This window comes from Rhinoraja longicauda, chromosome 7, assembly GCF_053455715.1.
Source record: "Rhinoraja longicauda isolate Sanriku21f chromosome 7, sRhiLon1.1, whole genome shotgun sequence".
NCBI classification, from domain to species: Eukaryota; Metazoa; Chordata; class Chondrichthyes; order Rajiformes; family Arhynchobatidae; genus Rhinoraja; species Rhinoraja longicauda.
Genome location: NC_135959.1, coordinates 54,019,730 through 54,596,445, shown reverse-complemented (window position 1 = coordinate 54,596,445; position 576,716 = coordinate 54,019,730). Strand labels below are relative to the sequence as shown.

The following is a 576,716-nucleotide window of genomic DNA, read 5'->3' as shown; positions in this document are numbered from 1 at the left end:
GATTCCTGCTGTGGTTCTTTTTTATGGAAACACACACATAGGAATAAAAAGCACAGCTCGAGTCTCAATAGCGGAGCATATTCAGGAGAATCACATGGTTTCCCATACTTGGGAATAGAAAAGGAAGAAGCAGTTTTAGCTGTTTACCAGTTAACATGTTGATTAATTGTACAATCTGGACTGTTTCCTTGAATGGTGCACGTGTTATGACCCTTATTCTCAAGTAGGTCAGTTCCCAAAGAAATTGGTAGACCCTTCATGTATATAAATATGATTTTCTCCTGTGAGATATGTAACACAAGGATTGACAATCTCCATGTGCTTGATCTTGTGAGTTCCATTCATTGATGGAATGTTAGCTTGGATCTTGCTGTTTATGAATGACGCTGCCAAATGAATGGAGATGAGGGTGCCCGGTCACTCTAGAGATGGTGCTTTCTTGCTGTGAATTGATTTTAATGAATAGGCAGGTTGGTCTTTGGAAACAAAACGTTGGTTATCAGTTTGAGAGCTGGAGTTTAGAAGATGTGACCAATTTCCTTACATTGGTTAATTACGTGAAAGCAACTACAATTATGGCAACATAAACATAGAACTGCAGATGCTGGTTCACACAAAAGGGAATAAAGTGCTAGAGTAACTCAGTGGGGCAGGCAGCATCTCTGGAGAACATGGATAGGTGACGTTTCGGGTTGGTGCCCTTCTTCAGACTGTTTTTTTTGGTGGGGGTGGGGGAAGAGAAGAAAGCCGGAAGAGAGGAGTGGCAGGACAAAGCGTGGCAGGTAATGGATGGATATGGGTGAGGGGGGGTCTTGGTAGGCAGATGGTTGGATCAAAGGCCCAAATTAAAAACGGAAGGTGTGAGACCGGATTGAAGAGTGTGAATCGTGAAGCCAGAGGAAGGAATGTGGGAGTACAGGTATTGCACAGAGGAGTAAGGGGAAGAAAGGGATGGTGTGGAAGAGAAAGGGGAGGGGGTTGTCAGAGGTTATCTAAACTTGGAGAATTCAATGTTCATACTGTGTAGGAAGGAACTGCAGATGCTGGTTTAAATCGAAGATTGACACAAAATGCTGGAGTAACTCAGCAGGACAGGCAGCATCTCTGGAGAGAATGAATGGGTGACGTTTCAGGTCGAGACCCTTCTTCAGACTCGAGTCTCGACCTGAAACGTCACCCATTCCTCTCCAGAGATGCTGCCTGTCCCACTGAGTTACTCCAGCATTTTGTGTCTGTCTTCAATGTTCATACTGTTGGTTCTAAGGTACTCAAGCAGAATATAAGGTGCTGTTGCTCCAGTTTGAATGTGGCCTCACTCTGGCAATGGAGGATGTCCAGAACAGAAAAGGCAGAATGGGAAGGGGAGTTGAACTTTTTAGCAACTGGGAGATCCAGTCAGCCTTGGCGGACCAAGCTTAAGTGTTCTGCAAAACGGTCACCAAGTCTGCGCTTGGTCTTGTTTAAACATTTAATTCTGGCAGTTTCTGACTGACCTTTTCTCTCATGACTGGCATCTGGCCCAAGAATAAGCAAGCAGTGGCCTCTGCTTTTTCACAAGTGTTTTGGCAAGAATATGTCTGAATGGAACCCCTCATTCATGCTGATCTACCCTACTTGCCAATTCTATATTCCTTCTGCAGAGCTGAAGTGGCTGACGCTCAGGAATATTCGTAGCTAACAAGGTCCCTCAGCTGCACAGACACAATGAAATGCAGGGAAGCTTAAAGCATAAGGAGGGCAGTTGAAGTAAGTTTCTCTAATTTGAACTAAAAAATACTTCAACAAAAACGAACAGGGAATGCCCGAATTGAAAGGGAGATTTCCCCAGCAGCACCTGTTGTTTTACGTGCACTTGATACCATGGCTCTTTTCTTGGTCACTGATCACATAATGGGATGTACCTTTGAATCATTGAAAGTCGCAAGCTGTCAAAAGCATTGAACAACCTGTGCATTAAGCAATGATATTGTTCAGGTTTCTCATTATTGTTCAGGTTTCTCATTATTGTAACCATATGCTTTCTCAGATATCATCATTAGAAATAAGGCTGCTATAGTTGATTTATTCAAGAACATTAATGATGAAAATTTGCAATTTCCAGCTTTGTGTTCGTACAAAGTTTCACCTTGGGCCATCAGATACAGAATGTGATAGGGCTGCCCCTGACTGTTTTCTCACGGGATCATCTCAAACAAGGGAATATAGTTTTAATATAAGGAGCCAGGCATTTAGAAGGAAGTTGCGTACTTATGCATAAGGTGATAAATCTCTGGAATTCTCTCCCACAGACTGTTGGGAAAAGTACTTAAGGTGTAGGGAAAGAAATTATTGTAAGGGAAGTGTGAAAAAATATTCAAACACCACTTTTCTACTGCTCTTTGAGGAAGAGTGTTTGAAAGTCTCATAAAAGGAAAATTTAACCTCATCTCTGCCTGAAATAGCTGCCCTTACCTTTATAAATGGTGACATCCCGCCCTCACTCCTTTCCAGTTCCTGAATCTCCCATAGGAGGAATTTTGTAGGAAAATAACTGCAGGTGCTGGTACAAATCGAAGGTATCGCAAAATGCTGGAGTAACTCAGCAGGTCAGGCAGCATCTAGGAGAGAGGGAATGGGTGGCGTTTCGGGTCGAGACCCTTCTTCAGATAGGAGGAATTTTCCTCTCCTTGTCTACCTTGGCAAGACTCCTCAGCAACTTATATTTCCATTGAGTCGTCTTTTGTTCTTCCAAACTTCATCTGATACAACCCAAAGCAGATGACAATCACTCTTTCCAGAAAAGGTTATGCACTGAACCTCCAAAGTCCTGTTGTTAACGTATTCAAGTTAAATAATCGTAGAAACAAAGAACTGCAGATGTTGGTTGGTACACAAAACGACACACTGCTGGAGTAACTCAGCAGCTCAGGCAGCATCTTTAGAGAACGTGTATGGGTGACGTTTCTGGACAAGACCCTTGATCCAGTGATGCAGCCTGACCCGTGAGTTACTCCTGCACTTTGTGTCTTATGTTTCAGGTAGTATTAGTCACCAGGGTTCCACTTGTTAGATTCTGTCCTTCTCCAATTGAATTGGATTCCATGAGAAATTAGAAAGTCCACCATGGAGAACTAGAATAAGGATGATAAAATAGATCAGTTTCCATCAAAATTGCAAAGATTAAGCTTTGCATGATGGAACAGAGTACATATCTTTGAGGGGATCACTGCTATCCAATTTACTTTATGCCGGTATGATTTACATGAATAAATGAATGTATTTCAGGAAATGCATAAATGTTTTGCATTAATAAATAAGCAGCTAGAAATTTAAAATACTTATGTAGAAAAATTAAGTGGTTACTGTGTTACCTGCATGAGTTCTTGGGTACTGCACTATTTATGAATACTGACGCTGCACAATATTTGAACTTGTCAAGCAAGACAAAGGGTTGTATTTTCCAGATGAATAGTCATTGGATCAGGCGCAGCAAGGCTGACCCTTTCATATATTTTCCTCAAGGATAAAGAACATCCTTGCAGCCTGCTGCCAGGTAGTTACCTCAAGAATTGCTTTAAATATTTTAAATTCTATTTTTCCCCCTTTTGTTCACCCTGGAAAACATTGAAAACCTGGGTACAGTTATCCATTGTTTTTTGCTGTGAAAGGCAACATTGTCAAATCCAGTTCTGAATTCCTCCAATAGTTCGTAAGGTTAGATTGCATGGAGTCCAGGGTAAGATAGCCAACTCGATTCAAAATCCACTTGGTGTTGAGAGTCAGATGGTGGTGGTGGAGGGTCTTTTATCTGATTGGAGGCCTGGGACCATTGGTGTACCACAAGGAATGGTGCTGGGCCCTCCATTATTTGTTCTCTATATTAATGATATGTATGACAATGTAGTTAATGTGACTATTAAATTTGTGGGTAACACCAAAATTTGTGGTGAGGAAGGGTATCCAAATTCAAAAAAGGATCTGCTATTGGGCCAAAGAATGGCGGAATCATTTAGCTCAGGCAGGTATGTGATGATGCATTTTGGTTAGTCAAACCAGAGTAAGACTCGCACAATAAATGGCAGGGTCGTGGAGAGTGCTGTAGTGTAGAGAGAGAAAAGGGTACAGATATACAGTTCCCTGAAATTGGCAACACAGGTAGACTGAGTATTGAAGACATTTGGCATGTTTCCCTTTATTGGTAAAGTTGCTGAGTACAGTTGGGACATTATACTACTGCTGTACATGACTTTGGTGAGACCACATGTGCAATATCGTGTGCAGTTCTGATTTGCACTGCTCTAAGGAAGGACATCATTAAGCTGGAAAGATCGCAGAAAATATTTACTACCATGTTACCAGGACTCGGGCTTGAATTACAAGGAGAGGTTGAATAGACTGGGTATTTTTCTCTGGTATGTAGGAGGCTGAAGGGTGATCTTATGGAGCAAACAAAATGTTGAGGGGCATAGGTAAGGTGAATGGTTAGTTTTATTCCCCCAGGATAGAGTCAACCTGAAATAGATGGTGAAGGTTTAAGTTTTAGAGGGGAAATATTTAAGAGATGTGAGGGGTAATTTTTCACGCTGTTGGTGGTATATATATAAAATGAGCTGGCAAAGGAAGCCAAAGAGGTGGATACAGTGATGAATTTAAAAAGACATTTGGACATGTATATGGATAGGAAAGGCTTGGAGGGATATGGGTCAAACTGTGTCAAATGAGACTCGCTTAGTTATAAAAGTAGGTTGGCATGAATGAGTTGGGCTGAAGGATTTGTTTCTGTGCTGTATGACCTTGACTAGCTCTCCGACATTATCCAGGACATTGATCAGGAGCTTGCCCTATTTTCACCCACCAAACCCTATCCCACCTTTACACACTGAGCAATTAATGACAGGAACACAATTATATCTCACTCCAAAAAAAGAAAGTGAATTCAGATAGGTCCAATATACATGTTCTCTTTTGCTCTGGAACTTCAATATGCAAAATGCATTGTGTCAGCTACACATTACAAATTACTTTCCAGCAGAGAATAATCTGAAGTCACTGAGGCCATTGCAGCTATGTGTATGCATGATGCACCTTGGTCATTGCCATTTTTAATTCTCCTGTCTGTAAGCAAAATATATTGAATAAATGAAGTGGGGGTATTTTGCATTGAAGCCATGCATAGATTTCCAATCAATGGAAATAAGTAATGAGGTAAGAAAATTGTCCTAGAGTCATACAGTGCAGGAGCTCACTCTTTGTATGAAGACGACTGTGGAATAAAAAGGATTGACTTTGATATCAAATTTAACAGGAGGATTGGCCTCAAATTTACTCCTTCAAAGTGGCAATAAAATTTGGGAGGTAGAATCAGAAGATCCCATCACAAATCTGAAATCCCAAACATTTATGCTCTCCTAGTATCCAATATTACTCCAGGTATGGGGTATGGGGTTGTTGCTAAAAGTATAAAAAGGTCAATTGCAGCAACACAAATGATGCTAATTACAACCAACCTAAAAGGAAACACTATTTTAAAAAAATAGTTTCACTACTTCTAAAGGATCATTGATCCAATGATAGAAAAAAATACGACAACTCTCACCTGAAACATTGAAGCAAATGAACATAGTTAGAAGTGCAAACAATAGAAGAGCTATTAGCGTTGGACCAGAAAAAAATGGATTGTTCAAATACACAGCCACATGGATTTTTTTTTTCATTTTGCTGACATTCTGTAAAATGCAATTTGTGTAGGAAAGAACTGCAGATGCTGGTTTAAGTCAAAGGTCGACACAAAATGCTGGAGACAAGCAGAGTTGTTGCCTGTCCCGCTGAGTTACTCCAGCATTTTGTGTCTGACTGTAAAATGCAATTTGTATGTTGCTACTGTTACAAGCATTTACATACTCCCACCTCCAAATTGGGATGCAGAGTAACCAAAATTATCTTTTTCAAACGCGGTCTGAAATCAGATTTTGAATTGTGCAAATACTGATCACAGGACCAGCTGCACCTTAAAAATTCTTGTATCATTTACACAGCTGCTGCCCATCCGAGATTTTGCTTTTGTCTTTAACAAACAGCTTCCAAGACGAATATTTTTTGCATGATTTTGAATTATCGGCTGCTCTGTTCGAGCGGACAGAAAATCAATGTATAATGCACCATGCACACTTCATCAATTTAATTTTCATTACACATTTAATCTGATTTGGTATTAGACCTCTAATTTCTTATCAAGTTTCTGTTCATTACTCGTATTTCAATTGTAAGGTGGTTTGGTTAAATCATTCTCTCCAATGGCTCATTCGTATTTATAAACCTTTTGGCAACAGTCCCAATTTTAGTGTGTACAATAATTGCATTTTGTGGTAATGCAGTTCAGCTAATATTAAAGTGTGAGGTTAATTTATGAGTAACAAGAACAATAGTTAAACCTATAAACCTATAAACCTGTAAAATGTGAACAAACATAAATAACATTAAAATTATATTTAGTTGGACACAAAATGCTGGAGTAACTCAGCAGGTCAGGCAGCATCTCTGGAGAAAAGGAATAGGTGACGTTTTAGGTCAAAACCCTTCTTCAGATGGAGATTCAGGGGAGAGGAAAACTAGAGGTATGAAAAGATACAAAGAACAAATGTATGAAAGGTATGAAAAGAACAAATCAGAGCCAGCACTGATGATCAAGGAAAGGTGGCGCCCACAATGGTCCATTGTAGGCTGTGGGCAAGGTGATAACGAGAGGATACGAACAGTGAAACTAAACAGGATGGCAGTGAAATGAGTAGGTTGACTAGGGAGTGGGAGGGATGGAGAGAAAGGGTGCAAGGGTTACTTGAAAATAGAGAAATCAATACTCATACCACTGGGTTGTAAGCTGCCCAAGCGAAATATGAGGTGCTGTTCATCCAATTTGCGTTTAGCCTCATTGTGACAGTGGAGGAGGCTCAGGAGAGAAAGGTCAGTATGGGAATGGGAAGGGAAGTTCAAATATTTGGCAACTGGGTGATCGCATACGCCAAGGTGGACTGAGGAATGCTGTTCTATGAAAATTATATTTATTCTACACTGATTCTGAAGGCGAAAGATTGAATATGTTTTATCCATTATCACCTTGACTTCAAATATGTTGTGTCATTAGTGTTTAGATACATATTGTATAAAGGCACAATGTGAGAGTCTTGTACCTTCAGGGGTTAAGGCACAAACCGAGAATATGGTTTGTTCCAACGTGCCAAGTGAAAACTATTGAACAAAATAGGTCATGCCTGAGGAATTGTTTTATTTTTAAGACAAAGCTAGCTTCTGGCATTTAAAAAGGAGATAGAAGTAACTGCGGATGCTGGTTTATACTAAAATAAGACACACGGTGCTGGATTAACTCAGCAGGTCGAGCAGCATCTCTGGAGAACATAAATAGGTGATGTTTAGGGTCAGAAGAAAGTTCCTGACCTGAAACATCGCCTATCCATGTTCTCCAGAGATATAGCCTCTCCCACTGAGACCAAACTTCAAATCAGCTGTAGTTTCACATTGAATGATCAAAGCCCTATTATTTTCTTCAATATTTTGGGGATTTTAAAGGGGACTTTTATTAGGTAGAGAAAACAAATACTTCCATTTAGCAAGTGTAAAATTGGGGGTGATTGTCTAAAAATTAAATCCGGCCATGCTTTTCAGGAAAATATTGAGGAATAGCTTCTCTGTGCAATATTTGATGGATGTTTGAATCTTCCGCGCTCCATTAACAGATGATATCTCATCAGCTTATTTTCTAATTGAAGTTTGATAGCTTTCTGATCAACAAAGATGCTCATAAAATCATAAGTGATAGGAGCAGAAGTAGGCCATTCGGACCATCAAGTCTACTCCGCCATTCAATCATGGCTGATCTATCTCTCCCTCCTAACTTCATTCTCCTGCCTTCTCCCCATAACTTCTGACACCCGTACTAATCAAGAACCTATCTATCTCTGCCTCAAATATATCCACTGACTTTGCCTCCACAGCCTTCTGTGTAAAGAATTCCACAGATTCACCACCCTCTGACTAAAGAAATTCCTCCTCACCTCCTTCCTAAAAGAATGTCCATTAATTCTGAGGCTATGACCTCCAGCTTTAGACGCCTAGAGTCCTAGACTCTCCCACTAGTGGAAACATCCTCCCCACATCCACTCTATCCAAGCCTTTCACTATTCTGTACGTTTCAATGAGGTCCCCCTATGCTAAGGAATATGGGGGAAAAAAGGTAGGTAATATGGGAAAAGGACACAAAATGCAGGAGTAACTCTGTGGGTTAGGCCGCATCTCTGGAGTACATTGATAGGTGATATTTTAGGTCAGGACCTTTAGTGTCCAGTTGTGCAAAGCAGCATCAGCAGTGCCTTGTTTTTACCAGGTAATGTGAATGTGAGTCACAGATAACATTATAGCAGAACAACCTCTCGGGTTGCTGGTTTAGGTGTATTATTGACATATGTATATATTTTTAAAATATATAATGTGGACAACTTCTCTTCCTATCGGGGAGGGGAATGCATTTACGCACGGTCTGCCGAGACTACTGGATCTCGGTCGCCAACCTTTTCAACTCCCCTTCCCATTCCCATGCTGACCTTTCTGTCCTGGACCCCCCTCCATTGCCAAAGTGAGGCCACGTGTTAATTGCAGAAACAACATCTCATATTTTGCTTGGGCAGCTTACAACCCAGCGGTATGAACGTTGAATTGTCTAATTTTAAGTGACTTCGACCTACACTCCCCCTCCCCTTCCCTTCCCCCTCCTCCCTTTCCCCCTTCCTCCACCTTGTTGTTTAATCCGTTCAGCACATTGTATTCATCCTAAGATCACAATTTCCCTTGCCAACAATGGGTCCATAATGGCACCACCTTGCCTGAGGACCAGTCCTGATTGATCTTCGGCTTATCTCACTTCCAGCTCTTCGCCACCATCCCTCTCACCCTTACTTTCAGTCTGAAGAAGGATCCCAACCCGAAACTTCACCCATCCTTTTTTCTCTAGAGATGCTGCCTGACATGTTGAGTTACTCCAACACTTTGTGTCTACCTTTGGTATCAACCAGCATCTGCAATTCTTTGTTTCTACTCTCCTCCTCCTGCCTATTTAGTTTTGTAGAAGAAATGAGAGTGTTGGGTCATGCTGATCAATCTATTAGTCACTTCTTGGAGCATTATTTGAACAATCTGTTACCTGAAAATGCAGCACCAATGAGAATGAATCATAGCCCTAACATTGAAGCCAGCAGTGACTTTAGCTACATTGTCTGTCTGCTGCAAATTGGCTCCAGGAGTCTTGTGCAGATGGTAAAGCTTTGTCCTGCTGGGTTTGGAGCAAGCAGCGGCAACATCCTTCAGCACTGGCACAGGCACAGGCCAAATGGCCTGCAGTTGTCTGGTCTTTTTAATTGTCGTTTTTCATCTTGTCTTGCCTCAATTATGACATACTACCCCATAAGTACTTTAAAACGTGAATTAAGCTAGAGGATCAATTGAAAAAGTCCTTGTATTTTTTTTAATGAGATAAACTATTGGAATAAAGCTTAGCATTACCAAAATAGTTCTAGACTAATAAAGATTAGCTTTGTTTATTGTTACGTGCATTGAAAAGCTTTTGTTGCGTGCTAACATAAAATGGAACAAACAAGGGTTTGAAAAAGGATGGGTGACGTTTCGGGATGGGACCCTTTTTAGGAAGAAGAAGACAACTACTTCAGACTGAAGAATGGTCCCAACCCGAAATGTCACCCATTCTTTCTCTCCAGAGATGCTGTCAGATGTGCTGAGTTATTCCAGCACTTTGTGTCTATCTTTGGTATAAACCAACATCTGCAGTTCTTTGTTTTGACAAGTGGTTGAACAGCCAGTTTGACAATCCATTTGCACATTTGAGTCTAGTTTATTGTCACACGTACCGAGGTACATTGAAAAGCTTTTGTTGCCTGCTAACTAGTCCATTTGCACGTGGATTTTCCCAGAGCAAATATGTTGCAAATGCTTTTAGTCTGTTCGTGTATTCGTGGATCAAATCTGAAGCAAGCACTTTGCCTCGATATCTGGAGTACAGAAGCTCAGAAATAAGCATCTAAGCTGTGGCTTTGTAAGTGGAACTTGCAGAAGTGACCAAAAGCACTTAAGTTTTTCACACTGAATCAAACTCGATACTTTGACAGTCCTTTATCACATCACTGAACAGTGCTGGTGAAAGTGAATTACTTCACTGCAAGCTGGTTTCTCTAAGAAACCACCCACTAAGAGGAACACCCACAACAAATATTCCTGACTTATTTTTCTTTTGGATCGTGGGGGAAATTGCCATAGAATAATAATAAAAATTCAGGATCGAGCAATTAATGAAAAGCAACTGAGCCACACAAGGTAGGAAATGCAGGGGTTTTACTTAAATAACATCAGCTGGAATAATTGCAGCAGAATTTCTGTTGAAATTAAAGTGGAACATGTAGAGCCCTAGTGGAAATTGTGCGCCTGAGCCAGCTGATGGAGGTCACAGTTGAGTTGACTGTGCGTGCGATAAAAGACAATGATCGTGAAAGGAGCTTTGACATTTAAGCCATGTGGTACCAGGACTTAGACTGATCGGCATGAAACTTGATATTCATTTGGTTCAGTGGTCCAAAGTTATAAACCTGCTGGAAGAGTTTTCCTTCATACCAAGATGCTTGCATTACCGACATAAAAATAAAGTGATTATTTGTTGTGACGGCAGATTGTAATGTAAATAAAGCATGTTTGAATATTTGTGGCATTTTCTGCAGCGTAACACTATTTGTGACACTTTGCACTTTAACCAACCCATAATGACACTGTTGAAAGAATAGCACTTTAACACAAATCCAGACTGCCGTTGCCACCGTCCCCTAGAAATGTAATATTGCTGTCCTAAACTAGAGCATGAATGAGTTAGCATAACATTTTCTTCTTGTGTGCTTGTTGTGTAATTCATTGCCCGGATGTCTTTGTGTTTTGCCTGTTGTTCCTGATAGAACATAAAGCAGTATAGCACAAGAACAGGCCTATCTGCTCACAATGTCTGTGCGTGCCATGATGCCAAGACCACCACTTTTCCAGCAGTGCATAACCCACATCCCTCCATTCCTTGCTTATCTATATGTCTATGCAAAAACCTTTTTTAAATGCCACTAATCTGCTTCAACTACCCTCTAATTCAGATGCAACCCGTCCCTCTTGCACAGGTCATATCTACCCCAAAGGTGATCCCAGTGGGCCAAAAATCTAAATCCCTCCCTCCTGCACCAACTGCATAGACTCAAAGTCTCAAGAAGGGTCCTGACCCGAAAGGTCAGCCATTCTTTTTCTCGACCCGACCCGACGTCTCGACCCAACCCGACGTCTCGACCCGAAACGTCACCCATTCTTTCTCTCCCGAGATGCTGCCTGACCTGCTGAGTTACTCCAGCATTTTGTGAATAAATGCAGCTCCTTGTTTCTACATTCTGAATTTGACACCTCTTTCACGCCCCATTCCTGAATGTGCTATCTCATCTCTTGTCCTTAACTCTAATTCAATCAATTATTTTGTCCTGTAATGCTCTTCTGCACTACTCAGATATTGAAACACAATTTTGCACCATTCTGCTGGCTTGCACTTGTTTTGCTTGTTCTTGCATTCATATTTGCTCCATGTAATTTGTTTATTCTGTGAGCTTCAATTAAGCAAGGAATTTTATTGCACCCTTGTGTATATGACAAACTAAACTAATCCAATATCATTTATGAAGCTACTTAAAAAATATATATATCCTTAAGCTGAATTCTATTAAAAATGTGTACACTTGTTCTTTCTGGATGATGTACTTTGAAGAAAACTTATTTTGAAGATTAAGTATGCACATGTACTCTCATTCTCTCTTGACATGTGTACATTTCTGGCAAGACCGGCATTTAATATCCATAAATTGCCTTGGAGAGGGTGATGATGATCTTCCAACTTCAACCATTGCAATTAGTCTGCTGAAGGTCCACCCATAGCGAAGTTGGAAGAGACATAAAATACTGACCCTGCGACAATGGATTTTTGATACATCTTCAAATCAGAACGGTGTGTGGCTTAGACAGGAATATTCAACTGATGATGTCCCAATGCCTTTGCAGTTCTTCTAGACAACTGCACTCATTGGTTTGTGAGGTGTTCATGCGACTAGAAAGTGCCAGTGGTGGAGGGAGTGATCGCCACATGTGGTAATCAGGCAGGATTGATTTGCCTTAGATGATGTTGACCACCTTGAGTGCTTTTGGAGGTGCATTTTTCTGGGTAAGTGAAGAGTGTGCCATTAGATTCCAGCCAAATGTTTTGTGAATAGTGGATTTGTGAATAGTCAAGTATAACAATGGGTACAAAGAAGCTTGCTCGGACTCCAGTTTCTGGATCAGCTCAGTAAACTCTTTCCTTTGGTTAAAGTTACATTGGAGAGTCTTACAGTGCAAGATTACCTCAAAATGTGACTGAACTGGTGAGACCTGTTTTTTTAGTGCAACCTCCCTCATGGAACATATGGCCATAAATTTCTACCAATTAGTTTGAGATGATGACCATGTACTGCCCTAAACTAGAGAAGAGAAACATTATCGGGGTAAGTTAAAATTCGTTTTTCATGCAAGAAGCCTGAGAATGGGTTTGGAGGTAGTTGGGATGCTAGAGAGGTATCATTCTGTTGAATTACCAGTACTAATCTTGCTGCTGCAGCAGTTGTAATGAGCAGAGCCCAGCATATATCACCAGAAGGGTAAATAAGAGCAAAGCGCACTTGAGTTGATCAAAATGTGTATGAAAGAACTGCAGATGCTGGTCTAAATCGAAGATAGGCACAAAAAGCTGGAGTAACTCAGCGGGACAGGCAGCATCTCTGGAGAGAAGGAATGGGTGACGTTTTGAGTCGAGACCCAAGAAGGGTATCGACCCGAAACGTCACCCATTCCTTCTCTCCAGAGATGCTGCCTGTTCCGCTGAGTTACTCCAGCTTTTTGTGTCTATCTTCAAGTTAATCAAATCTCCTCCTGGCAGTTCCGCCAGACTGCTGTTGGCAGAGCCCACGTCAGAGATCACCGCCCAGGTATCGCCAAAACTACATGGTCTCTGTTGATGCCAAACAAATTGGAGAATGCAAAGCATTCTTAGAATTTCTGGCATAAACAAACCAAATTCTAGTGAAAGTTGGAAGTTAGTCAAGTTAGTTTTTATTATTCAATTCCAGGTAAGTGATTATCAGATCGGGGGGGTGGGGGGAGCACAGATGATGTATTAGTTTATAGCATTTCCATAGACCATTAAAAGGGAAAGGCTCAGTGTAAGTGGCATTGACGTCAGCTCAATGATTCAATTTTATTGTCACATGTACCTACTAGGTACAGTGAAATGCTTCATTTTTTGTATACTTTGCATAAAGTGCACAAAGGAGTTGCCATGTTTCTGGAGCCGACAAAGTTACTACAAATACAAATTAGAGTCATGTTGGTCCCGCTTCATTCTCAGTGTCATCATTGATGCCACACTTGTCCTTTCATCTCTTCCCAGCGTCTAGGGAACCAAAGCTCTTTCTAGTTGAAGTAGTGATTCACCTGTTGCATTTCAGGGCACATGACAATAAACCACTCTTGACTTCTGATCTAGTGTACTGCATTCAATGTTCACTGTATGTTCTCCTTGGAGAAACCAAACACAAATTTGGTGAATAGTTTGCAGGACACCAGAGAGGTGATCCTGAGCTTCTCATGGCCGGGAATAAAAACAACACTGAAGCAGTGGGACGGAGAAAACCTAAAGAGAAAGTATTGAAAAAGAGAGGGAGAGGGAACCACTTCAGATCAATGGTATCAGAGCAGCACTTGGTTCAGATTCAAAATGTGAATGGATGAAGTTTTGACCCATTCAGATATTATGGACAAACAGTCGATCTCTTGTCTTGTCTTTTGTATTCTTTCTCTTGTCTATTATTGACCACAAAGGACACAAAAGCTGGCAAACAATATACAATCTGGCTCAATCTCCCAAAAGGAAATTATTTGTTCTGTTCCTGATATGTCACCTGCAAATGTTACAACAGAAAGCCTTGGGAGAGAAGAGGTGAGGCTGTGGAGAACATTCTCGTGTGCAGAAGCACGAGCCCTTTAATTAAAAATTGGGTGTCTACTGATGTTCAAACTACAAGTGGGACCACTTTAAAAGTTTTAACGTGCAACAGCAGCAAAATGTAGACAATGCTGAGAATCTGATATTTAAAAAAAATAAAAGCAGAAGTTGTTGGAATATTCAGCAGATTAGACAACACTGGGTTTAGGTCAATGAACTGAGCAGAACCAGTCATCTGTATAAAACCCTGCTAAATATTATTGTCATATGCCTTGGCTTGGAGGGCATTAACAAGGCTCTGAGTCATGTCTGTTGGTTCAAGCTTCATACCAGAAGCATGAGTGCATTTACTTGGCTGACATTTCAATACAGAACCAAAACCAAAGATGTCATCTTTTGGCTGAGATATTAAACTGAGTATATCCTGCTATGCCGCTATCCAAAGAAGGTACAGTTAGTCCAAGTGTCATAGCCAGCAATGATCTTTAACCTGCATTATCAGAGCACATTATCTTGTCACGGCTATTTTCTGGGTTCAAGCTGATTTTACTGCATTGATTGCATTACAAATATAATTAGAAGTCAAATATAATTCATTGGTAATAGTGTTTCAGAATGTTATGTGGATGTAAAAGACCACATAATATGATTTATTTTTCACCATACTGGTGCCACTTGGTTAAGATAGTATCTCTTAAATATTTTAACACACTGATATTTAAAATAATAAGCCAGCATTTCCTGTCCCCAATAAATGAATGAAACTGAATTGTCTGCTGTCCTTCAGGACATTTTCTGCTGAACTCCCCAGACAGCTGTCTCTCCAGCTGATGCACATCTCCCATAAACTGATCAGAGGTTCCCTGCAGACCAGTTTAGTTTAGAGATACAGCATGGAAACGGGACTTTTGTTCTTTATCTCTGTTGCAGTTCTCCAGCAGGATGGATTTGTGAAATTATGGGCTTTTCTAAAAACAACTGCTGGTATTTTAATCTTCCAAATAAGAAAGTGATGATAATGACAAACCTTATCAGGAAGGCACTGAAATCTGGAGGGGTTCCGACTCGAACCGTCCTTTTTCTCCAGGGATACTGCCTGACCCGCTGAGTTACTCCAGCACTTTGTGTTGAACCTAAGCAAAACATTCATATCTGTTGCAATCATATAAAATACATTGGTGCTCACAAATGAAATGGGGTTAACAACCTTTCATTCCCGCGAAGGTCCATAACACCAATACACAAATTCATCCTGAGGCCTCAACATTTATCACTGCCAGAAAATTGGATTTGGAACCAGCCGCTACTGCCTGGAGAACTACAGAATCGTGTGCCAATAAAATCCTAACCTGTTGTTGTTGATTTAGTATTTGAAGCTTTGATGTATGCCTTTTTTTAAACAAAAGCCTGAAAACTTTACAGGAATCTCCAAAGGGATGTGATTTCCTCTGAATTTGTGAAATTACAATCTCATTGCAATAAAAAAAAACAAATTTGTTTCATGTTGTATTAACTGCAGGGTACAATGGCATTTCTTAATTGGAATATGAAGGCAGTGGATTTTTTTAAACGACCTAAGAATTCCAAATCCACATGCAGCAAATGTCTGCCTCAGGCAGTCCAGCCGCCTCTCCTCTTTCCATCCATCCTACCCTCTCCTTACATTAAACCTGCAGCCGCGCTGTACAACAGAATCAGACACAATAAAATAACAGTTATGGAAAGAATATCTTTGAGCTCAGCAGTATGAAAGGAAAAAGCCATTGTTTCAATTGTTTGTTAAGCTTGCCTCTCTATCTCTTTGATATTGTTTAAGCACACACATTGAGCCACTTCTATTTCCTTCTGTGATTCTTCCCTTCAAAGGGATCATCCAGTGGCTGACAGGTTTTAATTGACTTTCTTTCCCTGTGAGATCCACAGGGAAATGTAATCCAGGTCCAGGACCGATATTCCGGAACCCTTGGTTCCAGAACCTTTCTGGTTTATCCATTTTACTGGACCAATAGTGGTCACGGCCTTCGAGAGTAGACCAACAGTAACAGTACTGGAACGGTCCGCCTAGGCTGCTGAGGAGCCAAGATACCAGCCCACAAAACTGGCCTCGGAAGCCAGCTGTGGGAACGCATCTGCTGCCTCTGGCCGGTCCGAAGTTCCAGACCCCCGGCTGCAGTGGGCATTTTCAGGGGAACTTCCTGGGGGGGGGGGGGGGGGGAGGATTTCAAGTGCATTCTCATAATTTTGTCTGGATTAAAGGAGGTGCTGGGCCACCGGTTGCTGGAAAAATAGGTGGTGGACTTGTACATACATTGGGCTGCATGTCCCCCTTAGCTTCATCCCTCCTACACCCAACAACATTTCTAGGAGATCCCATATGCAAAGAACATTGTGGTTCAAGCTAGTTTCCAGTAGCCCTAGAACTGCAGAACCAAATAGCACATATTTGGATCCAAGTCGTATTGATTGTCATATGCACAAGTACAGTGCAGTAGAGTTACAATGAAAATCTTGCTTTCAACAGCATCACAAGTGCACAGATCAGACAACATACAAAACGTAAATCAAACAGAGATTACACAAATACTGCAAGATGATTAGAAGGAAAAAAAGTGTGCAAAAAAGCAAGATATTAGTGCAAACCACAATTAGGGGGCAAAAAGGTTCATGGTTGTGCAAGAGTTGGACCATCGTGATCCGTTGCCATGGTAGGATTAGAACCTGATAGTTGTGGGAAAGTGGCTGTTCCTGAACCTGGTGCTGGGCGACCCAAGGCTTCTGTATCTCCTGCTCTCCAGTAGCAGTGAAAATAAGTTATGGCCTGGATGTCACTGTCTTGAGGCAATACCTCGTGTATTTGGTGAATCTCTTTGAATTTCTAAAAATATGTTTTGCTGCATCTTCTTCGTGACCACATCAACATGCTGGGCCCAGGACAGGTCATCCAAGATGTTATCACACAGGAATTTGAAGCTGGCATTGGACCTAAGCTTAGCCGCACAACCATGGGTGTAAAGAGAGTAGCGCAGGGAACTAAGGATGCAACCCTGAGGTGCACCTACTTTGATGGTCATGAGGAGATGACATTGTTACTGATCCTTGCTGACTGAGGTCTGCCAATGAGGAAGTCAATGATCTAGTTACAAAGGCAGGGACATGCATGGTTTGGGAACAGCCCCATCCAAGACCACAAGAAATTGCAGAGACTTGTGGACGCAGCCCAGACCATCACACAGACCAACCTGCCCTAGATTGGCTCCATTTACACCTCACACCTCGGCAAGGCCACCGCATAATCAAGGATGAATATCACTCCGGTCACACCCTTTTCTCCCATCTCCCATCAGGCAAGAGGTATAGAAGTGTGAAACGTACACCTCCAGGTTCAGGGACAACTTCTGCCCAGCTGTTATCAGGCAACTGAACCATCCTATCTACACCTAGTGAGCTGTCCTGAGCTACTATCTACATCATTGGAGACCCTCAGACTATCTTTAATCAAACTTTACTGGACTTTACCTGGTCAGCACATAACAAATGCTTTTCACTGTACCTTGGTACACGTGGCAATATACTGAACTAAGAGTGAAGAGCGGGTGCAATACCATCTGCTGTTGGTCTTTTGTGGTGAATTTGACAACTTCAAGTAGGGACCCAAAAAATCAAGGGAGTGAACATTTTCATTGGCGTAGATGAACAAAGCCCTTGTTACAGCTCTAACACATAATCTTGGGGCAGGGTGAAAGAACCTTGTGCTTCAGCAGACTGGGCTGTAGATTCAAGTGTGGCTCAATTGCAAAGTGCGCTCAGCAAATTGAACTGATTCTTTTACTCCCAAAGATGCCTAGACAAGCAAAATCAATACTCCAACCACATTGCAATGACCATGCAGAATAGGAGAACAAAACTGTTTTTTGGACTGTGGGTAGGAGACCCTATACCCAGAAAATTGAGTATTAATTATTAGCACTATAAAAACTGCTACGTTATGTGCATTAGGAGTATATAAAATCCTCACCATATGCCTACTCAAAACTTCAGGCATTTCTTACCCCCTTCTGGGGATGTCTATGGTTCCCATATTGGACTGAACAGCCTTTTAGTTCCCACAAAAGCAGAATCCGAATCAAGTCCTCTTCGATCCAGAGGGAGTGAAGCAGAACCGGCTGCTGCTGCTAAAGGCAAACTTGGCTTTTTTTTTAAATCAGATAACAATAGACTTAGATTGTGCATCTTCACCTCATGAATATCAGCTGTTGTCTTCCCTAAATCTGTCATTGATTAGGTTTGTGGTGACTTCGTCCTCTTGGCAGTGTACTTTTCGAAATCCCATTTCAGTGTGTTGTACAAACACAAGCCGTTGATATTGGTGCTTGTGTTATACAGCAGTGTGATGGCTGCATTACGTGCACTCACCGTCTCCTACACCAGAGTGTTTAAACAAGTTAGTGCTCTCAAGCCACACATAATTCTGCACCAAAAATATCACAGTGCGGTGGCTGAACCATTTTTAATGAATTGCCTATAAAATGGCAATAATTTTCAACCTCTGTCAGCGTTGTATACAACATCAGTCAGGCAAGACTGTGGCACATGCACATTCCTCAGACCCATTCAACTGCCACGTTATTTCACGGGACAAACGGTTAATTTAGTTTATATTTTATGATTTTTCTATTGTTGCCTAATGTATTACGTTTTGTGAAGAAACATAACGGTACCACATTGGTTATAAGAAAGTAAATTGATTGAAGGTTGGAATTCATTGCAAACTTGACACGAGAAATTGCATAGAGTGCTGACTACGAACCAGTTTGTTGACGTACCAACCTTCCCAGAAGAATTGGTGACAGGAAAATGCACCTTCTTTTCCTTCAAATCCAACTGCAGAGCTGCAACTCCCTTGATCTCGGTGTGGGCTCCTATGTATTGGCGAGGCCAAGTGCAAACTGTTTCGCTGAACATCTTTGCTCAGTCTGCCTTGGTCTGCGCAATATCCCAGTTGCCAAACATTTTAACTCCCCTTTCCATTCCCATACTGACATTTCTGACATGTCAAGAGTGAGGCCAAACACAAATTGGAGGAACAGCACCTTGTATTTCGTTTGGGCAGCTTACTACCCAGCTGTATGAATGTTAATTTCTCTAATTTCAAGTAACCCTTGCAATCCCTCTCTCTCCATCCCTCCCCCACCCGAGTCACCCTGCTAGTTTCACTGTTTGTATCCCTTCATTATCACCTCTTCCACAGTCAACATTGGATAATTGTGGGCTCCACCTTTCCTTGGTCGTCAGTGCTGGCTCTGATTTGTTCTGTACCTCTTCATACCTCTAGCTTCCCTCTCCCCTAACTCTCAGTCTTAAGAAGCGTCTCAATCCAAAATGTCACTCGTTCGTTTATGCCAGAGATTCTGCCTGACCCTTGGGTTACTCCAGCATTTTGTGTCTGCCACTTTAAATATATTTATTTTTTGGCAAAATTCCAGGCTGTAGCAAAAAGCAGGCATCCAGTTCAGACATGACCGCGTAGTCAGGACTCGAAGCAATAAACTCAGCTGTGCCAGCGGGAGGCAGCCAGAGTTGTGTTTCTTGTTCTGAATACATTTTATTCAAATATAAGGTGGATTTTTCAGCTTGTAGCCAGTCTCTGTGCCATCCTTCAGAGTAGGAGAAGGCGTCTGGATGAGTTACTGTGAACTGATGGAGCTGCAAAGCTTAGGAAAACTTGCTGGTTGCCAACTGGCTTGTCAGAGACATAATCTTTTGATAATACACAGCTGTTTTGTTCCTGTGATAGAAAATATTCCTTTTTTTTTGCATAAGTGAAGAGTGCAGTAATAGTACACTGGGAATTGTAAGCGGCAAATAAATGACAGTAATTTCCCTCCATTACCCACCCTTTTATGATCAATGCCTTGGCTTTACCTTTGACAGCCAAGCATTTTGTCTTTGTAATCACCAAGTGGCAATGGATGAAGCTTTGGCTACATGCTGGGCTACTACCTAAAGCACTGATGGTGCTTTAGATTTTATGGCCATTAATGATACCACTTTGTACTGTGAAATTGTATCAATTGAGACTTTTTATCAGAACCATTTACGTTGTACCTTAAATTTCACCCCATTTGTCTCGAATGAAACTAAATCAAGCATTTGACGATGAAAGGACTTGCATTTAAGGCACAAGGGTGATGAAGTGCTCTTGTGCTTCATTTAAAGATGAAACGGGGAATTGAGGGCAATAATTGACATGGGGACAAGCAAAATTAAGCTTTTATTGACTCCTTCAGGACAGCTGCCGTATTTGGATGCCCGCTGTTCTAGATGAAATAAAATGGGATAACTCAAAATAAGTATCTTCAAAGAAATTTCTGATTCTTTTGATAGGTAATTTTTGGGTGCATACATTGAAATGTGGTTAAAGCAGGTGTGGGTTTTGTGGTAGGGCAGCCTGCGTTTGGTAGATTTAATATTATTGCAGTCTTAAACTCAATTATCTTCCATCTTTTGTTTTGTAATAGCAATAAAGTTTGCCGTACATTATTAATAGCATGCCGTTTGAATTGCCTCAGTGAGTAAGGTTGCCATGGTTCTATGTGTCAGCACAATGTTGTAAGTGCACAGCTGAAAGCTGCACTGGCGGGTGGCCAGAACTGGATTTCTCATGCAGTATGACCCGAGTTCTTTGTTTCTATAACTTATTGCTGCAATGACCCACAGTGGAGCCAAATCACTACTGGTGTTTGTTCATGGAAAGTTGAATCACAAAACTTGTGCAAAAAAAAATGCAGGGTTACCAAGGAGTCACAGCAAGCGTCAGGGACAGAACTGGTTAAGAGGTAAATACTGCTAGAGATGAGTAAACTCAACACCTGGAGGCTGGGTACTGGGATTCACTCGGTAATCAAGATACTATGTGATCAACACAACAGTAACAGTAGAAATTACCATCAGCTCTCAGCACCTGTGGCATTTCAAAGGACTTTCAGGTGGGTTTGCTAAAGAAATTGGCAATGGAAGTTGATCCTTTTGCAGATTATAAATGGAAAAGCATCATTTGAATTGAACTGGTCACCTGACCTTGATTATTTTAAAGGTTCAATTCTGTGCTGATTCAGGGAATCATCAGTGGCCCTTTTCTCCTGTTCATTCTCCCACCTCTCAACGACCAGTGCAGGGTGGGTTAAGTTGCACAGGCACATCCTAATATATGCCATCATTTCTCCCTGTTCTTGCACTGCTTCTTAGCTGTCAACATTTAATATTAGATGAATCTTAACATAAGGTGGTTGGACTTTGAGAGTCATCACCTTCAAACGGTGAGACATTGTACATTGAAGACTGATTCAAAGCCCAGACCATCACACAAACCAACCTCCCTTCCATTGATCCCATTTGGAAGTGTGAAAATGTACACCTCTAGTTTCAAGGACAGTTTCTTCCCAGTTGTCATCAGGCAACTGAACCATTCTATCAACAACTAGAGACAGGTCCTGAGCTACTATCTACCTCAGTGGAGACCTCAGACTAACTTTAATCAGACTTTACTGGACTTTAGTAAACACTAAATGTTATTCACTTTATCATGACACACTGTACACTAGTCTGTACACTATGGATGGTTCGCTTGTAATCATGCTGACTGATTGGTATACAACAAAAGCTTTTTATAGGCAGTGAGTGAAGATCCCAGCTCCAACGGTGATGACTGCACAGAGCTGGTCAGGGGAGGCAGAGGAATGACTGGGAATTCTTGGAGTCGGTAGATTGGGTGATGTTCAAGGACACCGCGATGGACCTGAACAAATATGCCATTGTTGTTCATGACTTCGCAAGGAAATGTGTAGAGGAGTGTGTTCCTCCCAAAACCTTCCAAGTATTCCCCAACCAGGAGCTTTGGATGATCTACTGAAGACCCCATCTCAGGCATTCAAGTCTGGTGGTGCAGGTTCATACTGGAAGTCTATGGTACAACCTCGATGAGACTATCAAAAAATCAAAGAAACTCATTCTGAATTGGAGAGTGAGACGGACATTCGGCAGCTGTGGCAGAGTGGAAATTCTACACAATTTTACCAAACTGTTAGATTTCCATAAAAAGGGGTGGTGGCTGTGTCTGTGACCAAGTTGATGACAACTAACAACAAAATATTTTGCAAGGATGTTTCTAACCCCTGCAGTTGACATAGTACATCAGGTATCTAAAGTTATTTGAAAATAAAGGGGAAAACTCAGAATAAGATCGTTCCCATTATCGCAACTGCCTGGTGCCACCTTTGTGGTTCTCGGAACACTAGTGCCATTGTTGGGCAAAACACTGGAACCATGAAGCAAGGATTCAGTTGACCATAAAGATCAGAAGATCCAGCACAATACAGCCCTGTCCAGAATTGTTGATAATGTTGAATTACAGCAGAACAGGAGGGAAACAACAATTGTGAAATATAATTGAAACATGAGCATACCTGGAAAGATTATTGTGTGGTTATTTATCTCACCTAGGCTTAAATTGCTACTTGAGCTTGTGTCCCTGATTACAGATACAGCATGGAAACAGCCCCTTTGGTCCACCAAGTCCAAGCCAAGCATCGATCACCTGTTCACCCTAGTGCTCTGTTATCCCACATCCTACATATTAGGGGCAATTTACAGAGTCCAATTAACCTAACAATCTGCACAGGAGGGAACCGGAGCACCCAGAGGAAACCCAGGCTGTCACATGGAGAATATACAGACTCCGCACAGACAGCACTCAAGGCCAGGATTGAACCTGGGTCTCTGGTGCTGGGAGGCAAATTCTTGGGGCTCCATATCGGGGGGGGGGGGGGGGGGGGGGGGGGGGGGGGGGGGGGGGGGGGGGGGTTGGTGTGGTCATCTTGTCAGATGTTAGCTACAAAGTTACCTGAATAATAAATACTACTATAAAGCTCTCCACTCTTCCTTGCATGTCATTAAATTTAAAATATATATTGCATTAGTGCTAATTAGTGCTGATTTTTTAGATGCCGGAGCTGTCACTTGAGCCGGAGCGGCCGCTGTTAAATTCCCCGCTAGTTAAAATTGCTCCCTTTTTATTTTGGCTTTTGTTTTACAGAGGTGCAGGAGTGGTGAGCTCCGTCCGGCAGCACTGCACCCCTGATTATGCCATACGATCAGAAACAAGCTACTCTACTGAATTTCCAATTAGGCATACTCAGCTGGTGGCTTGAATTAATGGGAGAAATCTCAGGAACTCTGAGAAGTCGGTGTCTGAATTAGTTTCACAAAGCTGTCCATATGTAAGTGGAACAGTGATGGATACGGTGTATTGCCACAGAAATTTGAAGGAAAATGTGGTGCATTACATGGCCACTTTATCTGATTATTTGATTTCCTGCTGCTTTTTATCTTTCATTGACATAAAGTCGCATAAACAAAACTTAGATGAAAAATGATTTCTTCTCCCAATAGTACTACATGGTTGTAAGACTTCTGAAGTCCTTGCCCAAACAGGCTGTGATAATTTATTTCAAGATTTTAAACATTCTGTTATACTTTACCTTATCTTCCACTGAACTCAACCTCGCTTGAAATAAGCAATTATACTTCAAATTATTCTCCATAACGTGCATCCTATGTTTCCCTTCTGCTGTGAAGCAGAATTTCACAGGCTCTGGAATGTTTAATTGAGATTTTGCAGACTGATAGCAATCGATAGATCGAGTTAACACTAACATTCAGAGCAGAGGCATCCATTCTTTGGATTGAGACTTCTGGGTGAACATGTTTATGAACATGGCATTGTAGAATCTAGATGTCCTGGTCAGTTTTAGTTATGTGGTTACCACAGATAGCAGTTTATGGCGAAGGTAGACACAAAATGCTGGAGTAACTCAGAGGGACAGGCAGCATCTCTGGAGAGAAGGAATGGCTGATGTTTCGTGTCAAGTCCCTTCCTCAGACTCGACCCGAAACATCACCCACTCCTTCTCTCCAGAGATGCTGCCTGTCCTGCTGAGTTACTCCAGCATTTTGTGTCTACCTTTGATTTAAACCAGCATCTGCAGTTCTTTCCTACACTAGCAGTTTATGGTGATTACTCATGCTTATCGCATAAAGAAACACTCGCAAATGTTGCTTGTCCTATAAAAAAACACTAATTTTGCTTCATCTGGGTACAGGCCCCATAGCAGAAGCGCCCATGTCGTGGGGCTGGAAACTGGAAGTGGCCTGAGCTAATTCTGCTACCACCATCATCTATTGCACAAGTGATACCTCCCACTTGATTGTTGCCGGAAGCTTGCCCCCTTTTCAGGACGGACGATGACAGTGATGTAACATTTGAAACATAGATGATAGACACGAAAGAAGAATCTGGGTACACAAACTACTCCTACCATTGTTGCCCCTCTCCCCCCCCCCCCCCCCCCCCACCACCACTACTACCTCCATGAACAAAACAGTGGGAGATCCACTATGTAAGAGTAACGTCCTTCACAACTTATTGGAAGATTTGTCCAACCATTATCTTTATTCTGCTCTATCCTCTTTGGCTGTCTGGTACAAGACCATGGCCACTATCACCAGAAGAAAAACAATAACAAGTGCGTGGAAGCATATCACATTCAAGTTCTTCTTGAGGCACTAACCATTATAACTTGGACATTAAGAGGAGTGCAGTGGCGCAGCAGTAGAGCTGTTGCCCCACAGCACCAGTGAATCGGGTTCGATCCTGCCCTTGTGTGCTGTCTTTGTGGAGTTTGCACTTTCTCCCTGAGACCGCGCGTTTCCACCGGGTGCTCTGGTTTCCAGCCACATCCAAAACACATGCGGGTTCGTAGGTTTAGTTGGCCACTGTAAATTGCTGCTAGTGTTCAGTGCTGCTCGGTGGGCCAAAAGACCTACACCGTGTTAAGTATCTTAAAAACTTATATCGCTCTTCCCCAGTTATTGCTACATCATTCAGTGGGAGCTTCCTGCTGAATAGTGAAGGGGACATCTTTAGCAGCTGTCCAAAGCATTCATAAAAATACAAAATTATCAGCTGAGAGGCAACTTCAGACTGTTAATAAATTCTACCAGGACTGGGAAAGACCAAAACTAAAAACTTTTGAAAACTAGCCAAAATCCCAATAATAAGGAAAATAGAACAACTTCCAAGAATTTCAAACTGGATTCCAGAGAATGAAATGTTGTAACCTTGCTGTTGGATCTAAAGAAACAATTATTGAATAGCTTAGATCTCCAAAAAACTGGAAGAAGTGAATTGATCTTTGAGTCAGCCAAGCAGAAGGTATTTGTATCCATAACAGTCGATTTTACCGACAATGGATTTGACCTTGAATTCTGAAATATATTTATTTTACTTTTAAATGTTTTCCCAGGCTTCAGAAATAAATGATGTTCAGGTATTTCTTAATAAAGATGCTTCCTGCATGAGTTTTGTACTGAGATAATTAATTCTTTCTCTCCAAAATATGGCCAATATACTTGTAGTCATGCTTTTACAGAATAATTTATGCTAGAGCACTGATATCAATATTCTCCGTTTATTATAGATGTAATAACGGATTGAAAGCAGTCAATAAGAAACAGCTGTAATGGACTGATTATGCTCTTGCTTTTTGATTCTGAGTCATGCATTTATCAGGGGGAAAACTGCCTATTGTGAATGATGCTGACGAATTGTATAGGATAACAGTTGTTACATCTGCTGGCTTCTGTTGACTCTATTACTTTGAAACTGTAAGCAAATATTTGATCACCAGCTACATTGATACACTAGAGCAAAACTAAATATAAAGATGCTTTGGCAATTATTATTCCAGCTGTAATCTTTTCCAGCTTGTTCCTTGAACAATTGATAACAGTTTACAATATTTTTAGACGGGGAGTTTATATTCATTTAAACATTTTAAAAAACAGCTTCCAGATGGTTGAGTTGGCCTCTGACAGACTGAACCATGAGCATAATAATACTAAGTGAATATATTATCTGCTTTCTTTTTTCTAAAACATAAATGCTTCCAATGTACAGGTTAAAAAGTGAATTTGAGAACACACCAAATGTTTGTTTATTGAGTATTTTTAATACTCAAAATTCAATTAGGATTTTGCATTCATAATCCTTCTTTACCATAGCAGCTCAGAAGTTTGTCCTTTCATGAAGTCAATGATATAAACAGGATCAGTGTAAAATCTTATCAGCTGTGGTAATAGCTGTGGAAAGCTAAAACACCCCCAGTAGATTGAAAACCAAATGGAGATCACAGTCTGTGGTTCAGACATGGGTTTTCAACAATTTAGTCTCCTCAGGCAGAGTGTAACAGGAGAGGGAAGGGTAAAATTTAAACTAATTGTTAAAATCCCTCTGGCGAAAGAACAACAAATTTATTTTTGCTAACATTTCCAGAACTCTTTTGCATAGTTGAGTTGTGATGTCACATCTTCCTCACATCCCATTTTCTTGTCCTTTCTTTCATTGCTCGGCACGAGCATCCCCGATCAAGTTTAGTGGCAAATATTTGTTGTCAACCTTCTTGTAAAATATATTGAGATACATGGCTATGTTGAAGGCATAATATAAATGCAAGTTGTTATTGAGAATCCTCTCTATTTTAATTAATTGATTTGGAAGATGCAGCATGGAAACAGGCCTCTCGGACCACCGAGTCCACAGTGATCACAGTTCACACTAGTTTTATGTTATCGTACTTTCACATCAACTCCCTGCATACTAGGGACAATTAACAAAGGCCAATTAGCCAACAAGCCCATACATCTTTGGATTGTGGGAGGAAGCAGGAGCACCCAGAAGAAACCTACGAGGTCACAGGGAAAATGTGCAAACAGCACACTGATAGCACGGTGGTGCAGCGGTAGAGTTGCTGCCCTACAGTGCTTGCAGCGCCGGAGACTCGGGTTGATCCCGACTATGGGTGCTGGCGGTATGGAGTTTGTACGTTCTCCCCTTGACCACGTGGGTTTTCTCCGAGATCTTTGGTTTCCTCCCACACTCCAAAGATATACAGGTATGTAGTTTAATTGGCTTGGTACATGTGTAAAATTGTCCCTAGTGTGGGTACGACAGTGTTGGTGTGCGGGGAACACTGGTCGGTGCAGACTCGGTGGGCTGAAGGGTCTGTTTCCGCACTGTATCTCTAAACTAAACTAAACTAAACCTGAGTTCAGGATCAAACATGGGTCTCTGGCGCAGTGAGACAGCAGCTCTACCAGCTGCCTCCTAAATACTACCGATAATTTAATACTATTCCTTTACCCTTCTCTCTGAGGCACATTAAACCACAAACTCCTCTCGCGTTTAACTAACAAGAATTACACAACATAATGGGAAATAGCCATAATTAAACTCTGTTGGTGTTTCAACTGTAGTTCAATTTCCAATGCGAAATGAAAAGAAAAGTACTGTTAACTAAAAGCTTGGCACACTGCAAGCATTGGGAAAATCAGTTATATCACATTCTTTCAAATAAATATCATATCCTTCAGAAAAATTCAATGACTGCAAATAAGTCTTACTTTCAGTGAAAATTAGAGATTTTACTCTTGCTCATTCATATTATACAATTGGAACAATTCTGATATTGTCTACACGTTTGCAAAGCAGTGAAGGAAATTAGCCGCCAAATTCTGCCCTTGTCCGACCTACTTTTCCACTACTAGTTAAAACATGGACAATGATGGCAGTCATTTGCAAAAGGACGAGTACAAAACAGTTACTGTCACAACAGCTACAACACTTTTCTAAGTTGTATAATGTCTTTTATCATTATATCTCATCTATACATCCTTCAAACAAGTACAGGCAATCTGCTGAGAATTCCAGCAATAGGTTTTAGTAAATTAGTATTTAGCGTGCACGATTTAATTTTAATGACAGAAACTTGATGTATATCCAACTTATCCACATTTTATTCACTGTACACAGTATGGAATCAGATGAGTAAAGGTAAAAGGATGACTGCAATTTAATATCTGAAATTCAGCAATTTGAGGATGAATCATACAAAATAAAAACAAATCCAAAGAAACTGGATGGATGCTTTAGAGCAGGAATCAAAGGAGAAATTTTACATACTGTAAAATAACTTATTTTAACAAAATGACTGTGGTCTTGGGTCTCACACTGCCAGGAAAAGCCTTTCTTTTCCAAGGGCCACGAAAACCATCTTGACGGGAAGTTATTCAGAAGTTTGGAGTATTGTGAATTAATAAGAAGTAGATTCTCTCATCAGTTCAAGAGCTGATATTAAATCTCAGCCGAGATCTGACAGAAGTGGAAGACAACCCTGTATGGAGTTTATCTGTTGTCAGCTGATCTCTCAATTGAGTGGAAAGGGGCAACTGGCTGAGGGAGAAGACAGCAATCTAGTTAACTGTCAGTACCAGAAGACTTCCCGCCAATGGGCTAAATATAGCAGTGAACGTTACACCTGGGTTAAGGAGGATGCACCCTGTTCACCAGAACTTGTAATGTTCTGTAGAGGGGCACTTTTTTTTGTCTCATATTACAGTTCTGTCAAGTTGTGCATTTGGGAGGCTTAAAATTCGGCAATGGAGAGTAGAATCATATTTTTCACATTGTGTAGTAACTGTCATTCTGTTAATTAAACCAATTGAATCTTATAAATGTTATAAAAGTTATTAAACTATTAGATGTTTGTCCCTTTGTCATCTTGGCATGTAATCATTCCACACAGCATGGAAACAGGCCATTCCTCTCAACTTGCCCACACCGACCAACATCTCCCATCCACACGAGTCCCACCTTCCTGTGTTTGGCCCACATCCCTCTAAACCTGTCTAGTATCTGCCTCAACTACCACCTCCGGCAGAGTCCTAGCCTGCTCAACCTCTCCCCATAGTTCAGGCCCTCGAGTCCTGGCAACATCTTATTAATTCATTTCTAATTTATAATATATCATTTCCAATTCTAATATGTTTCTAATGTAAGGATTTAATTTATGTTGGTTTAGTGATTTAATTATTCCAGTGGTATTATATTTAATGTTAACTTGTTGGACCTGTAATTATAAGTTTCTTATTAAAGTCTTTAATGTTACCAGCTAATTGTATCATTTTTCATGGAACAAAGCATAAGCTCCAGTGACGTATTGTTGCTTCGATTACCTGTACACTCTGGAAAAGAAATGCACAGGTACCAATTCCTAGATGTGTTATTGGTCATTTGACCTGCATCATTTGAATGCAGCACGGTGGTGCAGTGGTAGAGTTGCCGTCTTACAGCACTTATAGCGCCAGAGACCTTGGTTCGATCCCGATTACGGGGGCTGTCTGTACGGAGTTTGTTCGTTCACCCCGTGACCTGTTTGGGGTTTCTCTGAGTTCTTTGGTTTCCTCCCTCACTCCAAAGACGTAGAGGTTTGCAGGTAAATTGGCTTGGTATAAATGTAAATTGTCCCTAGTTTGTGTAGGATCGTGTAAGTGCTGGTCGGTGCAAACTCGGTGGGCCAAAGGGCCTGTTTCCGCGCTGTATCTGTAAACTAAACTAAACTATACTAAACTTCACTACATGGAGAGACGGAAAGTCAAGAACTGCATTGTTCAGTAACACTAACCCTGCAAAATGTTGTCAAAGAATAGTTGAATGAATTTACAGAAATTTACAGAAATAGTAATGCCTATTTAATGCTTTTATTGTTGGACTGTGGGTGACTGAATTTCGTCCAATATTGGATGACAAATAAAGCTATCTTGAATCTTGAATCTTGAATCATAAAGAAAGTTACCCTGAAAAAAGAAAGCAAAAGAAAATAATGATTCTCAATGCAGAGATTCAATGATGGCTACGATGTATGGGACGGGCATAGACATCCAGCCCTGCTGATCTACTATAGTGTTATACTCCATGCTACTGTATCCCATTCTCCTGCGCTGAGTTCTCTTTGCAATGCTCTTCCTTTCCTTTCTGGCTTGTGTGCCATTCAAGCTTCCGCTAAATTGCATTTGTGCCTGTCACTTCAACTCTTCCACATTCTAACAAGTCTCACCTTCTGAATTATCAATGGTCAAAGTAGCTTTTGGATTTATTGAAGCAAGCAAGAGTGACGCCATTATCTCTTTGGCACTTTGGCACGGTGACATTTTTGCATCTTAGCTATAACACGCAAATATGGCTGTTGAAATAGTTTATTATTTCCTGCACATGTATTTGTGCAGGTGCGACTACTTGCCTTGAATCTCTGTATCTTTAACAAATCTCACCAGCTGTCGTAATTATTGTGAGCTAAGTAGCAAGTGGATTTGCCTATGAGTTGGATTATTATCTCCGTGTTCTGTTTGCATGTACGTGTTCATGATTTCCAGGAAATTGTAAGATCAACATAATATTGTTTGCTTTTCGCATATAGGAACATTACTTCCCCTTGATATCAACAATGAGTGTTCTGACACTGAATACAGAGTGACGTATTTATTGCCGTCATGTTTTTAATTAATTGACCAGAATTGACCAGTTAGTAGAGACGTTATCTAGCTGTGATTACTCACATGATATAACAGTTGTACAGAGCCCTAGTGAGACCGCACCTGGAGTACTGTGTGCAGTTTTGGTCTCCAAATTTGAGGAAGGATATTCTTGCTATTGAGGGCATGCAGCGTAGGTTTACTAGGTTAATTCCCGGAATGGCGGGACTGTCATATGTTGAAAGACTGGAGCGACTAGGCTTGTATACACTGGAATTTAGAAGGATGAGAGGAGATCTTATCGAAACGTATAAGATTATTAAGGGGTTGGACACGTTAGAGGCAGGAAACATGTTCCCAATGTTGGGGGAGTCCAGAACAAGGGGCCACAGTTTAAGAATAAGGGGTAGGCCATTTAGAACTGAGATGAGGAAAAACTTTTTCAGTCAGAGAGTTGTGAATCTGTGGAATTCCCTGCCTCAGAAGGCAGTGGAGGCCAATTCTCTGAATGCATTCAAGAGAGAGCTGGATAGAGCTCTTAAATCTCCTCCTCAACGGAGATGCGACCTTTATTGTGTCGTATCTCCGTTCGCGCTACGGCCTAACACTGTGGAGTTGGCAACCTCCAGCTGGGATCGACCTTGAAGACTCTGGTCGCAGGGCCTGGACTTACCATCTCGGAGGCTTCGGCCGTGGGCCCTGCAGACCGCAACATCGGGAGCTCGCAGGTCCCTGGCTGGCGACCGGCTTTCGGGAGCTCCAGCCGTAGCTCCCGCGTGGCTCGGCCGCGGCACTTTCCATCGCCCGGTGGGGGCTTAGGACCTTCATCGGCCTGCTCGGCTCGGTCCTGGGGCCTTCCATCGCCCGGCAGGGGGCTTCACGAGTCGGGAGCCTCGATCGCCTCGAGGCAGCAGTTTGACTGCCTGACCACGGGAGAAGAATGAGGAGGAGATAAGGCTTTTCTTTGCCTTCCATCACAGTGAGGGTGTGCTTGGAGCAATCACTGTGATGGTTGTCTGTGTTAAATTGTAATTGTGTGTCTTGTGTTCTTTATTGTTTACTGCCAGACCCTGACGTGAGAGGACGCTGGCACTGTTCGCCGCTTCTCCGTCTGGACAAATCTTTTGTTTGTTTGTTTTTATGTCTTGTTTGCTCTGTAAAGCGTCTTTGAGTTTCCTGAAAAGCGCTATATAAATTAAATGTATTATTATTATTATTATTATTATTATTAAGGATAGCGGAGTCAGGGGGTATGGGGAGAAGGCAGGAACGGGGTACTGATTGAGAATGATCAGCCATGATTACATTGAATGGCGGTGCTGGCTCGAAGGGGCGAATGGCCTCCTCCTGCACCTATTGTCTATTGTCTATTGTCTAAAAACTTGAACCCCTGGGGCAACATCCACAATTTCTAGAGTTTTCATCCGTTCAGAATGAACTGTAGAAATCATGGCAGTTGTCAAGTAGGGATAGTCCTCTGATCATGACCTTGAACATTAGGAAACAAGAATACATCATACTTCTGTACATTGTACAAAAAGACTTCTAAGAGTGGCTGTAGTATTCATTGAAAGTGTTAGTCAATTAATGACAAAAGGCTGTCAATTTTACCTTTTTCATTCTCCATAATGTCAATCAGCTGCAGTTAAAATGGTTCATTGTTGACCCTAATGAAGCTACAAGGAACTAATGTTAAAGATAATCAAGTGATGTCCAATAAAATAACTAACATTCAAAGCCATCATGTGATGTCCAAACTTCTGTAGGTGCAAATTATCCTGAGAGCAGTGCAGATATAATGCATAAAAATATAAACATGCAATAAAAGATTGCTTGCCGTCAAGTTCTTCTGTGGTGCAGTCAATGCTACAATGCAGAAATGCAAGTTTACAGCAACATCAATAAGATAACGCTATGACTTGTCTTTTATCCATTACAAAATGTAATACTGGTTAAAAAGGTGTAAACAAGTTCCAACAATGAAGGAGGCAGTTTTGCCCAACCAGTCAATATCAATGTTTCACTTCCATGTGAGCAAATTGTTCTTCTGTGGATGCTCACATAAATTTGGAACTTGGAAACTTCACCAGTGTGATTTAAAGGATGCCTTGACACATTGTGTTATGTTAAATGCCGGAATGTGTCCACCGTTATGACCTGTACAGTGGGAAAATGTCAATTTTCTCTCTCCCAGTCTTAACAAATCACTTTAGAACAGAGTTGTCACAATTAACACTCATTTGTGTTGGACAGGACAAAATGCTTTTATCGTCTTATATCTAAAATGATGTCTCGTCTGCCTTTTTACTTTCTGTATGCATACTGTTAATAAATCTCTGTGGAATTCCACAAATATTTGTAATCTTACTGTCTGCCCACAAGCCCCGTGAATGCTTCTAGGTTTGGAACATGACACTATAATGAGAATTTATGACTCTTGGAATCACATGAAATTTAAACACTGACAACTGGAATTTCTCCAAATGATGGGAGAAAACTAGTTTCACATCAAATGGTGCTGGAATATCATGCTTTCATTTACTCAATTCTACTTGCCACAAAAATCATGGGTTTTTTTGTTAGAAAATGGTATTAGCATGTGTTTACTTGTTAATATACTGCGATGCGCTGAAAAACATTTCTTTGGATGCTATACAGGAAAATCACACCATACACAAGTATAACAAGTAGTGCAAAAGTGAAAATAAACACAATGCAGAATATGGTGCTGCAGCTCTCAAGAAAATGCAGATTAAAAAAATGTGCAGGTGCTGCAACAAGGTGGGTTGTAAGATCGAGGATACATCCTTAGCATCATATCATATCATATCATATATATACAGCCGGAAACAGGCCTTTTCGGCCCACCAAGTCCGTGCCGCCCAGCGATCCCCGTACATTAACACTATCCTACACCCACTAGGGACAATTTTTACATTTACCCAGCCAATTAACCTACATACCTGTACGTCTTTGGTATGAGAGGAGAGTCTGGTAATATCTGTTCTAGAATCTGGTGGTACATGTTTTCAAGCTTGTGTGTCTTCTGCTGGAGGGAAGAGAGAATGACTGGGGTGCGAGTAGTCCTTGATTTCCATTGGCTGCTTTTCCAAGGCAGTGTGAAGTATAGATGGAGTCAATTGTGAGGAGGAGGGGGTGGAGAGGAGGAGAGGGGGAGGCGGGTTTGCCTGCTGGACTAGGCTATCTCCACAACTCTGCAAATTCTTGTGGTCTTGGCCACAGCAGTTGTCAGACCAAGCTGTGATACATCCTGATTGGATGTTTTCTATGGTGCATCTGTAGAAATTGGTAAGAGTTACTGGGAACATGATGAATTTCCTTAGTCTTCTGAAGAAAGACATTGTCCATATCATTGATGCGGTTGGAACAGGTCAAATTGTTGGTGATATTTACACCTAGGAACTCAGTGAAGAGAAATCCATAGGAGTTATAGAGTCACAGAGCTATAGATCAGGGAAACAGGCCCTTCGGCCCATCTTGTCCATGCTGACCAGGTTGGCATACTGGGCTAGTAGTACATTTGCCTATATTTGGCCCAAAGCTCTAAACACTTCCTATCCATGTATCTGCCCAAATGTCTTTTCAAAGTTGTAATTGTATCCACTGCTATAATTTCCTCTGGTAGCACATTCCAAATATGGACTAACCTTTGAGTGAAACAAGTTGCCCCTCAGGTCCCTCTTAAATCTTTCACCTTTAGCCCACGTCCTCCCCATTCCCAGGGGTGCAGTGCTGCCACTCACCAGAGCGCCGCTCCGGCACCTCTGTGAAAAAACAAACAAAATAAACTGCGGGGAATTTAACAGCGGCCGCTCCGGCAGCATTGACAGCTCCGGCACCTAAAACATTAGTACTGCAACACTGCCCATTCCCACCCTTTTCATGAGTCAAAAAGAAAGCTTTAACTGTTTGTCCCTATACGATGGCATCTCCCACCTCCACTCTAGATTCTCAAACTCAATTTACATATTAGGGGAATTTACAGTAGATAATCGACCTTGCCAGTATGAACAGCTTTGGGTCGTGAGAGAAAAATGAAGCACCTGGAGGAATCTCAGGAGGTCATAAGGAAAGTGTAAACTCCACAGATAGCACAAGAAGTCAGGATTGAACCTGGGTCATCAGCATAGTGCTTCCTTATTTTCCTGTGAAATTGTGAAAAGATTTCTTAAAACAGCATGCTTTGCCACAAGGAAGTAGTTGAGGCACAAATTAATTAATTTTTGAGGGGCACAGGCAAAATATTGACACAGACCAGATGAATGGACTGACACACACACACACGCACACACACGCACACACACATGCACATACACACACTCTGACACGCACTCTGACACGCACACTGACACACACTCACGCACACACTCACACACACACTCACACACACACACAACTTCCATGCTCAAACATAGAAAATAGAACAGTGCAGCATAGGAAAAGGCCCTTCAGCCCACAATGGCCATGCTGGACATGATGTCAAGTTAAAGTAATCTGCTCTGCCTGCACGTGATCCATATCCCTCCATTTCCTGCATATTCATGTGCCTACTTAAAAGCCCCTGACGTATCTGCCTCAAACACCCCCTTGGCAGTTGTCCAGACATCCACCACTCTCTGTGTGTTTAAAAAAAACTTGCCTGCACCTCTTCTTTAAACTTTGCCCCTCCCACCTTAAAACTGTGCACTCTGCTCTTTGAAATTTCCATCTTGGGGGAAAAGGTCCTTAATGTGTACGCTGCCTATACCCCATCTATTTTATATACCTATAATTTTCAAACAGAAATTAATACTTTTAATTTACAGCTCTTATGACCAGGCCAGATATTGAGAGGAGACCTTGTCTGTTTGGAGGATCAAGAACCAGTGGTTGTAGCTTCATGATACATCATACTGTGGAATTCTCTACCACAGGCTATGCAGGCCAAGGCTGAATATGTTTAAGGAGATAGTTTTCTAGACATTGTAGAGAGCGGGTAAGGATCAGCCATGTTTGTATTGAATGGCTGTACAAGTGTTCCTGATACTGTTTCTAGGCACAAAAGGACTCAAAGTGCTGTAGTAACTCAGCAGATCAGGCAGCATCCCTGGAGAATGTGGATAGGTGACGCTTCAAGTTGAGACTCTTTTTCTGGAGAAGTCTAAAGAATGGTCTCAGCCCAAAACGTCACCTATCCGTGTTCACCAGAGATGTTGCCTGACCCGCTGAGTTACTCCGGCACTTTGAGTCCTTTTATGCTTAGAAACAGTATCAGGAGCACCTGTACAGTGTCTGATCAGCATCTTAAGTTCTTTGTTTCTACTGTTTCTAGGCACATTACACAATGAATCAAAGCTATAGTAAAATCATGTGGGTGCTTTCAAAACCATGGGAAAGACTTTCACCATTGAACTGTTTAATTCCAAAGAACTGTTTAAATTTTGGAATTTCTTCATTTTAATTGTAGAAGCTTAAACAAAATAATTGTTTGAGTGGTATGCCTACATTTGACTTAACAATGGTTGGAACTGGCAGTTCCTTTCTATTCAGTAATTTCTCATGAGATCTCAAGTCTCCAATGACAGACAGATTATTTATTCACCTTCTTCAGTTCACTCTTTTGGAGTAGAATTTATTTTTCATTCTGTTCCTTCAGCAAATTACTTTTCAACCAGATACAAACCATTATACCGGAGACATGTCTGCCCCACTTTCTACTTGTGTAGAAAGGAACTGCAGATGCTGATTTATACTGATGATAGACACCAAGTGCTGGTGCAACTCAGCGGGTCAGGCAGCATCTCTCGAGATAAAGGATGGGTGATGCTTTGGGTCGGGATCTTTCTTCAGACTATGAAGACTCGTATCTGAAGAAGGGTTCTGACCCGAAACGTCACCCATCCTTTTTCTCCAGAGGTGCTGCTGAGTTATTCTAACAGTTTGTGTCTACTTTCTAGCTTGTCACCTGAAGGTACAGAGGCGAGACAGGCTCAGACAAGACAGGCTCTTTCAATGTCCAGTCCCCACGTATATAAAAAATATATATCTCTTTACTCCATTTTATGTTTGGACATCATTTCAGCAGGTTTCAACATATTTGTAGAACTGGCTACATGGTTTATTATTAAAAACACAATGGAAAGCAGTTCAGAATGTTTAAAGCCGTAGCTAGATTGAAGAAGAAGATTAGAAGCCATATTGACAGCACTAGGTTGTATTGATTCTTAACTCTTCCTGTCTCTTTCATTTCTTAGACGTGGAAGAAGCGTTGGTTCATTCTGCGCAGTGGACGGATGAGTGGCGATCCTGACGTCCTGGAGTACTACAAAAATGACCATTCCAAAAAGCCAATCCGTGTGATAGACCTTCATTTCTGTGAGCAAGTCGACGCAGGACTAACATTCAAAAAGAAAGAGTTTCAAGACAGCTTTGTGTTTGACATCAAAACAATTGATCGTACTTTTTATCTGGTGGCAGAAACGGAGGAAGATATGAACAAGTGGGTCCGAGCCATTTGCCAGATCTGTGGCTTCAATCAATCTGATGAGAACACAGGTAACAAAACGTACATTAATTTCTCTGGAAGTGAAACTTGCTCACTATATAACATGGCTTGTGTCTAACATTAGGACACAAATTCAAATTCTGCTGTCTTTCTGTTCAGTCAAGATTGATCTGAAGGTTCAAAGTGTTGGAGTAACACGGTGGGTCAATCAGCATCTCTGAAGAATATGGATAGGTGACGTTTTGGGTTCGGGCCCATCTTCAGATTGAAGAAGGGTCCCGACCCAAAACATCACATAGCCATGTTCTCCAAAGATGCTGCTCCACGTTCTCCAGAGATGCTGCTTGAACTGCTGAGTTACTACAGCACTTTATGTCCTTTTGTATCAAACAACATCTGCAGTTCCTTGTTTCAACATTGTGACATTAATGCTTTCTTGATATAAATAAGTTGGCTATAAAGAAATGCAAAATTATTTGCTTTAGAAATAAATTATTTTTCATGTGTTTCTAGGAAATAATTATTATACAATTCAATTTCTGCTCTGAAAGAAATACTATTTAATTTAAAATACACAAATAGAATTTAACTAAAGTTATAGAAGAATTGTGTTTACTGAAATCTAAAGGTAAAGCTGTAAATATTAAAAATGCTCTGCTGTCTTGGTTTCTGAAGGAATGACAGGATTTTGGGGTGAAATCTCAAGAATATAAGTCTTAAACTTTGACATCTGAAAAAACAATAGGTAAGTTAGCAGCATTTCAGTTGTCAGTTCATAATTGCTGGCTCAAAGGGCCAAATGGCCTCCTCCTGCACCTATTTTCTACGTCTATGTCTATAACAAAGGAATTGGGTCACACTTTGAATCGATGCATGGTTTGTCCACCTTCTGTGGTGTGGGCATGCATCCAGCTTTTTATTCCACATCTTTGTGGCTTTTCCCCAGAAATTCCAAACTAGTGTTGGCTAGGAGTCTGAAACTAAATTGAACACAGTTAATGTAAACAACTGGATTTCCAATTCTGAAATCCTTTGAGCACAAATATCACCTTTTTTCTCTTTTGAACTTCATGTCTGGCTGCTTCTTACCAGATGCTGGAGGCCCTGCAAGAGGAAATAGAGAAACAGTACAACTCAACATTTTTCCATCTTAAACTACATTTCCATTGTTGGTCGGCTGCAGTGCATAGCTTTCCTATGATTCCTCTGCAGGTCATTCTCTCTTGCTAACATTACCATAAACTATATATTATCATAGCAATGACTTATAACTGCCAGTTGTAGCTGAAGTCAGCATGCTTGCTACCCAGTTATATGTTTTTTTCAATTGCTGGCTTAAGGGTGCCACAGCACAAAAAAGCAACTAAATAGTTTTAAACTGAAAAAATAGATCTGCAAATATTCATATGTTTTTCCACATCTTTATAAATTTCACACACATGAAAAACATCACCTCTTGTATGCTATCTATTACATTGTAAAACATCTCAAGATGCTTCACAGCAAGGTTATCAATCAAATTTGACATTAGATAACAATACATAATGGGATAAAAATGTATCATTGGTTCCTTCCAATACAGCAGTGCCTGTACGTTGAATTTTCATTCCAAAATCCAGCTCCGTTTACTTAAATGGAATGGAATTTCCTTGGAGGAGCTCTGATGGATTTCTGCTCTTCTACTGAGCATTTAATCTACTAACTGATAGGTTTCTTCTCCCGCCAACCTCTAATGAGGAGGTACTAGGACAGATGACTGAAATCTTGGTCAATGAGACTCCAAGAAATGCCCTCAAGGAGGTTGAAAGTGCTCGCGAGAGAAGTTTGAAGCTTAGTAGTTCAAGTTACAGTGACCAGCAACAATGCATTAAATAAAGTTGGGGTTACACTTGAGGCCAAACTAGATGGAACACAGAGCTCAGTGGAGTATACAGCTAAAAAAGGCTGCAAAGAGTGAGAGTGACAAGGCCATGGAAAAGTTTAATTACAAGTTTGAGTATTTTAAATTGGAAGCATTATTGACCCTGAAACCATTGTGCGTTAGAAAACTATTGTATGTTACAGGTCTGAAGAAGCATTCCGACCCGAAACCTGTCCCCTGTTCTCTAAAGATGCTGCCTGACCCACAGAGTTACTCCAGCACTTTTGTCCTTTTTTTGTAAGCCAGCGTCTGAAATTCTTTTTATCCACATGTTAGAAAACCTGCTGGGGAATGATAACTGGCACTCTCTGCAAGTTTGGATCTGGCCAACTGCACTCTGGATGAACTCTGTGGTGGGTGGAGATAAGAAGCAGAGGAGAGCATTGAATACTCAAGTTCTATTTAAGAAATCTATATCCATTCAGTTAATTATTAGATCTCATTGCTTAAATCTGTCCTGCATTCAACATTAAGAAAACAGGGAGCACACTCTTACATTTTGTTGAGAAATATTAAATATTTTGAATTAGACTTTTATTTTTTCACTCTCTTAAATATTATTAACAAAAGGCAGAAACACATTTTTGGGAACAATCTGGGAAAGTAAATAGAAATTCATGCAGTAGAGGGGTTAAATTATACCTTAATTGGTTTTCTTTAATAGATCTTGTTAAAAATCTTGGCAAGTCTGGACTAATGTAGATCAAGATTTAGAACATAGTCAGTCCATTGTTTATCATTTCTGCTGCAGTAGTCCTGTTTATTTGGCTCCCCTGAAGCCAACTCTGTTCCTCCCATTTAGAGAATTAGTTTACTTTATTGTCACGTGTACCGAGCTACAAGGGAAAAGCTTAGGTTGCATGCAAACCAGTAGGCAGAAAGACAATGCATGATTACAAACGAGTTGCCCACGTGATAAAGTGAATAACAGTTAGTGCAAGGTAAAGTCCAGTAATGTCCAATTAATGACAGCCCAAAGTAGTTTTCAATGAGGTAGATAGTACCTCAGGACCGCTCTCTAGAGTCATAGAGTGATACAGTGTGGAAACAGGCCGTTCGGCCCACACCGGCCAACATGTCCCAGCTACACTAGTCCCACCTGCCTGAACTTGGTCCATATCCCTCCAAACCTGTCCTATCCATGTACCTGTCTAACTGTTTCTTAAATTTTTGGATAGTTTCTGCCTCAACTACCTCATCTGGCAGCTTGTTCCATACATCCACTGTGTGAAAAAGTTACCCCTCAGATTCCTATTAAATCTTTTCCCTTTCTCCTTGAACCTATGTCTTCTGGTCCTTGATTTCCCTACATTGGGCAAGAGACTCTGTGCATCTACCCGACAATGTGTCCTGTCCAAGTGTCTTTTAAGATCTCTGTTATAGATTTATCCACCTCCATAAGATCGCTCCTCAACCTCCTGCACTCCAAGGAATAAAGACCAGAATGCCCAACCTCTCCCCATAGCTCAGGGTCTCAAGTCCTGGCAAGGGAGTTGGAGGCTTAGTTAATAGTACCCCAAATAATTTTTGTTTGAAATTAATTGGATGTTGATTATTAATTTAGAAAATGTTTCCAAATACACAGGACAAGATGTTAGAAATCCAAAGTGCCAAATGTCAATTTGCTCCCGGTGGCGATGGGAGGCTGATGCACTCGCCTATGCTTCTCCGATGTTGAAAAAGGCTAGGCAGACACGTCATTGGGGTTATCAAGTGGGCACCTACTTTCATCGACGTTTCGCTGATTGGACCCACGACGTCTCCAGTAGGCTCAGCAGTGCATTCTGGCGTCCCAGAACCACCCCCCTCTACATCTGCCTAGCCGGCTTATTTGGGAGACCAGATTGGGTATTTCCTCTTCAGCCAGAGCCACTGGCTACTCCGCTCTGCCACCTGTGATGTTTCCTTGATAGCCTGGCGTAGGGCTTGTCCGCTGATCCCCAGGTCCTTCATCAGTCTTACGGTAGATGTTGCCACAAATCCTCGACATCCAACTTCTACCGGGCAGATCTTTGCTCTCTAGCCCCGCTGTTCTGCCTCCGCTGCAAGGTCTGTGTAGCGCAGTTTCTTTCTTTCAAAGGCTTCCTGCACAGCATCCTCCCAAGGGACTGTGAGCTCCACAAAATACACCATGCGCTGAGAGTTGAACCAGAGGACAAGATCAGGCCTCAAGTTGGTGATGGCTATCTCTGGTGGAACTGTAAGCCGCTGGTCCACATCCACCAGCATCTGCCAGTCCCGGGCTGCCTCCAGCTGTCCAAACCTTGTCCTTGGTGGAATTTTCCGTTGCTTTTGTTCCCCCTCCCGAACAAAGGCAATTGGCATAACTGGGTTGGTTGTTCTGGGCGGCAGGGCATTGTTGGTTGTTCTTTTGCTTTCCAGAGTCGCTGCCAGGCATTTGAGCACTTGATTATGTCTCCAGGTGTACCGTCCTTGGGAGAGGCTTACTTTACACCCAGTGAGGATGTGCTTAAGCGTGGCTGGTGTTGAACAAAGGGGGCATGATGGATCTTCGCCCAGCCATTGGTTAAGATTTTTTGGGCTAGGAAGGACATCATAGGTTGCGCGAATGAGGAAGCTTATCCTGCTCGCCTCCATCTCCCACATGTCCTTCCAGCTGATCTTCCGCTTTTCCACACTCTCCCATCTCATCCACTGGCCCTGTTTAGCTTGCGACACAGCCTTGGCACACCTACTCGACTCCTCCTGTCGGCGGACTTCGGCCGTGACCAACTTCCGGCGCTCCAGTGAGGATGCCTTGTTCCAGCAAGGTCGCTTTCCGCCAAGCCCCAAGCCAATTCTTCCGTGTTGGGCTTGCCCAATCATGTCGCCTTGGTGGAGAGCAGATTTTGCCTGCTGTGTCGCATTCTTAGCCGTCCACTTCCTTCCTGTTGCCAGGGTTGGGGCAGCAGCTCGGATGACAGTGTCCCTCGATTCTGCCAGGGTCATCTCTAGTCTGACTTTAGTGCACTTGAACTCCTCTGTGAGGCTAGAGAGAGGCAGCTGAAGTACCCCCTGACCGTACAAGCCTACGCTGCTCAGGCATCGAGGAACACCTAACCACTTTCTCACAAAAGAGCTGATTGTTCTTGTGAGGGTGATGTCATACATGGTTAGTGGCCACATAAGGCGACGTAGTAACCCAAACTGCAGGCACCAGATTTTCAGCTTTCCAGGCAACATGGATCGGTCGATGTTTGCTAGGCCTTTGATGATTTCTTGCCTCAGCTCATTTGCTTGATCAGTGTCCTTCAGTTTAGAGTCATACCATCTCCCCAGACTTTTGATTGGCTTCTCTGACACAGTTGGGATTGGTTCTTGATCAATGAAAAACCTTTGATCCGTCAGTTTGCCTTTGATTATAGAAATGCTTCTTGATTTGGATGGCTTAAATTTCATTCTAACCCCAGTGATGTTCTCTTGAAGCTTCCCTAAAAGGCGCCTGGTGCAAGGTGCTGTTGTTGTTATGATTGTCATGTCATCCATGTAGGCCCTGATGGGTGGTAGACGGACTCCAGACTTCAGCCGCTCGCCTCCCACCACCCACTTGGAGGCCCTTATGATGACTTCCATAGCCATTGTAAAAATCAATGGGGAGATGGTACACCCTGCCATTATGCCAATCTCCATGCAGTGCCATGTGGTGGTAAAGTCTGGCGTGGTGAAACACAGCTGCAGATCCTGAAAATAAGCCTTGACAAGGCTTGCGATGGTCTCTGGTATCCTGAAGAAGTCAAAGGATGCCCACAGGAAACTGTGAGGGACAGTTCCGAACGCATTGGCAAGGTCAAGGAAAACGACATGCAGATCTCTCTTATCTTTTCTTGCAGTCTGGATTTGGTGCCAAATCATGCTGGTATGTTCGAGACATCCAGAGAACCCTGGGATGCCTGCTTTTTGGACTGTTGTATCCACAAGGTTGTTTCTCTCTAAATAGCTGGTCATCCTCTGAGCTATGATGCTGAAGAAGATTTTACCCTCTACATTGAGGAGACTGATAGGGCGGAATTGGCTGATATCTGTGGATTCCTTCTCTTTCGGAATCAGGACTCCACCTGCCCTGCGCCATGCTTTGGGTATAATTCTCTTCTCCCAAGCCACTCTCATTAGCCTCCACAGGAAGCGAAGAACATCAGGAGCACTCTTGTAGAGTCGATACGGAACCCCATTTGGCCCTGGGGCTGAAGATGCTCTTGCCCGCTTTACTGTCTGTTCAACCTCCCTCCACTTTGGAGGACTAATGTCCATCTGGTGCTCTGGTTGTTCAATTGGTGGAATGTCCGATGGAATAGCTGTCTTCAGGTGTCTTTTGTCATCAGCATGTATTCTTTTCAGGTGCTCGTCTAGCTCCTGCCTTGATGTTTTCAAGTTTCCTCCCTTTTCTTTGATGAAAAGTGATTTTACGAACTTATAAGGGTCCTTGAAGAAGCGTGATCTCGTTCGTTCTTTCTTTATTCGTGACTTCCGCAGGTATACTGCTCGTCTCAGGGTTGCTAAACGGCTTTTGATGTTTCCCTGGAGAATGTTGATGCCCTCCTTCTCACTATCAGAAGCCTTCCTCCACTGCTTCTTGAGCTGCCTTCTCTCCCGGATTAGGCATTCCATCTCCTTTTGCCGTCTGGACTTGCTTTCCATAGCGGGTGCCCTTTCCTTTTCCTCCCTTAATCCATATCGCTCTGCTCCATAACCATAGATAATGTCCCCCATCTTATCAAGCTTTTTTTCGACTGTACCCCTTACACCCTGTAGGATATTGGTCAGGTCTGCATTTATGGTCTCCCATTCTTTCTTCTCCGAGGCTCCAGGCCATTTCACACGGGGTTTTCTTCCGCTGATCTTTTTTTCCATTGCTGGTTTTCTTGGCTGGATGGGCTCCATATTTTCCTCTGTCTGCAGAACTGTGCTTGAGTTTCCTTCATCAGGGGGGCTGATGTCCTGCGAACTTTGTTGAGACTCCAGTCGCTGGACTTCATTCGACTGACTTGATTGACTTCTCAGGAAGTACTTATCAATGCGAGGTCCCTGTTTTCCCTCCCTCAAGCACCCTTTCTTTCCTTGATGTATTTTCAAGCCCTTTGAAGATGTTATTTTCATCCAGCCGCAGGGGCAGACCTGAAGCCTCTTCTCGGATGCTGATTGTGCGCATGTTAATTACATTAAAAACATCTATTCTTGTGCATTCCTCATCTACATATTAACTGCATGGAACACTTATTGTCCAGTAAAGCGGTTTCTTACCCCCTCCAAGATCATCCAGCTCTTCTCCACATTGAACATAGTCAAACTAACGATAGACACAAAGTGCTGGAGTAACTCAGTGGGTCAGGAGCATCTCTGGAGAAAAAGGATGGGTGACGTTTTGGGTCGGGATCCTCCAATCAAACTAACGATCACGCATGTCGTTTCCAAGTAATCATTGCATCAGGGTGCTTGAGAGGTGTATTTGGCATGAGATTAGTGTCCTTTAATGATCTTGGATATTTGTGTGGCAGCAGTAGGTCTCCCTTGATGTTGTTTCCGGGGATTTCCGGGGGCTGAAATAGTTAGAGCGAGTAAGAGGAATGGAAGTCGGCACGGTGGCGCAGCGGTATAGTTGCTGCCTTACAGCGAATGCAGCGCCAGAGACTCAGGTTCGATCCTGACTACGGGTGCTGCACTGTAAGGAGTTTGTACGTTCTCCCCGTGACCTGCGTGGGTTTTCTCCGAGATCTTCGGTTTCCTCCCACACTCCAAAGACGTACAGGTATGTAGGTTAATTGGCTGGGCAAATGTAAAAATTGTCCCTAGTGTGTGTAGGATAGTGTTAATGTGCGGGGATCGCTGGGCGGCGTGGCCCCGGTGGGCCGAAGGGCCTGTTTCCGCGCTGTATCTCTAAATCTAAAAATCTAAATCTAAAGTCCAGGCTAAAGCCAAGGAAGAGTCAACATGGGGTCAGAAGAGGAAGGCTGGGCTTGCAGCCGATTCAGGAATTTGTGTAATTTCCTTACTTTTGATCTGAGAGAAGACCTATACATTGTTGTGAAGGGGGAAGATTCCCCGAGGTCAGGCAAGAGCCAAGTAAAGTAACTAAATGTTAAAGAGTTGTAACTGTAGAAAACTAATCAATGGCATGAGCAGAAGAAAGGGACTTTTGGGCAATTTAAATTAGAAAATTATGAAATATTTTGACAAAAGGTAACTGCAGGTCAAGATTTCATTTTGATTTAGTTGATGGACATAAAAGTTATCCTGCTTCTGATCTTCTCACAATGTTTAATTAATATTCATCTTAAGGTGGATTTATTTAGATCACGCATATTTGGTCTTAACTATAAAAATCCATGATGTTTTCATATAGTAAAAGGAATCTGCAGAGGAAATTATTTTTCAACAGCTGTGATATAAGCATAAAAGAATTCCAATTTCCCTTGGGCAAGGATTTTTCCACGTTATTTGTGTTTCTTAAAAGAAATGCTCTCTAAAGTGAATCAAAGAAAGAGAGCTTTGAAATGCTAAATTCCTGTAGATTGGATCTGATTGAAAAGATACATTCAGATCTCATCTCAATTTCTCCCCAATTTTCCTAACCTCTTAAAAAACAGTTGTTAGGGTGAAGGCCCTATGTGTTTATAGTAGAACAGCCAAATGGCATGAAATTAAACATGCAGGTACAGCAGGCAGTGAAGAAAGCTAATGGCATGTTGACCTTCATAACGAGAGGATTTGAGTATAGGAGTAAAAAGGTCCTTCTGCAGTTGCACAGGGCCCTGATGAGACCACATCTGGAGTATTGTGTGCAGTTTTGGTCTCCTAATTTGAGGAAGGACATCCTTGCTATTGAGGCAGAGCAGCGTAGGTTCACCAGGTTAATCCCCGGGATGGCGGGACTGACATATAAGGAGTGATTGGAAAGACTGGGCTTGTATTCACTGGAATTTAGATGGATGAGAGGGGATCTTATAGAAACATAGAGAATTATAAAAGGACTGGACAAGCTAGATGCAGGAAAAATGTTCCCAATTTTGGGGGAGTCCAAGAACCAAGGGCCACAGTCTAAGAATAAAGGCGAGGCTGTAGCGACCATAGAGAATGGTCCAGGTCGTCGAACCCTCGGATTGGCCAGCGAGGTCACGTGGGAGCGCGACCGTGGGGATTGGTCCAGGGAACGACATCGCTGATTGGCCAGCGATGTCAGGTGCGCGTTTGGCGCCCGATTTAGCCAGTTCGGCGAAGTCTTCAAGGAAGACAGTAAGTTTATATTGGTTGTCCTGTAACTTGTTGTTTTGGCTTTGTATTCGTGTATTGCGGCTGCAATAAACTTCGTCTACAACTTACAAGTTTCGGACTCGCCATATTGGTGACCCCGAACGTGATCTGGACGATCACCGACTGAGAGGAACCCGACGCCTCGTTGACGATGACCGAGCAGGGCACACCGGAGTCAAGCGCGGCAGGCGTTCATCTTCCGTTATTTTGGACGTACGCACCGCAAGCTTGGTTTATCCACGCCGAGGCCCAATTCCATATAAAGAAGGTGTCGGACGATTCCACGAAGTACTTCTACCTCGTCAGCGCTCTATCGCCGGACACAACCAAGCGCGTGATGCGGTTCATCGTAAATTCACCTGCGGAAGACAAGTATGAAACCATGAAGAAGGTATTACTGCGAACCTTCGGGTTAAATAAGCATGGTGGTGCGGCAAAACTTCTGCACCTACCGGAGCTTGGAGACAAACTGCCTTCCGTCCTCATGGCCGAAATGATGGTGCTAGCCGGTGAGCATACGGATTGCCCGATGTTTGAACAGGCATTCCGCGAGAAACTTCCCGAGGATGTCCGACTGCTGCTTACGGATTGTTCTTTTAAGGACCCCGAAGCATATGCAGCGAAAGCGGACGCGCTCATGGCGGCAAAAAACAAGGCAAGTGGTTCGATCAACAAAGTCTCGACATCGGTGACCACGCCACAGCGACAGCAAGATGGCGCCACGTCTCCCGCCAATTCTCCGAAAGCCCGCCAAAAAGATCCGCACAAGCGCGGCTGGTGCTATTATCACCTACGATGGGGTAACGAATCCCGCAACTGTCGTTTGCCTTGTACCTTCGCGGGAAATGCCTCGGCCGATCGTACATAGGGGCAGTTACGATTGGCCAGAACCGGCGCCTCTATGTCCATGATCGATTCACGGACACAGAATTTTTGGTCGACACGGGAGCCATCGTCAGCATAGTGCCGCCGACCGACCTCGAAACCAGATCGGGTAAGACAGGTCCCACCCTCATCGCGGTTAATGGCAGCCCAATTCGCACTTTCGGTACACGGAAGATGTCCCTTGTGTTAGGCCTCCGCACGTACGAATGGCCATTCATCATAGCCGACGTCAAACAAGCGATCCTGGGCGCAGATTTTCTCTGGGCTTTTTCACTGGTTCCTGATGTCCGCGGTAACGACCTCCGACCCTCTGCCGAAGATGAGCACGTCGCTCCGACAATCGCCTCCTCGCCCAGCCCTACTGTCCAGGCCGTCGTCGCGGCCCCCGACTCGTATGCTGCGATTCTGGCAGAGTTCCCAGAGCTGCTCGTCCAACGTTTCGACGCACCTTCGGCTAAGCACGGTGTGGTCCATCACATCCGCACCGAAGGCCCTCCCGTTTTCGCTCGGGCCAGGAGACTACCGCCAGACAAACTGGTGGTGGCAAGGGCGGAGTTCCGGAAGATGGAGGAAATGGGAATTGTCCGTCAGTCTGACAGCCCGTGGGCCTCGCCGTTACACATGGTCTCCAAGGCATCTGGGGGGTGGAGGCCATGTGGCGATTATCGGCGTCTCAATGCTATCACCACGGCTGATCGCTACCCCATACCGCACCTACAGGACTTTTCATCTGGCCTGGAAGGAGCGGTGGTGTTTTCCAAAATCGATTTGGTGCGAGGATACCATCAGATTCCGGTGCGACCGGAGGACATACAAAAAACTGCAACTATTACTCCGTTCGGGTTGTTTGAATGGTTGCGTATGCCTTTCGGTTTAAAGAACGCGGCACAGGCTTTCCAGCGACTGATGGACCGCGTGGGCCGGGGTTTACCCTTTTTGTTTATTTATTTGGACGACATCCTGGTAGCCAGCCCCTCAGTGCAGGAACACCAGGCCCATTTGCGGACCGTGTTCCAGCGGCTTCAAGACCACGGGCTCATTATCCAACCCTCCAAATGTCAATTCGGCCTGCCCGCTCTCGATTTTCTAGGGCACAGAATTACTCCTGCCGGCGCCGTCCCTTTACCCGAGAAGGTGGAGGCTATCCGGGCTTTTCCCAGGCCCACCACAGTTAAAGGTCTGCAGGAGTTCGTAGGCATGGTTAATTTCTACCATAGATTCGTTCCGGCAGCGGCGCGAGTTCTGCGCCCGCTTTTCCAATGCCTTGCAGGGAATCCGGTAGAGTTGTTGTGGTCCCCGGCCGCAGAGTCGGCTTTTACGGCAGCTAAGGCAGCCTTGGCAGACGCCACCATGTTGGTCCATCCGAGCCCCTCCGCCCCCACGGCCCTGACGGTTGACGCCTCTGACGTGGCGGTGGGTGGGGTTCTGGAGCAGCAGGTTGGTGGCCGTTGGCAGCCTTTAGCGTTTTTCAGCCGGCAACTAAATTCGGCCGAGCTGAAATATAGCGCATTTGACCGGGAGCTTCTAGCTCTCTATTTAGCTGTCCGTCATTTCAGGTATTTCCTCGAGGGCCGCCCATTTGTGGCCTTTACGGACCACAAGCCATTAACATTTGCTTTTTTGAAATTGTCTGACCCATGGTCGGCCCGCCAGCAGCGGCACCTGACTGCTATCTCCGAATTTACCACAGATGTCCGTCATATCGCGGGTAGGCTTAATGCCGTTGCGGACGCCCTGTCTAGACCTGCTTTTCCCCCTATTTCGGCGGTGGACTGCGAAGTGGATCCCCAGGAGCTCGCGGAGGCACAGCTCCTGGCGGATACCGTTTCGACGTACCAGTCCACCACTTCGGGATTGAAGTTGGCCCAGGTAGCTTGTGGGTCGGAGGGCACGAAAGTCTGGTGCGATGTTTCTCTTCCTCGTCCCAGGCCGGTAGTACCGCCCTCCCTTCAGCGCCGGGTTTTCGATGCCATTCATGGGCTGGCGCACCCGTCCATCCGCTCCACCTCTGCCTTGGTGGCAGCGAGGTTTGTCTGGCATGGCCTGCGGAAACAGGTAGCGGGGTGGGCACGTTCCTGCGTGCCCTGTCAGACCGCTAAAGTCCAGCGCCACGTCCAGCCCCCCGTACAGGATTTCGAAGTCCCGGCTTTTCGTTTTTTCCACATCCACGTGGATTTGGTCGGGCCTTTGCCTTCCTCCCGGGGCTACACCCACCTCCTCACGGTGGTGGATCGGTTCACCCGGTGGCCAGAGGCTTTCCCATTGTTTGATATTTCGTCCGCGTCTTGTGCTAGGGCTTTGGCCCTTCATTGGGTAGCTCGTTTCGGGGTCCCGGCAGTTATTACAACTGACAGAGGGCCACAGTTCACTTCGTCCCTCTGGGCCGCGCTGGCGGAACTGTACGGGTCCAAATTACAACCCACAACTGCATATCACCCCCAGGCAAATGGACTCGTAGAAAGGTTCCACCGCCAACTTAAGGCGTCCCTCAGTGCAAGGCTTGAAGGCCCGGACTGGGTAGACCAACTCCCTTGGGTTCTTTTGGGCATCCGGACTGCTCCTAAGCCAGATCTCGGTGCGTCGTCCGCAGAGCTGGTATATGGCTCGACCCTTCGAGTACCCGGAGATCTGTTTCCGGACCCTTCAGCCCTGCTCCCTACAGTCCCAGCAGCGTTAGCATCTCTCCGGGAACGGGTGGGCTCCCTGGCTCCAGTACCAACTTCACGTCATGGGTGTCCTATGGTACATGAACCGTCTTCCCTGAAGGACTGTGAGTTTGTTTTTTTGCGTAAAGATGCCCATCGCGCCCCGTTGCAGAGAGTCTATCAAGGGCCGTTCCGGGTTTTACGTAAGGGAACGGCTACTTTCACCTTAGACATGGGCGGCAAGAGTGAACTCGTCTCGGTGTCCCGGCTCAAACCTGCCCATTTGGACCCGGATCAACCAGTCCTGGTCGGTCAAACCCCTAGAAGAGGCCGACCTCCGTTAGTTCCGCCCAGTCCACAAACCCCCGTTCCGGCAGTTCCTCCAGGACCCCCCGTTTCGGCAGTTCCCCTAGGACCCCCCGTTTCGGCAGTTCCTCTAGGACCCCCTGTGCCGGTAGTTCCTCCAGAACCTCCCGTGCCGGCTGTTCCACCAAGTCCGGAACCTCCGGCTCCTGTGGTTCAGGCTGTCCCTCTCCGTACTCGTTATGGTCGCGAAATCCGGCTCCCTGCTAGGTTCCGCACCTCGGGTTCTGGGGGGGGTCATGTAGCGACCATAGAGAATGGTCCAGGTCGTCGAACCCTCGGATTGGCCAGCGAGGTCACGTGGGAGCGCGACCGTGGGGATTGATCCAGGGAACGACATCGCTGATTGGCCAGCGATGTCAGGTGCGCGTTTGGCGCCCGATTTAGCCAGTTCGGCGGAGTCTTCAAGGAAGACAGTAAGTTTATATTGGTTGTCCTGTAACTTGTTGTTTTGGCTTTGTATTCGTGTATTGCGGCTGCAATAAACTTCGTCTACAACTTACAAGTTTCGGACTCGCCATATGGCCATTTAAAACTGAGATGAGAAAAAAAAAATTCACCCAGAGAGTTGTGAATTTGTGGAATTCTCTGCCACAAAAGGCAGGAGAGGCCAATTCACGGGATGAATTTAAAAGAGAGTTAAATAGAGCTCTGGGGGCTAGCGGAATCAAGGGATATGGGGAAAAGGCAGGCACGGGTTACTAATTGTGGATGATCAGCCATGATCACAATGAATGGATCCACAGAGGCTGTTTTATACCGAATATTGTTCAATACTACTCAATGAGAATCAACCAAACCACAAGGTCTGTAATTTTCTAATTACTGCCATTTTGTGTCATGATTAGGATGAGAAATTAAATGGAATTAGTGATAGCAAAATTCTATCTCAAATCAGCTGCTGATAAGTGCACTTAAAATAATCAACAAATAACAATAGCCTTAAAAACTGCACAAAATTGCAAGCAAAAAGATAAGCTGCAAAACATTGACATTTTCAGTGACTTCATGACTGATTCATGGAAATATGGATGTTTCTATATCGCTGATCTCTGAATTATCCCCATCGCACAGTGAATATCAGTATAGTCATAGAATCATAGCTATAGAGCACAGAAACAGGCTCTTCAGCTAAACTCATAATAATAATAATACATTACATTTATATAGCGCGTTTCATAGACTCAAAGACGCTTTACAGGGATTTAGAGAACATAGGGAAGTGAATAAATAGATAAATAAGTAAACGAACAAAGAAAGGAGACAGAGGGTGAGGTGACCTTCAGTGGTTGAAGGCAGTACTGAATAGGTGAGACTTCAGTGATGTTTTGAATGTGGTGAGTGTGGAGGAGTCTCTGACGGTTTGAGATAGTGAGTTCCATAGGGTGGGAGCAGCGATGGAGAAAGCCCTGTCCCCCCAGGATCTGAGTTTGGTCCGGATGTGGGGGGATAGGAGATTGGCAGTAGCAGAGCGGAGGGTGCAGTTGCTTAACTGAGCTCGTCCCAATTGTCGGTGCATTCCTCTAAATTGTTCTCATCCCTGTGCACATCAAAGTGTCTTTTAAATGTTGCAATCATGCCTGCCTCTACCACTTCCTCTGGCAGCTCATTCCATTTACCCACCACCACCACCACGCCCCCTCCCCCTCCCCCTCCCCCTCCCCCTCCCCCTCCCACTCCCACTCCCCCCTCCCTCTCTCCCCCTCCACTCCCTCCCACTCTCTCCCCCCACTCACTCCCCACCCTCCACTCTCTCCACTCCCCTCCACTCTCCTCCCATCCTCCCCCCTCCCTCCCCACCCTCCTCACCCTCCTAATGACTACTGAAAGACTACTGACCTAATGCTGGCAAATATGATTAGTGCAGTGGAGCAAAATAGTTTTGTTTTGTTTTGTTTATTGTCATGTGTAGTACAGTGAAAAGCTTTGGTTGCGTACTAACCAGTCACCAGAAAGACAATTCATGATTGCGATCAAGCCGTCCACAGTGTGCAAATACAGTAACGGGAATAATATGAGCATAGTTAAAGTAAGAAATATTGCTCTTGGAGTAGAGATTTTGATTGAGGAAATTTCTCCTCATTACAAAGTTCATCAGCTGAAACCGGTTGCTCTATGGGACATGAAGTAGTGAACCAACTCCACAGGATACAAGGTCAATTATTCAAAAAAATACAGAAGTGATCAGAAGTAAAAATAGAAAATGCTGAAAGGACCAGACAGTATCTGTAGGAAGTGAACAACTGAGTTAACATTTCAGATCCCTGTCAGCCGGGTGATTGACTTGAAATATTACCTCTGTTTCTCTTGATGCACATATTGCCCAACCACGCCACTTTCTGTTTTGTTTTCAGATTTTCAGCAACTGCAGTTTAATTTAAAAGAAACAGAGTGCTTGAGTAACTCAGTGGGTCGCATAGCGGCTCTGGACAAATGAATTAGTGATGTTTCGGGTTGGGACCCTTCTTCAGATAGTGAATTTGGTCAGGTGTCAGGGGTTATGGGGAGAACGCAGAAGAATGGGGTTAGGAGGGAGAGATAGATCAGCCATGATTGAATGGCAGAGTAGATTTGATGGGCCGAATGGCCTAATTCTGCTCCTATCACTTATGACCTTATGACCTAAGAAGGGTCCTAATCTGAAACATCAAAATCGTGGAGCCACCCTCCAGAGATCCTCCCTGAGCCATTGAGTTACTCCAGTATTTGATGTCTTTTTTTTGCAAATTAGCATCTGCAGTTCCTTATGTCTACATTTTGCTGTTTCATGTCAAAATCTCCTCGAGGTATGACGAACAGTCTGAAGCAGGGTCCCGACCTGCAACGTCGGCTATCCATGTCCTCCAGAGAAGCCACCTGACCTGCTGAATTACTCCAGCACTTGTGTTTTGCTTTTGTAAATCTACATCTGCAGTTCCTTGAGAGTTCACTTTTTATTTGAAACATAAATGATGGTCTTTGAATCCACAACTTTGACAGTCTTTCCATGTTTTGACACCTCAATGAGATGACTGCATTTTAAGACAGCCTTGAAAGTTCAGTCCCACCAGATGAAATGCCTGCCTGACTTCATACATTTTGCCTACCAAACTTAAGAGGTTACGACATTAATGTCTCACGGTATTTCAGTATCCAACCAGCTCATTCATCCAACCTAAAATCAAAATCACTTGTATTTCAGTTTGCCATTTGGAGTAGTTTTCTTTTGTCTGCAATTAAGTCTCAAATGTAACACCAGCTGTGAGCACTCAACAGTTGAATCTAAGATCAAACCAGGAAAACAAGTCTGCTTTTACTATCTACAGGAATCAAGTACACTACCGGATTAAAAAGACATAACCTCAATCAACACCTGTGTGAGAACAAAAATGCCGTTGTAAACAAATGCTTGTCTTTTCAATCTTATTTCCTCCTTGAAGCTAAGAAATAAATGAACAAGTATAAGAAGGAGGGTGGGAAGGAAGGTGCAAATTAAACCAATCAATACAATGGAAATTGTAAAGCAAAAGTCAAACTGCTGGATGAACTCAACGGGTCGGGTCGTATCTGTGGAGGCAGAGGGATGATCAATGTTTTGAGTTGAGACCCTGCATCAGTACTGAGAGTGTAGAAGGAAGATGTAAATGGTCAAAGAGCAGTAGAAACGACAGAGGGGAGGGGGGGCAGTGAGAGACGGACTTGCAAAAATTTAATTTGCTTTAAATTAGACTAACTGCAGCCCCTTTCGAGTCTCCATTTTATTACCCAACTGCAGTCTTCATGGTAAGCACTCTTTGAAAATGTTTTTTCCTCTCTCTTTAACATGCAAGGTATCGACCTGAAACACTGTCCATCCCTCTTCCTCCAAGATGCTGCCTGGCACACTGAGTTCCTCCAGTAGCTTGTTTTTTTAAAATTCCAGATTCCAGCACCTGTAGTTTCTTGTGTTTCCACAAGGGAAATAGTAATCGATGATTTCTAGAAATTGTATATCATTTCAGGTAGGCAATGTAAATGGTTCGTTAAGATATCAAACCCCCTTCTTTGGACTGAAGGGTCTGAAGATAGGTCTTGACCCAAAACATCAGCTATCCATGTTCTGCAGAGATGATGACTGACCTGCTGAGTCACACCAGCACTTTGTGTCCTTTTGAGGCCAGGGTATAGAAATTTGACAGGGTGAAAACGTAGCAAATTGAGTTTAATATGGGAAAGTGTGAGTTCACTTTGTTAAGAGGAACCTGAAGGTAGACTTTCATCAACATGGAGGAAGATTGCAGACGAGCAATGCACAAAGGGATTAAGGTTTTCATGTGCATGAATTGTAAAAGATAACAGGCAGCAAGCAGTTAGGAAACCAAATGGCATATTTTGTGGAGTTTAGAGACATGTTACAATTGCACAGGGTACTGGGTGAAGAGACAACAGGAGTAATGTGCACTATTTTGGTTCCCATAAGATCAATAGCACTCATGGCTTCCGCACCTCATGCTAAAGTGGAGTGAAGATCAATGCCCGCAAAGAAGTTGCACTGTTGTTTTCAAGCAATTTTTTCCTGAACATGGAGAGTTGCATATGACCTTCCAGTAGCTCACCCGAAACCTGCACTATATGGCAAGAACATATTGTGCAGATATGACTACTGGTTTATAATTTTCCTGTAAACTGCTGCAGAATTTAGAAACATTGGGCGAGAAAATCATCAGCAGCGCCAATGCAATGCAATGCTCACTAAGAAATCTGGCAAGGCTGGGTTGCAGCTGAAGCCAGGACTTGATAGAGTGGAGGGGCTCTTTAGGAGCTTCATAGGTTTGCCTGTGAGTGGTGAGTTGAGTCATGAGTTGCAGGCAGTCAATGCGTTAAGGAACTGTGTCAGGTGTAAGGACAACTGATCAGGGCTCAGGAGATCAACTGGTAGCAATTTTTAGCCCCATATCTGAGAACTTACCGAATAGTGAAAGGTCTGGATAGAGTGGATGTGGAGAGGATGTTTCCACCTAGTGGGAGAGTCTAGGACCAGAGATCATAGCCTCAGAATTAAATGTCGTTCCTTTAGGAAGGAGATGAGGAGGAATGTATTTATTCAGAGGGTGGTGAATCTGTGGAATTCATTACCACAGAAGGCTGTGGAGGCCAAGTCAATGGATATTTTTAAGGCAGAGATAGATAGATTAGTACGTGTTTCAGGGTTTATGGGGAGAAGGCAAGAGAATGGGGGTGAGTTGGAAAGTTAGATCAGCAATGATTGAATGGCAGAGTGGACTTGATAGGCCAAATTCTGCTCTTATCACTTATGAATTAATTAACATTAGGATTGCAGGCAAGAGTCATAAGGTAGAGAGGGATAGATTGGTGATAGCCCCAAGAGAAACATTATATAGATAAATTAAAAAGGACTGCTCTGACCCTCTTTAAATCACCCCACTGGCAGTGCTCTAACAACTTTAGTTGGCACACCAATGATTGGCATGCTTAGAATCTCATGTGCAATAATTTCTTCCAGAACTAATTTAATGAACTACAGGAAATAATGCCATTTGTTGCCATATCCAATGTCAAAAACATGCACAAATTGCGATAAGGAGTGTCAGGTTGAATTTCCAGAGGCAAGATTCACCCAGGGACCAGTGACCAAATTTCTCAGCATTCTTATTGCTTGCTGGTTTTAGACAAGAAACTTGTTCATCCAGTCTGGGAGGGAATTCCAGTTTGATTGTACAAAGCAACAAAGAATTAAAAGTTCCTTGGTTGATACAACTAAACAATAATTATTTAAATTGCCTGCACACAAACTGACAAACAACTGGGATTAAACAGCCAAAGAATGTGTGTGCATGTGCACGTTTCTGCCTTTTCAGGGCATACAGCTTGGTGCAGCTGAAAAATGACTGGATGATCACCCTCTGAGCTGATTGCATTTCCTCAGCATTCATCTTGCTCTCTTTAAATGCAGAATACTGCCCAAAAATATCAAAGGTACATCAGGCAACTGAACTGTCCTCTCATCAATTAGACAACGGTCCTGATCTCTCATCTACCGCATTGAAAACCATTGAATTATCTTTAATCGGACTTTAATGTACTTTATCTTGCACTAAACATTATCCCCTTTACCCTGTACCTGTGTACTGTGGATGGGTTGAATGTAATCATGTATAGTCTTTTCACTGCAGCAAATAAGCTTTTCACTGTACCTCGGTACACATGACAATAATAAACTAAACCAAACTAAATAAGTCACCACCAAAAGACCTAGAAGGCAGTATATGTAAGATCAAAAGAATAACTCGGCAGACAGGGGCGAGGGCATGATAGAATTTGTAAACAAAGGATAAGAATTTTGAAAGGCCGGCACAGTGGTCGAGCTGCTGCCTCACAGCACTAAAGACCAGGAGCCGATCCTGACCTCGGATGCTTAGTGTCCAGAGTCTGTACATTCTCCCTGTGATCACATGGGTTTCCTCCAGGTGATCCAGTTTCAGCCCAAATCCCCAAAACATGCGGGTTTGTAGGTGAATTGGCCTCTCTAAATTGCTCCGTGTGTGTAGGGAATGAGAAAGTGGAATAACATAGAACTAGTGTGAATGGGTGATCAGTGTGGACTTGTTTCCATGTGGTATCTCTAAACTAAGTTGAATTATCCAGCTCTGAGAGCTCTCCCTCATCTCAGTTATACTCATTTTTCCAGTTTTATATTGCTTTTGACCTTTCAATGTGCTGAAAGACGAAACCATTACCTTGGTTTCTTGCCATGTAAAGCAATCTGGAGAATCTTTCTGCTTTCAGGGTTTAATTGTCTCAGGCTTGTCTCATGTATTAATTAAAAGTTGCCCTTTAATCTCCTCAACTGTGAATCTGTCCTTGATGTGTGCGCGCTTGATTCCATCGCATAACAATCTATCTAGTTCAGCCTCCCAACCACACCTGAGGAACCAGAAATTGTAAATCCCTTGTACTAATTAAAAGACAACAAGGACAATGGAGCAGATGGTACCACCATGGAAGTTCTAAAATGTGCCAGTGTGGAGTTTCAATCAGAACTCCAGAACCTCATCTTCCATATCTGCGAAGAAAAAGATCTGCCAGATGACCTCAGGGATGCGGGAAGGATTTGACTGCTCCAACTACAGTCGTGTGTCTCTTCCATAGAGAAAGTTATCACCAGGGTCCTTCTCGGCCACCGCCACCCTGTGGCCCGAGGGCTATTCTGCAAAACACAAGTTGGATTTCCTCCTTCTAGAGGCACAATGCATGCGATCTTCATGCTTGGCTTCATGGAAAGAAGCAGGGGGTGATGGGGAAAGCGATGGTTTTTGGACTGGAGACCGATTACTAATGTTATGCCTCAGAAGTCGCTACTTGGCCCATTGTTGTTTGTCATCTTATCCAATGATCTGGATAAGAATGTACAATTCATGGTTAGTAAGTTTGAGTTGACACTAAAATAAGTGCTATCATTGAAGAAGGTCATCACGAATTGCAACAGGATCTTGATCAGCTGGCTAAGTGGACTGAGGAATGGCCAATGGAATTTAATTATGATAAGTGCAATACCTTCACTCTGAATTGTAGTGCCCTGGAGAGTGTTGCAGAACAGAGGGAATAAAGAACAGGTATATACTTATATGAAGTAGCATTACAGGTTGACAGGGTGGTAAAGAAGGCTTTTGGCAAGCTGGGCCTTCACGAAGGGCATTCAGTATAGAAGCTGGGATATTATGTTGCAGTTGTGCAAGACATTGGTGAGATTGTACTGGGAGTATTGTGTTCAGTTTTGTTACCTTACTATTATAATAATGCCATTAATCTAGAAACAGTGCAGAAAATAAGGATGTTTCCCGGGCTCATGCCCATGGATTTATAGGGAGAGGTTGAACAGGCTAAAACATTACTCCTTTAGTTAGGATGAATGTACACAGCCTTTATTTCAGGGTTGGGAAATCAAGAACTAGAGGATGTGTAGGTTTAAGGTGAGAGGGAAAATAAATTATAGGAACCTGAGGGACATTTATTTTTCACACAGAGCATGGTATATATGTAGAATAAGCTGCCAGTGTGGAAGTAGTTGAGGCATGTACCATATGATTATTTAAAAGTCATTGAGGGTTTATGGCTCGCGTGTGGACAAATGTGACAAACTTAGATGGACATCTTGGCCGGCGTGGATGAGTTAGGCTCAAACGGCTGTTTCCGTGGTGTGTGACCCTATTTCCATCCTCTCCCTGCCTTGTGACGGAGTCTAAATTGTCATCCTAATACCTATGTATACACACCAGATATAATCTCAGTTCTGACTGACATCATCACCCTAACAGCTTCTCAATCTTTCTCACCACAATGCTGTACGCCACCTCAAACAAGCTTTATGCATGAAACAAATCTACAGGACCGATGGAAAACATAAACCTACATGGCCTCCACTCCAGAACCAATGTCACCACATCCTCAAAGAGTTACACTGCACGTCATCCCTGCTCCCAATAGTCTGCCCAGGAATAAAGCTTGTAAGATACTACATAAAAGTTTAGGAAAAAAAACTGCAGATGCTGGTTTAAATCGAAGGTGGACACAAAATGCTGGAGTAACTCAGCGGGAGGGAAGCATCTCGGGAGAGAAGGAAATCGGAGATGTTTCGGATCAAGACCCTTCTTCAGTCTGAAGTCCACTCAACCATTTCATAATATCTTCCAGCATTTCTCCAACACTGATGTCAGATTATCCATTTGCTGAGAACTCGAGGTGAGAGAGTAAATTGTGGGGAGCATTCAAAGTTGCAAAGGGATGCAGCAATGTTTAGTTATCAGGGAGAAAGATGGCAGAATATGGGGAAATGTGAGGGTATCTACTTCGGTAAGAAGAATAGAATAGCAGTGTTTAAGTGGAATGAAACTAAATGAGGCTGCTGTTTAAAGAGTTCTGGGATTCCTCGTCCACAAAAGCCAGTGCAGTAAATATCAGAAAGGAAAATGGAATGTTAGGCTTTGTCGCAGGAAGAATGGAGTGTAAAAGTAAGGAATTCTTTCTGTAACTGTACAGAGTGGCAAAAGAGTATTTAATGAACTACATACAGATTTACCTTCTTTATTTGTGGAACGATATTCTTCTTGTGGAGCCAGTATCGAGAAGTCTTTCTAAATCTTATGCTGAAAGATTAAGCAGTATTATACTTTCCAGACTTTAGAAAAAAAGATATTACTGAAACATGTAATTCTGAGGGAGTAGACACAGATTTGCTCCAAGTAGTGGAATCTTGAAACAAGGGCCACAGCTTCTGTATGAAGGGGTGCCTGCTTAAGCCTGAGTTGAGGAGGAATTTCTTTCACAAGGGCTGTGAATCTTTGTAATTCATTATCTTTGAGTCAGGTTTCAGAGTATGTACAAATACAGATTGTTTTGACTTTTGGGAAGTTGGGGGTGGTGGAGCTATGGCAGGAGTATAGTGTTGATGCCGGCAATTATATCAGCAATGAATTTTACAGATGATAGGCATGGGTCGGCCATTTGCCAACTACTACATTTATCTTTTGTCATAAGATCATAAGTCAAAGGAGCAAAATTAGGCCATGTGGCCTATCAAGTCTATTCCACCATTCAATCAAGGCTGATCTATCTATCCCTCCTAACCACATTCTCCTGCCTTTTCCCCATAATCCCTGTCAGCCATACTAATCAAGAATCTATTTATCTCTGCTTTAAAAATATCCATTGACTTAGCCTCCACAGCCTTCTGTGGCAAAGAATTCCACAGATTCACTATCATCTGACTAAAGAAATTCCTATCATCTTCCTAAAGGAACGTCCTTTAATTCTGAGGCTATGAGCTCTAGTCCTAGACTCTCCCGCGAGTGGAAACATCCTCTTCACATCCACTCTATCCAAGTCTTGTCTTACGTTACATATCCTATGATGCATATTCCACAATCATAAACAAAGTAACTGACTGCTGATTGTATCCCACGGTATCTGAATGTGTTTGAGGTAATTTTGAGGAACTTGGAGCTTACCGCCCAATTATTTTAAATCTATTCACATGTTTCATAATGAAGGAACTCGGGTATGTGATGTTTATTCATTTATTCATTAATTCTAAGGAGGGAACATGTTAATATTAAATCTGAGGTTTAGGCTAAAGAAAGTTGTAGGGTAAATGAAAGGTTTTCTGCACAATTCCAAGATATTTTCATCTATTCAAGCACAACCTGCTGCTTGCATTTCCATAATGTCTGTTTTGGATTAATTCACACGGACATTGAAGTCTGATTTCCCATGTCATTGCATCTCACCTCCCTGAATCTCAGCAAGCAACAGATTATTAGAAGGGGGTGTTTTAACATGCTTGCAATCTTAGACCTTTGTTTCTTCCCGAGGCGAGATTTTAATTATGGAATCAGCACACAAGATGATGTTCATCATGTCATGGTAGTGATATCTAATCTGAATGTTTGTATTATATGTGATCCCACTCACGAAAAGCAAATGACATTCAAATTGGGCAATATATGTGTGTTGCTTTACAACTAATATATCCTCTTCTATAGCACATTCAGCAAGAGAGTTCAGCAGGAAGGCTTAATTTTGATCATAATCTATTATTTATTGTAGCACACATTACCGCACTTATTTCCAATTATACATATGGTAACTATCCTGATATTTACCAGTTGTCTACCTAATCTCCAGATATGAGAGTGCGCAACTTTAAATATTTGTTCCCCAGACCTTTGCCTCGACTACTCCCTCTGACAAGAATTGTCTCTTAACCTTTGGTAAATGTCTTCCCCAATGATGGATAATGGTCTTTCCCAATTCATTTTCATCAACATGTTCAAAACTGTTCATTAAACGTCCTGTTAGTTCTCTCTGATTCTGTATCTTAAGGCTCTCTGTATAATTACTGCTTAGGATTCTCAGCATTATTCTGGTGAATATATGTTCCACTTCATATAGAACAGTATTGGTTTATTATTGCTATGTATACCAAGATGCAATGAAAAATGTTGTTTTGCAGACTATCCAGGCAGATCAAGTTTGTACAGTATGTGTGTACAATGGGTAGTGCAAACCAGAAAATAAACAGAGTGCAGAATATAGTGTTGCAGCTACAGAGAAAGTGCACATTAAAAAAATACAAGTGTCTCAATGAGGTTGAAGTGTCCATCAGGTTATCCATTCTTAGCATATATGAGAGTCCCATTCAAGAGCCTGACAACAGCAGGGAAGAAGCTGTTCCTCAATATGGTGGTACATGTTTTCAAGCTTTTGTACCGACTGCCAAAAGTGGAAAGACAGAATGACTGGGAGTATGAGTGGTCCTTGAGTATGTTGGCTGCTTTCCCAAGGCAGCGTGACGTGTTGATGCAGTCAGTACAGGGTGGCAGGGGGGAGGTTGGTTTGTGTGGTGGACGGGGCTGTGTCCACAACTCTGCCATTTCTTGCATTCTTGGTCAGAGCAGTTGCCAAACCAAGCTACAATAAATCCTGATAGGATGCTTTCTATAGTGCATCTGTCCAAATAGGATGTCCAAAGCAGCAAAATGGCTTAATCAATGTTTCTTAAACATAGTAAAAAAAAATTTTTTTAATTCTGCAGCATGTTTATAAAACCTAAATTCTACTTTCTGTTGCTTTATCTGCCAACATTTCCATTTTGGCAGACTTAAGTACCTCAATGTGTAGTTCACTGTATTGATCCATTCAATTCATCAGCACATCATTTAGCACGTGTTAACATCTATTGCTTCTTTTCTGAAGATACATTATCGCAGATCTTGTTGGCATTAAATTGCACCGGCCACCTGCCCGTTTATTGTTCTAAACCTCCAATACACATCCTGATCGTCAATGCCAGAAATTTGACACTGTGTCTAACGCAGCACTGACTCAATGTTGGTAGTTGATTTTGGTACCTTAAATGTACCAGTTTCATGTTTCTTTTAAAATGCTGCTGAGAGATTTCCAGCTTGCACTGACTCAGTACAATTCAATAGTCTAAACTGTCACTCCCATGTGATGCTAAGAGGGTGCTACAGTCTCAAATGGGATTTCTTTCATTAGGGCGTTAAGCTATGGTCTCTATATTTAGTTTAGTATGGAATATAGTGTGGAAACGGGCCCTTTGGCTCACCGAATCTGCGCCGACCAACGATCACCTGTACGTTAGTTCTATGTTAGCTCAGTTTCACATCCTATGTACTAGGAATAATTTACAGAAGCCAATTAACCTACAAACGTACACGCCTTTGGAATGTGGGAGGAAACCGGAACACCCGGAGAAAACCCACGCGGTCACAGGGAGAATGTACAAACTCCGTGCAGATTGCACCCGCAATCAGGATCGAACTCAGGTCTTTGGCGGTGTGGTGCTGCAACTTTACTGCTGCATACTGCCGCCCCTACTAGCTGCTTGGAGTCAAATGAATGTGTGTCTGTCTTCCACCTGTCCTGGATTCTAAAAGATTCCTTATTCTTTATCTGTCTATTTGGGTATAGTTAAAATAATTCATAATTATTACATTCAATCTTTCCCCTTGAATTTAATTTTCAGATTGGCTCCTCAATATTGTATTGCTTGTTTCTGCAGGTATTTTGCCTGCCTTTATTGGTGTCTCATTTTCAGATGCTCCTATGTCTCCACCCTCCAGAAATTGAATAAATAAATAATGTGGGAAATACTGGTTGCCAGCGCTGTTGTTAAAAAAACCTCAAAGAAGCACTTTGAACTGCAGCCGAGGCCAAAAATAGATTTATTGGCATCTCTTTCTGTGCATAATTGCTGTGTCAGAGCTTCAGATTTGGCCAACGTCCCTCTGTCTTAACGCCATCCTGAAAAATAAATAAATAGGCCAACACCAATGTTGCCATTTACTACATTGAAAAAAAAATGTGTTTAACCCCATGCAGCCTTGCAGAGGCCTTTAAAATAATTAATGCTGTGTGCCTTCTGCTAAACCAGTTCATTTTGGTACCTTAAATTGTGCCAAAGTTCCATGTTTCTTTTAACATGCTGTTGAGAGATTTCCAGCTTGCATTGAGCAATACCAAAGGAGAGCTTTTAACGTCATTGACTTTGCGCAATCTTTTCAACATGCTCACAGCTTTCATCTCCATCACGTACATTGAACAAATTGTCTTTCAGATAATATTATTGCTTTCCATATTATTTCTGTATTTCCACACAATGTACAGGAAACTATTTGCCACACCAAGCCCATGCCGATTTGTAGTGCAATTCCATTCCTCCCCCACTCTTCCCTGTAACCTATTCTCCACACATTTATAAAGGCGGCACAGTGGTGCAATGGCAGAGCTGCTGCCTTACAGGACCAGAGACTCGGGTTTGATCCTGACTACAAATGCGTAAGAAAATAACTGCAGATGCTGGTACAAATCAAAGGTATTTATTCACAAAATGCTGGAGTAACTCAGCAGGTCAGGCAGCATCTCAGGAGAGAAGGAATGGGTGACGTTTCGGGTCGAGACCCTTCTTCAGACTGATGAAGGGTCTCGACCCGAAACGTCACCCATTCCTTCTCTCCTGAGATGCTGCCTGACCTGCTGAGTTACTCTAGCATTTTGTGAATAAATACGCTGACTACAAATGCTGTCTGTACATCTAGGAATTTGCCCTCTCTTTACATGCAATATAGTGGAACTGAATTTTAAAAAATAAATACAATATATAGCTACGACAATTCTGTTCATTTAGTGCAGGGGCCTCCAAACCTTTCGGCATGAGGGTCACATTATATATTTAGCACATTTTTCTGGGCCGTAGGAAAAAATAAAGAAATGTGTTTTATAAATTTAATGAGGTTTATATGGCAACAAATAAATAATATTCAATTTTTAAAAAGAGCTTGTAATATTGGAATATATATATACCATAGGTATACAATTATTTATAAAACAGAAAAAATACAGTGACCACCAGTGGGCCAGCAGACAGTATAGAAATATCATATGATATAATGGCGGAGTGACGATATGTGTGTCACCGTCGCAGCGACTCACGGGTGGGCACTCCGCTAAGAAATCATTAAAATTTAAAATTATTATTAAGTCGGCAGCTGCATAAAAACCCTTAACATGATAGCCTACCTGGCGTGTAAGTTCAGAAACTGCCGAGATCGGCCCTGAAGACCGGAGAACCGAGGAGGAGGGAGCAGCTGGCGACGATGGACACGATGAGTGGGCCGGTAGGAGAGGGGTAATGCGTCCAGTGCCTGCAAGGTCGGCTGCAGAAGGCGTTTCCCCCGGGACACAGAGTCGGTCGGTCGGGCGAGGAGAGGGACGTCGATCGATGGGCCGTGCCAGTTGAGGGCAACGGAGGAGGCCCGGTGGCAGCCTGGGGCTCGCCTGGATAGGGAGCCGCTCCAGTACATCCAGCTCTGGAGGCATTACCCCTCTGTTTTTTTTGTCGTTTTGTTAAACTTTAATTTACTACTTTGATAATGTATACATGAGGTTCCCAGTCAGTGTTCACTGATTCTTCAACTCCCGGAGGCGATGGATGGCAGACTTCACCGTGACAGCCGAGCTGGTGTTGTAGGCCCAGGCTCCTCTGGTCACGGTCTTCATGCAGGATCCACAATGCCAAATACCAACAGCTTGCCTCTTCATCTTGGTCTTCCCACAGCAGGAGCAGCTATACTTGGCGTGCTGACTGATCTCGATCTCTTCACCATTTTGAGGAGCGATGCTCCGTACCTGGTGCCGTACTTGCCCACAATCCCCACTTTCTTCGTGCATTTCGCCATTGTCGCGGCTCCGGCCTCTTTCCTGCTAGCCCACTCGTCGTGTCCGTCGTGATCTGCGCTAAAATAATTCCACTGTGCAGTACACTCATGACAATAAACCAACGTTCATCTTGGCCGCTAAAAAAAAGTTCCCACGCTACCATAGAACCCGCAGCACAGAACGTGCTTGCTGCGGGCCGGATGTGGCCCGCGGGCCACAGTTTGGAGCCCGCTGATTTAGTGGCATGGTAGATTAATTTCTTGGCTAAATAACCTTTTGCCACAAGAAATTTGAAACTTTCTATTTAATTATTCCATTTATGCTTAAGGATTCTTTGTATATAAAAAGGTTAGTAACTAGAGCCATGTTTCCTCGTAGATTTGATTCCTTTTGTGTTCGGCAGCCCTAAACACATAGTTATAACAGGCAGTGAGTGGAGTCGACATGCATGCAGCATAAACCTTCTGAGATGGATATTGGTGAAGCAACTATATCAATCCTACGTCATTTGCATTTACCTTGTATTTTCCTGCTCACTTGAGTGGAACATCCTGTACCCAAGAGCTTAACCTCTGTAAATATGTGAAAGGGGAAGCAACATGGTATAATAGAGGTAAATACACTTTCTTCCTGTGCACATATATATGGCCAGGAAAGGCAGTCCTTGAGTGAACAGTCTGTATCTGGCTGCTTGTAAATTGTCTGTATCATCCAGGTTCAGGTTCTTCTCAACAACCATCAGGCTATTGAACACCTCCAACTATGAACTGCCGAGGTTAAACAAGGGGTTTTTTTCTACCATTTTGGGTCTTTTATTTTTTTGAACATCTTTTTGTTTGTTTATCATGTTATCTATTGAGTACTGTGTTTACAAACCTGCTGTGCTGATGCTGCTGCAAGTAAAAATTTCATTGTTCCATTTTGATACATACGACAATCAAACACTCTTGACAGACTACTGATATTAAGTCTGTTAGTGTAATACTGTGACAGTATTGTTACATGAAACCTTTAAGCAATAAAACTCAGGTCTGAGCTAGACCTACTCAGCGAAGTGAGGTAATTGGCACTCATGATGATTGATAATGTTAAAAATTAACTGGAAGTTCCTTTCAGACATCATGTAATAGCAATGATGACTATTTTATTCATTGCTTGATACCATTTGCAAAGAGTCAACTCTACATCTTTTTAAAATTGATTAGCTTGTAGATAGTTCATTGGCATCACATGCATTGACTTCAGATTAGTAGGTTAATTAGCTTCTATAAATTGTCCCTTGTGAGTAGGAGAAACCTAGTGTGAATGGGTGATCGGTGGTCGGTTCGGACTTGGTGGGCCGAAGGGCCTGTTTCCACCCAGTATCTCTAAAACTAAAACTAAATCTGTACTTGCTGAACCTTCCACTGTGTTGTACACTTCAGTTCTAAAAGGTGGAGGTAATTTTCCACTTTCATTCTGTTAACATTGACCAGAAAGATTTTACCTCTGAACATAGGACTTTTCACAGTTTTCAACTTTCATAAAGTCAAACAGTATGCAAACCGATCCTTCAGCATACTGAGTTTGCATCATCCATCAAGCACCCATTTACACCAAAACCACACTAATCGCCTTTTATTCTCTCCATATTCCCTTTAATTCCCCCAGATTCTACCACTTAGCTACAGACTATGGGCAATATACAGTAGCAAATTAACCACATGCCTATGGAAGGTGGGTGAAAACTGGCGCATCTGGAGAAACCTCTGTTGTCACAGGAAGCAAATTCGGTTGGGATGGAACCTGCATTCACAGGCGCTGTGTGATAGCAGCTCTATATTCAAACTCTCACTTCTATACTGAATGGATGTAATACAGTTTCAGTGTTTGTAATGAATGATCCAGCAAACCTTTACAAAGAAACATTGTACTTTTGCCCTCTGACAATTATTCAGCTTGAACTACTTGTGATATATTATGCCTTCAATAGCGTGATTTTAAAGTGCCCATTGTTTAACTTGACCTCTGGTGACTTGGCATCTGAACTATCCTTTCTTCCACTTGCCTTTCCAGCTCTTCCTGTATTTGTTGTAGATGTCTGAAAACATAAGGTTGGGCATGTGTTGAAGGCAATTGGTAAAATAACTCAGTGTCCAAAGAAGGGTCTCCATCCGAAATGTCACCGATGCATGTTTTCCAGAGATGCTGCCTGGCCCGCTGAGTTACTTTGTGTCTGGCACTGAGGGTGCTAACTGTCTCAGCGGCATCTGGCTGCATCCGGCACTTCCTGCAATGTGCGACCTTCTGGGTAAACATTGCTGCCATTGCCGGCTTGAGTTCTCTCTCGCCAATGGAGCACTTCCTGCTGCATGCGGTCTTCTGGTTAAGCAGTGCCACCATGCCGACTTGTTTCTGACGTTAATTTGAGTGATTGTACAGTGTTGTAGAAATTACAAACTGCCAGGATCGTTTACGTAAGTGCATGGTTACGTAAGTCACCTATTGTGTAAGTCTGTACTGAAAGTTTTCAATTAACCTGTGCATTTCTGAAGGAAGATTCATACTCTCCTTTAGAATGGATTGGAATAATCATATCACCATGGAAAATAAATTACAGAATTCCTAGGAAACCATCCATATTCCAATCTTTCGTGAAACTCTGCTTCCTATTGAATCCCATGTTATGAGTGAAGATACGTTCTTGCGGGATGTTTTTCTTATGATAACTGAATGAGAGTTTCCCAGCAGGCAGCCACTAGAGATTTTGCTTGTCAGTTTCCAAAATAAATATCTTAATGGTCAGTAACTACGTTTGGAGACACAAGAAGTGTAGATGCACATCATGTTCCAGCCTTCAGTTGGAGCAGAGACATACAGTTTTAAACACATGTCAAATACAGGTATATTCTTGGGGCAGGGTGGGGGAGAGGAGAGGAGATTGGGGGGGGGGGGGGGAGAGGAGAGGGGAGAGGGTTGCGGGAGAGTTAGAGCTGCCAGATGGCAAAATCGAAAAAAATGTGCTTTTAAAAAAAACACATTTTCTGTGCATGCATCAAGAGATACAAGTTGACATCATAAAAACAGACAAGTTTTTACTTTTGTTTGCATTTCAAGTTTACTTATTTAATTTTCATCCACATTAATTCAATAAGAGCGAATTTTATACCATTTCTAAGATTTCTGGGTAGTGATTTGTGAATCCCATAAGAGAGAATTTCTGCAACTCAAACAGCCTTAATGGAAGGTCACATGGAACTTGTTTTTAAGCACTTGGTTAATCACTCTTTTACATCAACCGCACATAATTAACACTTTAGTCCTCTGGCGCCGCTCCCATGGCCAAGACGGTTTGAACAATTTCGCTTTGCATGCAACCTTGTCTTCTGATGTCTTGCCACCTGAATTATCCTTTCCTCCTCAATTTCCACCTCTGCTTCTTTAGGCGGTCTGTGATATATTTAACCTTGGCTCAACGAAGAGCTCTTTAATACTTTCTATTGAGTTTATCACAATCAATTTTTCACAATAATAGGTCTTAACTACAATATTGGCCTCTTTGTGAAATCGGTCCACAAATGTAATTAAAAACCTGCCAATATCCTCAGCCTCCCCACGCATTATTTTTCTGGCCCCTTTTTAAGTCATGTTCTTTCCTCGAATATCTAACTGCTCTTGTTGGCACAGGAGCCTGCAGATGTTGGAATCTTGGCCAAAACCCAAACTGCTGGCAAAGTTCATTGAGCCAAGCAGCATTTGTGGAGGGAAATGAATAGACAACATTTAAGGTTGGGACCCTCCTTCTGACTCTGGCTGAAGAAAAATCTCAACCTGAAGTATTATCTGTCCATTTCCTTCCACAGATACTGCCTGGCTCGATCAACTTTTTTTTTTTGTGCTCGAATTGCTCCTCTTCCACATATTAAATAACTGGATTTTCTGTGATTTCAATTACCAGTCTTTTTCAGGCCCCCTTTTTATTTTCCTGATTTCCTTTTTTAAAGTCACTGCGACATTTTCTACCCTTGTCCAGTCATTGTGTTGGTGAAGCTCTGTGTCGCTTCCCTTCCCTTCCTTACCCTTTATGCACTTTGTTAGACAGGTTATTCTGGATTTGGAGATCCCACCCATTTTCTTTGTGTTTATCCTAAACCCTTTGAATTTCCTTGTTGTTGTAATACCGTGGAATCCAATAGGTTACATTCTATCTCATTGAAAGTGGTAATTTCTTGGTACTTTTATTGCTCAAATGTTATTTACCTGAAAGTTATCCAGGTCTTACTGCACATGGGCGTAAAATGGATTTTCCCCTTCTTTGTGTGAACACTGTGCAGCTGGCCAGTTTGCCCCCATTGTTGGTGAGCTATCAGTGTGAGAACAGACAAGGTGGTCTAGAGGTTAAGGCAATGGAATGCTAATCCATTGTGCATCGAACGATAGGGTTCAAAACCCATCCTCCTTATGAACTGTAAACCATCAGTGTTGTAACTGTACTGGAACTACTTGGCTAAAGATATATTGCTGTTGGAGTGCATGTCTTAAGTGCAAAATCTGGGAATTTCACCAGTCCCATAACATTTGCTGTATCACTTGCATTCAGCAATTCCTTGACGTCACTTATAGGGAGAGAGAGAGAGAGAGAGAGAGAGAGAGAGAGAGAGAGAGAGAGAGAGAGAGAGAGAGAGAGAGAGAGAGAGAGAGATTACTTGCAAATTGCTGCAGTACAGAGGAAGCTGATTAAAAGTCAGTGGTATCCAGGCGTGCAGTGCTGTCGGATGGAGCGCCGCTCCGGCACCTCTGTAAAACAAAAGCCAAAATAAACAGTGGAAAATTTTAACTAGCGGGGAATTTAACAGTGGCTGCTCCGGCTCCGGCACCTAAAAAATGAGCACTGCAGCACAGCTGGTATCCCAATTCCTAATAGCAACCTCTGAGCCTTCATATGCCCCTCTAATTGTGCCAGTTGTTCAGTACATGGTCAGCTAAGATTAACATGCACTCTGAATGAAACACTAAATGACACCAAGTGCTAGAGAAACTCAGCAGCTCAGGCAGCATCTCGAGACTCTTCTCCGTTCTGAAGAAGGGTCTTGCGCTGAAAGATCATCTATCCATGTTCTCCAGAAATCTTATCTGTCATGCTGAGTTACTCCAGCACTTTGTGTCCTTTGTGTCTCAACCGGCATCTGCAGTTCTTTGTTTCTACATTCTGAATTAAACGCTGTTTCTTGATTAAGGGCGCAAGAATTGATCAAGTGACTGAGACTGAGTTAAGGCAAGAGTTGCTGTATAATCTTTTTACCAGGTTGTTTTCTGAAGGAAACAAATCCTGAGGGACCTCGAGTTATTTATCAGTTTCACAAATGGCGGATGCTGCTTCATTAACACGTTTCTCTTACTGCTATAAGTTGTTGTGCATATTAGGATCATCCACGGATAAGGGTGGTCTCGGCTAAATCTTTTCGTCTTCCCAATGCTGTACTGGGAATATCTTGGAAAGATTTTGGTGGCAATTGTTAAAAGTTCAAATGTGGAGAACAGCCCTGGCATTTTCATGCCTTTTATTGTGCAGCAGCATATATTGCCGCAACATGGATACAGTTCAATTTAGCCAATTAAATGTGCAACAGTCTTTTTCTCCAGGTTATTATTCACTCAATCTCCTGTTTAATCCCTGAAAGTAACAAGGCAGATTATAAATGGAGAAGGAGTTTATTCTCATTTACTGTGACGTCTTCTGTCTTTCTTCAAAAATGTTGAAATTGTGTGAAATAGTTGGCCCTGTGTCCCTATTCTCCTTATCACCTTAAACCTATGCCCTCTAGTTTTAGACTTCCCTGCCCTAGGTAATAGGCTGTGGCTATGTATTCCCCTCATGCTGTTATATACTTCTATGTTCAGTTCAGTTTCAGTTCAGTTTCGTTTATTGTCACGTGTACGGAGGTACAGTGAAAAGCTTTTGTCGCGTGCTAACCATTCAGCAAAAAGACAAAACATGATTACAATCGAGCTATTTACAGTGTATAAATACATGATAAGGGAATAACGTTTAGTGCAAGGTAAAGCCACCAAAGTCCGATCAAGCATAGTCCGAGGGTCACCAATAAGGTGGAGATCGGAGTTCAGATCCGAGGTAGATAGTAGTTCAGATAGTAGTGCTCACTGGTTGTGGTAGGATGATTCAGTTGCCTGATAACAGCTGGGAAGAAACTGTCCCTGAATCTAGAGGTGTGCGTTTTCACACTTCAATACCTTTTGCCTGATGAGAGAGGGGAGAAGAGGGAGTGGCCGGGGTGCAACTTGTCCTTGACAAAGTCACGTGCGCCAAATGCCTTCTTCCCCTCCCTGTTTACATTTGGTGACACTTTCCTGAACCCCGTGGTGTCTCTGTTCTACAACACTGCACAGGGCCCTTCCAATAACTGTGCAAATCCTGCCCTGGTTTGTCTCACAATATTGTGAGGAGCTTCGACCACCCCGACGTGGTGGCTTCGATCGCCAGCTGCGGACGGTTCGACTGCCCCGACCGCCGGAGAATAAATAGGAAAGAAGATTAGACTTTATTGCCTTCCATCACAGTGAGGAACGTGGGGAATCCGCTGTGGTGGATGTTTATGTTAACTTTTATGTAGTTGTGGGTCTTGCTGTTTTTTTTAGTATGACGGTATGGTAAATCTAGTTTCACTGTACCCTAATTGAACCCTTTGAACTTTGAAGAATGCAACATCTCCCGTTTATCTGAATTAAACTTCATCTGCCATTCCTCATCCCATAAGATCCTGTTATAATCTAGATAACCACCATGCATTGTAACACATTTTAATGTTATCCACATGCTAACCATTGCCACCTGCATTCACATACAAATCATGTAAATAATAGACAGCAGTGGACCCAGCACTAATCCTTATGGTACGTAACTCATAACAGGCCTCCAGTCTGAAAACAAACCCTCCATCAATACTAGGTCTCTTACCTTCAAGCCAATTTTGTATCTAGTTGGCTAGCTCACAATGGATCCCATGGGATCTGATCATCCAAAGCCGCCTACCGTGTAGTTTCTTGTCCAAGGCAACGGCAATTAGCAATAGAATGGGATAGCTGGCCCTTCCAAAGAGGCCACATTCTGAAAGTAATTAAATAGATAAATTCTCTTATCACCAAATCTAGCCAATCTGTTTCCTGCTACAATATCAGTGAAGAAGGCTGACGTTTTTATTGTAGCAATGCTCAAGATATTAAGACGTGTATTGAAAAATCCGATCTTGTCATGTTGGTATGAGGATAAGTATAATCATTTTATGGAATGATAATTGCTGGGTTTCTAAGAAATATCATATCATATCATATCATATCATATCATATCATATATATACAGCCGGAAACAGGCCTTTTCGGCCCTCCAAGTCCGTGCCGCCCAGCGATCCCCGTACATTAACACTATCCTACACCCACTAGGGACAATTTTTACATTTACCCAGCCAATTAACCTACATACCTGTACATCTTTGGAGTGTGGGAGGAAACCGAAGATCTCGGAGAAAACCCACGCAGGTCACGGGGAGAACGTACAAACTCCTTACAGTGCAGCACCCGTAGTCAGGATCGAACCTGAGTCTCCGGCGCTGCATTCGCTGTAAAGCAGCAACTCTACCGCTGCGCTACCGTGCAAAACATGTTCAAAACATACTAATTTGTGTGTAAACATAACTAAATGGAATACCTAGTTTAATAATAAAGCTTTAAACATGTAATTACATTATTTTTCTGCAAGTTAAATATGTTTAAAATTGACAGACCAAATCACTGGTTTAAAAATTAATGAAAATCAGTCGGATACACAGAGCTAGGGATTTTGGACTGCTTGCAGTCTTGGTAACATATGACAATTTATAAAGATTGTGATTGTTCTGTAACAATCATAAACAATCAGTGCATGTCACGAATTACCCTCAGGGTGCCAAATAGGCCGGGAGATGTGAATTTAAGGCAAAATAGAGCTGATAACTGGTGCTGGGGAGGATATGCAAAGGATACTGTCGTCTCATGAAAATTCTGCAATGACAAAGTCATTAATTTCAACTTTGATAATGGTTATTTTCTGTAAGTTCCAGAGAGCTAGCAATAGAAAATTGGTACGTCCCGAAAATGAAAAGCACAAAATAAGAAAGCAAAGGCTCCCTCAGTCCTGCACTAAAGTATTGACAATACTTTGTGCTGAAGTATGGCTAAAAAGCCATGACATTTCTGATCCAGAGAAAACATGTTTGAACCACAAACTATACATAAAACAAAGCCATCCTGTTCCTACAATACAACATCACCCTGAACAAAAAAAAAATAGCCACCCACACACCTGCAAACCTGGATAACTGTCCATATCTGGAGCCACCTCAGAGCAAAGGCAGACATTGAGGGGAAACTCGTCACCACCTTCAGTGCACCAGCACAGCTCTTGTCTGTGAGGCAAGAGGGTTCAAGACATGAAACCCTGGACAAAGCTTATGGTGTTCCAGACAGCAGTGATCCTCGCCGTCTGGTATATTCCAGAGACATGCACCATCTCTTGCACTTTCATCGAAACACTTTCATTGGAGAGGTCTACCGACACTGTATCCACAAAATTCTCCAAATCCATATGCAGAATAAGCAACTAATAAGCAAAAAGGTCTGAAGACTTGAAACGTCACCCATCCTTTTTCTCCAGAGATGCTGCCTTGATTTTGTGTTTTATTTGCCTCTGCTATCATGGTTATAAACTTTGCTGAATGAAAACAAAACCAGAAGAGTGATAATAAGTTGTTACGTAAAGCAATAGTTGACAAGAAATGAATGACAAATGCAAGGATGCTTTGTTTTTTTTAAACTTGGTTCTATATTATAGAAAATGTAACATTTTTTGCATTCAGGTCCAAAAATAACACATGTTATAACACCAGGTTTTTTTCTCATTATTAATGCAAAGCTTCAGTGTGCTTCTCGTGTTTCAAGATCAGAAGTCAATGCACTGTGAAAGTGGCAATGCTTCAGAGATCACTTCTTCCAACCCAGGCAGTGACATTTCCTAGAAAGCTCCCCTTTGTATAAAGAATTAACCATATTGAAGCAGAATTGCTGAAGTTTGCATTGTGGTTTGGGAGAATTCTTGCTCTGGTGCATGTCCTTCACTTAGTCTGTACCTTCACAGTATTCATCAAGGCCAACCATGACTCATTTGTCTTTTTAATTTGTTTAGTGAGTACATATCATTAGGCCGCATAAAGTAAATTACATTGCGTAGAGTAGAAAGGAACATGTTCCCGGGGAGTGACAGGATGTGTGTTTGTAGTTGCCTGCATACTTTCCTACCTTAATCTCCATTATTGTACCAGTCAGAGTTTAGATTGGACAGACAAAATGACATAGCTGTCACCCAAATTAAATTCAAGGAGATTAATGCACCAATCTCAAGCAGGAAATAGGCCTGTCCTAATTTAGTTTGGTTTGCAAAATAAATTATAGGTGCTAAAATGAATTATTGTACAAACTAAACAATATTTCAGTTATTGTATTCAGTGGAATTTTTTGATCAAATGTTAGCATGCATTTATTTGAAAGATTTTTTTAACCAAGATCAAAAGTCCCCTTGCTGTACTGTGCCAATCTATTTACTTGAAAAGACCTTCAAACATAAGGCTCACTTTTTACTGAACGCCATCATATCTGTATCAAACCGTGCAACCGTTCAAGGTTTCCATGGCAGTAGATAGACACAAAAAGCTGGAGTAACTCAGCGGGACAGGCAGCATCTCCAGAGAGAAGGAATGGGTGACGTTTGGAGTCGAGACCCTTCTTCAGTAGTTTATTTATCCATGCTAGAGCCTGCAACTGCCTCTTGGATCTCTGCAGTGTTGCATTCTGCAGCCGCCACTTGCTGCAGATTAGCCTGCGCTATTGCAGGGTTGCCCATCATCCTACCGCGGGTGTGTGTTGCAGACCAGGCCAGTTGTCCTGTCCTCTGCTGCAGAATCAAGCAGATTATTTCCAGTGCCAGTAAGTATTTGCAAAGCTCCTCAAATGTCCTTCATTGAAAATAATACCAATGCAATCCAGTTCCTGAAGCAATTCAACTGCAGGGAAGAGATGTACATTACACTGTTGCCATGATTGAAGAGCGAGGAGTTTATGTAAACTGGTTGTCATCCCATCGCCTCTGTTATATTGAGAGAAAGAGAGAGAGTGAAGAATTAGAAAGGTTTGAAAGGATTGTGGAAATCACAGATTATTTTAAATTAAAACTAGGGTTTATGTAGAGCTTTCGCTGTATTTTACTTCAGGCATAAGAAAGAAGATGTCTTGCAGTGAGTAGACACAAGGAACTGCAGATGCTGGTATGCAAAAAAAAAAAAAACGTGCTGGACTAAACATATTAACGGGAGGAACAACTCTTCATGCTCCTCTTGGGTAGGTGGTATAAACATTGAATTCTCCAATTTTTGGTAACTATCCTACAAACACCACCCCCTTTTAAACCACCCCCTCTTCCTTATGGCCCACCTAGATGTACACTCATTTCTCGCTCCTCCACTCTCCCAACCCCCATATCTTTCCACCTCCATTCCTTCCTCTGGCTTCAAATTTCACGCCTCTTCTATCCTTATCTCTCATTTGTTGTCTTTTCATCTCTAGCCTCTGTCCAACCGTCTGACAATCAACCGCCTCCCTTCACCTACATACACCTATTACTTGCCAGACTCTGTCTCTTGCCTCGTTTATTGCCTCTGTTCTTCATCTGTTCAACATAAACAGTTTTGTTTTCTTTTGGAATGCTAGAGTTAGCTAGGTCAATCCACGTGGCCATTCTGTCCCTCAAATTGCATGCTATTCCGCTTTCTTCATTTCCGCCATTCCGATTTTCCCTCACATTTTTCCGCAAAACACATGCCCCGCCGCACACCTCACCCCGCTGCTCACCGTGCCTCGCTGCTTGCCTGGCCTGGCCTCGCCACTTGCTGGGCTGGGCCTCGCCGCTCGCCTGGCCTGGCCTTGTGTAGCGTGAGGCCCATTGATGTTGGGAGGGGATGGGGTGGGTGAATGGGGGGAGGGGAGTGAAGGAGGGGAGGGGGAAGTGGAGATGGGGAAAGGGGGGAGGGGAGTAGTGGGGGGGGAGGATAGTGGGGGGGGGGCATGGACCGTTGTAATTTGCTGTTGAAGACCACTAGAGCAAGTATGTCTTCAACGAAATTAGATATGTGCAGTTTTAAATGAAACTCTTTCTTCATAACTTAGTCACACATTTTATTACCATTGTTCTTTTATTCAATACCAAGAGAATTGGGATGTGTAAAGAAAAGCAAAATAGAAAAAACAAAACAAAACAGTATTTCTGTTCAATAACCTTTCTATAAATAGCAGAATATACTCATGATAGGCCTGACATTGTACATGTAGTTCAAGAACTACAGACTGTTGGAAATAATAGTCCTTTTTCACACATGAATGTAGCGCATTTGGCGTGCATACGTTTTTTTTTGCTGAAAAGTTGCATTACGCGCCATATTATGAATTTGGATGTAAAATTCTGAATTTTGGACATCAAAATTATGAATTTGTAAAATCAAAGGTTGGGAAGTCTGCCATTATATACTGCCATAAACCTTTTGATAACTTGTCTGGTTCTTGATCTTTGCATACAATGCTAGGTGGGTGCTGGAATAAAAGACGCAAACCAGCCTTCACTGGAGTGAGGCTTTACTGTTACAAATCATGGCCCACAATTCCCCGTGAATGCTCCTCTTTGAGCTGCTTTGAAAATGGAATTTGTCGACTGTTCTGTGAAGATGGAATTTTGTCTCCACGACCATCCTACAGTGATGAGTTCAATAATTCTGTCAGGCACACATCCATATTAATCAGGGAAATTAGTGAAGAAAAAGTCAAGAATGCTTTTTCCTCTGTTTGATTCAATCATCATCTGAGTTTGATTCAATCATCATCTGCCATAGGCCTGGTCTGTTGTTAAGGACATGGCTGGCTGAGTATTTGTGTATCTGAGCCCATTCATGGTGATGGGGCTTTCTCATTCCCAATGCATGTTCTTGCCTTGTCTCAGCTTCTGAGTAAAAACAGCATAGAGAAGCAACAATTCACAATTTGATGGGGATTATTGGTGTTGTTTACTAATCGAGAGCTGATGCTATGAATCTTCCTGGATTAGAGCAATGACATTGAACAGCCCCAGGGCTACTCCTTCTTGACTATATATCACATGTCTGGTGGAGGATCTCCCCCTAGCCCCCCCCCCCCCCCCCCCCCTAGTGGGATAGTAAGCACCCAGGAATTGTGAGAGAACAACCTGGGACATCTGTTGAAAGTTTGATGCTTTGCGTCTAGTTGCAACTTGCCTGGTCGGTGGTAGAGCTACCACAGTGTAGGCACATACACATACACATATGCACTCACACCCTAGATGAGTGCTGAGTGGACTGCCCAGTTGCATTTTTATGTTTTCTCCAAATAGTTTGGTGCAGCAGAGTGCTTTGTTCATCCTTTTCAGAAGGGAATGAAGAGACAGTCATTTTGCTGTGTGTCTTTTATGGTCTTTGTATCAGAAGTAAGAATGTAAGATTTCCAACCATAAAATCAGTTAGTGAAGCAGGTACGTTTCAACTTGGTCACCTTTACAGATTCTACATTTCGGTAACAGATTATTTAATTCATTTCTCAGCTATGTTGATTGGAGTTGAATCTGTGTACCGATCATCCAGGGCCTGATGGCCTGCATCCCAGGGTATTCAAGGAGGTAGCTCTAGAAATCGTGAACGCATTGGTGATCATTTTCCGAAGTTCTATTGATTCAGGATCAGTTCCTGTGGATTGGAGGGTAGCTAATGTTATCCCACTTTTTAAGAAAGGAGGGAGAGAGAAAGCAGGGAAATATAGACCAGTTAGCCTAACATCAGTGGTGGGGAAGATGCAGGAGTCGATTATTAAAGGTGTAATAGCAGCGCATTTGGAAAGCAGTAACAGGTTCGGTCCAAGTCAGCATGGATTTACGAAGGGGAGATCATGCTTGACAAATCTTCTGGAGTTTTTTGAGGATGTAACAAGTAAAATGGACAAGGGAGAGCCAGTGGATGTAGTGTACCTGGACATTCAGAAACCCTTTGATAAGTTCCCACACAGGAGATTAGTGGGCAAAATTAGAGCACATGGTATTGGGGGTAGGGTATTGACATGGATAAAAAATTGGTTGGCAGACAGGAAACAAAGAGTAGGGATTAACAGGTCCCTTTCAGAATGGCAGGCAGTAACTAGTGGGGTGCCGCAAGGCACTGTGCTGGGACCGCAGTTATTTACAATATACATTAATGATTTAGATGAAGGAATTAAAAGTAACATTAGCAAATTTGCAGATGACACAAAGCTGGGTGGCAGTGTGAACTGTGAAGAGGATGCTATGAGGATGCAGGGTGACTTGGATAGGTTGGGTGAGTGGGCGGATGCATTGCAGATGCAATATAATGTGGATAAATGTGAGGTTATGCACTTTGGTGACAAGAACAGGAAGGCAGATTATTATCTGAATGGTGTCAGGTTAGGAAAAGGGGAAGCACAACGAGACCTGGGTGTCCTTCTACATCAGTCACTGAAAGTAAGCATGCAGGTACAGCAGGCAGTGGAGAAAGCTAATGGCCTGTTGGCCTTCTTAACGAGGAGTTGAGTATAGGCGCAAAGAGGTCCTTCTGCAGTTGTACAGGGCCCTGGTGAGACCACACCTGGAGGATTGTGTGCAGTTTTGGTCTCCAAATTTGAGGAAGGACATTCTTGCTATTGAGGGAGTGTAGCGTAGGTTCACAAGGTTCATTCCCAAGATGGCGGGACTGTCATTTGATGAAAGAATGGAGCGACTGGGCTTGTATTCATTGCAATTTAGAAGGATGAGAGGGGATCTTATAGAAACATATAAAATTATTAAGGGATTGGACACGCCTGATGCAGGAAACATGTTCCCGATGTTGGGGGAGTCTAGAACCAGGGGCCACAGTTTAAGAATAAGGGGTAGGCCATTTAGAACTGAGATAAGGAAAAACTTTTTCACACTGAGAGGTGTGAATTTGTGGAAATCTCTGCCTCAGAAGGCAGTGGATGCATTCAAAAGAGAGTTAGATAGAGCTCTTTGGGCTAGCAGAATCAAGGGGTATGGGGAGAAGGCAGGAACGGGGTACTGATTGTGGATGATCAGCCATGATCACAATGAATGGTGGTGCTGGCTCGAAGGACCAAATGGCCTATTCCTGCACCTATTATCTATATATCCATCTAAGCCTTTGGATGACCAGTGATCTCAAAGCCTCTATATCTCCTGCACTGATGGTGCTTCAGTGTATTCATGTATGACAGTGTAACCTTTGTGCAACACTTTACTCAGAATCTTGTGCACTCAACTTTGTGCAATAATGTCGAACACAGAAGAACAACCTCATATTTCGCCTGGGCAGTTTGCAGCCCAGTGGTATGAACATCGACTTCTCCAACTTTAGATAGTTCCTCTGTCCCTCCCGTCCCCTCCTCCTTCCCAGATCTCCCTCTATCTTCCTGTCTCCACCTATATCCTTCCTTTGTCCCGCCCCCCTGACATCAGTCTGAAGAAGGGTCTCGACCCGAAAGGTCACCCATTTCTTCTCTCCTGAAATGCTGCCTGACCTGCTGAGTTACTCCAGCATTTTGTGAATAAAAACCAGTCTCTGGAGCTTTCAGTTGGCCATCCACCTTAAGAATGAAAGCCAACGGTAAATTGTTTTCGATGGAGTGACTCAAATTAAGTCTTAATATATATTGCAGATATATTATTTTATGATTAACATATTTATCTCTTCTATAGAGCTTGGAGGATACAATGGGCTAGAACAAGATGGGTGTTTTGGAGCAGTGCATTGGGTGCATGTGCTCGCCATTGAATGGGGTGCTGTTATTCAGTTGGCATTCCAGTAGAAATGAGGCAATAAAGGCAAATGGAAATATGCCTTTAATTGAGGCAATAAAGGCAAATGGAAATATATTCTCAAAGAGCAAACATTGGGGAGCTGCTAACCACAAGCATTTTGGAAAATATATTTTATTAAAAGATATGGCAATGTGCAATAGCAAAAAGAACAATAGAGGGATGGGAATATCATAAACTGAAGAGTATTCTTGCATTAAAGGGGAAATCTAGATAATGATAGAATAGCTGGATGTGATGATGATGTAAGATGCAGGCTGGCATGAGGCTCATGGACTGTAAAGGTTAACAAAAGCCAAGGGGGGCAAACAAACTGTTTCTGGTATGTAACCATTTGCGCAATTTTACTCTGTGTCCAAGGAAAGTAAAATTGTTTTATGAAGAAATATGGTAATGAAGTAAGTCTGAGCATAAAGGCAGGCAGAACCTGTTTCCATCTTGTATCAGAATTAAAGGATGTTCTTTTAGGAAGGAGATGATGAGAATTTTCTTTAGTCAGAGGGTGGTGAATCTGTGGAATTCTTTGCCACAGAAGGCTGGGGAGGCCAAGTCAAGTTATTTTTAAGGCAGGGATAGATAGATTCTTGATTTGTACGGGTGTCAGAGGTTATGAGGAGAAGGAGGGAGAATGGGGTTAAGAGGGAGAGATAGATCAGCCATGATTGAATGGCAGAGTAGACTTGATGGGCCAAATGGCCTAATTGTACTCCTATCATTTATGACCTTATGATTCTATAAAGCTTTGTTCCTTCAATCCGAAACCTAGGGCAGAAACACAGGGTTGATGAAGTGAAATCCATTTATTAAAAATAGCAGTTCAGGGTGCATCTACGGTAATAGAAGCAGCCCAGTAACCTTCTCCACAGATATTATCTAGCCCACATAATGGTTCTCGTTCAGATTCCCAGCAGCAGGGTTTTGCATTTGCATGAGGGTTTTTCCATGCCATTTTCAAATTGGTTTGCTTATGTAAAAAAAAAAAATTCACTGATTTTAATTCCATGTTATTAAGTAGTATATAAACATTGATTAACACAACTGTTTACATAAATAATTCCCAATCGTATTCAATGTGGTGAAAATCCCTCAGGCTAATCACAGACTTGGACACTTGGCAAAGCGCAGGTAAAGATTAAACCAGCGAAATAATTTTTGCCTTAAGTAGAGCAATGCAATATATATATATATATATTTAAAATAATCACAATGCTGCCAATTTGTGCACCAGTAAAAGTAAACTTGTGAAGTAATTCAAAACAAACCATAACTTGGCGATTGAGAAGGGTAATCATGAGGTTGGGAGATTCTGGGAAGGGGACACATTCCACAGTGAGACCAGGGAACTAAAGAAGACTGTGCGTTTGCTAAAATTTGTGTTGGCTCTGTAACAAATATTTTATGATGCTATTTTTTCCAACCAACTCTTGATTTAGATGGTGGTGGTCAGTTAACTGTGACTGCGGTATATGAATGTCCTGTGCACTTGGCACTATGTTTCCATCATATTCCACAGTATCAAATACAATGATTTCAACCCACATCCAGCGTTTTTGAGTCATACAGCATGAAAACAGGCCCTTCACCCCAACTTGCCCTCACCGGCCGACATATCCCATTTACACTGGTCCCACCTGCTGCATTTGGCCCACATCACTCTAATCCTATCCTATCCATGTAGCTGTCTAAATGTTTCTTAAACGTTTCAATAGGACCTGTCTCATCTACCTCCTCTGGCATCTCATTCTATACACCCACCATCCATTGTGTGAAAAAGTTAGCACTCACCCCTCAAATCTTTCCCCCCTCACCTTAAACCAATGACCTATGTTATAAGACTGAATTTCGCAATTTGGAGCACTGCATCAGATTATTGCTATAGCTTGGTGATGACGGCTCTAAATGCTGGTTTCATGCCTAGTAATGAAATAATTTAAATTAATTTTAATTTAATATTTAGGAAAGGAGCTTATGAACTTTATACAAATGGGGAATATTCTACAAAAAGAATACAAAAGAAATACAAAAGGTGTATAAAATCATGAGAGCAGCCGGAAGTGGTAGTGCATGTCAGCACAAAACGATGTCGGGAAGAAGAGGAAAGATATTCTGCAGCGTGACTTTAGAGAGCTCGGAAGAAGGCTGAAGAGCTGGACCTCCAGGGTAGTTATCTCCGGTTTGCTTCCAGTTCCTCGTGCTGGTGAGGGCAGGAACAGGGAGATAGGGGATCTGAATGTGTGGCTGAGGAGCTGGTGCAGGGGGCAGGGATTTAGATTCTTAGACCACTGGGATCTGTTTTGGGCTAAGGGTGGATTGTACAAAATGGATGGGTTGCACCTTAACAGGCGGGGGACCAGCATTCTGGCAGGCAGGTTTGCCACTGCTACACGGGTGGTTTTAAACTAAATAGTGGGGGGTTGTTTCAAATGGGATAGACAAGGATGGAGTTGAAGGGAAAGAGAGTATAGGAATAATTAAGAAACACCCCAGAATTAACAGGACAGAAAGCTCACAAAGCAATAGGAGAGCATGGCCAAGTGAAATAGGAATCGAAGTGGAAGCTAAGATGAGCAAAGGATTAAAAGTACTATATATGAATACGCAAAGTATAAGATGTAAAGTGGATGAGCTTGAGGCTCAGTTAGAGATTGGTAGGTATGACATTGTGGGGATTACAGAGACATGGCTGCAGGAGGATCAGGACTGGGAACTGAATATTCAGGGTTATACGTCCTATAGAAAGGACAGGCAGGTGGGCAGAGGAGGTGGGGTAGCTCTGTTGGTGAGGGATGGAATTCAGTCCCTTGCGAGGGGTGACATTGGGACTGACCATGTCGAGTCACTGTGGATAAAGTTGAGGAATTGTAAAGGTAAGAAGACATTAATGGGAGTTATCTACAGACCCCCAAACAGTAGCCTGGATATAGGGTGTAAGTTGCAGCAAGAGTTAAAATTGGCATGTAACAAAGGTAATGCCACTGTGGTTATAGGGGATTTCTATATGCAGGTAGACTGGGAAAATCAGGTTGGTTCTGGACCCCAAGAAAGGGAGTTTGTAGAGTGCCTCCGAGATGGATTCTTAGAGCAGCTTGTACTGGAGCCTACCAGAGAGAAGGCAATTCTGGATTTAGTGTTGTCCAATGAACCAGATTTAATAAGGGAACTCAAGGTAAAGGAACCGCTTGGAGGTAGTGATCATAATATGATTAGTTTTAATCTGCAATTTGAGAGGGAGAAGGTTAAACCAGGAATGTCAGTGCTGCAGTTGAACAAAGGGGACTACGAAGGCATGAGAGAGGAGCTGGCCAAGGTCGAATGAAAAGGATCCTAGCAGGATTGACGGTGGAACAGCAATGGCAGGAATTTCTGGGCATAATCCAGAAGATGCAGGATCATTTCATTCCAAAGAGGAAGAAAGATTCTAAGGGGAGTAAGAGGCAACCGTGGCTGACAAGGGAAGTTAGAGATGGAATAAAACTAAAAGAAAAGGTGTATAAGATAGCAAAGAGTAGTGGGAAGCCAGAGGAGTGGGCAACTTTCAAAGGACAACAGAAGATAGCAAAAAGGGCAATACGGGCAGAAAAGATGAGGTACAAAGCGAAGCTGGCCAAGAATATAAAGAAGGACAGTAAAGGCTTCTTTAGGTATGTTAAGAGAAAAAGATTAGTAAAGACAAATGTGGGTCCCTTTAAAGCAGAAACGGGTGAAATTATTATGGGTAACAAGGAAATGGTGAAAGACTTGAACAGGTACTTCGGATCTGTCTTCACTAAGGATGACACAAACAATCTCCCAGATGTACTAGTGGACAGAGGATCAAGGGAGACAGAGGAACTGAAAGAAATTTGCATTAAGCGAGAAATAGTATTGGGTAGACTGATGGGACTGAAGGTTGATAAATCCCCAGAGCATGAGGGTCTGCATCCCAGGGTACTCAAGGACGTGGCTCAAGAAATCGTGGACGCATTGGTGATCATTTTCCAATGTTCAATAGATTCAGGATCAGTTCCTGTGGATTGGAGGGGAGCTAATGTTATCCCACTTTTCAAGAAAGGAGCGAGAGAGAAAACAAGGAATTATAGACCAGTTAGCCTGACATCGGTGGTGGGGAAGATGCTGGTGTCAATTATTAAAGAGGTAATAACGGCGCATTTGGTTAGCGAAAAAAGGATTGGTCCAAGTCAGCATGGATTTATGAAGGGGAAATCCTGCTTGACTAATCTGGAATTTTTTGAGGATGTGACAAGTAAAATGGGTGAAGGGGAGCCAGTGGATGTAGTGTATCCAGACTTTCAGAAAGCTTTTGACCCACACAGGAGATTGGTGACTAAAATTAGAACACATAGTATTGGGAGTAGGGTATTGACATGATATAGAGAATTGATTGGCAGACAGGAAGCAAAGAGTAGGAATAAACTGGTCCTTTTCAGAATGGCAGGCCGTGGAGAGTGGAGTGCCGCAAGGCTCGGTGCTGGGGCCGCAACTATTTACAATATATATTAATGATTTGGATGATGGAATTAGAAGTAACACTAGCAAGTTTGCGGATGACCCAAAGCTGGGTGACAGTGTGAACTGCGAAGAGGATGATAGAAGGTTGCAGTGACTTGGGCAGGTTGAGTGAATGGGCAGATGCAGTATAATGTAGATAATTGTGAGGTTATCTACTTTGGCGGCAAAAATAAGGAGGCAGATTATTATCTCAATGGTATCAGATTAGGTAAAGGGGAAGTGCAACGAGATCTTGGTGTCCTTGTAGACCAGTCACTAAAAGTAAGCGTGCAGGTACAGCAGGCAGTGAAGAAAGCTAATGGCATGTTGGCCTTCATAACGAGAGGATTTGAGTACAGGAGCAAAGAAGTCCTTCTGCAGGTGTATAGGGCTCTGGTGAGAACACATCTGGAGTATTGTGCGCAGGTTTGGTCTCCTAATTTGAGGAAGGACGTCCTTGCTATTGAAGCAGTGCAACGTAGATTCACGAGGTTAATCCCTGGGATGGAGGGACTGTCATATGAGGAAGGATTGGAAAGTCTAGGCTTGTATTCATTGGAGTTTAGAAGGATGAGAGGGGATCTTAGAGACGTATAAAATTATAAAAGGACTAGACAAGCTAGATGCAGGAAAAATGTTCCCTATGTTGGGGGAATTCAGAACCAGGGGACAAAGGGGAGGCCATTTAAAACTGAGGTGTGAAGAAACTTTTTCACCCAGAGAGTTGTGAATTTGTGGAATTCTGTGCCACAGAAGGCAGTGGAGGTCAATTCACTGGATTAATTTAAAAGAGAGTTAGATAGAGCTCTAGGGGCTAGTGGAATCAAGGGATATGAGGAGAAGGCAGGCACAGGTTACTGATTGTAGATGATCAGCCACGATCACAATGAATGGTGGTGCTGGCTCGAAGGGCCAAATGGCCTCCTCCTGCACCTATTTTCTATGTTTCTATGAATAGATCGTGTAGACGTACAGTTTCTTGCCCAGAGAAGGGGAATTGAGAACCAGAGGACATTGGTTTAAGGTAAAGGGGAAAAGATTTAATAGGAATCTGAGAGGTAACTTTTTCACACAAAAGGTGGTGAGTGTATGGAACGAGTTGCCGGAGGAGGTAGTTGAGGCAGGGATGATCACAACGTTTTTAAGAAACAATTAGACAGGTACATGGATCGGACAGGTTTAGAGGGATATGGGCCAAATGCAGGCAGGTGGGACTAGTGTAGATGGGACGTGTTGGTCGGTGTGGGCAAGTTGGGCTGAAGGCCCTGTTGCCAGGCTGTGTGACTCTATGGATTGCTAACTTTTAATTTTTATGCAAATAATTATGTATTTCTTGTTCAAATGCCACCATCAGTCAGAGCATCCAGGAGTAAACAGCGTTTTGAGAGTTGCAGTGAGTCTGTCCAAGGTCAAAGAGGAGCATCAGTGTTAATATATACACTCATCGCATGACTTTCTTTTGGTTTGTCCTTCGAAAAATTGATTTTTTGTTGAAAGAACTGAGACATTTAATGCTGCAGGGTTTGATAGAATTGGTTTATTTTGCCTGACACCTCCCGCGCTCTGCATTTTCAGTGCCTCTCAGGGTGCTGTGGGGATATCCATGCTGCTGGTAGATCTCAGATGTCAGCTCCTGCTCCACTGTTAGAGTCTGTAATAAAGCTTTTAACAATTGCTTGAACAGTGTAAAATAATTTAATGGTGAATGCAGTACATACAAAGATTTAAACCAGCTGTCACTGTTTGTTAAGTATGGATAAGGCAATGAATTATAATCAAATATCTTAAGGTACAAACCTGGAGATTACAAGAGCATGGATTTAACATAGCTATTCAATCCTTTAAAGATTATATTTCTGATCAAATGCAAAGTTTGTATTTTAAATACTAATGCTCTTTTCTGTGTTGCAACTATTTGCATCACTTAACAAATGTCTTAATATTTTCAAGTCAAGTTCAAAGGACTTTGTCATTACTCTTGGACTAATTTTGTACACTGACCCTGACCAGTCTCTCTTAAGCACATCTCTTCAAAACTTTGGCCAGTATGGTTAACATCTGTAGTTGGAAAGTTACTAGCGATTATTCTGAGGGATAGGATATACATGCATTTAGATGGACAAGGGCTGATGAGGAATAGTCAGCATTGTATGTGGGAGATCATGTCTCACAAATCTGATTGATTTTTTGAAGACGTGACCAAAAAGGTTAACAAGGGCAGAGCTGTCGATGTTGTATACAAGGACCAGCAAAACATTCGACAAGGTTCCACATGGTAGGCTGCTCTAGAAGGTTAGATCGCATGGGATCCAAGGAGAGATAGCTGAATGGATAGCAAATTGGCTTCATGGAAGGAAACAGATGGTTCCTTGAAGGTGGAGTCGCAGGTGGATAGGGTGGTCAAAAAGGCTTTTGGCATATTGGCCTTCATCAATGAGAGTATTGAGTAGAGGAGTTGGAAGGTCATGTTGGAATTGTATAAGGCGTAGGTGATGGCGCATTTAGAGTATTGTGTTCAGTTCTGGGCACCATATTATAGGAAAGATGTTGTCAAGCTGAAAAGGATACAGAGAAGATTTACGAGGATGTTGTCAGGTCTAGAGGGTCTGAGCTTTTGGGGAGGTTTAGGCTGGAACTTTATTCCTTGGAGAGCAGGAGAATGAGGGGTGATCATATAGAGGTTTATAAAATCATGAGAGGAATAGTCTGGTGGATGCTCAGAGTCTCTTGCCCAGAGTAGGTGAATCGAGGACCAGAGGACATAGGTTTAAGGTGAAGGGGAAAAAATTTAGTAGGAATCTGAGGGGTAAATTTTTCACATAAAGGGTGGTGGGTTTAGGAAACAAGGTAGCAGAGTAGTTAGTTGAGGCAGGAACTATCCCAATATTTAAGAAACAGTTACACAGGTACATAGATAGGACAGGTTTGGAGGGATATGGGCAAAATGTGGACCGATGGGACTAGTGTAGCTGAGATATGTTGGCCGGTGTGGGCAAGTTGGGCCAAAAGGGGCTCTTTCCACGCTTTATCACTATGCTGAAACAGTGAGATTATAGAGCCAGCTGGAAACCTGAAATAAATGTTGGGAAACCACAGTGATTGAGCATTTGAGAGAGAAAACTGGGTTAACATTTCAGGTTGATCACATCAGAATGTGCCAGGGATTCGAAAGGCAAAATACTGCAGATGCTGGATATCTGAGCAAAAGTGATCAACTTAAAACACCAAGTCACCCTGCCCCCCCTAACCCCCCCACCCCCCCACCCACCACCACATTCCACCACCTTCCCCTAGACCTGCTAAACACATCTAGAATTTCCAGCTAATTTTTTTCTGACCATAGATACTGCCTGACCTGTTGAGTATTTCCAGTATTTTTCAGTTTAATTTCAGATTGCCAGTATCTGCAGGGTTTTTTTTTGCATTCTGCCTAATAAGAGTTTATATTTATTAGTTTAGGAATTGGAATACTTTATTGTCACATGTGACTAGGCACAGTGAAATTCTTTGCTTGCAGACACAATGTTCAATGTTTTGATCTAGTAATACCCTGAAAATGCATTTCTGTGATATTTATATTTAATTAAAATGAAGCACAAATCTCAATGGATCTGACTGGACTGAATCTTTGATCCCACATTTCACCAATTCTCCAAATTGCTATTTTGATCTAACCTGTTACGGTATTATTCAACATTTCCTTCCTCATTCCACTTGTGACATTTCATTTGAACTTGTTTCATTTTCGAAAAGTCAGGAGACAAGTGTCAAAATGGTTTCTTTTCACTTCAATTATAAAAGCTGAGAACTGGTGGGCATTAGAAAAAAAAGTATTTGATAATATTAAAATACTTAGGTTATTTGAAAATCTATATTATCCAAATTAAGGTAAGTTAAAGCTCATGCCACAAAATTAAACATAATATAAGAAGCAAATTTGTATCTGGGTAATAAAGAAATAAAACCATATTGTATGTATTCTCTGAGGTCGGATCCCTTTCCCATAGTCGGGTCATTCCTTCCCCTATATTAATGTTAGCAAGAGCATTTGCTTCTGATCGAGACAGTCATTCACAAAATTATCTCACAAATTAGATATATGGGTTAAACATAACAATGTATAACCTGACTTGCACAAAATCTTGAGTAGGAAGGAACTGCAGATGCTGGTTTACACTGAAGACAGACACAAAATATTGGAATAACTAAGCGGGTCAGGCAGCATCTCTGGAGGAAAAGAATAGGTGAGGTTCCCTTCTTCAGACTGGCAAAATCTGAATGCACAAAATCAGACTGCACAAAATCAGACTGCACAAAATCTTACCAAGTAAAACAACTAAGTGGACATTGAATTTTTAAACATGGTTCAGCTAGATATTGAGCATAAAACATTTCCTCAAAGATTTGCTGACTGATGAACAAAGCTTGGGATCACTTAACCATAAGCGGAGATAATGGAACTTGAATCTGAGATCATATCATTCAGATACTTGGAAATGAGAAGTAGATGTTGAAGCACTTGTTTCCATAAACTGGCAACAGAAGAGTATTACACATTCCAACTTTCCATTAGGCATGAATTAGTATTCCGTTCTATTGCACAGAATGAATTAGTATTCCGTTCTATTGCTCTATCATGTCTTGGATCACAATATTCTGAGGTTTAGAAGTTAGAGCAGTGTCTACACGTGTGATAAATGTGGACCCATATTGTCAAATTACATTTAAGACATCCTTGCATTAATTTGTTCTCTGATGATCCGGAGATGTCCACTTTCCAGTGGAGTCATAAGAATGTCCAGTGGTACCTTGGTGGATGTGGCCAACCAGGATATGTTGGCTCTTGATCCTCACACATACCAACTCACTGCCAAAGGAAAGCTGCTCACCTCCGTCCTTAGAAGTCTTGCACTTGTATCAGCAAATTTGGTACGGGGCATTGCTTTTACAGCTTCTTTGGCCAGGCATTTTTAAATTGTCCATCCATTTCCAAATAAGCAAGAGCAAGGGTATGACATTAGGAAATTAAATGCAGTAATAGGGAGGGCAAGGGAAAAAAATAACAATTTAGAAGGGTTCAGAAGAAGCCATGTGCTAGCTGGAAAGGAAAAATGGAAAAAAATGGGAAGGAATGAGTAAAAACTATCTAATGTCTCTTCATGAGGTTACACATACTAACCTCATCAAGCCACAGGTTCATAAGGGCATGATTAATAAATAAGCTTATTTTTACCAGAACATCAGGAGATGCCATGTAGAAAGTCCCAACTATCAAATTTATATTTGAACCAATCTCCCATCTGTTTAAAAGCAAACTCTTCCAGTGAATGTTCTCCTTGTCTTTCGAAAATTGGCTGTGACATAAAGTGGGCAGTTTTTTTTATATTGGTTTCTGGCTATTTTTCTGATGGGAGTTATCCAATTTGCACTTGCAGATTGGGGAATCCCAGTCAGAAAATCTAGGCTAATATAGTTGGTGAATATAATTATATGAATCGTGAGGAAACATTCTATGATGCACTGGAGATTGCATTGTTCTGCTAATGCCTTTGGGGAAAGGCACATAATGAGAAATATTAAATAAAATTAAGACATTGTAAAAAACAGGGATTAGAACTGCACATGCAATGAAGTTATTGAATTTCATTTAAAATGTTTATTACATGTCATTATATAATTATAGATGTTTATGGAACAAAAGTTTAAATTAATTGAGAATCAAATTATTCAGGTCCATGTAAAAATTATGTTAAACCTTTTAAAATAATAATTGTAATGAGATGCAATGGTAATAAAATAATTATAGTTGCTGCATACTATGTTTTGGATCACTTATTAACAACCATTGGGATATTTTTCCCTTACCATTGCAAATTGACATATAAACAAATATTGCCCATGATTTTCTGGCAGTTGGGTGGTAGAATAAAGAGGATTATTTTTATTGATATCCCACAGTAAATGTGTCATGACGTTGAAAGAACTATTGAATATTTGCAACACAGGAGGCCAATCGGTTCCTCGTATCTGTTGAAAAGAAGCTGCCCAATCTCTTCCCTTCTTTGCTCTGGGCATGGGGCCTGTCTGTGGATCATTGAACACATCCAAATATCGTTTAAATGTGATGAGGGCTACTACCTCTACCATCCTTTCAACCCGTGAGTTATAGACCTCTTCAATCTGCTCGTTCATTTTTTTTCCTTATCACATCTCAAATTCATCTACCAATTACTTTAAATCTTTGCCTTGTAGAGGTCCACGCGTTATGTAAACACTCCGTTTAATAATTAACCGATACAGCTCCGTCGCTCACGCGCGCGTCCCCGAGTTTAAATTCCAACCGCAATTTATTTTGTTCTCCGCCCACACGTGACCTCCGGACCCCGTGATTGGTCGGCCCAGATCACGCCCAGTCCACGCGAGAGTTCGAGCCCGACAAACGATGGTTCGAAACCAAAATGGCGTTAGCCCGCCACAGCTTCTTGATTTTTGTTCCCTAAAGTAGCAGAAATTGATTTTTCTTACTTATTCTATCAGTGTCCGTCATAGTTGTATAAACCTCAGTCCATTCTTCTGTCAGCATCATTTATTCCACTGAAATAAATCCGCTGGAAAGGATACTAAAAAATAAAAACATTTATATAGCTTTTGTATACACCTTTTCAACCTGTAGGCTACCTTTAAGGACACTCAATACTATTCAGTATCCACAGTATTAAATGTATATTCCCATGCCTTGTTGCTCTTTCCCAAATGCAAACCCTCAAATTTTTTAATTAAATCTCACCACACTCAACTGAACAGACCACCTATACTCTACATGTAGGCAGTCCGGTCAGTTGAATAGAAATATGTGAGCCGATCAATAATTACCGGAGATGGACACAAAATGCTGGAGTAACTCGGTGGGACAGGCAGCATCTGGATGAATGGCTGACATTTGGGGTCGAGACCCTTCTTCCAATAATTACCTTCTGCGGCAATTTGGGATCTAAGTTCTGACTTTTCCTTGAAGGTCATGCACCTTTACTATTTTTGATCCTTGTCAAAAACTTTGCCGAAATCTGTGTAGGCAACACAAAACATTTTACCCTCATTGGTCCTCCTGATAGCTCCTAAAACACAATCAATCATATTTTCAAATGCTGACTTGGCTTGATTAAGCTATGCCTTTCTAAATGAAGGCTCTTTCTGTCAGTCAAGTTGATTCAATAATTTGCCCAACACTCAGATTAATCTGGGTTAGGTTAGGTTTGTTATTATTGTCACGTGTACCAAGGTTATAGTTGCCAACTTTCTCACTCCCAAATAAGGGACAAAAAGTGATGTCACCGCCCCGTGCCCCACGTGACCTCACCCAGCCAGCGGCCAAGTGCTCCCGCTCCACCAATGGCGGCCACGCAGGCCGGGAGGCGGGTTGCTATGCTGCGCCCGGGCCTCCGGGCTTGCAGTGGCCCCCGGGCCTACAGTCCGGGCCTACAGCACCCCCTGGGCCTAATATGGGACAAGGGCAGTCCCATACGGGACAAACCAATTTAGCCCAATATACGGGATGTCCCGGCTAATACGGGACAATTGGCAACCCTAACCAAGGTACAGTACATAGCTTTTGTTTGCCAGCTCTCCAATCAAATCAGATAATCAAATCAAACCATTACAATCAAGCCAAGCACAAGTACAACATATAGAGTGAAGAGAAAAATACTAGAGTGCAGAATATAGTCTCTCAGCACTGTAGCATTACAATTCCAGAGAAAAAGTCCATAGTTAAGTTTATTATTGTCATGTGTCCCAACGTACAGTGAAAAGCTTTTGTTGTGTGCTATCCAGTCAGCAGAAAGACAATACATGGTTACAATTGAGCGATTAACAGTGTATGATAAGGGAATAACGTTTAGTGCAAGATAAGGGCAGCAAAGTCCGATCAAGGGTAGTCCAAGGGTCACCAAAGAGATAGATAGTAGTTCAGCACTGCTTCGGGTTGTGGTAGGATGGTTCAGTTGCCTTATAACAGCTGGGAAGAAACTGTCTCTGAATTTGGAGGTGTGCATTTTCACATTTCTATACCTTTTGACTGATGGGAGAAGAGGGAGTGGCCAGGGTGCGACTTGTCCTTGATTATGCTGCTGGCCTTGCCACGGCCGCATAAGGTATAAATGGAGTCAATAGAAGGGAGGTTGGTTTGTGTGATAGTCTGGGCTGCGTCCACGATTCGCTGCAATTTCTTGCGGTCTTGGATGGAGCTGTTTCCAAACCATGCTGTGATGCATCCTGATAAAATGCTTTCTATGATGATAACAATTGATGTATATCGCTGATTTTTGTAAAATAATTAGTAGTGCATGATCCAATATTTCTCCAAGTGGTGCTACGGTACAGTTGCTACCGCACAATGCCAGAGACCCGGGTCCGATCCCGACCTCGGGTGCGTTCTCTGTGGGGTTTGCGCATTCTCCCCGTAACCGCATGGGTTTCCTCCAGCACTCTGGTTTCTGTTGTACTTCGTGGTCCGGTACCTGTTGTACCTTTAGTGACTCTGGACGGACCACAAGTACACGTGTATAAAAGGTTACAATGCTGGAGCTCAACTCCAGGCTGTTTATTCCGTGGTCATCTGGATCCAGAGTGACCACCCAATCACACCAACCTCTTATATAAGCACTCCTGCACATGCAAACAAAGTAGTCCTTGGGATACACAAAGTAGTCCCAGGCAATATCACAACATCCCCCTTGTCTTATAAAAGAAATATATATATATATATATATATATATATGTAACAACAAACTCTAAACACAAACGTTTTTTTGAAACACCATATAACATTAACAAATATCAACGGTAACGTGCAGGTTTCTTACTGGCACGTCCCGAGCGTGTCACATAATCCCCATCATCATTACGGGCCGGTCGTTCCTCCGCTTCACATTGGGTCTCAACCCTATCGCTGTCTGGGGGGACACAATGGGGACCAACCCCTGGCTTCTCCAGTGGAAGATCTCTCAACTGCACTCAATTCCTCCTGAACCGATTTCCATTCGGCGTCTCAATAATGTAAGACCTTGACTGGGGTTCGTCGCAGACCGATCTCACTTCTGCTGGAACCCAGACCTGATTCGCTTTATCCAGAACCCGGACCTTCTGTCCAGTGTGCAATGGCAACAAGTCATGTCTCTTGACCGAACTGTCAAACTGTGCCTTCATATTCTGCTTACGCTCCTCAAGTCGCTCAAAGGTCCTCTGCCCTTCGTATGCCTTGTTCATGTCAAGGTTCGTGGGGAGAGGCGTCCGAATCTGTCTTCCAAACATCATCTCCGCCGGTGACGGTAACTTGGAATCAATCGGTGTAGTGCGCAAGTTGAGTAAAGCTGCTGCTACACTCTGTCTCGTTGCCAAGGACTTCTTGATAACAGACTTCACCGTTCGTACCATGCGCTCAGCCAGCCCATTCGACTGAGGGTACCTAGGCGACGACGTTGTATGGGTGATTCCCCATTGCTTGCACATGGACTGGAAAGCTTCACCCACAAATTGTGGACCATTGTTGGAGATGATCTCCGTCGGTGCTCCTAGCAGACCAAACATTCCAGTCACCATATTAGCAACCATGGCACTCGTGGTGCTAGTCAGTCGGTTGACCACCGGAAACTTGGAATGGTAATCCACCATGACAAGATATTGAACGTTGTCAATTTCAAACATGTCCATTGCTATTTTGGTCCAAGGTGTGACTGGTATCTCATGTGGCATGAGTGTTTCCCTCATTTGCTCTGGCATGTGCATCTGGCAAGGTCATCAATGTGTTGGTTCATGTTGGGCCAATAGACCATTTGTCTCGCTAGAAGTCTCGTCTTCTCAATGCCTTGGTGGCCAACATGAAGTTGCTGCAATACATCCTGTCTCATCGACTCAGGAATGACTACTTGCCGTCCTTTGAAAATGGCCCCATTTGACATGCCCAACTCATCTCGAAAAGACCAGTAGGGCCGCAGGTCGGTAGGTATCTCCTGTAGGGTCGCCGGCCATCCGGAATGGACATACTGCATAACCCTATGCAGTATAGGGTCACGACAAGTTTCTGTCTGCAGCTCCACCCTTTTGAGTTTGCCGAAGTGTATCAAGTCGACACCTAGCGTGTCCTCGATGTTGTCGAAGAAGATGCTCTCTACATGTACATCGAGATCTATGCTCTCTGTCTTCTCCGGATTGGGCAGCCTGCTGAGAGTGTCAGCAATGATCATCTCAACCCCAGGTCTGTGCTCTATGGTGAAGTTGTATCCTTGCACCTTGATGAGCAACCGCTGCAGTCGGGGTGGGGCACTCACTCGTGAGTAGTTTGCCGCAGATAGTGACAAGAGGCTTGTGATCAGTCAGCACCTTAAAATCCCGCCCAAATAGGTACGTATGAAACCTTGTGATGCCAAAAACCAATGCAAGGGTCTCGCGTTCAATATTGGAGTAGTTGGACTGGCATGAAGACAGTGCCTTCGAAGCGTACGCAACAGGCCGTCCTTCCTGCGAAAGGCATGCTCCCACTCCTTTCATTGACGCATCTACCTCAAGGGTGACAGGAGCATCAGGGCGATAGTACTGGAGGACAGATTCCCCCTGTATGCAGCTCTTCAGGTTACAGAACGCCGTTTGGTGGTCTTCTTGCCACAAGAATGGGACATCTTTCTTCAACAAATCCCTCAAAATGGCGACCAGGTCAGCATACTTTGGGATGTAGGGCGATAAAAAATTCATCATCCCCAGGAACCGTTGTAAATCTTCCTTATCTTGTGGTGTTGGCATCTTATGAATGTCCTGCACCTTACCAAGATCTGGCCGAATGCCTGTGTCTGAATACATTGTCCCGAAGAAGTTGATGGAGTTAGCCTTCACTACGCACTTAGCACTGTTGAAAGCTAGCCCTTCCCGGGACGCTGCCTCTAACAGCTTCTGTAGATTATAATCATGTTCTTGCGCTGTGGATCCCACTATGACAATATCATCCGCAATGCAGACGCATCCAGGAACCTGTTCTATGATCGTGTCCATACGCTGCTGGAATATATCCTGACTCACCGACAAACCGAAAGGCAACCTCCTATAGCAATACCTGCCAAAAGGCGTGCGGAACGTGGTAAGTTCCTGGCTAGCCTCATCAAGTCGGACAGACCAATAACCCGCTTTAGCATCGAGTTTGGAGAACAATTTCCCATTGGCAAAAGCCGGATTGATCTCCTCAAGTGTCTGGATCTTGTGCGGGCAACGTTTGAGACTTGCATTCAAACGCTTCGGGTCTAGGCATACCCTGATTGACCCATCCTTCTTAACGGAGGTGGTTATTGAACTGCACCAGTCCGTATGGTGAGTCACCTTTCGGATGACTCCATCATCTTCCATTTTGTCCAACTCAGCCCGCAACTTGTCTTTGAGATGGATACTACATTTCCTTGGCGCATCAATGTGTGGTGTGGCCTCCTCCTTGAGATGAAGGGTGGCTGGCCCCTTGAAGTTGCCAATCCGATCAAACTGATTAGGCCACCTCTTCATTAGGTCCCCCACCGAGTTGAAACTGTCTTGCTCCTTCCGAGCATCTGATGGGTGCTCCTCTGTTCCCATAGCATGTATCGTGACAACCTGAAGTTGCTTAATACCTGGGAGGCCGATGACAGCGGATCCTGCCACGTCTACCACGAAAAATTCCTGAGGACACCACATCGACCCTTGGTATCGGCACGAAACGGATATAGTGCCAACACACATGATTTCCGTCCCATTATATGCTGTCAGACGGACTTTGCATGGTCGTAGGTGCTGCTTGTATTTGTCATTGGGATACATGTCTCGTATGATCCGAAGGGGAAGAGTATTTCCTCCAGCCCCGGTGTCTATCTTCACCTTCAGTCGATGTTGCCCCTTCATTGACGGGCATTTGATGTTCAACACCGCAAATGCCTCATCACCCATTGGAGGCATCCTGTCCATACCTGAAATGGTGATATTATGGACATACATATCCGATCCTTCCTCTTGACTGTCACAGCACGATGCATCACCGTCATGGGACTGCTGCTGCACCTCGTCAACTCGCTTGTATTTGCCCCTGGACCATTTAGATGGGCGCACAGGATCCACTTTATTCCTACAGCATTTTGCCCAATGCCCTTTCTTGCCACACTTCTTGCATGTGTCGCGATACGCCGGGCATTGCCTGGGCTTATGAAGCAAATCACAGTAGCCACAAGGGTTTTGTCTCTCATCCTGCGACTTCTGTTTCGTCGACCCTCGTGTCTTGACAGCATCAATATGGCTAGACCCGGGCTCTAAATTTGCAATGCGCTGTCTGCCCGCTGCAATGGCCTCATACTGCCTGCCTAACGTAAGCACCTCTGGAATGGTGTGACCTTTAGGCTTCTGTATAAGCTCTCGCTGTAGACCTTCATGGGGCGTGGACGTGATTACCAACTCCATGACTCTGTCAGTGAGCTCCTGCTCAGTGAAGTCACACTGGAGGCTTTTTTCGCGACACCGGGTCACAAACTGAGCAAGCAACTCCCCCGGCTTCTGGCGATACCGCATCAACTCCAACCTGTGGACCCTGAAATTTACCTTCGTCCTCAGCTGGTCCTCAAAAAATGCCCATATGCACTCCGGTTTGCTCCGATCCTCCACACTCAGACCTGACGCATTCAAACGACGAAGGCCTTCCACTCCCAAAGCGATTTTTATCTTCGTGGCCTGCTTAGATTCCGATGCAACTTCTAAGTCTTCCAGGCACAGTTGCAACCTTTCCTTGAACAGGGAGAACTCAGTGGGGATGTCCAGCACTTGCCAGTTCATTTCAGGTAACCGAGACATATTATTTGCACTATATGGCGGAAACACGGTAACTTGAACAATTATAAATAAAACCAAAAACAACCGTATCACAGGACCCCAACCCTTGCTATCAGCAAATCTATAGCACTATATGCATTCACAGAAATAAACATACATATACCATAGTATCAAATGCAAACAGTAATCTTGCAGTATTACACACAGATAAGCACACAAAGCAATGTCCAAATCTTCCCTTCAAGAAGCAGACTGGCCGTGTAGATCAGCGTAGCGTAGGCTCTAGATGGGTGAAGGTCGCTGCTCCACTGCGATGATCTGCCTCGCAACGATGGGCCCGCAACGATGGGCCCGCAACGATGGGCTCGCAACGATGGGCTCGCAACGATGGGCCCGCAACGATGGGCTCGCAACGATGGGCTCGCAACGATGCAGCTCCCAGCTGCTGTAACCGCGTTGCGATCGGGCCTCGGCTGCGGTGCGCGTTGGCCCCGCCCACAGGTGCTCCCGGCCGCTGCTACTCAGTCGACGCGTGCTGCCGCTGCCTCGGGCCCAGGGCCTTCCCGACTCACCGGTCGCCGCGCCTGGGGAAGGATGCAGTGCCTCGACCTTACCGGTCGTCGCGCCTCCGTGGGTGGTCGGTCCCTCCGGTCGCCGAACTCCCCCGCGATGTCGGGTCTCATCGGTCTCTGCACTCCCCCGCGATGTCGGGTCTCACCGGTCCCTGTCGGTGACGGTGTCGTCGTCGGTGTGGGCCTTCACACACCTCCCTCAGCAGCTTGCAACGTCCCGTCGGCAGCTCAGCGCTGACTGCAGATCAGGTAAGTGCACATACACGGTAGGCCCTGTCGAGAGGCAATCCAGCGTCCCGTACGAGCTGGAAACTACTCTTTATTTCTGTTTCTTTCCCCTAGGGCACTAGTTTAATTATTTTCGTAGTATAGTTTTCACCAAAAAAAAATTCTTTTAAATTTAAAATTATTTTTTTTTTGACTTGTGAACCTTTTCCGCTTGGGTTTCTCTTTACCTTTCTAGGCAAATCACCAAACCGCTGCCACCATGTTGTACTTCGTGGTCCGGTACCTGTTGTACCTTTAGTGACTCTGGACGGACCACAAGTACACGTGTATAAAAGGTTACAATGGAGCTCAACTCCAGGCTGTTTATTCCATGGTCATCTGGATCCAGAGTGACCACCCAATCACACCAACCTCTTATATACGCACTCCTGCACATGCAAACAAAGTAGTCCTTGGGATACACAAAGTAGTCCCAGGCAATATCACAACAGTTTCCTCCCACATCCCAAAGTTGTGTGGATTTGTAGGTTAATTGGCCTCTAAGAAAAAATGCCCCATAGTGTGTAGGGAGTGGATGTGAATGTGGAGTTACAGAGAATCAAAGGGCCTGTTTACATGCTGCATCTCTAAACTAAACTTAACTAAAACTAAAACCTTCTAATATATAGATGGGGGCTTGCACAATCATTCAAAATATTTCATGCCTAAATCAAAATTACAGTCACAAGGGGTCATATCTTTGAAAACAATATTACACTTGTACAGGGAGGTCTGCATTTTGTGAATAATTACACTTGTACAGAGTGAGACTGTATCATTCACATATCATTCATTAGTACAATTTACTTCTTTCCCAGTGGCTGGGAAACAATAGTGTCGGCAATTAGAAAGCACATTGGAGCTTTATTGTTGAAGATGAGCATTATCTGATTTATGTAGAGGAGAAATAACTATTAAACATAAATTGGGATCTGTAGCCCAGAACTCTGAAAATGTTTTTGATGAATGAACATCTCTACAAACTGTGCATTTTAATTACAGTTGGTGCAGCACATGGCGTGCAGTCCTGGTCATTAAGATAACACATTGCTGATATGTATGTGTTTAACTGGTTATTCAAATCAAATCCCAGATCATCGCGACACTGGTTAAATCTAAGAAACAGGGTAATGCCTGGGATTTTCCACATTTCTTTTTCATTTTTGTTTGTAGTCAGTGAGCACTTCACGCACTAGCTAAATGTAATAAATAGGTTTCTGTTGTCTTGAATGAATGCTTTCAGCTGTCTGGGTCAGAAAGGACAGTGACGTGGTAACTTCTTTAGGGAAATCAATACATGATTGTTTTAAACATTGATGACTCACTCTTCCTCTGGGGAATGAAGGCTTTTATTGAATTTCAGATTCAGTGACTAATGTGCAGTCTTCAGTAACTCTAACCTCAATTATCGCAAAAAATACAGCTAAAAAAACACTGATCAAGTTGTATTCAAGGATGGCAGGCCAACCACTTTAACATATCTGTTCCATATATCAATTTAAGGGATTTTTTTGCAAAATTAGAACATTATGAATCAACCGTAAGCAATACATTGATGCAATTTTTTGTATTTTTGATTTTTTTTAAAAATGATGCTTTGTTTCTCTCATCAATATCACCACTACTTGTATTCCCTGCTATCTCCTGGATTCAGTGATCATGACAGACAGGCTCCTTCCACCCAGTCTATTGAATTCAATTTTATTTTCATTTACAGCTCACCAAAGGCTTGGTTTGCCCAATCTGCACAAACTCTGGATCCGTTTGATCTTTTGTGGTGCTCTTTTCCTCTTTTTAAAATGCATGTTTCAGATATGGGCATCATATCTTATGATCTTATCATGTGGCAGTGGAGTAGTGAAATGTAGACACAAGCAACTGCAGATGCAGGTGTACAAAAAGAGATATAAAGTACTGGAGTAACTCACAGCTCAGGCAGCATCTCAGGAAGATGGGTTCCAGGATTTGGACCCAATGAAAATTAAGGTATGATGATTGTGCTTCTATGGCAGGATGGTATGCAACGTGGAAGGGAACCTGTTTGTGATGGTGGTGCAGTGCGCCTGCTGTCTTTGTCGTTCTTGGGGGTCATGGGTTTGGGAATTGCTGTTGAAGTAGTCTGGTCAAGTAGCTAGTTCACTACCTGATACACATTGCAGTCACTGTGCACTAGCACTAGGGTTGCCAACTATCTCACTCCCAAATAAGGGACAAGGTGACATCATCGCCCCGCGCCCCTCTTGACCTCACCCAGCCAGCGGCCATATGCTCCGGCTCCACCAATGGCGGCCGCCCAGGCCGGGAGGTGGGCTGTTACGCAACCTCCATTAGGCGGCGTCCGGGCCTCCGGGCCTACACTGTCCAGACCGGACCTACACTGTCTGGACTGGACCCACACTGTCCGGACCAGATCTACACTGTCCGGGCCTACAGCGTTCCCCGGGCCTAATACGGGGTAAGGGCGGGACAAACCAATTTAGCCCAACTTACGGGGTGTCCCGGCTAATACTGGACAGTTGACAACCCTAACGAGCACTGAAGAGAGTGGATGATGCCGTGCACAAAATTTAGAAATCTATTGTTGCTCCGATGCACTGTTTGTTCTACTTACTATTTACTCACATACTTGCAGAGCGACAATAGGATTAGTATGCAGGGAATGTGCACAGTGGTGTCATCTGGATTATGGCAATCAAGCTGGGAAAGGAATAGCAATGAGCAAACTGACATCTGATAGACTGAAAATGTTACAACCTAATTTGTCCAACCTTTTGTGGCTGGTAGCTCCAAAATGTATCATTTTACTGCACCGATAGTGTACAGATGGGATGGATATATATCTGGATCAGGAAACTGATCATTTGCAGAGATTAAAGAATGCTGCTGGCATGCTTCTAAAAGGACTTGTTTACAACTGGAATTTGTTGTCAAAGATAATTATACCTTTTGAAAAATTATGGATAAAGATGCCTAGTATATTGTATCGTCTTATTTTTAAACAAGTGATCTATAAGTTGAGGTTTAATTGGCATTCTGTTGTACAGATTTGTTTCAATACTGATTTGGACTTTCCTATTGATTTCTAATTTGTGTAATTTTAGTTTTGAGTTGGAAAGAAACCCAGTAATAAAATGATGTATCTCTATTCCATGCAGATGATGCCAGAAATGCAGCAGTTGGATCACACACTTCTCGTTCATCCATTGCTAACTTTGGACTAGTTGAACATAGAAGCCAGAGCTCTTCACACACCAGTCAACCATCAGTGTTCACGTTTGAAAACCCAATCCAGCTTCAGTCTATTCTTTCATCGAGCGCACCACAGGACTACCTCTTTCTCCATCAATGTATGAGCAAGAAGATGGAAAATGCGAGGTATGAATCATTGGTTGAATACAGAAAATAATAACAACAAACTCTCTATTTAGACCTGCAAAATAACAATCCAATATAAAAGCATTAAAAATGGCTCAGTACTTCCTGGTGTCTGAATAGATAATAAGCAGAGCAAGCATGTTTTGCACTGCATTGTATGAGAATCACAAGGGGTTGGGCCTGAGCTCACCTTTAATTTACACTGGATGTTTGGAATGATTAATGAGAAGATTTGCATCCCAATGTAGGAAGGAACTGCAGATGCTGGTGTACATCAAAGGCTACGCTGAAGAAGGGTCTCGACACAAAACTCTATTCCTTTTCTCCAGAGATGCTGCCTGACCCACGAAGTTACTCCAGCATTTTGTGTCTATGTACATCCCTGTCTTTTGTTGAATGAAGTGAGTCTGACAAAATAATTTGTGGCGTAATAGTGTCAGCAAAATGCAATGCTTGAGCATTCTTTTCCCTACGCATATGGATACAGATGTAATGGAAGTCAACATTCATGTAGAGTCAAAGTGATTTCTGCAACTCGTTGATTCAGAATTGATATGCATGAAAAACGTCAGTGGCAGTTATATTTTACACAAAAATTCTGAAAGCTGCTATTTGACAGAAAGCATCAATGTTAAGGTTTATTTTGGTCTACTGAGAAAGTTACCAGTGGAGGGGTTGTTTTCTTTCAATAGTTTATTGGCGGCCTCTAATGGTGAGATGCTATCACTGCAAGTATATTCCACACCAGTCACATTGTCTCAGATTTCTGCACAGAGCTGCTGGCGTTTACGGCACTAATGCCAGTGGCTGCAGAGTTCGGTACAATGCAGAACTTGCAAATTAACTGGCAAAGCTCTGCTAGCAAGTTCACTGCTGGACTCCACGTGCAGTGCAGTGCTGAACCAAAGGTTTGCCAAGATTCCTCAACTTTTAAACTGAGGGATCTGTTCTGGGATCCTGTGACTGGTCTAACCTGGCCCAAATACTACAGCCCATTCACTTCAATTGGGCTGTAGGACAGCAAGGAAAATAGGCAAGGAAAAGGTGATTTATGTGTTTTTAATTTGTCTTTCTTGTGCTTTTCATTTAAAAGTTTGGATTATAGGGTTTCAGCTACAAGGAGAGGTTGGATAAACGGATTGTTTTCTCTGGCACATCGGAGGTTGAGGGGAGACTTGATAGAAGTATATAAAATTATGAGAGGCATAGATAGGGTAGAAGGTCGGAACCATTTTCCCAGTGTGGAAATGTCCAACAGTAGTGGGCACAGCTATAAGGTAAGAGGGGGATAGTTTAATGAAGATGTGCGGGGCAAGTTTTTTACACAGAGTGGTGTGGGCCTGGAACACATTGCCAGGGATGGTGGTGGAGGAGACAGATATGAGCATGACATTTAAGAGGTTTTTACTTAGGCATATGGAAATGCAAGGGAATATGGATCATGTACGGGCAGATGAGAGCATTTTAACTTGGCATCATGTTCGTCACAAACATTGTGGGCCAAATATTATTTGAAATTTAGTTTTTTTTTTAAATCTTTCATTTTCAATCACATTTGGATGTTTCTGAATTACCAGACATTCAGATATATTGAAAAGCCCTTGACAGCAGTGTTGAAATGGTAAGAGGCTAACACAGGAAATTCTTGGGGCAGGCCTTTCTCACGACCCCACTGTGCTCCTCAATGCACTTCTGCGCAGGGTTTCAAGTCTTGCTTCGTGGTAGACTCAGCCAGCAGTCAAGTGGTTTGCTGGTTGGGACCAAAGTGGCAATCTGCACCTGGAGCCAGAGAAGGAGGTGAGGTCTTAAGTGAATCAGACCTTGGCGCCACAGTAGCGCATTTGACTCCTGATCAGAAAACTGCATGTTCGACTAATGTGACAGGGATAACGTTTAAAAGAGATGCGCTGTGCAAATTCGTTTACACAGAGTAGTGTGTGTCTGTAATGTGCTGCCAGGGGTGGTGGTAGAAGCAGATACAATAGTGATGTTTAAGAGGTTCTTGGCTAGGCACGTAAATGCAGGGAATAGAGGGATATGGATCAGATGCAGACAGATTAGTTTAACATAATGGCACGTACTTTGAGGGCCAAAGTGCCTATTCCTGTGCTGTACTGTTCTATGTGCACTTAGTGGATTGACTTAATGGATTGAATTTTTGGACGACGGTGAAATTATCAATACAGAAGAAATTTTCCACTCTTGGCATCCTTTGATAAATTTAGGTAAATTTGTCAAAGGACGCTAAGAGTGAAAAAAATCTTCTGCAGGGATAATCTGCATCCTATTTTTTTCAAATCCTATGCAGGTTTTTATGTCATCTCAATGTAGTGAATATTTCATTGATTAAAAATTAATGACAGCTCAGAAGAGGGAGAGTACCTGTTAACAGTGGGCAGCCTTGCTCCAGGGAAGAGGGAGAGTACCTGTTAACAGTGGGCAGCCTTGCTCCAGGGAAGAGGGAGAGTACCTGTTAACAGTGGGCAGCCTTGCTCCAGGGAAGAGGGAGAGTACCTGTTAACAGTGGGCAGCCTTGCTCCAGGGAAGAGCCAACAGCTGGCATCGGAGAAGTGGGAGAAAGTGAGTGTGAGAGTGGGAGGGGTAGAGGGTGTTGCAAGATGGCAGTGCAATCCAGATGGAAAGGATATTGAGTATAGAAGTTGGGATGTCATGTTAGAAACACACAGCGAGGCCACATTTAGAGTATTGTGTTCAGCTTTGATCACCATGTCATAGGAAATATGTAATCAACCTGGAAAGAGTGCAGAGAAGATTTGCAAGGATGTTGCCAGAACTCAAGGACCTGAGCTACAGGGAGGTTGAGTAGAAACATAGAAACATAGAAAATAGGTGCAGGAGTAGGCCATTCGGCCCTTCGAGCCTGCACCGCCATTCAATATGATCATGCCTGATCATCCAGCTCAGTAACCTGTACCTGCCTTCTCTCCATACCCCCTGATCCCTTTAGCCACAAGGGCCACATCTAACTCCCTCTTAAATATAGCCAATTAACTGGCCTCAACTACCTTCCGTGGCAGAGAATTCCACAGACTCACCACTCTCTGTGTGAAGAAATGTTTTCTCATCTCGGTCCTAAAAGACTTCCCCCTTATCCTTAAGCTGTGACCCCTGGTTCTGGACTTCCCCAACATCGGGAATAATCTTCCCGCATCTAGCCTCTCCAACCCCTTAAGAATTTTATATGTTTCTATAAGAACCCCCCTCAGTCTTCTAAATTCCAGCGAGTATAAGCCTAGTCTACCCAGTCTTTCTTCATATGAAAGTCCTGCCATCCCAGGGATCAATCTGGTGAACCTTCTCTGTACTCCCTCTAAGGCTAGAATGTCTTTCCTCAGATTAGGAGACCAAAACTGTACACAATACTCCAGGTGCGGTCTCACCAAGGCCCTGTACAACTGCAGCAGAACCTCCCTGCTCCTATACTCAAATCCTCTTGCTATGAATGCTAACATACCATTCGCTTTCTTCACTGCCTGCTGCACCTACACACTTGCTTTCAATGACTGGTGCACCATGACACCCAGGTCACGTTGCATCTCCCCTTTTCCTAATTGGCCACCAAACAGGTAATACTCTGCTTTCCTGTTCTTGCCGCCAAAGTGGATAACCTCACATTTATCCACATTATATTGCATCTGCCATGCACTTGCCCACTCGCCTAATCTATCTAAGTCACTCTACAGCCTCCTAGCATCCTCCTCGCAGCTAACACTGCCACCCAGCTTCGTGTCATCCGCAAACTTAGAGATATTGCATTCAATTCCCTCGTCCAAATCATTAATATATATTGTAAATAACTGGGGTCCCAGCACTGAGCCTTGAGGTACCCCACTAGTCACTGCCTGCCATTCCGAAAAGGACCCGTTTATTCCTACTCTTTGCTTCCTGTCCGCCAACCAATTCTCTATCCACCTCAACACTGAATGCAGCTCCGGAGACTCAGGTTCGATCCTGACTACGGGTGCTGCACTGTAAGGAGTTTGTACGTTCTCCCCGTGACCTGCGTGGGTTTTCTCCGAGATCTTCGGTTTCCTCCCACACTCCAAAGACGTACAGGTATGTAGGTTAATTGGCTGGGTAAATGTAAAAATTGTCCCTAGTGGGTGTAGGATAGTGTTAATGTACGGGGATCGCTGGGCGGCACGGACTTGGAGGGCCGAAAAGGCCTGTTTCCGGCTGTATATATATGATATGATATGAACCCCCAATACCGTGTGCTTTAAGTTTGTACACCAATCTCCTATGTGGGACCTTGTCGAAGGCCTTCTGAAAGTCCAGATATAACACATCGACTGGTTCTCCCTTATCCACTAGTTACATCCTCGAAAAATTCTATAGGATTCGTCAGACATGATTTTCCTTTCATAAATCCATGCTGACTTTGTCCGATGATTTCACCATTTTCCAAATGTGATGCTACCACATCTTTAATAACTGACTCTAGCATTTTCCCCACTACCGATGTTAGGCTAACTGGTCTATAATTCCCCGTTTTCTCTTTCCCTCCCTTTTTAAAGACATTGCATGTCCACTGTCAACCTAGTAGGCAAGGCGAGTAGGCAACGACTTTATTCCTTGGAGCACAGGAGGATGAGGGGGTCATCTTATAGAGGTGTACAAGATCATGAGAGGAATAGTTTGAGTAAATGCACAGAGTAGGGGAAATTGACAACTAGAGGACATTCGTTTAAGGTGGGAGGTGAAAGATTTAATAGGAACCTGAGGGGTAACGTTGTTACACAAAGGGTGGTAGGTGCATGGAACGAGCTTCCCGAGGAAGTAGTTGAGTCAGGTACTATCTCAACATTTAAGAAACGTTTAGACAGGTTCATGGAAAGGACAGGTTCAGAGGGATATGGGCCAATCTCCCGATCTACCTCATTATGGCCCTTGCACTTTTTTTAATGCACTTCCTCTGCAGCAGTAACACCATATTCTGCACTGTTTCCGTTCTCTTATTGGACAACCTGTTCTACTTGGGTATGGTATCATTTGCCTGGAAAGCACACAAACAAACCTTTTCACTTTGTCTCAGGACACATGATAATAATAAGCCAGTATCAATGCTTTTAATCATGCTAAATTAAAAACAATTCCACATTCTTGCACATTCTGATGTAAATAATATTCTTCTGAGCTCTTTTAATCTGTAAATGAAGATCTTGTATTTTTATCTCCTTAGACTTGCCCATGTGGAAACTGTGTCTCATATGTGCATGCGGTGATCTTAAAGATTTATATCAGGTTTCCTTTTAGCCTGCTTTTAATTCCAGGAAAAGGAGCCTCTATTTGCTCAAGCAACTTCGATTTTATAAACCACCTTGTATAAGATTTCTTCTCATTCTGTTTTAAATGTCCTTGGCAATCTAGAAATGTGCACTATGCTCCCAAGTGTGATCTGATCTTCGTTCTCAATTCTAACTGCCTACCTAGTATTATTTTCTATTTCTCCAAAAAGTTAACCCCTGTCATTTTCTTTCACTATGGTCCTGTCAATATGTTTAACTGCGCCTGGCCGTTTTTGCATCATTTTTTCATATATCTAAGCTAATAACAATTGTTGGAAAGTCCTCATGAACGGATATCATAAACCTCATCGGCAAAGGACGTGACATGAAGCAAGAAATTCCAGTACATGGTGCATTTCATACATTCGGAGCGCCCAGAAAGCATTTAACCGCCAGTGAATTACTTTTGAAGTGTAGCGTTACAGTTAAGTAAGCGAATTTGATAACAAATTTGCACACTCAGTAAATGAGACGAATGACCAATTAACCTGTTTTGATGTGTGAGCTGAAGAAGAAATATTTGCCTGGAGAACTCTTTTGCTCTTTAGTCATATTTTTTTTTTAATGTACCCGAGCAGGCAGACCAAGAAAAGAGACAGTTAGATGAATTTTATTCCCATTACAATCTCGGCAGTCACTGCAATTGTGGTTTTAGAGTTCATGATAGAGCAGAAAAAAAGGCCCTCTATACTTTCCTTAATGCTATTAGGTATCTTTAGATATCTTTCTCCTAACACAGCACACACATAAACATATGAACTTGCAAATAGGAGTAGGCAAGATTTTTACATAGACGGTGGTGAGTTCCTGGAACACACTGCTAGGAGTGGTGGTGGAGGCAGATATGATGGTGGCATTTCAGAGTCTTTTGGACAGGCACATGGATGTGCAGGGAAAGGAGGGATATGGATCATGTGCAAGCAGAGGAGATTAGTTTAACTTGACATCATGTTCAGCGCAGACATTCTGGGCCAAAGGATCTGTTCCTGTGCTGCTGTACTGTTTCATGTTCTAGGTCACCTGGCCTCTCAAGCCTGTCCTGCCATTAATTAAGACAATGGCTAATGTGATTGTAACCTCAACTCTACATCCCTACCACAGAAACCTATCCCCTACCCCATGCTTGCTTATCAAGAATCTTTCTACCATTGACTTAAAAGGCTTTAATGACTCTGCTTCAACCTCCCTTTGATTCCGAAAGAAAAAAAACGTACCTCTGTTTTAAAAAGAGCAAGCTAGGATTTTTAAACAGAAAACCTAGTTCTAGATGTTCCACAAGAGGAAACATCTTCTCCACATTTAATTTGTCAAGAACCTTCAGAATCTTATACGGTTCCATAACTCTCACTCTTCAGTGGATACCTGGTCAGTCTTCATAAGACATCCTGCCATTTTCAGGTATTAGTCAAACTGAATTAGATTAAGGCTTCAGAGCGGAGTGTATTATGGAGGTGAGTGATTGTAAGCTTTGATAATATGCTTTTACTTTTAATATTAATACTGATTAGTATGAGATTTAAATTCCCATTACATGAACAGCTTTGAGTGCCACTCAAAGAAATATCCACTGCCTATTTGCTTTACTGTTGGAACAGTTACACAGTGAAAATGGTGTAAATTTGAAATTATCTTTTGGTGTTACCTTCCTGCTGGTCAGTGTATTTTCATGCCTGCACATTACATTGCTGGAGGTCAAACTTGTATTTTGACATTGGATCACCACTGCGTCCATACATATTTCCAGCTTATCCTTACCTGAGACACCAGATAGTCTTCATATCTGGACCTGTAGGTTAACACCAGCCAAGGCTGGAGACTGTAGTGTGGTACCTTCCATTTGAATGGGATCACCAACTTCATTAAGGAGGTAAGAGAAGATTATGCATTTGTTTTTCTTCATTTCCCTTTATTATTTATGAAATGTACATCAACTGTACCTAAGAGTATCTCATCATCGGAGCATCCCTAAGGCAGAAATATTTAAAACTAGTGGACTCAGGTTTAAGATAATGCAAGGGAGGTTTGTTGGAGTCAATGACTCTTTAATCGTCTCAATCACTCAAAATGAAAGGCAGGTGTTCGGATGGTGGTTGGAATCTTGAACTCTCTGAGCGAGTGGTTGAATCCGAGACTCGTCTGGAGATCACTTGAATTGCAAGGCACGGCGAGCTTTGGCGCAAGCACTGGTTAGTGGGATTAGCAGGGATGGGTATTTGATGGTCAGCATGGACATTTTGTTTTAGAGATAATGTGTGGAAACAGGCCATGCCTACCATTGATCATCCGTTCAAACCAGTTCGATGTTATCCCACTTTATCATCCACTCCCTACACACTCGGGGCAAGTTACAGAGCACCCGAAGGTGCACTGGTCACAGGTAAAAACGTGCAAACTCGTCACAGACAGCATCCAAATTCAGAATCAAACCCAGGTCTCTGGCACTGTAGGTCAGCAGCTCTATCGGCTGCACCCCTGTGCCACCCAAATAGTGGGCCAAAGCATCTGTTTTAGTGTTGTAAAGATTCTAATAAATTAAAAATAATATTTGGCCTTCTGGCAGCTTATGCGGTCATTGGGGTGGTCTCGGGTGTGTGATCGCAGGATGCATGGCTTGAAGCTCAGTTCTTGTTTCATAAGTAATCTACAAGGATATTTGATCCTTTGCCTCCATGAGACTTGGGCATGAGAGCATGGTGCGTTTTCGACCATTGACTTTTAACTAGTTTTAAAGTTTCTTGAAAGGTTATGACATTTTATCAAACCTATGCCTTGTTTCCTCCGTTGGTCAGTGTCTTACAATAGCAGTGGCATGTGTTATTTATGATTGCTTTTGTTTTTAAGTTTATTTCCCATCTTTTCCATTTCAGACACCTTTATATTTTAATATTTGTATATTGTTCAGTCACTGATTGCAAAATTTAAGCTAAGGTGGAGAATATAATCCCGAGATGGGAATGAAAGCATTATTGCAGTGATGATCTGAAGGAAGTATTGCACTGATTGGTGTTTGTCTCTGATTGTATTGTCCAGGAGTGCCAGCTTTTCTCAGTCTATGCCCTTGCCGGGGTCTATAAAGAGGGATGGAGAGACATCTGTACAAAAATCGCCACGGGGTTACTCACATTGTGTCAACGGGATCAATGGACAAATTCATGGCTTTCATAGTTTACCAAAACCAGCAAAACAACATATGGATCAAAGAGACACCATGACTTACGACTTGCCCAGGAGTCTGGGGTCTGATGATGTGGTCAGATATGGCTCATCCGGGTTAGACAATGATGATGAAGCAGTGTACACCTTCAATACTCCCAACAGCATCCTTTGCAGGCGGCTCAGTGAGGTTTCCACCGACTCTTACGATGTTCCATCCACACCTTTGTCCATCTACCATATTCCAAGGACATTCACCTTTGACAAAAACCACAACACGCTATCCACAGGCTCTGGTGACTCAGCCTCTGCACCTCCCCCACGGCCACCTAAGCCTGCACAAGTCGATTGGAAGCCAGAAAGAAATAGCCCTAAGCAGCATTCTCGAAATGCCAAAAGCAAACAAACAACGTCAGCAGCAACAATCCCCAGAAGAAACACTGTTCCTGCAGTGGATAGCAACAGACTTCACAGAGGTAAAGTATTTTGAAATAATATGCACTACAAATTCCCCCTTCTGACTTCAGGTGTATCACCTCCCTGCACTCGGGTCTGGATCAAAATTCCATCTCTCTGAACATTATTCTTGATTACATTAGCTGGATCAACCCTAATCATTCTGCTTTCACTTGTCTTTTAACAAAACAAGAAGCAACAAACCTCAGATCCGAGAAAGTTAATTTAGAAATAAGATATTCCTGGAGCCACTGCACAGTTAAAGATAGATAAAGGGAATGGCTGCAGTGTTTTCACAGGATAGGGGAATCTAAAGTTAGGTTTATGGTGAGGAGAAAGATTTAAGAAACCCGAGGGGCAACTTTTACCACACAGAGGATGGTGTGACTATACAATGAAACAGTTACAGGAATTGGTTACAATTATAACATTTAAAAGAATCTTGGACAGGAACATATATAGGAAAGGTATAGAAGGATATGGGCCAGGTGTAGGCAAATTGGACTAGCTCAGTTGGGCAACTTATTTGGCATGGTCAAGTTGGGCTGAAGGGCCTGTTTCCATGCAGCATAGTTCTATGACTAAGTTTCCATGGAGTGAGCACAAAAGTCAACAATGTGGAAACAAATCAAGTGTTTCCACCCATTTCTGTCTTTGATTTGAAAACAGATAATGGAAATTAAGCTGACGGTATTACAATCCAAAGTTTAAAAATCCATATCCACAGATATGTCAGGTAGATGCTGATGTAGTAATGATAGCAAATTAACCATGCGGTTCAGTAATAAAGAGCATTCAAGCTCATTATGTGCAGACACATAAAATGAGAAAAGGCAGGTTTAAAATCGAATCACTGAGTTTGGGAAATCACCAAGTAAAGTATTATAAGAAGTGAACACGGGTTATCTGACCCGCTTAGTTACTCCAGCTTTTTGTGTCTATCATGAGTTATCTCTGCCTGGCTATTCACGCCAGTCTTGATGGTTAGGTGAGGATTACACACATGGCAGCCTCTAAAGAGCTCCGTGATGCCCTCCTGGTCCCAGATGTGTAGTCAGAAAAAGTTATGAGGAAGGACATTCATGAAATTTTAAAAAACAATGCACAAACATAGAGAGAGAGAGAGAGAGAGAGAGGCAACAAGAGGAGGTTTACCGGAATGTTGCCTAGAATAGAGGGTATTAACTTCAGTGAGAGGTTGGACAGACTTGGTTTGTTTTCTCTGGAACGCCAGTCATTGCAGGGAGACCTGATAGAATTTTTTTAAATTATGGGATCCATAGATAGGGTAAACAGTCAGAACTTTTTTCTGAGGATGAAAAAATCAAATGCTAGAGGGCATAGCTTTAAGGTGAGGGGGGGCAAAGTTTAAAGGGGCTATGAGCTGCAACTTTTTTACACAAGGGGTGGCGAGTGCTTGGAATGCACTGCTGGTGGTGGTATCACTGCGGAGATTATGCTGGGATGTGGGGGGGGGGGGAATCACTAGAAAGACGGTAAAAACAGGTTATTTATGCATGTTATTGGTGGGAAAGAATAAAGCCGTCAACATATTCTAAATCACAAACTTAAATGTGAAACAGGATTTCTCAGTCAAGATTTTGGAAATTTGAATGCAATTAGCAACACAACTTTTGTTTTTTTGCATTTCAGTCTTTTGAATTAGTTTGCTAGTAGTGAATTAAAATCAGTGCATTCATATTTAAAGCGGAAAGGACAAAAGTATATTTGAAGGAAAGCCCCTCCTTCAAATATACTTTGTCCTTTCTGAAAAGTTCCTTATTAAATTCCTGCTTTAAATATGAATGCACTGATTTTAATTCACTACTAGGAAACTAATTCAAAAGATTGAAATGCAAAAAAACAAAAGTTGTGTTGCTAATTGCCTTCAAATTTACAAAACTATGACTTTTAGAAATCCTGTTTCATTTAAGTTTGTGATTTAGAATATGGTGATTGCTTTATTCTTGCCCACCAGTAACAAGCATAAATGATTTAGGCAGGCACTACATAGGATTTTGTTTGCACGTGAAGGGCCTTCGGAAAACATAAGGTCAGAAGACTCACCATTATATGGGTTTTTTATGAAACAGACCATTTTCAGCTGAGTACTAATATAGTGCCATTTCTATGCTGATATGTAGACTTATTAAAAGCAATTTTAACAAATGTTTCCGCATTATCAGCTTCTTCGTGCGAAACGTATGATTATCCCCGTCTCACCGCAAAAACTGAAGGCCGCTCCATGGAGTCTGTTCATGATGGATTCAGTTCTTACTTGGTAGGAATGCACAATTATATTTTTACAGCCCATTACGCTCATTGATGTCCTGAACCTCTGATTCTTTAGTGAATATTATTCTGTATTCTGCTGCATCGCTTGTCTTGCAAACCAGATTTTTGTGGTTGAATTGTCATCAGCCTCCATTGTTGCTCAGTGAAATCTGCAGCAACTTCTCGGATCTGCATTTGCAGTCAAAAGAAAATGATCAAGCCTTGTGGGAGTCAGATACAAATGAGTTATGAGTGTAATAAATCATAATTATTGCCCTATCTGCCCTTAATTAATTTTATATTTATGGAATGTAGAATTCCCTGCTTTCTAAAAAAGGTTTAAATAGCTCAAATAACTTTTTTTGAAGTTTATACTTCAGCTTATAACTTCACTCCATTCTGGAACCAATTATTGCAATAAACCCTTGTTATAGTGGACCATGGTGGGAGGTCGGGGAAGAATGGTGTCTGTGATTGCCGATTGTCCGCCCTGACTGATTGTAATACATGGCGTTTCATGAACAGCATTGAGAGAGGTGTTTGTTTTTCAGCTGAACATTAAACCAAAGTCTTACCTGCCCTCAGCTACAAAGTTCCCAGGTCTCAATACAGGCAGTGGCAGCGGAGGTAGGTGCAGCCAAGGAAGCTGTGTGGGCCAGGGGGGTTGTGTTGGCAGCCCGGCCTGGTAGTGGCAGAGTTGGTGCAAGCCTGGGGTGGAGTCAGCAGTGGTGGTGGTGGTCAGTATAACTGAAATCCGTTATAAAGAGGTCCGTAAAAACGAGGGTTTACTCTATTTCACTTCCAAACAAAAACCTGTTCATTGCTATTTATCTTCAAAGTGATACGCTGCTCAGCTTTTGGCATTAGGAAATTAGCATTTACAACCTCAAATATAAATTCTGTTTGTCTCTCACTTCCAAATAAAAAGATCTACTTGATATACAGTAGAATGTTATTGATACTGGTATTCATTTATTATTGTCATGTGTACCTGGATACAGTTAAAAAAAATATTTGCATGCTATCCAGTCAAATCATATTATACATGAGTATAATCAAGCCATCACTCATGGTCGGCCATGACCGAGGGGGCCTAAGAAGAAGAATCAAGCCATACGTGTATAACAGGTGGTACGATGAGAACAATACTAGAGTGAAGAATATAGTGTTACAACGCTATAGCATTTCAGTTATAGAAAAAGACCAGATTTTTTTTTAAATGTAAGATCTGTGGTGAGATAGGTCAGAGATTGGGAGTACCGTCCATTAGTCAGATAACAGCAATGAAGATGCTTTTTTTATAACGTCAGGCTTTTGTATTTTCTGCCTGATGGGAGAGGGAGAAGAGGAAATGACCAGGGGGAAAATAGTCCTTGGTTATGTTGACTGTGTTCCGGAGGCAGTGTGAAATGTACCAACTCTAAATGTTTTTTTATTGTACTGCCTCAATTGGTAAAGTATATGTGATTCTTCATTGGCTTCCTTTTGTACAAATAATCTCTAGCTCAGCTCAGAACCCTGGAAACGACCTGCAAACCAGCGATCTGTTGTAATCCTTCAATTGCCACATTACACTTCTGGCAGCACATAATGTAACTAGTAGATCCACTGCCTCATGGATACAGAGACCTGGGTTCAATCCTGACTCCGGCACTGTCAGTATGGAGTTTGTACATTCCTTCTGTGGTTTCCTCTGGGTGTTCCAATTTCCTCCCACATCCCAAATATGTACAGGTTGGTGGGTTTGTTAGCCACTGTGAATTGCTCCTGGTGTGCAGTTGAGTGGTAGAGTCTGCGATGAGAACCATAAGACATAGGAGCAGAATTAGGTCATTTGGCCCATCGAGCCCACTTCACCATTCAATCATGGCTGATCTATATTTCCCTCTCAACCCCATTCTCCTGCCTTCTCCCTGTAACTCCCCCACCCCCAAGGAGGGGGGGAAGCTGATGAGAATGAGGGATAAATCAAAGACACGATTGACAAAGTATTAGCTTAAACTGTTAATTGATGATCACTGTGGGCTTGGTGGGCCAAAATGATTGTGTTCCACATTGCATCTCTTTCTATGACCTACAATCTTTCAATCAAATTTCAGGTCTTGTAAGATGAAGCCAATATGGACATAAAGTAAAAATTAATTATCTAATTTTTTGGTTTTCCAAGCTGACATGTCATCAAAAACAATGTTATGCAAGGCCCACTGAAACCTGTCTAACATTGGTTCTGATGTATGCTGAAACAAAATTTTTGTGTCTTCACAGAGAACGAAATTCACGGCATCCCAGTCAGAAAGTATGGAATCTGAGGACAATTACGTGCCAATGAACCCAGGTTCCCTGTCTCCATTTATTACAACCAACCCGGAAAGTCATCAAGATGTCTATATGCCCATGAGTCCTGGTCCCCACCACTTTGACTTCTCTGGATTCTCTTCAGCTACGTTTCCTTCCCGCAAAGGAAGTACGGCTTCCTTCTGCCTCAAAGCTAATTTTCCTGCAGAGTTGTTACCGCCTCCAGTCAATCGGAATCTTAAACCAGACAGAAAATGTGAGTTTTTTCAGTTTCATTATCATTTAACGGGAAAATATTTTCTTTTAAGATCCATAAATGCAGTGCAGCGGCAGTGTTTAACCTACCAGACGTAATTTTGAGAACGACGAATATTCCTGAACTCCAGGTTCAAATCCATCTCAGTAATAACTTGACTTATTAAAAAATCCTAGCTTTGAGTATGATGGCAAAACAGCCAGATTGATGTAAGAGTTCATCTGCTTCACAAATGCCCTGCACGGGAGAAGCCTGCCGTCATTGCCCAGTCTGCCCAATATGGATGTACCAACCTGGTTGAGTCTCAAATGTCTGTAAGACATTCAATTCCAAGGCAGTTTGGGACAGTCAATACATGTTGGTTTTTCAGTGACACCCAGATCCTGAAAAATGAACAAATTAAAAAATGTTTAATCTTCAACATAATACATTGTTATAGGTTGTTTGTCATTGTGAGAAATTTGCAGTCAGACAAACGCAAACATTCAAGGATGTCCTCCAAGCCTTCCTGACAATGTAACATCCCCAATGGCTCCTTGGAATCTCAGGCTTATGTCCGATTAAAATGGCGAAGGAGCATTTAGGATAGTACTGGGAACCTCAAGACCATGTACAGTGCATTCAGAGAGTATTCAGACCCCTTCATCTTTTCCACGTTTTGTTACGTTACAGCCTTATTTCAAAATGGATTAAATGTATTTTTTTATCATCAATCTACACACAATACCCCATAATAAAAAAAGTGAAAACAGGTGTTTAGAAATTTTTGCAAAGTAATTAAAAAGAAATTACTGAAATATCACATTTACATAGGTATTCAAACCCTTTACTCAGTACTTTATTGAGGCACCTTTGGCAGCGATTACAGCCTCGAGTCTTCTTGGGTATGACACTACAAACTTGGCACACCTGTATTTGGGTAATTACTCCCATTCTTCTCTGCAGATCATCTCAAGCTCTGTCGGGTTGGATGGGGAGCTTCGATGCACAGCTATTTTCAGGTCCCTCCAGAGATGTTCGATCAGGTTCAAGTCCAGGCTCTGGCTGGGCCACCCAAGGACATTCACAGACTTGTCACAAAACCATTCCTGCGTTGTCTTGGGTGTGTGCTTAGGGTCGTTGTCTTGTTGGAATGCGAACCTCCACCCCAGTCTGAGGTCCAGAATGCTCTGGAGCAGGTTTTCATCAAGGATCTCTTTGTACTTTGCTCCATTCATCTTTCCCTCGATCCTGACTAGTTTCCCAGTTCCTTCCTCTGAAAAACATCCCCACAGCATGATGCTGCCACCACCATGCTTCACCGTAGGTATGGTGCCAGGTTTCCTCCAGACATGATGCTTGGCATTCAGGCCAAAGAGTTCAATCTTGGTTTCATCAGACCAGAGAATCTTGTTTCTCATGGTCTGAGAGTCCTTTAGGTGCCTTTGGGAAAACTTCAAGCAGGCTGTCATGTGCCTTTTACTGAGGAGTGGCTTCCATCTGGCCACTCTACCGTAAAGGCCTGATTGGTGGAGTGCTGCAGATATAGATGTTCTTCTGGAAGGTTCTCCCATCTCCACAGAGGAACTCTGGAGCTCTGTCAGAGTGACCATCGGGTTCTTGGTCACCCCCCTGACTAAGGCGCTTCTCCCCCGATTGCTGTGTGGCCGGGCGGCCAGCCCTATAAAGAGTCCTGGTGGTTCCAAAGTTCTTCCATTTAAGAATGACGGAAGCCACTGGGGTCTTGAGGACCTGCAATGCTGCAGAAATTGTTTTATATCCTTCCCCAGATCTGTGTCTCGACATAATCCTGTCTGAGGTCTACGGACAATTCCTTCGTCTTCATGGCTTGGTTTTTGCTCTGACATGCACTGTCAACTGTGGGACCTTATATAGACAGGTTTGTGCCTTTCCAAATCATGTCCAGTCAATTTAATTTACCACTGGTGGACTCCAATCAAGTTGCAGAAACATCTCAAGGATAATCAATGGAAACAGGATGAACCTGCTCAATTTTGAATGTCATAGCAAAGGGTCTGAATACTTATGTAAATGTGATATTTCAGTTCTTTCTTTTTAATTACCTTGCAAAAATTTCTAAACACCTGTTTTCGCTTCTTCATTGTGTGTAGATTGTTGATTTAAAAAAGAATTTAATCCATTTTAAAATAAGGCTGTAACGTAACAAAATGTGGAAAAAGTGAAGGGGTCTGAATATTTTCTGAATGCACTGTATACGGAACATGCAAAGGTCCTCATGAAACACCAGGAGCAGACCATGTCACAAACTCTCTGTCCACTCTTCCGTTGGGCCACCAGCTGCTTGACCCATGGAAGAGTCTGTAGATCCCACATTGGCTTCATCAGCCATTTCAGAATTCACAAATCCAGTGAAAGAGGGTCATCCTTAATCCCAAGGGACTGTCTCAGAAGAAGACTCGGTTCTTTATTGAAATAATCAAGCCACCTGTAGATGTAACACAACTGTTGGGAAATTGTCCAAAGAATATTAATTGTAGTTCACCAAAGTTCTCCTGGTGGGAGATTCTGGTATCAGGTTTTAAATTTGAAAATGGTCCACGAAGTATCATAATTTCAAACATCTTTTCTGCTCCACATTTCAGAGTCACGCAATTTGAAATGATCATAACAGTCACTAGTTAATGGGATACTCTTCTATATTTTGTGTTTATATTTCAGCCAAGGCAGGACCTTTGGAAACAAGAAACCACACAGTAATTGATGAGCTTCCTTTCAAGTCCCCTGTTACCAGATCTTGGTCCAGGCCAGTGTAAGTCTTTATCTCAAAGCTCACTAGAACACTCATTGTAACTAATATAATAAAATTAATAAAATCTTTACTTCTTGCTGGAAAATATCTGAGTCAGTAAGGCAGCATCTGTGGAAAAAGAGTCAAAGTTTTGGCTCAAGTGGAATTCTTGTTTTATTCAGTGGTTAATAATATTTCATTCATTTATTGCTTGGTGGGAAAGTCCATCTCCTTAAAATAAAAACAAGAATGCTGGAAATGCTCAATAGATCACAAGACAAATTTAAACAAATTTTAAACAAATTTAATGTTCAAGGGTGATAACAAGTTAGAATTGTAACTCATTCTAAGCTGTGAAATGGTGGAGGGGGCCAAAAGACAAAGGGTCGAGCCTCAGCTGGAGACGATGGTAGAAACTCCTCTGCCTGTCCTGCTGCACATTTCTAGCATCCTGCAACTTTTCAGATTTTCAACATCCACACTACTTGATATCTACCCGAGTCAGACCTCTTCCAGAAATGTTGATCTTGGAGTTCTGCTCTTCGCTTCCCATGGGATTGTGTTTCAGAGTTGCATTTTATTTTCCTTATCCATGTTCTTCAGCAGTCCTCAAGCACTACTCTTGCCGCATCCTGAGATCCACGTACTGCCATATCTGGGCACCCAACCTTTCTTCAGCAGCAACATCTCACTTTGCCTCTAAGTTTTGCTCTGGTCGGCTTCCATTTCATCCTTCATCTTATCCACTGCATTAGTAAAACACATTTTTTCTTCCAAGATTCCAAGATTCCACTCTTCTACGACTCATGGGAAATCAACCCTCCCACTGATCCTTCATGGTATTCACATTCCTCTAACTCCACCCAACGTCATACTTTGCTATGGGCTCATTGCTCCCTCATTCCTTTTCCTCTCCGAGTTCAAGCAATTATTCTTCAGCAAAGGACCCCAACCTCATCTGCTCATAATACCATTAGAATTAATTCTGAGCTTGGCTTAATGCCTCTACATTTACCCCTTGAGCCAAACCCAATTGTTCTCCCTCTCAGACCTTATCTCACATTTTTAGTTCTTGTTCTTCTGGTTTCTTACACTCCCTCTTTGTCACGGGGTAGTCTCTCTCCAATTATTCATCCACCTTTTTCTCTTTAACTGGTCTTATAGACAATAGACAATAGACAATAGGTGCAGGAGTAGGCCATTCAGCCCTTCGAGCCAGCACCGCCATTCAATGCGATCATGGCTGATCACTATCAATCAGTACCCCGTTCCTGCCTTCTCCCCATACCCCCTCACTCCGCTATCCTTAAGAGCTCTATCCAGCTCTCTCTTGAAAGCATCCAACGAACTGGCCTCCACTGCCTTCTGAGGCAGAGAATTCCACACCTTCACCACCCTCTGACTGAAAAAGTTCTTCCTCATCTCCGTTCTAAATGGCCTACCCCTTATTCTCAAACTGTGGCCCCTTGTTCTGGACTCCCCCAACATTGGGAACATGTTATCTGCCTCTTTACATAGGAATACAGAAAACATTCGGCCCTTGAGCCGTGCCAGAGCTCATGAAGCACCTAACACCGACTCTCCTACAACTGGTCTCTCTACTTAATTTTATCAAGAACAGGGTGTACTCTGGTTACAGTTATATTCCTTGAATAAAGATCGTGCTATTATTGATTCCAGAACTGCTGTAAACCCCATTTCTTCACAAAATTGCCGCCCATTGTCAACACAGAGCGTCACCAGCACTGACTCGGGAGACAGTGAAGAAAACTATGTTGCAATGGTAAGTAGGCCAAAAATGTACACACACATTTTATTGACAAATTGACATTACTGAAGGTAGCCAAGATGCAATGCTAACTTTGATTATACAAGCATATTGAAATTAAAAGACCGTGAAGGACTTGCCTGGGCCTTCCACACCATTCCATATAGGTAACACACATCAGCCAAAATGCAAAAATAATTTGCTTGACAAATCCTTAGTTGATTTTTAGTTTGATTTTGAAGTGGCATTTTATTTTTGTTACTCGGAGTCCACAAATTTCATGAGCATGCTTCTATAAACAGGATAGGACTTGGGATTTTTGAAGGCCCTTCCTATAATTACCCAGATTTTGCTTCCTACAATGCACACCAGTTATACCTCTGTACTGAGAGTCTTGAGGACACCATACCAGCCCCAGTGCACCGTCTTATACATGCCTAGATAGAGGGGCCATTCCTACAGACAAATAACCCACAGTGAATGGCTTAATTGTAATCACATATTGTCTTTCCGCTTACTGGTTAGTACCCAACAAAAGCTTTGCACTGTACCTCGGTACACGTGACAATAAACTATCTAACTAAATTAATCTAACTAAACTGAACAAGCTGATTCACAGAATCATGCATTTCATCTGCCATCCCATATTCTGTCTCCACACTCAAATCAGATTTGACTGCATGATAGTGAGGTGGAATTGGCCCTAGAAGCGATTGACTTTGGTTCCAAGTCGAATGAAGTCTCATGGCATCATGGACAAGGAAATGTCCCGCTGATGATTGCTGAGCACAGCCACTCAATTGATGAATCAATAACACCAATTGAAAGAAACATCTAAGAGTAACATGGCACAAAATGCCTTCTGGATGAGGGACTTTAGTATTTATCACCAGGTGTAACCCACAGCACAAATACTAACTGTGCTGACTAAATCATGAGGTGTGCAGCTAACAGCCCAGCCTGGATCAGACGAGGGGAGAAGCAGTAGGATGAGTAACCCTAGTTAACCTCACCCTTGCCAATCTACATAAGCAGATGCATCTGACGATGGCACTATTAATCAGAGTCACAACTGCATAATTCATTTGAATAATTTTCATCATGCAGACTCATTGTGTGAAGACACTGTCGCAATGGGAATAGGATAAATTTGGATAGATCTCACAGCTCAGATTGGGAATTTTGAAGCAGAATTATTTTTCTGCCACGATCCAAGTCCTCATGGCCTTTGAATCAATATCCCTCCATGTATCAAGACCAGGCAAGAATCTTGGTTCAGGGAGGTTTGTAGAAGAACATGCTGGGAATAGCATCAGGCCCACTAAAAACACAGTCATGCCAAAGCGTAAAATATCATGATGTAGGTAAAGCTATAAAATTGGACAATGGCCATGCATTCGAAACTCACATCAGATGAATAAACAGAATGTGAGAAGTGGAATACGAGTTCATCACAACGTTTATTTGATGACTCTGAAATGATTGTCAGTGCTTCAGATGCACAGAACCCATTTCAAATGATTGCTTCAATAGAAAACCAGCCAAAAAAAGTCAAATTGATTCCCTTCTTAAAAGCAAAATCATATTTATGCAATTCCACTGAAGCAAAGAAAGGTGTGTGTTTATAAAGCATCTTTCGTGTATTCTAGAAGCCATCAGCACTTTCCAGCTAATGATCTATGGGGTTGTCATTGTTGCAATGCAGGAAACTGCCCACTTCCTCGAGCTAAATTACTTCTTGTAATGTTTAAAGGGCAACTATTCCAGGAAACCTTGCTTTTAAAACAAAATATTGCAGCCGTATCAGGGAAGTTCTTCCATTGTTGTAACATTCAGGTCTCTGTTATAAAAATCCGTAAATGAAACAAAATTACAATCATGTACAATTTAACACTTCAGGCAGTGCTACATGATGTGCCTTTGCAAAGTCCAATTGGTTGTATCCTTGTGTACTGTTGATCAGAATACTTAAAACTTTAAAATATTAGTCATGGTTGTCAGCATCATCTGTCTATAAATGCAAATTCATGGATTTCATAAATGAAGATAAAACATCTTAAGTGACGTCATGTGCAAGAAATTAAATTCACAAGCATTTGAAGGGGCATGTGCATCGATCCTTAATTGTTAGACAAATATGATTTGCATCCATAACTTTGTTATATGTAATTTTTTTGGACACATATTTGTGGAGCCCAAGATTATGCTCATTTTCTCTTGCTACTTGAGACATGTTTACTCAAGAATTAATTGGGGATTGAATAAGTTCTGAATGTGATAAATCAGTAATTCACTAGTAAATATTTAATTTGTCATAAAATTTAGCTCTATAGTTTTAGAATTTAAAAAATGTTTAAATAAAGTAATTAACATTATTGTTTTGGAAACCGTAAATAGTAGTCATTTTTCTAAGAATTATACATTCCTGAGTATTATTTTATTAATAAAACAATAAAATGGAAACCATGTTATTTCAATAATATACATTACAATAGCAGAATCCAATTTCTACCTCTCCAATGAATGCTGTGACTGGCAGTCCTATTACCAGGAAGAGTGGAAGTGTTGATTATTTATCCTTGGATTTCCAGCCCGGTTCTCCTGGTCCTCATCGAAAGGTAAATCTTTGCATTTGGACAATAGCTAATAATGTAACTTCATTAGATTTTATTATTAGCACATATATAAAAGTGTTCCAGTACAGAGGAAGGGTCTCAACCCGCAACGTCCATTTCCTTCCACAGATGCTGTCCAATCCATTGAGTTCCTCCAGATGTTTGTTGTTTGTTCTTGTTTCTTATATTGACAGTCTTTTGTGTCCCCGATGTATGTATTCTTGCATTAAATATGAGGTGTGTAATTCAGTAAAATTTAAAATATCAGAATGGGGGAAGATGCAATTTTTCTTGAGTTATCTCAAAACGGCAAAAGCAAGCTGCTGCTTATGCTATTTTCCCATTTCTCTTTGTTTTTTAATCCATTGTACAATTGAACAACTACTCTTTAGTCATCTAAAATGACTGATCTTCAAGTGTACCAATTAGTTTGTGTGAGAGTCAAGTAATATATTCAGCCTGTCTTCAGTGAAATCAATTGCTGTAATGACCTGTATCTTATGTCTAACCAGCCTTCCACATCCTCGGTAACATCAGATGAAAAAGTGGACTATGTGCAAGTGGATAAGGAAAGGACCCAAGCTCTACAGAACACCATGCAAGAGTGGACCGATGTGAGGCAATCCTGTGAGGCTCTGAAGAGTCTCAAGTAGCAATATAACCGATAAATCGTAGAAAGATAATTTATTTTACGTTCTAGTTTTTTTTAAATTTGGATATCTGGCCCAAGTTATGTCAGAAATGGTGAAACAATACTATCTTTTGCAATGCCTCAAAATTTTACAAGTAACTTTCCTTCACTTTTTGATAGAAGCAGCCACTAATGTATCTGTTCACAGATAAAGGTTCATTCTCAGAACAGTTTCGGGGCAGTAGCTGAAGCAGGTTTTTTCACAATTCTTGAACATTCACAGCAACTTATTATCCATTGTTGTCCTTTGTTAGGATATAATACATGTCTGTCTGATTAAAATATTGCAACACAGGTGAAATAACCAACTATTTTTTGCTACTCTGTTAAACACAAATCTGTGTTACTAGCACTATGACCACTTATCTGAAGAATCCCAAGGAAACTTGAAATGTTTGCTTACATCATTTAATTGGGATACCAGACAAAAATATATCAACGAGTTAGTACATTCAAAATCATGAACACTTAATAAGGGCTGAAGCATCATTGCATTATTTCAACGTGTGATTAAAAAGGTGAACTTTCAACTTAATCTTAAAACTCAAAGCAAAAATCCGCAGGAGCTGAAAATCTGAAATAAAAACAAACTGCTGGAAATGTTTAGCAGTTCAGAGTGTATATTTGTAGAGAGAAACAAGTGTAATGTTTCATATGAACCTTTCAGCGGAGCATAAAGTTGGTGTTTCAATGAAAATTGTGCAGTTTCAAAAGCAGCTATTTAATTAAGCATTGCATTAAACTGCAAGAGACAAAACCTGAACAAATGAGGAAGATCTACCTCTTTGAATCGGAGGAGATAGGTTACAAATGAAGATTTCTATTCCTGGATAGGTACCCCATTAAATATAGGAATGTACCTCAAGGAATGATAGGGCTCCTTAGAAATTTTGAGGAGTGCATCAGATGGAATTTGCAGTGATTGCAGTGTGCAGATCTGAGTAAACTCCTTTGCAAAAAAATTACTTAACAACTCATCAATATAACTTTAAAAATCATTTAAAGAAGCAGGGCACTTCTTTACTTCAGTCTTCAAAAACCACTGGATGATGCATGTTTGCCTACCATATTGTAATTGGATACTAGCCAAAGATCTTTAATGCATTGATTTTAAAGTTGATTTATTTAAAATGACAAATACCTAGTTATGTATGGTGAAATGATTATTATTAGCAGTACTGTTCACAATCCTTGCAAGTTTAATGGTTTTCATTTTGTTTGTAGGCATAAAAACAAAACAAATAGAATTGAATTCACCCCAGTAATAACTTGTTTACAATCTTTTGTTCAGTAATAAACATACTTAAATATTTCCAGTGCCATAAAATTATCAGCTGCATCCTAAGAGTGTGAGATGTGATGGAAAAGAGAATTGAGGTTTAGACCATGACAGCATTCATGTGGAAGGAAAGGAAAGTTCAACTGGAGAATAAATGTCTTACTGGCCAAGTGCCCTGTTACTGTGCAGTGAATTCTACATAAAAACTCATTCGTTTTAAAAACTCAGTGGAGTGATCTTTTGTGATCCCTGCCATGGTCAAAATCTCACAATTTATCATTTAATTAAGATTATACAAGGCATGGTGATTTCAAATTTTTTTTTTTATGTCATTACAATTTCTCACCCCACAACAAAATGTAAAGATTAAATATTGTTATAAATCACCACACACTCCAATTCAAACATGAATTTCAGAGGCGAGTTGAGATGGATACCAAGGCAACGTTTGGCCAAGTGTGGCATCAAAGAGCCCAGGTAAAACTGAAATTATTGGGGTTGAAGGGAAATGAATTCCAGAGTTTGGAATCATAGCTCACATAAAGGAAGATGGACGAGGTAGTTTGTCAATTATTCCAAACCCAAGACATCACCACAAAGCACCTTGCGCCACTATCCTAGGCCCAATCATTTTCAGCTGCTTTGTCAATGTCAGAGGAGATGTGCACTGATTGCACAATGTTCAATCCCATGTGCTATTCCTCAACATACAAAGCACTTTGTGCCTGCCTGTGAAAGACCTGAACATCATACAGGTATGCGCTGTACAGACTGGCAAGGCTGAGCATCTAACCACCTACTCTTGATGTTCAATGGCACTTCCATTGTTGATGGTCGATAAAACAAATCAGGGATGTTGGAACTGAAGACCTTTCAGCTGAGACCATGCTTGATCTATATCTTAAACTCCATTTATATCTCACTCGATGCCACATTTCATGATCATTGTCCCTGACAATAATCTATTTATCTTGAAAGATTTAAGTGTTCCACCATCCATAGATATTTGAAAAGGAAGAAATTTTTTAATTGGTGAAACTGCGTGCTAATTACTGTTTGCTCTCTTTCAATTACATTTTCAAAAATCCAAAAGCAATTTTATTATATTCCCAGCTTTGGCCATTTTCACTTCCCCATCGGGATAAATAGAAGACTAGAAATTGGATCAGTGTATTTTTGTGCAACATCAATTTAAGCTGGAGTTGCTCATGGTTTCCGTAATCTTCTAATGAAATCAGACCTACCATGAAATTATATCAGGTGTTTCCACATGCTTTTCATGTTGCCTCATTGGACTTTTTTCTTCTAATCATTCATTCACAAGCACTCACACACCCAATGACATAATTATTCATGCAAAATCCATTTCCAGTCTTACCAATGTAAATTGGAGCTCGAAGATGTGACCTAAAACTGCTGTGAAACAGTCTTGATACAAGTAGGAATGTATTTTGCTATGATATTGCTTTTGCCATTGTCTGTTGACAATTGGAGAACTTAGAAATTATTGAACACCTTCAAAAGGCATGAGTGCTTAATTTTGTGCTGCTGAGATACTCATGCAATGAGGCCTTCACTCATGACTTCATTATGGTGGATTAAGAACTATCAATGAAAGGTCTATTCCCACAGTGATATCAGCTTCTATCTCGATCTCTGAGGTTGGGTTTTCCAAGGCTTTCAATGTGATATTCTGTAAAAAGCCTTGACTCTCTCACCACAGGATCTTTCACTACCACAGCACTTTTGTCTTGTTACTATTTTGTTGCTTCCTGCACTCCATCCTTTCGTACAATATTTAGTCCAGCATCACCACCATCCGTCAGCTTTTTAGCATGATGAACAGGCCCTACTTCCACTGAAATGTGCTATACAAATAAAATTGACTTGAGTTGAAAGATACTGTAGGAAGCCCTTGCAAGCAGGCAGCATCCCTTTGCACTCAAACCTAGCAGTGTCCTAGCAGACACCTAGGGTGTCAGAGGTTATGGGGAGAAAGCAGGAGAATGGGGTTAGGAGGGAGAGATAGATCAGCCATGATTGAATGGCAGTGTAGACTTGATGGGCATAATTCTGCTCCTGTCACATGATCTTATGATTAAGAACTTGAGATAAAAAATCATCTCCTGCATCCAGGAAGAGAATATACCAGGGGACCTCTGAACTGAGATACTGCCTGACCTGCTGAGTTAGACCAGCACTTTGTGTAGTTTTTAGAATTGAAGGTATGGGCTCATATGTTGTACTGGGAAGTGGTTAAAATATAAAAAGACATAAAGAGCCGGAGTAACTCAGCAGGTCAGGCAACATGACCTGCTGAGTTACTCTAGCACTTTGTGTCTTTGTTTGTAAACCAGCAACTGCAGTTCCTTGTTTCTACTGCTGCCTTACAGCACCAAGTTCGATCCTGACTATGGGTGCTGCCTGTACGGAGTTTGTACATTCTCCCTGTGATGACCGCGCGAGTTTCCTCCAGGTGCTCCTACACTCCCAAGGCACAGGTTTGTAGGTTAATTGGCTTCAGTGAAAATATGTCTCACTGTGTAGGATAGTGTTAGTGTACAGGGTAAGTGCTGGCCAGCGTGGACTCGGGTGGGCCATAGGGCCTGTTACCACACTGTATCTCCAAAGTCTAAAGGCCTACTGCATAAAACTTGTTCGCAATAGAACAAGTAAATCACCCTGACCACAATTATCAACACTTAAGGAAACAAGTTGCAGAGAGGTTGGTTGTCAATATCCTCTCTCAGGCTAACATCTCCAGCAATCAGGCTCTAATTATTACCCAACAACTGACTAATTCAACATTGATCACAGGCCCGATTGTGATCAGGATAACACTATCCTACACAGTGGGACAATTTTCAACTAAAGAAGGATGTTTATACCTTAGAAGCAGTTCAAAGATAGTTTAAGGGCCTGTCCCACTTTAAGCGATTTTAAGGCGACTAGGCTGTCGCCGACAGTTCGCCGCGTGACGCTGAGAAATCATCCGGAGTGAAATTTCTCAGCGATAGCTGGCTTGTCGGCAGGTATCGTTGCTTATTGCGGGCGCTGTTGCATGCTGTCCCCAGGTTTGATAGGTTCGCTTAGATGCATTTAGAAGCACATTATATTAAAATAAGTAAAGTCATTTCAAAATACCATAAAATGCTTGTGTTTAACCAATTTATTTACCGTCAGGACATTTGACGGGTAGATTGGAGGCGACAGTTTGACGGTCAGGTAAGCGTGGGAATTTTCACGATGTTTATGGCCATCAGCCATTACATTTAAAGTGGGCTCCCAACCCAGATATGCAACCCAGAAACCAGATATGCATCTCCCGTACATTTTCAAAGAATGCCCACACACTTTTCACAAAAATCCACTTAACCACTTTTAAAAAAAATTTAATTTAATACCGCTATTAGTAAACTGGAAGTAAATCCAGTTTATGCCTTGTTACAGTGAAGCTTGGTTTTTAAGTAACCCATACAAGATGTTATAGTTCAAAACTCTCAAGTACTTACCGACTTGTCAGTGATTTCAGCGAAAATTAGGATGCCGGAGAAGCATTGACAGCGTGGGAATTTTGCGATGTTTCCGAAGACGCTGTAATCTCGACCTGACTCGGCATTGTCGTGGTCCTTGTCGTCGGGTAAAGGAAAATTTCGGCGATCTGCTACGACTTTGGCAGTCGCCTTAAAATCGCCTAAAGTGGGACAGGCCCTTTACTAGAATATCAACTGAAATGGATGAGATTGTGAGGGAAAAAATTTAGCTGATTAGGTTTATATCCATTGGATTTTAGAAGAGCAAGAGGCAACCTGCTTGAAGGATACAAGATCCCGAGGGGGTCTTGTGGAAGGAGGTGGAGGATGTTCTGTCTTATGGGAGAATCTTGAAACAGGGGCTTATTACTTGCAGATAAAGGATTGCCCATTTAATACAGACAGAAAAAATATTTTCTCTCAGAATTCATGAGTCATTGGAACATCACTCCTCAAAGAGCGGTGGAAGTGGTTTTTAGATATTTTCAGTATATGGGGGATAGATTCACACAAGGGAATTAATAGCAAAGGGAAGAAATATTACTCTGAGTAAAGTGCAGAATTTGGATTTCATGTAGTTCAGCCATGATTTTATGTAACAGCCAGGTGGATGATTCTTAATCCAAGTGTTCTAGAACAAACAAATCATATCAAAAGATTGCAGCAGTTTAAGAGATGGAGTGGGATTTGCAATAAACAGCAAGCAGATGGAGACTTTGTTGCCTACTGTATAGTACATAACTATGCCAGTCATAACACAAACACCTCTGCTGGAGGAAGAGCACAGAGACCTGGAACGGTGGAATGCAGTAAGAGTGGGGGGAGAAGGAAAAAGGCTAACAGAAGGATGTTCTTGATCTATGCCCAAGCAAATGGACAAGGCAAGCATTGGCTCCACAGGAATATGTGGGATTCCCCAAGGGGAGAGATTATTTTCATAATAAACTTGCAAAATAGAGTCATTAATGAGACCAAGTCAACCTCTCCACATTACAAACCTTAATATCAACAAAGTGCATCAGTAAATAGTTGAGAAAGCACAAGGAACACAAAATACACTTTATGTCCATGTATTAAAGGAAAAAATAACATTTGTTCAGTAAACATATCTTTGTGCTTCTGTGAGTGAAATTTGATGGCCTATATTCAACATCCCTGTTTGGCTGTAATCTGGTCACAAGAACATTACTCCCTTTTCCTCTGCATTTACACAGATGACCCCAGATCACTAATAAGACCTTGCTTTAGCTAGCTTGGACTGCTACCTGGACCAACTGAGGGAGTAAACTGATATTCCTAATTGGAGGTTACAGTTGAGCATATTGCCTTGAAGCCTGTGAATGGTTTGAACATGAATAGATGGAAGACAATGTTTTGAATGTACATAGCAGGTGATATTTGAAGAGACTGGGCAGACAACAATGCATTGATTTGCTGGAACTCAAACTTGGTTCAACTTCTAAACGTTAAGCTGACCTAGTTAAAAAGATTCTGAATCACGTATTTATTACCTGCTGCCTTCACTTTTTGGAGTCCGTGCACTGTACAATTTTATAATGAAATGGGAGTGAGGGGCACAAGACAGGCTCAAATTCCTGCAACCCACATTTCTACTCAGATTAACTTGTGGAAGCCATGGAGAAAGGCTGGCTGCTGCTGTTCAGTACATCTCTGTTTATACAAAGTACCTAACTACTGATATTTAAATGAAGAACTTTGGGCTTCTCCTGGATAGTATAGATGGCGATTTGGATGAGTAATCTGCCCACAACTGGCATTTCAATGCCTAATAAAAACCAAGCTGTTTGCTTACAGGCCCAGCTGGATCAGGAATAATAGACCGAGTCAGAGTTGTGCAGTCTCTGTCAATGCCTCAACAGCAGCCATCACCTGCCAGTAAGTACTCGGTCATGGAATGACAACCAAGCTATCACAAAAAAGGGCAGAAGCTCTTGAGAGACAGTTCAAGTCCATGGATAAAAGCCTAGGAAAAACTTGGTAATGGGCTATTCCATCTCATTGCATGCATTCAATCTGATAGGCTCAACCCCTTTATCATGAAGGGATCTAGTTATCAGTCCAATTCCTGAAGCATAACTCTCTTAACCATTCAAATAATCCATTAAGGTGTGATGGAGGAACAGTTTGATTGAAAGTAAGCATGAAAGTACAAACACAAAATGTTGGAGTAACTCAGTGGGTCAGGCAGCATCGTTGGAGGAAAGGGAATAGGTGATGTTTCAGGTTAAAACCCTTGTTCAGACTTCAGTCTGAGGAAGGATTTTGACCTGAAAAGTCCCCTATTCCTTTTCTCCAGAGATGCTGCCTGATCCACTGAGTTACCCCAGTATTTTCTGTCTTTGGTCTAAACCAGCATCTGCAGTTCCTTCCCACACAAGCGTGAAAGCATGTTGGACTACTTCTTCTGGCATAACCTCATACCTAGGCGATTCTGTCCCAGTCACTTCCTACCAGATTCTTTTAATGTCAGACAGATTGGGTTTCCTGTCCAACAACCAATCCACAAGACACTTTCTCCTTACTTTCAGTACTAGGTCTTCCATATCATGTTCCTTAGACCCGAGAGCTTTGGCATGGTAACCATTGTTCCTGCTCTGTCTGCCCTGGGAGTGTGCCTTTAAATTGTAATTTTATCAGTGATGCACTAAATCGAGTTCTGAGATGATTTATGGAAGACTTGTTTTAAAATATTTCATTAACTTCATTTTTTTCACCCTGTGCTACAGTTAGTACATGAAATCTAATCACTGACCAAGTTTATTAATAATATCAAGTTCTCTTAATATTTTAATGACCTCGATTAGATTAAATCAAGCAAAATGAACACAGGACAATTTTATACCACTTGAGATGCCCAGTTTCAAGTTTGGCATCTGGCCTCTGACAAAGCCAGAGGTTATTTTCCATTGCATATTAGTCACTCCATTCCAAATTACAACATAATATACTAAATTTCCCTTAACGATTACCTTAAATCCAGACCTTCTGAGAATGGAAATGTTCTTTTTTCTGAATTCTTTCAAGAAACTTCATATTAAAAAAAATTCAAAAGCAACTCATAATATTGCAAATGTTTCAGACTCATCTTACTTCTATTATTTATGCCACAGGTTCCAATTAATGTAACACTGAAGGCAATGTATCCACTTTATATTGTCACTTGTGTCCTGATAAATGCTCTGTATCAGGTTTTATTCACTAGAATGTAAAATTATTTTTTATTTAATGAAAATGTTGTCAGTGTCTGTGGTATAAATAAGTAATTATAAATAAAACATTATGGAAAATGTACATATTTGGTTGAATCACAAACCTGGATTTGCAATGAGCACTTGCTGTTTTAAACTTCTGTACTGTATATACAAAGACTGCACTTCAGCACATAAGTAAATACTTAGTTTATCTTGCAGTATTAGCATTTGCAATTTTCTTTGGATAGATTATGTCCTTCAGTAATTCTGAAGTATTATTTAATTCAAAATAATTCTTTAATATAATAAAGTAATACTGATTTTACCTGTGGTCAATCTTATCATTACTTCATAACCATAACAAGATTTCATAAAGAAACTCTTCAATTTTGGCTTGAGCCAAATAATCCCATTACCGAATCAGCACGATGTATACACCATCCAGTTACTAAAACCTCTTTAAAAAATAACTACCAGTTTGTAAGTGCACTATTTTGCAAAATCTAACCACTGTTTTTCTGACTGCTTATGGTCATTATAATAAGCCTCTTGTTTCAATACATTTGCTTTTTTTGTTTCTGCATACTTTATAGGTAACATTGTGATGTGAAAATAAATGAGTACTGAGACAATTCAGAGTGTTATTCTCACACTCTATTTCTCACACACAAAATAATTTACTTCACCATAATCTGTCTCTTCCAATATTGTTATTTAACAGGTATAACAGGTATAACAGGTATAACAGGTATAACAGGTTTAACAGGTTTAACAGAGCTTTATTTGTCGTTCGGTACCGAAGTACCGAACGAAACTACATAGCAGTCATAGAAAGAAAAAAAAAAGAACACAAGACACATAACCCCAACACAAACGTCCATCACAGTGACTCCAAACACCCCCTCACTGTGATGGAGGCAACAAAACTTCCCCTCTCTTCCCCACGCCCACGGACAGACAGCTCGTCCCCGACCGACCCGCACAGTCCCCGCACCGGGCGCTGAAACGTCTCGCGGCCGAACCGGGCGATGAAAGGCCCGCGACCCAGCCTTGCGCAGCTAAGTCCCGCAGCCGAGCCGCACCAGCGGTGAAAAGTCCCACAGCCGAGCCGCACCGGGCGGTGTTAAGTCCCGCAGCCGAGCCGCACCGGGCGGTGTTAAGTCCCGCAGCCGAGTTGCACCGGGCGGTGTTAAGCCCCGCAGCCGAGCTGCACCGGGCGGTGTTAAGCCCCGCAGCCGAGTTGCCCCGGGCGGTGTTAAGTCCCGCAGCCGAGTTGCACCGGGCGGTGTTAAGCCCCGCAGCCGAGCTGCACCGGGCGGTGTTAAGCCCCGCAGCCGAGTTGCCCCGGGCGGTGTTAAGTCCCGCAGCCGAGTTGCACCGGGCGGTGTTAAGCCCCGCAGCCGAGCTGCACCGGGCGATGTAAGTCCAGCGGCCAAGCCGCACCGGGATGTAAAGTCCAGCGGCCAAGCCGCACCGGGATGTAAAGTCCAGCGGCCGAGCCGCACCGGGGGATGTTAGGCCCCGCAGCCGAGCCGCACCCCGCGCCGTGAGGAAGAGAAAAGTTCCCCACACCCACCCCCCACACACCACCACCCCCTCCCACACATACACAACCAAAAAAATATATATAAAAATCATCCCAACACCGACACTCAACAAAAAAAAGACGGACAGACTGCTAGTCAGCCGCTGCCGTTAGGCGCCGCCACGTGTTCGGATTAAAGTTATTTTGTAAAGTGACAGCTGCCTAGTTAAGCATGCTGTCCATGGTCCCTTTTGCAGTAGCCTAATACTTTCAAAAGGCCATTGATACTATTTGGAAAATTCTTGGTTGAGAACTTTAGCCAGGAAACCCCGCAATGATCAAATAACCAAATTGCTCAGGCATCTTTTAGCAGTTGCTACAGTTTTAATACATTCATTAAAAATCCCAGCTATTTCTCCTAGCAATGAGGCCAATGCGAGTCTTATATTCATTGTTAATTAAGAATTCTACTTGAATGTATGATTTATTTCTGCAAATATTTCACTTGATACCAATTTACAAAAACTATTTGCATTTTCATTGGTACTACTTTTTGCCAATCCTCTATTTAAGCACAAACATTTCATGCCAAATGATGGTGTATCTAATGTGGTTCCACTGATCATTGGCTAAATTTATGACAGGAAATCAATAAGAGGTCCTTGGACAATACTGATAAATGAGTAGCTTTCATTCATGGAAATGACAATTTAGACAACTGGTTCCTTCATCCAACAATTTTTCTACATTATTTCAGCCAAGCTTCATGGTTATTGTATTAGTTGTATAATATCCAGTGACATTTAAAGAGTAACTTTTTAAATAATGCAGCATGAAAACAGGCCCATCAGCCTGGCTCATCTATGCTGCAATGCTCCATCTAAGCTAGCCCAAATTAGTTTTGGAGACACCACATGAAAATAGGTCCCTTGACCCACTGAATCAACACTGACCATCTATTCACACGTTTTATGTTATCCCACTTTCACATCCACTCCTTTCACACAAGGGGCAATTTTAGAGGCTAAATGACCAACAAACAAATGACTTTGGGACGTGGGAGGAAACTAGAGCACCTGGAGAAAACCCACGCGATCAGAGGGAGAACATGCAAATTTCTATGTCCCCCTCCAATTGGCCCATATTCCTCCAAACCTGTCCAAGAGTCTTTTAAATGCTGCTGTAGTACATGCCTCAACTATCTCCTCTGGCAGCTCATTCTATATACCCACCCCCACAGGTTTATATTACATCGTGTTCCTTTGACTTTATTCTCTGGTTCTCGATTCTCTACTCTGAGTGGAAGATTCTGTAGCTATTTTTTATGTCATTGGCAAGCTTAATCATACCTTGTGATGTTTTCTCCTCCATCACTAGCTTATGTTAAAAACAATAAGAACTGAAAATGCTGGGAACACCCAGGTCAGGCAACTGTTTTCTTCCCACAGATCAAGTCCAAGACCTTTCTGCAGGATTGAAAGAGAGAAAATAAAAATATAAATAATGTAAGAATTACTTGACAAGATTATTAATAACTTCCAATATTACAGTCTGAAGAAGGGTCTCGACCCGAAACGTCACCCATTCCTTCTCTCCCGAGATGCTGCCTGACCTGCTGAGTTACTCCAGCATTTTGTGAATACATTCGATTTGTACCAGCATCTCCAGTTATTTTCTTCCAATATTATAGTCATCTTTTCACTACACCGTTACCCAAAAAGATGGGAAAATAAAAAGATGAATCATCAGTATTTATTGGAATATTTGTGGATAACTATTGGGCACTTAATTGGCACTGCTGAATAAATACACCACACTTAGTTTGAATTATTCTGGAAAGGTTGAAGTAACTCATTTTCAGTTGCATTGATTTAAAATGTTACATGGCCATCATTAGTAAATAAGAACAAGTGTTAAGGCATTTTTTTCTCCTGTGCACTCAATTTATACAATTGTTGGAAATATCTTTATATAAACTTTTAAAACAATTACTAACTAACAAAAACATCTTGACGTATCAAGGCAACTCCGCATTCTGGGGGTTACATTTCCTATAAAACTGTCCATATTGCAATTTTCGATTACACAAAGCCACATCATCACCGCATGTCTCAAGAAATGAGTTGAAAATAAATTCTGTTATTTACCACACACACATGTTCCAGTAATGGAAATATTTACCTATGAACATTAGATAACCACTTACATCTCAAACTGCAGTTCATTTGTTGGAAAAGCTTCACCAATGCAAACAGCAATAACCAAAATGTTGCATTTGCTCCATCAACTTTGCATTTCCGTGCCATTCAATTCAACCACAATCTATACTGACCAATAATTAGGTATTTGGAGAAGCCACAGTTCCAGAAACTAATTCATTCAATTTACTTAACAACTCTCAGTATTTCTTTTCTTTCCATACTCACTCAAATGGTAAAATTAGAGCTTGCACTCAAAACTGCCGAAAGCATGCTCAACATATTGCTGTCTATGGTGAAATTAATTGTGCGTCTGTAATTCCATGTATTTATTGCATACTTTTTAAAAAACGTAAATATTTCAGTTGAATTTAACTTTTAAAAAGTGTCAGAATAAGAGGAACATATCAAATGAGACTTTTAAAGATTTTTCAAAACCGCTCTTACCCATGTACCATAGAAACATAGAAAATAGGTGCAGGAGTAGGCCATTCGGCCCTTCGAGCCTGCACCGCCATTCAATATGATCATGGCTGATCATCCAGCTCAGTAACCTGTACCTGCCTTCTCTCCATACCCCCTGATCCCTTTAGCCACAAGGGCCACATCTAACTCCCTCTTAAATATAGCCAATGAACTGGCCTCAACTACCTTCTGTGGCAGAGAATTCCACAGACTCACCACCCTTGTAGATTCCTAACTATACAATACTGCAAAATGTTATATTTTACCTGGGCCAAGCTTGAAACCATTCTGATCTTGTACAGTAACCCAATTTTACACAGGTATTACATTCTTCGAGTGTGTAACTCAAAAACATGCAATTTTAACATTTTTATCATGAGAATGTATATAAATGGTACAAGTTAAAGGAAAGTCATAAATGTCTACATCACAATAAATAGTTCATTTATAACCACCATTATTTGTTACCTTACTCATTAATAAAGAAAGATAAAAACAACAGCAAAGACATCCTAAATAAACATTGTTCATTTAAAATCTCTTTCTGAATGCAAATGATAACACTTACTTTGGTGACTAGTGACTTCTTTCCCAAGTTGGCATAGGTGGAGAGTGGAGGAGGGAGGCTACAGGGAGTCCTCTACTTCAGCTGATAAAATCAAATACAGCAGAGGCGCTGAGGGCAGGTCAGCAATTAAAGCAGTGGTAGGCCAAGGTCTGGAGATACCAAATGTCGATGGCTGAGAAAACGGTAAGCAGCAGCTCGCTGAACGCGGTCAGTACCTTGCCAGGCATCGCACACGACTACACTGCAAGGCATAGATTTGAGCACGCTATTTTAAAAATAAGAGCACATAAATTAAGCTTTGGTATTAAACTAGCGTGTTATTCCAAAAATGTGTAAATCAAACACATGCAAAATGTAAGGTGGCTGTATATGATAAATTATGATCAAGATTAAATATTGTACAACACAAAATTCAGCATGGTTATTAATACTTAAGACACCATATATAAAAAGGTTTTATCAATGTAACTTTTTAGTGCAGAGAGAACAGCAGCATACAAGCTGAATTTGTTTAAATCAAGAAAATCTCAAAATTATTTGTACTTTAACTAGAAAAAATAAAATAAATTAAGCATAATAATTGCAAAAAAACAAAATAATCCCAAATGCAAAAATTAACACTTTGAGGCAATTACTTTACTGCTATGCAAATACTTTCTCATTTATTCACAAAATGCTGGAGTAACTCAGCAGGTCGGGCAGCATCTCGGGAGAGAAGGAATGGGTGACGTTTCGGGTCGAGACCCTTCTTCAGAAGGGTTTCGGGTCGAGACCCTTCTTCAGAAGGGTCTCGACCCGAAACGTCACCCATTCCTTCTCTCCCGAGATGCTGCTCGACCTGCTGAGTTACTCCAGCATTTTGTGAATAAATCGATTTGTACCAGCATCTGCAGTTATTTTCTTATAAAGACTTTCTCATGGTGCAAGGGTCAAATATGACAGATATTCTATGAGTTTGTTTGTTTTAATGAGCAGGCAGCTTCACTTCTAGGAACTGAAAGTTCCAATTATCTACACAGTGAATGGTGTGAGAGGTGTTGGTGGGTATTATGGGTAGATGGTTGTGCTTGTGCAATATTAGAATGCATAATTCTTCGAGTTTCTAGGTAGTCTATCACTGATTCTATTATTGCTACCCCAAAGAAAAACTGTGTGCCAAGTTAATTAGCATCCCCAAGAACTTAAATAATAGTTGGCACCACAATGGCTCAGTAGTAGAGTTGCTGCCATGCAGCGCCATAGACCAGGGTTCAATCCTGACTACGGGTGCTACCTGCACAGAGTTTGTACGTTCTCCCCGTGACCTTGTGGGCTTTCTCCGCGTGCTCCAGTTTCTTCCCACAACCCAAAGAGGTGCTAGTTTGTAGGTTAATTGACTTCTGCAAAGTGTCCATAGTATGTAGTATATGGGCGATTGTTGGTCGACTCGGATTCAGTGGGCCAAAGGGCCCATTTCCATGCTGTAGCTCCAAACTAAAGTCAGCTGAAGCAAGGGCAAAATAAATCTTCAAATAAATGTTTTTACAATAAAGTGTAATAAAACCTACAGCTGCCTCCATTGATATTCATAAATTAGCCAACTCTCCAATAACTTTAAAATCCACTGGGAGGAGAGATGTAATATTTATTTTTAAATAAGAAATACATTACATTGGAAATGAAAGCCAGCATTTACAAATGTGTTGAATTTTATTTATACTTCATTGTTGAAATGCATTTTATAACTTTACAGTACTTGGTAATTTTTTGGATTGCTGGGGAGGTAGCAATTAACATTTATGTCCAAGTAACAGGCAAATTTCTTGACAATCCAAAAGATAAATCCCCATTAACCCCCACAATAGATTAAGTTGTGCAACCTTTACAAAGTATATAATGCAAACGAGGTAGAGGGGATGAAGTAGGTCTTAACTGCACTTAGAAAATCAAATGGCCAAATGACCCCAAATCACTTCCTCCTCCAGCAGTTGGACCACAACTTCAAGAACCTCCATTTTCATCGTCATCAAAATGTCTCCACCATGATGGTGCAGTGACAGGTGTTGTAGATTCAGTTCTGTACCTTGCTTCTTTTTCCTCTTCCTAGAAAGTTTTAACATGTTTTCAATAACACATCTTTAAATAACTTGCACCTTACCACACTCACCCCACACACAATTTTTTGACCTTGCTCCAGTGGCTGAACTGTGCCTTATTGCAATTCCCTCCGCTGACATGCTCCAAGACAACAGCCAAATACCACAAAAGTAATGGCACGGATGAATCATGGCTAATTGAATTACAAATGCAAGATTATGAAAAAAAAACAATTTGATAATGATTCTTCACATTATTAACCTACTCAATTGCTAACAATATTATTGGTTTTCTGAATCCCAGATATTTAACTCCAGGTTTGGAATTTCTAATTGATATGCTAATTCTAAAATGTTACTATTCATATAAGATTGCCCTCATTCCTAAAGAAATAAAGCCTGCTAATGGAATAGCTAATTTTTCTAAATGGAAAACTACAGAATGAATATAACATTTCATCAAAATGTCTCCAGTAGCAAGTATCATAGCTTGGATGTGACCGCGTCACACTCATTATTTAAGAAACTTATAAATAGTTGTCAAGTAGCAACGATTAATTTTCCCAAGGGACAGCCTGGTGTTTAAGTTACATTAAATGCAAACACAAGATTAAAAATATGAGATTCATCCTGCCCAGCTAGATGCAAGTCTGGCATGTGTAATTTAGCTCAATCTTGCCAACAACAGATTTTTAGGGTTACTGAGCACGTTAAACAGGCACAAGTACATCAGAAATTATTGCTTACAAGACTTTCCTGTATGCACATTTGCTGCCACATTGCCTTATATTACAAAGAACTTCCTAATTTTTTACCAAATACCCATCTCTGATTTTAGGCTCATTTCTGCTGGTGAGATAGGGTTGGGGGGAAAAGGTAATGAGAGTGTTACAGCATGGAAATGGGTCCTTTGGCCAACTACATCCACACCAACAACCAAACACCCAATTTTATACTCATCTACCCAAATCCATTTTATTGTTCCCACACTCCATTCAAGGTTTATGCAACTTTCATTCTTAATCGAACCTCGAGAGCATTTATACAATCTAAAAAATCTCCACTGCATTGCTTCCAAGGTAATATATTCCAAAGTACATTGCTCAGAATGGTACAAGGCACTCCAGATGTATCTAACCAAAATCATCAAGAAAAGTAGTTATCAAAAGCAACCAAAGTGTTTACATTAATCTTGATTGGAAATTTTGTTCTAGAATGTTATTTGGCAGATGGAATGAACACCATATTTTACTATTTTCTTGTAAAAGATGCAATGTTCTCATGACCATAACAGATTAAAGGTGGGATTGATGGAAACATGTCTACCTTGACAAATCCAATCAATGTTTGGGGAAATAAGGAACAAATGTTTAATTAGATCATGGCCATTTAGGACATACATCTTTAGGATCTACATATAATAGATATTTGGAATGTACTCTCGTAAGAGACTGTAGAAGCAGATGCAATAGCAACATTTATGGAGGCATTTAGAACGGCGTGGAATAGAGTGATATAGACCACATGCAGGCAGAAGGGATTAGTTAGATTGGCATCATGGTCTGTGCAGACATGATAGGCCAAAGTGCCATACTGTTCTCTGTGCATAGTTTGTTGAAAGCAGCAGGTTGAGAGAGTTAACACTGCAAATAAAATCCAAAATGGCTGTATGTAAAACTATTACACCTTTATCGTTAATAGTTATGAAGCCTAACAAAAACAAAATTAATGTAAAATGGTAATTGTTAACATCCTTGCAATCAAGTTTGGCAGACCAATTTTTAATTTAATCAGTTCAAATTACATACCTGTAGATACTGAAGATTGTCTCTAGAGATGGCTTCCATCAGCTCATTGTTTAATCCTACTTCGCCATACAGTCCCATATCAGCTGAAACAAGTTCACCATCAGGGCAAGGCTGTCTTGCTAATCGCTGTCTGTAGAATAATACATATGCTGTGTCTTTGGGAAAGTAATTTGTAACATTGCTGATGGATTCAAATGAGGAAAATGAAACCCTGGTGTCATTGTACAAATACCATTGTTCATCAGCTCCACCTTCAACATTCAAAATTTCATTTGGACCAATTACAGAGTTAGCATCCACATATTCGCTGGCATAGCAATAGTAATGTCCACTTTCAGAAGATATGCCAGAATGCACCACTATAGAACAGAGGTCATAAATAATTGACAAATATGTAGTATCCTCTGCAAAAGGTTGCCAGCTTCCCAATTTGCATCTTTGATTTTTAGCACGAATTTTGGATTCATCCTTTGAGTTAACTCTAATGGGCAGTTTAAGGACCAAAGGAACCGATACATTCTCTAAAATTTTTTGGCGCTTCATAGTTATGAGATCAAAGGAGAATCGTAATAAAGTCAAGATAAGGTAGTGTGGATTCCCAGTTAATTCCACCACTTTTTCTGCTTCTTGCAAAGAGGTACATTTATTGCAGTAATATCTATTATCACCTGATAGCATTTCTGGTGAAAGAAAGTAGTTAATAAGGTCAGACACTGATTTACAACGTGATGAGCAAGATGCTTTCTCCACACAGTCGACTGCAAAATCATTCTTTGGCATGGAATTAAATGAACAAAAGTAATCACTTTTTGTTACTCCAGTTAGTGAAGGCCTGTCCTTTGTTTTTCCATGGGAACCTATTATTTCAAATGGTACCACTCTTAATGAAGGCTCTCCATATTTTGTTTGTGTCTGTTTATTTGGAAATTTAGCAGTCATGTCCTTTTGCTTAACTTGCGATGCCACATTATCTGCACCAGTAGTCTTCACTGAATGATCACACCTTTGTAGAACTTTATTAGGTGGCGGAAACGCAAGAGATAGATCTGTAAAAGCTTCTTCACGGAAGGAAACATTGCAACAACAACGACAAAGGATCCTAGTCACCATCTTCCCTCCAAACATTCTTTCTATTAATGTTTTCCCTGGATCTCCACAATCCATCCGAGTTTCACTACATGAATGTTTCTGTCCATGTGTAATTCTTTTACTAGTCTTCTCTTCTTCATGTAGTCTTGAAAATAAAATCAAAAATTTACAGCCATAAAAAAAATACAAGCTTGACCATTTCATCAATTCATTTAACCTTTAGGTTAAGAACCTATACCTAGTTGTAGACTTGTTATTTATTACAAATCATGGCATATATACTGACAGTTATTAATTAGCTTTAGTGACAAGTTAACAGCAGACAAACATTTCTATCCAAAAACAGCTAGTCAAAATAAAAATTTTAATAAAGTATAGCCATGGTGAAATAGATGACATTAATTTTAAGGCTATTATCACTTAAAATTTTCACCCACTTGCTGTGATATAAAATGTAACCATCAAAGTTCTAAGTAATAATTCTATGTCTTTTTCAAGTAAAGTAGACATATCTGCAGTAAAGTGACACTAGTATGTTCTTCCATTCAAATTGAACAGAACATTAATTTTGGAAGCAAATGCAAACTAAAAATAAAAATTCTAGCAGGACAACATTCTGTCATTGTCACAATGATGCTTATAATGATAATTCAGAGTCCAGCAGAGGAGGACAAAGGGCTTAATTAGGAAAGGGAAAATAGATTATGAAAGAAAACTGGCAGGGAACATAAAAACTGACTGCAAAAGCTTTTATAGATATGTGAAGAGAAAAAGATTAGTTAAAACAAATGTAGGTCCCTTGCAGTCAGAAACAGGTGAATTGATCATGGGGAACAAGGACATGGCAGACCAATTGAATAACTACTTTGGTTCTGTCTTCATTAAGGAAGACATAAATAATCTGCCGGAAATAGCAGGGGACCGGGGGTCAAATGAGATGGAGGAACTGAGTGAAATCCAGGTGTTAGGTAAATTGAATGGATTAAAGGCCGATAAATCCCCAGGGCCAGATAGGCTGCATCCCAGAGTGCTTAAGGAGGTAGCCCCAGAAATAGTGGATGCATTAGTGATAATTTTTCAAAACTCTTTAGATTCTGGAGTAGTTCCTGAGGATTGGAGGGTAGCTAATGTAACCCCACTTTTCAAAAAGGGAGGGAGAGAGAAAACGGGGAATTACAGACCAGTTAGTCTAACATCGGTAGTGGGGAAAATGCTAGAGTCAGTTATTAAAGATGGGATAGCAGCACATTTGGAAAGTGGTGAAATCATTGGACAAAGTCAGCATGGATTTATGAAAGGTAAATCATGCCTGATGAATCTTATAGAATTTTTCGAGGATGTAACCAGTAGATTGGATAAGGGAGAACCAGTGGATGTGTTATATCTGGACTTCCAGAAGGCTTTCGACAAGGTCCCATATAAGAGATTAGTATGCAAACTTAAAGCACACGGTATTGTGGGTTCCGTATTGATGTGGATAGAGAACTGGCTGGCAGACAGGAAGCAAAGAGTAGGAATAAACGGGTCCTTTTCAGAATGGCAGGCAGTGACTAGTGGGGTACCTCAAGGCTCAGTGCTGGGACCCCAGCTATTTACAATATATAGTAATGATTTGGACGAGGGAATTGAATGCAACATCTCCAAGTTTGCAGATGACACGAAGCTGGGGGGCAGTGTTAGCTGTGAGGAGGATGCTAGGAGGCTGCAACGTGACTTGGATAGGTTAGGTGAGTGGGCAAATGCATGGCAGATGCAATATAATGTGGATAAATGTGAGGTTATCCACTTTGGTGGCAAGAACAGGAAAGCAGACTATTACCTGAATGGTGGCCGATTAGGAGAAGGGGAGATGCAACGAGACCTGGGTGTCGTGGTACACCAGTCATTGAAAGTAGGCATGCAGGTGCAGCAGGCAGTGAAGAAAGCGAATGGTATGTTGGCATTCATAGCGAGGGGATTTGAGTATAGGAGCAGGGAGGTTCTGCTGCAGTTGTACAGGGCATTGGCGAGACCACACCTGGAGTATTGCGTACAGTTTTGGTCTCCTAATCTGAGGAAAGACATTCTTGCCATAGAGGGAGTACAGAGAAGGTTCACCAGGTTGATTCCTGGGATGGCAGGACTTTCATATGAAGAAAGATTGGATAGACTCAGCTTGTACTCGCTGGAATTTAGAAGATTGAGGGGGGATCTTATAGAAACTTACAAAATTCTTAAGGGGTTGGACAGGCTAGATGCAGGAAGATTGTTCCCGATGTTGGGGAAGTCCAGAACAAGGGGTCACAGTTTAAGGATAAGGGGGAAGTCTTTTAGGGCCAAGATGAGAAAGTTTTTTTTCACACAGAGAGTGGTGAATCTATGGAATTCTCTGCCATAGAAGGTAGTTGAGGCCAGTTCATTGGATATATTTAACAGGGAGTTAGATGTGGCCCTTGTGGCTAAAGGGATCAGGGGGTATGGAGAGAAGGCAGGTACGGGATACTGAGTTGGATGATCAGCAATGATCATATTGAATGGTGGTGTAGGCTCGAAGGGTCGAATGGCCTACTCCTGCACCTATTTTCTATGTTTCTAATATCTTGATGTTTGCTGCTCATTTCCTAGACTAACTTTAGACCTAGAACAGGAGCTCCATTTTCTGCAGTCAATAGACAATAGGTGCAGGAGTAGGCCATTCGGCCCTTCGAGCCAGCACCGCCATTCACCCTGATCATGGCTGATCATCCACAATCAGTACCCCGTTCCAGGCTTCTCCCCATATCCCTTGACTCTGCTATCATTAAGAGCTCTATCTAACTCTCGAAAGCATCCAGGCAATTGGCCTCCACTGCCTTCTGAGGCAGAGAGTTCCATAGCTTCACAACTCTGAGTGAAAACATTTTTCCTCATCTCCGTTCTAAATGGCCTACCCCTTATTCTTAAACTGTGGCCCCTGGTTCGGGACTCCCCCAACATCGGGAACATGTTTCCTGCCTCTAGCGTGTCCAATCCCTTAATAATCTTATATGTTTCAATAAGATCCCCTCTCATCTTTCTAAATTCCAGAGTATACAAGCCCAGTCGCTCCAGTCTTTCAACATACAACAGTCCCACCATTCCTGGAATTAACCCCGTGAACCTACGCTGCACTCCCTCAATAGTAAGAATGTCCTTCCTCAAATTTGGAGACCAAAACTGCACACAATACTCCAGGTGTGGTCTCACTAGAGCCCTGTACAACTGCAGAAGGACCTCTTTGCTCCTATACTCAACTCCTCTTGTTATGAAGGCCAACATTCCATTAGCTATTTTCACTGCCTGCTGTACCTGCATGCTTACTTTCAGTGACTGGTGAACTAGGACACCCAGATCTCGTTGTACGTCCCCTTTTCCGAACGACACCATTCAGATAATAATCTGCTTTCCTTTTCTTACCACCAAACTGGATAACCTCACATTTATCCACATTAAACTGCATCTGCCATGCATCTGCCCACTCACACAACCTGCCCAAGTCACCCTGCATTCTCATAGCATCCTCCTCACACTTCATACTGCCACCCAGCTTTGTGTCATCTGCAAATGTGCTAATGTTACATTTAATTCCTTCATCCAAGTCATTAATGTATATTGTAAATAGCTGCAGTCCTAGCACCGAGCCTTGCTGTACCCCACTAGTCACTGCCTGCCATTCTGAAAGGGACCCATTTGTCCCTACTCGTTGTTTCTGTCTGCTAACCAATTTTCTATCCATGTCAGTATCCTACACCCAATACCATGTGCTCTAATTTTGCCCACTAATCTCCTATGTGGGACCTTATCGAAGGCTTTCTGAAAGTCCAGGTACACTACATTCACTGGTTCTCCCTTGTCCATTTTCCTAGTTACATCCTCAAAAAATTCCAGAAGATTAGTCAAGCATGATTTCCCCACAAATCCATGCTGACTCAGAATGATCCTGTTACTGCTATCCAAATGTTCTGCAATTTCTTCTTTTATAATCAACTCCAGCATCTTCCCCACCACCGATATCAGGCTAACTGGTCTATAATTTCCTGTTTTCTCTCTCCATCCTTTCTTAAAAAGTCAATCAACCACTTCTCTCACATCCTCAACATTTCCCTCCATTTGAACATTTCTTCTTTCCTAAATGAAGCGAGGCCTTGAAAAGTCTACCTTTTGATGGATTTCTGCTATGAGGCCTGTAGCAGGAAACTGCAGGCAAATTATTACAGAGAAAGTATAAACAACCTTAGATGCTCATTTACAATTAGAAGCTATAAAGTACATGCTTCTTAAGCAAGGAAACCAAAATTGTATGTAGTACTTCAGGGGTGGCTTCACAAGGGATATGTGGGGAAAGGTTAATTCCCGGAATGGCGGGACTGTCATATGTTGAAAGACTGGAGCGACTAGGCTTGTATACACTGGAATTTAGAAGGATGAGAGGGGATCTTATCGAAACGTATAAGATTATTAAGGGGTTGGACACATTAGAGGCAGGAAACATGTTCCCAATGTTGGGGGAGTCCAGAACCAGGGGCCACAGTTTTAGAATAAGGGGTAGGCCATTTAGAACAGAGATGAGGAAAAACTTTTTCAGTCAGAGAGTTGTGAATCTGTGGAATTCTCTGCCTCAGGCAGTGGAGGCCAATTCTCTGAATACATTCAAGAGAGAGCTAGATAGAGCTCTTAAGGATAGCGGAGTCAGGGGGTATGGGGAGAAAGCAGGAACGGGGTACTGATTGAGAATGATCAGCCATGATCACATTGAATGGCGGTGCTAGCTCGAAGGGCCGAATGGCCTACTCCTGCACTTATTGTCTATTGTCTATTGAAAGGGTTGTTTCGAGAGAAAGAACATTGTAATAAAAACAAAAATAAGTGGATTGATAGTGTAAATCAGACAAAGAAATGAAAATTATTAAAATGAAACAAAGTCTTCAACTAACCTGTCCAAAAGATATCTTAAATATTCTGAACAGTCCTGTTGCGCTCCTTGGTTAAACCATGGAGGAGATGAAGCTTTCAAGAAGCTACTGGGAGAGATGGCTGGTCTCTACAAAAGCAAACCGGAAAAAAACCCATGATGATTTCAACAAAATCTAAAAGGAGGCTCATTAGCCAATTCCTATTGTTAGGAATATGCATTACTTTAAATTTACCCTCAATTCAGTCATTAAATCTCTAGAAAATAAATTAAGCAAAGAGTGAGAAGCAGCCAAACTAATATTCCTCCCTTTCACCGATAAACCATACACATGCAAAAGCATTGGTGGTAGTAGAATATTCATAACCTGAAAACTTCCAATAGACCAAAACCTTATGAATATTTTAGTAAAGCTGATCAGTTAACAATTATGCGACATAGTTATGTCAATTGCTCAGCAATGTCAATCTGTTCAGTGTTACAGCTCTATCAGATATGACAAATTATTTTTTGTTGGTTGACATCTACACAATATTTATGATTTATTTGACAATGCAGATGTAAAATGATTGAATTTATCAAAGGATTTCAAATTATTGACATCATGGGCAACTTTGCCTTTAAATTTATGACCTCTAATGCAGATGATTTTCTGGAAATAAAGGGAATTCATTAAGTGTACACAAGAACTCAATTTGTCAAAGAGCCGTAAATTCACTTAAAAAAGCATGCCCACTGAGAACTACTTCAAGTGCAGGGATCAGCCATCAGTGCGCATGCTTTCTGCAAACAGATTAACACTAATCTTTAAAACACAACAGGCTATAAATTTTTGTGATCAGCAAGGGAATAGGAAAAGAGCTTTTAAAATAAGTAAGAAGTGCTCTGGAGGAATAGATCAAATTGTTGGAAGCATACAGGCAAAGCAAAAACGTGATGACACACAAGAGACCACAGATGCAAACAAAAGAGCTGCTCAAAGAACAGCATCTTTGGAGAAAAATGGAGTGGACTTTTTGGGTCACAACTCTTCATTTGGATGGAGAGTAGAGGGGAAATATTCAGTAAAAACAGTTTTTTTGGGGGGGTTTTGGCATAGGTTTTTCTGCCACTCAACACCGCCTCTCCTCTACCCACCTATTGCTTGCCAGCTCTTGCCCCAACCCCTCTTCCCCCACGCTGCCCATCTTACCCCAAAATGTCAACTGGAGGCCCATTTCCTCCATAGACGCTGCCTGGCCTGCTGAGTTTCTCCAACAGCTCTCTTTCCCGCTCCAAAAATATGAAGTAGCTTGGCCCAGATAGAAGCTATCTGAAAATGACTTCTCATTCTGAATTGCATGTGGCAGCAATTCCACGATTTTAGGATAATCTCTAGCACAGATTTACACAAGGATCCCAAGTTGACTCAGCAATTAGATTCCAAAACTAAATTCGTTGAAGAGAAAAAACATTTCCTTATTACATCTGCTACCTGCTGCCAGTTTCCCACCTCCGCTCTTCCCAACTTCCCCCTATCACCTTATAGCTTTGAGGCCAAAGTTTTCCCTCCTACATTAGCTCAACCAGGAAGAGCGTCTTAACAGCCTTTCACCAATTGTGAAGGTACAGCAGTAGAGACAGGCAAACAAAAGGGGAAAGACAAAACAATAGTTATTAGCAGCCTCCCTGATGAAAGATGCAAAATATGTATCTTGATGCAAATTACTTGTCCCTGATAAAAAAAAGATACAACAGCGGCGCAGCAGTAGGGTTGCTGCCTTACAGCAACAGAGACCCGGGTTCAACCCCAACTATGGGTGCTGTTTGTACAGAGTTTGTATGTTCTCCCTGTGACTGCATGAATTTTACCCGGGTGCTCCAGTTTACTCCCACACTCCAAAGACGTACTGTTTGTAGGTTGAATAGCCGATAAAAATTGTCCCAAGTGTGTAGGATAATGCTAGTGTACGGGGATTACTGGTCGGTGTGGGCTCGGTGGGCCGAAGAGCGCGTTTCTGCACTGTATCTCTAAACTAATTTCTATATCTAGATCTTTGCAACACATTGCATTAAGATATTTTACACTTGATTTACAAATGCAGCTATAATTGTGGCTAATTAAATACTGTTGCTTGATCAGTCTTGGTGTACCATCCTTCATGCAGCACCAATTAAACTACTGCATGTACGCCACAAAAAATCTTCAAGCACTCAGCCAGATTATGGCATATCCCAAACCTCATCCATTATACATCCATTTCCAAATATACATTTGGTGATTAAAAATATTTCCGTTTAGAATCTACTCAACAATTGGCCATCCACACCTCTCTGGGGGTAGAATATTGGAAAGGAACCTCCAAGTAAAATTTCTCCTTCTATAACTAAACCCCTATACTAACACCATTTAGTACTACATCTCTAACCAGAGAAATCAGGCTTCTAATATCTATCCCTTCAATCCATCAAAATCTTGTAGGTTTCCATAAAATCACCTAGTAAAATCCAAGCCTTAGCCCTTGACATAGGCCCTCCCTCCATCTCCCAATACCCCAGGAATTAATCAATGAATCTACGCTGCAAGAATATCCATTCTTGAGTATAGAGAGCAAAGCTGCACAGTTTAAGTCTCAAACGTTTATATTTGAAGCACTACTTTCTTATTTTTGTACTCCAGCACAAGCAATAATGATTAACATACAATCTAACATCCTGCTTGTATATTGTCCTTTCTGATTTCACCAGCTCAGCCAGATCCCTTTGTATATCAATTATTACAAAACAATACAAAGTTTGCAACTGATTACAAAACATCATTCTTCTGTCAAAGTACAAGAGAATATTTCAATATACTTGCACATCTTTGCCGACAAAAAGAACATTTATATTTATTTTCCTATCCTATATTCTAATCTATAGGCATAGATTTCCTCGCAAATTAAATGAAGCTTATTAATGTCCCTACACAACCAATTTACAAATCCCATATAATTTCTGAATTCCAGTGTATTTCAATATATATTGTTCACAGTATTCTGAATGCAATATGTAGCATACATTGCCTTTTAAATCACAAACTACATAAATTGTAAAGCTCTTGAAGTAAAAACAGAAAAAAGTAGTCAAGCAAAATAGAAAATATACCTGACTATGTCCCAGGAAAGCAAATAGCCATTGAAGTTTCATCATTAGTGACTGTGAATCACCATCCTTGAGTAGCATTACAGCATGCCTGAAGCTAAAAAGGGACCACAACATTTTGCTTAGATTTACAACAGTAGGCTCAATATAATGGTCTAGGAACCAGATCTTCATAGCTCCAAGTAATCATTTAACAGAGAACCACATTTCTCAGCAAAAGATAAACAGTCTCAGTACCAAATAAAATCAAAGAGACAGCTTTAGACGAAAAGTTCATCTCAAATTTGGCAAGCAGAATACAAAATAAGCATCTGAACATTGTTTCCTAACATCTCACTCCTAACTCCATTTCATTTCTTGTGATACTAGTATAAGCTCACCCCACCCGCGCTTGTTGAATGAATGGTATTTCTCTTGAATATTTGATGGTAATTTCTTCACCAAATTGAAACCAAAAAGTTGTCAACTATTAATCAATAAAAAATTTAATGACCAGATAATCCTGTGCAAAAACTGCAAAATTTCCCATCAAGTGAAGCTCTGGGCCTCAACATTTGACAAAATGAAGACGCAAGAAAAAGAAAGTTTTATATAGAAAGTTTTCCCAGCATTGCAACATTTCACAGTACCACTGAAATATTAAATGCAAAGTTCCTTAATTTAGATAGACAATTTTACAACATTGCACCAAAGACTTGTGCCCACTGCAGGAGTACATCCTAAACTAAAAAATAACTCCTGAAAATTGGTGAAGATGATGGGAAGCAATAATACAAAAATGGCATTAAAACAATGCACCCTTTGATTTTCCCCCACCCTAGATTAAATAGGATTAAGTGACAATTTTTAAAATAAATTTACCTCAATCTTGTTTTATATTATGTTATTCCACATGACTCTTCAAGTTAAAAAACACAACTTATGGATAAGTTGCACACATTATATAAATTCTGCCATTTAGGATGCCCGAATCCACTGTTCCTCTAAAGTCTTTGATTGCCATTATTTTTCCTTGAATTCGATGAATCCCTGAAAGTAGCTGTTTTTGACAGGAGGCACTACAACTAAAGTGAATCTTCAAATGAAAATTCAAAGGTCATACCCAGAGCGCATCAAAAAGGCTGGTGAAAGAATCACAAATCCTCAGATGTCTGCCACTCAAGCTTATTTACCACTGCTCTGGAGAACGTTTCCAGTTCTCTACAGAATCATTTGATTGACTGCCTGTCTACAAGCACAAGAAACTTGAATGTGATCTGTCTCACTAATAAATCCAGTTAAGAAAATGAGAATGGCCATTGACAGCAATGAGCTGCTGTTCAGTCAAGATCATTTAACCTTCCAACTTAAGGGCATTGCAGAGGAAAGAGCAGCTTTTTTGGAAAGGTCAGAAAAACAGATCAGGCCTAAATTTCAGGAAAAAAGTTTAACAAGAGCAACATTCATCCATAATACATTACCAATCTAAGTACATTAGATACGTACTCTGAAGCCATGAAAAGGGCCTGAATGACACTGTTCATGTAACAGGTATTGCCAAGATTAGCTACTCCTGTTTTTCCTGTATTCGATTTTGCAACAAGCTTTGGGTATAATGGTTCCAGTTTATTTTCTTGCGATGTCCAGGCACTGTGATTGAGCAATTGCTTTATTTTTGCTTCATTTGGAATAGGAAAATCCTGGAACAAGAAAAGCAGAAATTCTGCCCAATAACAACATCAAGGAATAAAAGAACATTTGTTACGTTTTTGTTTTGTTCTGAATGTTACACAATCATCTATACTTATCTGGTGAAAAATAATGTAAATCCTCACACCAATATTGAAAATATTAGAGTTGATATCTGTCTTCACAGAGGTAAAGTTCCAGAGCTCGATCAATCAGACAGACGAGAAGTTTCTTCACCCAAACAATACTAAATCTTTGGAAATGTCTACCCACATGGCCCGTGGAGGTTCAGTTACTGAGTATATGCAAGATTGATAGACTATAATTTTATTTGTTGAGGAAATCAAGGAATATGGAGCTAGTGCAGGTAAATATTGCCGATCCCTTCAATGGTAATTTTACTGGATGGTGCAGCAGGTATTGAGGAAGAACCTAATCCCATTTCTTTTCCCATGTCCTTATTTCCACACAAAAATCCAAGAAATCCATATGAAAGCAGAATCTTTCCCAATATCTAATAATTCACAATTTTCTTTGCACAGAAAATGGGTTATACGATTCTATAGATTGAATTCGTTTTGTGAAGGACAAGAGATCAACAATTAAGAGATGAAGAGAATTGGTGCACAAGAGAAAAGGAGTGTTTAAAATAAAAATGTGCAAAGGACAAAGATAAATGTAAAAGGAAATATTAAATGACTATTATTAGATTGCATACACGGCATTTTGAGATGTTGCAATTGGTTAAGTCTAAATGATGTGCCATTGAAGTGTACAGTTGTCTTGTCTTAACCCCAGCTTTTCATTATCTGGGTGTATCTTGAGCCACACAATTAACTTTTGGGCAAGGTAGGGAAAAATAATGGTACTTATTGTACTGTTCCCTTTTAACCAGTTGTGGGAGATTTAACTGGTTAACTTTTACAATTTAAAAAAAAGTGGCCTACAAATCACACGAAATGTAATCAACACAAAATATTAAATTCTCTCTTCAGATTCATTTTACAACCCAAGCATTTTAAGCATTTTCTGCTACCTGCTATCTATCCCAATCTATTTTTAAAGAAATCAATCAACATGAATGTTCTAAGAAGAGGGAATCAGAAGCCAAAGCGATCTGAATCCTTATCACCCACTAATGCAACAGTTAAAATGCTCTTTTCAGCTAAAATGTTCACTGTTAATAATCCCCATGTCAAGCAAATGGGCTGGTTTAGGAAAATAATTAGGCTCTCTTAGGAAAAATGAATAAAACCCAAGACCTTAAATCATGTAGTCTACAAGGTCTCAGATCATGCAGCTACAGAGCACAGTGATAGACAAGCTCATTTTCCTTTGGAGACAACCCAGATTAGCTCTGAGCGTGATGTAATGAATTATCCTTTTTGGTGCTAGAGAGGATAGATAGTTTTAATAATATAGCTGGCTGTTTGTAAATCAGGCAAACACAGGCTTAATGATTATACAAGTGCAAGCTGTGAGCAAGCTCAGACTTTTAGGACTTGCAACCGGAACGGTGTCAGGACCCTCAAATTCTCAGTTATAAGCCAAAGCCTCCGATGGGCAGAAAGGGGCAAGACACGTTGGTTTATTAAAGTTTTCTGGGGGTTTTTAAAACTTTACATTGAAGTGATAATGCGCCATCATTGATCAAGATCCTTGAAACATGCTTGCATTATTACATCCACTAGCGTGCAATGCAGATGGAACCTTTTCTAACCAAGTAGCAATCCCAACTCCTGGTACGGTGGAAAAAAGGGTTTTTCATGTGTCAAATTAGCAAGGTACTCTCTGCATTCGAAATATGGCATGGAGAATTACAGAAAAGGTTATTGTCTTGAAATTAGATAACTTGAGGCCATGTTTTCGAACCAACCATGCAATCAAAGGCAAAATTCCTTTGTTTTTAAGTCCACTATTTTCTTCTTTTCTGTGTCCAATTCATTAATGTATACATTGGAATTGTTGACATTCCACACATGCAGAATTGTGGCTATGATAGGCAATTAATGCCTCAAGCATTTCAGCCATTTTTGTCCACGTGCTTATGGCATGAATCATCTACAAAGCACTCAGCCAAACATTCAAAGCCTACTTTAGCATTGAAAGGAATGCCACTCAAACATGTCCCAGTCTATGGCATCAAATATTGAGAATGTATCTTATCTTGGACAGTCTTTGTTTACTGGTCTCTTCCTCAAAACACATCCTCCACCCTAACTGGCAACCCTCAGATTATCCCCACCCTCAACCACTGATCTGTCAACCCAATCACAGATCTTATTTTATATTGTACGTACATTTCTATACAACAAAAATATTGATCAACATTGCAGCAAAATGATTTAATCCTGATCACTTACCTTTAGTGCCTCTATGACAGGTTCATATAGGTCAGGGAAACCTGAAAAACGGAAGATCATGCAGTGTACTAATTCAGACAGTTGCTGTTGACAACTTATACCAGAGTTGGACCTTTCTTTAGAGAGTGACACCATTAATTTGGGAATTTGAGGAACAAGCTGTGGAGTACAAGTAAAATAAGTTACAACAAATAAAACTTTAATCTTTAAATACACACATAGAATGTCACACATTTGTAATTGACTTTAGCACAACTCAGAACACTTGTACCCATAATACACCTTTTCCGCAACTAAAGCTTGTTCCTTTCTAATTGATGAATGAATTATGTTAACAAATAAAGTAATTGATCCAAACTTATGAACAAAATCTCCCCCAATTTAAAACAAACCCCAAGTCCGCTTCCCAAAATGTTCCACCTTGGTGTTTGCAAAATAATATTTATATTTGCTTTCCCAGATGCTATGATGTCCATGTCCATTATCCACTTATGTCTACACTTACAAGTGCAGACCTAATCTTTAAATGTACAAAATTAGACAAGATGAAATTATCCAATATTATCTCCAGCAAAGTGCAGCAAGTCAAGACAGTCATCAAAATTATAAACATAAAAACCAATCGCAGTTTTTTTGTGTAGTCAGCAGTCATCACTAATGAGGGGAGGGGTGGTGACGAACCACCTCCATTCTGACCAGGAGCACCATTGTTGCTGGTAATGCTAAAATAGACCAGCTATCCCAGTACAAGTCAACGCACTATATTTTCTACTTGAAGCAGGAAAAACTGAGCCTGTGGAATTTCTTAGCACACTGGCAAACATATTAAATGAGCATACAGTTGCCGGAAAATGGACAATCTACATTACACATTAACACATTGTACTTTCACCAAGTTTTCAGGTTAGTTAAATTTGAAAGCGTCATTTTTAGGTGAAAAAGGTAGAGTCAGAACCTTACAAATGAGAGTTGTACATTCTACAATTAGCACAAGGGCTAGGTTGCGTTTTAAAATATCCTGTTCACAGTGCAAATTTTATTTTTATCTATCTAATCAAAAAATAGCAATGAAAAATACAGGTGGCATTTTCCCAGATGTTCAACCAGTTTTAAAATCTTCCTTTGATGGTGGCACCTTGTTTCTCAAAGCAATGTTAAAAGAGATATAGATCCAAGCAGCAAACTAAACATAGCAATTTATTCTTTCTTTGCATTTAGCAACTCAAATTGTCAACGTGAAGCCATTCCATTTTCCATTAGTTTTGTCCCAACTCCAAAAATTCTGCTTCAGAGATGAGAATTTTAAAATATTCAAACTAAACCAGCATTACAATCAAAAAATCACATCTACTCAAAATATAAAGACCACTAATGAACTTGACAAGCATTTCAAATTTGTATTTCAAATAGTGCACAAAAACAGTTGTGAGCAAAACATACACTTCCCAACAAGATGTGCAGTTTTATTTCCAACTCCACAATTATCAAAGATAATGTTCATATGTGTGTTTATTTAAAATCTTGAAAAATAAAAAAGCGACGCTGAATCAAAGGTAAAAACTCCCATACCACCCTCCAAGGTCAACTTTAATAACACATACCAGATGGAAAGCTTCTGGTGAATGTTGGAAACTTAACAGCATATATTTCAGAACAGAAAGTGCTGTTGGTCTTACAATTGGGTAAAATAGCCTGGAGAACACCTGGAAGATAGTAAATGCATCAGTAAGAGGATTTATGTAACACATAAGATTCTACACCAGCCACAAAATAGATAAAAAGGTATAATCACTGTTGTATTATATTAAAACAAAGCAATTAAAAGGCAACTATTTTAGTGTAAAAACATTGAATATTACATCAACAACTTTGATTATCTGACCAAGCCAGTCATTATCATATTATTATAGTTGATATTCAAAATTTGTAAGAAACAGGACCTGGGTTTTGTAGGTGGTACACCAGTAATGGAGTGAGTTTTTAAAAGTAATATAGAATAAAGGAGCAGTCAAATCAAGCAACTTTAACCTGAATGGTGTTGAACTTCAAATGCTGCTGGACCAGCAGTCATCCCGAAGAGTGTAAGCATCACTCTTTACTTACAAAGCACATATCCAGTCTATGACCTACTTCTGTAGTTAGTGTTTGCTGTTAATGGCAAACTCTATATCACATTTTTTTAAAACTATTCTTTAAACAAAATAAGTTTAATTGATGACCTAAAATTTTAATAAGAAATAAACAAACACACATTTATATTAAAAACTCAAAATTTAACAGCTGGTTTACTGTGCAACACATTCCCAGGTCAGGAATGTCATAGACCACGTTGATAGCAACATTCTATTTAACCTGAATGTGCAAGGCAATGGGAACAAATAACTAACTGACCAGTCTTAACTAATTTTTCTTACTTACATAGAAACATAGAAAATAGGTGGAGGAGTAGGCCATTCAGCCATCGAGCTAGCACCACCATTCAATATGATCATGGCTGATCATTCAAAATCAGTACCCTGTTCCAGCTTTTTCCCCATATCCCTTGATTCCCTTAGCCCTAAAATGCTATGGATTCTAACATTCAGCAATTCTGCATCAATGTTCAACCCTAATGTTACTGCAATTCTTTTCACAATCCCATTATACCCTCCTTCCAAAGTAACAGAAAATGATTAGAAATCAACTCAATAAGGAGCAGAAGACTACTCAATATCATTAAAGCAAAATTCTTGCATCCTTCATTTGACTACTGCCACAAGTAGGAGTTTTCATCTTCTTGGCTCAAGGAAAAGCCTTAGGCAAGTTAAACCAGTTACGGTTAATAAACATAGGTCTGGAGGAGCCGAATATTGTAGATCCGAGAAAGTATTCAACGGACACCCCAAGCAGTGAGACAAGAACAAGGTTTACTGGAAACATCAAGTTGCAAGTGCTACAATCAGAATCATTTATCAGATTTTCAGAGAGATTTGTAAGGTGCTCCACTGCAATCCATGTAATAATTGTCAGTTTATTATTAAAAATATTCCAACATCACAGCAGGTAAAGAAATATTGCAGCACCAACTAAATTATATTAAATGTATTTTCAATGTTGTGGCATTGAATCTGCCATCTGAAAATTGGCTATTTTAGTGATGATTTACTGTGGGATCTGTCAAGCGTTGATCTCAATTTCCAAAGAAATGAGATGAAACTCACCTGTTCAATTTTTGAAAGTGTGACTTCAATCAAAATGCTGAACTTTTTCACAGCAGCCAAACCTTTCAGTAAGCCAATAATCCACTTATCTGCGTTTTTGGCTAATGGCCAAGAAATCCAATCACTCATACTACATTAAAAAAAGGGAAAAAAGGAAAAAGTTAGATCATGCTATTATATTATAAAGGGCAGTCATCCTTAAAAATACAATTGTCACCTACAATCTAATAAAATTTCAAGTTATTCCTAAACATCTTTGACTTTTACTTAAAGGGACAGTATATTTCAGATATCAAAAAACTCAAATTAACCAAATTACTATAAACTGGGGAAAAAACTACCATTTAAAAAAATTCTAAAGAAACATGCCCCGTCTTTTGACTAGACAAATAAGTGACAAAAAAGTGATAAAATGTTAACAAAATTAACTTGACACTTTATGAACAAAAATGGTTTCCGTAATTCAACATTGACAAATACTGGAAGATGACTGTTGATGAAGACAAGTTTCAGGAAATAAACACATTTGAGAGACAAACTTTGACTTTCAAATGTAATCTACCTTTTTGGACATTTGCAGTTTTTAATAAATTAAATTGTTTCACTTTAAGTCCTCATTGCTATATACGTGTGCCTAAAAGATAAACCAGTATTTTGTTCTTAATAGTTTAGTTTGTCACCAGTCTTCCCAATCCTCTTATTCCCAAATTCCTTGGTTGCAGTTTAAAGTTTTCATACATCTTGATGACAGTCTGGCTTGTGACAGAGACATATTTCCGAGCCTTTACCACAACTGCCAAGATGTCAAAAAGGCTTATGATAGAAGATTAGGATGGTTTCTTTGCCATTTGCCTCAGAGTAACAAGACTCATGGCAATATAAAATACCCTTTAGTCAGTTCCTCCAAATAGAGCATTGCATTAAATTGTTGGTTCAAATTTGCACCCGATAACTACAGTTGAATATTTTAGGTGAAGATCACCATTTTGACAATTTGCAACTACCCCATACGACTTACTTGGTCAAAGCAGTCTTCATCTCTACATCTGTGATGCAATCATCATTTGTCAAGTTTTGAATGACCTCATCCATGATTTCCAATGGAACATAATGGACCACAGTGGCCAATGCATTTGATGGCCCATCAGATCCGACTGCAAAATACCCACAAACAATAACTTTTATTTTGGAAAAAGTAGTTAAAGATTTAACAATGCTTTCAATTAAAAATTAATGTAAACTATCTGGTTTCTTTACATTTTCTGTTATGAAAGGTCTTAAAGCTACACCCCACCCCCACCCCCCAAAAAAAAACTAACATAAGAATTCCTTAGCAGAGTACCTCAGGAAAAAGTAAATTTGCAAAATTGTATTGCTACAAATCCTCATGTGGTCTAGTTTGGTTCTCAGCCTTCTCTTGTGCCAATGCAAATAGTTCCTTATGCAGTGCCCTTTAAAACGGGACAAGACAACAGAACTACAGTAGTTAAAAAGGAGAAAGGTCATGAAATTTTATTGGATCACATAACATGTTCATGTGCTTCAGTATTTGATCAGTCCACATAGACAAAGTTGAAGTTCTTGGTCTTTAAAAAGGCAAAGTCCATTATTTGTAATTGTAATGCCAAAAATAATTATGGAATCCAATTGTTACATAATGTCAGTGGTATTCTCATCATGGGTTAGTAGTGGCAACGGAAAAAGGTCTCATTCCAGAGATGGAAAAACAAAAATAGAGACTTAAACTTGTGCAGTATCGAAAAAAATGTTGCACTCATGTGGGTGCTGTCTTTAAAATGGGATCCAGTCTTCTTCCTTAGAAGGTACAAAAGATCCCAAATACTATTTAAAGAATGCCATGTTGTTTTTATTCTCACTAATAATAATTCATTAGTGCAATACACTATCTGCTCTTCATCACATTGCTACTTGCAGAATCATCTGTACCAGTTCTGCTGCTTGACTGCTGCTTTATGGTTGATAGGACCAGATTGAAATTTCAAATACTAAAACAGCATTGTGCTGGATCTGATTGGAGAGCTCCTACAATTGTCCAAAACCTTTTCCTCCCTTAAAACATATCCCTGAACAAATATTTTATCATCTGCCTTGAGATTGACTTAAATTGGATTGGTTACATTTTGCTTGAAGTGCTTTTAATACTTGGCCAAGTGGGAGCTATCTATGCTTTTGCTGGTGAGAAAATAATATCACTTTTTCTCAACTGATGTAACAGGCTCCAAATCATAAACAATTCGTTTAGCGAAGAACAGCCACTAGATGGCATTAGAAAAAAAAAATCAGGCAAGAAATATAGGGGCAGCACAGTGGCACAACAGTTAGAGTTGTTGCCTTACAGAGCCAGAGTTCCGGTTCGATCAAGACTATGGGTGCTGGCTGTACGGAGTTTGTATGTTTTCCCTGTGACTGTATGGGGTTTCTCCAAGTGCTCTGGTTTTCCCCCACATTCCAAAGATGTACTGGTTTGTAGGTTAATTGAGATCTGTAACTTATTAATTGTCCCTAGTGTACAAGACAGTGCTAGTGTACGGGGTGATCGTTGGTTGGCGCAGGCAGTGGGCCGAAGGGCCTGTTTTCCCGCTGGGTCTCTAAAGTGTAAATTAAATATACTCATGCACAAATGAACAATGTTTACAAATAGAATGTAAAAATACAACTCTTTTACAAAGATACTGAATATGCTGTTTGCCAGATGTGCAAAGGAGATTTCAAGGAAGAGTCTACCAAAGCTCCACTGACAAGAGAGTACAGCAGCACACTAAAATCAGGACTTATGCACAAGTAAGCATTATCAGGGAAGCAGATGCTAGTCTGAAGATTATGATAGGAATTGCAACTCAACTGCAAGTAAAGTGTGGTGTTGGGTTGAACCCTATAACCAGCAGTGTAATATGGTATACAGAGCCAGTGACCAGGCAAGCACAATCTTTTTTTGGTTGGGGGGGTGGGGCTGAAGAAGGGTCTCGACCCAAAACGTCACCCATTCCTTCTCTCCAGAGATGCTGCCTAATCCCGCTGAGTTACTCCAGCATTTTAGATCTACCTTCGAATTAACCAGCATCTGCAGTTCTTTCCTAGTAAAATGCGCAACTCGTCATTTGGTCTATTTCAAGGGAAACAAATTGAGAATGCAACGTGCAGCAAATACTACATTACGGTTTAGCAATATAGCATGATCAATTGCAAAACAATAATTTTACTTTGCATCTCGAAGAATCCACCAAATATTGCCAATGTAATATTTATTTCTCCGTGGTTCTAAATGAAAGGAAATGCTGTTTTATTGCTAAGAATTTGGTGGAAATGTCATGACATTCAAATTGTTATTGAATTTCTTCATTTTAGGGAGTGAACAAGTACCATTGTACAGCACAATGTCCTATTCATGTTATTCAGGCAGAATGCAGATCTGCATGTTCAGTTTCAAAGAAGAGTTTGTATTTTCTAAGCTGTAAGAAAATGTCAATTGCTGAGGTACCAAAGCAATGTGGCCTGTTAAACCAGGCTACTGCACCGACCTAGTCATTGAAGTGAAAAATTTGGACAAAGGTTCCAAAAGTAAAAAGGTACATGTTTATTGTCCAGAAGAGGAAATGGCATATTCAAAATTATACTTCTAGTTTAGAAACAGGAAACTTCATGTTACATGTAGCTGGCAAGGGTCAGAAGATTGCTATTAAAGTCTCCACCTATATCCTTCCTTTGTCCCACCCCCGACATCAGTCTGAAGAAGGGTCTCGACCCGAAACGTCACCCATTCCTTCTCTTCCGAGATGCTGCCTGACCTGCTGAGTTACTCCAGCATTTTGTGAATAAAGCTATTAAAGTCAAGATTGGTGCTGTATAAAAGCAGTTGGATATCCTGACACTAAAAAGGGCACCAAGTAGGCAAAAGCATGATGCACATGTATAGATCACATAACATATGGCAACATAATCAGCCTACTACCACAAAGGTCACAGACCAAACCATATTTGCGATCAAGGTTCTCTTCAAAAAGATCTTCAATTAGTTATTGAAATAGAATGAAATTACTCAAAAGCTTACCATCCTACATTACCTAACCAGTGTAAATATTTCAATTCATTGATGCTCAGTGTTTGAGACATGGAGTAAAAATTCAGGTTAAAAAAAATTGTTCACAGCAATTAGGTCACATGTATAATACACTTGATTTTATCACATAGTAGTGGATGATTTTTGACAAACATGCCCATCTTTTTTTATTTAACACAGAAGTAACAATCAATGCAACAATCAACACAACAATCAATTGATTGGTTTATGGAAAGTCACAGGCCATGCCTATAATAGGAAAATTAGTAATTTATGACAGCAAGATAACAATCACCTCCACTAAACAATACCATATTCAGATTAAATTAATGGTAACACTTTGTAATCAGAATTTAGTATTACAGTCTACTCTCATTATTACAGACCTCTTTATAAAGGTTTTTGGTTATAGCGGACAAAATCTGTTGTCACCAAGGCATCCTTTCGTATCGGGAACAAAGGACAGAGTTTCTTGGCATAGTTCCACTGATGTAGAGTAAAAAGTTACCATATCTAAGATTAACGCAAGCTCATCTATCATCTACAAAATGCAAATAAAATTAGAGTATGCTATTTATTTATTTACAATGTTTAAAGTATTATTTATATGTGTCCTTTTCTGTTCAGTGTGTCTTATTTAGTGTGCTTATTGGCAGTTTCCTTAATACTGTATATATTTACCCCCCTCACTCGGTAATGCCGGGCAATTGGCAATAATGGACACCATTCTTTCGCTTTCTCTAATGTTTTTAGATTGAGATAGCAATCTCAGTTAGAAAGTAGAGCATTATACACCGTGTTTCACCATCACATTGTAGTAAGCACCTTGCATTGCAGTTAGTTACGTTAAAATTCATTGCATAATATTTTATGTTTGTGATGAAAGCGGGGTAATGGCACATCTATTTAGCTGGAGAATACGAGAAAGGCAGAAATAAATTGAACAGTATTACACCTTAAAAGATAGTTCAAGAAAGACAAAAACCTCTTGCTACATGTAATGATTTTTAGTTTTAGTATAGGATTTAACATCCTAAAAAAAGCAGATGCCCCATAAACCAGAATCAATTGTTCTTCTAACATGAGCTGTTACATTCATTAACAACTACAGCTATTTCTGCTTTGCAGACTCAACCATGTTGGAAACTATTACTTTTTATTTAAAACGGTACTAGTTGCTCTCACCTATGCATCTCATGGGTGTTCTCTTGGCAGCATACATTACTTGCCATTGTAAATAACACTGAAAACTGGCATAAAGCTACAAGCAGTCATGACTATTGTCATCCCTTTCAACAGAGCTGCTGTGGAGGCAAAAGCTTCAAATTTAAGTTTGTACATCGTACAACTGAGAACTGTGGATTCATCGTACCCAATCCCAGCCAAATCAGTAGAGTGATGCTGAGATGAGAAAAACATTCCCCAGAGTAAGGAACAGAAATAAAAGGTGGCTGATTTTTTAATTCCGAGCTCTATGCCTCCAAGTTTAGCATGCAGAAGTACAGGCCACAATGTCAAGTCGATTGGCCTGCAAACAATGAAGGCTATAGGGTCGGGATAGGGAGATGATGGAAGGGGGAAACAATGGTTAATAACCATTTCTTTAAAATTGAAATGTTCATTTTCCTTACCAGTTGATGAAATAACAGTGAATAGCTCCCGCAACGACGGAATTATAGCTGCAGTTTGTGTCCACCAGATTCGCTGCAACAATCCGCTTACTTTGTTTACTTGTTCCAGGAATTCCACAATTTCATCTTCGTCTTGTGATGCACATTGGAACTGGCCGATACATCTAACAAGTTGCTGGCAGAACACCACTTGAAACTTTCCACTGGGAATGCACTGAGGATATTCAGCAAGTAGTTTACAAATGCAGGCACATAGCTTTGATCCAGGTTTCTCACACACTATGCGGAGAAGCTCAATCTGAAGGGCATGAAATGCTTCAACAGAAGTATTACCTTGAATATATTTTAACCCGAGCTGAATGTACTCCAAAATATCACTGCTTCCTTTGCTCATTGTTCCATAACCATCTTGCAGCAGTTTCAAGATAAATTTTACATTAAAAAAAACCTCGAAATCTGCAGTGTGGTTCTGGGCAAAAGCTTCTAGAACCTCCTTGCCGACATCCTTTTGGACCTGTATGTTACCAGACAGTATGCATTTTGTAGACAACTCAAACATGGCCATACACTGCTTATGGTCGAGAGGTTCTTTTGCTGCTTCTTTAATACGTTTTACAAGAACATGCTTCATAGAAGTTGGATGGTGGGACAACATCATGGCTTCTAAAATCTTGTCCATGTTTTTTCAATCCTAAAAACAAATCAATATTAATTAGAATTTCACCATATAAAATCTAGAAGAAATTCACACCCGTAGGATAATCATTGCGCATTTCAAAATGTCCTTTCAATACAGTCAGACAATACTCTCAAATGTGCTAACACTGATGCAAAGATACTGTACAACACCATGTCACATGCTTGATGGTGATTCTGAAATTTCTCAATCAAATTTAATAAAGAATAAAATAAATAGTGAGGTATTAACCACAAGAGATGAACTAGCAGTTCTGGTACTTGAGAGTTTAGCTGGTAAATTCAATCAGATTCAAGTCTGTAATTATTTATGTCCATCCTTTCATAATTCTAGAGTAGATGTGCACAATTCAAGCAGGATTGCTACAAGAACAATGCCTTCCATATACTGTGAACATGGAACATGCTATATTTAATATTTAACCCCCAGATGGTATTAATGTTGTTGTGCAGATGGATTAACAAAGTTTTTTGTGTTTTAAAATCATACTAGTCCACATATGCTGATGACTATCTCTTATTTTATTGCTTCTTTAAAAAAATTAGCCAACTCACTTAACTTTGCATAGTATACCAACTATGATGGACTGGTTTGTTTAATTGTTAGTGTAACAAAACTAGTCAATTCAAAGCAATTCAAATGAGCACAACTTTAGTCATTCAATAAAAAAACAAAATCAATCATCAATTCTGCATCCTAATATAGAACTGAACAAAAATGATTAAAGATTTACCTGGTACCCTTTAATCAATATTTCTTGTAGTTCTATCACACCATGGTTCCCGTACAATAAGCATTCAAATTTTACACGTGCCTCCAATTGAAACTTCCAAGTCGAGGTCATTCTACAAATAGATAAAATAAATATGGAGCAACACCGGTCAAACAGTTATACCAAGCCGTTGTCTACTTTAATGGCATTATTAAGAAAAACAACCTCTTCATCAATTCAATATGCAATAATAGTCCAAAATAGAAATTTACTTTTATGCAGCCATGTAACAAAAATGGGCTTTACAATATGTTATAGGGAACTGAAATGGATGGTAGACAAGAGGAAAGAAATGATGGGAGATGACGCCACAAATAAGTGCAATCTTATGTAAGAAAAATATAGCTGTTGCATTGTGATATTCAACAATGCAATTTCAAACAAATATTTTAGCAATGCCATGGAAAAATATCAAGGATGGCATAATGATGCAGCAGGTGGTGCTGCTGACCCATCCGCACTGACCAGGTTTTGATTCTCAGCTTAGCAATACAGTGTGGAAAAAGTCCCTTCAGCCCACTTAGTCCACACTGACCATCGATCACCTGTACATTAGTGCTATGTCCTGCATACTAGGGGCAATTTGCAGAAGCCAATTAATCTACAAACCTGCAAATATTTGGATTGTGGGAGGAAACCGGAGCTCCCGAGAAAACCCATGCAATCACCGTGAGAACATGCAACACGAGGGCGATTGAAAATCTGATGGAATTGATGGAATTGTGCCAGAAAAAATAATAATCTTGCTCTATGACGAAGAAGCTGATTGTTGACTTTAGTTTTAGTTCTCTGGTTTTAGAGATACAGCATGGAAACAGTCCACGCCGACCAGTTCCATACACCGACACATACACAAGTTCTATCCAAACACTAGGGACAACTTACAGAAGCCAATTGACCTACAAATTTTCATGTATTTGGAATGTGGGTGGAAACCAGAACACCCAGAGAAAACCCATGCAGTCACAGGGAGAACATGCAAACTCCATACAAACAGCATCCCTAGTCAGAATCGAACCCAGGTCTCTGGCACAGTAAGACAACAACTCTACTGCTGCGCCACTGTGCTGCCCACAGGAGGAGAGAGCCATGAACTGGTCTTCATCAACAGGATGGCAGTGGAGAAAATCAACTGATTCATGTTCTTGGATGTGCATATTTCTGAAGATCTTTCCTGGGCACAGCACATTAATGGAATCACAAAGAAAGCTCATCAACACCATTCAAAAATTGAAGAGATTCAGGATATCAACAAAACGCCATCAAACTTCCACAGAAGCTTAACATTTTGAAAGAGATCAAACTGACTGGTTGCATCATGGCAACTCAAAAGCCCAGGAACAAAGGGGGCTGCATAGAATGGCAAACCTTGCCTGGTCCATCACAGGTCCCCACCATCCAATGAATCTACAGGTAGCACTGCCTCATTAAAAAAGCAAATATCAAAGATCCACACCACTGGCAACAGTCTCATTTCACTACTACCTTCAGGAAGAAGGCACAAAAGCCCAAAAATCATGAACAAAAAGTTGAAAAGCAGCTTCTTCCCGGCAACCATCAGGCTCCTGAACACAGCACAACACTAACCACTACTTCGGCAAATATGTGGAAACTAAAAACTGCAGATGCAGGCTTACACCAAGATTAACACAAAGTGCTGGAGTACCTCAGCAGATGAGGCAGCATCTCTGGAGAAAAGGGTGACATTTCAAGTCAGGACCCTTCTTCAGACTCGCATCCTTTTTCCGCGGAGATACTGCCTGACCCACTGAGCTACTCCAGCACTTTGTGCCTACCTCAGCAATTATGACTTACTGGGCCGTGTCTTTGGCTGCACAGTGGACTTCAATTTTGTATTATTAGGGCTGCCTCACATTACAGTCATTGAATCATAGTATTTTCCATTATAATAATGTATCTGTTTTATTATAGAGAAGTGTGTTGCATTCTGGGACATCAAACAAGGATCTACACTAAATGGTAGACCTCTGGGTAGTGTAGAGCAGAGGGATCTAGGAGTACAGGTGCATGGTTCCTTGAAGGTCAAGTCACAGGTAGATAAGGTGGTTAAAAAGGCTATTGGCATTTTGGCTTTCATCAGTCAAGAGTATTGAGTATAGAGGTTGGGAGGTCATGTTGCAGTTCTACAAGACATTGGTAAGACAACATTTAGAATATTGTGTCCAGTTCTGGGCACCATGTTATAGGAAATATATTGTCAATCTTGAAAGGGTTCAGAAAAGATTTAAGAGGATGTTGCCAGGACGAGAGGGTGTGAGCTATAGGGAGATGTTGAGTAGGTTGGGTCTCTATTCCATGGAGCACAGGAGGATGACAGAGGATCTTCTAGAAGTGTACAAAATCATGAGAGGAATAGATCAGGTAGATGCACAGAGTCGCTTGTCCAGAGTAGGGGAACAGGACCAGAGAACATAGGTTCAAGGTGAAGGGGAAAAGATTTAATAGGAATCCAAGGGGCAACTTTTTTTTTTTACACAAAGGGTGGTAGGTGTATGGAACAAGCTGCCAGAGGAGGCAGTTGAGGCTGGGACAATCCCATCGTTTAAGAGACAGTTAGACAAGTACATGGATAGGACAGGTTTGGAGGGATATGTCAAGCGCAGGCAAGTGGGACTAGTGTAGCTGGGACATGTTGGCCGATGTGGGCAAGTTGGACCGAAGGGCCTGTTTCCATATTGTATCACACTATGACTCTGATTCTATGGCTGTTACTTCTACGGGCAAGACAGCGGATAAATATATACCATGACGCTGCAGTATTAATGTCAAACTGCAGCAAGTAAGAATTATATCGCTCCGTTACATGCGACAACCCCAGCGATGTCTGTGCATTGGATTGAACGCCGCCTTCTCAGCGCCAGGGTGGGAGCAGCCACTGCTGCTAACTAACTATAGCAGCAGTAGAGAGCCAGGAGCCGGACAGGCAGCGGTCCCCAACCCCGACCTCGCCGAGTCCCAGTGGGCAGCGGGTGGGCTTTGACCACCCGCCCCTCCGGCCACGAGCCACCCACCTTCACACGGGTGTCCAACGGTCGTAGAGGAGATGACATGACCATCAGCGCGTTCCTCCCACGGCCTGGAGCGCGACCATAAGTCTGAGACCACACTGTCACTGTCGCTGCCGTCCCTCTGATTTAAAGCCGCGTCCCCGCGCCCCTCCGAGAACGTTCCCTCGCGTTCAGCCCGCGCCGCGTGCGCCCGCTCCCCTTCCAGCCAGTCAGGACAGGGCTGGGGAAAAGGCCCCGCCCATGAAGGTCTTAGCAACCAATCGATGCGCGCCCCGCTCCCTAAAGCCCCGCCTACACATGACCCGCCCCTGAAGCCCCGCCCCTGGTTCCCCGCCCCTGGTTCCCCGCCCCTGAAGCCCCGCCCCTGAAGCCCCGCCCCTGAAGTACCGCCCCGGAGCCCAGCCCCAGAGGCCCCGCCCCATGCGGCCCCGCCCTTGCATCTCCGATCCCTTGAAGCCCCGCCCCCTGATGTCCCGCCCATGAAACTCCGCCCCTTATGCACCGCCCCCTTGTGGTCCCGCCCCTGCAGCTCCGACCCTGAGGCCCCGCCCCGTGAAGCCCCGCCCCTGTGGCCGCGCTCCTGGGTCCAGTTGTCAGAACCACATGGACGGTTCATGCAGCTCTGCCCACCTCATGTTCCGTCAGCGTTAATCGCAAAAAGCAAACAAAAAAATCATGCTGGACAGCTGAAATCATGACACGAAATGCGCAGCTGGAGAGCGAAACAGTTCCAGAAGTATCTGTATAGAGAGAAGCAGAAGGTTGCAACGTGTCCTGCCCCTTGTTGACCAGCGCTAAGTCCCATCCGCACAGGAAGGAGTTAGCTGTTATTGTCACTTTAATTCGCCATTCTACACTCGTTCTCACCTTCGGTCTGGCTTCCCTTACTGCTTTAACAAGGCCCATCGCACAAATGTGCTCTTTGAACCTTCCGGACGCGATATTGATTCCAGCAATTTGTGGCAACTCGCTTCCTCTGCTCGTGACTCCTCTGCTCTGCTATCCATCCGTAATATCAACGCGGTTTTCGTTATCCCTTTCTACAAGTGGTATCTGCTGTGGTTGGCATTTCTTGCACCTTTGACCAACATTTGACTGCTTAGTATGTTTCTTTTTTCACTAACTCTCCTCACGAATCATCAATTAGATGGCTTCATCAATAATTTATCCCACAGAAACTCTAGTCTGGGTCTATCCTATCCATGCTCTTTGCACCATAAAGCAAACCTATTTTCTCTTTTTCCCAGGTCTGACAAAGGGCCTTTGATCTGAAGCATTTACCTTATTTCGCCTAACTCAGATGTTCCTTGACCTGCGGAGTGTTCCCAGCATTTTGTTTTCTTCCTTGCAATAACATCACCGGAACGGAGAGGAGAAGAGCCATCAAGAACACCACAGAGGAAGCGGAGAAAGCCTTGAGATGGCTCTGGATCAGGAGAGGATGTCCATGAGGAGGTGTGAATGCCATCTGAACACGTCGTGGTCTGATCAACCACGGCTGGGTCGCCTGGGTGTCTGATGTAGGAAGACCCGAAACACCCAAAGACCCTAGGTTACATCACTGATGATGTGTTCAGGAGCATCAAGAGATGTATTTATCAATCAAAAAGCTATCCTTGCTTCCTCAGCAATCAGATTCCTTACTTTCAGATATTTGTACAGCTCCTGAATTTGTGCAGATGACTGAATCGGCCTCTCCTACTCCCCATGGCATTGCAATGCAGAACCCAAACTATTTGCTGCAGATAAGCCTTTTTCTCAGTCAATTTTGGGTTCTTTAACAAATCACCTTCATTCTATATCCCCCAGCTCTTGACTTTTCTGTCAATGAGAGCAGTTTCTCTCTACCTAATCTCACATTTGCAATCTCCTCTGTCCCAAGGGTAAACCCCCCCAAATTTTCTACTCTACCCACACATCTAAAGTTCCTTATCCTAGGAATCATTTTAGAAAATCTGTTTTGCATCTTCTCTAAAGCTATTCATAAATGTTTTGATGTCCAAAACTGGATACAATACTCCAACATTTTAGTGTGACTTGGTTGCTCATGTACTCTGTGCCTTTATTTATAAAGTCTAACATTCCATATATTTTCAACCATCTTCTCAATCAATTTTGCCACTTTCAATAATGCACCTATAGCCTCAAGTTACTTTGTTTTTGTTGTCCTTTTAAAACCCTAAAGATTTTTTCACTCTACAACCAGCTACAGTGTATTTTATTCACCAAATGCCGAAGACCTCCAAAACACCATGACTAAATAAACCACAACAGTACTTTCCAGCCTCTCCTCTCTTCCAGCTTTCTCCCCTCTACAATCAGTCTGAAGAAGTTTCCCGACCCAAAATATCGCCTATCCATGTTTTCCTAAATGCTATCTAACCTGCTGCAGCATTCTACCTTCTATCAAACCTATATCTGGGGCTATTTATTCACAAAATGCTGGAGTAACTCAGCAGGTCAGGCAGCATCTCGGGAGAGAAGGAATGGGTGACGTTTCGGGTCAAGACCCTTCTTCAGACTGTATCTGGGGGGCTGGAAACCCAAGGATACCAAGTGTATTGAAATTGTCCTCAAGTGTATTAAAATGCCAATGACCCAAAGGTTTCACTCCAAGTCACACACGCTCACACACAGTCACATACATTATTGTGCACATCCCTGGATTGTGTTCCATTTGCCATTCTTCAAGCTCTCCATATCATCCTTCAGTATTTTCCTCCTTCAAAGTTTTCTCCTTATTGTAATCTTCAAACTTCATTATCATGTCCTCAAATGAATTATATGGAACTCAACTAGTAAGTGTCTCCCAGTTACAAAAATACTTGTTGACCATTACATTAACTTCCTATTAGTCAATTTTGGATCCAATTTCCCCATTGGCTTTTATTTTGGCCTGACCACTGTATGGGGCCTTATCAAAAGCCTTGTTGAAATCCATGTAAATTACATCAACATCACTGGCTTGGCTGATCATCTATGTTAGTTCCTCTATGAATTTGATTAACTTAGTCAGACACAAACTACCCTTTGTAAATATATGCTGACCATCTTTTATTGATGTATGTCTTTCTGAATTAAGATTTACACTGTCCCATCAGAACCGTATAAACCTAATGAATGGTTTACTAATTAACATACACCAATGAGTGAGGTGATGAATGTGGGACTTGATACCATTTAAAATGTAAGAAAGATGGTATTAAATTGACCAAACCACAGAAGTGTCCAACCGATAACACCAGTTTGAAGACCATTTGAAACGTAGATTTTTAAGGTAACCAAAACATGGAAAAGGCCATTATATTGACCAGAACACCATATGGAAGGTCATCTTTGTTATGGAGAAGATACAAGGTTGCAGACTAAGGCCGGATCAGGGTTAAATATAATTTACAAATTACATGCAATCTTGTTTAGTTTAAGACATCAGCCATGAATAGACTCTGGGGTGGCAGTGCTAAGGAGCAGCAATTAAATCACAGGCAAAGTATGAGATAATATATGCTGATGACAACAGTGCCGGGTTTCTTGATGTATAACTGGAGAATATTTTGACACATCTGGAACTAGATGTCAGACAAATTGTTTGACAGCACAAGGACATTTGCGAGTCGAGAGTGAGCAGACTGAGCTGGAAATGCTCATAGATTTTTAGAAAATTGTTTTTTTTGTTCACTCAACCTGCATTTTTCTATTTTAGTACATACTTTATTTTGTAAAATCAGTATTTTAACTATCAAGTATAATTTATTAAATAAAATAGATCATAACAAAAATCATCTTATTACCAACTATTGTGAGCTTATTTAGTTGTGGCTTTACATGCACATACAACACAATTATTGCCAGAACTCATTCAATATCAACAATTTGCAATCAAATCGTATAGAAATAATGTTGAGTTGTCATTTGAATGGTAATGAAAGAAATATTATTTTTTTTAACTGAAATTGCAGGAAATACATCTGAAATTATCACAGTGAATGTCAATATTAAAACCATATGATGAGACAAATTATAATTGCAACTTCTTTTTGATAATTTTTTTATTAAAACAATCATAAATCATGGTCCATAATTCTTCCATTGACCTGAAACCCTAACTCAGCTTTTGTCTTCATTGATACTGTCTACTCTGCTGAGTACTCTAACATTATCTATTTTGTTTCAGATTTCCAGCAACTGCAAGAATTTACTCGTGTGCTTCTTTTCTGGGGGTAGGCTTGTGCATTGTTTCATGGCATGCAACAAACAACCCAAGCGTCTGAACTTTTAATTCACCCTGTACAGAAAACGAAAGAACTGCGCTAGCTTTAACGTTGGTTGCAGCCATCCGCATGGTAATGCGCATGTGTGTTGCTTTGTATTCTGGGAGTTGTGGTTAATTTTTGACATCACGATGGGGAAAATGGTATAAAGAACTGGTGTTAAACTACAAAGTCCGTACGCCGGAGCGCTACCAGCTTCCACCACGGGCTCGTCACCAAGTTGTGTTGAAGCAAGGTGAGTGCCGTGCACTCTGCACAATGCAGTGTTTGTGTGGGTTGCAGGTGCGCCTCATCTCCTCAGTGCACGGCGATTGTGTAGTTGTGGGAAGCAGTGACTCATGATATGATTGAATTAAAAAATGCATTATTCTGTGATGCCGTAATCTTCTGCATCTATTACGTTTTATTCGGAAAGGTTTTTTTTTTACATAACAAATCTGCTGTCAACGCAAATTATGCTTTCGGGTCGAAAGAAGTAGTGGATACGAAAACAGGTTCACAGCGCACCAAGGGGTCATAACTGTTTGGTCATTTAGAAAGTATGTATTACGTTAAAGTTAAGTTTTATCATTTATTTATTTACCTAATGTTAAGCTGTTGTGATGCAGAAATGGCTTTGACCAGCAGAATAAAAACTTTGGAAATATGAATTTATGCCTGGTAGTCACATGCTATGTCATGGAAAGGAGACACAGAGTGCTGGGGTCACTCAGTGGGTCAGACAGCATCTCTGGTCATCATGGATAGGTGACGTTCTCCAGAGATAATGCCTGGCCCGCTGAGTTACTCTAGCACTTGGTGTCTTTTTTTTTTGTAAACCAACATCTGCAGTTCCTTGTTTCTGCCTGTTATTTCATGGCGTGTCTGTTCGAAGAATTTGATAAACCTTTTGAAGTTAGTGTGAAATAAGCTGTGTGAAATAACAAATGCTAATTAATCAGAGCCTCCTTTTTGAAAACCTGTATGAATGCCTTAAATGTGTTAATAGTTGCCACAAAAGATGTGTGCAAATCTTATTGCAATAGTTATCGCAACTCCTCTAGGCCATGTTTTACCTGCTAAGTATTGCCAACAGTGCTGTTTTATCTCTTTTTTTAGATGCTGTGGTACCCATTTATAATTTGTAGAACTTTGTTAATGATTAGTTCCAAAAAATGAAGAGAACTGTGAGAATGAAGATTGTTTTTTATGAAGCCATTTTGGATATTTTAAAATAAGCAAAACAAATGTTAAAATGATTCTAACAATATGATTGATTTGAGTTTATCTTGCATTTTCTGGAGAATATAGAAACATAGAAAATAGGTGCAGGAGGAGGCCATTCGGCCCTTGGAGCCAGCACCGCCATTCATTGTGATCATGGCTGATCATCCACAATCAGTAACCCGTGCCTGCCTTCTCCCCATATCCCTTGATTCCACTAGTTCTGAGAGCTCTATCGAACTCTCTCTTAAATCCACCCAGTGATTTGGCCTCCAATGCCCTCTGTGGCGGAGAATTCCACAAATTCACAACTCTCTGGGTGAAAAAGTACTTCTCACCTCAGTTTTAAATGCCCTCCCCTTTATTCTAAGACTGTGGCCCCTGGTTCTGGACTCCCCCAACATTGGGAACATTTTTCCTGCATCTAGCTTGTCCAGTCCTTTTATTATTGTATATGTCTCTAAAAGATCTCCTCTCATCCTTCTAAACTCCAGTGAATACAAGCCCAGTCTTTTCAATCTTTCCTCATATGACAGTCCCGCCATCCCAGGGATCAATCTCGTGAACCTTCGCTGCACTGCCTCAATTACAAGGATGTCCTTCCTCAAATTAGACCAAAACTGTACACAATACTCCAGATGTGGTCTTACCAGGGCCCTATACAACTGCAGAACCTCTTTACTTCGATATTGAAATCCTCTCGTTATGAAGGCCAACATACCATTAGCTTTCTTAAACTGATCTCTATAGACTGATCTTTTGCTGCTTTCCTCATATTCTAAAATTTATCCCATAAACATGATATGATACGATACGATAGAACTATATTTATCCCAGGAGGGAAATTAATTTGCCAACAGTCATAAAAAACACAAAATACATGAAACATGAAAATAAAGTGACGAGTGGTAAGGCTTTGGGGATGTGCAAAGATTGAGGAGGTGGGGATGGGGGTCAGTCATCAGTCTTAGTCTACCCCACGGCAGAAGGCGGAGGAGTTACAAAGTTTGATAGCCACAGGGAAGAAGGATGTCCTGTGGCGTTCTGTCCTGCATCTTGGTGGAACCAGTCTGTTGCTGAAGGTACTCCTCAGGTTGACCAGTGTATCATGGAGGGGTTGAGCTGTATTGGCCAGGATGCTCCACAGTTTGAGGAGCATCCTCCCCTCCAAGACCACCTCCCAAAAATCCAACTCTGCCCCCAGGACGGAGCCAGCCTTCCTGATGAGTCTTGATCCTATTTGCATCCGCAGCCTACACCTTGCTGCCCCAGCACACGGTAGTGAAGAAGAAGGCACCGGCTAACACCGATTGCTAGAACATCTGCAGCATCTCACTTCTCAAAAAGTACAGGGCCTCAGTGTTCCTGGATCAGTCCAGTTTACTGTGCAGGTACACTCCCAGGTATTTGCACTCCCTGGTAAACTGCACATCCACACCAATGATGGAGACAGGGGACAGGGGTGTTCCTGGACCAGTCCAGTTTACTGTGCAGGTAGACTCCCAGGTATTTGCACTCCCTGGTAAACTGCACATCCACACCAATGATGGAGACAGGGGACAGGGGTGTTCCTCTCCTCCTAAAGTCTACCACCAACTCCTTAGTCTTGTCGGTGTTGAGCTGCAGTGATTCAGCCCTCACCACTCAACAAAGTCGTTGATGACATCTCTGTATTCAGCTTCCCTTCCCTCACTGATGGAGCCCACAATTGCAGAGTCATCAATTGCAGGTGGCAGGAGGCGGAGTTATATTTAAAGTCCAAGGTGTAGATGGTGAACAGGAAGGGAGAGAGGACCTTCCCCTGCGGGGCCCCTGTGTTGCTCACCACCATGTCTGAGACACAGTTCTGTAGCCTGACATACAGTGGTCGTCCAGCCAGGTAGTTGGTGATCCAGGACACCAATGGAGCATCCACCCGCATCTTCGTCAGTTTGCTCCCTAGCAGTTCAGGCCGGATCGTGTTAAAAGCCCTGGAGATGTAAAAAAACATGACTCTCACAATGCTTCCCGGCTTATCCAGGTGAGCATAGGAACGATGGCGCAGGTGGATGATAGCGTCCTCAACCCCCATCTTCGCTTGGTAAGCGAACTGCAGGGGGTCCAGGTAGGGTTTAACCAGGGGTCGCAGGTAAATGAGCACCAGCCTCTCCAGGGACTTCCTGATGTGTGTAGTCAGCGGAGGAGCTGGGTGTGTCCTCTTTGGTACAGGAAACAGGCAGGATGTCTTCCACATCACAGGAACCCTCTCCAGGCTCAGGTTGAAGATATGCTGTAGTACTCCACACAACTGGCTGGCACATGCCTTGAGGGCTGACACCATCGGGACCTGTAGCTTTGCCTAGGTGGAGTCTGCTCAGCTACTTCCTCACCTGCTCAGCCTTGATGGTCAGGCTTGGCACAGAAAGGGCTGAGGAAGTGGACCAGGGGGATTGAGGGGGAGAGACTGTCGGGGAGCAGGGGGGAGGGTGGACAGAGGCCCCACCATCAAATCTATTAAAAAACAGGTTTAGCTCATTGGCCCAGTCCTGATTGCTTTTTCTCCCCAGGCCACTGGTCTTCTTGGAGCCTGTAATGCTCTTCATCCCGCTCCACACATCCCTCATGTTGTTCTGCTGAAATTTCCACTCCAGCTTCCTCCTGTAGTCGTCCTTGCCCTGTTTTCAGGTCTTTCTGCTACCGTTCCACCTCTTCCCTGTCACCATTCCTGAAGGCCCTCTTCTGGTTGAGAAGGGCCTTTATGCACTGGTGACCCAGGGCTTGTTGTCGGGGAAACAGTGTACAGTCTCCTCAGGGACAACGTTTTTCACACAGAACTTTATGTAGCTGGTACACAGTCTGTGAATCCATCAATGTCCTCTCCATCGGGACTACAGAGTGCATCCCAACCTGTGTCCTCAAAACAGCCCTGCAGGGTGTCATAGGCCCCCTGTGACCACCTCCTCACTGACCTTGCAGTCACAGGCAGCATCTGGACCATTGGCTTATACCTGGGTAGGAGGTGAACCAGGTTGTAGTCGGATCTTCCCAGTGGTGGAAGGGCGATGGGGCTGTACACCTCTTTAACATTGGCATACAGCAGGTCCAATGTTTTCATATCCCTGGTGGGACAGTCAACAAACTGAGTGAAAGTGGGTAGAGTAGCGTCCAAAGTCAGGTGGTTGAAGTCCCCCGAGATAGCGATGAAAGCACTCGGTGTTGTGTCTGGAGTCTCACGGGGACTGTATGGATGATGTCACTTGCACGCAGCGGTTTGGCGGACGGAGGAATGTAAGCAGTCGTCACAATGGTGTGTGTGAATTCCCTGGCCATGCCATTACCATTGACAAGAAGGTACAGGGGCCTGAAAACCGTGACCACCAGGTTCAAGAACAGCTTCTTCCCGGAAACCATCAGGGTTTTGAACACTACACAACAGCAACCTCACCCACTATAATCACTACCTCAGCAATTATGATCTTCGATGAACTGTCTCTTTGGTTGCACTGTGGACTTTGGTTTTGCACAGTGAACATTACCTAGTATAATGGTCTTTAATTTACTGTATTATTGATTGGTATATATTTATCTGAGTGTATTGCATTAATGGTCTTGGTAAGCTGTTGTAAGTAATCATCTCATTGATCCGTGTCAGTACATATGACAACTAAACACTTGACTCTCGTTCCTGGGTTTTGTTGATGTTGAGTGTGAAATTTTGTTGAGTCACTACTCAACCAGGTATTCTTTCTCTCTTCTGCACGCTTACTCATTACCATCCATGATTCGTCCAACAACAGTAGTGCATCGTCAAATTTGTAGCTACATTGGCAATGTACTTCGCCACACGGCATGGATATCAAGATTAGACCAGGGGGCTAAGCATACAGTTTGACGTGCACCTGTGTTGATGATCAGTGAGGACGTGTTGTTACCAATCCACACTGATTAAGATCTGCTGATGAGGAAGTCAAAGATTCAGTGGCAAGCAGAGGCGCAGAGGCCCAGGTCTTGGAGAGAAGGCCTTGGAGGTCTTTGGCCCGACCCCTCCCCTGACATCAGTCTGAAGAAGGGTCTCGACCTGAAACGTAACCCATTCCTTCTCTCCAGAGATGCTACCTGTCCCGCTGAGTTACTCCAGCATTTTGTGCCTACCCCAGGTCTTGGAGATGACTTATGAGTTTGGAGAGGAATACTGAGCTGTAGTCGATGAAAAGCAGACTGACGTATGTGTTCTTGCTTTCCAGATACCCCAGTGCAGAGAGTGGAGCCAGTGAGAGCATCTGCGGTGACCAGTTACAATGATAGGCAAACTGAATATCCCAGTCATTTCTTAGGCAGGGTTTGATTCTCTTTTCAGAAATAACATATAACATATAATATAACATATAACAACTACAGCATGGAAACAGGCCTGTCCGGCCCTACCAGTCCACGCCGACCATTTTCCCTGACCTAGTCTCATCTACCTGCACTCAGACCATAACCCTCCAATCCCCTCCTATCCATATACCTATCCAATTTACTCTTAAATAATAAAATCGAGCCAGCCTCCACCACTTCCACCGGAAGCCCATTCCATACAGCCACCACCCTCTGAGTAAAGAAGTTCCCCCTCATGTTACCCCTAAACCTTTGTCCCTCAATTCTGAAGCTATGTCCCCTTGTTGGAATCTTCCCCACTCTCGAAGGGAAAAGCCTACCCACGTCAACTCTGTCCGTCCCTCTCAAAATTTTAAAAACCTCTATCAAGTCCCCCCTCAACCTTCTACGCTCCAAAGAATAAAGACCCAACCTGTTCAACCTCTCTCTGTAGCCTAAGTGCTGAAACCCAGGCAACATTCTAGTAAATCTCCTCTGTACGCTCTCCATTTTGTCGACATCCTTCCTATAATTTGGCGACCAGAACTGCACACCATACTCCAGATTCGGCCTCACCAATGCCCTGTACAATTTTAACATTACATCCCAACTTCTATATTCGATGCTCTGATTTATAAAGGCAAGCATACCAAACGCCTTCTTCACCACCCTATCCACATGAGATTCCACCTTCAGGGAACAATGCACAGTTATTCCCAGATCCCTCTGTTCCACTGCATTCCTCAATTCCCTACCATTTACCCTGTACGTCCTATTTTGATTTGTCCTACCAAAATGCAGCACCTCACACTTATCAGCATTAAACTCCATCTGCCATCTTTCAGCCCACCCTTCCAAAAGGCCCAAGTCTCTCTGTAGACTTTGAAAATCTACCTCACTATCAACTACTCCACCTATCTTAGTATCATCTGCATATTTACTAATCCAATTTGCCACACCATCATCCAGATCATTAATGTAAATGACAAACAACAGTGGACCCAACACAGATCCTTGGGGTACTCCACTAGACACTGGCCTCCAACCTGACATACAATTGTCAACCGTTACCCTCTGGTATCTCCCATTCAGCCATTGTTGAATCCATCTTGCAACCTCACTATTAATACCCAACGATTTAACCTTCTTAATCAACCTTCCATGTGGAACCTTGTCAAATGCCTTACTGAAGTCCATATAGACAACATCCACAGCCTTGCCCTTATCAATTTCCCTGGTAACCTCTTCAAAAAATTCAAGAAGATTAGTCAAACATGACCTTCCAGGCACAAATCCATGTTGACTGTTTCTAATCAGGCCTTGATTATCCAAATAATTATATATATTGTCCCTAAGTATCTTTTCCATTAATTTTCCCACCACAGACGTCAAACTAATAGGTCTATAATTGCTAGGTTTACTTTTAGAACCTTTTTTAAACAAGGGCACAACATGCGCAATGCGCCAATCTTCCGGCACCATCCCCGTTTCTAATGACGTTTGAAATATTTCCGTCATAGCCCCTGCTATTTCTGCATTAACTTCCCTCAATGTCCTAGGGAATATCCTATCAGGACCTGGAGATTTATCCACTTTTATATTTTTCAAAAGTGTCCGTACCTCCTCTTCTTTAATCCTCCTAATTTCCATCACTACTCTACTTGTTTCGCTTACCTCACATAATTCAATATCCTTCTCCTCGGTAAATACCGAAGAAAAGAAATTGTTTAATATCTCCCCCATTTCTTCCGGCTCAGCACATAGCTGACCACTCTGACTCTCTAATGGACCAATTTTATCCCTCACTATCCTTTTGCTATTGACATATCTGTAGAACCCCTTGGGGTTTACTTTTACATTACTTGCCAAAGCAGCCTCATATCTTTTTTTCGCTTTTCTAATTTCCTTCTTAAGATTCCTTTTACATTCTTTATATTCCTCAAGAACCTCATTTACTCCCTGCCGCTTATATTTATTGTATATCTCCCTCTTTTTCCGAACCAAGTGTCCAATTTCCCTGGAAAACCACAGCTCTTTCAAATTATTATTCTTTCCTTTCCACCGAACAGGGACATAAAGACTCTGTACTCTCAAAATTTCACCTTTAAATATCCTCCATTTCTCTATTATATCCTTTTCATAAAACAAAAATCTCCATTTCACTCCTTTTAAATCCTTTCTCATCTCCTCAAAATTAGCCTTTCACCAAACCAAAATCTCAACCCTTGGTCCAGATTTGACCTTCTCCATAATGATATTAAAACTAATGGCATTGTGATCACTAGACCCAAAGTGCTCCTCAACACATACCTCCGTCACCTGACCCATCTCATTTCCTAACAGGAGGTCCAACACTGCCCCTTCTCTGGTAGGCACCTCTACGTATTGCTGCAAAAAACTATCCTGCACACATTTTACAAACTCCAAACCATCCAGCCCTTTAACAGAATGCGATTCCCAGTCTATATACGGAAAATTGAAATCACCCACAATCACCACTCTGTGCTTACTACTAATATCTGCTATCTCCTTACATATTTGCTCTTCCAATTCTTGTTCCCTATTTGGCGGTCTATAATACACCCCTATAAGTGTTGCTAAACCTTTCTCATTTCTGAGTTCCACCCAAACAGCCTCCCTAATTGAGCCTTCTAGTCTGTCCTGCCAAAGCACTGCTGTGATATCCTCCCTGACAAGCAATGCAACACCCCCACCTCTTGCCCCTCCGATTCTATCACATCTGAAACAATGAAATCCTGGAATATTTAATTGCCAATCGCAACCCTCCTGCAACCATGTTTCACTGATCGCCACAACATCATACTTCCAGATGTCAATCCAGGCTCTAAGCTCATCCACCTTTCTTACAATGCTCCTAGCATTAAAATATACACATTTAAGGGACCCATCATTTCTTATTCTCAGTTTATTTCTTTTCCCTTCTTTCTCTCCTACATATTGGGTCTGAGTGTTTCCCTTTTCTGCCTCCTGCCTCACACACTGCCTGTTAGCTATCTGTGTTTGAGTCCCTCCCCCCAACCGTACTAGTTTAAAGTCTCCGCAATTATTTTAGCAAATCTCCCCGCCAGGATATTGGTTCCCCTCAGGTTCAGATGCAACCCGTCCTTTTTGTACAGGTCATACTTCCCCCAGAAGAGGTCCCAATGATCCAGAAACTTGAAACCCTGCTCCCTGCACCAGTTCCTCAGCCACTTATTTATCCTCCACCTCACTCCATTCCTATTCTCACTATCGCGTGGCACAGGCAGTAAGCCTGAGATTATTGCTTTGGAAGTCCTTTTTTTTAACTCTCTTCCTAGCCCCCTAAATTCTCCTTTCAGGACCTCTTCCCTTATCCTACCTATATTGTTGGTACCTATATGTACCACGACCTCTGGCTCCTCTCCCTCCCCTTTCAGGATATCCTGGACACGCTCAGACACATCCCGGACACCGGCACCAGGGAGGCAAACCACCATCCGGGTCTCCCGACTGCGTCCACAGAAACGCCTATCTGACCCCCTCACTATAGAGTCCCCTATTACTATCGCTCTCCTCTTCCTTTCCCTACCCTTCTGAGCAACAGGACCGGACTCCTTGCCAGAGGCCCGGGCACCGTCGCTGCCCCCAGGTAGGCTGTCCCCCCCAACAGTACTTAAACAGGAGTACTTATTTCCAAGGGGTACAGCCACCGGGGTACTCCCTAGTCCCTGCCTCTGCTCCTTGCCCCCCCTAACAGTGACCCACTTGTCTACCTCCCGTGGTCTTGGAGTGACCACCTCTCTGTAACTCCTATCTATAACCTCCTCACTCTCCCTGATCAGACGGAGGTCATCAATCTGCCGCTCCAGGTTCCTAATACGGTCCCTTAGGAGCCCCATCTCGTCGCACCTGGCGCAGATGTGGATGTCTGGAAGACTATCAGACTCCCAGATTCCCCACATCCGACACCCAGAACAAAAAACTGCCCTGGCACTCATACTCTCCAAACAAAGCCCCGTGCTCGGTTACTAAACCTACCGCCCGGCCGCTACTCCAACCGCTCCAACCGCGCACCCAAAAGAACTGAGTGACCTACTGAGTTTAGTGGTGCGCTTAGCCATACAGCATGGATATAAAGGTTAAAGCAGGGGGCTAAGCGTACAGCTATGGATATTGCAGGGGTTGATTCGTGCAATGACCAGCCTTTTGGTTTCTCACTATTTACCCTATTCTCTTTCATAATACTAATCAGCTCATCCATTAAATATTAATTCCAAGAATATAACCATATTATTGATTTGTAATTTATCTGTTTGGGCCCAAATGTCATTTCAATACTCTCTCCAAGGCTACAATATCCTTTCTAACGTATGATTCTCAGAACTGATCAGAGTATTCTGGGTAGGAAAATAACTGCAGATGCTGGTTTAAATCGAAAGTAGACACAAAATGCTGGAGTAACTCAGCGAGTGAGGCAGCATCTCAGGAGAGAAGGAATGAGTGACGTTTCGGGTCGAGAGCCTTCTTCAGACATATTCTGGCTGTAACCAGGGCTATGTTGCAGAATAGCCTCTACCCCATTGCATTTTAGTTCTTTAGGTATAAAGTTCAGTCCTGATATTAACCTTTCTATTTTTTTGGGGGGGTGTCTGGTCTAGACTTTATATAGATCCATGTGTAGGCATCTGAACTCCTTTGGCCTCTTTCTTCCAATGATTCCCTATTTAGAAAATGCTCATTAGTGAAGATGGGGGGGGGGGGGGGGGGGGGGGGGGGGAGGGAGGAGGATTGCAGAGATTCTGGAAATTTAAGGTAAAAATAGAAACTGCTGCAAAAACTCAGCAAGTCAGGCAGCATTTCTAGAAAGAGAAACCATTAACAGTGAACTGTTCCAATGAAGCACAGGCGTGAAATGTTAACTGTTCCCCTTTTCGTAGCTTGCTAAGTTTTTCCAGTATTTTCTTCAGTCTTGCTCTCCTTTGTCCTCCCAAGTTGAGTAATAATCTCCTACTTAACCAAACTTGCGCTTTCTGAAATATTTGTTGTCCAAACCTCTGCACGCAGCCTGTGTACTTTCTAGCAGCAAATCCTGTTTTCATGGTTGATGGATAAGGAATTTCCAATTTTTCCAATTTTATTTTCTAGTCTATCAGTGTTATATTCCATCTCTCTAATCTTCTGAGAAATCTGCATCTCTCCAATTCTTGCATCTTGATCGTTGCCATAATTTGCTGACTGCCACACCTTCAGTTGTCAAGGCAATAAACTCCAAAATTACCTCCCTTCACTGATACTTTTTTTAATAACATGCCCTGTAATTGCAGCTGTTTTGACTGCCATCTTTGTTAATATCTTAAAGGTTCAATATAAAATATTATTTGAAATGATGGTAATTCCATGCTTCCATCTACTCTGCTTTTTATCAACGGTAAACTCTTTTAGATGCCTTTTTGTTCCATCATATAAATGGAGTCCCATTACAGATAGCAAAAGTACCTCTTGCCAATTCAAGTATGTGCCCATTATCTCCATGTAGCCTGCCCCTCAGTCATTTTCCTAGCGAGGAGAATAAAGTACATCAAATGCCTTGAGCGGCAGCTAACAGTCTTGTTGTTAGAGACATTTTTGAACATCATCTAAGTTTGTCTAAATAGCATCCACGATATTTACTACTTAAGTTGCTTCGCAAAATATTAATTAGTAATGCTTACATGATCATGCTGATTTTTTTTTCTGCTCAGATAAAAATATTTAAATTGTTCAGTAATTTAGTTAATGAATAAATTTCAGGTCAATAAATATTAGTCTAACTGGCCTTATTCACATTTTAATTCGATTTCTGTAGCTTTCTACAGATATTTTTATGAGAAAAAAAGACTTGTATTTTCATTGCATCTGTCCCATTTCACTGTCTGTCTAAAAGTGCTTTACATTTACTTCAGGACTCTTTAAAGTCTAATCTCTATTGCATTGTAGGAGATGTGAAAATAACCAAACAATGTTTCAGTCTGAAGAAGGGTCTCGATCCGAAACGTCACCCATTCCTTCTCTCCAGAAATGCTGCCTGACCCGCTGAGTTACTCCAGCATTTTGTATCTACCTTCGATTTAAACCAGCAACTGCAGGTTTTTTTCCTAAACAATGTTGAAGATGATTATAGAAAACCACCTGTTGTTCCAAATAATACCTTTATATTTCTTGCATTCCTTTTGCATGAAATATAGGGGTTTGATTTCATGCTTTAATTAAAAGATTAAATCTCTGATAGTGGAGCACTTTTTCAAAGTGGCAGTGGACTGTCAGCCTGGATTTTAACTCTAATCCAGTCCTTTTGTCGAAATAAGGCTATTGCACTAAGCCACGATGGTTAATGTTCACAATGCTTTTCATAGGATACTGATTTTATTTTCCATGAATTTGTTCCAATAAAATAGCAACTTAGATGTTGTCATATTTGCTACTTTAACTATTAATTCTGAAAGTAAATTCTGTTGTCTGAATTCTCATATAAAGATGTTTCTATGGTTTTCTGTTCTAAATCCATAGCTTTTATTCCTTGATCTGTGACCTCATGCTCCTGACATTTCACCTATCGATACTTTTGCTTCTATCTGTCTTACTCTTTCTTTCATTATGCTAAGCAATTCTATAAACTGCTCCAGCAAAAAAAATTGAATCAGTCTATTTATTTCCTTTAAGAGCGGGTATATGTGCTGATTTCATGATGTTGTTTGTCTCGGGCCATCTTCAGTTTCACCTAACTGAGGACATCTGAAAATGTTTGTGCTTTTCAGTGAAATAAAAAAGACACAAAAGCCTAGCCACAAAAGCCTTGTTCCTTTTGCAATTCCATTCCCTTTTCTCCTTTTAAATTCTGAACCAAACGTCAGACAAATAATTAAAACAGTAATAATTTTGTTGATCACCTCAGGTGGACACAGGGTTGAGACCTGAAACATTGACCATCCCTTTGCCTCCAGAAGCTGCTTGACCCTCTTGGTTGTTACAGATTTTTTTTTTTTGCTCAGATGCCAGAATCTGCAGTCACTTTTGTCTCTGTATTAATGTTATTTCTGTGTATGTAATCTGTTCACAGATTGCCTATTATTTCCTTCCCACAATCTGATATAAAATAACATGTAATTTATGTTAAAAAAAACGTATTCCAACCAGTAAGGGCGGGTCCTAAGTGTATTTTCTTAGTTATATCAACCTTGTCTCCAATATATATTCCCTCCTTTATCAATAATAACACTATCATCTCCCTTTCCAGTTTTCAGTATTAGCCACATAACAATTTGTCTGTAACAAAGCCAATCCCTTTTCTTTCCCAGGGATGTTGGAAAAGGAAATAGAATCCCCAAAAATGCCATGTGTGCTTGCCTATGAAGTGAAGAATACATTATTGCAACCCATTCACATAAAAAATCTTTTGTATACAGGGTAGAAGTAGTACGACTGTTTAGTATGGAATGTTTATGATCTTTGCATTAAGCACTGTTTCATAAAGTCTTTTTCTCTTTTTATCTCCCCTTTTATGAAACAGATAATAGGAATTAACATCACAATATCAATTCAATATGTCCGATCCCATAACAATAAATGTAGGAGGAAAATTGTATACCAGTTCTCTGGCAACTTTAACACATTACCCAGACTCAATGCTGGGTGTAATGTTTAGTGGGAAAATGCCTTCAACCAGTGATCATCGTGGAAATTACTTCATAGATCGAGATGGGAAAATATTTCGATATATTCTAAACTTTTTGCGGACATCAAACCTCGACCTCCCAGATGATTTTCAAGAAGTTAGTTTGTTGAAGAGAGAAGCGGACTTTTACCAGATCCAGCCTTTAATCGTAGCCTTGCAGGAGAGAGAGTCTGAAAATGCTAAGGCGGAAAGGAATGCAATGCTCAACATTACTCTGGACAAGAGACTGCAAACTGTGTACTTCACTGTTAAACCAGCTCCACAAATGTACAACCTAACCTCGTGCAGCACAGAGGTCTTTGATGCCAACATATTTTGCACATCAGCTGATTTTTTGAAGCATTTGAGCTCCAAGTTTTGTTACTTTGTTAATGGTAAACTTTTACCAATAGGTTATGAGAAGAAGGATCCGCACCATTTGACATTGCAGTGGGTTGGGCATGTAGCAGTATTGCCTGAAGATGAATACACACAACAAAACTTAAAAAGACTTTGGACTGTGCCTACAAATGAGCAAGTTAACAATTTCCAGTTGTTTGTAGAGGAAGTGCTTAAAACAGCAATGAGTGATGGATTTCATGTAGATTCACTACAGCCAGATTCCTCTGACTTCATGAATTATAACGTCCTACGTCTAGTCCGTTATAAATAGAAAACATCTCATAAAATATTAACAATTACATTTTACTACTGTATAACAGTAAAAGCCTTCTTATTTTTTTCCCTAAGGTATATGCCACTTTAAGTTCAAGGTTGCTGCATTTACTAAACTTGTCTCTGAATAAGAGCTTAATGATATAATCTGTAATAAGTTTATTTTATGATATTAGCAAATTCCAACGATTTATTTTGCCCCAGCATTTACAATTATAGTATATAAATAATTTTACAATGGATTTTTTGTATTGTTCAACATGTTTGAGAATAAATATATAGCCTTGAAAATAATACATCTAATAATGCACCTATTGTTCTAATTTTAAAAGAAATACATATATATTAAGCATCATGTTTCGGTTGAAGAGTTTCATAAATCCCAAGGTTTGTACACAGTAATTTTCACAATTTATGCTGAACAAATTAGTGTATTTCTTAACCTCCATGATGCAGTACAGTACTATATAGACGTTTATAAAAAAGGCCAAGTTACCACATGAATATTGATTGAACACTGATTCTGAGAGTCACATTTTATCAAATCATTTATAAGCATAACATTTTATGGAATTGCTATGTATAAGGACTTCACATTTCAGAATAAATTGCAGTTACTGCTGCAGGAAACATGGTCTATGCAAAACCAAATGAATACTGAACTTGTAAGAAGAACATGAAAGTTGCAATTGAGACTACCTGGAAATAATTCTGGATAGAATGCTGCACTGAAAAAAAGTTAATGAAACAAATTATTATTGCTGACCAGAACTTGAAATATTTTTTAAAGAGTAATGAAAATTAAAATATTAATAATTGCAGTAATCATTTATATTGGCTTGTGAAAGTGCAACAACTGAGACGTCCCAGAAAGAAAAACTTTGTTATATTATCAACTATGGAATTAGGATATATGAAATTCTCCGTCAATAAAAATAATCCCAAATTGGGTGAATGAGATATAAGCTCTGATAGTGGACAGAATACTGTTTCAAAGCACAGTAAGCAGACCAGTGTTAACCAACGAAGGAAAGTAATACCAACAATGCCATTGTAGACAAAGGATTATCAATGATTGACTGACTGGTGCTGAGCATTCATTGGCCATAGAAAGGTACTGATCAATGGAGATATGGAAGCTACTTTGGAACAAATCAAAGTGGAATTCTACATGGAACTGAATGTCAGAAGAGGTGTTGAAGGAGGATTTCATGGTGATTCCACCCAAATCACACTGCTGGCTGGGAGGAAAATGAGGGATTTGCATAAGATATAACGTTATCTGTGCCCATCTAATCCTGCCATTTGCGTAAATAGCTAAATGTTACTTATGTGAGAGCCCCTTCAACAAACTGAAAAAAATAAATGAGGGGAATATGACAGGTATAATGTACTTGAACCTCAAATGGGCAGCACAGTGGTGGAACTCATAGAACTGCCTCAGTTGCAGCGACCCCGGTTTAATTCTGACCTCTGGTGCTGTCCCTGTGGAGTTTGTACATTCTCCTTTTGATGAAGTGGATTTCCCTCTGGTGCTGTGATTTCCTCTCCCACATCCCAATTATGTGCTTGTCGGCCATTCTAAATTACCCCTCGGGTGTAAGAACTTGGGAGAGGTTGATGAGAATGTAGGGAGAATAAAATGGGATTAGTGTAGCATTAGTATAAATGGGTGCTTGATAACCAGTATGGACTCAGTGAGCAGAAAGGCCTGTTTCTATGCTGCATGTCTCAATAATTCTAAAACATGGGAACAATTTGTTTTTTTTACAATTATGACTGAACAAGCAATTGGGAATTAATACTGTAATTTAGGAATGGAATATAAGATATCAAATTTAAATATTCCAAAAGAGTGAGTTAATCACTTCAGGTATAAACTAATTAATCAGTCTAAGAATGAATATTGTTTAAATGCTTCAGGCACGTTTGTTACATGCTATAATTGTTCATTTAAAGAGCACGAAAGCTAAGCAAATAGCTAAACATTTATGGGAGTTCTTATAGCAAACAGAAAAATTGCAATACGGAGGTACAATTTGCTTTAAGCATTTAGTGTTAATCTAACTGATTTGTTAGGCCTCATTATGCTTGTATATTATTCCCAGTGAGAATGAAGATGAAGTTAATAATGATTAAAATACCATGCGATGAATTGCTCTCTGGGCTGATCATTGCAGTGCTTTGAAGAAGGCATATCTCTGGTCTTTTCTGCTTTACTCCATTTGTACAATTAGCCTAGTAGCTTTCCTGCATGGAGCATTTGTTTCCAAATGTTTGATCATGATGGCTTTTGCATATTCTGTTAAACATCTAACCTCTAGCTTCAGTAATATGGACAAAAAACTTTTTGTTGTGTCTATGCCCCTGCTAACTTTAAGTATTGGTGAACTGCTCCCAGCTATTGCAGAGCTTTTGGTTATAGAAGGAATTACATAAGCATTGCTGAAGTATTGGCACTTTTGAATTAAACTTAATTTTTCAAGGACTGCTTAAAATATGTGTGACATCCTGACTTCTTACTATTTTTTTAAAAAACGGTAGGTTTTTGTCTCAGCATTTGTTCAAGCTATTTTTCTCCGGAAAAATGATTGATAGAAATAAAAATAGGACTTTGTGTATAGAAGCTTTAACTCAAAGGCCACTTGGAAAATCACAAATGTATTTTCTTAGCCTGGTTAAACAATTTACCTTTTAATGTACATATCTACATTGAGGTATGAATCAGTATTCTAGTTAAAAATGTTTTAAAAGCTATTGGTAATGACTCTCATTCCAATCTGATTTTTCAAAATCATAAGAGTTCGCGTTCATTTTTTTTCATACAGAAAAATGAAGAATTATATGTAGATATGTTTACTGTTGCTATTAGAAATCGATACATGGAAAATTAAACTGACAATACAGCAATCTCGGGTGGTAAAGAGAATACAGGCCACTTATGAACCTTTTGAAGATCTGACTCCGATTATAATTTGTCGTCATTATTACTTTTGTTAAGTCACTGCATGTATGAAGATAAACTAAATGAATATGTATTTAATATTTTTGTATGGTACAAGTGGTGTAAATCTGACATGGGAATGCATATCAAATGAAATTCATGCTTTGGACAAGGAACAGCATGTGGTCAATTTCCAGCATTGTTGTAACCCAGTACCCTTTATTAAAATTGATTGTTCTTAACATCACTGGTCCTGTACTGTATATATAGTAGTCATACACTGGTTAACGTGGGGCTGTAACAAAAAAACAATTGTATACCAAAATATTAAACATTTTTAAAAATCCTGCAGAAATGTTACATTTTGCATTTTCAGTTTATTTTTGATAACACTCAAGTTCAGTGTGCTAAGCGTTCAAGTAATAGTAACTTCATTACAAAATATCTATAGTACCAGTGACATAACATTAATAGTAATAAAATAATCCGAATCGTCATTACTCCAAGCTATGAATTCTTAGTATGCTTGATATGGAAAATGTCCACTGTAGTTTCGTGACAATGTCTCAGGTCAAAATCACAGTAACCAATGGAAAATCGGCCCTGGAGACAAAAGATGCAAATGATTGTGAGCATTGTCATTTAAAAAAAAGTGAAACATACAACATTTTACAGCACACTACTGATATAGATTGGACTTAATTTATATTTTGACCTCTTAGTTGAATTTTTCATGTGTATGGCTGCCAGCTTATATGGAAATATTGAAAGCTGCAACCATAAACATTCACGTTGTGTATGAATTTTAACCTAAGATAGACGCAAAATGCTGGAGTAACTCAGTGGGACAGGAGAGAAGGAATGGGTGACCTTTTGGGTCGAGGCCCTTCTTCAGACTGAGAGTCAGGAGAGAGGGAGATATGGGAGTGTAAGGTGTGAACATGAGAGATCAAAGGGGACGATGCTCAAGAAAATGTAGAATAAATCATTGAGAGTTGAGGGAGAGGTGACAACGAAGCATCCAATCAATAAAATTTAATCTGGAAGGCAGTGAAACTAGTCAGAGAAGTAGGTTGGGGGAGGGATGGAGAGGGAAAGCAAGGATTCCTTGAAGTTAAAGAAGTCAATATTCATACCGCTGAGTTGTAAGCTGCCCAAATGAAATACGAGGTGCTGTTCCTCTAATTTGCATTGAGCCTCACTCTGAAAGTGGAGAAGGCCCAGCACAGAAAGGTCAGTATGGGTATGGGAGGGGGAGTTAAAGTGTTGAGCAACCGCGAGATCACGCAGCCGGTGGACTGAGTGGAAGTGTTCAGCAAAGCAATCACCGAGCCTGCGCTTGGTCATGTCAATATATAGGAGTCCACATCTGGAACAGCGGATACAGTAGATGAGGTTGGTGGAGGTGCAAGTGAACCTCTGCCTCATCTGAAAGGACTGTCGGGGTCCTTGGACGGAGATGAGGGAGGAGGTATAGGGACAGGTGTTGCATCTCCTGCGGTTGCAGGGAAAAGTATCTGGGGAGGGGGTGGTTTGGGTGTGAAGGGATTCCCCTCTGGCCCCTCACGCTATATATCAGCAATTTTTCCTCTGAATTTTGCCCTGATGCAGGGTCTCAATCTGAAACACCGAACATTCCTTTGCCTTCACAGATACTACTTAACACGCTCTCATCCAGCATTTTAGTTTTGGCTAAAGTAGCTTCTTAGTGCATATTAATTCTCCTCTCAAGAGTTTGCTTAGTACATAAGAATGAAAGATGGAGCTTCATCCCTCCATAAAAGAACAACTTCACAGCCTAAGGGAATATTATTTACATTGAGTCAATCAGGCCATACAGCAATGACTTAAATTGCAATCAAAATATAACTTTAGCAAAGCAAATTTACATCGCCTGTCAGCCACCTTATGTTAATGGAAAGGCTATTCAAAACAAACTTAAATAAATTAAGCCATGAAAGTAATATAGATTTTTAACAGTTAATTGGATCAATAAAGGCAGTAATTGTAGTGTAAAATATATTCCTCTCACTTGGAAGCCAGGGAGACATAGCACAATTTAGGACAAGCTAAACATTTTTCAACAGAAAAGATAATGATGAAAGAGCTTGATTAATTAGATGTTTAATGTTTATTCTATGTGTATAATTAATAGAGAAATAAAGCAAAGACCAATCTACTGAAGCAGTTATATTTTGAAATGCTGCAAGAGACCCTTACTTTCAAGAGTGCATATGCTAATTCAAACATTTTAGGACCAGGTTATATTCAGATTTCCCTTACTCCATGTTTCTGAATATTACCTGATCTGCCGCCATTAATGTCTTGTTGGTAATGAGCATCAAGGTACACCGGGAGAGTGAGTTTTCCCCCAGTCAATCATGTGACTTGAAAGCACATCAATCGTCTCAAAAGGAATCAGAAATAAGTTTGCAGAGAAGGCAAAGCTGCTCCTCCAGGAACTTTGCTTTATTGCTGCTAATCTCTTGTGGCTGCACTGGATGCAGCAGGAAAATGGGGACATTATAGGACAGAAATAAACAAAAGTTGTTGTAACTAAACCACCTGTTACTTTTTTCACATTTCATCTCTAATGATGTAGAATTATCTCATACTACAAAAAACAAACCTGTGTTTTTTTAAAGTAATCTAATCCTCTTCCAATCTTGATCATCCACCCATTGTTGAATCTGTCATGAATCAAAATGTTACAATTACAAACTTTTTAAAAAAAAGGCAGTTTTCTAAAATGAAATGCAAAACATAAATTAATGTTCTCATGAGGATTTTTCACAATATAATAATAATTTGCACTAGAATGTTAAAACATTAGTTGTAAAAAAAGTTTTATATTCAGAAAATAGAACCAAGAAACATCTGTAAATATATCATTCACATTCTATTGAAGCAGTTTTACATTTCAATAATTCATAGTTCGGGGCATTTAACTTTTAGTATGTACTCATTTCACTGTAAAAGCTTGAAGGTATTAGGAAGAATGGAAGCAATATGTGTTTTACATCTAGCGATTACTTGCACAGAAATGAAAAATCTATTTAATGTAGAGAAAATGAGCTAAAATCAATGTATTAACGTAACTAAATAAGGTTACAGATTGGTCAGAACATATCAGTACTGTGAATGGTATTAGTATCCATTGGAGAGTTTAAAGAACCTTACTTGCACCTTAGTCTCTTTACATAAGTGTAAAAACTGAAACTACTGAAACGCACATGACTGCGTGCATGTTGTAGAAAGAACTAAGATTAAAGCTTCAGGTAATGACCTTTCATCATAATGTTTTGTTCATACGTAATCAATTTGAAATGTTAACATTGTTTCTCAATCCATGAAAACTGCCTGACCTGCTACATATTTTTAATATCTGTCTATCTTTCTTTGTGTTTTACTATTTACTAAAATGATCTGATATGTGGTCTATACACGATTAAAAGGAATAAATAATGCTCCTATTTTCCTGTTTCAGCCTTTGGAATACAATGTCAGCTGGTGTAGTGGGTGTTAATTTTTTGCATGCCTTTTAGACGGCAGCTATGGTTTCTGAATAGATAAAAGGTTGAATCATAGTAGCTACGTCTTTGTAGATACATAATGTATATTGGACTCTACAATAATGCAATATTGCAGAAAAACATTTGGTCCATCAAATTCTCTTCACATTAAGCAAACCAGTTAATTTCACTTTTCTACTATGCCCATGACACTTTTTCCTAGTACCTAATTCCTTTGCAAAAGTATTTTGGAAATCTAATTCCATCTACCTTTAATCTAATACAATGAGTACATTGTGGACTGCTCGATTGTAATCATGTATAGTCTTTGACTGGATAGAATGGAAACAAAAGCTTTTCACTTTCCCTCGGTACACGTGACAATATTAAACTAAACAATCCATTTTATTATATTGCATCATTTTATTTTCATTTTGTCATTTCAAAGGCTATATAAATGCAAATTTGTGTTAAAAAGAGGAAATGGCAGGACCAAAGTTTTAATTACTCTTACACAAATCTAGATGTTAGTAGCCACTTTGAAGGTACAAATGCAGAATGCTTTCACCATTGTCTCAAATGAAAAATGAAGAATGCTAAGTTCAGTGAACAAAACCTGCAGACAAAAGCTAAATAACACTAAAAACAATAAATTAGTAAATTCTCAAGTTCTTAAAAAACCCTCTACATCTAAGTTACCTGATTTCTCGATCGTGTATTGAAGAGGAGTATATCACCTCCAATGTTATATTGTAATTCTGCAATGACTGTTTTATTTCCTCAAGGCCGCTGGTCTGCTGTGCATTACCACCATTCTAAATTGAATAGAATTGTGAAATAAAATATGTATCAAATTTTCTAACTATAAATGTGGTAGAAATAGCATTAGCAATACAGCGTGCAAGCTTCCTATAATCAAATTAAAATCATATGAATATAACTTTCCAATAATTCTTGGCATCTCCTTAAGACATTTTTTCTTCCTTTTAAGGTATTCATACACCATAACTGAAGACATGAACAATCTGCTGTAACATTCTATCCCTTATAAAATTGGCCGATAGGTAACATACAAAAATAGGGAAGGTGCTCCTACTGTCATATTAATTATGCAAACTATGTTTAAAACTTTTTGAATGATGTCCAGGGTTTCGGGTAGCTTAATGATTGGGTAAAGGGCCATTTAACTCAGGGAGTTTACACAGTATGGTTAAAAGACAAAAATGTGTTCTTGGGTCTTCTCACAGCTGTGTATCTCTAAAACAAAAGGCACAGCGAAATGTTCACTGCCAATTCTTCATTGCTGAAACTTTACCCCTTAGGACATTTCACATTGCACATTATGCACATCGTAACTTTAGCTATTTCAACATAGAAGTATATCAGAAAAAATATTAGTGTAAACATCTGATTCGTCCAAAAGACTTGTTTTTTTGGATGACTTTGGAATAAAGGCTATTCTGCTATTTTGATTCTGATTCCAAAAACCAGGAGGCACTTTGAATATATAGTAAATGAATTGTTCTAGTGTTGTTTATAATGTTGTTTCTAATTGTTGGTACTATTAACACTATTAATAATGTATCTGCAGCATTCTAGCTTTAGTTCTTGTACTGCATCTGTTGCTGCCTTGCAATGAACAATCTAGCCTTCTAACAGCAATATGATGATTCACTGTAAATTACTTACATCAAGTGAAGTCAGCAGATGGATAGTTTTCACACTGCAAGGTCCTTTTATAAGCATCTCGCAGAATCTCAAGAAGTTGTACACCTTAAAAAAAAACATAAAATAAGTATAGTTTTTATAGGTTGTTAAGTTATTTGTTTTGCATTATTTATGTGCTTCAGTATACAAATTTACTTCATCATCTCAACATATTTGAATATTTATAAAACATTTAAATTGGGACTGGTATTCAACAATTGGAAACTTTAATTGCATTCATTTAACAATAATTGAGATAACATTAAGTCAATTACATTTACCTACATAATTTCAATGTCTGGTAAATGTGGGAAAAATTGTAATACCTACAATAATTTTTCTTAACCCATTGTCATGAAAGTAGTGGCCTTTGTCAATTAATAAAAATAAAATCAGTGATCTTGCTTACAAATTAAGGCAAAACTTCAATCGACAAAGCATTCCAATAGCGCAGAGGAATAATTATTACCTGGTGGACATGCCTGATGTATGGATCTTCCACCCAGACCTCAGTAACAAATGAATCCAAGTATGGATTGAACAATTTTTCATAACCAAACCCCGTAGCATCATCTGGAATTTTGATCTGCTCATGGTATTTTCCTTCTAAAATGCAGAAATTAATATGTTTATATACACCATGGTCATAATGTTTTTAGTCAGAAGTTTGAGATTATAATTATTGCATGTCTTTCTTAATTTAGAATTTTAAAATTCTGCATCACTTCATTCGTTAAGAGGAAATATTAAACCACAGGAACACAATGGCACTTGAAGGCAAGAAAGGCAAGACACTAACTTTAAGCAATTTTTTGTGCACAGAATAATTTCAGGTTAAATTCTTTATAGCATTTTAAGTTTTAAGATGAATTGGTTTATCTTATTCAGAGGAAAATAAAATGTTTGTGCTAATTTATTATAATTAACTGTACTCATGTTAACAATTCATTAAATTATTATCAGGAAGAAAACTGATATAAAAAAAATCTGAGGTAATAAATCTTGCATCATTTCATGAGATAACTACTTATTCAGTCCCCTGTGATTTCTCCTGCCCTCCTACTCTACGACCAACTTTCTGTCATGGGCCTCCTCCAGTGCCATAGTGAGGCCCACCGGAAATTGGAGGAACAGCACCTCATATTTCGCCTAGGCAGTTTGCAGCCCAGTGGTATGAACATCGACTTCTCCAACTTTAGATAGTTCCTCTGTCCCTCCGTCCCCTCCTCCTTCCCAGATCTCCCTCTATCTTCCTGTCTCCACCTATATCCTTCCTTTGTCCCGCCCCCCTGACATCAGTCTGAAGAAGGGTCTCGACCCGAAACGTCACCCATTCCTTCTCTCCCGAGATGCTGCCTGACCCGCTGAGTTACTCCAGCATTTTGTGAATAAATACCTTCGATTAGTACCAGCATCTGCAGTTATCTTCTTATACTACTTATTCAGTCCAGCTCTCTTGATAATGGTTTTTATATCACAAGATCCACAGATGAATGGATGGATGGATGGATGTGCCTGGTTTAAGCTGGAAGTTTAAAGGATATGTGTCGGGTGTGTTTAAAAAAAAAAAAGAGGGTGCTATGTGCCTGGAACATGCACCAGGTGGTAATGGAGACAGATATGGCATTTAGGAGGTTTGTAGATAAGTACATGGATATGCAGGGAATGAGGGGTGTCGATAATGTGCAGGCAGATGAGATTGGTTTATCTTGGCATCATGTTTGACACATACATTGTCGGTTGAATGGCTTTTTCCTGTGCTGTACTTTTCTATGTTCTTTGTTACTATGCAGTTGCATTGTTTCTGTGAGCTTAGACAGTTATCCTACTCCAGGCTAATCTTATCCTTGATAATAATGTTTTTTTTTTAATGCAGCTAACTCAGTGACATGGCTGATAGCTTTTTCTTTCCTTCACCAGGGGTCATTGCAACTGTGTTTAGTACCTTCCAAGATGAGATCAGTTAAATCAGCCTGGAGCAGGAAATTAAGAAGGCATTTTTCTTTTCTGCATGGCGCAATGTTACTTTAAACAATTGAATTACTATTCTAACTTCTGAAGCAATTGGACTATTTACAATTTGAAGCAAAAAAAATGTATTCTAATGAGTAGATCTTACATGCGAAAATATGCCAAATGTGGAACTTACAAAAATATTACTGCAAAAATAGTTACTTTCTTTGAGGTCATTCAGCTGTTCTTTAATTTTTTCTGCTCGATCCATGTAATTTTCAATCTTCTTTCGATAATGGTATTTTTTAGCTTCATCCTTTGTAGCTGTTAAAAGAAAAAAATCCTTATATAGTCCGCCGATCATGTAATATACGGTATAAAATTGTTTTGCATCCAGGTTCTATTTATCTGTGATTTCTTGACGTTAATGACTCGTGCTAAGATGCACTGCGTTGGTTTTGGAAACCCTCTGGTATTTCTTTCATCACAGACAGTTGAAAAATAACTTGGCAATATAAACAAGACTGCTTTCACTTCAAACATAGATCACCCAATGCTGGGACCACCGTTACAATCTGCTCGAACCACATTTATTATTTGTTTTCCAACCCAAGACACGGTGCAGTTAATTGTTGTGCTTCTGCTCTTGCTTTATTTACACTAGCCATCGAATTTGGTTTCATGTCTTGGGCTTTTGGGACTAATATACTAGTTATACCCAATATAGATTTTATACACAGAACAATCAAAGGAGAGTACAAAAAGAAATGCAACTCTACATAACCTATATAACCTACAGAGAGGTTTACTTCTATGGGTATGGTCGGCACTATTTCACTGCTTGTGTCCACACTAAGTCAGACAAAGAAGAGTCCTGACCCAAAACATCACCTGTGCATGTTCTGCAGAGAAGGGTGCCTGACACGCTAAGCACTTTGTTTTATTTTGTAAACCAGAATCAGCAGTCTCTTGTTTCTACATACTTGCTCTGTGCATTATTTTTCTTTAAGTAATTTATTCTTCTACTTCTGAGTTAGTGCTCATGTTTAGTTTACATAGTTCATGTGAAAAACAACATTTTTATAATTAATTTTTTTCTTTCTACTTTATTCATAACTAAAGAATTGTAAAAGTATTTACTTTTACAACACAGCATTAAATAAATTATGTTCACGTGAGATCAAAGTGTTGGCAAGTCACATTCAATATAAGATATGGAGACATCATCACAACTCTATAACTATGCATTAAACACATTGATTCTGTGTAAAATGGTGATTGAAGTTTACTTCTATGGAGATGGTCAGCACTGTAACACTATTTGAATCCGCACTAAGTGTGGGCAGGTGCTTCAGCAGAGTCCTACAAGTGCACATTCCACTTCACAGTGAATGATCAGAAGTAGATCCTGAAGATATTTTCTTCCGTAATCCATGGAAACTGGAACAATTGTCAGTGAAATATCTGTGGAGGTTCTCTCAAGGTGCTACCTGACCCACTGAATTACTCCAGAACTTGTGTGTATTTTTTGGTAAAGCAACATCTGCAGTTCTTTGTCTCTACAATTATTCATGTATTGCCTTTTTATTTGTTGCAGTTGATGTAAAGGCTTATTCATTACAGGCCAAAAACTAAAACTGCAATCTTCCATTCTGATTCAGTAACACTGCACACATGTCCATTAAAACATCAAATAGCTTAAAATATTACTTATGATACGATAAAACTTTATTCATCCGCGGAGGGAAATAATATAGAAATATAATATAGAAAGGTGATATTTCAGGTCCGGACCCTTCTGAAATTTCACTGATAATTGTTCCAGTTTCCATGGATTACTGAAGAAAATATCTTTAGGAAATATCTATGGGAAAATGAAATTATTTTCTGACGATTCTAGAATTCAGTTTATAAAATAGTGAATAAACTAAAGTAAATCACAGAAGGAACTTTTAATGCTTTATCACCTTTCAGAACTTGCATAAGAAGATTGATGCCTTCCTGATAACAAACCAAAGCATTTTGCAAGCGGGAATCATTGTCCAATTCGATAGCCCTCTTCAGTACAGTCACGGCTGAGTTCTCCATTCCAGCCAACGCGCTCTGTGACATGGTAGCTGAATCTACAGTTAATGGAAGTTGATAAAACATTTTTAAAACAGCAATAAATGCTAACTGGATATTAGAATAAAACTCCAGATGTTTCCTCATAAACATGGGTTTAATGTTATTGGACACATTAAGAAACATACTTAGGCCACTAAACCTTTTCTAATAAAATCCCAGTCAAGAGTGTCCAATTGGCAGAGGTTGAATGAAAAGAAACTGTTCCCTTTAATATCTTTATGTTTGATCATGCGATATTATTTCTCCACCATGAGGGCACATGGGGTGGAAATATCTGAGGTACAATGGTGGTTGGGAATCAGGGACGGGGGAACAACAAAAAGGAGAGAGCAGGATTGGATCTCTTCACAATAAGGCAAACAATGATGGTTAGATGTGGGGATTGATTTTGTGGCAGATGGGCAGGTTTTCAATCCATGAAAACCTGGTAGGGATCAGGGGCTGCAGCAAAATATGACAGCTTGATGTGGCCTGTTGTACAAAACATTTATTTTTTCAAATCTGCATTTTCTTTTGATGTTTAGAATAAATTTGTGAACCTTAGCTTTGCATCTCATATGATAGACTATGTGAAATGACATTTTGAAATCTATTTAAATACCATCCACAGATATGCCCCTGACAATTACTATGTTCACCTCTTCAAATAATTTTCTATTTTGTCAGTTACTACACTTTATAAATTCATAGAAACATAGAAAATAGGTACAGGAGGAGGCCATTCGGCCCTTCGAGCCAGCACAGTCATTCATTGTGATCATGGCTGATCGTCCACAATCAATAACCCGTGCCTGCCTTCTCCCCATATCCCTTGATTCCACTAGCCCCTAGAGCTCTATCTAACTCTCTCTTAAATCCATCCAATGATTTGGCTTCCACTGCCCTCTGTGGCAGAGAATTCCACAAATTCACAACTCTCTGGGTGAAAAAGTTCCTTCTCACCTCAGTTTTAATTCATACTGACTTTTTTGACAACAAAGTTAACTCCAGAGACAAGAGTATAATAGGTGGGAATAAATATTATACAGACGATTTGGACTTTTGAGGCCTCAGTTCACCAAAATTTCGAAATTAGGTACAAGTATCGGGATACAGTGTTTGAAAATAAACGGAAAACTATAGCCGAGAAATTCAACTCCAACAGATGAAATTGAACCAAATTTCAGGACCAAACAATGAAGATAAGAGTGGACCTGTCCCACTAATCGTAAATTAGTAACACCAAGATTTCCACATTAACCTATGGATAGAGAGAAATCCCAGTTATCAGTTCAATGCAGGAAGCAGCGATGTAAAAAGTTTAAAGAAAATTGCTTCTCAAAATCTTTGGCTACTCCGCAGTTCTTCTCTCTCCCCACATTTATTCGGTCAGTCGTGTTTCTAATTACTTTCTTCAACTGGTAACTGTGATTCCACACAGAAGCAGCTTTCTCCATTAAATGCCTGTGATATCTCTTTCCTCCCGGTCTGATGCATCACCTGCGCCGGTACTTACAGTGTCACCCGGCACCCGAGGATCTTGTCCCTCCGAAGGCCAGAGAAGTTCGCTTAGTGGTCGTTTGTGTCAGGGATCACGTAAAAGATCGCGATGTAATCGCATCGTAGCACACGAATAATTGCTGGAAATGGGCAGGGGGTCAAAATAAGATATCACTAATAGGATAAATTCTGTCCAGAATGCAGGAGGACAGTGTTTATAAGCGGTTACAGCTGAGAGTCGAACTCGCATCGAGCAAGGCAAGGGCGGCGGCGGCGGCGGCTGTGAGACGGGGTGGGGCCTGTGCCCGGAGATGTTTTGACCAGGAGAAATTTAAAAACACAATCAAAATGGAAAATGCTGGAGCCACTCAGCGGGTCAGGCGGCATCTGTTGCAAGGGAAGCAATCGCGAATGTGAAACGTCCACCGTGACAGTTCGGGCAGATGTTTGGCCTGAGCTGCCGGAGGGGGACCGCGGGGCGGGGCCCGCAGCCGCTGCTGTGTGGGGCGGGGCCAGACTGGACTGACGGCTCGGTGGGGGCGTGGTCTAGGACTGAGTGATGTGTGATGGGGCAAGGACCACGTCTGAGTGATAGAAAATAGCTGCAGATGCTGGTACAAATCGAAGGTATTTATTCACAAAATGCTGGAGTAACTCAGCAGGTCAGGCAGCATCTCAGGAGAGAAGGAATGGGTAATATAAGAAAATAACTGCAGATGCTGGTACAAAATCGATTTATTCACAAAATGCTGGAGTAACTCAGCAGGTCAGGCAGCATCTCGGGAGAGAAGGAATGGGCGACATTTCGGGTCGAGACGTCTGAGTGATAATTCCCATGGGGGAGGGGCCTCTGCCTCCGTGACGTGTGATGAGGCCGGGGCCTATTTCCGAGTGATAATTCCCATGGGGGGGGGGCCTATGCCCCCGTGACGTTAGATGAGGGCGGGGCCTATGTTGGTGACGGTCCCGTGGGGGAGGGGCTCACTGGACGCGGTCACGTCACGCCTGAGTGACGGTCGCTGGAGGCCGGGCTGGGCCGGGTCTGGTCTGTGTTTAGGCGGCTGCGGAGAGGGGTAACTGGCGTGTGGTGGGAGCCGGGCGTTACGTCCGGGATTGTGCCGTTCAAACACCGAAATCGCGCTACTGCGTTTCCTATTGAATCAACCTCTGCTGAAGGATTACTGGCTTCAGGCGATGGCCGCGCTCTGCAGGAACATGAGCCGACTGAGGGTGAGTGTCGAGCTCATAATGTATTCGAGGTCGCTTCAAGTTGAGGGCTTTTCCTGCTGCGCGGAGATTGTTCTCTGGGCCATGCTATTATTCATGCTGTTGTATTATATTCCGTATTTGGAAGGGGATGGTGAATATGAATGAAAATAGCTGACAGCAACCTTTTACAAAGACGAGCGAGTAAGTGTGTTCAGCGATGTTGCAGACAGTGGCGAAGTCTCACCATTCCTGTCGCATGGGTTGGCCCTGGTACACTGTTTTTTGTTGGAGATAAATTGTCTCCTACAAATAATCTTTGAATAGCTTATATTACTATTATTTGTCGACTGTTCAGAATTATTGACAAAATCCAGAGACGCTGCCTGTCCCGCTGAGTTACTCCAACATTTTGAGTCTATGATCATTTCAAAATCTGGTACCGTTTTGTTGATATTTATTTCAAAGCAATGGTCAAAACATATTGACATTGCCCGTCTTTCTGTTGGCTATTGGTTCTGCACCATGCTCCCCTGATTGCCACAGTACCGCATGATAATTGATAAGTTCATAAGTTATAGTAGCAGAAATAGGCCCTTCAGCCCATTGTCTACTCTGCCATTTAATCATGGATGATCTGTCTTTCCCTCTCAACCCCTTTCTCCTGCCTTCTCCCCATAACCCCTGACACCCCCACTAATCAAGAATCTATCAATCTCTGCCTTAAAAATATCAATTGACTTGGCCTCCAACGCCTACTGTGGCAATGAATCCACAGATTCACCACCCTCTGACTAAATAAATTCCTCCTCATCTCCTCTGTAAAGGTATGTCCTTTTGGTATGAGGCTATGGCCTTCGGAAACATCCTCTCTACATCCACTCTATCCAGGCTTTTCACTATTCGGTAAGTTTCAATGAAGTCCCTCCTCATTCCTCTAGCCTCCTGCGAGTACAGGCCCAGTGCTGCCAAATGCTCATCATATGTCAACCCAATCATCCCTGGGATCATTCTCGTAAACCTCTGGACCCCCTCCAACGCCAGCACATCCATCCACAGATATGGGGCCCAAAACTACGCACTTATAAAGCTTCAACATTACTTCCCTGTTTTTATATTCTAGTCCTCTGCTAGCATAGTATTTGCTTTCCTTACTCTTGATTCGACTTGCAAAGTAACTTTTTGGGAATCCTGCACCAGCATTCCCAAGTCCCTTTGCACCTCTGATTTCTCGATTCTCTCCCATTTAGAAAATAGTCTATGCCTTTTTCCTAAAATGCACGACTCCACACTTTGCTACAATGTATTCCATCTACCACTTCTTTGCCCACTCTTCAAACCTGTCTAAGTCCTTCTGCTGAGTCCCTGCATTCTCTACAATACCTGCCCCTCCCCCTAACTTTGTATCATCTGCAAACTTGGCCACAAAGTCTTCAATCCCCTCATCCAAATCATTAATATATAACGTGAAGTGTTGCAGACCCTGCAGAACTCCGCAAGTCACTGGCAGCCAACCAGAAAAAGCCCACTTTATTGCCATTCTCTGTCTTTTGCCATCCAGCAAACCTGCTATCCATGCTAGTATCTTCCCTCTGATACCATGGGCTCTCATCTTCTTTAGCAGCCTCATGTGGCACTTTATCAAAGGCATTCAGAAAATCCAGGTAAACCATATCCACTGACTCTACTTTGTCTTCCCTGCAATTTACTTCCTCAGGTTCGTCAGGCAAGATCTCCCTTTCACAAAACCATGCTGACTTCGACTCCATTTGGTCCAGGTGATTTATCCACCTTCAGACCTTTCAGCTTCCCAAGCACCTTTAAGTGTCTCTGGGTTGTAAGCTTCACATACCTTAGGTTGTAAGCTGTCCAAGCGAAATATGAGGTGCCGTTCCTCCAATACCTGTCCCTAGACCTACTCTGTCCAAGGACCCCAACAGTCCATTCAGGTGAGGCAGAGATTCGCTTGCACCTCCTCCAACCTCATCTACTGTTATAGGGGTCTTCTTAGGCCCACTCGGTCATGGGCGATGCATCCTAGTTGGCTGCTTGCTCCACACCTTGGCTAGAGCAGCGTCGCTTGTGGCTGAAGAGACCAATGCGGGAGTGACAGTCTCTGTCGCAATAGGGGTGGACTCCTATATATTGGCGAGACCAACTGCAGACTGGGCGATTGTTTTGCTGAACACCTTTGCTCAGTCTTCCTGGGCTTATGCGATCTCCTTTAACTTCCCTCCCATTCCCACACTGACTTTTCTGTCCCGGGCCTCCTCCATTGCCAGAGTGAGGCCAAACACAAATTGGAGGAACAGCACCTCATATTTTGCTTGGGCAACTTACAATCCACCTGGTAAAGTAAAGGCAGTATATGGCCCAAAGGCAGGACGAATGCCAAGAACTCTTACATTGAGTCTGGGTCATGTGTGCAGAAGTGACATGAAGAAGTAAGGGTAGGACAAAGTCTGGCAAGTAATGGGTGGATACAGCTGAGGGGTTTTCTTGATTGGCAGATGGGTGGACAATACTGACTATTCATGATCTAGTCCAAATGCCAAAAAAATGGTTGAGGTGGTATAACAACATTTAAAAGACATATGGGCGGGTACATGGCAAGGAAATGTTTAAAGGGATATGGGTCAAGCATGGGCAAATGGAACTAGCTTAATTGGGCAGTTGGAAAGCATGGACAAATTGTTCTAAAGGACTGTTTTCATGATGAAATCTTTATGGCAAGCTTGATAGAACACCGTGAATCAGAATAAAGGCGTTCCAGTTAGAATGAAAGGTAAACAGCTGCAACAGACACCAGCAGAAAAGAGGTTTGCACGCTGTTGAGATGGATGTGCATGGAAAATATATTTGGACAGTTACATAGATAGCAAATGTTTAAATGGCAAATGGGTCTACCTTAGATGTGCATCATGGAGAGCATGGACAGATTGGGCCGAAGTCCTGTTTCTGTACTGTATGACTCTAACCATGTAACCAAACCCTCTTCAGCTACAGGTCCACCGCTGATTTTATTTAAACCCCGGCACTTCCATTAATCTGGACAAAATTACGAGAGTGCACTTGAAATCCCCCTTGGAAGTCTCCTTGAAAATGTGGCATCGAGGCCAGGTGAAGCAGCCAATCTACCTCATCGGGACTTCTGCAGCCAATCAGCAGGTCGAATTTGCTCCCAGCATGCCGGAGCTCTGGAACTCCAGCCCAGCCGAAAATGGCAGATCTTTTCCCATAGCTGACTTCCGCGACTGATCGCTAGGTAGAATTTTCTCCCTAAAGCTGGGGCTCTGGAACTGTGGCCCGGCTGGAACCGGAAGATCCATTCCCATGTCCAACTTTGCTGTAACTCGGCCCCTCAGCCGCCTAGGTGGATCATTCCAGTACAGTTCTACTCCTCTCGGAGTGTCGAAGGGCAACCTATGTTGCTCAGGAAAACACATTATCCAGAAAGGCTATTGAACCGAGCTGGAAAATCAGTGGTATACCTGTACTTCATTAGTTACATTTCCTCTGTTCTATTTTATGTTGAGGGATTGGGGACTAATGATTCCAACATTTGGTCCTTTCACAACTCATAATAGAGTGATATATGCTAGTGGACAGCTGGAGCTGAGCAACATAATTTCAGAGTAGCACTAAGATTGTGAGAAAGGTCAGTTATGAGAGTGGTATTTGAGAATCAATAATTGATAAATTGCCACGCCACACAAGTGTCAGGTGAGAAGCATGTCTAAGTTTGAAAAAGTCATCTCCCTGTTATACATTGCTAACTTTTCAACAATCAATACCCTTGGCTAACCACCAGGTTTAACTGGATCAGATGTGAGATCAGGGCTACTGAAGTAGGGGGAGTGTAATAATATATTCCTTTATTCATCCCACACCAGGGAAATTTACAGTGTTACAGCAGCAAAGTGGGTAGCAAGAGAGCAAGAGATCATTATAAATAAAAGATACATAAATTGTCATCAGTTTTCTGTGTGTTCTTAGCTGTTATTGTTGACTCGTCTGCTGGGAGCAGTGCTGGTTGTGCAGTCTCACAGCAGCGGGAAGGAAGGACCTCCTATATCTCTCCTTCACGCACTTGGGGTGAAGGAGTCTGTCACTGAAGGAGCTACTCAGTGCAGTGACAGTGTACTAATAGCAAATATTGTACTAATATTTCAAACATTTAAATGTTTAAAAGATACTGTTTATTACTACCCATCATCCATTTACAATAAAGGTATTTTGTTAATGTTTATCAACGTAAACCAATTGCTTTGTGACTTGTTCCAGCCATAACTTGAAGACCATTTTTTTTTTGATGGAATTTTCCATTAACCCAGGAAGCTGATATTGAATTCAATTTGTTGCATGAGATAGATGAATTACTTTAAGATTTGCTTCAATTTATTTTTTTCAGAATTTGGTGGAATCAAAAGCTGTTCTATCATTGTGGCCTGGATTCGTAAGATCGAAGTTTACAAAAACACGTATTCCAGCAAAGGTGTGAGCTTGATTTCTAGCCCTACAGAGTCTATGAATTAAATTTATTAATGGATAACCTCTTCAATCGTTCTTGGCTCGTATCATTTCTCACACGACTGCATATATGCTTGTAGCCTTGCATGTTCTACTTTTTTTACAAAAAACAAGCCTTTACATGTTTTGTATTAGGGGGGCCATAATCTTAATTTTCTTGCACATGACAACTGTCTTGTGCCATCTGGTGTTCTAATTGCAGAAGAGAAAAGGAAAAGTTTGATGTGGATGGAACTCAATATAGGACATTGAGGTCAGGAAAGGTCATGGATAAATGGAAGTTATTAAAGCTGAAGTGCTGTTGAATCAAGATGGCACCTGTCTGTGGCGACATGTTGCCAGCAGCACAGCAGAAAATCACCAAATATAGTAGTTCTCAATTTACCTGTATAAAAGAAACAGCAGAAACCAGCGATGCAACTGACGCTGCTAATGCATTTAAACGCTATTGCGATCATCCGGCAGCAACGGAGCTACCAACTGCAAGGGAATTCCCGATCGCGGGGGAATGCTGACCTGGCGGAGGATCGCAGGAACAGTAAGTACCGTACCTGGAAACACCAGGGAGGCCTCCATTGTGTCCGGAAACGTGGCCGGTGAGCAGGGCTACAAGTCAGACTGAAGCGCAGGGGACCACGACCCTCTCTCCCTACCATCCTACTAGCCAATGTACATTCACTAGAAAATATAGTGGAGGACTTAAGGTCAAGGCTGCTTTACCAAAGGGAGCTTAAGGAATGCTCTGTGTTCCGTTTCTCAGAGACAGCCGTCCAGCCTGAAGGTTTCTCCATCATATGGACCGTACCCAAGCATCTGGGAAAGGAAGAGGCGGGGGCGTTTGCCTCAGCGTCAACTCTTCGTGGTGCTCAGACGTGGCAGTTCTGTCTAACTCCTGCTCTCTGCACCTGGAACATCTGGCGGTGAAGTGCCGCCCCTTCTACCTCATGTAACATTTAACAGACACCACCCCTTCCCCATGTTATTATTGAGTTGCCAACTAGAGGATAAATACCCAAGAACAATTTTGCAAGTTTATGGTAAAAGAATAAATGAGTGGGATTAAGTTGATTCAAAAGTCATAATTATTTGAGAGTTCTCATTCAGCATCACTAGATCTGAATTCGGATCCAGTTAGGCAAGCCTGAAACTAATACACATACTATTTTTCCTCTGGTTGTAGATGTTTGAAGTGGATCCAGCAGATCATGAAAAATATAATGGTGATCCAAACCAACCACACCAACTGCACATCATTACCAGAATAAAATGTACTAGGCGGCGTCCTTATTGGGAAAAGAAAATTGTTCATGACCTTGGATTGGATAAGGTGAATTATATTTTGCATGTAGAATCTCTTGTGTTCGCTCATAATACCATGATCTGTGGTTCGTTAGAGAAGGAGGATTTTTGGATTAAATTTTTAGCTATTTAATCGTTTTTGGATTTGTCTCTTACATAATCCAAATCCACTACTGTTTGATATTTAGCTGCTGCATTCAACCTTTTTCCTCACAATGAGCTAACCACTTTCCTGACCTATCAGCCCTACAATAAGACCTTTCTACTTAGTCTTCAAAATCCATCTGATGATACCTTTTTCTGGCACATTAGTAAGCACGTATTGGTTCACTCTGGATGAATCAGTCCAAAAGTTACACTTTACTGCTTTGTTCTGTTTCTTCATCATACAGTTGACTATACTTTTATACAAATAGACACCGCAGAACATGTTTATCTTCTTTGCAAGTTGAAAAGTCTAAATATACCCAATCATTCTCATAGGTCATGCCTTCTTATTGAGTCCACATCATAAGATTAGAAACTGTTCAGCCAGAGCTGAACACACTTCTCAGCATCTGCATACAATGGCGTCTTGAGCTTCTTGTGCGTAATGGTGAAAAGATTGGTGGAAACAGGGCCACGACGTGAACGCTCTTTCCTTGACCCCAGGTCATGCCTGATTCTAATAGTTAGCCCTATGGTTATTTCCTGCATAGTCTTCATTGTCCCACTCTTTTATTTTCAGCCATTAAACCAGTAAAACCTAATTGAAGAGTATAACCAGACTGCTCTATTGTTTTAATTAAATTTAACAGCATTTTGTTGGTTTTGTTACATGCATTGGTTTAACAGTTTGAATCTTTGGGTCCTACACATTACTACTTAAGCTTTTCTAACGATATCCATGGCATACTTTTTGGCAGTTTTTCCTTGTGCACAATTGTGTAAACTTGATTCATTATGTTCGGAGTGCCATTATTCAGCCCACTTACACTTAGTTTGCTCATTCTTAAATTCATTGGAATAGCCCCTTTGGTATTTCTTCAAATGAAACTACTTCAGATGGCTCTCGTAATTCCATTGCTAAAGAATTTACCATCTTGCGAGTCGAGAGGGGTCGGAACCAGGTTTATAAACGGGTGGGGAGATGGTGCGAGCCGGGGATCGGTCAGCAGGTCCGTCCACTACATCTGACATCTGTTTTAAGGGGATTGTTTACCGTATTGTCTTTGTGATAGTTAGAAGAGAAGATTGAGAGCGTAGTTAATTCTTTCAAGATGGAGGGACACCACCGGAAAGAGCACTCGCTGTCTATTTGGTTATGCTCTGGGTTTGATTTTTGTGCATGTGTACTTTCTTTCAGCATTATTACCAGCATTTCCTTTTCTGCTGAAATTTAATTAAATCTTTTTAGATCTTTGCTTAACTTTGACATGGCTTTTTAATGCTATAGTCCTTGTTCATGGTTATAATTCATCTTCAACTTAACTATTCTTGCAATCATCAACAGCAAGGTGGCATTAATACAAGAGCTGTCATTTCTGTCAAGAATTGAAACTTGTAAATCAGGAATAAATAGTAGAAATCAAGTTTGTAATCATAAATTAAACCATTTAGATTTCTTGAACATTATTGCTGCCCTAATTGCTACAGGAGAAAAACATACTTCAGTGACAGGTCAGTTTGCTGCAGATTTTGACCCTACCTACTCAACATAGTGCAGATAAATATTGGGGGGTTTTGTGTCATGTTTGTGGACATCTAACAAGAATGTTATGAAAGATTGCGTACCTGTTAACCCAAAATGGTACAATGTTTTACATTTATAATACCGTGGCTAGGTCCGATAAACAACCTACCCTTCCCAGAAATAGATTATCTTTTAAATGCTTTTTCAATTTATCTAATGCTTGGCTGTTTTTATTGCTGTAAGACTTACTATTAGATCTTATACAGATTACCCTAATTCTTAATTCGCCACTTGAATTTGGTTATGTATGCTAACGCATGCTACTACTGAGATAATGTATGCAATTGGAAGTTCATAGGCAGGTAAGGTTTGTGCAATCAAAGTTTCAAAAAGACATGAGAAATGTCTTGGATGTATTTCAACTGACTTGGTTACCTTATTTTTGTAAATTTCAAATTCTCTCACCAGGCATATCATCCACAGATCCATAAAAATGTTCCCTCAGTCAATAGTAAACTGAAAGTCATCAAGCATCTTATTAGGTATGTGACTACAAACACGATGGATTTTACTTTGTCATAAGTTTAAATTTTAACTAAAATGTAGTGACAATGTTTTGTGTATTTCCAGAGTGCAACCTCTGAAACTACCACAAGGGCTACCAACAGAGCAGGAACTAGCTGACACTTGCCTGAACAGCAGAGGGGAATTGATAATAAGACGACACCTTCATCCGCTGAAGCAAATAAGTCATGAATCTTAAATTGCTGATTGTATGTGAAATAAATTTTAGTTGGTTTCTAAAAATTGAAGCTTTCTCATATAATAAAAAAAATCTACCCAAATTTCACATTCTCCATTGCATCTGCTTAACTACCTGTAGAGGGGGGAGAATAGGAAAAGACAGGTTTTCTCTACTGTACTAGTCTCCCCTTCCAATTTCTTATGTCCCCTAATCATACTTTGTCCTCTACTTGGACACTTTCTTGACCATTGCAAGTTTAGTTTAGAGATACAACGTGGAAACAAGCCCTTTCGGCCCACCGGGTCTACACCGACCAGCGATTCCCGCATATTAACACTATCCTATACCCACTTGGGACAATTTTTACATTTATCAATCCAATTAAGCTACATACCTGTACGTCTTTGGAGTGTGGGAGGAAACCGAAGATCTTGGAGAAAACCCACGCAGGTCACGGGGAGAACCAACAAACTCCATACAGACAGCACCGGTAGTCGGGTTCGAACCCGGGTCTCCAGTGCTGCATTCGCTGTAAGGCAGCAACTCTGCCACTGCCCCACCGTGCCGCCCCCCCAAGTGAGGTAGACTTTGAGAGTACAGGAAATCAGTTAGATTTATATCGAATAAGTAGGGCAGAGTAAGGCACCGGTGGAAATTAGTGATAGTATGTGCAAGTGGTTAGAAGCACTACCCCTCTCAAGCAAGATCCATAAAGATAAACTTCCAACGTGAAACATGCTGCATATCTCAGCAGTCAACTCTTGGGAATGGCAGACATTGATAATGCATTCCTTCTGATGCACCAACACCTCACCCAGCATCAAACTTGTAGTCAAAAAGGCTGTAGTTTGTAATTTTCTGTGACTAGATGTGTGATGTATAGAAGACATCTCAGGGCACTGGCCAGGCACAGTTGACTTCAACATTTTACTGATTTTTACTGATGGATGCTATTTTCAAGCCTCAAGTTGCTTAATGTGTTGGGAGCATCTGAGAAGCCATCAAGTAATATTTGAGCATTTCAAACAAAATAATAGGAATTAGCAGACCAAGTATATCAACTGAAGGACCATTCAAAAACCCAATCAATACTTAATTCTCCCCATACAGCACTGGCTGTCTTGTGGCAGTCTGTAGATTTCACACTAAACTCTCATTTTAGAACTGCACTGAACCAAAACATCCTGAAACTAATGTGACTGCAGCAAAGCATATAATTTTCAGCTTCATTCGTGGAACCAAATTTCTAAGTATCTGCCGAACAGTTATCATCCTTCAAGTCATTATTTTCTATTGTAATAATAATTTATTTTTTATTAGTCTATGAAAATTGATGAGTAACTACTGAAATTAAAATTTAACAATGAATAAGAATAAAAGATTCTGCAGCTCAAGAAACATGCTTAACAATCTAATCATCATCTGAATCTGAATCATTGTTCTTGCTTCTAATTGTTCTTTTCTCCATCTTTGTGACACTTCCACTTTTTTTTTGCGCCTGACAAGGTGGTTCCATCAGATTTCCACTAAGAAAAAAAGACAGTCAAACATTAGTTTAATTTAATCAATTATTTAATTTATTTCATTAAAGCCTAATGACACTCCTGTAGGGAATTCTATCTCACTTTTGAGAAAGCCTGAATTTTAGTGAAGAGAAATAAAATTACAGTAACATTTAATATTGTCTGAATTAGCTGTGGGCAGGTGGCAAAGCAAGAGACGAGCAGTATGAAATAAAGTACTATTGGTAAGACAATGGCAAGTGATTAATGGAATACCTAGCCAATTGTTGGAACACTAAATCTTGGAAAAATAAACTAACTGAATTCACATAAACTGGTTGCAAATAATGAGATAAGAGTATCATGGATCAAAATTGGCAATTTAACTTAAGTAATCTAACTGAACAAATATAATACAGAACTATTCCATCCATAGGTTAATTGGCTGGGTAAATGTAAAAATTGTCCCTAGTGGGTGTAGGATAGTGTTAATGTACGGGGATCACTGGGCGGCACGGACTTGGAGGGCCGAAAAGGCCTGTTTCCGGCTGTAGATATATGATATGATATGATATGATACCGATTTAAATTAATTCTTACAGTCTGCCAATTGTCACTCAACACCTATGGCTGAAGGATAGTGCTCTCATATTTTAATTATATTCATAACTGTTTTTTAAAGCCAAAGTTTCAGTTGTCTATGAATATGGACATAAAACATTTATTGGGATTTAAAAAAAAAGATCTGGTGTCTGATCCAACATTTCTCCCTCAGCCGACAACTCTAAAAAATGATTACCCAGTCATTGTCTAATTCTTGGTAGACACAAATTGCTGGAGTAACTGCTGGAGAGAAGGAATGGGTGACTTTTCTGGTCAAGACCCTTCTTCAGACTGTCTATTTCCTGTGTTTGTGCAACGTAACTGCTGCATTTTCTACCTTTTACAACAGTGCCTCTGCTTCAGAATAATGCAGTTGACTGGAGCTATTCAAAAGTGATTAAAATTAGAAAGCAGGTTTCTAACAGAACAGAATTGACCTTTTCCCCAAGTTATGGCATTTTTACAACCAATTACAGAATCAGCTTAAAACCACATACGTTTAAATACATTAGAAATATTATTTAAAAATTACCAACTCAGTTAGCATGTCAGCCATGTAGCCAAAGCAATCAAGAATTGCAAAATATTTGTTTCATAGAAAATTGTAAATAAATTATACCAATGTACCTGAATGACAAAATAATGAGCTTACCTGTAGTTAATGATGGCAGCACAACCCAATCTCCATTCCAAAGTCTCCGTAGTGAAGTTATCAGTGCAACCAAGGTCATCAAACCCAACAACGTAATCTTTTGCTTTACCATCTTTCACCAGAATCATTGTTGGAATTATTTTGATTCGTAATTTTTCCGAAAGGAAAGGAGCTTTCTCTGCATTTAATTTAATGAACTTGGTTTCAACGTGCTTTTTAGCCAGAATAGTCAAGTGTTTGTCTACTATCTTGCATCTGTACGTGAGAGAATAAATTGAATTTACATCATTTTTGGCATGTATTTTTGATCATTTATATATATAGAAATATTTAGCAAAGGGGAACAAACCTATCATAATGCATCAGTACAAAATGGTGATTCAATAGTTCAATAGAATGGTAGAGTTTTGGAATTTTTATCTGGATTACTGCTAATATGCTAACTCATGATCATCAATTAGAAGCTTAGCTATGCCACACAAACTGCATTATGACAATGCAAAGTGCAGCATTAACAGGCTTTCTAAAATGAGCACTAATTTTGATCGTCTGCTGTAGAATCAGCAAATTAATTCACATTATTTTAGAATAATAAAGTTACATTATATTTTAATTCATAATTTAAGATACATCAAATAGAATTCATGCATTCTTAATAGCATTTATAATTATTCTATCTCCAAGATCAACAAACAACTGTTTTGTTATCTTTCTGTACAAAATAGGGTTCCTCACCTAAATGTGGTATCTCTATAAAAATGGCACACCACATTTTTACTCTCCTTAACCTCTTGAAAAAAATCCTTTTCACTGGGAATCTCCCTGTATTCACCATGGCCCTTTGAAAGCCATTCCTGCAAATGGAAGGCAACATTAGGAAAATAGTACTGTACAGTTTGTCAAAAAATATTAAATAGATTTATTAAAATCAAGCCAATTTGAAGGGACTCTTAAGCCCTATGATCCACTTGCTTTAAAATCAAACTGTACTTAAATCAATTCAACATAGTATATTGAATTATACTTTACCTTCAAGAACAAATGTTAAAAGTTATTTCATTCTCTGACATATATAAACACAGTAAATTTATGCATTTAGGATAAAAGTTCCATCTACCAGTAAAATGAATGTAATTTTCTTTAGCACTAATTACTGCCTAATTTGCCTAAACAATTCCATTAGTACAAAAAATGATCAAAATGTTTATTTTGTGAATGTTTCCACCTGCTTCTGATGTTGTGCTTTTTTCAATGATTCAAGCCTTCTTTCTCGAAGTTGCTCCAGTTCTTCTCCACCCATCTTTTCATATTTTTCAATCTCTGTGTCTAGATGTTGTTCAACTATTTCTGTTCTTTTCAGCATTTGCTGCTCAATGACTTTGCTGAGCATATCCACCGAGGGGTTACTTGCCATCCTTACCAATCAGAAATATATCTTCCAAAACTAAAATAAAAATAATATGTTGTTTAATATAAATGTACATGGCATTGTAATAATACTGTTAAATCTATTGTCTCGTAAAAGTACATTACATTAAGAATAATTTTCCCATTAAAAATCCAAAATATCTAATTATCTGTATAAAGTTAATTAAACACGTTCTGCACAAAAATAAATACATTACATCTTTTCTGGTCAATTAAAATAAAAATCAACTTCTAGCAGGAATAAGTCAGTCAATCATTTGTGGCTGCTCTACCTTTCAATAAGATAATGTTTCAATAAGATAATCTCTGCATCAACACTGTAAAACTCTGTATGAAATGTGTATGTTTTAATGAGAATATCTGTCACTCCTCTAAACTCAAGAGACCCAGTCTGCTTAATCTCTCCTCCTACGACAAACCCACCATCCCAAGTTTCAATGTTGTATCTTTGCTGTATTCCCTCTACTTCAAGTGTATCTTTTTCAGATAGGGAGACCAGACTCTACACAATATTCCAGATGTGGTTTCAGCAGTGGGCAGGCAAATCACCTTAACTCCCATATTCAGATCATCTTGCAATAAAAGGCCAACATCGTGACATGTTTGGAATGGATGTAACTAGCACAGAAGTGGAGCTTAAGTCCAGGGCAGAATAGCCATGATTATATTGAATCATGGTGCAGACTCTTACTTCCATTCTCTTTATCCCTTGTGAAGGGATCAAAGATCTCTTCAAAATGTTAAGAGGCATACTTAATAGAGGATATCTGGTGATGTTATATTAGAATTGTCAGTAAGAGTGGAGTATGGTCTGTTGAACATTGTGGGTGGCGGGAAGCAAGGCAAGGGCATGAGGGACCCTCTCCTAGTTTTGGGATGAATAAAAAGGGGGTTATATCAGAAATGCAAAGGACAAAGGTCCCATCACATATACTGAAGGGAAATGCATGACTTGAGGAGAAAGGCGGCCATTTGGTAGCATTAATATGGAAAGTGGTATTGTCAGAATAAATGCAGCATTTAATGATGTATGTATATGAACCTCCAAATTTCTTTGGACCTTTGTCACTTCGAGGTTTGCATAATTTTGAAATGTTTGACTGTTCACGCAATCCATTAAAAAAACTGAACTTTAGCAATGTCATCCACACTCCTTATAGTACTGCTTTTATATTCATTGACAAATGTGACCACAAGTTGTCCAAATTATTGTATAGATTACTTGACAATTCCTTCCTATTGGACTATCTTTGTCTTCAGTCTTTGCCTCCTTTTGTTCAGTCAACTCTGAATAACGGTGTCAATTCCACACGGAATTGTTAAACATTCTTCCTATTTCTGTGTGTCCACTTTCCTCCCGCATCCCAAAGTTGGACGGTTAATTAGCCGCTATAAATGAAAGATACTAGAGGAGCAAGGTGAACCACACCGTAAAAATCACGTATACTGAAGTGTAGTACGCAAAGGAGCGGAATGTCTGCCATTTTAGTAGGCAAAACCCGCTGTTCGTTATGCCTCTCGCAGTGTAATCAGTATGTGTGATACCATTAAAATGCAGAAAATATCATCTATCAACTCACATTTTTTATTTTTAAATGTTTTCCCCCTGCTTAATTTCTCTGATTTTATTTCTTACTGTTTCTGCCCATTTCCCTCCCATCCTTCCTCTCCATCTCTCTCTCTCTCTCTCTCTTTCTCTTATATAAACATAGCACAAAAAGTAAGGAAATTTGTGTTTGGTAGATTATTTCTTTGTTGTAACTATGCTTCTTGGCAATAAATCTTATACTGTTGGAAAGCCTGTTTATTTCCCTTTTAAATGGTGCCACATTTGTAAGGAACATGCATTTGTGGGATGAGCAGCAGAGCTGAGTATATGGGTTGCGCCCATGAAAAATTTGCCAAATCTTCTCTGCCAATGCCAAACAGCTTATTCTGCTGTTGCTATTGACTCTTGTTTTGAGTTTCTGGTACCCCCAGGTGCTGACAATCAGGTGCCTGATTGGCACCTGATTGGCAGCATCTGTGAGCATGGGCCCTGCTACAGTGGTCAGTAGGTGTCTGCTCCAAGAATCGGCATGCCACGTTTGACTGATCTGGATAGGGCCCGTGCGATAGGGCAACTTCAAGCTGGTGTTCCGCAAAACCAAGTTGCGGCATTATTTGGAGTGAGCCCTAGAACCATCTCCAAAGTGAAAGCCAAGTTCCATATAACGGGGGATGTCAGAGACAGGCCGCGAAGTGGGCGTCCCAAGAAGACGACACCCGAAGAAGACCGTTTCCTCACCCTGTCAGCACTTAGGAACCGTAGGCTGTCTTCTACAGATTTGCAGTCAAGGTTTGCAGGCCGACGGCTCTCTGCCCAGACAATTCGGAACAGACTGCACGCAGCCGATCTCCGGCCTCATAGGGCTGCCAGGAGGCCTGCCATGACTGCCCTTCACCGTCAGGCCCGTTTGCGCTGGTGTCGGCAACACGTGCACTGGAACCTGAACATGTGGAGGAACGTTATGTTCAGCGATGAGTACAGATTCTGCCACTTGTGGGATCAGCTTGGGCGTGCTGTTCGTGCCAGAGTGACCAACACAACCACGTTGGCTGACTTGCGACAAATGCTGGTTGAAGAATGGGATGCCATCCCACAACAGTGTGTGACCAGGCTGGTGACCAGCATGAGGAGGAGGTGCCAGGCTGTTGTGGCTGTGTATGGTTCTTCCACAAGCTACTGAGGCTCCTGTTTATTAAATGAATAAATTGTTAAATTGCCAATATGTCTTGTTTCTTCAGACTTCAATCATCCAATCCACCAAACAACACCGAACAAGAGTCAATGGCAGAATAAGCTGTTTGGCATTGGCAGAGAAGATTTGGCAGGTTTTTCATGGGCGCAACCAACATACTCAGCTCTGCTGCTCATCCCACAAATGCATGTTCCTTACAAATGTGGCACCATTTAAAAGGGAAATAAACAGGCTTTCCAACGGTATAAGATTTATTGCCAAGAAGCATTGTTACAACAAAGAAATAATCTACCAAACACAAATTTCCTTACTTTTTGTGCTATGTTTATATCGCACACATTTCTCAACACATGGTTCTCCCTATCATGATCACTGTTCTCTCACATACATCTTATTAGGGCCTACCCACACACATTCGCAATCAGTGACATCAAACTTATTTCCTGAAATCCTAATATTGTGAATAAAATATCTATGAACCCATGTCAAGATATTTTTTCATTCTTTTCATTCTATATTAGTGTAATAAAATGTAATGCATACATACCTACACTGATACAGAAGTGCTAGCTTTAGACATGAATAATGTACATAGCTACCATAGTTTAGTTTTGAATTTAACATATAATCGGTGCAATATAGTGCTAACCCTCACTTTTGTGAAAAATGAGTTACATGCATTAACACAATCCTTACCCACTACCCTACAACCTGTAAAATGTTCATATTTAAATTCAACTGATGTTGGTCAAATAACATAGGCACCTTTTTTTTGTGGTTTATGGATTTTTCAAAAGTGAATATCTCATAACGACACAATTGTGGGTTAGCAGTATATTGCACCAACCCCCTTCAATTTTACATCATCCAAAAATAAACTTCATAATCAAGGATAACACTTTATTTCTGTCATTCATGGTAAGATTTACATCATTTTGTGTGCGAGATATACAGGGTTGCACTGTTTCGCATATCAGCTAACCAATGAAAAGATCAGGTCCTGATTTATACCAGCTCTTCACCTTCCCCCCCTTATCTGAAGAAGGGTCCCAACTTGAAACATCACCCATCCTTTTTCTCCAGAGATTTTGCCTGGCCCGGTGATTTACTCCACTGCTGTTTGAATTGGATTCATGCTTCTGCACCGCGTCAGGCAGCATTGGTCATTTTAGTGGCTATCAAGGGTTTTTAACTAATCAATTCACCAATTCAAATTTTCTTGGCTCTAAGCATTAAGTTAAATGTCTTTTCAATTATATTGTGGATACAGTAGAGTTCTATTATTTGCAAATGCCTAATCTCTGCTTCCATGACCTTTCAAAATAAACCATAAAGAGATACAGCTCGTGGAGGTGAAATTAAAATTAACAGAGAAAGCAAAGAACAGTTCATTAAATATGATCAATTGCCCTGATACAGAGTGGATCTCCAGTGCAAATATTCAATCAGTAACATCCAAAGTTAAAAGGTCACGAAGCAGCAACTCTTCAAGAAATAGTCATAAATGTCAACTATCAACTTTTGTTTGCAATCGTATTATATACGAATAAATCGCAGAGTTGTGAACACTGCCGAGTCTAGCGCACAGAATTGCTTACTAAAACAGCGCTGAAATTTACCCATGACCTACTACGGGTTTTAGATCTTGCTCCTCTAGTATCTTTGCTGTAAATTACCCCGAATAGTGTGGTAGAGTCTGGAGAAAGATGATGGGAATGTGGGTAGAAGAGCGGGGCCATCGGTCGTAAATCAGTAGAGACTAGGTGGGTTGAAACGGCCTAATGTTATGCCGTAGGGATGGGTGGATGGATATATATATAAATATATATATATATAGAGAGAGAGAGAGAGATAAAACGACTGGCTTATAAACGTGGGTGCTGCTCTGGAGTCTGAAGTGACATCGCCAACACCTCGGGCCCGTGAGACACAAGAAACTAGACGCTCGTTTACAAAAAAAAAACATGCTAGTTTCCACAAAAGGGCACAGCATCTCTGGAGACACAAAATGCTGGAGTAACTCAGCAGGTCAGGCAGCATCTCAGGAGAGAAGGAATGGATGATGTTGGATGTTAAACTGAAACTGTTTAACTGTGCTCTTATACTGACGTCACTTCCTGTGTACCAGATATAAAATGCATGTGAAAACAAAATAAAAGTCTTCACTTCCGGTTAAAGCAACACCATGTATGAGAGCATGTGTGTTTATTCCTCCGAAGAATAAAAGACATAATACCGACTATCCTGCCCTTGAGATGCAAACGTCAACAGGTTATGGGCCCAGGAGGGATGGTGGAAGCCGATGGAACAGATTATGCTTCGACGGAGATGAAAAGAATTACGAATTATGGGAAACAAAGTTTTTAGGCCACCTGCGGCTACAAGGCTTAAAGTCAACAATTCTGAACGAGCCGGCTACCGACGAAGAAGACGACGAGGAAGCCGAGAAAAACGAAAAAGCCTACGCCGAGCTGATACAAGTGCTAGACGACAAAAGTTTGTCGCTCATTATGAGAGAAGCGGCAGACGACGGGAGAAAAGCGTTGCAGCTACTGAGGAGCCATTACGCGGACACAGGGAAGCCGCGAGTGATCGGCCTCTACACTGAGCTGACGTCGCTGAAAAAGGCCATAAACGAAAGTGTAACAGAATACATTATTCGTGCAGAAACGGCGATTACAGCACTAAGAAAAGCCGGAGAGACTCTTAGTGACGGGCTGCTGATTGCCATGATTCTGAAAGGCTTGCCAGAGACATTTAAGCCATTTGCCATCCACATAACACAGGGTGATGAGAAGTCAACTTTTGGTGAGTTTAAGACCAAGCTACGAGAGCACTGAAAAATTTAGCGGCCATATGAGTGACGACAACGTAATGAAAGCAAGAGGCTGGGTGAAAGAAAGGACTAAAGGCTTAGAGAAGACATTCACCTGCTACAACTGCGGACAGACGGGCCACAAAGCGTGGGAATGCAGCGGAGAGCACAGCGGTAAAGAACAGAGACAGTGGTGCAGTTTTTGCAAGAGCCCCACTCATAAGGAGGCAAACTGCAGAAAGAAAAACCGAGACAACGTGAAACAAGCATCCGACTCCAACGACCACACATTTGCATTCAAAATAAATGACTGCCAGGCAAGTGAAGAGACTCGTAAAGGGCTTATGGTCGACACGGGCGTAACGTCACACATAATCACAGACATTGAAAAGTTTAAGAACTTTGATGAGACTTTCCAGCCCGCCAAACACTTCATCGAGTTGGCTGACGGGACAAGGACGAGCGGTGTCGCACGGAGGAAAGGCGAAGCAGAGGTGTACCTGAGAGACAGCGAGGGCCATCGTGTGAGGACGACGCTGAGAAAGGCGTTGTACATCCCATCATTCCCACAGGACATCTTCTCTGTCAAGGCAGCAACGACCACCGGAGCTTCAGTGATCTTTCGCCAAGGCAGCAACAAGCTCATCCACAAGAACGGTACCAAGTTCGACATTAAGGAGTACGACAGACTATACTATCTAAACACTGTAAGTCATAAAACTAATGACGGATGTCACGGGTGTTATGATATTCAAACATGGCACGAAATACTTGGTCACTGTAACTATGATGATGTATCACAGTTAGAGAGGGTAACAGAGGGCATGAAAATCAAAGGTAAAGTTGATAAGTCCAAACTCAACTGTGAGGTCTGTATAAAAGGCAAATTTGCACAGAGCAGGAACAGAGAGCCAGATGTAAGGGCTAAAGAAGCACTTGAGTTAGTGCATACTGATTTGGCTGGCCCTATAGAGCCAGAAGCAAAAGATGGATACAAATACATACAAACTTTCACAGATGACTACTCAGGAGCAGTGTTTGTTTACTTCTTGAAAACAAAACGTGACACTATAAAAGCTACAGAAAAGTTCATAGCGGACGTGACCCCCTATGGAAAAATTAAGTGCATAAGGTCTGATAATGGCACAGAGTTCACAGCAGCAGATTTCCAATCATTGCTCAGTAGAAATGCCATAAGGCATGAAACCTCCGCACCTTACTCCCCTCATCAAAATGGGACAGCTGAGAGAAACTGGAGAACGTTATTTGAAATGGCAAGGTGCATGCTACTCGAGAGTAACCTACCGAAAGAATTGTGGACATATGCTGTAATGACTGCTGCAGTAATCGGCAACAGATGCTACAACAAACGTGTTGGTCAGACTCCACACTACATGGTGGCAGGCAGAAAGCCTAATCTTTCAAAAATGAAGAAGTTTGGATCAGTCTGTTTCTCATACAAACAAGTCAAAAAGAAGTTAGACTCAAGATGTGAAAAAGGGATTTTTGTAGGTTATGACAAAAACAGCCCTGCATACTTAGTCTACTACCCAGAGACAGGGCGAGTTCTCAAAAACAGACTAGTGAAGTTCATAACAAAAAGTGTAACTGAAAGCCAAACTCAGACAGATATGGAGATGAGTGATGATGACCATCCTGGGAAGAGATTAACATCCCCCAGACCAAACGCAGAGGTGACTGATCAGAGTCCAGAAGTGACACTGAAGTCACACACGGATACTACTGAGAGTGAGAGCAACACTCAAACTGGACAGGGTGAAAATAGTCAGAGCACACGCTATCCTAAGAGAGAAAGGAAAAGCCCACAGTACTTACGAGACTATGAGTGTAAAGGAGAAGAGGATGACCAGATAAATGTAAACGTAGACTACTGCTACAGAGTGATGTATAATGTTCCACAAACCTTCAAAGAAGCTATGAGCTCATCAAAATCTGACATTTGGGCTAAAGCTATGAAGGAGGAAATCGAATCTCTCAAAGAAAATGACACATACACTCTAACCACAATACCACAGGGCAAAAATGCAGTGGGGGGGAAGTGGGTGTTTGCAGTAAAAGAATCTTCAGATAAGACTGAGACATACAAAGCCAGGTATGTTGCAAAGGGGTATAGTCAAGTAGTAGGAATAGATTACAAGGAGACATTTTCCCCAACAGCTAACATGACATCAGTGCGCAGTCTGATGCAGCTAGCAGCTCAGTACGATTTGGAATTACACCAGATGGATGTGAAAACAGCTTATCTACATGCTCCAATTGATTGTAAGCTGTATATTGAACAACCTGAAGGATTTGAAGTGAAAACAGACACAGGTAAAAAGCTGGTCTGCAAACTTAACAAATCACTGTATGGACTGAAACAGTCAGGACGGAACTGGAACAAGATGCTGCATGATCATCTCAGTAAAAATGGTTTCGCACAAAATCCAGCAGATCACTGCGTGTACAGTAAAGAGACTGAAAATGAGAGAATAATTCTGATCATGTGGGTTGACGACCTAATTATTGCTGCCAGTGATAAAGAATCTCTCAATGGTGTGAAAGAAATGCTAAGTGCAAAGTTTAAGATGAAAGATCTTGGGAAACTTAGACATTTTCTAGGCATTGATTTTTCACAGAGGGAGAAATAAAAATGAACCAAAAGAGGTACATAGCAAAAATACTGGAGAAGTTTGGAATGTCTGACTGTAAAACAAGGTCAACTCCATGTGAACAGAAACAAAACTTTTATGATGATGATGAGCCTGTTAATCCAACACAATACAGGGAAGTGGTAGGCAGCTTGATATATGTGATGACATGTACAAGGCCTGATTTAAGCTGGATTGTCAGTAAACTGTCACAAAATCTAGCAGAGCCTAAAGAACAACATAGGATAACTACCAAACATGTGTTGAGGTACTTAAAGGGTACTATAAACCAAGAGCTGTGTTACAAGAAAAGAGAGGAAAAACTCAAACTTGTTGCATACAGTGACGCTGACTGGGCGGCAGATCAAAATGACAGGCGAAGCACAACAGGATATTGTTTTAGTTTGTCTCAAAATGGGCCTGTTATTTCATGGAAATCCAAGAAACAGCAGACAGTAGCCTTATCCACATGTGAAGCCGAATATATGGCAATGACGGCTACTACACAAGAGAGCTTGTATCTTGTGCAGCTATTGAAAGGAATGGACAAAGATTGCCAGTACGAGCCAGTGAAAATCTTTGAGGACAATCAAGATGCGATTGCATTATCAAAGAACCCAGTGAACCGACAAAGATGCAAACATATCGACATTAGGTATCATTTCATTCGGTCTGCACTCAGTGATAAGAAAGTAATCATTGAGTATTGTCCAACAGCAGACATGGTTGCAGATATCTTAACTAAGCCTGCAACAAAGTTTAAAACTGAGAAATTCAGGGATTATATGTTTGGAGTGTAAAATCATAAAAACAAAATTATTTTTTTTTGAAAGGTTGAACACTGTAAATGTGTAAAATGTGGTGATACAGAGAATGTAATCAGATTAAGTTATGTTGTATATGTTGTTAAATGTAATGCACAGCATAAGAGCAAGTGGGGGTGTTGGATGTTAAACTGAAACTGTTTAACTGTGCTCTTATACTGACGTCACTTCCTGTGTACCAGATATAAAATGCATGTGAAAACAAAATAAAAGTCTTCACTTCCGGTTAAAGCAATACCGTGTATGAGAGCATGTGTGTTTATTCCTCCGAAGAATAAAAGACATAATACCGACTATCCTGCCCTTGAGATGCAAACGTCAACAGGTGACGTTTCGGGTCGAGACCCTTCTTCAGACTGAGAACATGGAATGGGTGACATTTCGGGTCGGGAGCCGTGGTTATGGTCTCAGGCCCGGTGGGTGCGGCTCCCGAATCTCCTCGTTTCAGACCGATCGGATGAGCAGGGTCCTGGAGAAGGAAGTTGAACCTCCGGGAGGTGGGTGGGTGTGTGGGTGTGTGCGCGGCCGGCTCTCGGATACTCTCTGCTCCCCTACATACGCACCTTGATCCCACTCGCAGCAACCGGCCTCTCACTGCGCCTGCGCCGCCGGGGTGAAAGGTCACACGGCTGCTCCCCTGGCAACAGCTGTCCAATCGGAGCAGGGGGGAGCTGGCGACGCGGCGCAGGGAGGGGCGGCGCGCATGCTCCGTACAACCCCCACTACAGCCCTCTTTGTATTGCAATCTCGACCGCAGTACCTTGTATTAACATTTTATTATTCTCTCAATTGTGCAAATGTTTATTGCTAAAATAACCAATTCCCCCTCTATTTAATGTTAATCACTGCCGCTGTATATTAACATTTTATCATCCTAACAATGATTAAAAAAAGGAATTATTGCTAAGATCAACAAACTATTTAGTCTGAAGGGTCTCGACCCGAAACGTCACCAATTCCTTCTCTCCTGAGATGCTGCCTGATCTGCTGAGTTACTCCAGCATTTTGTGCATAAATACCCTCTATTTAATGTTAATCACTACCGCAGTATATTAACAATTTATCATCCTAACAATTATTTTAAAAAGGTTGAATTATTGTTAAGATCAACAACCCCCCCTCCCCTCTATTTAATGTTAATCACTACCGCAGTATATTAACATTTTATCATCCTAACAATTATAAAAAAAGGTTGAACTATTGCTAAAATCATCAAGTCCCCATTTATTTAATGTGAAGCACTGCTGTAGTGCATTTATTCACATTTTATTATCCTCTCAATTATTTAAAAAAAGGTTGAATCATTGCTGAAATTACCAAGTCCCCTTTATTTAATGTTAATTACTACTACGGTAGATTTATTAATGTTTGATTTTAGAAAGGTTGAATCATTGCTAGAATGATCGAACTTCTTAATGTTAAACGCTACTTTCACACAGCATAGAAACAGGTCACCGTATAGAGGGATTGCTCGGCAGGCGAGGTCACAACCCCTGACTCGTACTGTTGCCACGCAACGCCTTCTGGAGTGCAAGCGGTGAACTTCAGGTAAGCACTTACTGTGGCTGCCGTGGAGCGGGCCCATCTTCTGTCCCAGCATCCGCTCAATTGTCGCAGTATGCTTCCAATCTAGCAACTGAGGAGTATGCACGATATGTCCAAAAAGTCTCCTTGATTGGTATTGCCCCTTACCAGCCTGAAGCTGAGAAATCCCGTGACATTGCCCAACTGCCGGAACTAAATTCCAAGGACATTAATAAATAAATGAATGTAAATAATTGTGAGTAGGCATTAAACAAGAAAAATTGAAATGTATTTTTTGGCAAATAATAAAATGTTCTGACAGCTTAAACACCTTTCAAAAATTTTACTGAGCTGGATTATGTCCAATTACTGGCTAACAATTATGCCATTCCTTGGCTTGCATCTGAGTAAAATGTAATTCAAAACCCACATATGGTTTGCGATTTTTTAATGATAAACTTAGCTTCAGAGGTGTTTTCTTTTTGTATGTAAAAACACACTTGAGAACCATGGGCGATTTTACAATTTTACAGCCAGATTTGTCACTTCTAAAACTTTTTAGATACCATAGGAATCAAGAAAAAAAACACAAAGAATGCCTTAATGTTGATGAAATGCAGTGAGCAAACGTGATAATTTTCGATCTTTTCAATCTTGATATCTGCACGGCCAATGTTCGCCAACCAATTTAGCTGTTGTTGTCCCTCCAGCTCTCGCTTCTCTCTACCATAATTTCTCCTCACTTTTAGAATTCTGAAGTATGATAAATATCTCTCACGGTTACCCCTATTTCCACATTTTTTTACAGCACAAAAATTGACCATTTTGGTGTTTTTTTCAAGGAAAGAACGCATGTTTCCTTCACCCACTCTGCTCCCTGGTTTACCCCCGAACTCCGCATGATGAAAACTCATGCCCGCCAACTTGAAAGACTCCGCAACAAAACAGGTCTCACAATTCACTCCCAAGCCTACAAAGACCACCTGCAGCACCACAAAGATGCCCTCTCCCGTGCCCACTCCACCTACTACTCTCAAATAATTCACTCTGGCTCCGGAAACCCAAAAGCACTCTTCTCTACAATAAACAAACTCCTCAGCCCCCTGGACACCATCTCTCAATCATTCACAGTTGACAAATGCACCACTTTCCTTTCATTCTTCCAAAGCAAAATAGACAGCATCTACAGCACCTTAACCACCAACGCACCTGCTCCCCCTCAAACCACCTGCCCCCCCTTATCCTGTCAACCCCTGCCTCAGTTCTCCCCAGTCTCCACCACCGACCTCTCTGACCTCTTCACAGGAATAAAAACTGCCACCTGCTCTCTGGACCCCATCCCCTCCAGCTTTGTCAAGGCCTGCCTTCCTGCTCTCTCTCCACTTATCACTGCAACAATAACTCCTCCCTGTCCACTGGCATCGTCCCGCCATCCCTCAAAATCGCTGCTGTCACCCCCATTCTGAAAAAACCTGGTCTCAACCCTGACACCCCAAACAACTTCAGACCAATCTCCAACCTACCCTTTCTGTCCAAAGTTTTGGAACGTGCTGTAGCTTCTCAACTCAAATACCACCTCTCTACCAATAACCTGTATGAAACTTTCCAATCCGGATTCCGCTCCAACCACAGTACTGAAACTGCACTCCTCAAAATCACAAACGACCTTTTCCTCTCCTCTGACGCTGGCAACCTCAACATCCTCATCCTACTTGACCTCAGCGCCGCCTTTGACACCATAAATCACTCCATTCTCCTCACCCGACTTGAAACCTCCCTTAACATCACCGGCACAGCCCTATCCTGGATCAAATCTTACCTCTCTGACAGGCACCAGTTCATCTCCATTAACAACTGTAAATCCCCTACCGCTCCCCTCCCCCAAGGTGTCCCCCAAGGCTCAGTCCTTGGCCCCCTCCTCTTCATCCTCTACCTGTTCCCCCTTGGTCAATTAATCCGCCGTCATGGTCTCAACTTCCACTGCTTCGCCGATGATATCCAGCTCCTCATCTCCATCAAGTCAATCTCCACCACCACACACTCTACACTGACAAACTGCATCACTGAAATAAAATCTTGGCTTCAATCAAATTTCCTCAAACTCAACTGCAACAAATCTGAAATCATCATCATTGGTCCAAAAACGCTCACCAAATCCACCCAAAACTTCACCCTCAATATTTATGGTCTCCCAGTATCCACCTCCCCTCACATCCGGAATCTTGGAATCATCTTTGATCAAACCCTCTCCTTCGACAAACACATCAAACACATCACAAAGACAGCCTTCTTCCACCTCAAAAACATCGCCCGTCTCCGTCCATCCCTCTCCTCCACAGCTGCAGAAACCCTCATCCACGCCTTCATCACCTCCCGTCTGGACTACTGCAACAGCCTCCTCTATGACTCACCCTCAAAAATCATCAGTAAACTTCAATACATTCAAAACTCCGCTGCCCGTCTACTCACCCACTCCCCGATCCTTGACCATATCACCCCCGTCCTTTACAAGCTCCACTGGCTCCCCATCCCCCAGAGAATCCAGTACAAAATCCTCCTCATGACCTACAAAGCCCTCCATAACCTGGCCCCATCCTACCTGACTGACCTCCTCCACAGGCACACTCCCACCTGCACCCTCCGCTCTGCTGCTGCCAACCTCCTGTCCCCCCCCCCCCATCCGGACCAAACTCAGATCCTGGGGGGACAGGGCTTTCTCCATCGCTGCTCCCACCCTCTGGAACTCACTACCCCAAACCGTCAGAGACTCCTCCTCACTCACCACATTCAAAACATCACTGAAGTCTCACCTATTCAGCACTGCCTTCAACCACTGACCGTCACCTTACCTTCTGTCTCCTTTTTCTGTTCGTTTACTTATTTATCTATTTATTTTCTTCTCTATGTTCTAGTAATCCCTGTAAAGCGTCTTTGAGTGTTTGAAAAGCCCTATATAAATGTAATGCATTATTATTATTATTATTATTATGTGTTACTAGTGTATGCCTGAAACTGCCAGATGGCTTGAGTTACTCCGTGCATCATGCCCTTTGACCTTATGACCATACATGCAATCCCCCTATTGATATTCACATGTTGTACCTGTCCACATAAATCACATTTTCATGCATTCAGCCCAGCATTTTGTGCCATGGTGTTTCAAGTGCTTCACCTATCTATTATTGTGAGTGTACATGCCTCCACAACACCCTCGGGCAATGAGCTCCAGATTTCAAACATCCTCTGGGTGTAAATGTCTTCCTTAGATTCCTTACCTGAAGCCTATGTTCTGTGGTTATAGATACCTATGCTCAGGGGAAATGCCCCTCATAATTTTGTATATCTATGTCAGGTTCCGCTTTGTCTCCTCTACTCTAAGGAAACCCCATCTGTTGTGATATTGCTGGGACTACTTTGTGTATCCAAGAACTACTTTGTATGGCTGTGTATATAAGTGATGGGTGTGATTAGGCGGTCACTCTGGATGCAGGTGGCCACGGAATAAACAGCCTGGAGTTGAGCTCCAGCAATGTAACCTTTTATACACGTGTACTTGTGGTCCTTCCAGAGTCACTAAAGGTACAACAGGTACCGGACCACGAAGTACAACACCATCCTATCCAGGTTCTCCCCAAAACTAAATGTTTTGCTACAGCTACTGACGAATCTCCTGTGCACCATTTCTACTGCAATCACATCTTCCTGCAGTGTGGCGACAAGACCTACACCAAGCATTCCAGCTGCAGTCCGACCTACGTTTGTTTAAAGTATGATAATCTCTATGTTTTTATTCCCATGCATCAGCCAACGAATGGAAAGATCCCATCTGCCTGTGTAAATGCCTTATCAGCTTGTGCTAGTGCCTAATGGATTCTGTACACTGACAGCTCTCTATTCCAAAGTCCTTCTTCGAGTCTTACCATGCTCCTACAGTGCAATATTTTACATTTTTTCAGGATTAATTTCCACCTGCCATTGCTCTGCCCATGTTACCAAGTCATCAATGTTGTTCTGTAGCTGAAGATTACCTTCAAATTAGTGATCTAAATCTGTGAAATTAACCCAACACTGATCCCTGCAGTACACCATGGGTAATGGATTTCCAGTCGTAAAACAACCCTCTGCCTCTTTTCATCTAGCCAGTTTGAACCCAATTTGTAAAATTGCACTGAATCTCGTGGGCCTATCTTTCATATGTAACGAGGAAAAATCCTCTTGACAATATTGACCGGTAGACAATATTAACCACGTTGACATACTTAGTTACATATTGCCCCCAAAAATCTGAAAATTAATTAATTAGACAGGATGGCTCCTCATAAAGCAATACCAATTATCCTTGATTAATCCTACTTCTTCAAGTGCAGATGAATCCTGTCCCTTAGAACTATTTCCAATAATTTTCTTACCACAGATGTTTAACACATTGACCTGCAATTATTTGCCTTATATGTTCACACCTAAATCTTGTAGGCATCCATTAATAATAGAATAAATGCAGAGGGATTGAAATTGCATCAGCACAAATATTTGGAAGGAGTATGCTGCTGGTGGAGATTCCAGAAATAGAGCAGTAATGCCAAGGAGAGGGCATGACAAAAAATAAGAGGGAAACAAGAGAATGATGCAAATTTGGTGGAGGGAGATATATTAGGGGAACTTTGCCCAGTGGTCTACAGGTTTTAGATAGACACTTTGGTTTAGTTTAGAGATACAGCACAGAATTAGGCCCTTCGGCTAACTGAGTACATGCCGACCAGCGAACCCCACACACTAACACTATCCAACACACACTAGGGCCAATTTACAATTTTACCAAAGCCAATTAATCTAAAAACCTGTATGTCTTTGTAGTGTTGGACGAAACCGGAGCAGATGGAGAAAACCCACGCATGTCACGGGGAGAACGTATAAACTCCATACCGGCAGCACCCATGATGAGGATCTAACCTGGGTCCATGGTGTTGTAAGGCAGCAAATCTACTGCTGCACCATCGTGCCACCCTGTAAATACTTCCATATGAGTGTCTTTAAAAGAGCTGGGGTTGTTCTCCTTGGCGTAGAGAAGATTGGAAGGAAGTAAAGTCTGGTTCCATTTCTGGAGGGTCAATAATTAGGGATAACAATGAAGGTGATTAGCAAAAGAACTAAATATGACATGAAGAATCTTTTAAATAAATATCAGCACCCAGAGTGATTAGGGTCTGGAATGTATTGTCAGTGGAAGTAGTGAAGGCAGATTCAATTGCAGCAATCAAAAATATCTTGAAAGAAATAATCTGCAAGGATATGGTGAGTGAATGGAGGGAAATTGAATTAAATGGATTGGTCTTATCTACAACTGGTACAGACATAGACTAAATGACTTCCTTCTAATCTGTAACATTTTGTATTCTACGGAGATTTCTCACAAATGTGCTACCAGGTGTTCACACAGATATAGATTCAATGTATTTTCTTGCAAATTTTACAATGCAATTATAAAATATGATGCTGGAAAACTGAAATCAAAATAGACCAAGAGTGTTTAAGGGTTACATGCAGGTACCAGAACAATGAAATCCTTACTTGCAGCTTTACAGACTGGAATTGCAAGATAATTATATCGACATAGAGGAAAAACAACAAACTTTTTAGATAAAAGATCTTTGATCAGAACTGTTGAGATGAAACGTTACTATTTTTCTCAACTCAGATATGACAAAAATGCTGTATTTTCAGTTCTTTTTATCTTTATTTCCGTTTTTAGAAAAATATTTCCTGCTCACTGGAAATTGTACATCAAAAAAGGTAAATGGTCAAAAGTGATGGTAAGCACATCTGCAACATAAACCTCACTGGTGTAATGCAGATTAGAACAAAGCAATGTGTTTTGAGGTATTCATGTTGCTGAATAGTCAGATGAATTATACTTCCTTTGTCTTTGCATGGTATGGCAAATCATATTCTCAAATACTGTGAATCACTTTACGGAATCCACAAAATACCTGCAATAATTTCAAGGGACTATACAGCAGTTAAACTGAAGAAAAGAATAAGAAACAAAGAAAAAATATAAGCATGCCAGTTTCAGTGGCATTATATGTGTAATATAAGGGTTAATCACACTGCGTTAGCTAAAATGGAGTTGTCAGCTAACAGCCATATGTACACTTTTCAGCTAAATTAACAGCACAATTTGCATTGCAAGCAGGCTTGCTTAGAAAAACAATTAGCTGCTTGGGAAAATTCTTGGACTCACTTAGAACCAGCAAAACATTAGGCCACCTGCAAGGTCACTAATAGTAAAGATAAGATAAACTTACTTTCTCAGAGACATCTGAGACTAGCTTAGCGTCTGATGCAACAAATTACTCTTGTTTTCGACAGTAAGGAGGATAGTCTGTTTTGCAACATAGTCAACTGTTTTCTTAGATTAGGGTAGAAACACAGGCTCTCAAGTATAAAAATGCTTGTATACATTAGTTGACGGGACTTCACCTTGGGCCAAGTTTCTGGACCGGCGCCAGGACACACAGGTTCTTCGAAAGATACTTTGAAAAGTCTCCAGTCTAAGCTGTTAAACTGAGTTCCTGATAAACTTTTAGAAGTTACAGCCTTTGGGAATAAAGATATGTGAGACTTGTTAATTTGCCATTTTCTGCTGCTAGTTAAATTGGAATTTATTTGCTTTTCTATTGTTCCATTAACTGAAAATGTATTGGTTATAGTATTCTATTACCACCATCTCGTGCTTGGTTGTTGCTCTAATATTGTTTGTGCTTTAAATTTTATATTTTCTTTCTTCCTCCAACATTGATCCAAATCCTCAAAAGTATCCCATTCCAATATGATACACTATTAAGCCACAAACATGTCTCACATCAGCAGTCAACATTTATTGATCCAGCTTTAAAAATATTCATTGTGCATCTCTACGATTGGCATCTTAAAGCAAACAATTATTGAGATATTATGATTATGAATGGCCAGGGGAGCAGGGGGTCCTTGATGATGCTTCTGGATGCAATGCACCAAGAAAATGGATTGAATGATGCCTATGTTCATCACTATTGGTGCAGATGGTCAAGAGTAGAGGAGCTGTCATAACAAGCCGAGATGTATCCTGTCACAATAATTTCCATAGTGCATCTGTAGAAATTTGAAAGAATCTTTGTGGACATTGCAAATCTTATCAGGTGGCTAAAAAAGTATGCTCCTTAAAGCAGAGTACTGGAGGCACGGTGATTCAGACATGATCTGTGGAGGGAAATGGACAGATGATATTTTGGGTCAAGACTCCTTTTCACACTCCATTTCCCTCTTCGACTTCCTGACGTGTTGAATTCCTGCAGCAGTTTGCTTTTTGCTCAAAATTCCAGCATCTGCAGTCTCTAGTGTCTCCAAAATAAACAAGCTGATGTGCTTTCTTAATCACCGCATCAGTGTGAAGGGACCAGGTTAGATTGCTGCTGATATGGATGCTCAGGGATATGAAGCTATCGAATATCTCTAGCTCATTTCTGTTAATGAGGACAGTGCTGTGTTCAACTCCAGCCCTCACCAACACTTCTTTAAGCCAACATCAAACTCTTTTGTCTTCTTGACTTTAAGGGTTAGGTTGTTGGTCTGATACCATGTCACAAGTTACAGTATATTATAGTGACAATGTTTATATAGGCATTTATCCATGTACACCTATATATTTCCCAAAGACAGAGGATTTTTAAATGTATATATAATTTCTCACTATCTTGGACATTTTCAAAATTCCACACATGGGACCATCACAACTGGAACCGAAATAACAGTCATTCTCAATTGAGGGCAGCTAAACATGTACAATAATGGTGCCCCATCAGAACTGGTAAATATCATGAAGGGTAAAAAAATAATTCTCAAAGGATTGATATGCTTAAATATAAGATTGCAGAATAAAGGAATGAATTAATAGATGAATACATTTTATTTTTATTTTTTATTACAATAAGTAAGTAAACTCCAAACTAAAATATAATTTAAGGAATGAGAAAAATCTTATTGATATTTCTTGATTTGTGAAGTTTGATGGTTGGAAAATTTGGATTAAAGTCATGCCTCTCATTTAATGGAAGATGCTTCGCAAGGAATATAGACATAAGTGATGAAAGGTGCTGGAAACTGGAGGAAAAACCAAATTATGAGAAGAGCTCAGCAGATTAAACAGAATCTGTGGCAGCAAAGATTTGGTCATCAATTGATGGATACAGGTCTCTTTAGATCTCTAGCCTTTGTTCATCCATCTGTCAAGCAAAATCCCTCTCACTTTTATCCATTTAACATGTGCCAGGCTTTGTCCAGTCCCCACCCAGCTTTCTCCTCTCCTACAATCAGTCTGAAGAAGGGCCCTGATCTGAACTGTGCCCTCCAGAGATGCTGCCTGATCCACTGAGTTTAGTTTAGTTTATTATTGTCACATGTACCGCGATACAATGAAAAGCTTACAAAGTGCTGAAGTGACTTAGTGGGTTAAGCAGCATCCCTGTAGAATAAAGATAGGTGACGTTTTGAGTCGGGACTCTTCTTCAGAATCCTGTTTCTCCAGAGATGCTGCCTGACCTGCTGAGTTACTCCAGCACTGTGCCCTTTTGTGTAAACCAGCATCTGCAGTTCCTTGTTTCTACAATGGAAAGCGTGTTCTGCATGCTACTCAGTCAAATCATAGTCTGATAAGTACAATAGAACCCGTGCACTCCACAACTGCTGCCTGTTTCACCGAGTTTAGTTTAGATCACAGTTTAGTTTATTATTGTCACGTACCAAGATACATTGAAAAGCTTGTTCTGCATACTATCCAGTTAAATCATTCTATACACAAGTAAAATAGATCCTGTGTAGGAAGGAACTGCAGATACTGGTAGACATAAAATGCTGAAGTAAGTCAGCTGGTCAGGCAGCATCTCTGGAGAAAAGGAATAGATGACATTTCGGGTCGAGAACCTTCTTCAGACTGAGAGTCAGGGGAGAGGGAAACTAGAGATATGAAAAGGTACAGATCCTTCTCTGGAATAATGTTGCTCCAGCACTTTGTGTTCTAAGGAATACACAATGTATTTTCCACATTGCAGTTTGTGCATTTTTTATTAAACTATATATTGCAGTACTAAGAGAGAATGCATTAAAAAAAAAAAATGAATTGACATACCGACGCAGATTGCAGTTGCTGCATCCTGTCAACATTGCCCTGCATTATTGTTTTAAATGCATTGCCCTGCCTTGCCCTGCATTGTGTTTAATGCATTGCCCTGTACTGCATTATTGTTATAAATGCATTGCCCTGCCCTGCATTGTTTTAAATGCTTTGCCCTGCCCTGCATTATTGTTTTAAATGTATTGCCCTGCCAGCACTAACCATTATTGTTTTAAATGCATCACCCTGCCAGCACTGTCCTGCATTATTGTTTTAAATATATTGCCCTGCCAGCACTGCCCTGCAGCATCGCCATGTCCCCTGCATTATGGTTTTAAATGCATTGCCCTGTCAGCATCGCCCTGCCCTGCATTATTGTTTTAAATCCATTGCTTGCCAGCAACACCATGCCCTGCATTATTGTTTAAAATCCATTGCTTGCCAGCATCGCCCGGCCCTGCATTACTGTTTCAAATGCATTGCCCTGCATTGTTGTTTTAAATGTATTGCCCTGCCAGCACTGCCCTGCATTATTGTTTTAAATACATTGCCCTGCCAGCACTGCCCTGCATTATTGTTTTAAATGCACTGCCCCGCCAGCACTGCACTGCATTGTTTCAAATGCATAGCACTGCCCTGCACTATTGTTTCAAATGCATTGCCCTGTCAGCACAGCCGTGCATCATTGTTTCAAATGCATTGCCCTGCCAGCACAGGCGTGCATCATTGTTTTAAATGCACTGCCCCGCCAGCACTGCCCTGCATTATTGTTTTAAATGCATTGCCCTGCCAGCACTGCCCTGCATTATTGTTTTAAATGCATTGCCTTGCATCATTGTTTTAAATGCATTGCCATGCATCATTGTTTTAAATGCATTGCCCTGCCAGCACAGCCCGACCCCCAGCTTCCTGCTCAAGGTCCACCATCGACCCCTTGAACCAACGCAACCAATCAGACCTCGGCGCCGGCAGCGCGTCCAAACACGTGCGGCGCATGCGCGGAGCCCTGCAACCACCAGATGTCTGGAAGAGATTTTTAAAAAGTGACAGAGTCGGGAAACTGCGAAGGAGATGGGAAAGAAGCAGAAAAACAAGAGCGAGGACAAGTGAGTGTTGAGGTGTCAGCCGCCCTGTCCTGACGGGTGGAGGAGGCATGTTAGCAACGTCGAGCGCCTAGGCCACTGCCTGCCTGGTGCTGGAGTGCGGAGCAGCCCGTGTTCCTGTTACCAGCCTGATGCAAGATCTGCGGGCCGGCTGGCGGCTCTCTGGTTATAGTTACATTCCCTCCCTTCTGCGGAAAGGCGAGAACTGCTGGCTCCTTTCACCCTCTTTCTCTTCCCCCCTCTTTCTCTCCCCCTGCCTCTCCCTCTCTCCCCCCTCTCCCTCTCTCCCCCCTCTCCCTCTCTCCCCCCTCTCTCTCTCTCCATCTCTCTCACTCTCCCTTTCTCCATCTTTACGATGTACAATTTATTTTTCATTGGCGACATCTATCCAGTATACATAATTCAAGTGTAATATACTGAAATCCAGTATAATACTGATATACTGGTATATTAAAAAAAAGTGCCCTCCATAATGTTTGGGACAAAGACCCATCATTTATATTTGCCTCTGTACTCCACAATTTGAGATTTGTAATAGAAAAAAAAATCACGTGGTTAAAGTGCACATTGTCAGATGTTACTAAAGGGAGTTTTTATACATTTTGGTTTCACCATGTGGAAATTACAGCTGTGTTTAAACATAGTCCCCCCATTTCAGGGCACCGTAATGTTTGGGTCACATGGCTTCACAGGTGTAATTGCTCAGGTGTGTTTAAATGCCTCCTTAATGCAGGTAAAAGAGAGCTCTCAGCACCTAGTCTTTCCTCCAGTCTTTCCATCACCTTTGGAAACTGTTATTGTTGTTTATCAACATGAGGACAAAAGTTGTGCCAATGAAAGTCAAAGAAGCCATTATGAGACTGAGAAACAAGAATAAAACTGTTAAAGACATCAGCCAAACCTTAGGCTTACCAAAGTCAACTGTTGGGAACATCATTAAGAAGAAAGAGAGCACTGGTGAGCTTACTAATCGCAAAGGGATCGGCAGGCCAAGGAAGACCTCTACAGCTGATGACAGAATTCTCTCTATAATAAAGAAAAATCCCCAAACCTGTTCAACAGGTCAGAAACACTCTTCAGGCGTCAGGTGTGGATTTGTCAATGACCACTGTCCGCAGAAGACTTCATGAACAGAAATACAGAGGCTACACTGCAAGATGCAAACCAATGGTTAGCTGCAAAAATAGGATGGCTTGATTACAGTTTGCCAAGAAGTACTTAAAAGAGCAACCACAGTTCTGGAAAAAGGGCTTGTGGACAGACGAGATGACGATTAACTTGTATCAGAGTGATGGCAAGAGCAAAGTATGGAGGAGAGATGGAACTGCCCAAGATCCAAAGCATACCACCTCATCTGTGAAACACGGTGGTGGGGGTGTTATGGCCTGGGCTTGTATGGCTGCTGAAGGTACTGGCTCACTTATCTTCATTGATGATGCAACTGCTGATGGTAGTAGCATAATGAATTCTGGTGTATAGACACATCTGGTGCAGGCTCGAAAGGCCGAATGGCCTACTCCTGCACCTATTTTCTATGTTTTCTATCCTATCTGCTTACATTTAAACAAATGCCTCAAAACTCATTGGCCGGTGGTTCATTCTACAGCAAGACAATGATCCCAAACATACTGCTAAAGCATCAAAGGAGTTTTTCAAAGCTAAAAAATGGCCAATTCTTGAGTGGCCAAGTCAATCACACGATCTGAACCCAATTGAACATGCCTTTTATATGCTGAAGAGAAAACTAAGGCGATTAGCCCCCAAAATGGCTGCTTGAGCTAAAGATGGCTTCAATACAGGCCTGACAGAGCATCACCAGAGAAGACACCCAGCAACTGGTGATCTCCATGAATCGCAGACTTCAAGCAGTCATTGCAGGCAAAGGATATGCAACAAAATACTAAATGTGACTACTTTCATTTACATGACATTGCTGTGTCCCAAACATTATGGTGCCCTGAAATGGGGGGACTATGTATGAACACTGCTGTAATTTCTACAAGGTGAGCCCAAAATGTATATAAATGGCCTTTATTAAAATCTGACAATGTGCACTTTAACCACATGTGATTTTTTTCTATTACAAATTTCAAATTGTGGAGTAAAGAGAAAAATAAATAAATGATGGGTCTTTGTCCCAAACATTATGGAGGGCACTGTATATACTCTCACTCTCCTCCCCCCGCCATCGATCCTAATCAAAGGTCACAAACCACACCATTAAATATTACTTTTGTACTCTCTTTTGGTGCCACATTGTTAAAGCAATCTGCATCACAGCTTTTTAAGATGAAAATTCCTGTTAACCAGCTGCCACGGAAATAAGTTCTGCAAATACTCCCCCATTTAAATTTTACCACCCATGGTTTGGAAGCTCTGAAGTGAACGTAAACCTCTGGTTAATGAAAGATTTCATAAGGGATGATTGTTTCTGATTAAATACAGTTTTTTGAGGTGCCAACAAGGAGTGGCAATGAAGATAGTGCATTTGATGTTAATGTGTCTGACAAAATCAATTATGAAATTAAAAGTGCAAAAGATCCAAGGGAAAATTATTTTTTTAAACAGCCCAATGTCAAAGTTAAAATTTGTCAGGAGTCAAAACCATTTTTGTGACTGGAATTTCATTGGGCTCAATACCTAGATTTCCTAGTTTTTTGTGTTAAACGGAGCCCAGGGAATACAAGTAGGAATTGGCTGCTTGTGCTAGGTCATTGCTTGTATTTTGTTTTTTAGCTCCCTCTATCTGAAGAGCTATTGATCTGTTTTAAATATACTCAGTGATCCTCCACAGAACTTCATGTAGAGAATTCTAAAGGTAGACACAAAATGTTGGAGTCACTCAGCGGGACAGGCAGCATCTCTGGAGAGAAGGAATGGGTGACGTTTCGGGTTGAGACTCGTCTTCAGTGAAACGTCACCCATTCCTTCTCTCCAGAGATGCTGCCTGTCCCGCTGAGTTACTCCAGCATTTTGTGTCTACCTTTGATTTAAACCAGCATCTGCAGTTTTTTCCTACCCAGAGAATTCCAAAGATTAGCCATCCTCTGGGTGAATATGTAAATGATTTTGACTAGTATTTTGGCACTATTGTTAAAATATGTGCTGATGGTCCAATTCTGGCAATAAGGACAGAAATTCTGGGATAAAGGATATACTGCTTGACTGGTTAGCTATGCATAAAAGTGGCAAGTGTACATTCAACGCAGAGATTTTTAGGTAATGTTATAGGAAGGACAAACTAGCCAAGAGAATACATGATAAATATTAGGATCCCAAATCAGAGAGTGCATGTCTTTGGGTCATTGAAGGTGACAGGACAAATAGTGGTTGAGAAGGCAGGCAAGAAACATGTATTTATTGGACTAGGCATGGAGTACAAGAGCAGGAGGAGATCATGCTAGAATTATGTAAAACATGAGTCTGGCCATCTCTCTTGTATTGCTTTTGCTTCTGGTTGCCATTAATGCGGAATGTCGGGGCCAGAGAATTGCAGTAAGATTAGGCTATGTATCTTTTGGAATAGGAGGCTGAAGGGATATTTGATTGAGATGTTTCAAATTGAGAGACTCGGGTACTATAATCATAAAGGACTTATTTCACCTTTGCTGAGGTCAGTAAATAGGAAGCATACATAAAAAAGCATTTTATCAAGATGCATCACCGCTTGATTTGGGAACAGCTTCATCCAAGACCGCAAGAAACTGCAGTGAATTGTGGATGCAGCCCAAACCATCTCACAAACCAACCTCCCTTCTATTGACTCCACTTATACCTCACGCTGCCTCGGTAAGGCAGCAGCATAATCAAGGACGAGTTGCACCCTGCCCCCTCCCTCCAGATTCGGGGACAGTTTCTTCCCAGCTGTTACCAGGCAACTGAATCATACTAGAGAGCAGTGCTGAACTACTATCTACCTCATTGGTGACCCTCGGACTATCCTTGATTGGACTTTGCTGGCTTTACCTTGCACTAAACGTTATTCCCTTATCACGTATCTTTACACTGTAAAGGGCTCGATTGTAATCATGTTTTGTCTTTCTGCTGACTGGTTAGCATTCAATAAAAGCTTTTCACTACCTCAGAATAAACTAAACTGAATTGAATAATTAGTGGAAGGATTAGATGGATGTTGAAGCAAAAGTATTTTTTAAGGTGAATGAGAATCATGTGCAGCTCTGCCTGAAAGAGTGGGATGGGAGAAACACAACACAATTTAAAATTCCAGGGCAAACAGTTGAGGAAGCAGTTGGAATGAATGAATGAAAGGAAGGAAGTGAGGGGAAACTAAATTGCTCTGTATTTGGTTAGCATGGTCTTGAATGGTCTCCTGCGTTTTATTTTAAATCTGATTTATGGAGCAAATATCAGCAATGAAGTAGTGATGTTCTCAAATTCTCATTTGCTAAATCCAAGAACATTAGCAGAAATATGCAACAACTTGCTCAAAATTAAAGTTAATACAGAACAGTACAGCACAGGAACAGTCTCCTCCGTCTACCATGTCTGCACTGATCATGATTCCAATTTAATTAATCTTATGTGCCTGCACATGATCTATATCCCTCTATTCTGTCTGTTTAAATGCCTCTAAAACAGTGCTATTGTATCTGGTTTCTCCACCTCCTTGGGACAGCACATTCCAGGCAAATACTACTCTGTGTAAAAACAAAACTTGCCTTTCAAATCTCCTTTAGTGGTGTTTGACATATTTCCATCCTAGAAAATAGACTGGCTGACTACCCCATCTGTGCTTCCCATAATTTTAAACTTTTCTTAAAAAGCTGCAAGATAACTTACTAACTTTTATATTAATAGAATTATGTTAAATTCATAGATTGATAAGCCGGCAGCTTGGACAGGTTGATCAAAAATCACGATTCAAGATCCCACTGTTGCAGCTGGGGAACCTAAATTTGCTTAACAAATAAGTTGGAGTAAATCACCGTTCAGTAATGATGGGCTACAATACTGTTCAAATTGTTGTAAAAATCCTTTTTGGATTGAAATTTGTCATTCATTTTGGCCTGGATGTGACAATAACCTTACTGTATGTAATATGGCGGGTTGATCTGCCATCTGAAATTATCTACCAAGGTTTTCAATTTTTGAACTTTGGGGATGGGTACTACATGCCAAAACGGCTTCTGTCCCATAAATGGATTAAAAAAATATAAGAAATGAAGGCATACAAAGAAGGAAATTAGAAAGGCCAAAAGAGATATCCCTGGCAGATAAGGTAACAGGGAATCCTAAAAGATTCTTGAGATATATTAAGAACAAAATAGTAGTTAGGAAGAGAGTAGGACCCCTGTAGTGATATCAAAAGATCACTGTAGTAATCTCAAAAGTTCAGAGAGTTAAGTATGTTTAAATGTCACAAGGACTGGAACACTGATAATCATATTTGCTGCAGCTTTACAGGCACATTAAACACAGGAACACAAAAATATATACAATAAATTATCATGGCAAACCAGACAAAAATAGTCCAAGCCAAAATCTATTTTTAGTACAAAGTCCATAGTAGTTTGGTACTGAGGTATGATTGTAGTTAGTTATACAGGGTAGGTCAAGAATGTGAAGGTTAATGGGAACAAACTGTTCTTGAACATCGAAGTAAAGATTTTCAGGCATCTGTACCTTCTTCCCGATGGTAGCTGCGAGATATGAACATGGCCAGAGTGATGTGGGTCTTTAATATTCTTGTAGATCCCTTTGATTGTGGACCGGTGAATACCCTTGTTGACCAGGCAATGTCCACTAATGTCTGCAACCTTCTTCCTTCCTTGGAGTTCGAGTTACCGAACCAGGATGTGATGCAACCAGTCAGTAACTAGTTATGCACTTCAATAAGATCATCCCTCAGCCTCCTATGCTCCAAAGTAAAAGGTTCCAACCTTTCCAACCTCTCCCTAAAACTCAAACCTGCAGGCCCAGGTAACATCCTGCTGAATCTTATCTGCACCCTTTCCAATGTAAGGGTAGTATGTTTCCTGTAGCTGGACGACCAGAACTGCACACAGTGTTCCAAGCATGCTCTCACTAACAATGTATACAGCTGCATTATAATGTGCCAACTTTTGTACTCAATATCTGTATACTAAAACTCTTGTTTGTTTGTTTGTTCCTGAACCACAGCCAAAACAGTACACGATAGCTCAACAATTTTAGGCCCACCTTACTCACTGTCGTCCCTTTGGTACTAATGGAAGAAGTTTCATTGAAATTGGTGTTATATATTTAAAGTTATTCACATTTTAAAGTTTAAATCCATCTCCTAGGGAGGGTTGAGGGGGATAGAGTGGGGGGGAGGGGAAGGGAGGGAGTGGGGGTTGAGGGGGATAGAGTGGGGGGAGGGGAAGGGGTGGAGGGAGGGAGGGGGGGTTGAGGGGATGGAGTGGGGGGAGGGGAGGGGGTGGAGGGAGAGGAGGGGGGGTGGAAGAAGGGGGGAGGGGAGAGGAGGGGGGAGGAAAGGGGAGGGGGGAGGAAAGGGGAGGGGGGAGTGGAGGAGGAGAGGGTGCTGCACCAATGCAGGAGAGGTTTGGGCCCAACGGGTCCACTTGGTCTAGTCTTTCCAAAAAAAGGAAAGCATGCCAGATGGTTTCTTCACCATACTGTCCATCTGACTCAACACTTTTAGGGAATCATGCACCTGAATCAAGATCTCTTTGATTGGCAAAGTTCTTCAGGGCTCTACCTTTTATTATGCAAGTTCTGCTCTGGTTTGACATACCAAAGTGCAATGCCTCACACTTGTCAGAGCTAACTTGCATTTGCCAATCTTTGACCCATCTTCCCAACTGATCTAGATCCTGTGGTAAACTTAGATATCCTTTCTCACCTGCCCATTATACCACCATTTTTGGTGTCATCTGTAAATTTACTGACAATGTTAACAGTGAGACCCTGCGGCATGTCACCGGTCACAACCCTCCTATCAGAAAAACAATCCTTTGACTCGTTCAAGCTAATTTTGAATCTAATTGCCTAGCTGACCTTGGATTCCATGTGCTCTGACCTTCCAGACTAACTACCATGTGGGACTTTGTCTTTATGGACCATCAAGGCCTTTGACAATGTCCACTACCGTGCCCTCATCAATCCTCTTGATGAGCTCTTCAAAAGTTATCAGATGACACCAGAATTCGTGGTATAGTGGACTGTGAAGGGGTTGTTTGAGAATCTGGATCAACTGGGAAAGTGGACAGGAGAGTGGCAGATAGAATTTAACTCTGACAAGTGTTAAACCAGGACAGGACATGTACAGGGAATCACATGGTATTGGGGAGTGTAAGTGAGCAGAGAGACCTGGGGGTACGAGTACATAGTTACCTGAAAATGGCAACACGAGTAGAAAGAGTGTGAAGAAAATGTTTCATATGGTTGTCTTTGCCTGTGGCATTGAGTCAAATAGTGGGACGTCGTGTTACAGTTGTACAAAACATTGGTAGACCACACGGAGTAAACTGGGAATAAAAGGCCATAAAAGCACTCACAACTTTACCAAAATACTGTGGAGACTAAGTCTATTTCTCGAATTTGAAAGATTTTCATTTGATAATATGTTCAGCATTATAGAATAAAAGAAGGATATATTGTTAAAAAAAAGGATGAGCTCTGAGGCCATAGACAGGGTTGTGTGACTGACCTACTCACATTTCAATATTCCTTTTCTTCCCAGTAATTAAAGTTGCAAAGTTGAGCATAGTGCCGTATTAATGATAAAGCAGTGCTCTCAAATAGTGAAATAATTTACTATACAAAATATTACATTGGAGAAGGAAGTGATTCAGTCAGTGTTTCTTTGATGGAGCAAAATGTTAATCATGATACAGGAGTCTGCATATCACTTCGGGTGGTGGCTACATAGAATGAGTCAAGTGATATGACATTTTAAAGGCATTTGGACTTTGGATAGGAAACATTGAGAGGAATATGAGCTAAACACAGACTGATGGGACTAGTGTAGATGGGGCATCTTGACCAGCATGGGCAAGTTGAGCCGAAGGGCCTGTTTCCATGCTGTATAACTCTTTGACTTTACTTGGGGTAGAATTTTTTAAACCTCCTCCCTCATTTGGAGGGTTTTAAATAGTTGACTCTAGCAATGCTGCTTGCCCAAAAGCAAATGTATTTCCCTATTTGCTTTTTCGAAATCCTTTGTAATTAAAAAAAACTTTGAATATAACCTTAAGCAGTAGGAATAGTTCTGCTTTTCTTGCTTCAGCCCTGTGTAGCCTGTGTTGTACTCGTGTACTGTCATTGTATGTTTCCTGAGGTTTAGTGCCAAGAACTATATCAACATTTTAAATTTGTATCCTTTTATTCTCAGTGCCAAAGATGACATTGACATAGATGCTTTAGCAGCAGAGATTGAGGGAGCAGGAGCACCTAAACCCAAGGCTGGAGGCAAGAAGAAGAAAAAGAAAGAATTTGAGTAAATATTAATTTGTGTTTTCTTTTGTATTTAGTATTATTTGAGATTGATTTCACATTAATAGAAAAAACTTGGTTTTCCTTTATCTTTTCAAATTCCAGGGAAGATGATATTCTGAAGGAACTTGAAGATATGTCGCTAGAGAGCCATGGGAAAAAGGATCATAAAGATGCAGCCAAATCTTCAGCAAAAGTAAATGTTTAGTTCTCTGATGTGGATATTTCCAGTTTTTCAGAATACAGAATTGCTATAAAAATATGTGTGACTAAACTTCACTTAATTTTGTTTTGGAAAATGACACACAAAAAAATGAAATGTCTACCATGAAGTTTGCCAATTTCCAGTTCTGTAAGGAGGTCAAAGTTTTAAAACTATCCAGAGCAAAATAACTACTTTATTACCACAACCGGTGCACCATGTTTGTAGTTGTCTGGAACACCAGTGGCCTGCCAAACCTTCAATTACAACTATCAAACTTTTGAACCCTACTGACCTCTTGACATGGCAGCAAGCATTTGGGAGTTCTTCCATCTTCACGTTGCTCTCCAAGGTGCACCAGATTTAGATTTTGGAAATACATTGCCATTCTTTCATTGTTGCTGGGATAAAATACCAGCGACCTCTGCCTAGTAACACGATGTGATTACATCACAGGAACTGTAACATTTCACCGGGAACTTGAAGGCAGTTGAAGGTGCCTGGTTAGCACTGATCCCATCCCCTATCTTGAATTGTGACCCAAAATAAGCATTTTATTTTCACGGCTTGTTTATCTTTCAGAATAACTAATCTATGAGGAGCATGTTGTACAGGCCCTGTGAGCAGAGAACAACTTGGAATCATTGAGTCATAGGATGGTTGTAGCACAGATAGAGGCTATTCAGCCCATTGTGTCTGCCCCAACTGTCTACAAGAGCAACTCATTAGTTGTGAACTCTCTGCCCTTTCTCCATGGCCATGCAAACTTTTCTTTGCCATATATTTACCCATTTCCATCATGAAGGTCACCTTCTACCAAATTGGAAGACTACCATAGGAGATCACCCTGTAGTCTGAAAATATGCAGCTGTGGTGGGGATAAAAGGGGGATCAAGGTAAATCACATTTGCTTTTTACTACAGATTCATAATTTCAGAGGAGCACATACAAAACCTTGATGTGTAATTTGTTCTGAAATGCATCATGCTTTTAAGAGCCGACTAGCTACATTTTGTATACACATTTCCACACAACTGCATAACTGCTACTTATCTGTGTGACAGACCTGGCCTTGCTCAATTGGATATCCCTATGCCTCATACATCCTTCATCACCCATCCCATTCTACCTACTCCTTAAAAAAAAAAATTCTGCTCTTTACCACTTGTGACAAAGGATATTTGATTTGAAAGGTGAACCCTGTTAATCTATCCTGAAGTCTAATCTGCCGAATGTTTCCTGCTTTTATTATTTTGCATTTCCGGCACATTTAGTTTTATTTTTGATTTTCAGTTATAAATGGGGCTTTAATTATCTTAGTGTTGCCTCAAAATTGTTCTCCCCCCCCAGTTGAGTTTGGTTTAAAACATTAATATTTTTCTTTTTTCTTTAAAGCATTTGATTTGCAAACTACATCTTGGTAAAGTAATAAGATTAATTTTACACCAAATAATATTTCAACCACAACTTGATTGTAAAGCGAATGCTTGCCAGCATTGTGCCTATGCCCCTCTCCCCAGCAGTTTGATCAAATGAGTTATGTCAGATAATGCCAAGTGTATTTTTTAACTTCCTATCTGGAATGGTAATTTTTGTATTGATTTCATTCAAACATCTTTTATTTTAACAGAAGGAAGAAAACGATAATGAACCTGAACCAGTAAATAAAAAAGAAAAGAAGAAAAAGCCTTTGAAAAGCCAAAAATCTAGTTTTGATGATGATGAAGTAGAACATGAAGAGATGGGATTACCAAAAGCCAGAGGTCAGAAGCAGAAATCTGACGAATCAGACGACAATGAATTAGCTGAACAGACTTCTAGGAAGAACCAGAGACTTCTGCAAAAGGGGGAAATTTCAGAAAGTGAGGAAGTTGAAAAGAATCAAGAAGATTCACTCGATGACAGCGATGAAGAACCTGAAGAGTTTCCTCAAAACAAGAAGGAAAACAAAAATCAAAAAAGTCAAATCAAGAAAGGTGAAAGTGATGAGGAAGATGCGGGAGATTCCACATTTAAACTAAAAACAGCTGCTCAAAAAAAAGCAGAAAAGAAAGAAAGAGAACGTAAGAAGCGTGAGGAGGAAAAAGCTAAACTTCGAAAGCAGAAAGAAAAGGATGATATTGACCGACAGAAAAAGGAAACCGAGCTGGAAGCTAAAGTCCAAAAAGATGCAGGTGAACTTACTTCTAAAAAAGAATCTGAAACAACAACAATCACTCCAATTACTGAAGTTAAAGGAATTGAAGACACTGGAGCTGTTGAAGGTAACTTTTTTAAACATAGTTGACGTGTAAATGAATATCAAAAGTTAAATTGTATAGTTGCTGGAAAGCTAAAATGTTAAAAAAAATCTTGGAAATTCTGAACATATGCTGGGAGTATCTGAAAGGAAGCATGCAGGTACAGCAGGCAGTGAAGAAAGCCAATGGAATGTTGGCCTTCATAACAAGAGGAGTTGAGTATAGGAGCAAAGAGGTCCTTCTGCAGTTGTACAGGGCCCTAGTGAGACCGCACCTGGAGTACTATGTGCAGTTTCGGTATCCAAATTTGAGGAAGGATATTCTTGCTATTGAGGGCGTGCAGCGTAGGTTTACTAGGTTAATTCCCGGAATGGCGGGACTATCATATGCTGACAGACTGGAGCTACTAGGCTTGTATACACTGGAATTGAGAAGGATGAGAGGAGATCTTATTGAAACGTATAAGATTATTAAGGGGTTGGACACGTTAGAGGCAGGAAACATGTTCCCAATGTTGGGGGAATCCAGAACAAGGGGCCACAGTTTAAGAATAAGGGGTAGGCTATTTAGAACTGAGATGAGGAAAAACTTTTTCAGTCAGAGAGTTGTGAATCTGTGGAATTCTCTGCCTCAGAAGGCAGTGGAGGCCAATTCTCTGAATGCATTCAAGAGAGAGCTGGATAGAGCTCTTAAGGATAGAGGAGTCAGGGGGTATGGGGAGAAGGCAGGAACGGGGTACTGATTGAGAATGATCAGCCATGAACACATTGAATGGTGGTGCTGGCTCGAAGGGCCGAATGGCCTCCTGCACCTATTGTCTATAGTATCTGTGGAGAAATAAAATCCAGAATGAACAATTCAATTCAATTCAATAACGTGATTTTGAAAGGAAGGTAGATGAATCTGAGGTTATGAGAAGATAACCTGCGTGGTGTCACCTCACTACCTATTCCCTTTTTATATCAATAACTCCAATCATTCTTTTTCACCCTTGTTTATTAGCAAATCGTAAAATGACTTCAACAAAGAAAATCATTCCAATACAATCTGTTTTTTAAAAAAAAGATAAAACCAAGCAAAGAAATATTAGTCCGGTTAAAGGGGCATAAGAATCTATTGTCATTGAAGCAAGTCAACAGTACAAAGAAGTCTAATGTAACATGATGGTGGATGACAAATTATTTTGTTTTCCTCTCCTATAATCACAGCAATACAGAGAAGAGTTATTGTATGGTTGCACTCTACCTCTTCTATACCCTGTTATATGAATTAAGTTGCCAGAAACTGCAGTGGTATAGTTTTGAAGTTTGTCAATGATGATAAACTTGACCTTTGGTAAATATTAAGAAAATATGTTAATGCAATGGATAGATGTTTAGCAAATAATTCAATGTGTTAAAGTATGTGGTAATGCATTTCAAATGGAAGAATGAAGAGAGTCAGTGCAAAGCATGTGTTAAAATATAGATGATAAGATTTAAGGCTTCTACATGTCAGTCATTGCTCTGTATCTTTTAGTTCCTTATTCTGATCGGAATCTTGATTTCCCTTCTATTTTCAGCATGCTCTTTGTGTTTTCTAACAATAAGAGCATTAAAAATATTTGCTTAACATATTTCTACCATTTCTATCTCTATCACAGTATCCCTTATTTCTAAGGGACGCCTTTATTGATATTTTTATACTATTTGTTAAAATTCTTCAATTAATTTCTATACATTTGTTAATTTTCTCATTCTATCAATTTCCTATCAAACTTTATTAATCTTTGGATCCTCGCTGTTAATATTGCCAAATTAAGGTAAGGTTATTTGACTCTAATACTGCTTAACCATAATTGTACCATTTTTACAGTGGAGTTGCTAATTCCACAAAGGAATGTTTATTAAATATAAATTTTACATTATTTCTTTAACTGTTTACAATCACGTTTACAATCACATTTGTTCACGTCCTAATCACCTTCTGAGTCTTTCATAATTAGCATTATTTGTCTTTAAGACAACTTTAAAGCCGTTATATTTTCGAATGCGTTTTTACACAATGTTGCATTCAAAAGAAACTGTTTACATACTGGTCCTCGTATTAATCTAGGGGGCACTCAGGTGCTCACCTGGACTTCCGAGTTTCTTCTACTTTGGTTTGTTCAATATTTCTGACAACAAGAATTATTGCATTATCTGAGTTGCATGCTTCTTTAATTTCTTGACCTTCATTCTAACATTGAAAACTATTAGAGGTCAAAATTTTCCATCTTGGTTTTGAACTGCCACCTATAATGAATTTGCATGCTGATTTTTCTGAGTGAAAATCCTTTCTTTTTAGCTGATCCTTTTCTGATCATTTAATTATTAATTAGTCAGTGTATTGAGTATAGAAGTTGGGACATAATGTTGCAGTTATATAAGACGTTGGTGAGGTTGCGCTTTGATTATTATGTTCAGCAGGCCACCCTACAACCCTGCTGTAGGACGGATGTCATTAACTTAGAAAGAACACAGAGGAGATTTACAATGATGTTGCCTGGGCTCGAGGGCCTGCGCTATAGGGAGATATAAGGAAACAGGAGGCTTGATAAGGTGAATGCAGTCTTTTATTTATGATAAGTGAGTCAAGAATCCAAGGACTTTAAGGTGAGTGGGGAAAGATTTAATAGGGATATCAGGGACAATTTTTTCACACAGAGGTATATGAAATAGGTTGCCAGAATAGGTTGGCAGGTACAATGGTAACATTTAAAAGATCTTTGGACTGGTACATGGATAGGAAACGTTTAGAGGCATGTGTCCCAAATGTTGGGAAAGTGGACTAGTTTAGATGGGGCATCTTGGTCAGCATGGACAAGGTGGGCAAGAGGGCCTGTTAACTTGCTTTATGACTCCAAGGACAAAGCAACCTGTTTGACGATCACCTCACAACTACAACATTTATTCCCTCCTCAAATGGCGCACAGTGACTGCAGTGCATACAAATGTACAAAATATATGAGTTATTTGTGTAGATTGCAACTTCCAAACTTCCATCTATATTAAAGATGAGGGCAGCTGACGGGTACACGATCGCCTGCAGATTCCCATGTAAATGTCATGGAGGATTGTGAGCTGTTCAGATGGTGACCATTGTGTATAATTTGCAGGTGAAGAAAATGATGGGGAGAAAAAGAAAAAAGACAAAAAGAAAAAGAAAGAAAAGGATGAAAAAGAGAAGAAAAAAGCAGGTCCCAGTAAAGCTACAGTGAAAGCAATGCAAGAAGCACTTGCAAGGTTAAAAGAAGAGGAAGAAAGACAAAAAAGAGAGGAGGAAGAACATTTACAACGGTTGGAAGAAATGGAAGCCAAACGTTTGGAACAAGTACGTTCTTTTAAATTTAACGCAACTACATAGCCTTTTTATGAAAAGTAAATGGATTAAATTCATTGTCAAATTAAATATAAGCAGTGGGCACAAACTTTAGTAACAACAATTTGCAATTATAGAGAGTAGAAACAGATGCCGGTTTACAAGGAAGGGCACACAGGACTGGAGAAACTCAGTGGGTCGGACAGCATCTCTGGAGAACATGGATAGGAGTCACTTCAGGTCGAGGCCCTTCAGACTGAAGAAGGGTCCCAACCTGGGACAGTACCTATATATGTTCTCCAGAGATGCTGTGTGACCTGCTGAGTTACTGCAGCACTTTATAAGGTCATAAGTGATAGGAGCAGAATAAGGTAATTCGACCCATCAAGTCTACTTCATCATTCAATCGTGGCTGATCTATCTCTCTCTCCGAACCCCATTCTCCTGCCTTCTCCCCATAACCCCTGACACACGTACTAATCAAGAATCTTATCAATCCCTTAAAAATATCCACTGACTTGGCCTCCACAGCCTTCTGTGGCAACAAATTCCACTGATTCACCACCGTCTGACTGAAGAAATTTCTCCTATTCTCCTTCCTAAAAAGAATGTCCTTTAATTCTGAGGCTATGACCTCTAGTCCTAGACTCTCCCACTAGTAGAAACATCCTCTCCCCATCCAAGCCTTTCACTATTCTGTATGTTTCAATGAGGTTCCACTCATTCGTCTAAACTCCACTGAGTACAGGCCCAGTGCTGTCAAACGTTCATCATATGTTAACACAGTTCGTGTACTAACTTGTATTTATAGATTGCATTTTGTTTTTTAAATATACTTCTTTGCACTCAGCTAATTGGTAGTTAATTAGATGTGACTCCAATTTTGCTCAGTGTAGTAAATGGCCAATTGATATATTTGGGCAGTTTTTTTAATTGGGGAAATTGCATGTAATGCTATTTCCTTGTGCTGAATAATATTTATTGTTATAAATTATCTAGATATGAATGTAGGAGGTATGATTAGTATGTTTGTGGATAATAGAAAACATTGGTGTTGTCCATTGTGAGCGGGATCGTCTTTGGCCTCAGAACAATATTTGATGAGTTAATAAGTTCGGTAGAGAAATGCCCTTTGGGAGGACTACGAAGGCTAGGATATATGATGAACAGTAGGATCCTAGGATGTACTGTGGAAGAGAAGGACCTTGCTGAATGGTCCAAGGATCCCTGAAGGCAGCATCACTGGTAGGTAGGTAGGAGGTTAAGAAGACCTACAAGGCACATGTCTTCATTACTGGGCCATAATCATAGGTCACAGTGGGAGTACTGTATGTGATTCTGTTTGACAGACTTTGGGAGGGATATGATTGCACTGGAGCCCGTACAGTAGAGATTCACCAACAAGTGGACGTGCCCAGCCTCTGTCCAGCTGTTTTAGCCTTGGTGACTCTGATACTAAGTCAGTTCATCCTTGGTCAGACATCCATGATGGATTCAAAGATGATGGTGCCATTTGAAGGTGAAAAGGGCAAATTTGAACTGTTTTCTAACTCATTACCTGGTGATGGTGTTAATTAACATTTGTACAGTCAAATCTGGATATTATCAGGACTTTTTATATCTGGATCTGGAATGTATGGGCAACAGGACATAATATGCAGTTCTGGGCAGTAGGCTTTGGTCACAAGATTTGTCTCAAAATTCTGAAGGGGCCAGACATGGTATGTGCTGACATCGGAGTTGAACCAAGTGTTATCCTCCATTGTTTACTAGTTTAAAAGGTGATACCGAAGAGATATACTTGGGAGTCCGCATCACAGAGGATCTGACGTGGGCAACGCACTTCGCCGCACTGGTGGGTAAGGCAAAGCAGCGCCTTTACCACCTTAGACAACTGAGGAAATTCAGAGTGTCTCTGAGAATCCTTCATTGCTTCTACTCTGGGGCTGTAGAGAGCATCCTGTCCGGCAACATTACAGTCTGGTTTGGGAACAGCTCTGTCCAGGACAGGATGGCCCTGCAGAGAGTAGTGCGTTCGGCAGAACGCACCATGGGAACTACACTCGTCCCCCTGCAGGACCTATACATTAGGAGGTGCAGATCCAGAGCAAGCAAGATCATGAGGGACCCCTACCACCCCAGTAACGGACTGTTCCAGATGCTACGATCAGGCGAACGCCTCCGCTGTCATGCTGTAAAAACGGAGAGGATGAGACGGAGTTTCTTCCCACAGGTCATCAGGACTGTCAACTTTTATAACCCCAGAGACTACATTTTTGTCTACACTATAGTAACTTATTAACTTTATTTATATGCTGTAACTGTAATTATTTTTTGTGCACAATCCGCAGGCATTGCCACTTTCATTTCACTGCACATCGTATATGTGTATGTGACAAATAAATTTGACTTGACTTGATACTGAGGGTAGGGTTCCTTTTGAAGTATGACATACTGGCCTCTGCTATATGCAAATATTAATTGGCATATAAGTAAATAATTTATGTAGAAAATACTTTGAATTGATCAAATGGACAATGTGCATGCAGGTCAACTGAGTGAATATAATCTGAAATTAGAAAAATGTTAGATGTACAGCACTCAACAAGTTAGGCAGCATCTGTGCAAGAGAAACAGATAATGACCATTCATCAGAACTAGGAAAAATTAAAAACACAATGTTTTAAGTTCCATTGAAATTGGGAGGTTTGAAGAGAATAAAGGAGTAGTTTTTTGATGGTGGGGAGAAGGCATTGCATGACACAAATGACGAGGCGGTAAAGGGTGATGAATGACAAAATGTGTTGAGGGAAGGTATAAACAGGAGACAAATGAAATTTGAAATTATGAGGAAAGAGGACAAAAAAGATATGAATGTTGGAAATGTATGAAACATCATTGGGATGGCTGATTACTCAAAATTGATGAATCCCACGTTCAGAATATTGTAATGTGTACCAGCATAGGACCAGTACAATATATATTCCTTTATTTGTCCCACACCGGGGAAATGTGCAATTCTCCGTTTCTCCAATTCATCACATTCTTTACGTTTGCGTTGGACTGTTAGAAAAATGGAGGAAACTAAACACCGAAGTCAGAGTGGGGAGTGTGAAATTTAAAAAAAACCCTGCAAGTCTGGTGTTCACCCTTGCTAATGAACAAAGGGTATCCTGCAATGCGGAAATCCAATCTGCATTTGGTTCACCTAATGTAGAGGCCATCATGTTGTGAGCACTAAAGACTCACCAAATCGAAAGAAGTATAAGGAAATTGGTGTTTCACCAGGGAAGAGTGCTTGGGGCCTGGATGGCAAGGCTAAAGGCCAGCTGTTAACTTTGCTGTGGTTGCACAGTAAATTGGCATAAGAAGGGAGTGGCTATTGGTGACTGAAGCAGAGCGTCATCTGGGTATTAGTCCCTTCGCAATGCTGCCAGGGCAAGATTTGACCTGTGCTGACATCAGACTGAAGGTGTTGGAAAAGACAGATGATCTGTGGAATGTGGTGCTGGTGGGGTGGTAGGTGTGATCAGGGGAATCCAATCCTTTCTTTGTCAATTGAGACTCCCTCAAGCTGCCTGCCCTGCCGAGTATTTCTCGCATTTTGGCTTTTATTTCATGTTTTCAGCATCCGCAATATTTTTATTATTGGATTAACGTAACCTGGCTATAAAAAGGTATTGGAGACAAGGAACTGCAGGTGCTAGTTTACAAAAAAAAGACATGGTACTGGAGTAACTCAATGGGTCAGGCAGCATCTCTGCAGAACACAGATGTGTGATGTTTTGAATGTAGACCCTTTTTCAGTCTGAAGGTCCAGATCTGAAATGGCACCTATCCATGTTCTCCAGAGATGCTGCCTGATCCACTGTTATTCCGTTTCTTTGCAGAAAGGTGTTGTAGGGTGGAGGAATGAATATTGGGGAAATGCTGAACAAGACAGTTGCATTCAAATAACAAAATTCTTGTTGGTGTATTCAGAAGCAGACCTCCCAACCCGCTTTCTTATTTCATTTCCAACATTCCGATTTCGCCTCACATTTTTCCGCATGCCTCGCCGCTCGCACCGCCCCTCGGCACGCCACTGACCCGGCCTTGCCGCTGTACACGCCCCGCCCCGCCCTGCCGCTGGCCCGGCCTCGTCGCTGTTCTCGCCTCGCCCCGCTGCTGGTCTCGCCTCGCCGCTGTACGAGCCTCGCCGCTGTACGAGCCTCGCTGCTGTACGAGCCTCGCCGTTAGCCTGGCCTCGCCCCGCCGCTGGCCCGGCCTCGCCTCTGTACGAGCCGAGCCGAGCCTCTGTACGAGCCGAGCCTCGCCGCTAGCCTGGCCTCGCCCAGCCGCTGGCCCGGCCTTGCCGTTAGTCACGCCTCGCCTCGCCGCTGGTCTCACCTCGCTGCTGGTCTCGCCTCGCCGCTGGCCCGGCCTCGCAGCTAGCCTCACCTCGCCGCTGGCCCGGCCTCACCTCGCCTCTCGCCGCTGGCCTCCCCTCGCCTCGCCTCTCGCCGCTGGCCTCCCCTCGCCTCGCCGCTGACCTCGCCTCGCTGCGGATCGTGAGGTCCGTTGATGATGAGAGGGGATGTGGGGGAGGGGGTTAAGGTGCGGGGGAGGGGGGCAGTGGGGTAGTGGAGTGGGAGGAGGGAGTGGGGCTCGGAGGAAGGGAGGGGGAGTGCGGGGCTGGGAGGGTAGTGGGGAGGAGGGGTGGGGAGGAGGGTTGGGGGAGTTAATTTTGGGGGAAAGGGGTGGAGGGGTAGGGGGGAGTAGGGGGAGTGGGGAGGGGTGGGGGGGAGTAGGGGGTGAGGTGGGTGGGGAGAGCGGGGGTAAGGTTCGGTGGAGTAGGGTTGGGGGGGGACATGGACCGTTGTGATTTGCTGTTGAAGACCACTGGAGCAAGTATGTCTTCAATTAAATTAGGTATGTGCAGTTTTAAAAATGAAAATCTTTCTTCATAACTAAGTCATAATTTATGACCATTGTTCTTTTATTCAATACCAAGAGAATTGGGATGTGTAAGGAAAAAGCAAAATAGACAAAATAAAACAATACAAAATTTTCTTTGTTGTAAAAAGTATTTCTTTAACAGTATTCTATAACAGTAGAATATACTCATGATAGGCCTGACATTGTACATGTAGTCCAAGAACTATAGACTGTTGGAAATAATAGTCGTTTTTCACACGTGAATGTAGCGTAACGCGAACATATTAATGCACGTAAAATTGCATTACGTGTCATATTATGAATTTTGATGTAAAATTCTGAATTTTGGACATCAAAATTCTGAATTTATAAAATCAATTGGGAGGTCTGCAGGTTTATACCAGTAAAATATTTAAATTATTTTCACTGCCCAAAATACATTTTGCTAAACGATTGTCCAGTAAGAATATGACCTATTCATACAGGTTTGTTAATGTGTAGGAAAGAACTGCAGATGCTGGTTTAAATCGAAGGTAGACACAAAATGCTGGAGTAACTCAGCGGGACAGGCAGCATCTCTGGAGAGAAGGAATGGGTGCCATTTCGGGTCGAGACCTTTCTTCAATCTGAAGAAAGGTCTCGACCCGAAAAGTCACCCAATCCTTCTCTCAGAGATGCTGCCTGTCCTGCTGAGTTACTCCAGCATTTTGTGTCTACTCCAGGTTTGTTAATAGTCTTTTTGAGGTAAGAAAGTTGTTTGAATAGTTTTGGTTGAATCTTGCAGAATTAGTTTGTGTTTGGATTCATTTTGTGTGTATCTGAGATGAAAAATCTCTTGTTATTTCCATTGTGTATTTGCATTCTACTAGAATAATGAGGTTGCCTGTGAAGATTTTGCTAAATATATCAACATATTTGAACTTTCAGGAGAAATTAGAACAAGAGCGAAGAGAAAAAAAGAAGCAAAAAGAAAAAGAAAGGCGAGACCGTTTAAAGAAGGAGGGCAAGCTATTGACAAAATCCCAGAAAGATGCCAAAGCAAGAGCTGAGGCCACACTTGAACTACTTCGCGCTCAAGGTATGCATAAAGTAGGAAAAGCTTACATTTAAATATATCAAGTAATAATAAGGCACCTGTTGTATCAGCATCAGCAAGGGATCCATCCTGTGGATATGAAGATAAGAAACACAAAAGGTTTTGGTACATCTGGTAAAACAGTACACCTGTTGCTGATACCAGGGAGCCTAGCCCATTCATTACTACCTAACTCAGATGGAAATTGCACAGTATTAAGAATGACCAGTCGTCCAAAGCTGTACAATGGCCTGTAGAACTAGTGGAATTTGTGAAACATCAGCAAAGCTGAGAAGAATCATGAGATTGATGTTGAATAACAGTTTTCTCACATAGCAAGGAAGATTAGAGAAGCTGTGCTTACATCCTGGATAGATACCTATTGCGTGCTCTTGCATATCTCTACAAACATAGAAAATAGGTGCAGGAGTAGGCCATTCGGCCATTCAATATGATTATGGCTGATTATCCAAAATCAATACCCCATTCCTGCTTTCTCCCCATATTGATTCCATTAGCCCTTAACTTTAGCTTTTTGTTACTCCAGCTTTTTGTGTCTATCTTCGGTTTAAACCAGCATCTACAGTTCCTTCTTACACATTTTGTCTGCTCCACTGTGAAATCTCCTCAAGGTATGTCTCCTCTCTCCGATGAGAGTTCTGCAACATCCTCTCTTGCTGCCCCCCCCCCCCTCTGTGATTCCTCAGGCTTCTGAACTCAAACACATTTCACATCATATATGTTGATTATATTAATATTGTCTTTTTACCTTACTAATGTCATTTTTATCTTATTTATCCTTGGAATATTACTGCTGAGGTGACCCGTTGTCTTGTCAAATACATTTCATTGTACCGTTGACCTTGTGCCAACCTACATATGGCAAATAAAATTATTATTATTATTATTTTACATGAATTTATCAATTTTTCTGAAAAATGAACTAGTGGCGAGGGAAGCCCTCAAAGGTGAGTGGATTGGAGCATTTCACTGAATGGAGAAATTTAATTGTACTCGCCTATAATTGCCAAATTATGCTAAGTAGAGGATTTTGACAAATACCTTGCTTCCTGATGGACTATTTCCCCTGATTCCTCCAAAAATGTATCCTCCTTAAATGAAGAATGCCTATGGCTGTGGATTATAGAAAAACCTGGCGTCAATGTGATTGGCATAAGCAGAGAAAAAAGTGAGCTGTGATAATTCTTGTATTTCAAATTTTTGTCTTGTCTTTGTAGGTGTGGAAGTGCCATCCAAAGATTCAATGCCAAAGAAACGACCAGTGTATGATACAAGGAAAAAGAAAAAGCAGCAGGAGAACAAAGATGAAAACAAAGAGGAAAGCAAAGAAGGGGAAACTAAAGGTTTGTGATGTGTTTAGTTATGTGAAACATCCTAAATTTGTTAACGTACTATTTAGCTAAGTTAATGAACTTTATGATATTTGAATACACTGCAGCAATAGTGCAGAGCTGTTTATCTCTTGCCTTTATTTTTGATATGATATTCAGCTGTTTGTTAAAATTTTAATTCACCTCTTAGTATTTTCATTGTTACTTGAAATCAAATGACTGACATTGTGTTTCTTTCTAGATGTAGAGATTTAGTTAGCTACAATTGAATTTTGTATTGGTTTTTTTCTTAATTTACACAAAGCATCTAAGTAGTGTTGGGAATAGAGGATTATAATGTTATTGAATCAGGTAGTCAAAAATGATTTTTTTGAGAACATAGTTTTGCTACCTGTGTAGAAGTTTGTTGTTGTAATGGAAGTATAAAGTAATTCTCCATGTTAATAAGAAATTCAAATGATTAAAACAAAATGTTCTCAAGAGTGGAATAGCCTTTGCTTTATCTTTCTTACATAGAAGTTCAAGCGTGATGAGTTATGACAAATGCTCTACTTCCTTGATCCTACAAAATGCTAGAATGTAATACTTCATCTTATTACAGAAGCTGAGATGGCCAGTCCAACCCCAGTACTTGAAGTTGAAGAGCCAGAGGTGACTGAGGCACCCGAAATAGCTCCAGAAGTTATAACAAGTTAGTAATTTTCGTTGTGACTTTTATGCAGAGTGCCACAGATCCTTGAACTTTAATTCTGCCGTGGATGTCATGTTGAATTCATGAGTGCCTTGTTTCTATCGCGGTTGACTCGTATTGCTTCATAACTACTTGTACTGAAGTGAAGTACAAATGATTAGAGTAGAAATGTCTCGTATTTTGCCTGTACATTTCTTCAATATATCTTTATTGGACCAAATTAACACTGAATCAAGCAAAGATGAGTTTGAATAGTTCAACTGAATTGCATGCGATATGACAGGTTATTTAATCCAACTGATACATCTAACATACGAGTTGGAAGGAACTGCAGATGCTGGTTTAAACTGAAGATAGACACAAAATGCTGGAGTAACTCAGTGGGACAGGCAGCATCTCTGGAGAAAAGGAATAGGTGACATTTCGGGTCAAGACTCTTCTTCAGGCTGAAGAGTCTCGACCTGAAACATCACCCATTCCTTCTCTCCAGAGATGCTGCCTGCCCCGCTGAGTTACTACAGCATTTTGTGCAGCATATGAGTTTTTTTTAAATTCACCTTTTTTATAGCTCTGGATTATTCAAACAGAAATATCTACTTGCAATGCCATGTCTTTAAATAAAAATTCACAGTACTCTGCTGCATGGTTTTTCAGTGAACTTAAAAACAATTTTTTCATCAACTTCATTTTAAAATGCAGACTAAAATCCTGAGTGACCCATTCAATGTTCAATTAGTGAGGATTGGTGTAGTAGGAATGACTCATAAAATTTTAAGAGTACAGAAAAAGGGCTATTGATCCCATTGTTAATGTGTCGATTCTTTGACAGACCCATCTGATTTAGTTCTATTGAGCCCCCACCCTCGCCCCCAAAAATGTAAATAAGCCTTCAGTCATATGCATATTTTCCATTTGAATTTGAATCCCCTATCTTTTCAAATAGTGTATTCTAGTGCACAACTCAATATGAGATGTAGTGGGAAATATTACCCCCTATTCACCTGCTAGTTCTTTTTCCCCAAATATTTTGAGAATTTGTGATAATGGAGGTATGAAATAACAGGATTAAATTGCGATCCCTTAGGTTTAACAAGAAACTTAATTTGATGCATAGCTTAAGCACAAGTAATGCTCTTCCATTTCTGTTAATGGAAAATAGTGTACATAATTACCTGCATACTTAGAATGGTTATAAAGGTGTTAAGTTGTCCAAATGATTAAAGATAATAGATATTACCTAAAGGGAAAATCATAACATTTTAGTTCTGTTATGCAAAATCCTACTTATTGCAGCTTAATATGATCGACATGTAATAAATATTCAACATTTGAAATATTTTTTCAAAGTACCTGAAATTAAAAGTGACGATGCTGATCTTGATGATTGGGAAGCAATGGCAAGTGATCATGAACAGGAAAAAGGTGTGTATACACTTCAGTTCTACCTACCCCACAAGTGTATTTGAGTTTCAATTATATCTTTAGCTATCTGTTAACCTTTCTCCTAAAGAAAACATAAAACATATATTTAATCCAAATGGAGACACAAAAAACTGCAGATGCAGGAATCATGAGCAGAAACAGAACATTGGAGGAATTCAATGGGTCATTGCAGCATCTTTGAAGGGACAGATGACATTTCAGGTTAGGACGTTTCTTCAGTCTGATGGAGTTGGGCTGAGATAGCTGTAAAAGAAAAGGTGGGGTGGGGCAAAGGTTAACAGGTTTTCGTCCACCTTCATCTCTCTTCCAGCTTTCCAAGTCTGAAGAAGGGTGCTGATCCAAAATTCCATTAGTCTGTTCTCTCCAGAGGTGCAGCCTGACCCACTGTGCTCCTCCAGCAATTTGTTTTTTTCATTCACCCAGGTGTTTCAGTAATTTCAGATTTTTAATTTCTCCACTGATAGCCATCTCTGTGTTGTATTTTTTAAAGTTAAGTGGTTTCCTTGGTTAATACAAATTTGAAAATATCTTTCATTAGAAGTGAAAACTATTCACATTGAAGTAAAAGAAGATGCTGAAGTGGGGGACAATGAAGAGGAAAATGACGAGGATGATGCAGAGGACGAAGAGAGTGAGGATGATGGTGCAAGTGAGGAGAGTGAGGTTGAAGATGAAGAAAGGAGTTTTGATGAAACTAGGACAGCATCACAGAAAGTGGGGAAAGAATCTGATATAATAAAGAATGCAAAACCAAAACTGACCAAAGAAATTAGCTCCGATTCTGAACCTGAGTCTGATTCAGATGATGGCAGGACTAAAGAAGAACGAATATATGCTGAAGCCAAGCGGCGAATTGAGGTAACAGTTCTTAAAATTAACATGGATGCAGTATTTGATATGTGACTGCCACCCAACACAGATCTACACTTGTATTCTTTCCTCCCTTCTGCTTTTCCTTGACTTTTCTTAAAATCTGATTACATTTTACGACTTGTTCCATAGATCATAGAACTGAAAGATAACTGTTTTCTCCTCCACAGATACCTACTGACCAACTTCTGTCATGTATTGTAGAATTTCATCTGTATTTGTTATTATCCATAAAATTAATGCTAGTCTTTTTAGTAATATTAGGAAGAACCTTTCACAATAACGATAGTGGAAATCTTTTATTTCTTCCATTCATAATGCATGGATGCTGGATCAATTGAATTTTTCATTACTGAGGTCCAAAAGTTTTTGTGCAAGAGCTTCGGCTTTTATGCACCAAAAGCAGATGAATAAATAATTCACAAATTGCAAGGACAAATAGACAGAAGAACAGAATCTCCAATAAGTGAGGTGAGAGTTACTGCTCTTGACATTCATGTTTTCAACTTAGTATCAAGGAGTTCTTGAGTGAATGGAAACCAAGGTATAAAATTTTGACTGGCTGGAGTCATACTTGGCACCATCAAAAATGGTTAAGGTGGGAAGGCAATCATTCAAAATTTTGTGTCAAAGCAAACATACAATGACCACCATGTTTTATAGAACATACAATGACCACCAGTTTTACCGTTTCCAAATTCCAGTCTTAATGTCATGGAGATAGCATTGACTAAAACCTATTGATCCAACTGCATAAAGTTTCTGACTACATGAGGATATTGGAATTTTGGTCATCTGCAGTGTGTCACACTTCTGATGATTTACCCAGCCATGAAATGTTTTAGGAATGTGATAGAATATTACAGGTCAACAGCTTTCAGAACAAAGCAGTTACTTGATTTGTACGTGAGCTACCACCTTAAACATTGTAGCCTCAGCATTTGGGTGTACATCAAAATGCAATACCTACCATCATCGTGGAAACAGGCCCATCGGCTCAACTTGCCCATACCAGCCAAAATGTCCCATGTACATTAGCCCCACAGGCCTGCGTTTGGCACCTATCCCTCTAAACCTGTCCTATCCATGTACCTGAATAATTGTTTCTTGAACTTTGCAATAGTCCCTGCCTCAACCATCTCCTCTGGCAGCTCGTTCCATACACCCACCACCCTTTGTATGAAAAAGTTACCCCTCAGATTCCAATTAAATCTTTCCCCTTTCAGCTTAAACCTATGCCCTCTGGTTCTCGTATCTGTATAAGATTCTGTATATGATTTTATACACCTCTGTAAGGTCGCCCTTTGTCCTCCTGCGCTGCAAGGAATAGAATCCCAGCCTGCTCAACCTCTCCCTATTACTCAGACCCTCAAGTCCCAGGAACATCCTCGTAATTCTTCTCTGTATCCTTTCCAACTTGATAACATCTTACCTATAACATGATGCCCAGATGCAATACTCTAAAGTGCGGCCTCACCAACATCTTGTATAACTGCAACATGACCTCCCAACTTCTCTTGTCAATACTCTGACTGATGGCCAATGTGCCATTAGCCTTTTTGACCATTCTTTCTACCTGTGACGCCACCTTTAAGGAACAATGTCCAGATCACTCCTAGATCCCTCTTCTCTACGGCGATCTATAGAGCCCTACCACTCTGTAAAAACAATATCAAGACAGCTTCTCCAGAACAATCCAAACCAGTTTTGAAAATTCTTTCCTTGCTTTCTCAGAAACGCCGAGCAGAAAATGCCATTAATATAAATACTGAAAAGCTACGAGCACCAGTTATTTGTGTTCTTGGACATGTTGACACTGGGAAAACCAAAATTTTGGATAAGGTATGTAAAATAGATCCTGCATTTCCAGAGTTGCAACAAGCAAATTAGTGAAATACAACTCCGTGTGAGTTACCTATCTCCATGGAGCCAAGTCTAAACCTTGACATAAATGTTAAGTGGTCTTTTGAGATTTTTAATGGGACTTATTTTCCTAGCAGACAATATCTCGGCAAAATCTGAGTGTGCTGCCTTCATGAAATTTTGCCTGGGGTGTAGAATTGATTGCTGCACATAATACTTACTCTTCCTGTTGTCTGGCATGCACAAGTGAATGTTTCATTACTTTGGTGCGATATGGTGCTCGCTATATAATTTGGTTTAGAAGTTATGGAGAAGGATGGGAGACAATTAACACTGAAAGTATTAATTTGGATTTTGAAAGGAATGAAACTAAATTAATGATAGGTAAAACATGGAAAATAAGGCCAGAAAGGCAGTTTGACGAAAGGTCCCGACTTGAAACGTCATCTATCTGTTCTCCAGAGATGCTACTTGACCTGCTGAGTTACATCACCCCTTTGTGTCCTTTTCTGTAAACCAGCATCTGCAGTTCCTTGTTTCTACAGAAATAAACAATGTTAGGCTTTCAAGGGATAGTGGTTCAGGGACAAACTAAATGGACTCCTGGAGGAAAAAAGAATATTCAAAGCTAATACTCCCTGGGTGATTAAAGACATTAGAATTAAACACGAAAATTAAATTTATGATAAATTTAAGTTTGTACTATAATGAGAGTAGAGAAGAATACAATGCAACGAATTTCTAAGAAAGGAAATTAGGGTTTGTGAAACCTCCAGCTGTTAATGTGGGGAGAAAGAAAGCATTTTATTAACACAAGTCAAAAGCTCGAACTAATGAGGGACAATTGGCTTTTCTAAAACTATTCAGAAGATTTTATTTGTGTGCTTTGTTCCTTGTCAATATTATTCAGCAAGGTAAGTGTTAATGCAGCAACCTGAGAAATTTGGGCTTTCAGATTAAAAAACATATAATTAAGTTGTGGAAAGTTGCACGGAAAATTCAGTAAATTTTATTATAATTATGAAAGAAATAAACCTGGAATTTTCTCAATTATTTTGGTAATATCCTTGTTTTGGGCGTGTGAAACTTCCCTACTAGGAGTAGAAATGCTGAATAAATTTTTCAAAAGATATTTTCAGTCTCTCAATTGTTTCATCATTGTACATTGTCATTATTCACTCGAATATCTCCATGAAAAATATTAGCATAGAAAGCAAGGATGGTATAGAAGTATGAAGGCTTTTAATGAGACATGGATGTATAGTCTTTTTACACACATTATGTCCTTTCTGCTGCCCCTAGCTTCGTCATACCCATGTCCAGGATAGTGAAGCAGGTGGTATAACCCAGCAAATTGGTGCAACCAATGTTCCTCTTGATGCGATCAGTGATCAAACTAAGATGGTGAAAAATGTAAGTATGTGAAAAATGAGCATTTGAACAGATTTCCTCAACAGTTCTTCGGAAGAGTAGAAATACGAGTTTAAATTTATCTGTAACTGGAATTCATAAATATTTAAAGAAATAATCACTCTTTGGTAACTCTTTCAGTTTGACAGGGATAACATTAAAATACCAGGAATGCTGATCATTGATACCCCAGGCCATGAGTCCTTCAGGTAAATATTTTCTCTTGAAAACTGTGGAATTTTGAGGAATATATTTTTCTTTTGTGGTTCTAAAAAAACCCATCTAAGTAACACAAAAATTAGCTCATTATGAGCAAGGAAGCATTTATTGTAAAAGTATAGCATTGGTGCTTCGGATTAGCACAGGAACAATGTTGAAAACAACCTTGGATTCTGTATTAAGCAATGAAATTAAATTGCCCATAATATTGTGACAGTGTTGGCTGTTAACATTTTTTAAGGTACACAATGTGTACAAATGTTAATTATGTTAAATCTGCATAAATTAATGGAAATAAATCTGATTAGTTAGTCCATTTAAAGAAATTGAAACAGAAAGATGCAGTCAAATGTTTTAGGGCAGGCCTTATTATTGTTCTATCTAATAATAAATGCATAGAGTCACTAAGTCAAGATCAATTGAAATCAAAATTGCACTCCATTATTGATAGAAATGTGATCCATATTATAACACATTCACAGATCAGTAAATTTCAAACCTTCAGTTGTATCCTGTAAAACCATCTTTCCATTTTTAACGGAACTAATTTGCATACCACAGCCAACCTGTGCTGTTCTTTCTGAATATTCACCTGCTTTGTGCCATAAGTCTTTCATGATTGAAAATAAGTTATAATTCAGTTCAATACTTGTGGAAGATTCCTATTACTGAAATGTATTTGTTAATGCGTTGGAACATTAAGCTTTTTGTTTCTTTGCCTCGGACATCTAGTTTAATCGTTCTTTCCTAATTTCACTGCCAATATTTATTAACATCTTCAGCCTGTGATAATGTTACATTTTTCATTATAGCAATGATTCATTTAATACAATATTGTGTAATTTTGTCCCAGCATATTTTCGTATTTCAAGTATCCAACTGTATTTGATATTTTTCTCATATTTCATTTTGACATACAAAGATGGGATTTGGTTCATTAAATTGATACAGCTCAGACAATCTCATTCCCCAATAATCATCCCTGTAACCTATTTGCTCTCTCCATTTTCCCATAAACCTCTTCCCAGATTCCACCACCCATCCACACTAATTTAATGTGTGTAATTAATCTACCTTCCCAAACGTCTTTAGGATGTAGAAGGATATTGGAGCATCCAGAGGAAACCATGTGGTTGTAGGAAGCATGTGCAAACTCCACACAGACAGCAGCAGAGACCATGCTTGCTAAAGCTGTGAGGCAACCAGCTCTATTAGTTGCACCATTGAGCTTTCCCAGAAGGTCATGAACTTTAAACTCTTAAATCAGCGATTCTCTATGTTGAAGTCATTGTTTTTTTTTCACTTTTAGTAACTTAAGAAACAGAGGAAGTTCTCTCTGTGATATTGCTATCCTCGTGGTTGATATCATGCATGGTTTGGAGCCCCAGACCATAGAATCTATTAACCTGCTAAAAGAGAAAAAATGCCCTTTTATTGTTGCACTTAATAAGGTAAGTGGTTATTTTAATAAATGAAAAAACTAATGTTAGGTTACAACTTTCATGAATAGTAAGATTAAGCTTTTGTAATTTAGATGTTGCTTATTCTGTCTTTTTGTCCAGTTCCCCTCATTCAATAGATGGAAAGATGAAGAAGGCATTATTTTTTTTTACCTTATTATTTTTAATATATGTTTTCAAACTCCTTCATGTTCATTGTTCAAACCTTCAACCTTCATGGTTAGCAAGTTTTTTTTCCAAATAATACTAAATGCGGGTACATGGGACAATTGCATTTGAAGAAGTACTTTGCTTCTGAAAGTGTTATGTTCAAAAAAATTCAGATTGACAGATTGTATGATTGGAAGAAGAGTTCAGAAACAGATATCGTTACCACACTGAAGAAGCAGAAAAAGAATACAAAAGATGAATTTGATGAGAGAGCCAAATCTACTATTGTTGAATTTGCACAACAGGTTTGTGAGTTTTCATTATATATCTTTATGCAGCGGTGTGTGGGAGTGGGGGTACGGGAAGCATTTTTGTTTGGTGTTTTATTTTTGAATTTGTTTTCAGAAATATTGTTTGTCTGAGCGTAATGGCTTTTATTTATATATTTCCTCCAAATCTTTCTTATCTATGTACCTGTCCTGGTGTTTTTAAAGGTTATAAATGTACCCACCTCTACCACTTCCTCTGGCAGCTTGTTCCATATGTGCACCACCCTCTGTGTGGGAAAAAAAGTTTCCCCTCTGGTCCCATTTTAAATCTTTCCCCTCTCATCTTAATCTATGCCTTCTAACTTTAGACTTTCCTACTCTGGGGAAAAGACTGTGCCTATTGTCCTTATCTATGCCCTTCGTGATTTTAACTGTGTCTGCCTCCAAGATATTAGTTATATAGCTGTACAGCATAGAAACAGGCCTTTTGGCCCAACCCATCCATGCTGGCCAAATTTTGTTCAATGCAGCAACTGAGTAAACCTGCTTAAAGTTCTTCCCAATCTCATGAAATTCAGTAATAAGTACAACATCTGCAATATTATCAAAAGACATATGACTGAGTTCCCCTCAAACACACATTAACCCAGCATGAATTTATATTGCAGTTCCTTCATCACTAATTCAAATCCTGAAATTCTCTACCTGTAGCCTTTTTGGTGCTTAGAATGTAGATGCCACTTCTGAGCAATTAAGGACAGGGAAAAATAAAGCAATTTTCATGGTTTTTGAACACAGAGCATAGGGAATGTTTAACTTACCATTTTAATTGCAGTAAAACGATTCAATCCTCATATCTAAACTATATGTAAATACTTGTCTTATAGGGTCTTAATGCTGCGTTATTCTTTGAGAACAAGGATCCACGTACGTTTCTCTCATTGGTACCAACGTCTGCTCACACTGGAGATGGTATGGGAAATCTTATTGCACTGTTGGTGGACCTAACTCAGACTATGCTTGCAAAGAGACTAGCATATTCACTGGAGTTAAGAGCTCAAGTTATGGAGGTAAATATTTGAGATTTATGATCTTTGATAAATTTAAGTAAGCCCTTTTTTTAAATAGGATGCCTGGATTTGCAACTAAGGATGCTTTTGGTACCATAGGTGCATTTTTCAGTTAGGGATACTGAGTTACAGTCTGGGGTAAGGACTTTATTTTGTACATGAAGATATTGAGGGGTTGCAATGTATCTTGCTGTGGCTAAATCACAAAGACCAGGGATTGAATCTATTCATTCTGGTTTTAATTCAATCTGGATAGTTTCATAGTGCATGTAGTACTCGAGTCATTGCATTGATTACTTGATATGAAATTTTCTTCTCGTTAACTTACTGTATCTCAATAAAAGAAATGGTTTTCCGTTTGTCCCAATTTGAATTCTTCGGGTTTACAACTAAGAATGGTGAATAAAATAAAAGTTATGCACATTAAGCTATCACAAACAGTATTGTGATAATATCAAATGATCTGTCAACATATAATGTTGGTTGATGGATAAATATTGGCCAGGATTCTGTGAGTAATTATCCGTTCTTATTCAAAATACTGGCATAGGATCTTGGACATTGGTCTAAGCCAGAACTAACAGAATGGCAAAACTCTATTTATAACTGTAATTTTAGTGTATTTTTCTGGATGTTCCTTCCCGTTAGGTAAAAGCTCTTCCCGGAATGGGGACGACAATTGATGTGATCCTAATTAATGGTGTTATGAAGGAAGGAGATACAATGATTGTTCCTGGAGTTGAAGGTCCTATCGTTACACAGATCAGAGGCCTTCTGTTACCACCACCTCTCAAAGAATTGAGAGTGAAGGTATGGAATACAACAAAAAAATTGAATACTAATGCTGGTGTTTGACTTGCTATATTTGTCAGCAGAAGTATTGTAACAGTTCAATGGCTTTATGATAGTATTATTCCATACAAAATGATGGCAAAAGGTCTCTGAAGCACCATTCCAACAAAACAGCTATTTTCACCTCTCATTATTAAAATCCATTGAAATAATATTCAACAGTCTTTGTCCATTGATCAGTTGATCTGGAGACAGTATCCATAACTGTGCTTAATGCTTTTAACTTTATATATGAATTTTAATTTAAATAATAAAGTCTCTTTTGCTAGGTGTATAATTTATAAAGTTAAGGGTAATTCATATATTTTTAAAATATGTAATTAGCACAATGAACAGAAATATTTATTGCATGTAATTTTGGTAGCTGTCCCAAAAACCTAAAGTGTGTAAGAAGGAACTACAGATGCTGGTTTAAACCAAAGATAGACACAAAATGCTGGAGTAACTCAACCCCACTCCTTCATTTTTACTATGGATGTCCAGTCACTCTACACCTCCATCCCCCTCCAGGAAGGTCTTACAGCACACCGTTTCTTCCTCGACCGCGGAACCAGCAAATTTCAGTCTATCAACACTCCTCCTAGCAGAGCTAGTCCATACTCATAACAACTTCTCCTTCGACTCCTCCCACTTTCTCCAAATCCAAGGTGTAGCTATGGGCACTTGTATGGGCCCCGGGCTAAGCCTGCCCCTTTGTAGGATACGTCGAGCAATCACTGTTCAAGGCATACACTGGCCCTATCCCTGAACTCTATCTCTGCTATATTGACGACTGCATCGGGGCAACGTCCTGCACTCGTGCAGAACACATGGACTTCTTCAACTTTACTACTAATTTCCATGCTGCATTCAAAATCACTTGGACTCTCTCAGATATTTCCTTACCGTTTCTTGATTTCACCGTCTCCATCACAGGAGATAGACGATCGACTGACATCTAATATAAACCTACTGACTCCAAAAGCTATCTAGACTGCACTTCTTCCCACCCTGCCTCCCGCAAAGACTCTATCCCGTACTCCAAATTCCTACGTCTACACCGCATCTGCGCCCAAGATGAGGTGTTCCATACTAGGACATCTGAGATATCCTCATTCTTTAGGGAACGGGGATTCCTCTCTCCATCATAGATGAGGCCCTCACTAGGGTCTCCTCGATAACCCGCAAATCCACTCTTGCTCCCCCTCACCCTAGTCGCAACAGGGACAGAGTCACCCTGGTCCTCACCTTTCACCCCATTAGCTGTTGCATATAGCACGTTATACTCCAACATTTTCGCCACCTCCAATGGGATCTCACCACTAGCCACATCTTCCCATCTTTGCCCCTTTCCGCTTTCCGCAGAGCGTTCCCTCCGCAACTCCCTGGTTAACTCGTCCCTTCCCACCCAAACCACCCCCTCCCCAGGTACTTTCCCCTGCAACCGCAGGAGATTTAAAACCCTGTCGCTATACATCCTCCCTTGACTCCGTCCAAGGGCAGATGAGGCAGAGGTTCACTTGCATCCCCTCCAACCTCATCTACTGTAACCGCTGTTCCAGGTGTAGACTCCTATATATCAATGAGACCAAGCGCAGGCTCGGCAATCGTTTCTCTCAGTCCGCCTAAACCTATCTGATCTCCCGGTTGCTAAACACTTTAACTCCCCCTCCCATTCCCACACTGACCTTTCTGTCCTGGGCCTCTCCATTGTCAGAGTGAGGCCCAGCACAAATTGGAGGAACAGCACATCATATTTTGTTTGGGCAGCTTATACCCCAGGAGTATGAACATTGACTTCTCTAACTTCAAGTAACCCTTGCTTTCCTTCTCTATCCATCCATCCCCCTTCCCAGTTCACCAACCAGTCTGACTACCTGTTTACATTTATCTCTGTTTGTTTTGTTGTTACCTTCTCCTAGCTGACAATGACCTTTACTACAGTTCCTTGAACTTCACCCCCTTTGATGTCTCATTCTCATACCTTACACTTCCTTATCTCTGTATCTCTCCCTCTCTTGACTGTCTGAAGAAGAGTCTCGACCTTAAACATCACCCATTCCTTCTTTCCAGAGATGCTGCCTATCCTGCCGAGTTACTCCAGCATTTTGTGTCTATCTTCGTCTATCTTGTCCTTGGGTTATAAAATATTAAATGAAATAGGCTTTTCATTGACATCAGAAAGTATGTTTTAAATATTAATTTATTAGAAGAAAATGTATTTTGACGGATGAATAAGCTACCAGCTAAGAAAGTAGAAAGATATGATATTCAAAATGTAGTTCCAGGCTCATTTTAACACAAGATTTAGTGTACCTTTGCTATTGCACACTTCACTTTATGAATGGAAATTATTTCAAATAATGCTACAATTATATATGGGAATTATTTCAAATAATGCTACAGTTGTATCTTTTAACATATTAAACTAATATTCCTAGCTGGATATACATTGCTATAGACACAAAATGCTGGTGTAACTCAGCGGGACAGGCAGCATCTCTGGAGAGAAGGAATGGGTGACGTTTTGGGTCGAGACCCTTCTTCTGACTAATCTTCAGAAGTGTCTCGACCTGAAACGTCACCCATTCCTTCTCTCCAGAGATGCTGCATGTACCACTGAGTTACTCCAGCATTTTGTGTCTACCTTCACATTAAACCAGCATCTGCAATTCTTCCCGAGAAGGTTGTTGGCTGCAACCTTCCCCCCTACGAACTGTACACTGCAAGGGCCAGGAAGCGAGCGGGCAAGATCATCTCTGACCCCTCTCACCCTGGCCACAAACTCTTTGAAGCACTTCCCTCTGGAAGGAGTCTCCGGACTGTCAAAGTCGCCACAGCCAGACATAAAAACAGCTTTTTTCCACGAGCAGTAGCTCTACTCAATAACCAAAAGTCTGTAGCCTCCTTTTGTTCGGGTATTTTATTGCATTCTTCACATGTTTAAATTATAATGTTTTATACTCAATTGTTTATTGTATATCATGTTGTTACTTGCGTGCAAAGCACCAAGGTAAATTCCTTGTATGTATACATACTTGGCTAATAAAATGTATTCAATTCAATGCAATTCAAATTTATTCAATTCAATTCAATTTCCTCAATTCAATTTCCTTGAATTGAATTTATTCTCACCCCAGGTCGAGACACTTCTGAAGATGAGTCAGAAGAAGGGTCTCGACCCGAAACATCACCCATTCCTTCTCTCCAGAGATGCTGCCTGTCCCGCTGAGTTACACCAGCATTTTGTGTCTATAGCAATGTATATCCAGCTAGGAATATTACAGTTTAATATGTTAAAAGATACAACTGTAGCATTATTTGAAATAATTCCCATATATAATTGTAACATTATTTGAAATAATTTCCATTCATTGCTGTGTTCCTCAAGACTAGAAAAGGAACAAATTCTAAAGAAATTCATTCAGTACATTTTTGAGTTGGATGGTGAATACAATAAAGCCACTGGCCAAAATCTATAACGTTTATCATTATTGTTTAATATTAAATTGATTCACCATTACAGTTAAATATTAAAGTGTCTATATGCTGATTTGCATTAGGTTTGTTTTTAAATCTAAACACTTGTAGTGTACAGTTATAACTTGCAAATTTAGCAAAATCAAATACAAACATTTCTTCAATATTTGATTAAACGGTAGAAACTAAGCTTTAATGGATGCAGTGACTTCAATCTGGATAATATGAGATAGAGCCCATTAGGAGAATATAAATCAGATTGCATTACTGTTTCTGAGTACAGCTGTTCTAGGATCCATTCCGCAATTGAATACATGACATTTTTATGAATCTGTTTCTCATCTTTCAGAGTAAGTCAACAATTTTGAAGTAGGCTGAAGAAAACATATCTTTAATATTAGCTGCTTTCATTGTTGTTATCTGTAGCCTGATATACACCCAAACCTACCAGAAAGAAACATGTTATTATTAAATACAATTGTGTTTTCATTAATTTTGAGATTTTCTTTCTTCCTCAGAATCAATATGAGAAACAAAAGGAGGTCTGGGCTGCACAAGGTGTGAAGGTACTCGCGAAAGATCTGGAGAAATCTCTTGCAGGCTTACCACTACTAATAGCCCACAAGGATGATGAAATTGCCGTTCTAAAGGTTTGGATTTTGGTTACTTGACAATCCGGTCATTTTGAAAAGAAAATAGTGTCACAAATGGGACATGTTCCTAAAAAATTGCCATATCGCTATTTTCTAAAATACAAACCCTTTTTTCCCCATTGATTCCCGTGTTCCCATGGAAAAAAATTCTCAATAGTAATGCCTCTCTATGTACACGGGTATACACATGTGAATTCTGATTGTGTTTTAGACAGAAAGAAAGGGCTCTGTCAATTAAATAGAAATGGATGTCACATTGTTTATAAAGTATAATTTTAAGAGATCACCATGTCAATTTCTGCAGCAAATCTCTTAAAGCAGCCTCCTGTTGTAAACTGGTAGCCTGCAGTCAATGTCCTGGATACTGTGTGTATAATTTTTGTTTGTTTATTTTTGTTTCCTCATGTAAATTCCATAAGAGCGAATAACATAGAACTAGTGTCGACAGGTGATTGATAGTTGGCCTGGTCCCAGTGAGCTGAAAAGCTTGTTTCCATGCTGTATCCCTAAACTAAACGAAATACAAAATATCCAGAAGTGTTGTAAATGGTCAGCAGGGTAGCTAACATTAGAGAGGGAAACCGTTGATATTTCAGTACTTTTCAATGAAACCAGGAAAAGTTACAATTAGTTTGTCCCTTTGGCCCACCGAGTTCACACCAACCAGCGATTCAAATGTGATTTGTTGCAGACTGGAAGGGAGATGGGGGTGGGTGGATTAAAACAACAAATGGAATGTCTCAGGGATTTCATGCAAGTGATAGTATTGCTGTCAAGAGAGGGTGCATGATGATGATCACAACTAAGCTGCAGCAGGTAAAAATATGGGGGAGATAAATGGAGAAGGGGGCAGGGGGATGACAAGAAAACATGCCAGAACCAAGGTCGAAAACATTGCAGTTGCAGGAAATCCAAAAGAAAATACTAGAAATATCCCAACAGGTCAGGCAACATCTGTGGAGTGAAAATCCTTGTCACAGGTTGTTGACCCTTGATCAGAATGGGCCATTTCTGCTAATCTGAAGGGGCTGGTTATCTCTAATTATTGGATTCATTGCGTTGGAACATAACATTATACGGTACCAACTTGATGACTTTAATTGTCATATGTACCGAGATGGAACAATTAAATTCTTTCTTGCTGCAGCAAAGAGTACTCATGAGATAACATAATAAACAAAAAGTTAAATAAATTTTTTAAAATAGTGCAAAACAAAACAACCCCAAAGTCCCTAATGCACCCATGATACTTTGTAGTTAGAAGTTTAGTTGGAGTCCGTAGTGTTCAATAGCCTGATGGTTGTTGGGGAAAAAACTGTTCCTGGGTTACACTGCTTTGAATGTCAAAGTTCTAGTTTGAAACAGTTTTTTTTTCTTTTAAAAAAAATTATTGAACTGATATGTTGCTTGTTTTTCTGTTTACAAATCCTACCTGACATTGAATATTTGCAGCATTTTCTGTCCTTGTAGATATTTTAAAAGTAAGCCTGCTTAAGTTTAAGAATTTATTGAAATCTCATGAATCTTGCACAATAATGTATGTTTATTACTCACCAGTGCTAGAAAACTCCACATTATATTAAAAAAATTGTAACAAGAAAGATGAAGCTATTAAAAAAAACTGATAGGTGTATCCACAGTGTTCTTTTGTGTTTGAAATGCCTGACATATCCTTGTACATTTTGTATGCATAGTTTGGCTATTTTTCTTAAGAAATTGTCTATTTTTGATTTTCATAATTATTGCCTAGGAAATTGGCTGCTTCCCTATATTAAATAAAAAATGCTTAATTTGATCGCCTTTGTTTTTATGGATTATTCACCTGTTTTTAGTAACTCGTGGCCGATGTTTAATTGCACTAAGCAGTTTAGATTTTTTAAATGTTCGGCACTGTCCCCGTCTACCTACACTAACATACTCACGAGGCAGGAGCTGACCCCCCCTTGCCTGAGAGTCATTCTGCAGTCTGATTGTCAACCATATTAAAAAACTTAATGTAGACTAAAATATTTTTTAAAATCTCATATTCATTTAAAAAGAACAACTAAGGACATGTTGGAGTCCTGATAAGTTAAAAGCATTAAGATATGAAGTTCTAGGGAAAAGGTCCTGCACTTTCTTAATTCATGCTTATTTTTGTAGTTAGTGTAGAGCTGTGAGGCTGAATGCATTCGGCACCTCTCCCCAGTGTTCTGCCACTACGTCCATAGAGAATCCAGCCACAGTGCAAACAGACCAAATGCACTGGTATCTGATATCATGCTTATCTCAAATGAATCCATGTTTCATTGCACATTGAGTTGAAATCTAGCACGTTGAGTTGAAACTGGCAAAGTGGAGCACCAATTGGCTCTTTATCAAGATCCCAGTTCACAATGTCCAGTGTGTTTAAGTTCACATCTCTGTTCTGAAAGTAATCAGTAAATTTACCAGTACTGTTCAGCTTTTTTTTCTTTAGGACTATAAATTTAGATTATAGACAATAGACAATAGACAATAGGTGCAGGAGTAGGCCATTCAGTCCTTCGAGCCAGCACCGCCATTCAATGCGATCATGGCTGATCACTCTCAATCAGTACCCCGTTCCTGCCTTCTTCCCATACCCCCTCACTCCGCTATCCTTAAGAGCTCTATCCAGCTCTCTCTTGAAAGCATCCAACGAACTGGCCTCCACTGCCTTCTGAGGCAGAGAATTCCACACCTTCACCACTCTCTGACTGAAAATGTTCTTCCTCATCTCCGTTCTAAATGGCCTACCCCTTATTCTTAAACTGTGGCCCCTTGTTCTGGACTCCCCCAACATTGGGAACATGTTTCCTGCCTCTAATGTGTCCAATCCCCTAATTATCTTATATGTTTCAATAAGATCCCCCTCATCCTTCTAAATTCCAGTGTATACAAGCCCAATCGCTCCAGCCTTTCAACATACGACAGTCCCGCCATTCCGGGAATTAATCTAGTGAACCTACGCTGCACGCCCTCCATAGCAAGATTTTATGTTGTAAAATGATCCTTTTTATATTGAAGGCACTTTGATTGTATGGAAATTGCGATATAATTAGAAATAAACTTGCAGAACCATTAAGATTAAAAAAATCTGAGTAATTAGAGGTCAATATCTTCTAGAAAAAACTTTAAATGATTTTTGTATCCTTTATCTTTATACATTTGATGTAAAATCATGACTGGCATGTAATTGCCTTGTCACATCATTGTTAACAGGATGAGCTCGAACTTGAACTGAAACAAACGCTAAGTTGTATTAAACTGGAGGATAAGGGTGTTTATGTACAAGCTTCTACATTGGGTTCTTTGGAAGCGCTCTTAGAATTCCTTCGACAGTCAAATGTGCCAGTGAGTACAAGAAATTTAAATCTCTCTTTAAAATTTATTCTTTCTGTAATATTGTTGGGGGCAAGGCGACATTCAGTCAGAGCTTACACAGAAACCAAACCAGATAAGGACAATGTCCTTCCAATAATGGACAGATTTGTTTAATTGCTTGAATTTAAAGTGCCTAGTTGCTATACTAGAATTCAAACTTTAGTGTCCAGAACAATGATTCCTGACAGCGAATGATTCTCATTTAACTTCAGTAATAATCATTTTTTCAGTGTTTCTTTTTCAAATAAAAAACAATTCCCTTTTCAGTATGCTGGGATTAACATTGGACCTGTCCATAAAAGAGATGTGGTGAAATCATCAGCCATGCTTGAACACGATACTCAGTAAGTGTGAATGGTATTTTACATCTATAATCCAGGCATATCTGACCTGACCAGTAGTTTGCGCAGGTCAGAATGTAAGAAACAGTAGCCAAAGTAAGCCATTGGCCCTTTTGTTTCCCAATAGCTTCAAATGTCTTCCCTAGCCATACTTCGTTATGAAGAGAAAGACCTAATTTATCAAATTATCAAATAAGTAGAATCATGGATGGACGGCAGGGGATTAGGCTAGTTTATTTTATCGTCATGTGTACAGAGGTACAGAGCAGGAAATAGAGCAGCTGGTGCCAGCAGAATGGTGAACGAGGTTCATCGATGTAAATTTCCCTTCTGCCACAAGTACAAAGTACTCTGTGTCATTTGCTGATGTTCAATATTGTACAATGTACTTGTCAAAGTCTAACTTTAATATTTTTGTAGGTATTCAGTCATTCTTGCATTTGATGTGAAGATTGAACGTGATTCCCAGGAGCTTGCTGATACACTTGGAGTCAAGATCTTCAGTGCAGAAATTATCTACCATTTATTTGATGCTTTCACAAAATACAGACATGATTACAAAAAACAGAAGCAAGAAGAATTCAAGTAAGTTCAGAACTGATAAATATTATACTGAAAGGTATTATACGTGCATTACTGCCGCCGATGAAGTTGATTTTTAAGGGCCATGACTGGGAAATTGTTTACTACAAAATCTTATCCATATTCTTTAACCACATTCTTTTATCAGGGTACTAATTGTCTTGAATATATGCATATGAACACTTTAATTTAAGAAAGCTGTTTGTAAGCGTTCCTTATCTGCTTTGCTCTTTCATGATAGTTAATATCTGCACTTTCCTTATCAGGCATATAGCTGTTTTTCCTTCAAAACTGCGAATTATTCCTCAGTTCATCTTTAATTCTCGTGATCCAATTGTAATGGGAGTTACAATAGAAGCTGGCATTCTGAAACAAGGCACCCCAATGTGTGTTCCTTCAAAAAGTGTGAGTTTAGATATGTTTCATCTTCATTCATTTGTACACCAAAAAAAACCATTGTCAGTATGAATTTTAATTCATAACATTTTATAAACCTGTTTAGGTAGCTTTACATCTTAATTCATTTGTACAACACCAAAAGAACATTGCCAGTATGAATTTAAATTCTTAACATTTTATAAACCAGTTTAGGTGGCTTTTAATTTGTGATTATGGAAACATGTATAATTACATGTTAATTGTTTACATCACTTCTGTTAAATTGCCTGCTGTGGAAACTAATAACGATTTCTACTTTCTCCAGTTTGTCGATATTGGTATTGTTACCAGTATAGAAGTGAATCATAAACAAGTTGATGTTGCCCGGAAAGGCCAAGAGGTCTGTATTAAAATAGAACCTATACCTGGAGAATCTCCAAAAATGTTCGGACGGCACTTTGAAGCTACAGACTTCCTTGTCAGTAAGGTATGAAAGTTGGCTGTGAACATGCCTTTTTTTTAACCCCCCCCCATGGATTTTGAACCTTTAAAATAGACGTGCTGAAAGATTTATTTAAAAGACTTAGAGGGATGGATAACTGAACTTTTACTGCTTGTACAGCATAACTAGGAGGAGTTCTCAATTCCAGTTGAGAACTTAACTTCCGATTGAGTTCATAACAAATAATAGCCAGGCAGTTACAGCTCTGCACTTGTGTTGCACAAATCCATATACAAATGGCGCTTAATTTTTTGGATTAAAGAATTTCATTTTTACCTTGCTTTTTGAGTTTAGTTTAGTTTAGAGATACAGCGTGGAAACAATCCCATCGGCCCACCGAGTTCGGGTCGACCAGCGATCCCATTATCTTACATCAAGGACAATTTACAATTTTACGAAGCCAATTAACCAACAAACCTGTATGACTTTGGAGTGTGGGAGGAAATACACTCCAAGGAATACAGGTTTGTAGGTTAACCCAGGGAAAACCCACGCAGGTCACAGGGAGAACATACAAACTCTGTACAGATAGCATCCGGGGTCAGGATCTACATGGTAAGGATCGAACCTGGGTCTCTGGGGCTGCAAGGCAGCAAATCTACCGCTGCGCCACTGCACCGAGTTGTCTATAAAATTATAAAAGGCATAGATGGGGCAGATGGTCGGTCTTTTTTCCAGAGTGAAAATGTCAGGTACTGGAGGGAATATCTTTAAGGTGAGAGCGGGAAAGTTAAAACATTTGAGGGAACTTTTTTTTTGCACAGGAAGTGGTAGATGTCTAGAATATTCTGCTAGGGAAAATGGTGAAACCTAGAATATTGTGAATGGATTGTTTTTTAGTGTAGTGATACAACGTGGAAACGGGCCCTTTGGCCCACTGAGTCCGCACCGACCAGTGATCCCCGCACATTAACACTATTCTACACACGCTAGAGACAATTTGCAATTTTACCAAGCCAATTAACCTACAAACCTGTACGCCTTCGGGGTGTGGAAGGAAACCGGAGCACCCGGAGAAAACCCACCCGGTCACATTGAGAACTTACAAGCTCCGTACAGACAACACCCGTAGTCGGGATCGAACTCAGTCTCTACCACTGTACTGCCCAATATACTGGTTTACTGATCCCTGCCATAGTTATAACATGCCAACCTGAGAGAGATCATTTTGCTCCTACTATCTCTTAGTCAATACTCAATCCATAGTAGTATATTACCCAAATTTATCTGTGCTCTAACCTTTTAGCTGTTACTCTTATTTGGTGAAAATGATAAGCAAGTTGGGGAGGTGAACAGTTGCTGAAGGAAAAGGGTTTACAGTTAAAAAAAAGATTAGTCTGGGGTTGCAGTAAAAATAAATTAGGTCCTTCAGGAGTGGTGTTAAATTGCAAATGTTGCTGGACTTTTGTAATACTCTTCTGCATACTGCACTTGTTATCTTTATGACTAAACTACAAAATCTGAACATTTGGTCTCTGGGTATATTGGTATTGAATGTATGTAATTTGAAAGCATGCAATGGTCAAAAAAGACATGTTGGTGACCAAAGAACAGGTGACGTTTGCTGCCTGACCTGCTGAGTTACTCCAGCATTTTGTGAATAAATCGATTTGTACCAGCATCTGCAGTTATTTTCTTATACCAAAGAACAGGTTCTTTGTTGTTTGTAGCAGAATAAATCGGGAAGTACTTAGCACGCAATGAAAAGTATATGTCGACACTAGGAACTGCAGATGCTGGAATCTTGCATCAGGACCCACTGAGTTACCCAAGCAATTATGAATTTGTAAAATCAAATGTTGGGTTCATTAAGAATGCCATATGTGGCTTAAAATAAAACTCAACCTAAACTAGAATGTATTCAAGATCATGAAAAGACACACATTTGGTCTTTAGATTGTTCGACATAATTTAATCCCTAATTAAATAGTTGCACATTTTCAACTTGTTCAAATTTCTCCTATTCTCTTTTGATGACGATGAACAAAATAACGCCAATGAAATGCACGAAAATAGATTAATTCAGTGATTGCACTGTTGAATGGTAGTTTTACTTTAATGCCGATAATAGGAATTGTCTTTTGGAATAGGTTCTATGAAATGTATGTAAATTAAATTACATGATTTATATTCTATTTCAAAATGTTATCTGTCGTATATATTTAGATTTTAATTTTAAAGAAAACTAGAACAAGTGTGCCCGTTCAAAGCGGGCCCGTTGGGCCCGTCCCCACACCCCCCATTTTCTCCTCCCCCAGCGAGGGAGTGGTGGAGGGAGGGATGTGTTGAGGATGGAGGGGGGAGGGAGGGTGATGAGAGATGGGGCGGTATTTGTGGAGGGAGGGGGGGGGGGGAGAGAGGGGGGGAGGGAGGGATGGGGGAGAGGGGAGGGATATGGACCTCCCCTTTTCCCAGTACCCCTCTTTCCCCCACCACCAAGTCCCCTCCGCACGACCCCTGTTGTCCCATTCCCCATTCTCAGACCCCCCCCCCAATTTTCTCTCCCCCAGACACACTCTTAGCATCAGTTAAAGGCCCGGGGGGGGGATAGCGGGGAGATGTTCTCCCTGGTGTGGGAGAGAGGAGAGAAGCAAGTTGAGAGAGGAGAGTTGAGCCGGTGATCGCGGGCTGGCGCCGCTAACGGCGTCCATTTTCTTTGTGAGAGTGAGGAGATGCCGCGCATGCGTGCTGAGCACAGAGTGAGGAGATTCCGCGCATGCGTACTGAGAACAGCTGCACTGCAGCGCCCTCTATAGAAACCAATAAGGGGGGGGGGGCAGCGCTTTAAAACCTCTTTAACTTAAAAGATATGCGACCAAATTAAATAAAAACATCATTTTCCAGCAGATGTCCCCTTGGTGATTAAGGCTGCGCAAAAATCTTGGCGCTACGGTTTACCGTTTTGGAGAAATCAGCGAAATAAAATATACATACATATATATTACCATACAAGATCTGAGTTTTAGTAGTATACTAGAACAAGTGTGCCCGTTCAAAGCAGGCCCGTTGGGCCCGTGCCCACACCCAGGGAGTGGTGGAGGGAGGGAGGTGTTGAGGATGGAGGGGGGGGAGGGTGATGAGAGATGGGGCGGTATTTGTGGAGGGGGGAGAGAGTGAGGGGGGAGGGGGCCCGGGGGGGGGGGGGATAGCTGGGAGATGTTCTCCCGTGTGTGGGAGAGAGGAGAGAAGCAAGGGGAGAGAGGAGAGGTGAGCCGGTGATCGCGGGCTGGCGCCGCTAACGGCGTCCATTGTTTTGGTGCGAGTGAGGAGATGTCGCGCATGCGTGCTGAGTACAGAGTGAGGAGATTCCGCGCATGCGTACTGTGCACTGCCGGACCGCAGCGCCCCCCTTCTGTCAAAACTTCGATAAATGAGGGGGGGCAGCACCTTTAGACCTCTGTAACTTTAAAAATATGCGTCCGAAATAAATAAAAATACCATTTTCCAGCAGCGAACCGCATGCTGATTAAGGCAGTTCAAAAATCGTGGCGCTACGGTTCACCGTTTTGCCGGAATTGCCGTATTCAGCCGACATCAGTGGAATATATATACAACGCTACAAGATCTGAGTTTTAGTAGTATATACTAGAAAAGAGGGCCCGTTGGGCCCGTCCCCACACCCCCCATTCTCTCCACCCCCAGCCCCACTCTTACTCTCCAAGTGTGCCCGTTGGGCCCGTCCTCCTGATCTGTGTATGTCAAGTGACCACTATAGCCTTCTTTTTTTTTTTTTTTTCCTAATCAGATGTTTGGTTTTTTTTTCCTAATCAGATGTGCAGCACTTTGGTCAACGTGGGTTGTTTTTAAATGTACTATACAAATAAAACTGACTTGACTTGACTTGACTTGACTTGCAATAACAAAAAAGACTTCTTGGAAGCTTTTTGAAACAATGTAGCCGTCACAAGCTGAAAACTAAATCCTTTTCTGGAAACTTTTGGAAACAAATGTAGCCCCTTCAAGAAAAGGGTTAGAAATGAAAATTTAAACTTTAATATCTCTCTAGCTTTAAAAAGGTAGCTTCAATTTGAACGAAAGTACTTACAATAGTTGCCTAGGTTAATGGTGCAAAAATCGTAGCGCTTTGGTGTACCGTCTTGGAGGAGTAGGGTTTGTAAGTTAACTTCCGTACATACACACATACATACATACATACGAACGCAGAGTTTTAGTATTATACTAGAAAAGAGGGCCCGTTGGGCCCGTCCCCACACCCCCCATTCTCTCCTCCCCCAGCCCCACTCTTACTCTCCAAGTGTGCCCGTTGGGGAGGGCCCGTTGGGCCCGTCCCCACACCCCCCATTCTCTCCTTCCCCAGCCCCACTCTTACTCTCCAAGTGTGCCCGTTTTTGTTTTTTTCCTAATCAGATGTTTTTGTTTTCAGATGTGCAGTACTTTGGTCAACGTGGGTTGTTTTTAAATGTGCTATACAAATAAAATTGACTTGACTTGACTTGACTTGACTTGCAATAACAAAAAAGACTTCTTGGAAGCTTTTCGAAACAATGTAGCCGTCACAAGCTGAAAACTAAATCCTTGCTGAAAACTAAATGATTTTCTGTAAACTTTTTGAAACAAATGTAGCCCCTTGAAGAAAAGGGTTAGAAATGAAAATTTAAACTTTAATATCTCTCTAGCTTTAAAAAGGTAGCTTCAATTTGAACGAAAGTACTTACAATAGTTGCCCAATGGGGAAAAATCGTAGCGCTTTGGTGTACCGTCTTGGAGGAGTAGGGTTTGTAAGTTAAACTTCCGTACATACACACATACATCCCTACATACGAACGCAGAGTTTTAGTATTATATAGATAGATATAGATATAGATAGATAGATAGACTAGAACAAGTGTGCCCGTTCAAAGCGGGCCCGTTGGGCCCGTCCCCACACCCCCCATTTTCTCCCCCCCAGCGAGGGAGTGGTGGAGGGAGGGATGTGTTGAGGATGGAGGGGGGAGGGAGGGGGATGAGAGATGGGGTGGTATTTGTGGAGGGAGGGAGGGGGGGAGGGAGGGATGGGGGAGAGGGGAGGGATATGGACCTCCCCTTTTCCCAGTACCCCTCTTTCCCAGTACCCCTCTTTCCCCCACCACCAAGTCCCCTCCGCACGACCCCTGTTGTCCCATTCCCCATTCTCAGACCCCCCCCCCCAATTTTCTCTCCCCCAGACACACTCTCAGCATCAGTTAAAGTCCCGGGGGGGGGTGCGGGGGATCTGATCAGTGAAAGGTCCGGGGGGGGGGGGGGGGTGCGGGAGATCGCATAGGCCCGGGGGGGGGGGTGGGATAGCGGGGAGATGTTCTCCCGGGTGTGGGAGAGAGGAGAGAAGCAAGGGGAGAGAGGAGAGGGGAGCCGGTGATCGCGGGCTTGCGCCGCTAACGGCGTCCATTTTTTTGGTGCGAGTGAGGAGATGCCGCGCATGCGTGCTGAGTACAGAGTGAGGAGATTCCGCGCATGCGTACTGAGCACAGCCGCACCGCAGCGCCACCTATAGAAACCTCAAAAGGGGGGGGGCAGCGCTTTAAAACCTCTGTAACTTAAAAAATATACGACCGAATTAAATAAAAACATTATTTTCCAGCAGATGTCCCCTTGGTGATTAAGGCTGCGCAAGAATCTTGGCGCTACGGTTTACCGTTTTGGAGAAATCAGCGAAATCAAATATACATACATATATATTACCATACAAGATCTGAGTTTTAGTAGTATACTAGAAAAGAGGGCCCGTTGGGCCCGTCCCCACACCCCCCATTCTCTCCTCCCCCAGCCCCACTCTTACTCTCCAAGTGTGCCCGTTGGGCCCGTCCTCCTGATCTGTGTATGTCAAGTGACCACTATAGCCTTCTTTTTTTTTTTTTCCTAATCAGATGTGCAGCACTTTGGTCAACGTGGGTTAAATGTGCTATACAAATAAAACTGACTTGACTTGACTTGACTTGACTTGCAATAACAAAAAAGACGACTTGGAAGCTTTTCGAAACAATGTAGCCGTCACAAGCTGAAAACTAAATCCTTTTCTGGAAACTTTTGGAAACAAATGTAGCCGTCACAAGCCACAAGCTGAAAACTAAATCTGCACCGCAGCGCCCCCCTGAAAAAGGGGGGGGCAGCGCTTTAAAACCTCTGTAACTTAAAAAACACGCGACCAAATTAAATGAAAATATCACGGCCGAGCGAGCGCGAGATTGGCGATTGAGGCGGTGCGAAAACCGTCGTGCTACGGTCCGCCGTTTTGCTGCAATCGCTGTTACGTATAAATATACGGTATATTCAGGTCAAACCCAAAAAAAATATATAAACAAGATCTGAGTTTTAATAGTATACTAGAACAAGTGTGCCTGTTCAAAGCGGGCCCGTTGGGCCCGTCCCCACACCCCCCATTCTCTCCTCCCCCAGCCCCACTCTTACCCGTTGGGCCCGTCCTCCTGATCTGTGTATGTCAAGTGACCACTATAACCTCCTTTTTTTTTTCCTAATCAGATGTGCAGCACTTTGGTCAACGTGGGTTGTTTTTAAATGTGCTATACAAATATAATTGACTTGACTTGACTTGACTTGCAATAACAAAAAACAGCACTTTAAAACAATCCTGGAAACTTTCGAAACAATGTTCGAAACAATGTAGCCGTCACAAGCTGAAGACCAAATCTGCACTGCAGCGCCCCCCTGAAAAGGGGGGGGGGCAGCGCTTTAAAACCTCTAACTTAAAAATCATGCGACCAAAGTAAATGAAAATATCACGGCCGAGCGAGCGCGAGATTGGCGATTGAGGCGGTGTGAAAATCGTCGCGCTACGGTCAGCCTTTTTTCCGCAATCGATGTTACGTACGGTTCAGGTCATTCTCAAAAATATACACAAGATCTGAGTTTTAATATTATACTAGAACAAGTGTGCCCGTTGGGCCCGTCCTCGTAGGGTTTCCATTGTAACCGGGAGGGGAGTGGGGGTAGGGAAGGGGGAGGGAGGGAGTAGGGAGGTGTGGAGGGGGGAGGGGAGGGGGAGGGAGGGGGGGAGGGGAGGGAGGGGGAAGGGAGGGAGGGAGAGGGGAGGGAAGGGGGGAGGGGGAGGGAGGGGAGGGGGGAAGGGGAGGGAGGGGGGAAGGGGAGGGGGAGGGAGGGGGGAGGGAGAAGGGAGTGAGGGGGGAGGGAGGGGGGGGGACCTCCCCTTTTCCCAGTACCCCTCTTTCCCCATTGGGCCCGTGCTCGTAGGGTTTCCATTGTAACCGGGAGGAGGGGAGGGAGGGGAGGGAGGGAGGTGTGGAGGGAGGAGGGGAGGGGAGGGGGAGGGGAGGGGGGGAAGGGGGGAGGAGGGAGGGAGAGGGGAGGTAGGGGGGAGGTAAGGGGGAGGTAAGGGGGAGTGAGGGGGGAGGGAGGGAGGGGGATCTCCCCTTTTCCCAGTACCCCTCTTTCCCCGTTGGGCCCGTCCTCGTAGGGTTTCCATTGTAACCGGGAGGAGGGGAGGGAGGGAAGGGGGAGGGAGGGAGGAGGGGGGAGGGAGGAGGGGGGAGGGAGGGGAGGGGGGAAGGGGGGAGTGAAGGGGTAGGGGGAGGGAGGGGGAGAGGGGAGAGGGGGTAGGGGGGAGGGGGGAGGGAGGGAGGGGGGAGGGAGGGGGATCTCCCCTTTTCCCAGTACCCCTCTTTCCCCGTTGGGCCCGTCCCTGTAGGGTTTCCATTGTAACCGGGAGGGGTGGAGGGATGGTGGAAGGAGGGGGGAGGGGGAGAGGGATGGAATGGTGGAGGGAGGGGGGAGGGAGTGGGGGAGGGTGGGATGGAGGGAAGGAGGGAGGGGGGGAGTTAGGGGCTGAGTGGTGATGGAGGTTGGGATTGAGGGGGGAGGGAGGGGGGGAGGGAGTGGGGATGGAGGTGGGAAGGAGGGGGGAGGAAGGGGTTGATGGGGGAAGTGGGACCTCCCCTTTTCCCAGTACCCCTCTTTCCCCCACCACCAAGCCCCCTCCGCAACGACCCCTGTTGTCCCCAGTCCCCATTCACAGACCCCCCCCCCCATTCTCTCTCTCCCCATACACACTCTCAGTGCTTTTTTCGAAACACTTGCCCCGGTGGCCCACGAGCATATGGGCCCAATGCTGATCTGTGTATGTTAAGTGACTTGCAATAAAAAAATATACTTTAAAAAGAGATAAGTGCTTTTTAAGTGCTTGTTTTGAAACATTCGCGGTCACATAGTGCTTCTCACTGTAGCACCCATCTCAAGTGTGCCCGTTGGGCCCGTCCTCGTAGGGTTTCCATTGTAACCGGGAGGAGGGGAGGGAGGGAAGGGGGAGAGAGAGAGGTGTGGAGGGAGGAGGGGAGGGGGAGGGAGGGGGTAGGGGAGGGGAGGGGGGGAAGGGGAGGGGGGAAGGGGGGAGGGAGAGAGGGGGAGGGGGAGGGAGAGAGGGGGAGGGGGAGGGAGGGGGGAGGGGAAGGGCGGAGGGAGGGGGACCTCCCCTTTTCCCAGTACCCCTCTTTCCCCATTGTGCCCGTCCTCGTAGGGTTTACATTGTAACCGGGAGAAGGGGAGGGAGGGAAGGGGGAGGGGGGGAGGAGGGAGGTGTGGAGGGAGGAGGGGAGGGGGAAGGGGGAAGGGGAGTGGGGGGAGGGAAGGGGGAGGGAGGGGGGAGGGGAGGGTGGAAGGGGAGGGCGGAAAGGGGGGGAGGGGGGAAAGGGGGGAGGGGGGAGGGAGAGAGGGGGAGGGTGGAAAGAGCATCCCTCTCCCCATCAGAACTGCCCCCTCCATCGACTCCTTTAAGTCCAGGCTCAAAACCTATTTCTACTCCCTAGCGTTTGAGGCTCATTGAGGAGGCGCTGTGAACTGTTTGCGTGCCACTGTATGTTTCATTTTTTCCTTAGTACCTAATCAGATGTACAGCACTTTGGTCAACGTGGGTTGTTTTTAAATGTGCTATACAAATAAAATGGACTTGACTTGACAGCTCTTCGCAACAATGTAGCACAGGGGCATTGTGACGTCACACGCTGAATACCGCTGGGGGGGGGGAAGGGGGGTCAGCTCGAGTCCATCTCACAGGGGCATTGTGACATCACAATCCGCACCGCAGCGCCCCCCTTCTGTCAAAACTTCGATAAATCAGGGGGGGCAGCACTTTTAAACCTCTGTAACTTAAAAAATATGCGTCCGAATTAAATAAAAATATCATTTTCCAGCAGCGAACCGCATGCTGATTAAGGCGGTACAAAAATCGTGGCGCTACGGTTCACCGTTTTGACGGAATTGCCGTATTCAGCCGACATCAGTGTTATATATATATATAACACAAGATCTGAGTTTTAGTAGTATATAGATAGATAGATAGATAGATAGATAGATAGATAGATAGATAGATAGATAGATAGATACTAGACAAAGTGGGCCCGTTGGGCCCATTCCCCACTCCCCCATTCTCTCGTCCCCCATCCCCACTCTTACTCTCCCCACACTCTCCCCTTTGGCCCGTCCTCTTAGGGTTTCCATTGTATCTGGGAAGGGGTGAGGGAGTGAAGGGGGGAGGGAGGGAGAGGGAGGTTTGGGGGAGGGAGGTTTGGGGGAGGGAGGTGTGGAGTGATCGAGGGGGAGGGAGTGGTGGAGGGAGGGATGTGTTGAGGATGGAGGGTGGAGGGAGGGGGGGAGGGTGATGAGAGATGGGGTGGTAAGGAGGGAGGGAGGGGGGGGAGAGGGGGGAGGGAGGGATGGGGGAGAGGGGAGGGATATGGACCTCCCCTTTTCCCAGTACCCCTCTTTCCCCCACCACCAATTCCCCTCCGCACTACCCCTGTTGTCCCATTCCCCATTCTCAGCCCCCCCCCCCCCATTTTCTCTCCCCCAGACACACTCTTAGCATCAGTTAAAGGCCCGGGGAGGGGTGCGGGTGATCGGATCTGTGAAAAGTCCAGTGGGGGGGGGGGGCTTCGGGAGATCTAATCATTCAAAGGCCCGGGGGGGGGGGTGATAGCGGGGAGATGTTCTCCCGGGTGTGGGAGAGAGGAGAGAAGCAAGGGGAGAGAGGAGAGGTGAGCCGGTGATCGCGGGCTGGCGCCGCTAACGGCGTCCATTGTTTTGGTGCGAGTGAGGAGATGCCGCGCATGCGTGTTGAGTACAGAGTGAGGAGATTCCGCGCATGCGTACTGAGCACTGCCGCACCGCAGCGCCCCCCTTCTGTCAAAACTTCGATAAATGAGGGGGGGCAGCACTTTTAAACCTCTGTAACTTAAAAAATATGCGTCCGAATTAAATAAAAATATCATTTTCCAGCAGCGAACCGCATGCTGATTAAGGCGGTACATAAATCGTGGCGCTACGGTTCACCGTTTTGCCGGAATTGCCGTATTCAGCCGACATCAGTGGAATATATATATATACATACAAGATCTGAGTTTTAATAGTATACTAGAACAAGTGTGCCCGTTCAAAGCGGGCCCGTTGGGCCCGTCCCCACACCCCCCATTCTCTCCTCCCCAGCCCCACTCTTACTCTCCAAGTGTGCCCGTTGGGCCCGTCCTCCTGATCTGTGTATGTCAAGTGACCACTATAACCTTTTTTTTTTTTTCCTAATCAGATGTGCAGCACTTTGGTCAACATGGGTTGTTTTTAAATGTGCTATACAAATATAATTGACTTGACTTGACTTGCAATAACAAAACAATCAGTGCTTTTCTGGAAACTTTTCGAAACAATGTAGCCGTCACAAGCTGAAAACTAAATCCTTTTCTGGAAACTTTTCGAAACAATGTAGCCGTCACAAGCCACAAGCTGAAAACTAAATCTGCACAGCAGCGCCCCCCTGAAAAAGGGGGGGGGGCAGCGCTTTAAAACCTCTGTAACTTAAAAAACACGCGACCAAATTAAATGAAAATATCACGGCCGAGCGAGCGCGAGATTGGCGATTGAGGCGGTGCGAAAACCGTCGTGCTACGGTCCGCCGTTTTGCTGCAATCGCTGTTACGAATAAATATACATACGATACAGGTCAAACCCAAAAAAAATATATATATATATTCACAAGATCTGAGTTTTAGTATTATACTAGCACAAGTGTGCCCGTTGGGCCCGTCCTCGTAGGGTTTCCATTGTAACCGGGAGGGGAGTGGGGGGGAGGGAAGGGGGAGGGAGGGAGGAGGGGGGGAGGGGAGGGGGATAGGGGGGAGGGGGAGGGGGAGGGGGGGGAGGGGGATAGGGGGGAGGGGAGGGAGGGGGATGGGGGGGGGGAGGGGAGGGTAAGGGGGGAGGGGAGGGTAGGGGGGGAGGGGGGTAGGGAGGAAGGGGGAGGGGAAGGAGGGAGGGAGGGGGACCTCCCCTTTTCCCAGTACCCCTCTTTCCCCGTTGGGCCCGTCCTCATAGGGTTTCCATTGTAACCGGGAGGAGGGGAGGGAGGGAAGGGGGAGGAGGGGGAGGGGAGGGGGGAAGGGGGAGGGGAGGGGGAAGGGGGGAGGGAGGGGGGACCTCCCCTTTTCCCAGTATCCCTCTTTCCCCGTTGGGCCCGTCCTCGTAGGGTTTCCATTGTAACCGGGGGGGAGGGAGGGAGGAGGGAGGTATGTAGGGAGGAGGGGAGGGGGGGGGAGGGGAGGAGGGGAGGGAGGGGAGGAGGGAGGGGGGACCTCCCCTTTTCCCAGTACCCCTCTTTCCCCGTTGGGCCCGTCCTCATAGGGTTTCCATTGTAACCGGGAGGAGGGGAGGGAGGGAAGGGGGAGGAGGTGAAGGGGGAGGGGAGGAGAGGAGGGGGGAAGGTGGGGGGAGGGGGGAGCGAGGGGGGGAGGGAGGGGAGGAGGGAGGGGGGACCTCCCCTTTTCCCAGTATCCCTCTTTCCCCGTTGGGCCCGTCCTCGTAGGGTTTCCATTGTAACCGGGGGGGAGGGCGGGGGAGGGAGGGAGGGGGAGGGAGGGAGGAGGGAGGTGTGTAGGGAGGAGGGGATGGGGAGGGGGGGAGGGAGGGGGGGAGGGAGGGGGGGAGGGAGGGGGGGAGGGAGGGGGGGAGGGAGGGGGGGAGGGAGGGGGGGAGGGAGGGGGGGAGGGAGGGGGGGAGGGAGGGGGGGAGGGAAGGGGGGAGGGAGGGGGGGAGGGAAGGGGGGAGGGGGGGGAGGGGGGAGAGGGGAGGGGGGATTGAGGGGGACCTCCCCTTTTCCCAGTACCCCTCTTTCCCCGTTGGGCCCATCCCCGTAGGGTTTCCATTGTAACTGGGAGGGGGGGAGGGAGGGTGGAAGGAGGGAAGGGGGAGGGAGGGGGGAGGGGAGGGGGGGGACCTCCCCTTTTCCCAGTACCCCTCTTTCCCCGTTGGGCCCGTCCTCGTAGGGTTTCCATTGTAACTGGGAGGGGGGGAGTGAGGTGTGGAGGGAGGTGTGGAGGGAGGAGGAGGGAGGTGGAGTGGAGGGGGGAAGGGGATGGGGAAGGGGGGAGGGGGTTGGGGGGGGAGGGGAGGGGGGATGGAGGGGGACCTCCCCTTTTCCCAGTACCCCTCTTTCCCCGTTGGTCCCGTCCCCGTAGGTCCCGTCCCCGTAGGGTTTCCATTGTAACCGGGAGGCGGGGAGGGAGGGAGGAGGGGAAGGGGATGGAGGGGGGAGGGGAGGGGGAAGGGGTGGGAGGGGAGGGGGAAGGGGTGGGAGGGGAGGGGGAAGGGGGGGAGGTGGAGGGAGGGGGGAGGGAGAGGGGAAGGGGGGAGGGAGGGGGACCTCCCCTTTTCCCAGCACCCCTCTTTCCCCATTGGGCCCATCCCCGAGGGGTGAGGGAGGTGGGGAGGGATGGGGATGGAGTTGGGAAGGAGTGGGGAGGAAGGGGTTGAGGGGGGAAGGGGGACCTCCCCTTTCTTTTTTCGCAACACTTGCCCCGGTGGCCCACGAGCATAGGGGCCCCATGCTGATCTGTGTATGTTAAGTGACTTGCAATAAAAAACACAACTTTAAAAAACAATCAGTTGCTTATCGAGGGAGGGGGGAGGGGAGGGGGGAAGGGGGGAGGGAAGGGGGGAGGGAGGGGGGAAGGGGGGAGGGAAGGGGGGAGGGAGGGGGGACCTCCCCTTTTCCCAGTATCCCTCTTTCCCCGTTGGGCCCGTCCTCGTAGGGTTTCCATTGTAACCGGGGGGGGAGGGAGGGAAGGGGGAGGGAGGGAGGGAGGAGGGAGGTGTGGAGGGAGGAGGGGAGGGGGAGGGAGGGGAGGGGGGTGGAGGGGGGGAGAGGGGGGGAGGGGGGGGAGGGGGGGGAGAGGGGAGGGAGGTGGGTAAGGGGGGAGGGGGAGGGAGGGGGGAACAGGGAGGGAGGGGGACCTCCCCTTTTCCCAGTACCCCTCTTTCCCCGTTGGGCCCATCCCCATAGGGTTTCCATTGTAACTGGGAGGGGGGGAGGGAGGGTGGAAGGAGGGAAGGAGGAGGGAGGGGGAGGGGGGAGGGAGGGGTACCTCCCCTTTTCCCAGTACCCCTCTTTCCCCGTTGGGCCCGTCCTCGTAGGGTTTCCATTGTAACCGGGAGGGGGGGAGGGAGGTGTGGAGGGAGGAGGGGAGGGGGAGGGAGGTGGAGTGGAGGGGGGAAGGGGGGAGGGGATGGGGAAGGGGAGGGGGTTGGGGGGGAGGGGAGGGGGGATGGAGGGGGACCTCCCCTTTTCCCAGTACCCCTCTTTCCCCGTTGGTCCCGTCCCCGTAGGGTTTTCATTGTAACCGGGAGGCGGGGGGGGAGGGAGGGAGGAGGGGAAGGGGATGGAGGGGGGAGGGGAGGGGGAAGGGGTGGGAGGGAAGGGGGGAGGTGGAGGGAGGGGGGAGGGAGAGGGGAAGGGGGGAGGGAGAGGGGAAGGGGGGAGGGAGAGGGGAAGGGGGGAGGGAGAGGGGAGGGAGAGGGGAGGGAGGGGGACCTCCCCTTTTCCCAGTACCCCTCTTTCCCCATTGGGCCCATCCCCGAGGGGTGAGGGAGGTGGGGAGGGATGGGGAGGGAGTTGGGAGGGATGGGGAGGGAGTTGGGAAGGAGTGGGGAGGAAGGGGTTGAGGGGGGAAGGGGGACCTCCCCTTTCTTTTTTCGCAACACTTGCCCCGGCCCACGTGCATAGGGGCCCCATGCTGATCTGTGTATGTTAAGTGACTTGCAATAAAAAACACAACTTTAAAAAATAATCAGTTGCTTTTCGCAACAAAGTATCCCATCGCACCCAAGCATTGTGACGTCACAAGCTGAAGACCTTGAAAAAAAAGGTTAAAAATAAAAAAATGTAAATTTGTAAAGAGCAGACACCCAATAGCAGCTGCTTGTCCATTGTGACCTCACACGCTGAATACCGCGGTGGGGGGAAGGGGGGTCAGCTCGAGTTCATCTCACAGGGGCATTGTGACATCACAATGAAGATTAATCCGCACCGCAGCGCCCCCCTTCTGTAAAAACTTCGATAAATCAGGGGGGGCAGCGCTTTAAAACCTCTGTAACTTAAAAAACATGCGACCAAATTAAATGAAAATATCGCGGCCGGTTAGCCGGGAGGTTGGTGATCAAAGCGGTGCAAAAGCCGTGGCGCGACTGTTTACCGTTTTGCCGAAATCACTGATACAAATAAACATGTAACAAACATATTGATATATTCACAAGATCTGAGTTTTAATAGTATACTAGCACAAGTGTGCCCGTTGGGCCCGTCCTCGTAGGGTTTCCATTGTAACCGGGAGGGGAGTGGGGGGGAGGAAAGGGGGAGGGTTCGGGGGAGGGAGGAGGGGTGGGGGAGGGAGGGGAGGAGGGGTGGGGGAGGGAGGGGAGGAGGGAGGGGGGAGGGAGGGGGGGGAGATGGGAGGGAGGGGGGGGGGAGGGGAGGGGGGAGGGGAGGGGGGAGGGAGAGGGGAGGTAGGGGGGAGGGGAGGGGTGAAGGGGAGGGAGAGGGGAGGGAGAGGGGGGGAGGGGAGGGAGAGGGGGGGAGGGGGGGGAGGGGGGAGGGAGGTGGACCTCCTCTTTTCCCAGTACCCCTCTTTCCCCGTTGGGCCCGTCCTCGTAGGGTTTCCATTGTAACCAGGAGGAGGGGAGGGAGGGAAGGGGGAGGGAGGGAGGTGTGGAGGGAGGAGGGAAGGGAGGGGGGGAAGGGGGGGGAGAGGGGAGGGAAAGGGGAGGGAGGCGGGTAGCGGGGGGAGGGGGGGGAGGGAGGGGGAAGGGGGGAGGGATGGGGACCTCCCCTTTTCCCAGTACCCCTCTTTCCCCGTTGGGCCCGTCCTCGTAGGGTTTCCATTGTAACCGGGAGGAGGGGAGGGAGGGAAGGGGGAGGGAGGGAGGAGGGAGGTGTGGAGGGGGAGGGAGGGGGGATGGGGGGGAGGGAGAGGGGGAGGGGGGGAGGGGGAGGGAGGGGGACCTCCCCTTTTCCCAATACTCCTCTTTCCCCGTTGGGCCCGTCCTCGTAGGGTTTCCATTGTAACCGGGAGGGGAGGGAGGGAGGGAGGGAGGAGGGAGGTGTGGAGGGAGGAGGGGAGGGGGGGGGAGGGGGGTGGAGGGGGGGAGGGAGAGGGGAGGGAGGTGGGTAAGGGGGGAGGGGGAGGGAGGGGGGAACGGGGAGGGAGGGGGGAACGGGGAGGGAGGGGGACCTCCCCTTTTCCCAGTACCCCTCTTTCCCCGTTGGGCCCGTCCCCGTAGGATTTCCATTGTAACCGGGAGAGGGTAGGGAGGGTGGAAGGAGGGGGGTGGGGGAGAGGGATGGAAGGGTGGAGGGAGGGGGGAGGGAGGGATGGAGGGAAGGAGGGAGTGGGGTAGTTAGGGGGGGATGGGTGAGGGAGGTGGGGAGGGAGGGGGGAGGGAGTTGGGGAGGGAGGGGGAGGAGGGGGGAGGGAGTGGGGATGGAGGTGGGAAGGAGGGGGGATGAAGGGGTTGAGGGGGGAAGGGGGACCTCCCCTTTTCCCAGTACCCCTCTTTCCCCCACCACCAAGCCCCCTCTGCAATGACCCCTGTTGTCCCCCTCCCCAGTCCCCCTTCGTGGATGGGGGACCGAGCTCAGGGGTTACCGAGCTTTTGCGGTTGCAGCTCCTAGACTGTGGAACAGCATCCCTCTCCCCATCAGAACTGCCCCCTCCATCCACTCCTTTAAGTCCAGGCTCAAAACCTATTTCTACTCCCTAGCGTTTGAGGCTCATTGAGGAGGTACTGTGAACTGTTTGCGTGCCACTGTATATTTCATTTTTTTCCTTAGTACCTAATCAGATGTACAGCACTTTGGTCAACGTGGGTTGTTTTTAAATGTGCTATACAAATAAAATTGACTTGACTTGACTTGACCAAGTGCTTCTCACGGCGATCTGTATTCGCAACAATGTATCACCCATCTCACAGGGGCATTGTGACATCATAAGCTGAAGACCTTCAATAAATCCGCACCACAGCGCCCCCTATAATTTAGGGGGGGGGGGGGGGGAGCGCTTTAAAACCTCTGTAACTTAAAAAACATGCGACCGAATTAAATAAAAAACAATTTTGCAGCAGATAACCGCGTGGTGATTAAGGCGGTGCACAAATCGTGGCGCTACGGTTCACCGTTTTGACGAAATCAGAGAAACCGCTGTTACGCGCATATATATATATATATAACACTTATACTAGAACAAGTGTGCCCGTTCAAAGCGGGCCCGTTGGGCCCGTCCCCACACCCCCCATTCTCTCCTCCCCCAGCCCCACTCTTACTCTCCAAGTGTGCCCGTTGGGCCCGTCCTCCTGATCTGTGTATGTCAAGTGACCACTATAACCTTTTTTTTTTTTTTTCCTAATGAGATGTGCAGCACTTTGGTCAACATGGGTTGTTTTTAATTGACTTGACTTGACTTGACTTGCAATAACAAAACAATCAGTGCTTTTCTGGAAACTTTTCGAAACAATGTAGCCGTCACAAGCTGAAAACTAAATCCTTTTCTGGAAAGTTTTCGAAACAATGTAGCCGTCACAAGCCACAAGCTGAAAACTAAATCTGCACCGCAGCGCCCCCCTGAAAAAGGGGGGGGGGCAGCGCTTTAAAACCTCTGTAACTTAAAAAACACGCGACCAAATTAAATGAAAATATCACGGCCGAGCGAGCGCGAGATTGGCGATTGAGGCGGTGCGAAAACCGTCATGCTACGGTCCACCGTTTTGCTGCAATCGCTGTTACGAATAAATATACGATATATTCAGGTCAAACCCAAAAAATATATATATATATATTCACAAGATCTGAGTTTTAGTATTATACTAGACAAGGTGGGCCCGTTGGGCCCATTCCCCACACCCCCATTCTCTCGTCCCCCATCCCCACTCTTACTCTCCCCACACTCTCCCCTTTGGCCCGTCCTCTTAGGGTTTCCATTGTATCCGGGAGGGGGTGAGGGAGTGAAGGGGGGAGGGAGGGAGAGGGAGGTTTGGGGGAGGGAGGTGTGGAGTGATCGAGGGGGAGGGAGTGGTGGAGGGAGGGATGTGTTGAGGATGGAGGGTGGAGGGAGGGGGGAGGGTGATGAGAGATGGGGTGGTATTTATGGAGGGAGGGAGGGGGGGAGAGAGGGGGGAGGGAGGGATGGGGGAGAGGGGAGGGATATGGACCTCGCCTTTTCCCAGTACCCCTCTTTCCCCCGTACCCCTCTTTCCCCCACCACCAATTCCCCTCCGCACTACCCCTGTTGTCCCATTCCCCATTCTCAGCCCCCCCCCCCATTTTCTCTCCCCCAGACACACTCTTAGCATCAGTTAAAGGCCCGGGGGGGGGTGGGGGGGTGCGGGTGATCGGATCAGTGAAAATTCCGGTGGGGGGGGGGGGGGCTTCGGGAGATCGCATCATTCAAAGGCCCGGGGGGGGGGGGGGGATAGCGGGGAGATGTTCTCCCGGGTGTGGGAGAGAGGAGAGAAGCAAGGGGAGAGAGGAGAGGTGAGCCGGTGATCGCGGGCTGGCGCCGCTAACGGCGTCCATTGTTTTGGTGCGAGTGAGGAGATGCCGCGCATGCGTGCTGAGTACAGAGTGAGGAGATTCCGCGCATGCGTACTGAGCACTGCCGCACCGCAGCGCCCCCCTTCTGTCAAAACTTCGATAAATGAGGGGGGGCAGCACTTTTAAACCTCTGTAACTTAAAAAATATGCATCCGAATTAAATAAAAATATCATTTTCCAGCAGAGAACCGCATGCTGATTAAGGCGGTACAAAAATCGTGGCGCTACGGTTCACCGTTTTGCCGGAATTGCCGTATTCAGCCGACATCAGTGGAATATATATATATACATACAAGATCTGAGTTTTAATAGTATACTAGCAAAGCGGGCCCGTTGGGCCCGTCCCCACACCCCCCATTCTCTCCTCCCCCAGCCCCACTCTTACTCTCCAAGTGTGCCCGTTGGGCCCGTCCTCCTGATCTGTGTATGTCAAGTGACCACTATAACCTTTTTTTTTTTTTTTCCTAATCAGATGTGCAGCACTTTGGTCAACATGGGTTGTTTTTAATTGACTTGACTTGACTTGACTTGCAATAACAAAACAATCAGTGCTTTTCTGGAAACTTTTCGAAACAATGTAGCCGTCACAAGCTGAAAACTAAATCCTTTTCTGGAAAGTTTTCAAAACAATGTAGCCGTCACAAGCCACAAGCTGAAAACTAAATCTGCACCGCAGCGCCCCCCTGAAAAAGGGGGGGGCAGCGCTTTAAAACCTCTGTAACTTAAAAAACATGCGACCAAATTAAATGAAAATATCACGGCCTAGCGAGCGCGAGATTGGCGATTGAGGCGGTGCGAAAACCGTCATGCTACGGTCCACCGTTTTGCTGCAATCGCTGTTACGAATAAATATACGATATATTCAGGTCAAACCCAAAAAATATATATATATATATTCACAAGATCTGAGTTTTAGTATTATACTAGACAAGGTGGGCCCGTTGGGCCCATTCCCCACACCCCCATTCTCTCGTCCCCCATCCCCACTCTTACTCTCCCCACACTCTCCCCTTTGGCCCGTCCTCTTAGGGTTTCCATTGTATCCGGGAGGGGGTGAGGGAGTGAAGGGGGGAGGGAGGGAGAGGGAGGTTTGGGGGAGGGAGGTGTGGAGTGATCGAGGGGGAGGGAGTGGTGGAGGGAGGGATGTGTTGAGGATGGAGGGTGGAGGGAGGGGGGAGGGTGATGAGAGATGGGGTGGTATTTATGGAGGGAGGGAGGGGGGGAGAGAGGGGGGAGGGAGGGATGGGGGAGAGGGGAGGGATATGGACCTCGCCTTTTCCCAGTACCCCTCTTTCCCCCGTACCCCTCTTTCCCCCACCACCAATTCCCCTCCGCACTACCCCTGTTGTCCCATTCCCCATTCTCAGCCCCCCCCCCCCATTTTCTCTCCCCCAGACACACTCTTAGCATCAGTTAAAGGCCCGGGTGGGGGGGTGCGGGTGATCGGATCAGTGAAAATTCCGGTGGGGGGGGGGGGGCTTCGGGAGATCGCATCATTCAAAGGCCCGGGGGGGGGGGGGGATAGCGGGGAGATGTTCTCCCGGGTGTGGGAGAGAGGAGAGAAGCAAGGGGAGAGAGGAGAGGTGAGCCGGTGATCGCGGGCTGGCGCCGCTAACGGCGTCCATTGTTTTGGTGCGAGTGAGGAGATGCCGCGCATGCGTGCTGAGTACAGAGTGAGGAGATTCCGCGCATGCGTACTGAGCACTGCCGCACCGCAGCGCCCCCCTTCTGTCAAAACTTCGATAAATGAGGGGGGGCAGCACTTTTAAACCTCTGTAACTTAAAAAATATGCATCCGAATTAAATAAAAATATCATTTTCCAGCAGAGAACCGCATGCTGATTAAGGCGGTACAAAAATCGTGGCGCTACGGTTCACCGTTTTGCCGGAATTGCCGTATTCAGCCGACATCAGTGGAATATATATATATACATACAAGATCTGAGTTTTAATAGTATACTAGCAAAGCGGGCCCGTTGGGCCCGTCCCCACACCCCCCATTCTCTCCTCCCCCAGCCCCACTCTTACTCTCCAAGTGTGCCCGTTGGGCCCGTCCTCCTGATCTGTGTATGTCAAGTGACCACTATAACCTTTTTTTTTTTTTTTCCTAATCAGATGTGCAGCACTTTGGTCAACATGGGTTGTTTTAAAATGTGCTATACAAATATAATTGACTTGACTTGACTTGCAATAACAAAACAATCAGTGCTTTTCTGGAAACTATTTCGAAACAATGTAGCCGTCACAAGCTGAAAACTAAAGTCACAAGCTGAAAACTAAATCCTTTTCTGGAAAGTTTTCGAAACAATGTAGCCGTCACAAGCCACAAGCTGAAAACGAAATCTGCACCGCAGCGCCCCCCTGAAAAAGGGGGGGGCAGCGCTTTAAAACCTCTGTAACTTAAAAAACACGCGACCAAATTAAATGAAAATATCACGGCCGAGCGAGCGCGAGATTGGCGATTGAGGCGGTGCGAAAACCGTCGTGCTACGGTCGGCCGTTTTGCTGCAATCGCTGTTACGTATAAATATACGGTATATTCAGGTCAAACCCAACAAAAATATATAAACAAGATCTGAGTTTTAATAGTATACTAGAAAAGAGGGCCCGTTGGGCCCGTCCCCACACCCCCCATTCTCTGCTCCCCCAGCCCCACTCTTACTCTCCAAGTGTGCCCGTTGGGCCCGTCCTCCTGATCTGTGTATGTCAAGTGACCACTATAGCCTTCTTTTTTTTTTTTTTTTCCTAATCAGATGTGCAGCACTTTGGTCAACATGGGTTGTTTTTAAATGTGCTATACAAATATAATTGACTTGACTTGACTTGACTTGACTTGCAATAACAAAACAATCAGTGCTTTTCTGGAAACTTTTCGAAACAATGTAGCCGTCACAAGCTGAAAACTAAATCCTTTTCTGTCTGTCAAGTGACCACTATAACTGTCTTTTTTTTTTTTTTCCTAATCAGATGTGCAGCACTTTGGTCAACGTGAGTTGTTTTTAAATGTGCTATACAAATAAAACTGACTTGACTTGACTTGACTTGACTTGCAATAACAAAAAAGACTACTTGGAAGCTTTTCGAAACAATGTAGCCGTCACAAGCTGAAAACTAAATCCTTTTCTGGAAACTTTTGGAAACAAATGTAGCCGTCACAAGCCACAAGCTGAAAACTAAATCTGCACCGCAGCGCCCCCCTGAAAAATGGGGGGGCAGCGCTTTAAAACCTCTGTAACTTAAAAAACACGCGACCAAATTAAATGAAAATATCACGGCCGAGCGAGCGCGAGATTGGCGATTGAGGCGGTGCGAAAGCCGTCATGCTACGGTCCGCCGTTTTGCTGCAATCGCTGTTACGTATAAATATACGATATATTCAGGTCAAACCCAAAAAAAATATATAAACAAGATCTGAGTTTTAATAGTATACTAGAACAAGTGTGCCCGTTCAAAGCGGGCCCGTTGGGCCCGTCCCCACACCCCCCATTCTCTCCTCCCCCAGCCCCACTCTTACTCTCCAAGTGTGCCCGTTGGGCCCGTCCTCCTGATCTGTGTATGTCAAGTGATTCTTTTTTTTTTTTTTTCCTAATGAGATGTGCAGCACTTTGGTCAACATGGGTTGTTTTTAATTGACTTGACTTGACCCCGTTCAAAGCGGGCCCGTTGGGCCCGTCCCCACACCCCCCATTCTCTCCTCCCCCAGCCCCACTCTTACTCTCCAAGTGTGCCCTTTGGGCCCGTCCTCCTGATCTGTGTATGTCAAGTGACCACAATAACCTTCTTTTTTTTTTTTTTTCCTAATCAGATGTGCAGCACTTTGGTCAACATGGGTTGTTTTTAAATGTGCTATACAAATATAATTGACTTGACTTGACTTGCAATAACAAAACAATCAGTGCTTTTCTGGAAGCTTTTCGAAACAATGTAGCCGTCACAAGCTGAAAACTAAATCCTTTTCTGGAAACTTTTCGAAACAAATGTAGCCGTCACAAGCCACAAGCTGAAAACTAAATCTGCACCGCAGCGCCCCCCTGAAAAAGGGGGGGGGGGCAGCGCTTTAAAACCTCTGTAACTTAAAAAACACGCGACCAAATTAAATGAAAAGATCACGGCCGAGCGAGCGCGAGATTGGCGATTGAGGCGGTGCGAAAACCGTCGTGCTACGGTCCGCCGTTTTGCTGCAATCGCTGTTACGTATAAATATACGATATATTCAGGTCAAACCCAAAAAAAATATATATATATATTCACAAGATCTGAGTTTTAGTATTATATAGATAGATAGATAGATAGATAGATAGACTAGATGTGTGTGTATATATATGTATATATAGTAAAACAAATACTGAGTTACTTTAATACACAGATAAATACACAAGGAGTGGCACAATTAAAAGTGTTAGATGAGATTCCAAGGACTTAAATGCCTTGTAAAACAATGGTTTTAACTTAAATCTGAATTTAGATGAAGAGTTGTTGTAAATATTAAATAATCCATGTTTCTATCATTCATAGATAACTGCAATTATATTGTCTAGACATGGTAAGCAACCTCTGATAAAACCTAGGAATAAATTGTGGCTGCTACAGGCGTTAACTTTTTTTCAGTTCCTAATCTAGTTAAACGACTTGTAAGCATGTGTCCTAGAACAGATATCACATTTAATTAGCATCTGAAAGGGAACTAACAGAGACATGCCTTGATTACGACAATGAGGTGAGAGAAGCTGACTTTGTTGATTCAATATGGCCTAATCAAGCACAGCCCTTGATCCCATCAGCATCTACAACCACAAAAATGTGAATTTAGAGTTCTAGCATCATGTAAAATAATGTAAAAATAGCAAACTGGTTCTGTGCTTTTGCTTTCTGTGGTACTGAGTGATAGTGGATTTGAAAACTTTTTCAGAGAAGTCAGATGTAACAATGAGAGACAAGGGCACTGATGACACCACTAAAATCGAGTGCAAATATAGAATCCCTTTATACAGAGGAAACAAAGCCGGGACGGGAAGAACAACAGATGAATATGAAGGCTACATGTGGTGTTGTTTGAGGCTCAATATCATTTGTTTTTGTGCAGAGTTTATGTCTGATAATCATCTTTTGTACCATCTTTGTTGAATTATAATATTTTGTATTACAGATCAGCCGACAATCCATTGATGCCTTGAAAGATTGGTTCAGAGATGAGATGCAGAAGTCTGATTGGCAGCTCATCATGGAACTGAAGAAAACATTTGAAATTATCTAATGCAGTTTGTTTTCATTTCCAAACTCCAGCAAAGGGAGGACTGAGTGAGATTGAAGGTCTCTGCTGAAACAAGACCTTGTAATAAGCCATGCTGGAGTGCTGAAGAGCCAGAATCCAGAGTAAAAAGTGGTTATAGCTAGTAAATGTTTTCCATGACAAACCAAAACACTTACACTGGTTTGACAGTGATCAGTTTTACATATTCTGACAATTCTCAAGGTGCCTGGTTATTTTTCCTGCCCGCCCTTATCTTCAGGACAGGTTGCTGTTTTTAAATCTTCGCTTTCATTACATGGGACATGAAAGCAGTGCGCCCCAATCATTTTAACTGTGTGAAATAATGAATAAAAAGCATTTGAATCCTGTGAGCTACAGTGCAGAAGCAGTGTACAGCCTTTTTGACAAGTAATTTTGGATCTAGGGAGATTTTCTCTAATCCAAGAATTCCTTTTCTCAGTCACTTCATTACACATACTCTGCTTTTGTGCCTATGAACTTTTATAGAGAATTAGGTAATAGAATTCCACCTGCATTGTGAAAAAAAACAGAGCAGCCTTTTATTATTTGTACAGTTGATGGTTGTGTGACCCAGACTGTAAACTTTCAAAGCTGAAATCACAAATAAAGCTGATGATGATGACATTTGTATTTTTGATAATGTATCATTCTAAAATCAATTATAATTGATGGGTAGGTGGAAGCTAATTGTTGACGAAACAGAAAGCCCATAATCACTGGCCAAATTTGTGCACAGGAAACAAAGCATAGTGCTTCACACAGTACAACAATGGCTGCATGTTTTGTTGTTATTTGAAAGGTTTCATTGCACATAACTCCCAACATGTTCCACCTTCCTGGAAAGGTGTTAGTCCTTTGAGCAACAGCTATCCTCTGATACTTCTCTCAGTTGTTATTCATTTTGTTTGAGACCAATGTGCATGGTTTTGGGGTACAGTCACAGTCGAGTGTAATTCAAATTTCATGTCAATGGAACTGAATTCCCAACTGCAGGGTAGTGGTTATGTAGGGAAGTTGAAAGCAGCTGAAACCAACTGTTCTTAGTATTTGAACATGCCTCAAAATATTGGTACATAGATTAACTTAGGCTAGATGTAGGGAATAGTAAAAATGAGATTTAGCTAGATTCCATTTGCCATTATTACTACATGCCCACATTTTTAGATTTATCTTCATTATTTATCAAGTTTCAAAAATGCTTTGTGTACATTTGTTCAAATGGTAGTAAGCTTGTTTATATGAAATAAAACAAAAATGATTAGTTGCTCAAAGCTCCCACTGTCATTACATTTTCATGATCCTGGGATTTTAGATGATTCATTAAATAAGCAGGTTGACTTTTGGAATATTAAATAGAAAATTATTATGCTGACTTTAATTATTAACTTAACTTTCATTGTTTTTTGACTTCTTCTTTTCAATATTCTATCCTAATTTATCATGTTTTCTGCTTTCATTTCTATCCATAATTTTTTTAATTTTTTTATCCAAAAATAAATCCTTGCATTTGGGAAGTCTAACAAGAGCACGACCTACACAGTGAATGGTAGGGCTATGGGGTGTTGTAGAGCAGAGGGATCTAAGAGTGCAGGTACATAATTCCATGAAAGTGGCATCAGAGGGAGAGGGTCATCAAATAGGCTTTGATTGATCGGCCTTCATCAATCAGAAACCACATTTAGAGTATTTTCTTTACTTTTGGTCACCGTTATAGGAAAGATGTTGTCAAGCTGGAGAGGGTGCAGGGAAGATTTACGAAGATGTTGCCAGGATTCGAGGGCCTGAACAATAGGGTGCAGTTGAGCAGGCTAGAACTTTATTCCTTGAAGCACACGAGGACATGGGGTGATAATAGACAATAGGTGCAGGAGGAGGCCCTTCGAGCCAGTACCGCCATTCAATGTGATCATGGCTGATCATTCTCAATCTCGATCTTATATATGTGTACAAAATCATGAGGAATAGATCAGGTAAATGCAGTTTCTTGTATGCTTACAATTCAACTTAATGACATTGATTCTGGAATGCATATGGTGTAGATCAAAGTTTCCCATTCATCCTGAAGATTGGCCCAACTCACATGGGATGTTTGATGAGGTGATGGCATAGCCTTACTTGCCCTTGGTCTTCGCTGCAACTGGTGCTGTTGTTAACCTGGTAGTAGCATGGTTTGCATCCTGTCATGTAGAAAGCAGAAGGTGGAATGAATTTCTATGGAGCTGAATTTGAGGGTGGTGCCCAACAGTTCCTTACTGATGGTTCAAGTATTTTGAGGTTGAAGGGAGTATTATAGTGCTGGTCTCTGCTATTTTCTTAATCTTCACTGCATGACAACTCCAGGTCCATCTTGCCTCTACCCATTCTGTAAACAGTTCTTTGGCCACTGGCAGACAGTGATTGAGGAGAATCCTGATGCTAATTTTCCCTGCAGCATACAAGGGGGAGACTTAACAGTCTTGGTTAAAAACTGGCCAATATTCATTCAGACTAAGATAATGCAGTACACAACTCCAGGCTTGAGTAGAGTTTATTAAAAAGGCGCAATCTTTTGATTTTAAGTTTTTCATATCTGTAACTGTTTATTAAATTTTGCTTTATTTGTGCAGGGGTGGTGAGCAATCACTAAGGCAGTTTAATTATAGACATTCCAAGTAATATGCAAAATGTTCCCTAGGCCTGAGCCATAGAATTTGCACAAGAACAATTACATTTCATTGATGGCTATTAGTCAGAAATACTGCATGAATAGTTATGGTGACTTGTATTTGAAGTACCAATATACAGTGCCTTATTTTTAAAAAGATGGGCGTGTACAATATATTATGAATTCACAACAAACTTTTTTATTAAATAGAAGTAAACCACTAAAAAAACAAACTGTTTATAAACAACAATTTTGTAAACACAATGTATTCTACATACATGATAATTTTTACAACACAATTATTTACATGCAACCAACGAGAATTTGGTACACAATTTTTGCCGAGGGGGAAAAAAACTACAAAATGTTGTTTTCATTATCAGAAATGTTTCATAAAAACACAACGCATTTCTACCATGCAAATTTTAAGAGCTTCACAAAGGTTTTATGGCACAAGATGAGAGCTCCAGGCTCCAATGTTTTACAGATTTTAAAAATATCACTAGCAATGTCTTTTCATGTAAATTTTAACATGCTGCCGTAGATTTGTTGCATTACAACCTGAACGTTGTCAAGAATGAAGTCAAAAGCCATGTTCCACAGAGAGTCTGCTGATTGTTGGATTAGCCTGTCAGAACAATACAGAAAGCATAATTTTCCTTGCATTATTCTGCAGCTGAAAATAATTAAACAGCATCCAGGAGCAAAAATGACTGCAACACATGTATCAAGTTATCAATGATTAAATAGATCTAAATTATAAAAACAAAAACATCCTCAAAATTCGAAACTACACAGAAAATATTAATGATTCTGTTGTGAACCTATATCCAAAATGTTAATTCTTTTTGAACTTATCAGTTTTGCTGATGGTTTTCATTGCTGAAAGGTATTGAATGTTTAATACAATTCAAATTTTCTGCCAAAACTAGCAAGGATTTGTTCCCTGCCATCGCTCCTTCCCCCCTCGTAAAAAGATAATTATGGGAAATTAAGGGGAAATTTGTCATTGGAGCTTATGGAAGACTCAGTACTATTGGAAAGTAGCATTCGCCAATGCCACTTCTGAATTGTAATAATATCCTGCATACGGCAGATCTTTCTGGTGTACTCTCATTGTCATGTGTGAAATGCTGAGAGCCATTTTATATATCAACAGAAGATACAACATAAATGGGGATAGACAGTTCTGAAGATCAGCCATGGCTGCAATACCTGCGATTACCAAGGACACAGCACGGGTTGATGTATTGCGGAGTTACTTTTCTTAGCATCAGCAATACAATAATATCTGTCAGATGTTACCCATGTTTATTTCTGTCGATAACAATGCAAGGGGTGCTTTTAAACTTAAAAAAACAGTTTCAAGCTTCAGAGTATCAGGTTTCAAACTCCAAGAATGAAAATAGGAAAGACCAGGAAGTTAGACTATTAGTCGCATAATTTGGTATTCAAAAGGAATGAAAAACAGGAGCACCACTGTACACGATTTTCCTTACATACCAAGTGCTAAAGTCCAGCAGCCTTCCCAGATATGTGAGCAGAATTCAAAGACTTGGCCTTTAAAGTGTACAGAGTTATTGAGGGGAAAAAAGCTTTGGTATGAAGAAAACCAAGCTAATTGAAGTTTTAGCAATTTGCTTCCATTTGAAATCAAAGGTAGAAGCCAAAGATATTGATTGAAAAGAACAAAGAAAGGAGTCATCAAAGGTAAAGGTGGTAGTTGCTGGTTAAACATGAAGTAGTACCATTCCTGATGAATAAAGAAACAAAACTCCACTGCTCCAAAGATAATGAAGGTCTCATAATCTGATGTGGGATTTGATCTTGGACAATATATGGAATCATCATGTAACACTTAGGTGAGTGAGGTGGTCATTAATAAATGGATGAATGAACAAAGAGGAAGTTAATGCAGGTCAGGAAACACTTGGATTTGTGGGGAAGGAATCAGAATGTAGCATTAATAAAGCAATTTCAAAATTAAAGTTGCTTTAGGGAGCTGAAAAGTGGCAAGTTTATTTAGATATACATGTCAAATGATTTGGAGATGCCCAAGGCAACTATTCAGAAAATGGTTGGCTGTTAAAATGTAAACTTCCATTCACTAATAAAGTAAGAGATAATAAAGTAAAAAAGATCTTCACTGAAAAGTGATCAATTCTCAGTTAATCCCAACGAAAGAGTATTATGTTTCTGGTGGGCATGGGCCCTAGCTACGCCTGCCTCTTTGTCGGGTACGTCGAACAATCCCTGTTCCAGACGTACACTGGCCCCATCCCCGAACTCTACCTCCGCTACATCGACGACTGCATTGGTGCTACCTCTTGCACCCATGCAGAACTCACTGACTTTATACACTTCACCTCCAATTTCCATCCTGCCCTTAAATATACCTGGACTATCTCTGACATCTCCCTCCCGTTTCTGGACCTCACCATCTCCATCACAGGAGAAAAATTAGTGACGGACATTTATTACAAGCCCACCGACTCGCACAGCTATCTGGACTACACTTCTTCCCACCCGGTCCCCTGCAAAAAGTCTATCCCCTACTCCCAATTCCTCCGTCTACGCCGCATCTGTGCCCGGGATGAGGTGTTTCAGACTAGGGCTTCCGAGATGTCCTCGTTTTTCAGAAAACGGGGCTTCCCCTCCTCCATTATAGATGAGGCTCTCACTAGGGTCTCTTCTACATCCCGCAGCTCCGCTCTTGCTCCCCATCCCCCCACTCGCAACAAGGACAGGATCCCCCTCGTTCTCACCTTCCACCCCACCAGCCAGCGGATCCAACATATCATCCACCAACATTTCCGTCACCTACAACAGGACCCCACCACTGGCCATATCTTCCCATCCCCTCCCCTCCCCTCTCTGCATTCCGCAGAGACCGTTCCCTCCGCAACTCCCTGGTCCACTCGTCCCTTCCTACCCAAACCACCCTAACCCCGGGCACTTTCCCTTGCAACCGCACGAGATGCAACACCTGTCCCTTTACCTCCCCCCTCAACTCCATCAAAGGACCCAAACATTCTTTCCAGGTGAGACAGAGGTTCACCTGCACCTCCTCCAACCTCATCTATTGCATCCGCTGCTCTAGATGTCAACTCATCTATATCGGCGAAACCAAGCGCAGGCTCGGCGATCGCTTCGCTGAACACCTGCGCTCGGTCCGCATTAACGCCACTGATCTCCCGGTGGCCCAGCACTTCAACTCCCCCTCCCATTCCCAGTCTGACCTCTCTGTCATGGGCCTCCTCCAGTGCCATAGTGAGGCCCGCCGGAAATTGGAGGAGCAGCACCTCATATTTCGCCTGGGCAGTTTGCGGCCCGGTGGTATGAACGTCGACTTCTCCAACTTCAGATAGCTCCTCTGTCCCTCCCTTCCCCTCCTCCTTCCCAGATCTCCCTCTATCTTCCTGTCTCCACCTATATCCTTCCTTTGTCCCACCCCCGACATCAGTCTGAAGAAGGGTCTCGACCCGAAACGTCACCCATTCCTTCTCTCCCGAGATGCTGCCTGACCTGCTGAGTTACTCCAGCATTTTGTGAATAAATCGATTTGTACCAGCATCTGCAGTTATTTTCTTATACTTATGTTTCTGGTGCCTTTCTTCCATAGATCAAGTAACAGAAAACTCTAACCTAATAATAATTTGATTGGGGTTTGGGCAGCAGTATGATGATAATTAGCTGTTTAACTATTTTTGGGTAAAACTCCCTGTGGAGCAGCAAAAGAGTGGCAGCAAAATTATCATGTGGTATATATAATGGCAGGAGTCACTTACGCATTATTTCCTGGAATTTCTGCAAAATGATAATAATGATGTACGCTGTAGATGTGCCATTACTATGACACAAGCTTTCAGTAAATGCAAGCCCATTGAAGATTAATGGCACTACCTTGAGAATAACAAATGTAATAGTCAGCACCATAAAATTGGACAGAAGATGCATAAATAAATGTTCATAATAAGGAAATTGAAAGGGGAAGTTTCTTCACGATAATTGTGATTTAGACCAGTAAAAAATGAGTTAAAGTCTATTTTCTCCTTAAAGAAGATAGCAGATACCACACTAGTGAAAGAAAAGTGGGAAGGAGGATTTGCAAAAGTCAGATATGTAAAGGAACCAGAATAGCAACGGCTGAAACAGACGCAAGACAGCAGTAAATATACTTTTACGGAAAGTTACAATTAGAACTACTTACAGTGGATTTAAAACTATACAGAAAATAATACACAATGATCATGGTGCTTTGTCCTATTAAAAGATATATATAAAAAAGGACAGACTGATCCAAGTAGCATGGAATAATACTTTTTATGGAATATCCTACAAGATACGGATGATGAAAGGCAGAAGAGTGCACAGCTGAGGAGATAAATATGAAGTCTGGTGAGGTGATTTACTGGGATGATTCGGTTGATCAGTTGGTTAACGGATAAATTGATCGATCATTTACAAAAGCAAAAGACTGAATTTTGAACAGCACTGATCATTGCCAACAGTAATGAAGAGGATTATCAGGAATTGTAATCGTACACAGGAAGTGTTGATTTCACTTAACAAAGTTATTAGGGAGCATCATCAAAAATGAGAACTATTTAGATTTACTATAAATTACTTTAGACAGGTATGACTCAAACAGATTTTAAAGAGATGGCATTAATGATGCATAGTGTAAAGAGGAAATAACATGTTCAGGCAGGTATGGTTTTAATAAAAAACCTTGTGTATGACACATGACAATTTAAATGTTTTAGTCAAAACAACAAGTAAAAGCATCTAGTGCCATAAACAACAGTATTTGTGAATAAACTTCCACATGTAGCATCTCAGAGGAAAGAGTTATATGGAGTTATCAATATCTTTATAATAAACAGAGGGAACAACAAATCTGTTATCAGAATTGTAAAGAACATCTTTTTAAATTATGATGCGTCATCCAGTTAGTTAGTAGAATGAATTTTTAAATCTAGGACCTGCATTTGAATCCTGCCCAAAGTGGTGGGAATATAGCTCCTTTTTTTGGCATGTTCAAAGTGAAATAAGGCTTCTCATTGACACCATTTTTATAATTTGGTATGAGTTCACATCAAAACTGAAAAAGACTATGTTATGAAATCATTCATTGCAATTACAATATCAATTTATTTCCCTGGCACTGATAAGAATTATCAAGAATATAAAATTATCAATTGGTTTGGAATGAACTTTACAACAATGACAAGACTGATCTCTTTTACATAACACAACAACTGCATTGCATCTTTCAAAATCATAGAAAACCCATTTGTTTCTAAATTGCTAATGTCACTCAAAGATCACAGGATGATTACTTTGGGAAAACTAGAAAGGTTCAACACAGGATTAAGGATCCACAAGACCAATTATGTCCTTTTCTCTTATGTTACACTGGGCTTTTCTGAAATAGAGTTCAACTATTTTATTGAAGAGCATCAGAAATTTGAATCTAGATCTAACTTTAATCAGTAAGTACTTGACCCAAAGTGTGCCTAAATTTTGGAAAAGTAGCCCCTTTCATCTCTTCAGCACAAACCATAAGGAATGAAGAACTGCATTAGGAACCTTAATCATTAAACATTTCTCACTGACTATTCTATGGTGCATTTGGAATATGAACAAGAACAAAAGTGGTTCATAATAATGATTCATAAGAGCAATTTAATCATACATAGCCATAAACAATTCCAATCTGAGGACAATGATTTATGAAATTTAAACTTAGTGTCCTCCATAATGTTTGGGACAAAGACCCATCATTTATTTATTTGCCTCTGTACTCCACAAGTTGAGATTTGTAACAGAAAAACTCACATGTGGTTAAAGTGCACATTGTCAGATTTTAATAAAGGCCATTTTTATACATTGTGGTTTCACCATGTAGAAATTAGTCAAGTCAAATCAATTTTATTTGTATAGCACATTGAAAAACAACCCACGTTGACCAAAGTGCTGTACATCAGTTCAGGTACTAAGAACGAACATACAATGGCACACAAACATAACAGCACATACATAAACAGTTCACAGCGCCCCCTCAGAGGGCCTCAAACGCTAGGGAGTAGAAATAGGTTTTCAGCCTGGACTTAAAGGAGTCGATGGAGGGGGCAGTTCTAATGGGGAGAGGGATGCTGTTCCACAGTCTAGGAGCTGCAACCGCAAAAGCGCGGTCACCCCTGAGCTTAAGCCGAGACCGCGGGATAGTCAGTAGCCCCATGTCGGCCGACCTGAGGGAACTGGAGATAGAGTCCCAGATTTTTGATATGGGGGGGAGCCCGTTTAGGGCTTTGTATGTGAATAGGGGGAGCTTGAAGTTGATTCTGTACTGTACTGGGAGCCAGTCGAGAGAGGCCAGAATCGGGGTGATGTGGTCCCTTTTACGGGTACCCGTCAGGAGTCTCGCTGCGGCGTTTTGGGCCAATTGCAGGCGGGACAGGGATGATTAGCTGATCCTAGTGTATAGGGAGTTGCAGTAGTCTAGGCGGGAGGAAATGAATGTGTGGATGATTTTTTCAATGTCGTCAAATTGGAGAAATGGTTTGATTTTAGCTATGATACGAAGCTGGAAGAAGCTGGCTTTTACCACAGCGTTGACTTGCTTGTCTAACTTTAATGCAGAGTCAAATATCACGCCAAGGTTTTTGACATGCGGTTTGACGAGGGAGGATAGGCTTCCAAGGCTGCCTGTTATCGTTTTGATGGAGTCGGGGGGGGGGGGGGGGGGCGAATAGGATGACCTCAGACTTGCTCTCGTTTAGTTGAAGGAGGTTCTGTGCCATCCAACATTTTATGTCCTCAAGGCAGTGCATGAGGCTGATTAAATTTGACCGGTTGTTGGGTTTCAGGAGGAGATAAAGCTGTGTGTCATCCGCATAGCAGTGGAAAGAAATGCCGTGCCTTTGAATGATTTGGCCGAGGGGGAGCATGTACAGAGAGAAGAGAATGGGGCCTAGGGTGGAACCCCGTAGGAGAGGCTAGCTGGGAAAGAGGAATAATTGCCTATGTTGATGGATAAATTAGAGCTGTGTTTATATATAGTCCCCCCCCATTTCAGGGCACCATAATGTTTGAGACACAGCAATGTCACGTAAATGAAAGTAGTCATGTTTAGTATTTTATTGCATATCCTTTGCATGCAATGACTGCTTGAAGTCTGCGATTCATGGACATCACCAGTTGCTGGGTGTCTTCTCTGGTGATGCTCTGCCAGGCCTGTATTGCAGCCATCTTTAGTTTCTGCTTGTTTTGGAGGCTAGTCCCCTTCAGTTTTCTTTTCAACATATAAAAGGCATGCTCAATTGGGTTCAGATCAGGTGATTGACTTGGCCACTTTTTAGCTTTGAAAAACTCCTTTGTTGCTTTAACAGTATGTTTGGGATCATTGTCTTGCTGTAGAATGAACCACTGGCCAATGAGTTTTGAGGCATTTGTTTGAACTTGAGCAGATAGGATGTGTCTAAACACTTCAGAATTCATTATGCTACTACCATCAGCAGTTGTATCATCAATGAAGATAAGTGAGCCAGTACCTTCAGCAGCCATACAAGCCCAGGCCATAACACCCCCACCACTGTGTTTCACAGATGAGGTGGTATGATTTGGATATTGGGCAGTTCATTCTCTCCTCCATACTTTGTTCTTGCCATCACTCTGATATAAGTTAATCGTCGTCTCATCTATCCACAAGACATTTTCCAGAACCGTGGTTGCCCTTTTAAGTACTTCTTGGCAAACTGTAACTTGGCCATCCTATTTCTGCCGCTAACCAGTGGTTTACATCTCACAGTGTTGTCTCTGTATTTCTGTTCATGAAATCTTCTGTGGACAGTGGTCATTGACAAATCTGCACCTGGCTCCTGAAGAGTGTTTCTGATCTGTCAGACAGGTGTTTGGGGATTTTTCCTTTTTATAGAGAGAATTCTTCTGTCATCAGCTGTGGAGGTCTTCCTTGGCCTGCCAGTCCCTTTGCGATTTGTAAGCTCACCAGTGCTCTCTTTCTTCTTAATGATGTTCCAAACAGTTGATTTTGGTACGCCTAAGGTTTGGCTGATGTCTCTAACAGTTTTATTCTTGTTTCTCAGTCTCATAATGGCTTCTTTGACTTTCATTGGCACAGCAATAAAAGTTTCCAAAGGTAATGGAAAGACTGGAGGAAAGACTAGGTGCAGAGAGCTCTCTTATACCTGTACTAAGGAGGCAATTAAACACACCTGAGCAATTACAAACACCTGTGAAGCCATGTGTCCCAAACATTATGGTGCCCTGAAATGGGGGGACTATGTTTCAACACAGTTGTTATTTCTACTTGGTGAAACCAAAATGTGTAAAAATACCCTTTAATAAAATCTGACAATGTGCACTTTATCCACATGTGATTTTTTTCCATTACAAATCTCAAATTGTGGAGTACAGAGACAAATAATTAAATGATGGGTCTTTGTCCCAAACATTATGGAGGGCACTGTACATCCTCACTATATTTAACAATGAATTTATGTAACTCTCACAGAAACATACAACATTCATGCATTAATCTATGGCCACTTACAAAGTTTATCGTTCCACAAATAAATAGGATTCAAGCATGAGCTCACAGCAGAAAGTGCTCTTCAAAAGCATATTTTATCTATATATTATAGTTAACACAGTGAATACAGCATAGCTTGACAGATAAATGGATATTACCTTTTCATGTACTTAATAACGAGGTCCAATTTTTCTAGATCTTTTTCTTCAATGAGATCAGTGCAATACTTAACAACCTGTAGAATGTCCTCTTCTACTGGCTCTATACAAATATTTTTTTTAAATTGAGAAATTAGTGTTAGCAGAAATCCAATTTCGAATGCAATATTTTGTTTTATAGGGCATTGGACTTTCTGTATCTCCCATTTTTCTAAAACTTTAATTACCATGAAAAAGTTGCATAATTCTTCAAAACACAATTTTAACAAGAGGAATAGAATGCACAATTTCTCCCACTTTTCCACTGAAATGATACGTCTAATATCAAAATAATTCCTCTGTGACTGTGCATCCAAATGGCAGGTCATGTAGTGATAAACTTCAATCACCCTAAAGAAGTTCATTACTGGTCAGCCGCATTTGGAGTTGCAGGCAAACTCTGTGGAAGAGGCATAATTGCACAGGATTGCACAATGAATAAATATTAGTTTACCTTAATTTTAATACTAATATTCAAATCCAGAATCAACTGCCTTGCTGATATTTTACACTGAGCTCTAAAGAGTGTAGGAGTTATAAACAATTTGCAAAACATGCAGGGAGTCATTGAGTATGCGTGACATCTATTAACCCTATCACTTGGTCCATAGCTCTCCAGCACTATTTGTTGCCTACATTAATATTTTCCTTATGTGGCTTGATGTCAACTTATTTCATTCAGCATATATGAAATACTTTTTCCTTGAAAAAACTGATGTATGTAGTTGCAGCATTTCAGATGAGTACTGTGGCTTCCTATATTAGACTATTTTGTGAACTGTTTTGGTTCAAAATTAATCGCTGGCTTCAGTCAACAGGATGCTATTACCATTAATTTAGACATACCTCCGATGGTTGTAACCCATTCTTTGAGAAGTGATTTTACATCTTGCAGTTCATAGGCTCCAGCAAGGTTAGCTCTCAGATGCACTGAGTCAGTGCAATTTTCATGCTGTAAGGATACACCAGCCTGGTGGTTGGATGTGGAAGCAACAGGATCACCCTGTAAACAAATAAAAACTGGTCATGTAAAATGATTTACACACTAGCTCACTGATATTTAAGGAACTGCTACTTTTTTGGGGGGAGAACAGAACCATACAATTGCTATACTTCAGTAAGATGGTATCATCAGTTTAGATCCATTAACTGTACAACCAAGCTACATTAGTAAGAATGTGGTTGGAGGTTCATCCCAACAAGTAAACAACATTGTTTTACCAAGATTATCAAATATGTTTACCATACTGTTTACTAAAAGTAGTTTTTAAGATGCTGCAAAATCAACCTTTTTGGACTTTTCATTTGAATTGTAATGAATTGTAAGGAACACGAGTTAGTAAATACATTAAATAATGGCTGATATGACCTTAGTCTCAGCTCCATCTTTCTGACTGTACCCTGAGAATCCCCAACTTTTCTATAGTCTAAAAAACAATCCTGGCTTTGAGTACTTTCAGTGATTCAGTTTTCATAGCACTTGGGATTGAGAATTCCAAAGATACAAAGAGGTGAGAAATTACTCTTTATCTCAGTCCTAAAGGGGTAATCCAATTTTATATTTCATATGAGGGCACCTAAGTCAATCTTTACAATTGTATTCTGTAGCCAATCTCCAATTAAATAGCATTCTGCTTTTTGAGGATGACCTCACATTTCCCACGATATACTTTATCTCCCACATTTTTGCCCACTTGCTTTGGCTATCGCTATGCATTTGCAGACTTTTTGTATGATCTTCAACATTTTCTATCTGATCTCTTTATGTGCCATCAATAAATCTGGCCATGTAAGACAGCCCCTTCATCTATGTCATGAAGATATCATAAATACTTGAGGCTTCTGCACTGATCTCTGTGGCATCTCACTATCTATTGCTTGCCAACCTGCGAATGTTCCATTAATTTTGACTCTCTTTTCTGTGAGCCAACCTTCAATCCAGGTTAATATATCCAGGCTATCGCTGTTAGCTTTAACCGTACGCAGTGGACTTTTATGTGTCACCCAAATTAAACTTGACTGAAATCCAAACACTGTCTACTGGTTCCCCTTTTGTTCTAACCTGTTTGTTAGAACTTTAATAAACTTGTCAAATGTGATTTGGCTTCCATAAAACCATTATGACTCTGCATGACTGTATTAAGATTTTTTAAATGTCTGGTCATTACCTCATCAAAAATAGATTCAAGTATTTTGTATCTTCCTGCTTTCTGTCTCCCTCTTTTCTTGAATAAGGGCATTATATTCTGAATCTACCATGGCTTTCCCAGAATTGAGGGAATTTTGGAATAACACAATCAATCCCCACATTTCTAAATTATGGGAAAATCCAAAAGATTCTGAATATTGTCTGTTAAGTGAATGATATCTTGCCAATTTAAATAAAATTTAGATAATGTACAACAAACAAGGTTCCCACTCAGTCAGAGCATCATGAAAATAAGGCGATTAGAACGGATACAGCATTTTTATGTACGACTAAATAAAATTAACTCAAAACAAATTATTAAGTTAAAACTAGACATAATTTAACTATTGAAGCAGATTTAGCGTAAATCTAGCAGCACAATATTACCTGAAAGTTTTCTTTGACTTGGCGTTCATGTCGGATCAAGTCAGGCAGTACGTTATGTGGACTGATTAACTTATTTTTAAGAGGACTTAGAGCTTTATTAGGACTGGTGTGATTCTTCTTTTTAAAACGTTTCTTTGATTTTTCAGGAAGAGTGGTCTTTAACTGTAGCAATTGATTTTTCATGCCTAAAAGAATAAGACAAATGTCATCACCTCTTTGAGGATCACACCCACATCGCTTCAGAAGCAAACAGTGAACCATTAACATACACTTTAGTAGCTTTTCCGGCCATTCTCACTCCAAAAGCTTCATGCTCCATCCATTTTCTTCATAATGCCAAATTCCTAATCTTTATGGTTACGTGCCCTGCTACCACAGTGAACAATCATTATTTTGTTTCCTTCATATTTTCTGGACCATCATCTATCATATCATATCATATATATACAGCCGGAAACAGGCCTTTTCGGCCCTCCAAGTCCGTGCCGCCCAGTGATCCCCGTACACTAGGGACAATTTTTACATTTACCCAGCCAATTAACCTACATACCTGTACGTCTTTGGAGTGTGGGAGGAAACCGAAGATCTCGGAGAAAACCCACGCAGGTCACGGGGAGAACGTACAAACTCCTTACAGTGCAGCACCCGTAGTCAGGATCGAACCTGAGTCTACTCACATCCTTTGTGAGACTGATTAAACTAAACTGCATTCCCTCTACAGATTCACATATATAAAATTACCTCAAGTAATGCAATGGATTGTGACTGCGTCTTGAAGGGTATACAAAGAAAGTGACCAAAACTGAAATAATCTCACTCCCAACATTCCCCATAGGCACCTGTGAATCGCTGCTTCTGTACCTTGCAGTTTTACAGTTTAGCTCAGGAACTCTAAATTGAGGAAGGGATAGCCCCAAGTATAAATACTCAATGCTGAGAACAGAAATACTTGATACTGTTTAAAACTCATACAATTTGTTCAAAGATTCTTCCAGTTATTGTTAAATAATTTTATCAAACATAATTCAAAGGGAATATATAAAGATACAACCATACAGAAAGAGTGATTAGTGAGCAGCTTATACTGTAGAAACGTTACCACAAATAAGACAACTATTTTAAAATAATGCAAGGACAGAAAGCTTTGAGGCTAACTCTATTTCACTGACTGGTCTGAATTAAAAGAAGGCAACAACACAAATGGATATTTAAGTCAATGCATTCTCAATCAAATTTTCTTCAAATGTTATTATTTCCGCAAATTATAATGACTGGTTGCTGCAAAGACATTTCTCTTGAGAATGATAAGTAGATTGCACGTCTGTGAATAGTTGAATAGTTTGTATAAAAATTTTGAAACAAATGTCTTCATATTTTTTTAATGTCTGTGCCATAGATTTGGATTTTGGTCAACTGATGACGAAACGGGCAAGCAGTAATTCTGTCCTGCCACATACTCCCTCAATATAGTCCACAATACCTTAAGTTGCTATCTGTAGATTTATTGACCAGACAAACTTTATTAAATTAGATATTTATGAACGTTCACGCTGTTTCATAAATGTGAGTGACAATTAGTCTCCCTGCGAATTGCTTTAACTTAAATGTCATTCATTTCTCCCTCATGTCTATCCATTTATAAAATTCTATTTAGTGAGAAATCTGAATAATTAGAGACTGCATCTGAATTAGTATCAAAGACCCCAGTATTACTAGTATTCTCACCTTGTCGATGTCTTTGATCATAAGCAATTTTTAGTTCTTCTTGTACATCAGGGGGAAGAGCAGCAAAAACCTCAGGATCGACCTGAAAATAAAATATCCTGAATACTAAATCCCTTTTATGTGATGAAGATTTGGTCATTTATACAGGTGGAGCTAATTGGTCATCAAGATTTACAAAAAGTTTAACCAGGACAATAAGTGACACTTTACCTGTGAAAATGCTGGGAGAGCTTCGATCATTCCAGCAGCACTGCTTGGTTCCTGAGCTCCTGGCAACTCAAGAATCAGTGTCCCCACTGACCCAGGTTCATTTCCAGTAGCAATGCCCCTCACTGATTCTTTGACACGGATATCACTAAAACTGGGTTGTTGTCGAGCTAAGAATGTCTGCTCCACCTGCGCTCTTATATCTGGAGGGAGCGCAGCCAAAACGCTAGGATCTATCTAAAAAAAAAAGAGAAAAACATAATATTACTCTTTTAAAAATGTTTGAGCACATTTTCTAAAAGGTTTAAATTTCAAATTTTTGGTGTACAAAGAATTAAAAAGCCATATCTTTGTACACTAGTAATAAAATATCTAATAAAAACCATACAATACACAAATTTCACAAAGCAATGAGTCAAGAATAAAGTACTCACTTTAAACATAAAATTATGCAATTTTCTTTTAAAATCATCATTAATTGACAATTTAATTGCAGCATTCCCAATGAATATAAAAATACTATATTAATAACTCGCTATTTAAAAAAATTCACTACTTCAGTATTTCAATAATTCACTACTTAAAAAATGAATACTTTTAGATCTATACATGTTCTAAAATCCACCTGACTTGCGGTGTAAAATGTCCAAAGATGTATACAGCATGCTCCAAAGGTTATTCTGTACATAGAAAGGTTAAATCTTACCAAGAGTCGAAGAGCTGAAAGTAAGCATGCAGGTACAACAGGCGGTGAAGAAAGCTAATGGCATGTTGGTCTTCATTACGAGGATTTGATTTTAGGAGCAAGGAGGTCCAACTGCAGTTCTACAGGGCCCTGGTGATACCACACCTGGTGTATTGTGCGCAGTTTGGTCTCCTAATTGGAGAAAGGACATTCTTGCTGTTGAGGGAGTGCAGTGTAGGTTCACCAGGTTAATTCCCGGAATGGCGGGACTGACATATGATGAAAGAATGGATCGACTGGGCTTATATTCACTGGAATTTAGAAGGATGAGAGCGGATCTTATAGAAACATATAAAATTATTAAAGGATTGGACAGGCGAGATGCAGGAAAAATGTTCCCCATGTTGGGGGAGTCCAGAACCAGGGGTTACAGTTTAAGAATAAGGGGTAGGCCATTTAGGACTGAGATGAGGAACATCTTTTTCACCCAGAGTGTTGTGAATCTGTGGAATTCACAGAAGGCAGTGGAGGCCAATTCACTGGATGTTTTCAAGAGAGAGTTAGATTTAGCTCTTAGGGCTAATGGAATCAAGGGATATGGGGAAAAAGTAGGACGAGGGCACTGATTTTAGATGATCAGCCATGATTATATTGAATGGCAGTGCTGGCTCAAAGGGCCGAATGGCCTATTCCTGCACCTGTTTTCTATGACCAATTAAGTTTACTTTTTTAGAAATGTCCAAATCGGATTTGAAAATAGGTTGGCACATTTGGCCTCAGTCGTTCTCAGAACATTGGGCAAGGTTCCTCCTTCCGAATGCTATTGTGTGACCAGTGTTGGAAGTGTGTGAAAAAGGGTGTCAGACTAATAGATGAACATTGTCCCAGTACATTAATTAATACCTTGAAGTGCTTTCTCTCAAAATTCACACAGGAACATAGTCACTTGGAAAAGTTACCAAGAAAGCTTAACCCCGGAAATGAGTGTGTTTTTGTGCAAAAAAAAGAAAAAAATGATAGAAAACATGAAAAAAGTTCACCATACTGTTTTTGACAGGCACTGAAAAACTGATTTGGAATAGGCCTTCCATCAATTTTTCATTTGGTGGAGTGCCATAAATAACATTTACAATAACTTTTACCAGAACAATGAACTCTCAAGAAACAAAAGATAAAATTAGTTTCAAGAAGTCAAATGTGTAGGAAGGAACTGTAGATGCTGATTTAAACCGACAATAGACACAAAAAGCTGGAGTAACTCAGCGGGACAGGCAGCATCCCTGGAGAGAAGGAATGGGTGACGTTTCGGGTCGAGACCCTTCTTCAGACATAAGTTTAATGTTGGGATCGCCTTTTCTGAACAGATTGTTCTCATCACCACACCCCATTTCTTTAAAATAAATCATGTACTTTCATATTCATATTTCAAAATTGAAAACACTGAAATCGATGGAAAAAAAATATGGTCAGGAGTTCCAAGTAAAATAACTTAAATTCCAGTCTCTGAAAATGTCATGGCTTTTAAAACCAAGGAATGATCAAAGCCAAGGAAGTTCTTTTAATTCTTCTCAAAGATCACAAATTTGATAGAACAAAAGAGATGATCCTACACTACAATTTTTAAAATAACATCCGTGCATCAAAGAGCCTGTCTAAAGTCATAATGCAACTGTGAAATTGACCTGCATGGATCCAAGTGTTGTTCAAGTTGTTTAAATATACAATGAGTGAAAACTTAGTGATGCACGTTATATTTACACAATAGCAATCATTCTTAAGTTGAAAAACATCATGGGCAAGAGCTCTATTCTTTATTGCAGTTATTGTCCAGGGAAAGAATGATATAGCTATTCTGGGTCTGAAGAAGGGTGGCTGAAACATCAACCATCCCTTTTTTCCAGAGATGCTTCCTGACCCGCTGAGTTACTCCACCACTTTGTGACTATCTATCTCAGATCTACATCTAGGTAACTTAACTATTAGTTGTCTTAGATGGTGGAAGGAGATATTGATAATCTTTTGAAATAATATTTCATGTACAGATATAAATTAAAACAATAGACCCCAGCTTAATCAAAAAGCCCTTGTGTTGTTGTCGTTATAGATACTTGCACATTACCTGAGAAGGGGATGGCACTTCAATATTAATGCCAGCTCTTTCCTTACGGGCAGGTGTGTTCTCCGAGGTATGCACTTCACCAGTTTTTAATGAGGTTTCTGAACTTCTGAGATGTGCGTTAGATGAAAGCTGGGGAGAGTTTCCAGTTGTTTGTACCTTTTTTCTTGCAGGAACAGGGTCTGTGAACATATGTAAGAAAATACGGCAAAGTGAGTGGTAGAGTTAGTACATGATGTTTTTGGAAAAATTGATACATGTGAAATGTAACAGCGGTTAAATGCCTTACAGTTTTTATCGATGGTTGCACAGTGGCCTCAGAAAATTTTACTATCTTCTCTTAAGTAAATTGGAAGGTTGTCCCAACTGAATGGTCTACGTTGTATTATCTGGAAATACTTTATGCACAAAACCCAATAAGATAAATATGAAATTCTATAAATACTTTAGCAATTACATTTTCACCATAAATGCAAGTGATAAATCACATGAACTAAAGAAGATTGAATTGTAATTCAGATATATTTCATTTTCAGTATTACAGTACAATACTGTTTAAATACCACAATCGTTCAAATGCCAATTTTGAAAGCTGACTTGTCCACTGTGTGAAATACATTTACTCAGTGGGTGAATATTTAATGCTTTATTTAATGATGAGATTATCTCATCTTAATCTTTTCAAAGTCACTGCATATTGCCCTGAGTAAAATAAAGAAATACATCTTTTGGCCTCAGTCAAGTAATGACAGATGTGTATAGTGCAAAGAAATAACTGCAGGTGGGAGACTAAATTTGCTAATATTTAGAAATGCTCAAATGGGGAAACTATTCAATTTCACCATATTGTTTGTAATTTGAAATTGTTGATCTGTTATTTGAACTTTGGTGAAGAACAGATGCCTTGGGTATATTTGTGTTATATTTGGCATTGTGTGGAAATTGCACATACATTTTGGGTGATAACTATAATCTTAATCCTATGAGATTTAGCTCATCATCAGCAATCCAGGCATGTTTCGTTTCTAAACTGCGACACTGGAAAGTAATTAATAGTACAAAGATGTAATTGTATGAACAAATGAAGACTTTTGTCTGCCTGCCAAAAAAAGTCTGCTACGTTTGTGTTAGTAGGTACTATAGCAATGTTTAAGAAACATTTAAATAGGTACATTGATAGGATAGGTTTAGAGGGAGATGGGCCAAACGCAGGCAGGTGGGACTAGTATAAATGGGGCTTGTTGGGCTGAAGGGCCTGCTTCCACGCTGGATGACCCTATGACTCTGTATGACTAAATGGCTTCACAAATGTGGCAATATTTTCAAGAAGGTTGGTAATAAAGTATATTAAATTGAGTATGTTGATAATAGGACAGAGTTGTCAAAGAAAGTTTCTTTAAATTAAGTCCAGGTTTAATCCTGTGGCAAGACTAAATTCTTGCTATTAGTTCTTTAATTTGGTCATGGTTCACAACAGGTTAATATTTGGCTTCACTCACACAAAATATATCTAATTCATGGTGTTACAGTAATTAATTTATCTAAAAATAAACATGAAAGTTACTAGAGAAATTATAACTCTTATTTTCTGTTATGAAGAACATAATAGTCCATTCTTTGGTCAAATTAGTAGCATTTTCTATGGGATTTTTCACAAAGATCAGCATGATCTCGGAATCAACTGTGCCTCTAAAAATTCAACCATTTATTTTATGTTCTCAAGGCCATAACAAATGCTATTGTATACAACTCTCTGGAATTCATGCAATTGTTTAAGTACTACATAGGCACACAACCAAATTACTCCTCGGCGAAGGGGCTTGATCTATATTATTGGATTTGAAAATATAATTCTGGTCCAGGATAAGTGCAGTGTTTCATTCAAATTAAACAAATCTTGTGTTTCGCCGCAGTGTCAGTAAATTGATATTTCACTTGCAAGGTCACTAATTAACCTGCGATCTCACTATATTTCATTATAGAGAGGAGAGAGCCATCGAACTTTGCAGCACAGGTCACAGCCGTTCAATTAATCAATTCCAGAACAATTCAATGCACTTCAGCTATCCAATGTATTCCAGCATAATGCGAACAAAAAGGGCAGGCCATATGAGGAACTCAGCAGACCAGGCAGCATCTGTGTAGACAAATAGACAGTCGACCTATTGGGTAAAGACCCTTTATCTCTATTGCAGATGCAGAGGGGAAGGAGCCAGAATAGAGAGTTGGAGGAAGGATGGGGCAAAAGCTTGTGATAGGTGGATACTTGTTAGGAGGGGCTGATGGGCAGATAAGTGTCAGGTGGGTAGGGAAGGGCGAAGTTAGCGACAGAGGCTGAGTGGTAAAAAGTATAGAACAAAAGACTGCAGATTATGGAATTTGATAGGAAAGGAAGGTGCAGAGTGGAACTGAATAAAAAGGGATGGTGTCGGATGGGACCAACAGAGGGAAGGAAGGGGGGGGGGGGGGGGCGGAAGGGATCCAAAGGGAGGAGTGTAAGGGTGATGGGGGGACAAAGGGAAAAGAAAGTGCAATGGTGGGCTGGGGCAGGAGGGTGATCTTGTGGGAAGAAAGGAATGTACAGTAGCCCCTGCAAAAAAGGGATAAGGAGGGGTAGATGAGACTCATGGTAGCATCTTGTTTTAGCTGGCAGAAATGTCGACTAATGATGTACTGGATGTGGGATGAAAAGCAAGGAGTAAGGGAACTCTCTCCCTGTTCTGACCGTGGCGAGGTGGGGTGAGTTCAGAAGTGAAGTATATGGCGGAGATACGGGTAAAGGCTTGGTCAACTACACTGCGTTGATGAGGGCAAAAGGAAGTCTGATTTCCTGGAAAAAATGTCCAGGAGTGAAAAGCTTCATTTTGGAAACAGATGTGGTGGAGATGGAGAAACTGAGAAAGGGTAGGTGTCCATGCAGGATGGGAGAAAGTGTAGACTAAATCTTATTCATGTATTGTTCTCAGCATTAAATATTTGCCTAATCTTCTCTCACTGGATACAGTACTTTTGTCCCAGTCATACCCTGTCATATACAATCCACATTCACAAAATTATTGATAATCTCCGTGCCTCTTTGGTGACCATTTTAAATTATCAACCTCTCACTGATTTTCCAAAGAAAGAAAATAATGGTTCTCTTTTCATTATCAATATCCTACATCAGTTTGCAACATTTTACTAAATCGCCTCAATCTGCTTGGCAGGAAAGAAATCTCAACGTTTCATCTCTGTATTACCATTCATTTCCCATTCTTGGCATCACTGTAACAAGTCTACGTTGAAGGGTCTCTGTATGTTAATAGCTCTTCTGATTGGGCTGCCTAAAATCTGCCTTCAAAGTTCTAACTGTGTTTATATAAATTTAATAACCCCTTTATTCTTGCACTCAAGGTTCCAATTTAAAAAGAAACTGAAAGTTTACAATTATGGCTTCATCCATTTGTCCTTTCATGGAATTATATATCAGGGCCTCTAGATAATGCAGAAACAATTTGAACTGGTAAAGGAGTTGCAATAGAAAAAGCAATAGACACATTGTATTTTACACATGTTTGATTTATGCATCTTTTAAATACCAAAGCTTGATTTACACATTCGTTCGTATTTTGGGAATAAAGCGCTTAAATTTACTACTGATAGTGTAGTTGCATATGTGTTTAATTTAATCCTTTTTGAATTACGTGCCACTTTTCAGGCAAGTATCCTCTGCGTAAAACGTGAGGTGCATCTATATATGTGTGTATATATATATATATATATATATTCGTATCAATAAATAGTTCCATGTTTACACTACAGGCAAAACATGATGATATGATGTAGCAACAGGTGATGACACTGTTGAATTAGAAGCAAAGCTACGACCATATAATTCAGAGGCACTTTTAGTAGCTGATGGTAATTAACAATTTGTTACAGAAATTAAGAGTTAAAAATTCAGCAGACTTTGAATAATTATTACAATTGTCTAAACAAAGTATAACCACAGTATGCTACACACAGCTCTCTTTCAAATAGATGCATGTCCACTGAGGTAGCATGCACCCTTTTCCACAAATAAGTTTGCTTTTTTTGCAGGGCAATTTTTTTCACATGGGTCTTAAAAATACAATTGTCAGAGAGAAAACACTACAGAAAAGGTATACATTTCCTATGTAGTCACAGACAAGCTGAATTGTAGCATACACAATCGGATGTGTGGCAGCTGGATTTCTCTCTATTTTCATATGAATGGATTATTTTTCCCCCCATATATTGTCTATGTAAAATTCTCTTTGCTAATTTGAAATAAAAGTTTTCTTCACCCTCTCCTTTTTCCTTCAATCGTTCTCATCTTCACTTTTTTTCCATGCTACCTCTGCCTCTGCTTCCGTTTCTCACACAGTAGGGGGCACTCAACTCTTCAAATGTGCTCACCTTCTGAAAGCCTGTGTTCCACAGTTTTCCTTGATCTGGATGCCTGAAACAGATCCACCTTTGGGCATGATAACGCACCAGCACCATTATTCCGTACAAATGAAGAGAATGAATTAAGTGAAGCTTTGGTATCCGGGATTAACTGATGCATTTGAATTCCAACCTAAAGAAAAATAAGAGAAAAACTAGACTACATTGAAATTCATCTTTATGCAATTAAAATGTTACAATTTTTTTCATATTTCACAGTTTAACTGCATCACATGTTTTACAACTGCAAGCATACTTCACAATTATTCAATTTGTTCAAAGAATGATTCTTCATACAATAGTGCAACTGGCAATTGGGGATTTACTAGAAAAAGCAGAACAGATTATTGCACAAACTACATAAATATTCCTTAAATAAATCTAATGTAGGACGATCTAAGTTATGACCTAATGAATTATCTGAAAGTTTGGGCCTAGTGCATCTACATATGTTCCAAATCATTTCCCTTTTCCTACATTACTTCTTCAGACTGCCAATAAATTGTCCAAATATAGTTTTTCACATAATCTGTAATTTACTTCAAAACTAATAATGTGGTTATTTATGCTTCAACCAGAAGAACAATTAACTGTATCAACATGATCATAATGATTCGTGATTTTCAAAACCATTAAATCTCCTCTGCACTGGCCTCTCTGCACTAAGGAGAACAACCCTACCATCTCGAATCTCTCCATGTGTCTGAAGTACCTAATCACTGGCATTCTTTTAGGAAATCCATTCTGCCTCCTCTCAAAGGCCTCAAAATAGTTAATGATATGGTGCCAACTGAAAATGGTACTTGAGATAGCCTAAATTTTATTTTAAATTGTGCCACTTTAACAGTATTCTTTTTGTTTGGATTTTGGAAGCCTGGTAATTGATTCCCAAATGAAATGTTGTTCATTATGGCGAGTCCGGAAACTTGTTCGTTGTAGAAGAAGTTTATTGCGACAGCAATATTCGAATACAAAGGTTAAACAACAAGGTAACGGACAACCATCAAAAACTCACTGTCTTATATCATATCATATCATATATCTACAGCCGGAAACAGGCCTTTTCGGCCCTCCAAGTCCGTGCCGCCCAGTGATCCCCGTACATTAACACTATCCTACACCCACTAGGGACAATTTTTTTTTTATTTTTTTTTGCATTTACCCAGCCAATTAACCTACATACCTGTACGTCTTTGGAGTGTGGGAGGAAACCGAAGATCTCGGAGAAAACCCACGCAGGTCACGGGGAGAACGTACAAACTCCTTACAGTGCAGCACCCGTAGTCAGGATCGAACCTGTGTCTCCGGCGCTGCATTCGCTGTAAAGCAGCAACTCTACCGCTGCGCTACCGTGCCGCCCAAGACTTCGAAGACTTCTCTGAACTACTCTTTTCGGGCGCCAAAAGCGCACATGACATCGCTGTCCAATCAGCAATGTCGCTCTCTGGACCAATCCCTACGGTCGCGCCCACACGTGACTTTTCCGGCCAATCTGAGGGTTCGACGACCAGGACCACTCTCTATGGTCGCTACATGACCCCCCCCAGAACCCGAGGTACGGAACCTAGTAGGGAGCCGGATTTCGCGACCAGAACGAGTAAGGAGAGGAGCAGCCTGAACCACAGGAGCCTGGGATTCTGTGCTTGGTGGAACAGCCTGAGCGGGGGGTTCTGGACTGATCGGGACTGCTGGAGGCCAGCCTCTCCTAGGTGGTTGGCCGACCAGGACTGGTTGGTCCGGATCCAAGTGTGCAGGTTTCAGCCTGGACACCGAGACGAGCTCACTCCTGCCGCCCACGTCTAAGGTGAAGGTAGCCGTCCCCTTACGCAAAACCCGGAACGGCCCTTCGTAGACCTTCTGCAGCGGGGTACGATGGGAATCTTTTCGCAAAAACACAAACTCACAGTCCTTCAGGGAAGGTGGTTCGTGTACCATGGGACACCCATGACGTGAAGTCGGAACTGGGGCCAGGGAACCCACCCGTGCCCGGAGCGAAGCTAAAACTGATGGGACTGGAGGCAGCTGTTCGGGGGGGTCCGGAAGCAAATCCCCGGGTATTCTAAGTGGCGAGCCATATACTAGCTCCGCGGACGAAGTACCGAGAACTTGCTTAGGAGCAGTCCGGATGCCCAGAAGGACCCAGGGGAGTTGGTCCACCCAGTCCGGGCCTTCAAGCCTCGCACTGAGGGACGCTTTAAGTTGACGGTGGAACCTCTCTACAAGTCCATTTGCCTGGGGGTGGTATGCAGTAGTGGGTTGTAACTTGGAATCATACAGCTCTGCGAGCGCGGCCCAGAGGGACGAAGTGAACTGCGGCCCCCTGTCAGTGGTAATAACTGCCGGGACCCCGAAACGTGCTACCCAATGGAGGGCCAAAGTCCTGGCACAAGAGGCTGCCGAGATATCAGACAATGGGAAAGCCTCTGGCCACCGGGTGAACCGATCCACCACCGTGAGGAGATGGGTGTAGCCCCGGGAGGAAGGCAAGGGCCCGACTAAATCCACGTGGATGTGGAAAAAACGAACTGCTGGGACCTCGAACTCCTGTACGGGGGGCTGGACATGTCGCTGGACTTTAGCGGTCTGGCAGGGAACGCAGGAACGGGCCCAACCAGCTACCTGTTTGCGCAGGCCATGCCAGACAAACCGAGCGGCTACTAACGCAGAGGTGGAGCGTATGGACGGGTGCGCCAGCCCGTGAATGGCATCGAAAACCCGGCGCTGAAGGAGGGCGGCACTACCGGCCTGGGACGGGGAAGGGAAACATCACACCAGACTTTTGTGCCTTCCGACCCGCAGGCTAACTGAGCCAACTTCAACCCCGAAGTGGTGGACTGGTATGCCGAAGCGGTATCCGCCAGAAGCTGTGCTTCCGCAAGCTCCTGGGGATCCACCTCGCAGTCCACCGCCGAAATGGGGGAACAAACAGGCCTAGACAGGGCGTCAGCAACGGCATTAAGCTTACCTGCGACATGACGGACATCGGTGGTAAATTCGGAGATGGCAGTCAGGTGCCGCTGCTGGCGGGCCGACCATGGGTCAGACAATTTGAAAAATGCAAATGTTAATGGTTTATGGTCCGTAAAGGCCACAAATGGGCGGCCTTCAAGGAAATACCTGAAATGACGAACAGCTAAATAGAGGGCCAGAAGCTCTCGGTCAAATGCGCTATACTTCAGCTCAGCCGAATTCAGTTGCCGGCTGAAAAAAGCCAAAGGCTGCCAAAGGCCACCGACCTGCTGCTCCAAAACCCCACCCACTGCCACGTCAGACGCATCAACCGTCAGGGCCGTGGGGGCGGAGGGGCTCGGGTGGACCAGCATGGTGGCGTCTGCCAAGGCTGCCTTAGCTGCTGTAAAAGCCGACTCTGCGGCCGGGGACCATATCAACTCTACCGGTTTACCCGCAAGGCACTGGAAGAGCGGGCGCATGACCTGCGCAGCTGCTGGAACGAACCTATGGTAGAAGTTAACCATACCTACGAACTCCTGCAGCCCTTTCACTGTGGTGGGCCTGGGAAATGCCCGGATAGCCTCCACCTTCGCGGGCAAAGGGGTGGCGCCGGCAGGGGTGATTCTGTGCCCTAAAAAATCGAGAGAAGGAAGGCCGAATTGACACTTGGAGGGTTGGATAATGAGCCCGTGGTCTTGGAGCCTCTGGAACACAGTCCGCAAGTGGACCTGGTGTTCCTGCACTGAGGGGCTGGCGACCAGGATGTCGTCCAAATAAATAAACACAAAGGGTAAACCCCGACCCACACGGTCCATCAGTCGCTGGAAAGCCTGTGCCGCGTTCTTTAAACCGAAAGGCATGCGCAACCATTCGAACAACCCGAACGGAGTGATCGTGGCAGTTTTTTGTATGTCCTCCGGCCGCACAGGAATTTGGTGGTATCCTCGCACCAAATCGATCTTGGAGAAAACCACCGCCCCTTCCAGCCCAGACGAAAAGTCCTGCAGGTGCGGTATGGGGTAGCGATCAGCCGTGGTGACAGCATTGAGACGCCGATAATCGCCACATGGTCTCCACCCCCCAGATGCTTTGGAGACCATATGCAACAGCGAGGCCCACGGGCTGTCGGACTGACGGACAATGCCCATTTCCTCCATTTTCCTGAATTCCGCCCGCGCCACCACCAGTTTGTCTGGCGGTAGTCTCCTGGCCCGAGCGAAAACGGGAGGCCCCTCGGTGCGAATGTGGTGGACCACGCCATGCTTGTCCAAAAGGGCGTCAAAATGCTGGATGAGCAGCTCTGGAAACTCCGCCAGGACCTCAGCATATGAGTCAGGGGCCGTGACAACGGCCTGGACAGTAGGGCTGAGCGGGGAGGCGATTGTCGGAGCGACGGGCTCCTCGCTGGCGGAGGGTCGGAGGCCATTACCGCGGACATCAGGGACCAGTGAAAAGGCCCAGAGAAAATCTGCGCCTAGGATCGCTTGTCTGACGTCTGCTACGATGAATGGCCATTCGTACGTGCGGAGGCCTAACACAAGGGACATGGGGCTGCCATTAACCGCGATGAGGGTGGGACCTGTCTTACCCGATCTGGTCTCGAGGTCGGTCGGCGGCACTATACTGACAATGGCTCCCGTGTCCACCAAAACTTCTGTGTCCGTGAATCGATCTCGGACGTAGAGGCGTCGGTTCTGGCCAATCGCAACTGCCCCTATGTACGATCGGCCGAGGCATTTCCCGCGAAAGTACAAGGTGAGCGGCAGTTGCGGGATTCTCTACCCCATCGTAGGTGATAATAGCACCAGCCGCGCTTGTGCGGATCTTTTTGGCGGGCTTTTGGAGAACTGGCGGGAGACGCGGCGCCATCTTGATGTCGCTGTGGCGTGGTCACTGATGTCGAGACCTTGTTGATCGAACCGCTTCCCTTCGATTTGGCCGCTATGAGCGCATCCGCTTTTTCTGCATATGCTTCGGGGTCCTTAAAAGAACCCCTAGCATCATCATCTCGGCCATGAGAACGGACGGCAGTCGATCTCCGAGATCCGGTAGATGCAGAAGTTTTTTAGCGCGATCGTGCCAATGGAACCCGAAGGTTCGTAGTAACAATGTCTTCATTGCCTCGTACTTGCTTTCCGCAGGCGGATTAACGATGAACCGCATCACGCGTATGGTCGTCTCCGGTGATAGAGCGCTGACGAGATAGTAATACTCGTCGCGTCGGCCGATATGTTTCTTAAATGAAATTGGGCTTCGGTGTGGACAAACCAAGATTGCGGTTGATGGGTCCAAAACGACGGAAGGTGAACGCTTACTGCGCTTAACTCCGGTGTGCCAGGCGCAGCATCCAACAACGGGGCGTTGTGTTCCTGCATGGTCGGTGATCGTCCAGATCACGTCGGGGTCACCAATATGGCGAGTCCGGAAACTTGTTCGTTGTAGAAGAAGTTTATTGCGACAGCAATATTCGAATACAAAGGTTAAACAACAAGGTAACGGACAACCATCAAAAACTCACTGTCTTCTTCGAAGACTTCTCTGAACTACTCTTTTCGGGCGCCAAAAGCGCACATGACATCGCTGTCCAATCAGCGATGTCGCTCTCTGGACCAATCCCTACGGTCGCGCCCACACGTGACCTTTCCGGCCAATCTGAGGGTTCGACGACCAGGACCACTCTCTATGGTCGCTACATCATCACGTTTTCTGCATTCCTACAGCATACTGCGGATTCAACTAAATAATGTCAAAATAGTTTAAAGTTTTAATTTTATTATGGTGTCACTCAATTACATACTGTTTTGATTGTAATCCATAAATTTTAACTTACCCCTCTCATATCTGTCACATTCAGCTTCATCATATGGAACATGTTCAGTACTTCTCTGCTAATTACTTTTGCATTGCCCGTTGCATGGTCTAAAGTCACACTTCTATAGATTCCAAATTTGGAGACAATTGTTAAAATGACAATAAAGGTAAGATCAAAATATATTTTGGTGCATAATTTATAAAATACCACTCATGAAGAACAAATGTAAAATCCAGTTCTTTACAATTCTATGCTTAAATTATCATATTAATATAAATATAGAAAGAAATGTTAAAAGTCTGCACCATATTTTAGATTTATCATGTTAACATCAAGCCTAATTTAACATTTATCATGTTAACATCACGCATAACAAAAGGATACATTTTCAGAATTTAATCAGATTCCACAAATTAATCGCTGTAAAAGCAAATTCCAAACAACATCCCTCAAAATTACTCCTACAGACAACGCACATGCTCAAAAATTGCATAAAAATTGGGTGGTGGCACTGCTGTAAGCAGGAAGTTTTGTTCAGAACATTACTGCAGTGAATTTCTAAGCTTATTGTTTCAGCGCTCTAGGGCAAAGATGAATAATTTACTATTATCAGAATTCAGCAAAAATAACCTTTCATTTGCATATCAAAATATAAACTTTGTTTCTGAGGATTCAAATGCATCACGTGTACAGAATTAGATGAAGGAATCTGATGGAATATAATTTAAGTCTTGCTCCTTATTCTCTTTCACATTTTAGAAATTAATTTACAAGATATTTCATAATGCAAAACAATAAGCCTAAATATGGGATCTTATGTCAGGTTCATTGAGCATCAAACAATTTAAACTATTTTGAAACTGAAGAAACAAAAGACATTGACATCTTTAAAAATACAGCAAATATTTTAAATTATTTTGCAGCATTCTTTGGGTTGCCCATTACGCCATAGACAGATGACAAATGGAAAAACAGCAGGGAGTGCAAAGTGGTATATTTAAGTGGCATCGGCAAATACAGGAAATGTAAATCCATAGACATTTACAAAATAAAGAAGGCACACACAAAACAAAAAGACGAGTGCTAATTGGCAATCTTGGCCAAATTGAATAGGTTTGGTAGTGTAGTGAAATCATTCTGGATTAATGAACCAAAACCTCTTACAAAAATCTAACTGGTCCCTGTATCCTGGATAATTAACCATTTCTATACCAATTATCAGGAGGCAGTCAAACACTACTTTCCTAAAGAGACCACCAGAAATAGCAAATAATTGCGATAAGACTTTGACGCTGTATTCAAAGTGCAGTCCATCCAAAGGTGTAGAAATGATCAATCATAGACTTCTATGATGAGCATTCTATGGCTTTGCCTTTAATAATGAATGCTGTGAATTAGTTGGACATGAAGAGCAATTCAATTAAGAACTTTTAATCACTGCGATCTGATCACAGGTGAGGTTTAACCAAGTATTATGCAGCAGCATTATGATTTCCAATCATACTATTTTAGTTATCCTGGTAAAAATGGCAATATTCAATTATATATTAAACCTATCTAAAAACGTAACTTTAGTAAGTGAAATTAGCAAAACTATCTTCACCAGAATAAATTATTAAGTCCCGTCAAGTTGTTAAAAGATAAGCTGTAATGACATGACAAACAAAATTTCCTCAACATCTGGCAGAATAAAGAATGTTCATGAATTTTTGTTGCAATCAAAGCACCATACCCGAAGAGACAAGATCAATTCCAACTGGGAATTTCCAGAAGACTGCACGCATTTGTAGAATTTGCAAGTTTAATTTCACCTATTTTCAAAACCTCGATACACTGAAATTTTGCATATTTTAACCGTGATATTTTACTAACCCTGTTTGCAACGTCATAAAACACAAGGAGTCTGAAGCCAATAATGTAAGAATTCCAGCTAAAAAAACATCACGCTTTGGTTATATTTATATAGATTTAAAGTGCAACTTGGGCATTGTGCTGCCTTAAGCTCGAGTTTTCACAATAATCTCAACTTTACTAAATCTGTGTCCAGTATTACGTTGTAAATTTTGGTTTTAATCACGAAGAACCAAAAAATCAGAGAGCTTGCTATGTTGTATAATATGATGAAAGAATAAATAAAGCCAATCAAGTGATTATGAACGCAGACATATTATACTCAGACCTCCCAACATTTCATTTTACAAATTCATAATTTTGATGCCCAAAATTCAGAATTTTACATAAAAATTCATAATATGGCGCATAATGCAACTTTCAAGCAACAAAAAGTATGCACACCAAATGCGCATACGCGTTGCGCTACATTCATGTGTGAAAAACGACTATTATTTCCAACAGTCTGTAGTTCTTGGACTACATGTACAATGTCGGGCCTATCATAAGTATATTCTGCTATATATAGACAGGTTATTGAACAGAGGTACTTTTTGCAACACAAAGAGAAAATTGTATTGTTTTGATTTTTCTATTTTGTTTTTGCCTTACACATCCCAAGTCTCTTGGTATTGAATAAAAGAACAATGGTCATAAAATGTATGACTAAGTTATGAAGAGTTGATATATGCGACTCGACTAAGCATACGGAAGTACTCGTTGAAGTAAATTCGCACGTTAATTGATAATCAGCCCAAAAAGGTAGTAATTGGCTTTTCTGCTGTGTTTTATATTTTAACCCCATCTTAATTAATTAATTCATGCACGGTAGCGCAGCGGTAGAGTTGCTGCTTTACAGCGAATGCAGCGCCGGAGACTCAGGTTCGATCCTGACTACAGGTGCTGCACTGTAAGGAGTTTGTACGTTCTCCCCGTGACCTGCGTGGGTTTTCTCCGAGATCTTCGGTTTCCTCCCACACTCCAAAGACGTACAGGTATGTAGGTTAATTGGCTGGGTGAATGTAAAAATTGTCCCTAGTGGGTGTAGGATAGTGTTAATGTACGGGGATCACTGGGCGGCACGGACTTGGAGGGCCGAAAAGGCCTGTTTCCGGCTGTATATATATGATATGATATAATCTTGCACTTCAATTTAATATTTACTCATTACAGTTCCACCACTGATTTTCTGGCACTCTTGGTTCCAGAGCTTTGCTGGTTTATCCAGCTGGCCAAGGACGTTGGCTTTGGGGACAGATGTGCTGGCTCCAGCTGGGCTGGAGTTCCAGAGCCTCGGCCGCAGGTTGCAAATTCAACCCACCGATCGGCCATGGAAGTCCCGATGAGGTGGAGATTGGTTGCCTTGCCCAGCCTAGGTGCCACATTTTCGGGGAGACTTCCAAGGCGTGGGGAATTTCTCACGGTACCTCTAGCGACCGAATTGACAAATTGCAATTACCGACTGTTTTGCGGAAAAATGTGAGGCACAATCGGAATGGCGGAAATGAAACAAGAAAGCGGAAAATTTCCGCCAAATTTGGAAGGGTTGGGAGGTCTGTATACTAATAACCAGAGGTTTAACAAAAAAATTAAAATTCAGGAATTATTTTGTGTTGTTTTATATTAAATTTTTACATAAACCACTATTCTTTTAGATGTTGTGTAGTGGAGGAAGAAAAGATGATCTTGTTAACTAACCTTTGAACATATCTTTGTCGGACATTATTTTTTTCCGGAATTATATATTTTCTTTTTTACAAACACCGATTCACAATTCAACATACCTAGTAATATTGTCACAGATTCCATGCCCACCAAACTTAGCCGGTTCTGTAGGTGCACCAGGTTTTCTCACCATTACTTTAAGAGTTAAACGTTTCCCTTGCATTCTGGACAGCTCCAGTCGCCGCTGAATTTCTCCCGCAAGATTGAGAAGAAATACTTCTACCTCTTTAGTCTGAGGGAGGGAAAGAATGTATTGAGAATTTTGCACAATTTTTGTTTTGTATATTTTTTTATAACTCAGTGTTTTTTAATTAAAAATGTTTGAGGGAGAGAAAGATAAAAATTATAAATTCAAACCCTAAACCAATAAAGAGATTTTCCACCATCAAATTGCCAAAAATCTCAAAGGGCGACAGTCATGGCAAAAGGCCAAAAAGTATTTTGAGTTGCAGGTTTAAGCAAAAACAGATTCTTTGCTACAAAATGTCATTTTAATGGAGAACCTTGAACCAGAATTGTCAGCAAAGACAAATATCAAAAATCAGTTATATTAAGCAAAGGTGCAGGGATTTCCCCTCTATTTCTAGCTTCCCTGTTAAGTCAAGCTTCCGACCTTAAGTTCATAATTTTGATTACTGCCTTCAGCTGTCAACGTCCAAAAGTATCACTGGGGGAGAAAGTAGCTATCATGAAAGATTGTAGGAAGGAACTGCAGATACCCGACTAAAGAAGGGTCTCGACCCAAAACGTCACCCATTCCTTCTCTTCAGAGATGCTGCCTGTCCCGCTGAGTTACGCCAGCATTTTGTGTCTATCATTTAAGATTTAAATTGCCTTCAATTTTAATGCAATGTACCAACAAAAATGATATCTAGCATCTAAGCATTTCCTGCATTTCTTATTCTTAGCAAAACAAGGAATACAATTGGTGTTTTCAATGGAGATTTTTTTTGGCACATGGAAATGGATTGGGATGATTCAAATAGTGTGTTGCTGGAAAGAAGCTTGACAAGAATTTGATGCATTCAAGAATCTTGTAAGAAACTTTTGTAATTAGGTGAAGGCTATCAAGATTAGGGTAATCTTGTTTTAAAATGACAGGGAAAAGGAACCATTTGGAATGGTAGTGAAACAGGAAAGATAATGGAAAATAATATTCTGGACTCGGATGAGAATGATTTGATAGGAATTACATTGAGGAAGTTGTGTAGTTACCGGAATGTATGCATTCAATTCAGATGACAAAGATATTCAAAATAAGACACAAAGCGTTGGAGTAACTTGGCAGGTCAGGCAGCATCTCTGAAGTACACGGATAGGTGATGTTTCGGGTCAGACTTTTCTTCAGGCTTTTGAGGACTCCGGAAGAAGCATCTCGATCAAACGTCGCCTATCCATATTCGCCAGAGATGCTACCTGACCTGCTCCAGCACTTTGTGTCTTATTTTGTAGACCAACAACTGAAGATTCTTGTGACGACAAAGATATTCATATATTCGACAAAGATATTCATCGCTCAACCTTTCCTACAACCTCTATTCTCATAATATGTAACAATCAAATAATTCAAGCATGTTTGTTTGTCATATCCATTGGATAGGAACTGGTGCAATGAAAATTTCTATTTGCTGCACCTTTAGAGACACAATAGATGCAACTAGATCAATAAATATACGATAAATTATCATTTTTTCTAAGCAAACAAAACCATGATAGTGCAAAAAACGAAGTATATAGAGTAATCAAAATAGTACAAAGTCCGACGTGGTTCAGTGCTGAGGTTGGGCTAAGCGGGGTAGATCAAAAACATGATGGTTGATGGAAAGAACTGTGAGGTAACAGTTCTCAGGCTCCTGTACCTTCTTCCCAATGGCCAAATATTAGCTGCCTTCTTGAGGCAATGTTTTCTGCAGCTCCCTTCAATGCTGGAGTGGTCAGTACCCTATGATGGACCGGGCAATGTTCACGACTTTCTGGAGCCTCCTTCCTTCTTGGGCATCTGAACTAAGACGTGATGCAACCAGTCAGTTAGCTCTCCATCATACGCTTGTATTAGTTTGATTGGCAACATGCCGAATCTCCTCAAACCTTTGATGATGCAGAAGGATTGGGGAGCTTTCTTTGTGAATGCATCAATGTGCTTGGTCCAGGACAGATCACGGATGTGTATGCCCAAGAAATTGTTAATGCTCTTCACTGTCATCCCAACAAAGACACAAGCATGGTCTCTAGGCTTTTCCTTCTTGAAGTCAACAGTCAGCTCCTTTGTTTTGCTAATGCTGAGAGCAAGATGGTTGTTCTGACACCACCCAATCAGATTTACAATTTCCCTCCTGTACTCTGACTCGTTATTCTGTTTTATCCAATGACATTGGCATTGTCAGCGAATTTAAAGATGGTGTTGGAGCTCTGCCTGACTACAGTCATGCATGGAGAACACTCAAATGGTCTTGGTAGGAATACACTCCTCCACGGATTTCCTCAGGAAGTTGATACCAAAAATGGGGTAATCATTTAAGTCCGTTGCTGAGTCTTGGAACATTGCCCTGTTTACTGAGTAATTAATGTGCAAAATACAATTCTGTGGTTCTAACTTTGCCTGATTTGAATGGTTTTAATAAAAGGAAATAATTATACATGGACTCCATCAAAAAAAGTTTTCATGTAAAAAATGATACAGGCAAGAATTGTCATACATACAGTATTTACATTTATATTCATTTTGCTTTAAGAATGTTGCATGTGGCTTAAATATATGTGCATAAATGACTGACCAATCCTACTTGTTTGTGGCATATTCTGGCCAATGGTAGAATAATGATCTGGTATAAGTAGGTAAATTTTAAATGACTTTGAATCATACATTTGATATTGAAAATTATTTCAATTTAAATGTACTTCACAGAGACCAAAAGTTGATGCAAATCATTTGATTTGTATAAAGCTCAGGATCAGATGTAAAAAGCTTGCTATTAATATGAACAAAAGATTGTAAGTTCTCAAAAATATTAATAAATAACTTACCTGACTAAACCGAATTCCATAGTTGATCTCTGCAGATACAGATTTTCGCTCCTTCTCTGTTCGGACTGGCCTATCATCAAGGCCTCGACAGAATCTGTAAAGCATTTGGCCTGTTTTGGGCCCAAATTCCTTTTGAAGTCTTGCCATCAAAATCTGCTGCAGTTCGCCACATGTTTTAACACCAAATGATGCCATTTTGTATTCTAATGCTCTTCCAACTCCTAAATATAACACCAACAGCATATAAATTTAAGGTAAGAAACAGAAAGGAAAATGCTGATGAGAAACAGGTATTTAATCTTATAGTGCAGGATTCAGCTAGTGATTTATCCTTTACTTACAGGTTTATGGTTTGCGTTTGAATGGTTTATACTCCGAATCATCATTTGTGCCAAAAATTCAAATATTCACAATCTTAATAGTCTAACATTTAAGGAAATAATATGTAGGAAGGAACTATTTAAACCGAAGATAGACACAAAATGTTGGATTAACTCGGCGAGACAGGCTGCCTCTCTGGAGAGAAGGAATGGGTGACGTTTCAGGTCGAGACCCTTCTTTAGACTGAAGAAGGATCTCGACCCAAAACGTCACCCATTCCTTCTCTCCAGAGATGCTGCCTGTCCTGCTGAGTTACTCTAGCATTTTGTGTCTATCTCAAGGAAATAATATGTTCACTGAAAAATCATTAATTTGGTCTATGCAAAAACCTCTGAAAAAGCTTAAAGTAATACAATTTAATTTGCCACTCACATGAACACTTTTACAACAGATTAATAATCGTGGCAATCAGGACTTGAATTGAGAGTTATCCTTCAAATAAGTAGAGTACCTGGTCCATTAACAAGGTGTTTAATGATTTTGTATTCTGTTGCCAGTCCTTTAAGGCAGGTTCCAAGGCATATGGAATATTTAAATTTATCAAATTACCCAGAATAAATGTAAAATTTGATATTTCAATGAAATCAATTATTTAAATAATTACCCAACTTAAAATGTGACTGTTTGAAATACACTAATTTTAAGTAAACATTTTCCTAGTTGAAAATGAGCAATAATAACATTAATTAAGTAGTAAAGGCAGAATACTGAATGGCACAGTGAGCAAGCAAGTGAGTGAAATTAGACTTGGTGGTTCATGAAGAGGAAACATTGATGACAACCCGCTGGCTAAATAAATAATTTTGGTGATATATCATGCTGTGATTCTACGAGTCGGTACAGCTTTCCCCACAAATCAGGCGTCATACACATGATAAATGCTATGTTATTCGCCCTGATTAAAGTGTTTTAAATGCAAGTGCACTCATTTACGATTTATACTACTTAAATTCACAATTCTAGATCATATTCATTTAGTTTGATCCTATTGAATACCATGCTAGCAGGAGATTTAAATTTAGAATACTAACATTATTATTTATTTCAACACTAAGTACCACTCCCTGTCCAATAACTCCATCTTTCTTCTTGGCAACTGTATGAGGCTGAACCACTTTGCAAACGGTTCAAACTGCTCGCTGGATCAGTTTCCAAACACATTTCACGCTGCTTACTCAAGTGTTTCACTGACCATTCTCAACTCATCTGTTACTGAAATACGCATCTACACCTTTCATTACCTCTCCATTTATTAATTCCAGCGTTCGTCTGGCCAATCTCTGATTCACCCTCCAAAATCTTTGACCTAACCAGAACTTTGCTGCCGAAACATTAACTTGCACCAAAATCACTCCTGAGCTTAGACCAACTATGGACCTCAAAACAACATTGATTCAACGTGAAAATCCTCAGCGTTTTTATAAACTCTTTCATGCCTTACCTTGCCCATAGTAGACCCACTAGTAGACATCTGATATATTCTCCTTTGTACAGGTCCACCAACAATTTTCCAGAGCCTGGTGGTCCGGCACCTCCTCCAATCCAGACAAAATTACGAGATTTCACTTGAAATCCTCCCTGGAAGTCACCCCCGAAAAAATAGTGCCCAGGCCAGGCGAGATGACAGATCTCGACCTCAGCGGGATTACTGCAGCCGATTAGGGAGTCGAATTTACCCCTGTGGCCAGAGCTCTGGAACTCCGGCCCGGCTGGGGCCGGCAAATCCATTCCCATAGCCCACTTCAGTGGTCGATCGGTGAGTCGAATTTGTCCCCTGCAGCCGGGGCTCTGGAACTCCGTTCCCATAGTCGACTTCGGAGGCCGACTTTGTGGGCCGGTATCTCGGCCCCTTGGTGGCCTGGGTGGACTGTTCCAGTACCGTTTTGACTCCTCTTGGGGACAGTCACCTCTGTTGGTCTGGCAAAACGGATAATCCAGAAAGGCTCTGGAACCAAGGGTGAAGGAAAATCGGTGGTGGACTTATATGTAAGCCTTTGCACATCCACAATTTTAATCATTTCACTCTAAGCACTGTTATTATCGGCTGCCTCAGGCTTAAAAGTTTGGTTTTCCATGATTTCTTCAGTTTCCAAAAGTTTGCCTTCATTTTCATGACTGCATAAGATTCACCATAAAGGACCAAACCTTAATTTGTCTATCTCAGAAATCACTTATATGGCTGGGTTTTGAATTTTATTAGGTAACATTCTCATGATGTGCCATGGGATATTTCACTACTTGAAATCATAACGTAATACAATAAAACAGAAACCACTGGGATTATACAGTGGGTCAAGCAGCATTTGAAGAGGCAGAAATAGTTAATGTTTCAGATCAATGATTCTCCCTTCACTCACTGGTGCAGACAGGCCTACTACGTAAGCACGCAATAGTTTGTTTCATTCAATATTTCCTGTAGGACACTGCTTTCAGATTTCTATAAATGCATGCCTTCCGTTCCCCTTCTTCCTCCATCCAATCCTGAACTACTCTTCCCACGCTTGCTAACTCCCCAGTCACAGCTACTTCTGTGATTCCCCAGCACACACTCTTTTGTTCATTTTCAATTTACAAACAGTTCAGGTTATGAATAGTTCTCAGGAACAGAACCTTGCCTTAATCTGGACATTTCCTGTAGTTCCTCTGAACCGTAAGGAGATATTCTTAAACCATGAGAGCCATTACATTAAAAATACCGCGTGCTTCCAGTTCATTTTCAAATAATGCTAATTGTTAATAACATCTTATGAATTATCTGATTTACCTGGTAAACTGCTTACAAGTTGATCTCTGATAAAGTCATCCACCTCCTCCGATTTTAAATAATACTGCCCATTTGGTTTGGCCTTACGAGTGGCCATTCTGGCCAGCAGAATGTTCGATCCTATTAAATGCAGCATAGTGGCATTAGTATGTCCAGAATTAGAATTTTAATTTTTGGCATTTTTTTCCACGCATTAATTTCTCCATGAAAAACATGAATTCTTCCTGCAAGTATGTTTTTGCAGACTTTGGGACCTCACTCAAATAGTGATACTGCATGATCCTAGGCAGCAAGAGATTCTCCCAATTTCAATCATTCAAATCTTCTACTGATATCCTTAATTTTACCTTCCAGCTTAGTCAATGGACAGTACAGCCTATGGTGCCGAACCTTAAAGTTACATAAAAAGACCCACAAATCGTATGCAGCAGTGCAACTAATACATGTGATCTTACTGTGAATATCATCAATGAAAGGATCTGCTGTAAACTTGTACTGACAAGAGTTCTTGGTTTTATTGTACAAACATAATTATGCTTTTTAAAAGGAAAAAAAAGTGCATGAGAACCAAATGAATCAATTGTTCATTGTTTGGTAAATGTCCAATCTTTTAGATTTAAGTATCTCTAATAAGGATTTTTTTAATATAGTCCTTTTTCTTGACCTGGCATTGCTTTCAAGGCCAAGCCTAATTGTCCTTTAAAAGGTGATGGTGATCTTCAACCATTGCCATCTTGAACCACTGGATTTGTGCTGGTTAAGTTATGCCAATAAATTTCCAGGTTGAGATGGTGCGCAAATTGGAAGCAAACCTGCAGATGGTGATGTTCTCATATACTTGAAGCCTTGTCCTGCTGGGTGGTACAGGTTGTATGTCTGGAGTGCCGTAGAAGTAAACAAAGTGAGTAAATACAGTGTATTTTGACGATGGTATACACTAGACTGTACATTGTGGAGGGAATGAATATTTAATGTAGTGCTTGGAGTGCTCCATGGTAGCAAACAACTTGAATGTCCTAGAAGTTGTGAGGCTTCTGGAGTAGGTTAGGAAGCGGATCAAACAGCAGAATTCATAATTTCTGACTTGCTCATTTAGCCAGTACATTTAGTAGCTGACCCAGTTGAGTTCTTGGTCAATGATGATCTACGGGGTTTGGATGGTGGTAGAATTGACAATGGTAATACCAATGAGGGTGGCACAGCTGGTAGAGCTACTGCCTCAGTGTCAGAGCCCTAGGTCCAATCCTGATCTCAGATGCTATCTGTGTGGAGTTTTCAAATTCTCTCTGGGACGACGTTAGTTTCCTCCAGGTGCTCCAGTTTCCTCCGAAAAACGTGGGGTTTGAAGATTAATTGACCTCTGTAAATTGCCCCCCAGTGTGTAGGAAGTGGATCAGAAAGTGAGATAACGTAGAAAAAATGCAGATGGGTGGGCCAAAGGGGCTGCTTCCATGTAGTATCTTTCAATCAATTAATCAATTGACCACTGGCTGCCTCGCCAACAGTCTATGTCCCTTCCTTCTCTGTTTTTTTATAGTATGTGTTAAATGTATGTTTTAGTGTTCTTTAGCTTGTTTTATGTGGGGGGGTGGGAAACTTTTTTAAAATCTCTTACATCGACGGAGATGCAATTTTTTCCCCCGTATCATATCTCTGTCCGCACTGCAGCCTAACATCGAGGAGTTGGCGGCCTTTGCTGGAGACCGACTTCGGGAGCTCCAACTGTGGGTGCCTGCGGACTTAACATTGTGGAGATGCGATCCCTTTACCAGGGATCGACCTCGGAGCTCCAACCGCGGGAGCCGGCGGACTTTAACAGTGTGGAACTCGCGGTCCCTGGTTAGAGACTGTTTTCAGGAGCTCCAAGCCGCAGGAGCTTCGACCGTCCCAACTTGGGGGCTTCGATCGCCCCGATGCGGGGGCCTCGATCGTCCCGACGCGAGGGCTTTGATCGCCCCAACGCGGGGGCCTCGATCGTCCCGACGTGAGGGCTTCGATCGCCTGCTGCGGGAGCTTCCTTCACCCCGACGGATAGTTCGACTGCCCCGACCGCAGGAGAAAAATGAGGGAAGAAAATTAGACATTGCCTTCCATCACAGTGAGGAATGTGGGGAATCCGCTGTGGTGGATGTTTATGTTAACTTTTATGTAGTTGTGTGTCTTGTTGCTTTTTTTTTAGTATGGCTGTATGGTAATACGAATATCACTGTACCTTAATTGGTACACGTAACAATAAAAGACCTTTGAAACCTTTGAATATCACAGATGTCACAGTTATCTTTTTGGAGATGGTTACTGCCTGCAATTTCAGTGGTGCAAATGTTACTTGCGTATGATAGAATGTTGCCCAGATGAACATGTGAACTGCTTCATTTGCTCGTGAGTTGCCAATGCACTCTCTACACACCAAGGGCAATTTACAAAGACCAATTAACCTACAAATTCTTACGTCTTCGGAATGTGAGTGGAATACCACGTAGTTACAGGAAGAATATGTGAACAAAACAGATAACACTCAAAGTTAGGATCGAACCCGGGTTTCTAGTGCTGCGAGGCGCAGTTCTTCCAGCTGCACCACTGCGCTGGCCTATACATTTTTGAATCTACTGCCTGAAATAATCTTCCTATTCGGAAATAAGATCATAGAAAAGTTTCAAGGTCTAATTTCTGGTACCTAGATACATACCCATTCCAGCTGATGCAGTACATTGTGTTTTGTCCTTAATCTCTGAGCGAATAACAGTTGCTATCGCATCAGGTGTCAAATCAGTTTCTGCACAGATTGTTGATATGTCCACAAGAGCTTCATCACAACTGACAGCTTCAATATCATAAGTGTAGCTAAATGCAGACAAGAACAAGAGAAATTAATTAGTGAGTATACGGTATGGATTGTTTTAAAAAAAATTACTGGATGATTGTGCATGTTTTTTTATGCCGGGATCATGCTTATAATCAAAACCATTCGGTTGAAAGTTTCTTTTGACAGACCTCCCAACATTTGATTTTACAAATTTAGAATTTTGACGTCCAAAATTCAGAATTTTACATTTTTCATAATATGGCGCGTGATGCAACTTTTCAGCAAAAACAAAGTATGCACGCCAAATGCGCATACGCATTGCGCTACATTCACATGTGAAAAACGATGATTATTTCCAACAGTCTGTAGTTCTTGGACTACATGTAAAATGTCAGGCCTATCATGAGTATATTCTACTATTTATAGAAAGGTTATTGAACAGAAATACTTTTTACAACACAAAGAAAAAATTGTTTTGTTTTGTTTTTTCTATTCTGCTTTTTCCTTACACATCCCAATTCTCTTGGTATTGAATAAAACAGTGGTCATAAAATGTATGACTAAGTTATGAAGAAAGAGTTTCATTTAAAACTGCACATACCTAATTTAATTGAAGACATATTTGCTCCAGTGGTCTTCAACAGCAAATCACAACGGTCCATGTCCCCCCCACTACCCCTCCCCCCTGCTCCCCCCACCCCTCCTCCCCCCTTCCCCCCAAATCCATTCCCCCTCCCCCACCCCTACTCTCCCCCTCCCTTCCTCCACCTGCCCGATCCCCACTCCCCCCTCCCACTCCTCTACCCCCCTCCCCCGCACCCTAACCCCCCTCCCCATCCCCTCTCAACATCAACGGGCCTCACGCTCCACAGCGAGGTGGGGCGAGTGGCGAGAGGAGGCCGGGCCAACAGTGAGGCAAGACCAGCAGCGAGGCGCGAGGCCAGCGGCGAGAGGCGAGGCCAGCGGCGAGAGGCGAGGCCAGCGGCGAAGGCGAGGCTGGGCCAGCGACAAGGCGAGGCCAGGTGAGCGGCGAGGCGAGGCTAGAAGCGAGGCCGAGCCTGCGACGAGGCGAGGCCGGGCCAGCGGCGAAGCAAGGCCGGGCCAGCAGCGAGGCGAGACCAGCGGCGAGGCGAGTACAGCGGCGAGGGTGGGCCAGCGGCGAGGCGAAGCCAGGCTAGCAGCGAGGCGAGGCGAGTACAGCGGCGAGGGCGGGCCAGCTGCGAGGCCAGGCCAGGCTAGCGGCGAGGCCTGGCCAGGGGCAAGGCATGGCGAGCGGCGAGGCATGTGCTTTGCGGAAAAATGTGAGGCGAAATCAGAATGGCAGAAATGAAGCGGAAACTTTCCGCCAAATTCGGAAGGGTTGGGAGGTCTGTTTTGACCATCAAATTTTGAAGTCAATTCTTATTAGTCAAAATCCACTGTACAAAACTGACAATATTTCACATCCTTTTTCTGCTGAGATGCTGCCTGGCCCACTGAGTTACTCCAGCACTTTATGTCTACCTTCAGTATTTCCCACCAGATTGATTGTCTCAGTCAGAAAAGTAGGTCAACCTGAGCAATTTATGCCTTCTCAAGGGTACAAGTAAATTCTTTGTGAACGTATCATGACAGTGCCATAATTGATCGACTGTCCTTGATTGTGGTAAATCGTTTTCACCAGTGATTATACTTAATTTCCAACATTATAAATACAACATTAAAAATATTGTTCAGTTCATTTACCATCCATATTCACATCAAATTACTGCAGAATACACATCAAAGTACTTAATTGGTTGAAATATTCTATATTTTATATACATTTAGATATTTCTTAATCACTAAATAAGTTTAGTTTATTATTGTGACGTGTACAGCGGTACAGTGAAAAGCCTTTGTTGCGTGCTTTCCAGTCAAAGACTAAACATGATTACAATCAAGCCGACCACAGTGTAAAGATAAAGGATACAATGTATAAATCGCGATAAAATAATACTTAATGTAAGGTCTTGTAATCATCAAAGCTTTCCTTGGAATAAATAAGAAAAAAATACTACTGCCTGCAGTTGGAGAATTGGTGAAAGTCTATCATAAATTGAATGCATTAATTAAAACAGACATGATAATGTTGGATTGTACGCAAGACACTGATTCTGGCCAAACCAAACCTATGAATACTTAATTTATGCTCATCTATTAAGCCACCAAATTCAATCAAGCTCTTGCATTGCTTCCAGCTTTTGTGAATTATGTAAATGAACTCACGGGAATCACTGTTCATTCACACTCTTCAGCTTCATACCATTAACTGCACATTTCCATATCCTGCCTTTTACAGAACATATATCACCCAACTCTTATACTTACTAATTTACCATCTGTCACTTCTTTGTTCATTTGACTGGCTGTACTTTCTTTAAATCTTGAAGTATTTTCTACTGGTTTGCCAAATTACACCTTTTTGTGTGTTGTCATATTGTTTCCTGATATCTGTCAAATTAAAGTGGACTCAGCATTCACGCACAGATAAACTTCAAAACCTTCTCAAATTAGTAAGATTTACATAAGGTAATTATGATGAATTATTATTTGATGAAGTAGATGGAGGGAAAAGATTTCTTCCTGTGGGCCAGTTCAGAACAGTGGGGCATAACAATTGAGTTTGAGATCAACCATTCAGCAACAAATTCAGCAGGCTCTTCTCAAAACGATTAAAGAAAATCTGGATTTTTTCTTGGTAAAGGTCAAGGCGAGGTCAATTGAAAATGTCAAAACCAAGTATGATAGTTTTACTCTGAGGATATCATGAGATGAGTAATCAAGGTGGATAATTGGGTAGAAATACAAATTAGCCATAATCTAATCGAATGACGGAGGATTGAGTTGAATCCCTGTTCTGCAATTCATTTAATCTTCCTTTCATGTTGATTAACTGATTTTTTACCAATTTGTTTATATTATCTCCTAAGCCAAATTGGTGACTCTTTTAAAATATTGTACATGTGCTCTACTTAATCCTACCATTTATGTATTCATAAACAAAAGTCGTCAAACATGAGCTGACTTTACAATTCCAAGTGTGAAACCTTCTGCAATACAATACAATATATCTTTATTGTCATTGTACAGGGGTACAACGAGATTGGGAATGCGCCTCCCAAACGATGCAATAAATTAATTAGCTAGTCAGTATTAATTTAAATTTAAACAACCCAATGAAACAAATGAGAACAGTTTTAAAACAGAATAAAGTGCAAGTAGATCTGTGCCGGTTCACTGTGCGATATGACCATCCGGCTCAGCAGGACCGGTTCATAGCAGCTATGGCCCTGGGGATGAAGCTGTTCCTTAGTTTGGAGGTGCGGGTGTAGAAGGCCTTGTATCGTCTGCCCGATGGTAGAAGTTCGAACAGACTGTTGCAGGGGTGTGAAGAGTCTTTGTGGATGCTGGTGGCTTTTCTGAGGCATTGTGTGTTGTAGATGCCCTCCAAGGCTGGTAGCTGTGTTCCGATAGTCCTCTGAGCTCTATGGACTACCCGCTGAAGAGCTTTCCTCTCTGCCTCCGTGCAGCTGAGATACCACACAGGGATGCCATGTGTTAGGATGCTCTCTATGGTGCAGCGGTAGAATGTCATCAGCAGCTGTTGGGGTAGACCATACTTTTTCAGTGTTCTTAGGTAGAACAGTCGTTGTTGTGCCTTCTTGACCAGCGCCGCAGTGTTAGTGGACCATGTTAGGTCCTCCGAGATGTGAGTGCCCAGAAACTTGAAGCTGGACACTCTCTCCACACTGTCCCCGTTGATAAAGATCGGGGCGTATTCCCCGTTGTGTGACCTACGGAAGTTGATGATCAGCTCCTTGGTCTTGGTGGTATTTAGGGACAGGTTGTTATCAGTGCACCAGTCCGCCAGGTTCTGCACTCCACTCTGTATTTTGTTTCATCACCTTTGGTGATCAGCCCGATCACCGTTGTGCCGTCTGCAAACTTGACAATGGTGTTGGTGTCGAATGCAGAAACACAGTCGTGTATGAATAGGAAGTAGAGCATGGGGCTCAGAACATAGCCCTGTGGTGTGCCGGTACTCAGGGTGATAGTGGAGGACAGGTGCGGGCCCATTCTCACTGCCTGCGGTCGCTCCAGCAAGAAGTCCAGGATGAGCTGAGGCCTAGCTGGTGGAGTTTGGTGATGAGCTTGGTGGGGATGACCGTGTTGAAGGCAGAGCTATAGTCAATGAATAGCATCCTCACGTACGTGCCCTGTCTCTCCAGGTGGGTCAGGACAGTGTGAAGAGCCAGAGAGATGGCATCCTCTGTGGATCTGTTTGCCCTGTATGCAAATTGTTGCGGGTCCAGTGAGGCAGGGATGCTGGATTTGATGTGTGAGAGGACCAGCCTTTCAAAGCACTTCATGACTATAGGAGTTAGGGCAACCGGACGGTAGTCGTTCAGGTTGGTGATCTTTGCTTTTTTCGGCACCGACACTATGGTAGCCTTCTCAGTGGTTGAGTGCTGAATGGAGTACCTTCCAAGTTCAGGATTGGTTATCCTTTGTTATTTTGCTTTAAAGTTTAGCATACTGCGCACAGGCAAGTAGGAAGCTGAAATTTTGTGTTATCCATATTGCACATATAGGTAAATATCTACCTGTAACTTAAATTGAGCTAGGTCAGAAGAAACTACTTTCGCAGAATGCAATTAAAAGTAATTAACACACAGCTGCAAACTCAGCATTTTTTTCTTGTTTTAATTATGTATTTGATTACTTTATAAAACAATGCATTGATATAATTATGAGTTGCATTAATGTTGTATACAATAAGCTAAATTACCTCGCTAAGGTTTCATACATAATTGATGCCACTTCTTTGTAAGCTTTGAAGTTGTAGCTAACAGCCTGAAGATCAGGGCATAACTGTTTTGCTTGTCCATAAAACATGCCATTCTTAATACCAGTCAGTCTGTCAAGAAATGACATAAAATCAATTACATTCAAAATTCACAACACATCTTAATGGCCAAATTAAATAGAAGATTTAGTAAGGGGGAATATTCAATTTTAAAAGCCAAACTTGAAGAGTCCAGGTTGTTGTCAGTCAGGCAGCTAAATAAACAGCTGGCCCACTGGGCCTGAAGCAGAAAAGCTATTTCTTAGCTGACTGACTAGCTAATTACATGTTTTTGATCACTCTTAGGATATCCCACTGGATCATCATCAAGCTACTGCCACAGACTCAGATTTAATATTAGCAGATGGGATTTCTATAAATAGCTCCTGAATTAATCGCAACATTTATAAAGTGTCCTTGCTGACAATAAACAAGACTTAAATAAATCAGACGCAACAAACACTATACGAAACGCATAAACCTTTTATTCTATTTTTAAATTGTCTTGAAAATCAGATATTTTTTATTTACCTAGCTTCATAACTACAAGATGCAATTTCTGCCATTGATAAGGCCATCAGATCCATGTTAATACCATTCACAGAGGCAGGATTTGCATTCTCCCAGACGTTGCCATCTACTTTATCGGACACTTTTTTCTCTTCTATAAAAACAATGAAATTATCACTGTAAATCTGTCACTATATTATTTTCATTTCCCTCTTTTATGGTATATTAAATCCGCACAAATAAATGTAGAACATAAAGAAAGTAAATGCAAATAAAAAATTCACACCGACATCAGCCTCAGCCTGTTAATATTGTTGAACAAATTTAGTTAATGTACCTTTCACATGAAGACACTCATTTATTTATTTTGCTCAAAAATCTGCAACAATATCCTGCAATGTAGGATTTTTTGCCTGAGCCCCCCAAGCTGAATTGTGCATCTTAAATTTCAATATTATTAAATTAAGCTGTTAAGCATTTCTCAGGGTCATGCATACTCTTTCTTTATGCAACAACAGTAGCTGGAATGTTAGTGCAGAAGAATTGGTGCTGGTGGATTTAATGTACGGTTCAGCACACACATGTTCAATAGTCAAGTGTCTGTTTTTATCTCCTTATGTTCATAGCTTGCTTGGAGACGGGGAGAGAATATCAATGCAAGGACAGAGCATTGAGCAAACTGCACTAGGATACTCATAGTATAAAGTTGTTTAAATTTAATTTGTACAGTAGCTTAAAAATAGATAACGATGAATCTTCTATCTATTATACATTCCTGCTGATTTTCATTAAAAATGGAAACAGAAGTCAGGCAAATTGTAACATAGGTTCCAAATTCGCTAGTGGCATTTTGCCATTGCAGTAAATATAAAACTTCTCCAATTGAGAGCTGTTATCAATTAAGGAGGTGGGATAATGAATTAATTATTGTCTGAGGAAGTTAGTTTAGTGTCTAACTCATTAGTTTCTTTGTCTCCAGTGCTTTTATTTTTAAAGAGCTTTAAATAGTTTCATTTGAAATTAACCCTTAAAAATAACTCAATCCTACAATTACTTCCAGGAAGAATAAAGCAGTCAGAAATTCCAGAATGTGGTGTGCACACAAATTGAAAGCTAGACACTTTTACATTAACTAAGATAAATATATATTATGGCAATATTACAGTGCCCTCCATAATGTTTGGGACAAAGACCCATCATTTATTTATTTGCCTCTGTACTCCACAATTTGATATTTGTGATGGAAAAAATCACATTGTCAGATTTTATTCAAGGGTATTTTTATACATTATGGTTTCACCATGTAGAAATTACAGCTGTGTTCATGCATAATCCCCCCATTTCAGGGCACCATAATGTTTGGGACACATGGCTTCACAGATGTTTGTAATTGCTCAGGTGTGTTTAATTGCCTCCTTAATGCAGGTATAAGAAAGCTCTCAGCACCTAGTCTTTCCTCCAGTCTTTCCGTCACCTTTGGAAATTTATATTGCTGTTTATCAACGAGGACCAAAGTTGTGCCAATGAAAGTCAAAGAAGCCATTATGAGCTGAGAAACACGAATAAAACTGTTAAAGAGACATTAGCCAAACCTTAGGCTTACCAAAATCAACTGTTTGGAACATCATGACGAAGAAAGATAGCACTGGTGAGCATACTAATCACAAAGGGACTGGCAGACCAAGGAAGACCTCTGCAGCTGATGACAGATGAATTCTCTCTAGAATAAAGAAAAGTCCCCAAACACCTGTCCGACAGATCAGACACACTCTTTAGGAGTCAGGTGTGGATTTGTCAATGTCCGTAGAAGACTTCATGAACAGAAATACAAAGGCTACACTGCAAGATGCAAACCATTGGTTAGCCGCAAAAAGAGGATGGCCAGGTTACAGTTTGCCAAGAAGTACTTAAAAGAACAACCACAGTTCTGGAAAAAAGGTTTTGTGGACAGATGAGACGACGATTACTTATATCAGTGATGGCAAGAGCGAAGTATGGAGGAGAGAAGGAACTGCCTAAGATCCAAAGCATACCACCTCATCTGTGGTATGGTGGGGGTGTCATGGCCTGGGCATGTATGGCTGCTTAAGGTACTGGCTCACTTATCGCCATTGATGATACAACAGCTGATGCTAGCATAATGAATTCTGAAGTGTATAGGCACATCCTAACTGCTCAAGTTCAAACAAATGCCTCAAAACTCATTGGCCGGCGGTTCATCCTACAGCAAGACAACGATCCCAAACGTACTGCTAAAGCAACAAAGGAGTTTTTCAAATCTAAAAAATGGTAAATTCTTGAGTGGCCAAGTCAATCACCGGATCTGAACCCAATTGAGCATGCCTTTTATATGCTGAAGAGAAAACTGAAGAGGTCTAGCCCCGAAAACAAGCATAAGCTAAAGATGGCTACAATACAGGCCTGCAGAGCATCCCCAGAAAAGCCACCCAGCAACTGGTGATGTTCATGAATCGCAGACTTCAAGCAGTCATTGTGTGCAAAGGATATGCAACAAAAGACTAAACATGACTACTTTCATGTACATGACACTGCTGTGTTCCAAACATTATGGTGCCCTGAAATGGGACTATGTATAAACACTGCTGTAATTTCTACATTGCGAAACCAAAATGTATAAAAATGGCCTTTATTAACATCTGACAAGGTGCACTTTAACCACATGTGATTTTTTCTATTACAACTCTCAAATTGTGGAGTACAGAGGCAAATAAATAAATGAAGGGTCTTTGTCCCAAACATTATGGAGGGCACTGTAAATCCTTACCCATTTTGTCATTTATCATCTTCTTCTGGTAATATTGCATTTCAAGCTGTGGGTTAGCACTTGGTCGGATGGACACTTGACCACGGCCTTTGTTGTGGGTTACAGCTACAGGCTTTCCTAGAAGGCAAAAATGGAAAAGCTCTGTTCTTACCTTTATTCCATTTTTCACATATTAGAACTAAACTCGTTCTTCCTCTTGGGGTATGGATAACAGAAAACAAAATATTGCTATGACTTAATTCTAATCTACTCGTGCAGATATTCTCCATCCATTTGTGTTAAGCAGTGACCATTTACTTCAATAGTTCAAAAGTTTTAAAGACTTACCCTAAGATGGCCACTGTAGAACTGGCCTAGAATAATCAGTTTGACTTGAGGTACAAATTCAACATTCAAATTTAATTCCTTCTGAATTATTTTCCAAGTTGTATTTTTAAATTAATTTTGACAAATGTATTTATTGATCCAACTTACATTGCACATTGAACTTGTAGCCAATGACGTTATGGGAGATATTTCATGAGACTCCTTGGTGTCCCATGACCCCCAACTCTGAAATTTCCTTTTTCTCTTCCAGAGGAATAAATACTTTTGATTATTACGGGTGGCAGAGGTTATGGGGAGAAGGTAGGAGAATGGAGTAAGGAGGGAGATAGATCAGCCATGATTAAATGGCGGAGTAGACTTGATGGGCCGAATAGCCTAATTCTACTTCTAATCCTTATGACAAATCCTGACTCACTGTGCATCCATCTGTTTTCCTTAATAAGCCGACATTTAAATTCAGTAAGTTGTCCAATCTCTAGTCGAATCACATACCCAACATGATGCAGTTACCTCACTCCAGGTATTCTGATAATCATGATTTTTTTAAAACTTCAAATTGCACTAAAACGATCAGCATCTCACACTGCTTCAATTTTCATTCAGAGTTTTCAGAAATACTAATACATTCATCACCCTCAAGTACAGAGCAATAAGCGAGTTTGGTATAAGCGAGTTTGGTATTCCGACTGAGCATGCGCAGGTCATACGTCGCAGGGGCATAGAATTGTCGCCAGCTGATTTACTATGTGTAACCAAACCTTTGTTTCATCCATTTTTTCCAGTTTTTCTCCATATAGGCAAGAAAATACTGTTTTCAAAACTGTTAATTCGGTGTAGATATGGTTAATCAGTAAATACTACGATGATTTTGTAGGTTTTTTTGCTTTATGCGGCGAGTTCCCCTCAACTCGTCCCGACTCTTTAACTTGTCATGGAGCCATGGAACCGCGGCGGGCGAAGTCTCACCGGAGAACAGATCGCCTCCGACCCAGAGCCGGGACAAGGCGAAAGATCGCAGCGTCCCCTCGCAGACAACAAAGTCAAGGAAACTTTCCTCCTCGCCACCGTCAATCACCCCGTGGATGCAGGGCTTCTGAACAACAACTACAACACTTATGTCTGTTTTTATCTCGCTGCATTAGAGGGAAACGGGGCCGTGGAAGAGAGTAGAGGAGTGGTGCAGATGCTGAATCAATCAATCAATCAATCAATCAATCAATCAATCAATCAATCAATCAATCTCTCTCTCTCTCTCTCTCTCTCTCTCTCTCTCTCTCTCTCTCTCTCTCTCTCTCTCTCTCTCTCTCTCTCTCTCTCTCTCTCTCTCTCTCTCTCTCTCTCTCTCTCTCTCTCAAAAAAAAAACTACAACATCATCGTAGTTGATTGTTTGTTTACACATATGTATAAGAAAATAACAGCAGATGCTGGTACAAATCGAAGGTATTTATTCACAAAATGCTGGAGTAACTCAGCAGGTCAGGCAGCATCTCGGGAGAGAAGGAATGGGTGACGTTTCGGGTCGAGACCCTTCTTCAGACTTCAGACTTCAGTCTGAAGAAGGGTCTCGACCCGAAACGTCACCCATTCCTTCTCTCCCGAGATGCTGCCTGACCTGCTGAGTTACTCCAACATTTTGTGAATAAATACCTTCGGTTTGTTTACACATAGATCAGCTGGCGAGAATTCTATGCCCCCGCGACCTACGACCTGCGCATGCTCAGTCGGAATACCAAACTCGCTTATTTCGCCTGAGCTTGCGCAGGGGACATAACATTCTCGCCGGCTAATCTGCGGCGTGTAAACAAACCTTCGTTTCATCCGTATTTTCCAGTTTTGCTTCGTAGAGGTAAGAAAATACTGCTTTCAAAACTGTTAATTAGTACATATGGTTAATTTGCACAAAACTATGAGGATTTTGTAGGTTTTATTGCTTTATGCTTCAGTGAGTGAGCAAGATAGTGACTGAATAACAGGCATTTTTTATTGTTCTTTGTTTTGGACAAATATTCTAGCCTCAGAGATGAACCGTGACTCATGCAGAAGTCTCTTGATCGTTATAGAAAATCATACATTTCATTTAATTCTTCACCCCCCCTCCAAAACAAAGAACAATAAAAAATGCTTGTTATTCAGTCACTATCTTGCTCACTCACTGAAGCATAAAGCAGTAAAACCTACAAAATCATCATAATTTTGTACAAATTAACCATATATACACCTAATTAAGTTTCGAAAGGAGTATTTTCTTACCTCTACGAAGCAAAACTGGAAAATACAGATGAAATGAAGATTTGTTTACACGCAGATCAGCCGGCGAGAATGTTATGCCCCTGTGACCTATGACCTGCGCATGCTCAGTCGAAACACCAAACTCGCTTATTTGCAATGTGAGCTGTGCCTGCATTTCAAAACCACTAAATTTTATGTACGGCAATTTTTGTAGCATCTTTGTAATCAAAGGATATCTATGTTTTGTTTTTTCCTCTCTCAAGTCCTTGGTGCTCAAAGATTTAGGATTTTTATTTGTTCCGAGGTCATGAAAAGTACCAAGCAAATTCAAATTCAATCTCCAACCTTCCATGCAAACACTAGATTGCTACAATTTCAACAAGTGGTCTCTTCCATTCTATTTGCTGAAATATAAATCACTCTGCCATAGGTAAACTTTAGCTGCTGACTCACTAAATTCTCAAATTCCCTCCATAAATCTCTGACTCTCCCATGACAATTCTTAAAACTTGACCCTTGATCAAGTTTTCAGCCAATTGCCCTAAAACTGATATAATGTGGTTTGGTGTCAAATTTTTATGATAATTTTCTTGTAAAGTATGCTAAAACATTTCAGTACATTAACAGTGATTTGCAAACTCCTATTTCTTTCTGCCAGGAAGTTCCCTTCCCTTTCTCCAGCCAGCCTCCCGTGCCACCATCCTAGGTTTGAGTCTCTTATGGATGAACTTTAGTCTTCCTCAATTCAAATGATTTTCAAAAGCTATTACTTTTCACCAAACTTACGTCCATTTTTGCAATGTTTCATTTTCAAATGCATTTCATTGCCAGCTCAAGATGTTGTTTCTATCCCCAGCTTCCAGCAACAATAAACCACAGATTCTGCTTAACCATTATCCTTTCTTGATGATCTTATGGTCTTAACATGTGAGGAGTGTTTGAAGGCTCTGTGCTGGAGTTTAGAAGGATGAGGGGGAGATCTCAGTGAAACCTACCAAATAATGAAAGGCCCAGATAGAGTGGATGTGAAGAGGATGGTTCCAGTAGTGGGAGAGTCTAGGACTAGCGGGAACAGCCTCAGAATAAAAGGATGCACCTGCAGAATAGTGATGAGGAGGAATTTCTTTAGTCAGAGGGTAGTGACTCTGTGGAATTCATTGTCACAGATGGAGGTGCAGGCTAAGTCATTGAGTATTTTTAAACCGGAGATTGATAGGTTCTTGATTAGTAAGGGCGTCAAAGGTTACAAGAGAATGGTGTTGGGAGGGGAAAACAGATCAGCCATGATTGAATGGCAGAGTAGACTCGATGTAGGAGTGGCACAGTGGTGCAGCAGTAGAGTTGCTGCCTTACAACGCTAGAGATCCGGGGTTGATCCTGTCTATGGGTGCTATCTGTACGGAGTTTGTACGTTCTCCCCGTGACCATGTTGTTTTTCCCCGGGGTGCTCTGGCTTCCTCCCACACTCCAAAGACATACAAATTTGTAGGTTAATTGGCTTTGGTAAAGATTGTAAACTGTCCCTAACATGTAGGGTAGTGTTAGTGTACGGGTTGATCGCTGGTCGACATGGACTCAGTGGGAAGAAAGGACTGTTTCCGTGCTGTATCTCTAAACTAAACCCGAACTCTCTTGTTTTGAATTTCATCCCCACAATCCTCAGCTCCCTCATAATTCACCTTCAAATTCTCCCAAGACATTTATTAATTTTTTTCAAATACATGATTTGTTCAGGTTCTCAACTTCCATCCATTTGAGGGTGATTCCTGGTAAGTGTCCCATTGAACATTACAAATGGAATTTCACCTTTGCAGAAACTCACAACTTGACTCCTAACTTCCAGCCCAATCATTCAAACAATTATTTTGTTCATACCATTTACATCTTCTTGAAATTCCTACACAATGCTGTAATCAGTTTACGTCTCCATGTTTAAGTTTAAAGTCACAACTTCAAACTTGTATCTTGTTGGTTGAAGAAATGATAAAAAGATTTTAACATTTACAAACCCTTCAGTTCTGGGTGATCACGAATGCCCACTGATACAAAGAAACAGTCCATATCGATGTGCATTATGCAGCTCTTATGTCTGGGCAAATCCGCAGTGCCTGTGGAGAAAAACAGTAAACAGCAAGAGTTAAGGTGCTAAATGACAATAGACAATAGGTGCAAGAGTAGGCTATTCGGCCCTTCGAGCCAGCACCACCATTCAATGTGATCATTGCTGATCATTCTCAATCAGTATCCCGTTCCTGCCTTCTCCCCATACCCCTTGACTCCGCTATCCTTGAGCTCTATCTAGCTCTCTCTTGAATGCATTCAGAGAATTGGCCTCCACTGCCTTCTGAGGCAGTGAATTCCACAGATTTACAACTCTCTGACTGAAAATGTTTTTCCTCATCTCCGTTCTAAATGGCCTACCCCTTATTCTTAAACTGTGGCCCCTGGTTCTGGACCCCCCCCCCCCAACATTGGGAACATGTTTCCTGCCTCTAACGTGTCCAACCCCTTAATAATCTTATACGTTTCGATAAGATCCCCTCTCATCCTTCTAAATTCCAGTGTATACAAGCCTAGCTGCTCCAGTCTTTCAACATATAACAGTCCCGCCATTCCGGGAATTAACCTAGTAAACCTAGGCTGCACGCCCTCAATAGCAAGAATATCCTTCCTCAAATTTGGAGACCAAAACTACACACAGTACTCCAGGTGCGGTCTCACTAGGGCCCTATACAACTGCAGAAGGACCTCTTTGCTCCGATTCTCAACTCCTCTTGTTATGAAGGCCAACATTCCATTGGCTTTCTTCACTGCCTGCTGTACCTGCATGCGTCCTTTCAGTGACTGATGTACTAGGACACCCAGATCTCCTTGAACGTTCCCTTTTCCTAACTTGACACCATTCAGATAATAATCTGCCTTCTTATTCTTACCACCTCACACTTATCCACATCAAACTGCATCTGCCATGCATCCGCCCACTCACACAACCTGTCTAAGTCACCCTGCAACCTCATAGCATCTTCCTCACAGTTCACACTACCACCCAGCTTTGTATCATCTGCAAATTTGCTAATGGTACTTTTAATCCTTTCATCCAAGTCATTAATGTATATTGTAAATAGCTGCGGTCCCAGCACCAAGCCTTGCGGTACCCCACTAGTCACTGCCTGCCATTCTGAAAGTCAAGTCAAGTCAAGTCAATTTTATTTGTATAGCACGTTTAAAAACAACCCACGTTGACCAAAGTGCTGCACATCTGATTAGGAAAAAAGGGACCCATTTATCCCCACTCTTTGCTTTCTGTCTGTCAAGCAATTTTCTATCCATGTCAGTACCCTACCCCAATACCATGTGATCTAATTTTGCCTACTAATCTCCTATGTGGGACCTTGTCGAAGGCTTTCTGAAAGTCGAGGTACACCACATCCACCGGCTCTCCCCTGTCAATTTTCCTAGTTACATCCTCAAAAAATTCCAGAAAATTAGTCAAGCATGATCTCCCCTTCGTAAATCCATGCTGACTCGGAACGATCTTGTTACTGCTATCCAAATGCTCCACAATTTCGTCTTTTATAATTGACTCCAGCATCTTCCCCACCACTGATGTCAGGCTAACTGGTCTATAATTTCCCGTTTTCTCTCTCCCTCCTTTCTTAAAAAGTGGGATAACATTAGGTACCCTCCAATCCACAGGAACTGATCCTGAATCTATTGAACATTGGAAAATGATCACCAATGCGTCCACAATTTCTAGAGCCACCTCCTTAAGTACCCTGGGATGCAGACCATCAGGCCCTGTGGATTTATCAGCCTGCAGTCCCATCAGTCTACCCAACGCCAGTTCCTGCCTAATGTGATTCTCCGTCAGTTCCTCCGTCACCCTATGATCTCTGGCCACTAGAACATCTGGGATATTGTTTGTATCTTCCTTAGTGAAGACAGATCCAAAGTACCGGTTCAGCTCGTCTGCCATTTCCTTGTTCCCCATATTAAATTCCCCTGCTTCTGACTTCAAGGGACCCACATTTGCCTTGACTATTTTTTTCTTCTTCACATACCTAAAAAAGCTTTTACTACCTCCTTTATATTATTGGCCAGATTACCCTCGTACCTCATCTTTTCCCTCTGTATTGCCTTTTTAGTTATCTTCTGTTGCTCTTTAAAAGATTCCCAATCCTCTGGCTTCCCACTCTTCTTTGCTATGATATACTTCTCTTTTATTTTTATGCTGTCCTTGACTGCCCTTGTCAGCGATATGATCCCCTCTCATCCTTCTTACTCCCCTTAGAATCTTTCCTCCTCTTTGGGATCAATTGATCCTGCAACTTCTGCATTGTTCCCAGGAATACCTGGGACTACCTAAGCATTTAACATAAAAACAAGGCGGCAGATTATTATCTGGATGGTGTCAGATTAGGAAAAGGTGCAACGAGACTTGGGTGCCCTTGTACATCAGTCACTGAAAGTAAGCATGCAGGTACAGCAGGCAGTGAAGAAAGCAAATGGCATGTTGGCCTTCATTGCGAGAGGATTTGAGTATAGGAGCAAGGAGGTCCTACTGCAGTTATACAGGGCTCTGGTGAGACTACACCTGGAGTATTGTGTGCAGTTTTGGTCTAATTTGAGGAAGGACATCCTTGCTATTGAGGGAGTGGAGCTTAGGTTTACCAGGTTAATTCTCGGGATGGCGGAACTGACAAATGATGAAATAATGGATCGACTGGGCTTATATTCACTGGAATTTAGAAGGATGAGAGGGGATCTTATAGAAATATATATAATTCTTAAGGGATTGGACAGGCGAGATGCAGGAAAAATGTTCCCCATGTTTGGGGAGTCCAGAACCAGGGGTCACAGTGTAAGAATAAGGGGTAGGCCATTTAGGACTGGGATGAGGAAAAACCTTTTCACCCAGAGAGTTGTGAATTTGTGGAATTTTCTGCCACAGAAGGCAGTGGAGGCCAATTCACTGGATATTTGCAAGAGAAAGTCAGATATAGCTCTTAGGGTAACGGAATCGAGGGATATGGGAAGAAAGCAGGAACGGGGTACTGATTTAGGATGATCAGCCATGATCATACTGGCTCAAAGGGCCAATTCCTGCACCTATTTTCTATGTTTCTATAACATGGCAAGGCATTTAAGTACCCAGTTATAAAATTCTGGAGTAACTTAGTGGTTCAAGCAGCATCTATGGAGTGATTTCATTAGGTTACATTTCGGGTCAGGACCTTTCTGCAGACTCAATCAAGGAGGATCCCGACTTGAAACTTTGCCTATCCATTCTCTCTGTAATGCTGCCAGACCCGCTGAATTCCACCAGTACTTTGTTTTGCTCAAGATTCCAGCATCTGCAGTTCCTTATGTCTTTAATTTTGAACAAGCAGGATGATTGTATATTTTATTTCTGAAACCGAATTATCAACATGACTTTAGTTCAGTTTAGTTTATTGTCACGTGTACTGAGGTACAGTGAAAAGCTTTCTTTGTGTGTTTTCCAGTCAGCAGAAAAACAATACATGATTACAATCGAGCCATTTACAGTGTATAGATAGATGCATGATAAGGGAATTAACGTTTATTGCAAGGTATAGCCAGCAAAGTCCGATCAAGGATAGTCTGAGGGTCACCAATGAGGTAGATAGTAGTTCAGCACTGCTCTCTGGTTGTGGTAGGATCATTCAATTGCCTGATAACAGCTGGAAAGAAACTGTAGACACAAAATGCTGGAGTAACTCAGCGGGTCAGGCAGCATCTCAGGAGAGAAGGAATGGGTGACGAGACCCTTCTTCCCTGTCTCTGAATGTGGAGGTGTGCATTTTCACACCTATACCTTTGCCTTAATATGTAAATAATGCAAATAAGGGGTTTAACATCAGAGGCCCACAATAGAAAATCGTTTTGCCCAGAGGGAGCTGGTGCAGTGTACGGCTGAACTCAGGAAAAACAAATCTACATATGTTTAGTTTGGTTTATTGTCACTTGTACTATTTGTTACGTGCTAACCAATCAGTGAAAAGACTATACACGATTCCAATCGAGCTGTCCAATGTACAGATACATGATAAAGAGAATAACATTTAGTGCAAAATAAAGTCCAGTAAAGTCTGATTAAAGATAGTTTGAGGTTCCTAAGTGAGGTGGATAGTAGCTCAGGACCGCTCTCTAGCTGTTGGTAGGATGGTTCGGTTGCCTGGTAACAGCTGGGAAGAAACTGTCTGAATCTGGAGGTGTGCGTTTTCACACTTCTGTATCTTGCCTCATGGGACCAACAAATGGATTTTTAAAGACTGAACTCAAAGAACACAAACAAGGCAAGTGTCTCAACTATATTTAGCTGAATATGGAGATGGCAGGGCTCCTTCTGACCTACAGTAAATAAACATAAACCAAAGACACCACACTTCCCTTTAGCCACTAATAATAGAACCTGACCAATAACTGATTCATATATATTTTTTTTAATCACTCTTGCTACCAATTCTTCCCATACAGTCGCCTTTGTTTTCAACCTGCCCCTAGGTTGAAGCTTAAATGTTCCATCTGCCTCTTGATCCTTCATGTTCATGAGTTTCATAGAAATGTGGCCCACCATCAGCATATCTTGAGCCTCACTAATCTGGTGGAAAGATCTGGTGGCACAGATGCTGCTCAACCCGCTGAATTCCTCCACAGATTGCTGGTGGATAAATTGTACTCCGCACCAGTACTAAGTACAGACATTTCTAGGCCAAATATTGTGTCAAATCTCCCAGTAGGAGAGTAGGCATGTATCTTAAACGTTTCTAACTAGGTGCATAGTTATAGCTTATATAGCTTAATGGGGACAACTAAATGGTTCCCATTTACAGGGACCTCACTTTTGAAAATAAATCTCAGAAAGGGAGATTCAAGCAAATGAAGAACAAGGTGCAAATCCCCAAAATATAAAACACATGTAACCAGGAAGCAGAATCTTACCCAAATGGTTGGAGCCACTAGGATTTCTCAGAATCTTTTCCATATTAATTCTTTTTAGTTTCTCTCTGCCGGGGAATACCCCATTATTTTGTTTTTGAAGTCTGTTCACGTATTCTGTAAACTCACACTTCCACATTGCTATGTGATGCAGTCTTGAATGGGCATAAAACTCAGATATAAAACTTGGGTCCGCAGGTTTAGATGACCCGTGGGAAGATCCTTTAGAAGGCGAAGGCTCTGCATTGCTTTTCATTCTTGAAATCTCCCGAACTGCAGATTGCCTAATCCCATTTATTTTGAAGCATTCATTTAACGAAGAACTGGAAGGAGTCCTTGTGCAGTCAGTCAGAAAGGTATTGTCTTCTGCCAAATGCTTTTCACAGTTTTTGAAATCTGTTTCACAGTCATCATTTTCTTCTTCCAATACTTCAAGGGTTCCAGGTTCCTTTCCCCACAAAGTTTCACTGTAAAGTTTTAAATAATCTTGTGTTTTTAAGGCACTATTAGAATTGGACTCGTTGGTGTTATTAACAGCGATATGGTCTCTACAACTATGAACTCCATTGTGATTTAGGTGAGGAAAAGCAGGCTCCAATTCCATTAGTTCGAAATCATCATTATTTCTGTCCCATCCATTCATTCCACTGCTGGTCTGGTTGCCTTTTCCCTTTTGTTTCACATTCTCTTGGTTGTTTATACTTTTTCTAAAAAAAACACAAGAAATACTATTTTTCTTCATTTTGCAAAAGAACTCCATAAAAGTGATAGTTACTGTTCCTAGATTCTCTTTCTGTAACTGGACAGGTTGAGCATGGACCAGGTGAGTGCAATATCACCCAGTTGGACGACAGTGGAGAGGTCATTGGTGTAGTCAACAGTTGCAGAACATTGAGAGGATGAAGGATAATTACAAACACATAGATTATTAGTAACTAATAAAATAAATTAGAACTCTCTCTTGTTCCATACTTTTGTTACCAGCCAATTAAATTTGCAGATCACGTACTTTTTATATAACGGATTCAATTACTTCAATGAAACCAATAGATTAGATTGAGGACTGGATGAAATAACTCATTAAGCGCAGCAAATTGCAACCTAGGATTTTCCTCTGTTAACGTGGTTAACTGGAACTCCAACCTAGATACGGCACGGATCTTTCTGATAAACCATTAATCAACGTCATCAATTTTCAGCTTGTTTTTAACTCAACCAAAACAATTTCAGCTTTCATGTCAGTCTAGCCCCCAAAAATTACAGGTTAAGGAATGAGATGTTACATCAAGATTCTAAAATGTTGAAATTACTCACACATTTCTATTAAGTTTGTAAATATTGCTCGGGCCTGGTATAGGTTCTTCAGGTTTGTTCACAGTGAAGTTTAATCCTTTTTGGACACTTGACTGCTTGGTATACAGTTGATAAGGAATGTAAGAAAGGAGGCACCCAGCTTTTATACTGCAAAGGAAACCAACAATAAAAAACAAAAATTTTAGCATGTAATCCTTAGAAACAGTAACATTGAAACACCTCATTAATATGTATTCTTGAGCTGGTGGTAAAATGTTATGTAGATATATCAAAAGCTCTCAAAAAAGAGTATTATCAAAACTTGATTAAGGCAAATACAAGAAAAATATCAAAAGAAAAAATCATTTTCAGTCAAATTGATTTTATTACAATGAACCTTGAAATATTTGCAAATAGTTCAAAACGACATTAAAAGAGCAGGTAACAATTTTATAACATCTGTACAAAACACTGCAGAATATAGTTCATAAATACATTACATAAATATGAAAGATGGGAAGAATTCTAGAGTTTTAACGAAGTTTCTGATGGATTTAAGTTCATTTTGAATTCTGTGACATCAATGGTTCAGAAAATACAAATGTGAAAGAAAATGTCTTTAGAATCAGGATTTTAAATATGTCTGAAACTGCTTTGAGGAACAAAGCTGGAGAATATTAGCTCAGATTTTAATTTTATGAATAAATCAGTATCAAAAGAAAATTCAAAAGTGAGATCGTAAATTATGGCCATGAAAATAGTTTGGAAACTTTTATTTTTCTAAACAGACATATTATATAAGTGGTGATCGAGATGCAAATTCCAGTCATAGTACCGGCAGGTTGCAAGATTAATAGGATAACTAGCTTCCGAAATACCACTTGTTTTTGTTCTAATAGCTTAATTGAACACACTGCACCTGAGGATTGACTGCAGATCTTTGAGGAATTATGCAAAACCAGAACTCCATTGGTTATATTAATTCTATATGAACTGATTGATCTTGATTTTTATAGTAGTCAAGTTTCTTTTTGCACCAATCATTGAAGATTATTGTTGGGGCGCCTGAAATGATTAACTCCTTTTCTTCTTGGGCAGATCCTCAGGATTGAGGATGACTTGCTTCCACTCCATTGTTTGAGTGCTGAGGTTGTTAATGAGGCCAATGAGAGAACCACAGATACTTCCGCAGATGGGACAGGCAGTGGCTGCATTGGTGATTGGGAGGACAGTTTGTAATGAGGTGCCTTCCCACCATTGGACTTCCACGTTTGATAACACAGGGTTTTTCTCTGCTCTCAATGCATGCATTTGAGGTTTTCAATGTATTTTGAAAGCTCTTTGACTACTTGGAGCAGTCATGGGCCAGAGGTTTCATGGAGTTTGTGTGGATGTTGCATTTCTTCTTAGTTTACTCTGTCAGCCCGGTAATCTATTCCCACAACAGAGCACAAAATAGAGCGCCTGTTTAGGGAATATGGTGTCAGACAAGCAAATTATGTGGTGTTGTAGCCAATTGAGAACAACTAAGGTCCCAGTGCTGCAGCTGTGGCCTGAAAGAGAATGCAGGCATGTGAGTGCGGTAAAAAAAAAGGAAAAGAGCCGAGCTCTTGCACGAGACATACAGCGGGGGTCAAGAAATTGGAAAATTTACACACAAAATTACTAGTTTCAAGCCTATTTTAGTGTATTTCAAAGTAAAAACAGACATTCCAAAATAATGTGAATTGTCACTGTATACTAATAACATTTTGAAGTAAATTCGCACATTAATTGATAATCGGCCCAAAAAGGTGGTAATTGGCTTTTCTGCTGTGTTTTATATTTTAACCCCGTCTTAATTAATTTAGTTATATAATCTTGCACTTAAATTTAATATTTACTCCATTACAGTTCCATCACAGATTTTCTGGCACTCTTGGTTCCAGAGCTTTGCTGGTTTATCAAGCCGGCCAAGGAAGTTGGCTATGGGGATAGATTTGGTGGCTCCAGCTGGGCTGGAGTTCCAGAGACCCAGCTGCAGGTTGCAAATTCAACCCACCAATCGGCTGTGGAAGTCCCGATGAGGTTGAGATTGGCTGCCTTGCCCAGCCTAGGTGCCACATTTTCGGAGAGACTTCTAGGGAATTTCTCGCAGAACCCCTAGCGACCTCTAGCGGAACCCTAGTGTTCATTACAAGTCTATACATCGTCTCTTTTTTTTTTCGATCCAATTTCTCCGTTGGTAAACACGATTTTGGCAAAGTGGAAAAAAGAGGAAATCATGCAAAAAGCGCGGAAAATGGATTTTTAAAACACGGATTTCCGCGGAAACGTGGAAAATTCACATGCCTGACAATGCGGCCATTGTTTTACTTATCCTTGAGTGAATTAAGGAAATTTTGGGGACAGGAATAGTCGTATTTTTCCAGTGCCATGAGGAGCCTGCTGCAAGTAGTCTAGGTCTGAAGCATATAGAAGGATACAGCTCACTGAGTAGGGAACTGGTCAATTGACAACAGCACCAAGGACATAACAAACATTAAGCACACTGTACGTGAATGACTGAATGGATGTACATTTGATAAGGCTCATTATAAACTATTTCACAACCCCAAATTTGAGCCACATCTGATCATTGGAGATTGAACTGAACTTTCAAGAACTTCTGTTGTTTGACAGATTTGGTCAATATATTAGAAATAAAAGTTAAAAATAAAATTAAGAACAAACTTAAGAATAACAAGGGACTTTGCAGAACTAACTGTTTTAGTGGAGTGATGATGATTTACAATTCCAAAAGATACTCACTCTTATAACCTCTAAAATGAACACACTGATTACCATAATTCCAGATATTTTGCAAAACAGTCAAAAATATTAATGGGGTAGTTCAGAACTAGACCAAAATGTTGTTGTTTAAACTATGGTAATCCAGGATTTCCACAGACATGATGTCAAACATGGAACTCCACCATTTACTAACAGACTCTGATGGAGAGCAGCAGAGCACAATCTTACTGGGGTTCTCCAGGGTCATGCAGAAGAAATCAAAATCCTTTTAAGATTTCAAAAGGGATTACAAGGCAAAGGAAAAGACACCTGTTTTTTTATATGATATTATTTAACATTGCTTTTAATTTTGTGTGTTTCTAGGTTTTTAAGTTAACTATTAAAATCTTTAAATATTTTTTTATTTCTGAATGCCTTACTGTCCTGCCAAGGCCCTGTCACTGGATTCCAGGATGTAGAGAGCTAAGTAGATTGGCCCTCTGTCTCTCGACAAGGACTAAGCACAGGCTTGAGGAACTGTGGGTGGTGAAAAAACAGGCCAGAAAAAATATGGGTTAACGAAGTTACAGCATGAACTAAAAAATACAAAGATCATTTTCGAATCTCACCATGGTACGTTACAAACTAAGCTCAATAAATCTGATGGCTAGCGGACTCACAATGAAAAATAAATTGAGGATGAAAACTCATTCTCAATCCCTGACTATACTCTATATACTGATGACGGCCAAGCCTGCAAATTACATCAATGAAAAATGCAGAAACCTCGGTATACAGTGCCCTCCATAATGTTTAAGACAAAGACCCATCATTTATTTATTTGCCTCTGTAGTCCACAATTTGAGATTTGTAATAGAAAAAAATCACATGTTGTTAAAGTGCACATTGTAAGATTTTATTAAAGGGTATTTTTACACATTTTGGTTTCACCATGTAGAAATAACAGCTGTGTTTATACATAGTCCCCCCCATTTCAGGGCACCATAAGTTTGGGACACATGACTTCACAGGTGTTTGTAATTGCTCAGGTGTGTTTAAATGCCTCCTTAATGCAGGTATAAGAGAGCTCTCAGCACCTAGTCTTTCCTCCAGACTTTCCAATACCTTTGGAAACTTTTATTGCTGGTTATCAACATGAGGACAAAAGTTGAGGCAATGAAAGTCAAAGAAGCCATTATGAGACTGAGAAACAAGAATAAAACTGTTAGAGACATCAGCCAAACAGGCTTACCACAATCAACTGTTTGGAACATCATTAAGAAGAAAGAGAGCACTGGTGAGCTTACTAATCACAATGGGACTGGCAGGCCAAGGAAGCCCTCCACAGCTGATGGCAGAAGAATTCTCTCTATAATAAAGAAAAATCCCCAAACACCTGTCTGACAGATCAGAAACACTCTTCAGGAGTCAAGCATGGATTTGTCAATGACCACTGTCCACAGAAGACTTCATGAACAGAAATACAGAGGCTACACTGCAAGATGCAAACCACTGGTTAGCCGCAAAAATAGGATGGCCATGTTAGTTTGTCAAGAAGTACTTAAAAGAGCAACCACAGTTCTGGAAAAAGGTCTTGTGGACTGATGAGACAAAGATTAACTTATATCAGAGTGATGGCAAGAGCAAAGTATGGAGGATGGAAGGAACTGCCCAAGATCCAAAGCATACCACCTCATCTGTGAAACACGGTGGTGGAGGTGTCGTGGCCTGGGCATATATGGCTGCTGAAGGGACTGGCTCACTTATCGTCATTGATGATACAACTGCTGATGGTAGTAGCATAATGAATTCTGAACAGTATAGACACATCCTATCTGCTCAAATTCAAACAAATGCCTCAAAACTCATTGGCCGGTGGTTCATTCTACAGCAAAGCAATGATACCAAACATACTGCTAAAGCAATGAAGGAGTTTTTCAAAGTAAAAAAATGGTCAATTCTTGAGTGGCCAAGTCAATCACCCGATCTGAACCTAATTGAGCATGCCTTTTATATGCTGAAGAGAAAACTGAAGAGGACTAGCCCCCAAAACAAGCAGAAACTAAAGATGGCTGCTATACAGGCCAGGCAGAGCATCACCAGTGAAGGCACCCAGCAACTGGTGATGTCCATGAATTGCAGACTTCAAGCAGTCATTGCATGCAAAGGATATGCATCAAAATACTAAACATGACTACTTTCATTTACATGACATTGCTGTGTCCCAAACATTATGGTGCCCTGAAATGGGGGGACTATGTATAAACACTGCTGTAATTTCTACATGGTGAAACCAAAATGTATAAAAATATCCTTTAATAAAATCTGACAATGTGCACTTTAACCACAAGTGATTTTTTCTATTACAAATCTCAAATTGTGGAGTACAGAGGCAAATAAATAAATGGTGGGTCTTTGGCCCAAACATTATGGAGGGCACTGTACATGGCTTATTAAAAAGCAAATCACATATTGATTAACAGAATTTGCTGTAAGAACTGCGGGCTAACAGCCAGAACGGCCTTGTACGCGGCAGGTCATGTCTTACTACTTGATTGAGTTTTCTGAGGTGATTAATGAGATTAAAGGTAGGGGAGTGGATGTTGTATAAGTAAACCCTTCCAAAGTCCGAGGGGATGATGTCTGTTGCTGCCGATTTTGCACTATAACCGAGAGTTAGGGGTATATATTAATGTTTAACCAAAGGCTGGGTGGGAAGAAATGCGATGGGGGAGGGGTTAAACCAGTGGGAATTTATAGGCGTTACCAGGACACCGAAGCATGCAGTGGCATGCGCAGCGTCTGCATCAAACACCCCGAGACCACACTTTGTGGCAGCTGCTGCAATCCCGTGCTGAATGATATTGTCAAGCTGGAATGGTGCTGAGAAGATTTACGAGGATGTTGCCATGATTCGAGGGCCTGAACTATAAGAAGAGGTTGAGTAGGTTGGCGTTCTAATCCTTGGAGCGCAAGAGAATGAGGAGTGATCTTATAGATCAAAATCATGAGGAATAGTTTGTATCACAAAATGCTGGAGTAACTCAGCAGGTCAGGCAGCATCTCAGGAGAGAAGGAATGGGTGACATTTCGGGTCGAGACCCTTCTTCAGACTGATGTCAGGGGGGGGCGGGACAAAGAAAGGATATAGGTGGAGACAGGAAGACTGTGAGAACTGGGAAGGGGGAGGGGAAGAGAGGGAAAGAGGAACTATTCAAAGTTGGAGAAGTCAATATTCAGATCGCTGGGCTGTAAGTTGCCCAAGCGAAATATGAAGTGCTGTTCCTCCAATTTCCGGTGGGCCTCACTCTGACACTGGAGGAGGCCCATGACAGAAAGGTCAGACTGGGAGTGGGAGTTGAAGTGCTCAGCCACCCGGAGATCAGGTTGGTTAAGGCGGACTGAGCGAAGATGTTGAGCGAAACGATCGCCAAGCCTGCGTTTGGTCTCGCCGATGTAGAGAAGTTGACATCTGGAACAGCGGATACAATAGATGAGGTTGGAGGAGGTGCAGGTGAACCTCTGTCTCATCTGGAAAGATTGTTTGGGTCCTTGGATGGAGTCGAGGAGGGAGGTAAAGGGACAGGTGTTGCATCTCCTGCGGTTGCAGGGGAAAGTGCCTGGGGAGGGGGTGGTTTGGGTAGGAAGGGACGAGTGGACCAGGGATTTACGTTGGGAACTGTCTCTGCGGAACGCAGAAAGGGGAGGAGATGGGAAGATGTGGCCAGTAATGGGATCCCATTGGAGGTGACGGAAAAGTTGGAGGATGATTTGTTGGATACGCTGGCTGATGGGGTGGAAGGTGAGGACAAGGGGGACTCTGTCCTTGTTGCGAATGGGGGGAGGGGGAGCAAGAGCGGAGCTGCGAGATATAGAGGAGGCCCTAGTGAGAGCCTCATCTATAAAGGAAGAGGGGAAGCCCCGTTTCCTAAAGAATGCCCTAGTGCCGATGCCCTAGTGTGAAACACCTCATCCTGGGCGCAGATGCGGCGTAGAAGGAGGAATTGGGAGTAGGGGGATAGACTTTTTGCAGGAGACAGGGTGGGAAGAAGTGTAGTCCAGATAGCTGGGGGAGTCAGTGGGCTTGTAGTAGATGTCAGTCACTAGTCTGTCTCCTGTGATGGAGATGGTGAGATCCAGAAACAGTAAGGAGATGTCAGAGATGGTCCAAGTATATTTAAGAGCAGGATGGAAATTGGTGGTGAAATGTATGAAGTCAGTGAGTTCTGCATGGGTACAAGAGGTAGCACCAATACAGTCGTCAATGTAGCGGAGGTAGAGTTCGAGGATGGGGCCGATGTACGTCTGGAACAGGGATTGTTCGACGTACCCGACAAAGAGGCAGGCATAGCTAGGGCCCATGCAAGTGCTCATAACTATGCCTCTGGTTTGGAGGAAGTGGGAGGAGTCAAAGGAGAAGTTGTTAAGGGTAAGAACCAGCTCTGCTAGGCGGAGGAGAGTGTTAGTAGATGGAGATTGGCTGGTTCTACGGTCGAGGAAGAAACGGAGGGCTTCAAGACCATCCTTGTGGGGAATGGAGGTGTAGAGTGACTGGACATTCATGGTGAAGATGAGGGAGTGGGGGCCGGATGTTATTAAGGAAACGGAGAGCATTTGAGGTGTCTTGGACATAGGTGGGGAGGGATTTGACCAGGGGGGATAGGATGGAGTCGAGGTAGGTGGAAATACGTTCGGTGGGACATCAACAGGCAGAAACAATGGGTCTGCCAGGACAGTTCTGTTTATGGATTTTAGGGAGAAGGTAAAATCGGGCCATGCGGGGCTGGGGAACGGTAAGGTTGGATGCATTAGAGGGCAGAGCACCGGAATTGGTGAGATCAGTGATAGTGTTGGTGATTACGGTCTGGTGCTCGTCGGAGGGGTCATGGTCCAAGGATAACTAGGAGGAGGTGGCTGAGAGTTGTCGTCTGGCCTCAGTCCGGTACAGGTCCTCACACAGCACCTCCCTTGTCAGCGGGTTTGATGACTAAGTCGGGGTTGTTGCAGAGTGAGTGGAGGGCTGTACGTTCAGGAGGGGAGAGATTAGAGTGAGTCAGGGGAGTGGAGAATTTGAGGCGGTTAATGTCACGCCGGCAGTTGGAGATGAAAAGTGCTAGTGAGGTAGTTAGGAATAGTTTGGATAGGCGCAGAATAGATTTAATAGAAATCTGATTGGTAACTTTTTCATGTAAAGGGTGCTCAGTTTATGGAACGAGCTGCCAGAGGAAGTAGTTGAGGCAGGTACTATCGCAACGTTTAAGAATCATTTAGACAGGTACATGGATAGGACAGGTTTTGAGGGATATGGGCCAAATGCAGGTAGGTGGGACTAGTATAGATGGGACAAGTTAGCCGGTATGGGCGTTGGGCCGGAGACTCTATGACAATGCAATGTTCAACGACAATGCTGTTTTACTGATAGCTCTCTCTCCGCCGCTGCCTTTCCGCTGTGCTGCAAGCCACCCACCAACCACCACCACGAACGGATGCCTCAATCCACTACGACCAAAATCCATTATATAGAGGTCCGTAATTGCGAGGGTTTACTGTAAATAGATTTTTGAATGGCTTTTGATTAGGACCCTCAAGGTTGGTTGATTCCAGAAAATTAAAATGTATGGGATTCACAATGACTTGGTTGTATAGATTCAGAACTGGCTTATTCATAGAAGACAGAGGGTTAGGGTGGAAGGTAGGTATTTTGGCCAAAGCTCTGTGACCAGTGGAGGTCCACAGGGGTCTGTGCTGGGACCTCTGCTGTATATATAAATAAATGACTTAGACGTATGATGGGTTGGTGAGTAGTTTTGCTGATGTTATTAAATTGGAGGAATTGTAGACAGTGAAGTATGGTGTCAGAAGCTATGGTGAGATATAGATCACCTGCAGAGATGGGAAGAAAAATAGCAAATGGCATTTAACCCAAGCAAGTGTGAGGTGTTGCACTTTGGGAGGATGAATGTAAGGGGACAGCATACAGTTAAAGACAAAATCCTTAACAGCACTGAAGTGCAGAGATCTTGAAGTCCAAGTTCATAGCTCACTGAAGGTGGCAGCACAAGTGCACAGGGTGGTAAAGGTGGTGAATGATATGCTTACCTTCATTGCTAGGGGCTTTGAATATGAGAGTTAGGAAGTCAGAATGCAGCACTATAGGACTGTGGTTTGGCCACATTTGGAGTCTTGCGTGCAGTTCAGTCACCCCATTATTGGAAAGATGTGAAGACTTTGGAGAGGGTGCAGAGGAGGTTTACTAAAATGCTGCCTGGATTAAAGAATTTCAGCTACAGGGAGAGGTTGGACAGACTTGGATTATTTTTTCTGGAACAGAGTTTCAAGGGAGACGATAGAAGTATATAAAATTATAAGGGAGGGAAATAGATAGGGTAGACAGTCAGAACCTTTTTCCCCAGGGTGGAAATGACCAACACTAGAGGACATAGTTATAAGGTGAGAGGGGAAAAGTGGGGCAAGTTTTATTTTGCACTGAGTAGCAGGGGCCTGGAACGCTTGCGAGGGATGGTGGTGGAGGCAGATACGATGGTGGCATTTAAGAGGCTTTTATATTGACACATGGAACTGCCGGAAATTGAGGGATAGGGATCATGTATAGGAACAAACACTGTGTACTATTCTTCCTACTGCACTGGAAAGTTAACTAATATATTCACTCCTACAACATCAAAACTAGAGCAACTATTCTGAGATTGCACCGATGTCTAAAAGTCTTGAAATGTGTTTAAGCTTATATTGCATCAAATACAATTTCAATAAAACTAACAATTTCGTATAAACAAAAATAACAAGTAGTTTCTCATTCACAAAAATGTCAATTTCATTAGATTGCTGCCACAAATTGTTGTTGCATTTCCATAAGAATGTGCAAAATACCACAATGCAATTTGGGAGCTGTTCCACTAAGATATAAATTTCACCTAAAGGTCTTACCATAAATTCCAGCGCACACAGATAACACAAATTAAGGACAAGGCACAGCAAAAGTAAATACATAGCAACAATAATAACTAATTTATAATACTAATAAAATCCTAAAAATTTGGAAATAGATTTGACCACAGGTTTAGAATTACATGCTTTTGTTACAAATGTTGCATTAAATCTTACCTTTTCATTTAAATCAATTCCATTATCCAGTTGGGAGCTTACATATACTTAAGATTGAGGTTATATTGCAGCCAATTCATAAACAGCATCATGGAAAGATTCATAAACATTCGGTGTTTAGTGCATTCAGTGTAATTTTCTTCTCACCCAACACATACTAATAATAACTATTGTACTTTTACTGACCTGTCTGTGATCCAACTAGGCCGAACAACTTTTTCATCCTTCAGTTCTTTTATTTTTGCATTTGGCAGGTTGGTTGCAATAATGTGTGTAGTTTTAGACCTTGAGTAGTACATGTGATACTGGCCACCATGCAGCATCATAAGCCTTCGAAGCTCATCAGCTGTTGGTTCTAAAGCAGAACATTTCATTTAAAGACGGTGAAAAAAAACAGGGCCTAGACAGTATTCTGTGTCCTGGCATCCATAGAATTTCTTATAATGTAATTTCTTCTACTTCTATTTTTGACAGTTATTTAGTTACATTGCATTCAAACTAATTTTACCTAAAAATACCAATTCACTCTCAACCCAGCTGACATGACATATGTTCGCATTGGGTCTAATTTTCTGAAAGATAATAGTGACTCCAGTCTAATTTTTAAAAACAAACATACCTGTGTAACCATTGACATAAATTGTAACACCTTTGAAAATGCAAGATGTTGTCCCTTCATTTTCTTGTTGAAGTGAAGAATCTGATTTGAACTGCCTTTCCAGCTTGTCGATCTTTGCTGCCATAAAACCACCCTTGGGGAAATTCAAGAGATTTTGTGAAACTTCAGTTGCACTGATTTATACGGACACAATACTTAGTCGTGAATTAAAAACAAAATATTTTAACTTGCATCGTCCTGAGAGTCCTTTTAGTTTTGAGATATAGTGCGGAAACAGGCCCTTTGGCCCACTGACCAGCAATCACCTCGTACACTAGCACTCCCTACACACTGGGGGCAATTTACAATTTTTACCAAAGCTAATTAACTTACAAACCTGTATGTCTTTGGAATGCAAGAGGAAACACCAGAGCACCCGGAGAAAACCCACGCAGTCACGAGGAAAACGTACTAATTCCGTAGAGACTGCACGCTTAGTCAGGATCAAACCCGGGTCTGTGATGCCGTAAGGCAGCATCTCTACCGCTGCATCATGCCGCCTATTCCTTCATTCTCCTATTTTTGCTAAATTTCTATTGGTTATTTATAAAACTACTTATAACTAAATTTATACATATATTTTGGTGATATAATACTTCCAAAGACATGCAGGTTTGTAGGTTAATTGGCCTCTGTAAATTGTCCCCAGTGTGTAGGATAGAACTAGTGTACGAGTGATTGTTGGTTGGTGCGGACTCGGTGGGCCGAAGGGCCGGATTCCACACTGTATGACTAATCTAATACTTCCACACTTCGCTTAGTTTTCTGCTTGCGTAATTTTAGAAAGTCTTGGCCCTTGCTGAAATTTATTGCAAAAACAGAGGACTAAAATAAAAGTGCAGTTTAATGTCAATTATCATCCGAGGTGATAGAAAAATCAATGCAAAGGAACCAAACTAATTCCAGATCAATTGCTGTGTGTAAACAGGAGGAGGAGCTGATATCCATGCAGAGCAAAACCTTCTCTGGTGAATGATTAAATCCCAAAAGTTATGTGTTTCTTCAGTATGTTCATTTATTTTGACACAAAGGCCATTTGGCACATTGGGGTTATGCAGACATAAGCTCCATCTCCCCTCTCATTTCCCTGTGGCTGTGCAATTTATTCTTTCATATGCCCGTTAACTAATCATTGGATTATTTGCCATTTATCAACACAAAAGGTTCATTTGCAGTAGTAAGAGAGAATGTGCCGATGGAGTTCAAGGTCATACAACAGTACAGCACAAGAATGTACTTTGGTCCACAATGTCTGTGCAAAACATGATGCCAAATTAAACTAATCCCATCTGCCTGCATGATCCATATCTCTCCGTTCCCTATCCATACATGTGCCCATCTGAAAGCTACCGCTGCGCCATGCCGCCCATTCTTTCATTCTCCTATTTTTGCTACATTTCCATTGGTTATTTGTAAAACTGCTTAATACTAAATTTATACATATATTTTGGTGATATAATACTTCCAAAGACACTTTTGTATCAGTTCCATCATTAGTTGACACCCATGATAGCCTGTTCCAGACACCAACCACTCTGTAAAAAAACGCCCTGCATATCTCCTTTAAACTTTTCACCTCTAACTTTAAAGCTATGCCTTAAAGCAATGCTTTTCCACTCTGGGGAAGACGATTCTGATTATCTATCCAGGCTAAGCCTCTCATAACTTTATAAACTTCTTTCAGGTCTCCCCTCAGCTTCCAATGCTCCAGGGAAAACAATGCAAATTTGTTCAACTTATACCTCTAATTCAGGCAGCAACCTGGTAAACCTTTTCTGCACCCTCTCCAAAGCCTTCATATCCTTACTGATATGTGACAACCGGAACTGCATACAATATTGCAAACGTGTCTTAACCAGAGGTTTTACAAAGCTGTAACATGACTCCTATGTTCAATACTCTGATCGATGAAGGCAAGCGAACAATATGGGTTCTGTACCATTCCATCCACTTGTGTTGCTACTTTCAGGGAGCTATGAACTTGGACCTGAAGATTCCTCTGTATATCAGTGTGGTTAGGGATCCTGCCATTAACTGTATAATTGCCCCTTACGTTTGTCCTCCCAATGTGTAACATCTCACACTTTCCCGGATCAAAATTAATTTGCCACTCCTGTGCCTTTATCTGTAGCTGATCCACATCTTCCTGTATCTCTTGACAGCCTTTTTCACTCTCTGCAACTCTATCAATCTTTTTATCATCTGTAAAGTTATCAACCAGCCCATCTACATTTTCGCCAGCTCATTTATATATAAATATACACACACATCACATGTCCCAGCACTGATCCCTGCAGAATGCCTTTAGTCATAGACATCTAGCCGCCACTATCCTCTGCCTTCTACAGGTAAGCCAGTTCTGAATTCAAACTATCAAGGCACTGTCGATCCCATGAATCTTAGTCTTCTGGATCTGCCAATCACAAGGGGTTTTGCCAAATGCCTTACTGAAATTCACGCAGCCAACATCCACTACTCTAATCAATCGCCTTCATCATCTCCTCAAAAATCTCAGTTAAGTTTGTAAGATAATGGCCTATCCCAACCAAGTCTCTGTAATGGTCACAACATCACAGTTCCATGCACTGATCCAGGCATTAAATTCATCTGCTTTTCCCAAAATACTTCTAGCATTGAAATACACATGATTCAACCCATCAGACTCACCCTGATTATTAACCTGTCCCTGCCAGTCCTTCCTTTCTGACAAACTTGTCATTAACTGTTGTATTGTTCAGTTAGAATATATTTCAATGTGTTGTGGTATTGGCATCTAGTGATGGTCCATGAGTTAGGAGAAATAAATGATACAATTGAAGGAATTATAAGGCAGCAGCCTGAATTAGAAATGGCTTGCCTTGTGTAATTGGTCAATTATAGGTTATGTATAATGTTTTATTTAGCAGAACTCCTTAAAATTTGATGCTTTATGTATACGTGAAGGAGACTTAAAGCAAGATTGCATGGATGAACCAGAAGCAAGAACATAAGCCAAAGGTCATATAAACCCCCCAAAAACATAATATGGTAATACAAATTTCCTTGGTATTCTGAAAATTACTCTTCATATTGAATTATCAACTCTTCCTTGTAAAATTAAGGCATGGTCACAGTGACCATTAATGGTCAATATTTAATCATTTCAGAGAGTGTAGGATTAGTGGGCAAACAGTCCTTATAGCTCTTAAGCACATATTAAAGTTATTTACACAATGAATAACGAAGCAGACACTTTACTAGATCCAGTAAAGTGCAAATAAATAAACCAACTGCTTTTGCCATCAGCTGAGGAAAGAATATATCCTATGGCATCTGGAAATCCTTCCATTCTTTGAGCAATATGAATGGGTTTCAAATATCTATTTACATCTTTAGCAGTGGGGAATGGGGGATTGACTTAGAATCTCATCCAGAAGATGGGACCTTTATCACTGACTCTTTCCTTCTATGTTGAACTTAACTGTGAAGTGCTGTGCACTCAAATTTTAGAATGAATCATGACCCACAACATTCTGTTTCAAAGGCATAAATATGGCCTGCTGAACCAAGCTGCCACATGGAACTACAAATCTTATTAAATTAGAAAGTGTGTCAATGCCAATACACAAATAGAGAACAAAATTTACGAATTTAGCAGATTATCAGAGGCAAATTGAACATACCCAATCCCTCCAGCCATCTTCTTCGCCGGCACGTTTCCTCCATCCTCCACGGCTCATAGTAGTTCTCTGAGATTTAATTTCATATTGGTGGTTTTAGAGCATAATGTCTTAACTTTATATATGTGAAAATAGAATGCAAGGCCAAATACAATTATTCACATCAAAACATTAGTAACAGAAGCAACATTAGCAGAACTGCATGACTTCAAATGTGCCATCAACGTTGTGATTGTTAATTCATATGGAAACAATGTTCACTAAATCCAAAAGATAAATCCAACATAAATTACACAAGCATCGTTAGATGCTTCAGTAAAACAGCATTCCATGAGTATAGAAATTTGTTTTGTAAAAATTAAAGTCTCTACTGAAAACAGAAAATCCTCAAAATGTGCATAAAATATCAACATCCAAGGTGAAAATGCTATTGTTTTGGTTATAACTTCAACACCCCCCCCCCCCCCCCCCGCACCATGCCAGGAATACATTCCAGCAAATAACATATTCTTGTGACATAATCTGCTCAAATCTTGAAGGACTGATTAACGATAAATCGTTTTTTTACTTCTGAATAGTACTTACAAAATACACAGGAGAAACAAATAATTATTTAAGAGCCTCAGTAGGGAGCAAAACATCTGTAGAACTTGTGTGACAAGAATACTCCAAGGGTTTGGTGAATGCATTAAACAGGAAGTAGTTTTGATCTGGAACTTCAAAATTATAATTCAGTTTTAAAAATACTTGTTCCTATTTCTCAAAATGCAAATTATAGTGATATTTACTCTCTTGATTTATCTGTTGGGAGATGCAACAGTTCCCATTTTTGTTATTGCCATTATTGAGACTGCTCTCCTTTTTTGAATGTACAGCAACAATAGTGAAGTATTTCTGTAATGTTATGGTGAGACCTGGTGATCTGGAGAAAGGGCTTTACAATTTGTTGCTCCCTGCTCCCATACTGCATCATGGATGTTGTAATCAGCAAGACAATACCGTTTAGTCAATTCCAGTGCTCTGTAAAGCTCATTAAGATTGCCCTTGCAGCATCCATCACTTCAGCACAGTGGGCGGATGTGTTAGCATATTAACAATGCTGCAATTGAAAATGTTATATTTTCCTAATTCTGTATATCCATTCAACTCAATGTGCAAATAAGAAATCATTGTCTCGTATGGAACATCAGGATGTGCTTCCAACCTTCCATTCAAGGCGTTATTTATGTTGCATTTACCCTGTTGACTGGCAAAGCTACAATTATTCAAGTAAAAAACACAGGGCAAGCCACTGAAAAATTATTACAAACAACACCAAAAGAAAATTGAGAGGTTGTATATTCTTTTTCATGTAGGTTGTGCTTCTTAATATCGCAACGGTTCTACCCGAATCATCTAATCCAATAAACATTTATTTATTTAAATAATTAGCATGCCAAAACAAAACGTAATCTGGGATGTCACTGAGTCACACGTTGTAAAACAAGTTTGAAGGATTGCTTTGCATGAATACGAACCACCTGGAACTGTCCAAATAACAGCACATCTTAAGATAGAGGAACAACGAAAGCATACAAAAGATAGAAAGAATGGTGACATTTATTTATAAGAAAATAACTACAGATGCTAGTACATATCGAAGGTATTTATTCACAAAATGCTGGAGTAACTCAGCAGGTCAGGCAGCATCTCAGGAGAGAAGGAATGGGTGACGTTTCGGGTCTCGACCCTTCTTCAGACGGGTCTGAAGGGTCTCGACCCGAAACGTCAACCATTCTTTCTCTCCTGAGATGCTGCCTGACCGGCTGAGTTACTCCAGCATTTTGTGACATTTATTTATAGTTGGTTTTAAAAGACATCCCAGAAAGCTTCATAATTCACCCTGAAACTATTTACATTACCCGCATGTGCCCTGCCTGATTGTGGCCACCAAATCTTCCTTCACCTGAACAAGCCTAGCGGAGTATAAAGGGTGAATATCTTCAGTCTGAAACATTCTAGACTTCAGAGGTGTGACCTGAAGCCCTGACCCAAAAAATCCCTTGATAATTTTGACTGCTTGTAAAGTTCCACATTGGTTTTGTCAGTATTTTAATTGTTTTTTAAAACATTGAAAGATTATCTTTAAAATATATTTTAAATGAAAAATTTAATTTAAAATAAATTAAGATATAATAAATGCTATACCTAAAAACTTAAAAATTAAACTTTAAACAAATTAGTGTGTTGAGTAAAGAATTTATCTTCCACTCTTCTTTCGCCTTTCAATTCTCAGTGCATTGCTCGCTCAGCCGTCTAATAAGATCATGGCTGATCTGAATTAACCCTAACATTATATCCCTGCACTGCTCTGTTAACTTTAGACTTGAGATACAGCGTGGAAATAGGCCCTTTGGAAAACCGCGTCTGCGCCAACGAACTTAGAACAATAGGTGCAGAAGTAGGTCATTCGGCCCTTCAAGCCACCTGATCATCTAAAATCAGTACCCCATTCCTGCTTTTCCCCCCCATATCCCTTGATTCCTTCAGCCCTAAGAGCTAAATCAAACTCTCTCTTGAAAGCATCCAGTGAATTGGCCTCCACTGCCTTCTGTGGCAGTGAATTCCACAGATTCACAACTCTCTGGGTGAAGAGGTTTTTCCTCAGCTCAGTCCTAAATGGCCAACCCTTTATTCTTAAACTGTGACCCCTGGTTGTGGACTCCCTCAACATCGGGAACATTTTTCCTCCATCCAGCCTGTCCAATCCTTTAAGAATTTAATATGTTTCAATAAGATCCCCTCTCATCCTTCTAAATTCCAGTGAATATAAGCCCAGTCCACCCATTTTTTCATCATATGTCAGTCCCGCCATCCCAGTGAACCTACTCTGCACTCCCTCAATAACAATAATGTCCTTCCTCAAATTTGGAGACCAAAATTGCACACAATACTCCAGGTGCGGTCTCACCAGGGCCCTGTACAACTGCAGTTGGATCTCCTTGCTCCTAAACTCAAATCCTCTCGCAACGAAGGCCAACATGCCATTAGCTTTCTTCACTGTCTGCTGTACCTGCATGCTTACTTTCAGTGACTGATGTACAAGCACACCCAGGTCTCGTTGCACCTCCCCTTTTCCCGATCCTACACACCAGGGATAATTTACATTTTTTTTAGAAGTCATTTAACTACAAACCTGTATGTCTTTGGAGTATGGAAGGAAACCAGAGCACCCAGAGGAAACCCACATAATCACAGGGAGAATGTGCAAACTCCATACAGTTCAAACGGCACCCTTAGTCAGGATCAAACCCCAAATCTCTTGTGCTTCAAAGGTAGCAACTCAACCGCTGCATCACTGTGTCGCTACCGTAACCTTTCACCACTTGCTGAATCAGGTATCAATTTAAGACTCAGATTGCACCCCTCTCCCCACTTTGAGGAAAATAGTCCCAATGACTCGACCTTCTAAAAAAAACAATCCCCCTCAAGGCGGCACAGCGGTAGAGTTGCTGCCTTACAGCGAATGCAGCGCCGGAGACTCAGGTTCGATCCTGACTACGGGCACCGTCTGTACGGAGTTTGTACGTTCTCCCAGTGACCTGCGTGGGTTTTCTCCGAGATCTTCGGTTTCCTCCCACACTCCAAAGACGTACAGGTATGTAGGTTAATTGGCTGGGCAAATGTTTTAAAAAATTGTCTCTAGTGTGTGTAGGATAGTGTTAATATGCGGCGATCGCTGGGCGGCGCGGACCCGGTGGGCCGAAGGGCCTGTTTCCGCGCTGTATCTCTAAATCTAAAAAAAATCTAAATCATGTGTCTTAAATGGGTGACTTATTTTTATACAGTAATCCCAAGTTCTAGATTCTCCCATAAGAGGAACCATCCTCTCCATAACCTTCCTATCAAGAAGCCTCAAGATCCTACATGTTCCTTCTCACTCTTCTAAATTCCAATATTAACCTTTCCTGTCCATACCTTTACTTCACAAGATAACCCATCCGTTCCAAGTATCAGTAAACCTTCTCTGAATTTCTTCCAACACATTAACGTCCACCTTGAACTGAAAGATCAAAGCTGAACACAATATTCCTGTGCATCAATAGCTCAAAAATGAACAATGATATTCTGCAGGCCTTCCAAATGACTTGCTGCACTTGCAAAGTGGCCTTTTGCAAATCATGGACTAGGTGACCTAAGGTCCTCTGCATCCCAGCATCCTGACTGATGACATTCACTTCTGCTCAGCACGGATCACAACATTTGACTGTCAATACATGGCAGTACATGCATTTAAACAGTTATATGCTGATTCCATTTTAATATATATTAGTAACATCTGGATTAAACCTCTAACATAATCTTTGCAAGTCCTAAATTCCGTGCTCTTTTAAGTCCAATGAATTACAAGCAGTTGGGACCTGCAATGCTAACCATAGTGGAGCATTGCACTCCTTTCCTGCATGGGTTGGAGATCAAGCTGATCCAACTAAAGAATGCATACATATTACCACTCTACATGACACCTCTGATATTAACTAGCAATGGACAAATATAGTTCATAAGTTATAGGAGCAGAACTAGGCCATTTGGCCCATCAAGTTTGCTCTGCCATTCAAACATGGCTGATCTATCTTTCCCTCTCAACCCCATTCTGCATTCTTCCCATTACCCCTGATACCTGTACTAATCAAGAATCTGTCAATCTCTGCGCTAAATCTCAAATATCTTGTATCTACATGAAATAACACATTTCTCAATTAAGCTCGAAACTTGCTTTTGTGTTTTGCTGTCCCTCTGAGCGATGGGATATTATGGATGATAATGATATACACGTGTAGCTTGGAGATAGTAGGAGAGGTTGCAGTAGGAGAGGTTTTTTTTGTGATACCCAATGTGTGACCCTCCCCCTGGGGCTAGATCCAAACCAGGGAGCAATACCACCTGAGCACATGACAGACGGGTTACTGATACTCATCACTCCTCTAACTGCATGGAGCAGAATTGCAGATAAAGATTTGGATTCTGCCATGACAAGTTTCACTTGACCTTCATGGCCTTCTGTGGCAAGATATCATGGCTGGATCAGTCTCACACCAATATTTGAAAATCTGACTGGGGGTGGGTGGTGGTGGGGATAGGTAGCACTCTATACAACCACCAATTCTTGTTGAAGCTACTTGAAGAGTTGACCTGCAACTTTTAAACAATAACCCAATAGGTGGCCAAAAGTAAAGTAATTAAAGGACTAGACCTTACATCACCCATAGCATTTAAGGCAGCAGCAAATTAACAGATTAATGTGTAATGGGTAAACCATTACACATAATAGCTAAAACCGTCTGCATAGCGAGTGTGAGCAATAACAACAAAAATGAGCTTACTTATGAAACTTGTCATTGTGGCAGAATCCAAATCTTTATCTGCAACTATGCTCCATGCAGTTAGAGGAGTGATGAGTATCAGTAACCCGTCATGTGTCATGTGCTCAGGTGGTATTGCTCCCTGGTTTGGATCTAGCCCCAGCGGGAGGGTCACACATTGGGTATCACAATTAAAAAAACTCTCCTACTGCAACCTCTCCTACTATCTCCAAGCTACACGTGTATATCATTATCATCCATAATATCCCATCGCTCAGAGGGACAGCAAAACACAAAAACAAGTTTCAGGCTTAATTAAGAAATTTATAGTATTTCATGCAGATACAAGATATTTGAGATATTTCATGCACATAAGACAATAGACAATAGGTGCAGGAGTAGGCCATTCGGCCCTTCGAGCCAGCACCACCATTCAATGTGATCATGGCCGATCATTCTCAATCAGTACCCCGTTCCTGCCTTCTCCCCATACCCCCTGACTCCGCTATCCTTAAGAGCCTTATCTAGCTCTCTCTTGAATGCAATAAGATATTAAGAGTTGTGGTTTATGAAAGATACAGAGAAACAGCGCGGAAACAGGCCTATCGGCCCACCGGGTCCGCGCCGACCAGCGATCCCCGCACATTAACACTATCCTATACCCACTAGGGACAATTTTTACATTTACCACGCCAATTAACCTACATACCTGTACGTCTTTGGAGTGTGGGAGGAAACCGAATATCTCGGAGGAAACCCATGCAGGTCACGGGGAGACACGTACAAACTCCGTACAGACAGCACCCGTGGTCGGGATCGAACCCGTGTCGACGATGCTGCATTCGCTCTAAGGCGGCAACTCTACCGTTGCGCCACCGTGCCGCCATCATTGCCAAGAGTCATCATTGCCAATCCCTCCAACTCTTGCCAAGAGTCATCATTGCCAATCCCTCCAAGCTCACTTATTCATATTCTGTCTGTTATTGATGTGTGCATTAGAATTCAAGGAAGACTCTTTTTTAAAGGTGTGTAGTCTCAAAGCACAATGTTGTGTGGTAAAAATACAAGCTGTCAGCCAAAACATCGGTTGATAACAAGAAATGTTTACATGTTAAAAATTGCATATGAATGTACAAACACTTGGCTCCTCTCATTTGGCCAGGATGGGTATGATTTGTCAGTCCATAATTACAGGACAGATGTATAACAAACATATAACATATAACAACTACAGCATGGAAACAGGCCTGTCCGGCCCTACCAGTCCACGCCGACCATTCTCCCTGACCTAGTCTCATCTACCTGCACTCAGACCATAACCCTCTAATCCCCTCTTATCCATATACCTATCCAATTTACTCTTAAATAATAAAATCGAGCCAGCCTCCACCACTTCCACCGGAAGCCCATTCCATACAGCCACAACCCTCTGAGTAAAGAAGTTCCCCCTCATGTTACCCCTAAACCTTTGTCCCTCAATTCTGAAGCTATGTCCCCTTGTTGGAGTCTTCCCCACTCTCAAAGGGAAAAGCCTACCCACGTCAACTCTGTCCGTCCCTCTCAAAATTTTAAAAACCTCTATCAAGTCCCCCCTCAACCTTCTACGCTCCAAAGAATAAAGACCCAACCTGTTCAACCTCTCTCTGTAGCCTAAGTGCTGAAACCCAGGCAACATTCTAGTAAATCTCCTCTGTACCCTCTCCATTTTGTCAACATCCTTCCTATAATTTGGCGACCAGAACTGCACACCATACTCCAGATTTGGCCTCACCAATGCCCTGTACAATTTCAACATTACATCCCAACTTCTATACTCGATGCTCTGATTTATAAAGGCAAGCATACCAAACGCCTTCTTCACCACCCTATCCACATGAGATTCCACCTTCAGGGAACAATGCACAGTTATTCCCAGATCCCTCTGTTCCACTGCATTCCTCAATTCCCTACCATTTACCCTGTACGTCCTATTTTCATTTGTCCTACCAAAATGCAGCACCTCACACTTATCAGCATTAAACTCCATCTGCCATCTTTCAGCCCACCCTTCCAAAAGGCCCAAGTCTCTCTGTAGACTTTGAAAATCTACCTCACTATCAACTACTCCACCTATCTTAGTATCATCTGCATATTTACTAATCCAATTTGCCACACCATCATCCAGATCATTAATGTAAATGACAAACAACAGTGGACCCAACACAGATCCTTGGGGCACTCCACTAGACACTGGCCTCCAACCTGACATACAATTGTCAACCGTTACCCTCTGGTATCTCCCATTCAGCCATTGTTGAATCCATCTTGCAACCTCACTATTAATACCCAACGATTTAACCTTCTTAATCAACCTTCCATGTGGAACCTTGTCAAATGCCTTACTGAAGTCCATATAGACAACATCCACAGCCTTGCCCTTATCAATTTCCCTGGTAACCTCTTCAAAAAATTCAAGAAGATTAGTCAAACATGACCTTCCAGGCACAAATCCATGTTGACTGTTTCTAATCAGGCCTTGATTATCCAAATAATTATATATATTGTCCCTAAGTATCTTTTCCATTAATTTTCCCACCACAGACGTCAAACTAATAGGTCTATAATTGCTAGGTTTACTTTTAGAACCTTTTTTAAACAAAGGCACAACATGCGCAATGCGCCAATCTTCCGGCACCATCCCTGTTTCTAATGACGTTTGAAATATTTCCGTCATAGCCCCTGCTATTTCTGCACTAACTTCCCTCAATGTCCTAGGGAATATCCTATCAGGACCTGGAGACTTATCCACTTTTATATTCTTCAAAAGTGTCCGTACCTCCTCTTCTTTAATCATCCTAATTTCCATCACTACTCTACTTGTTTTGCTTACCTCACATAATTCAATATCCTTCTCCTCGGTAAATACCGAAGAAAAGAAATTGTTTAATATCTCCCCCATTTCTTCCGGCTCAGCACATAGCTGTCCACTCTGACTCTCTAATGGACCAATTTTATCCCTCACTATCCTTTTGCTATTGACATATCTGTAGAACCCCTTGGGGTTTACTTTTACATTACTTGCCAAAGCAGCCTCATATCTTTTTTTCGCTTTTCTAATTTCCTTTTTAAGATTCCTTTTACATTCTTTATATTCCTCAAGAACCTCATTTACTCCCTGCCGCTTATATTTATTGTATATCTCCCTCTTTTTCCGAACCAAGTGTCCAATTTCCCTGGAAAACCATGGCTCTTTCAAATTATTATTCTTTCCTTTCCACCGAACAGGGACATAAAGACTCTGTACTCTCAAAATTTCACCTTTAAATATCCTCCATTTCTCTATTATATCCTTTTCATAAAACAACAATTTCCATTTCACTCCTTTTAAATCCTTTCTCATCTCCTCAAAATTAGCCTTTCTCCAATCCAAAATCTCAACCCTTGGTCCAGATTTGACCTTCTCCATAATGATATTGAAACTAATGGCATTATGATCACTAGACCCAAAGTGCTCCTCAACACATACCTCCGTCACCTGACCCATCTCATTTCCTAACAGGAGATCCAACACTGCCCCTTCTCTGGTAGGCACCTCTACGTATTGCTGCAAAAAACTATCCTGCACACATTTTACAAACTCCAAACCATCCAGCCCTTTAACAGAATGTGATTCCCAGTCTATATACGGAAAATTGAAATCACCCACAATCACCACTCTGTGCTTACTACTAATATCTGCTATCTCCTTACATATTTGCTCTTCCAATTCTCGTTCCCTATTTGGCGGTCTATAATACACCCCTATAAGTGTTGCTAAACCTTTCTCATTTCTGAGTTCCACCCAAACAGCCTCCTTAATCGAGCCTTCTAGTCTGTCCTGCCAAAGCACTGCTGTGATATCCTCCCTGACAAGCAATGCAACACCCCCACCTCTTGCCCCTCCGATTCTATCACATCTGAAACAATGAAATCCTGGAATATTTAATTGCCAATCGCAACCCTCCTGCAACCATGTTTCACTGATCGCCACAACATCATACTTCCAGATGTCAATCCAGGCTCTAAGCTCATCCACCTTTCTTACAATGCTCCTAGCATTAAAATATACACATTTAAGGGACCCATCATTTCTTATTCTCAGTTTATTTCTTTTCCCTTCTTTCTCTCCTACATATTGGGTCTGAGTGTTTCCCTTTTCTGCCTCCTGCCTCACACACTGCCTATTAGCTATCTGTGTTTGAGTCCCTCCCCCCAACCGTACTAGTTTAAAGTCTCCGCAGTTATTTTAGCAAATCTCCCCGCCAGGATATTGGTTCCCCTCGGGTTCAGATGCAACCCGTCCTTTTTGTACAGGTCATACTTCCCCCAGAAGAGGTCCCAATGATCCAGAAACTTGAAACCCTGCTCCCTGCACCAGTTCCTCAGCCACGTATTTATCCTCCACCTCACTCCATTCCTATTCTCACTATCGCGTGGCACAGGCAGTAAGCCTGAGATTATTACTTTGGAAGTCCTTTTTTTTAACTCTCTTCCTAGCCCCCTGAATTCTCCTTTCAGGACCTCTTCCCTTATCCTACCTATATTGTTGGTACCTATATGTACCACGACCTCTGGCTCCTCTCCCTCCCCTTTCAGGATATCCTGGACACGCTCAGACACATCCCGGACACCGGCACCAGGGAGGCAAACCACCATCCGGGTCTCCCGACTGCGTCCACAGAAACGCCTATCTGACCCCCTCACTATAGAGTCCCCTATTACTACTGCTCTCCTCTTCCTTTCCCTACCCTTCTGAGCAACAGGGCCGGACTCCTTGCCAGAGGCCCGGGCACCGTCGTTGCCCCCAGGTAGGCTGTCCCCCCCAACAGTACTTAAACAGGAGTACTTATTTCCAAGGGGTACAGCCACCGGGGTACTCCCTAGTCCCTGCCTCTGTTCCTTGCCCCCCCTAACAGTGACCCACTTGTCTACCTCCCGTGGTCTAGGAGTGACCACCTCCCTGTAACTCCTATCTATAACCTCCTCACTCTCCCTGATCAGACGGAGGTCATCAATCTGCCGCTCCAGGTTCCTAATACGGTCCCTTAGGAGCCCCATCTCGTCACACCTGGCGCAAATGTGGATGTCTGGAAGACTATCAGACTCCCAGATTCCCCACATCTGACACCCAGAACAAAAAACTGCCCTGGCAGTCATACTCTCCAAACAAAGCCCCGCGCTCGGTTACTAAACCTACCGCCCGGCCGCTACTCCAACCGCTCCAACCGCCCACCCAAAAGAACTGAGTGATCTCCTGGGAGAGGCGAAAAACCGGATAAAAAACCCAGGCCAATTTGGGAAAAAATCCGGGAAATTCCTCTCCGACCCCAAGCTAGGCGATCGAAACTAGTCCGGGAGATCACACAGGTCTTACTCCTTACTATCCCCACACAATCCCCACACACTACTTCTTTGCTCGTGTAATTTCTTTGCTCGCGTAGGAAAGAACTGCAGATGCTGGTTTAAATCGAAGGTAGACACAAAATGCTGCAGTAACTCAGCGGGACAGGCAGCATCTCTGGAGAGAAGGAATAGGTGACGAGAGGGGGAGAGTGGTTATAATGATGCTGCCTGTCCCGCTGAGTTACTCCAGCAACTGGCGTCTCATTTTTTAGCTCGCAAAGAACTGCAGATGCTGGAATCTTAAGCAAAACACAAAGTGTTGGAGGTACTCAGCGGGTGAGGTGTGAATTGTGATGTGAAGAAGAATCCCGACCCAAAACGTGACCCGTCCATTCCTTCCATAAATGCTGCCTGACTCGCTGAGTTTCTCCAGTACTTTGTGCTCTGCACATTTAATTTCTAGCAGTTTATCCCACTCTCCAATATTACCAATAATGCTTTGCTAAATTCTTCAAAAAGCACATTGCGTCATAAAATATTTTCCTATCCATACAAAAACTTTGTTTGCTATGAAGTAGCAAGGTTTAAACATCATTGCCATCACTCTATTAACCCAACACCACCACTCTACATCTGTCCCAAAACCAAATTTCAAAATACCATGGAACTACTTCTAAGACCAAAAAGGACACATTAGGAGGAGGGGGAGTTCAACGAGATCTGGGTGTCCTAGTGCATCAGTCAATGAAAGGAAGCATGCAGGTTCAGCAGGCAGTGAAGAAAACCAATGGAATGTTGGCCTTCGTAACAAGAGGAGTTGAGTATAGGAGCAAAGAGGTCCTTCTACAGTTGTACCGGGCCCTGGTGAGACCGCACCTGGAGTACTGTGTGCAGTTTTGGTCTCCAAATTTGAGGAAGGATATTCTTGCTATGGAGGGCGTGCAGCGTAGGTTCACTAGATTAATTCCCGGAATGGCGGGACTGTCGTATGTTGAAAGGCTGGAGCGATTGGGCTTGTATACACTGGAATTTAGAAGGATGAGGGGGGATCTTATTGAAACATATAAGATAATTAGGGGATTGGACACATTAGAGGCAGATAACATGTTCCCAATGTTGGGGGAGTCCAGAACAAGGGGCCACAGTTTGAGAATAAGGGGTAGGCCATTTAGACCGGAGATGAGGAAGAACTTTTTCAGTCAGAGGGTGGTGAAGGTGTGGAATTCTCTGCCTCAGAAGGCAGTGGAGGCCAGTTCGTTGGATGCTTTCAAGAGAGAGCTGGATAGAGCTCTTAAGGATAGCGGAGTGAGGGGGTATGGGGAGAAGGCAGGAACGGGGTACTGATTGATAGTGATCAGCCATGATCGCATTGAATGGCGGTGCTGGCTCGAAGGGCTGAATGGCCTACTCCTGCACCTATTGTCTATTGTCTATTGTCTATTGATTTTATAGATGTAACTGGTTTTGTTTATTATTGTCACGTGTACCGAGGTACAGTGCAAAGTTTTTGTTTGCGTGCTATTCAGAAAAGACATGATTAAAATCAAGCTGTCTACAGTGTACAGATAAAGGATAACGGGTACAACATTTAGCACGATAAAATCTGATTAAAGATCAAAGGTCTCCAATGGGGTAGAGGGGAAGTCAGGACTGCACTCTAGTTGATGAGAGGACCGTTCAGTTGCCTGATTATAGCTGGGAAGACTGCCCCTCAATCTGGAAGTATGCTTTTTCAAACCTGCACCTGTTGCCTGTTGGGAGAGAAAAGGGAGTGACCAGCGTGAGATTACTCCTTGATTATGCTGGTGGCCTTGTCGAGGCAGCGTGAAGTGTAGATGGAGCCAATGGAAGGGTAGATCCCTCTCCAGTGTCTAGAAATCCCTGCAGAGGGTAGTCCATGTTTGAGATGAGGTTTGAAGGAGGAGGCACTGCTGCTTGGTTGACTGTGGCCTTGGGTTTACATCTTGACCTCTGTGTCCTTGATCCTTCAGAAGGCCAGACTGTATTGGCACACTGAGATTATGGTTGATTTGATAACTGATGCCTGCCTTCATTGTGTGGTGGGCGAGATAATGGAACTAATTAACCTTTTTTGTGGGGTCTCTTTGTAGACCTTTATCGTCAAGGATTGCAAGGCAAGTGGGTAAGTACCTTTGTTTTGCAGATTGTTTGGTATATGATCCATTTTCACATTCATTTCAATTAACAAGTCAACAAAGATCTGGTGTTCAGCATCTGAATGCATCAGCTGTGTTGACCAAGTTTATATCATGACCTTGGATCCAGAGTGGAAGTTATGCAGATTCAACAGATTCCCACTAGTTTTGTAATTTAGCTTTTGCTAGTGAGAAGATTGTTGGATTAGAGTGACGACATGGCCTTGCTTTACCTTTGACTGCACAGGGATCCAGTCTGAGAGGATCCACTGGTCTGAATCACAGCTGCATGCTGTCAGGTAGTAAATATGAAGCAGATGAATTTCTAAGGTCATTTGAAGAGGGATCACCACAATTAGTTTCTATTAAGAGTCAAGATCAATAATGGCCACACATAATCCTCCCTGCACATTTCTTGGAGCTGTCATTCAGTGAAGATCATGGCCACATGCCTCTTGTTGGAAGGAATCTTCAGTGCAACTCACAGAGCAACTTATCAACCATGGGTAGGTGCTGATTGAAGAGGTCCCTGGCAATAAACATCCCTCCCTCAGGCAGCAGGGACATCGTTCTGCAATTAGTGCGATCAGATTTGCTGCCTTTGCTGCCCAAAACATCACCTATCCATGTCCTCCAGAGATGCTGCCTGACCTGCTGATTACTCCAGCATAATAAAGTTGGAGGACAGGAATCAAGGGGGAAATGGACACACTATCAGCTGCAAAATATCACTGCAGTGGTTCTTCAAGAAAACCTCTTGGGTTTATCACACCCAAATATTAAGGAAAAATAGCTGAACGTCTTAATCTGACACACTTTTTTCTAATAATAAAAAAAATGTACTCTCAGATTATAAGGCACCCTCAAGATTAGTGAAGAGAAGCCAGTGCTTGTTATGTTTTACTTTAATTTTCTACCATGCCTTTCTTGAGCTAAATGAACAACCACAAATAAATTTCAGGCTATATTTTCTTTATATAAATGAAGAATTATATAATTCTTCACTGGAAATTGCTCACTAAATCTAGTATTTGACAAATCTGATTATCATCTAAATTCGCAATTGCTTTTTTGAGCGGCTGCTATCCATGTATTAAAGCAAATCTGACTGTTTCTTAGTAACACACTAACGTGCAAATATCACAGATTAAAGAGGAAGTGTGCTGGCAGATTGGAGATAAAGGGTTCTCATAAATTAAAAAGAAATCAGAATGGTTTGGCATATGAGGATTCACCTCATCAAGCACACACTGGTTCTTTGCAGAGTGATCCACCTAGTCCCAATTACCTCTATTTACCAAGAGCCATGAAAATAAGTTTCTTTCACGTAAAAATGTTTCCTTTATAACCACTCTCCCCTTATCGTTTACTCATTTTGAATGAATAGTGTTATAGTCGGAAACAGGCCCTTTGGCCCAACTTGGTCTAACATTCCGCCTGCTTCACCATCTAATCCCATTTTGAAAATGTACATCTCTATCATAGAATGTTCACATCACAATGAAATATCAGAATGAAAAAGCACCCCTCTTCAAACCCCCTCCCTACATTCCCCCCTCCACCCGCACAGCCCCATCCCCTACACCTACTCCATCGCCACTCCTCCTGCACCCCTCCTACTGTATCTGCACCCCCTCCACTCACACCCCCCTCCACTCACACCCCCCCTCCACTCACACCCCCCCCTCCACTCACACCCCCCCCTCCACTCACACCCCCCTCCACTCACACCCCCCCTCCACTCACACCCCCCCTCCACTCACACCCCCCCTCCACTCACACCCCCCCTCCACTCACACCCCCCCTCCACTCACACCCCCCCTCCACTCACACCCCCCCCTCCACTCACACCCCCCCTCCACTCACACCCCCCCTCCACTCACACCCCCCTCCACTCACACCCCCCTCCACTCACACCCCCCCTCCACTCACACCCCCCCTCCACTCACACCCCCCCTCCACTCACACCCCCCCCTCCACTCACACCCCCCGTCCACTCACACCCCCCCTCCACTCACACCCCCCCCTCCACTCACACCCCCCTCCACTCACACCCCCCCTCCACTCACACCCCCCCTCCACTCACACCCCCCCTCCACTCACACCCCCCCTCCACTCACACACCCCCTCCCTCTGTTTCTGCACTTATACCTCCTCCTTCTACCCCCTCATCACTGACACTACACCTGCACCCCCTCCCTCTGTACCCTCACTTACACCTCCTCCTGCACCCTCTCCTACCCACCCGCGCCTCCTCTCCCGCTCCACCCCTCGCCGTGACCCCGTCTACCCGAGCGCTGCAGACGGGGGCGGGACTGTCTCGGGTCTCCCGGGATCAGTGTCGGCGCCGCCCGGCCTGTCGGTCGGGGGGGGGGGAGCCCGGGCTGCGGCCCAGATACAGAGACCCCGGGGGAGGAGGCGGCGCCTGTTGTGTCTGCGGCCGGCCGGCCGTGCGCCGGGCTGGCGGGGCGGTCACGTAGCCGGCGAGCTCTCACCTCACGGCCCCGCACTCATCGCCAGGCCTGGCCACCGGCGGCCCTCCGTCCCCTCGCCCCGCCTGTCGTCCGGCGCCGTCGCTCAGTCTGGGCGCCGAGCTCGCGCTTCCCCCATTCCCGGCTCCGACGCCGCGCTCCCTCCAACCGTCACCGTCTTCAACCGTCGCCGCCGCCTCTCCGTCTCCGGCGCGTCCCGACCCCGCAGCGGCACCTGGCGGGCAGATCCCGCTACTGCAGCCCACCACAGCGGCACCTGGCGGGCAGATCCCGCTACTGCAGCCCACCACAGCGGCACCTGGCGGGCAGATCCCGCTACTGCAGCCCACCACAGCGGCACCTGGCGGGAAAATCCCTCAACTGCAGCCCACAGTGGCACCTGGCGGTCCGACCCCGCCACTGCAGTCCACAGCGGCACCTGGCGGTCCGACCCCGCAACCGCAGCTTACAGCGGCACCTGGTGGTCCAACCCCGCAACTGCAGCCCGCAGCAACGCCACCTGGCGGCCACATGTCACAATTGCAACGGACACATCGACGCCCTGCGGCCTGCATCCTCCGCAGCGCCACCGGGCGGTGACGCGCTGCAACTACGCCCACAATACAAACACCGGATCAATTTTCATCCGACACCAGAGGAATTTGGATGCTGAGCTAGCTCGATAATACACCAACCAGGTGTAATAATAATAACAAAATAAACCAGATAACAAGTGACAAAATAAACCAGGTTTATTTCACTTCATAAAGAGATTTTTTAAAAAAATCAAAAGTAAACTTTATTCAGAATAAAAACCAAAACTGTCCATAAACTCTTCTTTGATTCTGTATCTATACAATCAATAGAGTCCTATTCAATAGTATTCGAGTGTATCTTTAAACAAAACACCATTGCTACTTCAACCCAGTAAGTGTAAAGGGGACACAGGCAAGAACTATATTCAACACTGTATCGTCCCTATTTGCTCCACCAATTGTGCTTGAGTTTAGCTTGATTGTATTTATGTGTAGCATTATCTGATTTGATTGGATAGCATGCAAAACATGCTGGACCTCAACACATGTGACATTAATAAATGCAAACAGGGGAGGGTTATGAAAACTTGGTTAATGACAACATCTGTTTGGAAATTATGTAAATAAAAGGGTGGCCACTTTGCCACGTTTCTCAACCTGCACAGTCTGTGTGAGGCAGACACACTGCAATGTAGTTGATAAAGGTCTGACAAAAGGTCCTAAATGTTGTCTTGGTTTCTATTTCCACAGATGCTGCCTGATCTATAGTCAATGCTTCAGGCATTTTCTGTTTTTATTATAGTTGACTGTTGGACTGCCCCAGACAGTTTAGCAAGGGGATGATCAGTAGATGCAGTCGTATCCAAAAGCCGATAAAAAAACAAAATAAATTAAAACATTCCATTCTAAGTTACCTTGAGGTGTATTTTACATGACGTGGCTATAAAATGAAATTATTGTGCTTCACCAGTGGTGGCCTTACTGATTAAATATCTACATGAGGAGCAGATGCTCTTTCCATGTGCCCCATCTGATGTTCCCCCTTTTGCACTTTCCCCTTTCCCTGTCCCCTGCCGCCTGTATTCCTTCCTTTGGCTTCATGTTTCACACTCTTCTCTCCTTATCTCCTTCTCACGTTTTTAATCTTTTCATCTCTGGCCTTTGTCCAACCATCTGACAATCAAACCCCCTCTCCTCCCTCATCGGTATCCACCTTTCACTTCCCAGGAATTGCCCTGCCCCTTCCTCTCGTCCAGCTTTCTCTCCTCTCCCTCCCCCCCCATTAAAATCAGTCTGAAGAAGGGTCCCAACCTGAAAAGTTGCCTATCCTTGTTCTCCAGAGATGCTGCCTGATCCGTCGAGTTACTCCAGTACTCCAGTCTTTTTTTTATCATAACACTGAGATTTGTTTCCTTGTGCCTCAGATAACTTTCTAGACATTAAATGGTTTTGCTACCGAGCAAGAGGTGTGTAGAATAAAATGAGGTTCAATCATAACTGACTTTCTCAGCCATCTTGGACCTGGTCTTTCCCTTAGTTTAGTTTAGTTTAGTTCAGAGATACAGCCCACCAAGTCCGCGCCAACCAACGATCACCCACACACTAGTTCTATTCTACACACTGGGAACAATTTACAGAAGCCAATTAACCTACAAATCTGCACGTCTTTGGAATGTGGGAGGAAACTGGAGCACCTGGAGAAAACCCACGCGGTCACAGGGAGAACGTACAAACTCCGTACAGATAGCACCCATAGTCAGGATTGAACCTGGGTGTCTGGTGCCTTAAGGCCACAACTCTACCATTGTGCCACTTTGCCACCCTCTTCTGCTTATAAACATGTTACTGGGATCTCCAAACAAATTGTAATCCGGTGTAACAAGCTCATATTGTAGCTGGGAACAAATAAATGGTTGTTAAAAAAAAATCCGTTTGGAAATAGTACTGTACTTTAAAACATCGGACCTAACAGCAAAATATATTAATCACACAATGAGAATATATACAAATACATTTATTAAAACAAAGGAAGGTCATTGCCTAAAATTGCAAATTAGGGCAGCAGCACTATGCCAGCACAAATTTCAAATAAGTAATAATGGCGCACCTTGTAGAGCTGCTGCCTTACAGTGCTAGAGACCCGGTTCCTGAGCTCAGGTGCTGTCTTTGTGGAGTTTGTACATTCTCTCCGTGACTGCGTGGGTTTCCTCTGGGTGCTCTATTTTCTCCCACATCCCAAAGACATGTGGGTTTGTCAGTTAATTGACTTCTGTAAGGCCAACTGGCCCTCGTGTGCAGTGAATGGATGTGAACGTGAGGTAACGTAGAACCAGTGCGAATGGGTGATCGGTGATCATCGTGAATTCAGTGGGCCAAAGGGCCTGTTTCCATCTTGTATCTGTCAATCCATCAAAGCAAAGGCTGGAAATACTCAGCAGGTCAGGCTGCATCCATGGAGAGTAAAATAAGATTTATTTCAGATTGATGACCTTTTATCAGGGGCTGATTCTTGTCCAAGATCTCCATCCTCTGGCTGATTTGTTTATTTAATCTCTCCCCCTTTTCTGTTTCAAATGCACTTATCTTATTTCTTATCTCATCATCGAATATTCTGCTCAATCTCGCCGGTAAATAACAAGTTGACATATCTCAAGTTTCCCTTTCCCCTGACTCTCAGTCTGAAGAAGGGTTTCGACCTGAAACATCATTTATTCCCTTTCAGAATCAGAATCAGAATAACATTATTTGTCATCCAAAAAAACAAGTCTTTTGGACAAAATTCCATTACCCAAGTCCAACAATAAGAGCAATCAAAATAAGCAATAACACACACAATCACAAACCAACACAAAACAAAAAAAAAGAAACATCCATCACAGTGAGTCTCCTCCAGTCACCTCCTCACTGTGATGGAAGGCCAGAATGTCTCTCTCTTCCCTGCCATCTTCTCCTGCAGTCAGGCTGTGGAACTTGCCACGTCGGGACGGTCGGGGCCCCCGACATTGAAGCCCCCGCCGGGTGGAGAAAATCCCGCAGCCTATTCCTGGCCGCGCCGGACGGTGAAAGGTCCGCAGCGGGCCGACCCAAGCCCCGCGATTCGGGGCGGGCGAAGACGCTGCCGCTGCCGGAGCTCCCGATGTCGGCCCCCACCCAGGGTAGGGCCTGCGAGCTTCCGATATCCATGCAGCCCGCGGCCGAAGCCTCCGAAGGCGAGTCGCAGCCGCTCTCGCAGCGCCACCACAGCCTCCGAAGGCAGCCAGCTCTGCAGAGTCTGCGGGCTCTGCGAACCAGAGCCCCAGGTGGTCCCAGCTGGAGGCCGCCAGCTCTAGGTGTTTGGCCGATGGTAGGCCGCAGCGTCTCCGGAGATGCTGCCTAACCCACTGAGTTACTCCAGCATTTTGTGTCTATCCGGTTTAAACCAGCATCTGCAGTTTCTTCTTGCGCTTGAGTTGATATTTCTCTATTTCATTAAACTTGATTTGGCCATATTTCTCAATGGCCTAATTCAAATTCTGTTTTTATTGATTATTCCATAATAAATGCTATTATTTGTTTTATGGTGATAATTTAATTTTCATGGCCGCTCATTGCTTTTATGATTATTTGTGTGACTTCTATTTTGATCCCCTTGTATTCTCTAAACCAGCTCATTTTTTGCTCTCCAGGATTCCCAATAAATGTCTCTTTCCTTTCCCCCAGTGGTTGCATTATGTCCTGATTCATCCATGGAGCTCCGTGACCTTTTATTCCCATTCAGGAAATATATCTTTGCCTGCACACCTTCCCATTGGTGTAGTGGTAGAGTTGCTGCTCCCTTACAGTGTCAGAGACAAGGGTTTGATCCTGACTACGGGTGCTGAGGAAGAACTTTTTCAGTCAGAGGGTGGTGAAGGTGTGGAATTCTCTGCCTCAGAAGGCAGTGGAGGCCAGTTCGTTGGATGCTTTCAAGAGAGAGCTGGATAGAGCTCTTAAGGATAGCGGAGTGAGGGGGTATGGGGAGAAGGCAGGAACGGGGTACTGATTTTGATAGTGATCAGCCATGATCGCATTGAATGGCGGTGCTGGCTCGAAGGGCTGAATGGCCTACTCCTGCACCTATTGTCTATTGTCTATTGTCTATTGTCTGTCTATACAGAGTTTGTACGTTCTCCCCATGACCGTGTAACTGTTGGTCGGCACAGACTTGGTGGGCCAAAGAGCCAGCTTCCATGCTGTATCTTTGAAATTAAATAGTTGTTTCCCTTTTCTCTACCCTCGCAGGCCCTTAAAGTTAACTCCTCCAATTAACTAATCTGTTTTTTGTCAGACGTATATTCCAACTTTATCATAATCTTAATGTACACGATATTATGATCACTATTTCCGAGGTGCTGCCCTAATTTTACTCATCTGATCTGTGACATTTTGCAACATTGTAAACAGGTTCACATGTGTCAGACCTGCTTTGCCAGCGATGTCAAGGTGCACAGTGAGGTAGCTGGTAGACAGACCTGCTGCCTCACAGTGCCGGAGACCCAGGTTCAGTACTGACCTCGCTCGGGTACTGTCTGTGTGGAGTTTGCATGTTTTGCCTGTGACCATGTGGGATTCTGGTTGCTCTGGTTTCCTCCCCTATCCCAAAGATGTGTGGGTTTGTAGGTTATTTGGCCTCTGTAAATTGCTCCTAGTATGTAGGGAGTGGATGAGAAAGTGGGAGAACATAGAATTTGCGTGAACGGGTGGTTGAAGGTCGGCATTGACTCGACGGGCTGAAAGGCCTGTTTCCATGCTGCTTCTCTAAACTAAACTAAATCAGCTTCAGTTTCCAATCCTCATGATCATCCCAGCCTGCTGCTGTTATTCCTTGCCACAGCTTGCAGCGCCAGAGATCCCGGTTCAATCCCGACTACGGGTGCTGTCTGTATGGAGTTTCTACATTCTCCCCCTGACCATGTGGGTTTTCTCTGAGATCTTTAGTTTCCTCCCACATTTCAAACACATACAGGTTTATAGGTAAATTGGCTTGGTAAATGTAAAAATTGTCCCTAGTGTGTATCGGATAGTATTAATATGCAGGGATCGCTGGTCGGCACGGACCCAGAGCCCAGAACGGCCTGTTTCCGCCCCGTATCTCTAAACTAAACTAAACTAAACAAAACATCGCAGTTTCATGAAGGTCAGCAAACCCCATACTCAGGAAGAGAAGCTCAGGGATTTAGTGGCCTTACATGCTGCTTACAGAGACCTTACTTGCACCTCCAGCCAGAGGTACCTGGTCAAAATCCTGGATGGTCTCTATGACCCTTTTGCACAACCAACACAGCCCCTGTGGGATGTTATTCCTTACCGACCAGTCCAAGTCCCCTGACCCCCACATACACTCTCCATTTACCTCTCATTACTTCAGTGACTAATAGTATCCTACATACACTCGGGACAATTTACAACTTACTGAAGCCAATTAACCTACAAACCCGAAGGTATTTATTCAGAAAATGCTGGAGTAACTCAGCAGGTCAGGCAGCATCTCAGGAGAGAAGGAATGGGTGACGTTTCGGGTCGAGACCCTTCTTCAGACTGGAGAAAGGTCTCGACCCGAAACGTCACCCATTCCTTCTCTCCTGAGATGCTGCCTGACCTGCTGAGTTACTCCAGCATTTTCTGAATAAATACCTTCGATTTGTACCAGCATCTGCAGTTATTTTCTTATTTAACCTACAAACCCGTACTTCTTTTGAGTGTGGGAGGAAGCCAGAGTACCTGGAGAAATCCACATGGTCAGAGGGAGAACGTACAAATTCCACACGGACAGCACCCTCGTGGTCAGTACTGTTAGTCTCTGGTGCTGTAAGGCAGCAGCTCTACTGCTGCACCACAGTGCCGCCCACTCGTATATCATGTCTCACAATCATTGATGTGCGTATTTGCAGCATCGGGTGGGTGGAGTAGAGTTGATGAGCAAACATATTTATTGAATCACAGTGACTACCAAGTGGAAATACTATTGTGTTTCCTGTGGGGAAAAAACAAATCAAAATTATCAAAGTTTGCGAGGTTTGGGAATAGCAGGTCTCAATTTACATTCACCTAGTGACAATAAACTTTGATAGCAGGAAATTCACAACCCACTACAGATGTGTCATATTCTGCATGATGAAGGCAGAGGCAATAGTTGAGCAAATCTGATGTGTCGTGCCCATACAATTTGAACTTGACTGAGAGGGAGAATTAAAATTGAATTTATCTCAATGTTATTCGCATTTTATTTAGGAATGTTTAATAACTAAAAATACGTTAGTTGCTTCTTTGTCAGTATGTGATCACAATAGATTGATTGGGGACAATATCATAATAAATATTGAATGTCTTTTTGTGAAGAAAACAACTCCTGAGAGGCAAGTTTAATCAGACAGAAACTGATATATGACTTCAATAAACCACACTTGGCAGCATTAGATTCCCCTTGGCTGTATGTGGTTCACTACAAAGATAGGAAAGGTGAAAAATAAAGTTCTAAAACGGTTAAATGTGGACTATGACTTTGTGATGTTGTTGAACAGCAATCAAAATTAATTATTTGTCAGGCCTTTATTGTTGTGTTAGAGAAGTTATTTGTCATGTCTCAGCATGCCAACATTGACCAATTCTTATTTCTCTTGTTTGTTTAGTTTAGTTTAGTGATACAGCGCGGAAACAAGCCCTTTGGCCAACCAAGTCTGCACTGACCAGCGATCACCGCACATTAACACACTAGGGACAATTTACACAGACACCAAGCCAATTAGCCTACATACCTGTATGTCTTTGAAGTATGGGATGAAACTCAAGATCTTGGAGAAAATCCACGCGGTCACGGGGAGAACGTACAAACTCCGTACAGACAGCACCCATAATCGGGATCGAACCCAGATTTCAGGCGCTGTAAGGCAGCAACTCTACCGCTGCGCCACCATGGCTGCCCTCAAGCCCTTGTCTCAAGCCTCCATTACATATCACAGCATAGAGAAAATCTGTCGACCAAAATATTGCAACAGTGATGGAGCAGAAATTGTAACATCATTGAAAGATGTGGAATATTCATCTGCTGTTTTTCAGATTAAAATCCAGACAGATATTCCATCAAACACAAGGCATGATGCAGTGGAGAGCAGACCTTGCTCCAAACTGATCTCCCGGTGGCCGAGGACTTCAACTCCCCCTCCCAATCCCAGTCTGACCTTTCTGTCATGGGCCTCCTCCAGTGCCATAGTGAGGCCCACCGGAAATTGGAGGAACAGCACCTCATATTTCGCCTGGGCAGTTTGCAGCCCAGTGGTATGAACATCGACTTCTCCAACTTTAGATAGTTCCTCGGTCCCTCCCTTCCCCTCCTCCTTCCAAGATCTCCCTCTATCTTCCTGTCTCCACCTATATCCTTCCTTTGTCCCGCCCCCCTGACATCAGTCTGAAGAAGGGTCTCGACCCGAAACGTCACCCATTCCTTCTCTCCCGAGATGCTGCCAGACCTGCTGAGTTACTCCAGCATTTTGTGAATAAATCCTTGCTCCAATAAACTCTAACAAAACCATTTCCACCTCTGCTCTACCCCAGCCCTCCATGATTGTGAGTGCTGTGGATTGTGGCTATCACAGGGAATGTTAGTCATGGTGTCTGCCTATTTTCTTGATGTTGGTCAGAGACCAGATTACCAATGTCCTCAGGGGTAGGGGTGGATGATCTGGGAAAAGACTAGATGTTGGTGGGCAGTGGTATGGAGGGATGGCAGAGGTGTGGAGGATCCAGCTGAGGAGATTGATTGGAGCAGTGGAGGGGATGGTTATAGAGGAAAATGGGGTGTATGAGGGTGTTTGTTACAAGGCTGTCGGTGGGGATCTACAGCTTTGGAAAGGGCCAGAATAGTGAGGGATTTGCTGGGGAATTAATCGGAAGCTGACATAATGATGAGGAGAGGTTAAAGAAGGTGATTAGTAGAGATCAGTCAATAATCAGGCGAATGGGCATGACCACGTGGTTGCCTGTGAGAAGATTAGCCTTGAGGGCATTGGCAATGAGGGCTCGGGGGTGGTGGGGTATCAGCTATGAAAACATAAAGAACAACTCCTTGTAAGAAGGTGACCACCCAGATCGTGCCAAAGCCCAGGTGGTCTCAGCCATCAGTACACTTTTGTGTCCGTGACATCAAAACAAACAATGCATTCTGTCCGATATCTATACACACTCCTCCACATCTATGTATGTCACACATATGGGGGACCTGGATCTTATTCCAGGCACAAACAGTAAATGAACAAATGAACAGAAGGATATCACGGTGGTGCAGCAGTAGAGTTGCTGCCTTACAGCGCCAGAGACCCGGGTTCGATCCGAACTACGGGTGCTGTGTGTGCGGAGTTTGTACATTTTCTCCATGACCGCATCAGTGCTCCGGTTTCCTCCCACACTCCAAAGACATACAGGTTTGTAGGTTAATTGTCTTTGGTAAAAATTGAAAAATGTCCCTAGTGTGTAGGATAGTGCTAGTGTAACAGCATCGCTGGTCGGTGCGGACTCAGAGGGCCGAAGGGCCTGTTTCCACGCTGCATCTCTAAACTAAACTGAACTAAACTAAGATTTTTATGACCACGTTATGAACACTGAACGTCTAATGAGCGATAATCCTTTTGAACAGTGCTGGCTGGGATCTCACTTTGCACACACTGGATTCCTCAGCATAATGGTCTGGGCACTGAATGCTATGGGCAGTCCAATGGCTACTGACACTACAGCTTTGTCTTTCTGAATCTGTCCATAATTCCTGCACCCATATGATTGAATCAGCGGTCATAGCCATTAAGATTTGACCCAAATTTTAGAATATTTTGATGAACTGTTAATAAAGCTAAGAATGTTGATCAATTGGGGAAGGGTCCCCACATCTTAAAGGAAAATTGACTATGCTCTATGACTTTGATATGGGCTGTTCATTTTCCAATGGAGTTATTCCCTTATCATGCATCTACACACATGTAAATGGCTCGATTGCAATCATGTTTTTTCTCTGCTGACTGGATAGCCCGCAACAAAAGCTTTTCACTGTACCTCGGTACATGTGACAATAAACTAAACTGAAACTGAAACTGAAAGTGAAACAGGAACTATGAAACCTAGGGAGCAGACACCTTGTTGGGCCCAGTGTATCCTTCTAGGTCCAAGTCCAGATCCACATCCATATTCAGTTCCAGACTAAGGAGTATTATACTGGTGGACACGGGTCCATCACAGTATAAGACCAGAGATGGGGAATAGTCCACCTAGTATAACACTGGGTTACAATACTGATAGAAGAAGGCCCAATCACTGAATAACACTGCAGCACAGTACTGGAGGGGACAGGTTGCTCGTGAGCATTTACTGCAATGCCATCGGGCTTTTGCAGGTACAGTGGGCCATAACATACTTTGAATTATCATTCCTGCCCCAGCCTCCCTCCTAGTTTTACTCTTGTTGGAGGCGGGCACATGTGTGTAAACATGAGGGTCTCTCAAAAACAACTGCTGTTACAGTGTTATCGATTTGACAGAGAGGAAATGTCCCCAATTTTCTGATTTTCCTCTTTGTCAGAATTCGCTGTAAATATCTGCATATTGTGATTTGTAGTGGTTAAAAAGGCAAACATGTTGGAATTAATAATAAATCCTTTGAATTTAAACCTGCACATGGGGCTTGCTAGAGGTGTTCTTTAAAAAGAAGTTTAGTTTAGTTTAGAGATATAGCTCGGGAATGGGCCTTTTGGCCCACTGAGTCCGCACCAACCAGCAATTACCCGTACACTACTCTGGGTAAAGGAGTCTGTTCATTGACTCAATCTATTCCTTTACAGAATCCATTCCTTCAGCAAAATGTCACATCTCTCTCATTTACTCTCCATAGGCCTGGATATAATCATTAATTTAGCGAAGATCAGCGAAGATACAGTTTAAGTTGCAGGCTGTAAATGATTGTCATGAAGCAGCTTTCAGTGGTGAACTCGGCCCGCTCCATCTGGGCACCATCCTCGTCACCGCCTTCACCCATCAAGGAGGTGGCATCCATCATTCCTATCCAGACCATAGAAACATAGAAACCTAGAAAATATATGCAGGAGTAGGCCATTCAATATGATCATGGCTGATCATCCAAAATCAGTACCTCGTTCCTGCTTTTTCCTCATATCCCTTGATTCCATTACCCCTAAGATCTAAATCTAACTCTCTCTTGAAAAACCATGTCCTCTGGTTCCACTGGGCAGGTGGTACAGAAGCGTAAAGACCCACACCACCAGGTTTAGGAACAGCTATTTTCTTACAATCATCAGGTTCTTGAACTAACCTGCACAACCCTAATCCTACCTCAGCAATGGAACACCACAGACCACCTCTGGCTCCACCATGGACTTGCTTTCTAATTTTGTTGCTCATGTCTTGTTTTGTGCACAGTCTTTTCATTTGTCACTGTCTTGTAGAATTTATGTGTTATTTATGTATAATTAATGTTACCGTGTGTTGTCTGAGTCTATGTGCCTGAGATGCTGCTGCAAGCTAGATTTTCATTGCAGCTGTAATTCACCGTACTTGTGCACATGACAGTAAACTCAACTTGATTTATAGATGCAGCTGGACCCCAACAGCCTTTCAAACAGCCAGCTTCTGGAAGTTTAACATTGTTCCTATCACTAAAATCAGTTTGTCTAATGAAACTATCCTTCAAGAGGTCACAGCATTAAAGAAAATATTATTGACCCAGAAACCCGTCTAAAGGCTCGGCGGACCATGGTACCAGGAACCCTCCCAGACAACCCAGAGGCCCGAAGGCTCGACGGGCTGTGGTACTGGGAGGGAACCGCTGGAGACATCGGACACGAGGAGCAAGGGCCGGTAGGATGGTGAACAGCGGTAATAACTCCAGCGCCTTCCATTCGGCTGCAGGGGGTGCTGGAGGGACACAAAGATGGCCAGGCGAGGAGAGGGACGTCGGTACACAGCCTGATGGAGGAATGCCCTGCAGGAGCCTGGGGTTGACCTAGATCAGGACCTGCTCCAGTAGACTGAACGTACGGGCCGACTTTGGACCTTGGAAATGGCGCTAAAACATGGTGGCGTGTGGTCTGCGTGTGTAAATGTGCAAAACGAATTTCACTGTGCAGTTGCACAAGTTACAAATAGAGCACCATTGAACTATTGATTTCCATTTGACACAGGTCCTGTATATTGTCAAATACAATATTAGAAACAAAAAATTGAGCCACAATTTAAGTTTTGAGAATAAACTTTGAGAGTTTTATTTTATTTGTTTAAGTTAAGTTAGTTTGTCTTTTGTTAACTTTGAGGTTTTTGATTTTCATGATACAAGGTTTAAAACATGTCATCATGCACTCAGCCAGATTGCCGTCATCAGTTTTAAGTGCTGAGAGTGAATCAGTCGTCAGATGATCAGAATGGAAGTGACTGAGGCAGGGTTAGGGGTAAACATCCCTTTGGTAGTTGATGCTTAGTTTCAAATAGTGCCTCTAGCTCTAAGCCACCCTCTCTCATCAACGTCAACGGAATCCAGGTTATGCAAATCATAGCAAAATCCTTGGAGAAAGGATCCACTGACAAGATATTTATCATATTTAAGTTGCATTGTAGCATGACTTCATTCACTAGAAGGCCAATTCCTACCTTGTTGAATTTATTTCTTTTGTTGAAAAATTCTGAATATCAGTTGCATAGAAAAAAACCCAGTACAGCACTAGCACAGGCCCTTCGGCCCATGATAACTTAGCCAAACATAATGACAAAGTGAACACATTCTGCATGCACATGATCCATATTTCATCATTCCCTGCAATTTCATGTGCCTGTATAAAAGACTCTTAAATGGTACTATCATATCTGCTTCCACCACCAACCCATGCAACATATTCCAGGGACCTGCCACTCTTTGAGTAAAAAAACGGCCCACATATCTCCTTTAATCTTTCCCCCTCTCACCCTAAAGCTATGATTTCTAGTATTTGATATTTCCATTGTGGAGAAAAGGTTCTGACTGTCTACCCTATCTCTGCTTCTCATAATTTTATAAACTTTTTTCAGGTCTCCCCTCTTGTTTTTGAGTTTGCAGAAAAGACAATCCAAGTTATTCCAATGTTTCCTAATAACCATTAGACTCCAATCCAGGCAGGATCCAGGTAAACCTCTTCTCTATCCTCTCAAAAACTTATACAACCTTCCTGTAATGGGGGCGATCAAAACTGCACACAATATTCTAAATGTACCCTTACCAAAGTTTTATAAAACTGCAACATGACCTTCTGAGTCTTGTACTCAATGCCCCTGCCAATGAAGGCAAGCAAACCACATGCCTTCTTTACCACTCCATCTACCGATGTTGTTACTTTCAGGGAGCAATGGACTTGGATCCCCTGTTCATGAAAGCTGTTAAGGGTCTTGCTCAACAGGTTCACAGCAAAGCCATCTCCCCCTTCATGATCCTGTCCAAACTCCTCAACAAACTCCTGGACCTAGGAATCAGCTCCCCCTTCTGTCTCTGGATGTTCAACTTTCTGACCCACAGACCTCAATCAGTTAGGTAAGGTAACAACTTCTCCTCCACAATAATTCTCAACACAGGTATCCTGAAAGGATGCATTCTCAGTCCCCTACTATATTCCCAATACACTCACTCTGCAGGGTCATTAAAAAAAAAAAATCCACCTATAGTTTGGAGATGACACCACTGTGGTGGGCCAAATCACAAACACTGATGGGGCGGAGTACAGGAAGTTGCTAGAGAACGTTGTGACATGTTGCCAGGACAACAACCTCTCCCTCAATGTCAGCAAGATGAAGGAGCTAGTTATTGACTTGAGAAAACACGGTGGAGTACATGCCCCAATCAGCATCAATGTTACGAAAGTGGAAATGGTTGAGAGTTAAAAGTTGCTGTGCAAGTAATATTATCAATGATCTGCCATGGCCAACCCCATTGATATGACAGCCAAGAAGGCACACCAACGCTTAGACAATAGACAATAGGTGCAGGAGTAGGCCATTCGGCCTTTCGAGCCAGCACCACCATTCAATGTGATCATGGCTGATCATTCTCTATCAGTACCCCATTCCTGCCTTCTCCCCATACCCCCTGACTCCGCTATTCTTAAGAGCTCTATCCAGCTCTCTCTTGAATGCATTCAGAGAATTGGCCTCCACTGCCTTCTGAGGCAGAGAATTCCACAGATTCACAACTCTCTGGCTGAAAATGTTCTGTTTCCTGAGGAGAATAAGGACATTTGGAATATTTTCAGCATCTCTTGCAAATGTCTACAGATGCACCATAGAAAGCATATTGCCGGGTTGCATCACAGTTTGATTTGGGAACAGCTCTGCCCAAGACCGCAAGAAATTGCAAAGTGTTGTAGATGTAGCCCAGTCCATCACACAGACCAGACTTCCCACCATTGACTCCTTCTACACTTCACGTTAACTCGGAAAAACAGCCAACATAATTAAGATTTGTCTCACCCCAATCATTCCTCCATCTCCATGCTCCCATCCAGCAGAAGGTACAGAAGCTTGAAAGCGCACACCACCAGTAGCAGGAACAGTTTCTTCCCCTCTGTTATCAGGCTTCTGAAAGGTCTTTTCATAAGCTAGTGTGCTGTCCCATTCATCTATACCCCATTAAGGACATTAGACTTTGTCTATGGAGTTAATGTGCTACAATGTGTTACAGTGTTGAGGACTATATTCTGCACTTTGTGTCTTCCCCTTTGCTCCATCTAATGTATTTTTGATTTGATTATATCTATGTATGGAATACATGATCCAGTTGCATAGCATCTAAAATAACATGTTTCACTGTACCTTGATGTACTTGGTAATAATAAACGTAAACCCAAACCTAAACCTTACATTTGACCTAGCAAAGTGCAACACTTCAGTCTTGCCCAGATTAAACTCCATCTGTTATTTCTCTGTCCATATCTGTAACAGATATATACACTGCTGCATCATTTGGCAGCCTTCTTCACTGTCCACAGCTCCACCACTTCTATATATTGAAAACAAAGAAGTGACACAGAAATATAAAAATAAATAGGCAACATTAGCAAATTTCACGAATTTTCAAAAAATGTTATTTTCCTGAAATTGATATAAAAAACAACATTTATTTGCCAATATTCATTTAATCTTTGCAGTGTTAGGTCTGATCTTACACTCCTCAGATAAACAAACTGTGTAGTTGTACACATGATAATATAAATTTATAATAGTATTTATAATAAGATAATATTGATCTTATTCCCTTTATCCCATTGGGGGAAACATTATTCCCTTTATCATGTATCTGTACACAATGGATGGCTCGATTATAATCATGTATTGTCTTTCCACTGACTGGTTAGCATGTAAGCTTTTTAATATACCTTGGTACATGTGACAATAAACTAAAGTAAACTAAACTAATCTTTGTTGTATATTTTATATAAAACAATTTATCTATGACTTTTTACTAACAGAAACAGATCAAAGCAGATTCAATGGCACTATGTTCTATGACAATGCTTCATAATCCCCTTTCAAATTACATTTCCTGTGGAAAATGGTTTTCCTAAACATCTGTCAAAATAACATTAAAAAAAATCAATACCCCTTTTTGTCCAAAACTGCAGGGAAATGGAGGTTTGACTTTGAGTGGTTGATTGCAGCACTGATGTGTGCAAAGGTACTTTTGATGTGCAGTGGCATAATGCCACTATTTATTTATTTTTTGTTTCGTTGAGCTCAAAGAGGACAGAAAAATAAAAAAATATTTGATAACAAAGTGTTAATGGTTGCATAAAAGAACGAGATCAATATAGGAAATGTGTGCTTGTTATTGGCAACATTCATTTTCCTAATATGCATAACTGTAAACTGGACTTCAAAGCTAGCTGTGAAAAAAGGGGTCTGCAGCAGATAAGAAGGAAATCAGTATTATTGATGGGGTTTTTTAATCAGCATAAATGTAATTTCTCAGAAAATTGATTTGAAAGGATGCAGTTTTCATTTTTTTTCTCCCAAATTACAAACGTTTTTCTGGAAAAGTCTATTAATTGCAAACTTGATGCCGTTTTTTTCCAAACATAATTGATAAGAGTAGGGCAGTAGATGTTGTCTATATGGACTTTAGTAAGACACTAGACGAAGTGGACCCCTTGGGCCTAAACCTCTCCTGCATTGGTGCAGCACCATCCCCTCCCCCCCTCCCCTCTCCCCTCTCCCCCTCCCCTCTCCTACCCTCTCCCTGTCCCCTTCCCCACTTCCCCCCCTCTCCCACCTCCCCTCCCCCCTCCCCCTCCCCCTCCCATCTCCCCTCCCCCCTCCCCTCCTACTCCCCCCTCCTACTCCCCCCTCCCTCTCTCCTCCCCTCTCCCCCTCCCCTTCCCCTTCCCCTCCCTCTCCCTCCACCCCCGTCCCCCTCCCCCTCTGCTCCCCCCTCCCCCACACCCCCTCCCCTCCCCTCCCCTCCCCTTCCCCTCTGCCCCTTCCCCTCTCCCCCACTCCATCCCCCTCAACCCCCCTTATCCTCCTTCCTCTCCTCCCTCTCTCCCTCCCTCCCTCCTCCCTCCCTAGGAGATAGATTTAAACTTTAAAATGTGAATAACTTTTAAAATATAACATCGATTTCAATGAAACTTCTTCCATTAGCACCAAAGAGACGATGGTAAGTAAGGTGGGCCTAAAATTGTCACGCTATCGTGTACCGTTTTGGCTGAAGTACAGGAACAAACAAACAAACAAGAGTTTTAGTATATAGATTTGACAAGGTCCCCCAATAAACAAAAGGACACAAAGTGGCAGAATAACTCACCAGGTCAGGCAGCATCTCTTGAGAACATGGATAGGAGACATTTCAGGTCGAGATCCTTCTTCAGACTCTCTTGAATGTTATTATGTGATATTTTAAATTTAATTTTTATGATAAAGTTGTAAGTTGTTTTCATTATATAATTGAGTTTTCATGTCTTTAAATGTTTTTGAATGTTTCTAAATATCAAACACAATCAGAGCATTCAAAGTGCCTCTCATAATTATATATACATTCAAATAAAGTCGGAGTTTTTTGATTATGACTTCACTCAGTACTTTCACTTGCTTAGTGACTTTGAAGCATTCTTGAAGGGATAGGAAAAGCGTATCATCATCAATTACAGTCACTTGTGTATTGTTAGATATTGGACACCACTGGTTCACAGATGAATGTGATAAACAAAAATATTTTCCTGAAGCAACCAGCACTTTTGAAATGGAAACAATTATAATCACAAAAAAACAAGCCTGAGGCAAAATGTGGAACATCAGATAAAGGGCAACACGGATATGACTGATTTTTTTTCCACTTTTAAAATATTTCCCTCATATTTTACCAACCTCCCTTTCATTGACTCCATCTACACTTCACATTGCCCCACCTGCATAATCAAGGACAAGTCTCACCCCGGCCATTTCATCTTCTCCCCTCTCTCATCAGGCAGGAGCTTATGGGGTAAGAATTCCTTGGAGTATTGAACATTCTCAGGAAATTGAACCCAGGGCTGTTTTTCCATGCTTTTTTTCTCTGGGCTAAAGATGTGCAATGACTTTATGTACTCGTACTATGTACTTTGGGAGTATTTGGGGAAAATCCTGAATTTGCAGTTTGTATAATAATTCACTCGATGTTAAATTGCATAAATTCTGATTCAGCAGCATTATGTTTTGAGCCCATTTAACACACCCATTCACGCTCTTAGAAACAAGAATTTCCAAGCAAATGTCACAACTCTCCTTTTGCAAAAATTCAAATTCAATATGAAGTCTGAAAGCGGTGAATTTACTATTTTATGTTTATGCGATCAAATGGGTTAAAAACAACTTAATCTATCAGGTGGTTTTCAGAGTGAAACACAAAGTGCAGGAGTAACTCAACAGGTCGGGCAGCATCTGTTGAGGTCATGGGTAGACAACATTTGGGTCTGGACCCTTCCTCAGACTCTCAGAACATGGTGGAAGAGCAGGAATCACAGCGGGGGAGCAGTGAGATAAGGTCTCACAGAACTCCTGTCGGAGAGAGGAGGGGAACTTCTCCGTAGCAGGCATGCTTTGAGAAGATTTTGCAGTGGAGCAGTAAAATATAAACACAAGGAACTGCAGATGCTGAAATCTTGAGTAAAACTCAAACTGCTGGCGTAACTCAGCAGGTCAGGTAGCATCTGTAGCTTTCAGATTTGGCTTGAGTCTCTTTCAATTCTTGGGTTTAGTTTGTTGTTGCATTGCTTGCATTATTTTATTGGTTCACAACCAGTGGCGCAGTGGTAGAGTTGCTGCCTTACAGCACCAAAGACCCAGGTTCGATCCTGACCTCGGTTTGTCCATTCTCCTTGTGACTGCGTGGGTTTTCTCTGGGTGCTCTAGTTTTTTCTCCCACACTCCAGAGACATACAGGTTTGTAGGTAAAGTGGCTTCGGTAAAATTGTAAAATGGTCCCTAGTGTGCAGGACAGTGCTGGTGTACGGGGTGATCACTGGTTGGTGCAGACTTGGTGGACCAAAAGGCCTGTTTCCACGCTGTACCTCTAAAGTGTAAAGTCTAAAACCTTTCAAATATTTTATTGATTTCTTTTGTGTTCTTTCTCAACTGCGTGCAAGAAAATCCTTAAAATATGTCCTCAAAATGAAGTCAATATTATGTCTCAATGATAGGAGATAATAAACAACAAGCATTTCTATCACAAAGATGTACACAAACGAAACATTCCTTACCTGCTAGATGGGGCACACCAGTAAATGGCTCATTAAGTATGAAGTGCCTTTTCTGGATCTGTGTGAGGTCCTGCGTTAGAAAAATAATCTGTGAACAAATTCTCTTTTATGTAATTTAGCCCAGTAATTACCACAACATTTTTGATTAGCTATGTATCATCTTTTCCTTGCAGTGGACCAAATGTTTTCTCTGTGGTTTGCATATTATTTATGGAAATAACAGCATTGTGTTTCTTTCTTCTTACGAATACTGCTTTTCAAAAATTAACTGTTCTCTATCAGTTTAGTCTTCAGCTTTTAAATATTTGGATCATTTTTTATTTAGTAACTTCAAATGGTGTCCCACATTGGCAAGATTTGAATTGGATTTGTTGTTTGATCTCTTAATCAAGGACTAGTCGTACCCTGGCCATTTCCTCTTCTCCACTCTCCCATCGGGCAAAAGGTATAGAAGTGTGAAAATGCATACCTCAGATTCAGGGACAGTTCCTTCCCAGCTGGAGTCTAAAGAAGGGTCTCGACCTGAAACATCACCTCTCCCTGTTCTCCAGAGATGCTGCCTGACCTGCTGAGTTACTCCAGCTTATTTCTGATGTAAACTTGATCGTACGGCGCTGTGGAAGTTACAAACTGCCGGAATTGTTTACGTAATTGCGAGTTTATGTACGCCAACTGTTGCGTAAGTCGGGGGAGTGTCTGAATAAAAAATAACACATAAAATGTCTGAATAAAAGATTAAGATTATTAAGAAATACATTATTGCGAGAGAGTAGTCTCTTCTAATTATTTATTTCTTGGAGTTCAGGTGAAACATTCAAATAAACCTATGCTAATCAGCCAATTAACTTAACACCACAACGTGGGTGGAAACCTGGCAGAAACCCACACAGTCATGGGGAAAATATGCAAAATCCACACAGATCGCACCCTGGGACAGGATTGAACCCAGGTCCCTGGTGCAGTGAGGCAGCAGCACTAACTGTTGTGTCACCATCCCACCCCAATGCTTCTATGATTCTTGGTGTTTGGTGTTTTTGACAGCTTTTTCAAGAATGCGAAAATCCACAGGAAGTAACATGGCTGTGCTGAGGAACCTTTTACTGATTCCAAGGTCTCTACTTGAACAAGTCACGCCTAGATCTGAATTCATCGGAAAGGAGTTCCCTTTTGGTCATATATGAACTTGAAATAAGAAAACAGACCAAGATAAATTATGGAAAGAGAAAAGTGAAGGGCAAGATGGTGACTTAGCAGGAGACCACATCTGCTCCATGTGTTAGAGAGCAATATTTCAGCCTGAACCTTGGCAAAGGAGCAAACTCATGAAAATGGATACTTAGTCAAATTTATGTCAGTATCTTCCTTGTTCACTCTCAGAAAACTGGAAATAATGATTAACAAGGATATTTCAGTTGTGATAAAAAAACAGAAAATACTGGAAGAGTTCAGGTCAGGTCGTATCTGTGGGAAGAGAAACGTTTCAAGCTGATCACCAAAAGGAGACACTAGTCCTGGGCTTTGGTGACAGAGCAGGTTCCTTGGGCTTGAGGTGATTCTCGATCATCATGGCCACCTGGAGGGCGTTACATAATTTCTGCTGCCTCAAACGCAAGAAGTAGATCATGGCCACCTAGGTTACCTCTCGGTGTTTCTTCCGGCTGTATGTTAATTAGTGAAAAATAAATCAAAGGAGAGCTGATGGGGATGTGAGAGAAACTAAGTTGTAGCAGTTAAGATGATTATCAAAAATTTACAGCAGGGTGTGTATCAACTGGGCAAATGGGCTGAGGAATGGCTAATGGAGTTTAGTTTAGTTTAGAGATACAGCACAGAAACAGGCCTTTCAGCCCACCGAGTCCACGCCGACCAGTGATCCCCACACACTAACACTATCCTACACGCACTAGGGACAATTTATACTTATACTAACCCAATTAACCTACAAATCTGTACCTTTGGTGTGTGAGAGGAAACAGAAGATCTCAGAGAAAAACCCACGGGGTCACAGGGAGAACGTACAAACTCCATACAGACAGCACCTGTAGTCAGGATCGAACCTGGGTCTCTGGTACTGTAAGCACTGTAAGAGAGCAACTCTACCGCTTTGCCACTGTGTCGTCCACAGATAAGTGCAAGGTGCAGATAAGTGCAAGGTGCAGATAAGTGCAAGGTGCAGATAAGACCAAGGTGTTGCATATTGGGAAGTCAAACCAGAACAGGACCTTCACAGTGAATGGTAGGGTCATCTGGAGTGTTGTAAAGCAGAGGAATCTAGGAATACAGGTATATAGTTTCCTGAGAATGGTGTCGCAGGTAGATAAGTGGATAAAAATGGCTTTTGGTTCATTGGCCTGGGACTTTATTCCTTGGAACGCAGGAGGCTGAGAGGTAATCTTATGGAGCTCTATAAAATCATGAGGGGAAGAGAGAGGGTGAATGAATATAGTCCTTTACCCAGAGAAGGGGACCAAGAATCAGACGACATAGGTTTAAGGTGAGAGGGGCAAGATTCACTAGAATGTAAGGGGCAACTTTTTCACTCAAAGAATGGTATGTATATGAAACAAATTGCCTGTGAGATAGTCAAGGTAGTAAGGAAGGCAAATGCAATGTTGACATTTATTTCAAGAGGACTAGAATATAAAAACAGGGATGTGATGGCAGGCACTGGTCAGACTGCATTTGGAGTATTGTGAGGAGTTTTGAGCCCCTTATCTGAGGAGGGATGTGCTGGCATTGTAGAGGAGGTTTACGAGAATGATCCCGGGGTTGATTGGATTAACGTATGATGAGCGTTTGGCAGCTCTGGGCCTGTAATCACTGGAGTTTAGAAGGATGAGGGGAGACCTCACTAAGATAGTTAATGGCCTGGATAGAATAGACGTGAAGAGGATATTTTCACTCGTGGAAGAATCTAGGAACAGAGGGCACAGCCTCTAAATAAAAGACCATACCTTTAGAAAGGTGAAGAGGAATTTCTTTAGTTTGAGGATGGTGAATCTGTGGAATTCATTGCCACAGATGGCTGTGGAGGCCAGGTCATTGGGTATTTTTAAAGTGGAGATTGGAGATTGACAGGTTAGTAAGGGTGTCAAATATAATGGGAAGACGGCAGGAGAAGGTGGTGGAGAGGGAAAGATAGATCAGCCATGATTGAATGGCTGAGTAGACTCGATGGGCTGAATGGCCTAATTTTGCTACCATGACATGAACTTATCAGTTCGAAAATAAGATAGCAACAATTTTGGAGGTTGTAATTTTCCCTGTTATTTGTTCTCCCTCGTTGACTGTGAGCTGAGATTCAATCTCCCAAGCACCAGTACACATACAATCTTACTTTGAAGTCCACAAGACTATCAGAGTACTAACAGTTAGAAAAGCAATTTCAGCCTTTTAGATCAAGCCAGTCTTATCGTTTTGATTACTCCAGATTTACAGATTTTATAATGGGGAGATCTCTCAAGCAAAAGCTAAAGCTAAAGCTAAAGATGTACCACTGCAGACAGGACCAATGAGGGCCTTTTAAATTATATTTAGGACAAGTATAACTAGTAGGTGCAGCTTTGAGTTACACCTCTGTCGATGGTCAATGGGGAGGAGATGATGTAACAGGTCTGAAAATCAGACACAGTTGAATGCGTTCTTAAGTGGTTTTCTTAGAACAATGTTAAACAAAATAGAATTCTTTGTAAAAGATAAAAAGGACTAGTTCCAGTAACAAAAATAAATTACAAGAGGTGGATGGGAAATTAAAGTATGCATAGCATTCATCTGGATACAGTACTAGGTAGTGTAAGAAAATAACTGCAGATGCTGGTACAAATCGAAGGTATTTATTCACAAAATGCTGGAGTAACAGCAGGTCAGGTAGCATCTCAGGATAGAAGGAATGGGCAACGTTTCGGGTCGAGACCCCGAAACGTCGCCCATTCCTTCTCTCCTGAGATGCTGCCTGACCTGCTGAGTTACTCCAGCATTTTGTGGATACAGTACTAGGTATTGGTATTGGTCTGTTTATTATTGTCACAAGTACCAAGATATAGTAAAAAGTTTTTGTTTGAATGCCATCCAATTAAATCAGATGATACTATACATGAGTACAATCACGCCATATACAAGCGTAACAGGTAGTGCAAAGCGAAAAATGCCTTGGTGATGAATATACTTTTACAGCAATATAGCATATGACATAAGATCAATAAGCTGAAATATGACCCTCTTTTCTCTTATGACAAATTGTACCTGACCAGCTATTTCTGTTTTTATAGCTTTTCGTTTTAGATTTCCAGACTCTATAGTGCCTTCCTTTCATTATCAGAGTTTTATCCTATTAAAAATGAATCAAACCAGGTCCTGATTTTCACCACCAATTTGCTGATGATGTGCAATAGACAAAGACAGTCAGAAATTTGCAGATGATTCGCCAAATGAACATAGATAGAATGCTACTATGACAAAGAAAAGTTTTTAAAAAAAGATTCAGAATGTGAATAAAAAATGATGGTGCCACTTTTGGATATTTTGTTTACTCATTTAGATATGGTCCTATAAAAAGAACAATAGACTTATTTTTTTGTGAATACTCTTTATGTGGTTTTATAAGCTGGAATTTTTGAAATGTCAATATTTCTTTCCATTTCTCTATCCATCTCGAACACGAGATAATTAGACAACAAAGGATAGAAACATAGAAACATAGAAAATAGGTGCAGGAGGAGGCCATTCAGCCCTTCGAGCCAGCACCGCCATTCATTGTGATCATGGCTGATCGTCCCCAATCAATAACCCGTGCCTGCCTTCTCCCCATATCCCTTGATTCCACTAGCCCCTAGAGCTGGTCTGTAATTCCCCGTTTTCTCTCTCGCTCCTTTCTTGAAAAGTGGGATAACATTAGCTATCCTCCAATGCACAGGAACTGCTCCTGAATCTATTGAACATTTGAAAATGATCACTAATGCTTCCACTATTTCTAGAGCCACCTCCCTGAGGACCCTGGGATGCAGACCATCAGGCCCAGGGGATTTATCATCCTTCAGTCCCATTAGTCTACCCAATACTATTTCTCACCTAATGAAAAATTCTTAGATCCTCTGTCCTCCAGTACATCTGGGAGATTGTTTGTGTCTTCCTTAGTGAAGACAGATCCGAAGTACCTGTTCAACTCTTCTGCCATTTCCTTGTTACCCATAATAATTTCACCCGTGTCTGCCTTCAAGGGACCCACATTTGACTTTGCTACTCTTTTTCTCTTAACATATCTAAAGAAGCTTTTACTGTCCTTCTTTATATTCTTGGTCAGCTTCCCCTCGTACTTCATCTTTTCAGCCCATGATCAAAGTAGCCGAGAAAGTTTGAGTCTGAAGAAGGGTCTCGACATGAAACATAGAAGAAGGGTCCCAATCTGAAATGTCACCTATCCATGTTGTGCAGAGTTGCTGCCTGACCCGTTTAGTTACTCCGGCACTTTGTGTCTTTTTTTGTAAACCAGCATCTCAGTGATCTCCTCTGTAACTAGGTCAGAGAATCTTATCAATCTTGGAGATTTCAATGCAAAGGGTGGTAGGTTAATAGACCTCTGTAAATTGCCTCGAGTGTGTAGGGGAAGGATGAGAAAGTGGGTCAATGTAGAACCAACATGAACGGGTGACCAATGGTCAGCATGCACTTGGTGGGCCAAAGGGCCTGTTTCCATACTGTATCTCGAAACTAAACTGAAAGTTGGAATAGATTATCAAGCCTGAAAGGTAGCCACTTGCAAAAAAGAAGTTGGAAAGTTAATTGTAATTACCTGCTGCTACTCATTCAGTGCAACATGTAGGGCATAATCATAGCCAACACCATCTTTTGTCACCCAAATTGTTACAAAACTTCTTGGATGCATCCACGGTTTAAACACTGGCATCTAATTGAATATGTTATTGTTCGGATCAAATCATCAAGATTTTATTCTCGTACATACCTACTTACAAGTGTGTTTTTGGTGCAGGATAGGAATATATTTTCAGATTTCCATACCCTACGAAGTGGATGATGAGGAGTGGTTTAGTCAGAGACTTCATAATTTCTTTATGTGGTTGTGTGCTTTCAATGAGATACTTCTGATTTGCAGCAGAGGATAAATGATGGCTTTGGAGTCTTAAGAATTTTCCCTCCTTCATTTGTTTGGATAGATAATCTACATTAAAATAATAATAGGAAGAAGTCAGATTCAAACAACTGAATTCTCAAGGTTTCACAACAAGATCAAGTGACGATTTGGCATTTTTGTATATATTTGTTTTCTGATGACTGTAACCTAGCTATTAAGATTAGGCATTCTCCTTCGTATTGTATTCTGCACTGTTTTAGCTGCTTTAGTCAACGAATATGCACTCACAGCAAAACTGGACAATGTTCCGATGGTGTTAACACAAGGAAGGGGAGGCATGGAAATTCAATACCATGTGCTTTAAATTGCAGTCTCAGTCACCCACACCTGCAGATTTAGTGTCTACCTGTTTTGTTGCTGCATTTGCTGGAAAACCACAAATTCCCGAGGAAAGATGAAGAATGTTTCTTTACAAAATCAATAGTAAAGTAATACATAAAGAGCCAAGGCAGGTATTTAAGCCAGATAAAAGGTGCTGGAGGAACTCAGCAGGTCAGGCAGTATCTCTGGCGTCAATGGATAGATGACAATTCAGATCGGGACCCTTCTTCAGACTGATTGTAGTAGGGGGGAGAAAGATGGAAAAGAAAGGTGGGGGCAAGCTTTTGTTGTGAGGAGCACCTTTCTAATAAATTGTCCATCTGCACTGCATTTCAGGATGCAAGGGAAGAGAGCTGATTCTATTACTTTAGGTTTTTCTCCAAGGTGCAGATAAAAATCGAGTAAAAAGAAAGAAAATGATGCACAATGATTACATTGCCAAGGTTTCCAGGGTTCATGATATGTACTATATTTCTAATGATATTAATAATATTATATAACCTTGACAAATTGATTGAACGGCATCCTTTCTTGTTTGAAAATGTAATATGATTGATGTAGGAAGCCTTTATGTACATAAAGCTTATATTGATGGAGCCTGGTGTTCTGAACACATTTGTACTGGTAATCATTCTCATGAAAAATGGTTAAGTCCCAACCCTATTAACAATGCTTCATTTTCCTGATATTTACAGTGGTGCATTGTCATGGGGTCAACGAGTGAACAGTCAATCAGCGGCTTCAGGCCGCCATGACATGCCATCATCAAGTATCCTCCACAGTAATCCCATGTTCCAGCACCAGTCCTGTCGCCTTCTTTGCATTGACTATTCAACTGCTCCATTGGTAGCCGAACTGACTTGTCACATTTGGTCGTTGGTGCAGAAATTCATATCTGGTCTCTTCGGTTGTAACTTCTGCATTGATGTCCTATGTCAGGTGTGTAGGACATTTAGAAAGCAGATATAGTGTAAGGAGAAAACACTCAGCCACTCCAAACACATTTCATTCGCAGTGGTGTTATTCTGTGCGCAGTAAACCGGACATGCCTGAATTGTGCCAGACATGCTTTGTTTATTACTATCATCTGAAACTCTGGTCAATTCAGGTAACATGATAAATGCAAGTTCTTCCCAATGTGGAGATTTCTGCTACATAAAAGAGACTAGGGGTACTTTCTGCTCAACGAGAGAAGAGTTCATTTTATTTTCCTTGGTTAGAGAGCTCCAGGCAACATGGGCACAGTTAGGTTACTGACTTCGTCTAGGTTCAGGAAACAATGAGTTACTCTTATGCAGTGCTCTGGATGCTAAAATCATACTAAAACGCTTTTTCAACCAGAAGCTTATCATTCATACATTGGATAGCTTTGACCCGAACTATCATCAGATGCTACACCATGGATGAGTCTATACATTTTGATGTGAATTTGGCCATTGTTTAGTTTAGAGATACAGTGTTGAAACAGGCCCTTCAGCCCACTGAATGCATGCTGATCATTGATCACCCATTCATACTAGTTCTATGTTATCTCACATTCACATCCACTCCCTACACACTGGAGAAAATTTACAGATGCCAATTAATGTACAAACTCTGCACATCTTTGGGATGTGGGAGCACCTGGAGAAAACCCACGCGGTCACGGGGAGAACGTACAAACTCCATACAGACAGATCGAACCTGGGTTTCTGGTGCCGTAAACTTGACAGTAAGCTGCACAATGACCAACAGCGGTGCTTGGATTCAATGGTCTGTTCAAGGACGCATTCATGATGTGAGATAGTTCAGTTTTGACCGGTGTGTGGGACCACTTGTGTTAATTTGCACAGCCAGGGAAAATATGACTGCCATCTCCTCTGGGAAAATGTCCTTGCACGAGGAGGTCAGAGGAAATTTATGCACCATTCTGCAGTCTCGTTGTAACACGTATTTTTGTGCATGATTTAATTTTTTAATCCAAGCACCCTTTAATCCCGCTTAGGTTAAATATGTTTGCCTGAAAGATTAAAAAAATCACTGACGCATGAAACAAAATCATTGCAATGATAGAAAAAAAACAGAAAAGCAATTATTTTCCTGTTTGGTTTTCACAGCATCTCTTGTCTCCTTCTTCTGATGGTAAATATCCAACAACACATTCAGTAATATTTTCCCATTTAATTGTATGTTGACATTGAATTTTCTTCTTGATTTTATTGACGTTTTTTCCCCCTGAGTGACTAAGGTCTTCATTAATGATGCTGCTGCAAATCCTCTTTGCAACGGTTTTCTGGGTTAGAGTCTCTAAGCCTAAGGAAAGCTGTGTAGGAATTCTAGGTGCCAGTGTCAAACCTATTTTTATCCAGAGAGACTTGAGTCCCTCATTGCCGTCTAAAGATGAAGGCAGATCAGTTAGACCAACGTAACTGCAGCAAACAGCAGCTCCACTGAATCACCAGTTAGATCATTGGTAAAGTCGAGTGTATTACAGTATTTTTGCCTCCTGACCTTTTTGCAACAGTCATTTAGTTTGTGGGCGTATGGTGATGTAGAGGTTTAATGAAACTCTTTGTCGGGTTAACTCGGGTGGTCAGCCTAATGAAGTTGAAGTTGATGAAGATTCAATATCAATACATTCTCTGGATGTAGGCTTATTTTTTACCAGGTCTCCTACGCTTTCTTTCTTCATCAAAAGCTCTAGCAGTAGCTTCTTTTAGGGCAATATTTTGTTGGTATCAGGTTTGGCCTTTTGCTGTTCAGATCTACTGGAGTTGTGGCTTCCTTTTTCTTTGGAAATTATGATTTGATTTGTCAAACTGAATTCAGTTCCAAAAGATATTACTCCTGTCGTTCTGATTCGCTTGTTTTGCTTTTTTCTTCTCTGGGAGCCAACCTTTTGTTTCCTGGTTTAATGCCCACATCACCTATGCTTTTCCTCCAGAGATGCTGCCTGATCCGCTAACTTTGCGTCTACAGTATCTTTGGTATAAACCAGCATCTGCACTTCTTTGTTTCCACATCTTGGTTTACTCCAGCTGTTTGTTTGCAGCAGGGGAGAATGAAGGTGATGCGGTTTCTCTTTCTCTACGTATCAATCTGTTTGTGTCTTAAAATCATTACCACTGCTGAGCAGAGGTATTGAAGGGGCATTCCAGATATATGCTGCTTACATCTGCTGTAACAGATGTGAAGAATGGGCAGTACTTACATTGCCCTTTTGTGAGGTTGAAGTTGTGGTTTTAATTGTTGTTAGATTTCAGTTATAGAGCTAGATACTGCACTACCACATTTCCATAGTATGAATCCAATAATGTGGATATGACAGGTTTAGAGGGCTATGGGCCAAACGCAAGCTTTTCCTCCAGAGATGCTGGGACCAGTGCAGCTGGGACATGTTGGCTGGTGTGGGCAAGTTGGGCCGAAGGACCTGTTTCCACGCTGTAAGACTCTATGATTCTATGATTTTTTGATTCAGTAATAGAAACTTCAGGAAAGAAATTTCACCCCCAGTAAGCTGAGATACCAACAACGATTGTCGACTCGCTTTATATAACAAAATAATAAAATTAATTCAAATGTGGATTACCCGCATGCTGTTTGTGTTAGTCACATTAAGATTGAGGAAATCAGATGTATGGTGCATGGATCGGTGGTGTTACATTTCGTTCTGCAATACAATATGAAAACTAAGTTACTCTGATTTAAAAAGCTGACCTTCTCAGGTTCCCGACTACATACTTATTATCGTAATACTTAGCTTTGCAACCTTTTGAACATCTGAAAGACTCACTTCAAATATATGCAGCCATTTTAAAGCTTCCTTGTTGTACTTATCTGAAGTTGAAAACAACTTTGTAAATGTCCACTGCATCCCTTGTCACTGACTTTATAGGCCACGCTTGCTCAGCTTCTCAACCTGGATCAAGATTTAGTGTGAGAATCTATTTGGATTATTTTATTATATGACACGAGTCCATAATTAAAAATATATAATTGTTGGTATCTCAGCTAACTGGCGGGTGAAATTTCTTTCCTAATGTTTCTATTACTGAATCATAGTATCACAGAGTTATACAGCGTGGAAACAAGTCTTTTGGCCCAACATGCCCACACCTGCCAACATATCCCATCTACACGAGACCCGCCTGCTTACGTTTGACCCATATCCCTCTAAACCTGTCATATCCATGTACCTATCAAAATATTTCTTAAATGTTGCGATAGTACATGCCTCAACTACCTCCTCCAGCAGCTCGTTCCATACACCCACCACCCTTTGTGTAAAAAGGTTACCCCTAAGTTTCCCATTGAATCTTTCCCCCCCCCCTCACTTTATACCAATGTTTTCTGGCTCTTGGTTCCCCTACTCTGGGCAAAAGATTCTGTGCATTTACTCTGTATCTTATGTTTTAAACACAAATGTTCAATATGTACCTATCTCATTAACCTTGAAATGGTTAAATTAGGATATCCATCCTTGGACTCCCCCCTGAGAAGCAGTGATAAAGAATTTCACTGAGTCATAAATTGACGTCAAGGAAACCATGCACAGTAAATCATTTAAATTGTTCAATTTTACGCCCTCATGTGTCACACAACAAGAGGGACCTGGTTTGTCTCTGCTGAAATGGGTTCTGGATACAATTTATGCCGGGTTCATTGATCTGCTTACCGTTCATTTATCATTCATGAAAGTTTCCAGTTCTGCAGTCTATTAGATGTAACCAGTCCTATTTCCTGCCACATGCAATTAGCTGTCAACTTCCTGTTCTCAAGAGATGTATCTACTATGGTGTCCCCACTTGAGTTAAAGTACTTAGCAGCAAAAGCAGCAGGATTTTAGATTTCAATGTTCTGATAGATTGAAATGAGTCTATGCCATTCACCTGGCAGTGTTTTACAAACATGTCATGTGCCTTTTGAGGCAAATTGAGGTAATTGTGCTCACACAATAATTCCCTTTTAGTGTTTAAAATAAAATAACAATCAGAATTCAAATGCAGCTTTTGAACTTAAGAGTTTATGTAGCTGATTAATTTCTACTCTGCAAAAAATAATCTAACCCATATTGGGAAATTAAAAATCAAATTTTAACTTAGCGACTGTACAACCAAAGTTCTTTCTGAGAACAAAATATTTTATTTTCCTGTATCCCTTGTTAACTTACTACCTCTAATTTGACTTTTCTATTATATTAACTAATACCAGATACGAAGGTAAAGATGCACAATATATGCATTGATTATTAATAGACTAGTGTATGAAGCCCATCAGTATGATAATTGACACAAATTGATGTTCTTGTATCTTTTCAGACAAAAACTAAGTGAACAAAAGGATAAGAGAATCAGCTCTTCTGTAGAAATGCCTATGAATCTTGGTTAGGAGAAACTCTCCTTTACATGTCATTTTAAAGGATTTTAACCATAAATAATAATGGTTCAATTTCTGACATGGCTCTGCCTTATAAATTTATGCACATCCCACACTCAACACTCTCAAATGCTCTCCTAAAAATGAAGTTTCATAATGAAGTGCATTCCTTGTAAACAATCAATGCTCTAATGCATCACTCAAGTAACCATTCTTATAAACATGCCATCCTGTAAGATTTTTGATTATTCCACACAAATTATTTGGGAAATAGAGTTAACTTTATCCCCGGCTCTTTCATACATAGTGACATTTTTAAAAAAGTGTGCCCATGAATGGTGGTGGTTAATAGATGTTTCTCCACAGCGTTGACAATAATCAGTCTCACTATGAAGCAATAAGTGTAAACGGCAGGTTAGCTTTCTCTGGTATGACAGGCAGGGCCAGGAAATGCTTTTTGTAAAAGTAAAACTGCAAAATGAAACTGGCTGTTTCAGTGAACAAGACGACTCCCTTGAAAAGCTTAGCATCATACATTCATTATTTTTGCTTGCTTGTGGAGATAATTTGTTTCAATTGAACAAAGTAACTTTGTAAGCATTGTTTTGCACAATAATTTTATTATTCACACAAGTAGATTAGTTTAGTTTTTAATTTAGAGGTACAGCATGGAAACAGGCCCTTCGGCCCACCGAGTCCATGCCGACCATTGACCACCCATTCACACTAATTCCATGTTATCCCATGTTCACATTCACTTCCCTGCACACATGGTGCAATTTACAAAGGCTACAAACCCATGGGTTATTGAGGACTAAAGTGGCTTCACAACCACATTAATTTCCTCCCAAGCACTACCTGATCCGTTAAAGAATCCAATTTACAAACGCCAAATTATAATGTTCACACTTGATTACATCCATGTCCTTTTCAACAATAACACTAATCTCTATCCTAACCAGCCCAACATTGACATCAACATCTCTATCTTTTAAATATTTCAGGTAATGACACATATTTCACCTTCCTTACCATACTTACTATACTCAACTTTAATACTCACACCAGGATGTTTCTTAACTATATTAAACCCAGCCAAAATCCCGCCACAAAATACTAATGTAGCTAAGTTCTGACTGATTTACTAAAATTATCATCTACCATCCTGAAGTTGAAGTAAAGCAGATTAAAAGACAAATGACTGATTTAGAATTTAGCTTTAGAGATACAGCATGGAAACAAGCCCTTTGGCCCTTTGAATCCACGTCGACCAGCAATCACCAAGTACACCAAGCACTATATTACACACTATGGAGAATTTACAATTTACAGAAGCCAATTAACCGACAAACCTGCATGACTTTGGAGTGTGGGAAGAAACCGGAGCACCCAGATAAAAACCACGTGGTCACAGGGAGAACATACAAACTCCGTATAGATGGCACCCGTAGTCAGGATCGAACCCCGGTCTCTGGCGTTGTAAGGCAGCAAATCTACTGCTGTACCACTGTGCCTCTCTGAATTTGGATTACAAGTTTAGTTTAGTTTATAAGTTGTTGGGAATGTTGTTCTTCGTACGTTTTGATATAAAATATGACAACCAAGGCGAAAGCCCTGGTGCTTATTTTATTAATTTCATGAGACGGCACCCATTTGTTGCTCACTGTTTTGCTAATTACCTAAATCATGCTATTGTGCAAATAGATACTAAGCCATATGAGTAGGAAAATAACTGCAGATGCTGGTACAAATCGAAGGTATCACAAAATGCTGGAGTAACTCAGCAGGTCAGGCAGCATCTCAGGAGAGAAGGAATGGGTGACGTTTCGGGTCGAGACCCTTCTTCAGACATATGAGTAATGTCCTATAAAAGTATGATGATCAGACACATAATGTATAGGAGTTATTACCTTCAGAGAAACTTGTAATATTTCTTACAGCAGCACTAACTTTATGACAGTGAAGTGTCAAGAACATTGGTGGCCTTTGATTTATGACTAAGTGGCACAATTGGCCCAATGGGAACTTCGCACTAATGTTGTCACATTTTATTAGTTCAATGATGGAATGCGGGTGCAGGTAAGCCCAGCATTTAGAGTAATGACCATCACTGGTTGAGAAGACAGTGGTGAACATCCATTTTCATCATTAGCAGTCCATATGGCGAAGGTACTTCTACAGTGCTCCAGAGGTAAGAGGTTCCAGATTTGATTCGGCAACAATGAATTCACAGTAATATATTTTCAAGCTAGGGTAATGTATGACTTGGAGTGAAGTCTATTTGCACGTTTCTGTCTTCTGGACAATTGGGGCCCTGGGTTTTTGTGTGCGCAGTCAAAGAAGGCTTGCAAGTATGTTGGAATTCATTTTGTAGCTAGCCCATACTGCAGCCATTAATGAAGTATGATGGATGTTTAGGTGGCAGGGTGAAGGGCCTATCAGTTAGGTTACATTTTGTTGTCAGTAGTTCTGAACCTCTTGGGTGCTGTTGGCACTGCACTTGCCTGGGGAACCGCAGGGTATTCCATTTCATTTGTGCTTTACAATTTGTGAGATGAGATGAGTTATCACTGCCGGGTAACCAGTGCTTTGCATGGTGTTTTTGTGACTACTCTTGTGGAGTTGCTGGTCAATTATAACCCATGAGATTTTAATGCCAGAGGATGGAGAGGTCTGCTCAGCAAAAGTACTGTCAAGGGGAGACAAATAGAATTTCTCTGGATGGGGATTATCAGTGTCTGTGTGAAAAATATATATTCAGCTACATCTCCAAATTATCCAGGTATTCTTCCAGGCTGGGATAGATTGCTTCTGTACTGGGGAGTTGTAATGGAAAGGTAGAGCAACACATCGTAAATTCATGTCATAGGTGCAGAAACAGGCCATTCGGCCCATCCACTTCACTATTCAATCACGGCTGATCTATCTTTCCCATTTCAACCCCATTCTCCTGCCTTCTCCCCATAACGCTTGACATCCTTACTAATCAAGTATCTGTTAATCTCCGCCTTAAAAATACCCAGTGACGGCCTCCACTGCTCAATTGTTCATCCACAGTAAACAAGTCATTGTAATCTAGAAACTTCAGTGATATAATTGTTAATATTAATGATGTTAGCTTCGCAGAATTACAGCATTCATAATGTTAAAGGTGTCTTAAAGGGCATTCAAATTTTTAACTAGGGAAAAGTGTGAAATCGGAGACACAAGGAGCTGCAGATGCTGGAATCTTAAGCAAAACACAAAATGCTGGAGTAACATGTCGTCATTCAGTTCTGAATGCTTATTACCTAACATCAAAAAGTATTTTCCTCTCTTATTTCACAAGAACTGAAGAAGGGTCCCAACCAAAATGTCCTCCAGAGATGCTGCCTGACTTGCTGAGTTACTCCAGCATTTTGCATTCCAAACTGTTTATTACAATCTGTGGTGAGGTAAAGGATGCTTTGTATTCGCATAATTAATCTGACATTTCTGTTTGTTATTTTAATCCTAAATTTGCATGAATGCTACTTAAAATATACCCTTTTAAAACATTACGGAGTATCATAGGAATGCAGCCATAATCATTAAGAAGCCAACTGTTATACAGTGCCCTCCATAATGTTTGGGACAAAGACCCATCATTTATTTATTTGCCTCTGGACTCCACAATTTGAGATTTGTAATAGAAAAAAATCACATGTGGTTAAAGTGTACATTGTCAGATATTAATAAAGGCCATTTTTATACATTTTGGTTTCACCATGTAGAAATTACAGTAGTGTTTATACATAGTCTCCCCATTTCAGGGCACCATAATGTTTGGGACACATGGCTTCATAGGTGTTTGTAATTGCTCAGGTGTGTTTAAATGCCTCCTTAATGCAGGTATAAGAGAGCTCTCAGCACCTAGTGTTTCCTCTAGTCTTTCCATCACCTTTGGAAACTTTTATTTCTGTTTATCAGCATGAGGACCAAAGTTGTGCCAATGAAAGTCAAAGAAGCCATTGTGAGACTGAGAAACAAGAATAAAATTGATAGAGTCATCAGCCAAACCTTAGGCTTAACAAAAACAACTGTTTGGAATATCATTAAGAAGAATGCCGTCGCAGCTGCGGCTTGCCTGCAGTCCGTCTGTCTTGTGTGTTTTTTGTTGTTTTTGTATGAATTGTAGTTTTAATATGGTGTAGTGTTTGTATGTTATGTGGGGGGGAGGGGGTGGGAGGGAACGGGAACTGTAAAAAATTCTCTCTCCCGAACGGAGACACGAACTTTGTTTCTGTGTCGTGTCTCCGTTCCCGTTGCGGCCTACCAGCGGCCATGCACCTGGGACCACCTGGGGCTCTGGTTCGCAGAGCCCGTGGCCCGGACTCACCACCTGCGGCGCTGGCTGCCTGCGGATGCTGCGGGAGCGGCTGCGACTCGTCTCCGGAGGCTCCGGCGAGGGCCGTGTAGACGTCGGAAGCCCGCAGGTCCCTGGATGGGGGCCGACATCGGGAGCACCGGCAGCGGCAGAGGCAGCGTGTTCGCCCGCCCCGAATCGCGGGGCTTGGGTCGGCCCGCCGCGAACCTTTCACCGTCCGGCGCGGCCTGGAATAGGCCGTGGACCTTTCACCGTCCGGCGCGGCGCTCCAATGTCGGGAGCCCCGACCGCCCCGACGTGGCAAGTTCAACAGCCTGACCTCGGGAGAAGACGGCAGGGAAGAGAAAAGACATTCTGGCCTTCCATCACAGTGAGAAGGGACTGGAGGAGACTCACTGTGATGGATGTTTCTTTTTGTTTGGTGTTAGTGTATGATTGTGTGTGTTATTGCATTTTTATTGATTATTCTTATTGGTCTTAGTGTTTCAACTGCGGGTAATGTTTCATTTCACTACACATTTATGTGTATGTGACAAATAAACGACTATTGACTATTGAAAAGAGCACTGGTGAGCTGACTAATCGCAAAGGGATTGGCAGGCCAAGGAAGACCTCCACAGCTGATGACAAAAGAATTCTCTCTTTAATAAAGAAAAATCCCCAAACGCCTGTCTGACAGATCAGAAAAATGCTGCAGGAGTCAGGTATGGATTTGTCAACGACCACTGTCCGCAGAAGACTTCATGAACTGAAATACAGAGGCTACACTGCAAGATGCAAACCACTGGTTAGCCACAAAAATAGGATGGCTAGATTACAGTTTGCCAAGAAGTATTTGAAAGAGCAACCACAGTTCTGGAAAAAAGTCTTGTGGACAGATGAGATGAAGATTAACTTATTTCAGAGTGATGGCAAGAGCAAAGTATGGAGGAGAGAAGGAACTGCCCAAGATCCAAAGCATACCACCTCATCTGTGAAACATGGTGGTGGGGGTGTTATGGCCTGGGCATGTATGGCTGCTGAAGGTACTGGCTCACTTATCTTCATTGATGATGCAACTGCTGATGGTAGTAGCATAATGAATTCTGAAGTGTTTAGACACATCCTATCTGCTCAAGTTCAAACAAATGCCTCAAACCTCATTGGCTGGTGGTTCATTCTACAGCAAGACAATGATCCCAAACATACTGCTAAAGCAACAAAGGAGTTTTTCAAAGCTAAAAAATGGTCAATTCTCGAGTGGCCAAGTCAATCACCCGATCTGAACCCAATTAAGCATGACTTTTATATGCTGAAGAGAAAACTGAAGGGGATTAGCCCCCAAAACAAGCAGAAGCTAAAGATGGCTGCAATACAGGCCGGGCAGAGCATCACCAGAGAAGACACCCAGCAACTGGTGATGTCCATGAATTGCAGATTTCAAGCAGTCATTGCATGCAAAGGATATGCAACAAAATACGAAACATGACTACTTTCATTTACATGACATTGCTGTGTCCCAAAAATTATGGTGCCCTGAAATGGGGGGACTATGTATAAACACTGCTGTAATTTCTACATGGTGAAACCAAAATGTATAAAAATGGCCTTTATTAAAAACTGACAATGTGCACTTTAACTACGTGTGATTTTTTCTATTACAAATCTCAAATTGTGAAGTACAGAGGCAAATAAATATATGATGGGCCTTTGTCCCAAACATTATGGAGGGCACTGTAAATGCCACAGGATGTGGAAGTGCGGTGAGCTGCTAAACTAAGTGAATGATTTACAGATGAACACAATTGATCTATTTAAGAAAGGTTTCACAGTCTGGATATGGATTTAGTCTGTAGAAAATAAATTCTTACATCCACCAAGTGTCAGTCACAGAAAGAACCTTTCCATAAAATAATTCTGCATTGAAGAAATAGGCTAACTTTTGATTCAATTTGGGCAATTAATTGTTTCTTTTCCTCGTTAAAATGAGAACATTAATGTGAACTGTCTTATATGTGAAATAAAACTAATTTCCTTTGCGTGCAGTGATCCATATCCCTCCATTCACTATCTATCCATGTACCTGACTAAAAGCTTCTTAAATGTTACTTATATCCTACTATCGTACTGAGTTAATGGTGCACAGATCTCTTTCCTCCTCAATAGCAGATCTGCTTGTTCTTTCACAGAGATCTCATACTTTGTTCAATCTGCAATGCCAGGCAAAATATCCAAAATCAATAAACTTTCAACAAACTTTAACAACAATGTTATCATAATCTAAATTCTTCCCACAAACTAACATAATACAAGATACCAAGAAGTCAGAAATTGGACAAAATGAAGCTTCTTTTGAAATTTAAAATGCAATTACGGTCATATATGCTTTCAATAATAACTATATTAGAAGGGTAGGTCGATTGTAATTAATAAACTGAGTAGATAAATCCATAAGATTGCAAGTAATTCATTTTTGCCTGTATCATTCACGAGTTATAGGGCTGGTTCACATTCATAATTTATTTCCATAATCCATTGCAAACCTTTTGTGCCTTTCTCTATATTTATATATTTAATATTACTAATTTTGTATAGCATTGTGATTTTACCAGGAATCATTTATATTATCGGTTCCAAAGCAATCTGGTTGTTGAATGACCTTTGCAGTTCATAAATTGTGCTTCTTTGCACAACTTTCAATTGAAAAATTGTAATTAAATTCAAACTCAGCAGTATAACAATGCAATTCATGACTGTGTTTTGCCAGTTACTTAACCTTCCTCACCATCTTATACTTTCTGCCAGTTGCTATCTCATTTCTTGGTGTGATTCCCATTCCAAATTACATCTTGCTCTCCTCTATTCCTCTGGTAATTTACGCTCTGTAAAGCATTCCACCATATTCCATCCTTACCCCTTCTTTAAAACATTTGTTCTGCTTCTGTGCACTCCATACTTCACATTTCCAACCCCCACCCTGAGTTTTTATAACAGACATCTTTCTCCCTTTCCTCCCACTGCATCTGCACTAATGGATTTTCTTTCCTGGTGTTTTTTTTTGGCTGTATAACAATCACCCTGAGCTTTTCTTTTGTGATATCACAACCTTCTTATGCATTCTAAATATTTCTCACATATAATCTCCCTATCCTATTCAAGGTCATATTCTGGCCTCTTTGGCATTACTATTACCCATGGTGTCCCAATTCCTGTGATCTCAATCAATGATACAGACATTTCTGACCATTTTTGTGCATCTCTCTCTGCCAAAATGATCCTCTGCTTCTGCATCTCTCACAGTATTACCCTTTATCCTCATCTCAACTCAGTTATCGTCAAAATATTCATTCCTGCCCCAGTCACCTTCAGATATTTGCATAATCTCATGCACAGTATTACCTTTCACTTTAATTCTTTCGTTCACTCCCAATCTGACCTCATCATTCTCCTGCATTATTCCAGTAAGGCTCAACGTAGTGTGTGGAAAGGAACTGCAGATGCTGGTTTATACTGAAGGTAGACACAAAGTGCTGGAGTAACTCAGCGGGTCAGGCAGCATGTCTGGAGAAAAAGGATGGTGACATTTTGGGTCGGGACCTTTCTTCAGACCCAGCTCCAGCACTTTGTGCTCAAGGCTCTAAGTAGGTTCCAGGAACAGCGCCTCAGAATATTATGATCTCCCCAACTCAATGCTAAATGCAACAATTTCAAATAATCCACAATTCTGCCATTTTAATTTTGGATTACATTGTCATTGAATCTTGCTTGTTTGGAATATCATCTTCCACCTTCCCTTCTGTTCTCTTCCCTTTACCCTTTTTCAGTTTTGATGAAAGCTCATTGGTCTTAAACTTTCGCTCTGCCTTTTCTATAGAAATGTTGTTCTAAGCCGCTTGCAATATTATGGCTGCAATTTGAAACCATTATAATGTAATGGTCTGTAATGTAAGGTTGAGTACACAACAGTCACCCCACAATACTTTGATACATATCAGGAGTACATCCATTCCTCTATAACACCATAATACTGTATTAATAGGTATTGGTTCATCTTCATAGCACTGGGGAATCGTACTGGTCAGTGCAGACACGCCATTCTGTACAACTGGGGAACAATACTGGTGGATATTGGTTTGTTATTACTAGAAAACTGTACAAGTGGGAAGAGGACTGAGAGTGTTTAACAGTGATATACAGTAAGGATGGAGTATTGTTTTTCCTGTGTGGAACTCTGGCATCAAACAAGGGTGGTTACAGGGCTGTTGCCGTGTACAAGTGGGGTACAGACTTTAACTGCAGGTCTGTCATTATATAACAGTGGGACACAATATTGTTGAGTATACGTCAGTCTTAGATTAACATAGTTTTTAGTTTAGTTTAGAGATACAGCATGGAAACAGCCCCTTTGGCCCACAAAGTCCATGTTGACCATCACCTGTTCACAGTTTAATGTTATCACAGAGAGTACATGGACAATGGGTTCATTTTATGTTAAGGGAGTGATTTCATACATTTGGATTAGAAACATTGGATTTTTAAAATCTTTTTAGGGTTTTCTGTTTTCAGAAAGAACATAAAACATGCAACAGTACAGACAAGAAACAGGCCATCCCTTTGACCCAAGATGTCTGTGCCAAACACAATGCCAAAATTAACTAATCCCTTCTGCCAGTACGTGATCCATAGCCCTCCATTCCCTGCATATCCATGTGCTTGTCTAAAAGCCTCTTAAATACCTCTGTCGTATCTGCTTCCATCACCATCCCAGGCAGTGCATTCCAGCCACCCACCACTCTCTGCATGAAAAAACTGCTTCACACATCTTCTTTAAAGTTCTCCACAATGTTTCTCTTAAAATCACACCTTCCCCAGTTAACAATGGACCTACCAAGCAATGCCCTGCCTGAGGGCATTTGTGGTTGGACCTGATGGTCCTGGTCTTTACTCGCCTCCAGCTCTTCACCTCCCTCTCCCACCATCTAGTTTCAGTCTCAAGAAGTGTCCCGACCCGAAACGTCATCCATCTTTTTTGTTTCAGAGATGCTGCCTGACCCGCTGAATTACTCCAGCACTTTGTACCTATCTTTGGTATAAACCAGCATCTGCAGTTCTTTGTTTCTGCATAGAACTAGTGTGAATGGGTGATCAATGTTTGGTGTGGTCTTGGTGGGCTGAAGGGCCTGTTTTCATCCTGTATCTTTATGAAACTAAAAAAACAAAGACCATTTTTCAAGAAAAACCTGCCAGTGAATACTCAGACTACAGTGAATCGAAATTGCTGGAATGGTAATTTCTTAGATGGAGTTGAGTAATATTTTTATTCAAATTTACTCAAAGTGCTGGAGTAACTCCACGGGTCAGGCAGCATCTCTTGAGAACATGGATAGGTGACTTTTTAGGTCAGGACCTTTCTTCAGATTGGTTGTATTAGGGAGAAGAAAGTTGAAAGAGCAGTGGAGGTGGGACAAGGCTTAGCAAGTGATAAGTGGATACAGGTGAGGGGGGATTTGATTACCAGATGGTTGGACAAAGACTAGGGATGACTGGCACATGGTGGAGTGTGTAGAATGTAGTACACAGAGGAACACTATTGGAAGAAGAGGTGGATGGATTGTAAGTACCTTAGATCCTGGTTGGGCCCATCTGAGAGGTCTGGAAAACAGAGCTAGACTCTTCTCCTGCTTAGCATCAATTCACTGCCATTTTCTGGAATGCTTGATCCTGCCATAAACATGTCAAATGAGCCGAGGTAAAGGAAAGTGGCATTAAGGTTGAATGGGATAGTAATGGAATTAAGAGATATTGGGTAGGGGGAAAGCTGAGTTAAGGTAAAAGGTCAACCATGATTTCATTGAGCAGGCAGAAGAGTTAAATAGCCTACTCCTGTTTTTACTTTTTATGTTCTAATGATCTTACATTGCAAAATACACATGTAATCTATGACCTAGATTTGTAGTACATAACAAAAGTTTGCAGATCGTGAAAATAGCCAGAAAAAGGCACAAAGTGCTGGAGTAATTAGCGGGCCAGGCAGCATCTCAGCCTACCCACATTATCCAGAGATGCTGCCTGATCCTTTGGGTTACTCCAGCACTTTGGGTCTTTTTTGTAAACTGGCATCTGCAGTTCCTTGTGTCTATGAAAACGTGCCAGTTTTTTTTGTCAAAACTAGTTTTTAATATGTCTATTTTGTATTGCTTCGTATCATACCTCACTGATTGAGTGGGAACAAACCTTTGCTTGAATTAGAAAGTTGAGTAATGAATGTTCAACACCCAGGCCAGAGCCACTTGAAAGATAATCTGCAGTGTGTGTTATCGCTCAGATTATCTGATAAATCTTGAGCTGTCCACACAGAAGATCCTATGACACTATCTATTTAAAGATGAGTACGAGTTCTTCCTGATGTGCTGGAATATATTTATTCCCCTTAAAATACCTCCAGATCAGACTGCGATATTTTATTTCATCGTTTTTGGAGTTCATTATGCATACATTAGTTGTCACATTTACCAAAACAATGTCTAAACTTCAAAAATAATCTGTTTTAAAACATTTTTTAGAGCAGCAGGTAAGCAATCTATATGAATGTAAATGAATTATTTCCCATCACAGTGAGAAATATATTTGGAGTAAGAGGATGAGAAAGAAATATGAAAGAGAGTAGTTACATAAATAAACCAGAGCTCTCAGCTGTCATACACCATAAATTGTGCCCTGGACAGATTGCACACTCATCTGAACTCAGAAATTACATTACTAATTTATATACAATAAGCATACGAATGCATATTCCACTTGGGTGCTTATATACAGTCTGCTCATTTTGTGACTGATATGAATCAAAAATATGATTGCAAAAAGCCATGCGTAGGATAATTTCAAAAGAATAATTATTTAAAACCAGATCCGTTCTAAATCTGCAGACAAATTTATTTAAAGTGTTCAAGACACTAGATTCACCCAAAGCAGATTAATTTTGCTATTTGAGATCTTCCATGGAGCCCAAACAACATGTTCATGAGAGCTGCACCTTTTCATTTCATTTCGAAAAGGATGCACCAAATGGACAAAAAAATAGAATTATCAATAGTATAGTTCTCTCACTTAATATATATTTAATTTATATTTTGTTATTTTGGACCTGGCCATTGTTGGACCGGGAACCTGCCCGAAGGCTCGTTGGTCAGCAGGACCAGGAACCCACCCGAATCTTGGTCGGTGGGAATCCACGCAAAGGCTGGTCGGTCAGTGCAACCAGGAGGGAGCTGGAGACGTTGGATTCCCACCGACCAAGAAGCAAGGATCAGTAGGAGTGTGAACTGAGGTAATGCCTCCAGCGCCTTCAGGTAGGTTGCAGGAGGCATCCCGGGGACACAAAGATGGCCATGTGAGAAGAGGGGAGGAACATCAGTTTGCAGGAATTGCTCCAACACATTGGGAGCATGGGCCGACCGGTCTTTGAACTGTGAATTATGGTGCCAAAAATGGTGGCGTCTGCATGTGCAATATATGCAAAGTGAATTTCACTGTGCAGTTGCATATGTCACAAATAGAGCACTATTGATTGATTGACTATGTTCATACCAATATGGATTTCACATAATTGAAGGTCAGTATAATCATAAGGATGCTGTAATCAGTCATTGGCAGCCACAGACCCCTGAACAAAGTATCTAAACAAATCTCCATAGATGACAATAATTGACTAAAGTCATGGACTCGTGACATCAATGCAAAGTTCTAATACCACTGACAATCTTTCAACCTCACAATTAAACTACGCCCTTTATTTGCCAGTTGTTATATACTGTATTCCTGGCAGTCTGGTCTTATATAAATACCTGTACTATTTGATTCCTAACTATTTATATCTCACCCTTCCCCGCCCGATCTACATTTGTACAATTTATGTCTAAAATATTGAAGCGGTTGGTTGGCTGATGGAGCTGTTTTTATCCCAATATCCAAATCATACCTTAGCAAACAAAACCACTAAAGCGATTTGTTTGATTGTTTGAGAGACTTTGTGGACACATACAAGTTTTGCTTCGCATCTATATAACTGGCTATCCTTGAATCTAAGGCACTTTACTACCTCTCACGAGACTAGAACCTCAAGTATTTAGTAGTTTTCAATTTAAATTGAAATTTTATAAAAACAAATTTTAAGCGGCTCTCTTTTTTAAAATTAGCCATTTTTGGAGTCAGATTTGCTGTGTTATAACAGCATCTTTATATGCAAATTCTTTTTTCTCAAATCAAAGTTTGAGTGAGTTCTCAACTTTGAATTTGAGTAACTTTCTTTGGACTCTCTCTTTGAACTGCAAGAAACAGAAGCAAAATATGTGCCAATTCGTTTACCACCATCAATTCAACGGTGAAGCTGCATTCTTCCAGTCATGCACCATACATTCCATCACTTTACTGGCAAGGAGTGAGGGAGAAACATGATGCCAAATCTCCAATCGCTCAGCAGTGTCAAAGAACCTTTGAGAAACTTACCATAACTGGCTTGCTTAGCACCAAGCTGCAGTGAGTACACATGCAAATTGCACATGAGCCAATGGAGGGATATGGATCATGTGCAGGAAGTTGGCCTCGGCATCATGTTCAGCACTGACACTGTGGGTCAATGTTCTAAACTGAGAACTCATCAAGGCCGCATAACTGTCATGACATCCTTGGCCCTGAAGGTCAGCATGCTGATGGTCTTTACTTCCTTATTGTACCCACATATTTGCTTTCAGTGACTGATGATCCCTTTGCAATCAATGTTTCCTCAACCATTGCCAGGCGGGGAGGGGGATAGAGGTGTGCTGCTGTGAAACGGACCCTGTGCATACCAAGACAAGTATTGTTTTTGTTTTCTCTCTCCAATAAAACTGATTTGGAACTAAACAGACGAGTGAGCCTTTTCTGTTCTATTAGTCAGATCCTTGCACCTGTTCCCTTGTAACAATTCCTTCCTCTTTTTAATAAAAAGTGGTGAGGCTACATTTGTCACTTTCCACTCCACACGAACCATTCCATAATCAGCACAATTTTGCAGGATGACAATTGTGATTTCCAAGACCACCCTTTTAGTCGTCTGGGTCAGAGGTTCTCAGTGCCAGGGCATTCAATTAGCTTTCAGTCCAATCTGGAAATATATTGCTGATCTTCCATCATCGTTGGATCAGAAACTTAAAACTGCCCAACTGCATATTCACCATTGATTGGGAAGAGTTCAAGGCATGAACTCCAAAGTTAATTAAGAATATGCACTAAATATAATAGTCCGCAGCAAACAAACATGACGTGAATGAATTAAAAAAAATTGGAGACTCGAGACTGCAGATCTTCAGCAAAAAAAATCAGCAAGAATCAGCAAAAAATCCCAGAGGAATTCAGCTTTCTTTCAAAGTGATTCCCACCAGCAATCACATCATGCTGTCCCACCTCGTTCTACTTTCAAGGCAACTCTTGCTGTGACTCTATGGCTCAGCCTCTCTCCACCCAAACCTCCCCTTTCTCAGGCATTTCCCCCTGCAACCACAGATCGACTACCCAATCCTACACCTCTCGCCTCCATCCAGCGACGCCTGCAGCCTTTCCAGGTGAGATGAAAGATTTAATCATACGACCTCCAACTTCATCTGTTGCATTTGGTCTCCTCTACATTGGTGAGATCAAGCTTAGACTAGGTGACTGCATCGCTGTGCACTTGCTCCTGGTTGCCAGCCATTTTAAATTTCCCTTCCCATACTGACCTTTCTGTCTATGGCTTCCTCCACTGGCAGAGCTAGGCCATATGCAAACTGGAAGAATATCACCTCATATTCCACACAAGTGGCTTACAAGCCAAGGGCATGAAATTCTCCAATTCAGCCCCCCAATCCCATCCAACTGCCCCCCCCACCCACGCTTGCGCACACCTTTCTTTCCACTTCTACTGCTCAGTTTCTTCCCCCCCTTAATCTGCTTCTCTCCCACACTTCCTACGCAGGCTCCCAACTTTACTCCCCCGTCCTCCCCAATTCCCCTCTGCCTGTCACTCCCCTCTCTCTGATTTGACATTCCAACATTTGCAACCTTTTGCCTTCTCCTCCCTTCTCCCTCCCACCTGAATCCTTCTTTTACAGGAATGTTCGTGATTCATGCACTTTGATCAACAATCAGCTGTCAATATATCATTTGGGCCAAGTCTAATATTGCAATTTCCTTCACTCATACGTAGTATGGGTAAACAGCTTTATGACTGTATTAACTAACGGATGAAGTAGCAACACCTCTAATGCCTACGGGATGAGCTTAATTTAGAATGAGCATTGTGCTTCTATTCAGAATTTAGTTGCATTTCCCAAACTAAAAAAAAACCTCAAGCTTCCTCCTAGAATGAATGGAAAATACTGAGGTGTTAATTATGTAAGAGTGACAAAAGACATTGAAACGTTTATGAATCCAAATAAATATATTTTGTACTTTGTATAATACATATTTACATAAGAAATTGCAGCATATTGTACTGAACACTTTGTGATTGTGAATCATGGAAAAACGTGTAGAATCAAAACATGGTAACACATCACACAATGGCGCAAAAAAAATTTGCACAGTAAAAAGATCTAAGGCCAGAAATTAGTCCTTTGCTTGCACTAAATTCAAGATTGGAGGGATTTATAATGTGGAACTGCTACTTTATTACTTATTTAGTGCCAAGTGTCAGAGAACAAATTTCAACCACAGACTTTAGGTTACAAGGCCTCTGGTCAAATATATTTGAATGAAAAATGCTTTGTACAGACCCATTAAATTAAAAACTTAAATGATTGTCAGTTTCCGGTTCAAGTTCAATGAGGTAGCATACCATGTGCATTTATAATCGGAATGTAAACTGATCTGGGGTTTGCATTGGTACATTTTTGTTGCTGCATACCAAATGCTAGATTCTTTTGTCTGTTACAAATTACAACATGGTATTAACTTTCATATCTACACAATTTAGAAAACTATGTGCAAAAACCAAGAATGAGAAGTTTGTATATTTTACCAGCTGACAAAGTAAAAATGCTTTGGCAGCAATAGTGTGATGGTAATACGGCCACAGTTGAAAATTCATCACGCTAGTGCTTACCACCATTGCAAAACAAATTCTGCGTCTGTCTATACATTCCACATAAGTCACAAGAAATGCCAGGAACAATATCAAAGACAAGTACAAATTGAATCAAAAGTTGACAATATTTGGACAATGCTTTTTCATGAGTCATGTTCTAGTAACAAATATATATCCTTACTCTTTTTGGTTTCAACTTCAACAAATGCAAAAAAGTTACTGTGTTCAAACAGTACTATAATTTGAAAATGCACGTGAAATTGTACAAATTCAGCTGTGGTAATACCACAAATCAGTGAATCCTTTTTACATTGCAAACAAAGACAGTAAAATGGCACTTTGCAAACCTTGGTAACAATTCACAGCAACAATGCATTTTTCCAAACACACAATAAGTATTTCACATTACAAGTGTGCAACATTTTTAACAGGCAAGTCGATATAATTTTTGCAATGTTGTTAGGAATTAAACAAATTCTAGATGGTTGAATGGCACAATGTTACTGGGCAATTAAAGAAAACTGGTTCAAAATAGTGATGGATTAAACATTTATATGCAGTGAATGAGGGAATCTAAATAGATCAAAAGTAAAATGAACGTTTGCCTGAAAAATAACACTCATAGTAAAGGATAGGAAACAGAACTTTCCTGTACCAGTTAAAGGAATTTAAGAATTACTGAGCTTTGAAAATAATTAATAGTTTAACTGTGCCAGTCCTGGCTTCTTGGAAAGATGGACATTAAACATATTGTTTCAAGTCTGCACAGCACTGTGTGCCAGCTCATACTTGGCGAGTTTAATTTGACCCCACTTGGTCCTCACTACATCTGCACAAGGAATTTTTGTTTACCAAGAGTGGTCGACTCTACTTACACATGTAATAATTGTTTGTCAGAACATTTTCTTTGATTGATTCATGTGGAAAGGGGCAACTCACTGTTCAGTTTTATTTCTCCTTTCAAAAGCTACCTGATTTTGTTTTAGACCGGGCCATGAAGGGTTTTCCATATGTAGATACAACCAAAAACTAACAACCAAAAAGCATTACATTTGGAAGGCAGATATAAATCCCAATAAATCATCATCACAATGGTCGGAACTGTTTTCGGGTCACAAATACCAATACACGGCGAATAGCAATAAGGCGATTCTTGAGTGAGGTCATTGAGAGAATTGCTAGCTGAGCACGACTTTCCAAAGGTAATACAGCTAACAGCCACCAGCACCAGGTAGGGCCATCTTGACTTGACTGCAATAATAAAAAAAAACAACAATTAACACATTTGATCTTTATGCTCAATACCTCTTAGTTTTTTTTTTTTTTACAGCATGGAAACCGGCTCTTCGGCCCACCTAATCCATGATGACCATTGATCTCCTGTTCATACAGGTTCTCTATCATCCCACTTTCTGGTCCACTCCCTACTCACTGGGGATAATTTACAAAGGCAAATAATCAACAAATCCACAGGTCCTTGGGATGTGGGAGAAAACCGGAGCATCCGGAGGAAACCCATACAGTCACAGGGTGAATATATAAACTTCACATAGACAGCACTCGAAGTCAGGATCAAACCTCGGTCTCTGGCGCTGTGAGGCAGCAGTTCTACCAGTTGCATCACAAACCCCACTGTATGCCATGTACTTTACCTTGCCCTGAAGGAGGTATAAACAATTGGAATATGCATTTCAAAAACCTTCACCTGAATCTGATAGTTATGTTAATTTTAAATACTGGACCTTTTGAACACTAGTCAGATCATGTAGTAAACATTAGAAGTTTACTTTCTTTTTCAACAGAAATCCTTCTCTTTGTTATTACCAGCCTTTGTTACCTTTGTGTACCAAGGCCTCCACAAAAGGGTGATGATTGCAAAGATTATTAGGCAAGGTAGCTTTATTTCTTCCTATCTACCTTGTGGCATCCAAGATCAAAAATTATGTAAAAGGGATCAAACAGGGAGTTCGTGTTTAAAACACTTAACCAGGCAGTTCAGGATAACTGGGCCAGGGCTAAAGAATAGCCTTCTGTTCCAGTTTCCAGCGCATGGGCATTTTGCACATTGAGTGAACTAACAGGATATTGGTAAATCTGCTCTGGGACCCATCACTGACTTAGACTTGCTAAAGGTACAGCAGCTTCATTGAAATTAATGGGAATAAATGGCAGTGGGGAGAATGATAAAAACATAATTTTACATGAAGTCAGTTAAGATGTATTTAATTTATTTTAAGTGATATGTGTTAAAAACATTTATTTTCCTGTCAGATTGAGCTTCTTTGCAAACATCAGGCAAATACGAGGAATGGAAGGAGACCTTATTGGCTATGAAAGCCATTGTGGGAGTACAGACAGCCACGGGTACTCGGAAAGGCACAGTGCTGACTGCAGTGAGCTGGACTTTTAGTGCAAGACTGTTCTCAGAACCACACAAGAATCAGCATATTCCATGTGCAGAAGACCGGCAAATTTGGAATCAACAGAAGATTTACCCCATCCTGTTAATGTAGTGGCATGAACTCTGCTTGCCCCCTAAAGATAGTGAACATCTTACAGCGTGCCAAGTGATAATTAATGTCAAACAACATTGGATTCTGAAAATCCAACTATGAAATTTAACACTACTAATAGTGCAAGTTAAAAATATTTATTTTTTGGCTGCTCTCACTAACATCCATGTAAATCTCATTTGATTTCTGTAGATGAGCAAAACTAATTTAAACTTCCAGTTGAAATTCTGATCTTTGTGGGGTTTTCACAATTTGATTGAAAAACAATGTTGCCTCTTGTACCTCCCCCTTCCCCTTAAAAGGTATCACAGGTCCCCGATGGACGGCACACTTTGGATCAGATCCGACAATGCTGCAACTTGACTGCTCAAAATACAGAAACTGACTAACTGTTAATAAGGTTGAAAGTGTACATCACCCTTTTGTTGTCTCAAAATAAAAATCTTTCCAATTGGTTGGAAAACCCATTATGTCTGATTATTTGGTGTGTATGTATGCATTGCACCATTCAGGTTTGAAAGATGCAACAAATAACTACCAATAAAGTCACCAGCTTAACTGAACCTGCGATATTATTGCACAATCCAAGTTACCTGAGGTATTAGCACCTTTCCCGGCATTGGTCCAAAGTGATTCAGGATCTGGGTTCTCATATCATCCTTGAGAGATTTGAACCAATTGAAGGCTTGGTCATAAACCGAGTTAGACAGAGAAACAAGTTCATTATATTCTTCCCCTTCCACCTGTCAAACAAGAAAAGTAAATTGCTTAAAGAAAACAAAGGAAACTTTAGAATGAAAAAAAGAACAAGCTTTTGGTAATATTCTTTTCACAATTCACTTTCATATTTTTGAAAACACACAATCTTCTGCTCTTTTGATACTGTAATGTATTAGCAAATCCCAATTTACAAAATCATTCTAAGCAGTATGTCACATCATAAAATAACTACAACTAGAATTCAATTCCAACAAGTAGCGAAACATACTGAGAGTGGAAAATTATTAGTCCTCAATTGTGCATTAAATATTCCCAAGTTTGCTATACTTTCAGTAACTTTTGTTTTAAATGGAAAATATACTATAATTGGGTATTAGAAGCATCAGTCAGAATCATTATTCCTTCCTTCCAAAAACGAAACCCCATGATACCACTATCTCCAGTTTAGTGAGAACACAATTGTCTTTGAATCTTTATGGAAAACTGTAAAATACATTGGGCCAGAGATGCCAACACAACAGGCTGAACATGGAAAAGAACACACAACTTTGCCCTATTAATTGGACAATTGGACACTTTAAAGATGTACTTAATCCAAAATTACAACTTTCGTTCAGTCTTTCATGGTTCATGGCGTAATCTTCCTGGTTCAGGCCTGATTCACACAAAACAAATCTCCAGAACAAAACAAAAAAAAATGTTTTCTCGGGCACAGACACTAATAGATATATTTAAAACATTTCCCATGGAATATTTATAATAGGAGACAAAGTATTAATTTACTTTCTTCAATTGAGTTTGATTAAATTTAAGCATAGTTATTAAATATTTTAAAATACCAAGATTTAAGCAATTCGAATGCACGTTAATGCGTAGTTTGAATGTTTGGGACCTTCAAAGTCATTCACAGTTCATGATAGGCTGACACCAGTCTTTAGAAGTTTTCCTTAATTCAGCCGGTTTCTGGGCAGGGCTCGTCTACCCTGTCCACGTGAAGTCAATTCACATGAAAGTTGTTAAGTCACATGTTAAGTTTGTCATTTTAAACTGGGATGCCTTCAGGCAGCAAGTTAATAATTGTGCATTTGAAAAAGCAATTTCATATTTGCACATCAGCTGTGAACCTGGGCAGCTCCTGTGTTTTGCATAAAGGGAATCTGGAAAATGCATTATATTTAAGTTTCCAGAAAGCTTTTGATAATTTCTTGGATTAAATATTATTGTGGTAAATATAACCTTGTGGTGCAAGAGGTATTTTGGCATTGACAGAAAATTGTCCAATTAACAGGGCAAAGAATAGACATCTATTGGATTTGTTTTCTGGTTTCTGGTTCCAAAAACGAAACCCCATGATACCACTATCTCCAGTTTAGTGAGAACACAATTGTCTTTGAATCTTTATGGAAAACTGTAAAATACATTGGGCCAGAGATGCCAACACAACAGGCTGAACATGGAAAAGAACATGGAAATAGATGGTGTCATAGAGATGTACCAGGAACCTCAATTTATTATAATGACGGATGCAAAATATAGTAGATGTGAAGATAACATAAAGAGGCTACAGAAAGGATAGGTTAAGTGAGCAGGCAAATGTCATGAAAATAGAGCATAATATTAGTAGAAAGTATGAAATTGTATACTTTTGCAAGGAAAAAAAATCAAGATGGTGTGAGATTGTAGAACGTTGAGATGTAGAAAGGTTTGGGTGTCCAAAGGGCTTGGATGCAGGTTCAGCAAATAATTAGGAAATAAAACATATTGTTTGCTTGTGGTTTAAGAGGTAATATACTGGCAATGACAGAACATTGTCTGATTAACAGGGAAAATAATAGACATATATTTGAATTCGGAATCTCCAGAGATGCTGCCTGACCCACTGAATTACTCCAGCACTTTATGTCTATCTTTAGTATAAACCAGCATCTGCAGTTCTTTGTTTCTATAATGTTAATTATTACTGGAGAATTAACGTTATGCTTCAGTCATGTTCATATTTGAGAAACCAAATTTGGGCCGCTGTGACAGTAATAATCTTAACAATATTAATACATTAGTAGTTATGAGGTTTATTACACTAATACCTGGAATGGGAACATTGCCTTCTGAGAAAGAGTTGACAGGCTAGGTTTGTATCCACTGGAACTTAAAAACGCAAAAGACCACTGAAGCAAATAAGATCCCAAAAGATGTTGATAAAATGGGCTTTGGGAGGATTCTTTTCCTGTCACAGAATCTACAACTGGGAATGACTAGTAAAAAATAAGGGGTTGTCAAGTTATTTCAGAGGGATGAGGCAATGTTTTTACTGAAGGAGTAGCAGATCTTTGGAATTCTCTTTCTCAAAGGCGATGGAGGCAGTCTTTATTTTTATTTTTTTAAAGTTAAATAAATAAATAAATAAATAAATATATATATATATATATCGGCACTTGATAAGCAAGATGGTGAAAGATTGTTATGGATAGAAGGGTATACAGAAAAAATAAAGATGAGTAAAGGTGTCAAAGGTTATGGAGAGAAGACAGACGAATGAGATTGAGAGGGAAGAATAGAACAGCCATGATCAAATGGCAGGCCCAATTCTGCTCATATGTCTTATGAATTGTAATTCGGCTAGCCGTGATCTCATTAAATTGCTGAACACGCTTGAGGGGCTGTTTGGCTAGATCTTGCTCCTAATTCGTTAGAATGATATGTTAATCTCCAGCAATGTGTTCTGTATAGGTCTTGCGATGATAGTTCAGTGATGGAAACCACAGCGATGATGGAATGGATGGATTTCCCAAGCAAACTAACAAAATCCTTATTGCTCTTCCAAATTACTTCAGAGATTAAACTAAATGGAAAACATCACCCTTTCCTTTAGATGCTTTCAGGGGTAATTGGCTAACTAATATATGGGAAAAAAATGTGTAAGGAACTGCAGATGCTGGTTTAAACCGAAGATAGACACAAAAAGCTGGAGTACGCAGTGGGATAGGCAGCATCTCTGGAGAGAAGGAATGTGTAACGTTTCGGGTCAAGACCCTTCTTCAGTCTGAAAAAGTCTGAAGAGGGTCTCGACCCGAAACTTCATCGATTCCTTCCCTCCAGAGATGCTGCCTGTCCCGCTGAGGTACTCCAGCTTTTCGTGTCTACATGGAAAAAATATTTATTTTAGTTCATGCAGTGACATATTGATTGGTCCCAGGAGGAAAACAAAAAAGTAAAAATTATTTACCAGCTTGTCTTCCAAATATTCAATATTAGCAGTGTTATATCCATCTCTCTGGCCATGGTTTAATACTTTAAATCGACGCTTGCCAACTGTATCAACTACAGAACGTCCATCAGGGAAAAACTTCACATCCTTGACTTCTAGCATGCAGCCATAATCAGCAAACCTGAACAAAAAAAAGTACACAAATGGTGGTGAGGTTAAGAAGCAAAGGTTGTATAATCTCAATTTAAAATAGTCAATATACTACTTACACCATGCGTTTCAAATGGTCTAACTAAATTTAATTTCCTTTTGGATCCAAAAGCCAATAATTTCTAAGTCCATATATTTTCCACCAATGCATTGAAATAAAGCGATTAGCGGAGCTATCATGTCAGTACAAGAATGACCATCACCACAAACAAGCATGGTGTATCTTTACCATACACAAATAGTGCTACACGTCATTGGCATCTCATTGTATATTATCAGGGCCGTATCAATACTTCCCTTCCATGTCACACTATTATCTCTTTATTCCTTCCATGTCTGAAATCAGTTCATTCTTCTTCCTAACCCTTAATTGTTATGGTCACACTTTCCTTTTGCACTTTGAATTGATTACATAACTTTGTATTAAAACATTGGGAAGCTTTCCAGCATTTACCCAAAACCTACCAGACACTACCATTTCCAATTGGCAGCTGTCCTATCAGTCCGCCCCAAATCGTCTCAAAAATACTACCCACAACAAAAGTTATCCTGGTACAATAACTACTAGCATGGTTTAAACATCTCATCCTATAATTATGCCAGCCAATTCTTACTTTAAGAGTAACTCAGTTTTCTTTATTCACTGCTTTTATATAAGTTCAGTTATAGGTGCAATCACCATTAAAAAAACAAAACTTGCTCAAATATCCCCCACAGTGAACTGCTTAACAGGTTGCCTCAACTTTGCCTGGTGGTGGGAAGGGAGTGAAAGTATCGAGTTAAAGTTCTCAGAATTTTTAATGTAAAATGTTTGTATCTAGTATTAATGATATTACATCTTACAGGCAATCAAATTTTAATAAACTAAATATGCAAAACATCAAAAATGTTGCCAAAACACTTTGACATAGACCCTTCCAAATAATACTGTTCAATATTTGAGTGGTATTATTTGGCCACGGCTAGATAGTGTGTTCTTCACATTCAGTACATTAAAACAAATTGCAGCTAATAAATAAATAAAAATTTGCAGCTAACAAATTATTTTTGAAGTGTAGTCATTGTTCAAATGTTGGCAGATGCAAGGTCACTAAACAAAACAGTTAACATGTAATCCACCTTGCACGAGCGTTAAATACTAGTTACTGTTCAAAGAAATACTGGAGCATTTTCCAGTCTCAAAATCTTTTTCTGAAATAGCCCTCAATCCCATGTATGCAAATTCAAAAATGAAACCACTGAGCCAAGGATGGCACCAGTGTATATATTTAGGTTGCCTTCGTACATACCCTTTAAGCTCATTTCCAACGCACATTCCAAATTGCTTGGTGCCAGTTTCCATACACATGCGGATCATGAGTCGATAGCGTGGTTCAAAAACATGGAGAGGACATGGAATAGTTGGGAAGCTCATTGTGCAGACAAAAATCGGAACATTTTCAGTGAGGCTACAAAAGTAAAAAAATATGCATTCACTCAATGTTTGCTCACTCTGTTGGTGGTTTAATGGATGGTTAAAACATTTGGGCCAAAGTAACATATAAACATCTTATTGGGAAGTCAGAGGCCAACAGTCAATTCTTAATTGCAAGTATTAAAGTGCGCTTAATTATCAAGCCGTGATGTAGCCTTCTTAAAATTAATTTTAACACTCAACACTTAACAGATGGAAATAATTCTACACTAGATGGTCTCTAAGAAAACTAAACAAAAAGAACAAATCAGGCGGTATTAATTGTTTACTGAGATCATTCAGATATTTTTATCTGTGAGGGCCCTCTGTTCCAGATGTTTACACACCTTTGCAGTAGCATTTGAAACAGCTGCAAAACATACCAGTTAAGCAATTTTACTTCTTGTGGTTTGCTACTACACTTGACAATGGCACTTCCTCTTCCAGTGTAACAAACAAATGGCAAGTTGTCGAGTATGAAGATGGGCCCCGACCCAAAACATCACCGATCCTCAAGTTCACCTGCTCTCCAGACCCGCTGAGATCCCAACTGTGTCCTTTTATGTAAACCAGCATCTGCAGTGCCTTGCTTGGTTGGCAAGTCGTTGATGTCAGATAGGTCTGAACGACCTATTTTAATTTTTTTTAATAGGTCCGCATTGATTGCATTTATTGATCTTTGACTTTCCAAGTGATAATCTCTTGACCCCAATTATCACATTGAAAGATTTGACACCATCATTTTTTTAAATTTAACAGTTGCAATCCTCCAATCTTTTGGCATCATTCCCATGTCTCTGTTGTGAACTTGGGAGGAGACATATGCAACTGATTTTTACAGTGTTACAAATCTTTGTTGCATCAATTACATAATGTCCCAGAAACGTGTCAATGTCTAGCCATTCATACTTGCCACCAATCTACAAGAAATTTTACTTATGCCTTGCATCACACAGGCAAGCTCCACATTAATGCTTTTTATTCAATCACTGGATATAGATTTCCTGAGCAATACCAACATTTGCTTGCTAACACTAGGTAAAACTACCAGCACTTAAAAAAAAACCAGACTAGCGTTTCATGATGAATCTCTATTTTTATTCACCTTACTTTGGACTTCAAGTTAACCTGGTTATTAAAAAATTAACAAATTTATAAATAATTTTGAGCCCTTAGATTGGGCAGACTAATGGAGGTTAATTAAACAGGGGGCTAAGCAGGGGAGAAAAGGCAAACACTTGCCTATCAAAACCATTATTTCTCAAGCAAGATTTAAGACTTCAATTAACTTGCTCGAAGTAAAAAAAGTGCTATAATCAAGGTTTATTTTAAACTTAGCACATGCTTTTTAAAAAAAAATTGTAGATAAACCTCTTTCTGGTATCAATAAGACCTCAAAGCATTTCAAATCAAATCAATGATTAGTTATCTCATTGTTAAGCAAATGCTCTCTATTGCTATTCTGGAGATGGCTAGCATCACTAATTTACACCAACAATTAAAATAGTTATTATTTTGGAAGTTCACAAGTGCCATTGTCTTGATGGGGGTGAAATAGAAAACAGTTTGCAACGGTTTCTGTTGAGTTAAGTAGACGTCTCAAGAAATTCACATATAATTAATGGCACATTTTCTGAATCTCTGCACACTTACTTATGGGATGATATTAGAGATTATATTTTTATTTTTAAACCCACACAAGGGCGAGAATAATACCATATACACTAGGCTGCCAGCATAATCAAGGACCAGTCACATCCTGGTCACTCCCTCATTTCCCCTCTCCCATCATGGAAAAGCTATAGAAATTTGAAAATGCATAGCTCCAGATTCAGGGACAGTTTCTTTCCAGCTGTTATCAGGCAACTGAATGGCTCTGTCATCAGCTAGGCCATCCTGACCTCCCATCTATCTCACTGGAGACCTTTGAACCATATTTAATCAGACCTTTCGGACTTCAATGTTATACAATAATAAATAAACTAAAGCCAAAAACAAATTCCAGACCACAAATTAAGTTTGACATACTTGGACAGCTCTTTCATTTCTTCTTCATGAAACTTCTTTCTCTCTTTTGATTCTTCAGGCAAGTTTTGAACAATCAGATCTTCTATCAAGAATGTCTTACCAAGAGTCCTTGTTTCCAAATACTGTAGCAAAAAGTAAAAAGTTATTATCCACTAAATCTAAATAAAAAAGCACATCTTAAAATGTTTCATAGAAAACAGTTCTAAAAAATGTGCAAAATCCTGGGCTATTTAGTGCTTGGTGTGATAATTGAAATGGTTTTAAAATTAGGTATATTGGTCTTTCAATCGGATGGCAATTGCATACAAAACCTGCCTATCAACTTTTTAGTTAATTATCAGAAGTGGCATATTTCTTTTCAGCTAACATTCACTTCTATTTCCTATCTTCCAAATATTTTTCCAACCATTTTGGATCACTGTAATCTTGTAACTACTCAATGGCCTTCAAGGTCATCTGATAAGGATTCACTAAAACAATACATTACAATACTAGAACATTTAGATTGTAGTAAACGGAACAATGTGAAAGAAAAATCAACGCTGAACAAAAAGGAAGATATAGTGCAAATGATTGAAAGCTAGGAAGAAAATCTTAAGGACCGTCAGAAAACAGGCAAGGAAAATAGAAGGAGAGATTTAGAAAGCAAATTCCTCAGCACAGCACCTTCAATGCTGAAGACACCACCAATGTTAGAAGATTTACATTGAGGAAGAATCAAGCAATCAAAAGGAGCACTGATGTCTGACAATGCAAAGTAATGACAATGAATCACATTTACAAAGAGAGTGGAGGTCAAAGATAGGGCACACCCATGGAGGATTCTGAAAACACCTGGCAAGAAGTTTGAAGATGTGTTGCTTAACCAAGAGACAATGCTCATCAGCAACCTGCAGTGATATGTGTTAGAGAATATTCAGGAGTTTTTTAAAATTACGTGGCTAGGAGATATTCATTAAGACAATATTTAGAATGGCAAAACAACCTGTTCACAATTTCACATGCAAGGATATGTTAAGAGGATTGAAGCCATTCATCAGGTATGGGCCGTTTCAATGCTATACCATTGAGGGCATGAATGTTAAATGGCTCTCATGATGAGAAGAGGGAATACATTTAAGTGGCCACCTCATGTATTAACATACCGTTAAAGCCACATTCCTGTCATTCAATGCCCAGTCTGTCTTATCATTTAACATTCTGCTGTTTGTATATCCAGGGAGTTATCCCTCAGCACTGCATTTGTTTGGGTGTCTGCGTTTTCTGTCCTCAGAAGTTTTTAGACCATCTTGTGTGAATTACTTTGTCCCACCAAAGTTGTTTGAATATTCAGATAGTGTTATGGCAGAAACATAATGTAAAATGTAACTCTACAATGTTACTAGTCTACACAAAATGTTAAGGCTAAGTACTTAGTTATAGCCATTGAAACTGCAATTAATTGCTTATTGTCATCTGCGTTTAAAAATATTAAAAAATTATATGCTTTGAGTTTGGAGTCTGCCGAGAAAATCTCCATGGGAATGTCTGCTTCCCCGATGAATAAAGACTTTCATTTTTACAACTTCAGTGTCTTCAACTAACTCAGTTCACAAGTCACAATAGGTGAACAGGATCGGATGTAAGTGGCCAATAGAACAAGACCACTCTCGATTGCACTGGAATCATCAGATCTAGAAGTAACAAAGGCATGGACAAGGATTTCCACCATTAGCAAATGAGCTAAGGCTGGTGGTTGGACAACATTAAACTGCCTTAATGATAGTGGGGATGTGTGATCTGAAACTGGGTTAAATATGACACCAAGATCACAACATTCTGGTTTTATTTCAGACATCTTCCAAATGCTCCATCATCCTTGCTTCTTGTTTCCTCCAGTCCTACAACTCCCAGGTATCATTGATCCTCTAATCCTGGCTATTTGATAGTTTTCCCAAATGAAAAGTTGGTGGCTGCAACTTTAATGATCCAAGCTATGAAATTCCGTCTAAATCTCTGTCCCTCTTTAATACTCCTTGACCAAAAATTTTGTAAGACGTCCTAATTTCTCTTTTTGAGACTTAGTGTCAAGTCACAATGAACCGTTGTGCGTAAATGTACACGTGCAAGTTGTATGTGCATCTATTGGGAGTGCAAGTACACCATTTATTCCAAATGTTCCTTCAGTTGTTTTTTGTTTACATATGCTGTACATATTCTCTAGGGGAAGTTGTAACAAATGAACTTCTCCAACTCATTATTAAAAAGTAACTGACCCACAGCCTGTAAAATACTATTTAGGCCATTTCAAAATACTATGTACCATTGAATTTTGAACACTAACCTCTGCTAAATTTTCTTTACAAAGTGGACATCTGGAATTATGATCCAGACAGCGTTCTAAACACCTCAGACAGAAGGTGTGCCCACAGAAAGTGGTGACCGGTTCATAGAACAATCTGTGGGGGGAAAACAGGATCAAATTTTATGCTGATATAAATCTCTCCATTACTTAAATAAGAGCTTTAATGCTCATAAATTATAGAGGTTGAAGAGGCAGTATTGATCTGAAATCTTCTAGCTTAGAGCATTATGATGTGATGTTACCCTGGCCAATTACACTACAAATCCAAAAAGTTTAAAAGGAAGTCTCTGTAATACATATGAATCAGACGTGGAAGAGATTAAAAATGTAAATACCTCATACAAAGAGAACATTCGAAATCCGATGGATCCACAAGGTGAACAGGAATTTCCCCATGTGCTTTGGAAGTACTAAATGTCAAAGGTGCAAATTCATCTAAAATGAGGGAAAATAAGTTTGTTTTTTTAAACTGAAAAAAATACACAGAACAAGTACAAAGCTGCCTTACAGGGGGATTAGTTTTAGTAGAGTAAACATCAACCAAATGAAGAGGTGCAAAATGTTTCTCTCAGGCAAAGGGAAGATCAGATTAAAATTTAACAGTTAAAATATTACAATTTTCATGTACTTCATATCCATGCCACTTGAATTGCAGTATTCATATCATGCTTTAATAATTATTTACCATTCTTCAGTGAGGGATGGAGTGAAGGGTAAATAGTTATTGTGTTGAACATTTCATGTAGGTCAATTAAACAAATTATTTTTAAAAAGTCAAACCTTTTTTAGCCATTTTGTTGGGTCTTTCGAAGTTTTTGCAGAACTCCGTCTCACTTGATAGCTTTCTCTTGCGGCTGTCATCAATTGAACTGGATGGAGCTATGTCAACGGACAGAGAGTTTTCTCTGAGTGTTATCTTGGACTTAGTCATTGTTTGAGTAAATTCATTTGGTTCCTCGACTACAGATTTATTCATATTGACCAAAGACTGGCAAGGAGAGAACGAACATATTAGACAGTGATATTCCTCATGATCATATACAGATGTATTAAAGAATATTTGATTAATAGTATATTAAATGTTGATTAATAGTACATCGAGACTCTTTTACAAACAGCTATATTATTAATCTACAAAAAAAAATCCTCTATCAAGATTTGCTGACCAAGTGTACTTGGTTTTTGAATTTTTGCATACTCTCAAAATCAATGAGATCCCACTAAGCCGAAACAAGGTTGATTTTTATCTGATAGTCATTGTACCGGCTATCACATGTTTTATTTGGCCAACCTACAGAGCAATATCCATTTTGTTTTCATCACATGTTAATTACAGTTTTTTTTTTCAATTAACGAAACAGATAGGATCACTGTCAGTATGAGCCAAGAATATTAGGGTCTATCCTAACCAGAAATCTTGGATGAACAGGAAGATTTATGCTCATGACTGCCTGAACGTGTAGTGAATGGCAAGCACTGCCTAGTCCACCTCAGGCTTGTTACTTTCTTGCATCCAGTCCATCTTCATGGCACATTGCATCAGGGAGGCTGGGAGTACTATCAAGGTTGTCTGCCACTGAGGCCATTCCTTTTCTCTCTTCTACACTCAAACATCCAGATTTAAGAACAGCTTCTTCCCTACGGCTATCAGACTCCTCAACCAATCACCTCTTTCACACGCACTTCCCAGAGGGGCTGCCGTGCACTTCGTCATTCAGTTTTTCCATTACTACTTCAGTTATACTACAATCCGTGCAGCATTCTACCACTTTGCATTTGTGATTGTGTATATTGCTGCACTTATTGTATTGCTTGCTTACTCTACTTCATGCGTGTGTGTACTTAAATTTCATTATACCATGAATCTGATACATGTTATGATCCAGAATAAAATAGATAGTTGCAGAAATCAAGTTTCAAGTCATTTGTTTGGTCTTAACTTAATGAGCTAGTCTTGCATTTACACAAAATGATTAAGATGTTTAGAGTTAATGTGTACCTTAAAAGATTCATTAACTGTTACAGCTTCGAGAACCGGTGCAGAATTGAAAGTGCTGAGAAAAGTAGGCTTGGGTCCGATAGAAGATGACTGCACTAGCACGTTGGTTATTAGAGTGTCCTCCATATTTTCCACGACAGGAGCAAAAATATCACACATGATCTAGGAAATGAAAGCAAATATCTCACTTAAATTAAGAAATTAAGATTCTCAATAAACAAGTAGATACTTGAAAGCTTTGGGATATCCATTCATATTGATCCATTTGTCAATTGACTGGTGAGCAACTTTCAGCCATCCAGTTAAATAAAGCATACAGAATACATTTCACTCTCCGTCATACTCTCCCTTGTGTGCTAATTAGTCAGAGAGGAACACAGAATAAAGTTACTAGTCTGTAGCCATCCAAGAACGGAGATACTCAAACAGTTTGGTGGGAGGTACAGGGTCAAAGGAGAAAATAAATTACCTTCTGAGCTTTTAGTTGTACAGCTTTCCAGTCTGGTCTCAGAGCAAAGCAGTACAAATATTCCTTCAAAGCTTCTTCAATTCTACCCATTTCAACAAGAGCTTCAGCTTTCCAAAAATGCCCCTGCAAGGAAAAAAAACCCAGTTACAAAACATAGTGTGACCGTTGACAATTCAGACATTCAAAAAATGCAGGTTCTCATGTCATTTCAAAACACAATGCATTACCTTTGCCTTTAGTGGCTTCATTGCACACGCTATATCTCCATCACAACGTGCTTCTTCATATTTTCCAAGAGTTACATAAAGCTCTGCACGTTTACACAACATAGAGTAGTCATGGGGTACTGCGGAAATAAATGAAGGATATCAGTCACTTGCAGAAAATAGTTTAGCATTAAAATTAAATACAGTCAAGCATGTTACTTTGAAATAACTCCTACATCTTGTAACTTTGCCCAATGTCTTCAACATTCCAATTATTCTCATTCCCCAGTGTTAATAAGGCCAATTATAAATCTTCCCTCAGCAGGAAAATGATTTTTAAAAATAAGCTGATGGTTTTCCAAAACAACAACCAGCCAATTTTTAATAGAATGTATCTAGATTATGCTGAGTGCAGCTAACTGCGACTATGTAAGCTCTTCCAACTGGGATGTTCTAAAGTTATTCACTTCTTACACAAAAGGACACAAAGTCCTGAAGCTACTCAGCAGGTCAGGCAGCATCTGTGGAGAATATGGATAGGTGATGATTTGGGTCGAAACCCTTTTCCCTGCCTGAAGAAGGGTCACAACCCTAAATGTCACCTATTCATGGTCTCGAGATGCTGCCCGCCCTGCTGAATTACTCCAGCACTTTGTGTCTTTTGGGTATTAACCAGCATCTGCAGTTCCTAGTTTCTACATTTCTTACAATTCAGTTTCAACTCATTGTTGAAAAGGCAACTTCTCACCCTCCTAGGTCACTACTCGCATCCAAAAAATTGACAGGTCCCACCAGCCCATCTCTCTCAAAATCTTTCCTATCCACTACATCGCTTCACAGGATGCATTAAATTTTAAATCCATATTTTTGATGCAGTGTAACCCCGACATAATGTAGGTGTTGGGGAAAACTTTAACACCCGAGCTGTAAGCAAAACTAAGTTACCCAAATTCTGAATTGGGAGACAATAATAACATCATATCCAAAACGCCAATATGACGAGGCTGTACTATAATTTTTATCTCTTAAGTTAATTTGTATCTGCATAAAGCTGCATAAAGCGGCTGATACAGATTTATCCATCAACAAAGCAACTGCATCAAGTTAAAGAACAAACAAAATATTTAGTTTAGTTTTGAGATACGGCATACAAACAGGCCCTTTGGCCCACCGAATACAAGCCGACCATTGATCTACCGTTCACATTCGTTCTACGTTATCCCACTTTCTCATCCACTTCCGAAACACTAGGGGCAATTTTACAGAGGACAATAAACTTACAACCCCGCATGTCTGTGGGATGTGTGAGGAAACTGGAGCACAGGGAGGAATCCCATGCTGTCACAGGGAGAACGTACAAAATTCCACACAGACATCACCAGAGGTCAAGATCGAACGCAGATTGCTGTGAGGCAGCAACTCTACCAGCTATGCCATTGCGCCCTCTTTATTAAGCACAAATAGGATTGAATTGACCAATCAAGGCTCTCGCTGTCTAAAACTGAAGCAATATAGATTAGATCTGCAATTAAGATCACCATGCAAGGATTTAGCCTAATTCCAAATTTAATTACTTTGGTTTTTGCCGTGGTGTTACAATAAAGGAAACATCAACTTTACGTTTTCAATTCTATTGTTAATTTTGAAATGTGTAAGAAAACTTATTACTAGCTGGGTTTTCTATATGACCAATTATACTCAGAGATTAATTCTCAAAGTATTCAGTTTTTTAGAAAATGTCATGAAAATCGGTTTATATTTTCCTGTCCAGTAAATGAGCTGAGATTAATGCAACTTTCATTTTAGCATAGCACCCCTTAAAATTGATAACCGTGCAATTTGAAATTCCAAGAAGAAAAATATGATGTTGAAGAACAGCCTTTCCATGAATATCAAATTGTATATTAAAAAAACAATTGCAGACAATGTTTTCTACACTTTGAACAGAGGCAGTTGTGTGCAAAATTGGAAATGTGTTGCATAAAAATTGAACTATCATTTAACCCAAATATAACTTGTATACCTGCTACTGATGAAACAAAATGCCCCTTGTTACCTAACAGAATATTATTTCAGAAAATGTCGACAGCAAGCCAAAGAGGAAAACCAACACAGATGAGGGACGCAGAAAGAGGAAAGTTCAGAGTCTACAAAATTGTAGATACTAATAATTTGGATAAAGGGATTTGTTTTTAAAAGTTGCAAATTATATGAAAAGAGCATACATAATCCATGAAAAATAATCAGCTGATCAGTTAACATAGAAAAAAACTTGGAATATTAAGCCATTATTATTGTTCTCATTTCTCCAAACTCTTAATGGCCTTGCCATTGCCATTTGAAATGTAACCAGACAGCTTGCTTTTCTTCCCCCCCCAACCAAGAAATTTGTCCTAATACTACATCCATTGCTTTACAGTATCATGTTTCTCATTGAGTCGCTCATCCTGTTTAGAGATATCCTTCAGTCTGAAGGGTCTCGACCAGAAACATCACCCATTCCTTCTCTCCAGAGATGCTGCATGTCCCGCTGTTACTCCAGCATTTTGTGTCTACCAGACATATCTTTCCTGTGTTTTTCACCTTGTCTAATTTATTATCAGTTTAACAAAAAGTCACATGTAATATTGTGCAGTACACCTGACAGAGAGGATGACTAAGCTAAGAATGGGCGTGACATAGATTATGTAGGACACTGCCTTAGGGCTTTATACATACTTCCATTGTCAGATTTCTCAGCAGGCAAATGCAAACATTGCCAGGAACACACGTTACCAAACCCTATTTGACCTCAGTATTATTACGCTTAGGGAGAAATAGCTATCCATACTCGTAAGTAGAAGCAATAATAATCTGATAATTATTTTTCAAGGCTAACAGCAGGCAAGCAAATGTATACCCGAGAACAAAATGACTGCTGTTAGTCATAGCAAATCCAGCAGCATTAGCTTGCTTTATGTCAGCATCCAAACACTAGCTTTGGCAGAAGCCTTGAATTTATGATCAATGTTATTTGACTAAACACCAGACAAGCACGCGAAATGCAAAGCATTAGGATTAATGGACTTGTTACAATCAATTTCTGACAATTTGTAGGCATCTCATTTTAAATGTAGGACATAAAAGGCTGAGCAGTTTGACATTCAAGGGATTTGTAATGACTGTGACTTCAAGCAAACATACATATAATTCCATCATAACCAAATTATTTCAATGTCTCATAATAATTTTGTCAAAACAGGATTGAGTTGAGTTCAGCTGCAGAAGGTTTAAATTTCTAAACAGAATAATTGTTTCTCCTGTCCTTAACAAACTACCCCTGTATCCATTTCCCAACCATCATTGCCTTCCCTGTGAAAGAAAACATGAATCACAATGCAACCTGGATATAACAGAGGACACATTTAATAGTCACAGTATAAACTAGCCACATACAAGTGAAACTGTCATTGAGTTTTGTTCAGCTACAGAAGATTTAAATTCCTATACCTAGTTGATTATCCCCTTGCCCTCAATAAAGCTATTTTCCATTTTGTGGAAGGTGATAATGTCTGGACTGCATGTACAACCTTGAGATGACAAGAGATATTTTTGTAACTCACATAATCCCTTTTTCTCTCTGAAGTAAGTTTAATTCAACTGATCTTTAAGCAATTTCTAGTTATCACTCAGAATTCATTAAAGTACATGAAAACACAACCATAACAACTTCCAAAAGCAATTTTTTTCTCTTTCCACATGACAAGATCCATTTGCTGGAAATAAAAAAAAGAAACAAACTGGGTTACCATGGAAAACTGACGCAACTATTTACCAAAAAGAAAAAGAGTCAACAACTGTTCAGTTGATCAATGTAGAATTGACCAATGCAGGCATTCAGGCTTGATAAATTTGTCAAATGCCAGAAACATTTCTATTTAAACTATAAAAAATTCCTGATAAAACTTTTAAAAGACCTACAATAAGAAGTGCTCGAGATATGTTCCACGAGTAAAGGTGTTATACAAATAAAAATACTTATTGTTTGGAATTATTTTACAGACAAAATGCCTGGAAAATGATCCGTCCAGTTGGAATTTTATACGCAAGACCCATACAGCATTAAAACATGTTTTTTCCCCCAAACTATATATTTTAACAGCAGATTCCAGAATGAGGGATATAAACTGTGGTAATTCAAGATACCTAAAATAAGTGTCGATGGTTAGTCCATTTAAAATATTAATGATGAGACTCACGTATTGTTGTTAGGGCAAAGAGGTGGATGGCATTATACATCAACCGTGACCTAATTAAACTGGTAGAACAGGCTCCGAATAATTGCTTCCATTCCTGTAAGTTACTGTTATACGATAAAAATAACAGTGACTTACGGGAACCAAACTAAATTAGTCATGTAATTATATCAACAAAACATTACAAAGCCTCAAGATACCAAGAAGAAAAACTTACCACCTGCTCCAAACTAATGGACTTGTATGGAATTGAAGACAAGCAACTAACTTGAAGCAGGGAATGCATATGCACCAACTGAATTGGGATTTTTTACTGTGACTTCTGTTTTTTTCCTACATTTACATTGTTTATATGTTAGATGATGGAACAGAGATCTTTAAATCTAAGTAGACCAGGACAGAAAGTACACAATGGAAACTCATGGGCGAAATGGGAGGGCAAAGTTGTTGCACATAAAGTCTCATCTGGCCGAGCGGATATGTACCGGCACCCAAGATTTACAGATGAGCATAAGGTCAAAGGTTCAAGGTTAAAGTACAGAAATTTCCAAAAGCAAGCAGACAGGCATAAAAAGGGAAATTGAATGTTGGGTCTTCAGACAGTCGAATAAAGTAGAAAAGCATAGAAACAGCCTCTATGCGTCCATGCTAGCCATCAATCACTCGTTTACATTCATCCTCATTTAATCCTTTAAAAAAAATTACTCCTATATTTTCATCATCCCCCTCCTCTCCAGTATGTTCAGTTCAGGAAAGATATATTATTAAAAAACATAGGGGCAGGTGTCGATCACTCAGCCTCTCAAGCTTGCCTTGCCATGCAATAAAACTGTCAAATATTATCTTGGAAAGGGGTACCAAAATGATACCAAGTCTAAAGTTATAACAAAATATACCATGGATTAGAATTTCACTCCTTTGACTATAAAACATTAAAATGGTGATCTTATTAAGATGATTGAAAGATTTCAGAATTTTATAAACTATATATTTCAGCAGCGGATTCCAGAATGAGGGATATAAACTTTGGTAATTCAAGATACCTAAATTAACTGTCGATGGTTAGTCCATTTAAAATATTAATGCCGAGACTCACGTATTTTTGTTAGGGCAAAGAGGTGGATGGCATTATACATCAACCGTGACCTAATTAAACTGGTAGAACAGGCTCCGAATAATTGCTCCCATTCCTGTAAGTTACTGTTATACGATAAAAAAACAGTAACTTACGGGAACCAAACTACATGAGTCAGAACCTGTTTGACCAGTGTGCAAGACTGATTACATCAACAAAACATTACAAAGCCTCAAGATACCAAGAAGAAAAACTTCTCACCACCTGCTTCAAACTAAACCAATACAATGCCTAAATTCTGCAAAACCAAGTCTGAGTAACAAATATTCTAATATCTAAGAAAGTAGAGAAAAGTTATTTGCAAAGCTCCTCCTGTGATCTCAGGGCACAGAAACGTAGAAAAATAGGTGCACGAGTAGGCCATTTGGCCCTTCAAGCCAGCGCCGTATTTCAATAGGATCATGGCTGATCATCTAAAATCAGTACCCCATTCCTGCTTTTTCCCCATATCCCTTGATTCCTTTAGCCCTAAGAGCTAAATCTAACTCTCTCTTGAAAACATCCAGTGAATTGGCCTCTACTACCTTCAGTGGCAGAGAATTCCACAGATTCACAATTCTCTGGATGAAGAAGGTTTTTCCTCATCTCAATCCTAAATGGCCTATCCCTTATACTTAAATTGTGATCCCTGGTTCTGGACTCCCTCAACATTGGGAACATTTTTCCTTCATCTAGCCTGTCCAATCCATTAAGAATTGTATATGTTTCTAAAAAAATCTCCTCTCATCCGTCTAAATTCCAGTGAATACAAGCCCAGTCAACCCATTCTTTCATCATATGTCAGTTCCGCCATCCCGGGAATTAACCTGGTGAACCGAGGCTGCACTCCCTCAATAGCAATAATGTCCTTCCTCAAATTAGGAGACCAAAATTGCACACAATATTACAAGTGCGGTCTCATCAGGGCCCTGTACAACTGTAGTAGGACCTCCTTGTACCTCAACTCAAATCCTCTCGCAATGAAGGCCAACGTGCCATTAGCTTTCACTGCCTTCAATGCAAGGTATTGCATTCTGGCAAGTTAAAGCAGGACATGCATTACACAGTATGTGGCAGGGGGTTGGAGAGTGTTGTAAAACAGAAAGATCTAGAGGTTCAAGTACATGGAGAGATATGGGCTAAATGCAGGCAAATAGGTCTAGCATGGGTAGGCAACTTAGTCAGCATGGACAAGTTGTGCCAAGGGGCCTATTTCCACACTCTATAACTCTGCAACTGTAAGGCATTCGACTAGGTTCCATACAAGCATCTTCATACAAATAGGACTTGTATGGAATTGAACACAAGCAACTAACTTGAAGCAGGGAATGCATATGCACCAACTGAATTGGGATTTTTTACTGTGATTTCTGTTTTTTTCCTACATTTACATTGTTTATATGTTAGATGATGGAACAGAGATTTTTAAATCTGAGTAGACCAGGACAGAAAGTACACAATGGAAATTCATGGGCGAAATGGGAGGGCAAAGTTGTTGCACATAAAGTCTCATCTGGCCGAGCGGATATGTACCGGCACCCAAGATTTACAGATGAGCATAAGGTCAAAGGTTTAAGGTCAAAGTACAGAAATTTCCAAAAGCAAGCAGACAGGCATAAAAAGGGAAATTGAATGTTGGGTCTTCAGACAGTCGAATAAAGTAGAAAAGCATAGGAACAGGCTCTATGCATCCATGCTGGCCATCAATCACTCGTTTACATTCATCCTCATGTAATCCTTTATAAAAAAAATCTCCCATATTTTCATCATCCCCCCCCCCCCCCCCCCCCCCGTCCTCCCTCCCTCCTCCATTATGTTCAGTTCAGGAAAGATATATTATTAAAAAACATAGGGGCAGGTGTCGATCACTCAGCCTCTCAAGCCTGCCTTGCCATGCAATAAAACTGTCAAATATTAGCTTGGAAAGGGGTACCAAAATAATACCAAGTCTAAAGTTATAACAAAATATATCATGGATTAGAATTTCACTCTTTTGACTATAAAACATTAAAATGACAATTGAAAGATTTCAGAATTTTTTTAACTATATATTTCAGCAGCAGATTCCAGAATGAGAGATATAAACTTTAGTAATTCGATGGTTGGTCCATTTAAAATATTAATGCTGAGACTAACGTACTTTTGTTAGGGCAAAGAGGTGGATGGCGTTAGACAGCAACCGTGATCTAATTAAACTTGTAGAACAGGCTCTGAATAACTTGGTTCTGTTCCTGTAAGTTACACGATTTAAAAAAAACAGCAATTTACGGGATCCAAACTAAATTATTCAGAACTGTTTTACCAGCATGTTAGGTGCAGGAGTAGGCCATTCGGCCCTTTGAGCCATTCAATATCATCATGGCTGATCATCTAAACGGATCATCTAAAATCAGTACCCTGTTCGTGCTTTTTACCCATACCCTTTGATTCCTTCAGCCCTAAGAGCTAAATCTAACAATTCTTTCTTGAAAAGATATATCATTAAAAACATAGGGGCAGGTGTCAATCATCACTCAGCCTCTCAAGCCTGCCTTACCATTCAATAAAACTATGTCTAATATTAGCTTGGAAAGGGGTACCAAAATGATACCAATAAAGTTACAACAAAATATACTATGGATTAGAATTTCATTCTTTTGACTATAAAACATTAAAATGGTGATCTTATTAAGATGATTGAAAGATTTCAGAAAATTTCAAACTCTAGATTTCAGCAGCAGATTCCAGAATGAGGGATATAAACTTTGGTAATTCAAGATACCTAAATTGACTGTCAATGTTTAGCCCACTTAAAATATTAATGCTGAGACTTACATATTTTTGTGAGGGCAAAGAGGTGGATAGCATTATACATCAACCGTGACCTAATTAAACTGGTAGAACAGGCTCTGAATAATTTAGTTCTGTTCCCGTAAGTTACTGTTATACGATTAAAAAACAGTAACTTACGGGAACCAAACTAAATTAGTCAGAACCTGTTCAACCAGTGTGTCAGACTAATTACATCAACAAAATATTACAAAGCCTCAAGAAACCAAGAGGAAAAACTTCTCAGCACCTGCTCCAAACTAAAGCAATACAATGCCTAAATTCTGCAAAACCAAGTCAGAGTAACAAATATTCTAATATCTAAGAAAGTAGGAAAAAAGCTATTTGCAAAGCTCCTCCTGTGATCTCAGGGCATAGAAACATAGAAAAATAGGTGCACGAGTAGGCTATTCAGCCCTTCGAGCCAATGCTGCCATTCCAAATTCCAGTGAATACAAGCCCAGTTGACCCATTCTTTCATCATATGTCAGTCCCGCCATCCCGGGAATTAACCTGGTGAACCGAAGCTGGACTCTCTCAATAGCAATAAAGTCCTTCCTCAAATTAGGAGACCAAAATTGCACACAGTACTTCAGATGCAGTCTCCAGTAGTGTCTACCCTACTCCTGCACCAAAGTGGATAACCTCACTTTTATCGACATTATACTGCATCTGCCCATTCTCCTAACCTATCCAAGTCATTCTGCAGCCTCATAGCATCCTCATCGCAGCTCACATTGCCACCCAGCTTCGTCTCATCCACAAACTTGGAGATGTCACATTTAATTCCCTGGCCTAAATCGTTAATATATATTGTAAATAACTGGGGTCCCAGCACCGAGCCTCGCCGCACCCCACTAGTCCCCACCCCACCCCACCCCTGAAAAGGACCTGTTAATTCCTACTCTTTGCTTCCTGTCAACCAGTTATCGAAACATGTCAATACCCTAACCCCAATATCATGTGCTCTAATTTTGCACACTAATCTCTTGTCTGGGACACATCCACTGGCTCTCCCTTATCCATTCTACTTGTTACATCCTCAAAAAATTCCAGATAGTCAAGCATGATTTCCTCTTCATAAACCCATGCTGACTTTGACCGATCCTGTCACTGCTTTCCAAATACGCTGCTGTAACATTTTGCAGCCATTAAAGTATTTATTTTAAAACGTTTCGGGCCGAGACCCTTTTTCAGTCTTTCTCCAGCATTTTGTGTTAACTGTCCTGCCACAAGTATTTCAACATTATATCTTGCACTAAGTGTTGTTCATTTATCCGTGCACTGTAGAAGGTTTGATTGTATTGATGTACAGTATAATCTTTGACTGGATAACACACAAAGCCTTTCACTGTAACACAGTAACTCATAAACTAAACTACTCGACAGCCGAGTGGCCGCTTGTGGTTCTTACCCAGCGACAGCGCCTGTCCGATGAGCTTCAGGGCGCCCATGGCGTCGCGGCTCTGGTGCAGCGCCTCGGCCTCGGCCTGCAACCGCCGAGCGCGGCTATCACACGGGAACCACTTCTCCATTAGTTTACAGAGAACCACATTGAGGCGGAACCTGGAGGAGGCGGCGGAGACCGGGGATGAAGAGGCCGCGGTTCCAGCCCCGGCCTCGGGTGCGGGCAGCACGGCAGCTGGGAGCTTGCAGAGCCGGCACTGTGCTGGCGCCTGCTCCAGGCACCGCCGGCAGAAGGAGTGCCCGCACGGCAGCGACGCGGGCTCGAAGAGCAGCCGCAGGCACAGGCCGCAGTCTAGCGGCGACCGGGGAGCGTCCTCCTCCTCCTCCTCCTCCTCCTCCTCGTCGTCGTCGCCTGGGCCGAGCGGGTCGCTGGGCCGGGGCTGGCCCGGGCCCTGTGGTCTGCCGCTGCCCACCATCTCCTTGCTGCGGATGCTGGTCGTGATGCTGTCCAGCAGGGTCTGCATGTCCTCGGGCCGGAGGCGGCCCAGTTCCGCGGCCTTCTGGTATACCTCCAGGACCTCGCTGAAGCGGTCGCAGCGGCACAGAGCGTCGGCCTGGCGCAGGCAGAGGCGCCGCTCCGGGCCCAGCTCCAGCGACTGGCACTTGTACATGCCGGCCGCCAGCTCGTCGTTCTTCGCCCGCAAAGCCTCGTCGACCAGCTGCAGTATTTCGGTGCGAGCGCTTGGCACCTCCATCACTGGCAGCGTTCAAGGCTTCAGTGACCAGTCCCGGGACTGCGATCTGGGCTATGACACAAGGGCACGGCATGGCCCGGCCCCCGCACAATCATTGGGCTGCGGGTTGTTACCTAAGCAGCTCTTCTGTAAATAGCAGACGGCTGGGCAGGGCAGGGCGACAAACAGCCTCGGGCTGACAGCGGTGGTTAGTTTGATTAGTCAGGGACACAGCAAGGAAAAGCCAAGAAATTAGAAATTAACCAGACTGAGAACCAAAAATGCAGACACAGGGAGCTGCAGTTGCTGGAATCTTGAGTAAAACACTAAGTGCAGGAGTAACTCAGCAGACCATGCAGTAATTGTTGAGGAAATGGACAGGAGATGTTTCAGGCTGGGACCCACCTTCAAACAACAGAAACAAGGAACTGCAGATGCTGGTTTACACAAAAGGACATAAAGTGCTGGAGTAACTCAGCGGGTAATGTAGCATCTCTAGAGAACATCGATAGGTGATGTTTCGGGTCAGGACCCTTCATAGTCTGAAGCCTGACTCGAAACCACCGATCCATGTTCTCCAGAGATGCCACCTGACCCGCTGAGTTACTGCAACATTTCATGTCCCTTCTTCATTCTGTCGAGTTGTTCAGGTAACACCTACCTTCCTGAGCCACTCCATAAGGATCACCTCTCTTCAATTTTAAAACACATGTAACCTCTTTTAAAGGGGAACACATACTAAAATTAACCATCTAAAAGACAAAAGGGAACTGAGTTACGATTTAATTTGTGTAACACCGGTAGAGGAACACCTCATGTTTTCCTTTCAAGAACCATCCTAGCATCTATGAAAAAGAGTCATTATAATGTTTTGAACAAGTACAAAATCACTTGAAAAAGGTACAACAATAATCTATTTGTATCAATGTGCAAGTTTTACCTTGCATTGCGACAGTTAGACATGTTGATAAAAGTTGGCAAAAAAGAACCCTGAAATCATCTGACTGATAAAAGTAGTTCACCAAATTGCATTGATAGGAAGAGAAGTAGGCTATTCAGCTACTGGAACCCATCCTGCTATTCTTCGTTACTGTCGAAGTGGACATTCCGTCTATCAGGTCCACGTTGGATCCCAGCAGAACAATCCAATTTGTCCCATTTCCCCACCGCCCAGCACCTTCTTCTCTCTTGCATGCTCATCAACTCCCTTTAATTCCTTTGGCACCTATCTACTTAAGAAAGGTTTTAAAGTGAAGATCATGTCAGACCAACATTTCCCTTTTAAAGACTAAATTTGTTTGAAGAGGGCTTGACAGGTAGGAGTCTGAAAATTGTTACAGAACATATCAATGGAGAACAGGCTTTGGTGTAGTACAGCAAAACTGACAAAACGGATGGGTAGACTTGCTTGGATCATTTTGTTTAATGAGAAATTAAGTAGATAACGAAACAAGAAAACAAGAAGAATGGTGACCTTGTTGCTAACTGTCCTCATACAATTGATGACTGGAGGGGTTTATGTAAATTAGTGATTGGTGCATCTTCCCTACTGCAAAAATTAACCATAAAAGCAAACAGCAGAGTAAAACAGGAAGGGAAGGGGATATCAAATAATTTAACTTTTTCAATTTATATCCCATGCAAAGGTAGACACAAAATGCTGGAGTAACTCAGTGGATCAGGCAGCATCTCTGGAGAGAAGGAATAGGTGACATTTCGGGTCGAGACCCTTCTTCAGTCTGAAGAAGGGTCTCAACCCGAAACGTCACCCATTCCTTCTCTCCAGAGATGCTGCCTGACCCGCTGAGTTACTCCAGCATTTTGTGTATACCTTTGATTTAAACCAGTATCTGCAGTTTTCTTTCCTACTATATCCCTTTGGCTTTGTTTTGCCTTGGCTTAACATTTTGAGCAGCTTGAGAAGACCAAGAATTAAATCACAAGCGAGAGATGCTAAGTGTGAGCCATCTCATGTTATCTGTTATTTGTCAACTTTCTGGTGTTATTATAATATTTACAGTAGTCAACTGTATGGTTATTATCATATTTACAGTTACCACCACTACTCTAGGAAATAATAAATCATGCTTTTCTGCAGCCGGCATAAAGCGCAATCCTTGGTAGTCTGGTGGGAGTCCAAATTTTACAGCAATTTCAAGGATGCAATTCGGAAGCTCGAGTGTATCATTTTGGAAAGCCCACAGATTTACTGAATTAATTCCCTCAAAAAGCAAGTACTTAGATTACAAGTTACAGGCAGAGTAAATTAGGTAAAAGTGGAAATAAATAGTCCCAGCCACTGCTAGGATAACCATTGCAATGAGATGCTTCCTGAGAAGGGAGAAGTGACATTTTTATTTGTTTTAATGATTCTGAGAGGGAATAGCTGGGTCCCTGAGCAGAAAAAGAGATGCACATTAATAAACATATTTCCAGATGTAAAAGTAAAAGTGGTGTAGTGGTATTGAAATAGATGACTGACATGAACAGGCTCCAAACTTACAAATGACACAAAACTGAGCAATGATGAGGGTGCCTTATATCCCTTACCCTAAAGCTATGTTCTCCAGACTTATCTACCTCAGATATCTACCAAAGCCTGCTTCATGTCTGGATTGTTGTCCACCAGAATTAGTGCCTTTAAAATAGACTCACAGCTTTGCCACCAGACATCACCAGGACTGGTTTGATGTGTATAAACTGGAGATCCAGGAGCTAATTAACTATATGTAAGGGATTCTAGGATTGCGCTTTATGTCAGCCTCTTCCAACCAATTCAAGTCAACATCGATAAAAACAATACCGTTCATTACTTAGAATGAACATTTGTGTTCACGACATTTTGATCATGGAACATAATCTCAAAGTAAGCCATGTTGCCAATGTAACTCCAAAAATAATTCTCATCCATATAAGGATCATAACGTGCAGTTCTTAAAAATGGATTTCCTTTCTCCAAATCATAATTTTCTGCTTTGTATCCTGTTTAATTTTCAATTGTAGTTTATTTTTAAGATGTGGAAACTGCAAGAAGAATGGAACAAAATGGGCAAGGGCAACAAAAATATGAGACAACCAAAACAGCTTTTATAGAAGGCGTGAAATAGATGAAAGTGTATATTTTTAAGGTAAATGGGAAAAAAAGCTATTAACAAATAAAAATGACCTTAAAAGAAAGACAACAAAAAGACGTGGAAATAAAATAACAGAATTAAATGAAAATGCAAGAAGTCTTGACCACACATTATAAGAAAATAACTGCAGATGCTGGTACAAATCGAAGGTATTTATTCACAAAATGCTAGAGTAACTCAGCAGGTCAGGCAGCATCTCGGGAGAGAAGGAATGGGCGACGTTTCGGGTCGAGACCCTTCTTCAGACTGATGTCAAGGGGGCGGGACAAAGGAAGGATATAGGTGGAGATAGGAAGATAGAGGGAGATCTGGGAAGGGGGAGGGAAAGAGAGGGACAGAGGAAGTATCTAAAGTTGGCGAAGTCGATGTTCATACCACTAGGCTGCAAGCTGCCCAGGCGAAATATGAGGTGCTGTTCCTCCAATTTCCGGTGGGCCTCACTATGGCACTGGAGGAGGCCCATGACAGAAAGGTCAGACTGGGAGTGGGAGGGGGAGTTGAAGTGCTCGGCCACCGGGAGATCAGTTTGTTTAACGCGGACCGAGCGCAGGTGTTGAGCGAAGCGATCGCTGAGCCTGCGTTTGGTTTCGCCGAAGTAAATAAGTTGACATCTGGAGCAGCGGATGCAATAGATGAGGTTGGAGGAGGTGCAGGTGAACCTCTGCCTTACCTGGAAAGACTGTTTAGGTCCTTGGATGGAGTTGAGGGGGAGGTAAAGGGACAGGTGTTGCATCTCGTGCAGTTGCAGGGGAAAGTGCCCGGGGATGGGGTGGTTTGGGTAGGAAGGGACGAGTGGACCAGGGATTTACGGAAGGAACGGTCTCTGCGGAACACAGAAAGGGGAGGGGAGGGGAAGATATGGCCAGTGGTGGACCCCGTTGAAGGTGACGGAAATGTTGCCGGATGATTTGTTGGATACGCTGGCTGATGACCACACATTGCTTTTGAACATGGGAAATTCTGTATTTTTGAAAAGCTCATCTACTTAAAATGAAGTAGAAGAAATTCTTAAAGGATATTTAAATAAAAATGAAGATTATTAAATCTTAGATTTTAAAGTAAATCATGCTTTTGCATCATTTGAATATTATAATTCAGGTTTGTTAATTTATTCTCAACATTTTGGAAATATGAAAATCTTTATTCATGACGTAACAGTCTACAAAACCATAAGGACAGCAGTATAACTCACAGACCAAGTTTCAGTAGGCATTTATTAACAGTTCTGAATCTCAAAATTGAGAATTACAATCAAACCAAAGAAGTTAGTGCAAATACTAATGGAATGAATAATTAGCATCAATGTATGCCATAGAGGTGTCCCAAAATGCTGAATCCAGAACATGTACAACAAGAAAACGACTAGCTTAAGGATGAAACTAACAAATCATTTGTAAAGAAAGCAAAATTCAAATGGGAAATATACTCCTTTGACCTGGTATACTCTTAAAATAAATGTGTATGTGAATACCCAAAAGTAACAGGTTCTTTTCTCTATGGTGTTAGGCCTTTAATTGGAAATTCCATTTATACTGTAATAAGATTTTAGTCCTAAGCTTCAAAGCAGTTTAAGTACCTTATATTCTCACATTTTCAATATTTGCAGTTATTGAACAAATTACATTTCATAAATCTTGTCTAATACTTGTTTCCTACTTTAAATTAATTGAAGATTAAGCACCAAATCACTTATGGGAATCACTAACTGGATCAGGTTTAAAGTTTATGAAGGTTTGTCAGTGATCTCCCTATTCATTAAAGACATGGTTAACTTGAAAGTTTTATATCAAACTTGACTGAAAGGAGAGAAATAATTATTCCACAGGTAGAAGTGAGTTTACAACCACCAAAAGCAACTACTATGAACAGTCAATAATGAAAGGTAAATCAATTTTATATAATAAAAGGTAAATCTATTTTATATAAAATTGATTTACCTTTAATTATTGACTGTTCATAGTGGTTGCTTTTGGTGGTTGCCAACTCACTCCTACCTGTGGAATAATTATTTCTCTCCTAGATACAGTGGGTATGCAAATGTCTTACTGAATGTTTCAAGCATATTTCATCTTTAAAATGTAACCTCAATATTAGACTTTTAGACTAGATAATTAACTTAGCAACCCTGGCAGTAATCATTTGATACATTAAAATTCTGAAAATACTATCATAGAAAGCAACATTATTTCCGTGTGAAAGTTTCTTTTAACCTGTTGCATTAAAGAAATGCTGGAAGACTGATATTTAATGTAGAAAATATATTGTTAAGCACCATGTAACTATATACTAATAATCACTTTGCTTCTGTCAATGTAGAAATGATATATCATGAAGTTTAGATAGAGTTCTTAAGGATAGCGGAGTGAGGGGGTATGGGGAGAAGGCAGGAACGGGGTACTGATTGAGAGTGATCAGCCATGATCGCATTGAATGGCGGTGCTGGCTCGAAGGGCTGAATGGCCTACTCCTGCACCTATTGTCTATTGTAAAATTGCCGTCTCTGAGCATTCCTGGTGTATTCCTCTGCCCACCATTCGTCACACTCTTTTCAGGTGAGTTTGAAAGCTTTTTAAGGTTAGTTCAATAAAGCTTCACTTTATAACAATAATTATGTATTTATTTTGTACTTCTATCACACATAAAATGTTCTAAACTGCTCCAATTGAAACAACCTTATTTGAATTCAGTCATTGAAGATATTGGTCAAAGATGTGGGTTTTGGGAATAACTATCAGGCAAGAGAGGATGTTTTATAAATATGAATACAGACCTTATTGTCTAGTTGGATGAAGCCAATGCATTCAATGGTGGAGCAAAAGGCACAAAGTATTTTCAGGAGGCTGAAGTGAAAAAATAGTTTCCAAAACAAATTGAATTGGGAAAATAGGGAAGGCGAGATGAAAAATGTTAAACTTGTGGGAAAGGTGATGACTGAATAGGTTTTGATATGGGGCAGGAAGTTGGAAGTAAAGCTTTAAAATGAGCTGAAGTTTTAGAAAGTGTAAGATAGCAGAAGTGTAAGATGAGACCAGCCAGAATCACCAAAGCAAATACTTCAGAATGCCTGTTGAAGTTTTGGCTGCTGAAACACTGAAGCCTGGGCAAAGAGAAGCAAAACTAAATAACTGGAAGTTAGCAATTTTTGTCACAAAAAGTTTAGTACACTCATGTATCATTACACGTTATTTTACAGATACAAAAATAATGCATTTTCTGAAGGAAAATGCTAATGCCCTGACATCTGAGGGGTTAAAACAAAGTATGTAATTTGTGAAATAGTTTTTAATGCAATTATGGACTATTACTTAAATGATTCTTTAATATTATCAATTATCATACTTAAAAATCAGAAACATGGTACACAGAAATTCAAGTAGCTTCTAAATAGGTTTATAAAATAAAAGTATATTCTATGAAATTAATGTTTTTAATTATATGGTTTGTATATCGTTTTTATCAGCGATAAAGGCTTCAAACCAATGGTTGTTTAGTGGCTTAGCCAGTTAGCTCCTTGATACTCCAGCATATTGTTTGATTATTTCAGACCTGTTTATTGCGTGTTTGGGGAGTTTCATCAATTTCCACCACCACAAATGCTGGATATTCATTGGTTTAAAAAAAGAAATAATTTCCATTGGGCAATAATGTTTTCTCACTGACTCCTTTATTACATTCCTATAATTGGTGTGCGGGGTAGTTAAAGGTGGAAATAATTTAAATTAAGTTTACAGAATGTACCAATTAATAAAACTGATATACATCTGATATTCTGACGTTTGCAAATAAATGTGGCAGCTTTAAATGCACACATCCTATTTTATCTTTTGTATTAAAAGACTTTCTAAGCAGCAATGTTTACACTTAACTTTAACTAAATTAAATGATAAAACATTTTTTCAATATCTGTGACTGAACATGTGACAAAGCCAATGCATCATTGGGGTCAATAAACAAATATCTTACAACTGATGTTTTGTTCAGAAATTCAATTGACTTTTGCTGTTCTTCTCTATGGAAATATTTTCATTACATTTTGACAACATATAATGTTGCTTTGTTGGGCTCCATGCATCAAACTACTGCTTATCTACTTCTAAAGATCACATTATGCCTGCAAACATGCATGGATTAAATTGTTACGAGGCTTTGGGTTTACTTCATTCAGTGGTTTCATGGACGTCTGCTGGTGATAGCATTAAACTGTGTAACCAAAAAGCCCCAAAAGAAATATAAATATGCATTGTACTACTACATAACAGACACAATACTTAGGAATATCAATTTAACAAAAAATCAGGTTCGGCATAATCAAATAGATTAAAATCTCCTTGGAAACGAGCAGCAAGGCGTTTTATATCTCGTTTGCTGATTCCTGCAAAATACTGCTCAATCTTAGTTCTGTTGTACGCTGTAATGCCAGGTGGGATTTGGGGATAGGACACCAAATTATTTATTCCTGCTCTCTTTATTATGTATGGAGCATCTTTTTCCAGTGTTTCATGATGTCCTATGACATCATACTTGATTTCACAAGGTGCACAAAGCTCAACATAAGTAGCCCAATGAATAATAGATTCTCCTATTTTAACATCAAGCCACTTGTGGTTAGGATCACCTAAATAGCGAATAAAATCATCAAATTGGAGTCCTTTAGTCTCTGTTCGATTCCTCCTATACTTTTGAATAATTGCTGGAGCAATTTTATATTTATACCATGGTTCAAATCGAGGATTCTTTAGAAACTTGTCTTTGAATGCAGAAATCAGCCTTTCGAATGGATCCCTAACGATGAGGAATTTGAAGTATGCATTCAATCTGAAAGAAAACAACAAAAGTAGAATTATAATTCCTCCAGTGTGCCACTAAAACACATTTTTTTTTAATCCAAGGAAAGTATGGACATTATAGCTGTGATCCAGTAGACTTGTTAATACTATCTATATACTAATACTCTCGTTTGTTCCCTTGTTCCTGAACTACAGCCAAAACGGTACACAATAGCGCGACAATTTCAGGCCCACCTTACTCACCGTCATTCCGTGGTCCTATGGAAGTTTCATTAAAATCGGTTATATTTTCAAAGTTATTCACATTTTAAAGTAAAAAAAACCACGCATGCGTAGTTGGGGCGCCATTGATCTGGTACTTACGTACGATGGCTGCCGCATCCGCAGAACAAACGCGTCCGCGCCTGCTCAGTTGGGGCCCATTGAGCAGGGCTCAGCCGCCTGTCTCTTGGGGTCGGGTTTGCCGGCTCCGGAGCAGCGGGAGAGCCAGGCCTAGTGCCAGGGGAAGCAGCCGGAGCCTGGGCCTGGATGTGACCGGGTAACCGCGAGCCTGAGGTGGGCCAAGGGGAGAGGTGGTAGCAGAGCAGTAGCGTCGGTGAGGCCGGGGCGTTGGTGGAGGCTGAGGCCTGGCGCTGGACCTGCCCTCAGCTCACCCGTCCCGTCCCCTCTCCCCGGCTGGCTCAGCGCCTTCCCCACGCCGCCCAGAGTCCAACGGTTCAGCAACAGTAGGAGAGCCGCCACCGTCTACCACTGAATACCCCCACACTGGGACGGGACAGGACTCTCTCTCTCCTCCTCCCCCCCCCCCCCCCCCCCCCCACTCCACCGATGGCGGCCGCCCGGGCCGGGAGGCGGGTTGCTACGGCAACCGCGGAATGCTCCCAGGAGGGAGGGGGGGGGGGGAAGGGGGGAGGGAGGGAGGGGGAGAGGGGGGGGAAGGGGAGGAGGAGAGGGAGGGAGGGTGGTAGGAGGTTGGAGGGGGTGTAGGAGGGGAGGGAGGGTGGGGAGGGGGTGGAGGAGGGGAGGGAGGGTGGGGAGGGGGTGGAGGAGGGGAGGGAGGGTGGGGAGGGGGTGAAGGGGGAAGGGGGAGGAGAGGGTGCTGCTCTAATGCAGGAGAGGCTACCCTAGGGGGGAGAGGGTATGGGGGGAGGACAGGGTGCTGCACCAATGCAGGAGTGGTTTGGGCCCAACGGGTCCACTTGGTCTAGTGTTCAATAAAAATCCAAATGGATAATCTGAATGGGTTACATTTTGCACAGTAGCACTCAAAATAGGTTTTAAATAGGTTTTCTCTAACCTTTTTTTTACATCTGGTGCACTGTATGATGATAAGCGATATAAGCCATTCTTCTCATGATTATGGACCAAAGCCTCCGGAATGTCTTCAATGGATTTAAATTCACCTGTATTGAGGAAAATGTTAAATTCAATTCTTCCAAACTTTAGTGATCTTAAATCTAAACTCTAAGTGTGTATGCAAATATTGTTATTACTCTGAGTACAGAATATTACATAGCATAGCATATACAGCAAAAAAAAAGATTTGGCCCAATACACTTTCCCCTTAAATGTGTCCCTGATGTTTTCCGGAATGACCTTTTCAGAGTAATGATTCAAAAGTAGACATGGCCACAGTTATGCACAAATCAATCTGGAATTTTACTTAAGGCAAGCCAAAGAAGGCAAACAGCGAACAAGATAATCAGGCTTTAGTGACAGGCGGGGTGGAGATCTGCCAGAGCTAACGAAGAGCATGGAGGAATCAGTTCTAAAGGTAGGGGAATTTTCAGTTTGAAGCTGTGGCAATTATTCAGAATATGCAAGAGTAGTGGGGAATGATGATACTGAGAAAGGCAATCACAGATGGGTGGAGGCAAATTTTCTAAAATATGACAATGGTACATCAAGAACAGATTATTTCCCCCTCTGGGCACAACACCTGTGCTTTAATCTTGTGTGTCCAGAAAGAGTAACATATATCTGTGAAATTATTCGTTTTTGATGGGTATAATAAGAGGCCTCAATCTACTTTAAAATCGCAACAAAGACTCACGTCCATTGCAAAAAAGAACTTGGCCTTTTTTAAACCAAAGTCTATGACAAGTTGGATTTGAGAATACAGAATTGTTGACAAGTAAATCTGTCCATGTTAGCATTTAAAAAATTGTTTTAAAAGAAAACAAAATCCAAAAACTACAAAATGTCCAGTTTTTTGTAAGTACTGACTGAGTTAATGAAAAGTTATTTCCATAATTAATAAAAAGGGAACAAAACAACATTATATCAGATTGACTTGCTTTTTTGGAATTTATTTTGCTTAAAATTATATCAATCAACTTGTTTCCCTTAATTAGTCCAGTGGAGAGACCAGTTAACTGTATGCAAAAGTTGATAACGTTAAATACATATGCTCACAGCTGAAAGTAGCTTTGAGACTGAAGGTAAGATATTTTCTTTGTATTTTGTATGACAAAACTCGAAATACATTTAAGATCCTATCCCAAAAGGCGAGTGTCTTCAAAAGGTGTTTCAAACAGGATGGATATAAACTCAACCTTCTCAAATATAAAACTATGCTAGTAATCTACATAATGTACATTAATCTCAGCATTTTTCATGTTAACCACAAAATTAATATTTGAAACAAATAGATTCTATTGCCTCGCATTTACTGCTGGTTTCAGAATTACTTATGGGGAAGTGCATCACATTAATTGTCCTTAATATTTTTTGCTTTACATTTCTCAGATTTCAAATAAGTGATGCACATTTAGTTCAATTTAAAATGGAATTAATAGGACCTAAAAATATAGAATGTAAAAACATGAATATTTTTTGCTGTTGTCAATCTTTTCTATTCCTCCCTGAAGGCATTGGTATTTACTGTGTCCCAGTTCTTTTGATGTCATCAGATCTTTGGTACCTCATCCAAATAATCAGACTTCATTTTTGAGTGAGCCAAAAATGAAATACATTTGTTATGATTTTTAAAACCCTAACCAGCATTTTGCATTAATTTGGTAATGTAAGTAATGAAATTCCTTTATTCAAAGGAATTCACTACCCTTGTGGATACCTGGTCAATATATTGACAACTGAGACATATTTTTGGACACCAGCAGGAAAGAGGAGAGCAGAGGATGAATTATGATCATTATTATGGACTTTATTTCATTACATTTTATATTTTAATTATGGTCCTTGATTATGCAAGGCCAGCAGTATAATCAAGGTGGATTCGCACCCTGGCACTCTCTGTTCTCCCCTCTCCCATCAGGCAAAAGGTAGAGAAGTGTTTAAATGCACACCTCCAGATTCAGGTGTTCCTTCCCAGCTGTTATCAGGCAACTGAATCATCGTACCACAACCAGATACAGGGAATAATGTTTAGTACAAGTTAAAGCCAGCAAATTCCAATCAAGGATAGTCCGAGTGTCACCAAAACCCTCTAGGCACAGTAAATGGCTTGACTGTATCTATACACAATAAATGGCTTGACTGTAATCATGTATTGTCTTTCTACTGACTGGATAGCATGAAATAAAAGCTTTTCACTGTACCTCGGTACATGTGACAATAGACTAAATTGCAATTAAATGGTGATGTAGGTTCGATGGACAGGAACACCCAACTCAATTGCTGCCAGTAAGCTTATGTATAATATTGTAGAAAATGGTAAAGACCAGTTCTACCATGCTCAAAGATTTCATGCAGAGTATTCGGCTTAGCTTGGATTAAATGGTGGCTTCACAATTAGAGAAGAACACTGCAAAGAAGTCTCTCCAGCAGCTGTGACAGATTTGCAAACAGCTACCAGCTTGAATTTGAGGGCTAATGATGACGCCACATGAGATCCTTGTTCCCTGTGGCTATCAAACTGCACAACTCCTCCCCCTTCTGTCGTGGGGTAGACTGATACCCCTACCCCCTCCCCCAAAATCTTTGCAAACCCTCAATCCTTTCCTGGGATAAATGAGGTTCTATCTTACCGTATGACAGGCACACTTGTTTCATCCTTTCTGTCACAATACACCACTCTTACCTATTGGCATAATAGCGAGCTGCAGTGTCAAGGCAGGTGGAGCTTAATTCAGACAAGTGTGAGGTGGTGCAGTTTGGGAGATCAAATACATGACTTTGTCAACTTTTATACTCAATGCCCAGACTGTTGAAGATATCTTCTTGCCATCTATCCACTTGTGTTGGCACCTTAAGGGAGCTGTGGGCATGAACCCCAAGGTCACTCTGAACATCAATGCTCCTAAGGGTCCTGCCGTTTACTGTGTATGCTTCTTGCATTCTGTCTCCCAAAATGCAACACCTCATACATGTCTGGATTAAATTCCATTTGCCATTTCTCTAGTCAAAGTTCTAACTGATCTTTATCCTGCTCTATCCTTCTTCGATAATCTTCCTCACTGTCCACAATTCCACCAGGTCTTTTGTCATCTGCAAACTGACTAATTACAATTAAAACACAAAGTACTTGTGCTATAACTCCAGGACAAGCACTCAACTAAGAAACCCATAGAGCCAAAGAGTGATACAGTGTGGAAACAAAGTCCCAGCCTCACTAGTCCCACTTGCCTGCGCTTGGTCCATAACCTTCCAAACCTGTCCTATCCATGTACCTGTCTAACTATTTCTTAAACGATGGGATAGTCCCAGCCTCAACTACCTCCTCTGGCAGCTTGTTTCGTACACCCACCACCCTTTGTTTGAAAAAGTTACCCCTCGGATTCCTATTAAATCTTTTCCCCTTCACCTTGAACCTATGTCCTCTGGTCTTCGATTCCCCTACTCTGGGCAAAAGACTCTGTGCATCTACCCGATCTATTCCTGTCAAGATTTTCTATACCTCTATAAAATCTCCCCTCATCCTGCTGCACTCCATGGAATAGAGACCCAGCCTACTCAACCTCTCCCAAATGCTCACCCCCTCTAGACCTGGCAACATCCTCATAAATCTTTACTGAACCCTTTCAAGCTTGACAATATCTTTCCTATAACATGGTGCCCAGAACTGAACACAATATTCTAAACACAGTCTCACCAACGTCTTATACAACTGCAACATGAGCTCCCAACTTCTATACTTAATACTCTGACTGATGAAGCCCAAAGTGCTAAAAGCCTTTTTGACCACCTTATCTACCTGCGACTCGATCTTCAAGGAACCATGCACCTGTACTCCTAGATCCCTCTGCTCTACAACACTACCCAGAGGCCTACCATCTACTGTGTAGGTCCTGCCCTTGTTCGACATCTCAAAATGCAACATCTCACACTTTTCAGTATTAAATTCCATCAACCATTCCTCCGCCCACTTGGCCAATCGATCCAGATCCTGCTGCAATCTTTCACAACTATCTTCACTGCAAAACCACTTACTTTTGTATCATCAGGAAACTTGCTAATCTTGCCTTGTATGTTCTTATCCAAATCATTGATGTAGATGACAAACAGTAACAGGCCCAGCACCGAACCCTGAAGCACACCACTAGTCACAGGCCTCCGGTCCGAGAAGCAACCATCCACCATCACCCTCTGCTTCCTTTCATGGAGCCAATTCGCTATCTGTTCAGCTATCTCTCCTTGGATCCCATGTGATCTAACCTTCCAGAGCAGCCTACCATGCGGAACTTTGTCGAATGCCTTACTGAAGTCCATGTACACAACATCTACAGCTCTGCCCTCATCAACCTTTTTGGACACGTCTTCAAAAAAATCAATTAGATTTGTGAGACACGACCTTCCATGTACAAAACCATGCTGACTATCCCTAACCAGACCTTGCCCATCCAAATGCCTATATAACCTATCCCTCAGAATACTCTCCAGTAACTTACCAACTACAGATGTTAAGCTCACCGGCCTATAGTTCCCAGCATTTTCCCTGCAGCCCTTCTTGAAAAGAGGCACATTTGCCACCCTCCAGTCTTCCGGCACCTCTCCTGTATTTAGGACGACTCGTAAATTTCAACCAGGGCTCCCGCAATTTCCTCTTTAGTTTCCCGCAATGTCCTCGGATATATCTGATCAGGCCCTGGAGATTTGTCTACCTTCAAACACAACAGTATCTTCAGCACTTCTTCGACTGTAACCCTGACTGCTCTCAAGACACTTCCAGTGACTGCTCCAATTTCTTCCATCCTAATATCTTTCTCCTCGGTAAATACAGAGGAGAAATACTCATTTAGGACCTTGCCCATGTCCTGTGGCTCCACACAGAGGTGACCACTTTGATTCCTGAGAAGTCCCACTCTCTCTTTGGTTACACTTTCCCTCCCCCTATATATTTATAAAATCTTTTGGGATTGTCCTTAATGCTATACGCCAGAGCTATCTCCTGGCTACTTTTTGCCCTTCTGATTTCCTTTTTTAGTTTATTCCTTCGTTCCTGAAACTCCTCCAGGGAAGCCAAAGTATTATCTAACATTAATCTATCTCCTACTAATTTAACCACCTACATTTTCATCCCAATCATTTATAAATGTCACAAACAACAGAGATCTTGTAGAAAATCACTTGTCAGAGACCCCCAGTCAGAAAACATTCATCCACCATTACCCTTTTCCTGTTAAAAAAACAATTTTGCATCCAACTTACTCTTTCATATGCATACGGTGTGAGTGATTCTTCTGGACCAGTCTACCATGAAGGACCTTGTCAAATGTTGACACCATCTACCCTGGCCAAGATAGCAGTTGCCTTCATAGACAATTAGAGTTGTGGCTGTAGCAGTGCTATTATTCAGCGACAGCCTCATTTGAGAAACAAAGGCATCTCAAACATTGCTCCGCCGAGAGGTTATGCAAGAGGTGGTCTCCGAAGTATGACCTTCTATGTGCTGTCCTCCTCCTACTGTTCTCAAGCCACAATGTCAGTCTCACCAGACCACACGACTGCTGTCAATCTTAAAAAGACTGCCAACAGCATATTAAAAGCACAGTTCTGACTGGTTAAGGTTTCCTTTAGAAATACCACACTTTAAAAAAATTGCTCCAATGTTAATCAGCAATCTCACATTGGAAAACCAGCAATTATCTTGCAAGTAACACTGAAAGTTTGTATTTGTCAGTTAACACCACTGGGTAGGTTTATCACATGTGAAGCTACCAACTGGATCAGCCCTATATCGGAAATAAGTCTTGCACTATAACAAGTCAATATTTTCATTTGCAGTTTTAATATTTTTGACATGGTGTGGTTCATCACTCAATTGTGGATGCCAGGGTACCTGAGCAATTGGGGCATCCCATTTAATTTCTAGGCTATAGTGTTGAAATGATATGAACAATTGAGCTGTGCCACATCATTACTTTTAGAATAAAGTCACTGTTTTTAACCTGTTAAGTCATCAGCCAAAAACTTGAATGTCTATAATTAAAAAATTGGATTGGCCTTTTAACAGTAAGAATGAAATATTCTTTGAGGTGTTACAAACTTACAAAGGTGCTCCGGAAAATTATTGTTAACAAAACACTTGGATATATATGAATATATATTAGATATGTCACAAAACTCCATAATTACCATTTAAAACAATGAGAACTTTCTTCCACTGTGTATTACCAACTTTTGGGGTTTGACAGAATAGGATTTTGTATTTATCGCACACAAATATACGGTCCAAGACAAACTTTGTTAGAGAAGTATGTGTTAGATTCCTTAAAGAAGTATTTTTGCACCCGTTCTCAAGAAGACTCCGGCGTTCATTGTGTACTGCATCCCAGTGTGAATCCACTTCATTCAATGGACTTTCAGTAGGCTGAAAGGAAAAACAGAAATACTGTTTTGATAATGTTCACCAGCAATTCTTCATCCAATGATTTCACAAATGTACTTTTTGTGAAGTGAGGGGCATAGAGCACATGGTGTTCTCCATTGAATGAGGGGAAAATAAACCAAAGTCAGCCTGCACAACCACTGTATTGATCTTAATGGCTTGCAAAAGAGGATAAGGTCAGGTAAAAGAAGATTTTTAAGATGCAGAAGAAAGGAGAAACAGGGAAGTGTACTCATCAGAAAGCAGCATGGCGTTTCACTTGAGCTGGGGCGTAATGGGAGAAAGGGGAGCAGGGAATGATTTATGGTTGAATAAAGAGTTGGGTCTAGTGCCGAGCTGCATATTTCCAGAAGAAAATAGCAACATTAAAACAATATTGACAGGGAAGGAAAATATTACTTTCGTGACAATGTATACAACAATTATGCTACCTTAAAAGTCGTTCTTGTAATAGTGCAATAGTTAGTTCCTATAAAAGTCAAGTTAATTTTGTGTAACACCCTTTCTGTCACTGAGAAACAGCCGAAATACTACAAAATAGCACCAGAAGCAGCAGTAAACATCACAAAAACTATGATACACAGTCGCACAAACAAACGTATAATTCACTAAATATAAATATTGGGACGATGCCCAACAACTTGGCATATATTTTGAGACTGACGAAAACAATGAAATTAATCTTGCCAGAGCTACATATGGCCTGTAATTGGACTCCACGAGCTTTATGGCAGGGCCCAATCTTACTGGATCCCTCAGCATCTGTGGTGGATCAGAAACTCCATTGATTTCAGGTCTGCAAATTAGGAGACAAAGGGGAAGCTATTTTTTTGAATATTTCACTATAGTTTAATGCTTTGAATTATCTCCAAGTGTTTTAATTAGCTTACTCGTTTATCGTTCACTTGCATGTTAATAAATTTTAATATTTTTAAAATGGAGACATTTAAAATCTCTTGAAATACATGAAGCACTGAGAGAAGACAAAACAACAGCTTCAGTGTCTGTCAAAGTCTCCTGAGGAATATTTGGGGGCAGGGCCTCGGGGCCTCGCCATCTAAGGCCCACCTGTCAACTCCACAAGGACCTGCAAGAGCTCTTTACCACATCCTATCGGATAGGTGCTGGTAAGTGAAGATCATGAAATTATGGGACATGTTCAGCAAGATTTGGACCAATGGCTTTTGCTCAAAGGTTTGTTGAAAACCTGCTTTAATTCACTGTCCAGCCTGCATTTCAAATCATTCCCAAAAATTGAAATACTTCAAGAGCAGAATCAGAAACTTCCGATGGCAACAAGATTAAAGAACATAAACTTTATTTTAATAAATGCTGGGAAATGTAAACATTCGCCATTCATACAATTTGAAATTTATATAATTTCATAAGAATGCTATTAAGACAGAGTCCAATGGGATAACTCCACTATCAGCCAAGCCAGTTGACCATAATGCTTCAATTTACACATATAATTTAGTTAGAGGGTGGTGAATCTGTGGAATCCTTTGCCACAGAAGGCTGTGGAGGCCATCAGTGGATATTTTTAAGGCAAAGATAGATAGAATCTTGATTAGTACGGGTGTCAGAGGTTATGGGGAGAAGGCAGGAGAATAGGGTTAGAAGGGAGAGACAGATCAGCCATGATTGAATGGCAGAGTAGACTTGATGGGGTGATAAGCCTAATTCTACTCCTATCACTCATGATAATTGGAGAACATAGCCCCTACTCCATATATTTTTGATGAAATTACCCTGCTTATGTTGGGTGAAAGTCCCATAGATTCTTGCATAAGTTGTTTCTTCATCACCTTAAAAAGAATAATTTCTGAGTAAACAATGGTTAATGCAGCTTTTCAGCTCCAAAGACCCAAATTCAATCCTGACCTTAGGTGCATCTGTGTAGAGCTTGTACATTCACCCTTTGACTGCAGGGGTTTCCTCCAGGTTTCTACGCCCCCAAAAATGCACTGGTTGGTAGGTTAGTTGACTACTGTAAAATTGCTCCCACAAGAAAGCAGGAGAATCAGTGGGGATGAGAAATTGATAGAAATACCCGAGAAAGAAAGAAATTAGTGTTAGGATTTGTATCCTACAATTTGTCTTTTACATTCTTATTTTTACCATTCTTACACTCTTATACTCAAGTATGATTGTGCCTAGATAGTAAGATTTCTACTGAACTGTATGCAAAAAAGGAATTTCACTTTGCCTAGGTACATGTGACAATAAAGTACCATTGAACCATTGAGATGGCACAGATGCAGTGGCCCAAAGGGCTTACACTTGTGTCTAATGACTATGACTTTAAAGCTATATTGTTAGCTGGGCAATTGACTGCTCGCTGTGAATACAATATACACCCCATCCCACATCCAATTTATTTGCAGATATGGAATTGACAATAGGCACTTAATTAGTAAAAAAAATTGACCATGTTCTAAATAGAAGCCAAAATTGGCTGCTGCTCAGACACAGAATGGCAGATGTTGAAAAGCCAAGAATAGATTTTGATTAGAAAGATTTGGATAGGTGAGGTTCTTAGACTGGTGAACTGCAGGGTCACATTTATTTCAACAAAATATTGGCCAAGACTGCAAACTAGTTTCAGGTCAAAAATTAAAGGAGGTTATTTGGCAAATTTCAGATCCAAATAGAAATACACAAAGGGTGCAGCTCTTAATTTCCTGACATTACAAAATATTTAACAGTTGTTGCTGCTACTGGAACAGTTCGCAGGCCAGACAAGATAAATGGGAATAATAGCAACACTCTTTTTCTCATTCATGTCACTGATAATGCCAGTGTTTATCTTTTAATTCAAATAGTCCTGTACTGAGGAAACACAAGCATCAAAAACAAACAGCTGCCTGAACTCGCCAGGTCAAGCGGCATCTGTGGACGGAAATGAATAGTCCATGTTTTAGATCAAGACCCTCTAGAACGAAACACTGGAGGGGAGATAGCCAGCATAGAGGAGTGAAGGGGTGGGGCAAGATCTGGCACAGGATAGGTCATTGGCAGCTGGACAAACTCAGTGGGTCAGGCAGCATATGTGGAGGGAAATGAACAGCCGACATTTTGGGTTGAGACCTTTCATCTAGAGTGAAAGAATAGGGGGAAATATCCAGTATAAAAAGATGGAGGTATGAGTGGTGCAAGTGAGTAGATACAGATGTGGAGGAGTTAATAGGCAGATAAGTCAAGTGGGGTTTTGAAGAGCGGAGGTAGTGACAAAGGGTGGCAAGTGATAAGTGGAGAAAAGGCTGCCGATTCTGGAATTTGATAGGAAGGTGAAGAATGGAACTGAATGAGGGGTGGTGGCAGATGGGGACAGAGAGGGGTGAGCAGTGGGGGTGGGAGGGGGTATCCAGTGAGAGGTGAGTTGGGGAGGGGAGAAAAAAAGCAGAGCAATAGGGAGCTTGGGGGTAAGGTGGGAAGAAAGGGGCTCGAGTGGGGCCAGGGTGGATAGAAAGAGAGAGAAAGGGATAGAGTGGATGTGTGTTACCTGAAATTAGAGAATTCAATGATCATGGCTTTGAATTGTAGACTACCCAGGTGGAATACGGGGAGCTGTTCCTCTAATTTGCATTTGATCTCAAACTCAGTGGGGAGGCTGAGTATAGAAAATATGGGGATGGGAAGGGACAGTGAAATGATTGGCAACTGGGAGATTAAGATGGCAACTACAGGGAGACCAAATGGCCTACTCCTGCACTATTGTCTATTGTCAAATCGGTTGCCTCGAGTCATAAAGTTATATAGCATGGAAACAGGCCCTTCGTTCCAAACTGTTAATGTATATAACAAGCAGCAGTGGACCCAGCTCAGAACATACAGCTCTCCACTGGTAACAGGCCTCCAATCAGAAAAAACCCCATAGTCTTCCAGAACTATTCTTTGATTTCTTCCTCCGATCTAATTTTGAATCCTATTAGCCAGCTCAATTGATGATTCCACGCACTCTAGACTAACATGCAGAATGTTGTCAGAGGCTTTGCTAATGTCCATATAGATAACGTCCAGTGCCCTGCCCTCATTAATCCTGTTGATGACTTCTTAAAAAACATCAGGTTTGGGAGATATAATTTCCCATGCGCAAAGACATTCTAACTCTCCACAAGCAATCCCTGCCTATCCCAAGACTGGAAATCCTGCCCCAAAGAATCCTCTCCACCTGAAACAGTGGATATAGATGAGGTTGGAGGAGGTGCAAGTGAACCTCATCCTCACCTGAAAGGACTGTCAGGGTCCCTGGACAGAATTGAGGGAGAAGGTATAGGGTCAGGTGTTGCATGTCCTGAGGTTGTATGGAAAGGTACCTGGGGAGGGGGTGGTTTGGGATGAGCTGACCAGGGAGTTGCAGTGGGAACGGTCTCTGCGGAAAGAGGAAAGGGGTGAAGATGGGAAGATGTGCCTAATGGTGGGATCCCATTGCAGGTGTCTGCTGTTCCAGGTGTGGACTCCCATATATCAGCAAGACCAAGCATAGACAGGGCAATCATTTCGCTGAACACCTTTAGTCAGTTTGCATTGGCCTACGTGCTCTCCCGGTTGCCAAACACTGTAACTCCCCTTCCCATTCCCATACTGACCTTTCAGTCCTGGGCCTCCTCCATTGTCAGAGTGAGGCCAAATGTAAACTGGAGGAAAAGCGCTTCACATTTTGCTTGGGCAGCTTACAACCCAGCGTTAAGAATAATGATTTCTCTAACTTCAAGTAACTTTTGCATTCCCTCTCTCTCTCTCTGTCCCTCACCCACCCATCTTTGCACTAGTTTCACTGCCATCCTGTTGTTTCACTGTCTGTAATAACTTACCCCACAGCCAACAATGGACCATTGTGGGGCTCCACCTTTCCTTGATCATCGTTGCACTTTGTATATCTTTCATTCGTTTGTCCAATGTACCGTCTATATCTCTCGTTCCCCTTTCCCTTGACTCTCAGTCCGAAGAAGGATCTGGACCTGAAACATCACCTCTTCCTTTTCTTCAGAGATGCTGCCTGACCCGCTGAGTTACTCCAGTTTTTTGAGTCCACCTTCAGTTTAAACCAGCATTTGCAGTTCTTTCCTACCCATCCTCTCTTATTTGGTCCCATTCTTTTCCATAATCTGCTGCCTCTGGTTACCTCCCCCTATCACGTCTCAGCCCCTGATGTTCTGATGTTGTCTCTTGCCTCCTCTCAGATTTCCACCCATTTTCATTCACCAATTCAGCCCTCCTCACCTGGATCCACCTATCGTGTGCCAGCTCTGGCCTCAATCCCTCACCTCTCTCCAGTGGCTAATTCCCCTTCATTCTCAATCTAGCGGAAGTGTCTCAATTCAAAATGTCAGTTCCCTCCATAGATACTGTCTGACCAGCTGTGTTCAACCAGCAGTTGGGTTTCTGGTTTTTTTGCACCATTTTTCAGCTTCTGAAGCCTTTCGCATTTCTAGAATCATACGGATATCAGATTTCCTTCTCTGAAGGACAGTGCTACCATTTCACAATTAGTGTTACTGAAATGTTATCTTCCGTACTTAATTACTCAAATTTGCATTCCCTCATCCTAGGTGGGGTTTTATTTCATGATCAATAGTTAAGATCTCTGGCTGCTTGCTCAGAACCTAACTACAGTTCTGCCACACAAATAGGTAAAGCTCTTTATTAGAAGACAAAGTGCTGGAAGAACTCAGTGGTTAGGCAGCAGATTACCTATCCATGTTCTCTAAGGATGCTGTCTGACCTGCTGAGTTACTCCAGCATTTTGTGTTTTTCCCTTGTAATCCAGCATCTGCGGGTTCCTTGTTTCTACATTTAGATTGAAGGAGGGTTCTGACCCAAAACGTTGCTTGTTCATTCCCTCAACAGTCGCTGCCTGACCTGCTGAATTCCTCCAACATTTGTATTTTGCTCAAGATTTCAGCATCTGCTGTTACTTATGTCTCCATTTTAAAACAATTTATTACATTAACTTAAAGTGATTAATAGGACAGTAGTAGTATATTTATACTGGTAAATATCAAGCCTATATCCTATGATTACAATAATTGAAAATATTAATGGGTTAGTGATTTAACTATCATTAAACCATTATAGTATGTGAATTTTGAAAAGGAATATCTATTACTGCCACCGAAATAGAATTGTCCAGAGCAGTATAAATTACGTTAAATATTAACGGCACAAGGCCTTTACTCGCTAGTTTAGAAGGATGGGGTGGGGGGGGGCCCTAATTGAAACTTACAGAACAGTGAAAAGCCTGGATAGTGAATATGGAGAGGATGTTTCCACTAGTGGGAGAATCTAGGACTAGAGGCGATAGCCTCAGAATAAAAGGACGTACCTTTAGAAAGGAGATGAGGAGAAATTTCTTTAGTCTGACGGTGATGAATCTGTGGAATTCATTGTCACAGACTGCTGTGGAGGCAAGTCAATTTTTAAGGCGGAGACTGACATATTCTTGATTAGTATGGGCGTCAGGGGTTATGGGGAGAAGGCAGGAGAATGGGGTTGAGGGGGAAAGACAGATCAGCCATGATTGAATGGCAGTGTAGATTTGATGGGCCGAATGGCCTAATTCTGTTTGTGTAATTTATGAACTATAAATAGCAATATTTAGTTACGGTATAAAGCAAGGTAATATTAAACCAATGAACAAATAAAAAGTAATTCCTCACGACTGTCATATCAAATATCAATAGCATGATTCTTAAGCACAGCTACTGAGTAATAATTTAAATGTTAATATAAGCCTACCTGAATAAAAACATAAATACAGTTTTGTAATTTTCATTCTAGAAAAGGATATGTGACCCAAATCTTTATTTGTTTTATTTATTCATTTCTCAGAATGGGAGTATCTCAGAGACTGCCCTTGCTCCCGAGAAGATGGTGCTGAGCCAATTCTGAAAAATTGTAATTCTTCTAGTGAAGGTGCATTCACAATACCAGGTATGGGTTCAACAATGTTGGCTTAGTAATAATGAACAAATGGCACTGTGTTTCCAAATCAGGATAGTATTCCACCTGGAGAGGAACCAGATATTGGGTTTCCGTGCATCTGCCATTCTTATTCATATTGGTGATTCAGGCTGTGGGTTGGGCAGGTCTCGTCAAAATAAACTAGACAAGTAAATGCATTTTGTAGATGGTACACACTGCACCACAGTATGGCAATGGCATAGGGAATGGGAACAATGAGAACCACAGCTTGAAATGAATAGTAAATTTTAGAGAACAGAAGTGTACAGATTGGATTAAAAAAATTGCTTGTGTTTAAAGAAGAGAGGAATGAGGTGATGTTTCGCATTAGAGTGGATCACACATATGTAAATCAAGGAAAAAGAATTGTAGGCAAATCTGAAAGCAGATATGTAAATCTTGAAATAAAAACTGCTGGAAATACTTGGCAGGTCAAACAGCATTTGTGGAAAAATAATTATAAATGACATCTTGAATTGATGATGAACTTTACAAATCTTGCCTATCCTACCCCTTATTCTTAAACTGTGGCCCCTTGTTCTGGACTGAGTATTTCTTGTATTTTTTGCTTTTATTTCTGAAAGCAAACATGTGCACCATTTTGGTGCTAATGTGACATGCTGGAGCACAGAAAAGTACCTATGCACAATACAACTTTGGAAAATGCAATTTTACAATGTTTCTTAGTTTTATTATTTCAAATAATAGTCAATCTGTCATCATCAAATTTTCATTGTGGTTGCTTTATATACAAATCTCTTAATGCTGCATAAATATGTCAGACAACACGAGGAAAATGAATATATATTCCAAAAACATTAGCAAATATTTTGCATCATGAGATGATTTATTTTCAAGATTTATTGTTGGAATACCTATTTCAAAATGAAATACTTTTTGCAGATGCTCTACTTAATATAAAAGGAATAATTAGCAACTTGGAACAAAACACAGCTGTCTCTTATCCTCTTTCATATATTTTGTACAGCTAAAGCAAATGTCAATTTCAAACCCTGGTAATGATTTGATAAATGCATTGCAGTGTAAACAGTATCTGATGGTTTTTCTACAAAGATTACATCAAGTTTATTTCTATCAATTAGAATAAGATTAAATTGCTCAAAGTTGCAATTTTATAAATACCTCATTAATCTATTTCCATCATAGCAAAAAACATAAAACATGAATATTTCAAATATGTCCACATCCAATTTATGAAAGGATTTACAAGCACCAGGTATTATCTAAATGTTATTCTATTATATGAGCTCAACAAAATTAAAATTTATTTACAAGCTTTTGCAATTTCTCCTCTTTTCCTCACTCATTTATCCACACAATAGACAATAGGTGCAGGAGTAGGTCATTCGGCCCTTCGAGCCAGCACCGCCATTCAATGTGATCATGGCTGATCATTCTCAATCAGTACCCTGTTCCTGCTTTCTCCCCATACCCCCTGACTCCGCTATCCTTAAGAGCTCTATCTAGTTCTCTCTTGAATGCATTCAGAGAATTGGCCCCTGAGGCAGAGAATTCCACAGATTTACAACTCTCTGACTGAAAAAGTTTTTCCTCATCTCAGTTCTAAATGGCCTACCCCTTATTCTTAAACTGTGGCCCCTTGTTCTGGACTCCCCCAACATTGGGAACATGTTTCCTGCCTCTAACGTGTCCAACCCCTTAATAATCTTATACGTTTCGATAAGATCTCCTCTCATCTTTCTAAATTCCAGTGTATACAAGCCTAGTCGATCCAGTCTTTCAACATACGACAGTCCCACCATTCCAGGAATTAACCTAGTAAACCTACGCTGCACGCCCTCAATAGCAAGAATATCCTTCCTCAAATTTGGAGACCAAAACTGCACACAGTACTCCACGTGTGGTCTCACTAGGGCCCTGTACAACTGCAGAAGGACCTCTTTGCTCCTATACTCAACTCCTCTTGTTATGAAGGCCAACATTCCATTGGCTTTCTTCACTGCCTGCTGTACCTGCATGCTTCCTTTCAGTGACTGATGCACTAGGACACCCAGATCTCGTTGTGCGTCCCCTTTTCCTAACTTGACACCATTCAGATAATACTCTGCCTTCCTATTCTTACCACTAAAGTGGATAACCTCACCTTATCCACATTAAACTGCATCTGCCATGCATCCGCCCACTCACACAACCTGTCCAAGTCACTCTGCAACCTCATAGCATCTTCCTCACAGTTCACACTACCACCCAGCTTTGTATCATCTGCAAATTTGCTAATGGTACTTTTAATCTCTTCATCCAAGTCGTTAATGTATATTGTAAATAGCTGCGGTCCCAGCACACACACATAATAGTAAGGATGTACGGCAAGCAAGCCAATATTAATGAGGTGTGTGACAATGTAATCTCTGGTGAGGCTACCAGTTCCAGAACAAGAGAAGCAGCTGTGGGATAAAATTTAAATCACAATTGAGGTCTGATCTGGTAAATCCAAAACTAATTAAAAAAAATATTTTTTCAGTTCTACAAATGAAACATTGGACAAATTCCATGGATCCTCATCAGTAAATAATTACAATTAGAATTATCAATGCCATGTAAATTTTAATTTGAAATGAGAACTGGACTACTATGACAAACTGGGCAGAGTCAGGTAATGAAACACCTATTTGAATCGAAGCTTATTCCTAATTGTGACAACTTCTCCATGAAATACAAAATAATTTCATGGAAATGGGAGGACACACCATATGTAGTAAACATATTCGATAGGAGTAACAATAAAGGACTCCAGATTCTGAAGGTAAAGAAAGCAAGGCCATTCTGCTGAGACAACCTCATGATCATTAGATGCAATCTGCTATCCCAAGCTATATTAATACAACACTTGCATTCTCAACTGAAATTGGTTCATTTCTGTCCAAGATCTGTAAATAGCATGTACACCAAATTTGACTCAGAATATTAGTTCTCAAATATCACCCTTCTTTTAGATCACTTAAATGACCCACTTCATTTGCAGAAATAGGCCTATCACTTTACTCTTCCTCATTTTACAAACAATATACTGTTGAATTAAACAATCCCATGTACATTTGAGAAACCTCAATCCAGTTCTCTGATATTCTATCTTAGAATCACAGTCACAACCTTTTATCCTTGGTGATTCAAGTGCTCAACCAGATATTTCTTAAATGTTGCAAGCACCTTCCTCCACCATTCACTCAAGTAGAGTGCTCTAGAAACCCTCTTGGTGTAAATGTTTTTTCTTCGGAATCCCTATAAATCTTCTAATCCTTACTTGAACCGGTCCTCTATTTTTGATAACTATAATGGGAAAAACTTTCCTACCCCCTTTATGCCCCTGATAATTATGTAGCCATCTATTTGATTCCACCACACCACCTTTATCGAATTATATAATAAACCAGTTTATCCAATCTCGCCGTATAACTGAAAAAACACCACTCAGGCAGCATCTTGGTGAATTTCCTCTGCATCTTCTCCAGTTCCATCATGTCCATCCTATAGTATGGCGACCAAAACTGTACACAGTACTCTTGCTATGACCAACCAATGTTTTATAAAGTTATACTATGACCCCACCGCTTTTATATGCTATGCCTTGGCTATTGAAGTAACCTATATAGTGACCTCCATAATGTTTGGGACAAAGACACATCATTTATTTATTTGCCTCTGTACTCCACAATTTGAGATTTGTAATAGAAAAAATCACATGTGGTAAAATGGTTAAATCACATTGTCAGTTTTAATAAAGGTCATTTTTATACATTTTGGTTTCACCATGTAGAAATTACAGCAGTGTTCATACATAGTCCCCCCATTTCAGGGCACCATAATGTTTGGGACACAGCAATGTCATGTAAATGAAAGTAGTCATGTTTAGTATTTTGTTGCATATCCCTTGCATGCAATGACTGCTTGATGTCTGCGATTGATGGACATCACCAGTTGCTGGATGTCTTCTCTGATGATGCTCTGCCAGGCTGTATTGCAAACATCTTTAGCTTATGCTTGTTTTGGGGGCTAGTCCTCTTCATTTTTCTCTTCAGCATATAAAAGTCATGCTCAATTGGGTTCAGATCGGATGATTGACTTGGCCACTCAAGAATTGACCATTATTAGCTTCAAAAACTCCTTTGTTCCTTTAGCAGTATGTTTGGGATCATTGTCTTGCTGTAGAATGAACCACCGGTCAATGAGTTTTGAGGCATTTATTTGAACTTGAGCAGATAGGATGTGCCTATACACTTCAGAATTCATTATGCTACTACCATCAGCAGTTGTATCAGCAATGAAGATAAGTGAGCCAGTACCTTCAGCAGCCATATATGCCCAGGCCATAACACCCCCACCACCGTGTTTCACAGATGAGGTGGTATGCTTTGGATCTTGGGCAGTTCCTTCTCTCCTCCATACTTTGCTCTTGCCATCACTCTGATACAAGTTAATCTTCATCTCATCTGTCCACAAGACCTTTTTCCAGAAATGTGGTTGCTCTTTTAAGTACTAATTGGCAATCTGTAACCTGCCTATCCTATTTTTGCAGCTAACCAGTGGTTTGCATCTTGCAGTGTAGCCTCTGTATTTCTGTTCAGGAAGTCTTCTGATGATAGTGGCCATTGACAAATCCACACTTGACTCCTGAAGAGTGCTTCTGATCTGCCAGACAGGTGTTTGGAGATTTGTCTTTATTATAGAGAGAATTCTTCTGTTATCAGCTGTGGAGGTGTTCCTTGGCCTACCAGTCCCTTTCCGATTAGTAAGCTCACCAGTGCTCTCTTTCTTCTTAATAATGTTCAAAACAGTTGATTTTGGTAAGCCTAAGGTTTGGCTGATGTCTTTAACAGCTTTATTCTTGTTTCTCAGGCTCATAATGGCTTCTTTGACTTTTATTGGCACAACTTTGGTCCTCATGTTGATAAACAGCAATAAAAGTTTCTAAAGGTGATGGAAAGACTGGAGGAAACACTAGGTGCTGAGAGCTCTCTTATACCTGCATTAAGGAGGCATTTAAACACACCTGAGGAATTACAAACACCTGTGAAGCCATGTGTCCCAAACATTATGGTGCCCTGAATTGGGGGACTATGTATAAACATGCTCTGTAATTTCTACATGGTGAAACCAAAATGTGTAAAAATACCCTTTAATAAAATCTGACAATGTGCACTTTAACCACATGTGATTTTTTCTATTACAAATCTCAAATTGTGGAGTACAGAGGCAAATAAATAAATGATGGGTCTTTGTCCCAAACATTATGGAGGGCACTGTATATTGAGGTTTTGCATTTTTCATTTGATGTAATTTGCAGACATGGCCGCACAGTCATCAGTATATAGAGAGTATAGTTGGGGACTGAGAATGCATCCTTGTGTTGAGAATTAGTTTACATCTTCAATTTCTTTTCCATTGTGAGTCCACGAGCCATCCATATTCACATTGTTAATTTATGTAACAGACCGCAAGTCCCAGCACTGAGCTTTCTCCTAACTGATCATAGGTAAATCCCACCATACATTTGATCTCTGATCAATTTTGTCACTTCACTGTACTTATCCTCAACCATACTCAGTCAGGATTTCTCTGCCATTTTGCAAATAGCACAAAGTTCTCCAAAGCTCTCAAGTGAGGACATCTGAATTTTGCTTGCCATTCCAGCAAATGGTAAACTGTTTCCTTTATGCAGTCCACTAGCTACTCTTTTGCACTAATAATATCTCAAACAAGACTATTTTTGTTATTATTATTTTATCTATGGGAATAAACTAATAAAAATATCCCATATCTTCTCCAAAACTACCAGCAATTCCTTGTGGAAATGCCGCAATTATATTCAATTGTGTGGAGGTTCAGGACTCTCAGGCAAACATGCAAACCTAAATTTCTATATAGCTGATCACCAGGAATTTCCTATTTCCGCTGCAATGTTGGATTCCTCACGGGGCTCCTTTTAGCCCTGAAGCTCTATATTTAGCTAATTCTGTGATCATTCAAGCTACAGACTCCAGCTACAGGAACAACAATAACACTGAATAATTCAGGGAAACCTGGTGTTCCCAAGTATGTGTGGGTTTCTCCATGTGCTCATTTCCTTCCACGTCCCTAAAGCGTGCACGTTTTAAGGTTAGATGGCTGCTGTAAATCATCCCCATCATGTAGATGAGTGGTAGAAACAGGGAGGTGGGGGGAGGCTGCGTAAAAAGAGGTAACAGGAAAGGGGAGAAAAGTAAATGGGATGAAAATAAAATGGGATTAACCATACGGATAGAGAAGATATGGAGGGATATGTGTCAAAAGCAAACAAATTAGACTGTCTCACATGGACATCTTGGATGGCATAGATGAGATGGGCCGAAGGGTTTGTCTTCATGTTGTATAACTTCAATATTAATGGGTGCTTAATGGTAAGAACACATGTGGTGGAGCAAATGATGTGTTTTCCAGTTGAATCTCTTTATAAACAATAAATCTGTGTCACTCAACAACTAAGAGTTACTATTTTCTACCCTCAGTCCTGATGCCGGGTCTTCACTGGAAATGTCAACCATTCAAAGTTTAAAAGAGATATTCAGCGCAAGTTTGTTTTTTACACAGAGGGTAGTGGGTGCCTAGAAGGCATTGCCAGGGGTGGTGGTGGAGGCATATACAATAGTGACATTTGAGTGGCTTTTAGATAGGCAGGTGGACATGCAGGGAATGGAGGAATATGGATCATGTGCAGGCAAGTGAGATTAGTTTAGCTTGGAATCATGTTTGGCACAGACATTGTGAGTCCCAGGGCCTGTTGCTGTGTTGTACTTTTCAATGTTCTCATTTCTTTACCCCTGCAGATGCTGCTCGGCCAGCAGAATTCTTCCAGCAGTGTTTTTAGCCAATAGTTAAACTTGTTCTTAATCATTAGGGTGGTACAGTGGGGCAGCTGGTAGAGCTGCTGCTTCACAGACCATTCTGCTTTAGTTAAACATTTTGTTCAAGATGGCCGCGCCGTTGTGTTTGGCTGCCTGCCACTGTATGTTTATTTATTTTTTCCTAATCAGATGTGCAGCACTTTGGTCAACGTGGGTTGTTTTTAAATGTGCTATACAAATAAAATTGACTTGACTTGACTTGACAGTGCCAGATACCCGAGTTTGATCCTGGCCTTGGGTGCTGCCTGTGTGGAGCTTGCACATTCTCCCTGTGACTGTGTGGGTTTCTCTTGTTTCCTCCATTATCCCAAAGACGTGCGGGTGTATAGGTTAATTGGCTTCTGTGAATTGCCCCGAGTGTGTAGGGAGTGGAAGAGAAAGTGGAATAACATGAAACTAGTGTGAACGGGTGATCAATTATAGGCATTGACTCAGAGCCATGCTAAATCTCTAAACATCATGTTATAGATTACCCTTCCTTGAGGGGTAATCTTTAGTCATGGAACAATAAAATTCTCATTGTCAGGATTAAATTTCTTTGCAATCTACATTTCTACATCCCCTACTCCCAATTCCTTCGTCTACGCCGCATCTGCGCCCGGGATGAGGTGTTTCACACTAGGGCATCAGAGATGTCCTCATTCTTCAGGAAACAGGGCTTCCCCTCTTCCATTGTAGATGAGGCTCTCACTAGTGTCTCTTCTACATCCCGCAGCTCCGCTCTTGCTCCCCCTCCCCCCATTCGTAACAAGGACAGAATCCCCCTCGTTCTCACCTTCCACCCCACCAGCCAGCGTATCCAACAAATCATCCACTAACATTTCCGGCACCTACAACGAGACCCCACCACTGGCCACATCTTCCCATCCCCTCCCCTTTCTGCGTTCCGCAGAGATCGCTCCCTCCGTAACTCCCTGGTCTACTCGTCCCTTCCGACCCAAACCACCCCATCCCCGGGCACCTTCCCCTGCAACCGCAGGAGATGCAACACCTGTCCCTTTACCTCCCCCCTCAACTCCATCCAAGGACCCAAACAGTCTTTCCAGGTGAGACAGAGGTTCACCTGCACCTCCTCCAACCTCATCTATTGCATCCGCTGCTCTAGATGTCAATTTCTTTACATCGGCGAAACCAAACGCAGGCTAGGCGATCGTTTCGCTCAACACCTTCGCTCAGTCCGCCTTAACCAACCTGATCTCCCGGTGGCTGAGCACTTCAACTCCCCCTCCCACTCCCAGTCTGACCTTTCTGTCATGGGCCTCCTCCAGTGCCATAGTGAGGCCCACCGGAAATTGGAGGAACAGCACCTCATGTTTCGCTTGGGCAGCTTACAGCCCAGCAGTATGAACATTGACCTCCAACTTTAGATAGTTCCTCTGTCCCTCTCTTCGGCTCCCCCTTCCCAGTTCTCCCTCTATCTTCCTGTCTCCACCTATATCCTTCCTTTGTCCCGCCCCCCTGACATCAGTCTGAAGAAGGGTCTCGACCCGAAATGTCACCCATTCCTTCTCTCCTGAGATGTTGCCTGACCTGCTGAGTTACTCCAGCATTTTGTGAATAAATACCTTCGATTTGTACCAGCATCTGCAGTTATTTTCTTATATTTCTTTCCAAATTGTTTATAATGTTAAGTGGAAGGCGTAATTTGCTTAACAATAAAGATTGAATAAAAAGGAATCTATTTATGCACCTCATGTTGTAATAATATGTGGTACTCAAACTTTTGTAAGGCCTAATTAGATGTGTATTAAAGGATATAAACCTTTTTAGGCTGCCGCTGGGTCTTCAGCATCAATTAATTGAGAGCTATGTATTTTCTTTAACATGCCAATGTCACTGATGGCACCCAATTGCCTATTCCTGCCCCAACAAAGTTTTGCCCCTCAGTAGTTGACTCTACCACCCAACACAGTAAGTCATTCGTCTGGAATCCAACATTGCCTGAGCCTTGAACCTCCAAACAAATCTCCCCATTGACCTTCTCACTGACGATGCCAATGTTGTCTGGTCGAATCACGGGAGTTAGCCGCTTCAAATTCATGGGTGTTAACCTCTCTGATGATCTAGCACATAGATCTGTTTACAAAGGTGCACCACACCTCTACTTTCTTGGTTGTTCAAAGAGACTTGGCACATCACCAAATACTCTCACAAATTTCTACACATGTACTATAGAAAGTATGTTGACTGGTTGCATCATAGTTCCATACAGAAATTCCAATGCACAGGAATGCAAGTGGATGCAGAGATAGGTAGCCTGGTTTATCATGGGCACAAACCTCCCCACCATCAAAAGCATCTATGTGTGGCGCTGCTTCAAATAGGTGGAATCAATCATCAAGGATCCCCCATATCTGGCCCATGCCCTCTTCTCACTGCAGCCATCTGTCAGGAGGTACAGAAGTCAAGAATTCTCACAACACCAAGTTCAGGAACAGTTACTTTCCTACAACCATCAGGTTCTTAAACTGACCTGCACAACCCTAATCCTACTTTATCAATGGAACATTGCAGATCATCTCTTGCATTACCATGGACTTGTTTTCTAATTGTGTTTTACAGCAATGTTTGTTCCTCAATCTTTCCCTTTTCACTCTCTTTTTGATAAGTTTTAGTGATTGAGAGTAGATCGACAATAGAAATTCTATTACAAAATCTCAAAATAACTAAAAGGGAACTGTTCATCTTACCTGATTATCTGTTAGTAAAGATTCATCTTGAAGCTTTAGTTTTTTAATGTATGTGGTCACAGTATTATCCAAAGTTGGTGGTTTAGTATCATATTCTGTAAAATCACAACAATCAGCTCAGATATGCCAGACAATATAATTTGTCAATAAAACCGCCATTACCAATGACTTCAGAGGGTTTATCATCAGCTTTTGGGTGATCGTTCATTTTGTTGTACAAATTGATGATGTTGGGCATTGAGGTACTCTATGCACTGGCCTAAACAATACAGCTTATCAAATCGAAAAATCACTGCACTCATTCTGCCAACTACATTTTATTTTATGTTTGCTGTTAGCACTGTGTAACATTGTAACAATACATTTTTCTCAGTTAATTTATTTAGAAATGTGCTTTGGATTGTATTGCTTTGGCAGGCCAATGCAAAATTAAATGTTTTTATTATATTAAATTTGCTGCCAAAGGCTGGTGTTAGTGTCACACCAATGAGAAACACAACTAAAGTAATAAATAAGCCATTTTACATTACAAGATAAACAAAAGGCAACTGTCTATTGGAAAATTGTAGAGGTAACCCTGGCCAATGCTGAAGTAAAGAACACCACATAACATAAAGGAACCAAAACCTATATTAGTCCACCTTCAAATCTCTGTAGCCCTAGAACTGCACCCAGTGCTACGAGAATCTTAAACTTTCCTCCTGCACTACTCAAGCCATATAAAAATCTATTATATTCTGCCATTCTAACATTTACTGGCACAAAGTAATGGGAGCGATCCAGGATTATTACCTTTGGGCTCCATATATTTGAAGCTCCAACTGCTGCTCCTTCCCATGTCATTTAATCAAACAACTTTCAAAACTTACAAGTACATGGGATAGGAAAGGTTTGGAGGAATATGCGCCATACATGGGCAGGAGGGACAATTGCAGAATGGAAATCTTTGTTGGCATGGGCAAGTTGAGCCAAAAAGCCTGTTTCCATGCTGTATAACTATACGATGTTATAACTTCTGGATTTTCCCTGTAACCCCAACAAAACTTTCTGTACACTCCTATGGACATTCTCTGCCCTATCAGGAGGCAAAACATCAAGCCAAGAAGGACATTGTTTTGTGTGAATTACTATATTTGATAAAGATCAAAATTAATCTGAAAAACTTTTGCCAAAATAACGGAACTCAGAAAACTTTTCTTACAGCCTTCCATTCAAAACATTAACCTACACATTGGGAAAGACAGGCTGAGCGCTAAGTATGAAGTACATATGATTTGTTTTAAATTATGACTAACATCTACATGCTAAAGCTTTAATGAAAATACATGAGAACTTCATAAGCGGATTGAATAATTTACTTTAAAACTTTTAAAATTATATTTCCGATATTAGAAACTTCACTTTAATGATGTAAGCAACATTATTCTGCAATCATGCAAGTAGTTCATATACGTTATTTGTACTTACTTAATTAAGTACTTATTGAAGTGTGATTTGAATGCACACTAATTAAATTGTTTAAATATGAGAATCGAAACACTGTTACAAAACAAAAGCTCATACTTAAAACCCACGAACCCATTTAATACAACAGATTACAAATTGAAAGAAAAAAACTGGCAGGCATTTAAGGATTAATATTCATAATACCAAAATGTTTCTTTCAAATTTTAAAACGAGGAAACTAATTTCATTCTTTCATATTGATATTAATGGTATATAAGCAAGGTAGAATTTTGAGGACAAATATATCCTAGCTATTTTATATCCTAGCATGACTTTTTTCTTTTTTTGTATTATTTCAGAGCTGACAATATTTGTCTGTAAACTGAACAAGTCAGGAAGGACTCAGCAGAGATATGCAATGGGCTACCTCAGCTTTTCAAGAGTTATATTTGGGATGCACCAGCCTTTCTGGCATTTTGATTACAATGGCATCAATCCATCCTGGAAGTATTAACGGTGGGATGAGTGAGAGGGAACTTGCTGCGCAAAATTCAAAGATTAGGGAGTGGACTTCTGATTTCATTTCTATCAAAATAAACATCTCATTCCATGCATTTCTTGAGCATTTCTTGAATACCTTCCCTACTTTACCTTTGAGACGTAGAACAAACAGCAACGTGAAGAACACCCATCCACATATAACTAGCAGCAAACACTGGCGCCGCATGGTTTCAGACATAAGCCATTTCTTGTGCGTATTCTGTTTAATAAAATACAACAGTTCAAAGTTAGAGTTTTTTTCAAATCCCCAACCAATAGGTTCTCAGAAATTAAGTACAATTACTGCATTTGTACTGCCTCAATTGAATAGCTTTTCAATCCTATCTATTCAAATTATTTATGCAATAAAAGAAACCTTATTTGTTAACACAATGCAATTTAAAAAAAACTAAATTTGTCAACGTCTTTGCTTTACTAACTTAAACTGGTAAAATGTAGAGTATTAAAATACGTTCACATGAGGAAGGTACAGGAGGGAGACCAAAGAAAGATGTTACAATGTTTGAAACCTACTTCTTCAGTCCATTAGCTCTCACCAAAATGTACCTTACTACACTGAATAACTTGTTTTTGCTGCTCTTACTGTGTTAATGTTTAATTTTTATATATCTTGCCTATCCGGTTTCGAGATGCCAGGTATAACCTATAGAGCCCACATTCTGGAAAAGACGTTGACAAATTTAGTTTTTTTTAAATTGCATTTAGGTAACAAATAAGGTTTCTTTCATTGTATAAATAATTTGAATAGATAAGATTGAAAAGCTATTCAATTGAGGCAGTACAAATGCGGTAAGTGTATTAATTTCTGAAATCTTTGCTGACAATGCCCACCAAGAAGTCTGAGGGTAAATAGAAGCAAGGTGAATAACCATCACTACCCCATTGCCGTTGACAGCAAAACTAAGGCATACAATGATACATCAATGAGATAAGATTTCGAACAGATGTAAAATTCCAACAATAAAGTAGGGGATATTATCTAACAGACATAACCAAAGTAGATTCTATGATCATTAGCTTACCTGCAAAACGTACTTTGCATAAATACCTGATCCAAAATTTACAAACAATAATGACTGTATGTTAAATGTAATATACTTCGTCCAAAGAATATTAGCATATTCTGAGAAAATATATGGGCCATGTAAAACAAGCTCTTTAGTTAGTTTAGAGCTGCAGCAAGGAAACAGGCCCTTCGGCCCACCGAGACCATGCCAACCAGCAATCACACGTACATTGGTTCTATCCTACACACTGGGGACTATTCACAGAAGCCAATTAACCTACAAATCTACACATCTTTGGGATGTGGGAGGAAATCAGAGCATCCGAACACTGGGAGAACATGCAAACTCCATGCAGACAGCATCCCGAGTCAGGATCAAATGTAAGGCAGCAGACCTACTACTGCACCACTCTTTTTTTCTAGGACTTAATCAAGTCTATCCTGAGACACAATGGGAAGGAAGCAAAGAAATTGTGTGCCCCCCCCCCCCCCCCCCCCAGGCAAAGATGTTTATATCATCGATTGCTAGAATGGGGTGCCAGAAGACCAGAAGGTGGCTAATGAAGTTGCCCTTCGTCAGAAAAGCTGAAAAAAAAGGCTGGGAACTACCGACATCTGAGCCTTATATCAGAGGTAGGTAAGATATTGGAGGGAACTCAGACACAGGAACTAAACGGCTCAAAATGGTTCTTTTATTATCACATGTACCAAGGTACAGTGAAATTATTTATCTTTTTGCATACAGATCAATAAGACTATTCCATGAACAAGTGCAATCACCAGTTAAGTACAGAATGCATAGAAACAGCCCACTGAGTCCATATGCAAGAGTCACCAGGTTTTGGCAACATGTTCAATGTCCCAGCTGCAGCTGGCCATAAAGGGCTATTGTAGCTGTCGCCATGATCCAGATTGCCCTTGAACCATCGTCCCTCTCCACGCCTGGCAGCATTCTGTCTTTGTGCCCTGGGGTCGCCTCCCGCAGCCAACCTTGAGGGCTCAGTTCTTCTTACCGGCCCTTTGCCCAGTGTCTGCCGCTGTCGCCACCAATTCCTCTCTGGTTCCCGGTCTTCGGGATCGAGCAGGAGACGAGCCTCGGACGAGGCCCCCACACCGAGCGGGTTCCCACTTCCGCAACGGGTGAACCAGGCCTGCTGTCTGGCAGTGGTCCGCGGCCCTCCGGAAGCTTTTGCCGCATATGCCTCTCCGGGAGCATCCCACATTTACATGCATTTAGAAAAGTAAGGATTAATTAGGGATAGATACATAGGTTTGTGCATGGAATAAAATCACGTCTTATTGTTTTTCTGGAGTTTTTTGAAGAGGTGACCAAGTGTAGTCAACAAACACCAGACGACGTACCCCCATGCCTTTCCCATCATAGCCGGGGACTTCAACAAGGCCGGGTTGAAGAAGTAATTTCCTATCTACCACCAGCATGTGTCCTGCAGCACCAGAGGATCAAACACTCTTGACCACTGCTATTCCACCATCAAAGATGCTTATCGCACCATCCCTCGCCCTTGCTTGAGGAGATCAGACCACTTGGCTTCGACAGAGTGCACTAAAGTGCAGCTTCAGCGGCGAGGACTGCAAAGAGCTGGTCAGGAAAGGCAGTGGAACGACTGCACAATGACTTTAGCCTGTAGACTTGCCACCCCCGAGTAGACTTGGGTCATGGCCAATAGCGGTAAAAAAAACTGACAGTGAACACGTTAAGTCAATAAGAGTGGGGGATGGTCAAGGATTCAACAACGAACGTGAATGAATATGGCACAGTCGTTACGAACTGCAGTGTATCGAGTATTGTATTCCCAAAATAAACAGCCGAGTGTTTCCCAACCAGAAGCCTTGGATTAACGAAAATATCCACAATCTACTGATTCAGATCTGATAATGCAGGTTCATAAAAGTAGTCCAGATATGATCTTGACATCAGAAAGGCAAAGACACTTTTGTTCTAAAATGGGAGAAAGAGTGGTGGACATCGCCTGGTCGATCACATTTATTGATCTCCCCAACCATTGAAAGGATCTATTGTAGGCACTGCCTCAAGACGGCAGTCTGCATCACCAAACACCCACACCACCCTGGCCATTACCTCATTTCACTCCTACCACGGGAAGAATGCATAAGAGTTTGAAAACCGTGACCACGAGGTTCAAGAATAGCTTCTTCCCAGCAACCATCAGGCTCTTGAAACACTCCAAAATACTAACTAAACTTTGAACTCTGGACTGTCTTTGGTTATTTTGTTTTATTCTAAACATCTTTTCCCCCTCCCACCCCTCTGCTGCAAAAAAAACTAACTTGCTTTCTCTCTCTCTCTCTCTCTCTCTCTCTCTCTCTCTCTCCCCGGTTCCCAAGGCTGAGAATAAGAAAACCAAATGCCAATGTAGGTTAAACTTGATTTTGTTTTTAAGTCTTAATTTCTGGTTCAGTTTGTCGACTTATTTTTTCCTGTTTGTACTAGTGGGCCACAAAAATCAGTTAACACATTGGTTATTCATACAAAACAATACTTCAACCCTGGGTTTTGTTTGGTGTGAGGAAAGTCACTGACAAGAACATAAGAAACAGTTGGTGTAGACCCTGACCCCTTGCATCGGCTCCACCATTCAGTCAGCCAACAGTTGTTTCTGCACCTCGGCCCACTTTCCTGCATGGAAACTTCAAAAAGCTATATATATTTTTCTTGAATTTGCTAAGTAACACAGCTTCACATCCCCTTTTAAATGGAAAGTTCAAAGGATTCACTTGCCCCTGGATGAGAAAATCATGTCTTACATGCACATTTAAATCACTCTAATCTGCAATCTTCCAGGATGTGAGTTAAGCATCAAAAGCGATCCCATTGGTCACAATGCCTCATTGGCTTTCCTTTACTGAACCTGTTAACTGCTTGACTGAATATTGTACTGCTGCCATAAAGCTGGAAAGAGTGCCGAAAAGCTTTATACAAATATTGCCAAGACTTGAGGGACTTAGTTACAGGAAGAAGTTGGGCAGGCTGGAACTTGGGGTGCAGGAGATCAAAGAGTGATCTTATTGGGATATATAAAATCATAAGGGACACCTAGGATGAAAGCTAGAAGGCATCCATTTAAAGTGAGAGGGGAAAGATTTCATAGGAACCTGAGGGGTAACTTCTTCATATAGAGGGTGATACATAAATCGAACAAACTGCTAGAGGAAGTTGTTGAGCCAGGTGCAGGAACATTTAAAAGACATTTGGACACATACGTGGATAGGAAAGGTTTAGAGGGATATGGGTCAAATGGACAAACGGGACTAGTTTAGATGGGCATCTTGGTCAGTATAGACAAGTTGGGCAGATGGGCCTGTTTCAGTGCTCTATGACTCTTTGCACACAAAAAACTCTGCTGGTAATCATTCCCTCACACTGAACAACTTTAACAAAAGCGCCTTTTTCTTTTACACAACCATGTACACCTGAACTTTCCTGCTCCATTTCTGCCCATGCTTTCACCCTTCCACTTTATCCAGCCATTGTCACACCACTGAAAGGTCATCATTCAGGCAAATTGGAGTAGTTGGCAATCTGCACGGCATTCTGAAAACAAAATTTCTGCAAGGCTTCTATTCTTGAAAACACAATTTTCCAAGTTTGATTTTTAAAAATTAAAACGGAAAAAAATCAAACCTTACATGAAGGCATGCAAAGCTCGTGTTGATCAGTGAAGACGACTAAATTAGGACAAGATAGCAGAGTTTTGGATTACCTCAGATTTTGGAGAATTGACATTTGCACAACTTTGCAAATCCATTGACACAATAACACCACAAGCTGCTACACATAATACTTCCAACTCAGCAGAATGTTCCAAATTGCCTCACAACAGCAACAGACAAAATGCACAGATCTGAACAAATGATCAAAAATGTGGTCAAAACATCCGACCCCAATTAGCTTTGCAAAAATCACACATTATAAAACTTAATTGTAATATTTATGAAAACAAAGGGGAGCTTAATATATCAATTTAATCAAATCACAATATTAAAATTTCTTAAAACATCCAGTCTTACAATACATATAAAACTCTGTAAATATGTATAAATAAAGAAAAAATATTTTCTTTCTCCATTGAGCAACATGCTTGTTCTGCTCAAGTTAGATAAATACATTTTAATCAAAAGGTCTTTAATCAAATTATTTTACAAAAATGTGTAATAATTACAGAATCCTTACAGAAATATCAAGGCTTGGTTCATTAAAAGAAGTTTTAAATTACACTCATACATACACTGCTCTTTTCCACTTCTATAATGACCCAATTCTGTTTTGGTTCATTTGTTGCCAAAACTTGAATCCACACACTTTGAATAATACATCAGAATAATACATCTGGGTAACAGGCACTTTTTCCACCACATCTGCACTAATGCAATATGTCCTTTTGCATCCCCGTCAACCTTGCATCCTGCACTTTGACTCTCCTGCCACTCACCAACACTCTTGGTAGCCAATAAACCTCCCTAACAACCAGCATGTCTTTTGTGCATGGGAGGGAACCCTAGCACTGGAGAAAGGGAGAATCAAAGTAAATCTTGCCAATTCCCCACAGGGAGAACCCAAGGTAAACGCATGTCTCTGAAGCTGTGAAAGAGGTATGAATAGTTATGTTCTGTTCCACAGGGTTTCATTGTTCTACCAGTCTTGACATGTCCCTTCATATTGCTTCTGTGATCTTGAAGCCGAGCAAAGATTCTGCAGACTGCCTTAACCTGCACCAAGTACCATTAATCCCACGTTCTATTTTTGCTGACCTACAATGACTCCCAAATAAGTAAAGCTTTAATTTAAAATGTATTTCCAAACCCCTCCACTGCCACACCTTTCTCTACTTGAGATTTTATCCAGTATCAGAATTTCGTGCTTAAATCCCTCTATCTCACTATTTGTTTTGCCTACTTTAAGATTCTGCTTAAAACCTTTAGCTTAGTGCATCTGGCCAGATTCTCTGACATCCTTTCACAAGTTTTGTTTGATATTGCTCTTCTGGAGCAGATTTGAACAATTGGCTACCAGTTGCTGCTGAGCCATAATGTTGTAGATTCACGTCCCATTTCAAAAACACAGGTATTTATTTCTGCAGTGTGGCAGTGAGTGTGTTGTATTCTCCGAGGTAAAACGTTTAAAAACAAGACCCTGCTTATAAGGACGTGAACGATTTCACGCCATCATTTCAAGAGTAGGGGAGATTTCCAAGCAACATTCAACCAACATTATCTGGCTATGCATTTCTTGCTGTTTGTAAGAATTGCCCACGATTTATTTCGGATCCTTGCGGTGCTGCGTTGCCTTGGCCCTTGCTTCATAGGTATTGTGTGGGGGGTGGGAGTGGGAACCCCATCAGAAAGGTCTAAATTGAAGCCCTCCCGTCAAATGACACTGGAAATGAAATCTCCTCGCAGGTGTAATGCGAACCGTTAGGTCTGAAGCTGGGCTGAAGGTGTGACCCCTGTGATGTGCCCAAACGGTGCCCGGGCCGTGTCCAGGGGATGTCCAGACGGTGCCCGGGCCGTGTCCACCAGGGGATGTCCAGACGGTGCCCGGGCCGTGTCCAGGGGATGTCCAGACGGTGCCCGGGCCGTGTCCAGGGGATGTCCAGACGGTGCCCGGGCCGTGTCCAGAGGATGTCCAGACGGTGCCGGCCTGTACGGCTCGGCCCGGGTGAAGGTGGCGGCCGGGTCAGCGGCTCCACCCGCAGGAGGGGGTGGCGGAGGAGGAGGAGGCGGCGTCGCCCCCGGCAACCGAGGCACCGACTGACCCCTCCCCGCCATCTCTCCCACCGGTCCCGGGCCGCCGACACCTCCCCTCCCCTCCCCTCTATCCGGCAGCCGGGCCCCCGACTGACCGCCAGTGCCGCCGGCAGCCGGGCCGGAGATGGCGACCCCTGCCCCCGGCAACCAACCTCCCTCCCTCTATCCATCCCTCGCTCCATCCCTCCCACTATCCATCCATCCCTCGCTCCCCCGGCTGCAGGGACGAGAGAGGCGGCAGCGAGCCTCCACCGCCCCCGCCCGTGGTCGAGGCCCCGTCTGCCTGCTGAGACGCGAGATCCGGAGCGACACCGACCAGAAGCTTCTCCCGCCGCGCATTGTCGCCTCACCCACCTCGGCGTCGGGCCCAGGGAGCCGCCGTCAGCTCGCAGCCGCCCCACTCCTCACGTCCGACCCTCCGACATCGAGCCGGTCCCAGCGGCCAGCGCCCGCACTGCAGCCCAGAGCACACCCCAGCGGCCAGCGCCGGCACTGCAGCCGAGTACACCTCCCAGCGGCCAGCGCCGGCACTGCAGCCGAGTACACTCCGAGCTGCCAGCGCCGGCATTGCAGCCCAGAGCACACCCCAGCGGAAAGCGCCGGCACTGCAGCCCAGGGCACACCCCCAGCGGCCAGCGCCGGCACTGCAGCCCAGAGCACACCTCAGCGGCCAGCGGCAACACTGCAGCCTAGAGTACACCCCATTGGGCAACGCCGGCACTGCAGCCCAGAGTACATCCCCAGTGGGAAGCGCCGGCACTGCAGCCCAGAGTACACCCCCAGTGGCCAGCACAGGTACTGCAGCCCAAAGTACACCCCCAGTGGACAGCGCCGGCACTACAGCCCAATGTACACCCCCAGAGGGCAGCGCGGGCACTACAGCCCAGTGTATACCCTCCGGTGGCCAGGGCAGGCGCTGCAGCCCAGCGCCCCTCAGTGGAGAGTGCAGGCACTGCAGCCCAGCGCCGACACAGTAGCCCAGTGTACACCCCCAGTGGGCAGTGTCAGCACTGCAGCCTAGCATCCCCAACCGCCAGCGCCGACACTGCAGCTTCGGGTCTTCCTCGGCATGACCAGAGCTTCAGCCCTGGTTCCGTCAGGTTGATACATCTAAATTTGCCGATCAGGATCCGCGGAGTGTATTCGCAAAGAACATACGTTGAACCTGCTCAATCAGATTATTATTTGGTTGCGCACAGATTGAATCATATCCTTAATTATAGATTCTAGGCTCTGAGTTCTGTTATTCCCTCTTTCTCAGTTCTTTGTTAATTTGTGTTGTGTTTGCAATGCTCAATCTGCAGGAACCATTCCAAATTCTACGGAATTTTGGAAGATGATGACCAAAACATGGCCATTTCCTTCAAATGTTTGGGATGACGTTCATGATGTTATTGGGATTTGTCAGTTAATTTCGCTGGTAGTTTCTTTTACTAATATCTTTTCTGTTTTCATTTGCACTGTCTCTTAATACTCAAGTACCTGTTGGAGATTTATGGTCTATCTGCAGACAGACATAAAGTATTTGTTCAAGTGCTCTGCCACTTCCTTATTCCTTATTATAAAATTCCCTCAATCCTGTCTGTAATGGGTCTACCTTTGCCTTATGAATCATTTCCTCGTATGGAACATCCTACTGTCTATTTTTATGTTTCTTGCTACTTTGGGCATCATTCTCACAAAGCTGGAGACACAAGGAACTGCAGATACTAGAATCCTGAGAAAAATATAAAATTCTGGAGTGGGTCATGCAGCACCTGTGGAGGGAATGGGTTGATTATGTTTCAAGTCAGGACCTTTCTTCACACTAAAATGGCACCGATCTCCTCCCTCACAGATGCTGCCTGACCCACTGAGTTACTCCAGCACTTTATATTCTAACAAAGATGTTCCCCAGCCTCTTAAGATTGATCGATTGGCGGTTGTCATTCTGCAAATGTTAGGACTAGTATGTCATTGCTGCTATTCTCTGTTGCAACAGCTAAAGTCAACATCAGATGACTGAAATATTGAAAAGTTAGAATCCTTTTATCACAAAAGTAAAACCTGCAATGTGTAAGGGGTTTCTGCGCCGAGCTTTCGCCCGACCTAAGGTCCCCGTGCCTTGCTCTGATCCCTTGACCAGGCCGCGCACACTGGTTCCCCGTGAGTGGTTCGACCCACTCACCCCTTACGGTTCTAGACACTGGACTTAGATGCAGGAGCTCTTATAGTGCAGAAAAATTCCACCAGACCAGATTTGAAAACCAGGGTTTAAATGAAAAGGCTTTTATTTAGCGCTTGGGACTATTGTCCATGAATATTTATACATTGCTATATGACATACTTATTAAACACATATTGAATCACATGAATACCTTTGACTTATGAATCACAAAACGCACAGTTCCACAAGACATATAACGAATACCTTTTTCGCTGAATTCTTAAACACACAGTTCCACAAGACATATACACGAATACCCTTTTCGCTGAATTCTTAAACACACAGTTCCACAAGACATATACACGAATATCCTTTTCGCTGAATTCTTAAACACACAGTTCTACAAGACATATACACGACTGTAAGATGGGGAACGTACGACGCATCGCAACATTGACCAACACATATTTCAATACACCCCCAACGTTTATTCACAACCACCCTTCCCTCTACACTAAACTATGTCCAGGATATGCAGGATTTGGAGTACATGCTCACCATGGGGCTATTACTGGGGTTACTGGCTGTTCGTTTTTCAGTATTTCTCTTCAAGTTGCGTGCCTGTTCCTCTCTCTTGCATCCGTTCTTCTTGCCTGTCGTTTCTTCCTTCTCGCGTCCGTTTCTTGGAACCCGGTTTTCTCTGCGTGTCTTGACTCGAGTTTTGACTTGCCTTCTGACTTTTTAAAACCCAAAAGTAGTGGCCAGTTATACTATTTCTGACCCGTCCTATCTCCCGCCAGATCTTTGAATCTCTTTGTTCAAAAAGATATGTATGAGTTCTTTTCTGATCTGCGCTTATGTCCGGGGATACCGGGGATGGCCAGACGGTGTTAATTGGTATTTCGTTGCAAGGTGATGGGTTTAACTGGTTTCCCATCACCTACCAGGTAGTTTTCTATGGGCTATTGTGCCCCCTTAACGAGATTAACTGTGTAGGTCGACTTGGGCATTGTGAGTATGCTGATGTCAGTGCCCCAGTGTCTGGACTTCGACCTGGTTTCGCAAGCTTCTGCATGGCCAATGCCCATCCATTGTTCTGGCCGTGGCTTTGCAGAAACCTAGAGACTGGGCTGTAAGGTTTTTGCTTTTGTGGCTGGTCCCTTGGAAAAAACCGACCGCTGCCTTTCTCCGCTATCAGCCCCAGTCTCCCGTTTAAAATGTCCAAACTGCAGCTCTTTGGTTTTGTGTTGCTTTCAGAATGAGGGAAAACTTCTCAAATCTTACAAATGTTGACGTCTGAAGGTTGTCCCCCACAGACAGGGTCTTCCACAACAAGCAACTTCAACTTGATGGAGCTCTGAATTTAATAATTTCTCTCCCAGCTGTTTGTATTTCAGTGGAAAGAGCTCAAGGAATATTGTAAGCGGTGTAACCAGAAGTACGTATGAAAAAAGATCTCGACCCGATACACCACCCATTCTTTCTCTCAGAGATGCTGCATGTCCCGCTGAGTTACTCCAACATTTTGAGTCTATAACCAGAAGTACAAGATGACGGATGCCTTTTGAGCACTGTATGAGGAAAATATTGGAAGGGATTTGATTTAATTTAACAAATTAGGCAAAGGGGAAATGTATAAAGAATAACAATTAAATTAAAACAAAATGAATGATAACTCAAATCTCAATCCTTTGCATCTTTGAAAAGTCTTTTGAGTCATATTCAAACAACAATCACACTGCCTGACAATCTTCAACATGCAATATAAGTTTCCTCTAACTATCCATTGGTGTGCCTCGTGATGTTTCATACAAATGCTTTCTTTCATCATTTGTTTTTTTCAAAAAGTTGATCTGTTGAAAAAGACAGAAAACAAATTTTGGAAACAAGATTTCCAGGATATGATTTATCAAATGGAATATTGTAACAGAACTGTTGGTTTTAGTACACATGGTTCAATCCAGGAACATAACAATTGCAATGACATTTTACATTCTGAAACATTGTGCCCACATCAAATATTTTTCTGTTTTTTGCATGTTTGTGCCAATTAGAAAATGTCACTGATTGATGATGTGATTAAATAACTCACTGCGATGAACTCATCAGTAAGGGAGCATATTGGAGCAACGTATAACTTATAATAAACAAGTTACTTCTTTTTCAGAGGGTACACAGTCTGTCTGTGTGTGTGGCAGGCAGGTGGAGATTGTGGGCCAGGCATTTAGATGGATGGTGGTTCAGCAACACGCGGGAGTGTGTGGCCAGAAACGAGGCTCAGGAACCTCGGCACATGTGCAATCGACATGAGGACTAGAGAATGTGAGTAGGTTTGTAGCCAAAGCCGTGACCAGAAACGGGGATCGGAATGTGGCCAAGCCTGGGTGATGAGGGAAGCAGTGGGCAAAGGCTTGTGCGTTTGAGGCCCCACTTACATGCATGCATGTGTGTGCATGCTTATGTATGTCTGTATGCGTTTGAGTGAATGAGTGCATGTGTGCTGGATGTCGTCTACACATATGTCCACATTTAAGTGTAAGCATTAGTGTGCATGTAGCTGAGCCTCTTCTCCTGTCACCTTGGCCCCCGGCCCCCTTGTTGCTGGGTTAAGACCATGTTCTGTGAAGCCTATCTGGTAGCTGATGTGCAATGATGTTCATTGAAGGTCTGATATCGTTCCTGATGATAGTGTCAAGCAGGTTCATCACTTAAGGCCATAAGTGATAGGAGCAGAATTAGGTCATTCGGCCCATCAAGTCTACTCTGCCATTCAATCATGGCTGATCTATCTCTCCCTCCTAACCCCATTCTCCTGACTTCTCCCCATAACCCTTGATACCCGTACTAATCAAGAATCTATCTCTGCCTTAAAAATATCCATGGACTTGGCCTCCACAGCCTTCAGTCGTAAAGAATTCCACAGATTCACTTCCTTCTGACTAAAAAAATTCATCCTCATCTCCTTCCTAAAGGATTGTTCTTTAATTCAGAGGCTATGACCTCTGGTCCTAGACTCTCCCATTAGTGAAAAGCTTTTCTTGAAGATCCCATGATTATGGGTGTAAAAACCAGAGCACTGCTTTTGCTATCTTTTTGGCCAATATCATTTTGTTGAGAGTCTGATTGGACATTAGCTACTGTATGCAACACAAGCTTAGCAGAGCAAAACAAGCTTAAGTACCATCTCCGCAATTAATTCTTTGAAAATTGGCACTAAGGTGAGCCCAGAATAAAGATGTAGATCATGACAAATGCCGTCAGACAAAGGTAATTCACGCAGAATATGTCTTCATTTTAGGCACAGCATGGAGATAATAATAATGATATGAATGTGCTTTCTCTTGACCTTATTGTGTTAAGAAGAGGTCCAATTAACAACGTGCCTTAAAAAATGTGAAATTAAGTGTTAATTGCAATTCTCCAAAGATCAACTGTGATTTTATGGTGTCTTTGATTAGGAGAACTCAAGCCCATGAAATAATGTTACATTGTGGGACCGTGGATTAACTCATTCTGAAGGAGTAACGTCTGATCAACAAAATAAAATTGCCAAAAAGCCCGTTCCTCTGCTGTACTGTTCCATGTTTGATGTCCTTAGATCAAGCACATGATGGGATACTGGATGAATGCGGCTTCAATGACTCCAAGAAGATTCTACAGGCTGCTCCTACACACTCTCCACTTCCTCGTCCTTGTCTTCTGTCCAGTCCCTGTTACCACCTGACGGCAGGAGTGGTCCCCAGTGGAGGTCTCTCTATAAGGGAGTCCTCCCCCTTTACATCGGGGGCCTGGGGTGGAAAGTGTTGCATAAAGCCGTGGCCTGCAACAGGTACTTGAGCCGGTTCACGGACTCATCAGCCGCCTGTCACTTCTGCGGCGAGGAAGAGGCCGTACCCCTTTACTTTGGTTACGTCCGTGCCCACGTGTCCCTGGAGAGGGAACATGCAGGGTCCACGGGGACGCCGGAGGCCTTCCGTGAACGCTGGTCACCACGGGAGGTCGAATGTATTATTGACAAAGTTAGCAGAAATTTAATCTGATCACGTTAAAACTTTGTATGTTTGTTTTTGTTTTTGGAATAAAGTGCTTGTAAAAAAAAAGAAGATTAATGCCATCCCGGCCAAAGCAGCCCACCTGGTTGCCTCCCTACCCCAGCCCTATTTAGCAGTCTAAACATTTATTCCCTTCATCTCATATAAAAAAAACATACATACTCTTTTCCAGGGAATATTAATCTTGCGTTAAATTAAATATGATTTTACATAGTTTCACACATTTGAAACCTTGATAAATTATTTTCCAGTAATGTCGTAGCACTCATTATTTCTTGGAGATCGGCACTCATTGTCTCTTTGAGATAACTCAGGCAGCAGCTTGCAGCAACGACACACGATTAAAGATGAAAATCTAGAATTTATGGACGTGAAATTACAAGCGGAAGCAAGCTGGTGACCACTCAGCCTCACAAGACTTGTCCCCTATTGAGTGCTGAGATGACTGTAATCTCAGCTCTGCATTATCACTCACCACTAATAATCTTTCTTCTCCTTACTTTTCAAGACACTATCTACCTCTGCAATAAAAATGTTGATGGACTCTGCTTCCACTACTCTTTGAGAAGGATTGAAAAACTCATGACTTTCTGAGAGAACATTTCTGTTTCAAATGGGCAGCCCTTCGTTTTAAACAGTACTACCTAGTTTTAGATTCTCAAATAAGAAAATATATTCTCTCTGCATCCAACTTGTGAAAATCCCTCAGGACTTTATATATTGCAAGTTAATCTACTTCATTTTATAAACCCCGGCAGATACAAGTCTAGTCTGCCCAACTTGCTTGTTTCAGATATTGCCAGCAACACTATCCATGGTATTCCAGATGGGGTTTCACCAATACCCCTTATAATTGAACTATAACCTTCATCCTTTTGCACATTTAATTCCCCTCACTGAAAATCTGTAACATTACATTAGATTTGCTGCTGTACCCACATATAACCTCTTTGCACAACATGAACAAGCACATGCAGATCCGTCTACATCTTAATGCTCTGCAATTTCTCATCATCACTTCTCTTTAATTTTTCTTACCAAAATGGATAATTTTACATTTCTCCACGTTATACTCCATTTACCCAGAGCTCTTCCCATACATTTAATCTGTGTATATTCATTTGCAGCCACTTTATGTCTTCTTCACAACTTGCTCTCGACCCGAAACATCACCTATTCCTTTTCCTTCTCCTATTCCAGAGATGGTGCCTGACCCGCTGAGTTACTCCAGCTTTTTGTGTCTATCTTCAGTTTAAACCAGCATCTGCAGTTCCTTCCTACACATATTGCTTTCCAACTTATATTTCTCTCATCAGCACATTCTGCCACCTCCGATTCTCTCATCCAAATCATTGATATAAATTATAATTAATGAATCTCCATCACATTTCTGTGCTTCACACAACCTACATCAGAAAATTGAACTTAAGTCACTGAAACTCAACATCCAACCAAAGCTTAGGAAGGCCAATGGTATTTTGGCTTGTATTAAAAGGAGTGTAAGTACAAAAGTATTTAGCAGATAAAAGGGAGATAATTATATGGCTCAACTCAGATGATGAGAACAAACAAAAATTAAAGGATTATGAATAGCTGAGGCAGGGTAAGTAAGTGAATGACCTGTTATTAAAGTCACATGCAGAACGCTGGAGAGAAAAATAAGATGATTTTCCTTGATGAGTTAGGTTCAGTTTAGTTTATTGTCACATGTACAGTGAAACCTTTGTGTTGTGTGAAAACCTTTGTGTTGCGTGTTAACCAGTCAGCAGAAAGACAATACATGATTATAATCAATCCAATTACATTTTATAGATGCATGATAAGGGAATAACGTTAAGTGCAAGGTAAAGCCAACAAAGTCACGTCAAGGATAGTCCGAGGGACATCAGAGGTAGATAGTCGTTCGGCATTGCTCTGGTTGTGGTAGGATGATTCAGTTGCCTGATAACAGCTGGGAAGTCACTGAATCTGGTGGTGTTCGTTTTCACACTTCTATACCTTTTGCCTGATCGGAGAGGGGAGAAGAGGCAGTGACCAGGGTGCGACTCATCCTTGATTATACTGCTGGCCTTGCTGAGGCAGCGTGAGGTATAAATGGAATCAATAGAGGGGAGGTTGGTTTGTGTGATGGCCTGGGCTGCGTCAACAATTCACTGCAATTTCTTACGGTCCTGGATGGAGCCGTTCCCAAACCAAGCTGTGATGCATCCTGATAAAATGCTTTCCATGGTGCATCTGTAAAAGTTGGTGAGAGTTATAGGGGACATGCCAAACCTCCTAAGCCTTCTAAGGAAGTAGAGGCATTGGTGTACCTTCTTGGTCATTGCTTCAATATGGGTGGTCCAGGACAAGTTGTTGGTGATATTGACTCAGGAATTTGAAGTTTTCGACCATCTCTACTTCGGCGCCATCAATGCAAACTGTGGTATGTGTACCGTTTTGCTTCCTAAAGTTGATCACTATCTCCTTTGTCTTGCTGACGTTGAGAAAAAGGTTGTTGTCTCGACACCAGGACATGAGGTTCTCAATTTCTTTCCTGTATGTCTCATCATTATTTGATATCCGGCCCACAGTGGTGGTGTCGTCTGCGAATTTGAAAATTGAATTAGATTTGTGCATGGCTGCACAGTCTTGGGTGAGTACATGTGCCCACATCAAATATTTTCCTGTTTTTTGCATGTTTAAGTGCCAGTTAGAAAATGTCACTGATTGATGATGTGATTAAATAACTCACTGCGATGAACTCATCAGTAACAGTTCAACAACAGAGCTTTATTTGTCATTCGGTACCAAGGTACCGAACGAAACTACATAGCAGTCACACAAAAAAAAAGAACACAAGACAAATGACCCCAACACAAACGTCCATCACAGTGACTCCAAACACCCCCTCACTGTGATGGAGGCAACAAAACTTCCACTCTCTTCCTCACGCACACGGACAGACAGCTCGTCCCCGACCGACCCGCACAGTCCACGCAAGGGGATGGGAGTCCCCGCGGCCGAGTCGCACCGGGCGCTGAAACGTCTCGCGGCCGAGCCGTGCGATGGAAGGCCCCGCGGCAGAGCCGTGCGCAGCCAAGTCCCGTGGCCGAGCCGCGCCGGGTGATGTTAGGCCCCGCGGCCGAGCCGCACCGGGCGATGGAAAACCCCGCGGCCAAGCCGCACCGGGCACTGTTAAGCCCAGCGGCCGAGCCGCACCGGGCGAGGTTAGGTCCCGCGGCCAAGCCGCACCGGGCGATGTTAAGTGCAGCGGCCGAGCCGCACCAGCGATGAAAAGTCCCGCGGCCGAGCCGCGCCGGGCGATGTTAGGCCCCGCGGCCGAGCCGCACCGGGGACTGTTAAGTCCAGCGGCCGAGCCGCACCAGCGATGTTAGGCCCCGCGGCCGAGCCGCACCGGGCGATGGAAGGCCCCGCGGCCAAGCCGCACCGGGCAATGTTAGGTCCCGCGGCCGAGCCGCACCGGGCGATGGAAGGCCCCGCGGCCGAGCCGCACCCCACGCCGTGAGGAAGAGACCTAAAAGAGAAAGGTTTCCCCCACCCCCCCACCCACACCACCACCCCCCCCACCCACACCACCACCCCCCACACATACACAACCAAAAAAAAAAAAAAAACCATCCCAACACCGACACACAACAAAAAAAAAAGGAAAAAAGACGAACAGACTGCTAGCGAGCCGCAGCAGTTAGACGCCGCCACTTCCGCATATTCCGCATAAGGGAGCATATTGGAGCAACGTATATCTTATAATAAACAAGTTACTTCTTTTTCAGAGGGTACACAGTCTGTCTGTGTGTGTGGCAGGCAGGTGGAGATTGTGGACCAGGCATTTAGATGGATGGTGGTTCAGCAACACGCGGGAGTGTGTGGCCAGAAACGAGGCTCAGGAACCTCGGCACATGTGCAGTCGACATGAGGACTAGAGAATGTGAGTAGGTTTGTAGCCAAAGCCGTGACCAGAAACGGGGATCGGAATGTGGCCAAGCCTGGGTGATGAGGGAAGCAGTGGGCAAAGGCTTGTGCGTTTGAGGCCCCACTTACATGCATGCATGTGTGTGCATGCTTATGTATGTCTGTATGCGTTTGAGTGAATGAGTGCATGTGCGCTGGATGTCGTCTACACATATGTCCACATTTAAGTGCAAGCATTAGTGCGCATGTAGATGAGCCTCATCTCCTGTCACCTTGGCCCCCGGCCCCCTTGTTGCTGGGTTAAGACCATGTTCTGTGAAGCCTATCTGGTAGCTGATGTGCAATGATGTTCATTGAAGGTCTGATATCGTTCCTGATGATAGTGTCAAACAGGTTCATTAGGTCATAAGGCCATAAGTGATAGGAGCAGAATTAGGTCATTCTGCCCATCATGTCTACTCTGCCATTCAATCATGGCTGATCTATCTCCCCCTCCTAACCCCATTCTCCTGCCTTCTCCCAATAACCCTTGATACCCGCACTAATCAAGAATCTATCTATCTCTGCCTTAAAATATCCATGGCCTCCACAGCCTTCAGTCGTAAAGAATTCCACAGATTCACTTCCTTCTGACTAAAAAAATTCATCCTCATCTCCTTCCTAAAGGATTGTTCTTTAATTCAGAGGCTATGACCTCTGGTCCTAGACTCTCCCATTAGTGAAAAGCTTTTCTTGAAGATCCCATGATTATGGGTGTAAAAACCAGAGCAGTTTTTGCTATCTTTTTAGCCAATAGCATTTTGTTGAGAGTCTGATTGGACATTAGCTACTATATGCAACACAAGCTTAGCAGTGCAAAACAAGATTAAGTACCATCTCCGCACTTAATTCTTTGAAAATTGGCACTAAGATGAGCCCAGAATAAAGAAGTAGATCAAGACAAAGGCTGTCAGACAAAGGTAATTCACGCAGAATATGTCTTCATTTTAGGCACAGCATGGAGATAATAATAATGATATGAATGTGCTATTACCTGCTTTCTCTTGACCTTATTGAGTTAAGAAGAGGTCCAATTAACAACGTGCCTTAAAAAATGTGAAAATAAGTGTTAATTGCAATTCTCCAAAGATCAACTGTGATTTTAGGGTGTTTTTGATTAGGAGAACTCAAGCCCATTAAATAATGTTACATTGTGGGACCGTGGATTAACTCTTTCTGAAGGAGTAACGTCTGATCAACAAAATAAAATTGGCAAAAAGCCCGTTCCTCTGCTGTACTGTTTCATGTTTGATGTCCTTAAATCAAGCACATGATGGGATACTGGATGAATGCAGCTTCAATGACTCCCAAGAAGATTCTACAAGCTGCTCCTACACACTCTCCACTTCCTCGTCCTCGTCTTCTGTCCCTGTTACCACCTGACGGCAGGAGTGGTCCCCAGTGGAGGTCTCTCTATAAGGGAGTCCTCCCCCTTTACATCGGGGACCTGGGGTGGAGAGTGTTGCATAAAGCCGTGGCCTGCAACAGGTACTTGAGCTGGTTCACGGACTCATCAGCCGCCTGTCGCTTCTACGGCGAGGAAGAGACCGTGCCCTTTTACTGGACCACGTGTCCCTGGAGAGGGAACATGCAGGGTCCATGGGGACGCTGGAGGCCATCCGTGAACGCTGGTCGCCGCGGGAGGTCGAATGTATTATTGACAAAGTTGGCAGAATTTTAATCTGATCACGTTAAAACTTTGTATGTTTGTTTTTGTTTTTGGAATAAAGTGCTTGTAAAAAAAAAGAAGATTAATGCCATCCCGGCCAAAGCAGCCCACCTGGTTGCCTCCCTACCCCAGCCCTATTTAGCAGTCTAAACATTTATTCCCTTCATCTCATATTAAAAAAACATACATACTCTTTTCCAGGGAATATTAATCTTGCGTTAAATTAAATATGATTTTACATAGTTTCACACATTTGAAACCTTGATAAATTATTTTCCAGTAATGTCGTAGCACTCATTATTTCTTGGAGATCGGCACTCATTGTCTCTTTGAGATAACTCAGGCAGCAGCTTGCAGCAACGACACACGATTAAAGATGAAAATCTAGAATTTATGGACGTGAAATTACAAGCGGAAGCAAGCTGGTGACCACTCAGCCTCAGAAGACTTGTCCCCTATTGAGTGCTGAGATGACTGTAATCTCAGCTCTGCATTATCATTCGCCATTGATAATCTTTCTTCTCCTTACTTTTCAAGACACTATCTACCTCTGCAATAAAAATGTTGATGGACTCTGCTTCCACTACTCTTTGAGAAGGATTGAAAAACTCATGACTTGCTGAGAGAAAATTTCTGTTTCAAATGGGCAGCCCTTCGTTTTAAACAGTACTACCTAGTTTTAGATTCTCAAATAAGAAAAAATATTCTCTCTGCATCCAATTTGTGAAAATCCCTCAGGACTTTATATATTGCAAGTTAATCTACTTCATTTTATAAACCCCAGCAGATACAAGTCTTGTCTGCCCAACCTGCTTGTTTCAGATATTGCAAGCAACACTATCCATGGTATTCCAGATGTGGTTTCACCAATACCCCTTATAATTGAACTATAACCTTCATCCTTTTGCACACTTAATTCCCCTCACTGAAAAACTGTAACATTACATTAGATTTGCTGCTGTACCCACATATAACCTCTTTGCACAACATGAACAAGCACATGCAGATCCGTCTACATCTTAATGCTCTGCAATTTCTCATCATCACTTCTCTTTAATTTTTCCTACCAAAATGGATAATTTTACATTTCTCCACGTTATACTCCATTTACCCAGAGCTCTTCCCATACATTTAATCTGTGTATATTCATTTGCAGCCACTTTATGTCTTCTTCACAACTTGCTTCTCGACCCGAAACGTCACTTATTCCTTTTCCTTCTCCTATTCCAGAGATGGTGTCTGACCCGCTGAGTTACTCCAGCTTTTTGTGTTTATCTTCAGTTTAAACCAGCATCTGCAGTTCCTTCCTACACATATTGCTTTCCAACTTATATTTCTCTCGTCAGCACATTCTGCCACCTCTGATTCTCTCATCCAAATCATTGATATAAATTATAATTAATGAATCTCCATCACATTTCTGTGCTTCACACAACCTACATCAGAAAATTGAACATAAGTCACTGAAACTCAACATCCAACCAAAGCTTAGGAGAAGGCCAATGGTATTTTGGCTTTTATTAAAAGGAGTGTAAGTACAAATGTATTTAGCAGATAAAAGGGAGATAACTATATGGCTCAACTCAGATGATGAGAACAAACAAAAATTAAAGGATTATGAATAGCTGAGGCAGGGTAAGTAAGTGAATGACCTGTTATTAAAGCCACATGCAGAACACTGGAGAGAAAAATAAGATGATTTTCCTTGATCAGTTCAGTTCAGTTCAGTTTAGTTTATTGTCACATGTACAGTGAAACCTTTGTGTTGTGTGAAAACCTTTGTGTTGCGTGCTAACCAGTCAGCAGAAAGACAATACATGTTTATAATCAATCCAATTACATTTTATAGATGCATGATAAGGGAATAACGTTAAGTGCAAGGTAAAGCCAACAAAGTCACGTCAAGGATAGTCCGACAGACATCAGAGGTAGATAGTCGTTCGGCATTGCTCTGGTTGTGGTAGGATGATTCAGTTGCCTGATAACAGCTGGGAAGTCACTGAATCTGGTGGTGTTCGTTTTCACACTTCTATACCTTTTGCCTGATCGGAGAGGGGAGAAGAGGCAGTGGCCAGGGTGCGACTCATCCTTGATTATACTGCTGGCCTTGCTGAGGCAGCGTGAGGTATAAATGGAATCAATAGATGGGAGGTTGGTTTGTGTGATGGCCTGGGCTGCGTCCACAATTCACTGCAATTTCTTACGGTCCTGGATGGAGCCGTTCCCAAACCAAGCTGTGATGCATCCTGATAAAATGCTTTCTATGGTGCATCTGTAAAAGTTGGTGAGAGTTATAGGGGACATGCCAAACCTCCTAAGCCTTCTAAGGAAGTAGAGGCATTGGTGTACCTTCTTGGTCATTGCTTCAATATGGGTGGTCCAGGACAAGTTGTTGGTGATATTGAAGTTTTCAACCATTTCAGGAATTTGAAGTTTTCAACCATCTCTACTTCGGCGCCATCAATGCAAACTGTGGTATGTGTACCACTTTGCTTCCTGAAGTTGATCACTAACTCCTTTGTCTTGCTGACGTTGAGAGAAAGGTTGTTGTCTCAACACCAGGACATGAGGTTCTCAATTTCTTTCCTGTATGTCTCATCATTATTTGATATCCGGCCCCACAGTGGTGGTGTCGTCTGCGAATTTGAAAATTGAATTATATTTGTACATGGCTGCACAGTCTTGGGTGTGTAATTGGCTGTGGCTGGTGGGTGTTGAGGATGCAGCATACTAGAATCGAAGGGTGTAGTGTACCAAAGATTGAAAGGTTAGAGTGCAGTGCCTTAGGGAAATAATGCAATAGATGACAACATATTTGGAATCAGATTGAAGACAAAATGGAGGTATTGGGCAAAGCAATCATCTTATCTAACAAGAGAACATAATTGTTTGGGAGACACAAGGAACTGCAGATGCTGGAATTCTGTGCAGAACACATAGTGCTTGAGTAACTTGGCAGGTCAGACAGTACTCTGGAGGACATGGATATGCAACATTTCACGTTGGGACGCTTGTTCAGACTCGACATGAGGACTGCAGATGCTGCAATCTTTAGCAGCGTACAAAGTGCTGGAATAACACAGCAGGTCCGGCAGCAGTTCTGGTGGACATTTTATAGGCAACATAAGGTGGGGACCCTTCTTCGTACTCTTTTGCCTGATCTCTTTCTGTAGGTTATGTGTTGAATCTATTCCCCATTCCCTCCAGGCTCCTGTGCACCCTGCCAACATAAAATACGGACAAAAAAGAAAGACCAAGTCTTGACCTGAAGGAAGCAACACAAATAAAGTTGCCACTTCATATTATTTGCCTGGGGCAAACAGAAATTGGTCAAGGATGGCAAGATAATTTTTTATCAATTTAATAAATTCACTTCTGAAGTTTGAGATTAAGTAATCTCCTTTACCTGGAATTCAACAACACAATTTGGACCAGCACCCAACCAAGTGTGAAATTACTTCTGTGCAGTAAACTGGTGAAATAAGGAGACAAAGCAGTCATGAATCTTAGAGGGACTAACTTCACGATAATTGAGCAGAATTTTTCACTTATACACTAGGGTCCACGTACAAATAGAGGATTAAGCACTTGAAAGGAAACTAAGGTTAGTAAAATTGGATAACAGCAATCTTTTCGTAACCAATTCAGGATGTTCCTTTGGTATTGGGCTCAATTAAATAAATTGGTACAAGGGATAGGTGGGAAGGAAATATGTCTTGAGAAATGGAAAACTGAGGAAAAAGGTTGAGTAATTACTGGTATTTGGAAAATCAGGAGTCCAGTGAATTGAGTTACTTTTAAAATGCTACTGTGAGTATGCATTCTCCTTTGAAAGTCAGAGAGTCATACGACACAGAAAGAGGCTCTTCAGCCCATTGAGTCCATGCATGCCATTAAGCACTGATCCACAATAATTCATCTCATATGACTCCCATTAAATTCTATCACTGAACTACTCACTAGGAGATAATTTCCAGTCACTAACTAAGTTACCAATCCTACACAGCTTTGAAATGTGGGAGGAAGCCAGAACACCTGAAGGAAAGCTCTGTCCACACAGGGAGAATATGCAAACTCCACACAGACTGCATTGGAAATCAGGATCAAATCTGGGTTGCTGGAGCTGTGAGCCTGCAGTCCTACCAACTGTGCCACCGTGCCATCCATTGAAACAGTTAAAGATATTAATTGTAAGATATAGTGGTAATGGCTTAGACGACCTATCAACATCAAGAGCGGAATTTGAATAACTTCCATTCTCGCTGTTTTCGCCACATCCTGGGAGTTTCTTGGCAGGACAAAATCACCAACGAATCTGTCCTCCCTCTAACCAACATGCCTAGCATCCCTGCTATCCTCAAGCAGCAGCACCTCTGCTGGCTTGGACACATACACAGGATGGACAATAGGCGTATCCCCAAAGACGTGCTTTATGGGGAGGTTGCCAATGCTCGGAGACCAAAAGGAAGACTAAATGTCTGCTATGACACACTTGAAAGGGATATGACAAGCTTCAATATCGACACTGACAACTGGGAAGCGGCTGCTGAGGACCATGGCAGGTGGAGGAAGGATCTCCAGGCGGACATGAAACATCACGATGGCATGTGGTTCAAGACACTGGAGCACAGGCGCCAACACCGCAATATGGTCAAAGACAGCAGCCACAGACTCCCCAGAACAATGACCAGAGACGACCTCACCTGTGGAAACTGTGGAAGGGTCTGCCTGTCACAGATAGGCCTAGTCAGTCACACAACGAAATGTAACTACAGATGAAAAATCCCCCTCTCCAAGCAGGGCAATGTCAAGCCGCACCATCATCTCCCGCAGATGGACGGATGCCAGACTAGAGTGGTAATAGGATTCCTATTTCCCTATCTCTATCAGACAGTGAACATTCTTCCCAAATGGATTGAAGAATAGTAGAATTATTTTCAAGAGCTTTGTAAATGTATATGTTACACGTCAGGTCAAAATAAAATTCTTATTTCTTGTTAGGGAGTCCCTTGGTACGAAAACGCTTCCACAGATGGGTCAGGAGAGGGCTGACTGGGCAGGCAGGTGTTGGTTTGTGAGGTAGCATGCACCTTCCATTACCCACACATTGCTTCTCTGTGCTCCTGGGGTGCTGCTGCAAGTAAGAATTTCATTGTTCCTTTTCACGATAGTGATAATAAAACAATCTTGACTCTTAATTCTTGCCACCTGACATGATTTCTTCTCCACCAAATCCACCTATTGCCTTGCTCTACTGCCTCACACACCTGTTTTACGGCCTGACGCAAACTCTGTCCATCAATTCCTAGCTCTCCAAATTACGACGTGGTCGATCTCGCTATGAAACCTCCGCAACCCATCTCGAACCAGACGTACTCTTGCTCTTCATCCTCGCTCCTCAACCGCTGCTGCTGCCAACTCTACATATCTAAGCTTTTACCTTTCATAAGCCTCATAAAATAAGTTCTCCCAAGGCACCGTCAGTTCTATAAAATACATTCTTCACTGACGCATATTGGTATCAGCAGCATCATTGGAATTTGTACATCCTGATCTACTTTTATATTTAAGGTTTGGAATGAAACCTTTGCAGATTCACACATCCAATAGTCCAAGTTTGAAAAGAGTGAGCAATATGATAGTCTAACAAATCTAAAACAGAGTGCAAATGAAAGGAAAAGCAACACTCATAATGGTGATCTGACCTAGAATGGTTCGAATATTTATTCATTCCCAAGTGGTATTAAGCGGCATCATTTTTGCATCGTGTCATCTTTTCTTGGAGGCTAGCCAATTTGCACAACTTCCATTTTTTTCTGTGGATTTTTAATTAGTTGCAAATTGAGCATTTGAACAAATGGAACATGAGTTTTCCAGCTGCTCATGTAGCTCTATTCATGCACCATCAGAGGGATTGACATATGAATCAATTGTATTTGCTCATCTTTTTTACTCTTTGTTAAAACATCAAATAAAATTATATTTTTGCTTTGTTATACTAATGAATCACAGACTAGCAGTGAGAATTTCATACTTATTAAATCTTCACTGCACTTTATGCAGCACCAATCATTTTTTTAGCAATAAGTGTGCTCTGCAAAGAGGTTTGTCTTGTTTCATGTATCACATCCAAATAATGCTTGGACATATTGTTGCACTTTGCTTCCTTTGCAAAGGCAATTACCAATGGCCTATAAATATCTACCTTTCCTAGGTCCCTTAAAAATGAATTTAGAAGCCTTTAACATTACTTTTTATAGCAATAGACCACTGTAAAATTTGAGGAAATAAAAGAAAAATTGCAGATACAGAATGGAATTGGAAATAATTTGATAAATACAGCGGATAATTAAGTTTCATAGTTACAACAATGTAGTTTAATATGCTAATAGATCAATATTGCAAAGTGAGAATCAATATGGGTATAATTTCATTTTGGATCTTAAGAATTTTTGGGGTCTCCAACTAAACAAAAACATCTATGTGTGAACTAAATTTTCAAAGCTGGTTTGAAAATAACCCCGTTTCTGTTCTCATTTATTTTGCTACAACAGATTACTTCCCCATCTGGCCATGTATATTAAATTCCTTTGATGTGTGGTTCAACAAATATATATTGTTTGATTACAAGGGATAATGAAAGAGTAAAGATAAAGAGACAGAGTGACACAGCCAAACACCCATGCATTTATTCTATTTTTGCACTTCCTGTGTCACTTTTTACAATCTAGGCAACACCTTTCTTTTCAAGCACTTGCAAACTCCGTTTAAATATCTGTTTGCTGCATTCACTCTCTATTGCCTGTCTCCTTTTCAAGATATATATTGATTTAAGCATTGAGAATAGTCGGCCCATCTAGTTACCTTGGAGACTGTGCCTCATGAATTTGTAAAGTGGTAATCTTGTCTCCGTTTGCTCCAGATCCAGATTCTCTCCATTCACAACCTAATTTCATTAGTCTTGGATAAGAGCAGAAATGCTGCAGACACTCAGCAAGTCAAGCAGCATCTGTGGGAAGAGAAGCAGAGTTAATGTTTCAGATCCTTGACCTTTCATTAGGTCGGCCAAGTTCCTGGCATTTTCTGTTTTTATTTCAGGTTTTCAGCATTTGCAGATTTCCTATTTTCTATGAACATATCTGAGACTTTGACAAGTAAAGTTCCAGCTTTCAGTCATTGGAGAATGGTCAAGAGTCACCTTCCCTGAAAAAGTAATGTGATGCGCTCAATTTAATGACTTTTACTGGGCAGACAAGTTCCTGCTCACCTCTGTCTGAAGTAAGGCTTGTCAAATAAAATCTAATTTTACCATGGATGCAAATGTCAAACTACCACTGATGTTATCCAGTCTAATTTCTCTTCCTCCAAAAACAAACCTATAAAAGACCAGTAGCACAAAGATGTATCTCTTAATTTATATGAAACAAACAATTTGGAACACAGTTTGTAGTACACCTACTGCTTGTTCTCCCTTTCGGGTAGTGAAGCAGGGAGCTGACAAAGGAATCCAGGCATGGATTTCAAGCTCTGGCCCGAGAATGCTGATATTTAGCTGACTAACTTGCTTCAACAACATTTGATAAGCAAATAAATTTCACATAACCAAAGTTGACTGCTTTTGTTCCTGATCCTTTACTTCATCCATCCTGAACACATTTTAATGCATTTGTTTTAATGTAATGTTCTAGACTAGAATATAAAAGCAAGGATGTAATGCTGAGGCTTTATCAGGCACTGATGAGGCCACATTTGAGATATTATGAGCATTATTGGGTTCCATATCTGAAGAAGGATGTGTTGGCTTTGGAGAGGGTGCAGATGAGGTTTATGAGAATAATCCCAGGGTCTCATTGAAACCTACTGGATAATGAAAGCCCTAGATAGAGTGGATGTAGAAATGATGATTCCAGAAACGGGAGAGCCTAGATCCAGATAGCACAGTCTCAGAATAAAAGGACGTACCTTCAGACAAGGAATTTCTTTAGGTAGATACAAAATGCTGGAGTAACTCAGCAGAGCAGGCAGCATCTCTGGAGAGAAGGAATGGGTGACATTTCGGGTCGAGACCCTTCTTCAGAATTTCTTTAGCCAGAGGGCGGTCTCACCAACGTCTTATACAACTGCAACATGACCTCCCAATTTGTAACTTAAACATGCCAATGGGGTTCAGGATACTGGTCCAGATAGCATAAATACAAGGTAAACCCCACTTCTCTTCAGAGAGAGGCTGTAAATCACCAGGTCAGCACACTGATCTCTCTCTCCAATTAAGTGCTGATCATTGCTCTCTTCAATTAACATCTCAGCAACAGAATAGGACACATCTGTGGTTTCACTTGGCTACTGCTCATAGGTTTCACAAGAATGGCAAAGTTATTAAAATTAATTGCTGCCGCAGAGAAGTAGTCCTTAACAATGGCATCATTTGGCTACATGTTACTGCAAAGCGGGTGATCAGTAGTGAAATAACTGACTACAGGACTGTGAGTCAGAGGAACCACCATTCTCATTACTCTTCCCCACTGAAGAAGAAAAATAGTTGAAAACTTGTTTTTGTTCTGGCAAGACATAATTTTTTATCAATGGGAATTATTTTGGCAAATAATTTTCTAAACTAAAATGAACGTTTTACTCTAATTGTAAATTGATAGCAGCAGACATCAATTTCAATACTGAAAGAAAAAAATTCATTTTAGCACAGTACTCGACTTAATTCTGTCCAGATAATCCATAATCTTTCCTGGAATGATTGAGATATCCCAAGCTGTTAAATCAGAAGGTATTATGTTGAAACTGTACAGTAATCAAGTCAAATGACACCTTAAGAACTGCATCAAGTTTTAGACTATTGGACACAGGAGAAACACTCAAATCTTGGAAACCAGGCAGAGAAGGTCCACTACACTGATACCTCATGTCCAATGGAAACTGATGAATCAAAGAAACAGAAAAATATTGAGTTCTTCAATGTTCAAAAAAATTAACAATGTTTCAGAGTTTATGGAAAACTGGTGAATCTTTATTGATGTTACTCATATTTTATTCAAACCAAAGGGATATTTTTTTTGGTCGATAGGCCAATGCAGTTCAGCAAAAGGCCCTCGCCTACCTAAGCAACTAACAATCACCAATAAATCCCAATCTTGTCAATAAATTGCCTTAACATATTAAATTAAAATCAATAAACAGCCTTAAATTAATGATAACAAGCGTCCTTAAAATGATCATTGGATACCACTCTCTTCTTCCTCACCAAACAATTGAATTCACCTTAGCCAATAAGCTGAAGGTAGGCACAAAATGCTGGAGTAACTAAGTCAGGCAGCATTTCAGGAGAGAAGGAATGGGTGACTTTTCGGGTCGAGAGCCTTCTACAGACTGATGTCAGGGGAGGGGGTGGGACAAAGATAGGATGTAGTAGGAGACGAAGACAGTGGGAGAACTGGGAAGGGGGAGGGGAAAGAGAGGGACAGAGGAACTATCTGAAGTTGGAGAAGTCAATGTTCATACCGCTGGGGTGTAAACTGCCCAAGCGAAATGTGAGATGCTGCTCTTCCAATGAAGTCAATGTTCATACCGCTGGGGTGTAAACTGCCCAATAAGCTAATCAAATATTGGAGGATTCAATGTATTTCTGCATTGCGCATTGAGGAAGTTTGTGCTAGGAATTGAACACAAATTATGACTTCAAGAGAAGGAACTCAGAGCGTAGAAGGGTTTCGTGACGCAGCTCTGGAACTTCACTCTCGATAATCTATCTATTCTATTTCTGTACACCACCAAGGATTTCAGTGTTTAATAATCTTAGTAATTTGTCATTTTATTCTCCCTCACTGAAGATATATTCAGAGCTATGTAATTTCCTTTCAAATTGTTGTGAGTGTGCTGAAGTTAATGTCTAAATACTTGATTAATTCCCTATTTGCTCAGTAGCTCCACCCAATACTGTCTCCTCTTCCAATCAGCTTCGCTTTCATTTATTACTAATGACATTGATCTCCCCATTGGAATGATTCCAACCTATATTCATGAACATCAGTCAAAACATAACATTATTCCAGACAGCTCCAGTCTATTACATTACACAACACACATTATTTCAATATTCTATCTGTTGAATCATACCCCTCGCCTCTTTTTCCTAGTCATTTCCCATCTACACCATTAGTCTGAAGAAAGTCCCATCCAAAAGGTCTTCTGTCCATTTCTCTCTAGCGATGATGCCTGACCCACTGGGTTCCTCCAGCAGTTTGTTTTTCACCCAGGATTCCAGCATCTCCCGTCCCTTGTGTCCTCCAATCATTGATACCAACTACAACATTCAGCAAAGGACTGAAAACCTGTTTCTTACAAGTCTTGCTATATCCTCTTTTCACATTTCAATAAATGATCTGGGACTACTATACTCCTTGTTAGATTTTAAATGAATATTTGCAATCCTCTTCAGGAAATCTTAATTGTAACTTTAATGACCTGATTGACATTCGGACAGAAGTACATCTTGAACAGATGAATGGGTTAATAGATGATATTGTTAGACATGCTAACGATTACTTTCATTTCTTCTTCTCTTCTGTGACTGGCCCATGTTAGGGAATTAGGTTAGTATGGTCCATCAGGTAGAGTTAGCCTGTTCTTGCCCACTTCAAAATCTATTTTATATGTTAAGCACTTCCATGATTTTGGGTCCCATGTGGCCTAGAAAAAAATTAGTACATCATTAAGAAGCAATTTATTAGTTCTAACCAGATCATTTCAATTGATTAACTTTGCCAAAGTCTGTTTCACTGTCACACTTCACAAAAAAACTAGATATTTTTGTATACTCCACTCATTTGCAACCTCTTTCCATTTTTACAATGATCTGGCTTTTAATTGCTCCTATCAAAGTGCACAACCCCACACTTCGCTATATTAACTCCCATTTGTCAGATCGTTGCCTAATTTCTTAACCTATCTAAATCCTGTTGCAGCGTCCAAATGCCCCCTTTATGGCAGGCCCTTGCACTTATTTTTAAATCATCAACAAACTTGTGTGTCTTACAGTCTGTTTCTCCTCCATCATTAACATAGGTAGTAAATAAAAGAATGTCACTCGACAAGTTTTGTCTTTCCAATGGTCCTGAAAAAGACCATTCATTCCAATTCTCTGTTGTCTCTGTGATAACTAGTTTACTATCTGCGTTAACACATTTATCCCTTTTTAGCTTTATATGTCATGCCTTATCAAATGCCAACTGGAAATCTTAATACATCAAATCCAAAGATTATCCTCTATTGATTCTGTTTGCTATAACCTTGAAGAACTGTGGTAAATTTGCCATGCATGATTCCCCTTTCATATAAACATATTGCCTCGATTGCATTCGCTTTTGTAAACACCTAACAATATATTCCTTGATTATAGATGGCACCATCTTCCCAAGCAATAGATGCTGAGCTAACTGACCCCTTGATAGTGTCCACTGTTTGGCACCCTTCCCTCTTAAACAAGGGTGTAATGCAGGGATGATAAGAGTGTTGAGCCCATGCATAAGCAAGGAACTCTTGTTTTGATTTAGAATTGATCAGAATGAACGCTGAACACTTTTTATATTGGAATGTGCACAGATTCAACATTCTATGATTAGGTACACTGTGCTCTGTTTTTATTTTCTTTGTATGCGTTATTTTTAATTTTCTGACAATGTTTATTCTTCAACTCTCCAAGGATCGAGCGATTAAATAAGAATAAGTTATTAGTGCAACAAAGATTTCTTTCCAACTCTGTCATCAGATATTATTCATATAAACTCTATTGGGACTAAGTACTGATTCACAGAAGAAGTCTTTGATACAGTCACAGTATATAATGAGTGAAAATCTCCGCAATAATGAAACTAATAGCTGTGACGGTCTTCTGTTTGTATATTCCTCCAGTTTTGAGGTCTGGGAAAAATTAACTTTGATACATTTAGATTTTAATTGCCAGTATGAGTTTAGTAGTTTCAGTGTGAATATTCTAATGACATAAAAGGTTATATTGTAACCCTCTTCAAGTTGTACTTGTACTGGAGCCTACCAGGGAGAAGGCAATTCTGGATTTAGTGTTGTGTAATGAACCTGATCTGATAAGGGGACTCAAGGTAAAAGAGCCATTAGGATGCAGTGATCACAATATGATAAGTTTTACTCTACAAATTGAGAGGGAGAAGGGAAAATCGGAAGTGTCAGTATTACAGTATAGCAAAGGGGATGACAGAGGCATGAGGCAGGAGCTGGCTAGATTTGACTGGAAGGAGGCCCTAGCAGGGAAGACGGTGGAACAGCAATGGCAGGTATTCCTGGGAACAATGTAGAAATTGCAGGATCAATTTATCCCAAAGAGGAGGAAAGATTCTAAGGGGAGTAAGAGGCACCCATGGCTGACAAGGGCAGTCAAGGACAGCATAAAAATAAGAGAAGTATATCATAGCAAAGAAGAGTGGGAAGCCAGAGGATTGGGAATCTTTTAAAGAGCAACAGAAGATAACTAAAAAGGCAATACAGGGAGAAAAGATGAGGGTAAGCTAGCCAATAATACAAAGGAGGATAGTAAAAGCTTTTTTAGGTATGTGAAGAGGAAAAAATAGTCAAGGCAAATGTGGGTCCCTTGAAGTCAGAAGTAGGGGAATTTATTATGGGGAACAAGGAAATGGCAGACGAGTTGAACTGATACTTTGGATCTGTCTTCACTAAAGAAGATACAAACAATCTCCCAGATGTTCTAGTGGCCAGAGATCCTAGGGTGACGGAGGAACTGAAGGAGATTCACATTAGGCAGGAAATGGTGTTGGGTAGACTGATGGGACTGAAGGCTGATAAATCCCCAGGGCCTGATGGTCTGCATCCCAAGGTACTTAAGGAGGTGGCACGAGAAATTGTGGATGCATTGGTGATCATTTTCCAATGTTCTATAGATTCAGGATCAGTTCCTGTGGATTGGAGGGTAGCTAATGTTATCCCACTTTTTAAGAAAGGAGGGAGAGAGAAAACATGAAATTATAAACCAGTTAGCCTGACATCAGTGGTGGGGAAGATGCTGGAGTCAATTATAAAAGACAAAATTGCGGAGCATTTGGATAGCAGTAACAGGATCGTTCCAAGTCAGCATGGATTTACGAAGGGGAAATCATGCTTGACTAATCTTCTGGACTTTTTTGAGGATGTAACTAGGAAAATTGACAGGGGAGAGCCGGTGGATGTGGTGTACCTCGACTTTCAGAAAGCCTTCGACAAGGTCCCACATAGGAGATTAGTGGGCAAAATTAGAGCACTTGGTATTGGGGGTAGGGTACTGACATGGATAGAAAATTGGTTGACAGACAGAAAGCAAAGAGTGGGGATAAATGGGACCCTTTCAGAATGGCAGGCATTGACTAGTGGGGAACCGCAAGGCTCGGTGCTGGGACCGCAGCTATTTACAATATACATTAATGACTTGGATGAATGGATTAAAAGTACCATTAGCAAATTTGCAGATGATACAAAGCTGGGTGGTTGTGTGAGCTGTGAGGAAGATGCTATGAGGTTGCAGGGTGACTTGGACAGGTTGTGTGAGTGGGCGGATGCATGGCAGATGCAGTTTAATGTGGAACAGTGTGAGGGTATCCACTTTGGTGGTAAGAATAAGAAGGCAGGTTATTATCTGAATGGTGTACAATGGACGTACAATGAGATCTGGGTGTCCTAGTGCATCAGTCACTGAAAGGAAGCATGCAGGTACAGCAGGCAGTGAAGAAAGCCAATGGAATGTTGGCCTTCATAACAAGAGGAGTTGAGTATAGGAGCAAAGAGGTCCTTCTGCAGTTGTATAGGGCCCAATGCAGCCCAAATTTGGAGACCGCACCTGGAGTACTGTGTGCAGTTTTGGTCTCCAAATTTGAGGAAGGATATTCTTGCTATTGAGGGCGTGCAGCGTAGGTTTACTAGATTAATTCCCGGAATGGCGGGACTGTCATATGTTAAAAGATTGGAGCGGCTAGGCTTGTATACACTGGAATTTAGAAGGATGAGAGGGGATCTTATCGAAACATATAAGATTATTAAGGGGTTGGACACGTTAGAGGCAGGTAACATGTTCCCAATGTTGGGAGAGTCCAGAACCAGAGGCCACAGTTTAAGAATAAGGGGTAGGCCATTTAGAATGAAGATGAGGAAAACCTTTTTCAGTCAGAGAGTTGTAAATCTGTGGAATTCACTGCCTCAGAAGGCAGTGGAGGCCAATTCTCTGAATGCATTCAAGAGAGAGCTAGATAGAGCCCTTAAGGATAGCGGAGTCAGGGGGTATGGGGAGAAGGCAGGAACGGGGTACTGATTGAGAATGATCAGCCATGATCACATTGAATGGTGGTGCTAGCTCAAGGGCCAAATGGCCTCCTCCTGCACCTATTGTCTTTTGTCTATTGTACTAAAATCTCGAATCAGGATTTAACTCACGAGAAGAATGCAATCTCCTCCCACACTGATTAGCTCTACCTCTGAGCCACTGTGCCACCCAAATCATGAATCAACCTCAAACACCATTTTCTACCCTATCCTCATATCCCTTCATTCCTTGAATATACTGAAATCTATTGACCTTTATATTGATCCGTTTGATGACTGAGTCTCTGTAGCCCTTCAAGAAAGCGAATTCCAAAGATTCACCAACTTCCTAGTGAAGTGGTTACTTCTGGCTTTTTGTCTTAATGGTCTACTCCTGATTTTGACACAGTTACACTTAGTTCTAGGCTTGTTATAAAGGGGAAATATCCTCCCTAAATCTACTCTCAAGCCCTTTAATAATTTGCAATGTCCCAAAGAACTTACTTCTCATTCTTCTAAACTAGGTCTCTGTTCTCCAATCACTCCTCTCTAACATCAGATGTTAAGCTAACTGACCAAAGGTTTCCTGCTATTTTGGACATGGAGGCCAAATTTGTTCACTGCACTCATGCTGAAGTCTCAGCAAAGCCAATATCATTGTCATATATTATTCTTATTCTTGCACTCAAATCTTCTTCTGATTAAGGCCATAAAGTAATTTGCCTTCCTAACTGCTTGCTGCACCTTTGATTTATGCACAAGGACATCAAATGCATCTGAACGTCAATGTTTCCCACTTACAATTCTCAATCCATGCTATTATTTCATATGCACTAATACCCTTCTGTATGGGACCTTTGCAAAAACATTCTGCATATATATGCTACATCTACTGGGTCCCTTTATTTTCTTACAAGAAACAAGAAACATCTAATAGATTAGTCTAAAGTGATTAGCCGTTCCGATATTCATGTTGCTGTTTCTCCAGTATACTGTTACTTTCTGAATCTATTGATGCGGCATTCTTTTCTTGTAAACATCAGCGTTTCCCTGCAATGAATGTCAGACTAATAGTTGAAGGATCGTTAGTTCTCCTTTTTCTCTCTTTTCTTTCATAAACAGTGAGGTCACATTTGTTACCCACAGAGCAACAGGAATCATTCTAAAATCTATATATTTTTTTAAATCATAGAATCATATGGTACAGAAGCAGGCCCTTCAGCCCAACACATCCATGCCAACCAAGATGCCTACCTGAGCTAGTCCCACTTGCCTGTGTTTTTGGACCTAAACCTTTCCTGTACCTGTCCAGACATCTTTTAAAAGAAATACTTACCTCTCCCGCTTCCTCTGACTGCTCTTTCCATATACTCACCACTCTCGGAGTGAAAAACGTGCCCATCTAGTCTCCTTCAAACCTTTCCCCTCTGATCTGTTAATATTTTTTTATTTGGATGGAATTGAGTTTCAAAGGAATCAGGATGGGATTTGAATTCACATTTCCAGATCAGTAACCTGGACCTCTGGACCATAGGTGCAAATTTGACTACTCTGATCTTATGAAGATGATAATTCCAGCATCCACCGTTTCTTTAGGCACCTCTTCGTTTTTTTCCCCTATGAATTTTATCATTTTTCTGGCTTATTAAAACCTTTATTTTACTTTACTTTACAAATCACGTTACTGATACTTTTTTAAAGGTCATTATTTGTAGTAGAGTCTGTGCTTTGAGAAGAAGGTTTTTGTTTTCGTGTGAGGAAACAGGTAAAGCGTTCCTTCAGTTACTCTTCCTGGAAAATTCCTCAAAAAAATCAGCTTTTCCCTCCTTTTAAAATGCTTCAGGTTTTTTTTAAGCCTCGTGGCTTTTCCCCCCCAAATGTTTTACCCCTAAATTTGTAGTCGAGAATAATTAACCCAAAAAGTTTAATCTTCGTTTTATTCAGAAATATTCTGAGTATTTTGTTTTAGTATTCTGTAAATTAATTTTAGTCCAGGCTGAGCCTTGTGGACCGATGACATTAAATAATGCATTTACCATTTTACTGGTGTCCCCTCTGTACGTCGATATTAAATATATCCTATTGTTTCTTTTGGAGAGTGGAATAGATTAGAAATGCATCGGGATTGTAGAAAAGTGGTGTAGTCACATCATTATACAATAAACTGCGACTCGTAAAAGTGCAATTTTGTATGGCATTTGATTAAACTCCCCTCTGCGCAGTAAAAATGTAGGTTTTTTTTTCTAGACTTATTAACTTTTTAGGCAACTACTTTTTGACGCGTGCCGTGGATCAGCGGGGATATTGCTTTATAAATAAGAAAGCAGTGTGACATTTACGTGGCATTTGGGATGCCCGCTAGGCGTTGATGAGAAACCGAGGTACAGGAAGTGAAATCCTATAAATTGAAGGTTTCTCGCATCTCTCCACTGAGTTTTGCGCGATCACAACACTGCGCGAACGCAACACACTGGTAACTAACGCTCCGGTAAGACAGGGACCACCTGGACCAACAAGAAACCATCGGCAGGATGAAGAGCAGCTCTCCAAAGCACATTTTCCTGGTCGCCTGCTGTCTGTGCATTTTACCCTTAAGTTCAGGTGCGTCGCTTTTAAAGTTATAATAATTAAACGTTTAGGGCGCGCAGTCAAACGTCGCAGTCTGTTTTATTTTTAAATTCAAAATTGTTCTTAAAACGCAAATATTCCACGACAAAAAAAAAAGTAAAACCTACTTTGCCAAGCCTTGGCTCGGTTGCACAACGATTCCAGGTGTAACAAAATATACAGGCACTCCACTCTTACAACCCCCCAAAATTTGTATTTATCAGTGTTAATGTATAACTTTTCTAATTACTCGCATTTGATTCGTGGCATTGTTGAGTGGCAGGATCGCAATAGCGTTTGTACTGTGATTTAGTAATAATAAAACAGCTTTCGTGGGTTTTATTAAAGTTTGGACACACAGGATTATTCGTAGCGCTGGGAAGGTGGACCTAAGCTGATCGTTGTATCACACAAGACGTTAATGTACCGTCTTACACATGCTTGGTATTGAAAGTCCCATCCATGCTCAGATCCAATCCTATGTGTAAGTATTTTGGGACTTTAATTCAGAAAACTGTTTTAAGAGGGAAAATTCGTCGAGGCGACGATTGTAGATGTTATAAGTCAGATAGAAACGAGCTTGGAATGGATTGGAAAGCAGAAGGATGCGAGGTTTTACCATCAATCCAAAGTACATTATATCCGTGTTTAAAATATTAGGGTTTCTCTTTTTAAGGTTTGTGCCGTCTGCTTTATAGACCTGACCCGTCAAATTGCGGGAGGTTATAAGAACGAGACGAAACCTGTGGGCGAGTGTAATATTTCCTGGATTCATTGAGTTATGCAGCAACAGGCGCTTTACCCAACTCGTCCGCGCTGTCCCGTCCCAGATGCCTACCTATGCTGGTCCAATTTTCCTCCGTTTGGCCCATTCTTTCGAAATCTATCCTATACATGTGCTGGACAAATGTATTTTATACACGATTATTATGCCTGCTTCCACCGCCTCTTCTGACAGCTGGTTCCATAAACCTGGCACCTGTGTGGAAAATCCTGTTTCTCTCGGGTTCCCTTTAAACCTTTTCCCTTATTACAGTAGTCGAGGATAAGTGCTACTCATTTTAAAACTATGATAGTTGTCATAAACTATGTTCATAACTTTCTATTACTATAACAGCTTTGCAGTAAATGTAATATCAAACCATGCAAATACTGGTTATGTTGTTCCATCAGAATTGCTCATAATTAGTTAATGTTGATGAAAGTGCCTCTGAAGACTTTGAAGGTCTGAAGAAGGGTCTCAACCCAAAATGCCACCTGTTCCTTCTCTCCAGAGATGCTGCCTGCCCCGTTGAGTAACTCCACCATTTTGTGTCTCTTTGGTGAGGGCTTTGAAACTGGACTAGGTAAAAATGGGTAAGATATTGGTCAAAAGTCTTAACTTAACTTTGAATTACTGCTGTTAACTAAATGGCAAAGAAATGCCGGACCATTGTGTTACACATCCCTATCTATTTTACCGCATAAATAGTTTTCAGCCCTCTATCAATTACTCGGATTAGTAAACAAGCCATTTTCACTATTATGCATCAGTCATGGGACCAGTGTGATGGAACATCATTCACCAAATATACATTATACCATCTTGTGTACAAACAAAGAAATTAGAAGTGGGTAAGAAGATTGTCGTGGTGGAGTTACCAGTTCTGAAGAGTTTCTCAATCATTTGTTCCACTCAGTCGATTTAAAAAAAAAAGTTTTTCAAGTAGTTATTTTGTGTGAAAATATTGTGCCATAGGAAAATATAATAAATGGGCACATTTTCCTCAATTTAACAATAAATTTGGAAATGATTTTAAACAAATGTTCCCCATTTTTTAACCTCCACTTTGCCACTAAAATTATCATGACAATCTGTTGTTGAAGTTATTGGTATAAGAAAATAACTGCAGATGCTGGTACAAATCGAAGGTATTTATTCACAAAATGCTGCAGTAACTCAGCAGGTCAGGCAGCATCTCGGGAGAGAAGGAATGGGTAACGTTTCGGGTCGAGACCCTTCTTCAGACTGAAGTTATTGGGATGCATGCATCTTGTTGGAAACAAATTGTGACTGCTCATGCCCTAAAGCCATTATTGTTGTGGCCTTTTTAAAGTTTTCATTGCTAACCGTGAATGTGTAGGTGACTTCCCCAATGGAAATGTACCAATTTAATACCATTGCCGTTTAAGGATGCTAGAGTTAATATAATTTTCTCAATGTAACCAATTTAGTGTCAAATTTTCCTAGTGATAAAACTCTCTTCGGTGTTAGTAGTTTTGGGTTCAAGACCAAATCAGGATTTTAACATATAAAAGACTGGCACTTTAATGGAGATCTACATTGTTGGTTAAGTGCATACCTGTTAGATAGAACATAGAACCCTTCTGCCACAGTGTCCATAACGAACATGATGCCAAATTAACCTAATCTCCTTGCTTGCACATGATCTATGTGCTTCCATTCATATATATCCATGTGCCTATCTAAAAGTCTCTAAAATGCCATCTAATGTCTCTAAAATATATCTAAGAAATCTGTGATTTCAAAGTTACTTGTTCTCTTTCTTTCTTTCTTGCAGAAATATCCAAATTTATTTAGTTACTTAAAATATCTAACTGCTCTGCTGGGCTTTGAACTCTCATCTTTGGATCCAGACTTTTTGATGCTATTGAGTAACCACTATGCCACTGTCCCTAACGATTTTTGCAATACCAACAATCTTGCACCCCAAGCATTCTGAATACATGTGTGAAGTCCATGTTTCCTGCAATGCTCATTTTCAACAGACTTCCAATTTGGCAGGTGATGGAGAGATATTGGTTGTGTGTCTGACATTATCTAGAGGCAGCCAGCACAGGGAAGAACACATCTTTGGAAGAGGTTTACAACTGCAAAACTTTGTGGCAGCATCAATATAATTGCTCTGGAGATCACAGTAAACATATGAATTTATGAATCTACAATTTGATACATGGGTAACCATTGTTTGTTTATTTCAAGGCCATTGTTTAGTAACACTGATCTCCTGTTCTGTATCATGTTCAACACCTTCAATAATTGCAATTCATAAGACAGCTTCCCTCACTGTCACTGCACTGAGTAGCTCCTTCAGTGACAGACTCCTTCACCCCAAGTGCATGAAAGAGAGATATAGGAGGTCTTTCCTTCCCACTGCTGTGAGACTGCACAACCAGCACTGCTCCCAGCAGACAAGTCAACAGTAACAGCTAAGAACACACAGAAAACTGATGACAATTTATCCTTGTTTTTACTTTTATTTATAATGAATGGTCTGTTGCTATCCATTTTGCTGCTGTAACACTGTAAATTTCCCCGGTGTGGAACGAATAAAGGAATATATTGAATATATTGATATTATTCCCCTTCACACTTCTACACTTGGCAGCACATCCTCATTTTCTCTCACTTACCATTCTTTTCTTTACAATGCTTATCAGATGTATTCATAAATCTCGATCTGAAACACCACTTATCCATTTTCTCCAAAGATGTTGCCAGGTATGTTGAGTCACTCCAGCACTTTGCATCCCTTTAAATAAAGGGAAATTATAAAAGCATCCACATGAGGCAATGCCTCAAGAAATGGCATCTATCAACAAGGAACTGCACCATTCGGGCAATGCCCTCTTCTTCCTGTGACCTTCAGGCAGGTGGTTCTGAAACCTGAAGTCCCACACCATCAGGTTCAGGAGCCATTCCTTTCCTACAACCACCAGGCTCTTGAATTGACATGCATAACCCTAATCCTAGCTCGGCATAAGCCACCTTATGCACTACCATGGACTTGTTTTTCTGACTGTATTTTGCACTAATGTCTTGTTTTTGCAGGGGTTTTTCATTGTCTCGTATGATATAGGTGTAGGAGCCATTTATGCTTAATTCAGTTATTGTCATTGTGTTATGGCTATGTTTTAATATTTCTAGTTTATGTCTTTTTTGCCTGGTTGTGGGTGTGACTTAATGTGTAATTGGGAGTGTCTAGATGGGAGGAGGCTAGTGTGTCGACAGAGGTTGTGGGTCAGTTTAGACTCGGATGATGGTGAGCATACAGTTCTTTACCATGCGCTCGCACCAGCTATATTTGTAAGAACCATATGGTAATAACTGCAAGAATTTCTAGATATTGTTTGAAGAAGAAACAGTTGATAAAGTACGGGAACTGATGAATTACTCTATGATTTGTGCTACTTTAATAAAACCAATTAATGAAGAAAAGGAGTTTGGAAGATTCGTTTTGTCATATCAGGGTGCGACGTGTGTGTAAGCTATAACTACATTTCATCCCCGAGAAGTAATGGCTATCGAAGTGGGATTTCGAGATGGTATAGAAACTGCCATTACATTAGATATAATTTATGTTTTTTGTGTCTTGTCTGGGTCTATATACCTGTGATTCTGTGGCAAGCAAGATTTCCATTGTAGCTGTATTTCATTGTACTTATGCATGACAATGTGCTTAACTTGCCTAAAACTTTCCACGACTCGCTTTGTCCTCTTGTTGATAGTGTGCTGAACAGGCAATCTAATAGCACGTGGAAGGTATTTATTCACAAAATGCTGGAGTAACTCAGCAGGTCAGGCAGCATCTCGGGAGAGAAGGAATGGGTGACGTTTCGGGTCGAGACCCTTCTTCAGTCTGAAGAAGGGTCTCGACCCGAAACGTCACCCATTCCTTCTCTCCCGAGATGCTGCCTGACCTGCTGAGTTACTCCAGCATTTTGTGAATAAATACCTTTGATTTGTACCAGCATCTGCAGTTATCTTCTTATAATAGCACGTGTATTGTTCTTCACTGGGAAAAACCTGGGTTCCACTGAAGTCTGACATTCTGAATCTCCTGAAAATAAAGAAAACTATTTTAAATTACCCACCATACAAAATGGCCCAAATAAAATAGGTGCACAAGGTACACAAGAAAGTCACTAATAGTTTTAAGTAGGTGATTCTTCATTATTTTTGTTGCTTATGTAAAATGGAATAGAGATAGCCCCATTGCTCCCTTCTCTTCCAGTAACTTTAAACAATCTTTTCTCCCTTGCCCAGATCTGAGGAGAGGTCTTCAATTGGAAACATTAACTCCGTTTCTTTTTCCACAGATGCTGCCTGCCCTGCTGAATATTTCCAGTATTTTCTCATTTTGATCCGATAGAACCGTGGCTGATCCTGTACCTCAAATTCATTTTGAAACCTGATCCCCAAATCATTAGATTTTCTTAATATCCAAAATCCTATTGGTCTCGCCCTAGAATATAGTCCCACTTCCTCACCATATTTTCCCCAAAGGTTCCCAGCCTCATTTATCTGGAACCTGTTAACGTTTATTACCCGGTTCAAATTGAATTAATTGAAATACACAGCTCAGAATAGCCCCTTTAACCCAATGAATCCACACTGACCATTGATTACTTGTTATCTAGTGAACAAGTAAAAGATATCTATGATATCTCACTAGATATCATAATGTGGTATCTATGGTATCTCACTTTTGCATTCACTCCCTACACATTAGGGGCAACTTACAGAGGCCAATTAACCAACCAGCACGCACGTTTATGGGATTAAACCGAACCACCTGGAGGAAATCTAGGTGGTCACAGAATATGTAAACTCCACAGGGACAGCACCTGAGGTTAGGATCTAACCTGTGTTTCTTCATGCTGTGAGGCAGTGGCTCGACCAGACAGCTGTGCCACCTGAATAAAAGCTTTTGGTTATTTATGAGGTATCTTTGACTTCTAATAATTTCTTTAATGATGGTTACTCACTGACATTCACGTTTCCATATATTGTTGTATTTTAATGTTAATGCACACTCTTCAGTAATTTGCATCTGTCATTCTTATTTCTCCTGTTGACAGGCTCCCCACATCGTCACTTTCAAGATTATTCTGACGAATGGGACAATAACAGTGCAGAGGTAATATTAATGACTTAAGTTAATGTTTAGTGGATGTTAGATTTGATATTGCCTCACTTCACCAATAAATTACACTCTCCAGGGCTGTGCAATGTAACTTCAATGTACTTGTGATTTTGATTTCTCCTCTGCAGAATTTGGCTTTGTGTCTCACTCACTTGAGAGCACTTCAGATACAGCCTCAGGTAAAATAACAATCTTAACTTTATCTCTGGAAGACATAGATGAGAAGTTAATTTGTTTTTTAATCGATGATCTGTTTGTTAGTGAATTCTTCCTGGCAGAAATTGCAGTGCAATAATGACATTTTGTTTCTCATCGTTAATCTCGCTCTTTCTCTCAGACGGCCCCTTGTTTTATGGATACCCTGTTTTCTCTCCATTTCTGTGTGTTCTGAGATGGCTGACAAAGCCACTGTAGGTCCCACAGACATTTCCAGTAGGGGAAGGGTTGCTTGATAGGGTAGGTGTGCAGTAGCTTGAGAAATGATTTCCTCCAGTTATGCTGAGCTTGAGATTTCAATACTATTCTAAATAAAATAATGGGTAGGAATCCCAGGAGGTGGTTCAGTTTCAGACTCTTTTCAACAATGCTTTCAGAATGACCTTTAATTATTTCCTCTATTCTCTGGTACTTTCTTACCTTGATGTAGGTCAGAACAGCTAACTTGGGATTCTGGTATTGAGAATGCAAACAATATGGTCTGTTGATTGCAATTAGGGGCTCGAACTTGAGATATTAGTCTGAGAGAACACCAGACTTTGGTTCAGTTTTCCTATGAATAGATGTGGAGGATTTTGTGGAGATGAGATTAGTAGTATCCCTCCAGAGCATTGAGATGCTCTGAGTCTGTAGTCCATGGTTCAAAGGATGACCTTTGTATTAGGCTTGAGGTCCTGAACTTTAAATACTATTTTACTCACTCGGCCATGGTTGCACAAGGCTGATAACAACTTTTGTTTCTCTTTGACAACACTGTGGCGCGTCGAAAAAGGCCAAAATAAAGCCGAGGAGCCGGGTATTTCAGGAGGAATGAATTTAATACGTTTGCTAGACCAGTCAAGTCTGCCAGTGAAATCACGCCCAAAACCTCGTCCTTTATAACCGTAGCAAAGGGCCGCCCCCCTAGACCGGTCCATTCCCGTGCCGAGGGGTCGGTAGTGGTATGGCCCGACCCTTGGGTGCCGCCACAACACCATGATCAAAAAGTCTTCTGATGCATACTGCCTTTTCCGCATCTATCATAATGGCCACTTTGGAAAAGTTAGGAATTGCTGCTGGATGTCAGAAAATTAAATTCTCCTCCAAAACCATTGATCCAAGACCTCCACTAAGGAGAAAATATAATTCACTATATAGGACTTGGGCCTTGCTGATCCTGCCAACATCTATTACCCATCCCTGACTGCACAATGCTGTCTTCTTCGACCATTGTGTCCTGGGTGAAATTAACCCATTTTGTTGTGCCGTAGGCAGTTATAAGATTTAACCGCAGCAATGATGAAGGAATCACATTCAACTTTGTGATTTAGATGCACTGTTCAATGTGCCAGCTGCTTCTTTTACACGCTGGTGGAGGTCATGGGTTCGGGAGGTGCTGTTAGAGTAACCCAGTCAAGGACCTGCTGTGCATTTCACATTTTGTAGATGGCATACACTGGATGGAATGATGAAGGGAATGAATATTTAGTGTGGCAAATGATGTGTCAATCAAGCAGATTACTTTATGATATCAAACTTCTTGTTTGGACTGTACCTAAGATGATAATTAGAGAGCATTCCGTCATACTCTTGACTTATGCTTTGTAGGTGGTGGAAAGTCTTTGGGGGAGGCAGGAAGTTAGTGGCACACTGCTGGACACAATATATCTTCCCTTCTCTTGTGGCCAATGGTTTAATGTGAATGGTCCTTTGAGTTCCACGTCAATGGTCAGTCACCAGGATGTGGGGTATTTGGTGAGGGTAATCTCAAGGGTTGGTGATCGGACACTCTCCTGTTGGAGAAGGTGATTGCCTGGCTCTTGTGTTACTCAAATGTAGCCTGCCTCTATTCAACACAAACCTGATTGGTGTCTAGCTCTTGCTGCAATGGGCATTGACTACTTCATATTCTGAGGAATTGCAAGTTCAAGAAAACTGAATGTACTACATTTCCACTCATGGGCTTATAATGGAAAGAAGGTACTTGATAAAGTACCTTAAGATAGTTGAACCACAGATAATTGGTCAGGATCACCTGCAGCGATGTCCTGTGGCTGGGACGATTGACCTCTGACAACTGTGTGAGGCATGACACCAGCCACTGCAGTGTTTTCCCTTTGATGTCTATTGACTTCAGTTTTTACCAGGGCAGCCAACACTTGGTCAAATTCTGTCTCGATCTCGCAAACAATCACAATGGAATTCATTGAAAAAGGATCCTGACCCGAAATGTCACTGATCCATGTTCTCCAGGGATGCTGCCCGACATGCTGAGTTACTCCAGTGCTTTGCTTCTTTTTCTTTTGTAAACCAGCATCTGCAGTTCATTGTTTAGACAATGAAATTGCGTTTTGATGTATTTTGCATCAAGCCTGGAATGAGGTTTGGTACTAAGTTGTCATAAAAATTTAAGGTTATTGGCAAGAGCAAAATGATTGCACTAACATCTACCAGCAATTAACTGGTGGACCGATGAGGTCTCTCCCTGTTGGGGAAGATACAATTTCATCACAATTTTTAATTAAGCAGTAACTCCTTGGAGTTAGCATTAATTTAATAATGTCACTTAGAAATGGCTAGGTGTTGACAAAATTCAAAATGGTTTGATGATCAGTGACACTTGAAGTGTATAGTTTGGACAGAGCAAAGAAAGCTTTTCTCTTACTCTGATGCTGTTACTGGATCCTCCAGATGTTTCGATAATAACAATTATTTCCATGAATGCGCAGCACCAAAGGATGACACAAAGTGCTGTAGTAACTCAACGGATCAGGCAGCATCCTTGTAGAACATCGATAAGAGATGCTTCGGGTCGTGATATTTTGGCTGAGAGTCCCGACCTGAAATGTCACCTACCCATGTTCTTCAGGGATGCTGCCTGACCCACTGAGTTACTCCAGCACTTTTAGTGTAAACCAGCATCTGCTGTTCCTTGTTTCTTCATCACTAAAAGATACTAGGTATTGGCTATTAGATATAACTCCTTTGATCAGCAGGAGCTTGTATCTTGAGAAGGAAGGAGAAGGAAATCGATCTGTTTTATCTTGAAATCAAAGATGATTTATGTCCTTCAGTTATAAATGGCAGTGATGCACCACATGAAATATCCAAATAGACAGCATTTGAGGTAAAAGAGATGAGAGACCACAAAACCAAGATGACATTGGAATAGTAGAATTTCCATAATGAGTTTGTTAATTGGGAATGTTTATTTCTATTTCAGATGACTAAATTTGTTATGGACTTTTGCAAAGCCATCCGACAAAATGTGCCTAGAACTGGGGTGAGTATTTGGCATTAATCCCCCTGAAATAATTTCAATCGTTTGTTTTCTTACTAGTTTTCTTTTTTAAATATAAAAGTCACATAAATGTTACTGTTACATATTTACTTACTCAACATTACATTGTTTTATTCTCTAGAGTGATGATAATGAGGCTATGTATAAAAGAGTAAGTATACTTTCTTATTTAAAGATTAAAATAATGAAAATTGTACGTATCGCAGAATATTATTAAAATCTTGTTTTTTTTGTTATGCAGTTTTTATTTCATTACTCCAAAACACAAACTCCACATCTGAAAAACATGGTAACTATTTTCAGTTAAAATGAAACAATTGCAGTATTTAAATATGTCATTATGAATATTAACCATATTCAGTTTTCTGGTTTCATCAATAGGTTTTGAGAGTCATACAGCATGGTCCATTGGCACCCCTCATCCATGTTGACCAAGATGTCCCTCTGTCCTCGACTACATTCTATCTCTGTCCCGCCCACTCCCCTGACATCAGTCTGAAGAAGCGTCTCGACCTGAAACATCACCCATTCCTTCTCTCCAGAGATGCTGCCTGTCCCGCTGAGTTTTGTTTCTACTGTCCATCTATGCTACTCCCATTTGCCCACGCATGACCCATATCCTTCTAAACCTTTCCTATCCATCTATCTGTCCAAATGTTGCTATTGTAATTGTTTCAAACACTTCCTCTGGCAGCTTATACATAGCACCCTCTGTGTGAAAAAGTTGCCCCCTCAAGTTTCCATGAAATGTTTTCCATCTCATCTTAAACTTATGTCCTCTAGTTCTTGATCCCAAAACACTGGGTGGGAAAACTGTAGGCATTCTATCTAGGCCCCTCATGATTTTTACATTTTATACATTCAAAAGATGTTTGGATACACATATGGGTAAGAAAGATTTAGAGGTATATGGCAAACAGGTATGGCTAGTGTAGATGAGGTATCTTGGATGGCATGGGCAAGTTGAGCTGAAGGGCCTTTTTCTGTGCTGTACAAATCTATGACTCCATGATTTCTATAAGATCACTCATCAGTCTGCTATGCTCCGAGAAATAAATTCCTAGCCGGCAGAACCTCTCCATATTTATTCAGTGCCTTGAGTCTTCTTCGGGGAGGTATTAAATGATTTCACTTTCCAGTGCAAGTTATAATCAGTCAAGTCAAGTCAAGTCAATTTTATTTGTATAGCACATTTAAAAACAACCCACGTTGACCAAAGTGCTGCACATCTGATTAGGAAAAAAAAGAAACATACAGTGGCAGGCAGCCAAACACAACGGCGTGGCCATCTTGAACAAAATGTTTAACTAAAGCAGAATGGTGTCAGTATTAAAGAACTGTTTGCTAAATCCTTAAGAAACAAATTAGCTTAAAGAGGTTTATATATATTTTCCCCAATATCTGAAAGTCAAAATATTTAAATACAAGAGTGAAGTTTAGATTTAAGTAATAGTAGGATTTCAATAGAATATTTTAGAGAATCTATTGTTGGAATAATTGTGTCCAGAGATTCATTGTCTGATCAAAATTGTCCTGATACTATTAGTACTGGTATCAGTACTTTAGTAATAGTACTGGTACTATTTTGTATAAGTGTTAGTCTATTGATATTTTCTGTTTTTTTCTTTTTGGCTCCAGCTATCTGCCGTGCATCCCTTACTGCACCTTGCACCAAAACTTTCGGAAAGAAGAATGGATAGAACTCTTTATTCGGTATGCATTATTTCCTTCCTTCCTTTTGTAAACTTTATTTTACATGCCTTGACTTTGTTTGCCCAAATCTACAGTATATACATTTTGCCACATAGCTTTTTAATAACAACATAATGATTAACTTTGCAACAAAGCTATGGTGTATTAATCATGAATGAGATCAAAGTTTGATTTGACAATGGAATAGGAGCACGTTTTTCAGTGAAGTTCAAAATCAGAACAGTGATTGAATGTTGAGTAATCTCAATTTTGACTTTAAATTACAAATGGTGGAGTGCTTTTGAAATCAAATATATAATAAGAAAATGCAGTGCAAATCAATGGAATTATTTTTATGTTTCTCCTTGGTGAATTGCGGTTGAAGATTTATATTTGGGATACATTGGCCAGGAGGAACAGGAGTATGCCATATACACTGCAGACCAATGGCTATTCCTACTCCCTACCCGACCTCCAACCAAGTTACACTATTGCCCAGATTTTCACAAAGGTTCAGCAAAGAATAGACTCAATGCCTTGGGGCAAGAAATCTTTCCCAATGTTCCAGTTGTAGTTCCAGTCCCTGAGCTGTATCCTTCTCCCAATAGAGAGCCAAGCCAGTTAATCAAACTGACTTTTTGATTGCTGTTCTGCTTGTTAGTATATGCATACTATGCTTTTAAACTCCAGTGTTAATAATGAGTAACAATTACCACAGGACCTGAGAAATAGATCTATTTAACAGAAGATAGGCACACTACTCTGCTCTGCCAAATGATAGATGAATAAATCAAACTAAATAGATGAATAAATCAAACTAAACTAGCTGCCTTTTAGTTGTAATGGGAACTAAATCTATGCACTAAATATGGACTAGTTTGAAATATCTTATGAATTTCTTTTTCACATTGCTATTTATCTTTAACAATTATATTGTCCCTGACATATGAGATGTTTGCCTTATAACTGGTCTGCCTTTTACGTTTGATGTAATCCGAATGTTCAATTGAATAATTTCCTTTAAATTAAGTTTTACAATTACATTTAGATGTTGGATATTAACATATATAACATATAACAACTACAGCATGGAAACAGGCCTGTCCGGCCCTACCAGTCCACGCCGACCATTCTCCCTGACCTAGTCTCATCTACCTGCACTCAGACCATAACCCTCCAATCCCCTCCTATCCATATACCTATCCAATTTACTCTTAAATAATAAAATCGAGCCAGCCTCCACCACTTCCACCGGAAGCCCATTCCATACAGCCACAACCCTCTGAGTAAAGAAGTTCCCCCTCATGTTACCCCTAAACCTTTGTCCCTCAATTCTGAAGCTATGTCCCCTTGTTGGAATCTTCCCCACTCTCAAAGGGAAAAGCCTACCCACGTCAACTCTGTCCGTCCCTCTCAAAATTTTAAAAACCTCTATCAAGTCCCCCCTCAACCTTCTACGCTCCAAAGAATAAAGACCCAATCTGTTCAACCTCTCTCTGTAGCCTAAGTGCTGAAACCCAGGCAACATTCTAGTAAATCTCCTCTGTACCCTCTCCATTTTGTCGACATCCTTCCTATAATTTGGCGACCAGAACTGCACACCATACTCCAGATTCGGCCTCACCAATGCCCTGTACAATTTCAACATTACATCCCAACTTCTATACTCGATGCTCTGATTTATAAAGGCAAGCATACCAAACGCTTTCTTCACCACCCTATCCACATGAGATTCCACCTTCAGGGAACAATGCACAGTTATTCCCAGATCCCTCTGTTCCACTGCATTCCTCAATTCCCTACCATTTACCCTGTACGTCCTATTTTGATTTGTCCTACCAAAATGCAGCACCTCACACTTATCAGCATTAAACTCCATCTGCCATCTTTCAGCCCACCCTTCGAAAAGGCCCAAGTCTCTCTGTAGACTTTGAAAATCTACCTCACTATCAACTACTCCACCTATCTTAGTATCATCTGCATATTTACTAATCCAATTTGCCACACCATCATCCAGATCATTAATGTAAATGACAAACAACAGTGGACCCAACACAGATCCTTGGGGCACTCCACTAGACACTGGCCTCCAACCTGACATACAATTGTCAACCGTTACCCTCTGGTATCTCCCATTCAGCCATTGTTGAATCCATCTTGCAACCTCACTATTAATACCCAACGATTTAACCTTCTTAATCAACCTTCCATGTGGAACCTTGTCAAATGCCTTACTGAAGTCCATATAGACAACATCCACAGCCTTGCCCTTATCAATTTCCCTGGTAACCTCTTCAAAAAATTCAAGAAGATTAGTCAAACATGACCTTCCAGGCACAAATCCATGTTGACTGTTTCTAATCAGGCCTTGATTATCCAAATAATTATATATATTGTCCCTAAGTATCTTTTCCATTAATTTTCCCACCACAGACGTCAAACTAATAGGTCTATAATTGCTAGGTTTACTTTTAGAACCTTTTTTAAACAAAGGCACAACATGCGCAATGCGCCAATCTTCCGGCACCATCCCTGTTTCTAATGACGTTTGAAATATTTCCGTCATAGCCCCTGCTATTTCTGCACTAACTTCCCTCAATGTCCTAGGGAATATCCTATCAGGACCTGGAGACTTATCCACTTTTATATTCTTCAAAAGTGTCCGTACCTCCTCTTCTTTAATCCTCCTAATTTCCATCACTACTCTACTTGTTTCGCTTACCTCACATAATTCAATATCCTTCTCCTCGGTAAATACCGAAGAAAAGAAATTGTTTAATAACTCCCCCATTTCTTCCGGCTCAGCACATAGCTGTCCACTCTGACTCTCTAATGGACCAATTTTATCCCTCACTATCCTTTTGCTATTGACATATCTGTAGAACTCCTTGGGGTTTACTTTTACATTACTTGCCAAAGCAGCCTCATATCTTTTTTTCGCTTTTCTACTTTCCTTTTTAAGATTCCTTTTACATTCTTTATATTCCTCAAGAACCTCATTTACTCCCTGCCGCTTATATTTATTGTATATCTCCCTCTTTTTCCGAACCAAGTGTCCAATTTCCCTGGAAAACCATGGCTCTTTCAAATTATTATTCTTTCCTTTCCACCGAACAGGGACATAAAGACTCTGTACTCTCAAAATTTCACCTTTAAATATCCTCCATTTCTCTATTATATCCTTTTCATAAAACAACAATTTCCATTTCACTCCTTTTAAATCCTTTCTCATCTCCTCAAAATTAGCCTTTCTCCAATCCAAAATCTCAACCCTTGGTCCAGATTTGACCTTCTCCATAATGATATTGAAACTAATGGCATTATGATCACTAGACCCAAAGTGCTCCTCAACACATACCTCCGTCACCTGACCCATCTCATTTCCTAACAGGAGATCCAACACTGCCCCTTCTCTGGTAGGCACCTCTACGTATTGCTGCAAAAAACTATCCTGCACACATTTTACAAACTCCAAACCATCCAGCCCTTTAACAGAATGTGATTCCCAGTCTATATACGGAAAATTGAAATCACCCACAATCACCACTCTGTGCTTACTACTAATATCTGCTATCTCCTTACATATTTGCTCTTCCAATTCTCGTTCCCTATTTGGCGGTCTATAATACACCCCTATAAGTGTTGCTAAACCTTTCTCATTTCTGAGTTCCACCCAAACAGCCTCCTTAATCGAGCCTTCTAGTCTGTCCTGCCAAAGCACTGCTGTGATATCCTCCCTGACAAGCAATGCAACACCCCCACCTCTTGCCCCTCCGATTCTATCACATCTGAAACAATGAAATCCTGGAATATTTAATTGCCAATCGCAACCCTCCTGCAACCATGTTTCACTGATCGCCACGACATCATACTTCCAGATGTCAATCCAGGCTCTAAGCTCATCCACCTTTCTTACAATGCTCCTAGCATTAAAATATACACATTTAAGGGACCCATCATTTCTTATTCTCAGTTTATTTCTTTTCCCTTCTTTCTCTCCTACATATTGGGTCTGATATTGTGCAACCTGTTCAATATCTTGTCATTTAAGAAAGTAATTACTACCGACTGCACATTTCAGCTGATCAATTATTTAACCATGTCATGGACCTAGAATACACAAACTTATTACTACCCTTGCATATTAGCCCCAGCTCCTTGCCTGTGTTATCTACAACTCGAATACATGACTCTATCTCAGTTTGGTTTCCGTTCTCTGCTGTCTGCATTATGTAAAGAAGTCTAAGCTGCTCTTTTCCCATTCTTCTCATTAAATATATATAAGCCTTGCCATATTTCAACACTCTCTTTGCACAGGCATACAAAGTATTTGGTGCAATTAATTCAAATCCTGTCAACTTATCTCCCTTGTTCTCATGGTCCAATATTAGCTCTTCCAAAGCAATGCCTCAAATTCAACATTTGTATTGGGTTACAAACCCTCAATTACATTTTGCTCTCTGGTTTCTATAACTTCCTCTAATTCTCTAATTTTTGTCAACTCTGCACTTCTCCAATTTTAGCCTCTTCTCCATTAAAGATTTCCCTTGCATTACAGTTTCACATTAATGTCTAACTTTAACAGGTTCTAAATTTATCTCTCTCTGGCTCACTTGCTTGCTCTATCTCCAAAACATCCTGGTATTCTTTCACTCTGAGACTCTCTTACTCTCCAACACTCTGAGCATCTCACTACGATTATTTCATGCTCTGAGATCTCTCTGCTTTTCTCCACTTCCATATTTTTTGTAAGGAACTGTTTCTAAATTCTGGCCTCTCTTGCCCAGATTCACAGTTGCAGCTGCTGTTTGGGCTAGTCTATTCAGTAACCTGTCCTAAAAACCCTGTTATCATAATTTGTCTGTGATCCTCCTGTAACAAGCCTTCAGAGTTTTTAACTTTTACTTGATTACAAATAAATGTGAGCTGTTTTGACTGATATTTTACTATTATTGGGGGGAATGAGCAGCCATTTTATAAGAAGCTACAGACAATGAGTAAATCATTCTCATTTTTTTGTGGTGTTGAATAATAGGTACATGTTGGCTCGGAACTCCAGGAATAATTTTCAGGGCATCCTTAACATCCCGAACGAATAGAATAGAGTCTCGATTTAAAGTTGGAAATTCATCCAGTGGGATTTTTTTCCAGTCCCTTGCCAAATGAGTTGCATCCAATCTGTTGGTCTTCCTGTTCAGCCCTATGTTATCACGTTGGATGGTTAAGCCTTCTTCAGACAATGAAGGATGTAATTTCAGATTGGCCAGGAAGAACCAACTGTACTCTTGAGATCCTAGGTCCAACCTAAGTCCAATCTTGTCTCTTCCTCTTCTATTTAGCATTTACATAATAAACCCAACCGTATATTGAATTTATGATGGACATTATTCTAGCCAGCTTTAGAGAGGGGGAGATTTAAACAGTGTAGACGAAGCCTATCTTTTAAAAGATCACCAGGACTTTGCCTCATTCACAACTTCTGGATGTTGTCCATTTGGACTCCCTCACACTCATCATGATGGGAGATAACCAATGCTATTCTATTTCTATCCACTCTTTTTCTCTTATCTTTAAATGTATCACTAAAATCACTTAACAAATTAAGCCCAGTAAAAAAATATATATAAATATGATAAAATGAATAAGAATATTCATTGCAGTTTTATTTTTCTATACCCTTCATTACTTCAAAAACCACACACAGCATTCCAGCTTCATTCTTACTGACATTTCGTGCATACACCATTGCATTTCCACTTTTATTTTCTTAATGTTATGCCATAAAATTCAATATTACAAAAGTGCCTTTACATAGCCTTATTGATTGCAGGTATTCTGTATAATGAATTATGAACAAGAATATGGAAAGAACAGGTATTGGGATTTATTCTGGAAAGGAGGGAAAGTTCATAAGACATACAAGCAGAATTAGGCCATTTGGCCCATCAAGTATACACCACCATTCAAACATGGGTGATCTACCTTTCCCTCTCAACCCCGTTCTCCTGCTTTCTTCCTATCACTTTTGGCACCCCTACTATTCAAGAACCTATCAATCTCCGCTTTAAAAATACCCAGACTTGGCCTCCACAGCTGTCTGTGACAATGAATTCCACAGATTCACCACCCTCTGGCTAAAAGAATTCCTCCTCGTCTCCTTTTATTCTGAGGCTGTGCCTTCTGGTCCTAGAATCCCCCACTAATAGAAACATCCTCTCCATGTTCACTTTATCTAGTCTGTTCATTATTCAGTAAGTTTCAATGAGATCTCCTCTCATCCTTCTAAACTCCAGTGAATACAAACCCAGGGCCGTCAAAAGCTCATCATTCGATAACCGGGATCGTTCTCTGAAATCTCCTCTTGATCCTCTCGATGGCAGCACATCCCTCCTCAGATGTGGGGCAGAAAACTGCTCATAATACTCCAAATGCAGTCTGACCAGTGCTTTATAAAGTCTCAGTATTACATCCCTGCTGAGGAAAGTTATAAATAAGATTACTGTGTTAAACTGCCACGTCCAAAACAATTTGCAACATTTATTGATGAAAATAAAATGTCTTGCCTTCCAGGAACAACAACTTGCACAAACAGAATTCAGCAAAAAGGTAGCTCCATGTTTTTTTAAATGACATAATGTTTGTTTCTATTGCATAAAGAAAATTCCTGAATGTAACATGACTTTGAATGAACGCTCTGGAAAAAAAACATTCCTTCCTTTTAGAATATATTAACTTTGTCACTAATTTTGGAGTAGTTAAAAGATAAAGTATTGCAATTAATATCCTGATGTTATTTTTAATTACCCATGTTTCTTCTATAATTTTGTTACATATTGCGCATGCATTTATTGTTGATTCTAGCCTCATAATGGAAGAAATCCAGATGTATACTCACAATAAATGAAACATCTCAAATGTATGTATAATACAGCTTTTAAATTTCCAAATATAGTCCAAATGTAATAAATAAACATGTTTATATAGGAAGGCTACATGGAAAGATGGACTGATTGAAGAGAGAATTAGTTCCAAAGTTCTGAGATCCTGAAATAGAATGAATTAGACTTGACTAGTTCATAGTCTTGCGAATGTAACCACAAGTACTTTCAAGTTTGGTACAAATGCATAAATTTATATTATGGGTAAAACTCAGTTCCAATTTCTACCAAACCTTCAATATATTTTCATAATGGTGAAAATGCCTCCTAAGTTGGACTGAGGTCCACTGAAAATGGGTTAATGCTTAAGACCTTTAATAGGATGATCTGAGGACATTCAAAATATTAAATTTGCCTGCATTGTTATATGAATACATTATTTTTCTACGGTATAAATTGCTTTATTTTTAATTTTTTTTATTAATCACTTAGGAAGAAGTGACTGATTTCCAGCTGTAATCAATCTCCATTCTGCAAAGCACCTGATAATCATCAACCGCAGATGACACACCATAACTTTGGTTATGTTGCTTTAAATCACATTGTTGTAATATGTATCGGAAAACGAGTGATGTGCTTTCTACTGTGAAAAATAAATATTTCATACAGCATTTGCTATTATTTAATAGCGACGTTAGCATAAAATTCATGCCACTGAAATATTGGTCAGGTTATTTTGCTGGTTTTTCATACTGTTCACAGCACAACCACCTATCTGGCAGGCCTGTAAATAACTATCCTTCATATTCAGAGTTTTACATCTAGGATCTCTGGAATTGTCTAATGTTTAATCTCCTCAAGCTATCTTCTTCCTACCATGCCAGTGTATCTATATTGGTGACACTGCATTAATCATGATACCTATGTGACTTCCTTCTTGTACATTATATGATGCAATAGATTAGAGTTCCAAATCTGACACGACCAAATTTAGACACAGGACTAATTGATAGATTAACCTATTGACATGGATCTCTGAAGGCTTCACACATGGTAGAAAAGGCCTCTGTTTGATTTCTCCTTGCCTGGTAGAGAGTGCATTTCGTGGAGCAAGCGAGTGTGTATTTATTGGAGGTTGAGGGCAGAGGACCATGGAAAGGGAAATGGTTGTCCAGCAGATATCCCAAAGTGGTTTGGAGTTCAGGATGTGCATCCTGAAGTTCAGGATGGGCAAAGGAAAAATGCTGATCGGGGAGGATAAATGATTGGAGGGTTGGGATTATATCAGGTGGAATAGGGCAGCATCGTGGTGCAGTGGGAAAGTTGCTTCTTTGCAGTGCCAGAGAGCCAGGTTCAATCTTGATACGAGTGCTATCTGTACGGAGATTGTACATTCTCCATGTGACTGCGTGAGTTTTCTCCAATTTCCTCCCACACTCCAAAGATGTACAGGTTTGTAGGTTAATTGGCTTCAGTAAAATTGTTCCTAATATGTAAAATAGTGTTATTGTATAGGATAATTGCTGGTCGGCATGGGCCGAAGGGCCTGTGACTGCACTGTATCTCTAAAGTAAAATTATGATTGTTAGTTTGGACAGATGATAGGAGGGGTCTAAGATCACAGTCAATAGTGATAAAGTGTAATCTGTAATGATGGAGAATAAACCGACAACTCATGAATGAACACCTCATATTATCAGTGGCACAGATCACGCGGAATGAAAGTAGGCTTTAACCAGGCTTCAGGGCTGGCACAGTGGTCCAGCTGGTAGAGCTGCTGCCTCACAGTGCCAGAGAACCTGGGTTCGATTCTGACCTCTGGTGGTGTCTGTGTTGAGTTTGCACATTCTCCCTGTGACCACATGGGTTTCCTCCAGGAGCTCTGATTTCCTTCCACATCCCAAAGACATGCAGGTTTTTAGGTTAATTGGCCTCTATGTGACCTACTGTGTAGGTAGTGGACAAGAAAGTTGGAGAACATAGAACTATTGTGAATGGTGATCAATGGTCGGTGTGGGCCGAAGGGTCTGTTTCCATGCTGTATCTCCAAACTAAACCAAATTGTTCACTATGATCTGATATAATGTTCACACAAGCCTCACAGTCTGAAAATAAAATGAATGCTGTGTGTTATTTGACAGCACAACGCATATCAAAGAGCCTCCATGTGCTTGCATGTCACATCAGATAAGCTTATTGTTATGAACAAGTATGGTGAAATACAGATACAGTGTAAATATTGCGTGTAACAATTTCAAAAGAACACAAACAACACACCAAGACACAAATTATAATTAAATTACACAAATTCTCCAAGACAGTAAAGACTGTGCATAAAAACAAGACATTAGTACAAAGCACAATTAGAAAACAAGGCCATGCGGGTGCATGAGGTGGTCCATAAGGCAAGGTGGGAATAGGGTTGTGCAGGTTGGTTCAAGACTATACGTGTTGTAATATAACTGTTCATGAATCTGGTGGTCTGAGACTTCAAGCTGTATGCCTCCTATGCGAAGGTCGAAGCAAGAAGAGGGCCCAGCCCGGATTGTGGGGGTCATTGATAATAGGTAGCAACTCCTTGCAACAGCACCTCATGTAGATACTTCTGATGGTGGGTAGGGCAGTGCTTGTGATGGGCCGGGTTGAAACCACTGTTCTCTACACCCTCTTGCATTCTTATTGCATTGGAATTGTAGAAACAGGTTATGACGCACCCTGTCAGGATTCTTCTCACTGTGCATCTGTAGAAGTTTGTTGGAGCAATTGCTGGACCTCTATGAATGTAGAGCAACTGGCACCCCATTGTGTGATTACATCTATCTGCTGGGCCTAGGACAGATCATCTGAGATGTTAATGCCTGGGAATTTGAAGCTGCCAACTGTCTCTATTGCTAATAAACCAATGAAAGTTGGCAATAGCACCCCCCAACTTCCCCTTTAAGTCAATAATTTGTTCCTTGGTTTTGTTGGCATTAAGTGAGAAGTTGTTATTGTGACACTACTGAACCAGGTGTCTCACTCCTGTTCACTGACCCATCACCTCCTGTAATTTGGCCTCCTGCTGTGTTGTCATTGATGAATTTATAGATGGCATTGGCCACATATAGCCCATAAATATCCCTTAACATCCATCTTTGAATGCTTATTACATTCCCACCATATTTTGCATTATTAGAAAATGTTAATGTCTTATATGAGGACGTTTAGTTTAATTTATTATTGTCACATGTACCGAGGTAGAGTAAAAAACTTTTGGTTGCGCGCTATCCAGTCACGGAAAAGACTACATATCATTACAATCAAGCTGACCACAGTGTACAGATAAAGGATAAAGTTTCTTGTAATGTACACTAGTCCGACCTGACTGTGTTTGGCCCATATCCCTCTAAACCTGTCCTATCCATGTACTTGTCCAAGTGTTTCTTGAATGTTGCAATAGTTCCTGCCTCAGCCACCTCCTCTGGCAGCTCGTTCCATACACCCACCACTCTTTGTGTAAAACATTTACCCATCATATTCCTATTAAATCTATTTCCCTTCACCTTAAACTTATATCCTCTGGACCTCAATTCCCCTGCTCTGGGCGAAAGACTCTGTGTGTCTACCTGATCTATTCCTCTCATGATTTTATACACCTCTATAAGATCATCCCTCACCCTCCTGCGCTCCAAGGAATAGTCCCAGCTCAAACCTCTCCCTATAGCTCAGACCTTCTAATCCTGACAACATCTTCGAAAATCTCCCTATTCTTTCCAGCTTGACAACATCTTTCTTATTACATGGTTGCCAGAACTGAACACAATACTCTAAATGTGGACTCACCAACATCTTATATAACTACAACATGACCTCCCAACTTCTATACTCAATACTGATGAAGGCCAATGTGCCAATAGTCTTTTTAACCACCCTATCTACCTGCGACTCCACCTTCAAGGAACAATGTACCTGCACTCCTAGATCCCTCAGCTCTATAACACTCCCCAGACCCCACCATCCACTGTACAGGTCCTGCCCATGTTAGACTTCCCAAAATGCAACACCCCACATTTCTCTGTATTAAATTCCATCCGATTCCTCAGCCCACCTGGCCAACCGATCAAGATCCTGCTGCAATTTTTCACAACCATCTTCATATCTGCAATACCACTCATTTTTGTATCATCTACAAACTTTCTAATTTTGTCATGTATGTTCTCATTAAAATCATTAATATAGATGACAAACAGTAACAGGCACAGCACCAAACCCTGAGGCACACCGCGAGTGACAGGTCTCCAGTCCGAGAAGCAACCGTCCACCATCACACTCTGCTTTCTTCCATGGAGCCAATTTTCTATCCATTCAGCTATCTCTCCTTGGATCCCATGCGATCTAACATTTCCAGAGCAGCCTACTATGTGCAAACCTTCTTGAATGCTTTGTTGAAGTCCATACATACCACATCTACACCCCTACCTCATCAACCTTTTTGGTCACATCTTCAAAAAACTCAATCAGATTCATGAGACACGAACTCCCACGTACAAGCCCATGCTGACTATCCCTAATCAGCTTTCGTCCATCTAAATGTGACAAGTCACAGTGATATTCTTTGTTTTGCATACCCAAGATAAGCAAAGAGTAGCCAAATAAAGGGTGGCAACAAAGTATATCCTATCCCTCAGAATACTCTCTAGTAACTTTCCAGCTACAGATGCTAAGCTATAGATGCTGTAGATCCCAGCGTTTTCCCTACACCACTTCTTAAATAGAGGCACAACGTTTGCCACCCTCCAGTCTTCTGGCACCTCTCTTGTATTTAATGACGACTCGTAAATTTCAATTGGTTTCAATCTCCTTTCTGGTTTCCTAACAGTGTCCTCGTATATATTTGATCATACCCGGGAGATTTGTCTACCTTCAAACACGATAGGATCCTCAGCACCTCTTCGACCATAATACTGATTGCTCTCAAGACACTTCCATTGACTGCCCCAAGTTCCTCCGTCCTCCTCTCTTTCTCCTCGGTAAAAACAGGAAAAATACTAATTGAGGACCTTGCCCATCTCTTGTGATGGAGGAGCAGGAGAGGGTGGGCCCAACGGGTCCACTTTGTCTAGTATATTACTAAAACTCTGATCTTGTACGTTTGTTTGTTCCCGAAATAGCCAAAACGGTGCACAATAGCGCAACAATTTTAGGCCCACCTTACTAACCATTGGTGTGCGGTTCAAATGGTTGTTATATTTTTAAAGTCATTCACTTTTTAAACTTTAATAAATCACTTTTTAAACTTTAATAAAACGCTCCCACTTTCCCTGCCCGTCCTTGTGCAGTAATACCTCTGTCTTCGACGTCACAATGGGAACAAAAACGGGTCCGCGCCTGCGCAGTCAGGGCCCGTTGATCTAATATTTACGTGTTCATCTGGCGTCACAACGGTACGACGGCCGCCGGATCCGCACGTGCGCAGTTGGGGAGGGTTGCCATTTTCAGATTGCCATTTGATTGGCTGTACCACGGCAGTGCCCCACCCCCATGTGGGGTCCGGCGCGTCCTGATTGGCTCCTGCCGCTCCCCCCACGTGGTCGATTGATTGGCCCCGACCTCCCGCTCGACGCCCGATTGGTCGCTGTTCCAGGTCCCATGTGGGGGGAAGTGCTCAGAGCGCGCTGGTTGTCCGCTGGGGCTTCTTCCTGCTCAAAGCAACCGCCGTCGCCATCGAGCTGCCACAGTTGTCACGCCATCAACGGGTCCACGGCTGGCTCTGGCCACCGCAATGGTCACCCGGGGCCGGGGTGAGTGGCTCCCTCTCTCCCCTCACCCATCCCCGGCCCCGGGGGGGGACTCCCCGGCCGGCAAAAGGTCCACAAGTCGTTGGAAGAGGGTTGTTGGGCCCGCAGGCTTAGGACGGAGGGTTGCCGGGCCCGCAGGAGAGGTTTGGACCCAACGGGGGTTGCCGGGCCCACAGGAGAGGTTTGGACCCAACGAGTCCACACTCGGCTAGTGTATTGATAAAAAAAATTGGGATTGTCCTACCTGATAGAGCTATCCTGACCCCTTTTTGCCCTTCTGATTTCTTTTTGTTTAATTTACTCCTTAGTTCCTGAAACTCTTCCAGGGAAATACTTGATTCCAGCTGCCTGTACCTGTCCCATCCATGCATCCTTCTTATTCTTGACCAATGCCTCAATTTCCCTCGTCATCCAAGCATGTTCTGCAAATCTCAGTGTGGACAGTACCATGCGTTTCCAGGACACATCAGTGTCTTGCTGCTAACATGGATAAAGAACAGAGCTGGTAGTGCTGCTGCCTCATAGTTTCAGTGACCCATGTACAATCCTGTGTTCAGATGCTGTCAATGAGTTATGTGCACCTTCTCCCAGTAACTGTGGGTGCTTCCCACAGCCACTCTGGCTTTCTCCCACATTCCAAAGATATGCTGGTCGTCAAGTTATTGGCTGCTAGGAATGGATGGTAGGATAATTGGGAAGAGTTAATAGAGATGTGAGAGAATATAATTATTTCCAACATTCCAGTCTATGAAGAATCAATGCAATTTTCTCACATGATAGGGCTGCAGTGACAAATGGCATGAGCTTGATGGGCTGAACGGCCTCCTTCTGTGTCAAAAGATGTAGCAAAAAAGTTGATCTCTAAAGGCAGTCCAGTTACTGCACTTGATATCAAGGAAACACAGAGCAAAAGACAATTGTTGAAGGCCACAGGATTCATAACCGGGATACACATGAAAGGGTGAATTTGAATTGTCAATAACTACACACTAGTTGATATCACCCAATTGTAGAGAACAATTCTTAGTTTAGTTTAGAGATACAGCGCGGAAACAGGCCCTTTTGCTCACCGAGTCCGCGCCGACCAGTGATCCCCATACATTAGCACTATCCTACACACTAGGACCAATTTACAATCTTTACCAAAGCCAATTAACCTACAATCCTGTCTATCTTTGGAATGTGGGAAGAAACCGGGAACATCTGGGGAAAACCCTTGCGGTCACATGGAGAACGTACAAACTCAGTAGACAGCACCCGGAGGCAGGATCAAACCCGGGTCTCTGGCGCTGTAAGCAGCAACTCCACCGCTACACCACCTTATTTATAAAATTACAAATGATAATTTGTTTCAAATACTATTTTTATGTCAGATATTTACATGGCAAATCTTATGTACTGATTCGGTGTGGTCAACTGTCTTTCACTCTTATACTTAGTATGATTATGCCTAATGTATATTAGAATTGTCACTGAGCTGTATACAAACAAAAAGATCACTGTACTTAGGTACATGTGACGAATAAGTGCCATTGAAATGCGCGGTCTAATGCTGGAACATGTGTTTGATATAACTACGTGAATGTATAGAATATTCTATACGATGTACTCTTCCAACTAATTGAAATGATTGACTGTTTCAAATCCATGAGGATCAGTCACTTATTCCCTCCCCTTCTGCAACTCTTGGACAGAGAGGAAGCAATAGGCGCGGCAGCAAATCAACAACTTGTCCAGTTATTTCCTCATTAGGAAATGTTGTCACTGCCATCCCATGTAAGGAAGCGTCGGAAACCGGAAATTAGCGCAACCTAGAAAGAGATCCCCAGCACCAGCAGCCGCCGTTAACTTTAACTGGAGAAATAGCCAGCATTTATTTGTGTGCGGGTATTGCTGGGCGAAGAAGGTGCTGTGCAGGGTAGGCGCGTGCTCCGGGACTACAGCGAGGGTGCTGTGCTGTGCAGTGCAGGGCAGGGTTGTGCTGTGCAGGGTAGGCGCGTGCTCCAGGACTGCAGCGAGGGTGCTGTCCGGAAGTGCTGCTCTGCTGGAGTGACAACAATATCCCAACAACATGCAGGTCTGCAAATTGTCCTTTCTTTGCAATTTTTCTTAAATCGTACGAGCCGCGAGTAAAAGCGACGTGTATTCTTGAGAATGTTACAGAAACATAGAAAATAGGTGCAGGAGTAGGCCATTCGGCCCTTCGAGCCAGCACCGCCATTCACTGTGATCATGGCTGATGTACTGAGTGATATTGCCTTGCTTCTATTGATACGGATCCATCCCAATAAAACTACTAAAGCCCAACCCGCGTACAAAACAGCTGTATTTTTTTCAACCTTTCCTGACGCGCAGATATGCTTGAAATGAAATGAAAATGTACACAAAGTTAGATAAGTTGAATGCATGATACTTTATAATCACATGTGACATGTCACAGTGAGATTCTTTGTTTTGCTACACATGTATACAAAGAGTCGCCACATATAGGGCGCTGACAAAGTTACAAAGCATTACATTTTCTCCCCAATGGGGACAAACTAGTGTAGTATCATTACATTTTGTCCCCCTTTGCTCTCTCGGCAGCACCCCTCCCACGCCGGGTCCCTTGCCTTGTTCTCTCGGCGCCACCCCCCCCCCCCCCCCCCCCCCCCAACACCCACCACTTGTCCCGTATAACCAACATCTCATCAAATAATGAAAAATCGGTGTCATTTAACACAAATGAAATCTTTGACATAAATTAAGTATGGTATATTTTAATTGAAAAAAATATAGGCCCTAACACTCTTGTAAAGTTGTGAGCAGTACTTTACTGTTAGCACATTAAGTTCCATTTCCAAAGTAGACAACAGGGACCAGCCAATTATTACATAATGACTCTTGTAAATCACAATGAACATTACAAGTAATTTAGTTTAAAATTTAATTAGCTGCAAAATACCAAATGAGACTCCAATATTGGTCCTGTTAATGCAAGCTTTTCAATCTGGGGCTGAATGAGGATTTGGAGAGTCCTTCCAATACTCGGTCTACTTAGAAACTTGTTTTTCATTGCAGAAAATCCACTTTTGTAAAGGTAGTAGAATAGAATGACAATAAGATTTTAACTGCCAATTTGGCAAGTTCTGGATATTCAAGATTGATTTTTATTTGGATGATGTTAGGTTTTTAAATTGTAACTTCAGGCCCTTGTCACTTGATACTACACTAGTTTGCCCCCTATTATTGGCAGCAGTGAGTCTCACTGTTTACAGATGAGAATGCTTTACAAATCTTTTATTTATGTTGATTTTTGGGGTGAATTATATTATTTTTTGGAGAGTGAGTTTGACTGCGTGGGTTTTCTCCGGGTGCTCTGGTTTCTTCCCACACTCCAAAGATATACAGGTTTGTAGGTTAAAATTGTAAAATTGTCTGTAGTATGTGACTAATTCGCAGCAAAAATAAATCTCCATAGGCATCTCCATTCATGGGCACAGTGCATGTAAATAATAAGAAGCACAACTTTACAAATGTTTTGTAACTGTTGGGATTTGGTGTCTTCTGCAATATCAGTAGTAACCTATGAGACAACTGTATCAATTGCTAATGAATACAGCTGATTTTCTTTTGTAGGAATGAACCGCAGATGCTGGTTTAAACCGAAGATAGACACAAAAAGCTGAAGTAACAGCGGGTCAGGCTGCATCTCTGGAGAAAAGGAATAGATGACGTTTTGGGTCGAGACCCTTCTTTAGACTGAGAGTCAGGGGAAAGGGAAACAACAGATATAGACAGTGATATTAGAGAGATATAAAACAAATGAATGAAAGATATGCAAAAAAAAGTAACTATGATCAAGGTAACAGTCTATTGTTGGCTGTGGGCTAGGTGATAATGAGTTATACAGACAATGAAACTCACCAGAATGACAGTGAAACTAGTACATGATTACAGTGGGGAAGGGATGGAGAGAGAGGGGATACAAGGTTACGAAGTTAGAGAAATCAATATTCATACTGTGTGTAGGAAGGAACTGCAGATGCTGGTTTAAACTGAAGATAGACACAAACGCTGGAGTAACTCAGCAGGACAGGTAGCATCTCTGGAGAGAAGGAATGGGTGACGTTTCGGGTCGAGACCCTTAAGACGCTTCTGAAGAAGGGTCTCTACCTGAAACGTCACCCATTCCTTCTCTCCATAAATGTTACCTGTCCTGCCGAGTTACGGCAACATTTTGTGTCTATCTTCAATATTCATACTGCTTGGTTGTAAGCTGCACAAGTGAAATATGAGGTGCTGTTCCTCCATTGTGCATTTGGCCCCACTCTGACAATGGAGGTGGCCCAGTATAGAAAGGTCAGAATGGCAGGGGGCGTTAATATTTGGCAACCAGGAGATCACGTAGGTGGACTGAGCGAAGGTGTTCAGTGACACGATCGCCTAGTCTACGTTTGGTCTCACCAATGTATTTGTCCACACCTGAAACAACAGATACAATAGATGATGTTGGAGGAGGTGCAAGTGAACCTCTGCCTAACCTGCAAAGACTGCCGGGGTCCCTGAACAGTCGCGAATACGACAGTCCTTTCAGGTTAGGCAGAGGTTCACTTGCACCTCCTCGAACCTCATCAACTGTATCCATTGTTCCAGGTGTGACACCTCCTCCCTCGACCCTGTCCAGGGACCCTGACAGTCTTTTTCAGGTTTGCTGCAGTGCATCGTGTACATAATGCACTGTGAGTGCAATATATATTAGTGTTGGATGGAGTATCAATTTGTTAATGATGTGATAATGTTCAAATTCTGAGTGCTATTGGAGTTGTGCTAATTCAAGCAGGTGGAGAACTTTTAACTTCACTCCTTGCTGGGCCTTGTAGATGGTGGAGTGACTTTGAGCAAGTGAGCATCTTTTGCCAGAATGAATTAAGTATGCCTTGATGCAAAGGTTTATATTGTCACGAAGGCTCTCCGCACCAAAGGAAATGGTTATCTCTTTCCCAATAGATAGAGCGTCATTGGCTGAGGAAGCTCATGAATAGAAAGAGGTGAGCTTTCAAATGGAATATTTGCTGGCAAAAAATATCCGTGGTTTGTCGTGAAGTATGAAAAAGGGAAAAGAGATTGAGGTGTGAAGAAATCCTGTTTTGATATCCGCACCACTGCCTTGCTCGTGACTGTAATGCTATCTGTTCCAGTGATGATTGATGCTTTTTCCTCCTGTTAGGAATCTCCAGATGTACAGTGGAAAGCCTTTTTTGTTGCATGCTATCCAGTCAAGGAAAAGACTATACATGATTACACTCAAGCTGCACACATTGTACAATTACAGGATAAAGAGTATATTATTTAGGTGCTGTTGAAATAAAGATTTAAGAGTGAAGCAATTGTAATGTGTGCTAGCAGATCCCCTTCTGGGACTAGCACACAGAAGGTCACCTGGCTTCAGCGCCAACTTGAAATTTATCAGGGTGGTGTTGCTTTTTTTTTTATAGGGTATTTTCATCTGTCCAGGCTGGGTCCATGACAGGTCCTAGACTGTTTCCGGAGTCTCGTGTTATGTATACAAAGAATGAGGCCTGTGCAAGAGTCAGCTGACTGCAGCTCGGGCTTCAATGCTGGGGATGTTGGTGTGAGAGTTGTGTGTGTTGGTTGGCATATCCTTCCAATGAATTCTGAGGATTTTGCAGAGATTGCATTGGTGGTATCTTTCTACCGTCTGCCCGGGTAGTCCAGTTGTCAGAAGCAGAGAAGAGGGCAGAATCACTGCTGCTGGCAGACAAAGTTTTGTGCCAGGTCTGAGATCTTAATCTTCAAACATCAGTCGTACATTTCAGCATCAATATTGGCCTTTGCTGAGCGGTAGCTCTTGAGATGCGAGAAATGTTTTCTAGGATCTGCCACGAATCTTTTATTGCTGAAGGACTATGTTGTGCAGCAGGGGCAGTTTGATAGCAGCCCATCGTCTTCTGGATGTTGAGTGTAAGACCAATGCACTTGTATACTTTAATGTATTACTGCATGAATGATTCAGTGAAGAAGTTGACAATGGCTTGGAGCTGGGTCTTTGAACTTGCATGAGCTTGAGGGTTGTCTTTCTGCTGTGGCTCAACTGCGAGGGTTTGGATGATCAATTGTTGCTGTAAATTGAATTGTTTCCCGTTGGTACTGAAAACTAACTCCATGCCTGGGGAAGTTTGTTGTAGATGAGGTGCAGCATTGCAGTGAGAAAATTTTGTCTGGCAACAGTGGCGCAATTGGTAGAGCTGTTGCCTTGCAGTGCCAGAGACCCATGATTTGTTGCTGACTGTGGAGAGTTTGCATGTTCTCCCTGTGAACATGTGGGTTTCCTCCCCCATCCCAAAGTTGTGCAGGTTTGTAGGTTAATTGGCCTTTGTAAATTGCCCCTAGTACAGAGTGAGTTTGTGAGAAAGTGGGATAATGTAGAACCAGTGTGAACGGTTGATCAGTGGTTGATCAGTGGTTGGAACGGTCTGTTTTTGTGCTGCATCTCTAATACAGATGTTGGATAAAAGGTGAAGAGGTATCACAGTCTTGTTTATCACTGCTATTTACTGAGGTTGATTAGGATCATGTCTTGTAAGTTGCCATGAAGCATATGCAAGGAAGAGGAGGTAATGTAATTTGATAGAAATGTTATGAGGTTTGGCCCTTAGGGATGTGAGCCATATATAATGGAGTACCACAGTTGTCTTTCTAAATCCTGAGAGGTTCTTGGCAATTTTACCTTTGTAATAAAATACAACAGTTGGTCATCTTTTGACCTTATTAATTCCACTCCACTGTAGCTCAGCGTAATCATCGAAGCACAGTTTATATCAAAGTACACCTTTTCCTCCAGGCGCACCAACTACTATTCACCCTGAAAAAAACGGTCTATTTTCTTATTGTACACTTATTTTCCTTAGGATCCAAATGCAGACACTGAGTGGAATGCCATTTTGCGGAAAAAAGGCATCCTTCCTCCAAAAGAGAATCCAGATAAAGAAAATGAGGCACTGGAGGAGGAGCTCATTCAGAACCAGCAGTCGGTTGGTAAGTGAAGAGCTAATTTATTTGTTTGGAATTGACTGAGCCTTTATCGGGAATCTCTGTCAGCAGTCTAGCGATGCCTGTAGGTACTGGTCTGGAAGCAAATGGCTAATCTCACTGGTCCTCTGCTTCCTGGTGTCCAGTGGTATGGCCTCTGTAATGGCCATGTGCTGTTCCTCCCTTTGAAATGCCTATCACTCTATTCACTGCTGGCAAAAGTCAGGGCAGGAATGTTCTGGTTATAAGATGCTGCAAGCGATTTCTAGTAATTGTTAATTGTTTCTGACATTCACAAACAACGATTTTCAATTGAAATAAAACGTTGATTTTTGGAAATGCATTAAAGCGTGTTTAAAAAGTAAAATATATATATTTCTAAATAATTTATTTTACCCTTTGCTTCCTGCAATCCCCTTTCAATGCAATGGGATCTTGCATTCTTAATCAGTGACTATATTTCCAGCTTGTTGCTAAGGAATTTTCAGTAATACTGCACACTTTTGATGGTATTCTGTGAAATAGATTCAGCTTTCTTAATCTGAGTTGCTCCACCTTTTGATAGTACCAACACGGAAGACTGGAACTTGCTGCCATTGAAGTTGTTAAAAGCTGGCAGATCTATTCAGCACGGCTGGTCCTTGCAAGATCTGACTCATTGAACAGCTTCTTCCTCTCTGTTATCATGCTTCTGAATGGCTCTTCCATAAGCTAGGGTACTGTCCAATTCACCTTTACCCCATTGTGGACATTGGACTATGTTAATGGAGCAGCTATGCTACAATGCTGAGAATTATATTCTGTATTTATGTATGGTATATCTGATATGTTTGGATAGCATGCAAAACAAGGCTTTTCACTGTACCTCGGTATATTTTACAATAATAAACCTTAACCTTTTTACCACAGCTGATAATTACACATGGGTATCTGATATTTAATAGGACCATGACTGGTGCTATTAGTTTTGTGCTAAGATATTTTGAGTGTTGACCTGGTATCCAGATTTGTAGTTGACTACTCCATATTCCATAACCTCGACATCCTGTCAGACTCACGTTAGTCACTATCTACCAGACAACCAACTGTTGAAAGGTGGTGCTGGTGTAATCAGAGGGTTTTTTTTTTAAAAAAAATTAAAAATTAAAGCATATGTACAAATAATAAAACGACAAACTGGTTATAGAATTCTTACATAGCTTCAATTTTTAAATTTTTAAAGAAAAAATAAAGATGAAAAGAGACTGGAAAAAAAAGACTATAAACTAATAGAGAGAAAGCAAAGAAAAAAGAGAATTACAAATATAAAGATTATGGGGATAGATCCGGGAGTTAATGAGTATAGTTGTACATCCAACCCTAAACTCAAGTTTTAACTTTAGTTTTAAATTTTAGTTTTGTGACAAACCCATTTACTTTTTTTAAAATTCAATAAATGGAGACCATATTTTAAAAAATAGATCTGGTTTGTCAATTAAGGCAAACCTTATTTTTTCCAAAGGCAAGGTCTCGGTCATTTCCGTAATCCATATTTTAATCAGAGGTTTTGACTGATCTGGTGAAGCAAATTCAAATCTGGCCATGGCATAAATGGAATTTTAATTCAGGTAAATTAAATATATTCTTCCTGCCTTGTTCTAACCTGTGTCAGGCATAGAAAAGTGGTTATTTCTTGTTTTTTCCCCCCCATTATCAATTGCAGGAAAAAACTGCCTGTCTTTACTCCATTGTCTGCATTTACAGTGTGGATGACCACATAACCCTTCCAGTACCATAGCAACCAGTTTTTACAATGCTTTTTTTTAAACACCCTCTAAGTTTTCCTTCTGGCAGCATTTTGAAGGTCTGCTTTTTGTGTGCGAACCATCAACATTGTGCATGGCTGTAAATGTATTAATTTAACTTATTTTCCCAATCTGTAGATAAGAACAAATAGATTGGCCTGGAAGGAGTCGAATGTGTCAATGGCAGAAAAGCATCCTTGTGAGAACACCTCATTAGGATGTTTCATATTTGAAATAAATCGATTTTTTGTTTGTGACAGTTTTAATGCTTTTGCTGAAACCAAGAGTCAAAGAGAATAATATAAATACAATGCCCTCCATAATGTTTGGGACAAAGAGCTATCATTTATTTATTTACCTCTGTACGCCACAATTTGAAATAGAAAAGATCACTTGTGGTTAAAGTGCACATTGTCAGATTTTAATAAAGGCCATTTTTATACATTTTGGTTTCACCATGTAGAAATTACAGCAGTGTTTATACATAGTCCCCCCCAAGGCACCATAATGTTTGGGACACAGCAATGTCATGTAAATGAAAGTAGTCATGTTTAGTATTTTGTTGCACGTCCTTTGCATGCAATGACTGCTTGAAGTCTGCGATTCATGGACATCACCAGTTGCTGGGTGTCTTCTCTGGTGATGCTCTGCCAGGCCTGTATTGCAGCCATCTTTAGCTTATGCTTGTTTTGGGGGCTAGTCCCCTTCAGCTTTCTCTTTAGCATATGAAAGGCATGCTCAATTGGGTTCAGATCGGGTGATTGACTTGGCCACTCAAGAATTGACCATTTTGTAGCTTCGAAAAACTCCTTTGTTGCTTTAGCAGTATGTTTGGGATCATTGTCTTGGTGTAGAATGAACTGCCGGCCAATGAGTTTTGAGACATTTGTTTGAACTTGAGCAGATAGGATGTGTCTATACACCAGAATTCATTATGCTACTACCATCAGCAGTTGCATCATCAATGAAGATAAGTGAGCCAGTACCTTCAGCAGCCATACATGCCCAGGCCATAACACCCCCACCACTGTGTTTCACAGATGAAATGGTATGCTTTGGATCTTGGACAGTTCCTTCTCTCCTCCATACTTTGCTCTTGCCATCACTCTGATACAAGTTAATCTTCATCTCATCTGTCCACAAGACCTTTTTCCAGAACTGTGATTGCTCTTTTAAGTACTTCTTGGCAAACTGTAACCTGGCCATCCTATTTTTGCGTCTAACTAGTGGTTTGCATCTTGCAGTGTAGCCTCTGTATTTCTGTTCATGAAGTCTTCTGCGGACAGTGATCATTGACAAATCCACACCTGACTCCTAAAGAGTGTTTCTGATCTGTCAGACAGGTGTTTGGGGGGGGTTTTCTTTATTATAGAGCAAATTCTTCTGTCATCAGCCGTGGCGGTCTTCCTTGGCCTGCCAGTCCCTTTCCGATTAGTAAACTCACCAGTGCTCTCTTTCTTCTTAATGATGTTCCAAACAGTTGATTTTGGTAAGCCTAAGCTTTGGCTGATATCTCTTAACAGTTTTATTCTTAGTCTCATAATGCATCTTTGACTTTCATTGGCACAACTTTGGTCCTCATGTTGAGAAACAGCAATAAAAGTATCCAAAGGTGATGGAAAGACTGGAGGAAAGACTAGGTGCTCTCTTATACCTGCATGAAGGAGGCAATTAAACACACCTGAGCAATTACAAACACCTGTGAAGCCATGTGACCCAAACGTTGTGGTGCCCTGAAATGGGGGGTGACTATGTATTAACACAGTTGTAATTTCTACATGGTGAAACCAAAATGTATAAAAATGGCCTTTATTAAAATCTGACAATGTGCACTTTAACCACATGTGATTTTTTTCTACTACAAATCTCAAATTGTGGAGTACAGAGGCAAATAAATAAATGATGGGTCTTTGTCACAAACATTATGGAGGGCATTGTAGTTGATTGAATTGATTGCTGAAGTATATAGACTGGGAATGTTAGTGCTGTGAAGTGACCATCGTATTCCACTGGAAGGGTTTTAATCCTATTCTTGGAACATCCCTGTGTCAATACCTCCCCAGACTTGTTTCTCTTCCTTCTTATAAATCATATTACAAGTATGTTCATGTTGGAGAACACATGCTCATGTCAGGCTTGCATGGCACTCCTTCCTGGGAGAATGCCCAACGCACAGTGCTGGAGTAACTCAGCAGGTCAGGAGCTAGTTACTCTGCCACGTTGTGCCTTTTTTTGGCAAATCAGCCCCTGTGTCTCCATTTCATTATCTGTAGTCTGGATAGTCTGATTTTAAGTTTGAGTAAAATGATGAAATTTGTCATAAAAGCATTGTTTTCCTAACTATTGGTTGTTGAGTAATACAACACTTCAGTCCAACGTTTCCATGCCAACCAAGATGTCTATTTAAGCTCACCCCATTAAGTTGCCTTTGGTGCATATACCTCTAAATCTTTTTCATTCATGTACCTATCCAAATGTATTTTCTGCGTTGTAATTGTACCTGCCTCTACAGATTCCTCTGGCAGTTGATTCCATATAACCACCACTCCACTCCGTGTGGTTCAATGGTACATTATTTGTCACATGTACCGAGGTACAGTGAAACTCTTATTTGTATTTAGTTCAGTACGTATTACTACACAAATGCCTCTTGGGTCCCTTTTAAATCTTGTCCCTTGCACCTAAATCTACGCCCCTTAATTTAGATTCCTTTACCCAGGGAAATAAACTGTAAACATCAATTTATGTACACCTTAATGATTTTGCATTCCTCTAAGGTCAGCCTTCTGCTCCTACATTCCAGTGTAACAAGATCAAGCCTCTTCTTGTAAACCTGAGATCTCCAGTCCTGGTAACATCCTCGTGAATCTTTACTGCATCCTTTCCAGCTTAGTGACATCATTCTTGTAGCCCAATATTCCAAGTGTGGTCTCACCAATGACTTTTCGTCTAAAGAAGGGTCTTGGCCCGAAACTTCACCCATTCCTTCTCTCCAGAGATGCTGCCTGTCCCGCTGAGTTACTCCAGCATTTTGTGTCGACCTCACCAATGACTTGTGCGGTTGCATCATGATGTCCCAACTCTACCCATTGCCCTGACTGAAGAAGGCAAGTGTACCAAATGCCTTCTTTGCCACCATGTCGACATATTACAAGCAACAAAGCAATTTTGTATTGCTTAAACCTTTTTGTTTAAGGAAAATATCACGCGGTTCTGATTGCTCTCTTTATTAATGGCACGTTTGCCATTATTGTTTGCAAAGGAAATCCTCTTTTATGTGTACTAACTGGCGGTGTCAGATTTTCATTTTAAATGGCTGGTTTCCAGAAATAGCTAGCTGATGAATCAACTTTTTTTGCAGTTAAAAGATATGAAGACATGACCCTGGAAGAGCTGCAAGAAAATGAGGATGAATTTGGTGAGGAAGATGAAAGAGCCATTGAGATGTACAGGTAAACAACATGAAGATGTTCTAGGTTATATGAAGGTGTCGGAAATACAGATCCATCTTTTTACAAGTTCCAGCAAACCTGAGTGCATCCTCATTGAAACTTACAGAATAATGAAAGGTGTAGATAGAATGGACGTGGAAACTATGTTTCCACTGGTGGGAGAGTCTAGGACCAGAGGTCATAGCCTCAGAGTTAAAGGGTGCTCTTTTAGAAAGGGGTTGAGGAGGAATTTGTTTAGTCAGAGGGTAGTTAATCTGTGGAACTCATTGCCACAGAGGGCCGTGGAGGCTGTCAGTGGATATTTTTAAGGCAGAGATAGACAAATTCTTGATTAGAACAGGTGTCGAGGGTTATGGGGAGAAGGCAGGGAAATGGAATTAGGAGGCAGAGATCAACCATGACTGAATGGCAGAGTAGACTCGATGGGCTCGGCAATCAGACATCAGGGTGTGTCTTGGTGTGTAATCTCCTATTTTGATTGTTATCACAATTGGGCTTGTCTTACTTTTTCTCTCAAAGGCTGAAGAGTGGGGATGTTGCGTGATGCAGTATTTATGTAGGGCATTCTGAATGGCACATGAAATAACAATTTTATTGCAGATTATTAACTGGGAATTGTGGGTTTTAATTATTTATTTTTTTAGAAATTAAGTATTCCTTTTCAACTCAATGCCAGTGTAATATCATTGGAGCACTGCTTTGTGCAACTTGTGGATAAGATGTTAAATACAGTCTTCAGCTGCCCCTGGGATATAAAAGGTCCTTGGGTCTTATTTTGAAGAACAGGAGAGTGATTATCATTGTCTTGGCCAGTAACACTCAATACTGATATTATTTTCTGGTTGTTACCTGATCTTTCTGGGCGGCTACTGCACAAATTGACTGCTGTATTTCCTACTTCACACGTTGCCTACATTTCAAAAAGTCTTTAACTGACTAAAGTGTTTGTGATGTCCTGAGGTAGTGAAGGGGGTTATGAAAATGAAAGGTTATTTTGCTTTTATTTTATTAATTAAATAGATTGTAGTTGTTTGTTTCTTCATAACCTTTGACTGCAATTAGCTATCAAAATAATGACCAGCCTAATGGTGATTTTTGCCATTTAAAAAATATATAAATGGCACAGTAATTTTAGCAGAGGATTATGTGGGCGATAAGTGATTCTTTTGCGTTTTATTAGAAATGCAATTTTGCTGTTTCATTTATCAAAAATTTGATTTTGGCGATCTTTGGATAATGTGATAAATGTGCAAGGAATCTTTTGATGCCATGATCCAACGAACAATACATAACTACTTACATTTATGTAAAAATATGCTTGCAACATGTCGCAAATTGCACTTTAAAATGAGTAACATATCATTTTTGCTTTGCAGAAGTCTACAATGTGTTTTGTCCCATTTGATAATATTTAGGGACATCAGTTGGACTGCTTCTATCATCGCGTTTATTCAGTTTATACACGTCAGATGCCTTGGTGAAGCTCATTGGAAAATATAGTTGGAGGATGAGAGAAAACCATCACTGAGGATACCATTTGTTTAATGAAATTGCTCTCAAGCTGAAGCTCCATGAGTCTACCAGGGGATAGATTTTCCTCTTCATACTAATTTCAAACCGAATTTATACTTTGTGTAGTAGATGATAAGGGACCAAAATTAATGGAGGAATGTGGTTGCTCTATCAAAACTGCTTCAAGGTTGACCTAATTGGCCTAGTTATAAATACCATATGCATTTCATTATAAGAAAATAACTGCAGATGCTGGTACAAATCGATTTATTCACAAAATGCTGGAGTAACTCAGCAGGTCAGGCAGCATCTCGGGAGAGAAGGAATGGGTGACGTTTCGGGTCGAGACCCTTCTTCAGTCTGACCTGCTGAGTTACTCCAGCATTTTGTGAATAAATCAATATGCATTTCATTGCTTGAATGTCTGAACGATTCATTGGTTAACAAGTGATTTAATCTTTTCCAGGCAACAAAGACTAACTGAATGGAAAGCAAAACAGATGATGAAAGTGTTTGGAGAAGTTTTGGAAATTTCTGGACCAGAGTATGTACAAGAAGTGACTAAAGCTGGCGAGAGTTTGTGGGTAATACTGCACCTTTACAAACAAGGGTAAGTTTTGGGGTTTTTGTTTCATTCTCAGTATTGGGTTTATTTGGCAATGATGGTATTTATTGTTTATTCTTTGATGTGATTGAAATGAAGAGTCGGTTAAGAGCAAATAACATTTAATTAATGCACCTGCACTTCAGGGAGCAGAATGATAAATTACAAATCATCAATCCAATCTGCTGTAGCCAATAGCTCTGATATTTGATGTATACCTTTTTATTTAAATCTAAGTGTAACGCAAGACTACTTCTGTTCTTTGGCTTAAATCTTACTGGCAGAATATTATAGGCAATTTTTTCTGAGCTTGTAATTTGAAATTCCCCCACCTCAACTGAGTCCAACAGATGTGTCACAAGGAGAAATGATTTTTCAGACCTGTTCATCCATCTTGCAGCTAGTAAATGTTCCAAATGTTTGAACTTTATAAAATATTAATTCAGTTCAAGACTTTATTGTATATCTGAATTGGTGATCAGGTCCAATTAATTTTTCTAAATTTCCGTTTCTTAAAAAAGAACACTTGTGAATATTAGCTCATCTTAACTGAAACATGGACTCTTGGCAAAACGTTGATTATGTAGCTAGATGATTGTGCAGTTCTCTGATAATGTTTCTCTGTTTGTACTAGGCTACCTTTATGTGCCTTGATAAATAGGCATCTAAGTGAACTGGCAAGGAAGTTCCCAGAGACTAAATTTATTAAAGCTATCTCCACAACCTGCATACCCAACTATCCGGACAGAAACCTCCCAACAGTCTTTATTTATCGCAATGGCGATATCAAAGGACAATATGTTGGACCCTTGTTATTTGGAGGCATGAATTTAACAAAAGATGGTAAGTGATTAATTTGTGCATTGCCCAAATTTATATTTTTGAGTATTAAATCACGGAGCGGCTTCAGAACATCCTAGCGAGGGAAGGCGATCAACCGGAAGTAGTTGTGCACGTGGGCACGAACGACGTCGGGAGGAAGAGGAAGGAGATACTGCAACGTGAGTTTAGAGAGTTAGGAAGAAGACTGAGAAGTAGGACGTCGAAGGTGGTTGTCTCTGGACTGCTACCTGTACCTCGTGCTGGTGAGGGCAGGAATAGAGAGATCGGGGATATGAATGTGTGGCTGAGGGGCTGGTGCAGGGAGCAGGGATTTAGATTTCTAGACCACTGGGATCTCTTCTGGGATAGGGGTGACCTGTACAAAAGGGACGGGTTACACCTTAACAGCAGGGGGACCAACATTCTGGCAGGTAGGTTTGCTAGTGCTACAAGTGTGGCTTTAAACTAAGTAGTGGGGGGGAGGGGTTGACAAACTGGGAACATGAAGATGGAGTTAAAGGGGAAGCGAATACAAAGGGGAGAAATTGCAAAGGACTCTCGAATGAAGGGGGAGGGAAGTTCTAGAAGGGGTAAGAGAGTAAGGTCAGGGCCAATTGTGACCGGTGTGAGAGGGGAGGTGAATACCGAAGTTAAAGTGTTGTATTTAAATGTGCGAAGTATAAGAAATAAAGTGGGTGAGCTTGAGGCTCAGTTGGACATTGGCAAGTATGATGTTGTGGGAATCACTGAGACATGGCTACAAGAGGACCAGGGCTGGGAACTGAATATTCAGGGGTACACAACATATAGAAAGACAGACAGGTGGGCAGAGGGGGTGGGGTCGCTCTGTTAGTGAAGAATGATATTCACTCCCTTGCAAGGGGTGACATAGAATCAGGAGATGTAGAATCAGTATGGATAGAAATGAGGAATTGTAAGGGTAAAAAGACCCTAATGGGAGTTATCTACAGGCCCCCAAACAGTAGCCTCGACATAGGATGCAAGTTGAATCAGGAGCTAAAATTGGCATGTCGCAAATGTAATGCTATGGTGGTTATGGGAGATTTCAACATGCAGGTAGGCTGGGAAAATCAGGTTGGTAATGGACCCCAGGAAAGAGAGTTTGTGCAGTGTCTCCGAGATGGATTCTTAGAACAGCTTGTACTGGAGCCTACTAGGGAGAAGGCAATTCTGGATTTAGTGTTGTGTAATGAACCTGATCTGATAAGGCGAGGTAAAAGAGCCATTAGGATGCAGTGATCACAATATGATAAGTTTTACTCTACAAATTGAGAGGGAGAAGGGAAAATCGGAAGTGTCAGTATTACAATATAGCAAAGGGGATGACAGAGGCATGAGGCAGGAGCTGGCCAGATTTGACTGGAAGGAGGCCCTAGCATGGAAGACGGTGGAACAGCAATGGCAGGTATTCCTGGGAATAATGCAGAAGTTGCAGGATCAATTTATCCCAAAGAGGAGGAAAGATTCCAAGGGGAGTAAGAGGCACCCGTGGCTGACAAGGGAAGTCAAGGACAGCATAAAAATAAAAGAGAAGAAGTACACCAAAGCAAAGAAGAGTGGGAAGCCAGAGGATTGGGACTCTTTTAAAGAGCAACAGAAGATGACTAAGAAGGCAATACGGGGAGAAAAGATGAGGTACGAGGGTAAACTAGCCAATAATATAAAGGGGGATAGTAAAAGCTTTTTTAGGTAGTCGAGGCAAATGTGGGTCCCTTGTAGACAGAAGCAGGGGAATTTATTATGGGGAACAAGGAAATGGCAGACGAGTTGAACCGGTACTTTGAATCTGTCTTCACTAAGGAAGATACAAGCAATCTCCCAGATGTTCTCGTGGTCAGTGATCCTAGGGTGACAGAGGAACTGAAGGAAATCCAAATTAGGCAGGAAATGGTGTTGGGTAGACTGATGGGACTGAAGGCTGATAAATCCCCAGGGCCTGATGGTCTGCATCCCAGAGTACTTAAGGAGGTGGCGCTAGAAATTGTGGACGCATTGGTGATCATTTTGCAATATTCTATAGATGCAGGATCAGTTCCTGTGGATTGGAGGGTAGCTAATGTTGTCCCACTTTTTAAGAAAGGAGGGAGAGAGAAAACGGGAAATTATAGACCAGTTAGTCTGACATCAGTGGTGGGGAAGATGCTGGAGTCAATTATAAAAGACGAAATTGCAGAGCATTTGGATAGTAGTAACAGGATCGTTCCGAGGCAGCATGGATTTACGAAGGGGAAATCATGCTTGACTAATCTTCTGGAATTCTTTGAGGATGTAACTAGGAAAATTGACAGGGGAGAGCCGGTGGATGTGGTGTACTTTGACTTTCAGAAAGCCTTTAACAAGGTTCCACATAGGAGATTAGTGGGCAAAATTAGAGCATATGGTATTGGAGGTAGGGTACTGACATGGATAGAAAATTGGTTGACAGACAGAAAGCAAAGAGTGGGGATAAATGGGTCCCTTTCAGAATGGCAGGCAGTAACTAGTGGGGTACCGCAAGGCTCGGTGCTGGAACCGCAGCTATTTACAATATACATTAATGACTTGGATGAAGGGATTAAAAGTACCATTAGCAAATTTACAGATGATACAAAGCTGGGTGGTAGTGTGAACTGTGAGGAAGATGCTATGAGGTTGCAGGGTGACTTGGACAGGTTGTATGAGTGGGCGGATGCATGGCAGATGCAGTTTAATGTGGATAAGTGTGAGGTTATCCACTTTGGTGGTAAGAATAGGAAGGTAGAGTATTATCTGAATGGTGTCAAGTTAGGAAATGGGGACGTACAACGAGATCTAGGTGTCCTAGTGCATCAGTCACTGAAAGGAAGCATGCAGGTACAGCAGGCAGTGAAGAAAGCCAATGGAATGTTGGTCTTCATAACAAGAGGAGTTGAGTATAGGAGCAAAGAGGTCCTTCTACAGTTGTACAGGGCCCTAGTGAGACCGCACCTGGAGTACTGTGTGCAGTTTTGGTCTCCAAATTTGAGGAAGGATATTCTTGCTATTGAGGGCGTGCAGCGTAGGTTTACTAGGTTAATTCCCGGAATGGCGGGACTGTCGTATGTTGAAAGACTGGAGCGACTAGGCTTGTATACACTGGAATTTAGAAGGATGAGAGGAGATCTTATCGAAACGTATAAGATTATTAAGGAGTTGGACACGTTAGAGGCAGGAAACATGATTCCCAATGTTGGGGGAGTCCAGAACCAGGGGCCACAGTTTAAGAATAAGGGGTAGGCCATTTAGAACTGAGATGAGGAAAAACCTTTTCAGTCAGAGAGTTGTGAATCTGTGGAATTCTCTGCCTCAAGAAGGCAGTGGAGGCCTATTCTCTGAATGCATTCAAGAGAGAGCTAGATAGAGCTCTTAAGGATAGCGGAGTCAGGGGGTATGGGGAGAAGGCAGGAACGGGGTACTGATTGAGAATGATCAGCCATGATCACGTTGAATGGCGGTGCTGGCTCAAGGGCCGAATGGCCTCCTGCACCTATTGTCTATTGTCTAAATAATTGAGCTATGTGACTTGTCATTTGGTGAAAATTATGCATTGCAGATTTTTCAGTCTGGAATGATAATCATAGAAACATAGAAACATAGAAAATAGGTGCAGGAGTAGGCCATTCGGCCCTTCGAGCCTGCACCGCCATTCAATATGATCATGGCTGATCATCCAGCTCAGTAGCCTGTACCTGCCTTCTCTCCATACCCCCTGATCCCTTTAGCCACAAGGGCCACATCTAACTCCCTCTTAAATATAGCCAATAAACTGGCCTCAACTACCTTCTGTGGCAGAGAATTCCACAGACTCACTACTCTCTGTGTGAAGAAATGTTTTCTCATCTCGGTCCTAAAAGACTTCCCCCTTATCCTTAAGCTGTGACCCCTGGTTCTGGACTCCCCCAACATCGGGAACAATCTTCCCGCATCTAGCCTCTCCAACCCCTTAAGAATTTTATATAATCCAAAGCATTGGACTCCCCAAATTTTGACAGTAATCCGCCTGGTAGAATTGTCAAAAACAATGGACAAGGGGGTATATCATTACCCTTTCAGAATGAAGCCCAGAGATTGTCGCAGGAAAGGCTATTCGAGTGCGAATGGGACAGGAGCATTCCATTAGGTCTTCGTTCCTCAAACCACTAGAAACTCAACGCATGTGATTTGTTTGCAGAGTCATCTTTGTCTGCCATCTAGACTATGTGGTCGTGTATGAAATTTCAACCATCATTCATTCTATCTTTTTGATATTCATTGCAGATTTGACCATTTTGCTTTGAAAATCTTTATTGTAATTATAAATTGTGAAAAAAGATGCCACCTTTCATCTCTGGAGACTGTCAATAAACTAACTCTTATGAATGAAAGTCTTATAATTTCCACCCTTCATAGGTTTGTCACCATCATCTTTTTGGATGGTTCATCGACTTGCCCATTCACTAATTATAGACTTCAACAATTTTAGATTGATTCCAATTTTATTATATTTGATTTACTTAGTTTAGTGATACAGTGTGGAAATGGGCCCTTCGATCCATCGAGTCTGCGCCAACCAATGTCACCTGTACACTATTCAATGTTATCCCAGTTTCGCATCCTAAACACTAGGGACAATTTACAGACACCAGTTAACCTGCAGGCCTTTGAAATGTGGGAGGAAACCAGAGCACCTGGGAAACCTAACGCAGTCACAGGGAGAACATACAAACTCCGTGCAGGCAGTGCCTATAGTCGGGATGGAACCCGGGTCTCTGGCACTGTAAGGTAGCAACACTACTGCTGTTCCACTGTGCTGCCCAAAATCTTATTATATAATTAGTCACTATATTGCAGAAAGGGGAGCTTGTGCATCTGTAATTGATTAAGCAATAAATATTTGAATGTAATGTGAAATGCTAATAAGCCAATTATCTCGAACATAGTTCATGATAGCCATTTGTCTGCACTTGGCACAGTCTTCCAATAAATAAAACCTTGTACCTTATATAATTTTATTCAGGCACTGGTCAATATTTGTCCTCAATTAACACACCAAGGGCAGTTAAACGTTTCTCCTGTTAAATTTGCTGTTTGTCAAAAGCTATTCAATGGAAGTTAATTTCTGAATTTGCAGATGTTCAGTTGTGACTGCACTTCTGCAAATAATTGCTTGGACAGTACATTGAGAGTTGTGTACATGTAGAGCACTAAGCAAGTTTGATTGTTTGCTGTTTTTCTATTTCTATTGCTGGAACCATGCTGCAAGTGTGACCTTCTGTGAGAGAAGCAATAGTTGTCTTGTGCTCTATGTCCTTGCACTTGTTTCATGCGCTATAGTGTAGTGAATCATCAGCTCAAACATTTCTGGCAAATGCACTCCTAACAGCATTTTCAAGAGATGGCATGCCTCACAATGATTCCTTCAAGCAGATTCAAAGCATCTTTTAACTACAGTTACTGTGAGGTTGTGATTCCTGGGTTCATCTAGCTGGCATTTGGCCTTAATGGAAATTATGTGCTGTTTCTCAAGTTTGCATTGGGATTTATTGGAACAAAGAAAGACTTGGATTAGGAATGGATGGAGAATTACTTTTGCAGGGAACTAGATGCTCTGGTTTCCCCTTGCAGGTTAACGGAGGTACTCTGCAAAGTGTTCGCCCAATCTATATTTGGATTCTCCTGTGTAGAGATTGGTGGGTTGAACATTAAAGACAAGGGACTCCTGTCCTTATTCTGACTAGGAGAATTAAATATTATAACAATGATTTTTCTTTTGTCCTTTGTTTCCATACTTCACTTTCATTGAAGAATTGGAATGGATGCTGTCGAGTTCTGGTGCAATCAAAACTGAACTGGAAGAAAATCCAAAAAAACAAATTGAAGATAGGATGATGTCATCCATCAAGACTAGTGTTCCAACAAAGGACATTGATTCTGAAGAAGATTAATCATTTAAGTGCAGTGGGGTAGAGTTTCCAATAAGGGCTTTGATAGTAATTCTGATGTAGAGTGAATCGAAGATCATGACTCTTTTTGTTCCCTGAATTTGCATTTTGGTGAATGCAGAATCTGCCATGACCCTGCATAATCAAACACATTTAAAAGGGAATTTCAAATTTAAATTTAAAAATATTTAAAATGCTTACGTGGTCATTTGATAAAGTCTGATTTGTTTAATTGCTGAAGGTGGGTTTGTCATGTGAAATAAGAACACTTGTCATTCAAAAGCAAAATACTGCAGATGCTGGAAATCTAAAATAAAGTCTGGAAATGCTGACAAGCTGGGAAATGTCTGTGGAGAGAAACGGGTCATGTTTCTATGTTCAATGGTCGTGTTCAATGAACTGGGAAAAATTTGAAATAAAATAACAACTAATTTGCAAAGAAGATGAAGAGAACGCAAAGGAGATTTGAGACTGGGTGGAGATCAGGAGAGATGCCACTAATGGTGCTGAGTGGTAAAGGTGTATAAATAATAGTTTGAATCAGGAGGAAGTGAAAGAACTCTACAGATACTAGAAGATAAATAATTTTTGAGCAGTTTATTTTCTTCTCACTATATCAGATTTCTGCAGATGCAGAAATCTGAAACGTATTGTATTTCAGGAATCTGTGCCACCTTCTTTTTGCTAGCAACTCCCATCTCTTCAATCACTCAATCCCTACAGGTCTCTGTGATATTGCCTACTTTCCCCTTTATTCTCCCTGGTTTCTCTGTAATTTATTTCAAACTTCTCACAGTACCGATGGTTGGTGTTTTAACCAAATGTGAAACAGGTTTCTCTCAACTGATGTTGCCAGACCTGAGGTTTGTGACTTCATATTGACAATGTACCACTTGTTCAGTAACCTGTTTCTTAAGGAATTGATAATGATATTTAAAATTAAATGTTTTCGGACTGGAATAAACCATGGTGATTGAGTTTGCTAGTAAAATAACAATAGCATTCAGAGAGCTTGCAAATCCTTGTTATTCATGTATTTGCAGACAAAAAAATCAACTTAATTTATTCAGCTGTCTCTTTAGAGTGATTAACAAATGCAATTAGAGCAAACTCTCAACAGTCAATGATTTGTCTGAGGTATAGGTGTTTGGCATTTTTTGAAAAAAGATTATTAATGTGAAGTACAATTTGTGTGTGCTTAAGAATACAATTTGAGGAAATTCCCAAGCATGTAATATTTTTTAATAATAAACAAACAGACATTTTAATCATGTTTACTTTTTTTTAAATACATCGTTTTAACATTGAGAAATCTTAATTAAAAATGTCTTAACTTCATAATATTCTTCTGTGAAGTAGCTCTTTAAACTTATGGTTGAATCTTTCTGCTTTTAACTGTTCACTGCTTTAACTATTCCAAAACAACTCCAGAAAATTAGATAACCCGCATAAGGAGTGTAGGAAAATAACTACAGATGCTGGTACAAATCGAACGTATCACAAAATGCCGGAGTAACTCAGCAGGTCAGGCAGCATCTAGGATCGAGGGAATGGGTCGAGACCCTTCTTCAGACTGATGTCAGGGGGGCGGGACAAAGAAAGGATATAGGTGGAGACAGGAAGACGGTGGGAGAAGGGGGAGGGGAAGAGAGGGACAGAGGAACTATCTAAAGTTGAGAAGTCAACATTCATACCGCTGGGCTGTAAGCTGCCCAAGCGAAATATGAGGTGCTGTTCCTCCAATTTCCGGTGGACCTCACTCTGGCACTGGAGGAGGCCCATGACAGAAAGGTCACAGTGGGAATGGGAGGGGGAGTTGAAGTGCTCAGCCACCGGGAGATCAGGTTGGTTAAGGCGGGTGAAGGTGTTGAGCGAAACGATCGCCGAGCCTGCATTTGGTCTCGCCGATGTAGAGAAGTTGACATCTAGAGCAGCGGATACAATAGATGAGGTTGGCTCGTCTATTGTATCCGCTGCTCTAGACTTCAACTTCTCTACATCGGCGAGACCAAACGCAGGCTCGGCGATCGCTTTGCTCAGTCCACCTTAACCAACCTGATCTCCCGGTGGCTGAGCACTTCAACTCCCCCTCCCACTCCCAGTCTGACCTTTCTGTCATGGGCCTCCTCCAGTGCCATAGTAACGCCCACCGGAAATTGGAGGAACAGCACCTCATATTTTGCTTGGGCAGGTTACAGCCCAGTGGTATGAACATTGACTTCTCCAACTTTAGATAGTTCCTCTGTCCTTCTCTTCCCCTCCCCTTCCCAGTTCTCCCACTGTCTTCCTGTCTCCACCTATATCCTTTCTTTGACCCGCCCCCCTGACATCAGTCTGAAGAAGGGTCTCGACCCGAAACGTCACCCATTCCCTCTCTCCAAGATGCTGCCTGACCTGCCGAGTTACTCCAGCATTTTGTGATAGCATAAGGAGTGTACTAACTTCCAAATTGTTCACCTTTCTACCTTGTAAAGCACTTTTTCTTGATTTGTGTTTGTTGGCCCTGCATTGACTTCATCAGGTACCTCTCAACTCTTAGAACAAGAGGGTCTGCCTAAAGAGAGATAGTTAAATATAATGAGCAGTAGATGTCAATTTTGAGGTGTTGATGTACACTACAATTGCTATTTCAAAGGAAGTTTTAATAACACAATGCTACAAATTGCACCTTTCAGCATGTTGGTACACATAATGAAAGAAGCATTATTGATCGTTATTGTGAAAAACTCAGATTGAGAACAAAGAGACATCAATTGTGCTTCTATGTATATCTGGGCAGTTCCTAGTTATAATGATCTTGTGTGTATTGGAGACACAAGCAACTGAGGATACTGGAATCTTGATCAGAGCACAAAGTGCTGCAGGAACTCTATGGGTTAGGCAGCATCTGTGTAGGGAATGGACGGGCAACGTTTTGGTTTTTTAGATCCTCGGAATGTTACTTTGTATTAGTTTGGTCTCTTAAGCAAATCATAGGATATGGACCCTTCTATAGATGCATGTATTGGAGTGATGTGTTGTGGAAGAACCCCCAGTTGATCAAAATTGAATAATTTCTGGTGTAAGAGAATATTTTGTAAATTGGGCAATTCTAATGCATGGACCACTCTAGATTGGTAAGAGAGCCTGTCAATACTTATAGTTGATGCTCATACTTCAGTAGTAATGCCCATTGCAACAGTTGCCTGAAAGCATCTGTGGAGTCATTTAGAATAAATTCAGTGCTTCCAGGATACGAATAATATAAAAATGGCTAGTAATGCGAGGAGGAAGTGCTCTGCCATTCATTGGGCAAGAATGATATTGTGTTCATCTCAGAGCACACTGTAATCAATTATGCTACAAATTTGCCTTGTTACTTTACTTATGAGCCTGGTCAGTGAACCAGACTGCTACCAGCATTTATGAACCATGGGATATTTTCAATCTGAAGAAGGGTCTCGACCCGAGGCATCACCCATTCCTTCTCTCCCGAGATGCTGCCTGACCCGCTGAGTTACTCCAACATTTTGTCAGCTTGAAGCCATGTGATTCACATCCATGGAAGTGATTAGGGAGAAACAGATGGACTAGTTTCTTCTTGCATTGTTGAATTAATTTTCATGTCCTGTTCCAAAATAGGAATTAATTCTATGTTCCATCATAATTAAGAAGGAAAGTGTTTTTAAAGCTAAATTCAACATTAAAAATTACTAATTTAGAGTCCTTCAATCAAAGAGCTGTACAGCAGAGAAACAGGCCCCTCGGCCCACTTTGTCCATGCCAGCCAAGTTAACATTCTGGACTAGTCCCATTTCCCTGCATTTGGACAATATCCTTCTGGAACCTTCCTATCCATATGTGTCCACATCTTTTGAACGTTGTAAGTGTTTCTGCTTCTATAGCTTCCTCTGGCAGCTTGTTCCAGTTATGGACTATTTTCTGAGTGAAAAGTTTGCCCCTGAGGTCCCTCTTGAATCTCTCCCCTTTCACCTTGAGCTTATGCCCTCTAATTTTAGAATCCTCTACTCTGGCTGGTGGGGAGAGGGGAAGGAAGATTTGAGTGTTCACTTTGTCCATGATTTTGGATACTTCAAAAAGGTCGCCCCCCCATACTAATACTCTCCAAAGAGAAAAGTCCCAGTCTCCTCCGATAACTCAAGGCCTAGTAACATTCTGGTGAATCTCTTCTGCACCCTTTCCAATTTAATGACATCCTTCCTGTAGCTGGGTTACCAGAACCACAGAATGTATTCCAATTGTGCTCTCGCCAATGACCTGTTACAGCTGTAT

The 576,716-nt window shown here is 41.4% G+C and overlaps 11 protein-coding genes and 2 pseudogenes across 18 annotated transcripts in view; 6 read left to right on the top strand and 7 right to left on the bottom strand.

Annotated features, from left to right (window-relative positions):
* gab2 (GRB2-associated binding protein 2) overlaps window positions 1–124,327 on the top strand; it is a 216,981-nt gene extending 92,654 nt beyond the window's left edge. The window contains exons 2-10 of the mRNA XM_078402621.1: window positions 36,781–37,081; window positions 101,075–101,294; window positions 109,634–110,232; window positions 112,399–112,493; window positions 114,752–115,037; window positions 117,717–117,807; window positions 119,467–119,569; window positions 122,050–122,172; window positions 122,682–124,327. Coding sequence (XP_078258747.1) covers window positions 36,781–37,081; window positions 101,075–101,294; window positions 109,634–110,232; window positions 112,399–112,493; window positions 114,752–115,037; window positions 117,717–117,807; window positions 119,467–119,569; window positions 122,050–122,172; window positions 122,682–122,822 — 1,959 coding nt within the window. The 3' untranslated portion in view covers window positions 122,823–124,327. The remainder of the gene's footprint in view (window positions 1–36,780; window positions 37,082–101,074; window positions 101,295–109,633; window positions 110,233–112,398; window positions 112,494–114,751; window positions 115,038–117,716; window positions 117,808–119,466; window positions 119,570–122,049; window positions 122,173–122,681) is intronic.
* Window positions 64,548–64,825, bottom strand: LOC144595304 (large ribosomal subunit protein eL43 pseudogene; annotated as a pseudogene).
* A 12,927-nt stretch (window positions 124,328–137,254) lies between the features above and the next one.
* On the bottom strand, window positions 137,255–166,232 carry LOC144595565 (ubiquitin carboxyl-terminal hydrolase 35-like). 2 transcript variants are annotated; one of them, XM_078403121.1, is made up of 12 exons: window positions 166,086–166,232; window positions 163,015–163,126; window positions 161,585–162,275; window positions 156,894–157,029; window positions 155,876–156,005; window positions 154,277–154,378; window positions 152,676–152,834; window positions 150,130–150,323; window positions 148,648–148,741; window positions 145,544–145,650; window positions 139,524–140,757; window positions 137,255–137,722 (listed from the first exon to the last, which is right to left on the bottom strand). In XM_078403121.1, exons 3-12 carry the CDS (start codon window positions 162,261–162,263, stop codon window positions 137,621–137,623), a joined length of 2,937 nt encoding a protein of 978 aa, XP_078259247.1. In that variant the 5' UTR covers window positions 162,264–162,275; window positions 163,015–163,126; window positions 166,086–166,232; the 3' UTR covers window positions 137,255–137,620. The 2 variants fall into 2 exon arrangements, with proteins under 2 accessions (XP_078259247.1, XP_078259246.1); XM_078403120.1 differs by lacking the exons at window positions 148,648–148,741; window positions 150,130–150,323.
* A 4,323-nt stretch (window positions 166,233–170,555) lies between these two features.
* LOC144595302 (BTB/POZ domain-containing protein KCTD21-like) lies at window positions 170,556–187,528 on the top strand. 2 transcript variants are annotated; one of them, XM_078402618.1, is made up of 2 exons: window positions 170,556–170,588; window positions 183,423–187,528. In XM_078402618.1, exon 2 carries the CDS (start codon window positions 183,457–183,459, stop codon window positions 184,237–184,239), a length of 783 nt encoding a protein of 260 aa, XP_078258744.1. In that variant the 5' UTR covers window positions 170,556–170,588; window positions 183,423–183,456; the 3' UTR covers window positions 184,240–187,528. The 2 variants fall into 2 exon arrangements, with proteins under 2 accessions (XP_078258744.1, XP_078258746.1); XM_078402620.1 differs by lacking the exon at window positions 170,556–170,588 and adding an exon at window positions 170,801–170,892.
* On the bottom strand, window positions 184,444–198,446 carry mitd1 (MIT, microtubule interacting and transport, domain containing 1). Of its 3 annotated transcripts, XM_078402615.1 has the most exons (9): window positions 197,980–198,446; window positions 196,325–196,480; window positions 194,580–194,681; window positions 192,874–193,010; window positions 192,387–192,470; window positions 191,397–191,512; window positions 189,815–189,875; window positions 189,489–189,682; window positions 187,679–187,788 (listed from the first exon to the last, which is right to left on the bottom strand). In XM_078402615.1, the coding sequence occupies exons 2-8, from the start codon at window positions 196,467–196,469 to the stop codon at window positions 189,527–189,529; spliced, it is 801 nt and encodes a 266-aa protein (XP_078258741.1). In that variant the 5' UTR covers window positions 196,470–196,480; window positions 197,980–198,446; the 3' UTR covers window positions 187,679–187,788; window positions 189,489–189,526. The 3 variants fall into 3 exon arrangements, with proteins under 3 accessions (XP_078258742.1, XP_078258743.1, XP_078258741.1); XM_078402616.1 differs by lacking the exon at window positions 189,489–189,682 and having other exon boundaries at window positions 184,444–187,788; XM_078402617.1 differs by lacking the exons at window positions 187,679–187,788; window positions 189,489–189,682 and adding an exon at window positions 184,444–187,480.
* A 484-nt stretch (window positions 198,447–198,930) lies between these two features.
* Window positions 198,931–213,310, top strand: mrpl30 (mitochondrial ribosomal protein L30). Its single transcript, XM_078402613.1, has 5 exons — window positions 198,931–199,193; window positions 203,581–203,664; window positions 204,880–205,026; window positions 207,139–207,212; window positions 207,301–213,310. Exons 1-5 carry the CDS (start codon window positions 199,158–199,160, stop codon window positions 207,431–207,433), a joined length of 474 nt encoding a protein of 157 aa, XP_078258739.1. The 5' UTR covers window positions 198,931–199,157; the 3' UTR covers window positions 207,434–213,310.
* txndc9 (thioredoxin domain containing 9) lies at window positions 208,696–222,328 on the bottom strand. 2 transcript variants are annotated; one of them, XM_078402612.1, is made up of 5 exons: window positions 222,192–222,328; window positions 211,398–211,616; window positions 210,908–211,026; window positions 210,173–210,427; window positions 208,696–208,941 (listed from the first exon to the last, which is right to left on the bottom strand). In XM_078402612.1, the coding sequence occupies exons 2-5, from the start codon at window positions 211,584–211,586 to the stop codon at window positions 208,827–208,829; spliced, it is 678 nt and encodes a 225-aa protein (XP_078258738.1). In that variant the 5' UTR covers window positions 211,587–211,616; window positions 222,192–222,328; the 3' UTR covers window positions 208,696–208,826. The 2 variants fall into 2 exon arrangements, with proteins under 2 accessions (XP_078258738.1, XP_078258737.1); XM_078402611.1 differs by lacking the exon at window positions 222,192–222,328 and adding an exon at window positions 221,195–221,269 and having other exon boundaries at window positions 208,697–208,941.
* Window positions 222,329–232,275: 9,947 nt separating this feature from the next.
* eif5b (eukaryotic translation initiation factor 5B) lies at window positions 232,276–297,992 on the top strand. The gene is made up of 24 exons (XM_078402610.1): window positions 232,276–232,409; window positions 240,742–240,846; window positions 240,948–241,038; window positions 242,675–243,308; window positions 246,421–246,635; window positions 252,468–252,618; window positions 253,854–253,979; window positions 254,569–254,658; window positions 256,006–256,080; window positions 256,640–256,959; window positions 258,706–258,813; window positions 260,137–260,247; window positions 260,386–260,453; window positions 261,773–261,914; window positions 262,247–262,378; window positions 263,230–263,412; window positions 264,061–264,222; window positions 268,242–268,373; window positions 271,599–271,730; window positions 272,028–272,104; window positions 272,522–272,686; window positions 272,950–273,088; window positions 273,387–273,548; window positions 296,579–297,992. Exons 1-24 carry the CDS (start codon window positions 232,375–232,377, stop codon window positions 296,684–296,686), a joined length of 3,663 nt encoding a protein of 1,220 aa, XP_078258736.1. The 5' UTR covers window positions 232,276–232,374; the 3' UTR covers window positions 296,687–297,992.
* Window positions 297,993–299,300: 1,308 nt separating this feature from the next.
* rev1 (REV1 DNA directed polymerase) lies at window positions 299,301–386,911 on the bottom strand. 2 transcript variants are annotated; one of them, XR_013547484.1, is made up of 24 exons: window positions 386,727–386,911; window positions 371,376–371,441; window positions 367,675–367,807; window positions 367,242–367,410; window positions 357,201–357,347; window positions 355,890–356,593; window positions 350,936–351,034; window positions 346,370–346,486; window positions 343,606–343,738; window positions 343,018–343,146; window positions 338,091–338,245; window positions 335,405–335,524; window positions 332,260–332,480; window positions 329,295–329,467; window positions 325,639–325,741; window positions 319,827–319,989; window positions 315,411–315,589; window positions 312,610–312,843; window positions 312,400–312,481; window positions 310,675–310,859; window positions 308,946–309,102; window positions 308,061–308,163; window positions 303,137–303,251; window positions 299,858–299,976 (listed from the first exon to the last, which is right to left on the bottom strand). XR_013547484.1 is itself a non-coding variant. In XM_078402609.1 (23 exons), the coding sequence occupies exons 2-23, from the start codon at window positions 371,430–371,432 to the stop codon at window positions 299,865–299,867; spliced, it is 3,675 nt and encodes a 1,224-aa protein (XP_078258735.1). In that variant the 5' UTR covers window positions 371,433–371,441; window positions 386,727–386,911; the 3' UTR covers window positions 299,301–299,864. The 2 variants fall into 2 exon arrangements, 1 of the variants encoding a protein (XP_078258735.1); XM_078402609.1 differs by lacking the exon at window positions 303,137–303,251 and having other exon boundaries at window positions 299,301–299,976.
* A 44,686-nt stretch (window positions 386,912–431,597) lies between these two features.
* Window positions 431,598–457,721, bottom strand: lonrf2 (LON peptidase N-terminal domain and ring finger 2). Its single transcript, XM_078402608.1, has 12 exons — window positions 456,964–457,721; window positions 447,414–447,532; window positions 447,187–447,309; window positions 446,718–446,879; window positions 445,499–445,706; window positions 445,054–445,153; window positions 444,698–444,812; window positions 442,375–442,496; window positions 440,183–440,341; window positions 438,702–438,864; window positions 435,352–435,501; window positions 431,598–433,496 (listed from the first exon to the last, which is right to left on the bottom strand). The coding sequence occupies exons 1-12, from the start codon at window positions 457,709–457,711 to the stop codon at window positions 433,332–433,334; spliced, it is 2,334 nt and encodes a 777-aa protein (XP_078258734.1). The 5' UTR covers window positions 457,712–457,721; the 3' UTR covers window positions 431,598–433,331.
* Window positions 457,722–462,762: 5,041 nt separating this feature from the next.
* On the bottom strand, window positions 462,763–499,268 carry chst10 (carbohydrate sulfotransferase 10). Of its 2 annotated transcripts, none has more exons than XM_078402605.1 (6): window positions 499,131–499,268; window positions 492,074–492,182; window positions 489,977–490,071; window positions 473,148–473,382; window positions 466,909–467,014; window positions 462,763–465,639 (listed from the first exon to the last, which is right to left on the bottom strand). In XM_078402605.1, the coding sequence occupies exons 2-6, from the start codon at window positions 492,159–492,161 to the stop codon at window positions 465,102–465,104; spliced, it is 1,062 nt and encodes a 353-aa protein (XP_078258731.1). In that variant the 5' UTR covers window positions 492,162–492,182; window positions 499,131–499,268; the 3' UTR covers window positions 462,763–465,101. The 2 variants fall into 2 exon arrangements, with proteins under 2 accessions (XP_078258731.1, XP_078258733.1); XM_078402607.1 differs by lacking the exon at window positions 499,131–499,268 and adding an exon at window positions 475,285–475,390 and having other exon boundaries at window positions 492,074–492,114.
* A 15,727-nt stretch (window positions 499,269–514,995) lies between these two features.
* On the top strand, window positions 514,996–545,544 carry LOC144595638 (uncharacterized; annotated as a pseudogene).
* A 7,571-nt stretch (window positions 545,545–553,115) lies between these two features.
* On the top strand, window positions 553,116–573,700 carry pdcl3 (phosducin-like 3). The gene is made up of 6 exons (XM_078402604.1): window positions 553,116–553,376; window positions 558,211–558,337; window positions 563,477–563,567; window positions 565,546–565,689; window positions 566,318–566,526; window positions 572,308–573,700. Exons 1-6 carry the CDS (start codon window positions 553,371–553,373, stop codon window positions 572,445–572,447), a joined length of 717 nt encoding a protein of 238 aa, XP_078258730.1. The 5' UTR covers window positions 553,116–553,370; the 3' UTR covers window positions 572,448–573,700.
* Window positions 573,701–576,716: the final 3,016 nt, after the last annotated feature.

Excerpts from the sequence above, each read along its gene's own strand:
- chst10 (XM_078402605.1), bottom strand. The coding sequence starts at position 492,161 with ATGTCTGAAACCATGCGGCGCCAGTGTTTGCTGCTAGTTATATGTGGA. Across the intron at positions 490,072-492,073 it reads GTTTGTTCTACGTCTCAAAG|AATATGATACTAAACCACCA; the intron begins GTAAAGTAGGGA and ends GTGATTTTACAG. Across the intron at positions 467,015-473,147 it reads AGTTCTCATTGTTTTAAATG|GTGAATTTAAATCCATTGAA; the intron begins GTAATTATGGAG and ends TCCTCAATACAG.
- lonrf2 (XM_078402608.1), bottom strand. The coding sequence starts at position 457,711 with ATGGAGGTGCCAAGCGCTCGCACCGAAATACTGCAGCTGGTCGACGAG. Across the intron at positions 438,865-440,182 it reads GTTGGAAATGAGCTTAAAGG|GTTTGCTGATTATGGCTGCA; the intron begins GTATGTACGAAG and ends TTTTTTGTTCAG. Across the intron at positions 435,502-438,701 it reads AATATTTGGAAGACAAGCTG|GTGGAAGGGGAAGAATATAA; the intron begins GTAAATAATTTT and ends CTTGTTTGACAG.
- LOC144595302 (XM_078402618.1), top strand. The coding sequence starts at position 183,457 with ATGTCCGATCCCATAACAATAAATGTAGGAGGAAAATTGTATACCAGT.
- pdcl3 (XM_078402604.1), top strand. Across the intron at positions 563,568-565,545 it reads AGAGCCATTGAGATGTACAG|GCAACAAAGACTAACTGAAT; the intron begins GTAAACAACATG and ends AATCTTTTCCAG. Across the intron at positions 565,690-566,317 it reads CTGCACCTTTACAAACAAGG|GCTACCTTTATGTGCCTTGA; the intron begins GTAAGTTTTGGG and ends TGTTTGTACTAG.
- LOC144595565 (XM_078403121.1), bottom strand. The coding sequence starts at position 162,263 with ATGGACAAGATTTTAGAAGCCATGATGTTGTCCCACCATCCAACTTCT. Across the intron at positions 152,835-154,276 it reads CACCAGAAGCTTTCCATCTG|CTTGTTCCTCAAATTCCCAA; the intron begins GTATGTGTTATT and ends TGTACTCCACAG. Across the intron at positions 145,651-148,647 it reads CTTTCCTGGGACATAGTCAG|AGACCAGCCATCTCTCCCAG; the intron begins GTATATTTTCTA and ends TTGCTTTTGTAG.
- mrpl30 (XM_078402613.1), top strand. The coding sequence starts at position 199,158 with ATGGCCGCGCTCTGCAGGAACATGAGCCGACTGAGG. Across the intron at positions 199,194-203,580 it reads GGAACATGAGCCGACTGAGG|AATTTGGTGGAATCAAAAGC; the intron begins GTGAGTGTCGAG and ends TATTTTTTTCAG. Across the intron at positions 207,213-207,300 it reads GTCATCAAGCATCTTATTAG|AGTGCAACCTCTGAAACTAC; the intron begins GTATGTGACTAC and ends GTGTATTTCCAG.
- eif5b (XM_078402610.1), top strand. The coding sequence starts at position 232,375 with ATGGGAAAGAAGCAGAAAAACAAGAGCGAGGACAA. Across the intron at positions 256,960-258,705 it reads AAGCCAAGCGGCGAATTGAG|AAACGCCGAGCAGAAAATGC; the intron begins GTAACAGTTCTT and ends TTGCTTTCTCAG. Across the intron at positions 264,223-268,241 it reads TCAAAGAATTGAGAGTGAAG|AATCAATATGAGAAACAAAA; the intron begins GTATGGAATACA and ends TTTCTTCCTCAG.
- txndc9 (XM_078402612.1), bottom strand. The coding sequence starts at position 211,586 with ATGGCAAGTAACCCCTCGGTGGATATGCTCAGCAAAGTCATTGAGCAG. Across the intron at positions 211,027-211,397 it reads AAGCACAACATCAGAAGCAG|GAATGGCTTTCAAAGGGCCA; the intron begins GTGGAAACATTC and ends TTCCATTTGCAG. Across the intron at positions 208,942-210,172 it reads GCTGCCATCATTAACTACAG|TGGAAATCTGATGGAACCAC; the intron begins GTAAGCTCATTA and ends TTTTTTTCTTAG.
- rev1 (XM_078402609.1), bottom strand. The coding sequence starts at position 371,432 with ATGAGCCGTGGAGGATGGAGGAAACGTGCCGGCGAAGAAGATGGCTGG. Across the intron at positions 351,035-355,889 it reads TAGTGGCTCCAACCATTTGG|GCACTGCGGATTTGCCCAGA; the intron begins GTAAGATTCTGC and ends TTTTCTCCACAG. Across the intron at positions 325,742-329,294 it reads ATCTGTGACAATATTACTAG|AAGTGTGACTTTAGACCATG; the intron begins GTATGTTGAATT and ends TGGAATCTATAG.
- mitd1 (XM_078402615.1), bottom strand. The coding sequence starts at position 196,469 with ATGTCACAGAGCGCGTTGGCTGGAATGGAGAACTCAGCCGTGACTGTA. Across the intron at positions 193,011-194,579 it reads GCTGAATGACCTCAAAGAAA|AAGGAAAATACCATGAGCAG; the intron begins GTAACTATTTTT and ends TCTGCATTTTAG. Across the intron at positions 191,513-192,386 it reads ATCTGCTGACTTCACTTGAT|AATGGTGGTAATGCACAGCA; the intron begins GTAAGTAATTTA and ends TATTCAATTTAG.